Source organism: Mesoplodon densirostris, chromosome 16 (assembly GCF_025265405.1).
Source record: "Mesoplodon densirostris isolate mMesDen1 chromosome 16, mMesDen1 primary haplotype, whole genome shotgun sequence".
NCBI classification, from domain to species: domain Eukaryota; kingdom Metazoa; phylum Chordata; class Mammalia; order Artiodactyla; family Ziphiidae; genus Mesoplodon; species Mesoplodon densirostris.
The window spans coordinates 86975919-87531063 of NC_082676.1; the positions used below are offsets into that span (position 1 = coordinate 86975919).

Sequence of the window (555145 nt, forward strand, 5' to 3'; positions counted from 1 at the left end):
TTATGGGGACTACTTATCTACGTTTGGTTTACTGACATGGCACCCTTGTCAGGAGAAGCTCCAACTTGAGCCTAGAAAGTTATTTCAACACATCAAAAACCTATTTACAAACAAAATCATTTTGGGAATCCCCTGGCGGCCCAGTGGTTAGGACTCGGCACTTTCATTCCTGTGGGCCTGGGTTCAATCCGTGGTTGGGGAGCTAAGATCGAGACATGGCCAAAAAAAAAAAAAAGAAAAAAAGAAAACAAACAACTTAAAATCATTTTAAGGCCAAATTTAGAGTTCCCATTGAAATCATGAGTTTGATGGCTACTGGTGTTTCAATTACATTAACATGGCTATTAAACTAACTATTAAAAAGGAAGATGTTCTGCCACATTCCCTGCCCCCTTTGGGAAGCCTGGGACTTGAGTGAGTGGGAGAGACCTGAGCTGGGTCTAAACTGCCTCTGTTGCTAGGTAACCTTGGGCAATTTCTTTGTCATCTCTAAGCCTCAGTTTCCTTATCTCTGACATGGGAATAACAATAGTAATATTTACCTCATAGGCTTGGGAGAGGTCCAATAAGATCAGGTGGATGAATTATGCCTTTATTTTCCTGTAGGCTTATCTTAAAAGAATGAGAAGTATTTTCAAGAGGGCCAACCTCATTCTGCAGGGTGGAGGATGCTCCTGGTTTTTGTTTATTTATTTAATTCTTTTTTGAATTCTTGAATTTTATTTTATTTTTTTATACAGCAGGTTCTTATTAGTCATCCATTTTATACCCATCAGTGTATACATGTCAATCCCAATCTCCCAATTCATCACACCACCCCACCCCCGCTGCTGCTCTCCCCCCTTGGTGTGCATACATTTGTTCTCTACATCTGTGTCTCAGTTTTTGCCCTGCAAACCGGTTCATCTGTACCATTTTTCTAGGTTCCACATATATGCGTTAATATACGATATTTGTTTTTCTCTTTCTGACTTACTTCACTCTATGACAGTCTCCAGATTCATCCATATCTCTACAAATGACCCAATTTTGTTCCTTTTTATGGCTGAGTAATATTCCATTGTATATATGTACCACATCTGGGCTTCCCTGGTGGCTCAGTGGTTGAGAGTCTGCCCGCCGATGCAGGGGACACGGGTTCGTGCCCTGGTCTGGGAGGATCCCACATGCTGCGGAGCGGCTGGGCCTGTGAGCCATGGCTGCTGAGCCTGCACGTCTGAAGCCTATGCTCCGCAACGGGAGAGGCCACAACAGTGAGAGGCCCGCGTACAGCAAAAAAAAGGAAAAAAAAATGGCAGGCAAGTCAGGGAGAGGTCTTCCTGTTGGTCTTGTGTGGATGGCAGCCCCACTGCTGTGTTTGAAGTGCTGCGAGGTGGGGAACCCAGGTTATGAGGACATGCTGCATGCTGGGCTCTGAACCCTGTATCTGCAAACAGCTTGCAGGAGCTTTGACAGATACACAGTTGCATCCAGTAAACCATGGCCCCGTGGTCGGTCAGGACTCAGAGCATGTCATGGTCCCAAAGTTTCCTCACGCCTCTTTGCAGGTCAGCCTCTCCTCTTTCCCCAACCCAGGCACCACAGATTTGGGGGAGGAGGAATCTAAATGGTGGGAAAAGAAAATAAACAAAAACAAAGCAAGTGATTTAGGAGGGAAAATTGAGAAACAGCAGGGTACCGTCCAAGTTTCTGTTTGCAAAATTGCTTTGTGTGTGTATACATTTTGGAGAGAAGCTGGGTTTTTAGAAAAGATTTGCATTTTCTTTGTGATTTTTCTTTCGAGTTAGAAAAACAGAACCTCAGTGGACAGAATCTTAGATGGCTGCCAGCCCCATGGTTCTCAAACCGTGATCCTCAGGGTGCTAGAATTCCACAGGCGACCTGACTTTGAGGGATTCTGTACATGTATGATTCTAATTGTTAAAACATTTTGAAACTGTGTAGAAATGGCAATAAATTTTATGTCTCTCATGCCCTTGTGTTTCTTTATAGATGTGTAATTTTACTATATATATAGAAAATATTTTATCTTTATATAGTATTTCATATAGTATTTATTATATAAATAAGAAAATTATCATATAAATAATATATTTTGTATGTCTATTATAGTATTTGTAGTATTCAAGATATGGTTATAAAATATATATAGATAAAATACTATATATAATAAATATATAGTATATATAGATAAATATATAGTTAAATATATAGTAAAATATACAGAAAATATAGATAAAACACTATAGTGAATATATATTTTATGTTACACAAAATTTGTATATATATATATTATATATGGAATGAAATACTATATATAGGAAAATTATAAATCTATAAAAAAACAGTCAGGGTAAACATATATATTTAGTATACATATATAATATAAAAATACACATTTAGTGTATATATATATATATATATATATATATATATATATAGTAATATATATGTTGCCAAACAACATAATGCATGTTTGTCAATCTTATTTGTATGTATGATTCTGGAATTTGCACTTTTTTCCCATTATGTTCATAAGATTAATTCATTTTCATGTACAAAGCTACAGGTGATTTATTTTCTCTGCTGAATAGCATTCCATTGTAGACTACATTCTCGTTTCTTTATCCTTTAATGGTCGGTGGAAATGTGAGTTGTTTCAGGTTTTTGGTGTTGCACACAATGCTGCTAAGAACATTCTTACACATGTGCAACAGTTTATCTGAAGACTGAGTAACATACCCAGGACTGGAATGGAAGGTTCCAGGGTAGGGGCTTCTTCAACTTTACAAGATGATGTGAAAATTTTTCCAATGATAGGTATGTAGCCAGGTCAACTTTTTTCTGTGGAGACCCCAGAAGAAAGTTTCCACCATCGCTGTGTGTAAATTTGAAATTCTTATAATGATATCATTGTTAAGAGGCTGTAGCTCAGTACTGGACGTTTAAAAGAGTTTAGAGCCCTGTGGCTGACCAGGACGAGTTACAGCAGCTAGGCTACTAACCCGGTGAATGACTGGGATGGATGGATCTTTATGCTTCTGTGGGCACAGTTTACTCACCTGTAAAATGGGAAAGAAAGACCTGCTTCAAAGGGACTCGGGGATTAGAGAGACATGACAGCTAATTCCAGTGCCTGATCTTGGCTGGGTCCGGTACTGGAGGGAAACATGCTTTGAAGGACATTATTGAGTCAATTGGTGAAACTGACAACATTGGAATATCAACGGTAGATTAGATCAGATATATTATCAGGGTTAAATTTGCTGAAGCTGATAGCTGTACTAGGTGATATAAAAGAACATCCCTGGGACTTCCCTGGTGGGCCAGTGGTTAAGACTCCGAGCTTCTAATGCAGGGGGCCCGCGTCTGATCCCTGGTCAGGGAACTAGATCCCGCATTCGTCAGCTAAGATCCCACATGCCGTAACTAAAGATCATGCATGCCGCAACTAAGATCTGGAGCAGCTAAATAAATAAATAAAGCATCCTACATCCAGAAGTATTGCGAGGTAAAAGGCTGGGATGCTTGCAACTTACTCTTAAATGTGTAAATAAGGATTGCAATTGATGAAGCATGTCGGGTAAAGTGTTAGCGCCAGTGAACAAAAAAGATGGGAAAACCTCCTAAACTCGGGGAAGACTGGGAACAAGCACAGCAGTTTTTTTCTAGGAGCTCTAGGGCTTGACACGGCATTTGGAGATGTCTGCCGAAAGAACAAATGATTGAATAAATGAACAAATGAATAAGTTAATAAATAAAGGCTGTGGTGTCTTGGCTGGGCATAGATGTAGAGAACTCCTTGTGTTAACATTGACCTTTTCGTGAAGTTTGATTTTGAGTGATGGCCTGTCTCACTCCCAGAACAGAGTAGATCCCAGCACATTGTCCAATAAAAGTACAATGTGAGGGCTTCCCTGGTGGCACAGTGGTTGAGAGTCCGCCTGCCGGTGCAGGGGACACGGGTTCGTGCCCCAGTCCGGGAAGATCCCACGTGCCGCGGAGCGGCTGGGCCCGTGAGCCATGGCCGCTGAGCTTGCGCGTCCGGAGCCTGTGCTCCGCAACGGGAGAGGCCACAACAGTGAGAGGCCCACGTACTGCAAAAAAAAAAAAAAAAAAAATACAATGCGAGTCACATATGTATTATAATTTTAGAACTGTCTAGTGACCACCTTAGAAGCGTAAAAAGATTAGGTAAAGTCAATTTTAATACTGTATTTCATTTAGCCCAACGTGTTCAGATAGTATTACTTTAACATATAACTAATATTAAAATCATTGAGGTTTTTTTTTTTTTTTCCCAGTACGCGGGCCTCTCACTGTTGTGGCCTCTCCTGTTGCGGAGCACAGGCTCCGGACGCGCAGGCCCAGCGGCCATGGCTCATGGGCCCAGCCACTCCGCGGCACGTGGGATCTTCCCGGACCGGGGCACGAACCCGTGTCCCCTGCATCGGCAGGCGGACTCTCACCCACTGCGCCACGAGGGAAGCCCCCCATTGAGGTATTTTTACATTCTTTTTTTTTTCATTTGAAGTCCTGGCAGTCCAACACGTCCCTTACTTACTGCACTTCTCAATTCAATCAGTAAATTTTCATCGAAATAGTTGATCTGTATTTTGATTTCATAAAATTTACAGTTGAAAAGGTAGATTTATATACCCCAATTGTTCCAAACATACTTGAAAGTTTTCCAATAGCTGAATGAGTATGGCTTTTAAATTTAAATTAATTTAAAGGAAATAAAATGAAAACTGCAGTTCCCCAGTTATACTGGCTACCTGTGGCTGGTGTGTGCTGTGCTGGATGGCGAGGGGGTACGTGCTCCCTAAATAGGATGGATGGATGGATGCATGAGTGGAGCTAGGCTGGTTAGCAGACCGCCCTCTCATAAGGGTTTCAGATTCAGTTAAAGGCACGTTTGTTAAAGGAAAACATCAAGTAGCAAAATCATATGTGCAATATATCCCATTTTTGTTTTTTCAAATATCAAGTAAGCATTAGTATAGGCACTGGAAAAATATATACCACACTGTATGCAGTGAATTCAGTAAGTATTCATCGAGAGGCAGGCCTGCCCGAGTTGCTGAGTTAAGGTCCCTCCCTGCACGGAGCTGCCACTCTGGCTGGGGAGACGGACAGTGGACAGATGGGTAGTGGTCGCGTGGCTGTGGGGGATAAAGGGCATTTATTGTTACAGAAGCTGGAGGGGCAGAATGAAGGCGGCCCCAGACGGAGGGCTCTCTGAAGAGGACACGGCTGAGCTGAGATCTGGGAAGCCAGAAGTGCGCCCTGCGTGGGGAGGCGTGGGGAGATTGATGCTCCCGCTGGACGGGGGGATTTGTCGGTATCGCGGGAAGAACTTGAGTCGGCGGAGAGACGAGTCGCCTGCAGGTGGCGCTCTCGGCCCACCCTTTTCGGTCCAGGTAATGGGGGTTTCCTTTTTCAGTTGCTAACCTCGTGGGAAGCCCAGGAAGCACTTTTCTCTCTGGTGAGTCTCGCAGTCGTTTCTCCAGGGTATTGTATCTGAACGGGGCTGAAAGATGGAGTCGAAGGGTCACATATGGCCCAGATCCCCCAAACCTCTCCCCCTTCCCTCTTGACAGAGCCCACCTCCGCCTTCACCAAGGCTAATCTTCCAATGGGGGCGCAGTCAGGAGTCAGAGTCCGTGTTCAGCTCCACGAGACCTTGGGCGAGTTATCCATCTTCTCTGAGCTGCTTCCTAGCTGTGAACTAGGTCAGGAACCCTGACTTTGAAACAAGATCGTGGGGTCTTGGAGCGGGCAGCGTGTCTGCCTTGGTCCTGGCCGGTCCTGCGGTAACTGAGCCCAGCTGCCAGGCACTGTAGTAAGTGCTCACTTAGTCCCCAGGACAACCCCCGAGGCAGGGATGCTGGTATCCCCACCGGGGTGGAGGCGGTCCAGCCAGCCTCCTGGCCTCAGAGGCCGTGCTCCACTAAACTGTGCTGGGCCATCTCCCTTTTTTTGAGGTGGATTCTTTCACTGGGGTCCTTTGAGAAGAGGGCGTTAAGAACTGGAAAGTGGACTTTGTGCTGCCGTAACCCTGAGCAGGAGGCAAGAACTGGGGGATGCGCTGAGAGAACGGTACTTCTCTGGAGCTATGACAAATCTCCCCTCCTCGACTCACGGAATCAGTAATTATCAAGAGTGCCTACTACAAGCCAGGCACTGCCTTAAATGCTTTATAAACAGTGTCTCATTTAATCTTTTCAGCACTTTTTAACTCAAAGAGAAGTACAGAGTAGTATATAAACACCCATTCACCTACGTCCAGATTTTTAAATGTTAACATTTTGCCATATTTGCCTCAGGAGTTTTCTTTCTGGGACTTCCCTGGCGGTCCAGTGGTTAAAACCACCAATGCAGGGGGTGCAGGTTCGATCCCTGGTCGGGGAGCTAAAATCCCACATGCCGCCTGGTGTGGTCAAAAAACAAATAATAAAAAATAAATTGATTTATCTTTAAAAAAATATTTTTCTTTCTAAGGAAAAAAAAAATTTGAAGTCCCCTTTCTGTCTCTCCTAAATTTCATCTTCTCCCTGCTCCCCACCCCAGGAGAAGCCATCACAAATCTATAAGTAATACATACATTGTTTGGTATCTTTTAATGAAATTGTTATTGATTTAATTGTAGATTCACATGCAGTTGTAAGAACTAAAACACTTTGCCCAGTTTCTCCTAATGATGCAAAACTGTAGTATAATATCACAGCCAGGATGTAGACATTGGTACAGTTCACCTATTTTATTCAGATTTCCTGTTTTACCTATCCTCTTTTCTGTTTGTGTGTTATGTCTTTAAATGTACACCAGTGGTATACTATGCATATCCTTCTGCAATGCCCTTTTTCACCCAAAATGATGTTTTCAAGATCTATCCATCTTGGTACATACTGTGCTAGTTCATACGTTGTATGACTATACTGCAATTTATTATTCATTCCATGTGTATATCAAAGTAGGGTTTTGTGTGTGTGTGTATGTGTGTGTGTGTGTGTGTGTGCGCGCGCACGTTATATATATAGTGCAATGAAGAGACTTGCATTTGTCACCCCCAGCGATAGTTTAGAGGATACGACCAGAAGAGGAATCTCGGGGTCCTAAGGTGTCTGCATTCCAATTTATTAGACATTCACAAATTGTCCTCCAAAGCATCTACATCAATTTGCACCCCCTCCATCAGTGTAGGGGTATTTCTGTTTCTTTTCATCTCCTGTGCATGAAGGAGTATCTATCTCACTGTTGTTTGAATTTGCATTTCCCTGATACAAGTAGATTTCTGATTTAAGCAGAAAAGTTAATTATTAAAAGCAGCTCAAATCTCCAGGAGGGCTGGGAAACCAGGCTCAAAGCTGAGCAGACAGAAGTGTGCAGATCAGGCCAAGAGCTGGCAGTGATGATAGAATGAAGACAACACAGGGTCCCAGACGTCGGGGCTGGCGCCCCAGCACCAGTGACAGCACCCTTGGGTGCTGGTGGAAGCCCCCAGCCTCCACCCCGCTTCGCTGTGTGAGGCAGGTGCCGCAGCTGCAGTGGGCGATCACCGTCGTGCAGACCGCTCGGCCTCAGAGCCCCACTTCACGTCAGCGCGGCTGGGTGCGGCTGGGGCTGAGTGTCTGGCCGTTGACCCGCACGGGGTAGGAGAACAGGCTCAAAGGAGGGGATTCCGCAAACATGGGGAGGAAGACGCAGGTGCGGTATGGTCAAAAAATGACAAATGGGGCCTCCCTGGTGGCGCAGTGGTTAAGAGTCCGCCTGCCGATGCAGGGGATACGGGTTCGTGCCCCGGTCTGGGAGGATCCCATATGCCGCGGAGCGACTGGGCCCGTGAGCCATGGCCGCTGAGCCTGCGCGTCCGGAGCCTGTGCTCCGCAACGGGAGAGGCCACAACAGTGAGAGGCCCGCGTAGCGCAAAAAAAAAAAAAAAAAAAAAAAAAAGACAAATGTCTAGCACACCCAGTCAACAGTAAGGTTGGACATCTTTTATATGTTTATTGGCCACTCATATTTCCTCTTCAGTGAGTCTCCTTTGCCTCTTTGGGGTGGTTTGTCTTTTCCATTTTGAAGTGGATGAGTTCTTTATAAATTCTGAATTATAATCTTTAAACCTATTACCTATGTTAAAGTTATGTATATTCTTCTGGGCTGGGCTGTATCTGTTCACCTTGTTTTTGGTGTCTTTTTTTTTTTTGGTCCACGCTGCGTGGCTTGCAGGATCTTAGCTCCCTGACCAGAGATTGAACCCGTGCCCTCGGCAGTGAAAGCGCTGAGTCCTAATCACTGGACCGCCAGGGAATTCCCTCATGGCGTCTTTTATCATGCAGGTTTGTCGCGCTGGCACTTAAAATTATCTATATTTTTCTTTGTACTTGTGCTTTTCTGACTGCTTCCCTGGTTTGAGAATATGGCCAGATGCGTGATTGGGTTCAGGTCTTCCACTGAAAACAACTAAAATCCTGGATAAAATGAAAGCACTATCTGGGCTTCCCCGGTGGCGCAGTGGTTGAGAATCTGCCTGCCAAAGCAGGTGACATGGGTTCAAGCCCTGGTCCGGGAAGATCCCACATGCCGTGGAGCAACTAAGCCCGTGCGCCACAACTACTGAATCTGCATGCCACAACTACTGAAGCCCGCGCGCCTGGAGCCCGTGCTCCGCAACAAGAGAAGCCACCGCAGTGAGAAGGCCGCACACTGCAACGAAGAGTAGCCCCCGCTCACCGCAACTAGAGAAAGCCCACGCGTAGCAATGAAGACCCAATGCAGCCAAAAATAAATAAAATAGATACGTTAAAGAAATAAAAAATGTTAAAAAAATGTGAACACTATCTGAGTAAATCACTGAAGAGCTGACAAGATAGTAAAGATTTGCTGCAAATAAAAGAGTTATCATCACTATAAATAAGGAATTAAAATCTGAGGGAAAGTAAGAAGAGCGCTAGAGGCATTTGCCAACCTGGGTGAACTGGAGCTCAGCTGATGGCCTCATAATACATGGAAGAAGGTAAAGACCAGGGTCTGTACAAAGTTGGGAATATAATAGGAAGCCATTGTCCCTTAAAACTGGACCCCCCCCCCCAAAAAAAAAAAAAAACTTCCCTGGTGGCGCAGTGGTTGGGAGTCCGCCTGCCGATGCAGGGGACACGGGTTCGTGCCCCAGTCCGGGAAGATCCCGCATGCCGCGGAGCGATTGGGCCCGTGGGCCATGGCCGCTGAGCCTGCGCGTCCAGAGCCTGTGCTCCGCCATGGGAGAGGCCACAACAGTGAGAGGCCCGCGTACCACAAAAAAAAAAAAAAAGAAAGAAAACTGGACCCAAAGGCTATGTCCTCAGGGTAAGAGGCAGCAAAGTTACATTTGCCTGTCCCCGCCACAGCAGGGGGTTATAAGGAAGCTTAACTCGACACAGAATAGTGCTGGGGTGTGGGAGGCTTGCCTGAGTCACCAGCCGTGACCCTGCCTTTCACGGATGTGTAGCCCAGCTTGGGGGGCCACAGCCGTAAGCTTCAGAAGCAAAGTGGTCTCAGACTGGTAGCTTGCCTAGGTACCTAGTAGAAGCAGATGTACATTCTTACTGCCCTTTTTTTAAGTAATAAAGGGGTTTACTCTGTTCTAACACCTAGAGGTGACTCCTTAGCTAATTAACTTTCAGTCTTTCATGTTTTCTCACCTGTGCATTTAAGATCATACATTTTCCTTTAAACATTGATTGCCTTGTTTACTTCTAAGATAAGTAGTGCTTTCATTGTCAATTCCAAATAATCTCTATTTCATTATGAATTATTTTACATTTCTGCATATATATATTATTTTATTTATTTATTTATTTATTTTTGTGGTACACGGGCCTCTCACTGTTGTGGCCTCTCCTGTTGCGGAACACAGGCCCCGGACGCGCAGGCTCAGCAGCCATGGCTCACGGGCCCAGCCGCTCCGCGGCATGTGGGATCTTCCCGGACCAGGGCACAAACCTGCGTCCCCTGCATCGGCAGGCGGACTCTCAACCACTGCGCCACCAGGGAAGCCCATATATATTATTTTACATTTCCACATATATAGGAGATTTGGGGGTAGCAGTTTGTTAATAATTTTTATTGAGGTGTAGTTTACATAAAGCCTACATACATAGCTTATGTATTAGACATCAAAGGATTTTGACAAATGCATACATCAGTGTAACTGACACCCTTATTGAGATAGAACATTTCTATCACCCCACGTGCCACAACTAAGGAGCCTGCCCGCCATGACTAAGACCCAGTGCAACCAAATAAATAAATAATAATAAAAACAAAGAAAATCAATTGACCGTATACGAGTGGGTTAAGTTCTGGGCTCTCTGTGCTGTTCCATTGATCTATTTGCATTTCCTTATGACGGTATCACATTACTTTGATTACTGTAGCTTTATAGAAACCCTGAAATCAGTCAGTGAGAGTCCTCCAACTTTGTTCTTCTTTTTAAAAATTGTGTTGATTATCTTAGATACTTTGCTTTTCCATATACATTTGATAATTAGCATATACATTTCTATGAACAAAGCATACTAGGATTATGATTGGAACTCCATTGAGGCTATAGATCAATTTGGGAAGAATTGACATCCTAACAATATGTCAATGTAAGTATTTAGGTCTTCTTTAGTTACCCTCAGCAATGTTTTATAATTTTCATCTTTGAGGTTTTGCCCATATCTTTAAAAATTTATCCCTATATATTTCCATTTTGTATATTAGTGGTATTTTTATTTATTTTATTTTATTATTTTATTTTATTTTATTTTATTTTTTTGCGGTACGCTGGCCTCTCACCGTTGTGGTCTCTCCCGTTGCGGAGCACAGGCTCCGGACGCGCAGGCTCAGCGGCCACGGCTTACGGGCCCAGCTGCTCCGCGGCATGTGGGGTCTTCCCGGACCGGGGCACGAACCCGTGTCCCCTGCATCGGCAGGTGGACTCTCAACCACTGCGCCACCAGGGAAGCCCTTAGTGGTATTTTTTAAAAGTTTATTTTCTAGTTGTACATTGCTAGCGTATAGAAATACAATAGATATTTATATTTGATGTTGTATCTTGGAACCTTGCTAATTCAGTTACTAGCTCTAGTAACCTTTCTGGATTCTAGAGAATTTACTATGTACATTACCATATTTTTAATGAACAGATTCTTTCCTATCTGTATGCATTTTTTCCTGTTTCTCGCTTCACTGTGCACTGGCTAGACCTCCAGCACAGCGTTGAATATGAACAGTGGGAGTGTGCATGTTGGTCTTCCCAAGCATTTAATATTTCAATCCAAATATTGAAAACATTCAGTATTTTATCATCCTGCCCCAGATGGCTAGCTCTTGGTTTTTTGAAGATACCTTTATGAGGTTGAGGAAGTTCCCTTCAATTGCTAGTTTGCCAAGAGTTTTATAATGAATGGATGCTGAAGTTTTTCAAATGCTTTTTGTGAATATTATTGAAATGGTCATATGGGTTTTCTCCTTTGCTCTATGAGTGTGGTGTTACCAGTTGAACTGTGTTCCCAAAAAAGACATGTTGAAGTCCTAACCCTCAGTACCTAGGAATGTGACCTTGTTTGGAAATAGGGTCTTTGCAGAAGTGATCAAGTGAAGATGAGGTCATGAGGGTGGGCCCTACTCCAACGTGACTGATGTCACTATAAGAAAAAGAAAATGCCTTGTGAAGACAGACACCCGGGGAGAAGACAGCCATGGGATGTGTCTACAAGCTGAGGAACACCAGGGACTGTCGGCAAACACCAGAAGCTAGAAAAGGCAAGGAAGTCTTCTCCTCTCACAAGTTCCAGAGGGACCCTGGCCACCAACAGCGTGATTTCAGACTTCAAGCCTCCAGACCTGTGAGGCAAAATATTTCTGTTGTTGAAAGCCACACGGATTGTTAGGGCAGCCCCAGGAAACAAATACATGTGGTGAAATTACCTGGACTGATTTAAAATGTTAAACCAAGCTTGCATTTCACTTGGTCACAATACTTTTTATGTATTACTGGATTGGATTTGCTTGTATTTTGTTAAGGTTTTCTGCGTCTGTGTTCATGAAGAATATTATGTGTAGTTTTCTTGGGATGTACTTGTCTGATTTTGGTATTAAGGTATTTTTCTTTTAATGTCTTTGTCTTATTTTGATATCAGACTTTTACAGAAAGAGTTTGGAGAAATAGTTTTTTTTTTTTAAGACTGTTTTTTAAGGGAAGTTTAAGGTTCACAGCAAAATTGAGAGGGAGGTACAGAGAATTCCCCACATACCCCCTCCCCCTACATATGCATTGCTTCCCCGGTTGTATCATCACTCACCAGAGTGGTGCATGTATTACCAAGAATGAACCTACATTGACACATCATAATCACTCAAAGTCAGTGGTTTGCCTTAGGGTTCACTCTTTTTTTTTTTTTTTAAATGATACTTAGAGACTGAGTATTTATTTATTTATTTAGAAGATGTTGGGGGTAAGAGTTTATTAATTTATTTATTTTTGGCTGTGTTGGGTCTTCGTTTCTGTGCGAAGGCTTTCTCCAGTTGTGGCAAGCGGGGGCCACTCTTCATTGCGATGCGCGGGCCTGTCACTATCGCGGCCTCTCTTGTTGCGGAGCGCAGGCTCCAGACGCGCAGCCTCAGTAGTTGTGGCTCACAGGCCCAGTCGGTCCGCGGCATGTGGGATCCTCCCAGACCAGGGCTCGAAACCACGTCCCTTGCATTGGCAGGCAGATTCTCAACCGCTGCGCCACCAGGGAAACCCCAGGGTTTGCTCTTGTTTTTCTCTATTCAATGAGTTTAGATGAACTGGGGAAATGGTTTTGTTTTTAAATTTTCCGTTTGTTTGTTGCTACTGTCTAGAAATCCAATTGATATATGTGTATTGGTGTTGTATCCTGCAACTATGGTAAATTCACTTATTCTAGTTCTAGTTGGGTTTTCTTAGCATTTTTTATGTATTTCCATATGCGCCTTCCTTTCCAATCTTTATGCCTTTTTTTCCCTGCCTGCTTCACAGGCTGGGACTTCCAGTCAGCGTTGAGTAGAAGAGAGAGTGGACATCTTGTGTTATTGCTAATCCTCGGGGGAGAATGTTCAGTCTCTCACTTTATGTATGAAGTCAGCATTAGACTTTCAGCGATGCTGTTTATCAGGCTGAAGAAGTTTCCTTATCATCCTAGTTTGCAGAGTTATAATCATGAATGGGTATTAAATTTTGTCAAAAATTTTCTGCATTATTTATCTTTTTCTGCAATTTATATTTTCAGCATACGAGATGATCATATGGTTCTTTTGTTAATATGGTGAGTTACATTGATTTTTCAAATAATTAAACCAACATTACATTCCTGGCATATGCTTTGCTTGCATTTGATTGCTATTATTTTTTCCTTTAGAAGTTCAATAGAATTCACTAGAGAAGCCATCTGGACCAGGAGTTTTCTTTGTGAGGAAGGTTTTTTTTTTTTGCAGTACGCGGGCCTTTCACTGTTGTAGCTTCTCCTGTTGCGGAGTACAGGCTCCGGACGTGCAGGCTCAGCGGCCATGGCTCACGGGCCCAGCTGCTCCGCGGCATGTGGGATCTTCCCGGACCGAGGCACAAACCCGTGTCCCCTGCATCGGCAGGTGGACTCTCAACCACTGTGCCACCAGGGAAGCCCTAAGATTTAATTTTATTTACTTTTGGCTGTGTTGGGTCTTCATTGCTCTGCACGGGCTTTCTCCAGTTGCGGCGAGCAGGGACTACTCTTTGTTGCAGTGCGCAGGCTTCTCATTGCGGTGGTTTCTCTTGTTGTGGAGCACGGGCTCTAGGCCTGCGGGCTTCAGTAGTTGTGGCACATGGACTCAGTAGTTGTGGCTCGCGGGCTGTAGAGCACAGGCTCAGTAGTTGTGGCGCATGGGCTTAGTTGCTCTGCGGCATGTGGGATCTTCCTGGACCAGGGCTTAAACCCATGTCCCCTGTATTGGCAGGCGGATTCTTATCCACTGCGCCACATGGGAAGTCCCAGTAACCATTTTTTAGGTGTACAGTTCAATGGCATTAAGTGCCATGAATTTAATGGCTTGTAACAACAAAAATGTACTGCCTGCAGATCTGAAGGTAACAAGTCTGAAATGAGACTGAACAGGGTTAAAATCTAGGTGTTGGTGGGACAGGTTCCTTTTGGAGGCTCCAGTGGAGAATCCATTCTTTGCCTCTTCCAGCTTGTAGAGGCTACTGGCATTCCTTGGCTGATGAATGCATTACTTCACTTTCTACTTTCAACATCACATGGCCTTCTCCCTAACTTTGACAGTCTTTGACAATTCCTTTTGTGCAGCACCCTTGTAATTACATTGAACCCGCCCAGATCATTCAGGGCACCCTTCCCATCTCAAGATTCTTAACTGTAGACATCTGCAAAGTCCCTTTTTCCATGTAAGGTAACATATCCGCAGGTTCTGGGATTAGAACCTCTTTGAGGGGGCATTATTCCATCTATCACAGTCCGTCCTCTGCCCCCACAAAGATTCACATCCATCCAATATGCAAAATACATTCATCCCATCCCAACATCCCCCAAAATCTCAACCCTTTATAGCATCAACTCAAAGTCCAAAATCTCATCTGAATCTCATTAGCTCACAAGTCAAAAATCTCATCATCCGAATAATGTAAATCAAGTATGGGTTTGACTCTATGTATGATTCATCCTGAGGCAAAATTCCTCTTCATCTGTACACTTAGAAAATAAATGATCTAATCCCAAAATACAATAGTGAGATAGGTATGGGGTAACGGTTATAGACATTCCCATTCAAAAAGGGAGAAAATGGAAGGAAAAAGAAATTGCAGTCTCAAGCAATTTTGAAATCCAATGGAGCAAACTCAATTAGGTTTCTTTTATTCTTTTTTAATATTTTTTAATTTTTTTTTTTTTGGCCGCACAACTTGTGGGATGTTAGTTCCCGGATCAGGGATCGAACCCGGCCCTCGGCAGTGAAAGCAGAGTCCTGACCACTGGACCACCAGGGAATTCCCTCAGTTAGGTTTCAAGGAATTATCCTCTGTGGCTTAATGTTCTGCCTTCTGAGCCCACAGCTCCACCCTGAATATTCTTCCTTTTTCATCCAGGGTAGCACACGCTTGCAGCTGAGTGGTATTATGAGGTTGTTTCCTGTCTATAGAATTTTGAGGGTCAGACAGCTTGCTTTCATTTCATCTTTCTCTGTCCCTGTCAGTCCAAGCTGGCAGTGTTTCTCCTGATATAACATGCTCAAAAACCTATGGATCTCCCATGTACGTCATTCACAGGTCTCATCCACAGGTCTTTCCTGAATAATTCCATCTCTGTTTTTTGCTTCTGCAGAGATGGCACACACCTAATCTCTTCAAAGAGCCCTCTGTGTCACCAAATGTTGTGACCTTTTGTTCCTCTCTAGGCACCAGAAAAATGTCGTTCAGCCACAACATTTGGCTTTCTCTCCAAAGCACGCTTTCCTGACAGTGAGTCTCCTAATTTTACCATCTTTTGCAATCTAAATAGGTTCTTTTTCATATAACTGTAGGATACAATCTAGCTAAGCTTTCTGTCACTATATAACAAGATCCCTTTTTCATACAGTTTCCAACAACATGTTCCTCATTTCCTTCTGAGCCCTCTGCAGAGGTGACTTTTTTTTTTTTTTTTTTTTTTTTTTTTTTGCGGTACTCAGGCCTCTCACTGCTGTGACCTCTCCCGTTGCGGAGCACAGGCTCCGGACGCGCAGGCTCAGCAGCCATGGCTCACGGGCCCAGCCACTCCACGGCATGTGGGATCTTCCCAGAATGGGGCACGAACCCGTGTCCCCTGCATCGGCAGGCGGACTCTCAACCACTGCGCCACCAGGGAAGCCCCAGAGGTGACTTTAATGTCTATGTTGCTACCAACAGTCTGTTTATGACAATTGAGGTACCACCGTCTACTATGATGTAGGTTTTCTATACCACAGTTAATATCCATATGCCTAGAAACAGTCTATTTAAGGCAATCAAGGCATCTTCTATGACACTTCTCAAAATTCTTCCAGTCTTTACCTAATTCCAAAGCCAATTCCACATTTTTGAGTATTTGTTATAGCAATGCCCCACTTCCCACCACCCGTTTCAGTGTTTTGTACTTTTCATTGCAGTGTTGCAATCTATTATTTGACTATAGCAATATGTTCATCCAGTCTGTTGTTAATAGACATTTGGGTTATTTCCAGTTTTCAGCTATTTGCATGTGGCTTCTAGGAATGAGCCTTTTTTGGTGGACATATGCTTTTATTTCTCTTGGGTAAATGTCTTGGAGTGGGATTTCCTCAAGGGTTATTCTTTTTCCACTCTTGGTCCACTGTGGACAGCCAGATTCCATGCTGCTTCTAAAGACTGGTAGGTTATCCCTTCGTTAATCCTGATTTTATCTAGGAAGTTCAGGTCCATTCCCAGCCTTGCTGGGACCTAAGCCTTCCTCTCCTATTGCTTTAACCCAAGTTCCTAAGACCTTTATTATTTCTGAAAGCCCTGTGAGTTGTTTGCTTCAGCTTTTGTTCATCCTTGTAACTTAAAGTTCCCCCTATATCTGGCACCTTTTCTTGCTTTTGACTCCAACTATGTATTAAAAACAGTTCTGGGGGTAAAATGTTACCTAGCATTTCTGTATGTTTGGTGAAGAGGGTGAATATACTTCTGCGTCAGTTCAGACCATCATAAGAAGTCTCTGATTTAAAACTTTACCTTTGAGGGACAGCTTTTTGGAGCAAGTAATATTGATATATCCACTTTACATGTGAGCAACTGAAGCTGAAGGAAGTCAGGTAGCTTGTCCAAAGTCTAATTCGGACAGCCAACATGTTTGAGATATTTAAAGCTTCCTGGGGCTCATGGAGGGTGTGAGCAAATCCCTTTACTCCAGGTAGGAATTTTAGAATGGATATTTGAGAGGTACTGCCTGAGAAGGTAACTCATAGTGTCACAGGAGGATTTGATATCATGATCTTCACAGTATTAAATGAGATGATACTGGTTCAGCAATTAGCACACTGCCTGTAACATAGTAAGTGGTAAAAAAATGTTTGGGGGACTTCCCTGGTGGTCCAGTGGTTGGGACTCCGTGCTTCCACTGTGGGGGGCACGGGTTCGACCCCTGGTCAGGCAACTAAGATCCCGCATGCCGTGTGGCGTGGCCAAAAACCAAAATAAAGTTTGGGACTGTTGATATTATTAATTAATTAATTTATTTATTTATTGGCCATGGCATGTGGGATCTCAGTTCTCCCACCAGGGATTGAACCCGTGCCCCCTGTAATGGAAGTGTGGAGTCTTAACCACTGGACCACCAGGGAAGTCCCTTGATATTATGAATGAAATTATTATATTTTTTTTCTGCTTTTAGAGTCCTTCCCCTTCCCCACAATATGATTTACAGAGCCATAAGCAGCTTCCCTACCAAGCCTCCTAAAACAAGAGGTTACGGGTGGGGACTTCCCTGGTGGCACAGTGGTTAAGAATGCGCCTGCCAATGCAGGGGACACAGGTTCGAGCCCTGGTCCAGGAAGATCCCACATGCAGTGGAGCAGCTAAGCCCGTGTGCCACAACTACTGAGCCTGCACTCTAGAGCCCGTGAGCCATAACTACTGAAGCGTACATGCCACAACTACTGAAGCCCGCACGCCTAGAGCCCATGCTCTGCAACAAGAGAAGCCACAGCGATGAGAAGCCTGCGCACCGCAATGAAGAGTAGCCCCCGCTCACCACAGCTAGAGAAAGCCCCCTCGCGCAGTGACAAAGACCCAGCGCAGACATAAATAAATAAACAAACAAATAAATAAGAAAGAAAGAAAGAAAGAGGTTATGGGTGGACCAGAATTTCCTGATTAAGAACTTTGAAGATAAATTGCTAGCTTTATAGCACAGGGGAAATGCCACAGGGGCTATGAGGATGGTCTCTGGTACCAGACAGCGTGGATTTGAATCCCAGATCTTCTATCAGCTAGCTCTGGGGTCTTAGTGTGTTGAAATTCTCTGGCTGAACTGGAGATAATCATACTACTATTTCCTAGATTTATCATGAGGAGTTGATGAGTTTCTAAAGAAAAAGCACGTATAGGAGTGCTCAGTACATAGCAGGCACATTCAGTAGATGTTAGTGTGGTTAGTGTGCTTAGTATTCAGTGCTGTTTATCAGACATTCCTGGCTTTCTGTCTTCCAGGGACATGGTAGTGTCCCACTTGTGGCTCGGTAGAGCCATGACACAAGTTCTGGCCAATGAATTTTGAGTAGAAGTGTTGTGTGTCACTTCTGGGCCAGAGCAGTTAAATGCTCCAGAGTACTTTCCCTTTGTCAGGATGGCAGAAATTCCAGATGGTGGCTGCCCCCTTATCCTGGGTTTCGGGCTGACGAGGATGAACGTAAACCTTCGTTGTTTCAGGCCTCTGAGATCTGAGGTTGTTCCTGCAGCATGATTGAGCCTATCCTGACTAACGTGAACTACCGTTACTACTTCTAGGATATACTCCTCACAGCATTTAGTAGCTCTTTTGAAGGGTCCTTGGTAGGACTTGGAAGTGCTTGCATTTTTGTAGGATACCTGATGGTGGCCCCTTTCTGCAGGACCCGCTGTGTGGTGAGCCCCCACTTCGGCGCTCTGCATTCCGAGCTCCCTCCGTTTGCTCACAGAGTTCTCATTTTCCTGAATGGAAAGCAATAAAAGTGACGGCAAAAACATTAGCAGTCTGAATGTAATTGGATTCTTGCCACTAATCAAAGGGTTTTAAAAATCAGAAATTCCTGGCTTCCCTGGTGGCGCAGTGGTTAAGAATCCGCCTGCCAATGCAGGGAACACGGGTTCCAGCCCTGGTCCAGGAGGATCCCACATGCCACGGAGCAACTAAGCCCATGTGCCACAACTACTGAGCCTGCGCTCTAGAGCCCGCGAGCCACAACTACCGAAGCCCACGTGCCTAGAGCCCGTGCTCCGCAACGAGAGAAGCCACCGCAATGAGAAGCCCGCGCACCCCAACGAAGAGTATCCCCCGCTCGCCGCAACTAGAGAAAGCCCATGCACAGCAACGAAGACCCAACGCAGCCATAAATAAATAAATAAATAAATTTATTTTAAAAATCAGAAATTCCGTTTTCTATTTACCATTTCCTGAATGAAACAGAAACAGTATAAGGATTAGGCTTCTTTGGCGAGGATCTAAAGAAGTTACAGGCAGGCATGTTTCAGTGCACACTTCCCAAGCACTCTCTCACCGTTAGAGATATCTGGCAGTGTACCCCACAGCTCGTAAGGACTGAACTCCCTCTTCTGGAGGCATTCACAACCAGTCACGTCGGAACCAGTGGTTCATTTTTCCTTCCACAGCACCCACGTTTCCAGCCCCAACACCCACTGCACTCTGTGTGGTGTGAGAATCCTGCTGTGTTCTGCTCCTCTGTTCAACTCCAGCAGGAACTTTGGAGGGTGGGGGTGTCTCCTGGTTATCCCTGTGGGGCGTCCCTCACTCTCCTCTCTCATGCCGTAAAAAATTCCATACCTAGCAAATGCTCAGGAAATGTTTGTGAGAATAAAACAAACTTTCAACTTAGAGCAGTGGTCTTCCACCTGGGCTGCACCTTAGCCTTGTCCAGGGAACTTTAAAAAAAAAAAATCCAGAGTCCGGGCCATACCCGAGACCAATTAAATCAGAACTCCTGGGGGTGGGCTTCAGGCAGAGTATATTTGAATGCTCCCCAGGTGATGAGTGCCCCCAAGATGCAGGACCACTGAACTGGAGGCTGTGTGACCATATGTCAGGGGTGTTAAAGTAAAATAATAAATTTCCTGTGCTGTTTTTCTTGAGTAATATCTGACTTTATACTTGTTTAATGCTTCACAGTTTTCAAGGTGCAGTGAATGTTTAAACATTTAACAAAGATCTTATAGTCTAGCAGGGGACAGAGATATGTATCAAATAATGCCAGGAGGGCTTCCCTGGTGGCGCAGTGGTTGAGAGTCCGCCTGCCGATGCAAGGGACACGGGTTCGTGCCCCGGTCCGGGAGGATCCCACGTGCCGTGGAGCGGCTGGGCCCGTAAGCCATGGCCGCTGAGCCTGCGCGTCCGGAGCCTGTGCTCCGCAACGGGAGAGGCCACAACAGTGAGAGGCCCGCGTACCGCAAAAATAAAAAATAAAAAATAAAATGCCAGGAAGTTAGAGGGAGGCGGGGGTGGGAGGGTGGGGGAATGTGTGTGCCCCAGTCTTGGGAGAGGAGAAAGTGCCGAGCACAGCATTCGATGCAAAAACAGCCTAAAGGAAGCCCATGGTGGCAGGAGGAAACAGCATTCCACTGTGGCTTGGGAAAGCTGCTGTATGCCCACCTGTGGCAGAGGTAAACCGCTTCCTCAGTTGTGCTGCGGCAGAGGATTGTTGGTGCCAGCCCACAAAGAGGTCCGGTAGCTATAGCGAGGAGAACTAACCCCCTGGGGAGACTGGGGCCCTTCCTAGGACCCTGACAGGGACCCTGGGCTCTTGATCGCTGTTACCAACTCCCTGGGTGTTTATAGGTGTCCCAGTTTTAGGAGGCCCGAGGTCCTTACTTTTGAAACCAGGCCCTCCCTAATGGAGCCCTACCAATCGCTCCAGCTTCCGCTTCTGCTCCCACTGTTAGCCTCAGGAAGACCACAGCGTCTGCAGCTGCGTGATGCCTCAGGGCCTTCGTGCCTGCGGGGACCCACTCCCTCCTTCTGCTGAATTCCTCACTCCTCCAGCCTCAGCTCAGGCTCTACTCATCCTGGGATCCCTTCACCCCAGCAGGGCCGGGGGAACCCTCTTGTGCGGCGCTCCCACAGCCTTGTTTTGGAAGTCAGGACACTGGATCCATTCGGGTCGCCCGTCTGTCCGCCAGACGGGGGAAGGTACCAAATGCATCTTTGTATCCTCAGCACCCAGCACAGGGCCCGCCTGGCCTCCAGGCGACAGTCAGGAGACCTGAGTGAGTGAGCCAGTGAGTAAGAGGGTGGTAAGTGAACGAACGACTGGATGACAAGGTGGGTAAATGAGCGAATGAGCTAGTGGGTGAATGAATGAGCGGGTGAACGAGTGGGCGGACGAGAGGGTGCGCGTGTGAATAAATGAATGAATGACTGAGTGGGTGCCTGAGTGAGGGCAGGTGGGGGCTGAACGAGTGGGCGAGGGTGCCGGCAGCGAACCGGCGGGCTGGAGCGGCGGACGCTGGAGGGCTGAGCGCGCGCCCGGACCGCGCCACGTGCCCTACCCGGGGCAGCGTGGCCAGGGCGGGACGGGGCGGGGCGAGGCGAGGCGAGGCGAGGATGGGAGTGGGCATGGCGAGGTCGGGCGCGGGCGTGGCAGGCCCGGGCGGGCGGGGATAAGCTGGGAGTGGGCGTGGTAGGCCCGGGTGTGGGCGGGGCGAGGCCAGGCAGAGCCCAGGCGGGCGCGGAGGAAGTCACGTGGCGCGCTCTCACATGACTGGCGGCGCGATGGACCCGCTACCCGCGGCGCCTGCAGCTGCAGCGGCTGAGCCGGAGGCGGACGAGGAGGCGGACCCGCCGGCGGCAGGTATGGCAGGCACCCACTAGGCCCCGCGCTGCTCTGGCCAGCGCCCCCCGAGACCCTGAGGCCTTCGGTACTCTTCCTGTCGGCGGGCGCCCCGCGCCCCGCCGGGTCCCCCCTCCCATTCCCGCGTCCACGCCCAGGACGGCGCGTGGCCGCGCGGCCCAGAACCGGAGCACCTGTCCGGGTTTGCGCCTCGCCGCGCGCTTCTGCCCGCGTCTCCCCGGGACTGTCCGGGTCCCTGGGGGCCGCAGGGCCCGTCCGCCCCGCGCTTCCTGCTTGCCGGCCTGCCCGCCGCGTGGGGCGCAGTCCCTGGACCTGCTGGGCCTTGGCAAGAACTCCTGCAGCTCAGGACTTTCGTGTTCTCGAACGCCAGCCCTTCGTGTTTCTCCCTAAGTGCTTTTCTTAGCAGATGAGCGTGAGGCTTGCGTTTTCTAGGATGTGCCTGTTTAAAATGGTACCCCCTCTAGTCCTCTAACTGGAGGATAGATGAAGGTGGGTGTTGGTGTGAGTTACTGCTGTTTCTTGGGGGGTGGCGGGGGCCCAAGGTTGGAAGCTCCGGCTGGGCCGTCTGGCGAGGTGTCCCTGAGGAGGCCATGCTTAGCGTTCTGGAGGGCTGCTAGACACTGGATTCATTAGGGAGAAAAAGAGGCAGAAGTGGAGTGAAGCTGCTGGGGGCAGGGGTGGCGTTGCGCCGGATTGGCCTCATTGGCATGAAGTCCCTTGGTGAGTCTGCGTCTAGGGAGCAGTCCCCACCCCGCCACCCACAGTGGTCTTTAGTTACTTTTCCTTTCTCACGGAGCTGTGTAAGGAGAAGATCTTGCTCCTGGTTAGAACACTGTGTTCATGAGGTCACACGTTCGAGCCCAGGTGGGCCAGTCGGCCCTCCTGTACCAGGGCCGCACGCTGGGCTCCTAGTGTTTGGGTAGGAATGGTTCTTCCCCCGAGGATTGTAAAGCAGCTCAGAGTTCCTGGACATGATGGTTACTCAGGGGTCTCTTTGCAGGCACAGGGACAGCCCTGTTTCCTGCAGGGCACACCCACTGGCTGCTATTGTGGTGTCATCTACCACAGTTCTCCGAGACTGGCAGCGGGCCTTCCGTGGGGCCCTGGTGATTTTATTAGCCATCCTGGATGGCAGGTGAAATGGTAGAGGAAAAAAAAGCCCCAGAAAACCCACAACCTAGAGGCAAGTGACTTGTCCACAGTGGGCAGTGTTAAGGGGGCATGTCGTGGTGTGTGTGGGTGGTGTTTGGAGGGGCTGGAGTCAGAAAATACAAGTCTTTGAGAATGAATTTTGTCCAGAGGTGATATATGTATCTCTCATGCTTTAGCAAAGGTTTCTTTTTTTTTTTTTTTTTTTTTTCTTTTTGCGGTATGCGGGCCTCTCACTGTTGTGGCCTCTCCCGTTGCGGAGCACAGGCTCCGGACGCGCAGGCTCAGCGGCCATGGCTCACGGGCCCAGCCGCTCCGCGGCATATGGGATCCTCCCAGACCGGGGCACGAACCCGTGTCCCCTGCATCGGCAGGCGGACTCTTAACCACTGCGCCACCAGGGAGGCCCTAGCAAAGGTTTCTTTTTGACTGTTGAAGAGGCAGTGGCTTATGGGTATACAGCGAATTTCCCCTTCTCTGGTGTTCCGTCCACACAGCCAGAGCCCCCCGTTAATGTTAATTGTGGGGATCGCGGGGGTCTAGGTCTTTGTAGTAGCTTTGGGATTGTCAGAAAAAATTGTGTTCACTGCGGTTTTCAGCCTTAAGGGTCTTTTATATTATATTCTAATCCCTGGAAGCTTAAGCTGTAAATGATAACTCCCTCCTGACAAATTTAACTTTCAATTATGCAATACATGGACAAACACACAGAACATTATAGATTAAAGTCTCACCCCATTTGCAGTCACCTCCTCTTACCAGTTTGGGATGCATCCTCTCATCTCTATTTTTATGTCTTATACATACGTGTACTCAGACAACGTACACCTCCTTGTGTGCTTGTGCACTTGTGCCCGTGTTTCCCTAGCGTAGTGTATTAGTTGTCTACTGCTACTGTAACAAATTACCACAAACATAGTGGCTTAAACAGCAAAAATTTATCATCTTACAGTTCTGGAGGTCAGTAGCCCCAAACAGGTTTCTCTGGGCTAAAATCCAACTGTGGACAGGGCTGTGTTCCCTCTGGAGGCCCTGGGGAGAAGCCGTTTCTTGGCCTTTTCCAGCTCCCAGATGCCTTCTGCATTCCTTGCCAGAGGGTCTCCTTGCTCCAGATACCATGGGCCACACCTTTCTTGTCCCGTCATCTCTCTGATTCTCTTTCTTTTGTTCACTTCTTCCACTTTTAAGGACCCCAGCATTACATTGGGCCCACCTGCTAATCCACATCCTTGCCCTCCTTTCACAGTCAGCTCATTAGCAACCTAAACTTCATCTACACCTTTAATTCCCCTTTACTGTGTAATCCAACAGATTCACAGGTTCCAGGGATTAGGATGCGAGTACCTTTAGGGGCCATTATTCTGCCTTAGATACCCCTAAGGAGTGGAATTGCTGGGTCATAGGATTGCATATTTTTTGTTTTAACAAATCCTTACAAATTATCCTCTCTGGTGGCTATTACCAATTTATACCTGTAACAGCAGTGCATCTTTTCCCCATAACCTCATCACCATTTCATACCATTTTTTAAAATACTCCCTTCAGCATTAGAGAAATTAAGAACGTGTTTTATTTTTGTTTTAATTTCTATTTCTTCGATTATCAGTGAGGTTTAGTTTCTTGTAATACTTTGACCTTCTGAACCAATTGTTCTTATTTTTTGCCCATTTTCTTAAGGGATTGTCTTTTTTTTCTTTGATTTTTAGTAGTTCTTTTTGTATTTTGGACATAAACCTGTGGTGGGTTTTATATTAAAACCATTAACTATCAAAATATCTGCCTGGAACACTCTGCTTTCTGACTATGCAGCATGAGAGTTTATTTCAGGGCTTGTTTAGAGGTTACAAAGCTCAATGATTGTGCCTTAGAGTGACAAAGAATGAGTATGATATGTGCTTGATTGTCTAATCTGATTTTTGCGATTGCATCATACACTGATAAAAAAAATATAGACAGATTACCACTGTGTATCCCAGCCCTGCTTTCCTACAACCCTGCAGACCTAAACTTGGTTTTTATTTATTGATTTATTTATTTATTGGCCACTCTGTGTGGTTTGGGGGATCTTTGTTCCCTGACCAGGGATTGAACCCGAGCCCTTGGCAGTGAAAGTGCCTCGTCCTAACCACTGGACCGCCGGGCAAGTCCCCTAAACTTGGTTTTTAGGACAAGGGAGAATCATCTTCACTTCCGTTGGAGCGCCTCATTGGACGGTACTCCATACATCCCATTCGGTTAGGAAGCTCTGAGCTGTTTGTCTTCCCAAACCTCTGGCTGCCTCCTGGCTTTCTGTGGGGTCAGGCCTGAACTCTGCTCATCCTCCAAGCGCCTCCGTGACCGGCCGCCGCCCTCTCTGCACGCCTGCGCGGTTTCCACGCCCCCTGTGCGCCCGCCACCGCCCTCACTGCTGCTGCCCTGCCTGTACACATCTGTTAGGCAAGTCATGAGCTGTCACTTGAGATGTGTGCATTTGACGGATTAAATTATACCCTTAAAGTACCATCTGCATTGGGGCAAAAAACCTTCCTGTCCATTCCTCTCCCTCCGTTACACACATTTCTGTTGTCAACTCCTGACCGGCAGAAACCATTATTTTTCTTTACATCCCAGTGTCTAGAATAGTATCTGCTTTGTGGAAAGGGCTCTGATGTTGGAAAAGAATTACAGTTTTTTTCCCCCCTGTGACATGCGGGACCTTAGTTCCCCCGACCAGGGATCGAACCTGGGCCTCCTGCAGTGGAAGCTCAGAGTCCTAACCACTGGACCACCAGGGAAGTCCCTAGAATGACATTTTTATTGTAAGTGTTTTTTAGGATAGTATCACATTTTAGTTTGGTAACAATGGTAGCTATGAGGATATTACTTAAATCGGTGTTAATCGTCTTGAAATCCATCTCTTTCTCCCTTTCACACACACACACACACACACACACACACACACACACACACACACAATTTGCAAGGTAAAAGGTGTCCATTTGAAGAAAGAGGAACTGAATCACTATTACATAGAACACATTTTGCCAGAATTTGTGGTTAGCAAGAAAGTGATATGTTCCGGGTTGGGGAATTCTGTTTTGGTTTATTTTTTCCTTCCTAAGAAAAATGCACCAGAAAAAGAGATGTCTGGCCTGCAGTGTGCTGGGGTGACGGGGCGGGGCTGGAGTGGTGAGATGCTGGAGAGATGTGAGCCGCCTTCTGTGGCCCGCGGTGCGTGTTAAGAGGAGCTGCCCTGGTGGTTAGAACCTGGGGCAAGTGAGCAGACAGGCGGCCCCGACCCTCGGGAATTCGAAGAGCTCGACCCTTGACCACGCACGTTACCCTCTGAAGAACTGTAGCGCTTTCATCCTTTGAACGTTTTTGTTGTAGAATCATTAAGAAGTCATAGCCAGACTTGGGGTAGACGTTCTTGGTGAAGGTACCAGTATTAAAACCTCACGTGGGACAGGCGGGCACAGGAGGGCTCCAGACATGACCTGTGAGTTGAGCTCTAGGGGAAGCTGAGGCCACACTTGGCTCTCTCTCCTGCTGGCCAGGTTGTAGGAGGACACACGTGTCCTTGGGGTGTGTGGATAGGCATGTTGGTGGGGGCAGGGGGGGTCCTTCAGCACTCTTATCCAATTTAGAGTATGTGTGCTAAGCAAAAGGAAAGTGAAATTGCACGACTGATGAATCCCAGGGAAGCTTGGTAGGGACTGGAGACATCTCTGAGATGTACATTTACATGATTTTCCGAGAGTCTTTAACCTGATTTGTGCCAGTGAAGTTCTCTCCTACAAGTCTTATGAGTGAACTGTAAGCAGACCAGTAAAGCTTCATGTGGTATGTGATTTGGCACTTGGGGGAGAATGTTGCTGTACGAGTAAGATAACTGCAAATACAAACGTCTTGTAAACGGGAGCTCACCCGGGAGCTCGCAGCAGCTGCTTTTGGTATGTTTCCTTTTTTCCTGTGCGTATGCGTTTGACACAGTTAACCTCAGGGTGTGTTTACGTTTGGTTTGGTAGTCTGTTTGTTTCACTTAGCGTTATTCTACACGACGAAGAAGTTTTCATAATTCTCTATTTGATGTCTCTGTAATAATGAATCAAGGAATGTACGTTTGTGCTTTTTTTTTTTTTTTTTTTGCGGTATGCGGGCCTCTCACTGTTGTGGCCTCCCCCGTTGCGGAGCACAGGCTCCGGACGCGCAGGCTCAGCGGCCATGGCTCACGGGCCCAGCCGCTCCGCGGCATGTGGGATCTTCCCGGACCAGGGCACGAACCCGTGTCCCCTGCGTCGGCAGGCGGACTCTCAACCACTGCGCCACCAGGGAAGCCCACGTTTGTGCTTTTAAAGTGCTAACGTGTAAAATTTGATCCTTTACGTTAAATCAATATAAAAAAAATGTCCTGATGCTTTGCACTTGGTAAACAAAGTTTCTGTCCTGCTAAACTAGTTCCCCAACCTAGAGGGGACCGCTGCTGTCAGCTGTGCGTGTTGAATTGCAGTTTTAGTAGGCCCAGTTGTTAGGCTTTGAGAGCTAGGGAGACGTCCTTACATGGTCTCTGCCATGTCCTGTTAAGTGGCCTTCTGCAAATACAAGTACTGAGTCCCAGCACCCTCCACTGAGGATGTTGAAAGAAGCCAGAGAAAATACATACCATGAGACTCCTCTTTTTTTTTTTTTTTTTTAAATTTATTTTATTTATTTATTTTTGGCTGCGCTGGGTCTTCATTGCTGCACGCGGGCTTTCTCTAGTTGCGGCGAGTGGGGGCTACTCTTCTCATTGCAGTGGCTTCTCTTGTTGCGGAGCATGGGCTCTAGGTGCACGAGCTTCAGTAGCTCTGGTGCATGGGCTTAGTTGCTCTGTGGCATGTGGGGTCTTCCCAGACCAGGGCTCGAACCCATGTCCCCTGCATTGGCAGGCGGATTCTTAACCACTGTGCCACCAGGGAAGCCCGAGACTCCTCTTTATATTAAGTTCAAAGCCATGCAGAATTAGACTCTGCTGTGTGGGTTAGAATTAGACTCTGTTTACGCAGGTGATGAAAGTATAAATGAAGAGCAGGTGAAATGGCATGGAAATGGGGCTGTGGTCGCCTCTGATAAGAGAAAGGAGGGTCTGCAAGGTACAGGTCATGGGGGCTTCCAAGATCCCAGCCATCTTTTAATTTTTGACCTGGATAGTGGTTCCACATGTGTTTGATACATAGTTTTGTTAAACTGTCCATAGACATTTTATACCCGTGTGTGTGTGTGTGTGTGTGTGTGTGTGTGTGTGTGTCTATTTCACAGTAGAAAGTGTTGGGGGAAAACCCAGTGTGTCCCAGATCCTGAGACATTAAATGGACTTGCTAACAACACAGTTTGACAAGCAAAGGTGGGTGCTAGGGATCTCATTTTAAAACAGTTTTGTGGGCGTTTTGGTCTCCCTTAGTTTTTGCTCTCGAGTTAATATTGGAGATGTATTTATAATGAAATGCATGTTTTGTTGAATTGACATCCACTCCTAATCTCACTGTGCATCAGCAGGAGATCCCTGGCTCCGCTGTTTCCGATGTCTGTGTCTGGGTATTATTGGTGCTGGCCCGACCCGCTGGCGAGTCCAGGTGTTCCAGTGGCCCCTGGGACCAGCAGGAAGGAGGACCGAGACCCCAGGGCCACTGGCATCTGTGTGGCAGCGGGAGGGATGTCTGGGAAAGTCACCTGCTGTTGAAAGTACGTGACTCTTTGGCAGAGGCCATCTGCTGAGACAGAGAGTCAGGTGATACTCCTGACTTAGCACAGTTAATTATCTTTTGAACAGTAATTTCACCTCCCAGCTCCGGAGAAGTTCCAGTCCAGGCTGGGGGTGGAGGGGTTTTCCAAGAACTGGCCACTCACTGCTGGGGTTTTGAACGAAAGGGAGATTTGAAATTGCGTTATCAGCCCTCAGGACCCGAGGACGGTCTGTACGTGTGCGGGTCTTTATCTCGTGATGGCTTCTGCACACTGAGCGTCCTTCTTAGGATGGACGGTGAAGTAGGGAGTCTTGTGGGAGTTTCTGCAAGAGGTTATAGTTTGCCTCTGCCCCGTGGAAGGGGCCTGTTTCCCCTGAGAGGGTCTCTGCTGGGGGTACAGAGTATCCCATCCTCTGCCCCCTTGCTGGGAGGGAGTTGTTTTGGGCGTTCTTTGCAGAGCGGCAGCCTTGTGTGGTAGCTGTGATGACTAAGCCTCTCAGAGCACCTGCTGTGTGCCAGAGGCCCTTCCTCTGCCTGACGTGTCAAGCAACTTAATCCTCTCAGTAATGCTACGAGGCGAGGCGTCTCCCCACCCCTACTTTACAGATGGGGAAACTGAGGCACGCAGAGGCCGTAACTTGCCCGGCACCTACAGCTAGTGGATGGTGGAGCTGCAGTGCCGTCCTGTGCGCGGCTCCGGCCCCCGGTGGGAGGGCTGCCCCGCGGGCCCCTTGCAGGACCCCGTCTGGAGGGTTCGCTCCTGACCGCTTTAGCCAGTGCCTCCCGGACGGAGACCCTTCTGTCCTCAGAGGGCTTTTCTGAGGGGAGAGGTGGCCCTGTGAGCCCGTGCTCGTAAGGAGCACCTGAGACCCTCGTGAGGCGCCGCGTTCCCTCTTCAGAAAGGGAGCGGCGGCGCCGGGCCGCGGTGAGGGTGCGAGCTTGGGCCTCAGCCCTGCACCCCGTCTGCTGAGCCTCCGAGTTCAGTCCGGGGAGCGGGGCGGCGCCGGGGGCTTGTCTCCAGCTGGCTTGGGCGTGAAAGCTCTCAAATAAACAGGTCGCGTCCCTTGCGTTGCGACCCACGGGCCGAGTTCCCCCATCTGTCTGAGATGCTCAGATCACCCTGGTTCACCGGTTTCTGAGTTCTGGGCAGACAGGCACTACGGGAGAGTCCCGTCTTCGTTGCCTGGAAAACTAGGTCTCCACCACTTAGTGCAGAGGTTTGATTGTGGGGGGAAAGCTGACTCAATATTTTTCCTTCTGTGACATTTTTCACGGTTCCTAATTTGTTCATGCCGGTTTCTGGGGCGTTCCGTGTTCTGATTGATTAATGCATTCTTGGTCGTTTACCTCGCAGGCAGCTGGAAGGCAGGGGCCTTTTTAAAAAAATTTAATTTATTTATTTTTTATACCGCAGGTTCTTATTAGTTATCTGCTTTATGCATATTAGTGTATATATATATCAATCCCAATCTCCCAGTTCATCCCACCCCCTGCCCCCTCCCCAGGCAGGGGCCTTGTCTCACTCCTTGTGACCCCTTCTATGGATCAGTAAATATCTGTTTAAATGGATTTAATTGTATGTCACTTGGCTTGTACTGTCGGGTGATCGCTCGGAATTTTATTAAAGGGACTGAATGAGGCTGCGAACGCAGGCCTCCATTTAGCCTCCACTGGGATCGAGACACACTGAGTCCGCCAGATAGTCTGGAACATGTTCACTTTCGTGTCCAGAGATCCTAGAAAACCTGAGTCACTTTCAGACGGAACCATCCAGGCCTGGGAGGAGGGTTTTAAAAAAAGGAACAAAACCAAAGCCAGATTGAATTTAGTTAAACAGAGATGAGTATTCTTTTTGGAACTTTGAACTTCTACTTTGTGAGTTATTCCAAGATTTCCCGAGTTAGCTAAAGTAGTATTCTTTTTAAACTCTGGAAAAAAGTCCCTGGGCCTCCCCACATAAAAACATTCCAGAAAGGAGAGACCTAAGAGGCTTTTTGAGGGAGAGACTCAATGAACCCTTTCAGAAGCAGGTTTGGTGAGATTCACGGAGAAGCAGGGGTCCCGTGGCTGCCCTGCGGGTTCCTTTTGCTCCAAGTTGAGTCAGAGGAAATCATCTGATAGGTGACTCCTTTCGGGACTGGGCTTCAGTCTTGTGACGTCCTAAGGAAACAAACCAGTGATTTTCCCCTTTCTTTGTGTTTTGGCCCCTCGACTCTCCCTCGGGAAGGAATAGCCACTTTTGGCCGGAGAAGCACCATTTGTGTGAACGTGAGTGGTTCACATCCCCGGAGGTCCCAAAGCTCTGGGGATTCCCAGCAGAGTTTAGGGAGTCACATGTCAGGGGACCCAGTGCTTGAGGGAGCCACGTCCCCAGGCCAGCAGTTCATTCGCTGTGTGGTTTCATCTGGGCACAGGTCCTGTAAAAACCAGCCGCGTGCTAGATGCCTTCACGTCTAAACATATATTTAACATTCTTGTAGCCAACCAGTAATGTAGATGGTATTGTCCCCATTTTAGAGAGGAGAAAACTGAATGCAGAGAGGTGAGCGGCTTGTTCACAGCAGGGTTTGCGCTGAGACCCTCTGACCCCTGGCCCAGGCGTGGGGTGTGCCCGCCCCTGCGCCTCTCCACGTTGTGGGCCTCGAATGAGGCCCTGTGAGTTAAGGAGGCAACAGGGATCTGGTGTCATCAGGTAACCTGGTGCAAGTTCAGGCCCCACGTGTCACCTGGCTGACTCTGACCAGGTGGGCCATGCTGCCGGCTGGGCCTCCAGTTTTCACATCTGTGAAATGGGGTCACAGTACCTACTTAGACTGTTTGTAGGGTTCAAGAGATGTTACATAAGCATCCAGAAGGTTCAGACACTGGTCGTGGCTCTTGCTGTAGTGGTGGTCGATACCGCACATGGCTGTCCAGGTGGCCGTCTTCTTCCCTGCCTTTGGATTCATGGGAAGCGGAAGAAGAGGGGAAAAAAGCACTTCATTAAGGGGCACTTGACTGGTTTCTTAGCATCAGTGGCTGCTTCCACTTCGACTCACTTGCAGCTTCAGGCCACCCCCGGGAGGCCCACAGGGTCCTGAGTGTGGCCACTTGAAGTTTCTGTGGCACCATCACCAGCTCAGATTTTCTTACTTGTGCCTGAAACCCAACCAAAGGATTTCACAGGTAGATGGTCTTTTCCCTTCTCAGCAGACACCTTCTTTAAGATTGCGAGCTGTGTTCCAGGCGCAGTGCTGGGGTGAGAGGATACTTAGTTTGTATTTACAAGAACTAGAGAGAAGAAGAGAAGGAATTCATAAAGCATTTTTAAGAGCTTGATTGAGATATAACTCACATACCACATAATTCACCCATCTCAGGGGCACAGGTCAGTGGTTTTTATTGTATTCCAAGAGTTATGCAGCCTTGGCCACCGTTGATTTTAGAGCATCGCCATCATCCCGTACCCGTTAGTAGTCACTCCCCTTTCCCGCCAACCCCCTCGTCCCCCAGCCTAGACAACCACTGCTCTTTCTGTCTCTGTAGATTTGCCTGTTCTGGAAATTTCATATAAATAGAAACATATAATTTGTGGTCCTTTGTGGCTGTCTGCTTTCACTCAGCACAGTGTTTTCAAGGTTCATCTATGTTGTAGCGTGGGTCAGTACTTCATTTCTCTTTATGGCTGAATAATATTTCGTTGTATGGATAATTCACATTTTACTTATCCATTCATCAGTCCACGGACATTTGGGCTGTTTCCATGTTTTGGCTGTTATGACTAATGCTGACGTGAGCATTCATATACACGTCTTTGTGTGGGCATAGGGTTTTTCATTTTTCGTGGGTGTACACCTAGGAATGGAATCATTGGGTCACATGGTAACCCATGTTTAACCTTTTGAGGAACTGCTGGACTGTTTTGCAGCAAACTTTGAGGGTTCCAATTTCTCCACATCCTCACCAACACTTGTTATTGCCTTTTTGATTATATCCATCCCAGTGGGTGGAATCTCACGTGGTTGGTCATCTTTTCATGTGCTTGTTGGCCTTTTTGTACGTCTCCTTTGGAGGAATGTCTATTCAAATCCTTTGTCCATCTTTTTTTTTTTTTTTTTTTTTCTTTTTGCGGTATGCGGGCCTCTCACTGTTGTGGCCTCTCCCGTTGCGGAGCACAGGCTCCGGATGCGCAGGCTCAGCGGCCATGGCTCACGGGCCCAGCCGCTCCGCGGCATATGGGATCCTCCCAGACCGGGGCACGAACCCGTATCCCCTGCATCGGCAGGCGGACTCTCAACCACTGCGCCACCAGGGAGGCCCTGTCCATCTTTAAAATTAGGTAATTTGTCTTTTTTAAAAACTTGAGTTATAAGAATTCTTTATGTATTTTAGACCCAGGTCCCTTATCAGATACATGGTTTACAGATGTTTTCTCCATTTCTGTGGGTTGTCTTTTTACTTTCTTCATGGTATCTTTTACAGCAACAACAGTTTTTAATTTTGACGAAGTTTAATTCATCTATTTTGTTCTTCAGTTGATGCTTTTGGTGTCATACCTAAGAAGGCTTTGCCTAACCCAAGGTCATAAAGATTTACTCCTATATTTTCTGCTGAGAGTTTTGTAGTTTTCGGTCTTACATTTAGGGCTGTGATCCATTTGGAATGAGTTGTTGTGTATGGTGTGAGGAAGGGGTCTGGTGTCATTCGGTGGCACTTGGAAACCCAGTTGTCCATCATAAAGAACTTTTGGGGTGCACGTGCTGTGTGCCACCCCTGTGCTAGGCAGTATTAGGGAATCAGAGCGCCCTGAAGGGGTTTATGTGGTATGTGGGAGAAACGCGTGGATGAGATGGGTTAGGAAAGCTCAGCAAGGACGTTCAAGCCGCCAATCACGAGAGTAGGAGGGTCAGTGACTCCAGCTGGGGCCCGGGAAGCACTTCGCTGGTGAAGGGGTGTCTGGATTGAGCTTTGGGGGCTGGATGGGATTCAGTTTGGGAATTCTCAGCTAATGAGTACCAGAGGGCTTGGAGGGACCTTAAGAGAGAGTTTATATTTTGCTTCAAGGTGAAAACACTTAAACCAAACCTTCGCAGGAAGGTGAAAAACATGCTTCTCTTGCTGTGTAGGTTGGTTACCCTCAAGGCACGTTACAGCTTTCTGTAATCAGGGGATTTGCCTTCTATTCTTTGGGGAGATAAAAGGATATATAGCTGCAACCTGGCAGAGAGGCCATGGGGGGGGATGGGAGGATGTCACCGCCTGCTTGAGGATGTCACTGCTCCAGGGCTCCGCGTGGCCGTGCGTGTTAACAGCCGTCCTTCTGGCTGCAGCTCACCGAGGCGCGGTTCCTGTCACTGGTGAGGCCTGAGTGCGACCTGTGTGGGTGGGGAGGGCGTGGGGCTGTCACCCTGCCTGGGAGAACACAGTAGGCCTTCTTGCTGCTGCGAATTGGAGTCCTTCTTTCTGTCCACAAATGCTCATGGAGCACTCACTGTGTGCCAGGCACTGTTCTTTTTTTGTTTGTTTGTTTTTTTGCGGTATGCGCCCCTCTCACTGTTCTGGCCTCTCCCGTTGCGGAGCACAGGCTCCCGACGCGCAGGCTCAGCGGCCATGGCTCACGGGCCCAGCCGCTCCGAGGCATGTGGGATCCTCCCGGACCGGGGCACAAACCCGTGTCCCTTGCCTCAGCAGGCGGACTCTCAACCACTGCGCCACCAGGGAAGCCCCCCGGCACTGTTCTTGATCACTGGGATACTGACTGTGAACAAAATGAACAGAAAGTCCTGCTCTCGTGGGGCTGATGTTCTCGTAGTGGGAGGTGGACAGCGCTCGGCGGACACAGCGAGTCGGTGACGCACGTCAGAGCCGCGGGGGCAGCTAGGGCGCAGGGCCGTTGTCCCTGAGGAAACGTCACCGAGAGTGAGTTTTGCACCAGGATTGGAAGGAGGTGGCCTGGTGGATTTCTGGGAGGAGAACCCTGGCAGAAGAGACGACAGGTGAAGGCGCCCGGGCGGCAGCGGTGCGCTGCGTTCACGGCGCGGCCGGGCAGCTGGTGTGGCTGGAGAGAGGGGAGCAGGCGGGCGGGGGGTTTGCTGGCCGAGAAAGGTGAAGGGGCATTTGCGGGGGGCGGTGGTGGAGCTGGGGAAACCCCGCGTTCGGAGCTATTCTTCTTAGCGGCTGCCATTCTGATCCTCAGTTAGGAAACTTTAGTTTTTTGTGTTTTTTTTTTTTTTTTTTTTAAATGCTGCCAGGAAACATGCACAGATCACTAAGGTGACTGCAGTGACTCTCCGAGGGGGGTTTCTGAAGACAGTGTTGGTGACGTAGTGTGGTTCACGTGGGAAGATAGAAGCCTTTCGCGAAGCGTCTGTGAGCAGGAAAAAAATGTGGAATTCTCTAGGAGTGGATTCTAAGGATAGAATAAACAATAGGGCAAACTCTTTTGTGAACGGTGACATTCTTCACGCTGTTTTTAAGAGCAGAAAGCAGTTAGTAGGAGAACGGCTAAATGATTTTTAGTTCCATATCTAAGTTATTATTCAGTCTTCACAGGTAATAGTCTTAATAACTTCGAAAATATGGAACAGTGTTGTAAAAGGAAAGAAATCAAGGTAAAATGGCAGATGAATTGCGACTGTATTCAAGCGTCAAGGGCCTACCAGAAGGGCGAGGAAAACCGGACGGAAAAGCGTGGGTGTCGGCCAGCATGGGAGGCAGCTGGAGCCCCTGCTGCTGGGAGTGTAAACTGGCTCAGTTACTTGGAGAACTGGAATTCACTGAGCTGCACATACGAAACCCCAGGATCCAGTCATTTCACTCTCAGGAATGTACTGAACAGAAATGCATACATGCAGCCACCAACGTGCGGGTGCTGGCGTGTTTGTAGCAGCGGCGTGTGAAGCTGCCCAGATGCTGCGCGGCCGCAGAATGAGTAATAGGCCCCGGCTGATGATACAGCGGGATCCACAGCAAGAAAATGGACCGTGTGCACCCCATGAGCCACGCAGAGGGGTTGTACACACCACGAGTGGAAGAAGTCAGAAACAGAGGAACTCAGGGTTTGAGTCCGCGTGTATGGTGTCAATAAAGAATCAGGCAGAGGCAACCTGTGGCTTTAGAAGTCTCTCCCTTGGGGAGAAGGGAGCGTGAGGGGTACCCTCCTTTATCCAGGTGCTGTTACCCTGGTATGTAAATTCATTGAGCTGAACAGTTTTGAGATGTTCACTTCTCCGTGAGCATGCTCTGTTTCAATATAAAAGGGTTTTAAAAGCCAGTGAGAAAAGAAAGGAATTGTATGTTTTTTGTGTTTTTTTTTAAATTTTTTTTAAATTTTTTTTTTTTTTTTTTTTTTTGCGGTAAGGGGGCCTCTCACTGTTGTGGCCTCTCCCGTTGCGGAGCACAGGCTCCGGATGCGCAGGCTCAGCGGCCATGGCTCACGGGCCCAGCCGCTCCGCGGCATATGGGATCCTCCCGGACCGGGGCACGAACCTGTATCCCCTGCATCAGCAGGCGGACTCCCAACCACTGCGCCACCAGGGAGGCCCAGGAATTGTATGTTTATTGTATATAATGAAACACAATGTTTGCATGGACTTTCTGGACACTTATGTAGAGAAAAGTGCACAGACCTGCCTGGAAATCGTACCCATCAACTCTAGGATAGTGGTTACTTTGGAATAGGAAAAAAGGGGTCAGGAGGATGGTGTGCATCTGTAACATTTTGTTTATTAAAAATTCTTTTCAGCAAAAAATAGGGCACAATGTCCTCTTTAGTGAAATCTTGGTGGATACATGGGTTCTGATATTTCCTGTACTTTCATGTATGTTTGAAGTATTTCACAGCAAAAATACATGTATTTAAAAGGATAAGATGGAAGTGAAACAGTGTTCATAGTGATTATCTGACTGGCTAGCAATTTCGGAGGTTTTTTCTTCCACAGAAAAATTGAAGGAAACGTGGTCATAGAAGCTTGGAAACATGCTTGGTATTTGAAAATTGCTTGTGTCATATCACAACACTATACACGTGGAGAATAATGCACACAATGAACACGGATGTATATAGATTGTTGGGTTGGAGAGATTTTCTTTATTTCAAGATTTTTTTTTAAAATGGATTTTAAAAAATAAATTTATTTATTTATTTATGGCTCTGTTGGGTCTTCGTTGCTGCACGCAGGCTTCAATAGTTGTGGCTCATGGGCTCAGTAGTTGTGGTTCACGGGCTCTAGAGCGCAGGCTCAGTAGTTGTGGTGCACGGGCTTATTAGTTGCTCCGCGGCATGTGGGATCTTCCCAGACCAGGGCTCGAACCCGTGTCCCCTGAATTGGCAGGCGGATTCTTAACCAGTGCACCACCAGGGAAGTCCCTTTATTTCAAGATATTGTAACGTTACATAAAATAGGTTATTAAAAGAAAAGTAAACCTTAAAGTTGATGAAATTGAGGCCACGCACAGTTTGTTCAGTTGAGCTCCTGAGTTAGGGACAATCAAAAGCTGGCTGGTGACAGATCACTTTTCAGGGCGAGCTGACCACAGATGAGGCAGCTCTGTTTCCTGACGTCCTCTGGCCATGGAGCTGCCGAATGCTCATTTCTGAGGCCATGGCCATGATAAGGAGGAGGAAACTTCTGCTTCCATTTCCTGAGAACAGTTTGTTAACTGCAGAATAACAGTGTAGCTTAGAGAAGTTTTCAAAGGTTGAAACAGTTTCACGAGCCTGAGAAGGAATATTCAGGTTGAAAATGGCGTCTGCGGCCCCGTTTCATGTGATTTCGGTGAAAAGGTCGTCGTCTGGAATGTCGTTCGTTCCACGTTTGACGACTGCAGGAAGTCCGGTGGCAGCATCTGTGCACGTCTGCGTTTTGTTAGACGAGGGGCGCGGGTCTGGGTGAGGCCCTGAATTCCTTCCCTCTGGTCGCCCTGTGACAGTGGTTCTCACACTGTGGCCCCTGGATCCGCAGCATCATCTGGGAACTTGTTACAAATTCAGATTCTTAGGCCCCGCCCGAGACTCTGGGACTGGGGCCCAGCAATCTGTGTTTTTTTAAGTGTAAAATATACATAACGTAAAATTTTAACCGTTTTTAGGTGTACAGTTCTGTGGCATTAAGTACATTCATATTGTTGTGCCTCCATTGATACCATCCATCTCTAGAACTTATTCATCTTGCAAGATGGAAACTCTGCCCCATTGAACGCTCCCTCTCCATCCTCCTGTCCCACAGCCCCTGGTCCCCACCATCTGCTTTCTTTTTCTGTGAATTTGCTCTAGGGACCTCACGTGAGTGGAATCATACATTGTCTTTTTGTGTCTGGCTTATTTCACTGGACATGATGTCCTCAGGGTCCATCCACAATGTAGCAGGCGTCAGTACTTCCTTCTTTTTTAGGGCTGAGGAGTGTTCCGTCGTGTGGATGGCCCGCATTTTGTGGATGCGTTCATCTGTCAGGGGACCCTTGGGTGGTTCCACCTTTTGACTACTGTGAATAATACCGCATTGAACATGGCTGTGCACATATGTCTTCCAGTTCCTGCTTTCAGTTCTTTCGGGTACAGACCCAGAAGTGGAATTGCTGGCTCCTATGGGGATTCTATATTTAATTTTTTGAGGAACTGCTGCACTGTTTTCCACAGCGGCTGCACCAACTTTTACGGCCCCACCAGCCACACACAAGGCTTCCAGTCCCTCCACGCCCTTGCTAACACTTTTCTTTTCTTTTTTTTTTGCGGTACACGGGCCTCTCACTGCTGTGGCCTCTCCCGTCGCGGAGCACAGGCTCCGGACGCCCAGGCTCAGCGGCCATGGCTCACGGGCCCAGCCGCTCCGCGGCATGTGGGATCCTCCAGGACCGGGGCACGGACCCGTGTCCCCTGCATTGGCAGGCGGACTCTCAACCACTGCGCCACCAGGGAAGCCCACTTTTCTGTTTTTGATAAGAGCTATCTGAACCACCAGCGTGCGGGCGAGCCCGCAGGTGGTCCTGATGCGTGCTCGGTGTGGAGACGTCAGCTCCTGTGACTGTGCTGTCCCTCGCTGGCCCCTGCCGTCCCCACATGCTGGCGAGCAGCAGCCGAGGATGGCAGTGGTGGTGGAACCCTGAGCGTGGAGTCCATCAGAAGACATGTTCGTATGCACCTGCCACTAAACGAAGAAAATAGGGACCTTCCGCACTGGCTGCCTTTGGGGGCCACGTGACCTCTCGTGGCTTGAAAGGCACTTCACACTGAGGGGTGCACTGCCAGCAGGGAGGCCCCCAGGGCTGCCTGGGCTGAGCGGGCGGGATTAGGACCTTCTCCTAGCGCTTAGAGCAGCACCCCACCTGAGCTGGCATGGATCGTGCGGGGCAGCCAGGCTGACCTTGGGCCCCGTGGGTGGCGCCCTGTGCTCACTGTGCAGGGTCTCCCAGTCTGGACTTCCGTGTTGGTCAGCATTTGCTGAGGTTTGCTTAGATAAAGCAAGGGTGTGTGCGAGTCAGAGTGGTTTATTCAGCAAATCCTGTTTATTTCCCAAAGCTTTGTTGGGGAGTAAGGGCCCCAGATGTTAGCTGCTAACAGAGCACGTGGGATTAGACGTCTTGGGATGCATCCCAGGGGCAGGATTGCTGCCTAAAGGTTCCGATGGAAGTGTGTTGGGAAGGATAGTTGGTCTGTGTGTGTGTTTGAAGTTTCATGGCTTTGATTTGTGGATAACCGACTTGGAGAATCCCAGAATCTCAGAGCTGAATGGCTGTTAAATACTCCTAGCTGGCTGTTTCCCTTTTCATGCTGTGTGACCTTGGGGTCACACAGTGCGCTGGTGGCCGGCCTGGGAGTGATGCAGCTCCTTGTCGCTGTCACCCTGGAGCCAGCGGAGCTGAGATATCCAGAGAGGAGGGGAGTGTGAGGCTCGGCCACACTGACCGTGAGGCCCTGACCCGTGGGCCGACCTGGAGCCAAGGGCCCGACACCTGTTGTCGTGGGGGAGCACGTGCCAAGTTTTACTCAGCAGACTTAGAGCCTCTCTTGGGCTTGGAGCACATGAGGTCTGGGCTGGAGCCGAGGGTCCCCGAGCGTGTCGGGGAGCTGGGGATCTGAGCTCTGCTGTCCCGTTCTGTGCCCACAGGGGCCGTCCGTGTGGGCCGGCGTTAGCCCGCTTCTCAGCCTGCGGGTCTGAGAGCTGCTTCCTGGCCCAGTGTCAGGACAGTGGGTGGCTTTTCAAGGCCAGGGCTTCCGACTCCAGGGGACCCCATGGTAGAGCAGTTTTGTGCTGGAGAGTTTGGAGGGACACCCTCGGAGAGGCCTGTTGGAGAGCTCCGAGGCCGTCACTCGCCCGCCACACTGCTGGGGACGTCGGAGACTGGATTTCCGCCCATGTCCGTCTAGGGTCAGGGCCAGCCTTTGTCCATCACCGTTCATCAGGGGCCTGGCTGGCCTCTCTTGTCCGAGCTGTTTCATCTCTGAGGGGGCTGGCTTGGTGGACGGTGCCTCTTCCAGGCCCTGGTCTTACGGGGCTGCTTAAACTGGTGTAGGAGGCTGCATTTGAGGAGAGTCTTAAAGTCCTGTCGGTGACCTTGACATCCACACCCTTGGTAAACCAGAATCTCCTCCCTGCATTTCTGCCCTTTCGTCAGCGTGTGGTCCATCACATGACAGTGCAGCCTGTCTGAAATGGTCTTTTTCCCTTCTTTTTTGCTCTTCAATTTTTGTTTTTCTTTGAAAATATGGGTGTCTTAGTTTAGTAAATTGATGTTTGGGATGGTGGCTTTCTTGTGATTGAAACTTCTGCAAAGGGGCTGTTCTCAGGGTGGTTGAGAGAAATGTCTTTGGTTTAAAATGTGTCTTTTGAGTTGTCTTTTAAATCCTCTGGCGATCAAAGTTCAGATTTCTCAGAAGCATGTGATCATTTGGTAATCATTATTGAGCTTACATTCTGTCTTGGGACATTATCGTGTTTTAATCAACAAGAAAATCATAAAGTTTTCTCTATTGAGCATGTATTAATTTTTATCTTACATAAAAATTTTAATAGAGACCTCTGGTGCTCTTCCAGTGATCTTTCCCCCATTAATTTAATTTTTCCTCTGTTCCTTTGTTACAGCTTTCTTTTACATTAAATAAGTATTTTCTAGTGTTCCATTTACACTCCCACATAGTTTTGGTTATTATACTTTTTTGGGATTATTTTCTTGGTAATTGCCATGGGAGTTACAGCTCCCATATTTTATAACAGTCTAGCTCCCTTTTTTTTTTTTTTTTTTTTCTGGTACACGGGCCTCTCACTATTGTGGCCTCTCCCGTGGCCTCTCCCGTTGCGGAGCACAGGCTCCGGACGCGCAGGCTCAGTGGCCATGGCTCACGGTCCCAGCCGCTCCGCGGCATGTGGGATCTTCCCGGACCGGGGCACGAAGCCGTGTCCCCTGCATCGGCAGGCGGACTCTCAACTACTGTGCCACCAGGGAAGCCCAGGGACCCTGTCTTATTCATCACCGTGTTCCCTGGAGCTGGTACTTAAGAAACGCTTGTTGGCTCCTTGAGGATTTCCGTGGTCCCCAAGGAGACTGGGTAAACACAGTTTTAAGGCCCCTTTCCACGTAAAAATATTTTTACATGGAAAGGGGCTGGGCTCTTGGGATGACTTCGGAGAACAGGTACATTCTAGAGCTGTGGTCTCCACACATTTTTAGTCATTAAGGTGTTGGGGACTGCCAGTTGGGGACACCCCCCCCTCGTATACACACTTTATATACAGACACTTATGTACACACACTCATACATGTGTGTGCACACATGTACGCATGCACACTTATACATATACACACTCACGCCTCATTCAGACTCATACACACGTACACACTCACGTATGTATGCACTCGTACGCACACACCCACATGCAACACCTGTACGCACTCATACACATGTACACAATTTATACATACGCGTATTTTAATAATTTGTATGCATGTACTACACTCTACTACTCTTATTATGTACATTATAATATAAATTAAAAAGAAGGAGATAGAAAGTACAAGTGCAATGAAAAAATAAAAAAAATAAAGAAAATACAAGTACAGTTGCTAATACCTTCTTCCTGCTCTTGGTGGATTGTTGCGACCTTGGGATATATGCCCTCACTTGAGAGCAGCCTCCTTTAGAGCACATGACATGTAGTGTTGTTTTTTTTTTTGGCTGCGTTGGGTCTTCATTACTGTGTGTGGGCTTTCTCTAGTTGCGGCGAGCCAGGGCTACTCTTTGTTGTGAAGCACAGAGCTCTAGGCACGTGGGCTTCAGTAGTTGTGGCACATGGGCTCAGTAGTTCTGGCTCAGGGGCTCTAGAGCTCAGGCTAAGTAGTTGTGGCACATGGACTTAGTTGCTCCGTGGCATGTGGGATCTTCCTGGACTGGGGCTCGAACCCATGTCCCCTGCACTGGCAGGCAGATTCTTAACCACTGAGCCACCAGGGAAGCCCGACATTTAGTTTTTGTATGGAGTTTTGAGGCCCTTGGGGATTCCCAGATACAAGTTAAGCCCTTGTTTATTTTCTTAATCTTTAAGGTCAGTTCAAGGCAGCTATATTTTAAATCCTAAAATGCTGAGTGATTTCACAGATGAAAATAATCTGGTCATTAATTCTGTATTAGAATGTAAACCAGAATCTTGCACTGAAGAATTACTTTAAGAAGTAAATCATAAAAAGTGATACAATGACCTTGTAGAAAATTGAGACGGTGGAGAAGTGGGATCTACCCTTTGTTGTATTTGTTTATAGCAGTGGTGCTTGGAATGAGACCTTCTTCCCCCAAGGGATGCCTTAAACTTCTTCTTTTTTTAACTGAAAAGAACCTTTTTTTCTTTAAAGTTCTAAACTCTTCTCTGTACTAAAAACCAAGCTGACCTTTTAACGGGATTTCTTTGCTTGTTGGCAGGTTGTTAGATATAAAATCTCTGATTTGTCTTTCCCTGTCCTGTGAATGATACGTGGGTGACTTCTTGTGTCTAAGGAAGCTGAAGTTTTAGGGCTTAATGCTTTGATTTGTGTGAGCAGGAACTCTAGCTCAAGCAAGCATGCAGGTTGTTACACATTAGAATGATTGTGGTGTCAGGAACGCAGTGTGCTCTGATTCTGGAAATGCAGGAAATGTAGAAGATCGTGTGGCCCATTTCTCTGTTTTAACCCTTTTCTTGACTCTGGAGAAAAGGAGGACTCTATTTTTGCACGTAACTTGTAAATATTTCACTTCTTTTTCTCTGCCCAAGTTGAAAACTAGACTTGCCCGGTCCTGGCCATGTGGGCGTGTTGCTGATTCATGGCGTGGTGGTTTATGTGAGAGGAGGACGTGGCCCTGAGTGGACCCCCCAGCCTGAATGGATGAGCGTCACCGGGGCCAGGATGGGGTTTGGCTGGGTGACGTGGCCGGAGTCCACGTGCTGAGCCAGCAGGCGGTGTCTGAGGGGCGGCCTCCCTGTCTGAGCAGCTGCGCTCACCTTGTCTCCTGCAGACTCACCAGCGCCCCAGGTCAGCGAGCCGAGGGCCCCGGACTCCAGTCGGATGCAGATGCCGCCGGGGAACCCACTCCTGTTGTCCCTCACGCTGCAGGAGCTGCTGGCCAGGGACGCCGTGCAGGTGGAGCTCATCCCCGAGAAGAAGGGCCTCTTCCTCAAGCACGTGGAGTATGAGGTTTCCAGCCAGGTACCTGCGGCACGCGGTGCGGGGCGGAGGTGGTGGGAGGGGGAGGGCCGCCGGGAAGACCCACAGCGGCGGGCGGGCCCCCCAGCATGCTTGTCTCTGCGGCCGCCCCCCAGCGGCCCTGCCCGCCCTCGCCGCCAGAGCTCTGGGATCCTGCCTCAAGACGGTCAGGCCCTGGAGTGCAAGCCCTGGACGGGCCAGCCTGGGGCGGTCCTGCGGTGCTGGGACGTCCCCGAGGGTGAGAGCGTGGACCCCACAGAATGTGGGCTCCACACCCCGAGTCCAGTGTGCGGGGCTCATCCCCCAGATGGTGCTGCCATCCCTGTTAGGGGCAACCCTGAAATCAGAGTTCATCGCTGCCAGATGCCTGGCCCCGGGGTTGGCCGGGCGCATAGAACCCTGTGGCGTTTGCAGCGTTTACCTTTGTGTCCGTTCGCCTGTTACCTTGGTGCAGTCAGGATACGTTCTGATGGGAGCTTTTATTCTTTATCCCGGGGGTTAAGTCATCGGCGAACCGAGAGCACCGTGTGTGCGGCGGGTGCTGCCCCCGCCACGGAGAGCTGCCCGGGTCACAGGCTCAGGAAGCAGCACTGCAGGGCTTGGGCTGGGAAAGCATCACGACGGTCACCGCAGGGAGAAAGGTGCGTGTCCAGAACCCGGGAGCCGTTCCCCGTTGCGGACGCTGTTTGCCGTGTTCTGTGAGCATCAACAATCACAGCATTTTTGTTTTGTTGTAGTTTTTTTTTTTTTCTTTCCTGGTACGCGGGCCTCTCACTGCTGCGGCCTCTCCCGTGGCGGAGCACAGGCTCCGGACGCGCAGGCTCAGTGGCCATGGCTCACGGGCCCAGCCGCTCCGCGGCACGTGGGATCTTCCCGGACCAGGGCACGAACCCGTGTCCCCTGCGTGGGTAGGCGGACCCTCCACCACTGCGCCACCAGGGAAGCCAGGTTTCGTTGTGTTTTAAAGGCAGGATGACAGAAGTCTGGGAGTTAACTTCGCTCTGACACTGGTCAGTGTCGCTGCCAAGGGGGAGAGCAGAGGTCAGAGGGGGAAGGAGGCCCTCGTGTGTTTCGGGGACAGCGTTGCCGTCTGGCATTGCTGCGGTCTGGCCTCCTCGGCCGTGGTGAGGATGGAGGCTCCGGCACCTCCTCCGGGGCCTCGTCGCCCATGGGCCGGGCGTCCCGCACGTGTGACAAGCTGCTCTCCTGTGAGAGTGGCCTTATCTTCTGTCTCGTTAAACTGCCTGCTCCTGAAGTAAACTGATGACCTCGTAACGAACGTTTTTAGAAGGAGGCCGCTTTGCCCAGGTCACCTCCTGAAACGTGCGTGGAGGGGTCAGCCCGCTAATGTTAGGACCGCGGGGGTGGCTCCTGGGCCGTGGGGCTCCTCGGGCTGTGCCCCCTGCTTTCGTGCTTGCTGTTAGGGGCACCCCTGAAATCAGAGTTCATTGATGCCAGACGCCTGGCCGCAGGTGCGGACGTGGCACGATGCCCGCCAGAGGTGGACACACGTGGCTTCATACTTGTCCTTTGTGTAGTATATTTAGCTTTTTTTATAGACTTTGTTTTTTGGGGGGTGTTCTTAGTTTCACAGCAATATTGAGCTGAAGGAACAGATTTCCCACCTTCCCCTCCCCCACTGTCACCCCCCTGCCAGGCGGTGCATTTGTTACAGGTGATGAACCTGCACAGACACGTCCTTGTCACCCAGAGTCCACAGTTGACATGACGGGTCACTCTTGTTGTTGTACGTCCTCTGGGTTCAGTCCACCGCTGTAGAACCACACAGTGTGGCTTCACTGCCCTAAGCGTCCCCTGTGCTCCGCCCCCTTCACCCCTCTCCCACCTCCACCCAGACACCACTGATCTTTCACTGTCTCCGTAGCTTTGCTTTTTCCTGAGTGTCATGTCATTGGAGCCACACAGTATGTCACCATCTCAGACTGGCTTTTTCCAGTCGGTGATGTTAATTACTAACTAGTGTAACACAGTTAATTTCAGAGATCGCTGTTCATGCTGGTTCTCGTGAGAGCCCTTATATTCGACTCCAGTGAGGCCGCTCTCTGGACGGGATGCTAATCCTGCGGAACCTGCAGGTTTATCAAAGGCGGGCTCAGGGTGGACTCTGTCGGCAGTTTCGTCTGAGTTGCACGTCTGCCGTGTTTCAGTCTTCGTGTTCAGCGTTTGGTCTGCGTTTAGGCAGTTGGGTCTGTTTCAGGAGGTGCAGTGCTGCTTGTGTTAGCACGGTTTGAAAGTGTATGTTGAGGGGCTTCCCTGGTGGCGCAGTGGCTGAGGGTCCGCCTGCCGATGCAGGGGACACGGGTTCGTGTCCCAGTCCGGGAAGATCCCACATGCCGCGGAGCGGCTGGGCCCGTGAGCCATGGCCACTGAGCCTGCGCGTCTGGAGCCTGTGCTCCGCAATGGGAGAGGCCACAACAGTGAGGCCCGCGTACCACAAAAAAAAAAAAAGAAAAGAAAAAAAGAAAAAAAAGAAAGTGTATGTTGAGGACATACCCTCAAAGGTATTCCCATGTGATACCTAAGGGGAGGAGGGATGCTGCCATATAGGTGAAAACTCCTGTAAGGAGACTCTTCTTGTTCAGAAGATCCAGAATAATAGACGGTTAATTAAATACACAGTTAGAGCTATGCAGTGTTTAAAAGTTGTATTTCCATCCATCAAGGACATAGACGATTTCTCCTTCTGGTAAAGGCCTGGTGAGAGAAGGTGAGGAGTTTAGTCCTATTATTTCCACAGGTTTTATTTAGTGGTGGAAGGGAAAGGTAAGGGGAAACTGTGAAGTGTGAGGGTTTCTACTGAGCTCCGAACCTCTTTTCTTGCAGCGCTTCAAGTCCTGCGTGTATCGACGGTACAATGACTTCGTGGTCTTCCACGAGATGCTGCTGCAGAAGTTCCCGTACCGCATGGTGCCGGCCCTCCCGCCCAAGAGGATGCTGGGAGGTAAAGCTGGGTTTGCTGGCGGCCGGGGGGCGTAGGGGGGTGGGGTCCCCCCGCCCTGTGCTGAGGTCCTGGCTCCGTGATGGACGCCCCTCTCCACTCGTGGCCCATCTTCCTCTGGCCCTCTGCCCAGCAGGGATGGGACGGTAGCAGGGCTGTGGTGCAGCACCAGCCCCTGGGGAATCTGGGCACAGCTGTGGCTTAGAGCCCAGGTCTGGTAGGGACGGTGACATCACCTGGCGCCCTCAGCTACGTGAGCCTCCTGCCTGATAGCTGACACGTAGGGAAGTACCCCGTTCTGCAAGGGAGAAGGAGTGTACCCCAGTTCTCCTTCCCAGAGGACAGAGGCCAGGCGTCCGGCGGCTCCTGAGTGGGGGACCAGGAGCGCTGTTTGTTTTGCCGGCGCTAGGAGAGCGGTGGGCACCACCATAGTGTAACGTGCTCTGCGAGAGAACAGAAGTGAACGTCAGCCCAGTGACCTAACCTGCATCTCAAAGGAGATGAAAACAATAGGAGGTGGCTATCTCATCTTCATGCTTCCCCGGCGATTACCTGGGGCTAGGTGAGGGATCACAGGTGTCCCCGTGCCCCCTGCACTGGCCTGTCTGTCCCAGGGTTCCAGAGAGCGGGAGTCAGCTGAGGCCTCCTCTCAGGTCTCACTGATCTTCACCCACAGCCCTTTTCTCAGATTCTAGATGAAACCTGATCTAAAGGCAAGTACCCAAAGCCGGCCATTGATTTCCTGCCGTTTTCCATGTCCTAAAGTGCTGCTTTCACTGGTCACTGACTAGATCAGAACCTGATAATGTCATTTTCTTCTTGCCCCAACTGAGCACGTGGAACAAATACTATCACGTGGAAGGGGAAGGATGCTGAGGGCAGGAGTTGGGAACACTTAGGGAGTAAGGTGGACGCTCAGTGAAATCCAGGCAGCAAGGTTGATTGGGTGTGGGTGGGACTTGGAACCTGGAAACTGTCCTGCAATGCTTGGTCGTGTGACTCAGCCTTAGTGAAAACGTAGCCATCAGCGGACGGGGTCCTGGTGGCCTTGAGGGGGGAGATCCTCTTCCAGCTTTTTTTCAATAATTTAAAAATAATACTTTAAATACCATTTTTATTTGTGGTTGGATTTAAATACTCCCAGTGCATCATTGTACACTTTTACTTTTTTTGCCCTTGGAGTGAAAATACATAACCCAAACGAAAGCAGTTCACAACTGGAGAGCGAGTAATAAGTGATGTGAACAGGAAAACTGGGTCAAATTAATATATGAGTTTAGGGGCTTCCCTCGTGGCGCAGTGGTTGGGAGTCCGCCTGCCGATGCAGGGGACACGGGTTCGTGCCCCGGTCCGGGAAGGTCCCACATGCCGCGGAGCGGCTGGGCCCGTGAGCCGTGGCCGCTGAGCCTGCGCGTCCGGAGCCTGTGCTCCGCAACGGGAGAGGCCACAACAGTGAGAGGCCCGCGTACCGCAAAAAAAAAAAAAAAAGTATATATATATATGAGTTTAGGAAAACCCATTTGTTCATAGACAGCAGCATCAGAAAGGGATCACAGTGCGGGATCCAATGCCATCGAGTAAAACCAGCGGGCTGTGTGCTTTTCCTCAGCAGATCCCGGACCGGGTGTGTCCGTAGGCAGCAGGGCGCGGAGCTGGGGGTCTGGTGCGCCTTCTGCAGCCTGTGGTCTGTGCCCAGTGCCCCCGGCTGGCCCTGTGGCTTGGAGAGCTCTCCGTGTGGGAGGCGTCGGGCACCAAGAGTGAGGTCGCGGGGGCTCGCGCCCCAGGCACTGTGTGGTCACCCCGTGTTCTGTGTCCAGCTGACAGGGAATTCATTGAGGCCCGGAGGAGAGCGCTGAAGCGCTTCATCAACCTGGTGGCCCGGCACCCGCCCTTCTCCGAGGACGTTGTTCTCAAGCTGTTCCTGTCCTTCAGTGGCCCCGTGAGTACCTGCCGCCCAGCTGTCTGCGTGCTGGGGCCTGAGGCTCCCCGGGTCTTACTTTCATTCTTTTTTTTTTTGGCCGTGCCGCGCGGCTTGTGGGATCCTAGTTCCCCGACCAGGGGTCAGACCCAGGCCCACTCAGTCCCACTTATTTTCATTCTTAAATTTGCTTTTGTTTCGTCCTCTCCCCTTAATCCCCTTGTTTGGGTGCCATGACAGAATCTATTTACATGGGACAAACACAGATATGACTTATATTCTCCCAAGGTAACAGGTTGAGTATGATTCTAAGGGGCATCCTGGTTCCGACTTCGCAGGGTTTTGTGTGGAAGGGGTGGCTTTTCAGCACAGTCTCTGAGGGTTTGAAGCTGATACACAGGAGCCTCTGTGGTTTGGAGGGTTGACAGACAGGCTAGTGACTCCAGATGTGAATGAGCATTTACTTAAAAAAGGAAGGCTGGGGACTTCCCTGGTCCAGTGGGTGAGTCTCCGCCCTTCCACTGCAAGGAGCGCAGGTTCCGTCCCTGGTCGGGGAACCAGGATCCTGTAGGCTGTGCGGTGTGGCCAATATAAAATAATAAAACAGAAGGAAGGCTGGTTTGGACTCAGTGCTACGGGGAGCACCCGCTGAGTCTCCCCGGCCGACCTGCAGGGTGGACGTGTGTCCTGGGAAGTTAGCTCTGTGTGGGCCTTGATTCTGGTGCGACGTTGGAGCGGCAGTATCCTTCTCCAGGCTGCCGTCAGGCCGTCCTGGTCCGTCAGGATGCCGAGGCACAGCCCGGCGAGGCACCGCCTGGACAGCCCCGTGCACCCAGGGCTGAGCTCTTCGGAGGCGCAGAGGCTTCCCCAAGGGACCCTCTCCTTGTTGGGGTGGGCGGAGGGGGCTCCAGTGAGGATGCCCCATACGGCCTGCAGTGCGACAGACGTGCCCTCACCGGCCGCGGGAAGATGCGGGCGCAGAGACACAGAGGTGGATTCCACACAAGCCTGGCCGCCTCCTTTACCTCTCTCTCCCTGGAGGCCAAAGGGGCCTTTGACCCCTAGAGACGCTGTGGCCTTTCCCTCTGCGGTGCCCGGGGGGCCTGTCGGTCTGCCCCTTTTATGGGACCCGTTCCAGACATCCAGGAATGCATGCTGTGGCCTTCTGCCCTTGAGCTGGGAGGGTGGGTCTTTCGAACCCTGGGGCTGGACAGGCTTCTGTAGCACTGGGATCTTTACCACAGCAGAGGGACGTGCTGGGACGAGGGCACCACGCTCAGCTTGAGGCAGAGGGAGGGGGGCGGGAGGGCGAGCTCCTGCGGAAGCCGGGCGGCGTCGGGCTCCAGCGGCCCCGGCTGCCCTCACACACGCCTGTCCCTGGGCCTCCCAGCACCATTTGCTTCTTGGTAAAATGAGGGAACTGGGACACATGCTCTTCAGGGCATCTCTGAAATGTGACGATTCCTTCACCCACACACAGCTGCGCGTTAGGGTCTCTGCCTGTATCTTCCGTGGCTCTTTGTGGGGCTCGTCTTAAGGCTCGGCTTTGCCAGGGAGCCTCCCGTCAGAGGGCAGAGCTCAGAGCCGGGGCTCGGGACCCCAATGCTGCCCTTTCTCTGCCGCCAGCTCTCCCAGGACTCTGGGGGCCCTGACCCCATGGGTCTGATCATAGGAAGGGAGGAGACTTCAGTCCCTGTGTCTGTGCCCCACGTGGGACCTTCCAGCATCTAGTGACTCCGACGTCTGTCCCAAGTACTCATGTCCCTGGTCTGGAGGTGGAGTTTCCGTCTTTCTGGAGAGAGAGCTCCACTCCAGAGCTGGAGTTCGCAGTCCTGTCACGAGGTCGGGCTTTCCTGCCTCTGGAAGACGGACCACCCCAAAGGTTAAGGCCAATGAGAAAAAAATGGAACAGGAGACAGGAAGAGATTACAGAATACTTAACGTTAAAGCAAACACATGGAGGGCTTCCCTGGTGGTGCAGTGGTTACGAATCCGCCTGCCAATGCAGGGGACACGGGTTCAAGCCCTGGCCCGGGAAGATCTCACATGCCGCGGAGCAGGTAAGCCGGAGCGCCACAACTGCTGAGCCTGTGCTCTAGAGCCCGTGAGCCACAACTACTGAGACCACGAGCCACAACTGCTGAAGCCCGTGCACCTAGAGCCCGTGCTCCGCAACAAGAAAAGCCACTACAATGAGAAGCCCGCGCACCACGACAAAGAGTAGCCCCCGCTCGCTGCAGTTAGAGAAAGCCCGCGTGCAGCAGTGAAGACCCAACGCAGCCCCCCCCCCCAAAAAAAAGGCCAACACGTGGAGACCCTGCTTTCTGGTGGCTCAGTTGGTCTCGTGCTTCTGGTTCTGTGGCTGGTTGAGGGTCAAGTGTTTCTCTCTCGCTTTTGCAGGATGTGCAGAACAAGTTAAAGGAATCCGCTCAGTGTGTGGGAGACGAGTTCATGAACTGTAAGCTGGCTGCTCGGGCCAAGGTACTGTTTTGATTTTGATGATCCCTTCCCCCAGAGCGGTAATCGTGTGAATAGTTAGTGATGTTTGTTTTGCCTCTGCTGTGAGCCAGACGTCGTGCTAAGATGGGTTGCGTGGTTTTCTCCCTTGACCCTTGTTTCAGTTGATCTGAAACCCAGCGGGTGTCGTGCCCGTTTTACAGATGAGGAAACAGAGAGAGAGGCTGCCATTTGCAAGGTCCCAAGCGCCTAGGCTGAAGGGCCCAGGTGTGACTGAGCGTCTCCGACCACAGGGCCCACCGGCCCCTCGTGCCATGTCCTCAGGTGTTTTGTGATTCAGATGCATGGATGCTTGGCCATCAGCTTTTTGGATTTCAGGGGATTGATGCATTGGTTTATTTTTAAATTTAGTTAATCTGGTCTCTTTCTCCAAAGGATGAAAGTAGCTATTTGGTAGCTTTGTTTTTGTTATTTCTTCTTAAACTACTTCTCCATACCAAAATACAGACTCTGTTACCTTCATTTTATTTCCTAAGCCTTTTGTTTTCTAAGCATTGTGTAGTTAACGTTAGTTAATATTAATAGGTAGTTAATATTGAAGCTGGTGACGAGTTACCCTTCGGGAATAAATGAGGAAATACAGAGGCCTGGGCCTCGTGCAGAGTCAGGTTCACGATGACCGCAGGTTCATCGTGTCGAGCTTGCAGATCGTACTTTTTGTGGTGTGCGTGTAGTGCCGGTTTCTGTGTCTCCTCTGGACAAGAAGAGGGGTCCAGGGCGGGCGCTGGAGAAAGACGTGGGCTCCTGGGCTGGGCGCTGTGTGACCTGGCCTGGGGGTCTGGGCTCATTTACCTGCCCGGCCTCCTCTCCTGCTGCTCGTCTTTTCTGGAAGGGTTTCACGTCTGGTGATGCCCAGTCTCCTCCCCCCTCAGGACTTCCTCCCAGCCGACATCCAGACTCAGTTCGCCATCAGCCGGGAGCTGATCCGCAACATCTACAACAGCTTTCACAAGCTCCGCGACAGGGCCGAGCGGATGGTGTCGCGGGCCATCGACAATGCTGCTGACCTCCTCATATTTGGGAGGGAGCTGAGGCAGGTGACCCTGGTGGGCTCCACGAGGTCCGTTTTGCGGGGCGGGGTCTTTATTTAGCCTTTGGTGGCGGGCTTGGAGCAGAAAGCGTGTTTACCGTAATGGCTCTCGTTCTGACTCCTCCTACCCCAGAGGGGAAGGAAAGGGCTGGGGAGACGAGATCGCATTTAGAGGAAAGAAGAGAGGTGGAGAGCGTGGGCAGAGCATCGGGGTTCCCAAACGTAGGGGCTTCCCCCGTTGTCAGGATCAGGCCTGAGACAAGGTTCATCTGATCCGGGAAGGGCCGTGCCGGGCTGGTCACGCTTCCTCTCCTCTGGAGGAGGGGCCGGGCCTTGAGCCAGGACGCTGCCCTCTGCAGCGGTCCCCCAAACTGCGTGCCTCAACCCTGTCGTGCACACGTTCCCTCGGGGTCTCACTGACAGTTGGTTCCAGGTCTTGGTGGATCGAGATCCTACCTTTCTGACAGACTCCTGGGGCTCCTGCTCTTCCAGTAGCAGGGATCTCGGTTGGGAGATGTGCAGGGCGGCCACCTTGGGGTGGTGTGCTGTTGGGCAGAGGGGGGCGTCGGGTGGGCTGCCCGCCCAGCTTCCAGGCCTGAGTGTCTCTACCCCTGTGTGTTTCCTCCTCCTCAGTGCTTTAGGGTCTGACACGACCCCGCTCCCCTCCTGGGCCACTCTGAACAGTAGCACGTGGGGGTCCCTCAAACAGGCGCTGAAAGGCCTGTCCGTTGAATTTGCACTGCTCGCTGACAAGGCTGCACAGCAGGTGAGTGGGTTTGTTCTCCGAGGTGCTTGTTTCGGAGAACGCTCTATGCCGTGGTGTGTGGGAGCATCTCCTTCTGAGATGGACGTCACAGTTCTGAGTCTCGAGTGAGTGGGCAGCAGTTCTCAGGTCGGGAGGGCACATCCCCATCTGTTCCGGGTGGCTCCCTGTGAGTCCTTTACGCTCTTGAGAGGGTTGCTGATGATGTGGACAAATGAGATCTGACCTTGCTGAGATTAGAAGATGTGCTGTGTCCCTGGAGATGTAATCTTGCAACTTCCCAGGGTGTTCCGGGTGGACCCAGGTTGCTCCCATGGTGCTGTCGTAGCCAAGCAGCCTTTGGCCACTTGAAAGCTCATCAGAACAACCAAGCTCCCAGCACCCCCAGAGAATCCCTCTATGTCTCGCCCTAGACACCCAGTTTACCTCAGGAAATGCTTCTGCTCTATGGGCAGGTGGTGTTTGTGGAAATCTGCAAAGAGTCTTGTAGTCGTTGGGGGTTAATTTGCAGATACAGTGTTTACCATCAGCGGGAAATGTTCATCTGGGTGCTTTTATGCTATAAAACTGTTACATAATTTTGAGGGTGAGAGTTTGCTTCCTAGTGCTTGGGGAAATGGGCTTTAGGCTGCTGGTAGCTGGTTTTAAATGCATTAAAATGGAGGCCTTGCTACCCAGCTGAGGCTCAAAGCTCCTTAGTAGCGAGTCACGGAACCACAGCAATGGGTGGGTCTGGGGGGTTGTCAGGCTCCAGGTGGGGCGCTCAGGTGCCAGGACAGCTCTAAGTGATGAAAAGGGAATCTGACCACATTCCTGGTGTGGAAAGTGCTGGGTGTTATTCCCCTGTGGTCCCCGTGCCTGAGTGTGTCTTTCAGACACTGAGCGTCACTTGGAATTGGCACGGGGCCCAGCCCATCTCCAGGTGAGAGGAGCCCACGTTTCCATGGCGGGCGGGGTGGGGTTGGGACCAGGAACGTGGTATCAGAGGACTGGCTGGGTAGAGAGGCAGGCGAGCGCAGGCAGCCTGCTTCGTGCTGGCCTGTGTCTTGCGCTGGGGCCTCGCTCGGGCTGCTTTGCTCCCTGGGAATTTTTCTCTGTGATGAGAAACAAGGGAGCTGGCCTAGATCATTAACAGCTTTTTGTTTAACCCTTGGCCCTGTACTCAGAGCTCAGTTTGTACAGCATACAAACGAAGCTGTTCTGTGGCCGGGACCCAGGCCCTGGGCCCACAGCTCCCTCTTGGACAGGTAACCTGGAGGGGGTGCACAGAGCATGGGGGAGCCCCAACTCGATCATTTCCAGCATCTTTTCTGATTCAGATTTGGATGCTGCTTCTGCCCTGCAGAGGGGGGCGGGCGTCAGGTTTCCGATGTGGTGCAGTTGGAAGCTCCCCCCGCCTCCGGGGCTCCTCACAGATGCTGCTCTGCAGTGTCGTGTCTGCGCGGTGCTGTGCCTGAACGTCCCTCATTGCTCTTGGTGGTTTCTATGTTGAAGTGAAATCAATACAGTTTTTTTGTGTGTGTGCGGTACACGGGCCTCTCACTGCTGTGGCCTCTCCCGTTGCGGAGCACAGGCTCCGGACGCGCAGGCTCAGCGGCCATGGCTCACGGGCCCAGCCGCTCCACAGCATGTGGGATCCTCCCGGACCGGGGCACGAACCCGCATCCCCTGCATCGGCAGGCGGACTCTCAACCACTGCGCCACCAGGGAAGCCCCCCATCAATACAGTTTTAACACGAAACTGGACCAAATGTCCTGTCAGGACTTTCATCCGTCAGAGCTAGGGTTCCACTTCACTCTTGCTGTGCAAGTGAAGATATCTGAGGGCTAGTTCTAAATTCTGTTTTTATGTATCACGGTTTTATTCTCCCCAGACCTGTTAGGAGACCTGATAACTATGTCCCAGCCAGACAAGCGAGACTCACAGTGGGGCTGTTTCTTCCTCGGTGCCAGGGCGTGTGCTTTCTGTAGAGGCACACGCGCTGGTGGTTTAGGGTCTTGCACAGCATCAGAGCAGAAATGGGACTTGGGAGCAAATGACACACGCAGGAGTCCCCCCCCCCGCTACACACTCGGGGAGGAACCTCTGTTCTCCTGTGTCCCCTGCCCAGTCAGGAGGGACAGGGCACCTGTGGCCATCTGGTATTTCCCTTTCTGAGTTGAAAAAACCTGCAACATGCCTGTTACTTTCCTGTCACCTTACTGGCTAGAAACTTGACTGTGGGTGCGGGATTGAATGGCTGGGAACCTCTAGGCTCAGCGGGCCCGAGGGCCCAGGGTCCCCTGAGTTGGTGCCGGAGCTTGGGTGGAAGCCCCCGGCTCCCATCCAGCGCTTGTGTCCCCAGCGGCCTTGGACTTCTCTTCGTTTCTTCTGCCTGCTCCCTCCTCATACCGAGTCTGATGTGCGGTTTATGGGGTGAACTTTTCATTCTCTGCCATGGCTGGAGCTCTAGAGGTTTTAGAAGGGGCTTGGTTTCCTGGAGGAGCCGGTGCTGCACTTGGGAGAGGGGCTCAGCAAACACCTGGGAGAGGGGCTCAGCACACCTGGAGGAGGGACGTGACGCATATTGGTGGCTGAGGGAGGTGAGGGTGCGAGAGCCCCCAGCACATGTGGCTGGGACCACAAAACTAGCATGGGGGGCTCCCTGGAAACCACCGTAGCCTGACCGTTGCTGTGGCGACGGGGGGAGGGTGCGTGGTGGCCTGCAGGTCCATGTTTGCCGTTCCTGGAGCAGGAGGTGGAGAGACCGCGCTTCTCCCTCGTGCTGCCCTCCCTCGTCTCCAGGCACCAACTTGGAGCCGGGAGCAGCCCAGCCCAGGGCTTTGGCACCGACTCCTCCTGCCTGGAGCGGCCCCGAGCATCGGTGCCCGTTGGCCATGTGGATGTGGCTCGTCCGTGCGAGCGGCGCTGGGCTACACGCCTGGCGGGTGCGGTGGGTGACTCCGGGAGCGGGGCTTCACCCTGTCGTTACCAGGACACCCAGTCAGCAAACAGCCCCCTCCCATGACTCCGCGGGGCTCCCCGCATCAACCTCGGTGCAGAGGCGTGTGCGGGGTCCGCCCCCCCCCCCACGCCCAAATCTTCAGATTCAGTCCCGCAGCTGCAGAACCTCCCCTCGGCCCCTCGCAGGCCGTGCTTCTCTCCCTTTCGTTGAAACCGATTCCCCTTGTCCCCGGTGCATCCCTCCCACTTGCTCCCCCGTTTAAACCCAGCTCCACTGTCTGCAGGCGGCCAGGCTGCTGGGTTACGGGTAGGGAGGCGAGCAGGACGCGAGGTGGGCACAGGGCACCCGGCCCTCGTTCTTGTGCACCTGCTGGTTCCGAGGCTTTGGCCTCACGTCGGCGGGCTGTCATGTGGACGGGGCCCCCTGCACAGCTGGTCCACAGTTCTGGGGGCCGAGCCGGCCTAGGCCTGCGGTGGGTGTGCGCCCCTGGCTCTGGGTCCTGTGTGCTCGGTCGGTGTTGGCCCACCTGCCCCGTGTTTTCCAGGGCAAACAGGAGGAGAACGACGTGGTGGAGAAACTGAACCTCTTCCTGGATTTGCTCCAGTCCTATAAAGTGAGTCTCGGCTGCTGCTTGGTCAGAGACAGAGCTGTTGAGAAGGCTGCTGTGACCTTTCAAGGGTGTGGCTCTGGGGGACATGGAAAAAGAGCCTGAAGCCAGGGCTGCGGGGTGCGGATGGGCCTCCTGCAGGCTTCCCGGGGGAGGGGGTTGTGCGCCCTGCAGGGTGCTGTGGGCAGGCCTCTGGCTTCCCCGATGTGAGAGCGAGGGGTGCGTGTGCGTGAGTGTGTATGTGTGTGAGTGTGAGTGTGACTGCTATTGCTCTCTATAAACACACGAGGGGCTGGCCAGTGGGAGCCGCCTCTTCTAGGGTGTGGAGGTTCTGGGACGTCAGGCCTCAGCTCGGGGCAGGGGCGGCTTTCCAACCATCGGTGGCGGGATGGATCGCCTGTGAGCCCTGAGGATGCTTTGTGCTGAGCTCAGGGGGGAGCTGGCCCAGCGCCGGTGGGGACGGTTCTAGAAGGGGTTCCTCTACTGGGTGGGATAGCAGCCAGTGGCCTCTGAAGTTGCAGCCCTATGATTCCGTGGCTAGTATTCCCACAGGAATTGTGATCGGGGTTACCTTAGGGCCCCAGGGAAAGGCCAGTGCATCGTCCTTTAGGAGACTGATCTTGCTGCTGGAGGGACAGTGGCTTTCTAGAAGTTGCTCAGCAGTACGTGTGAGGTCCAGGGCTGTCCCCGCTCTGCACTGCTCATTTCCCCGTGGGTTTCTGGCTCTGCTGATGTGCACCGCGACCCCCTCACGGCTCACCCCGGGTGGCTCAGCTGGATGCTCCCTTCCACGAACACCGAGAGTGGAGTGAGCGGGGTGCCTGCGAGCTGTTTCTAAGCAGGAAAAGCCGTCCTCGCCTCCAGGCGTGGGGGCCGCGTGCAGCGGGTGCCGCCTGTGCCTCCCGCCTCCTGGGCTGACGTGCCACCTCCTCCTGGCAGGACCTCTGTGAGCGGCACGAGAAGGGCGTGCTGCACAAGCACCAGCGGGCGCTGCACAAGTACAGCCTGATGAAGAGGCAGATGATGAGCGCCGCCGTGCAAGACCGCGAGCCCGAGTCTGTGGAGCAGCTGGAGTCCCGCATTGTGGAGGTGGGCCGGGCGGCCCGGGCCTGCCTGCGGGGCAGTGGGCGGGCCTTGGGGCACCTTCCCACACCTGCCGCCGCCGGGCCCCGGGCCGTCCTCCCCGGCTTCCTGTGGTTGGCTCCCTGAGCTGCTGGGATGCTGACGCGCGAGCGCCGGCTGACGGAGCCGGTGTGACCGATGCGTTGCACGGAGGGGGGGCCTGGCCCTGGGCTCAGGAGGGGCGGGGTGTGGGCCCTGGCGCTCCTGCTTCCCCCCGTGTGCCGGGCCAGTCGCAAGGGGCTCTCTGCTCTGCAGCAGGAGAACGTGATCCAGACGATGGAGCTTCGCAACTACTTCTCCCTGTACTGCCTGCACCAGGAGACGCAGCTGGTCCACGTCTACCTGCCCCTTACCTCCCACATCCTCGGGGCCTTCGTCAGCTCCCAGATCCAAGGGCACAAGGAGGTGGGTCCCCCCCACACCCCTGCCGTCTGGGCCAGCGCCCTTCTTCCTGCAGTAGCCCGTCCTGCAGGTCTGGCAGCCCCGCGGCTGACCTTGAAGAGTTACTTGGGAAGTGAGTGCAGCGGGGGAGCTAGGACTTGGAACCGTTCCCGTGCGAATCTGCTCGTCCCATTGTAGCTGATGATGCTCCCGACGTTGTCCTTGTGGCCCCCCGGGGGGCCGGGTGGTGGGAGAGCAGAGCAGGACCGTCAAGGAGGAATTTCTTCGCTTCTGGCCGAGTTCCAGACAGAGGTCACAGGCGAAGCACATGGAATCCCCAGGAATGAGAGCAGACAGCGGGTGTCAGTGCAAGGAGGTGCAGGCGGACCGCAGATAGGGTGTTTCTCTGAAGACCCTGCTGAGCCCTTGAGAAGCGCCGTGACGGGCCGGGGACCCTGCGGACCGCGCCGACAGCCTGTGTCAGCCACATAGCGCTAGCTTGGTTTTTGGCTCTTTGCCCGCTGCCCCCAGGTACAGCGTGGGATGTGTGTGCGGCCAGGGCTGAAGGGACGCTTGGAAGGTCCCTGCCCGGTTCTGCGTTCGCTGGCCTTCTAGTAGCCGACGCCCTCCTTCTCCCTGACGCCCTCCACCCTGGGCTCCTTCTTGGCTCTGGGGGCGCCGGCACCTCCTGTGAGGGACACACCTGCCGGGCGCTGTGTCTAGCTCTTGGATACGCAGGTGGGGGGCGGGGAGGTAGTTTAGGCTCAGACTCTCTGAACCTCACATCCTGGCTGTCTCAGCTTCCAGGTCTGCACCAGTCCTGAGCTCTGAACGGCCTTGGCTGTGTTGTTTAACCTCTGCGCCAGTTTCCCTACCTGAAAAGTGGCATAGAATATAACCCTTACAGCCTTCCGAGACCGGCTCGGGGATTTGGTGGAAATGGGCCATTTGGTCGTTGTTCCGTGCCAGGTCCTGTGGCCGTGCTGGGTACACACCTGCCCCACAGCCATCCCTGACACCAAAGGAGTGGGAGATCCCAACAGGTCGGCCAGCTGGAGGGCACGGGTCCCACGCGGGGCCCCGGGGGTGGGCCGGGGTGCAGTCTGGGAAGCTGGCGACCCTGCCCGGAGGGCCAGGGAGGCTTTTGTGAGCAGCCCGTGGAGGGAGCTCAGACCTGTAGTTCGGAAAGGTGCCGGGTGGCAGCTGGGTGTGCGGATTCAGGGGTAGAAGACACGAGATGGTGCATCCAGGCGGGAGGTGGCTGGGCCAGAGCCGTCTGGAGCCAGTGCTGGAGCCGCCTGGAGGGTGTGGTCAGCGTGTGGGTCAGTGTACACATCCCTCTCAGACTTGCTTTCAGAACCGCTGGGCCCAGGACTCAAGGGTCTGTGCTTTCAGTGGGACGCCAGGGGAGTCGGGCACGAGTGAGAAATGTTGCCCGTCTGAGACAGAAGTTCCTTGACTTTCTCTCAGTGCCTTGGTGACTTTTCACAGCAGCCCGAGGCCGAAGTACCTTTTTAATGGTTCTGTTTCTTACGTTGTTAGCTCCAGACAGCGTCAGAGCAGTGGTCCACGTAGCCTGTGACAAATGCTGAGTTTCCCTTGAGCGTTTCTCATAGTTCGTGGTGCCCCTGGAATTCGCTGGGGTGCCCAGGGTGCCCTCGGGCACAAGTGTGGGAACTGCAGGTGTGGCCAAGGCAGCAGCAGCGCTGGGGGAGGTAGGGCTGTACGCTGGTGATCCTCAAGGGCAGGTCCGGGCGGCCGGTGGGGACATTTCCTGACGTGATCCTGGATTTCTCTGCTGTGGGTGGCCCGTGAGTGCCCCGGTCTCGAAACGTGGGGACTAGGCTCTGCTCCAGCCGCGTGTTCCCAGGGCCACGCTGCTTCCTGTTGTGACGCGAGCCCCGCTGCCCCAGTGCTGGTCTCGGACACGGGCCTCGCTGCTCAGCCTGCTTCCGCGCAGACGCCTGGGGCCGGGAGCTGTGGTGGCGGTCGCCCTGCTCTTGCTTTGCCTGTGTCTGTGTTCCTCTGGTGGACGTTGTCTTGGCCTCTGAGCCGCCCAGAAGGCCGGCACCTGCAGACCTATCAGAGGGAGCAACCCAGTGATGACGTTTCTTACGTCGAGCAGACCTGTGCCTTTCTGTCCCCGTGCAAGGGCGGTGGCACCGGCCACCGTGACCTCTGGTTACAGGTCGCCCTTACCTGGGCTGGTCTGTGGAGGGGTCTTCGGCGCGCTGGGCCGCGATGCGGGTGGGCAGGCCGGCCCGCCCCCAGTCTGGGAGCTCTGGGGGAGGCGACACGTGCGCTGGCCTGGCTGCCCGGGCGTCTCCTCTCTCCGTGGGCGTTCTGGGAGGAGGCAGCTGGCGCGTCAGGCTGCGGGCAGCTGCCATTTCCTCACCCCGCCCTGCCCCTTCCTCCTCCAGATGAGCAAGGTGTGGAACGACCTGCAGCCCAAGCTACAGTGTCTCTTCGCTGGACCGCACGGCGCCCCAAGCGCATCGAGGTCCCCGCACGACGGCCTGTCTCCTCACTAGTGCCGGGAGGACGTGGGCGGCAGCCCCGGCGTCCTCACTAAAACTTCTTTCCCAATGGTGTGTTCCTGTTTGATTCCCTGCACGTGGCGGCTGCCCCGACCCCGAGGGGGCCCAGCGTTGGGCTGCAGCCCCTTGTGGAAGCGCTGATGCCCGGGCAGGGTGGGGCCAGGTCCCGGTGGCCGTGGTTCCCCTCCCCTCGCGGGGAGCAAGGCCGAGGACACGTGCTAGGCCGCCGGGCGTCCACAGAAGCTGCGGCCACACGGGGTCTGTCCCGGTTGCCCTCGACCCTGCCCGGCCCTCCCGACGCGCACCGTGGCCCGTCAGTCTGGTGGCGACAGTGTTGAGAGTCCCTGGACTGGTTCTCTGCCAGGACCCACAGAGGGCGAGCCGGCAGGGATGGCTTGCACACGGCAGACCGTGCAGGGGGGCGTGTGCCTGGGCCCGCGTGCTACAACAGTCGGGAGGGTTCTGGAATAGCTGAGCGGAGAGACGGGGGCAGGACCGTCCCTGCGGCCGGCGTGCTGCCGTCGGACGGCGGTGGCCGTGTCCGACACGGAACTGGCCGGCGAGACCTTCCGCTGCGGCCCGCAGACAGCCCTGGCCGTGCGAGTGGGGGCCCGTGGGTCCCTGGGCCCAAACTGTGAGTGAGCCCTGGCGGCCCTGGTGTCTGTGTCCCTCCTTCCACGGCACGCACACGTGTGCACGCTCACACCGTGACCCTGTCGTGTGCCCGGTGGTCTGAGGTGTGGAGGACAAAGCGGGGACCGAAGCGTCTGGAGGTCTGTGAGCCGACGCTTCCGCCGTCTGTCCAGGTGCAGGCGGCTGCCTGTCTGTTCTTGGGAGGCCACACCGTGAACGTCGAGGCTGGCAGGGCAGTGGGCTCTGCGGGGGGACCTGTGTCGCTCTGGTAACCCTCTGTTATACCAGCTTCGCTTATTCGGGGCAGCAGGAACCTCCCTCCAGCCTCCCTGCCACACTTGCCGGCCCAGAGCCTGCTCCGAGGGGGCGGCCGTCTGGAGCCGTGTGGGCTTACGTCCGCCTGGGGCCTGGGTGTGTCCTGCCCTGAATCCCTGTTGTGTAAGTGTCCCCCGTCCTTCACGGTTCTCACCGGCTTGGGAGGGCGTTGGAAGAGGTCGACTGCACCGGAGGGTCTCTCAGATCCCTGCCTTCCTGCAACATGTGCCTGGTTCTGGGGTTTGCCCTCGGTGTGAGGCACGCACGTGGGACCCAGAGGCTCTGGGTGGCAGGCAGGCTTCCCTGGTGAGCTGACACATGCCACAGTCTAGGGCAAAGTGAGTGTGCCCACCGGGGCCTGGGCCCACCCACACGTGGATTCTGCCTGTGCCAGCAAAGCCACAGGTGTGCGGGGAGGCCAGCTATACCCCACCCCGCTGGAGCCCCACGGCAGCCAACGTGTGCCTTCCTGTGCCGGGCTGGCCAGTCTCCTGGAGGATGAGGGGAGGGGTGGTGTGCCCCCGGAGCCTGGCCAACAGGGGCCGTCTGTGCCATTTGACCCTTTCTGGGCTGTTTCTGCGTTTTGATCCCTCTGTGTAGAAACGGGTTCCCAACCACTTTGAGTGGCTCTGTGCCGCCCTGCAGGCTGGTCCCCGGGTGCTGTGTACACTTGAACCGCAGAGCGTGACCACAGGCCTCTGCTGTCCTGGCCCCGCGGTGGTGGCTGCTCACCCCCGAGGTCTGTCTGGGTGGAGGGACGTGAGGCCACGGGACAGCGGAGGGCGGGGGAGACGCCCTGGCCGCGTGGTGGGTGGTGGTGCAGCGGCACGGAGGGTGGGGAGCGTCTTCCCGGTCAGGTTGAGGCTTGCCCTCCCCACGCGGGTCACCAGGGAGAGCTCTGACACCAAGGACGTCAGATGCCCTTTCCAGGAGAGAACCCGCCGGGACTGGCGCCTGCGTGGAAACCAGAAGCACGTTCTTGGTGGGAGGCCTGGCCTCGCTCTTCCTGAGAGGCTCACCTGCAGGGCACTTCCTGGTCCACCCGCGCCCCCCACCCCAGGTTCTGGAAAGGGGTCAGCGGGAAGATGCTGGAGTGACCGTGTCCCCCTCGTGTGGCAGCTGGGGGCGCAGAGGCACCTTTTCCACAAAGCTCCCCGTCCGCCCTCCACCCGGGCGGCCGCTGGGTTCCCAGGCTCGGCGGGCAGGGTTTTCTGCTGTGTTTGCTCGGGGAGGGGGAGGAGAGGCTGCTCCAGCTCCAAGGTGGGCCCCGCACACCTCTGCGTCCAAGCGTTCCTCACGCCCGGGAGAGCCCGGTCACAGCCCCGTGAAAGGACGTCCGGTTCCGTTTTCCCGATGGGAGCCCTTCGGCCGCTCCCGTCCCGTTAGGGCTGAGTGCGGCTCACCACTGCCTTAGCCTGGCCCAAGGCGTGTGCCTTCAGGCCACGTCCCTCCAGCTTGTGTCCAGGTGACTCGGTGGTGACCCACAGCGACGTTCCAGTCAGTGGGCGAAGACGCAGAGTGGGGAGGAGGGGGGACGTGGCCAAGGCAGGCTGCCCTGGGGACGCGGGGCTCGGGCTGCCGGAGGTCAGGACGGTTCTGTATCTGAGGGCTTTCCTCTTGCTTTGCGTTGAGTCTGGTTATGTATGAAGCACTTTATACGGCTGCAGGGATCAATGACCATCACACCCAGTTAACTGGAATTGTTTACAAATGAGCTACATTCCGAGATTTTTATCACTGAACTTACATGAACAACAATCATTAAATGTGTTTATAAAAGTTGGGTCAAGTTGTGAAGTTTTTGTGTGAGTGGTTGGTACCCCCCGCCCCCTCCCCAGGGTCAGAAACCAGGACAAGAGCAGCCTGTCTTGGGGGAGGGAGGGCGACCAGGTGATGGTACATTAGATGGGGGTTGGAGCCCTGGGCCCTGACCGCGCCTCTGTTTCCCCGTAAGGGGGTGGGTGAGAGGAGGACACGGCCTCTAGCCCACCCCCGGGATCCCGCGGCCCCGCGCACACCTACGCCGGGCCTCCCTCACCAGTTCTCCCCCGTGGGACGTCCGAAAAGCCGTCCCCTCCCCTTTTGCGCCTGTGTCTCTTTCCCCCATCTCTGTCCGGTGGTGCAGGTCACAGCCAGGTACATCTGGCGGCTCCCTGAGGATGGGACTTCGTAAGGCCCGGTGAGAAATGTTGAAAAGGTAAAAGAGGTTTATTTTCCTTTCCATCCAGTCATGCGCCAGACAGACTGGAGGCCCGGCCGGTGTGCTGAGCCTGGAGCCACAGCGTGGCTGGGCAGGGACTCTCACGGCCCGAGGGACGAGCTCAGCTCTGTCCTAGACTGTGTCCACCTCGCGAAGCTTGTAGTCCAGGATGGTGTCGTGACCCTGGAACTTGAAGTAGCCGTGGAACTTCTTCTTCTGAAGCAGGAGGGGAAACCAGTAGCTGTCATCGGGCCACATGTCAGCAAAGGGGATCTGGTCCAGCTGGAACCACTGGGGGCGCATTTCTGAGTCAGTGAAAAGGAACGGTCATCGATGTTCAATCCAGACTTTAAACTGACTCTTTGTGAGGAATTACTGAGTTCCTCTGTGAGGAACTTGACATACTTTTGTATTTAACCCTTGTGACTGCATCCCTTACCTTACAGAAGAGTAGGGAGGCCCCGGCGCTGCTGTGTTTCAGCACCTGCCCCTGGGGGAGGGGAGGGCTGCCGTGCCGCTCGTCACCTGCCTCCCTCTCACCCGCCGTGAAGGGGTGAGCCCTGAGACTCACCGTCGCTCTCCACTGGTGTCCCGTGGACACTGTCTGTGCAGAAGATGTGCACGTCCATCAGCTCGGGGTTGCCCACGAACTCAAACACGATCTGGCCCACCTTCTGCAGCGCGTCCACGGTCAGACCGCTCTCTTCCTGCAGCTCCCTGTGGGCAGAGGCAGATGGATGCACCCGGACAGAAGGTGACAGTTAACGCGAGGCGCCCACGCCCTGCAGCACCCGCGAGTGGTGCTGGGAGGATGGAGGGGCGGAGCGTGTGCATGTGGCCAAGGGCTCGGGTCCGGGCACCGCTGTTCAGGGGCAGCCAGACCTCCATAATCGAGCACGCTGGGCGCACCACGTGGCAGGTCAGGCCTGGCCCAGCTCAGCTGCTCGGAGGTCCCACGGGAGGCCCTGCCTGTCCTGCTCGGCTCTCCCTGGGGCCGTCAGGTGTGCGTGGCGCTCTGCGGGCTGCAGCCCCCAGAACCCGGCCCTGAGCCCAAGTCCTCCTGCCCAGAGAGTTCTGCCCTGTCCTGTACCTGCTCAGAGCTCAGGATCAGACTGCAGGTTTCTACTGTCTCTTCCCCAGAGAAGGGGCTGTTTTAACTCCTGTCTCGCTGTGTCCCTCCTTCTCAGGACCCCTTCCTTCAGCTCAACCACCTGTGCTGGTAGGAAGGGGTCAGGGGGCTGATCTCCCCACCTGAGTGCACAAGTGCCGGGCGATTCACGAGGAGAACCGGGACTCCCCCCCCACATTTAACAATGCTTTCCCAAGCTCCATGTTCATTGTAGACAATCTAGCAAACACACAGGGAGTCCTCACCCAGCAAGAGCCCTTGCTACCACTGCAGTTCCCCCTTTGGGTCTTTCTCCCTTGTGCCTCCCTTTTAAGAACTGCAAACATGCCGCCCGTACCTTGTACCTGTGCTTTTCACACAACACTGCAGAGCCACGTTCTACGCTTCAAGGAATTCAACCAGCTTCTCGGCTGTTGTGTATCATAGAATACAAGTCCCACATCGCTCATCACGAAACCCGACGGTACACACCGTCTGCCACCAGCCTTTCAACCCACCGGCTTCCCCGCTGCTGTTGTCCTGCATCTCGTTCCATCCTTGGCAAGCGCTTTCTGGATGCTCTGCTGTGCTTGGGACTCTGGGGACCCCAGGAGCCCTGCACCCGTGAAGCTCAGCACCTGTGTCTCCTGCTAGAGTGTCACTTCCCCACTGCCCTGTATTTATTTTTGTTGCTGTAAAAACATTCTAATTATACCTATTTAGAGTGGTAGGTTAAAAAAAGGTCCTTTTAAGCTTTGATCTCTGAGTTATGTTAGGAACACAATGCGTAATTACTTCCTGTTGCCTGTAATGAGGACTCGGGGAAACCAGCGTTTGTTAAACACGTGTGTTGGGTTAAACGGTCTTATTTAAATGGACGCCTTATTGAGCTTGGAATCTGCCCTAACCTTCCTGTGAGGCCCAGAGAGGAACTGTATCCATTTGCTGCCATTCAGATGCAGCCCAGGTGATGCTCTGGAAGCTGGCATTTATTCACTGAGATGGTTAATTAAAATTAGACACGACCTAAAAAAATGAACGTGTGTTTTCACTTGCAGGGGTGGAAATGGCTCCCCAATTAAATGTTAACAGAAGACTTCCGCAGGGCCCGCCCCTACCTCCGGCAGCAGGCTGGCGAGCTCGTTTTTAAAAACGTCACCTACTGATTTAATATTGTGACTAATTTTGGCTCATCTTCCCCGAGTCCACGGCAGTGTATGAAATATCAAGAATGTCATCGCAGGCAGAGCTGAGCTTGTTTCGGGCCGGGATAACCAGGCAGCCAGGGGTGACACTGATCCAGTTTTGCTGACGTGTCTGATTCATCTCTGGGGTGTTCCCCACACGGCGGGGGGCATGGGGGCCCTGCGGTCCAGAGCCCGCCGGCCGCACGGCCTTCCAGAGTTCTCTAATACGGTGCTGTGTGTCCTCACCGCTGCTCTGCGGGTGCTGGCCAGAAAGGTGGGCGTGCTCCACACCCGAAGCTGAAACCTGGCTGTGAGGCACCCTGGATCCCCAGGTGCCTGCAACTCCCTGCAACCACCCAGGAGGAAGGATGCATCTTCCTTGGTGCTCAGATGGCTTCCCCCCAAGGACATCCAGCATGGAGGAAGGGACAACCAGTCTCACAGCCACCTGAGTCTGCTGGCACGTTAACCCAGCTGTTGAAGTGGGGCCCACCTTGGGACCCCAAAGCGCAGCGCACCAGATACCCCCAAGGCTACCGTGACCTCGCTCGTCAGGGCACGCCAGCCAGGGCCTGGGGCCTACGGAGCAGCCCCACACACGTGCACAGAAAGAGGCCAGGGCTGCCCTAGGGGCCTGGGGCCGACGGCTGAGTCATCCTCAAAGTGGGCGAAGCCCTGTTGCTTAGAACCTGCCACCTGTCCCGACCCCCCCATGCAGGGGCTCAACAGTCCTTCGTCAGGGTGGTCCTGACACTTGGCTCCATCCTACACCCAGGCTGGAACCCTGGGGAGAGGACACGGGGCTCCTGGAGAGAGCTGCCCAGAGCTGACCCACAGGCCCTGGGCGCCAGCGTGGTGCCATGCAGTCACAGGCAGACTGGTCTACATCAGGCAGGCGATGTGGGCCCTGGATGGTGCACTTCTGGCCTCAGTGTCAGGGTAAGGCCAACCCTGCCTTAAGGAGGGGCCCCCGGGCAGAGCATGGAGACCATTAGTGCCCGGTGGCTGTGGAGAGGATGTCCCCCAGTGGGGCACGCTGCCTGCAGGGGCTGAGTATGCCCTCCAGGACACCCGGCTATCAAAACGGAGCTCAGGGCGGCCTGGGAGGAAGCGCCTTCCACAGCCCCACCTGCTGGACGAGGCCTCCAAAGGGCAAAGGATCACGAGGCTCTAAGAGGGTAACTGAAACCTTGACAATAAAGCAGTAAGCCTGAACGACAACAGAAAGTCATCGATTTCAGGACGGTTCTGTGATCTGTGGTGAGGTCGGCACAGAGGAGTGAGGTCGGGGGTCACAGGGCCACCGCTCCAGTGCCTTCTGGTCGTCCAGCGAGTGTCTGGAGGGCAGACTGCAGGGCCCAGCACGGAGTCTGCTCGGCTGACCCGAGTTTAATGCCAGTGGCCCACAGAGGCTGAGCAGGTGGCTCAAGTTCATTAGTCACTGGGGCGAACAAAGGAAAACCGCCACAAGGTATCACCACACCTGCCGGGATGGCGAAGATGAAAAGGACAGAAGGTGCCAGGTGTCGCTGAGGATTTGGAGGAAGCGGATCTCATACACTGCTGGCGGGAGTTTAACTGAGCACAGCTGTTTGGCAGCACGTGCTAAGGCCGAACACCTCGAATTCTCGAGGGGAGCATCCACCGGAAAGACCACATAGGACCGTCCACAGCTACATCACTTGCAACTCCAACCCGGAAACGGCCCCAAAGCCCACGCCCGGGATGAGCAGGCTGCAGTGTGTTCATAAACCGGACTGGACCACTGCCACGTGCAGTCATCACACCAGGAAGAAGCCACAGCTGCGAGGCTCTTTCTACAGGGTATTTCTGAATGGGCCAATCCATCAACTGTGACAGAAGTCAGGGTGAAGGCTGTCGGGCAGGGTCCACCCTCCAGTCCCATTTCTTGATCTACGTGCTGGTTAAATGATGGACCCATTTCTTAAAAACTCCCTGATGAAGACTGGTGTTTTCCTACATGCACTTTATACTTCAATACAAACGTGACTTACAAAAGGTCTTCAGTCGTGGCCTCACGACGGACAGAGGGCGTAATTCAGTGTGATCAGAAAGGTGGCGGCTCTGTGAAGGAAGTCCAGAGGTCTACGGAGAAGAGCTGGGGGAGGGGCACCTTCTCCGATGGGAAGGCCGAGGAGGGGTCAGCCAGAGGAGCCAGGAAGAGTGAGTGGGCGACGACAGCTTGGGGGGTCCGGGGGGGGCAGGGATGGGAGCGAGGAGGAGAGGCCAGACTGCGTGGGGCTCAGTGGATGACACAGGAGGTTGGATTTATCCACACAAGCCTGCGAGGTGCAGGAAGGCAAAGGGGCTGCGGTCTGGAGGCCTGTGTGATCTCGGGCACACTGCTCAACCTCTCTGGGCCTCAGTTCTTCCCATGTGAAAATGGGTGTGTCAAGGAAGAACTGAGACGGTGTGCGGAAGCTCCCAGACACGCTCGTCACCAGGTTCTCTGAACAAAGGAAGGAGCCCAGTGACTGGCCAGTCCCTTGGCTAGAAAGAGGAAGCCAGGATTCTTCTACCCAAGCCACTGCACAGCAGCTTCCCAAGTATGTCCTACAAACCACGACTGCAGAGCAGCAGCTAATGTGTACTGAGCACGGACCACGTGCCAGGCCTCGCTCAGTCCCTTCTGTTAATTTTCTCACTTAATCTCCACAACAGTCCTAAGAGGTAGGTAGTTATTATCCCCACTTTGCAAATGAAGAAACCGAGGCTCAAGGATTCAGTCTGGGCTCCAGGTCACGTGGCTCTAAGTGGTCCAATCAGGGGCCTGGCTCTACAGCCCGAATCCTTGTCGCCTGCGGAAGCTGGTTCTGCGGTCAGGCCTGCCCCTCCCCTCACCTCTTGGCTCCATCCTCGATGGTCTCTCCTTCTTGAACTTTGCCTCCGAAGCCGTTCCACCGGCCGGCCCCGAAGCCTCGTTTCTTCATGCCCAGGAGGACTCGCTGAGGCTGCAGAACGAGTACCAAGGTGTAGAGCCTCGAGGCACGCATGGTGCCCTTGGGTTCTGCAGGGAGGGCAAGGGGTTGGGTCAGCTTGACCTGGCTGTGGACGGAAGCGTGTGTATTGAGGTGGCCAGGGGCCGGGGGGCCAGGAAATGTGCTCTGCAAGGCAGGGAGAGGCAACGTCCCAGCTCTGCCACAGGTAGCAGGTTTTCTGGGGTAGAGAGAGGCCTGGCCACCAGAACCCAGGGGCATCAGTGCCCAGGCCCTTTTGCTTACTGGGCTGATGCAGCAGGTCAGATGATGGCCCATCCCTTCCCCTCCCCACTCCTTGGCACAGGGCTGTTCCTGCTCCTGTGTCCAGGCCCCGAGCCCACCGGGCACCAAGAGAACCATGCAATTTACCCAGCGGTTCTTGGGTCTGGCTTTTGGCCTTGGCCTTTTCATTATGGGGCCTTCTTTTGGCCTACTGTGTTCTGGTTTCTGCCTCTCTACAAAAGCAGACACCCAGATTCCCAAGAAATGCATGGCTCCTGACAGCGGAGAGTCCACCCAGCGAGGCCTGGCTAGTCCCCACTCCTGTGACAGGTTTTCACACTCTGCTCACAACTGTTGCTGTCTGGGACCTGGTGCTGGAGCCCAAGGGCCTCTCCTGCTCGAATGGTTTGTGTGGTCCAGAGAAAGACTCGGAGGGTGACGTCGGTCACTGCTGGAGAAATGCTGGAAGAGCAGGACCAAGTTAGCTGTCGATCCATCCCCACCCCAGTCTGGGGCCCACACTGGGGGAGATGCAGGATTCAGGACCAGCGATCCTCCTGGGAAGTTACGGTGTCTGAGAAAAGGGCCCTAGGCCTGGGTCCTGGTGCTGGCGGTAGGTCAGGCAGGAGAGGTGGGTCTCTGTGGTCCAGCCTCCCTTTAGTCTGCGGACTCTGTCATGTCCTCGACCTGTTTGCGTCCAAAGGCCCGGCTTCCTAAGGTAATTGGGACGCTGCTGCTGCTGCTAGAACTGTCAGCTGTCAGTGATTAGGCACTGATTATATACTTCCCCCAAATTATCCCCTTTAACAGACCCAACAACTCTGTGAGCTGACACTTAACCTTTTCCATTTTCAGCCAAGGAAACTGAAGCTCAGAGAGGCTACGTTTGAACCCCAAATCAAACACCGGAGCCGGTACCCAAACCTGCGTCTACCGCATGTTGAAGTCTAGTTGGCTACAGCTCTTGGTTCTGCCGTCAGACAGGTCCCCAGAGAGCCCGCCTGAAGTCAGGGGTCGGGCAGTGCCCCGTGTCAGCCGGGTGGCCTCTCAGCGGGGTCGCCTGTACACCGAGGCCCGCGACTACGGTTTATAGACAACGCACAGTCGAGCGCCAGGCTCGGACTCCCGTGTCTGGGGCCTTGTCCGTGCAGGGTCTCCAGCCGCCCCCGCCCACCGGGCGCTGCCTGGCAGGTCGCAGGCCCGTCTCCCGTGGCGGCGCTCCCGGACTCACCCTCAACCGAACTCACTCGCTCCCGGGCTCTGCACGCGCCTTTCCCACCCGCGCGCCGCTTCCGGGGGCGTGGCCTCTGGCCGGAAGCGAGGCCGGCACTTCCGGTGGCGGCAGCTGGAGCAGGTCGGCGTTCATGGCCAGGTGAGCCGGGCGGTCGGGTGAGCTGGGCGGTCGGTGAGCGGAGTGGTCGGTGGGCGTGGCGGCTGGCGCTCAGCCGGCATTTGTGGAGCACCTATTGCATGCCTGTGGGAGGCGGAGTGGCCAGGGGCCTGCCCCAGGTTTCCGGTCCGAAAAGGGGCGCAGAGCCCACCACTTCCAGGCCCGGAGAGGGTCAGCCCCGGCGAGGTGACTAGGGGAGACCTGCCAGCACGAAGCGGACGGTCGGCGGAGGCTCGCGGGGAGGGGCGGGCGGGCGGAGAGCTGGAGGGGGCTTTAGGAAGGGAGGGGCGGGTGGGGGGGCGCCGCGGGTCGGGGTGAAGCTGTGTAGAGCTCCTCAGGCCTGAAGCCTGAGTGCCAGAGGTGAGAGGTCCGCGTGGCTGAATCCAGGCCGTGGGACGGGGCTGGAGGCCCGCTGCCCAGATCAGGTGGGCTCGGGGCGTGTAACTCCGCTCTCCACGCCTCCGCTGACCGGTGGGATTAGTTCTGGCGCCCAGGACCACCTGTGTCCTCTTTCCTTGAGACTCTTTACCCCTTTTGAAGGCAGCAGTTCTCACGTTATTGTCTCCAAATCTTGTCACCATGTTTTCATGCTGAAAGAACTTTTGGCTGCTAGCCATGGGGCTAATGGCAGCCTTTCTCATCAGAAGAAAGGACGCAGAGCTTCCTCTGTCGGGTTGTTCTGAGCCCTACATGAAGGGAGGTGTGGCTAGCTCGCAGTCGGTAAGCTGTTAACAACCCCACTTCCCCTAAGAGGCTTGGAAATTGCGCTTCGTTCACACACAGGGTGAGTTCAATTTTTTTAAGAAACGTGACAGGCCGGTCAGACCCTGTACTAGCCGCCAAAGCCATGGAATTAAGCAAGGGAAGGACCTGTCCTCACGGGGTTTTCTCAGAGTTTCTCAAAACCCAGTGGAAATTTCTATCCCCTGGGAAAGAATGTTACTTTCATTAATTTTATCATTTTTAACCAGTCTTGGGGACACTTCGGTTGACACAAACAAGGTCACTACCATTAACGTTTGAGTTTTCCTGAAGAAAACTTCAGGAGGAAAAAAAACACCTTTGGACTGAAGGGGAGAGGCCTGCTAGAGGAGCTGCTCTGGCTGCCATAAACAAGCTCCCCAGGACGGGCGCCCTACAGAGCAGAATTTTCTGGCTCAGTGTCTGGAGGCTGGAAATCTGAAATCAAGGTGTCAGCAGGGTTGGTTCCTGGGACATCTCGACTTGTAGACGGCCATTTTCTCCCTATGTCTTCATGTGGTTTTTGCTGTGTGTGTGTGTGTGTGTCTGTGTCCTAACTTCTTCGTACAAGGACACCAGTCATATGGGATTAGAGCCCACCCATGTGACTTCAGTTTGCCTTAATTACCTCATTTAAAGACAAGCCACCTCTTGAGGTGCTGGGGGTTGGGACTTGACCGTAGAGACTTCGGGGGGATATGGTTCAGCCCGTAACACCTTCTCTCCGGCTGTGGGGCCTCATCAAGTCACCTCTCCCTCTTGGGCCGCGCCGTCCCATCTCTGAAAATGTGCGGATTGAGCCTGGGGCCCCAGCGAGCTCCTGACCCGCTGGGTCTTTGCGATGCCAACCTGCTTGCTCCCTTTTCCTCACCAGGTCCTTGAAGCTGGTGTGGGCTTCCTTTCGGCGTCAACGGTTCCACGCCAGTGGAAGTTGCTTCAAGGGCCGGACCGGCGCTGAGCACCTGTGGCTGATGCGGCATCTGAGGGACCCGTTTGTGAAGGCTGCGAAGGTGGAGAGTTACAGGTGTCGAAGTGCCTTCAAGCTCCTGGAGGTGAACGAGAGGCACCGGATTCTGCGGCCCGGCCTCCGGGTGTTGGACTGTGGCGCCGCTCCTGGCGCGTGGAGCCAGGTGGCTGTGCGGAGCGTCAACGCTGCAGGCACAGGTGGGGCCTCCTGACCACTGTGGTTTACACGCAGGCGCTGCCCTCTGCCAGGGGATGCAGAGCAGCTGAGCCGCCTTGTGAAGGCACATGCTTCTGCGTGGTTGTTTAGGAGGAATGATACAACACTGACATTTTCAAAATGAGAGACAGGGTAGAAAGGGCTAATGGAAATGAAAGTCACCTCACATCACACCACAGTAGTGCGTAGACTAATATATTGGTGTACATCCCGTGCCTTTGTTGCTGATTTGGAGCCTCAACAGAGCTATTTTTTTTCTTTTTTTGGCTGACTGATATGTTGATGTCTTTCCATGACAGTACAACTGAGGCAACCTCAGGGGTTTCCAGGTCCTGGTCCTTGAAGCCCTGGGTTTCCTGGAGGTGCTCCTGGGGCTGCCCGGGGGGGCCCTCGTGGCTCTGGATTCCCCACTTTGGCTTAACTTGAGGGACTTAGCTTTTATCTGTTTTACGTTTAGGGGTTTTGACTAAGATCGTCTATATAAAAAAGTTTCCTCTCACTAATAGATGAACTAACTATGCAAGGCAGGAAACTATGCCGTCCTTTGAAATAGCTGCGTAGTATTCCAGATAACGGTTGTACTGTTGGTGTTTAGCCAGTCTCCTCATCTTGGGCACCAAGGTTGCTTTTGGGTGTGCAGTGCTGTGGTAACGATCCTTGCCACTTGTATTTCCTGCTGTAAAGTCTGAGGGTACCACATGCACTGGCATTATGACACGTGAAGTTCACAAAGATCTCTCCCAGACACCTTAAAAACAGTTAAAAACATTTCTTTTGAGCTTAGTATTTATCAGCTAGGTGAATGAATGAGTCAGAAACTTCTGTTCCTCTTCCCACCACTGAGTCTATCCACAGACTTCCCAAGAACTGATTGTAGTGGTTCCTGTCCCCGTGATTTCTCTTCAGTAGAAGCAGGAAAATGCCGAAGTTTAACTTGTAGGAAGAGGTGGCAGAAGCAAAGAGTGTGTGGATCGAATGGTTTGGGTTCTTTTACTCCCAGAAGTCGCAAAAATGGAACCAAAGCCATTTGCCTTTAGAGGACACTTCCTGGGGCTGTAGTATGTGGGACGTTAAAGGAGACACCAGAAGTGTATAAAATGGGACGAGAGGGCTTCCCTGGTGGCGCAGTGGTTGAGAGTCCGCCTGCCGATGCAGGGGACACGGGTTCGTGCCCCGGTCCGGGAAGATCCCACATGCCGTGGAGCGGCTGGGCCCATGAGCCATGGCCGCTGAGCCTGCGCGTCCGGAGCCTGTGCTCCGCAACGGGAGAGGCCACAACAGTGAGAGGCCCGCGTACCGCAAAAAAAAAAAAAAAAAAAAAGGGACGAGAGATGTCACTTGTCACGGCTGAAAACGGAGGGCTTTTGCCTTTGAAAAATGATGTATCCTGCAGAATACCCGGACTTCCAATCTTTAGATAGAGATAAAACACCCTGCCCCCTCACCCGTGGAGCAGGTTTTTTACCAAGCCGACTGAGCTACAAAAGAGTCTGTTCCCTTCATGTATCTAGCCTGTACTACCCTGGCGTGTAGGGGTGGTGCAGGGAGGGGCCCCCAGGGCTTGTGAAGAGGGGAGCTTGGAATGGGAAGGGAAGGGGAGGGAGGTGGAGCCTGGGGGCAGCGGCCGTGCGGGCAGGAAATCTTGTTTCAGGTGAGGTGAAACAATGACATCTTTTTATTTCACCGCTGGCATCACTCAAATATGGGCAGGGTATCAAATTTTTTTACCTTATTTTGCATTTGTCCGTTTCCCCCCTCTCTTGGCTTGTTTCTAATAGTTTCTACATTGAAAGAAATGGGATTAAACTGCAGAATGGATTTGTTGATCTAATCCAGAGGCACTTTGTGTACTGCTGTGTCATTTTCTGTTGCAGTTTGTCACGAAGAGCACTCCGAGAGAAAAGCCCTTTCATGGAGAGCAAAGCTCAGGGAGTGAAATGAAATCGGAGATGGTGTCCGGGCCCAGGGTGTGGCCCCAGGTCTGCCTGTCCCCTGGGACAGTCACTTTTCATCTCTTGGCCTCTGTTTTCTCAGAGGTAGAGGGACCACCACTCCCCGGCCCGTGTTTTTGTAGGATGTATAGAAAGTGGGGAAAGGCTTGTGTCCACATATTTGCACATTAGCTCTTTTCCTTGGTCCTGACTTTTTATTTCTATTTTATTATTTTGTTGCATTTATTTTTTGTGGGAAGATTCATAAGTAAGCACATTCACCATTTCTTCTTTAGATCCCAGTGCTCCTGTTGGCTTTGTGCTTGGGGTAGATCTCCTTCACATATTCCCCCTGGAAGGAGCAACTTTTCTGTGCCCTGCTGATGTGACTGACCCAAGAACCTTCCAGAGAATCCGAGAACTGCTTCCTGCTGGGAGAGCAGATGTGATTCTGAGTGACATGGCACCCAACGCTACAGGGATCCGGGGCCTCGACCACGACAGGCTCATCAGCTTGTGCTTGTCCCTTCTGGACATGGCTCCAGAAGTCCTGCACCCTGGGGGAACATTCCTGTGTAAAACCTGGGCTGGAAGTCAAAGCCATCGGTTACAGAAGAGACTGACAGAGGAATTCCAGAAAACAAGGACTGTAAAACCTGAAGCCAGCAGGAAAGAATCATCAGAGGTGTACCTCTTGGCCACACAGTACCAAAGAGGGAAGGGGGAAGGTCTGTGAAGGAATGAGAGTTTCTTCTGCTGTTTCTGGTTCTTTTTCACTGCAAATGTAGCTTGAGCCCTTTCCTGAAGTGTGGCTGGGGAGATCCGAGCTTGATCTGGGATGCAGCAGGCAGGACAAATGGGGGACCTTTTTTTAAGCCCAAAAGATATGACAAAACTATATTCAGTGTCCAAGACATATGATAAAAAAAGTCTCTATAACATGATTCGTGAAGAGGAAGAGATAGGCAAAGATTAAAGGATGAAAAGGCAGACTGAGGGAAGGATAAAAACACTGGGAGGCAGAGAAACACACGGACACCTTTATGTAACTTTCTCTTCATACCCACGTTAGTATGTTACAGAGAAACAGGCTTCCACCCTTGCTTGGAAACAACCCACAGGTTTCCAGGTGTTATTTTGGGTTTACCGTGTAATGTAGAAAAAATCTGAAGTTTCAGTCTGGGGATTTGTGTCCATCTCTCTGGCGAATGATCTGGAAATACATCCATTCTTCAAGCAGTGAGAGTTCTCAGAACAATTAGGGAAGACATTTGGTATGAATTATGCATGGATGGGTGTGGTTTGTTTTTTCACTGGAATTGTTGCTGTAATACTCCAGCCTCCAAAGACTTAAAGGTAAGTGCCAAAGCAAGCAGAGAAGTGGTGTGTTCGTTTATTTCCTTTTACTCTTCCAGGAACTGGATGCAACTTTACAAAACAATGTAGGCCGTATTATTTATGGAATTTCCATGTTTTTAAGTTCATCTTTTGAAAAATTAATTTCTTCAAAACCACTTCCTGGAGGTGTGCTCATCTCTTAAGAAGAGTTTATTGATTGTAAGGATGATTAAATGTGTAGACCGAAAAAAAAAACGCACCACCTGTAAGTTGAGAGTTATGTTTTATTTGGTGGACAAAACAGGACTTAAGCCCGGACACAGCATCTCAGATAACTGAGAGATTGCTCCAAAGAGGCAAGGGGGGAGCCAGGATCTATAGGAATTTTAGCAGCAAAGACCAGGTAGTTGGAACATCAAATGATCACTGTTAACAAAAGAAAAGCAAGGGCTTCCCTGGTGGCGCAGTGGTTGAGAGTCCGCCTGCCAATGTAGGGGACACGGGTTCGTGCCCCGGTCCGGGAAGATCCCACATGCCGCGGAGCGGCTGGGCCCGTGAGCCATGGCCGCTGAGCCTGCGCGTCCGGAGCCTGTGCTCCGCAACGGGAGAGGCCACAGCAGTGAGAGGCCCGCATACCGCAAAAAAAAAAAAAAAAAAGACATCTCAAGGAATTTAGTGCTTTTCTACGTTTGGGAAGATGCCAGAGTCGGGGCTCACTTAAATCATTCCTTTGATGTGCACCTCAGCTCTCTGGGGCCAGCGTCCTATGTTTTCTCTTCCTGAGTTTCCTCGGTGTGCCGTTGGGGTGGCAGGGGCGGTGAGGGGGCTGCAGTGTCTGACGGTGGGCATGCTGTTTCCATCCCGAGTTCCCTGGGCTCACCCTCGGAGGTGGCTGTCGTGGCTGGTGACCGGAACGTCTTTTATTTACTGATACGGCAGGCAGCAGTTTTAGTTCACAAATCCGAAGGATCGCTGGGGGAAGGAATAGATACCCAGGAATCTCCATAGGGTCCTAGGGTAGTCCAGATCACTGAAATAGGCTGCAGGCCCGACTTCTAAATTTTTGTTTTATTTGCGCTCGCAGTCCGCTAGTGCAGCCCAGAGAGCCTCCTGTCCTGCTGGCACCTCCCCATCCCGTTTCTTTCCGGCCACAAAAACTTGTGTTTTATTCTCTGGAAGAAGGGAATTCGGTGCAGACCCTCGGGCGCTTAGCAGGGGGAGGGGAGGAGGAGGGGGCGGTGAGACCCGTTAGTGGACGCAGGTTGCTGTGGTTCCAGGAGGGACCTGCTGGCTGTGGGCTGACCTCGCCCCGCTCTGCCCTTGCGCCCTGGAGAACTGGGACCCAGACGACGGCATCGCGCCCCGACAGCTCACAGGGCGCTGGGAGGGTAGCTTAGTAGCCCGGTTTTTCGCGTTGTTTTAGAGGGCCAGGGTAAAGTAAAAAAGGCATTCATTCAGGCAAATACTGTAGTGGCAAAATCTGCGGAGTAGTCCGGCAGGCAGGAAAGTTTGGCCCTGCGAGGCCACCGTTGGCCGGTGCTGTTCCCCGCAATACGATGCGAGGCAGCCGCCCAGTGGAGTCCTGACCCGCGGAGGCCGGGGCCACCAAGATAGTCCCACGGGCTGGCCTTTGGTTCCCAGCCCTCTCCGAGCGGGGTCTCCTGCGGGTGGGTGGCTATAGGGCGAACACGAAAGCCCCAGGACCCGTTGGTGCGCGGGCCCGGAGTTTTACGGCTTGCCCCGCCCAGGTCTCGCGAGAGCGCAGGCGTACGTCTCGCGATACGCGCGCGTAAAAGAGGGAGATCTGAGCAGCGGCGACGGCGGCACGGAGGCTGAGGCGGTTAGGTGAGCGGCAGGGGTCCGGGGAAGAGGGGCCGGGCCAGGCTGGGCTGGGCTGGGCTGGAGGGCGGGTGCTGAGCCGAATCGGCGGGGTTCGGGCGAAGAAGAGGCTGGGGCAGCCAGCCGGGTCTGGGTGCGGCCGCCGCCCCCTGCCCTGGGGCTGTGAGACGGCGCCCCCTCGGCGTCCCCCCTTCCCTCTTAGACCCCGGCCCTGGGGCTCTTACCGGCGCGCCCACTGTCTGTCCGCGTGCTCACCGGGGCCGGGGTCCCTGCTGGCGCGCCTCTCCGCTCCGTGCTCTGTCCTCCGAGCCTGGCCGCGTCCCGTGCAGCCCCCCAAGGCTTCCTCTCCGAGAGGAACAGCTGGAAATGGCCAGGGTTCGAGGGGCGAGCGAGGGCCGGGGCGGAGGCGGCCACGGAGGAGAGGTGCTTCTCCGCCCGGCCTCCGGGAAGAAGGCGCATCCCCCATCCCCCGCCGCCCCCAGACGGCCCAGTGCAGAGAGAGGAGCTCTTCCCCCAGTCCCGGCCTTTCGAGTTGACAGCACTGTCGCCCGCACGTCTTCACTTGAGCAGTGTGGGAGTTGCCACTACTTCATTTTACAGCTAAGGCAGCCGGTGGGAAGACGGGAAGCGCCTTGCCCAGAGCCGCACTCCTGGCAGCTAGTAGGACGGGAACTTTCATTTGATCTCTAGTATAAGTTAGGAGAAAGCAGACAAACGGGTGGTGAACTTAGGCCAGCGTAAGTGCCCATGGCGGTGTGAAGTGGTGTTGCCGGGTGGGGAGCATCCTTGTAATTTCTGTAGGTGCCCTCAGGTGTCCTTTTGCCAAGGAGGGCAGTCGAGAGGCGGCGTGCTCTGGACTCCCAGCTCAGGGGTTCCGTTGAGAGCAGTTCACGTTCAGTGAGTAGACTTCTGGAAGATTTGAGTGTCTGATAGAGAGGATGGAGTTTGAGCTTTCACCTTATCGCTTGCCTTACGGAGTGGTTTAGTTCCAGGCAGGTGAAAATGGGCGTGTGCTTTTCATTCTGGTGTATTAAGTGCATCAGCTCTTGAGAAGAGGGTGTATTGGCTAAATTTCCCATCATGGGATGGAAAGTATGGCCCTGGTCAAACGGGAGGATTTGCCTTCCAGAGCAGAGCGCTGCTGCCTGGCTCCACGCGGGCCTGTGAGTGTCTCTCTTGTAGCCCATTTTCCATTTGTGGAATGAAGGAGAGGTAGAGAGAACAGCGGTGTTGTGCAGCGGGGGAAGCGATGGCCTACAGAAGACAAGGGCCCTTCGTGCCCAAGGCCAGGTTTCTTGTTAAGTGTGAAATTCAGAATCAAACCAAGCTTCTTCACCTTTTTGAGGGGGGCGGGTGGGTTGGGGGCAGGTGTCTTCAGTCTAATACTTAGGGGAAATCAGTGAGAGCTGGCTGCTTTCCTCAGGGGAACACAGTGTGCACCTGTAGGAATTCACACCTGTTGGCTGTTAACTGTGCCTAGGACACTTCCACACCTTCTGACCGGTAGACGGCCTGGTGTGAGGCTGTACTCAGCCCAGGGTTGGGGATGCATGTTCTTTGCTGCTGCCTGTCCTCGGCCCTTCACACATTGGCCTGCGGAGCATCCTCGACCTTTAGAGCCAGACAGACCCAGGTTCCAATCTAAGTTCTGTAACTTTCGGAGCCTCATTTTCTATCATCTCTAAAAGAATGTGTAAGAAGATCTCATTCATCTGCCCATTGTGATGATTGCTGTGTCATGTGTTAAATTACAAGCAAAGTGATAGTCAAACTCAGTGGCAATAGCTGTGCCATCTGCCATTTGGAGACTTCTTTTGGGCCTTATAATCCTCACAACTTTGAAAAGTGGGGTCCTCAGTTTACAGACGAGGAGACAGGCCCAGGAAGTCCTGGTGCGCGGTGAATGGCAGGTACCTCTCTTTGTGGCACCTGTGGCTGAACATAGTAGTGACGCTCGTTAACGTCTTTGTTAACCTCTAGTCAGCACGGCCGTGGTTGTCCTCCTTACTGCACTGTCGTGGGCTTTGTTTCTGATTCCCAGAAGCTAGGCTTTTTGTGATGGCTTATGTGGGAGACGTGCCACCTGACTGCCGAGCGCCTTATCTTGGGAGCCGTCTGTCTGTCCTGCTGGTGTGCAGGTCAGCACTCTGAGGGTCAGCAGCTTGGTGGCCTCCGTTTCTTCTCTGAGAAATTGGCAGTGAGGGCTCCCAGCTAACTCCAGAGAATGTGGTTACTGTCACGGGAATATTACAAGGGCTCTGGGAGAGCATTAGCGGAGTGGGCCTGCCCAAAGGTACCCCTGCCCGGGCAGCTGGCAGAGCTGATGGCTCATGAAAAGGCTCCCTGTGACCCTTCCCTTGTTTTCCTCCAGAAGGGAAGTGGCCATGGAAGACCTGGGGGAAAACACCACCGTCCTGTCCACCCTGAGGTCTTTGAACAATTTCATTTCTCAGCGAGTGGAGGGAGGATCTGGACTGGATGTTTCCACGTCTGCCCAAGGTTCTCTGCAGATGCAGTACCAGCAGAGCATGCAGGTGAGTGGTGTGTGTTGGGATAGGGGCCTCTAGGTAAAGACACCTGCTCTTCGGTGGGGCTGGTTCAGGTTCCAGACGGTGCAGGCGAGCGGTTTGTGTCTGGATAAGGGCCTCTACGTACAGAGACTTTCCCTTAGGTAGGGCTGATTCAACTCCCATATGGTTGAGGCAGGTGAACGCTTTCTCAGCCTAGAGGCCAGCTGGCCATCCCCCACATCTCCGACGTGGATAGTCATGGTTTTGGAGGATAGCCAGAGGTCATGGTCTGGCCCTGAGCTGTCCTGGCTCAGAAGCCTGAGATGACAGCACCCCCAGAGTGGGCCCGGCGTTCAGCGTTGTGCGGACGCTAGCGGGCTCGCAGACACTAAGGGCAGGCTTGGAAAGCCAGCTTGTTCACTTAACCGAGGGAAACAATCCCAAGCTGCCTGGGCACATGACCCCTGGAATTGTGTAGCCAGCTGCCGGCTCCCTTGATGGTGTAACACATGGGAGGGCTGTGTTTTAAGCACAGGTTCTTGGTCAGCCCGGCAGGTAAGGCAGGGCAGTGAGTGAAGCATTGGGCATATGACAGTCTCAGGCTGTGGGGGCCGTTTGCACATCTTCGCTTCAGTCTGCCATGGCGTGATTTTTATAGTTTCACTTTGCTCATAGTCTTATTTCACTTTATTCCAAGTTCTCGGCAGTGCTCGCTGTGGACACGGTTGTAAAGGCTCAGGTCTCCTGAAGGCCTTCAGGTTCTGAAGAGTCGTGGGGCCACTGCTAGTGGGGGCAGGGATCGCTGGGTCCACATAGGGAGGGAATGTGGTGTCTGAGCCACGTCCAGGCCCCTGCCACTGTCAGGGCTGCATCAGGTGATCTCTGGCTTCTCTGCTTGCATTCCTTCTCTCTTGTCAGCCTTGCCTGTGTTGCTGCAGCCTTTCTGCTATAATGTCCTGTGTCAGACGAGCCAGTGGTTTCCTGTTGCTCTGGGAGCCCTGATGAGTCCATGCCACGTTTGCTAAAACAGAGGCTGGTGTGTTTGTATGCATTCGTTTGCTGAATCGTTGAATTACTTACTATGTGTTTGTTAGTGGGCTAAGTTGCTCACTGCCCTTTTTTTTTTTTTTTTTTTTTTGCGGTATGCGGGCCTCTCACTGTTGTGGCCTCCCCCGTTGCGGAGCACAGGCTCCGGACGCGCAGGCTCCGGACGCGCAGGCTCAGCGGCCATGGCTCACGGGCCCAGCCGCTCCGCGGCATATGGGATCCTCCCAGACCGGGGCACGAACCCGTATCCCCTGCATCGGCAGGCGGACTCTCAACCACTTGCGCCACCAGGGAGGCCCTGCCCTTTTTTTTTTGGCAAGGACTGTTCTTTATCCTGAAATTAGGTCATGTATATTTGTTTTTGTTGTTAAAACACCTTTTTTTGAAATGGTGGTGGTGATAGATTATAGGGTTTTTTTTTTTTTTTTTTGATCCTTGCTCACTGGCAGAATATGAAGTTGGCAATTTTGGTCTAAGAAAGTTATAATTTTATTGATGCAGATGTCTGGGAACTCTTGGCCTGTCGGAACTATAGAGTCTAGAGTTTCCAGGGTCCCTAGTTCTCACTCACCTATGACCTGAAGGGCTTCCCCAGTTGGGAGGTCAGTAAATGAGAGCTGTGGCCAGAGTGAGCTGGTTAGAGAGCCGCGTGGCGCGGGACCTGCCTGGGAGCCCTGACCTTGGACCTGTCCTGTCTCAGGACTTCAGGCAGTGTTCTGTCGCTTTCCTACCATGCCTGGCAGGTGAGGGAACAGAGCAGCTGCAGGTCTGGGGAGTCTGGAGGCAGAGAGCAGTGTCTTGCCTACTAGTCCCCTCCCCTGCTTTATTTTAAGGTTCCTGTTTCTGTGTGCAGGTGTTTATAGTCTGCTGTGCTACGTGTCAGTATTGACTTAAATATAAAAATATGTTCAGTGACTTTCCTTCAGATATAGTCAATGTTCCAGGAAGATGCGGCCAATGGATGTGTGTCTCTGGGACTCCCATGTGGTGCCCACACCCTCGGAGCTGGGGTCCCGCCATCCTCTGAAGAAGCTGGGCCCTAGCTGCAGACTCAGAGTGAGACTAGGAAGACTGAGTTTGGTGGAGGGTAGAGTTAGGAACTCCCAAATGTCAACAGGTGGGAATTGAAATGAGAGAAAATACCAGAGGGGTAAAGAAAGTGTGGACTTTGGCCTCCGAAGCATGTGGGGGAAGGGTGGAGAAAATGTCTGTTCTCTGGCCTGGGATTTTTCACACTTGGCACTGTTGACATTTTGGGCTGGATAATTTTTTGTTTTGCAGGACATTCCTGTGCATCGTGGGATGTTTAGCAACATCCCTGGCCTCTACCCACTACCTGCCAGGAGCAAACACAGAGTGTGCCCTGCCCCTTCTTGTGACCATCAGTTGTGTCCCCAGACAGTGCCACACGTCCCTGATTGAAATGAGAATCACTTTCTATAGCCCAGAGCATCTCGAACTTTAATGTGCATATGAATCACCTGAAGATATGTTTAAAAGGAAGGTTCCAATTTGGTATCTGTGTGGTGTGACCCGAGACTGCATTTCTGTTAAGTGCCCAGGAGATGCTGTGTTGCTGGACTGCAGGCCGTTCTTGGAGGCGTTGGGCTCTAGCCCCCGGAAGACAAGGCCCTTGCAGTCGGTGATTCGGTGGCACTGTTGGCTGTATCTTCTGAGGCCCTTCAGAGCTTCAGTCCCCCCTTATTCACCTACCCTCTGGGGGACGCAGACTTCTGAGATGGGCCCCAAACTGCTGGCCCCGGTGGACTGCAGTTTCTCCCACTTAATCAAACACTAACTAGGTGTTGTGGCCCCACGGTTCTGCAGATAGAATTAATAGCTCCAATCAGTTGACCTTAAGGTAGGGAGAGTACCTGGGTGGGCCTGACCCAATCAGGTGAGTCTTTAAAATCTGGGTCCAGAGATCAGACAGAAGTCAGAGATGCAGAGCAGGAAAGGGATTCCACAAGTGTGAGATTCTCCCTTTTGGCTTTGGAGGTGGAGAGGGCCATGTGGCAGGGAATGTGGGCAGCCTCTGGGAGCTGACAGCAGGCTGGGCCTTCCAGCCAGCAAGGAAATAGGAGCGTGGAAGAGGCTCCTGAGCTACAGGGGAGAGCACAGCTTGCCGACTGCATGGATTTTAGATGTTGAGACCCTGACCGGAGAAGCTGGCTGTGTGTGCCCGGCCTTCTGACCCATGAAACCGACAGCCAGTATATGGGCGTTTAAGCTGCTGCGTTGGTGGTAGTTTGTTACACGGCATAGGAAACAAGCCCTCACACTGTCATCTGAAAACGCACCTTCCCCTTTAGTCCTTTGTCACCTTCTCTTGTCTTGCTGCCTCCCTGCACCCCTTTCCCACCTGGGGGCCCGGTGTTCCTTCCTCCCCAGGGCTGAGCGAGGGCCTTGCTGGGAGCAGGTGCTCAGTGAGGGAGCGTTGAGTGAGCCCCTCGCCTGTCTGATGCAGCTACTGAGGACCTGTCTTTCCTTTGCACGTGACCCGGTCAGCTGGAGGAGCGAGCAGAGCAGATCCGTTCCAGGTCCCACCTCGTCCAGGTGGAGCGGGAGAAGACACAGATGGAGCTGAGTCACAAGAGGGCCCGCGTGGAACTGGAGCGGGCGGCCAGCGCCAGCGCCAGGAGCTACGAGGTGGGCTCCGGCGGGCCCCCCCAGAACAAGGGGGGGCGATGCGTGTACCTGCCAGACCGTGGGGAGCAAGAGCGCAGCCAGTGGCCCAGGTGCCCTCCTCCGGGTGTCCAGGGCCTGCCTTCTTAGGCCTCCTGAGGAAGTGGGTCGGGCCTCAGGTGTGCTGTGTGTCCCCGAGGAGGGCGGCACGAAGGGACGGCTGCCCTGCCACGTCTGCCCGGTGAGGTGCTGGTGGGCATTCGTCTCCGCTGGCTGCCTGGTTGCCCTCTCTCTCTGTGAGAATTGGGATGGAGATCTGGCACAAATGCCAGGTGGCCTGGGGGTGACAGGCCTTGAAAGTCACTGGCTTGCATAAGAGTCTCAGGTCCAGGCTGGGTCTTGCGCAAATGGTTATAAGGCCTCAGCGCCAGGAACCCCAATCTCGGGGGCTGCTTCATGTTGCCCTTGCCTTACCCAGGGCAGGCTAAGAAAGCATAACCCCCTGTTACCCAGAGGAGATGCTAGGTTTTTACTTAGTGCATAAATTCCATGCTTCCTTTGCTTTGATTAACAGCACTTTGCCAGGGTTTTTCAATAAGTGTTGATGAGTTGTGGAAATGCTGCCAAGATTCAGGCAGAGCGTTGGACCGGAAGGTCTCTGGCCTCTGTGCTTTCCCTGAGGATGGATATCTGGCCCCATTCTCACCTTACGTGGCATAGTCCCACTCTTTCCTAGTCCCTGTAGAAATAGCTGATGGCTTCGGGGGTGTGATGCTGACTGGATGTCTTTGACCCTGCTGTGCAGGCCCGTGGCTGTGGTGTGTTGTGTGGACTCAGTAGCCCAGGATGCTGCAGGTGGGGTCCTGCTGCCGCGGCACTGGCCCTGGTACTGCTCAGTGTGGTGCTTCCCTGTGCAGTGGGGCTTTTGCCCATGTTCTGGGTTGTCCTAGGAAAGACGTCCTGGGGGAGCCGGTGGGAAGAGGAAGAGGGAGAGGCCATGGGAATCTGGCAAGTATCAAAGTGAGTCACTGACAGTCTTTCTTGGGGAAATCCAAGGGTACAGGGCTGACCGAGCTTAGTCCTGGGGCCCCTCGCTGAACTTGCGCCTTCCTCTTGGAGAGGCCTTTCCCCACTGCCCGTGGACTTGGCTGAAGATGGCCCTGGAACCGTCTGAGCCGGTGGTTTTCAGATTGTCCCTTTGAGCTTTGGGTATCTGTGAAGGTTTTTCAGGGACTGCAGTTTGGTAGTGGGTGGAGAGGGCAGGTGGGTGGGAATCTCAGCCCTCCCACCTGGAAATACCTGTGAGATGGTGAGACTTCAGTGTCCAAGGTCTGGGGACCTGCCTGGACTGCCCCACATGCACTTGGGACTGGCAGCCTGAGGAGAGATGCCACGTCTTGCCCTGTGACGTGCTGGCCGGGTCCCTGCACAGCCACAGCACCTCACTCCTGCATCTTGGCAGGTCCCCAGGCTTCAAGGCCTCCTGGCGGTTTGGAGGCTGTACTCGGGGTTCGTCGCTCCTTTGAACCCTGGATCAGCAGGAGGCCGTGACCCTGGCCGTGCTTTTATTAAGCTCCTCCTTGCTGCTGGGCTTGGAGGGTCCTGGTCTCAGCACTGCCTCTGAGTACGGCAGGCCCTGCGATTGCCCGGCAGGCAGCCCTTGGCGGGAGCTTCTGTGGCTCAGCTTCCTGATGAGAGGTCAGAGCTCAGCAGAGTGTCAGGCTCCACGTAACTAGGACTTGGAGCCTTTGCCCCTGGGACTCTGGCTGCCACTTGTGGTCCCTTTGCTTCTTGGGCTGAGGGTAACCTCAGTGGCCGACACTTGACCCTTCAGACCCCAAGGGATCATCAGAGTGAGGAGTCTGAGTCCTGTGCGTTCCTTACCAGTGCAGGCCACGCGGCCCCTCCAGGGTACCAGTGCAGGGGGGGCTCTGAAGCTCTGGGGGAGATGAGGGCCCAGGGTTAAGCGCTCCTGCCTGCAGGCTCCTGTCCACGCCACCTGTCCCTGCCCGGTCGTCCACTCTCTGGGGGCGTGCCGACTCACTGGAACGGGAGCCGCCGGAGCTGCCAAGCTCAGGTCGAGTCTGAGTGAGATCGCTGTGCTCTGTCTCCTCCCTGCAGACGGCACTGTGAGCAGTGGTGGGTGGTGGTGGCGGGTGCCGAGCGCCCTCCCAGGGGGCGCTGTGAGATGCGGCGTCGCGCCGCTGTGGCCAGGCGCTCACCTTGGAGGGCGTCCTGCCGCGGCCTCGGGTCACCTGTGGGCTTGGCTCTTGCCTTATCGGTGGCTCTTCTCTGGGTGTCAGTCCCGTCCGGCGGGCAGCGTGGGCTGGGCCCGGCCTGCTCACGTGCCCTCTCACCGTGCCGTTCTCCTTGGCAGCGCGAGGTGGACCGCAACCAGGAGCTCCTGACGCGCATTCGGCAGCTTCAGGAGCGGGAGGCCGAGGCGGAGGGGAAGATGCAGGAGCAGCTGGAGCGCTACAGGGTGTGCCAGCAGAGCCTGGACGCGGCCGGCAAGAGGCTGCGGGAGCAGGAGGACGGCCTGGCCGAGGCCGGCGAGGTGAGGGGCTGGGGCGTGGGCTGGGGCGCTGCCCTCTCCCCGCGAGCAATCTCCCTGGGCAGAGAGGAGACATGCTCCCACCTCCAGCACGGTAGCTCCGCGGTAGTGCCAGTTTAATTCTGCTTCCCACGTGTGTGCCTACGTTTTTTGTGTAGTTGTGATCGTAGCAAAAATAATAATTTTCCATTCTGTGGTTTTCAGTTAGTAAGTTGAATACTTTTTTAGTCTTTGTGATTATGATTTTTAGTGGTTGACTAACCTGTTTTTGGTCATTTTCAAGTGTTGTTTTTGTACACACACACATCCTAATACAGATACATACATGGTAGATAGCTTCATGCGTGTAGCCTTTTTGTTTCTGTTGAATGGTTTGGACAGATCCCTAGCAATGGGGTTATAAGATCACCAGTTACAGTTCTCTCTATGGCTTTTGCTACCAGTTGCTGTGTTCTACTAGTAGCTATTGTTGAGGATTCTACTTTCACTGGAACCTCTACCTGTCACGGAGGATAGTGGTGTTTTCTGGAAATACTTGTGATTCCCTGCCCTCACCCCCCCCCCGCCCCCGCCCCTGGAGATGTGCCTCTGGATTTGCATTTCTTTGATTATTAATAAGGTTTGTTAGCATCTGAGAATATCTCTGGAACCAGAGCATGGATCAGTCGTAGTCTTTATTGTGTCTTACCAACCAAAGGTTGTATAAACTTTAGAAACAGAACCCAGGCACCGATACTTGTGGAAATTGGACTTCTCTGACCTTTCCTGTCTCTTTGCCGTGCTGCTCAAGATCACAGGTGCTGCGAGGAGGAAAATGAAACGCTGCCTGGGGAGGGAGTCGGGGCCGTGGGATCGTTGGTATTCTGTCTCTGCTGGTTTTCTCTCCTTGATAGATCTTGGGAGCAGGTGCCAGGTTATTTTTGCCTTGGCAACGCTGGAGAGCATGTTAAGGTTGTTCCTACATCTGTCTTCCGATGTGGATGTTGGCAGGAGAGGACCTGTGAGCGGCCTTAAGACGAGTCCTCCTCCCGCCTTGTGGGTGCGCCTGCCCGGGCTCTGCTGCAGGTTTCTCTGGAGGACGGGGCGGGCATGTCCTGGGCACAGCTCAGTGAGGAGCAACTTGCGGGGCACCCTTGGCACAGAAGTTGCAGAGCAGATGCCTGTGCGGCCTGGCATGGCAAGGGTTGTGGCGGTTTGGGACGGAGACCCCGACGTCGCTTGTCTCCCTTTTCACCCCGTGGAGAAGGCGTCCTTCGTTCCGAGTCTAGGTCTGTAAACCTCCCGCCCGCACAACTGTGTTCTCTAGTCTCGGTGCCCTGGTTTAGATGCCTGTGCTCTCTGAGGTCATCCTGCTGATGGCCTGGCTTTTGCACAGCTTTGTCCTCCTGGTGGTGGGCTGTCTGACTCCTGTATTCAGCACAGCGCCTGTACGTTTATTTAATTCAGGAAGAATTCTCAAAGGATATGTTCATTGTTAAATAAATCTTAAGTATCTTCATTCTTCTTTGGGTCCCAGATTGAGAGTCACTGTTATAATAAAGGAAACCATGCAGGTCGATGAGAGGGTAGGACACAGACCCACCCCCGCATCAGCCTCCCTGGGGGGCCTGCCGTGGCCTCCGTGTTTGCAGACGGTGCCCCGTGCGAGGGTTGCTCACTGTAGTGAGTTTGCCAGTCTGTCCTCTTGTCTTCAGCTTGCAGGTTGATGTCTGACTCTCAGAGGCTGGTGGGGCGATGTTTCCACTTGTTAACTTAGAGTGACGCCCTTGAGTGGCCTGGCTTTTCCTGTTGGAGGTGTGCTGTCTTGCCCCAGGAAAGCCACAAGTGGCGTCCCCTCACCAGAAGGTTGTCTGGGGAAGGTGTGGTCCGAGCTGAGGACTGCAGTTCCGCCCCAGTGTCCGTCTGGCGGACGCGCTGTCCCGGAGGCTGTGCGCTGGGCCGCCTCCCCAGGCCACCCTGTGCTTTCCCCGATGACCCCTTCTGGCCTGGGAGCGCTTCAGCCTCTGTGGCACTCGTGCAGCTCCTGTTCGTTGTGTGTGGCTCTCGTGGTGTCATGCTGAGGACAGCCTCAGCGCCCACTTCTGACTTCTTGGCGGGTGCCCGGCTTGTCCCCGTGTAGTGTCTTGTGCACAGCTGGGCCGGGGGCGCGGTGGTGGGGTGGGGCAGTTAGAGAAGGGATGCTGGGCTGAGGACAGAGCGGGTGTGGGCCGCCACGGACTGGGGGGCTGTGCACACGCCAGGTGGGAAGGGGTGACGCGGGGCGTGGGTGTGGAGGCCTCCAGGCGTGAGGCCCGGGCCCGCCTTGGCTGGCGGCGTTCTCACTCGCGAGGCCGCGGGTCACCGAGGCAGGCTCGGGTGGGGTTGAGGGGCGGTCACATGTTCCGAAGGAGAGGGCTCTGTCCTCGCCCTCCAGAGCGGGACGGGAGGGGACCGGCTCCTGTCTGTCTCGCTTTCAGACCGTCAGTGTGCTGAAGGGGAGGCTCTCGGACCTGCAGTGGAGCGTGATGAACCAGGAGATGCAGGTGAAACGCCTGGAGTCTGAGAAGCAGGAGCTGAAGGAGCAGCTGGAGCTGCAGCACAGGTGAGCGTGGAGGCGGGCAGGTCCGCCCCTTTCAGGACAGGGGTCCCCGCTCCTTTGCCAGGTGAGCCTGGCCAGCCGTCCACCTGGGCACAGTCGGCCCGAAGCCTGCTGGACTGCGTGCTGAGCTGGGTGTCCACTCGTTAACCATGTGCAAGACCCAGGCTTGCTCTCCTGTGTATGCCCTCTGTGGCCTGAGCGCCTGGCGTTCACGGATGTCGTGTGCACTGAAGCTCTGAGGATCCACGAGTGCCCTTCGTGTGCTGGCCTCCCATCCGCAGGCTGTGGGGACACACTGAGTCCTTTGAAGCCAGGACCTTTTGTGCCAGAACAGAGCGGTGTTTCAGATGTTCCAAGAATAAGAAGCGGGAACAGTCATTTCTTCCCTCCTCTGGGGGTGGGATGCCTGCTTGGAGGGAGCTTTCAGAGAAGATGTTAGGTTTGAGCGAGATTTTGAAGGCTGCGTAGGACATACCCTGGAGCAGGGGGGACATGGGTGGGAAAGGACGTTCCTGGGGAGGGAGCCCTCTGAGCAAAGGCACGGCAGGATGGAAGAGCTCGCCAGGAGAGGCAGGTAGAAGACAGCACTCTCCCAAAGCTCGTGGCCTCTACCTTAGCAGGTGTTGTCTTAGGGGAGTTCTGGCCACTCGGTGGGATGGGGCAGGGTTGGGGGTGGGGTGGGTTAGTCCTGAGCGGGTCCTTGGCTTTGGCTGTTCCAGGGCCAGCAGAAGCTCCTATTGTGAGAGGTGTGGGGAGGGGAGAGGACTCGCAGGTGGTCTGGACTTACCCACCTGCCCTGAGACTCAGGCCACAGAGCCACCAGCAGGGGCTGGGCCCTGGACCCTGCGGCGTCCTTGCAGGGAGTGTGCGTGCATGCGCGTGAGTGAGTGTCTGTGCTGGAGAGCCTTTAGAGTGAGGGCAGTTGCTGGCTTTACCACATGCCTGTGTCTGCACGTGACGTACTTTTTTCCTAATAGGAAATGGCAGGAAGCTAACGAGAAGGTTCAAGAACTCCAGGCCAGCCAAGAAGCACGGGTGGACCAAGAGCAGAGGATTAAGGTGAGTTGCTCTGTTTCAGTCCCTGGCCTGGGTCTGGGACAGTCACAGTGCCGGGCTTAGCCCCCCATGACCCGTGGGTGTTTCTGAGCTGGGGGCCTACTCAGTGGCATCTAGGGGCAGTTAGCTGCCTGTGTCCACTGTAGCTGTTTACATGTTGGCTGTCTCCTTATGTGCCAGGCCCTGTGCCGGGTGCTGGGGTGTGTATTTCCGCTCCCGGGAAGCTCGTATGCTTTTGGATGAAGATCAGAACCAAACACATAGAGTAGAAAGTAAACGTATGATAACTTCAAGTACCACGGACTGCTGTGCAGATGATAAAACAGAACTGGAGCGGGTGAACAGCCTGCCCGATGTCGCACAGCCCGCGCATGACTAAGCTGGGTCTCAGAGCCAGGTCGGCATGGCTCTAGTTCAGGCCGTGCTGCCTCTCTGTGGGAGGACACGGCCGGGGAGCCACGATGGCTGCCCGCTACCCTTAGAGCCACGTCCGCGCACCGGACCCCACTCCCGTGCTCTGGCTCCGTGTACCCCCAACTCCGTCTTGTCAGCTTCCAGACCTCCCGGCTCGCTTTCGCCTCGGGTCTTCACGTGCTGTCCTCTGCGGCTCGTCCGTCTCTCCTCCCCGGCCCTCACTGCTTCACGCGACCCATTACGTCTTCCCTGCCCCATCCACCCATCTGAGTCCTTGGCCCGCTTCTCAGTATTGACTTGCCTGCACGGCCTGATGTCTGCCTTTCTACGCTTTTTGCTGCAGAGACCTCATCTGTCCTCTGTGTCGTGGTGTCCCCACTGCTTGACCCAGTACCTGGCCCAGAGCTGGGCCCCTCAGTATTTGTTGAATGATTGCCTGATTTTCAGATCCTGGTCCTGTGCTCCTAGCCTGTTTTGTGACTCGTCACTGATGAGTCTCCCCAGTGGCTCCATGTGTCCCTGGGACTACATGTCATAATGGATGGGCTGTCCTCACTGTACAAGGACTCAGTCAGGACCCTGTGCCACGGGAGTGGCAAGCAGAGCCAGCGTGGGAGGGTGGGTGTCGATTCACGGAGCCTTTGCCGCGTGTCCTTGTGCCGGACGTGTGACGGGCTCCTGCCCTGCAGGCGGCACGGCACGTGGCGCATGGGGCTACCCTGGGAGGGTCCCCTGAGGACACCGCACAGAGGCATGGCCGGCGCAGGCTGCCCAGAGGCGGGGGCCAGGGCCGTGGAAGTTGCCGTGGATCTGGGGCAGTTAAGTGTCCATGACTGTCTCCCCTCTGTCTCTGGCCTCGATCAGGATTTGGAGCAGAAGCTGTCCCTGCAGGAGCAGGACGCTGCGATTGTGAGGAACATGAGGTCTGAGCTGGCGCGGCTGCCCGCGATGGAGAGGGAGCTGCGGGAGCTGCGGGGGGAGAATGCCTGCCTGCGGTGAGTGTCCCCGGGGGGGTTGAGGTTCCCCGGGGGGGTGTGGGGGCCCCGGGGCCGGTGAGGGCCCCGGGGTGGGGTGAGGGGCCCCGGGGGTGGGGGCGTGCGCGCGTGTGTGAAATGTGTGCAGCCGCCTCGGGTGCAGCCGTCCCCGGCGGTGTGGCTGTTTGAGTGACTGTGCTTCTGGCCCCACCAGGGAGATGCGGGACACCAACGGGCTGCTCCGGGAGGAGCTGGAGGGGCTGCAGCGGCGGCTGGGGCGGCAGGAAAAGGTGCAGGAGACCCTGGTCGACCTGGAGCTGGAGAAGGAGGTGAGCTGGTTCCCGCGGGTGTCCTGTGGCTGGCTAGGGGAGACCCTGGGTGTTCTAGTCCTACGTTCCAGCTGTTCAGCTAAAATGTGGCAGCCGCTGGGCTAGTATGGTGGGCAGAATAGTGACCCCTAAAGACAGCCCCATCCTGCTCCCCAGAACTGTGGACAAAGGGGATCGAAGGGTGCTGACCCCTAGCCTGTGGTAGGGAGGCTCCCCTGGGGATCCTGCTGGCCCCCAGCTGGGCCAGTGTGCTCACAGGTCCTGACAGGGGCCGGAGGGGGTTGGAGGAGGTCGGAGCCACTTGCCTGCTGCTCTTGGTGGCGTTGAATGGAGGAAGGGGCTGTGAGCCAGGGAACGTGGGCGCCTCTGGAGGCTGGAACGGGCGAGGAAACAGGTTCTTCCCCAGGGCATCCAGGAGAAGTGTGGCCCTGCGACCCCTTGATCTGGTACAGTGAGGCCCTTGCTGGACTTCTGACCTACGGGGCTGTAAGACAGTAAATGTGTATTGTCCTCAGCCACCGAGTTCGTAGTAGTTTGTTTCAGTAGCACTGATGCTGAGTCAGAGAGAGGAGATGGCTTGTGGCACCTGGAATAGACGTTGTTCCCACCCATGGATGTGAACAGACACCTGTGCTGAGTTTCCTTTCCCTGTGGCTGCTGCTGGGACTCACTGGGACATTTTGTGGGTTGTTGTAGAGATAGCCGTGGACATCGGTGCCGAAAGCATCCTTGTTCGCTTGCTGAGCAGACCAGCACAAAGGCCTCCCGGCTCCAGGCCCAGGGTCCTTCTGTCCTTCCACACTGCTTCCCCGTGGTCACCTTCGGTCACCTTCCTTTCTGGTTTGCCCGGCATAAACCATGTCACCACCTCCTGTAGCTTGCAGTCTGGTCAGAGTGCTTGTCAGCTGCCCCACAGTGGGTTCTCTGCTAGTGAGGCATCGTGGGTCTGGAGCACAAATCCCTCTCAGGCATTGGCTTATGTGGGCACTTAGCCTGAAAAGACAGTTCCGGAGTCCAGCAGTTTTTCTCTGGATATAGTTTGTTTTGAAATTGGTTAAGGTTCTGCACGTAGAATCACACTGCCTGGTTTCCAGCCCTGCTGTTGCGTGCCCGCTGGCTGTGTGACCCCAGCAAATTACTTAGCCTCTCTGTCCACCTATGTAACGAGGAACGAGTGTCTCCCTGTAGGGTTGAGGATTAAATGAGTTAGTGTAAAGTGCTTAAACGGTGGTAAAGGCTGACTCAGCGTCAGCTGTAGTAATAGATTTATTAACCAGTCTTGTGCCCGGCACACGATAGGGGTCAGGAAGTACTTGAGTGGCTGAATGAGCGCACTGAACAGTGCTGTGCTTGGCCCCAGGAAGGAGTGGGAGGCCAGACAAAGGCACGCGGTCTAGAAAGGGAGTGAGACTCCGATGTGGAATGTGGGTCAGTGTGGAGCGGCTGTGAGACTACAAGGGCGGGAGACCCGGCCTGCGGGCCGTGTGGGGGCACCGCTGCTGCCCCCTGTTCTTCCCAGCGGCCACAGGGGCCCAGCCCGACGTGCGCGCGTGTGTGTGCATGTGCATGCGTGTGTGTGTGTTGGGGGTGGGGTTTGGCTCTCGGCCCCAGTCTGTCTGCACTGGGGCTTGGCATCCTGAGGAGCACCTGGAGGATGGGCGACAAGGCCGTGGGCAGCGTCTGCCCCCTGGGGCACAGGTGGTTATCGCAGGACTGTCCAGGAGGCTGTCTGCCCCCGACCCCTTTCCCCAGCCCGCAGTCCTTCTGGCCTGCTGGGAACCTTGACGTTACGGAGCCAGGAATGAATGAGATGTTAAGCACGCAGTGTAGCTTCAGCTGTTGGGAAGCAACCTGTATGCTTTGGAGTGGATGGGCGCGTTTCTGCATTTTAGCTCAGGGATCAGGACAGGCCATTCTGGAGGATCAGGGAGGTGACGTCGTCGGTTTTGTGTGGTGCTGCTGTGCTGGGGGTCGAGGTGCGTGTGTGGAGGAGGTGGGAGGGCCCGGTGCTTGCATGGAGATGACGGGCACAGCGCTCTAAGGGCTCTACTTCCATGTCTTTTCAGAGGCTGCTGACGAAGCTGCAGAGCTGGGAGAGGCTGGACCAGACCACGGGCTTGAGCATCAGGTAGGCGGAGGGCGCCGGGGCCACAGGGTCCCCACCTTTTTTCCACACGGCTGGCACCTTTGGCAAAATGGGCCCTGCCAGCCCGGTTCCCTCCAGCAGAGGCCCTGCCTGCGGCTGCTGAGGTTTAAGGAGATGGAAGTAGGGACTCTCCCCGCCGAGGACGGGACATTCTCGACAGAGCGCTGGCAGGTGTGGGCCCTGCCTTGTTGGGTTTTCTTGAAGGGCTCTTTTTTGTTTATACTGAGGAAGTAGTTGCTTTTGAGGGAAGTCATTTCTTTTAGGTGGTTGTAACGAGTAGAGATAAACTGAGTCTTCAGGGGCAAAAAAGGAAAACAGGGTAATGGAGGATTGTTTCCCTTCAGGCCCTTGCAGCAGTCTCAGCTTGTCTGTTGAGCTAATGCCAGCAGGTGAATGGCAGGCTGGGCTGCTGGATGGCCGAGCGGGCCTGGTTCTCAGACAGGCATCTTCCCACCACTCCCTGCTCCCGATTCCATCTGTCCTGCTGCCTGTCCTTCTGGGGCCACTGCCCCTTTCTCCAGCGTTGCTCCACCGCTGGCCCTTAGCCCCCAGGTCCCGCCCCTGCCCGGACCCCCTGCAGACCGACTCTGCCCACTGCTCCTGTCTTGGGGTGGGGGTGGGAGATTGGTCCTTTAGGATTAGTCCTGGCGCCTGGGGCCTGTGGCGTTTAAAGAGCCTTCTGTTTATCTGCTTGTGCGACTTGAAGACTGTGTCTTCTCGGGGGTCTCTCCTGCTGCTCTCGGAAGCTGGGCCAAGATAGAGAGCCCTCCTCAAAGGGCCGTCCTGTAATTACAGCCTCTGACTGCTCTTCTGGGATGTGCACCAGTTCGATCGCACCATGGACTCCAGGTGTTTGTCACTTGAAGATGCCCCTTTGTTTTCCTCCTGCCTCGCTGAGTCTCAGAGGACAGAGTAGGCTGTTCCTTCCTGAACTCCCCCTGCAGACCCCAGGGTCACGCAGGGCTGGCCCCGGCGAGGCCTAGATGTTTTGTGTTTCCTCCTTTTCTCTGGGCTGATGAACTAGTGGGGAAGCTTCCCTCCCGCTCCCAGGGAGGCTCATGTCAGAAGAGAAAGCTCCATGACTTTTTTCTTGTGCGGGAGATCAGAGGCCCTCTCGCGCCTGGTGGCACCAGCTGCTGGAGTGTTTGAACGCCTCAGTCAGGGCAGCAGGGCCGGTGTGCAGCCGGCTGCCATCTCTGGCCAGAATGGCGCAAGGGTCAGTGTGCTGGACACGATGGAAGGTGCAGCTGCTCCTTGAGACCTTTTGGTCCCGCTTCCAAACCTGACCACCGCCGCCCACCTCCCAGCGGCTGGCACATGGTTGGGGCCTGCGCCTGCGGGCTTCTGGGCTGGTCCCGTGCTTACGCGTGTTGTGTGTTCACCCACCTGCCCTTAGTGACCAGGCCCTGGAGGCGGGAGGAAGGAAGGGGTGGTTCGGAGCGCTGGCGGAGGTGGGGGCTGCCCATGCCTGCTGGCAGCTCGGGGTCAGCAGGAAAGGGGGGGCACGCATTTGTGGAGGGAAAACAGGTGGTTCGTGGAGGCTGGAGTCCCGTCCCGCTCTCCCGCCTGTCAGGGCCCCTCTTGGAGTCGGCGCGCTGCTCCGGGCCAGCCCCTTGCCCTTGGGCCGGGCCGCAGGGCCTGCCTCGCCATGCTGGTGGAGGTCAGACGCACCTGCGCACTGGGGGCCGTGCACGCTGCCGAGCAGTGAGGTGTGGCTGGCTGGCCTCATCTCCTGGGGCCCCTGTAAAGAGAAGCCTTCTTTTCATGTGCTTTGTGGTGGTTGTGCCTGGGCCGCTTCTGGGGGCCCCTCGGAAACCTCAGTTCCTCCGCCCTTTCCTGTCCCCACTAGGGCGTCGGGGGCGGGCCCTCACCTCCGGCAACTCCCGCCCCGCTTACGCGGGTACGTGTGTTGAGTGCCGGTTGGAGGGTCACAGGCTTGCGGTGTAAGTGTGGCCCGTCAGCAGGGTCGCCTGGGGAGTTTGGTGCATGTGCAGACGTCTGGGCTGAGCCCAGGCCCATTGAGTCCGCCTCTCCAGCACTGGACTTGAGTCTTGGTGTGACCACGAATACCATGAGGGGTTTGGCTCTGTTGCCAGGTTTGGGGCAGTCACGAGTGGTTTCTGAGTAGGAGGGTCATTTGGTGGAGCCCGTGGCTCTTGACATTGAGTGTGGGGGTGGGAAACGGGCATAGGGTTCTCGGACACAGGGAGAGGCTGGGGGCCCATTGCTGCAGTGTGGGGCCCCTGCAAAGGGGTGGGCGTGGGCGGGGCAGACGCACACTGTTCCAAGGTGACGTTGTCTGGGGGCCCCTGCCTGGTGGGCCAAGGTGGGGTCCGCCAGGAGCTGAGGGACACCCTTTGTCACTTTCGCAGTGTTGAGTGCAGCAGTAGTAACTCGGGCCATCTCAGACCCTGTTAAACTGTGGCTGGACGTGTGTCTGACCCCAGCTTAGCCCCCGTGTGTTGTGGGGTCTCTTTTACACCCGTTTCCACATCCGTAAATGGAAGAGTCTTCTGGAATGTTAGTTCCTCACCACGGGGTCACGAATCTCTGAAAATCTGGTGAAAGTCATACTTTCTCCCCACAGAAACACAGGTTTGCGAGTGGGTGCGTTTAGACGTGAGATTTTGCGTGCTAGTCCAGGGACCCCTTCCCCAAAGTGTGATCAGCCAGCTCCAGCGGACAGCAGAAGTTGGAGTCCAGCAGTTGCCCTGGCATTAGAGGTTCGAGGGGCTGGGAGGGTGTTTTGGCCTGGCCTGGCAGGCATGAGTCTGTTGCATCTTTTTTAATACTTCGTTTTTTAAAATTTATTTTTATTTATTTATTTAGGCTATGTTGGGTCTTCGTTGCTGTGCACGGGCTTTCTCTAGTTGCGCCGAGCGGGGGCTACTCTTCGTGGCAGTGTGCAGGCTTCACATTGCTGTGGCTTCTCTTGTTGCGGAGCACGGGCTCTAGGCGCACGGGCTCAGTAGTTGTGGCTCACGGGCTCCGTGGCATGTGGGATCTTCCCGTACCAGGGCTTGAACCCGTGTCCCCTGCATTGGCAGGCGGGTTCTTAACCACTGCGCCACCAGGGAAGCCCTCTTGGGTCTTTTGGTCAGGGTGTTGCCATAATTTTGCTCATTTGGGGCCTGTCATGACCCCAGGCTCTGGCCACCGTCCAGTGTCTCTGTGGGTTTCTGAGAGCTGCCGCCACTAGGTGGCACCGCCCCCCCCCCTTGGTGATCGTGGCTCCCTGCGACCTTGGGACCTGTAGAGGGCTCTGTGGTCTTGCAGAGGTTAGGAACAGAGAAGGGTCCACATGGCACGACAGTGGTCACCCTCTTCCTAGTTTGGGATTTCTTAAATCGTGAGGACCCGGGGATAACAGGGTGGTGGGGGGTGACTTGGCTCTTGTGTCAGCCAGTGCAAACCTATAGGGAAGCCTGCTGGGCCGAGTGTCCTTCTCTGCCACACGAGCTTGTCCACCCTTGACGTCGTCTGATCCCTTGTCTCCAGCACATGGGTCATGTGAGTCGGGGGCAGGTTGACATCAGGACTTTGAGGGTGCGAGGGAATGCCCTGCATGGGTGAGGTGGGGCTTGTGCACTTGCAGGTGCTGGTGTGGGGAGGAGGGTGGCTGCGTCTGGTGTCTGGATGTTCTTGTCCCAGGGCCTTGAGGGTTGGACTGAGGGAGTGGGCAGTGGTGCGGAGGGCTGTGACTCGCTGAGCCTCATTCCTCGGTAGCGTGGTGTGTTGGGATGATTTGAAGGTACTGAAGAAAGAGGGACACCCTGTGATGTGTCTGCGAAATACTTGGGGATAAATTTAACAAAATATGTGTATGGGACCCATACACTGGAAACTGTAAGATGTTGCTGAGAGAAATTAAGGATAACCTGATAACAATGTAAGTAACTGGAGAGAGATACCGTGTTCATGGATTGGAGTACCCAGTATTGTTAAGACAATTCATAGATTCAACACAATCCCAATCAGAGTCCCAGGAGGATTTTGAGGGAGAAATCGACACACTGATTCTAAAATCTCTATAGACATGGAAGGGACCTACGACGGCGGTCAGAGTTTGGAAGAAGGAGTTAGAGGGCTTCCAGCAGCTGTTTGCAGGCACACTGTGAACGGCATTAATCAAGACAGGGTGGTCATGGTGTAAGGATAGGCGTGTAAATCAATAGGGCAGGATAGAAAGTTCAGGAATAATCTAAGAATGTAGAGTCAATTGATTTTTGTCAAAGGTGACAAGATAATTTAATGGGGGGAGTCTTTCAACAAATGGTGCTGAAACAGCAGGGAATCTGTACAAATAGAGACCTCATACTGTCCACAAAATCAGTTCAGTGGGGCATGGACTTAAATGTAAAAACAAACTTCTGGAAGCTTGAGTTTGGCAAAGAGTTCTTAGGACACAAAAAGCATGAACCATAGATGAAAAAAATTGGTAAGTTAGACTTCAAAATTAGAAACTTGCTTTCAAAAGACACAGTTAAGAAAAAAATAAGGCAAAACGTAGACTAGGAGAAAATATTTGCAACATGTGTGTCTGACTGAGGACTTCCACAGTACAGAAAATATTCTTCCAAATTGATAAGATGACCAAATTTTAAAAATGGGTGAAAGACTTTGAACAGATAACTTTGAGAAGATATGAGTGATGAAAAAGGACATGAAAAATGCTCGGTGTCATTAGTCACAATAGGAGTATAGGGGGGCTTCCCTGGTGGCACAGTGGTTGAGAGTCCGCCTGCCGATGCAGGGGACACGGGTTCGTGCCCCGGTCCGGGAAGATCCCACAGGCCGCAGAGCGGCTGGGCCCGTGAGCCATGGCTGCTGAGCCTGCGCGTCCGGAGCCTGTGCTCCGCAACGGGAGAGGCCACAGCAGTGAGAGGCCTGTGTACCGCAAAAAAAAAAAAAAAAAAAAAAAAAAAAAGGAGTATAGGGACTTCCCTGGTGGTCCAGTGGTTAAGACTCTGTGATCCCAGTGCAGGGCGCCCAGGTTCCATCCCTGGTCAGGGATCCCGCATGCAGCAGCTAAAGATCCCACGTGCTGCAACTAAGACCCAGCGCAGCCAAATTAATTAATTAATTAATTAATTAAAAACGAGGAGTACAAATTAAGGTCACAGTGAAATACTGCTCTCGACGTGGTGAAGATGTGGAGCAGCTGGAGGTCTCATGCACTGGTGGTACCGTGGGACACAGCACAGCTGCTTGGGCAACAGCTGGGCAGCTTTCTGTACGTGGGTGATACCACCCAGCAGTTCCACTCCTGGTTATTGACCCAAGAGAAATGGAGACGTGTGGCCTCACAGAGACTCGTGTGTGAGTGTTCACAGCAGCTTTGTTCATAGTAGCCCAAACACAACCAAGCGAGGTGTCCATCACGTGAACGGAACATCACTGAGCAGGAAACAGGAGGAGACAGGTACTGTGTGCAGAAACGTGACTCTCACTGAGCAGAAGAAGGCACCTCATTGAGTTCACACCGCATGATGCCATTTACTTGAAATTTTAAAAAAGGCAAAACTGACCTGTGACAGAAGGAGGCTGAGTGGCTCCTTAAGTCTTGGGTTAGGGTATGATTGGGGACCTGGGGGGCCCTCACCTGTGACTGTCACGGCAGCAGCTACACAGTTGTATGTATGTCATGCTTCAGTCAAGCTGGTCCGAGGATGATGAGTTATTGGCGTTCCTGACAGCTGTGAGGGGAAGGAAAAGGCCTAGCGGGTGGCCTGGACTGAAGTCAGGAGTGGATGGGGATGCTTTTTAAAGCCTTCATTTTGGGAAGGAACCCATTTCTTGAGCTTGTCAAAGGCCCATGGGCAGCTGGGACCAGCCCAGGCTTTTTCAGTGTTCCTGGATCTTGGGGACTTGGGGCAAGTGCTGTGGGAGTGTCACCATGGGAGTGTCACCAGGGGAGGCCGGCGTGGGCTGCAGAAGGGCAGGTGGTTTCACGGTAAACCCCAGCTCTGCAGAGGAGGAAGGTGAGAAGTGAAAGTGGTCTTCAGTCCTCCCCAGCTCGCCTCCTCCGGGCTTGCCCTGTGTCACCGCTGTCTGGCACCATCACGCGGTGCTCTCGTTATGCCCGGGGGTGCCATTCTCAGAGCAGGATTGAGGGTTGCCCCCAGGGGTGGGCAGCGGGGTGTTACCGCGCTTACCCCCAGTCCGTCTTTCTAGGCAGTGCCTGATAAATTCCTGGGCATCTTTCTAGAAATGTTGTGTGTACATACAAGCTCTTTTTTTCTTCCAGTTTTATTGTGATGTAATCAACAAACAGCACTCTAAGTTTAAGGTCTGCAGCATAATGATTGGACTTACACATTATCATGAAATGATTACCACGGTAAGTTTACTGAACATCTATTGTCTCATATAGATACTAAATTAAAAAAATTTTTTTCCTTGTCATACTAGATCTTTATGTACCCACCCCCCTAAGAAATGCTCATTCTATACTATTACTCTGCAGCCTTGCTTTTTTCCACTTAATTTCTGACAGTATTTCTGCACCAACACAGATAGGCCTACTGAATTATTTTCAGAATCTATACAGTGTTCCGTGGTGTGGATGGATTCTGATTTACTTCATTCCCCTGTTGATGGATATTTCCAGGTTCTTTTCCCCCCCCACCAATAAGTAGCATTGTTTTGGTTGGATAACTTCTTAGAAGTTGAATTTTTTTTACCTAAAAGATATATGTGTTTGACCGAATTGCCCTCCAAAAACGTGTAATTGACCTTTCTGTCACAGTGTGAGAGCGTCATCAGTTGCTCCAGGCAGCATGCTTTCAAAGGTTCTCGCAGAGATCCCAGGTCAGGTCATGGTGGAGTGAGGGGCAGGAAATCTGCAGTGGCTGGGATTGGAGAAAGCGTTCTTAGCATCTCCTCTTGGCGGGGTCCTTATTCAGCAAGCGTGGGGTGCCTGTTGAGTCCCTCTGTCGCCAGGCCTCCAATTTCATCGAGGAAGTAGTTTGCTCGTGGCAAGGGGGCCACTGTGGCTTGGCTCCTTCCCCATCCCTTTGTGCCTGCAGCTGGCCTGGTTTCAGTCAGGCTGGGAGGGCACAGTACCTGCCAGTGTGAGTGCAGGTGTGACAGAGCTGCGGTGCTGCAGAGGACGCTGTTACCCGGGAGACGGAAAGGCAGGCGGGTTTTGCTGGCTCTGAGGCCTGGCAGCTGCGCCCCCCCCAAAACTGCTGACCCATCACCTGGAGTGAAAGCTGGGAACTGACAAGTGCTGATGCTGGACGTTTCCCAGAAACATTTGTAGGCTGGCCAGATGACAAGTCCTGGGGACTAGTTTCCCCTGATGTGTGAGGCCAATTAGGAGGCCGGCGAGGGGGAGTGCATAATTTCCTCCTAAGAACGGATCTTATTGACCACCCTGGACACACTTATTACCCTGGTGACTGTGTTGGCAATTTCTCATTACCTAGGTGTTGGGTTGATCAATACAGGCAGCGCTGGGGCTGCTTGGGAAGGTAGCTGGGCTGTCACGCGTCTGGGTCATTTTCATTGGTCTTGGTGTGTTTTCTTTGCAGGCACGAGAGGAGGGGGAAGGAGAAGGCTTTGGCCTTCCGGGGGCTTGTGAGCGGGGCCCCTTCTGGTCCCGCCTGCTGATGCCTTGGTCTCAGCTGTGATCCTTTTTATTGTTGGTTCATTCACTACCTCGTGCATTCCCCACGAGCTGTTCTCAGGGGGCCTTGAAACACGTTTGATTTCTCCCTCAGGCCTGGCCTTTGTGAGGTGTCAGCTCCCAGCCAGGCTCCCTGAGAACAGCCCCAGAGCCGTGAGCTTCCTCCCCCACAGGGTGCAGGCAGAGGCCGGGCACTTCTGAACCCATCTCAGCCCTTTCCATCCCCATGGAGGCCTACAGCAGTTGTGCCCGTGCGTTTACTCATTGTGGGCGGCTGGGTCCCCAGCTTCTTTTTGCCTTGGAGGTTGTGTTTTCTGCACTGGTCAGCCTCAGGCTTCAGTCTCGTGAACTAGGAGCAGGGGCCTGTCTTTAGAGCCTCTGTGCCTAAATCCAGTGGGCGTTTCCTAAACGTTGGGTGAGTGAGTGATGGCGTCGTGACGGCTTTGTTTGGTGCGTTTGCGGTTTGATGGGACTCGGGTAGGGCGTCCTTTGGCTTGCTTGGCTGCTGTGACAGAGCCCCGGCGTCATTCACAGCGTGTCCCAGTGGGAAGCAGAAAACAAGTGTAGCCGAGAGCTTCCTGACAACGGTCATTCTTTCAGCTACAGTCCAGTCCGGGCCTCGGGGGAGCAGCCCCTGCCCATCTCCCGCTCCCTGGTGAGATTTCAGAGTTGGCAGCAATGTGGACTGGTCTCTGCCTGCTGGATTTGTGCAGCAAGGTGTGGACGGACCAGTGTCCCTGACAGGCTTGCTTGGCCCCAGTGGGAGAAGAAACTGCTTTGTTCTAGTTGGGCTTGGGCAGGTTGGGAAGCTCTGACGGAGACCCAGTGGGCACAGCCCCGTCCCCCTGACTCTGCGTGCTCAGAGCAGGCCATGGGCTGTGGGCTTTGCAGCATTGTAGGGAACGTAAGAGAGAAATGCTTTCCAGAAGAAACTCTTCCCGACTCTTCCAGGGCCGCATCCCCTGCATGTGCTCTCCCCAGGCCGCGCAGCAGCCGGGCACTCAGCGAAGTGGGTCCCGGACTCAGGCGGGTCTGTCCTTCTGTGCTTCTCACTTGGCTCTTCTGGGAGGCTTTTCTCCCAGTTTTGTAGATACGGCTCTTCTACTTCTGTGCCTCTTTTTAAATTCATGTAAAAAGAAAACCTAAAGCCAGATAATAAAAGGATTTAGACAAATGAGGCTCTGCTGGATTCCCAGGGGCTTATTTGGGAGAACGAGAAGGCAGCTCTGGGGTCCTAGTTGGTTCAGACTTGGCAGGTGCTTGCTGAGGTCCAGTTATGCACCAGGCCCCTCCCTCGTGGAGGCCCAGGCCCCCAGTCCCCAGGCAGAGTGGGGGGTGTCCTGAGAGGACAGGAAGGGACGAAGGGGCTGGTGGCTGCACGGCTTCCTCTGGAGCAGTGCCCCGAGGGCCTGCCCTGCTATTTCCAGCAGTCACCATGGCCTTTGGAGGGCCAGTATCTTGGGCGGTTGCAGGGAACAGTTGAGGGGTATTTCACTGGGCATTTACGCCTGGGCTTCCCCACCTGACACCCTTGAGTGTCAGCTTTGAGGCTGCGAGGAGAGGCCTCTGAACTGTGTCACCCAGGGTCGCCTGGGGGTTAGCTGCACACGGTCGCAAGCTCCGTCATCCTTTCCCACGGCCCCTGTCATTTTGTCGGAAGCGAGAGCTGCTCCTCTTCCCGTCGAGCTCCGCCTCAGGTCTCTTGAGGGCAGAGCAGGTGCCCCGAGTCCAGGGTCAGCCTGTGCCCACACCCCACTCCTCCCAGGGCCCGGTGCCCCCTTCCCACGGGCGGCTGACCACCTGGGGACATGGTTCGGATTCTCCAAGACCAGCTGGAGGCCAGGGGTGCACTCAGGGATGGGCTGGCCTCTGTTAGTGGTGAGGGGCTCAAGCTGGGGCTCCTGTGTCTGTGAAGCAGGCAGTCTTTGAAGCAGAGCCCTTTTTGCTGAGTTGCACCGGAGACCAGGAGACGAGCTCAGCACGGGGCTGTTGGGGCGGCGGCCTGGCATGACTCCAGCTTCCCTTCCTCACGTTCTGCTCTTGTTCTGGTGCAGAGGCCAGGCTGCCCTGCAGTCAGAAGTTCTGTTTCCATTTGAGCGTCTCAGGAGCTGAATGCCGAGGCTGCTGTGCTGCACACGCCGCAGCTCTGACACGCTGCTCAGGCTCCTGTCAGGCCCCACCCAGTGGTTGTGGGATGGTGTCTGGGCCAGTTCAGCAAGCGCTCCCAGGCCTACTGTGCGCCAGACCCACTGTGTGCCGGCCTCGGCCCCGCACAGGCTCTGGCTGTTGCCTTGGATGAGCTCTGTCTCCTGGGAAGTGTCCCTTGGCAGGTGGGAGTGGGGTCCTGAGGATGAGAGGAGGGAGGTGAAGCGGGAGGAAAGTGTCCCGGGTGCAGGGAGAGGTGGCACCAGCGAGGGTGGTGCTGGCGAGTCGGTGGCGGTGGAGGTGGGGGCGGCCACCCACTGGGGTTGGTGTCGCCGTGTCACAGTCTGCGTGTGGTGGAGGCGGGACCACGGGGCGCTGCCCTGGATGTCTCGTTCTTCCTTCCCTGGCCGGTCTCGGGTGCACCCAGGATGGTGGGCGGTGGCTGGCGTGAGTGGGTAGCTCCCCTTCGAGACCCTCAGCCTCAGGCAGGGCTCCGGTCAGTGGCTCCTTCTGCCGTTGTGTCTTTGTGAGGGTTTGGTGCTATGGAGGATTTGTCACCAGTGACCTTAGAGAGCTCTCTGTCGCCTTCAGTGTGTCGTCCTGTGCCCTCAGCCGGGGGACCTGGACCTCTGGTTTTCAGTACTTTGTATTCCTGAGTGTGTCCACATGTGCTGTGTCGGCCCCTCTCATGGCCCGGGCCGGTCCTCGTGCTGACCACCCATCCTCAGCTTTCTGTCACAGGGAACTGGGGCTGTGGCTGGGGGTGGGAGAGCAGGGGGCAGCCCTCCAGGATTGCCGCTGGGCCTGTGTCTGTAGAGGGGACACAGAGGCTTACTCTTCAAGGCACCGTGACTGAGGCGTCCAAGAAGGAACGGACGCGTCCTTCCTTCGCTCTTTGGCTACTGAGACAGTCACAAGCGAAACACTCCGGGCCGGCAGGGTGGGCAGCCCACACCGCTTGGGGGATCGTGACGGAGACCTGGCTCTCCCCCTCGGCTCGTGGGGCCGTCGCGACCTGTCTGTCTGCAGACTGGGGCACAGTTTCCTCCGGGCGGGTGGCTGGGCCCTTGCTCCCCCAGTTGCCCTACGCCCACGACTGTGCCCAGGCTCGTGCTCTAGGGCCTGGCAGGCAGGCGGCCGTTGAGAGCACGTGGCAGGGACGTTTGTCTTGGGGACTGTCGCCAGCGTGTGGCCAGATGTGGCCCCCAGCCCGTGACCGGCATGCCGGACCCCCAGTGAGCATTTCCTCTGTTGAAGACCACGTGCCCCAGACCTCCGCCGCTTTGGTGGCCCAGATGGAAGGTGTTTACGTGTTGTGTTCTCGGGGATACCGGGGTGTCTGGGATGCGGGGTGGCCAGCTCTCTGTGGTCTAGGCCTTGGGCCTTGAGAGCAGGCTGTTGCTCAGGCAGCGGGGTGGCTGGGTGGGGGGCGGTCTTGGCCGTCAGACGGTGGAGAGCTCAGCTGGCTGGCAGGAGTGGGGGGGGCTCTGAGGAGAGAGCGGGACGCCCGCTGCGGGCCTCCTGCTGCTGCTTTGGCGCAAACTACGGCGCACCCTGGGGCTAGGAAAGGGGGGCTCGGGGGAGAAAGGGGCGCAGATGTTCCTGGCAGACTTCCTTCCTGTTCTTTTTCCACCCTGACTCAGGAAGCAGAAGATGCTGGAGAGAGTTGGTATCATTCCCCTCCTCACTTTCCTTTGTGGAGAAAACCACATGGAGAGCATTTCATTCCTCTGTGATGTTTTTTACTCTAACTCGAAAGAGAACTCAGGTTGGCTTAATAAAGGCACAGAGGTGTTCCTGTGTGCACACGGGCCGCGTGCAAAGACGTGTGCGTGGAGGGTGGGAAGCGCCCCGGGTGAAGCCCTGGCTGCCTGCCTTGGTCCTGTCACCCTGCCCCAGGTGGCTGCTTAGTTGGCCTGGAGCCTCCTGGCAGTGCCTGGAAGGTTCTTCACGATCCGGCATCCGTGGGGTAGGAGCCACCCTGTGACTTGGTGTGTTGCTGTTGTTGGCGCTGAGACTGGAGGGAATGCCCTCATGTGTGTCCCCCGCTGTGGTGACTCCTGGCCTCATGACAGCCGTGACAGGGTGGGGTGGTGTCTGGGCCTCTGCTCGTCCTGAACACAGTGCAGGCCGGGGCACTGCGGGGAGGGACATCGGGGCAAGAGGGACTCGCAGGGTCCAGGGCGATGGACTGACCTGATCAGCGGCAGGGCCCGCTTTCAGACCGTCCTCCATCAGCAGGGCTTTATCTGAGATGCACACACATCGGGGAGCTCAGTGGGAGAAAGAAGGCTGCTGAAATTTTAAAAATTGTTTTAGAACAGGCAAGACTAATCTTAAGGCCAGAAAGAACCCCACAAAAGACCAAAACAACCCAGCCTGGCGGTTGCCTGAAGTTAGTTGAGGGCTGGTTGGGAAGGGGCTGGCGGGACCTCCTTGGGGAGGTGGGGACCGGGGTCACATGTGTGCCCACTTGTCAGCGTCCTGTCGGTGAGTTCAGGTAAAGTTGTGAGGCAAAACGTCCGTCACAAAACAGGTTAGAAAACATGAGGTTGGGCTGGAGGGTGGAGTGTTGGATGAAACCAGATGACAGAACCTCGGTGCCTGGCCCCTGGGAGGCACAGGAGGGTCATTGCACTGCACTGTGGCCTCTGTGCCAGTTTGGAGCTTTCTCCCATAAAAGTTGTTAGAAGTTGCCACCAACTTCTTCCTTTCCCACTCTCCTGACTTCCCAGCCCCTAAGGGTGCCGGGGATCCAGCGCCGCTGCTTGTCAGCCCTCCCCACGGGCCCTGGCAGAGGTTGGTCCAGCCCCGCATCTCCAGGCCCACCTGGAGGGCGCCCCGCGCGGCCCATCCTGCCAGTGGCCAGCTGCCCTCCGGGAGCTGGCCATGCACTCAACGCTGCCGGGGGATCAGGCCGCGGCCCCTGGAGTCCAGCCCGCAGTGAGGTGCAGCGGGGGTGCTTTCAGGCTGCTCTTGGGCTGGAAAGCCAGCTGTCTGGATTTCCCTGGGAACGTCAGAGGAAGCCCAGCTCCTGGGACCTGCTGGGAGCCGCTGTCCGAGAGGGCGTCTCTGCCTTTAGCTCATTCAGAGATGGACGCTGCTGCTGGGACTCCCAGCTCCTGGAGCTGATGGTGGGGGACAGGGCCTTGGCTCGGGGGCTTGTCCCTGCGCTTTCTGGCCTCTGTCTCGGGAGCCCGGTGCTTGAGCAAGAAGATCTCTGAGGACCGTGTTGGGCTCCCTCCCTGGGTTGCCCAGGTTCAGACGGAGTGAAGGGGAAAGGTTTTTTGTTGTTGTTGTTGTTTTTTAAATAAATAAATAAATTTATGGCTGCGTTGGGTCTTTGTTGCTGCGCGCGGGCTTTCTCTAGTTGCGGCGAGCGGGGGCTAATCTTCCTTGAGGTGTGCGGGCTTCTCATTGCGGTGGTTCTCTTGCTGCGGAGCATGGGCTCTAGGCGTGTGGGCTTCAGTAGTTGTGGCACACGGGCTCAGTAGTTGTGGCTCACGGGCTCTAGAGCGCAGGCTGAGTAGTTGTGACTCATGGGCTTAGTTCTCCGTGGCATGTGGGATCTTCCTGGACCAGGGATCGAACCCGTGTCCCCTGCATTGGCAGGCAGATTCTTAACCACTGTGCCACCAGGGGAGTCCCAGGGGAAAGGGTTTTATACCTTTCAGGTAGTGTTGACGTGTCAAACATTTGTGACAATTTTCAGAACTCACTGGGCAGAAGGCATCCTGTCCGTCTCCTGCCCTTCCCTGGTGTGCTGACCAGGGCGTGGGCCCGCCTTCCCCACAGTCTCCGGGCCAGTGGACTAAGGCACACGCTCCCTCTTGCCCTCACGAAGGGTGGGATGTAGGTGTCCAAGGGAAGGGGTGCGTCTTCGTTTTAATTGGCTCAAGAACACTTGGCATGTTTTTAACGTCCCCAGCCTTGTGGTGTTGCAGAGTTTTAAGGTTAAACTCAAATGGGAGGGGAGGGTCAGGGAGGCTTTTTCAGTTAAATGGATATTTTAAAAAGATGATAGATGGATAGGGCTTATAGATTGGCTATATTAAAATACCTTTTTTTTATTAACTGAAGAGTTTTGGTAACAATATGTTAAAAATAGCCTTTGGAAATAGCTGAGTACTTTCTTTTTTTTAAAATAAAGGGTCTTACCTGCTGTTAGCACTGAAGTAGCTGGGCCAGCAATGGTATGGGTGGATCTCACTTCCTGATGTATCCATTTCGGTGCTGCCACTTGTCTGTGCGTGCGAGCTGGTGACAACCTGGATGGAGGGTAGTTCACTGAGAATCCCAAAGCAGTCTTGGACTGCGTCCCTGCTTTGGGTGAGGCTCTGTGTGGGGCTGGGCCAGTCATGCCTGCGCCCTGGAATTTTCCGTCTTGTAAGTGAAGTGAGCAGAGGTCCTGGCCGCCAGGAGCAGAGCTCACCTCTGGGGGGTTGGGCTCTGGTGTGGCCAGACCCCACGCAAGGGGAGCTGAGGAGGACGGGGCCTTGCATGGATTTGGCGAAGCAGGTGGGGAGAAGCCCGTATGAACCTGGGGGAGGAGAGTTGGCCTTTCCCTCCGGAGCTCTCCGGTCTGGCTGTTGTAACAGGTGTCAGACTTGGCAGGGAGGTGGTATCAGGTTAATCCCACTTCAGACAGGTGAAGTTTCACTGCATTTGCACACTGCACTTTTACTTTATCTCCGAAGGTTGTGTCTTGAGCTTCCCCCTGTTGCCATGTCTGTCATGGAGACTCGTACTACGTGGCGTGGATGCCTCGGGATAGGGAAGCTGAGTGGGTGTCTTCTCTGGCCTTTGGGAAGCAGAACTGGAGACAGACGCCTATCATTTCGGATCTGGGGGCTCTGGAGGAGCTTCTGTGAACCGGCCATGCTATCACATGGCTCAGCCCTCAAGACACTCTCTCAGCACCGTCTCCGTCCCTGAAGGCAGCCAGTGTTAACAGGTTTGGTGCATTTTTCCCGCAAATGCTTTGTGCGTGTGTTTGCTGACACACACGCCGGTGCATTGCCCCTTCCTCCGCTTGTGGCGCCTTCAGTGCCCGGTTCCTCAGCCCGCCCTTCCTGCTCAGCACAGCTCCCAGGGCCCTCCGCACACATGTGGAGAGTGCGCTTTAATAAGTCATTTCGTGCTTCATTGTATGGCTGTTGCAGAGTTAGGGGCCGGTGCAGGAGACTGCCTCCCTTCTGTGTTTATGGGTCCCCAAGACCACCCTCAGGTTCCGTGATCACCGCGAGGGCTCACAGGGATCCCGGGAAGCTTTCCACTCACAGTTGTGGTTTATTACAGGCGAGGAAATAACTGTGCTGAACTGTGACAGAGCAAGCTCGGGTGGGGTGAGTCCTCATCCTTATTTATTTATTTAGTTAGTTTTGGCCATGCCACACAGCTTGTGGGATCTTCGTTCCTCGACCAGGGATTGAACCTGGGCCCATGGCAGTGAAAGTGTGGAGTCCTAACCACTGGACCGCCAGGACATTCCCATCCCCATCCTTAATTTAGTACAGTCAGCTCCACCTCTGAGCAAATAAACCCTGTTCCAACCAGCTTGGTCTAAGGAGTGGTTCATTGACACCACTGCAACAAGCAAGGCCCTCCTCTATCAGGAAGTCTGTTTTTCATTGGTCAGTAATTCCACCTGCGTTATTGGCAGCGTCTTGTCTTTTCTTTATTAATTTTTATTGGAGTATGGTCGCTTTACAGTGTTGTGCAGCGTGTTTTCTTAATCTCTTGCCTGAGGAAGGGCCCAAGAAGCCTCTGCTGGAAGTTCGACTCCTGTATGGTGTCAGTCTCTGTTCATTGTGATGGTACTCCTTGGCCACAGCTTGTCCCTGCCCTTGCTGTGAGTCCTTGGTGTCTGTCCCATCACTTGCCTCGGGTACCCGTGGGCAGAATGCGTGCCGGACCTGGGGAGGCCTGGCCGAGCCTGGCCTTACAGGGTGGTGGGTGTGTGCTGGGCACAGCCAGCCCTGCACATGGTCCTTGCCCTTCTGGGAGATACCTGCTCTTGAGGGCATCACACTCACAGTAGGCAGGGGCAGCCGGGCCAGGAGACAGGTGTCTGATGCTTTGGGAACTTTCAGGTGGCCTGATCCAGGCCAGGGGTGCTGTGGGCTGTGGCAGGGCAGGCTTCTCTGAGGACAGCACCTGGGGCTGAGCTGAAGGGTGGTGGAGGGCTTCTGTCCAAGGCCTGTGGGGTGGGAGGGGAGGGTGAGTTCACAGGACAGGACAGGGACCACCTGGGCAGCCTGAGAGAGAGGACAGGCGAGTGTCCCGCTGGCCCAGGTGGGCCCCGAGGGCCGTGCTGACAGCTGTTAACGGGCTTTGCCGGCTGTGACACGGGCGGCTTTGCACGTTGAGGTGACCACTTGGCTCCTGTTTGGCGCAGGAGTAGCACAGGGACAGAGAGGAGGCCGGGAGGTGTCCCCACACAGATGCGAGAAGACGGGACCTGGGCTAGGTGGGGGACGGGGGAGGGTGGGGGACGGGGGAGGGTGGGGACGCCCTGAGGGTGCAGGGAGATGGGACAGTGGCGTGCTCAGGGTTCGGCTCTTAGGCAGGAGAGCTTGTGGGCTGGGTGGGGTGTGTGCACTTGAAGCGTCATTGAAATGGCCACAAGAAACGTCGGATGTGCACAGGTCTGGAGGTGAGGCCTCCCCGGAGTCACTTTGGTGCGGTCGCCGACAGGCCTGGCCTAACTGGCCTGGGGGCAGACGTGGAGCGGGACAGCAGACAGCTGGGACGGGGCCTCAGCCCGTCCCCGGTCAGAAAGCTCTGCGAAGCGTGCCTGAGCTTAAACTTCCGCCGCCGCCTCTGCAGAAGGAGGAGATGGTTGGCAGAGCGATGGCGTGTGGCGGCCACAGCGTGTGTCATCCCTGTCCCCTGGTGGGGGGACAGTGTGCTTGGAGCAAGGAGACCTTGGGACATGCACCAGACCCTGTATGTCCCGGGAGATGGGATGTTGTCTTCCTTCGGGTCTCCCTGCGCTCAGTCTGGAGAGAAACCCTCTAGCCTGTTCTGCCGCGTACCCGTGTATTTCTGAAGGATAGGGTTTGCCAGAGGTCAGGGTGGGCCGTGCAGCCCTGCCCCGGCTGTGACAGTGACACTTGTGAAGACTTAGGCCTGGAAACTTGGGAGGGAAGATGCTGAGCCCCTCGTGGATTTCTGTGCTCCTGGCAAAGCCCTGGAATCAGTGAGTTTCCCCTGGTGACTGTGGAAGCCCTGCCCTCAGCTCTTAGCGCGCAGCTCTCGGACTCTCTTCTAAAGGAGGAGGGTTTCTGAGGGGCAGTGCGTGCGTGTTCAGATGTGTGTCTGTGGGCCTGGGACAGCCTGGCCAGCACAGCCACCTGAGAGGGGGACGCCTGGTATCCCCCAGGCGTGAGCCGGAGGGTGCGGCATGGGTCCCCTCTCGGCCTCGTTCCTCTTCCTCTGTCGGTGAGCGGGCTCCCACACACATGGGAGAGCCTCTGAGCCCACGCAGGCCCCGCGGGAAGCCTCTGGGACCCAGGCTGGGCCACGGGGAGCCGTAGGCAGCTCTGAGGCCCCGAGTGAGTGGCACTGCAAACTCCCCTTTTCTGCGAGGCTCCGGGGAAGTCGATCTAAATGAACGAAACCCGGAAAACACTCGCTGCTCCTCTGGCTTTGTCCTCAGTGATCTGGGGGCTGTGCGAAGCGGAGCGCCTGCCCGGCTTGGGTTGGTGTCCAGTTTGATCAGAGGGCAGTGGAGATTATTGTTCGCTGAAGGGGTCGGGGAGAGCTGAGCCTTCCTGCTGGGAAGAGAGGAGAGGGGAGGGGGATGAGCTGCGGTCTCCCGTGAGAGGCAGTGGGGTGAACCCAGGTCCCACAGCAAGGCCTGCCTGCTTTCCATTGCCTGCCGTTGCCTCTTACCAGCCTCCCTCCCTCCCTCCCTTCCTTCCTTCCTTCCCTCCCCACCTCCTTCCCTGTGGACGCTTCCTGAGGGCTTGTGACTTGCCAGGCCCTGTGCTGGGCGCCAGGCTGCAGCTGTGGGCGTGGGGGTCATGAGTGGGCTCCCGTCTGGAAGAGTCCATACTCAGGCGTCCAGTGTGGCTCCTGGAAGACGTGGTGCTTGACACGAGGCCGAGAGGTTCCAGGGCAGGGAAGTGGCTTGTGCACATGCACACCAGCCAGAGACTGGTAGTGCTAGGAGAAGTCGCCTGGTTCCACATGGTTCTAGCCAGGGTGCCTGGGGGTTGGCAGGGGTCAGATCCTGAAGGTGTTTGGGTCGTGCTGTGGAGTTTGGATTTAATCCTGCAGCTGACAGGTGGGGAAGGTGTTTCCGTTCTGTGGGCCTCTCTCCTCTGCTGTCACCTAGAGGAGCTTCGGTCCTTGGCTGGACCCCGGCTGGCGGAAGTCTGGGCAGCTGTCTGGCACACTGCAGACTCCCAGGCCCTGTAACACGGGAGGGCAGTGGTACTGCCTGCTGCGTGAGGGCGCCCCGTCGGGTTCGGTGGGACGGTCTGCCCACGAGCAGAGGGTTGTGTTAGTCAAGTCGTGGTGGACAGCGGAGGGTGTGGGCCTCCTGCCGGGTGCCCTCCGGACTTGGGAGGGTGTCTCGTGGTCAAGGCCAGTTTGTTTCCATCCGTCCTTCCAGCTCCTCTTTGGGTTAATGTCTGTTGAGAGAGTGGTGATTTTGGGGAGAGGCACTCGTGTGTTCATTCCTCGCACACGAGTTGAGACCCCGCTGTCTGCTAGACATCGCGGGTCCGAGTTACACACCACAGCTCTGCGCTCACAGCACGCAGACAGATGGTTCTAAACGGTGAGACTGAGGGGAGCCCCTTGAGGTGCGGTGAGTTGAAGATGGGCCTGTGCGGAGGACACGTAGACAGCAGCATGTTGGGGGAGTGTCCAGCTTAGCTGGAGACAAACCTTGGTTGTAGCTTTGCTGGATTTGAATAATGTTGGTGGGCAGAAGGCCAGACGTTTCCTCTGGTCTGGAAGTTGGAGGCTGACAAGAGGCCCCAGAGCTTGTCTGTTTACAGATAGTCCCCACCCTGAAGAGGGTCTTCACGCTGACAGGGCGGCTTCATCCGAGGAGAGCTGCTGGGGGCTCTCAGGCCCGTGCACGCCGTGTTCTGTTCACCCTCCCTCCCGGCCCCGGTGATGAGGCGGGCCGCTGGTACCTCTCCATGGCAGAGGAGGGGCCAGCCTCCAAGTGGGGCTTGCTGGCCAGGGTCATCCCGTGAGTCTGCGGCGCCCTGTTGGAGTGCTTGGCTGGCCCTGCCCCTGTGCGTGGGCTCGCCCTCCATCACCTCCATCCATCTGGCTGGCCACATGGCGCCTGCAGCTGGAGCCTGTGTCTTTGTGAGCCGGTCCGCCTGCTGCTGGCACTGACAGGCTTCTGTGGGGGGCTGCCCACCCGTTTAGCCCAAGCGGCACGCGGCACAGAGCCGGCAGGAAGGCCGTCAGCTGGTGGCAGCGCTTCAGGCCTGACGGCTCCAGCCGCACTTGGGCACGGAGGGCCTGCCAGCCTGCGGGGGCGGGGAGGCTATGCAAGGTGGAGGCGGACAGCGAGCGGTGGCACAGTTAGCGGATTAGCAGTTAGTTGTTCATTACGTGCAAACCGCTCTTCAGTTTCTTGGAGCCAGACCGCCTCCCACAGCAAGGCGAGGAGGCTTCCATCTCACTTCATTTCTCAGAGCACTGTTGCTTGTCTGCTTCTCAGCTGTTTACGGGTCTGTGTGGAGGACATTTAGGCACAATTCTGTTTTCCCATTTGCCCTTCCTGGCTCTGCCTTTTCTGTGCTGCTAGAGTTGACTGCGGTTAGGTCTTGGGAGTGTTTTGCCTTTGTTAGGTTTGCAGTTATAGGAGTCAGCTATCACTCTTCTTTCAGGCTAGGAAAGTTGTAGCAGGTCGGTTTTAGAGTAGTAGGCTCCTTGATCAGAGCTCATTTTTTATTGACTCTTATACAGGCACACCTCGTTTTATCATGCTTTGCTTTACTGTGCTTTGCAGATATTGCATTTTTACAGATTGAAGGTTTGTGGCAACCCTGTGTCAAGCAAGTCTTTTGGTGCCATTTATCCAACAGCATTATTGTTTCATTAAGGTAGGTACATTGTTGTTTTAGACATAATGCTGTTGCATACTTAATAGGCTACAGTGAAGTGTAAACATAACTTTTATATTCGCTGGGAAACCAAAAAATTCACGTGACTTGCTTTATTGCAGTATTTGCTGTATTGTGGGTCGTCTGGAACTAAACCCACAATCTCTCTGAGGCCTGCCTGCATGATCATTAGGTTTTTTCCACTAGACTTCGTTGAGAAGAGAGTCACTGGTGGCTACTACTGGTGTTTCTGTTAGTTGGGGCATTTTTACTGTTCACTAGAGCTCAGCTGCAGTGCGGGAGGTGTCCTGATAGGGGTCACTACCAAGTTACCAAAGCATGAGTCTTTGGATTCAAAGACTTTTGATAACAGAAAATGTACTTCCTCTTGTCTTATCCATTTAGTGGGCTAGAGTTTTCATAATTAAAACAATTAGTACCTGTGATGGGATTGATTTACAGCAGAGGCTGGCCAGTTTTTTTTTTTTGGAAAAGGGCCAGGTAATAAACATTTAGGGCTTTGTGGCCCATTAAGTCTCTGTTGTAAGCATTCAACTCTGTCTTTGCAACACAGAATAGGGTGACCAACCCTTCCTTTTGGCTTGGGATGTGGGACTCTTCCTGCTGAAACTAGGATGATCCAGGACAGAACAGAACCATAGGTTATGCAGTGGGAAAGCTGCCACAGATGGTATGTAACTGAATGGGTGTGGCCGTGTTCTAGTAACACTTTATTTTTTAACACAGGTGGTAGGCTGGATTTGACCCGAAGGCCATGATGTGCTGAGCCCTGCTTTAGGGTACAGGGCTGGCCCTTTGGTTTAAAGAAGCAGCTCTGAGCCGTGCTGTCTCCGCTCCCTACACCTTGTTTTCCACATGGCTTTCTGCTCACGCAGGATCATGGGCATTACTTTCTTTTCTTTTTTCTGGTTTGGGAGAGCCTGGTCACGGGATGTGACCTTGTTTGGGGGCAGTTATCGGAGGTGAACCTGGTGCAGGATCGGGCGCCTGAGTTACGGGTTCAGCACCTGCCCTGCTGGCATCTGACACTGAGGGTGGGAGGTGCCTGCAGGGCTGGGCCCCCTCCAGTTAAGAGTTCTGGGGGGAAAGCCCTTGTCAGTTCACTCCCAGGGCTGGGAGTGCTTGTTTCTGTCTTGCCCTCTTCCTGGCAGTTGAGTTCCCAGGAATGGCCGTTGTGATCGTATCTGTTCCGTTCAGCGGGTCCTTGTTGAGGAGTTACGGCAAGGCAGACGCTGAGCTGGAGATGCTGCGGAGAGCGAGATAAGCGTGGTCCTTGCATCGACACTGAGCTCAGCATTGCTGGGTTTTGGGGGCTGAGGGGGACGGGCCTCGCCTGGCCCGGGGCTAGGGAGGCCCTCTGGGAGGGAGGGTAGGCTACCAGATCTGGGCTGGGGGCACCTTGTCTCATCCCCTTGGTGGCTGGACAGGTGAGTAAGCTGGGTGAGAGAGCAGAGACAAGGGCCCCACGATGCCCTTTCCCGTGCCCTGGAGGTGTCCAGGGCTCTCCCATCACTTCCTCTCCCAGGTCCCCTGGGCCCCCGACTCTGCGGTGCCTCGGAGGCGCTGTCTTCTCACCACGTGAGCAGCTCCCTAGCGTCTGTCTGCACAGTAAGGAGTTGCTTTTGTTTCCATCGAGAACATGAACACGGCTTGGAGGACTTCCATTTACTGACAACGCTTGCCAAATTAATTTTATTTAATTATCTCCCAGGGCTAAGCTTGAATACATTTTGTGTTAAATTCACAGTTTTCCCTTTCCAAATGAAATGGACTTAATATCCTTGTTAAAATCTGATTAAAACTAAAATTGAGTTTTTTGAAGTCTGATTATCCCATGAAATGGAATTTTTAAACCTAATTACGGATGGGTTTGCATATACTTCTCGGCGCCATTGAAAAGAAAGTTGAAATAAATTTATTAATGACATCCTTTCTGTTGTTTCCTTGGGGCATGACATTAGTGCTGGAGCGAGGCAGGTGGGGAGAAAAGCTACCTTTTTCCCCACTCTTCCTCAGAAAGGATTTGTTTTAAACTTTAATCCTTGGAGAATCGGTTCCCGAGGAGTCTGCACTCAGTCTCATTTCGTGCCGAGCTTTGCTGGTCTACCAGTTTTCGTAGTTGATAGCCTTTCTGCGGCTCCTGGACTCAGAGCTCTTATCTTTGAGGAGGAGGGTGGGAGGGGGGGATAATGATTGTAGGCTCTGGTGGGGCCAGGGGGGGTGTCTCCCTTTCAGCCCAAATTACGGATTCATAATTAATAAGCTACCTTCATCCTCATTCTGTATTACATTGGTGTTATTAAAAAAAATAAGAACAAACTTACTGTTTACAACCACCTGAAAAAAATAGACAAGGGATTTTCAGAGGGCACCTCCTTATTCTGTGAGAGACACTGCCTTCCAGTAAGGATTGTTTCCTGCGCGTATCTGGAGCCACACCGCCCCTCTGGCTTTCTCACGACAGCTTGCATGACAGATCCCTAGCCTGCCTTCTCTCCAGGTGGTCCGTCCATAAGGGAGACCATCACTGGTACCTCCGCACAGTCTAGACCTTCCCCTCTGTGTTCTGTTTCCATGAGCAGTCCGTGCATCATAGGTGCTGTCCCAGCAGATGACTGTGTGAGCGGTCCTGGTGACGGGGTAGAGGGTGTGGGCCAGAGTGCCCGCGCTGCCAACAGGGTCAGTCCTGCTGAGCCCCAGCTGATGGCCGCTCTGCAAGGATGTGTGTCCACATCCTGAAGAGGAGTTAAGAACATGGATTTTCATATGAAATTTCCTGATTTTAAAAACACTGCCTGGGCCAGTAAGCCGTATTTTGTAGATGACACGTTTGCAGCTTGGTTAGGTAGCATGGGTGCAGCCTGCGTTTCAGCCGTGTCATCTGCCAGCCTCCCACAAGCCCCCGTCCCGCCGCACTCCCCTCTCTGGACCCCGTATGTGTCCTAAGCTTCTCCTGCCCCCAGGCTGTGCCATGTGCCTGTTCCTCTTGGGAACACTCTTCAGTGTCATCTCTGTGTCTGAATTTACAGTCAAGCACCAGGGGTGCGGGTGGCGCTTCTCTCACTATTTCAGAGTTGAGCAGGAGGCCCAGGCTGGACCTGACCGGGGCGGGGGGCCGGGGGTTCGTTTCCAAGCTTTTAAAAAAGCATTTATTTTTTATTTCATGTTTTGCTCTAGCTCCTAGTGGGAGAACTTGCCTTGTAGGCGCTTTTATGAATGACTTCTTGAGGAGCCGAGGCCTGGGGCTCTGCACTGTTGTCTTGGTGAGGGGCTGGGGGTTAGAGGGCTTGTATACGGGGCTGCAGTGGAGCCGGATAAACACAGCAAGGATCACATTGGCTGGTCTGTTTTGAACTTGACCTCTTCGAAACCACCTCCGGTCATCCTGGAAAGGGAGGCCGTGTGTGAGGAAGAGCCAGGGCGCGGCTGGCAGGCCGTCTCTGGTGAAGGTGCTTCCCTCGCCGCCCTGAGGTCCTCATCTGTAGGATGGAGCTCACATCCCCACCTCCCTGGGTTCTTGGAGGAGAGTGAAGGTGACCTGTCCGTATTAGTTACCTATCACTGTGCACCGGACTCCACCCCAAGACTTAGCCGCTTGTTATCTCAGGTTTCTGCGGGTCGTGAATCCGGGCAGGGCTTAGTTGGGTCCTTCGGCTCTGGGTCTCTCACGAAGCTCCACGGACAAGGCTCCGCTCCCTAACTCCCTCTCACGGTGCAGGACTCAGTTCCTGGTGGCTGTTGGGCTGAGGCTCCCTTCTGTCCCCTGCCACATGGGCCCCTCCATAGAGCGTCGTTCAACATGGCCACATGGCAGCTGTCCTCTTCCGGTTTGTGAGCAGAGGGCAGGGGTCGAGAGTGCTGGTGGACGGCAGCCAGTCCTTATACCCAGATCACAGAGGGACCATCCCACTTTTGCCACATTCTCTTTGCCAGAAGCAAGTCCTGTGCACGCTGGAGGGGAGAGGGTTGCAGAGGGTGAATTCCGGGAGGCGGGGTCATTGGGATCCATGTCAGAAGCTGCCTTCCCCAGCACATTTATTTGAAGGACAGAATTAGAAATAGAAAGGAATTATTCTAATGGTTAAAAAGAACAATTTTAGTTGTGATGGCACAGAAAAATTCATGTCTATAGAAACGAATTTTACAAATGTTTTAACCTAAAATTCTGAATTATAGTGTTTAATGTGTTAACCCTGAAGCTTGGGAAATGAGTCTTACTGTGGCCCATGATTTAGTTTTTGGGCTGTATTCCCCACAGAAGGTTCTCGGACTGTGATAGCGAATGAGGACCTAGCCTGCAGAGACCACCGCGGAGGCACGAGCCCCCGCCCTCCCTGCTCCCTGTTGGTCTTGCTTCTTGAGGGAATCGCTAGCAGCATGGTTCTTTTTCTTTCTGTATGGTTTATTGCACTCACTCACTCATTCGTTCACCTTGCATTTCTTCTTTCTTGCCCTGCTGCACTAAGACCCCCAGTGCAGTTTTAAATAGAAGTGGTGAGACTGTAGCCTTGCCTTGTGGCCGATCTTAGGGGGAAAGCCCTCGGTTTTTCATCATTAAGTGTGATACTGGTTTTAGGTTATTGGGAGATACTGTTTCTCAGGTTGAGGATGTTTCCTTTTATTTGTTTGCTGAGTGTTTTTGTTTTAAAATCATGAATGAGTTTTGAATATTATTAGATGCTTTTTATATATCTGTTGGGATGAAGATAAGGTTTCCACTCAATATTCTGTTAATGTAGTTAGTCTATTAATTGATTTTTCCAGTGCTTAACCAACCTTGATTCCCCGGGTAAACCCCACTTGATTGTGGTATATTATTCTTTTGATATGCTAATATTTTGATAAGTTTTTTTGCTTCTCTGTTCATGAGGAGTATTGCTTTGTAGTTTTCTTGTAATATCTTTATCTGGGTTTGGTATCAGGGTAATTTCTGGGTATATAGAATATTAATATGTCTTAGACTTTCAAAACTATACAAAAAAGCATATCCAAACAAGTGTATCTCTCTACTCTAGTCCTCCCTTCCCTTGGAGGTAACCAATTTTATTTTATTTTTCTGGTTTATCCTTCTTGTGTTTCTTTTTGTAAAGATAAACAGAAATATGTTTAATTTTGTTTTTTCCCTCTTTTCTCACATAAAAAGCAGCATGCTATAATGTACTCTTGACACTTTGCATTTTTCACTTAATCTCTTGAAAATCACTGCATGATCAGTTTATATAGAATTCCTCTTCTTTTTTTTTTATAGTAGCATAGTATTCCATTGTGTCTGTGTATCATAATTTATTCATCCAGTCACCTGTGCTTAGATATTTCGGTAGTTCTGATATTTTGCAATCACACATAATGCTGTAATGAATAAATTCTTAAGATTCCGAATTGCTGGGTGAAAGGGTGTGTGGATACATGAATATATATACTTTCTGTCCGCTGTTGGAAAACTCTCACTAGGGCTGTGCTGTTCTGTACGCCTGCCAGCAATGTAGGACAGTGTCTATTTCCCCACAGCCAAGGGAGACACACTTAAATACGCTTTGCAGATCCTTGTGGGTATTCTTTGGTGCTACTCCAAAATCAAGTCATAGTCTCTTTCTTCTTTCTCAAAATTGTGTTAAAATATGCATAACATAAGATTTACCATTTTAACCATTTTAGGCATTAAGTATGTTTGCATTGTTGTGCAACCGTCACCATCATCCATCTACAGAAGATCCATTCATCTTCCCACACTGAGACTCTGAGCCCTTAAAACACTGACTCCCCCCTCCCCCAGCCCCAGGCCCCCACCCTCTACTTCCTGTCTCTATGAACTTGACTCCTCCAGGGTCCTCACATAAGTGGAATCACACAGTGTTTGTTCTTTTGTGTTTGGCTTATCTCACTCAGCATTATGTCCTCAAGGTTCATCCGTGTTGCGGCATGTATCAGAATTTCCTTTTTTTTTTCTTTTAAAGGCCAGAGACTAATCCATTGTAAGTGTGTACCACAGTTTGTTCATTCATACGACAGTGGGCATTTGGGTTGCTTCTACCTTTTGGCTATTGTGAATAATGCTGCTTTGCCCATGGGTATACAAATATCTCTTCCAGACTCTGCTTTCAGTTCTTTTGGGTATAGACCCAGAAGTGGAATTTCTGTATCATATGGTAATTCTATGTTTAATTTTTTGATGAATCACCCTGCTGTGTTCCTCAGTGGCTGTATCATTTTACATTCCGCAGCCGAGCACAGGGCCTCTAGTTTCTCCATATCCTTGCCAACAGTTATTTTCTGGTTTTTTGTTTGTTTTGTTTTGATAATAGACATTTCCATGGATGTGAAGTTGTACCTCACTGTGGTTTTGGTCCCCATTTCCCTAATGATTAGTCAGTGTTGAGCATCTTTTCCTGTGCTTATTGGCCATTTGTATATCTTCTTTGGAGAAATGTCTGTTCAAGTCCGAAGCCATTTTTTAATTGCATTGTTTTCTTGGTGTTGCATTGTGAGGACTCTTCATATATTCTGGATACTAACTTAGATCCTTATCAGATATGTGATTTGTAGACATTTTCTCCTAATCTGTGGATTGCCTTTTCACTCTCTCAATGGTGTTCTTTGTACAGAAGTTTTTAATATTGACTGAAGCCCAACTTACCTGTTTTTCTTTTGTTGTCTACGCTCTTGGTGCCATAACCAAGAAATCATTGCCAAATCCACTGTCAGGAGGCTTTTCTCCTATGTTTTCTTCTAAGAGCTTTATAATTTTAGCTCTTAGATATAGGTCTTTGATGGATTTTGAGCTTATTTTTGTATGTGGTTTTAGGTAGGGTCCAGATTTCTTCTCAGTTTTCCCAGCACCATTTGTTGAAAAGACTGTCCTTTCCCCCATTGAATGGTCTTGGCTCTCTTTTCGAAAATCATTTGACCATATGTGCTAGGGTTTATTTCTGGGCTTTATGTTCTATTCCACTGGTCTACATTCTGTCTTTTTTTTTTTTTTTTTTTTGCGGTACGCAGGCCTCTCACTCTTGTGGCCTCTCCCGTTGCGCAGCACAGGCTCCGGATGCGCAGGCTTAGCGGCCATGGCTCACGGGCCCAGCCGCTCCGCGGCACGTGGGATCTTCCCGGACCGGGGCACAAAGCCATGTCCCCTGCATTGGCAGGTGGACTCTCAACCACTGCGCCACCAGGGAAGCCCCTACATTCTGTCTTTAAGCCAGGACCACTTTGTTTTGATTATGGTGGCTTTGTAATAAGTTTTGAAATCAGAAAGTGTGAGCCCTCCAACTTGATCTTTTTTTTTTTTCAAGATTTTTTTGGCTATTCTGGATCCCTTGAGATTCTATATGAATTTTAGGGTGGATTTTTCTGTTTCTGCAAAAAACGTGATTGGGATTTTGAAAGGGATTGCATTGAATCTAGTTGTTTTCTTTGAAGTGAGAAGCTTATTCAATTCATTTTTGAGAAAATGTCTACCAAATACCCAAGTTTGAGTAACTATTGTTTGTCAGTCATTTTGTCAAGTAAAATGGGTTTTTCCCCCCATAAAAAGAGGCTCTTAAATCGTGGTGCTTTTCAGTACAGACTATTGGAGATGGCAGTGCTTCCTTCCTCAAGTCTTTCTCGCTGCCCTGGTTTCAGGCTCTCAGTCACCCCTTCCATCTGGGACCTGGGGCTCCCACCTGCTGCCCGCCTGGTCCCGGGCTCACAGAGGGCGTGTGGTGGCCCAGGTGCTAACGAAGTTCCTGCCAGTGACGGTGGAGGATGCATTCTTGCCTTCATCGAGGTTGGGACCTGAGTCCCCAGTTCCACTAGCTTCCTGGGATAAAGGTGGTCTCTGCTTTTTAGAAATCTAAACGGAGGCCCGATGACTTCAGAGAATACCTGTGTATTGCTAGGTCTCGTTCACTTGCTTTGACAATGGCATTCAGTGTGGCCTTTAAAAAAAAAAAAAAAGAAAAGAAAACTTTTCAGTTCCTTTTAAAATGTTTAATTGAGAATAATTACATACAGTGAAAGGAACGACCTTAAGTTTTTTTCTTTTTTAAAAAAATTATTTATTTTATTTTATTTATTTTATTTTTGGCTGCGTTGGGTCTTCGTTGCTGCATGCAAGCTTTTCTCTGCTTGTGGCGAGCGGGGGCTACTCTTCGTTGTGGTGTGCAGGCTTCTCATTGTGGTGGCTTCTCTTGTTGGGAGCACGGGCTCTAGGCGCGCGGGCTTCAGTAGTTGTGGCTCGCGGGCTCTAGAGCACACGCTCAGTAGCTGTGGCGCACGGGTTCAGTTGCTCCGTGGCATGTGGGATCTTCCCTGACCAGACCAGGGCTCGAACCCATGTCTTCTGCATTGGCAGGCGGATTCTTAACCACTGCACCACCAGGGAAGCCCCGACCTTAAGTTTTGAGGCTGTGTCACCTGTCAGCTCCTCAATGAAGTTTACAAAGCTTCCATAGCCTCAGAAATTTCCCTCTGTATCTTCCAATCAATTCCTACCCCCGGAGACAACCACTGTTCCCATTTCTGTAACCGCAGATTAGTTTTGTCTGTTCTTCAGTTGTAGATAAATGAATGGTACTGTGCGTTTATTGCTTAATTGCTATCTTCTTCTGCCCGGGGCTGAGATGAGGTTGAGGCAGGAGAGGCTGGGACCTGCCTGGTGCAGCGAGAGTGAGGCTCTGAGTGAGCCCCTCCCTGGAGTTGGTGCCAGCACCTGTCTCGCTTCACCCTGTTCCCCACCCTGCCTCTGCCCAACATCTTACTTTTGAGATCCAGACATGTGTTGGGGGTTTACCAGTAGTTCCTTCTTTTTTAGTGTTGGCAGTAGTCCGTTGTATGAACATACCTTAGTTTGTGAATCCATTCCCCTGTTTGTGGACATTTAGGTTGTTTCCAGTTGCTGGCTGTTATGAGTACAGCTGCTGTGGACATTCATGGCCAAATCTGTGTGTACCTGTGCTGTTATTTCTCTTGGGTCAGTACCCAGGAATACATATAATATGCCAAAGTGTTTTCCAACGTGGTTGTATGATTTTACACTCCTACCCACATCATATGGGAGTTCCTGTGGCACTATAACTTCACCCAGATTTGATGGGCTGTTTAAAAAGAAGTTACGTGGTTATTCCAGTGGGTGTGAGTGAAGTGGTCTCTCCTGGTGACCATTTCCCGGTGACTCTGTTGTGCTCCTTTCCCTGTGCTCACTGCCTTGTGTGTTCTTTAGCCAAGTGTCTGTTCTAAGTCTTTTGCAACATTTTGTTGGGTTGTTTTTTTGTTGTTGTTGATTTCTATGAGTTCTTTTTATATTCTGGATACAAGTCCTTTATCAAATGTATGTCTTGCCAATATTTTAACCTAGTCTATAGCTTGGCTTTTCATTTTCTTAACTATTAAAAATTGTTTAAGTATAATTCACGTTGCATAACATTAATTGTCGTGAAGTGTATAATTGAATACTTCTAAGTATACCCCTAAGATTGTGCAACTTTCTGATTCCAAAACATTTTCATGACCCCCCCACCAAGAAACCCTGTACCTGTTAGCAGACCCTCCTCATTCTGCCCCCCCCCCCCCCCCATTCTCTGCAGCCACTGGTCTGCTTTCTCTCAGCATGCATTTGCCTACTCTGGATATTTAGTATAAATGGAATCACACCACATGTAGCCCTTGTTTTGGGCTTCTCTCACTTAGCATAATATTGTCGCAGTTCATCCATGTTGTGGTGTGTCTCTGTGCTTTGTACCTTTTTACAGGTGAGTAATATTCTGTTAGATGGATATATTGCATTTTGTTTATCCATTCAGCAGTTGATAGACATTTGGGTTGTTTACAGTGTTGGCGATTAAAAATAATGCTGCCATGAACGTTTGTGTACAGGTTTTTGTGTGGACATTTGTTTGTTTTTGGTTCTCTTGGGAGCGGAATTCCTAGTGTGGAATTACTAGGTCATATGGTACTTTTTGAGGGATTGCCACACTGTTTCCCACAGTGGCTGTGGCATTTTACGTTCCCACCAGCAGTGTGTGAGGGTTCCAGTTTCTTCACAATCCTCAGCAACACTTGTTTTTATCTGTCTTTTTGAGTCCAGCTGACTTAGTGGGTGTGGAGTGGTACCCCACTGTGACGTAAATCTGTATTTCCTGTGGATAAACTGAGTAGAACCCATGCCCACACAAAGATACGAACAGGATAGAATCACTCAGAAAAGTCACTAAACAAGTAGACAACCACAACTACACCTATAGCAGCAACAGCAGTAAATCCTGGGGAGGGTAGAGATTCTGGTTTCCAGAGGTGCCACATCGTATTATTTGAAGTGTCCGGTTTTCAAGAAAAATTACAGGGTGTGCAAAGAAACATAGTAAAACTCACATACAGGGAAAAAAAGTAATCAATAGAAGTAGAGACTATCAATAAAAAGAAATGATGAAAAGGAATGAAAAGGAAACCCTTTTCAGTTGAAGAGCTTAGTAACTGAAGTACAATGAGCTCCGCAGTGGGGGGAGCCGCCAGAGGGTGAATTGCAACTTGAGGATGGCTCACCTGAGGGCGTCTAGCACGAGGGACGGAGAGGAGGGAGTGAGGAAGACCCCGAGGATGGGCGCTCTGGCCACGGGTATTCACCACGGTGCTGCAGGGCGTGCCCAGAGCGATACTGCCAGGAAAGGAAATAAAAGACCTCCAGACCCGGCAGGAAGGAGCAACATGCTCTCTGTGTGCAGGTGACGTGGTTTCGTGCGTAGGGAAACCTAATGGACACACACACAGTTATTGGAGATGTCAACGGAATTGCAGGATTCAAGATCAATGTGTGAAAATCTTTGCACCGGCCGTGAACAATCTAATAACAGTGATGATCCACAGAGAGATTTTGGTCCAATTTTTTGATTGCCTTTATGTCTTTGTTTTGGGTGCCATAGAAACCACCCAGTTTCCTCTTCAGTTCCATTATTCTTATTACAAAACCATACCAGACCTTTCATACTGGGAAATTATCAGTAATAAGTTAGCCATAGCCATTAAGTCTCAGTGGTGTTTCTTGATTTTGATGAAATCTGTTTATCACTTTTTTTCTTTTATGGTTAGTGGTTTTTGTGCGTTAAGGAGTCTTCTCCCATTTCATGGTTGCAAATGAATTTTCCTGTGTTTTCTTCTAGAAGCTTTCTATTTTAATTTTTTTGTGTACAGGTTTGTGATCCATGTCATGTGAAGTCTCAGGTTGGAGTCAAGGTTCATTTTTCCCCCTGCTTTTACCAAGTTTTGGTAGTATATTTGGTAAATTTATTCCTTTCCCTTTGAACAGCTTTGTTACTATTGTCAGATAAATTTGAGGTATATGTGGTGGTCTCTTTCTGGATTGTTTTCTTTTGTTGATACATGTCTATCCTTATGCCAATACTATGCTTTCTTGATTGCTGTAGCTTTATAATAAGTCTGAAATCGGGTACTGCAAGCCTTCTAACTTTTTCCTTTCTTAATACAGTAAGCTGTTAAAGATTCTCTTGCTTTTCTATATACATTTTATAAATAGATCATCAATATCTGCAAAAAAACCCTGTTGTGATTTGTATTGATTTTTGTATTGAATTTATAGATCAGTTTGGAGAGAATTGACACCTTAATGACCTTTTCAATTCATGGTATATCTCTCTATTCCATTTTTGCAGCAGTAGTTTGTAGTTTTAAATATAGTAGTCTTGTAGATTGTATTTATTTATCTAGTCATTTAGAGGTGTTAAGTATTTTATTTAACTCAGTCATTAATGAAGGAGTAGTAAGGCCTTACAGCTGGTCCAAAGGAGAATTCAAAGTACCATGTATTTATCATCAAAGAGGGACCACTGGAATCAACTTCAGATGCCAAAGTGGGGAAACTGTCAGCCTCCATAGGGCAAGCGGTGTTCCACAGGCTAAAACTTGTATTTCTGTGTACGCGAATCATTTGCATTGCTATCAGTTTTCTTCTACTTACCAACATGTAAAATAGCTTAAAGATGATGAGACAAATAAGCTTAACAGGAAGCTAGATAGGACACCAAGTCATCTTTTTCTGCCCATTTGAGGTTTTCACTTCGCCGCCTTCTTTTTGATTATAACAATCTCAAAGATTATTCTCGATCACAAAATAAGGCTGGTCTCAATAGGTCTGACCCGATGATTTATGTATGTACACTAGGAGCATTAGTGTATCACATACACAGTCTCTTCCGCTTTGCAGAATCCTAGAGCCAGATGGCTGTGATCAGTTACAAAAAATAACTTCTCTCTGGAAATTTGCATAAGGAATCTCAGATTGGACTTTCAGAAGCTTCTATTATTTGCTATCTGAAGGCCAGGAAACCAAGCCCAGTAAAGTCGCTCCACCAGACTTTATCTGCCATACCTATACATTTGGGTGAATTCCTCTCTCTCGACACCCTCCAAACATCCTAAGTTTCCTAGCTTTCCTGGAAGTGGCATTACCACCTGTGAGGCAGGAACCCTGTAAGCCAGATACCAGTCTGCTTTCCTGGGGGTTTGCTGGCATTGGCTGCATAAGCACAGCCATTCTTTGACCATTAACCATGGTTTGCTGTGCTCTATTGACTGAGTACTGTTCTCAAATAGGACACTCCAGCTAAGGCATTGGCTGTACAACTTGTCCACTTCTATCCTCTTAAAAGGATGGAGAGATTTTTGTTGACCCCATGCAAATAACCATATTGCGTGAAAGGTAAGGAGACTCAGTCAGAGGTTGTGGATTCTGGGATGTAAGTGAGAGTCAATGTCATATGAAAATGCTTCGTTTCATTTTTATCAGAAGAGAGTTCACTAAATTGTTGTAGATTAGATAGCTTACAAAGAAAAAGTAGTAACTTCCTAAAGTATCCAGAAAATAGAACTTAGAACCAACATTCACAAATAGCCATCCAGTAAAATGCCCCCTTTACTTCATTAGTTCTGTGTTATTCCTAACCCATGAGACCTTGGGTTAACAGAAGTCTGAAACCACCCGCTTCTTGACTAGAGAGACCAAGGAAGCTGGGACTCCGTGTCCCAGTGTACCTGAATGACGTCTGTCAGAGGCCTGTGCCCTGATCCGGGCACTGAGGGGCCAGTGGTTTGTGGTGCCTGGTGCTGTTCTCTTCTCTGAGCCTCTGTGACTATCCTCCTCTGGGGAGATGCAGACTCTGGTCTGTGGTTTATACGTAGCTTCCAGGCAGGCCTCAGAGTAAAGCAAGACTATCCATACGTGACAGACTTAACATCTTTGCTTAATGTATTACTGATAATTTTCAAATGTGAGATGTCTTATGAGGTTATTATAAATAAGCATAATGAAAGTGATGCTGAAATTGGGTTGTTTCTGTGGCATCCAAAACAAAGATAAAAAGGCAATTAAAAAATTAGACAAAATATCTGTAAGGATAATGACTCAGCCTATTTTCAAAGAAGTCAGTGGATGTTAACATCTGATTCATCAAAATGGATGAATGTTTTTACAGAGAAAACAGTCTTGGGATATGACACATAATAATCGTGAGCCCCAGTACTCCAGGGCTGTACCTCAACTCTCAACTGGAGAGACTTGGTGGGTCTGGGAGGGAGCCTCACTGTCTCTGTTTTTCTAAAACTCCGTGGGTGAGTCTGACATGTACCCGCAGCTGAGAACCCCTGGCCAAGGAGGTACTGGATGCAAACTGAAGAGGCAGCGCTGTGATGCATCAGCGGTTTACATAGTAGCTGAACTCATGACCGTGAGCACCGTGTCGTACTACTGGGTGTCACTGGGCCCAGCTCCCTTGTCACCTGAGGTGGAAGCTGAGGGCGGGATGTGGAGGCGTCACTGGCTGCTTCTGAGGCAGGGCCTTCTGGAAGGTAGCCGTCAGCGAACGTTGGGGCCGGGCGTCGAGCCTCAGCCCTCTGGGCTGTGCGTCCTGGCAGCCCGACCCTCGTCGCGAAGCTGGACATTAGGGGAGGCGCCGAGAGCCCTGCCACTCCTCCCGCGGCAGCTCGCCGTGGGTGCGCCGAGCACACCAGTGCCTGAGGGGCCCCTGACGTGAAGAGCGGAGACCAGACGCCCCGGTGGATGGAGGCACCGGAGAGTGAGTGCAGCCCGCGGGGATGAATCCGGGAGGAAGTCTCTCACAGACATCCTCACCTGAGAGCAGGCGCTTTAATCCACCGCGAGAAAAGGCTGCTGGAAGAAGAGCTTGCAGTGAACAGGAAGAGCTCTGGAAGAGTAAAATTAGGTGAGTGGATGTGGAAAACAAGTCACCGCTGGGGCTGGAAAGGTTGAGGAAATTTCCCAGGAGGAAGGCAAAAAGAAGAAACAAGAAAAACATAATGAAATCAGAGGATCGGTCCATGTGGACCATACTCGAATAAGAGGATTTGCCAAGAGAACAAAAAAATGGAGGGAAGGAGATCCTAATGAAATAATTTGAAAACTTTTTCTAGAACTGAAGACACTGTGCTCTAGACTGAAAGTGCCCAGTCCGGTGGACGGAAGCATACTGTCACTAAGGCATGTCACTGTGAAATTTCAGAACGTTAACACAGAGACAGGACCTGGAAGCTCTCGGAAGGATGAAAATAGGAGACATGCAAATCGAAAATCTGAATTGCTTCCTCTGAACAGCAGCATTGGAATCTCACGGAGAGCAGTGCTTTCCAGAGTTTGCAGGAAAAATTTCAACCTAAAATTTTATACCAGTCAAAACTAACAGTCCCGTGGGAGGGCGGACTAATGGAGTTTTGATATTTGCACAGTTTTAAGAGAATGTGTCTTCCTCATATCTTTCTCCAGAAAGCTACTGGAGGATGCATTCTGCTAAAAAAGTGAAAGAGGAAGGATCTGGATATGGGGAAGAGGGCTGTTGGTGGCAGGAGGGAGTGCCAGTTGTGCACCAGGGAGGCCCCGGGGGCGAAGGTGGGCTCTGGGAGACTTCCACCTGAAGATGCGCCGACAGGCACCCGGGGACGTCTGGGCGCCTCGAGAGGCTCGGATGAAGAGCTCCGGGTGGAATTGGCTTTAAGCACACTGCAGACTAGGCAGGGGAACAAAACGAGCCTTTGGATGAGCTCAAGGGAGCATGGGCAGTGGCGGGGGTCGTGGCCTCCGTGTGGGCGGCGTTCACCATCACGGGAGGGAGCTGCGGGCCGGCTGCAGACGGACTTAGGGGCCACTTGTTGTGGTGGCTGGAGCCACGGTGAGAGTGCTTGGCAGAGGTCGGGAGGGGCGGTGAGAAGGAAGGCCCCGAATCCCCACTGTCCACCCTGGGAAGTCACGATCATGCCCCCGACAGAACAGATCGAGGCAAGTAGCAATGTAAGCATGTTATCCAGAGAACTGGAGGTAGATTTCAAAGCAGTCGGGTCCAATGAGTGGGAGTGTTTGCTTCTGGGCCGAAGGTGGTGCAGGAGGGTGTTTAGGGCAGAGGGCTGCTGATTCCCATGACAGGCCTTGTAGTGTGACTGTTTACACTTGGTGTAACTTGGATGAAAGTGCTTTACAAAAACAGGAGGGAAGAGGTTCTCCTGAGAATGTCTTGCCTGTCGGCAGGTGCTGCAGCTTCAGCCAGAGGCGTGTGTCCAAGCGCAGCTCCTGGGGGTGTCCGTGCCCGCACACCACGGTGCTAACCGGGTGGCCGTGTGCAGGGCTGATTCCTCACCTCCCCCGAGTCCACAGCTGCCTGGGCAGCGCTCATGGGCCTCCAGACTGATCCATGCAGCGGGCAAGGCTGGGGTGGGATTGTGGCTGACCAGGTGGGCTCTCAGGCCTTTAGGCTTCAGTCCTGCTCCTTTCTTACTTTCCGCCCAAAGCCCTAGTCAGTGGCCGGCTGCAGGCCGCTTGCTGCCACGCTGGGCATTGCCCGGAGATGGAGCTGACCGAGGTGGAGCAGTGCCTCAGCCGCCTGCCTGTCAGGGTGGCCAGGTCCTTTCATTTTCCCCTGTAATGTTTGTGGTTCTTCCCCAAGGTGCTCTGGGGACACTTGGCCTCCAGCACCAAGACAGGGACTTCCCACTGATAGGCCCTGGGCTCTTTGCAGAGTCAGAGGGTCGTGCGGGGACGAGAGAGACTGAGCGTCCACGTCTAGAGTCAGGTGGGGTTCTGCAGCGTCCCGGTGGTGCGGCCTTGGGCAGGTCGAGTCACCCCCTGAGCCTCCTTTTGCTCTTGTCACAGGGTGGGGAGGTGGTGGTGGGTACCGTTGTCACCCCCATGTTATGAATGAGGACTGAGACGGGCAGAGGGGAACAGCTGTCGTGAGGACACACAGCTGCCAGGGGCTGCGGCGGGATTTGAATGCAGGCGGCTTGACTGCACGACCCACGTGGTGCAGTGCCTGCCCGAGTCTTACTGAGCTCTAATTTGTAGCTACGAGTTTTCGTCTCGCAGTGCCGTTGCCACGCTCTTAGTAACTTAGGGTCCCTGCCCAGGCTGTGTGAGTTAAAGAAGGTAAGGCTGACAAGGGACCTAGACCCCGCACCGGTGCTGCTCGGTCAGCCAAGTGAAAAGGCCCCGTGGCCTTGCGGCTGCCGTGTCTTGAGGGCAAGCGGGTCCTGGGAACTGGTGGCCCCTGGCTTTGGCCATGATGCACAAAGACGATAGTGCCGGGTCAGTGGGCCTGGGAGGGTCACCACGATCTGCCCCGGAGCCTTCTGCAGGCCTGCTGCGTCTGCTTCTGGATGGTCCGGTGTAGGGGAGATGAGCACGAAGCCAGGCCTGGCCCGGGTGTCCTTGGATGTGGGGTGCGGGGATGCGACCATGTCCCCACTCGCCCAGCTCACTCAGGGCAGGTGGAGCGGCACGTCCTTTCTGTGCCGGCCCTGCCTCCGGCCCTGAGCTCTGTGTGCCTGTGACCCACATCCTGTCCCTCTCACAAGGAAAAGAACGAGGTTGCCCACGGGGACTTCGGCTCCCGGAGAGAAGTAGGTGAGTCTCTTCTGTCCCTCCCTCATCATCCGTCGGGCTGGCAGAGCTGACTGGTAGGTGGGATTGTCTTGGAGGACTTGGTGAGCAGTGGCCTCTCCGTGTCTGTTCTCTGCTCAGAGGGCAACGGGGCCGCGAGGTGGGGAGAGAGAAGCCTTCACAGCTGGGAAGTAGGACGACCCTCCTTAGCAGCCCCTAGAGACGTGGCTGTCCAGGACGTGGTTTTCTTATCTGGGACGTGGCTGTAACATTACCCACCTGTCCACGCAGTTAGTGCTGCTTCGTTACCCCGAGACCTAAGTTCTAGTGATGTACTTAGGGATGTAGTGTTGCGATTTTGGCCCCTAAAGGTTCCTGGGACCCTGTACCTCAACTACCTGTAGTGGGAGAGGGGCGGGAGGGGACCTTCCATGTCCTCTTGAAAAAAATCACTTGTGCCTTTACCTACTGTTATATTGGAGTCCCACTGGCGTTTGAAGGAAGAGGTCCCTTGAAGGAAGACTTCTGTTTTTTGTTTTGAAAAAGACTGATTTGGTTCTCGGGGGCACTGTTGCCAGAAGGTTTCACTGTTGTGTGTGCTCTTTGTAACAGGCGCCGTCTCCACGCGGTAATTAGCTGTGAGTGGTGTCCTGAGCTCTTGTTCATGTTGAGCTCGTGTGTTACGTCTTTTATGGGTGTGTGTAGGTGGTCTCACTTCCCCTTCCAGAGCCTGGACAGGCAGGTGGGACTCTCTTACGAGGGGCTTAGAGCAGTGACTCGCAGCTGGGCCCGGATTGGGGCGACTGCCTGCAGTGCTCTCTGCAGTTGCCGACGGAACTCAGAGCCCTTCTGCAGGTCACCGGGCGCTCGGGATAAAGCTCCAGTGTCTGCGGGGTGTCTGCGCCATGCGCCTCCATGCTCTTGGGCGCGTGCTTTGGCCCTGACTCCATGGAACATGGTATGTCTTTCATGGTTCTCAGTTAGGAACCTGGTTGGAGCCCTGTGTGCCCTCTGGGAGCCGCGTGGCCTTAGTTACATTGTAAAGTAGGGTGACGGCCGTCCGGGCCTCGGAGCCCCTGCCGGCTCGCTGCGCAGTGAGCGGCCCAGCTGCCGCTGCTGAATGCTGGGATTCTCAGCATTTTCTCCCCCTTCTCTTTTCTACCCGTCCTTTCACTGGAGCCACTGAGTGTAGCACCAGGGAAAACTGGGCCCCTTTGAGGCAGCATTAGGTCCTGCCTGTGTTGGCAAGTCGCGTGGACTCCGGCTGAGACCTCAGAATCGCTGAGAGAAGGAAGCTGTTCGGCCTGTCACAGCCGTGAGCAGCTGTCTCCGCTCCCCAGCTTGGGGGACGGCACCCCATCTCCCCGGTCGCCGGCTGGTCACGCGGTTCTTGTCCCTGGCCCCGTCTCTGGGCGTCTCTCGGGTCCCTCGTTCTGGCCGGTCCTCCCTGCTGTCACACTGTGTCGGAACCGGGCTTGTCTGCGGCTGCCTTCCTGCTCCTGTCTCCGCTGCCGCCTCTTCCAGCCTTTCTTCACACCAGCGTTCGGAAGGCTTGCTGTGAAACGAGGCTCTGAACGTGGACCTGCCTGTTGCCCCTAGTTTCCTAGTGTGGCTGACGAGGTGCCCCTTGACCTCACCCAGCCCCTCTCGGAGCTCTCGCCCGGTGCGCGGCTCATTGCTTCTGTGCCTTCTCTCCCTTCTGTAGCGCTTCGTGTGCTGTCCCCTTGGTGTCAGTGACCTGGCTCTGCACGCAAGCCACGCCGTCCCTTGGTGGCCGCAGGCAGTGCTGGATAACCGTGCACGTTCTGTAGGTGGCCTGGGGCTATCAGGTGGCTGCAGTCAGATGCGGCTGGGATGAGGCGTCCAGGTTGGCTTTATTCCCTGGGTGACACCTTCAGGGACGCGCGGGAGGCTGGCTGCCCTCTCCTTGCTGTGGCCTGTCCACGTGGCTGGAGTTCGCTGCTCCATGTGGCTGCTGGATCCCATTATCTCCTGCGGCCTCGTGCTCTTGGCCTGCTGGATCCCGTTAACAGCAATTTATGCTCCTAAATGTTTTTCTTGACAACAAAGGTGGAGCAAGGTGGCTATAGAACTTTGTTCTTAATTTTATTTCACAAGGAACGCTCTTTACAAACTAGTAAAATACAGATAAAAAAGGAGAGAATCAATTCCTCACAATCCCCCCTCTGAGAGGTAATCACTGTTGGGAGATCCCTGTGTTGATTTTCATTGTCTGCATATGGACTTTAAAAGATGATTCTGTGAGTGTGGGTGTATAGCCTGCCCTTTGGTGGACACTCCTCTCAAAACTTGTGTGGCACCCTTTGTAAAGGCCACCTGGTGGGCCATCCCATGGGTGTGCTGTCCTCATCGCCCTAGTGTTGAGATGTTTAGGTTGTTTCTAGTTCTTACGGTTGTTGACATAGCATAAACATTTGGGACCCCTCTCTTTTCAAAGCAGATCGACAAACAGGACCCTGTCTTTCTCCACCTAAGGCCCCCAGCTGCACCTTATCACGCTTGGGAGGAAACCCTGAATCTTTCCTATGCCTCGGGGGGCTGCACGCCCTGGCGTGTGCTCCCCTTTCCCCTCGCCCCCTGGCTTACCGTCTGCCTTGACTTTTCAAGAGCTCCCCTTGTGTGTTTGGGCCTCAGGGACCCCCTTGCTTGGAAGCTGCGCCTCACTGGGCTGTTCTCCCACCTTGTCCACATTGCAGGAAACAGGTTCTTAGGGGACTTTGCTTTGGAAACAGAATCCAGGAATCAGGATGAGTGCTCCTTTTCCCTTAGTCCATTCCTCTCACTCAAGGGTGGAGAAACTAAAGTTCAGAAAGGCGCAGTAGCCTGCGCAGCCAGCCGGGGGCCCTCCTTGGGGACCTGTTGCTTTTCCAAGGTCTGAGACCTTTCTCTGGCAGGTTCGGAGAGCGTCTCACTGGTGAGGACTCCCGTCTCTGGGTGTCTGGCTCCCCGCAGCCCTTTGTTCCTACGTTGTGTCCCTAGAAGCCAGCTGACTTGGTTTTCAATTCCCTGTTCTTTGCTCTGCCGTCTGCTGCCTCTGCTGAATAGAAAGCCTTATAGGTCAGCTGCTGGGTCAACTCTGAGGGTCACGGCTGAGAATGGGTATGTCAGGAGCAGGGACCCAGCATCTCCGAAGGTGCAGGACGGGACTTGATTTCCCCTTCGGTTCATGCGCCCACGGCCACAGTCTATGGCCCAGGGTGGGACACACCTGCCTTTGCCTCTTTGTTTACCTTCCACCTTGTGGCCCTGGGGTGCCGCCTGCCCACCGTGGGGTTGTTTTGCGTTCTGAGCTCACGTGGGCCTTTCCTGTGTCACCTTGGCTGTGTGAGCTGCACTTGCTTCCTCTTTGGCCAATTCCAGCTCATCCCCCGCAGCCCTGTGGCCACAGTTCTCGTGGGCAGCAGCTCTGCCTGAGGGTGCTCCGCGAGGGGCCCCTTGCTGTTGGAGGCCCTCGTCATGGGGCTTGATGATGGACGTGGCCTCTGGCGGCAGGCCCCTCCGCTCCCGCGTCTCTCCCAGCTCAGCGGCTTGGCTCTTGCTCGTGGTGAGGATGGCCGCGTCGTGACTCGGGCCAGCAGTACCCTCTCTCCTGGAGGCCGGCCTGCTTGTGGCATCCTAAGCCCTCCGCTTGCCACCCCTTTTCTGAGCTCCTGGCTGAAGTTGTGTTTGGAGCTATTATCCAGCCTTCTTTTTCACTGTTTAAAGCATTCAAAAGATCAACTTTTCTAAAGAGTGAGGGAACAGGGAGAGAAAATTATGGCATTTGTTTGAAAGGTTCTGAGAGCTTTTTTTAGCTCAGACAGTTCAAAGAGCGCCTCTTGTTAATCAGAGGAATATTCTAGCATCCCTGGGGTGGTCACACTGGCTTAATTGGAACCCAGGCTGCTTTGAAGTCCTTTTAATCCTGCCTGAGCTGGGAGGAAGAGTTCGAAGGCAGCCACTGTAAATGTGAAATTTCTTCATTTTATTTACGTGTGTCTGGGGACCCATGTAATTCGTTCCCCTGAAGCAGTTCAGCTGAGTTGCTGCTCGTGGACGGCCAGGCCAGACCTGGACTTGACTGTGCTGGGGTGGGAGGCCAGTGCCGGTTCTCCAGGTGGCCGCTGCCGCCTGAGCCAGGGGACAGCTGGGTGGCTGGCGCTGCCGACCGAGGCCCGGACCTTGCTTGTGGCTGTGGCTGTCCTTATGGAGATGCTGCAGGCAAGGGAGCTGGTGGTTGTGTCGAAGTCCCTGAAGGGTGACTCGTGAGCCCGTTCTGACTGAGGCCGGCACGGTATGGCCTCCTCGACCCCCTCTTCCGCAGAGAGATGCACAGTTCTGCAGCCATAGACCAGAGGCTGAACCATCATGGGCTTGTCTCTATCGTGTGTGTCAGCCTCATGAGCCACGGCCCTGTGTCCGCAGGTCCTAGCCCAGCCGCACTGTCCTCCCCTCCTCAGGCTGGGGCGCCCAGCCAGGCTCTCGGTTCCTCCCTTTCCTCCTCTTCTCCCTCCCCGCGGGCGGTTTTATGGACTCTGACTGTCATTAAACGGGTGTGCTGTCTTCATTTTGTATTACCTGGAAGCCGATAGGTCCCGCCTGTCAATGACAGATGGTTGGTGAAGTTCTGGGTGGGGTGAGGGTGCTGGGCCTCGTCCTGGAGGGCTCCACCGCCAGCAGAGACGAGAGCCGCTCAGGGGTCCCATGGGCTTCCCAGGTGACTGCCGACGCCTCCCGCTGCGGCTCTGCGGGGGTCCCTGTTTCGTAGTCCAGGGAGGAGGCGGAGCTGGGCTTGGCCTTGACCTGCGACCCCAGTGCAGTGGCTGTTCTCTTTGCGCTCTGATCCCTTCCTGTAGACCGGCACTTTTGGAGCCGTGCCTGGAGATGTTCAGAATCTCCTCAGGTCTGCCCTGGAGTGAGGCTGGGGTCGATGAATGTTCTCATGATATGCCATGTATTTATACAGAAATCTGTGGTAGCGGTAAGTGAATCAGAGGTGGGAATGTTATTTCTGTAAATTTCATTTATGTAAATCTTATTTTTAATTTAATAAATAAATAATTTATGTAAATCTTATTCTTAGTGAATTCACGCTGGTAACTAGTCACTGCCACGTAGTTCTCTAATTGGACACACGTTATTTTGGTTATGTGTTCTGTAATATTGTCTGTAATTCATAATAGTATCATACTCTTCCAAAGTGAGTCCTTTATGTGCAGTGTTTTCTTGACAGCCCCATGTGGTGGATACTATTGTACTCATTTTCCTGAGGAGGGAACGGCAGTTTGGAGAGGTTGACGGGAGTGAATGGAGTTCGGGTCTGCGGTGGTGGCTGCTTGCTGCCGCCTCTGTGCTGCTGGTGGTTCGTGGAGTTTTGGCACCTGTCACCTGTCACCCATCTACGTGTCCTGTCTGATTCTTTAGGAAAGTGGAGTAGCAGCTCTTTGAAGAGCTGTGCACCTAATTGCCTCTCTGGATTGGCCAGAACCCCTCATTCTTTCTCTGAAAGGTCCTGATGGATTTCCACAGCACAGCAGATGCTTGGGACGTAGGCTAAAGATTTTTTTTTAACATTTTGAAATGCATTATCCATTTCCATCACCATAAAGAGAATGTCTTTAAGGAGTAGATACAGCCCCCTCTGTACCCAGCCTCAGGTTAAGAACAATTCCTTTGAAAACTTGCAGACCTCCATCCCATCCCTCCTCCTGCCTCCAAAAACCAAGCCCCTGTGTTTTTTGTTAATCGTGGCAGAATGCGCCACCAGTTGGAGCCCTTCCTCACTCAGGCCGCTCCCAGGAGGTGGTGCTGGTCCATCCAGGATGAGCCTGTTTCTCTGCCAGTTCCACATGTTATTGTAATCACATGATTGAATTAAATACTCTAGAGTCTGGTGAAAGATGTGTGAAGAAAGCAGTGTTTCTGTGAAAACGAAGTTGAATGCTTTGGAAAGCCTCAAAGGAAAGTTGCTAAAAAGAAGCTGTTGAATAAAGTGAATTGACTATAAAAGATTAGGAGAAAAGCTCTAAAATTTAGGAAGATGGCAGATGTCCATTTTAAAGAAACAAAGCTAAAATCTTGGATTATGATTTGTGGTTTATGCAAAAAATATAAGATGAAACTCAGTTTAGTGGACCCATATTTGGAGAAGTTTGCAGCTTGTGGAATGATTGTATAATTGTAATAGTTTAAGTTAAAATGTTTGAGATACGTATATTGATTGCCTACTTTAGCCAACTTTTGGGATCAATGACCAGTCTTGATTATTTCAGATAGGAAGCTTTTTATTAATATATTTTTGCCCCACTTATAATGCAAACTATTCTTATTGTTATACTTAGCTAAACAACGTTTAGAAATTATATATGATTGTTTCATTATAAGTGATTATAATTAGTTTTTAATACCTTAATTCATCATGGAATAATTGTTTTCTTTTTAGAAGAATTTTGTGTAGTATCTGATTCTGCAGTATAAGTTTATAACACTAAGTTTTAAAAAAAACTAATCTCCCGATAGGTATCTTATTTCCTTGGTGTAAATATTAAAACCTTTTGAAAAGGTATGTAGTGATAAATCTCCTGTTCCACTTCTGTTCTCTCCAACAGGAAGCAGCTGGCATAGTGGGCTCATGTTCTGCCTCTTGTATTTTTATTTAGCAGCCCCATGTTAATATAAAAAGATTCTTTGTCCTTTTCTTTTTATATTAAACAGATTCCATTGTATGGCTGCTTAACCAGTAATACTAAAGTTCTGATACAGTGGTCTGAGTTCAAACTCTGGTAGAATTTAGTTGGGTAGTTATTGTTCTGGAAAGATATCATGATTTTTCATTCATTCAGCTAATATTTATTGAAGGCCAGGCATTATTCGAGGTTCACAGCCGGTGAAAAAAGAGAATAAAATAAAAAACAGTACCTTGCTTTTATGGAGCTTGCATTCTAGTTGAAGCAGAAAGATGACAAATGGGTAAATAGGTAAAATACGTAGCATCTAAGATGGTGATATTTTCTATGAAGGAAAACAGTGCAGGGAAGAGTAAGAGAGGGTTTGGGCTGAGGGTGGGAGAGGAAGTTTACGGTTTACAGGTTTAAATAGGGTGGTTGGGGCCGACCCAAAAGGAGCTTGGTAACATTTGGGCAAAGACCTGAAGGAGTTGATGAGGGGGCGTGCCACGTGGATCCCTAGGGGAGGAGTCTTCCAGAAGTGGGACGTGCAAAGGCCCTGGGGTGGGAGTGTGGCTCCGGTCCAGTGGGTCTGAGAGGCTGCTGTGGTCGGTCCATCTTAGGCCTCACAGGCTCCGGTGGGGACTTGGGCTTTTACTTGGCCTTGGGGTGGGGATGCGCTGGAGAGTTGTGACAAAAGAGGCATGTGATCTAGCTTACATTTGAAAGTAATCATTGTGGTGGGTGTGTTGCAAGCAGCAGTTGAAGGGTGAGTATGAAACCAAGGATGGTTACGCTGCTGTGGGGCTGACTCGGGGGAGGTGGGGCCCTGGGTCACGCGGTGGCAGAGCTGGTACGAGTGGCTGGATTTGGGTGTGTTCTGAAGGTAGATCTGGCAGGATCTGCCGAGCGATGAGAAGCGGGGTGCGGAGGAAGTGTCAGGAGCTACGGGTTTGGCCGGGGTAACAGGCGGGATGGCGGCTCCACCTCCCGAGGAGCGGGGTTGGAGGGGGAGGGTCAGGAGTGTGGTCGGGCTGGGCTGAGCCTGGAGGCTCCCCGGGCCACAGGCGGTGTGGAGTGGGCAGGTGGGCGCCCTTCGCCATGGTCGAAGCCGGGGAGTCTCCCGACTGTGCGCCAGCGCTGCCGGCGCGGGGGCTGGGGAGCGAGGAGAAGAGCTGGGGCAGCCTGGGCCCCAGGGCTTCCGGTCCGCAGGGCCCCAGCAGGAGTGGCAGCGAGGTCAGAGGGAAAAGGACAAGCTGGGGAGGCTCCGGGGAGAACGGCGGGCCTGGGAGGGGGCAGCGAGCCCTCGCTGTGGAGGTGCGGGCTCGGGCGGAGGGGAGGGGCGGGCCGAGCCTGGGCGTGGGGTCCAGAGGGTGCGGAGTACGGGCATGCGGTTAATCTCAGAGGCTGTCCCCACGGCCGTGGGGGGGCAGAGGGGACCGGGGTGGCCCTTGGAATCGGGAAGGCCCGTGGATGTGCAGTGGCCTGGAGAAGCACACGCCTTTCGGTACCTCTCTTCCCGTCAGGCAGGCGGTGGGGCTGGTGGGCAGAGGGACCTTGTCTCAGGTGGAAACCACCATTGGTCACAGGGGAGGGCTGTGACCTGACGAGGGTCCCCAGTGCTGGGTGCACCGTGTGGGCCTTCGGACGTGTGCTTGGGCCAGAGAGAGGTGTGCCCGAGACGGCGTCTGTTACTGGCCACCTCTCCGTGGGGAAAGAGTGACTTGTCCTCTGTGCATCTGGGAGGCGGGCAGCTTTAGAAGATGTACGATGGCTGCTGTCCACCATGTGGCCGGGGTGTCATGGACTGGCCCCAGGCTCGGGTGCTGAGAGGGACTGATGCCCTTTTTGTCCCCTGAAGGTTGGGTGCTTGTGACCTCAGGACCAGTTAGTGGTCACAGCCTTCCTTTCTCTGCAGTGTCTGATGCCAGCTCGTGGCCTCAGGATTGGGTGCTGCTTCTCCCGACCCTGGGATGCGGACCGGGCTTTGCCAGTCGTTGGTGACGTGAATCCTTCCTGACCTCCTCACATGACTGTGTCACGTTTTCAAAAAGCCCTGCATACAGGACCTTCTGTGCCTCTGCGACTTCTCAGTCGTGAACGCTTACTCTCCGTTTGGGCTTAGCACCAAGTTTTGCTGTGTAATATTTCCTACTTGCAGTTCTGCATAGTTTCTGCAGAAACAAACCTGCGAGGGAGTCCACCTCGCTTGGGAGTATCCCCCCCGCCCCCCGACCCAACGTAGAGCCCTCTGACGGAAGCCCACCCTCTGGGCTGTGGCCCTTTGCACTGTGGGCTTCTCTTGTGGAAAATAGCGCCCTCAAAAGAGAGCTTGAGGTTTCTTGCTTGTTAATTAGTTTTGTGGTTGTTGCTGTTTGATTCATTTTAGAAACTGGAATCCTCTGGATCTCATGTTTTTCGGACCCATTGAAATGGCACTTTGAGCTTCAACAGGAGTTCTGGCATCTGCTGTTAGGAGCCTCAAAATAGCTGCTGCTCGGGCTGGAGTGCCTCTGCCTCGAAAATAAACCACTGGGCTCAACTCCCTAGGCCTCCTATTTTGCTCGCAGCTGAGTTTGAGTCAAAATTCAGCTACAGGTTGAACAAAGCCTTTTCCTCCTCTGAAGCCCACCAGTTAGGGTTAAAAGGCTTTGCAGCTGAAGCCAGAGTTTTAAACAGCAGATGTCACAGCTTGGGCTGCAGTTGGGACTGTCACTCTCCTGTCATCTCTGAGTTGGAGGATCCTGAGGCCCTCTGAAGGCCTGCCACTTTTTAGTTGGTGAAGCGGTGGGGTGGATGGATCTTCCTGTGCCGATTTTTGCTGTGGCGATACCTGGCCCGACTCCTGCTGGATACAAGCGTGTAGCTAATCCCCAGAGCACACTCGGGAAACATCTCCGAGTACGTGTAGCCGCACAGCAGGTCAGGAGGTTCTGAAAAATGAACACTCTTCCTGCCGGTTGGAGGTGCTTTGGCCTCTGGCCTTTGATTTGATGTGTGGTGAAGGCTGCAATTGTTTAATAATCCTTCGTGATTCAACAGCCCTTCAAGAGCTTCTCTCCGTCTGCACTTGGAGCTCGTGATGGGCGGGTGGTAGTGGAGCCGCGGCGCTCTGTTTCCGCGGAACGAGGTCCCAAGTCCTGAATTCCCGGGCTTCTTGGGTTTGCCCTTCTGCCTGCGTCCCCCGCGCCCCGGGCTCGTGCTGTGCTGAGCGTTCGCTGGAGGAACGCTGTCTTCTCTCAGCTCCCCTGCTTCTCCGGTGGCCTTTCCGCATGGGGAGCATGCTGTGTGTGTGGTCTTTTCCCTAGTTTTTATTTGTACTTAGGCGTGTAATATATAAATTCTCATCAAAAGAATTCAGATAGTGCACATGAAGGTAAAGATCCCTTTGATTGCCACCAGCAGTCTCAGCCCTGACCTGGAGGTATCAATTTGGTGTGAATCTCTCTAGGTTATGTTCTGTAAATATGCATACATATGGGTGACTTTCTCTAGAAATAAGTGTAGGTGTGGTTTTGTACCTGAGCTCTTTCCCTGAGTGCCTCTGGGACCGCCCGACTCGCGGGCTCCTCCAGGACGGGGAGAGTCTGCTTCTGGAGACGGGAGTCTGGGCACTCGTGCTGCCTGCAGCACTGGCCGAGCCCTGCCTGGGGGCCGGGTGGCCACTAGGCTCTGAACAAACGAATGACCCTCCCCATGGCCCAGACATCAGTGTTGCCCCTCCTGCCCATCTCCCGTCCCGCTCACCCCCCCGCTCCTGCCCTCCCCCCATCCCCTGCTCCTGTCTGGTCCCCTCCTGCCCATCCCCCCTCCTGCCCTCCCCCCCATCCCCTGCTCCTGTCTTGCCCCCTCCTGCCCTCCCCCCATCCCCTCTCCTGTCTGGCCCCCTCCTGCCCAGCGTGTGGTCCTTATGGAGCATGCTGTGCCTCTTCCTTCCTGTGCTCAGCTCTCAGCCTTGAGGAGCTTGGACAGCGAGGGTGGAGGGCTGCACGATAATTACAGCACACTGCACGTGTCTGCCTCATTCTCCGCCTGGGTCAGGGCACAGGGCCAAGAGGCCTGGGCCTCGGGAATGGCGTGCAGCCCCTCGGTCCCCGTGCGCCGTGTAGAACCAGCCTTCCACACCTGGCCTGCGTGAACAGCGACGGAGCCAGAGCAGGTGCGCTGGTCCTGGGCGTCCTGACGGGCTGTCCCTCTGGCCGCTGGGCCATGGTGGTTGGGGGCTCTTTGGAACAGCCCACGAAGATGCCTTGTGAGCGTGATGTGTGGGCTCAGCTGACAGCTGGCCACCAGTTCCGTGGCTCCTGGCTTCCACAGCTGGAGAAGTTCTCACAACAAAATTATAGAGTCTTTTTGAAGAAAGGAACAAAATACCAGGAATCCCACAACTGGAATGTGACTCTGCCTGTTCCTAAACATCATCTTCCAGTTCTTACCTCACCAGGGATGTTTTTACTCAAACTGCCCTTAATCTCGTTTCTGGTTTTGCTTTTTTCCGTGTATGTATATGCTTGTTATCATTGAACTATTTCCTCACGTCACTTACACTTACTGTCCTGATGGCATCGTGCATATGGCACAGTTCATACACCTAGTCTGAAGTTGTTGGACACGACAGCACAGAGTCAGGGACACGGCCTCAGCCTGGCTGTCTGGGTGTGGGTTACTCTTGACTCTCCTGTGCCCCAGCGTCCCCCGCTGTAGAATCGGGGTGGTAATAGTGCCGACCTCATAAGGATGTTGAAAGGGTGAGACAGTGTAGCATCCGTAGGTGCTGAGAATTCCTGTCTCAGAGTGTGCAGTGATTCTCCCGTATTACAGTCCCGCCTCAGAAACAAACTTCCATGACCACAGGAACTTGCAGTTCTCCCTGCAGTTGTGTGATGAAGCAGCCCTGTTCATAGCAGCCTTGCTGTTGTGTTTTCATTAGTTATTTCTGGTTTTTGTATCGTATTTTGTGTTGTATTATTATAACTATTTTGAAGGAGATGGTTGATTGTATATGAAATCGGCAAAACGTCTGGTACCCTTTCCTTACATAGTAACCACAGCAGTCACTTGATTTCAACTGTTAGTTTCCAGTGTTCTTGCAATGACAATTGTAGGTAAATCACTTTGCTTTGTCTTCTGGGATTCCTCTTTTAGGTTTGGACCAAGTTCTGAAATAATATTTGTCTATCAACTTGACAGAGAACCTCAGAGAATGTTTTCTTTGTCAAGTGTGTATCAGATGGTTTTCTGGGTGGCACAGAATTTTTTGGTGTCTTGCCTTGCAGTGTTATATGATTATTTTGCTGCGTAGATTTCTCCATTTCTACAAATGCTTAGTGGTTTTAAGTTGTGCACAATAATCACTTGTTGGGGGTGCCTTCAAGATGGCGGAGGAGTAAGACAAGGAGATCAACTTCCTCCCCACAAATACATCAGAAATACATCTAGACGTGGAACAACTCCTACAGAACACCTGCTGAACGCTGGCAGAAGACCTCAGACCTCCCAAAAGGCAAGAAACTCCCCACGTACCTGGGTAGGACAAAAGAAAAAGGAAAAACAGACAAAAGAATAGGGCCAGGACCTGCACCAGTGGGAGGGGGCCATGAAGGAGGAAAGGTTTCCACACACTAGGAGCCCCTTCGCGGGCGGAGACTGTGGGTGGCGGAGGGGGAAAGCTTCGGAGCCGCGGAGGAGACCGCAGCCACAGGGGTGCGGAGGGCAAAGCGGAGAGATTCCCACACAGAGGACTGGTGCCGACCGCCACTCACCAGCCCGAGAGGCTTGTCTGCTCACCCGCCGGGGCGGGCGGGGCTGGGAGCTGAGTGAGGCTCGGGCTTCGGTCAGAGCGCAGGGAGAGGACTGGGGTTGGTGGCGTGAACGCAGCCTGAAGGGGGCTAGTGTGCCACAGCTAGCCGGGAGGGAGTCCGGGGAAAAGTCTGGACCTGCCGAAGAGGCAAGAGACTTTTTCTTCCCTCTTTGTTTCCTGGTGCGTGAGGAGAGGGGATTCAGAGCGCCACCTAAACAAGCTCCAGAGATGGGCATGAGCCGTGGCTATCAGCGCGGACCCCAGAGACGGACATGAGACGCTCAGGCTGCTGCTGCAGCCACCAAGAAACCTGTGTGCGAGCACAGGTCACTGTCCACACCTCCCCTCCTGGGAGCCCTGCAGCCTGCCACTGCCAGGGTCCTGTGATCCAGGAACAGCTTCCCTGGGAGAATGCACGGCACACCACAGGCTGGTGCAACGTTCTACTAGCCTCTGCCGCCGCAGGCTCGCCCCACACTCCATGCCCCTCCCTCCCCCCGGCCTGAGTGAGCCAGAGCCCCCGAAGCAGCTGCTCCTTTAATCCCGTCCTGTCTGAGCAAAGAACAGACGCCCTCAGGTGACCTACACGCAGAGGCGGGTCCAAATCCAAAGCTGAACCCCAGGAGCTGTGCGAACAAAGAAGAGAAAGGGAAATTTCTTCCAGCAGCCTCAGGAGCAGCGGATTAAATCTCCACAATCAATTTGGTGTACCCTGCATCTGTAGAATACCTGAATAGACAATGAATCATCCCCAAATTGAGGCAGTTGACTTTGGGAGCAACTGTAGACTTGGGGTTTGCTTTCTGCATCTAATTTGTTTCTGGTCTTATATTTATCTTAGTTTAGTATTTAGAGCTTATTATCATTGGTAGATTTCTTTATTGATGTGGTTGCTCTCTTCTTTTATATATATATATATATATATTTATTTTCCTTTTTCTCTTTTTGTGAGTGTGTATGTATATGCTTCTTTGTGTGACTTTGTCTGTATAGCTTTGCTTTTGCCATTTGTCCTACGGTCTGTCTGTCCGTTTTTGTTTGTTTTTTTTTTTCAGTATAGTTTTTAGCGCTTGTTATCATTGGTGGATTTGTTTTTTGGTTTGGTTGCTCTCTTTTTTTTTATTACTTTTTAATTTTTAATACTTTTTTTTTACTTTCATAATTTTATTGTATTATTTTTTTTCCTTTCTTTCCTTCTTTCCTTCCCTCCCTCCCTCCGTCACTCCGTCCCTCCCTCCCTCCCTCTTTTCTTCTGAGCCGTGTGGCTGACAGGGTCTTGGTGCTCCAGCTGGTTGTCAGGCCTGAGCATCTGAGGTGGGAGAGCCAAGTTCAGGACATTGGTCGGCCCCACGTAATACCAAACAGTGAAAGCTCTCCCAGAGATCTCCATCTCAACGCTAAGACCCAGCTCCATGCAACAACCAGCAATCTACAGTGCTGAACACCCTATGCCAAACAACTAGCAAGACAGGAACACAACCCCACCCATTAGTAGAGAGGCACCCTAAAATCATAAGTTCAAAGACACCCCAAAACACACCACCAGACGTGCTCCTGCCCACCAGAAAGACAAGATCCAGCCTCATCCACCGGAACACAGGCACTAGTCACCTCCACCAGAAGGCCTACACAACCCACTGAACCAACCTTACCCACTGGGAGAAGACGCCAAAAACAACGGGAACTGCGAACCTGCAGCCTGCAAAAAGGAGACCCCAAACACAGTAAGTTAAGCAAAATGAGAAGACAGAGAAATACACAGCAGATGAAGGAGCAAGGGAAAAACCCACCAGACCGACCAAACGACGAGGAAATAGGCAGTCTACCTGAAAAAGAATTCAGAGTAATGATAGTAAAGATGATCCAAAATCTTGAAATAGAATGGAGAAAATACAAGAAATGTTTAACAAGGACCTAGAAGAACTAAAGAGCAAACAAACAATGATGAACAACACAAAAAATGAAATTTAAAATTCTCTAGAAGGAATCAATAGCAGAATAACTGAGGCAGAAGAATGGATAAGTGACCTGGAAGATAAAGTAGTGGAAATAACTACTGCAGAGCAGAATAAAGAAAAAAGAATGAAAAGAATTGAGGACAGTCTCAGAGACCTCTGGGACAACATTAAACGCACCAACATTTGAATTATAGGGGTCCCAGAAGAACAAGAGAAAAAGAAAGGGATTGAGAAAATATTTGAAGAGATTATAGTTGAAAACTTCCCTAATATGGGAAAGGAAATAGTCAATCAAGTCCAGGAAGCACAGAGAGTCCCATACAGGATAAATCCAAGGAGAAACACGCCAAGACATATATTAATCAAACTATCAAAAATTAAATACAAAGAAAAAATATTAAAAGCAGCAAGGGAAAAGCAACAAATAACACACAAGGGAATCCCCATAAGGTTAACAGCTGATCTTTCAGCAGAAACTCTGCAAGCCAGAAGGGATTGGCAGGACATATTTAAAGTGATGAAAGGGGAAAACCTACAACCAAGATGACTCTACCCAGCAAGGATCTCATTCAGATTCGACAGAGAAATTAAAACCTTTACAGACAAGCAAAAGCTGAGAGAGTTCAGCACCACCAAACCAGCTTTACAACAAATACTAAAGGAACTTCTCTAGGCAAGAAACACAAGAGAAGGAAAAGATCTACAATGACAAACCCAAAACAATTAAGAAAGTGGTAATAAGAACATACATATCGATAACTACCTTAAACGTAAATAGATTAAATGCTCCAACCAAAAGACATAGACTGGCTGAATGGATACAAAAACAAGACCCATATATATGCTGTCTATTTCATAACTAGGGACACATATAGACTGAAAGTGAGGGGATGGAAAAAGATATTCCATGCAAATGGAAATCAAAAGAAAGCTGGAGTAGCAATTCTCATATCAGACAAAATAGACTTTAAAGACTATTACAAGAGACAAAGAAGGACACTGCATAATGATCAAGGGATCAATCCAAGAAGAAGATATAACAATTGTAAATATTTATGCACCCAACATAGGAGCACCTCAATACATAAGGCAAATGCTAACAGCCGTAAAAGAGGAAATCAACAGTAACACAATCATAGTAGGGGAAAATAACACCCCACTTTCACCAATGGACAGATCATCCAAAATGTAAATAAGTAAGGAAACAGAAGCTTTAAATGATACATTAAACAAGGTGGACTTAATTGATATTTATAGGACGGACATTCCATCCAAAAACAACAGAATACACTTTCTTCTCAAGTGCTCATGGAGCATTCTCCAGGATAGATCATATCTTGGGTCACAAATCAAGCCTTAGTAAATTTAAGAAAATTGAAATCATATCAAGTATCTTTTCCGACCACAATGCTATGAGACTAGATATCAGTTACAGGAAAAAATCTGTAAAAAATACGAACACATGGAGGCTAAACAATACACTACTAAATAACCAAGAGATCACTGAAGAAATCAAAGAGGAAATGAAAAAAACCCTGGAAGCAAATGACAATGAAAACACGGTGACCCAAAACCTATGGGATGTAGCAAAAGCAGTTCTAAGAGGGAAGTTTATAGCAATACAATCCTACCTCAAGAAACAAGAAATATCTCAAACAACCTAACCTTACATCTAAGCAATTAGAGAAGGAAGAACAAAACAACCCCAAAGTTAGCAGAAGGAAAGAAATCATAAAGATCTGATCAGAAATAAATGAAAAAGAAATGAAGGAAACGATAGCAAAGATCAATAAAACTAAAAGCTGGTTCTTTGAGAAGATAAACAAAATTGATAAACCATTAGCCAGATTCATCAAGAAAAAAAGGGAGAAGACTCAATAGAATTAGAAATGAAAAAGGAGAAGTAACAACAGACACTGCAGAAATACAAAGGATCATGAGAGATTACTACAAGCAACTCTATGCCAATAAAATGGACAACCTGGAAGAAATGGACAAATGCTTAGAAAAGCACAACCTTCCGAGACTGAACCACAAAGAAATAGAAAATATGAACAGACCAATCACAAGCACTGAAATTGAAACTGTGATTAAAAATTTCCAACAAACAAAAGCCCAGGAGCAAATGGCTTCACAGGTGAATTCTATCAAATATTTAGAGAAGAGCTAACACCCATCCTTCTCAAACTCTTCCAAAATATAGCAGAGGGAGGAACACTCCCAAACTCATTCTATGAGGCCAACATCGCTCTGATACCAAAACCAGACAAAGATGTCACAAAAAAGGAAATCTACGGGCCAATATCACTGATGAACATAGATGCAGAAATCCTCAACAAAATACTAGCAAACAGAATCCAGCAGCACATTTAAAGGATCATACACAATGGTCAAGTGGGGTTTATCCCAGGAATGCAAGGATTCTTCAATATACACAAATCAATCAATGTGATACACCATATTAACAAATTGAAGGAGAAAAACCATATGATCATCTCAATAGATGCAGGAAAAGCTTTTGAGAAAATTCAACACCCATTTATGATAAAAACCCTCCAGAAAGTAGGCATGGAGGGAACTTACCTCAACATAATAAAGGCCATATGTGACAAACCCACAGCCAACGTTGTTCTCAATGATGAAAAACTGAAACCATTTCCACTAAGATCAGGAACAAGACAAGGTTGCCCACTCTCACCACTATTATTCAACATAGTTTTAGAAGTTTTAGCTGCAGCAATCTGAGAAGAAAAAGAAATAAAAGGAATCCAAATCAGAAAAGAAGAAGTAAAGCTGTCACTGTTTGCAGATAATATACATAGAGAGTCCTAAAGATGCTACCAGAAAACTACTAGAGCTAATCAATGAATTTGATAAAATAGAAGAATACAAAATTAATGCACAGAAATCTCTTGCATTTCTATACACTAATGATGAAAAATCTGAAGGAGAAATTAAGGAAACACTCCCATTTACCGTTGCAACAAAAAGAATAAAATACCTAGGAATAAACCTATCTAAGGAGACAAAAGACCTTATACAGAAAACTATAAGACACTGATGAAAGAAATTAAAGATGATACCGACAGATGGAGAGATATACCATGTTCTTGGATTGGAAGAATCAACGTTGTGAAAATGACTCTACTACCCAAAGCAATGTACAGATTCAGTGCCATCCGTATCAAACTACCAATGGCATTTTTCACAGAACTAGAACAAGAAATTTCACAATTTGTATGGAAACACAAAAGGCCCCGAATAGCCAGTGCAATCTTGAGAAAGAAACACGGAGCTGGAGGAATCAGACTCACTGCCTTCACACTATACTACAAAGGTACGGTAATCAAGACAGTATGGTACTGGCACAAAAAGAGAAATATAGATCAATGGAACAGGATAGAAAGCCCAGAGATAAACCCACGCACATATGGTCACCTTATCTTTTTTTTTTTTCCAAGTCAAAAGAGCTTTTATTCATTTTTAAAATATTACATATGAGCCTGGCCTCTTGCAGTTTCTGTAACTGGATCACTCAGATCTTATTCATCAGCCTGCTGAACTGTTCCTTTTTCAGAAACATAGATACCATCCAAAAATTTTCTGATATCCTTATTTTTAACTGTTGTGGCTTGCTGAATCAAAGCAGCTGAATTTGACACAAGTTCAATGTCATTTCCTTCAAGAATCAACTCATCTTTCTGGGCTTGAGATACTGAACAAGCAACACCTGGCCTCATCCGAACCCTGCGGATGTATTTTTCACCCCAAAAATTTCGGATTTCAACAAGAGAACCATTCTCCTGAATAACGACGTTGATGGGGAAGTGAGCATACACAGACCTCATCTTGTAACGGAAGCCCAGTGTAACACCCTTGATCATGTTCTGTACATGACTACAGATAGTGCGAACAGTGGCCAGTTCCTTCCTATTCCCCCACCATTTGTCAACCCGGAGCCTCTTCTTTTTCTTCCCAAGGAGACTGAGTTCTACATTGATGTGATTGAAGTCCCTCCGCAGGGTGCCTCTGGGGCCCTTCACAATAACTGTGCGTCCCTTCAGGGTAATGTCGACATTTTCTGGAATGTCGACAGTCTGATTGCTGAGAATGGTCTTCATTCTCGCAGTAGATGCGGCAAAAAAGCTGGTCACCTTATCTTTGATGATAAAGGAGGCAAGAATATACAATGGAGAAAAGACAGCCTCTTCAGTAAGTGGTGCTGGGAAAACTGGACAGCTACATGTAAAAGAATGAAATTAGAACACTCCCTAACACCATACACAAAAATAAACTCAAAATGGATTAAAGACCTAAAAGTAAGGCCAGACACTATCAAACTCTCAGAGGAAAACATAAGCAGAACACTCTGTGACATAAATCACAGCAAGACCCTTTTTTGACCCACCTCCTAGAGAAATGGAAATAAAAACAAAAATAAACAAATGGGACCTAATGAAACTTAAAAGCTTTTGCACAGCAAAGGAAACCATAAACCAGACGAAAAGACAACCCTCAGAATGGGAGAAAATATTTGCAAATGAAGCAACTGACAAAGGATTAATCTCCTAAATTTACAAGTAGCTCATGCAGCTCAGTATCAAAAAACCATACAACGCAATCCAAAAATGGGCAGAAGACCTAAATAGACATTTCTCCAAAGAAGATACACAGATTGCCTACAAACACATGAAAGGATGCTCAACATCACTAATCATTAGAGAAATGCAAATTAAAACTACAATGAGATATCATCTCACACCAGTCAGAATGGCCATCATCAAAAAATCTACAAACAATAAATGCTGGAGAGGGTGTGGAGAAAAGGGAACACTCTTGCACTGTTGGTGGGAATGTAAATTGATACAGTCACTATGGAGGACAGTATGGAGGTTCCTTAAAAGACTAAAAATAGAACTACCGTATGACCCAGCAATCCAACTACTGGGCATATACCCTGAGAACACCATAATTCAAAAAGAGACATGTACCACAATGTTCATTGCAGCACTATTTACAATAGCCAGGACATGGAAGCAACCCAGATGTCCATCGACAGATGAATGGATAAAGATGTGGCACATATATACAGTGGAATATTACTCTGCCATAAAAAGAAATGAAATTATTTGTAGTGAGGTGGATGGACCTAGAGACTGTCCTACAGAGTGAAGTAAGTCAGAAAGAGAAAAACAAATACCGCATGCTAACACATATATGTGGAATCTAAGAAAAAAAAGGTTTTGAAGAACCTAGGGGCAGGACAGGAATAAAGACGCAGACATAGAGAATGGACTTGAGGACACGGGGAGGGGGAAGGGTACGTAGAGAATGGACTTGAGGACACGGGGAGGGGGAAGGGTAAGCTGGGACGAAGTGAGAGAGTGGCATGGACATATATACACTAACAAACGTAAAATAGGTAGCTAGTGGGAAGCAGCCGCAGAGCACAGGGAGATCAGTTCGATGCTTTGTGTCCCCCTAGAGGGGTGGGATAGGGAGGGTGGGAGGGAGACGCAAGAGGAAGGGCATATGGGTATATATGTATATGTATAGCTGATTCACTTTGTTATACAGTAGAAACTAACACACCGTTGTTAAGCAGTTATACTCCAATGAAGATGTTAAAAAAAAAAAAATCACTTGTTGGCAGCTCCCAAACCCCACCTCCAGGGGTTTCGTTTCAGTGGGTCCAGAGTTGGAGGTAGGTGGGCTGGAGTTAATCCAGATAATTCTGGTGCAAATGGCCCATGGGTTACTCTGACTCTTCCAAAACCCCCTCCCCCCCCGCTTTACAATGCCACATCCCATGAAGCCATACGTATCCCATTGCCCTGACCAGGAGGGAGCATGCCCTCCTCTGTTCTCGTGTGCTTTCTGTGATCCGTAGCGGCCATACTGCTGGTATAGGAAATGGTATGGCGGTTCCTCAAAAAATTGAAAATGGAATGATCCAGCAATTCTCCTTCTGGGTATATATCCAAGAGTTGAAATTAAGGAGTTGAACACATATTTGAAAGCCAGTGTTCGTAGCAGCATTATTCACAGTAGCCAAAGGGTAGAAACAACCCAAGTGCCCATTGAAGGATGAATGGTTAAGTAAACTAAGTATATCCAGGCAGTGGAATGTTATTCAGCCTTAAAGAGGAAGGGAAGTCTGACCCATGAGACGTTTGACACACTGTGGGCCTCAGGCTGCGTGAATTAAGACGGACACAGAAGGACAGACAGTGCACGACTTTACTTCTACAAGGCATCGCCTTCACAGAGACAGAGCAGAGGGTGGGCGCCAAGGGCTGGCTCGGGAGTGGGGGGAATTGCGGTTGTTGTTCAATGGCTACAGGATCTCAGTTGGGGAACGTGAGAAGGTTCTGGAGATGCGTGGTGGTGATGGCTGCACGACTCACTGACGCTGAGTGTGCACTCAGAAGTGGTTGAGATGGGAAGGTCTGTGTTGCATGTGTTTTACCACCGTTAAGAAACAAGCAATGCCACGATGCGTACTTAACCACACGTAGGGCACACCCCTGGTTGCTTCCTTGAGACATGTTCTCGGAAGTGCAGTTGCTGGTCGCTGGGTGTGGTCTCCCCTTTCAGCCGCTCTTCTTACCTGGTCCAGGAGGACGGCTCAGCCCTCCTTGGGGCAGTGGGGCAGGGCGGTAGCCTTGCCAGCGACTTGTCTTGCTGGGTCACAGGAGCCGCTGTGCTGGATGAGTGAGCTCTCCTGCCTGGGTTTCTTCCCCAAGGAGCCCATGGTGGGGCCTCGGGGATGCATGAGTCTGCCCGGGATCATGTCCTCTGTTACCCAGATGCCTCCTGCCCGTCCACCCAGGGGACTGGGTTACCTTGGGAGTCCTTTAGGCCCTGATTTCTTCCTACTTCCTTCTCTTCAGGTGTGTTCACAGTACTGCTGTCAGTATAGACAGAGGCCTCCTGCCCCCTTGATCAAACTCCACCCGCGCCCTCGGTTCGCCCCGTCGCGGCCTCAGGGATGTACACGTGTTGCCAAACCCGCCTCGCTATCTTTTCTTTTTCTCACGGGGAACATTCTCAAACCAGTGCCTCACAAGTACTCTGTTTTAACTGAAGGTCATACAGTGCAGTCCTCCAACAGAACACGTTTTCTTTTTGATCAACACTGCAAACTCAAGGTGCGTGGAATTCCATACTGTTTATTGATTAATGATCATTTTAAATGGAAGCGTGTGCCCTCATTTACACGATGAGCTCTCACACCGCTTTCACCATGGCCTGTGTTGTCCTCGCTTCCCAGTCCTCGTGTTACAGTGGGGTTGAACTGTGTACCATAAGAAGTGGTTTTAAAGGTTCCCGCTCCCATGACGTGAACGGATGTGCGAGGGGTTATCAGGTGGTAGTGCCGCCGTGTGCTTGGGTCTTGGGGTTTTGGAAATAAGCCTAAAGAAGCCCTGTTGAGCCGGGCTCAGCCAGGAGTTGTCTGAGCTGTGACCTGAGCCTCGGGTCTCCCGCAGTCCATCCATCTCTTTAAAGACTTCCCGCCTTTTCTGTGTCTCTGAGGGTAGAATAGTTCTTGAGTGTTGTCGCCTGGCTTCCTGGTCTCTGGGTTTTTAGGAGAAGTTGAAACCTAGTGGCCAGTAGGGATGACTGGACAGGACTCCTGAGTCTCTGTTTACAGAGTAGGAGCTGCAGGTTTTCAGCCTAGAGGCCACACGGAGAAGGTGGTCCCGTTGCTGTGTGCCTTCCAGCAGCGGCGGCCAGGGCAGGGCTGAGGCAGGAATGGGATGCGGGGTCCATGCCTGTGCAGTTTGGTCTCCGGAATTGGGCACCACCTGGGAAGGGCAGGCCCTGCAGCTTGAAGCGCCCCCTCTGTGGGGAGCGGGGTTGGGGGGTGTCGGCGCATCTGAATGATGGCACCGCACCTGGGACTTGGGGCTGGGGCGTGGCCGGGAAGCCACTGCTGGAGAGTCTGCCTTGGCCTTGGACGGTGCGAGAGCCATACCCTCGTGGCTGTGCAGAGGCACCCCGCCCCCGGTGTCCCACCCCCGCCGGTCTCGGTGGGAGCAGCTCTCTGCCCTCTCTGGGAGGAGCAGCACAAATGTTTGCATGGCTGGTCGAGGGGGTGGAGTGGCATGGAGGGGGGCGTACAGGAAAGCCAGTTTCCTGCTTAGTTTATTCGAATATGGAGCCAGGCCCCTTGATGCTTTGTTGAAATAGCTGCTCAAAAGTTCCAAAGCATTTGGGTGTCTGATGGCCTCTGTGAAGTTCAGCTGAAGGGTGTGAGCCTCGGGCTGCCCTGGGCGGGGGGTGGGGGTGAGGCTGTGTGCGTGGAGGCAGCCTCAGCCTGCAGGTGTCACAGGAAGATGCGGAGGCCCGGAGCCATCAGCGGGAGTAGAACGTTTCTGAAGGAGTGCCTTTTTCTCTTCATTTGACCGCTCCCAATTTCCCCTCATTATTAAATTGTTACATTTCAAATTATCTTTACTTCAAAGGAAAATGGAGAACGTTGGCTAAGAGTCTGACTCCTCTGTGTTACTCTAGCTCCTGGCTTTGTGGGGCTAATTTGTACCTCAGGGCAAGACTCTTGTTTCTAAATTGCTGCCACGTGCTCCAGACTCTGCCAGTTGCTCTCCTGCTTGGAGGGTATTGCTGCCCCTCAGCTAGTGAGAGGCCCCGCAGAGTGTGTGGCCGTCTGTCTGGCAGATGCTTCTCCACGGGCTCTTACTGCTCTTTCAGGTCTGAGCAGACTTGGCCCAGCCTGGAAAGGGAGTGAGGAGGAGGGCGGTCGTCGTCACGCTCCCCCAGCCACCCTCTGGGCACCCGTCTGCCTGTCCCACACGGCGTTGGCTGGTCCTGGGCCCATAAGGACTGGGCGCCTTGCAAAAGTAGACCTGCAAGTTGCTTCATTGGTTTTAAATAAACTTCCCATTGATTTAATAATAGTTTGCATACTCCTTTGACTAACATAGAAAAATAGAAAACAACTTAAATCTCTTAACAGTGTTTCAGAAAAAACATCTCTTGGCTTAAAAGGGTCTACTTGTTTTGCTTACTTATTTTCCTGTTAGTATCTTTAACTCCCTGATGTTGGAAAACATTAGGAAGCTCTGAAAAGAATGGGGAATTGGCATTCAAGGCTGGTTCAACTTCCCCCCCTCCTAGGTTTTAGTTTCTCAAGGTCTTCTACTGGTAAACATCTTTTCAATGTAAGTATTTTCTAATCCACAAAGTTGGCTTGTGTTCAGGGCAGAGTAAGGGTAGAAATCTCGGCACTGTGCCTAGTGGTTCACACCTTGAGGCCACGTCCTCACAAAATGTCCAATAAAGGGCTTTTCTTCTGGTGGCCAGGGAAGGGGCTCCATGAGGTGGTCTGAAAGGGAGAGATCATGGAATTACCTTGGGAGGAATGTTGATGACAGAACCCCTGTGTGTGACGAGTGGGGCCATGGGCCCCCTCTCTGCAGGGGCTGCGCTGGGCTTTCAGGACGTACCACTGACAAGCGGAAGTCTTTGGGCTAACATTCTAGCAGACACTGGCAGACACTGAGAGACCCCAAACTGATAGCAAGGAGGGTGGTGCTGTGCAGCGAGGGTCGTGATGGGGTGGGGAGAGGCATGGGGGCTTCTTGGAGGAAGTGACATCTTTCCTGAGACCTCTCTTTTGAGAACGAGCTAGGCTTGGGGAGACTGAAGGAAGAGCTTTGCAGGCCCAGGGTTAACTATCGCAGAGTTTCGGGGAGCAAATGGGTTGCCGGGTTCAGGCAGCAGAGGAAAGTCCAGTGGGAGGTGAGGAGGCCCCAGGGGCCTGGCGGTGCAGGGTCTGTGGGCCCTGGACATGAGGCTCGGTTTCAGCAGGTTTCTGTGAGCGGTCCTTGGGTACGATGTGACTGCAGGTGCCGACTTCAGCAGGAGGGGTGAGGAGGCCGGAGAGCGCTCTTGGAAACTGGGCACTGTGCCGGCTCTGGGGGCCGGGAGGAGGGCCTGTGCGTACCGAGCCATGGCCCCTGCATAGCCCTGGGCTCTGGCTCCAGCCCTTGCGCTCACCTCCTCTCAGCCGCTGCACACCAGCGAGCCGTCTAGTTTGTGTGCCCCACGCAGGTGTCGGGAATGTTTGCACTCCGCTGGGTGTTCCATTCTGTCTCTCAAAGACATTTTTAAAATAAAATCAGCCATTAAAAAAAATTGAAATATAGTTAATTTACAATGTTGTTAGTTTCAGGTGTACAACACAGTGATTCAGTTAAATATATCTATTCTTTTTCAGATTCTTTTCCATTATAGGTTATTGCAAGATATTGAATATAGTTGCCTGTGCTGTACAGTAGATCCTTGTTGTTTATCTATTTTATATACAATAGTGTGTATATGTTGATCCCAAATTTCAAATTTATCCCCCCTCCCCACTTGGGTAACCATAAGTTTGTTTTCTATGTCTATGGTTCTATTTCTGTTTTGTAAATAAGTTCATTTGTATCATTTTTTTTAGATTCCACATGTAAGTGATATCACATGATATTTGTCTATCTCCGTCTGGCTTAACTTCACTCAGTATGACAGTCTCTAGGTCTATCCATGTTGCCGCAAATGGCATTATTTCATTCTTTTTTTATGGCTGAGTAGTAGTCCATTGGGTGTGTGTGTGTATGTGTGTGTGTATACATCTTCTTTATCCACACATCTGTTGATGGGCACTTAGGTTGCTTCCATGTTTTGGCTATTGTAAATAGTGCTGCAGTGACCATTGAGATGCATGTATCTTTTTGAATTAGAGTTTTCTCCAGTCCCTCTCCCAGGGGTGGGATTGCAGGATCATATGGTAGTTCCATTTTTAGTTTTCTGAGGAACCTCCATACTGTTCTCCATAGTGGCTGTACCAATTTATATTCCCACCAACAGTGTAGGGGGGTTCCCTTTTCTCCACACCCTCTCCAGCATGTCTTATTTGTAGACTTTTTGACGATGGCCATTCTGACCTCGTGAGGTGGTACCTCATTGTAGTTTTGATTTGTATTTCTCTAGTAATTGGCGACATTGAGCATGTTTTCATGTCCCTGTTGGCCACCTGTATGTCAAAGACATTCTTGGCGTATGTTCTCCTGAGCCATGGTGCTGAGCTAGAGGAGGGGGTTCAGATTGAGGCTCAGTGCTGCTGAGAGTGGGTGGCCTTTGAACCAGCCATCAGTGTCTTTGAGTCTCAGTTTTCCCATTTGCAAAATGGAAACAGTAAACAGCAGGGCAGCTCTGAGCATTAACTGAGATCGTTAACCTGGAATAGTTTTTTTTTGTTTTTGTTTTTTTGCGGTACGTGGGCCTCTCACTGCTGTGGCCTCTCCCGTTGCGGAGCACAGGCTCCGGACGCACAGGCTCAGCGGCCATGGCTCACGGGCCCAGCCGCTCCGCGGCATGTGGGATCCTTCCGGACTGGGGCACGAACCCGTGTCCCCTGCATCGGCAGGCGGACTCTCAACCACTGCGCCACCAGGGAAGCCCCTGGAATAGTTTTGAAAATAATGAGGCATTGGGCATGTGGGTATCTGTTGCGGTTGTTACATTGCTGCTGTTCTCATACCTGGATTTTGAAGTGGAAGGGAGGAAAGGCAACTGGAATACACTGGGCACCTCCTCTGCTAGCTGCCTGGTAGGTGCTTTTAAACCTCACTTCAAATCCTCTGCATGGTGACATTGTTATGTATCGACCCTATTTTTACAGGTGAAATAAAATCAAGGCTTACAAAAGTAGTGTCCCCAGTGTTACATGGCTAGTGGCTGGCTGTGGGGTGAGCCCAGGTGGCGGTGAGTGCACAGCTCCACACCCCACTGCTCCAGGGACGGTGCGCAGGCCCTCACTCGCCCCAGGTCTGTGAACCGCCAGTGGCTGGCGTGGCTTTGGGCCGCCTTCTAGTGTCAACCAGTCCCCCTCCAGGGCACAACCAGCACTGACACGTGTTCTTGTTCTTGACCCCCCCAGGACCCCAGAGGACCTGTCCAGGTTCATCGTGGAGCTGCAGCAGCGTGAGCTCGCCCTCAAGGACAGGAACAGCTCCATCACCAGCAGGTAGGCCTGGCGGCCCATGGTTTTGTGGCGATGTGTCTGCTTCGGAAAGCGGGGTGCCGGTGAGTGTGCCCCTGGATGAGGAGTGGCTGTGCTTCACCATCCCTGCCTCGGCCTGAGCGAGCGGGAGCTGGGGCAGCGGGGTACCCCGTGGCAGTGAGACTCAGCTGAGGCGGCGGGCGTACTGTCATCTAGACGCTGTGGCAGATCAGCCCTGGAGCGCTGGGCTGGCTTCCGGGCCATGGGGTCTGGGAGGAAGACGTGCGCCTCACCAGGAGCATGTGCGTCTTTGTGGAGGCATGGGCTCTGCGTGGCCCCGTGAACGTGTGGAAACCTGGAACCTGGGTTGAAGTGTCTGAGTGTTTGTACGTGTGTGGACTTGTGCCCTCGGGAAGGGTCCCACGTAGCAGCACAGCCGGGCCATTTGTGTCCACACCCAGGCAGGCAGCTCTGACTTCCTCCAGGGCCTGAGGAACTGGTTCCATACCAGTTCTGCCTCTGACACCTGCTTAGTGCCCCAGGAGTCAGTTCAGCTCTGCCACTAACTCCCAGGTCAGCCAGACCCCACAGGTGAGGGCTCGGTCCCACAAGGCGCGCCTGCCTCGGGGTTCCCAGGCTACCCGCACTTCATCTGACTGCAAATTCAGGGTCCCCCCAGCCCCTCTCTGATAGTTTGCTGGAATGATTGACAGAACTCAGGAAAGCACTTTATTTAGGATTACTGGTTTATTACAAAGGGTGCAGCTTGGATCAGCCAGCTGGGAAGAGATGCATGAGGCGTGTGTGGGGGACGGGGGCAGAGCTGCTGTGTCCTCTCCAGCTGTGCTGCCCTCCCAGCTCCTCCTGGTGTCCACGGACTCGAAGCCGCCTTGTTCAGCAGTGTCTATGGAGTTCCCTGCTTGATTAAGTCATGGCCAATGGCGACTCACTTGGTCTCTATCTCCGCTCCCCTCCTTGGAAGCGGGGCAGGGTGGAGCTGGAAGTTCCAACTTCTCTTCCCCTGGTTGGTTCCTCTGGCTTCTCCCCCGCCTTTCCTGCCCAGGGCTCTGGCTGAAGGGGCTTGTTAACAAAAGGCACTCACCTCGTTCAGGAAATTCCAAGGGTTTGTGGAGCTCTGTGCCGGGAAGGGTACCAAACCAAATGCTTGTTCCTCACCGAGCCGCACTTGGGCTCTTGCAGGGCTGTCCGCTTCTGTCCCCTGGGGCCCAGGCTGGTTTCTCTAGTGCTTGCAGGGTGGCTGACCAGGTTCTGGGTGTCACGTCAGAGGCAGAAAGAGAGGTCTCCTTCTTGGGTCTCCTTTTTGGAACAAGGAAACCTGTCCGAGGACCCCCACTGGCGGCAGACTCCCCGCACCCCAGTCACTCTCACTGGCCCAAGTGGGGTTGAATGTCTGCCCCAGACCAGGTACCTGTGGAGGATGGTGTTAAACTAGTCAATTCCCATGTGATTCACTTGGGGGTAGACAGCTGAGTGAGGTCAGCCTCTCCAGTGGGTGAAGGGCTTGGGGGCAGGCTGAGAGGACGGTGACCACAGAGGGACCTCGGGTGCCCTGCACTGGCTGACTAGCTGGTTGGGGGTGGGAGTCAGCCTGCTCTCCGTGATCATCCTCCACGGCCTCACCCCCTGTGCAGATGGCGTTTCAATAATTTATTAATAACCGAAGGAAGGCTTTCTTGTTTGGGGGACTGATGTCTCTTTGAAAATTGGCTTTTAGAAGCATCTGGTTATGTTGGACATAATCACATCAATTTAGCTTAAAAACCTCAAATGAGGACTTCCCTGGTGGCGCAGTGGTTAAGAATCTGCCTGCCAAATCAGGGGACATGGGTTCGAGCCCTGGTCCAGGAAGATCCCACATGCCGCAGAACAACTGAGCCCGTGTGCCACAGCTGCTGAGCCTGCGCTCTAGAGCCCGTGAGCCACAACTACTGAGCCCGCGAGCCACAACTACTGAGCCCGTGTGCCACAACTACTGAAGCCCACTTGCCTAGAGCCTGTGCTCCTCAGCAAGAGAAGCCACTGCAATGAGAAGCCCTCCCACTGCAACGAAGAGTAGCCCCCGCTCGCCGCAACTAGAGAAATCCTGCATGCAGCAACGAAGACCCAACACAGCCAAAAAAAAAGTAAATTAATTAATTAATTTTTTAAAAACTTAAAAAAAATTACCTCAAATGATAAAGACTGCCTTTTGCTTTCAAAGCTACTGTCAGATGAAACGGGCATTAAAAATGATTTGAAATTAAAGCCTTTGATTTTTCCAGGCGATCCTCTTTATTTTACTTTGAATTTGCAAAAGAATGAACTATTAGAGGAAAGGAAACTTGTCTGCATTTTTCTCCCGCCAAACTGAGAGGTACTTTCTAAAATGACCTGCTTTGAGCAGCAGCAGGATATCCAGCCTCTCAGCTTCGTGAATGTAGCTCTCGTCCACAGCTCTGGCAGTGCTTTCGACTATGGTCACACATATAGATTCAGCCGTCCCGTCTCTTCTCTGGGGTTGGTTCAGGAACGGACTCTCCACCTCCGGGAGCAGTCCTTCATGGTGGCTGGTAGGTCTGCGTGACTCCTGCCAACTTGTCCACCTCTTGGGACCCTTGGGCTTCCTCTGAGAGCCGATGCAGCCACCCAGGAGCAACTGAGTCTCGGGCATCCCGAGAAAGAGCTGTGTGCTTCACCTCTTCTGCAGGATGGGCACCTGCCTGATGGGCCCCGGGAGGTGAGGTGAGGTGTGACAGCACGGGGCCCGGGGCCTGGCAACGGCTGCTTGCCTGCTGGATGGAGGTGCCCTTGGTCCCGTCCTCATTCAGCAGACTGACCACGCGGCCGTCCCAGGAGCACTTCCGTGTGCTGGCGGCGTGCCCAGTGCGTACGTGCATCACCCCCTTCATCTCAGGGAGGTCCCGCGGGAGATCTCCCTCCTCCTGGAGATGGAACGGGTCAGAGAAGCCCAGGAATGTTCTTAAGGCCTCAGCCGATAAGGGGCCGTCGGGTTCCTGCCCCGTCTGTTCATGGTAGAGTCACATGCAGGCCCTGTGAGGAGGTGGCAGGGAGCTGGGGTCCTGTGCCCTCGAGGCCCTTGCCGAGCAGAACGGGGAGGGGATGTGTGCGCAGCGCCATTCACGCTCACAGGGGTCTGGGCAGCTGATGCTCTCACAGGCAGCAGGCCGATGTGGCCATGATGGGGGTGGTCCGTGCAGAGGCCAGGAAACCTCCTGAGGCGGGAACAGCTGATTTCACTTCCTCACGTCTTTAAAGGCAGTTGGGCAGAAATTCAGGTTAGGCGGGAAGAGGCACCTTGGCAAGAGGGTGAAAGCCTGGGGTCTGGCCAGTACGCAGGCAGGCGGGGGTCCAGTCAGAGGGTTCGGAGGGCTGTTTGGGGTGGGGGGCGAGATGGCAGGAGGTGCCTGGCGTTCAGCAGCGCTCAGGAGACCACAGGTGGCGTGCAGGCGGTGGTGGGGCCAGAGGTCTTGCGGGGTGCTGGTTGGCACCTTGTAAGCGTGTCCTTTGGGGAGAGCTAACAGTTGTGTGCCTCGGTCAGCGGGCTGTCCTGGACCGCCGGGCCAGCCTCTCTGTGCTTTCCGTTTCGTGGCTGACCTCGGACAGCTCCAGGGGCACCATTGGTCACTGATATGAATGGGTGTGTCAGTGCCTTTAGACAGGAGCTTAATTACAGCCCAGGGAACCTTGCCTTTCTTTTGTGGCCGCCCCAGCATTGGTTTTGGCGCTTGAAGGCTGATCCTGTTCCCTTGGAGGTGTGCTGAGGACACGAGAGTATTCAGGGTTTGTGAGCGGCTCTAGGTGTGTCCCCGTCAGTGTTCTGCATGCAGCGCTCCCCTGACACTGCCATGCAGCCGCCTGTGCCCTAGCGGGCCCCGAGAGCATCCTGGCGTCTTCGGGACCCAGCACCTCACTCCGCAGCCCTGGCGTTTGCAGAGCCAGGGGCGCTGTGGGCCGGGCTGGACGGGAGGCCATGTCTCCTTGTGGCTCAGGACCTTGTGGACAGCCTTGAAGGACAGGGGAGCAGGGAAGCTTGTGCAGGGACACGTGGGGCTGTGATGCCTGCGTTTCTCTGCCTTGGTGGAGAGTGGGGGATGGAGTGGAGCGGGGCCTCCTGGGGTCCAGTTCTCACCTGGGCACATGGCGTGCTGGAGACGGTGAGAGTGGTGAAGCTGGCTGAGCCTTTGCTGGTACCCGGTTCCATCTCACCTGAATGCTGCAAGATGGTGCTGCTGTCCTCTGTTTCACAGCAGAGTCGAGCCCTGTGTTGAACAGCTAGGAAGCCATAGAAACAGGATTTGAATCCTGGTCTGTGCATCCTAGGAGCTCCACACAGTTTATTTGGGGCTGGAGCCCCAGTCCCTGAGAGACTACACGTGGCTGCAGAGAACCCTTGGTCATGCGTTTCTCTGCTCCATTGGAGACGTGCGTCATGGGCCGGCCGATGTGAGCCTCAGGCCGCATCCTTGATGCGGATTTAAGGTAGAACCTGCTGTAGAAGTGAGTGAGGAGAAGCTGTGCAGACTGCATGGTTCTGCCTGCCGAGCCCGGCTCTTTGCGGCTGATGATCCCTCTATACAGTCAGCTTCAAAGGCTGCCTGATCACCCCCGAAGCACACCAGCTCTGGGCTGCTCTAATGACTGAAGTTTTTTGTTTGTTTGTTTGTTTTATAATTTTATTTATTTATTTTTGGCTTGCGTCGGGTCTTCGTTGCTGCACGCGGGCGAGCGGGGCTACTCTTCGTTGCGGTGTGCGGGCTTCTCATTGCGGTGGCTTCTTTTGTCGCAGAACACGGGCTCTAGGACTGCAGGCTTCAGTAGTTGTGGCTCATGTGCTCAGTACCTGTGGCTCACGGGCTCTAGAGCGCAGGCTCAGCAGTTGTGGCGGTCGGGCTTAGTTGCTCCGCGGCATGTGGGATCTTCCTGGACCAGGGCTTGAACCCATGTCCCCTGTACTGGCAGGCAGATTCTTAACCACTGCACCACCAGGGAAGGCCTGCAGTTTGTTTTGAAGCTCAGGTCTTTCCTCCTCTGGGCTCTGCATGTCTCAGAAGAGCCCTTGGCCTCAAGCTGTCAGTGTGTGAGGAGCCCTGCAGTGCCTGGAGCCCTGGTCTTGCCTTAGAACTCTGGCCGGTCCTGGATGCCCCTGGGAGCCTTCTGGTGCCTTGGCCTGGGCCACTGACCGGGGAGCCGGCCGGCCCCCTCCACATGGCACTGCCCTCCTCATGCTGGGGGCTCTGGGCAGCGTTGGGAGGAGATGATTGTTGTTTAGTGAAGGGAGCTTGAGGATGAATGGATGGAGTACCACCTGCCTTGGGAGGTGGTGCCCTTGGCTGCTGTGTTTTCCTGGTATCTGCCAGGTTGATGGGTTTCTCTGCGCCTCCCAGGGGTGACTTCAGGCCAGCATGACAGTTATGATTCTTAATGTGGCTCTTTTCTCCCTTTGTGCAAACCATTTAGTCTGTCGTTTCAAATCTCGGAATATAATTAGGCCCTGTTACATTTGTCACCTGTGTCTATGTGAGTTATGGTAGACTCAGCTGTCCAGAGGCCAGCCAGGCCAGCGATGGGAACAGAAGATTCTTGATGACCAGGGGGTGGGAGGGAGAACCTGTTCCCTGTGCATCGGGCTGGATTTCATGCTGTGTCTGACCCAGGTTGGGGAGGGTGTGGAAGCTCTCGCTTGTCTAAACGCAGGCTGCTTGTGGTCCAGTCTTGCCCCGCCACGGAGTAGCTCTCTGTCACTGTGTCCCCACTTTCTCTGCCTCACCAGTGAAGGTGATGGCGATAAGTCGTGGGATTGTCGTGAGAGTTGTCACAGAGCCTCGGTGAAGCGTTTGGGGCGCACCTGGTGCCGTGAGCAAATGTTGGCTAGTGGTCACGGTCGTCGTTGTCACTGTTCTCTTGTTTGAGGTTCCTGGGAAAGTGTGGCTTCTGGGCTAGCTCAGGGCAGGGCAGTGGTGAGTTTTCCGGCGGGCTTGTTAGGAGTGAGAAGGTGTGTCTTTTGGGGGGGGTGGCAGAGAAGATGGGGAGGGGGTGAAGGTGTGGGCACACCTGAAGGATGGGGTGCGGGGTTTGCTGTGGACCAGATGCGGCAGGTAAGACAGAAAGACGAGTGCGGTCTTTGGGGAGAGCATGTGAATGGTGGATTTGCCTCTTAGGTTGCCGGAGAACTTAGCAGAAGAGCAGGTGAAGGCAGAGGGGACCGGGGGTTCAGGTTGGGGCGTGGTGATGACAGGAAGAGGCCTGGTAGACAAGCACCTGAAGGTTGGAGAGGGTGGTTGGCTGTGGAGGCTGCGGTTGGCTTAGCCGTCTAGACTAGGGGCGTGAGTGTGGATGCGACCCCGCCATGGCCTAGAGCCGACCAGGCAGGCGGGAGCGCCATGGAGCAGCGCTGAAGTCCTCCTCCACCTGGACCGAGTGATAGCGGGGCAGGTGGGTGCGAGCTGGCTCAGGCCCACTGGCGTCCTCGCTTGGGGCGCTCCTCGCTCAGGCCTCCGCGTGTAGCCTGGGCCTCCCTCCTGGGGTTGCGCTTGGGCAGTTCCTGGTGACTGTACCGCAAGTGGCACTGTGCACGCCTGCCCTCACCACGCTCCGTGCGTGCCCTGTCCCCCACTGCCGCGCAAGCTCCCTGCATCCAGAGGAGGGCCTGGCCCAGCGTGCGCTTGTTGAGCGAGTGAACGAGTGAACGGCTTAGCTGACTGTGCACAGGAACGTGTCAGACAGACGGAGTGAGGCCTGCGACCCGGCTGCCTGTGCTGCGCCCGTCCTGGGGCGCCAGCCTGGAAGTCAGGTGGCCAGAAGCCCAGGTCGGGCTCTGCACAGGCTGGCCCGCCTCTGACCCTGCCCTCTGCTGGGCGGCTGGATGCCGTCGTGGGGGCCCTCTGTGCTCCCTCCGTCTTGCGTGGTGCCCCAGGTCCGTGGGCTTCAACGGGCTCAGTGATCACCTGGTGGCCTTTACTGGGAGGCAGGGACCCTAGGGAAGTCTGCACCGCGGTGCTGACCGCGGGCCACAGCCAGTCTGCCTCAGCTTCTCACCAGGGTGACTCGTGTGTGCCCTATGGGGACCTTCGCAGGCCCTCTTGACCCTTTATCCCCCTGGAGGGTGCTGAGCCTGGCAGGGAGAGCACGGGAGCCGCAGAGAAGCCGTCGTGGAGGATGGTCTGCTTCCGTCCCAGGCAGAGGCGGTTTGAGCGAGCGCCAACCGTCCCCCACCTGGTCTCACGCTCGCCTTGGCCTGCTTCCTGTCCCCGCAGCAGTGGTCCCAGGGGTTTCCAGTGATGAAGACCAAGGCCTCGCCTGTCCGGTCAGCTCTTGATGCCACTCGACGTAAATGGGCTTTGGCAGGAGGTATGGCACCAGCCTGTGTCTCAGGCTCGTCTCCACACGTTCCTCCGTGGTGGTCGTGCGGCACGCAGGTTCCCAGGACGCCGTGGGGCACGCCGGCCGTGAGCTCGATGGTTCTGGACCAGGAAGCCTCTTCTTCAGGCCAGGCTGAGCTCCCACAGCTGGTGCTAGTCACACGGCTCACATGGCACGTGGCCACCGGGAGGAGCGCCGAGACGTGTGTGTGTGTGTGTGTGTGTGTGTGTGTGTGTGTGTGTGTGTGTCCGGGGCGGGGGATGGAGTGGGTCCCGGCAGACACACGCAGCCCCGGACTGTCGGGCTCTGACTTGTAGCTTCATCCCTGCACCTTCCTTCCGCTGACTGGCTGTGAGGTCTTGAGGAAGCTCCCACTTTATGGAGCCCTCGTTTCCTCTCCTGTGAATCGGTCACGATGACATTTATTCACGTGCTGACCGACTCCCAGGGCCCGTTTAGGGTCTCTGAGAGGTGGCACTGGGCTGCCTTCCGCGGCTGCACAGCCGTCTGTCCGGGGTGGGTGGCGCCGTCCAGCGCGACTCTCTGCGATGCTAGCAGTGGTTCGCGTGCTCTTGGGGGCAGTGGCCACTGGCCACACGCAGCTCTTGAGGACTTGAAATGTGGCTGGTGTGAGTGAAGCACTGCATCTGTGACTGAAGCGTGCATGGAAGCCATCACGTGTGGAGAGGTTGTCCTGTCCGTCCCCGTGCTGTCAGCTGTCCTTTCCTCCTGGTCTTGCCTCGCTCTTCACAGCACTAACCTGACGCATTGGTGTGTTGATTGGTGGGTTAACGTTTCTTGTGTGCGTCTTCCTCTTGGAATGTAAACTCCATGAGAGTACAGTGACTTCGGGGGTGTGTGCTTGGTGCAGAATCAAGGCCTAGCAGTTGTTTGTTGAGTGAATAGTAAATGTCTTCTCCTCTCTCCCCTGTTAAGACACGCTGTTAAGTCCTGGTGGGGTGGGAGGGGGACATGTGCTGGCTTTTTGGGTGCCCGTGTCCCTGCCCTGGCCCGACCAGGATCGGGGCAGGCGGGACGTATTCGGTGCTGACCCTGGAGCGTGGCTGGTGCCTCCGTTTGTCTCTGTCCAGTTGTCCATCAGTCCCTCCCTTGCTCTGGTGAATCAGGTGTGGCAGCAGCTGGAGTGGATGAGCTGGCACGTCCAGCTGCCTGCTGGCTGGCCTGGCACCGGCCCCCTGGGTCCCAGCCCCTGCCCTGGCTGCAGTGCCCGCCAGCTCTCCCCGTCGTCTGCTCGGCCTCGCTTTGTAGCAGATTGATGGCTTAAAACCCACCAGCGAGTGAACTTGGCTGTTCTGCTTTATACCGAAGTGATGTCATCTGATTTCCCTTCAGATGGCACCTGGGAAGGTACTTTGTGCTCCAGGTTTGTGCCTGGTGCCCGAGTGGGGCTGGCCAGTTTCCCTAGTGGCCGCGGCACTCGGCGTCCCTCTGAGCAGGTGGCAGTGTCATTGAGATCATCTCTCTAAAAAGCGCTGGCCGCTTCACGGTGTTACGTGAACCTCAGTGCAGTGAGTGCCTGCCATGTGGTGCGTGCATGCGTGCGTGTGTGTACACACATACACAAACACGTGTACATGCTCACACGTACTCACACATGAGTACTGAAGCACTGAGAAAATATAAAGCTGTTTGTTCCCCGGGAGAGATCTTTTCTTACTTCCTGGCTACCAAGTAGACTAGGGAACGTTTCTTAGAGGAAGTAGCTCTTGTATTAGATCTGGCTGGAATTGTGGAAAACAGCAAAACCCCAGAAGATAGCATCCGGGGTGACCCAGAGCTGGGGCACCTGCAAGAGGGCAGCTGCTGGCGTCTCCTGGTGCTTGCCTCAGACCTCGGCCACTGTCCCCTCGAGCTGCCGGCCCTCAGTCTGCAGTCGGGACGGTCCGCCCTGTGGTGGATGCGTATGAAGGGCTCCCGGCCCGGCTAGGGCGCGTCCCGGGGGCACCAGCTTGGAGAAGCTGCCCCTGTCCCCGGCGCCCCTCCTAGTCCCACCTGGGCCGAGTGGCGCCGGCTCCCAGCAGCCCATCTGGACCGTGGCTGGCGTGTCTGCTGCGTGTCCAGGGCAGGCTGACGACTGAGGAGGCAGGACATGCGTCTGCCTGCGACACTGGCCTCCGCAGGGGCCGGGCGCATGTGAAGGCTTCATTTCCCTTCTCTCCAAAGTGGGGTCGGCACGGTGTCTGCTTCCCGGGGCGGTGGTTGCCGGGCACACGCGGCTCGTGGCAGGAAGCCGTCGTCTCTGTCGCTGCTGAGCCAGTTCCCCCTTCTGTGGGACAGGCCGCCGCAGGAGGGCTCGCCACCCCACGTCTGGTGTCTGGCGCACTCACGCTGACACGGACCTCTCAGGAATTCAGGGTGCTTCCTTCCGTCCCTGGTGGCGTGGGAGGAGCTGCGGCCGGTGCCCCAGAGCCGTGTCTCTTAAGGGACATTAGGGGCCAGCCTTGCCGCGTGGGGCCTGCTTGGGGTGTTGGGGCTGAGCACGCTCACCTGTGCCCTCCCGCTGTCTGGGGCGCCGCAGTGTGGGCACAGCCTCTGGGCTCTGCCCAAGTCTGCCAGTCACGTTAGTTCTCGGACCTCCCTTCTTGCTTGGGACTCTTGGCAGGAAAAGGAGAAGCCAGCAATCGCTGTGAGCATGCGGCTGAGTGCAGGGGACCCCCGGCCTCCTCGGTCGGGTGGAAGGCACCAGCACCTGCTTGCAGTGCCCGTGTTTGGACGTGAGGTGGTGCCTGCAGCCCTCGGAGCCACTTCCTGCGGCTCTCTCCTCAGACCCTCCTCCGTGGCCTCCCCAGAGGGAGTGCTGTTACCAGGCTTCTAAATTTTGTGGCCAATTAGAAAGGGTGGGGAGAGCAGTGACCGAAAGCACTGGGGGTGAATGGACCTCTTCCGCAGACGCCTCCCTGGGAACTGGTTTCTGCGTTCCTCTTCTTGCGTGGTGGTTCCTGGGTCTTCCAGTTGCTTCCCCATCAGTGTGGGTGAGATCCTCGGGGCAGGGACGTGGAGGCCGGGTACCCATGCTCCACCTCTGAGGGTGGGTGCAGACCTTCAGGGCTGACGGCTGCTCCAGCCTGGCCCTGAGCCTGTTGGAGTTGCTCTCACTTTCCAGACTGTGGCTGCCTGGCTTCTGTACCTGAGACCAAGCCCCCTCACGCTAAGGGAGAATCTGGTCCATGCTGGGGTCCAGAGGGAAGTCTGATCTCGCTGGCAACACCGTGGGGTTCCCGGCTGTGCCAGCCCGGCGTGGGATCACCACCTAGCAGTGTCGTTGGCCTCACCCGGGCTTGTGTGAGGATGAGCCAGGAGCTGTATGTGGAAGCCCATGGCTGCAGTTGGTACTTGGGGGACTTAATCGCCCAGAGGGCTTCCCTGGTGGGCTGGGCACGGCGGCTGCTCTCTGCTGTGTGAATTCTGTTGGGTCACCGCTCAGCAGTCTGTCCGCCCAGCTCTTCTCCAGCTCAGTGAGGGTAAAGAGCGCCTGTGGGCTTTCACCGCAGGCTTGGGCTCGGCAGGTCTGGAATGGGGACCACGCTCTGTATTTCCTGCTGGCGCCCCCGTGCCGCCGATGCTGCTGGTCCAAGGGCCACACTCTGAGCAGCAACAACTCGTCTTCCTTGGTTTCCTGCTCTGTCGTGTGGAGAGAGGCCTGCTCACTCCTTTGCCGTCAGCACCTTGCAAGAAGGTCCTTAAAGCACCATGAGCTCCCTGGAGGGAGGGTGGTGGAATTTTCTATAGGAAGCTGGCCTTTGTTCTGTTAAGGGTCATCGGTCTCTTGCTTTTGTCGCCCTCACTTCTGGTGGACACACACAGGTGTGCTGCCACCTGGAGGGGTGTGTGTGGGGCCCACACAGGCCCTGCCATCACCAGCTGCGGACTTTGGCCGACCTCTGGGCCCTCCGTTCCACACGCAGACCTGAAGGTTCCGAGCCTCCTGATGGGCCTGCTGGTGAGTTTGTGCCCAGCTTGACCTGTAGCCGAGTCCCCAGCCTCTGACCCTGGAGGTTACCCTGCGCTCGTGTCCCAGAGACGACTCTGTCCTTGCGGGGCTCTCCAGCCCTGCTTGGGTGAGGGAGGACTCGGCTCTCACTCTGGTGCCCCTTCACGCCCGTCTGTACAGCAGGCGGTGTAGACGCCGTGCTGGTGGAACTTGTGCAGCCTGAGGTTGCCCTGGCAAAGACACCCGATTTGGTCCTGGTGGCTCCGGAGCGGAGAGCAGCGGAGCAAGGTGGCTGGGAGGTGTGGGGGGGCAGGCAGAGTGTGGGTCGGCAGCGGCTCTCCTGGGCCAAGGCCGCCCCCCGCCCCCCTTCGCCCGGGAGAGCCCCGGGCGCTGCCCTGTCCGCTGAGCAGGCCCGAGGCTCCTCATCCTGCCGCTGCAGCCGGCTTGTGTTGTCTCCTCTCAGCAAGATGCGAGGCCGTTAGTATTTCACACCCAGACTGTTTTCTTGCATGCTTTGCATTTCCATATTTAAAATGCCATTTACATATTCATGGGCCTTTTAAATAAGTTTTTATTGTTAAGGCATGTGGAAGTGGTTAAAATGTGAAACTCCCCCTTCTATTCAAGCACTGGAAAAAATGTTCATCCCCAGAATGACATCAGTTTCTGAGTGGTTAGCTCGGTAGCAGTGGCTGCAGGAAAATTACCGCGGGAGGCTGCGTGTCCGGCTCCATCTAGCCCTCCCCGCGGTGTGCAGATACTGGGCTGGGCAGGCCTGCGGCCCTTTCGCGCTTGTGGGTTTCTCCTGGTTTGGACCATGCCTTCCACCTGAGCTCCACCAATGTCACCAGTTTCCCTTTGGAGGTAGAATGCTTGGTTAGGACGTGGCTGACCCTCTCCCCGAGGCGCACCAGGCAGCCTCTGGTGGGCGAGTCCAGGCATTTCCGAGAGTGCACTGCGCTCTGCCCCTTCCCTCCTCCTCGTTTCGAGCGTCGGAAGTGCCCTGTCCCTGACTCCAGCTTTGGCCTTGCATTTGAGGCAGCTTGGTACAGGGAAAGAGCCCAGCCCCCAGTGAGACGGCGGCTGTTCCTGGCTCTGCTGCCACCAGGCGTGGGGCCCGGACAGAGCCGGCCAGCCTGTCCGCGCCGCGGTCCCCGTCTGTGGGAGCGGGAGCAGCACCTGCCCTGCTCTCCGTGCAGGGTCAGTACCACGGTCACTGAGGGTGTGCGAGGGGCTGGCCTGGGGCTGCTCAGAGAGATCCTGGTCTTCCTGTTTCTTTGTGTCTGGGCACCAGCGAGTTTGGCCAAGCCTTTGCTTCCATAGTGTGTGGGTGGCAGGGAGCCAGTTGGAGAACCTGAGGACTGACCGGAACGGGAGGCCCTGGTGGGGCATCTGCGGGCTGCCTGCCAGCCTTGGGGTCTGGGGTGGGTCTGCCCTTAAGCCAAGCATAGCTCCTGGACGTGACCAGGTGCTTCAGGGCCGTGGAGGGCTTTTGACCCCTCAGAGGTGTAGCCGTGATGGCCTGCTGTGTGGCTTGGTGTGTTGCAGAGGCGTTGATGGAGGGCTTTTTGGAGTCCAAATAATAGAGCACCAGCCTGGACGGTCCTTGGAGACCCAGGGAGATTGAGGCTTGTTCAGACCCAGACTACAGAACTGTTGACCTTAACATGAAATTTTATTGTCTCAGAGAGGCCTTTCTAAGTGGTTAACAAAGTCAAAATCAAATGTCATAGTCTGGTTTTTAAAAGGTCTTTAGATAGGTCTGTGAACTTCCGACCATGAGATCTAAGCCACCAGGCCACATCCCACCCTCACAAATCCCGGGCATTGCCCGCACCGCTTTGCTTTCTTGGAGACGGGCGGAGTGAAGGTGTGCCGGTGAGGACTCCGATGGCAGCCCTCGGGGGTAAGTCGCTTTTCCTGTTGTCTGAAGAGGGTGGCAGGTACCGTCGGCTTTTGTCAGCGTGGCCAAGTGGAGGGTTGGCCTCCAGGTACTAGGACGTCACGGACAGCAGTGTCAGGGGTGTGGCTCCCCAGCTGCAGGTGTTGCATCTCTCCACGCAGAGACCCTCACGCGGGCACATACTGGAACACCCTGGGTGGATTTCTTGTGGCTGGTGGGGGCTCTCAGGATGTATCTTTTGCCCCTGCCCAGCCTCTGGTGGTGTTTGAATGACAGCTTCTCCCAGCGTGTTTGTTTTTTCCCCACACACTCAGGGCTTGGGGCCATCGCCAGTGGCTGGTTCCAGAGACCAGAGGCAGGCCCAGAGCTGGGGGACCAGGTTATACTCCCAGGACCACGGACCCTATGGGCCAGGGGACATTGGCCCCATTGGCTGAAGGCAGAGGGGACCTCTGGGCACACCTTCCTTGGCGAGCCTCGGACCGCAGACCTGGGAACGTGGAGGAGGAAGGGCTGCCCTGTGTGCAGCGCTTTGGGGGGGGGCTTTGGGGCTGTGACCGCAGCGGAGTGAGGTGATGGGCCGTCCTCCTCACTCAGGCTCGCCCAGCGCGCAGGCGGCTCTGGGCGGCGCGTGACAGCCGCTGTGCGGGCTGCTGTCCAGGGTGCGGGGGTGAGCAGCCTCCTGTCCGCTCGGTCTCCATCACCTCCCCCCGCCCCGCCCCGCCCCGTGCTGGCCCATCCGCCTGTGGGAGGAGGGCCTATCTATCTGTCTGTCTGTCCGGGCCTGGGCTCTGCAGCCTGTTGCTGAACGTGGGCCCCAGGTGTTCAGCAAGAGGCTGTGGACCCGGGCGAGTCCACACCTTCAGCTTCTCGGCACCTTGGCTGCTTTCCCATTTGGAAAGCCGGGCGATGGTCCCTGCTGCACAGGGTCCTTGGGGCGCTGGAGCTGGTGGAGCTCCCGGCATCTCCAGGTGCCCGGGGGTAGCAGCCATGGTCGTCTGAGGAGCAGCGTCTGTGGTCTCCAGGTTCCCACGTTGCCTCTCAGCCTGCTTCCTTGTCTGGAGCGAAGGGCGGGCTCACCTTTCCTTGGGCATCTTAGGAGGTCGGGCGGGCGCAGCCCCGCGTGGAGTTGGTGCCGCCCGGGCCGCGGGGCGGGAGGAGGCCATCGGCCGGTCCTCTGGGCGGCCTCCCCCCGCCTGACCCTTCCTCAGCGCGGCCGAGCCGTGGCTGGAGCACCACCTCGCAGGGGCGGTTTCCTTCCGTTGTGTCAGTGGGATCTCTCTCTGGCTGGGGGCCCTGCATCAGGCTGAGCGGGTGCCGAGTGTGTGCCCTGAGGCCCAGCTGGAGCCGGGCTGACGGGACGGAGGGCAGGACGGCCTAGTGACGAGAGTGTGGAGGGAGAGCTTCCCTCGGCGGTGGGTGACCTGTGCCCGGCCCCTCTTCTCTTCTCGGAGCCTGTGTGGAGGCAGCCCACGTTCTCCCACTCCCGCAAACGCTTGTGGGACGCTGGTCACAGGGAGCTGCTCCTGGAGGTGGCTCGGGGCATCCCGCTCCCCGTGTCGTCGGCGCGACGGCCGCCCTGCGCTCTGTGGGGACGGACGCACTGCGCAGGGGTCTTGTTGGCATCAGCTGCCATCAGGACTGGTACCGTGCCGAAACCGTGTGGGGCCCAGCTCGGTCCCTGTGTGTTGTCCCTCTGTGGGACCTCGGCGGTCCCTGGAATGTAGTTGGGAAACTGCCGACCCGAGGAAGTTGCTGTGTCAGGTTTCAGGGCCAGGGCTTCGTCCTGTGGGTCAGATCCCAGAGCCTTCGGGAAAAGCGAGCCTTTTCCTGCTGAGGGTTGAGATGTCGCCAGGTCACAAGTCTTCCTTCCCTGGGAAGAGATGGAGTTGAGCTATCTTTGCGGTGTCTGGGCCCAGGCAGGGCAACAGATGATTTGTACACGTTGCAAAAAGGAGAGGGAAAGGGACGTGTGGAGCCAAGTCAGATCCTTAGTCCACTTAGTGACAATTGTGTCAGAGAACAGAGCAGGCCTGGTCTCAGTGCCCCAAGTCAGAAAGCACCATCTGGCAAGCCATTTCCGTTGAAGAGGGTGTCTGGGTTACCGCCATCCTTGGGAAGCAGACAGAACCTTCTTTACTGGCTCCTGCAAAAGGGGCATTAGAATCTAGGTTTCCACAGATATTTGGACAAAAGCAGAAGTGAGTAATCTCTGAATGTTGTTTACTGTTGGACGAAGGAGACACTGAAAGGACCCTTTGTTTGGTCCCCTGACTTTCGGTGCCTTGGAACTTTTGCTTCCTGGTCTGATTGGAAGGGATTAGGGAGGCCCAGCCCAGGGAAAGCAGCATCTCCCTTGTAGCAAGAGCCAGCGCAGAGGGTCAGGCCCCTGCATCCGCTGTCTGCTGAGGTTGAAGGTGGGGTCCCCGTGCCTGAGGCTCAAGTTTCCTGCGCCCCAGCCTCATGCTCAGGGCTTCCATCCAGTAAGGGTCACAGCCTCTTACTGACGCTTCTTTCAAGTTTCCTTATACTTTGTGTGAACTTGAGAAGCCCTGAGCCAGAGAACTTCCTACCTGGCCGTGAAGCCCAGCTGCTGCTGGCCCGTGTCAAAGAACAAGCCGAGGAAAGCACACACATTGCTTCCCACGCGCACGTGCGTGACAGCAGTTCTCTGACGTCGTCAGGCCGTCCCAGTGCACTTTCCTGCCTTGTTCGGCAAACGTTAGCAGTCTGGTCCTCTCACCCTCAGTGGCCGCAGGACCTCCACCCTCCACTCTCCCAGGGAGGCGGAAGGGGGCGGGACAGGGATGAGGTGGAGAGCGGGGAGGGCCCTGCTCTCTGGGGACCCTCTCTGCGGCCCGGGGGCCTGGCGCAGTGCCTGTGAGCTCGTTCTTGGGCAGCCCGGTGGAGAGCAGGGGCCTCCAGGAGGCATCGCTGGGCGTCAGGTTGGGGTTGTGTCTCTGAGGAGCTCCACATCCTGTTGTAAAACTGGGCAGGACGGAGTCGGGACAGCGGCCGCGCGGTGTGTTCCTCTTACTTGGTCCTTGTCCTCGCCCTGCACGGCAGGTGCAGTGCCCCTCGTTTCACACCATCGCCCCACGGCCGTGGATTAGTTCACGGTGGAGTCTGGCTGTGAGCTCGGGTGTGCCTGTCTCCACAGCACGCGCTCTCCTGTCCATTGCCCCTCGTCAGGAGATGCTTTTTCACGCTTGGTTGCCTGGATCGCTCCTGAGGGTCGTGAGACCCCACTTCCTGACCTTTTCTAACACTGAGGCAGAGAAAGGCAGCTCTGTGCACTCAGCGGGGAGTGGTGTAGCTGAGGCTGGGCGGTGTCGGTCAGTCCGTGGGCGCGCACCGCCTGTGCTTCCTCGTCCTGCTGTGGAGTGTGGCCCTGCCCCTCCTGCCTGGGGATCGGTTCGAGAACTGGGAGGGTTGGTTTGTGTGTGGTACGATCTGGCTGTGCTTCCCAAATGCCAGAATCTCACAGGTTCCCAGTCGGCTGCTTAAGAATTATGTGGAGGAAAATATCCTGAAAATGTAGATTCTTGGGACTCACCTCCACAGATTTGGATTTAGGACTGTTTGCTAAATACATTCGCCCTTTATTAGCACGTTTTTTACTTGTGTCCATGGTAAGCGCACACGTGTGGTCGCCAGGAGCTGATGGGTGAGAGTGGAGCACCTCACCTCCCAGAGGCTGGACGCCTGGCCTCCTCGGGCTGACCACCCTCGCTCTCCTGTGGCAGCCCCTGTGCTCACCGGTAGTCTCAGGACTCCTTTCCTCCAAACAGCTGCTTTTGTTTGTAGGGCTCATATCTGCTGATACTCAACATATTTGGAAATTAAAACAAATTTTAAAAATTATTTACAATTATATTTATACTATGACCTCATTAAACAACGCATTACCTCTTAATGTGAAGTGTACTTATGAGAAGTGTGTTTTCTAGAACAAGATTGAGAAGAATGACATCGTGTGACCTCTTTACAGTCTCTGCTGTTGGTGAGGCAGGAGCCTTCTCACGTCTGCTCTGCATCTGGCCTGGCTGAAGTACATGAGGCAAACCTGGTCCCGCACAGATCTGTGCTTGCGGGAGGGAGGCCCTGGCAGATCCCAGAGGCCCTGAGTGGCCTACAGCACCCAGGGTGCTGGTGTTCGTGGATGGAGGGTTGGAGGAATGCGGGCTCACTGTCGCGGAGGCTGGTCTTGTCTTTCCACATGGTGTCCCTTTGAAATCCTGACTGGAGTTTGGAGGGTGTTTTGTAATGTTCCTCCATCTGAAATTCAAGGATACCAGTCATTAAACGTTTGGGAAGATTTCCCCAGTTGTGGTGTTTCTGGGAAGGAGTTCAGGTCTCAGAGCAAAGGCCAGTTTTGCCGTGTGTCGGGGTGGCTGGAGGGGGTGTCTCCGGTCCTCAGCGGCAGAGCTGGCTGTCCCTCCAGCTGTCCTTGTTCCGGGTGGTCAGGGTGGGAGGCTGCCTGGCTCCGGGTTGCTTCCCACCTGATTTCTGGTGACGTTAAAAACCGGGGCAGCCTTACGAGGCTCTCTGCAGTGCAGTGGGGCCTCCGTGTGCCCAGAGAGTGTCCAAGAATAGCCTTTAATGAGAGAGGACAGGGCCTCCCCAGAGACTTTTACAGCTGCTGGACTCACTCAGGCTCACTCAGTGTTTTAAGTGGGTGGATTTTTCTTTATACTGTGGTAGATAGAGGGGCCGATTTCTTGTCAAATATTTCCATCTTTCATCCAAGTAAGAAACTAAGGCTTTCCCGCCAAGATTAGGAACAAGTCAGGGATGTCCAATTTAACTTCATACTGGAAGTCCACGAATGCAGTAAGACAAGGAATAGGAAGTAAAAGGTGCACAGCGGGAGGAAGGACAAAATAAAACTGTCTTTGTTTGCAGATGACATGATTGTCTAGGTATAAAAATCCCAAAGAATCAAGCAAAAAGCTCTTAGAAGTAATAAGCAATTATAACAAGGTTGCAGGACACAAGGTCAATATATACAAGTCAATGAACATTTAGTTTGAAATTTTAAACTTTATATCATTTACATTAGGACCAAAACCAAACAAACAAACAAATACTTAAGTATAAACCAAACAAAATGCGTACAAGATCTAATGAGGAAAATTATAAAACTCTGGTGAGAGACATCAAAGATCTGAATGAATGCAGAGCGATCCCACGTTCATGGATAGGAAGACTCCATATTGTCATCATGTCAGTTTTTCTTAAAATGATCTATAGGTTGAAAACAGACCCAATCAAAATGTGGACAAACTTACTCTAAAGTTTGTATGAAGAGCAGGAGGCCCAGAAGAGCCAGTACAATGTTGAAGGAGAAGAACAAGGTTGAAGGACTGACACTCCCCGCCTCCAAGACTTCCTGTAAAGCAACAGTAACCAGGACAGGGCAGTGCTGGGGAAGGAACAGACAGCCAGTTTCATGGGACAGAACAGGGAGCCAGAAACAGATCCCATGAACAGAGTCAACCGCTCTTTGACGAAAGAGCAAAGGCAACACAGTGGAGCCAAGAAAGTCTCTTCAACAAAGGGCGCGGGAACAACTGGACGTCCACGTGCTGAACAAACACATGAGTCTAGACACAGACCTTATACTTTCATACACATTAACTCAGAGTGGACTGTAGACCTAAATGTAACATGCAGAACTATGGCTGTCCTAGGAGATGAAGGAGCAAGTGTGGCTGACTTTCGGTTTGGCAGTGACTTTCTAGATACGACGTCAGAAGCACAGTGTGTGAAAGAAAAAGTTGGTAAACTGGACCTCATTAAAACTGTAAACTTTAGCTCCATGAAAGATGCTGTTCAGAGAATGAAAAGACAGACCACAGGCCGGGAGAAAACACAGTTGACACTTCAACAGTGCAGGGGTTAATTCACGTATGATTTATAGTCCACATCCTCAGATCCAACCAGCCACAGACTCTATAGGATTATGGTATTTACTGTTGAGAAATATCCATGTGTAAGTGGGCCTGTGCAGTTCAAACCTGTGTTGTTCAAGGGTTACCTGTATTTGCAAAACACGTGTGTGATAAAGGACTGGCATCCAAAATATACAAAGAATTCTTAAAATCCAAAAGTAAGAAAAAACCCAATTAAAAAATGGGCAAAAGATTGAACAGATGCCTCAGCAAAGAAGATAAACAGATGGCGAATAAGCATATGAGAAGGTGTTCCTACATCACATGTCATCAGGGAAATGCAAATTAAAACAATAGTGAGATGCCACCATACTCCTGTTAGAATGGACAAGATTGGGAGCACCGCCGACGCTGAGTGCTCCCGAGCACGCGGAGCAGCAGGCCTCGCCGTCGCTGGAGGGAATGCAGCGCGGTGCAGCTGTTTTGGAAGACAGTGTGGTGGCTTCGTACAAAAGCAGACATGCTCTTACCGTGCAGTCCAGTACTTGCGTTCCTTGGTATTTACTCAAGGGATGTGAAAACTGAAGTCCACATAGAAACCTGTACACAGGTGTTTCTATCAGTTTTATTGATCAATGCCAAAACTTGGAAGCAACCAAGATGTCCTTCAATAAGTGAGTGAATAAACTGCGATGCATCTAGACAGTGAAAAGAAGTGAGCTGTCAGGTCATGAAAAGACATGGAGGAACTGTAAATGCATGTTATTAAGTGAAGGAAGCCAACAGGAAGGCACAACACAGTGTGTGATCCCAACTCTATGACAGTCTGGAGAAGGCATGACTGTTGAGGCAGTTGGAAGATAGGTGGTTACCAGGGGTTGGGGGAGGGAGGGGTGAGTAGGTGGGGGCAGACGAGTTGTTTGGACAGTGAAACTACTGCAACATAGGAATGGCGGCTACGTAGTGTGCATTTGTCAAAACCTGTCGAACGTACAGCCCGAAAGGCGAAGCCTAATGTGAACTGTGGGCTTCAGTTGATAATAATGTAACAGTGTCAGTTCATCGGTTGTAACAAGCGTCCTGCACTGCGAGGGAGGTGTGTGAGAACCCGGACACTCTGCTCAGTTTTCTGTAAACCTAAAACTGCTCTAAAAATAATGTCTATTACTTTAAAACAAACAGAAACCAAGTGAGATGGACCTAGAGAAAGAGCCACCCCGGCAGTCGGGGTCTTGAGACAAGTGCGGGGTCTTGAGACAAGTGCGGACGGATTTGTCCTTTGTTCTGAGTCTGTCCGGTTTTCCTGGCGCCCTGGGGACGTGAGGAGAGGACCACGCTAGGCAGGAGGCGTGAATTCCGGCTCACCCCTGGCGCCGTGGGCACCCGTTCCAAGTGGGGCTTCGGGTGTGGGCGGTCAGGCCCTTCGGGCCTGTGCGGGCCGGGATCGTAGGTCTTTGGCAACTAACAGTTACCATCTCCGTGGAAGTGGATCCACTTGACCAGAGAGGCGGGAATGAGAACGGCTGTCAGCCTTGTACTTCCTGGCCCACTGTGATGTCACTGCCGGGGTCCAGGGAGGAAGTGGAGGGGTTGCAATCACACAGTACAGGAAGCCCCCAGGGAGTGAGGTATGGGGTAGGGGACATACCTGAGCTGTTCTGCCATCGCCCAGGCCCAAACCTGGGTCCCACTGGTGCCGGCAGGAATGTTCCAGGCCCCCTGTGTGAGCGTGAGCTGGGGGACTCCAGCGGTGCTGCCCTCGAGCTGTGCAGGGCCCCTGGGACGGGGCTCAGCAGGGAAGGAGGGATGGAACTTCGAATTTTAAATCGGTGTAAGTGCCTTTCAATTTGAAACCTCAATTGTTCCTTCCCTGTTCCTGTAGGAGAGCCAAGGATGCTTAGTTTCTCTAATTTCTGTGCTCTGCTAATTTTATTGTCTTTCCATAAATATAACAGATTTTATTATGTATAAACCATTTTTCATGTAGCCTCTCGTAAAAGCCAGAGGAATGACGGGGATTATGCCTTGGCAGCCCTCAAAACAAACGCTTGCCCTTCCATTTTGAAGCCTGTGGGCCAGGCCGCCTCGGAGCCTTCCTGCAACAGCGCTCAGTCTGGGCCCTCAAAGGTGCTCCTGCTGTGTGCACCTTCCAGTGGCCATTGGGGACCCGGCAGCAGGAGCCATCACCTGCTTTCCCCTTCAGAAGCTCACGGTGCAGCAGGAGATGGAGCCCAACTGTATGAGCTTAGGTTTGGAAAAGCTTGGAGTCCGGGGAGGGGTGGTTCTCTCCGGGTCACCCTGTGGACCAAGGTCCCCCTTTCCCGGACGTCCCGTCCACGCGCAGAGACTCACTTCTCCGTTGCAGGTGCCCCGTGGCTGGGCTCTAGCGTCTCTCAGCTCTGTCCACTCCGTCGCCCACCCATTGATGGGCTGACCTAGGGGAGGCCCCTCCCAGGTGAGGCTGGAAGAGAGGAAGGAGCTCTCGCTCGGAGCCACCTGGGTCTCTGTACATCTCGGCCCAAGACATGGGGCACCCAGGAGGGGGCCCTAGAGGCCGCCGGCGCAGTGCAGCGGGGAGTCCCGGGTCTCCTCCACCGGAGGCAGGGAGGCGGGCTCTGAGGGCAGCGCGTGGTCTGGGGGGTGCCGTCCTCTGGGAGAGCTGCCCTGGAGGGGCCGTGTTGGAGCAGTTTCGTGATCTATTTAAATATCCCTGACTTTTTGGGTAATTACTCCATAAAGGATCTTATCATTAATTATAAAATAGGTTCCAAAAAAAGTTTCCAGCGAGTTAATCTGGTCCTCCGAGATCGTGCTGCGTTTCACGCGCAAGTACCCCTCGTGGCACCTGCAGCCACCATGACGCTCGCAGGCGCTTTGGTTTCCTCCCATCCCCGCAGCTCGGTCTCCTCGCACACACACACAGCTCATGCCCTCTCTGTGATGGCCCTGGACTCGGCAGGCAGAGGTGGGAGCCCGCCTCCTCGAGTACCAGGAGGGAGACCTGGAGGCATCCAGGGCCCGGCCCCCGACGCGTGTGGAGTGTGTGGGTGCCTGCCGCCCCCCGGTGGGGGGTCAGGAGAGGGCCAGGCAGTGCCCGGGCAAGCCTGGCAGGATGAGACGCCGTGCCCGCACCCTGGTAGAGAGCCTGCCATGCCCCGGGGCTCTCGCGCTAACTCGTGGGGCTGTCTTGGTACGGGGTGGGGGGTCGCTGTGGAGTGGCGCCGTCCTGTGCCCTGAAGCCCCGGGCTTGACCTCCTGCGGTGAAGAGGTTTCTTCATTCCTTTGCGGTGCCTGGATACTCTGGAGGTTGGACCCGAGACGCGGGTGTGCTGTGAGTCCCCTGTACCCGCCCATCTGCCCCTCTGACCGTGGTGGCTGCAGACAGGACCCTGGGGGAGGCTGTCAACCAGGCCCTGCAGGCTTTCCAGGGACCACAGAACTCCATTTGTTTCTCCGATCGTGAGCCGCTCGTCCTGCATGTCTGCTGTGCTTGTCTCCTCTTGTCACGGGGTCGGGGGTGTCTGCCCAGTGGTGCCTGTGCAGATGGGACCTCTGGAGGTGCCGGGTGACCCTGCATGCTTTCCTCCCCGGGTGAGAGGAAGCACCTTGGGTTTCATGTTCTAGAGTTTTGTTTACTTGACTTGAGCAAAGTTTTCCTCGGCATCCTCGTCATGGGCGGGTAGCAGCAGGGGTGTTGCCAGACAGGAGTGAGTGTCAACCGGCACCTCACGGAGCGTTCTGGAAGCAGAGCACACGGTCCTGCGGACGGAGCCTTGTACCTTTCTACACCTGTGGAAGCACAGTCCACATTCCGAGGTCAGTCCTGGCCCTGCTCCTGTCGGGCCTTGTGTGTGCGTCTCCTCCGCCCTTTCCGCCTGGCAGGGCAGGGGCCCTGCCAGCTTGCTGCTTCTGAAGGGGTCCTGCCAGGCCTGCCGTGGAGACGCTGCCATTCTGTCCCTGCTCTTTTGGCTCTCGAGCTGAGTTCCCTCTGGCTCTGGGCCTAGAAAGATCATCAAAGCACTGCCTGCCCCAGATCTGTTTGGACCCCTGCGGGGCCTCTCCTATCTGGCTTCCTGGAGCAGGCGGGGGTGGGGTGAATGTGTTGCCTCCACTCTGGCCGGTGGGTCAGTCCCAGGCAGCACTTCCCCTCCCCCGTGATCCTAGACGCCCTGGAGAAGAGGCCACGAGAAGGTGTTGTGCTAACCCTCCGCTGGCATCCGCTGGCTCCCTCCTGGCTTCCTGTGGATGCAGGTCCCTGGGGAAGGGGATCAATGGGGAGGGAAAGTGGGGATTAGCAGCATCAGGGCAGAGCAGTCGCCTCCTTCTGGGGCGACAGTGGATGGTCCTCCTGCTCCCTGGCCAGGAGAGCCAGGTGGCCAACAGGGACTGGAGGGTGAAGGGGATGGTCCTGGAGGAGCCGGCCGAGGGCCCCAGCAGCTACCCACGCTGCTCCTGGAGTTCAGGGGACACGGGCTTCAGTGCCAGGCAGGCAGCCCAGCTAGTAGCCCAGGGAGTTAATTGGAGTGACCGTGCTGGGACTTCGGTTGGCCACTGACCCGTGGTGGCCGAGGCTCCAGGCCAAACCCTCAGCCCTCTCTCTGATGGAGGGTAATTGTGTTCTGTTGTTTCCAGCAAGTCCCATATCAAACGCGACCTGAGAGGCCGCCGCGCCTGCTCTGAGAACTCTTGATTAAACAGCTGCCACCAGAGAAGAGAGGTCATCCAGAGCTGCCCTTAACTGCCATTCTCTCGAAATGGCTTCCTGGGTTTTGGTTTTGAGAGTCCTCTCCTGATGAGCGGTTTGTTCTATGCAAGCTGGACTGCCTAGGTCCTGGCCTCTACCTCCCCACCCCTGGCCCTGGGAGGGACCAGTGTCGCATTGTAGACAGTAGCCTGGCACTTGGGGCTCAACAGCTGATGACTCTGCCAGTTTTCAAGCAGAGCCATTTGGTGAGATGAGCCGGGCTCCCGGCTGCAGGAAGTGGTGGAGCCAGCTGAGGACACATGCAGTTCAGTTACAGAAACGTGAAATGATTAGTCTGGGATCAGAGAACTATAAAGAATATATGCAGAATGGAATAAGCATCTGGCTTCCCGAAAAGCAGATTGATTTGGAAGCAGTCTGGGGACGCTTCAGCAGCCACCCGAGCACTCCGGGGAGAGGAGCCAGTTCTCGGGTCCAAACCCGACCTTGAATTTACTGTGAATTTACTGAAGTAGGCTCAGCGCATTCTTGTATCTGATGAGTATGATTAAAAATGCATTTTATTTATTGAGTGCCTGTCGTGTGTCAGGAGCTCAACAGGCACTGGTTGTAATTATCACAAACAGTGCCGAGGGTGGGCCCGTCCTTAGTCTTCAGGTGGGAGAGAGTTGAAGCTGCACGGCCAGTGCAGGGACGGTTCAGGGCAGTTCCGAGGCCGTCCGTTCCCCTCTGTCCTGCTGTCTTGACCGGTGCTCCCAGGGCCAGCGTGTCCTTGAGGGCAGTGGGGCTTGTGGGGATGCAGCACCCTTCAGACTTTGCTGTCCCCACTGGGCCTTTTTCTCGGCCCAGCTCCTTGGGAACTTGGCCCCGAGAGCCACAGTGACTGGCCTGTTGTCCAGGCCTCTCCCCAGAGGGCAGCGGGCGTGGCTGCGGGCGTGGCTGCAGGGCTCCTCTCCCCTGCTGTCCCCGTCCTCCTGCCCTGGCTCCTCCCGGGGGCAGTGCTGCTGCCCTCCCGCCCTCAGCAGACCCCCTCCCGCCCTCAGCAGACCCCCTCCCCCAGCAGACCCCCTCCCCCACCGCTCCGGCGGGGCTGGTTCCTGAACACCTCTGTTCTCGCCCGCCGTCCCCGGCCTGTGCGGCCCACCGGCGCTACCGCCTTCTCCCTCCTCCTGGAGCTGTTTGCCTCTTCGTCCACCAAAGGGGAGGGGTCCGTGAAAGGCGTCTGGTGTCACCTTCCGTTCTGGGCACTGCGCTCAGGGTTAATTCCAGAGTCCTGACCGACAGTCCAGGCCTGCCCCTGCTGGCCTCTCCGTGCAGGTTTCTGGGCCCCTGGTAGCTGAACTAGGTGCCCCCGCCGTGCTCCCAGGGCTCCCCGTGTGACCTGCGACACCTTCACAAACCATCTGTTGCCCATGTTGCTGGCCCACCACGTCCACGTCGTGGGCACGGAGGGGGCAGGGCACGCCTTCTCCTTAGTGTCCCCCCTCCCCCCCAACAGCCGCGCAGAGCACGTGTCTGCTGCAGCAGCGGAGCCGTGGCCCCCGCTGGGCAGGTGGTTACCGGTGGCACAGGTAACGCCCTCCCCAAGGGAGGGAACGTCCGGGGAGCCCCTGAAGCAGGGGTTCAGGAGTCCTGGCCGCCCTCGTGTGCTCGTCCCTGGAAACACAGCCCTCGGGCCAGCCTTTGTGAGGTTCACGTCACTACTCACGTGGACCACTTTACTACAGAGCCTTCGTTTTAATTCAGCGTTCCTTCGAAATGCCGTTAGGCACGCAGTGACACAGTTCGTCAGCCTGTTTGCCCGGCAGTGTGAAGCAGGGGTGGTTTGTCTTGAGGTCTGTGGTTTCTCGTGAAGCCCCCCCGAAGGCGGGCAGTGTGGTTGCCGTCCCGCCTGGCAGTGCACGCCGACGGCTGCGTGGGGCTGAGGAGGTGCTGGGCACTGCCGCTCGCGGCACCACCACTTCCCCGCAGAAGTAACTGGCTAACCCTGCGTGTTTAAAAGCTGTGAGTGGCCGTAGTGCGTGGGCCTCAGGAGCTGTCCTGGGTCTTCTCACGCCTGGGTTTCCAGCGTGGAGCTGCGCCTGGCGTGGCCTCGCACTCGGCGCCTTGAAGGGTCCACACGCACCGAGGTGGTCAGGACTGTCTTGCGTCGCCCCTCACCCCATCCCTCGCCCTGTTCCTGCCCCATCCTGTGGGTCTGTGACTGCCTGAGTTGTCATTTATTCAGAAGTGAAATTCGAAACTGCCCATTTCATGATCCTCTTTGGGGTCCAGTCTTTTAAATTTTGGATCAGTGAACTGGGAGCCTCTGTGAGCTGCTTTTCGTAGGAGCTTTGGGTCAGCGGACCACCCTTTAAGCCCTTTCTCACGTCCTCTCTTACTTTAATCATCTCGCTACATCTACAGCTCCAGGGGGGCCTGTGTAGAGGGTGCTGACCCCACCTCACGGAGGAGGAACCAGGTGAGGGATTTGGCAATGGGCCACACGGAAGTGGCAGTGGGACTGCCTGGTCTCCTGTGCCCCGTCACCGCCCCCCTCCACCCCGGGCAGGAGATGCACTTTGTAGGAAGTAGCTCCGGAGCATCGTTCCCTTCTTAGGGGACTGACTGACAGCCACTGACTCCTCTCATCTGCGGAAACACAAATGTCAGCAGGTAGAGGGACAGCGGGCTGGGTGCTAATTGGCCTCGTCTCAGAAGCTGAGTGCTGGGTTGCTTTTAAATAGATGCTCTGAGCTGACTTTTCAGGTCGTCTGTTTTACTGAGATATTAAGGCCGGCTAAATGTCAGGACTCTCCCTTGATATTATCTCCTTAGTTTATTTTAAGAGCTGCCAGTAACAGACCCCGGGAAACCATTGGGTAGAAACCAAGGCAGGAACTCAAACCGGTGTTATGACAGCGTCCAGGGGTCTCATATCGCTCACTGTCTGGGCTTCTGAGGAAGCCTCTCTCCCACCTGGGTAAGAAGGCCAGCAGCTAATCGTCATCTCCTGTGCGGAAACGCTCAGAAGCCTCCAACTATTTCCTCACCAGTTAGGAGCCACTTACCTTGGAGGAGATTTGCCGGCCTTTGAGTCAGCCAGACCCGCCCCGGCTCACTTGGACAGGTGAGAACTCATACATATGCAGAGGATACTTTAAAACTCTGTGTCGCAAATCTTGTCCTGAAAATACAGGGGATCTCAGCTGCCTTGGGGAAGGCCCCGTCACCAGCTGGACCCCTGGTGCCGGGGGACGGGTGGCTCCAGGCACGGCCCTGGCTAACAGGGCCCAGCCAGGACTGTGGCTGGGTGTCCCCCTGTCCCCCAGGCCTCCTGCAGCGCCTGTGTCCGGGGCAGCGTGACACCTTGCTGCCGGCTCCCCCGGTGGTGAGTGTCTGCTTCCAGCTCGGAGAAGGTGGCCAGGCTGGCTGCAGGCTGCACCCTGAGGCCTCCTGGCTCTCAAAGCCAGAGCCGGCTGCTTCTGCCCGAGTCACAAGCGCAGCTCCTGGCTGTCTGGCCCATCTGAACCTTAATGGAGGGCCAGGCGGGGGCACTGGCTTTCTTGAAGTAACTTAAAAGCTTTTGCCAGAGACACAGAGGGTGCTGACTGTTGGTAGCTTTATTTACTCATCTCTGGGCGTGAGCGGTAAACAGCTTTGCCTCTTGGCTCAGCGGGGACAGATTGGGAGCCTTTGCCTGACTGACTCCGTACCTGCGGGGATGCACGCGCCAGAGGAAACCTGTCGATTCGGCACCTCCTGCCAAACCCGCTCTGAAATGGGCTTAATTGCCTCCAGACCAGCTTTCTAGTACCGAGTGTTCCCATAAATTGTTGCTTGGAGATGTCGCTCAGCTCAGGCTGCTCCTCCCCTGGGACTGAAGTCTGTCCCCAGTGTGTGTCCTTGAAGGGGCCAGGCTTCTGCTGGCCAGGCTTCATCTCTGGCCCAGAAAACTCCCAGAACTGCCGAGTACATTAGGTGGCCCTTTCCTGGTTGCAGGAAAAGGAAGCCCGACTGTAACCGACTTGGTAAACACAGAGGATGGCGCCTCTGCTAGTGGCTGGGAAATTGGTATCGGCCTCAGTCACAGAACCAGGGGTGCCTCTGCACTGTGTCGTCCCCCCCCCAGCCCCCCCATTTCACTTGCCACCAGACTTTTCCTGCACTGGCCAGTTGGCTGCAGGTGTCCCGGAGCCTCTGTGCGGGCTGTCACTGCACTTCATGTCACCCCCAAGCTGGCGCGGTCTCGTGCTTCCCTGGGGCCAGTTTCCATGCACAGGGATGACGTGTCCTGGCCATCCGCCCCATTTTCTGTGCTTGCCCTACGGCCAGGGCGTGATGGACGCTCAGCCCCACAAGAGCTGGAGGGAACGACGAAGGGCCAGTTCCCCATCAGAGAGGAGCTGGAGGCAGGTGCTGTACGGTGACCGTCTACTGTGTCGGCCTTTCGCTCGACGGGTGCAGGTTTGGAGCCTGCGTAGCTGAGTGTAAGTCCTGTCCTGCCCCATCCTTTACCAACTGTGGCTGCCAGTGACTTACGGTGTCTTCATCTGGGCAAGTGGGACTTACGATGCCCATCCTGACCAGCCAGGCCTCCTCCGGAGGCTCCAGGACGGGTTCTGCTCTCCATTCGCCGGGGCCAGGCCTTCTCCATCAGGAGCGGGCCGCCTGCGGCTGCCTGTTGGCTCTCAGCTGGCTGAGTGGCATGAGGCACTGCCTGGTTTGCCGTTTCAGGACGCAGTGAGGAGACAGTCAGTGGCAATTCTCAAATAGCTGGAAATATGGCTTAGACTATTTTGAGTATAAGATACAGGGATGTTGTATGTGGAGACTCCGCATTATTGCCCACGTGTCCGCCTCTGCAACCTGCGCCTCATCAGGATTTAGCACTTTCCCAGCCCCTGAAGTTTCCTTGGGCCCCAGGCATTGGCCACGTGCAGAGACAACCCCGGCTCTGCCTGCTCTTGGTGGTCACTCTTCTGCGGGTGAGGCAGACCGAGACCGCCGCTGTGTTTGGGCTCAGCTGGGACGTCATCCTGCCAGCCTGGAGGCGGGAGGGACACGAGTGTCTCCCGAAGTCACGCGAGGCCCGGTCCCTCTACAGCCCCCAGCTGCTGTGGCACTAGGTCCCTGTGGCACTAGCCAGTGCCCAGCAGTTGGCTTGATGCTGGGGATACAGCAGGCGGGTCCCTGACTTCCTGGAGCTCATGGGCCGACGAGGGAGGCAAGATGGAAACAGCGGTCATGCTGCCCCCTCTGCCCCTGGAGGCTCACGCGGGTCCTCGGGGCTCTGGCACTGACACCTCCTGCAGGCCACGCTCCAGGACTGCCCCGACCTGACAGCAGTGTCAACCAAGTTGCCCTCGGAGCTGCTTATTCTGAGAGGCAGGAAGACACCCAGATGCGCCGAGGAGCTTGCTGCACAGCTGGGCCATGGTGCTGGCCCCATGTGCAGGGCGAGGGCTCCTCGGCGCTGCTGGGCTGAGCAGCCTTGGGGCTGTTGACAGCCCCCTTGTGACCCCGCCACCCTCCCTTAGGGCCGCCGGGGAGGCTGAGGGGCAGTGAGCTGCCTGCGGCTCCTTTGCCCACCGGGGGCTGACCTTCCTCGCTGGTCCCAGCGCCAGCACTTCATGGGAACACAGAGGTTGCTGTTGCATCTGTGGGGCGCAAACTGGCCACGAGATCTCAGAGCTGGAAAGGCCTTCAGAGCTGTGTGGTTCTGGCCCTGTGGATGCTGTGATATGGCCCCTGACCTTCAGGGCCTGCCGTCTGGAGTGGCCCACTCGGCCTGGAGAGGACACTCCTCACAGGAGCCCCATGGTCACCATGGTCTAGTCTCCTCGTGAAGCCCCCTGGTGCCGGATGCGCGCCCGTCCCAGTCCCTGGTTGTGCAGCTGCACGTTTCCGTGAGCACGTCCCAGTGGGGCTCCACTTCACGGCCATCCCCACTGGACCATCCGCCCCACAAGGAGGCCGTCGGTTCTCTGGGCTGAGCCCCCATCCCTGGTCTCTGCGTCGGGCGCCTAGGAGGTGTGCCGCGCCCACCAGGGGATCTCTGTCCGCTCTCTGGCCCTGGGGGCATCGGAATGCAGCTTCTCTGGGCCCTGCGACTCTTCTCTCAGGTGAAATGCCGGCGCCCCGTGTGATGTGGCTCTGAGGCCTTGTTCTCCTGCTTTGTTCCTCCCCCATCCTCGCCTTTCCTAGCATGTGCTCCTGTTTACACATCTCTCTTGGAATGAGGCACCAAAATAATTATAATGTTTTATGTTTAAAAAAAAGCCTTCGCTTTGTGTGTTGGGGAAACAAAGCAATGGAAGACACAGCTCCCAGCGTTGAAGCGGCTTCTCAGAACTATTCTTGTCAGCGGCTCAGAAAGCTGAGCTGGGGAGGGGGCAGGCTCCCGCCTCTCGGAGGAGGACTTCGGCTTGGCGCCCGAGAGCCCTGCCTGCAGAGCCCACGTCTCCTGGGCCTGCTGACAGGCGCCGGCTGGGACTGGGGTGGGGGGCCGCCCCAGGAGTCTGACTTTATTTCACCCAGGAGGAAGCTGTGGAGGGTTTTAAAGCCAGGGTTGGGGTGTATCGTGATCAGAACTCTTATTACGAGGCGTTATTTGGTGTGACCTACAAGGCGGGTCGTCGGCGTGGCAGCAGTGGGAACCAGGCGGGCTGGAAGGAAGTAGTTTAGGGCGTCCAGTGACGGGCCCGTGATGCTGGGGATGGGCTGCTGGCGGCAGCCACTGGGGGCAGCTGGCAGGGGGCTCTTGCATGTCTGGCTTTTGAACCTGCGTGGTTGGAGGTGCCTTTAATCCAGAGGATGTGGGAGGAGGGACAGGATTGCCCAACGGCTTGGGCTTAATTTGGGTGCGTGGAAAGTTGAGGAGCCTCTGGGACCTCCTGTAGAGAGCCCACTGGGGACAGGGCGATCAGGGCTGGCATCAGACTGTGGGGTGAAGAGCAGTTTGGGGCTCTTCTGCCTGGGGTGTTGACGGTGATGCCTGGGGGGGGTCCCGGGAGGAGACGCGGAGAGCAGAGGGGCGCTTTGGGCAGCGCCTGGGGACATTCTGTTTTCGGGAGATGAGGGTTCCGGGGCAGCCCCGACGAGGCCCAGGGTCCTAAGGCAGAGCCCCTTCAGGTGGCGTCTTCCAGCTCGGTCCCAGTTAAAGTGGGCGTGGCTGTGACAGCCCTGCCCGGGGCGCCCAGGAGCGGTGGCAGGGGGGCCCGGAATTGTCTCATCTCAAGGAACCGGAGAGGGAGGGCGGGCGGGCCCTTGTTTGAGGCCCTTGTTTTGATTCTTCAAATAGGGGAAGAGTGGAGAGGGGAGGAGGGAGTTGTCGGGGCAGGTAGAACACGATAGCAGCAGGACGGACACCGTTGGCGTGGACCCTGCCTTTGCAGAAGCGCTGCTGGCGGAGAGCCCCCTCCAGCCCCTCGGGCACGGGGCTCTTCTTCGCTGACTCCTGAGCTGTGCCCGAGTTCGTAGGGCGGCCCATCGTGCCGGCGGCGTTTCCCAGTGGCGGGTCGCTAAAGTGAGCCTGCGAGGAGTCTGGAGTCTCCACCAAGGACCTTCAGCTCCGGTCTGCACAGAGGGCAGCACAGAGGACAGAGAAAGAGGTGGAACACGCATGAAAGAGGAGCTCTCGCTACTAAAAGCAAGCTGCGACCCACACAGCAGCAGAACGCTACACAGTCCATCTGTGGGCTTCTTTTAACCCGTGAAGTCCACCGTCGACTTGGAGGGGAAGTTCAGCCAGTGACAGCGCAGCGTCCAGGACGAAAGCTGTCAACGGAGCCTGCCTCCCAGGGTCCGCCGGGGCCACAGAAGACGGGGGCTGGGCTGGCAGGAGTGACCGGATGTACTTCCAGAACCACCAGCCCAGACCTTCTGAGGGAAGGGGGCGTTGGAGCAGGGCTGCGGGGAAATTCCTACTGGGTCTCGGCTCCGGGTTCCAGGAAGCCTGCACTTGGAGGCCTGTTGCCAGCGACCATTTCTGTGGTGCTGGTTTGGGAGAGAATCGCATCGTAGAGCATTGAGAGGTGGGCCTCCAGGCCCCGACCCCAAGTCCACCTGGCAGTGTTCGTGCCCCTTTAACGTACAGCCTGTGTGTGTGCACTCCCTGCTCCCCCGTGACTCTCCCATATGTGTGTGTTTGGGGCTGATAGTCTGCTTGTGCACAGTGAGAGGGAGACAGAGGGCGGGCCTCCGCTGCATGCAGGTCAGACCAGTGCTCTGTGAGCCGGGTGCAGGCCAGCTTGTGGGGAGGGGCTGCAGAGAGTGGAGGCTGGCTCTGTCCCCCGGGGCCGGGGGTCTGGGAATGGCAGGCTCTCTGAAGGGGGTGTGGGCCGGGAGCCCCGAAAGAGGGCAGAAAGGGGTCCAGAGCCACTCGGTGCCCGGGGTCGAGGGGTATGGTCATCTCCTTGGAGCTGCCCCCAACGGGCACTGGGAGATAAGTGAGGGGGGGTGGCGCTTGCGGGGCCGTTGCTGTGCGTGGGGCAGGGCCTGGGGTGCTGAACATCCTGCAGTTTGGGGGATGCTTGTGCGTAGAAATGGATGATTTTCGTCCCAAAGGCCAGGGCACCCTGGGGAGAAACCGGCCCCGGCCTGTGCCTTCCCGCCCCAGCAGCTGCCTGCCTGCCGCGCTGTGGCTCTGGGCTGGCGTGTTGCCTGCGCTGTGCTCAGCTCGCCACCTGTGGTTAGCACGAGGGTTCACCTGGATTGGGGAAGCTGCGTGGGGTGGGGGCCCCCAGGGAGCTGCAACAGCAGCTCCCCCAGCCCCTCAGCCCCCCGGGGTCGTGTACAGTTTCTCCAGAAGGAGCGGCTCTGCTGAGACAGTGGCTGGTGGGGGAGCCTGAGGAGCCGACTCGGGGCGTCTCTCACCCGGCCTGGCCAGGGTCAGAGCCACGTGCTTGTCCCCTGCTGGCCTGGGGCTTCCCGGGGACGGGCTTCCTCCTGAGGTGCTGCCCGCACTGCTCCAGGCCTGAGCGCTTCTTGTGCCCCTTCCTCCTAGAGGAACCTTCTTAGTACCAGCACTTCCTCGGCGCCTGTGCCGTCCTCTCTGCCAGAGGCGGGCGTGGTGGAAAACTCGATGCATGGACACTGTGCTCACCTGTGGTCAGGATCCTCTTCTCTGGGCAGGGCCCCGGCTGGTCAGCTCCACACAGCGGCGACACACCTGCCATCCTGATTAAGGTCCTCTTCCTCGTTCTGGAGCGTGCGATTCCTCCTCCGTGGGAAGTTGTGGCTCCCTCCTGCCTTCTCCTTGGTCCCCTCTGACTTTCTGCTGCCCCCGCCACGCCCACCTGCCGACACCAGCGTGGCGCATGGCCTGGCCCTGCTTCCCCTGCGCCCACACGTGCACAGGCCCCGCCCTCTCTGGCTCCTCCCGCCCCTCCTCCTCCGTGCTCCCCCGCCCCCGCCGGTGGCCCCCCCACTTCGCGCTGGTGAGCCCCTGCGCCTGCTCGGCCGAAACACACACCAGGTTCTCGCTTGGGGGGCGGGGCTCTTTGGGTCTGATTTCGGAGACGTTTGTCGCACTCCTGCGCCTGCTCCGTGCGGCGTGTCTCGGGTGCTTCAGGAGCACGAAGGTGAGTCAGGCTCGGGTCTTGCCCCTCCTGCGGCGTTCGATTCACACGCAGCCACCTGCTCACTTGGTCATCCGGCGCCTCTTCTCGCCCAGCCCGTGAGCGTGGTGGTGCCGGGAAGGAGCCGTGAGAGGCAGGGTCGCCCAGAGGTCACGGCAAGTCGGGGTGCGTGCACTGTGGCCTGTTACGTGGTGGCTGGGCTCTCACTCCACAGGGGGGAAACGCAGGAACCCTGGGGCTCCCGGGCGGGGCGGGGGGGGCCAGGATTTGATTGCAGAAGCTGCCGCCGTCCGCCTCTGCGGGGCCACCCCTCCGTCTTCAGGGGACGGCGGAGAGGCCTGCGCTTGCGGGGGGAGCATCCAGCTCCAGCCCGGCCCCTGAAGGGGCTCCTCGTCAGGGCTGGCGTGTCTGCCCCACAGAACGCGCCGTGCGGATGTCATCTGCGGTGCCGCCTCACTGCCCTCCCGGGTGGGGCCGTGGCTCGTCTCCGGTGAGGTGGGGTACGCGCCTGACATCTCCGTGTGGTCCGGCAGGGCTGGGATGCGGAGGGGAGGACAGAGCGGAAACGCCCGAGGTGCTGCCACCCCGGCTCTTGGGCATCCGCGGCCCGGGGTTCCCTGGTGCCTTGCTCCCGGCTGCTGCTGTGGGTCTGAGCTCGTGCTTCAGTGCAGCACCACTGTCTTGCGGGCAGGGTCTTCTAGAAAGTCTCTCTGAATAGTGCAGTAGTGTTCTGAAAGCCCATCTTTGGCCCTGTTAGGATTGTAAGCTCCGTGCCACCCATTGGCCTGGTAAGGCAGGTCAGCAACCCAAAGGACCAGGCTTTGTGGCGCAGGTGGTCTCTGTCGTAAGCACTCAGCTCTGCCATAGCCAGAGATGACTGCCAGTTGTCACCTACCTGGCTGTGCTCCAGGGAAACCCGACTGACGAAAACGGGCTGCAGACCAGATTTGTCCTGCAAGCTGTCGTTTTCTGGTCCTTGTTAAAAAAGAAGAAACACCCCACCATCTAGATGGTGGAAGTGCCCATCTTCAAGGCGTGTCTGTCCGTCAGGTGAGGGCCATTCAGCCTCTGCCGTGGGGAGGGCAGCCCCGTGAGGGGGGCGACGGAGGCGACCGGCTCTTCCCAGGGAGGGGGCTGGGCCTGCGCTTCTTGTGCTCCTGGTGAGCAGAGCACGCCCCAGCCTTGACCGTGCCAGAGGATAGGAGCTGGGCCCGGGTTGGGGAGGTTCCCAGGGTCTCTGTCCTGGGGACACGTACGCACGCCCTTAGCGATGGCACTGCCGTGGGGCCAGTCGTCCTACATGTTCTTTTTTATTTTTTAAAATTTTTGGCTGCTTTGGATCTTCCTTGCAGCACACGGGCTTTCTGTAGTTGCTGTGAGCGGGGGCTACCCTTCTTTGTGGTGTGCAGGCTTCTCATTGAGGTGGCTTCTCTTGTTGCGGAGCACAGGCTTCAGTAGTTGTGGCGCACGGGCTTAGTTGCTCCGCGGCATGTGGGATCTTCCCGGACCATGGCTCGAACCCGTGTCCCCTGCACTGGCAGGCAGACTCCTAACCACTGCGCCACCAGGGAAGCCCCTACATGTTCTTTTAAAACCTTTTATTTTGAAGTAATATCAGACTGACAGAAAAGTCGCAGAAATAGTGTGGAGCGTTCAGGTACACTCTCCCCGCAGCGTCCCCTAATTCAGCATCCTGCACAACCACAGCGCAATTACCAAAAACTAGACAGTGCAATGGGACAGCCCTGTTCACTTCAGACTTCATTTGGATTTTGCCGATTTTCCAGGCCAGGATCCCACGTTGTGTGGGCTCGCCCCATCTCCCTCCTTGGTTTCTAACGTCTGGGACGGCGTGTCATCTCCTGGTTCTTTCCCGACCTTGAGTCTTCTGAAGAGCACTGGCCAGGTGTTTTGTAGAATGTCCCGAGATTGGGGTGTGTGTGATTTTTCATCACCATTAGGTTGAGGTGTGAAAACCGCAGAAGTGATGCTGTGACTTCTCAAGGCATCACATGGGGGTACCTGGCGTTGGCGTTTCCTTGATCGCTCGCTCCTCCAGTGCAAGGCCGGGTGTTTCCCTCGTGATTAAGAAATAACTTGGGGGCTTCTCTGGTGGCGCAAGTGGTTGAGAGTCCGCCTGACGATGCAGGGGACACGGGTTCGTGCCCCAGTCCGGGAGGATCCCACATGCCACAGAGCGGCTGGGCCCGTGAGCCATGGCCGCTGAGCCTGCGCGTCCGGAGCCCGTGCTTCGCAACAGGAGAGGCCACAACAGTGAGAGGCCCGCATACCACAAAAAAATAATAATAATAATAATAACTTGGGGCACATCCTGAGACTGTGCAAACACCCCATTTCCTCCCAAACTTTCGCCCACTAATTTAAAGCTTTCATTGGAGGATGTTGCCTGCAGCATGTATTACTGTGGTGTTACGGTGGTGGTTTTCCAGTTCCTTCGTTTCTTCTACATTTGTTGATTGGGCTTCTCAGAGGAGGACTTGTTCCTTCTCCCCATTTATTTATTTGGTCGGTTGTTTTTATTGGTATGGACTTGTGTACTGATTTGATTTAATCAGGTGATTTGAGCTTTGGCCTTTGGGAGCTCTTTCGAATGGGCTCGTGTGCCCATTTGATTTGCTGCTGTCTATTTGTGAGCATTTCCTTTCTTTCTGGCACTGCACGATGCTCTGAAGTGGTGTTTTCCCTGCCCCTTTCACTTTTCCAGGGAGCCCTGCTTCCCGCCGGGACCGTTCTAACCTCCTCGTGTGTCATCTTTTTCTTTGATATTGAGAAACCTGGCTGTCATTCCACACCCGCTCTTTACTTGTTCAGCCTAGTGTGTACACACAGTCTCTGTAGAGCCACTAGTCCGTGACTGTGACGAGCGCGGGTGTGGCGTTTGTCCGCAGCCCCAGTCAGAACACTGCCTCCCAGGGCCTGCCCCCGTCTTCCCGCCCCTCGCTGTTCTCTGACTCATTTCAGGACGGTGGGCTCTTCATGCCAGTGTCCCTGTTCTGGTCGGTTTTTCAGTAATCGGGTGCAGGAGCCCTCACACCTGGGAGTGGTGCGTCCCACCCCCCACCCCACCCCCAGCCGAGCCCAGGAAGCCACTGGAGTGATCCCTGTCCCTCTGGTTCTGCCTCTTCCAGATGCCATGTATATGCAGTCACATGGTGTGTGGGCTTCCGGGTCTGGCTTCTTCGCTTACCCAGCACGTTTGGGGCCCCTCCGCGCTGTCGCGTGAAGCGGAGCTGGCTGCTGTTTGTGGGCCAGTAGAATTCCATCGTGTGGCCCTTGTCGGTGGAAGGCCATCTGAGTTCGTTTTTGGTGGAACAGAATAAAGCTGCTGAAGACGTTGGCTTTGTGTGGACAGACAGAAGTTTTCGCTCTGTTGACTGGGTACCTGGGAGCCGGGTGGCTGGGTCATAACTGCGCTCGGCTTCCTGAGAGGCTGCTGAGCTGTTTCCCGAGGGGACGTGCCCTTTGGTGTTTGCAGGCGCCTTGCAGCCGGTCACCGCGGCCTTGCTCCAGCTCTTGGCAGGTCTTTGGTCTCGGCCAATCTGATCGGGGTGAGGGGGGTGCAAGTGGTGACCTCCTGGCCGCACCCCGTCAGCTGCTTGCCCCCCCACCACGCTGCACCTCCCCTCCCAAGCCCTCCGGAAACGCTTCCTGTCTGCATTTTCCTGTTCCTCTGATGAGAAACTCTTGGTGGAGTCTAGCCTTCCTGACAGTGACTTAAGTAGAGAGCCTGTTTCCTCCCTCCGCTTTCCCATAATCAAATTTCAGCCGCTTGGTTTTGTGTCCTTTAATGGGCTGAGAAAGCCACAAGGTCATTTCTCTTTCTTCCCTCCCTCAGCCTGCTTTTTCTTTTATCTCAGTTCTCTTATGACTGGAGGGAAACGCTGCACCGCATTCGTCGGGGGTGCTGCTCCTTGACGAGGGCACCAGTCACTGAGGGTCACGGTCGTGAAGGCTCCTCGTTCCATCGGGTCGACGGCTGAGACTGGGAATGCACAGTGTGAGGAGGACGGGAGGCGTGGGGTCTGGCACCTGCTGGTCTTGGCCGGGCTCTCCCTGCGACTGGCTGTCCTGGCCCGTGGGCGAGAGATGAGCCTGCCCATCCCGTCTTTAGGGGGCTCCCCCCTCACCTCCAGGGTGCTGTGCAAGGCAGAGAGCGAGTTGAAGCCCCTCCCTGTTCGTGTTTCGTCCCTGCCCTCTCTCGGTTTTAACTTATTTTTCCTCCAAGGATGCAGCCTTTACGTGCCCCGTGGCCTTCACATGGAGACTCTTCTCGGCTTCTTACATCTCACTGTTTCCTGATCCATTTTTCGTCCCTTCAGTTATACTCAGGACACAAGGGAATGGGGAGAGAGAAAAGAAACTGGAGGACTCTGAGCTTTGTTTGGATAAGAAGTGTTTCTTGTTCTGCTGGGGATTGTTGTGAAGTGCGTGGGTGTGTATCCTGGAGTCTTTGCATGGGCGGGCGTGGAGGCAGGTGGTGAGTATTGATACAGGGACTGTGCTGACGGGTTGGTTAAACCCATGGAAGAACCCAAAGCATCGTAATAGTCTGAAACAATGGATCTTTCAGCAGGATAAATTTTATCTGGGACAGAAGGGAAACCCTGGAGACCAAAACCCGCTGCCTTTGTTGAGGGTGGAGAAGAGGCGTTTCGTCCGCTGAGGGGATGAGTCACCCTTGGGGATGGGCACCGGAGTCAGTGAGATGTGGCGTGAATCACCGCCGGGCCGTGATAGCCGAAGTAAAGCCTTTCTTGGGCTGTATTAACAGGAGTAGCGGGGCACACAAAAGGAGGTGATAGTACTGCTGACCCTGACTCACAGCGCCCCGCGTGGTCCGCCTGGTGTGGGACCTCGGGACGCGGACCGCGGGGACGGGGACCACTCAGTCGTCGTAGGCCTGTCACTTAACTCGCAGTCTGGCCGCCGGAATGGGTTCTAAGAATATCTGAAGCACTGTTTTCAGGGGATGGGGGAGGGTAGGCGTTGGACTTGGATAAACCGTGTACAGGCAGCGAGTGGAAGCCTTCCATGAAAGGCTTTGGTTTGACACACAGACATTCGCGTCACCTTTAAGAGGCCAGAACGGACTCTTGGCCTGGAAAGGTGTGGCCTCGTGACTCCCTCTGCCCTTCCATCCCTGGGCTGAGCTGGGCTCCTGGTCAGCCCCTTGGTCATGGCCCTGACCCCACACCGTGAAACAGAAGGGTGATTATTGTTGCTAACTTCTTGTGTGGGTTCAGAAACGACCCAAATGGATTTGAAGGAGTAATGAGCGTATCCGCTAAGATATGAGTCTTAATTCCTAAATTACATATTTAGCAGATGGCCCAAAATAGCACTGGTAATGGCAACATTCAATTAGTGAGTTTAAAAAATGTATATTATTGCAGCACGCTCCATGGGTTTTATTTAGAGGTTTCTAAATATAGCGCCATAAAAATATAGAAGTGTTTCCAACTATTTAGACCCACACTGCCACAGTGAGCTCTGTCTGAACTTCCCATGGTAACCAGGAGGGTGAGAGTAGGGCAGACTTGATTGGCTCCTGGGTGTAGGGACAGCAAGAGAAGCGGCTGAGGCCTTCGGGCTGTCCCCGGGGCCTGTCGTACCCACGCCCGCCAAGCTAGGGAGTTCTGGCACGCTCAGCCCCGGGGAGCCCCGTTTCTGAGTGTCCTTGCTGGGCTTGGGGCTGAATGCATGCTTTATTCCCGTCGTGTGCTCATAAAATCATTTTCTGTGCCTGATTCTGGGTCTGCCCCCAGTGGCCTGATGGGCAGCTTGGCTCAGGTATTGTCCACGTGGGCAGAGAGGGAGACAGAAGCGTGGGGAGGTTGCCCACGTGTCTGTCATCTGAGCGCCAGTTCAGGAGCAGAGCTGGCACCCTGCTTCCATGTGTTCCTTCAAGGTAGCGTGCATGGCAGTGGCGGCCCTAGAGGCAGGGACCCAGGGTGGTCGAGGGGTGGGTGTGGGGAGGGGGCGCCTGCCTGGGTCCTGGTGGCCCTGCATCTTCCCAGTGCATGCGCACACATGCGCGTGTGCGCGCACGCACACACGCACACACGGTTGAAGGAGGAACTGGATTTGATTGAGCCGCCTTTCTGGAGACCCCGCAGACCACGTCTGGCCGCCGCTTCTGTGTGAGCCTTCGCCGAAGGAGGAAGCACTGAGGCTGAGCATTTGCCCTTGGGGCTGCCTTCTTAGCTTCCACTCTGCGAAGAAGACAGTTTCTCAGCAGCTCAGGAGGGAGGGAGCAAGAGCAGCCGCACCCCCAACCCCTGGACCCCGGAACAAGCAGGCCTTCCCGTGATCAGGTGTTTACCGAGGCAGGCTTTGTTCAGACCCTTCGGGGCTCTGTATGTTTCCACAAGAGCTTTTTAGACCTAAACACAGATGTTCATTTGAAAATGAAAAATCAAATTAAGCGGAACCAGCCTTTGAAAGTTAATGCCTTATAGCAAGGAGAACAAAGGGAGAAAAACAGTGTGTTGTAAATGTCACTTAAATAACTTTTTATTTTAAATAAAGTTTTAAACTAAAAAAGTGTCGTTTTGAAAGCTGCTCATCTTCCTGTGTGTCCTCCAAGGGAACATCTGTGCCGATTCTGACGCGATGAATGCCATGGATTGAACGAAGCCGCTGGAGTGCTCCTTTTACCATAATTGCACCTCGCTCGTTCCTGAGACACAATGCAGGCATGAAAGGCCAATTAAGCCTCTGTGTTAATGAGACGGCGCCTGAATAGTGGGTTACAGCGGACACAAACCCCACCGGAACTGGTTTGATATAACCCCCGGTTTGTTCTGTTTTAATAGGAATGTTATACATGATGAAAATGCCCAGCGTTCTCTTTTATTTTAAAATGATCCATTTTGGGGTTTTTCGGTCAGCAAGTTTTGAAATAGTTTTTTCTGAGCACCTGGTTGGGCGCTTGTCCCCTCTGCGCTGAATCCGAGCCAGGCCTTGGCCTAGACGTCTCGTGGTCCCAGTCTGTTATGACGCTGTGGGAAGGTCACCCACAGCCCTGCGTTAACTCCACAAAGAGGTTAAAGTGAGGCTCTTTCTCTTTAGTTTTGACCGAGGTCCTACAGGCTGCAGACAAGAGTTTCCACCTTCTCATCGAGGTGGCAGAGTGCCGGGCGGGCCTTGCTGAGTGTGCGCCAGGGCCAGCACAGAGGGCTGGGGCCGAGGAGGGAGAGGAAGGGGTTCTCAGGAGGGGGGTCGTGTGCTGTGCACCTGCCCCCGTCCTTTCCCTGACAGAGGAACAGCGGGTTTCATCCTCAGCGCTTAAACTAGGTCGGAGCAGGGCCTCAGGAGGCACGCAGAGCGCTTGGCAGGTGATCCCCAGGGGCGTGCGTTTGTGAGGGTTGAAGACAGGTGTGTGAAGATGCGCGGGGGTGGCCGAGGGAGGAGGAGGAGGAGGAGGAGGGAGGAGGGCAGGGGGACATGTTTTTCCCTGGGAACCAGTTGTAGCCCCCGTAGAGGGGAGGCTCGGGGTTGTCTTGCGTTCTGCCCTGGTACGCTGATCTGGCTGGAAGTGAGCTGCCGGCCGTTGTGGAGCTAAGGGCGGGGCCCCCTGCGCTGGGCCGGGCGCAGTGGCGCGCAGGGTGGCCGAGCTGGGCGGGGAGGCAGTCAGTGCGGCCTCCCAGGAGCCCATGTGGGCTCGGGGCCGGCCTCCCCTGTGCTGGCTGTGCCTCTGCCTCTCGTGGGCCTGAGCATTGGAGGCGGCCTGGAGGAGGCTGCAGGCAGGGAGAGGAAGGAAGGAGGAGGGCCGGCCCCACTCCGCCCGCATGGCCGGCACTGGCCCTTCACACGCCAGTGCTGCCTGGGCACCGTGGCTGCTAAAGCGAGCCTGGTGTGGAGGACACTCTAAGAGGAGGAGGACTGGGGGTCCGGGACCTGCTTAGATTTTCCGAGAGTTTTGGGTGAGCTCGGGATCTTGGGGACAGAGGGCGGGGCCTCCTCAGGCTGTCCCCATGCCCCCTTGTCAGGGCACGAGCCACACCTGCAGGAGCGGAGTCTGTCCCGCCCTGTTTTTCAGGGGGCCTTCCCAGGCTGTGGCCGGCCTCGGGGCAGTGCGGCTCACTGGATGTGGGCCCGCTCCGTTTCCACCCCCTGCCCTGCCAGCTGGGCCTAAGCCTCGGCCGGCCGTGTCGCTGGCTCGGTGTCTGCTGAGAACCCCCCGTGGGCCACCGTGCCAGGACCTGGTGGCTCTCCCACGTGCCCTCCCCTCGGCCTCTTCTGCCGGGCGGGCTTACTCCCGTGTTACGGAAGCAGGCTGAGAGGCCCTGGGAGGCAGCGTGGTTGGTCCCCTACTGCCAGCAGGTTCCGGGCCCTCGGCGCTGTGCCCTGTCTCCTGGGAGGTGTGTGTTGAGCACGTACCAGGCCCTGTGCCTGCTCGGGGCTGCAGAGCGCATAGCCTAGCGGACAGGTGCAGTCACGGCTGTCCACTTCGCTCAGTAGTCGGGGAAGCGTGTCTGTCCCCTGGTCTTTCAGTGGCCCGAGCAGCCTCCGGGGCGGAGATTTTCGGGAAGAGCTGGCGGCCTCGTGTGCCCGTGGGCGGCAGGTCCTGTGGTGAGAAGGCCGTGTCCACGTGGTCTGCTTCAAGTTCCTGTAATTGGAGGGAGAGTTTTTCCAGTCCCGTGTGACAAAGGATTAGAAATGTTCTCTGATTAAAGGGGAGCGAATTTCAGAGGGTGGGAAGACAGGCGCTGAAGAGAAATTGGCAGTACAACCCCCTTCCTTTTGCTGATGGGAAAGTGGTTAATTAGGTGATTTTCTCTTCCTCTGACACGTGCAAATGAGACTCCGCTGATAACTGAGCTGTTACATAAATGGTAAGATTTTAACACCGACGTCAACTTGTCAGGCGTGTCTGGAGAATGAAGGTGAGCTTGAGAGTGAGCCGCCTGAGGCTCCTGCACTGCAGCCCTCGGGGGCTGGGCCCCCCACAGGTCCCGCAGCATTGCTGGGGGCGGGGGCGTTCATGTCCTGCCCTCCAAACCCCTCCAGGGCCAGAACAGTTATCGAAGATGGCAGTGAAACCAGAACAGGTTGCCAGGATGAGGGTATGACCCGAGGCTCTGAGTGTCTCCGTCTCGCCCCTGCTTCCTGTGTGTGTGCTGGTCAGGACCCCTATCCTAAGACTCCCTGGTGGGAGCCAGAGGCCAGGACCATGGACAGCGGCCCGGGTTCTGGCTGTGTGAGGGGCAGGGGAGCTGCCAAGCCAGGCCCTCTGCTGGGCAGGTCTGAGCAGGGCCCCCAGCATTGTCAAGTCCAGGTGACATTGTCACCATCCACCAGGAAACAGGGTTTTCATTCTCAGAAGTGCCTGGCTGTGACATCCTTTTAAATCTCTTATTCTTGCCCCAAAGGCTAGAATCCCGAAGGCTGCTTCTTCCTGTCTCAGGTCGCAGGACTAGACAAGAGCACAGAGGTCAGTGGGGGGGGGGCAGTGGAGATGGGGGGGCGTGGTGTTGTCCTCCTGCCCTGACCACCACCCGCCGCTGAGGTCGGAAGCTGCGCTGTGTGTCGCCTCTACATCTGCAGCGGCTGCGTGCACTGCCTTGCTCTGGCTCCCGGTCTGGTGACGGGTAATTACTCAGCGCCCGTGTCCCCCAGCCTGGCCAGGCCGTCATGTGGCAGGGAGAAGTGGGGGTGTGCCCGCCTGCAGGGAGCCCGCGACCCCAGGCCCCTCACCGACTCTGCTGCGTCCCAGGGCCCCCAGCGTGCGCTTGCTTCTCACGGCCGGGTCGGCCTCCCAGGGGCTCCTTGCAGGGGGCAGCCGGTCTTGTTGGGGTGGTGTGTGGGCAGTGTGGCCTCCCAGAGGCTGTTCCATGCAGAACCGGTGGCTCATGCCTCCAGGTTGTCAGCATAGGTGATGGGTGAGTGGGCGGCCTCCTTGGACCGCGTCTGGAGGAGTTTTAAAGGGACTTGGATCTTCTAGTTCAGATTTCTGGGGCTTTGATGTCTCAGCTTGACATGTTCCTTCCGTCCACAGGGCCTGCCCGGCCTCTGGGTGGCAGGTTGTTAGTGCAGTAAAGATGGGGAGCTGTCTGTCTTGCAAATCTAAAATGAGGTTTTGCTTTTTAAATAAGAAGGAAAAAAGTGCTTGAACATTTGCAGCTGGGAGATAGCGGAGATTAGAAACGTTACTTATCTCTATAGCACAAAGGAAGGCAAACGAGAGAGGAATAAATTGCTGCTGAAGACGGATGGAGCACAGGCGGCCTGAGCCACTCTGGGGAGCTCGCTCTGGCTCGGGAGCTGAGCAAGAGCTCAGCCAGCGTCCCCCGCGGCTGGTCAGGTGCTGCGGAGCCAGGGCAGGTGGGCGCCTCAGTCTAGGGCTGCAAAGTGACTCTGGCTGCTGGCCTCGTGCTTGCGGAGCCTTCCAGGCTGTGGCCTCCTTGAGGGCAGCACAGCTGACGGGTTTGACCTCGTGTCTCCTCTGCCTCCGCCTGGCCGCTGCCCACAGCCCGTGTTCCCCTCCTCGCGGCCCACGGCGCGTTGGCGAGAGGTCCCGACGGCTGGGCTCTTTATCCTTTAGTCCAGTGCCCGGAGCCGTTCTGTGCCCAGAGCTCTGCCACGTTGCGCAGCTTGCAGTTCTAATGGGGCCGGGCCCCTTCGGTGTAGCTCACCCTCCTGAGCTGTCAGCACACGGGACGCACCCATGTGTACACACTCACGGCTCACGGGAGCGCCGCCGCGAGACCTGGCCTCGCGTTCCGTGCCGTAGGGCAGCTGTGGTCTTGGCCTCCCCGCTCTGTGGCCCTGTCTGGGCGCCTCTTCCCGTCCCCAGCCCAGTCTGCACACGGGCTTTGGGAGGCTCTGAGTCCTCCTGTCCAGAGGGCTGTAGCCTGAGCCACTGGGGCCGACGTGTCGCTGCCTTCACCGTGGGTGCCAAGCGCCTTCTGTGTGCAGAGCCCGACCGATGAGGCCACGCCCGGGGCCTCTTACCAAGGCCAGTGCCGAGCACGTGCAGCCACACCCCAGACCCAGCCAGGTCCTTCTGAGGTCTTGTGCGTCGAAGCTCTTGGAAGTGTGTCTTCGGACAAAGGAGGAAGCATTACTGACTTGCCTCCTGGACCCAGGAGGACAGAGCCGGGTGGGCCGGGCTCCCTCACAGGTGACCGGACCTGCGTCCTCTTGTCAGGGACGAGCCGGACTTGCTCCACCCGCTGTCCTCCAGAAGAGGCCTACGTGCCAAGCACGGCCCCTGTGGTCGGCCGTGCCTGTCGGGGAAGCTGTGGCAGCCGAAGGAGACCGGACCGCACGGGTGGACTTGTCCTTTTCTTTCTGAGAGCCCTTGTTCTGGCCGAACCGGGACAGCCGTCTGATCTAGTTTCCTGGAGGCTGGTCCTTGGGTCCTTCCTGTCCGGGTCTGAACTGCACCCTTTCTGTGAGCAGGGCCTGCGGGCCTGCCTGTGAGGCCAGGCTTTCTCCCTGTGCCGGCTCGGCGGCGGCACTTGCTTACTCTTCGTGGTCTTGGAGACAGCTGTACATGCTCAGAGCCCTACCGACCTCGGGGGGTCAGGGTTGAGTGGCGCCGAGCCCCTCGGGAGGGCTCTGTCTCGTCCGTCACAGCGTTGCCAGGTCCCCCAGACCCTTTCCACCGACGTGTTCTCCTCCGCACAGCACCATAGCCTTCCCTGGGAAGACCCCCTCCCCACCACTCCCCTTTCTCTAGCTTTGTGCTGCCACTCACGCGCGCTGTCCACTCACGCGCGCTGTCCACTCAGGCGCGCTGTCCACTCAGGCGCGCTGTCCACTCACGTGCGCTGTCCACTCAGGCATGCTGTCCACTCACGCGCGCTGTCCACTCACGCGCGCTGTCCACTCACGCGCGCTGTCCACTCACGCGCTGTCCACTCAGGCGCGCTGTCCACTCACGCGCGCTGTCCACTCAGGCGCGCTGTCCACTCGCGCGCTGTCCACTCACGCGCGCTGTCCACTCACGTGAGCTGTCCACTCACGCGCGCTGTCCACTCACGCGCGCTGTCCACTCGCGCGCTGTCCACTCACGTGCGCTGTCCACTCAGGCGCGCTGTCCACTCACGCGCGCTGTCCACTCAGGCGCGCTGTCCACTCACGCGCGCTGTCCAATCACGCGCGCTGTCCACTCACGTGAGCTGTCCACTCACGCGCGCTGTCCACTCACGCGCGCTGTCCACTCGCGCGCTGTCCACTCACGTGCGCTGTCCACTCGCGCGCTGTCCACTCACGCGCGCTGTCCACTCACGCGCGCTGTCCACTCACGCGCGCTGTCCACTCGCGCGCTGTCCACTCACGCGCGCTGTCCACTCACGCGCGCTGTCCACTCAGGCGCGCTGTCCACTCGCGCGCTGTCCACTCACGCGCGCTGTCCACTCAGGCGCGCTGTCCACTCGCGCGCTGTCCACTCAGGCGCGCTGTCCACTCACGCGCGCTGTCCACTCACGCGCGCTGTCCACTCACGCGTGCTGTCCACTCACACGCGCTGTCCACTCACGCGCGCTGTCCACTCAGGCGCGCTGTCCACTCGCGCGCTGTCCACTCACGCGCGCTGTCCACTCAGGCGTGCTGTCCACTCACGCGCGCTGTCCACTCACGTGCGCTGTCCACTCACGCGCGCTGTCCACTCAGGCGCGCTGTCCACTCAGGCGCGCTGTCCACTCACGCGCGCTGTCCACTCAGGCGCGCTGTCCACTCACGTGCGCTGTCCACTCACGCGCGCTGTCCACTCGCGCGCTGTCCACTCACGTGCGCTGTCCACTCACGCGCGCTGTCCACTCACGCGCGCTGTCCACTCAGGCGCGCTGTCCACTCACGCGCGCTGTCCACTCACGCGCGCTGTCCACTCACGCGTGCTGTCCACTCACACGCGCTGTCCACTCACGCGCGCTGTCCACTCAGGCGCGCTGTCCACTCGCGCGCTGTCCACTCACGCGCGCTGTCCACTCAGGCGTGCTGTCCACTCACGCGCGCTGTCCACTCACGTGCGCTGTCCACTCACGCGCGCTGTCCACTCAGGCGCGCTGTCCACTCAGGCGCGCTGTCCACTCACGCGCGCTGTCCACTCAGGCGCGCTGTCCACTCACGTGCGCTGTCCACTCACGCGCGCTGTCCACTCGCGCGCTGTCCACTCACGTGCGCTGTCCACTCACGCGCGCTGTCCACTCACGCGCGCTGTCCACTCGCGCGCTGTCCACTCACGCGCGCTGTCCACTCAGGCGCGCTGTCCACTCACGCGCGCTGTCCACTCACGCGCGCTGTCCACTCACGTGAGCTGTCCACTCACGCGCGCTGTCCACTCACGCGCGCTGTCCACTCGCGCGCTGTCCACTCACGTGCGCTGTCCACTCACGCGCGCTGTCCACTCACGTGCGCTGTCCACTCACGCGCGCTGTCCACTCGCGCGCTGTCCACTCACGCGCGCTGTCCACTCACGCGCGCTGTCCACTCAGGTGTGCTGTCCACTCACGCGCGCTGTCCACTCACGCGCGCTGTCCACTCAGGCGTGCTGTCCACTCACGCGCGCTGTCCACTCACGCGCGCTGTCCACTCACACGCACTCAGAGTCAGGCGGGTCTCGCGTGGTTGTCGTTGGCTCGTTGTCATTGTTCTGTGATGTCCCGTTTTGTGAATACACCGTAGTTCTCTGAACCATTCTGCTGTTGGTGGGTGTTTGGGTTGTTTGCAGTTTGGGGCTATTTATGAGAAGGGTTGCTGTGATCATTCTCTTTTTTGTTTTTAATAAATTTATTTATTTATTTATTTTTGCTGCGTTGGGTCTTCGTTTCTGTGCGAGGGCTTTCTCTAGTTACGGCGAGCGGGGGCCACTCCTCATCGCAGTGCGCAGGCCTCTCACTGTCACGGCCTCTTGTTGCGGAGCACAGGCTCCAGACGTGCAGGCTCAGTAGTTGTGGCTCACGGGCCTAGTTGCTCCACGGCATGTGGGATCTTCCCGGACCAGGGCTCGAACCTGTGTCCCCTGCACTGGCAGGCAGATTCTCAACCACTGCGCCACCAGGGAAGCCCGCTGCAATCATTCTTGTCCGTCCCTTTGGTGAACGTTTGTTGTGGATACTGAGGCTGGACTGTCCGTTTTTGGTCCTGACAACAGTACAAGGACTCTGGTTGCTCTGTGGGTTCACGCACACAAGATGTTTTCAGACTTTGTGAAGCCATCCTGGTGAGCAGGTAATAACATCTCCTTCAGGGTTTTCTGTATTTTTCTCTGATAACTAACACAGTTGAGCACCTTTTTGTATGTTTATCGGCCATCTGGACATCATGTTTTGGGATATGCACAGTCAACTCTTTTGCCTGTTTTTCTGTTGAGTCGTTTGCTTCGTAAATGTACTGTAGGAGTTCTTTATATCAGGGGTCCCCACCCCCCGAGCCGCAGACTGGTACCGTGGTTAGGAACGCCCCGACATGTGCAGGTCTGTTTCTCTTCCTGTCAGGAACCGGGCCGCACAGCAGGAGGTGAGCAGCAGGCGGGCGAGCGAAGCTTCATCTGCCGCTCCCCATTGCCGCCCACGTGACCGCCTCAGCCCCCTACCCCGCCCCATCCGTGGAAAAGTTGTTTTCCACTGAACCGGTCCCTGGTGCCAAAAAGTTCGGGGACCACTGCTTTATATGGTCTGTGTGTGTGTGTGTGTGTGTGTGTAGAAAGAAAAAGAAAAAATGCGAATATCTTCTCTCTATATGGTGTGTGGCTTACTTTTCACTGTTCTCATTGGTGTTTTTGAATTAATAGAAGTTCTTAATTTTGAGTCCAATTTATTGAATTTTCCTATGTGGTTACCTCTTTTTGTGTCTTCTTTAAGAATTCTTTGGTTGCTTAGATCAGAAAAATATGAAAGCTTTATTGTCTTGTCTTTTACATTTATATCCACCATCCATCCGGAATTTGTGGTGTGGGGGAGGTGTAGGGTGAAGAATAACACTCTTCTGGGTGGACAGCCAGTTGATGGGCTCCTTTTAGAAAAGGCCACCTTTCCCTCCCCGAGTGGCACCGTCAGTCGGCTGTACGTGGGCAGGTCTGTTTCTCTTTTCTGCCTCCTTGGTTTATTATCCGTCCTTAAACTCCCACTTCCTTCCAGTGAGTGTGGACAGAAGACAAGAGGTGGGAAGGCTGAGCCCTGGAGGATCCACCTTTCAGGAACGGGGAGCTGTGGGGATAGAAGCAGGACTGGGGTGGAGGGTTGGTGGGCGGGAGAACCGGGGATTGTGGGCTGTTCTGGAAGGCCGGTGTCAGGGCGTTTCACGGTGCGTGAAAGCTGCACATTGACCTGGGAAGGTGAGGGCTCAGAACTCTGCAGAGTGGGGTTCACGGTGGCCTTGACAGTGGTGGGTGGTGTCCGGGGGAAGCCGGGTGACGGGGTTTGAGAGACTGGGCAGAGGGATGCTGCGTTGGCGGGTTGGTTTGTCTGTATAGAGGGAACGAGAGAACTGGGATGGCATCTGGAGGGGAGACGTGCAGACAAGATGGGTCGCCCTGGAGGGCAGGAGATGCTGTGAGTTGCACGTTCATGGGATGGTCCAGGAGAGAGGGGAGGTAGCTGGGGGTCTGTGCATTGTTAATGTGAGAAGATGGGACCAAGGACCTGCCTCACTGTGGAGCATGGAGAGTCAGCCGCTGCAGCGGAGGGAACGCAGGGGACACGGACGCAGGGGCAGACAGGCAGCGGGCGATGGCCGGCACTTAGAGAAAGTCTCTTTCTGTTTTCTCAGTGAAATACAAGCAAGACTGACCAGCTGAGCCTGAGGTTGGTGAAGGCAGAATGACATGAAGTAGTTGTCAGAGGTGGAGGGGACCAGGGGGTGCAGTGTGGTGGCCACTAGGAATTGCTGTCCTGAGTTTAGGGGTGGGCCAGCTGGCCTGGCGGTGTGTCTTTCCTCAGTGACAGTCGTCTGTGCTGGTGGAGCAGATCCGTCAGCTGACTGCGATGGCCAGGACTCGGGACGTGAAGATGTGTGTAGAGGGGCGATTATTAGGGTCGACTTGGGGGTGGGGGTGAGAGGGTGAGGAGGAAGTGGAGTCGGTGGTCTGTGGGGTGCAGGGCCCGAAGGACGGGACCACAACAGAGCTGCAGTTCCTGGACAGAGTCAGACCCACTGCCCAGGTCTGGGCCAGGCACGGGCGGGGAGGGTCAGGAGCAGATACCAGGGGTCATCTTTCTGACCATTGAGATCAGCAAGGTTGTGAGGTAGGTGTGCCGGGGAAGGGCAGTGAAGCAGGAGCTAAAAAATTGTAGGGAGGGCTTCCCTGGTGGCGCAGTGGTTGAGAGTCCGCCTGCCGATGCAGGGGACACGGGTTCGTGCCCCGATCCCGGAAGATCCCACATGCCGCGGAGCGGCTGGGCCCACGAGCCATGGCCGCGGAGCCTGTGTGTCCGGAGCCTGTGCTCCGCAACGGGAGAGGCCACAGCAGTGAGAGGCCCGCGTACAGCAAAAAAAAAAAAAAAAATTGTAGGGAATTAGGCCACATCTTGCAGGTTCTCAAAGCTCTTCCAGTCCTGCACCACTTCGGCTTCCTCCACCACCACCACCCTGACCTCTTACTGTTGGTATTCTACTGGCCGCCTTTTTTTTTTTTTAAATTTAATTAATTAATTAATTAATTTATTTATTGGCTGTGTGGGGTCTTCGTTGCTGTGCGCAGGTTTTCTCTAGCTGCGGCGAGTGGGGGCTACTCTTCGTTGCAGTGCGTGGGCTTCTCACTGTGGTGGCTTCTCTTGTTGCAGAGCACGGGCTCTAGGTGCGCGGGCTTCAGTAGTTGTGGCTCGCGGGCTCAGTAGTTGTGGTGCACAGGCTTAGTTGCTCTGCGGCATGTGGGATCTTCCCAGACCAGGGCTGGAACCCGTGTCCCCTGCATTGGCAGGCGGATTCTTAACCACTGCGCCAGCAGGGAAGTCCCCTGGCCTTCTAATGGGTGTCTCTAGTTATGCCCTGGCGACACCCCTCCCGCCCCCCAACAACATTCCACGTGGCAGTAAAACATCAGCCAGGTCAAGGGCTTTTGCCGAAAACCCTCAAGTGGCTGCCCGTCAGAGAGAAAGCTAAACTCTTCACAGGGAGGAGCCTGTAGCGCCCGTTGTTTCCACCCCACCCCTGCCATGTTGTCCCCCTCATCCTGCCCCTGCTGCTCGTACACTTGCAGGCCATGCGCCTACCCCAGGGCCTTTGCACTTGCTGCCCCTCTTTCTGGAGCACTCGCTGTTCAGGTACCTCAGCAGCACACGCCCTAAGGTGTCTTTATGGCTTTTCACAAATGTGATCTTGCCAGCCGCCCTGTCTCCCAGTACAGGTCTGTCCCTCCCCTCCGCCTTGCTCTTCTCCGTTTCAGTCAGACCTGGCCAGTGCATCCCCTCTCTCCTCTCGCTTGAGTGGACGGGGCTCAGGGCAGCGTGTTGTGACCGGTATCTACACGGTGTGTGGTCAGTGTCGTCCGCTGGGGGCGTGGCTCAGTGGCACAGGGGAGAGCTGCTGTGCAGCATCTGGAGGGTCCTTCACCCTCAGTGACCAGGCGGGCCCTGAGGGGTCCCCTGTGAGGGTGCTGTGCTCACATGGCTCGGAACAGCAACCCCAGGTGACCGTGAGTTTGCATGTCTGCCACCTCCTGCCCAGCGCTGCCCTCCTGGTTTTAGATGCTGACGCGGCTCATTGGTCCCTTCTCCCGGCTCGTGTTTGGGCGGTACCCAGTGTGGACTCTCAGGAGTCAAGCTGAGAACATCCCTGTACACGTCTGTTGGAGGACATGCGTACTTCTGTCTCTTGAGCACACCAGAGGCCCGGCCCGGCCCGGCCGCATGTCCATCTTGATGAGAAGCTGCCGGTTGCCCGTCCAGCAGCCCCAAGGGTTCCGGTGCTCACGTCCCTGCGGCGTTTGGGATTGTCTGTCTTCCAGCCCCCGGGAGGTGTCCAGTGGTGTTTCCTTGCGATTTTCCCACGCAGTTTCCTATTAGCTAATCACGCCAAGCACCTTCTTATGTGCTTGTTGGGCATTCAGATCACGGCTTTTGTGAAGGGCTCTCAGTGTAGCTGCTAATTACATATTTTTCTGTCTATTCGTTCATAATCTTTATCCATTTATTCTTTTTAAAAATTAATTTTTAGAGAAGCTTTTAATAGCTTAAGGAAATTAGCCCTTTGTCTGAAAATATGGTTTCCCAGTTTGACATTTCCCCTCTATTTGGTTCTAAAGTTTTTCTTCCAGACATTCATTTTTAATTTTTTTCTAGTTGAATACATGAGCCTCTTCTTTTAGTGCTTCTGTTTTGTGTTTGTATGAATGTGGAAGAGACTTTCTCTTTCCTAAGTCATCAAAATTTTTTCCTGTGTTGTCCTCTTTCATGATTTTATGTTTTTATGTCTAAAACCTTTGATCCACCGAGACTGTCTTTTGATAGGAGCTATGAAGTAGGGTTTCACCTTGTTTTTTCCGGAGAGCTTCCCAGTTGTCCTGATGGGATTTTATAAATAACAAATCTCCTTTCTAAGCCCATTTCCTACGTGTATTTGAGTCTACATTAGGATTTTCAGTTCCATTTCACTGTTTTGACGTGCGATAACACCACCATGCTTTAGTTATTGTAGCTACAGCTGTGTTTTAATTACCCAGGCTGCCAGGTCCTTCTTTTTACATTCTAAACACATTGAGTCCGCCCAGAGCCGGCGCTGGCCGGTGCTCGGCTCGCCATCAGCGGGTGGGCCTGAGGGCTGCCCCCTCCCCTCAGAGGGCAGAGGGCAGCGCAGTCGTCGTCCGTGGCGGTGGGCAGGCTGGCGGGGGTCAGGTTCCTTCACTTTCTTTCCTCAGGCTTCCTCACGGGACAGAGTGAGAGCCGCGCTGAGGGGTGTGACTCCTGGGAGACGCCCGGCGGCCTCTGGCATCCTCGTGCGTCAGCCCCCCAGCCTCTGCGGCCAGGAGAGCAGGAGTGGAATCGCTCCCGTCTCCCCGTGGACGGTCCCAGTGGGCAGGGGTGTATGTGCGTGCGCACCATGCTGGGTCAGGTCAGCAGTGCTTCAGAAGCACACTGGCCGGAGTGGGGGCACGGCGTCCTGGCATCTCGGTGCCCCTCCCAGGGCACCCACCCACCCTGGGAAGCCTGACAGCGGCCACTGCTGCCAGTGTGTGCTCTCAGGGGCGTCCCTCTTCCCAGTGCTGAGGAGGCCCCTCTCAGCCTGCTGTCCACAGGTCTGAGGGGTCTGGGCCCTGGGCCCCTCTACAGCTGGCAGGGGCTGGCGGGCGCACCGCCCTCTCCTGCTGCAGCACACGCCCTGTGCGCCTCCTGGCCCTCGGGTGCTCCGGTCTCTTGGTCGGACGTCTGTCTGGCTCTTTGTTCGTTCAGAACGGATCCGCTGCCCCTCCTGGGTGTCGGGTGCTCTGCTGGGACCTCGTGTGGCCATTGCCCTCCTGCACACGCCGTCTGATGGGACAGAGACGGTGGCGCGTTGCATGGCGTGCTGTGGCGGAAGGAAGCTGAGGCGCTCCGGCGGCGTCTGCGCCTGGAGGGGGGCTGGGCAGGTGGCAGGGTCACGCGGGGAGGCGTCTCTCAGAGGAGACCTGAAGGGACAGTGGAAGGTGCAGCGGAGAGACCAGTAGCGAAGAGAAGGGAGGCCCTGGACGTGGGGCTGCAGGCAGGTCTGTGCCTCCTGAGGGCGGCTCAGTCTGGGGGAGCGGCCGCGTGGTGACTGTGCCCCCAGCTGACTTTCCTCCTCTCCTCCACACTCAGCCGTGGAAGGTCCAGGCTGGCAGCAGGCCAGGGGAAGGCCTGCGCGGAGGGGCAGGTGTGGTCCAGCCTGCCTAGGCCGGCCCTTCTGATTGCTGCCTGGAAGCTGGGGTGCAGTTGGGATCTTCTGTGAGATGCTTCCTAAGCACTTCATATTATCATTTAAATGGGAGTTTTTCTACTACTGTGATGAAGTTTGGGCTCAGCCAGAGCCAGGCTCCTTGCTTGTGTGGCTGTGTGGCTTTGGGATGCTAATCTCATGGACAGATGGCCACTTGGAAATCCATTTCCTCTGAAGAATTTGTGTGGAGAGAAGCACTTTTCTTTGTCACCGGCCTGTTTTCTCCTCTTGCTGAGGACTCTTTGCCCGCTGGGATTGCTGCGCGGGGCGGTAGGCTCCCTCTGAAAGCCAGTGGCCCTGTGTGCATGGGAGGGGCTCTTGGGGAAGGGGGGTGACGCGCCGCTTTCAACTCTGCGGCTCTTCCTCAGCATTTGCGGGGCACCCGCCGGGTATAAGCGCAGACGGTGCTGCGGTGTCCTCCCAGAAAAACAGGAAAGAAACCCTGCTTTGTTGTTTTCCACTCCCGTGGGCTGCGTCTCCCGGGGGGGCATGTGCACAACAAGCCCCACACAGGCCACCCCCCCCCGCCCCTGCCACGAAGGTGGATCCTCTTGAGTCAGACTTTTCTAGGAAATCAAAGTATAGCCCTGGCATCCGCGGGCTGAGTAGCTTTCAGAGGAGCCAACGTGCAGGTGAGGGAGGGCTCTTCCCTGGCTTACCTGAGCATCGCTTCATCTCCGCCACACCCGCAGCTGTGGTTCACACCCACCTACTCTGGATGCAGAGCTGCGATGGGTCCTTTGTGTACCTGCCTCCTTGAGTTTGTGTAAGAAGCTCAGGAGGTAGGGATTTCTGTCCCGATTTGTAGGTGAGGACACTTAGGCATGGAGACGCCTGTAGAACGCTCCACTCAACAGCCAGATGCACGTTCTTCTCCATCTCACGGGGAACATCGTCCGGGACAGATCGTTAATGTCAGGCCACGAAATATGCCTCATTTAAAATGGTCAGAAGCATACAAAGTACGTTCTCCTACCACAGTGGAATAAGATCGACAGACTTTTAGCTGCTAGACTAACCAAACAAACATGAGAGACGTCTCTTATTAGTAACATCAGGAATGGAAGTGGCCTTATATAAATATGAAGAACTATGTTAAGAAAATATTATGAACTATTGTTTGTCAACAAAGTAGGTAATCTGGGTAAAATGGACAAATTCCTAGAAATGCACAAAGTATCCAAACTGACTCAAAAGAAATGGAAAATCTGAATAGACCTATAATGGGTGATTAGCAACCAAAATATTTCCCACAAAGCTTCACTGTGAATTTTACCTTGCATTTATAGAAGGAACTAACACCAAAAAATAGAAGATGAGAAGTCACTTCCTAATTTATTTTATGGTGCTGAGATAACTTCAAAAGAATAAATGTGGGACTTCCCTGGTGGCACAGTGGTTGGGAGTCCACCTCCCAGTGCAGGGGACGCGGGTTCGAGCCCTGGTCCAGGAAGATCCCACATGCCGCAGAGCAACTAACCCTGTGCGCCACAACCGCTGAGCCTGCGTGCCCTCAACTACTGAAGCCTGTGCGCCTAGAGCCCATGCTTCTCAACAAGAGAAGCCACCACAGTGAGAGGCCCATGCACTGCAATGAAGAGCAGCCCCCACCAGCCGCAACTAGAGAAAGCCCATGCGCAACAACGAAGACCCAATGCAGCCAAAAATAAATAAATCAATAAATTAATTAAAAAGAATAAGTTTGGATCCCTGCCTTAAACTATATGCAAAAAGTAACTCGGATGGATCAAAGACCCAGATGCAAGAACTAAAACTATAAAGCTCTTAGAAGAAATATTGGTGTCATAGATCTTTGTGACCTTGGGTTAGGGGGTAATGGTTTCTTAAATATGATACCAAGCAAAAATATACACAAGTATCTTTATGCACAGGCAAAAAAAAAAAAGATTACTAAAATGGACTTCATTGAAATAAGAGAACTTAAGTTCATCAAAGGACACCATCAAGAAATTGAAAAGTCAACCCACATAAGGGAGAAGATATTTGCAAAGTATCTGATAGTGGTCTGGTATCCAGAATATATAAAGAATTCTCACACAGAACATCAAGAAAACAACCTGATTAAAAAATGGACAAAGTACTTGAATAGACATGTCTCCAAAAAAGATAAATGAATGGCCAGTAAGGACATGAAAAGATGCTCAGTATCACTAGTCCTTAGAGAAATGGGGCTCAAAGCCATGAGATATCACCTCTCACCCTTTAGGGTGACTGCTTTCAAAAACATAGAAAACAAGTGTTGGTGAGGGGGTAGAGATTGCCACCCTTGTGCATGGCTGGTGGGGTACAAAGTTTGTGGATGCTGTGGAAGCCGGGGTGGCTGGAGCAGATGTCTGCACACCCACACTCTCAGCAGCATTATTCACAGTAGTCGAGCTGGAGGCAGCCCAGTGTCCCTCGAGGGGTGAGGGTGGGTGGACAAACAAAGCATGGTCCCTCCGCGCGGTGGAATATCACTTATCCTTTAAAAGGTAGGCAGTTCAGATGCCTGCTGTAACATGGATGAACCTTGAAGACATGATGCTCAGTGAAATAAGCCAGTCACAAAAGGACAGATGTGATTTCACTTCTGTGAGGTCCCTAGAGGAGCCCAATCCATAAAGACAAAGTAAGAGAGTGGGTGCCAGGGGCTGGGGTTCAGGGGGAGTTAGCGCTTAATGGGGACAGCATTTCAGTTTGGGGGAGATGAGTTCTCAGATGGATGGTGGTGATGGTTGTACAACAGTGTGAATGTACTAATGCCACTTGTTTGGATGCTTAGAAATGGTTAAAATTTTATGTTATGTATATTTTACCACAAAAAGGGCAAAGGACTTAAGTAGACATTGCTACGAATGTTTAAGAAGCACACGAAGAACATTAAAACTACAGTGAGATACCCCTTTACACCCACTAGGATGGCTAGCATGATAATGATATGTCATACATAACAATAAAGTTGCACATATAATTATATGTCATTGTATAATACAATACTTTTTGTAATAATAATTTTAAAGATGGAAAATAAAGAGTATTGGGTGAGGATGTGGAGAAATTGGAACCCTCACAGATTATTGGTAGGAAAGTAAAATGGTACAGCCGCTGTGGGAGACAGTCTAGCCGTTCCTCAGAAGGTTAAACGCAGAGTTAATATGACCCAGCAGTTCCACTCCTAGTTATGTGCCCAGGAGAACTGAGAACATATGTTCACACAAAAGCCTGCGTTTGAGTGTTCATAGCACCATTATCCACAACAGCCAAAAGATGGAAGGAATCCAAATGCCCAGCAGCCGATGAATAAACAAGTTGTGGTCCATCCACCCAGTGGAATATTACTCATCCACAAAGGAAATGAAGCAGTGGTACATGGTGAAGTAGGACGAACCTTGGAAACATTATGCTAATTGAAAGAAGCCAGCTGGAGAGGGCCACGTAGTGTAAGATTCCAGTAAGACAAAATGCCCAAAGTGGGCAAATTCATAGGCACAGAAAGTAGGTTAGTTGGGGCCAGCCGCTGCGGCGGGGGGGGGTGGGAATGGAGAGTGACTGCTGACGGGACAGACGGGGCCTCTGTCTGGGGTGATGAAAATCTTCTTGAATTAGTCTCGATGTTTGGACAGCGTTGTACATATACTAAAAACGACTGAATTGTTCACTTTAAAATGGTATGACTGTCTCAATTAAAAATGAGTCAGTTCTTCAACAAACGGTTTTGTAATGTTAATGCCTGAGAACCAAGTGAGGCTTAGTGAGCAGGTGCCCTCAAAGTAACCTCATTTCCTTCAGTGTGAATGGGGCGGGGGGCCAGGGGTGGGCTGGCGCCTAGGAGGTCCTCTGGCCCCAGGCACGTGGCGGGCGTCGACGGCAGTCTGAGCTCCGCATGGGAACTCAGGCCGCCCGCTCGGGCTCCACGAGGCTCCTTCCCTCCCGTGTGAGCCGGCTTCTCAGTCACCATTTCTCCGTGCCATCTCCCGCTTGTGCAATTTACTGTAAAGAGGTCATTTCAGAGAAAGTGGCCTTTCAGTCAGAAGCTCTCAGTATCTGATACGCGGGGTCATGTTCATGATGAACCCAGGGCCACGCAGGAAACCAGCGAGGGGATTCTCTTGTCTGGTGGCGGGTCTCCGATAGGGAGGTCTCGTTGTTTAAGTGGTCTGTGGGCAAGGCAAGGCTGGACCTCTGAGCAGGTGGGGGTTTCAACCCTCCGTCTGCGCTTGGTAGCACTGGCTTGTCTCCTTCCCAGCTCTGGGGCAGCAGGGCAGCGGGGGCCTGAGGCTCCACGTGGCCTCGTGCTGTCGGGGGAGCCCTGTGAGTGAGGAGGACATCCGGGGGACCCGCTGGGGCTGAAGCCGCGCACACAGTGCAGGGTGGGCAGCTGGCAGAGCCTGGGCAGCCCGCACCCCCTGGCACGTCCCAGGACACCGTCTGTCCTGCGTGAGCTCCTTGAAGCCGGTCACCATTGTCTCCTTTGCCTGGATTGGTGACTGACACACAGGAGGCGCTCGATTCGCGTTGATTGATTGGCCACGTAAGCAGGGAACCTGTGGCTGCGAGCGTGAGCCGGTGCTCGTGACCAGCGTAATGTCATGACGGAGAGACCTGAGCTCAAACTCTCACCGCCTCACTGACTTGCCTCCAGAGCCCGGGCGTCCCGTGTCCAGCGGGGATGACGATGGGACGCAGCTTGTCCAGGTGGGCAGTGTTAAACAGGCGTGTGTGTAACCGGGGGAGGGTGGCGGTGTTTGCCGGATGCTGCCGGCCCTGACGGCGACACAGTGAAGGTCTCTTATCCCATCTCCCAAGGGTCCCAGTGTGCATCCCACCCTTGCCGGGTCCTGTTTGCGTGTTTGAGCTCCTCCTCTTTCTCCGAGTCCGATGATGGCAGTGGTGGCTTCCTGTGTCACCTGGGGTCCGACGACAGGGAGCCAGGGCGCACCTATTAGCAGGCGTGGAGTAGATTCAGGTGTCTTGTTCTCAGAAAGTGATGCACCGGTGGGCGGGAGGGTGAGCAGCCGCGGCGGCCACGACGGTGGGAAGTGGGAAGTCTGCTGTCCGTGCTGCGTTTGCTGTGCCTGATCTGCTCGCCAGCAGACGGGCCGTCCTGGTATCAGCGCCGCAGCGGCCCCGGCAGCCGCGCACACGGCCCTCTGCGCGGCTCTGTTGGCGGGGAGACACCGCCCACGGACGCCGCTGGAGACGGCGCTGCCTTCCCGCTTGTCACCGTGCCCGGCTTGCCTGGGGACCCGAGACTGCTCCCGGTACCTGAAGGTCACGGGCTTCTCCTCCGCACTTGGCAGTGGGGCCATGTGACATGCTTGGCACCGCTGTGGCCCCACGGCTGGCTAGGCTCCTTTTCTCCTCTGGAAATTTCAGAGAACCAAATCAGTATTTGTAATCACAGCAGACCTTCGTTTTTCTATGCCCGCTATTCACACACTTCCAGACTTGTTCTCTGAATTGCTGACCAGAGTCTTCTGGACATCGTTGAATTCTCACAGCTGCTCTGTTACTCCTGTCCTGCCCGGCACCATTCACTCAAAATGCCCTGTCGGATGTACAGACTTACCAACTTCCAAAGAGAAGTAGAATTACCGCATGGATGTCAGTGTCCCTGAAGTGTTCTTTCCCCGAAGTCGGGTCTGCGTGGAAAACCAGACCTCAGCTGGTTTGGGGCCCTCGTGGAGTCACTAGGCTGGGGATGGGGACCCCCACCTTCCTGTTCTTGGCCCCACGCTGTGCACTCCCAGGTCCAGGCCCTCGACCCCCGCGCGGCCTGGCTGACTGGTGGGCGGGTGGGTGTGGGTGGGCCTGTCTCTCCGGCCCCGTTAGTCTTGGTGTGGGTTTCGCCCTGTGTTGCAGTCTTCATGGTTTTCTGTTGCCTTTTCTTGAACCCCGTGTGGTGTTTGCTTTGCACCACAAGCTGGCCATTTCAGTGGGGAGGCGCCCCCCTCAGCATCGCCACCTCCCTTGTGCTCTCCCCCCTTCAGACTTGACACCCACTCTTGGCGCTCGCTCGGGGCCTCTGGGTGACACCTCTTCCAGGGAGCACCCCGTGCCCTTCCCGCCTGACCTCCCTCTCCACTCCTGGGGCCACAGCCTTGCCTTGTCACTAAATAAACTGCAGAGATTTCCTGGAACCCCCGGCAGCAGTCCATAAGAAGGTACCCACAGCCAGTTGAGAGATGATCCACAAAAATTACTGGAAGATTGGACACAGAGGGCCTGCCATATGTCAGGGAGTCTTTTAGTTTCTTAGCAAAGTGCTTTATTCTGAGGAATCTTTAGAAACTGTCAGTGTCCTCGGGTCCCCATTCCGCACTGGCAAGTGGTGGAGGGCGAACGTGAGCCCGGCTGTGGCTGCCACCTCTGCAGCCCCGGCCACAGCTGCCCCCGATGGCCGCCACCACCCAGACCCGCTGTGGTGTGCCTGGCAGCACATGCGAGGTGAGGTCAGGAGCCCGGCCCCTCCTGTGGTGTGAGCAGAGCAGTGAGCGCGCTCCAGCTTCCCCGACAGGACCGGCCCTGCCTTGTAAAGGTCGTTTCTGTCTTAGTCGCTCTTAAAGTTCAAGAGGAAAAAAACTGAGTAGAGCTGGCCTTTCTCCAGGCAAGTGTCAACCCCCCGGGGCCCCCGCGCCTGTGGGGGACGAAGTGGGATCAGTGAGTGAGCGGCTCTGTGGACACAGCAAGGCTGCGTGGATGCTTGACTAAAGCAATGAAGGAGGGACTGGTAACTTAAGTTTTCTCCTTTCAGCACAGAAGTGCCTTAGAGCTGTGGATGAGAGCGGCAGCGCTTAGAGGGTGTGTGGCCAAGCTTGCCTGGTGTCACCTGCGTGGAGGGAGGAGTCCTCCCCCGGGGGAGTCCCCACGGGCTGCGTGCCTGGTGGAGGCTCCTCTTTTGGCGGGGACGGCGGTGCTGCAGGACATAGTAGATGTCAGCGTCCCGTGAAGGCGCCTCACCCAGCGGGCTGTTGGTTTCTTGTGCTCTGGTTGAGGACAGCAACGTCGATGGGAAAGTAAACGGGCGGAATGGGCTTCGTTACCCAGGAGAAGGACCGTCGCGGGGACAGGTGTGGATCAAAGGCGTGGAGGGCGCTGCTGGCGAAGGTCTGCACGTTGGGACCCTCAGCGCCAGCGTTGCTGATTGGGCTCTCGGGCGACTCGGGGGGGGGTGGGGTGAGCTTGGGCCGTCTCACCTTTACTGCTGGCCGAGTTCACAGGCGCCGTTGGAACTTGCCCACCTGTCCCACCCCTGCGGCCTGGTCCTGCCCTTTGACCTCCTGCCCTTGCTTGGGCCGGGCGGTGCTCAGCTCTGTGCCCGCCCGGCTTGGCCGTCCTTCTAAGGCAGCCGTGCCCCTTCCCTTCCCTCCAGCTTCCTGCATCCGCTGTGCCATGTTTTATTCTTCTCCTGTGCTGGACGGTGAATGCCTTGAGGACAGGAGGTGTGATCTTGTAAAAATCTTTTCCTTTTTGTCTTGTTTTTATATCCAGCTAAGCCCAACGCTGGATCCACAGGGCGCTCAAGAGAGCCAAGGCCTGAGCCCCAGCACATCAGCCTGCCCTCGCCCGCTCCTGGGCGCTCGCCAGGCCCTGCTCCTGCGAGGAGATCGAGGACATGCAGGGTGTAGTGCGTTCGCTTTTCTCACCCTGTAGAGTCTGATTTTTGGTGATCATTGTGTATCTAAAGGGCTGCGTTTGAGCTTGAGGTTTGGTTCCGTGCCCCTGCGAGGAGGTGGACATGAAGTCCAGCACCGACGGAGGGCCCTCCACGGGCACGTGCGTGGCAGCGTCAACCCCCCCCCCCGCCTGCGTGTGGGGACCACCTCTGGGCGTCCTCGGGGCTGCTTCCACCACGTGCTCCCAGCCGCGGGGCCCTCCTTGGTCTCTCGGGGCAAGGCAGTGTTGGAAGGTCCTGACTTGGGTTGTGACGGGGACCCCACCTGGAGCTGGGCCATCAGAAGTCACAGGCGTGCCCCGCGGTGGGACCTACTGTGTGTCCCTGCCACCACCCGCCCCCCCTCGGGCACCTCTCGTTGGCACCGAGCGCCGTGGTCAAGGCCCTTTGCGTCCGCGTCCCCCCCACGGGGAAGGGGCTGCTGTGCTGCCTTACGCTTGTGCAGCTGGAGCTGCGGGCTCTGGGGCGCCGTGTCCAGGTGCTGCTCCCGCTGCCACATCCCCTTCCGTGTCCCTCCCGTGGGTTGTCCGTGCTTCGTGGGTGTGGAAGTCCAGGCCTCCAGAGGGACAGGTCTCTGAGAGCTGGGCCTGGAGCCGACGCATCCTCGCTGCCCGGTCTGCTGCTTTCTCGTCAGCACCACGACTGGCCAGGCGTAAAGGCAGACGCTCTGGAGGCCCCAGGCTGCCCACCTCTTGTTCTTTGACCCTCCCTGCCTTGGAGCGCAGACCACGTTCTGGCTCAGCGTTTGGCACTTGAGGCTCAGTACCTAGTACCGCTGGCTCAGTGCTTGGCCCCTGAGGTGGACTGCTGAGTACTGGGTACCCAAGGTATAGTGCTCAGGACTTGAGGCTCAGTATTCAGTAACGCTGCCTGGACCGGGCCCTGGAGTGTCCCTCCAGAGCTGTTTTAAGCAGGTGTTTAGCCAGGTTACCCTGTCACGGGGCTTCTCTGGGTGTTTGAAGCTTGTTTATTTTTTCGCATGCCGACCTAGTCTGTCCCAGACCTGTTTGCACCCCTCGGGACCCCTCCGTGAGGTGCACGTGAATGCCCTCGGCGTGCCCCTTCCTCTCCCTTGGTGGAGGTGGTTGACCCCGGCCTGCAGCCCGTGCTCCTGACCCCCTGGGGGTGGGCGTGGGTCTGCCTTGAGGCGTCTGCCATCCTTGATCCAGGGAGGGAGATGGGGGGTCTGGAAGGACAGAGACGGGTGTGCTGCGGGGGCAGCCCGACCCTCAGCATCATCGGCCACGTGGAGCTCTGTGACCCTGGGACGGCCACTTACCTGCCACCCCCAGCTGAAGGAGGAGGGGGATTCGGATGGGAAATGGGGAAGAGTACCGGGCCTGCTGCTCTGTGGGCTCTTCCTCGCCTCCCTCGTGCCCACGCAGCCTGGCTTCAGAGCCACGGAGGTCGCTGCCACAGGGGGCCTGGAGGCTGTGGTGTCTGTTCAGACCAGAAACAGGAGGATCCCTGGGCTCCGGATGTGAGAGGGTGGGGCGCAGCGTGAGGGGACAGTGCATCGGGTGGCGCTCGTCTCGTTGGTAAGGGGTCCTGTGTCGGCAGTGCCCAGGGCCGGCCAGGCTGCCACGAGCTTCTGTGCCGTTAGCTCCACTTGGCGGGGCGGGGAGGGGACCGACCGCCAGTGGGTGGAGGCCTTTCCGGACCTTACATCAGGCAGAGCGCAGTGACAGGCAGCCTGTCTCTGTAAAGGGCCCGCCGGTAGTAAATAGTTCTGCCTTTTCAGGCCACAGAATCTCTGTCACAGGAAAGCAGCCGTAGATGCCACGTGAGGAGCGGGTCAGGCCACGTTCCAGCCAAACTGTATTTCCAGAGCAGGCGGCGGACAGTTTGCCGAGCGCAGTGTAGGTCCCTCTCCCTGGGTCCGGCTTGGCTGTCCCGTCTGCGGGCCATGTTCCAGACCCGCATCCTCAGGGATGCTGTGGGGCTTAGTGAGATGGTGCACCTGAGAGGTCAGAAAGTCACCTCCGCTGCATGGGGCGTCTGCGCCTCCTGAGCGAAGGGTCACCTTAGTTACCCGTCCACCGTCTTCCCCCGGGTTGTGCTGAGAGCCGGAGCTCGAGGGTCCCGGGCAGCTGCTCTGCAGGACCCGAGGGGCCGACTTGCCCTCTGCTCCCTGCCGTGCCTGTGTCCTGAGTCCCGGGGGCCCCTGGGGTGGGCTGAGGGCATCCTGCCGTGAGCCTGGCACCCAGCACTGGGCTGCTCCAGCCGGCCTCGCTTGGGCTCCCCACCCCGGAATTTGGAGTCAGCCCCACCCACCCGTGCGGTTACAGGTTGGTAACGGATCAGCAAAATTGGATTCTTCATTATGGTTGGGTTTGAATTGAAATGCAAAGGGTAATTTTCCTCCTCACATTTCAAGGTCAGATGAGAGTATTTACCGTGTGGCCTCTGTCTATCTGGGAATGCAAATTGAATTTGGCGATTCGCATTGGTGAGATGTGGGGAGCTGGGCGGCGGAGAGGTGGCGGGGAGGCCTGACCTCTGACGCTGAGGGACTCATGCCCGCTGCAGCCCCCAGCTGCCCCTCGCCGTTCCTTTGATTGGTAATTACTTCATCCTTTGCCTTTTTCATTCTCTGGTTTTGTTTCTACTGTTTGGATTTTTTATTTTTTTTCTGAGAAATGTGTAATGACACTTGGAGGCATTTAGGATTGGAATTAGGTGCTGTATGTAAAGACGGCTGTGTGCCACGCCGGGCCTGGGCGTCGGGGGTGACGGGCGAGGCTCATGGCTCCTCTCCTAGGTGGCCCCTCCTGAGTCTGAGCAGGACCCAGAACGGAGGGGCTGCCCACCTCCCGCCCTCCTGGCTCCCTGGTCCCCTTCCTTCTCCGCACACATGCCGAAGCTACCCCTTGACCAGACTGATGGAGCCCAGGGTCCCGCTGCTGCGCCCAAGACCTGATCTCAGCCGTTGGTCCAGGCTGGCCATGCGGTGAGAGGGTGCCCACGTGTGTAGTCAGGGCTCTGGTCTGAATAAGAGCCTGGCTTGCGCCCACCGGCTGTGTGTGCCCCATCTGGGGATAGGGATACGGTAGCGATCCCCTTTCCTCTCGGGTTGTGTGGACACTCAGCAGGACCCAGGGGTGCACAAGCGTGCTGGGCACCGCGGAGCTCCCAGCTCCTGATCTCTGCTTTCTTCTTTAGTCCCGTGTGAAGCTTCAGAAAAGGAAACGGTGGTACGGATCTCAACCAGCTCTTTTTCAAGGCGGGTGTGCGGTGCGAGGGCAGGGCGGCACCGCGCTGAGAGAGAGAAGGTCTTTCAGGTGTTGCTTGCGGCTTCACAGCGTGCGTGTCCTTTCATCCTTCCTTGAAAGTAGATCTCCTTAGGCTGGGGGTTTTCTGATGAAGATGACATTGCAGTGGGCTGCAGCGGCCCGTCACAGCACAGAGAGGGGTTCTCAAGAGCTCAGGCCTTACTTCCTTCCGCAGACGCCAGCTCAGAAAGGTACTGATGGATGAACGTGCCACCCTCTCCTCTGAGAACTGAGGGCTTCATTTTGAACTCCCAGAGGTTCACGGAAATGCCACTGACTTCAGGGTTCAGCGTAAGCACGGAACCAGAGGTTTAATTTTTTATGGGTTTTCTCCTCTTTACTTCACAAGGAAGGCCGCGATTGAACTAGAGGGCGTTCCGCTGGGAAGAGGCAGCCGTGTGGTGCTGGCGCTCTGGGTCGGGGCTTGGGGACCCACAGGCCTCTGTTTGTAGAGCGGTGGCCGACAGGCCTGCGGCCCAGGCTGCGGGAGGCCCTCTCTGGAGAGACTGCAGGTGTGCTCTCACCCCCTGGCATACGAGGACAGGGGAGGGCCGCCCGTTGGCAGGTGTTGTGAGAAACCACTTTGGGGCACTTTGGGGGGAGTTCTTGGAAACGTCAGAAACCCGCACTCCTGTGCAAGACCAGGCCCTGTTTGTGCCAGTTCGTCCACCACTTGTCCACCGAGGCCCGGCTGTTCATGGTCCCTCCTCTCCCGCCCACCGGGACGTCCCCACCCTGCAGGGTCACTCCCTTGAGCACACCCTGCGCTCTGGCCTGCTCCCCCGAGAACCTGTAGACCAAAGCCAGCGCCTCCTGGGCCGCCCCCTCCCCCACGTTGTTCTGAGGTCCTCGTCTCTGCTCTCTTTTTCCCTCTCACTCTCTCCTGCCCTCTCCACGCGGCCCTTCCCGTTGCTCTTCGTCCCCTTTCTGTCTGCGCGCTCTGACCCCTCCTGGCCCCTGGCGCACACCCAGCGGTTTCAGACCCCCTCGTGCTGCCCTCTGGGGCGGTGCGGTGCCCTCTCACGTAAACAGAGCCTCTGCCCTGCTCTGCTCTAGCCTCTGGGTCCTTCCCTGCTTTCCCTCCCTCCCGAGCTGATCACGTATTTGCCGCTTCTTGTCCGTCTTCTGCACGTGGCAGTCCTGCGCTCCAGCCTCCCTTTCCCAGCTCTGCTTTGCCAGCCGGCGCCCTTTGCGGCCCGCGGAGGGGCGCTGCGGGGAGAGCCGCGAGGCCGCGGGGAGGGAGGCCCGTGCCCAGTGCTTCTCCCGGAAGGGGGTTCCTGCCGCTCCCTTTCCTGCCAGTGGCGCGGGGCAGCCCTTCCCCTCCCGGCAGCACTGACTCCGGCTGGTGCAGGCCCGACGGCCGCGGTGCCCCCCCAGAGGCGTGGGTCCCAGTGCTCTCGGTCTCCAGATGGAGCGACTTCAGGGGACCCCAGCTGCTCCCTGAAGCTCTCCGGGCGCCTCTTTCTCCTCTTTCACTTACCAGTGCGCCGCGCCCTGGGTTAAGCCTCTGCTGCACAGAACACACGTCGTCTTTCCCGAGACCCGCACCGTTCACAACGACAGCTTGGGGGCTGCGGCCCGTGGTGCCGCTTGACCCCTGCTGTCTCTCCGGGGCTGGGCCAGTTTGTCACCGGGGCTCAGGAGAGTCAGAGCCAGGCTGCGGCGGCCCAAGCAGCGCTCTGTGGGCAGTGCCCACAGCACCGCCTCCTGTAAGCTGCCCAGGTTCGATTTTTAGGTCTAGTCCAGCTTTAAAAACAACTGAGTACTGATGGAACGTTAGGCCGCATGGCAGGCCTTGGAACTCGGGGTGACACGGGGCTGGCGAGCCTGAGGGTGGAGCGCCTCCACTGGAGACCCCGGGAGACCCCGGCCCGGGCCGAGCGCCACTCGGGCCAGCCTGCCAGGGGGCTGCCCTCCCGGGGCTGCTTGCTGGTGCCTGGGGTTGTGTGTCCTCTGCTGCATTGCTTCCCGTCTTGGTTTCATGAAAAGCATTTCACGGGGGGAAGGACAGGTGGTTTTTCTAAGCGAGCAGGAGCTTTGCCTACCTGGGCCAAGCCCCAAGCCCCGAAAGGCTCGGTCGTCACCTGTGGGTGCTGCTAGACATGTGACCGGCACTGTGTCCTGCACTTGAGGTACTTGTTCTTGTGACATCTTGGGCCTGGTCTGGGGCCTCAGGCCCACCCGCGTTTTAGGGGCCCACACAGTGAGCTGGTGGTGACAGGCTAGGTGCAGGTGAGGTGTGCCCTGGGCCAGGCCCCAGGAGTCGGGGTCTCCAGCTCTCTGCAGGTGGACAGCAGTTACCCTGTGGCCTTCATACCTGCCCTCGGCAGGGAGGCCTCCAGACCTCTGTGTGGGGACATCGTGCTCCCGAAACCGTGGGTCTTGGGGTTTGTCAGCTCCCAGCAGGGCTGTCCCCAGAAAGCTTGTGCTCAGAGCAGCCCCGTCCCCTGCAAGCTGGCCTTGGCTGCTGCCGCCTGGCCTCGGCAGCTTGGACGAGGGACCCCGAGTTCCTCTCATTAAATCACACGGCGGAGCAGTGATTCAAAACACTGCGCCCTTGCCCACCTGAAGTCAGTGACTCCAGAGTCGATTTCACAGTCCTTGATTATTAAATTGGCCTGTGAATAGTTTTAAATTGAACTAGAACTCAAAATGGCCTCTTTAGATGTCTGTTTCAGTGAATATTTGTTTTATTGTATTTTACGTCTTTGGTTATGAAGCACGTAGAAGTGTCAGGAGCCCTCGGCCAGCTGTGCAGGGGGACTCGCTCTTAGAGGAAGGCTTTCTGAGGCGGCTGCGAGGTGTGAGGTGCGGGGCCCCTGGGCGAGAACGCTGCTCCGGCTGAGAGACCAGGCGTTCTCTGAGGCTCTTACAAAGTCCTGTAAATGCGTGTTCCACTCTCAAATTGTAGTCAGCTCTTCAAAGAATTATACTAAATTACGATAAAAAATAACCCCATGCTCACTCAGACGTGAAATGGAAAAAATTAGCACAGCGGAGACCACCTCCAAAGAAAGCATTGTCTGCCATCCCTGTGGATTAAGGCTTTCTTGAAATCGTGTAATCAAAGCCAAAAAAAGACAAAATTGGACACCAAGAACGATACAAGATGCGGGTGGTGGTGTCTGCGGCGCCCTCAGCGCCAACTTGTGTATTTTCGAAGTCATCTCGTTGTCATTGGGCGTCACCCCAGCTAAATGTTACAGATAGCACCTTGTAATATAATCCTGGTAAGATCTCAAAAGAAAAATACAGAAGCAGAATATTAAAGGTTTGTCTTAGAAAGAGGTTTCCTCTGCTTGAAAGAATAGCGTGGACACGGCATCTTCGGCCCATGCTTCATGGTTCACCCGCCCACCCGCCCGTGGGGTTAGCGCCTCCTTTTCCTGGGGCGTCCTCCCTCCCGGGAGCTGTCCTGATCACCGTCCCCTCAAAAAGCCGGGGGGTGTCTACGTGTGGGCACCTCCCCTGTGGATGGGGCAGGACGGGGGTTCCTGAAGCCTGTGTGGGAACAGGCCAGGGCAGAGGACGGTCCCTACAGATTGTGAGGGACTGGTGGAGTTTTGAGGGAAAGGGCGGCAAAGACCAAACTCGGAAGGTGCCCTGCCAGGAAGTTGGCATGTGAGCCCATGGGTGCCCGTCCGATCTGCAGTCTGAGGGACGGCTTGGTGGCACTGGAGGCGGCCCAGGTGAGAGGCTGTCACGGAAACCTGAGAGCAACGTCCAGTGTGTGAACGGAGGCAGGGCGCTGGCCGTGTGGAGGGAAGCGCGTGCCGGGGTCTGCCCCCTGCTGTCGCAGCTCTGCGGGGGGCTCGACTCTGCAGGACGTCTGTGGAAGGGGCCCACCCTGGGCTGGTACTTGACGTCCCCGTGCCGCACGGAGCTGCGCATCTGTGGCTGACTGCGGTTCGGATGGGAAGTGCCTGCCCTGGTAATTTAGCTCATTCAGAGGCGCCCTCCCGAATGAAGCCCGCGCTGCTGGCAATTTTCCCCATTGTGTGTGGAGTTGAGCTTCCCTCCCCCGCACCTTCCGTGTTCTGGGATCACCCTGGGCGGCTCTTTGAAATCCAGAAACTCCTGAAAGGCTTTAAGTAGCTATTGAGAAGTGAGGAAGTGACAGCGGGCTGGTTGCACGTGTGGCTCTATTTTGGGACCTGAGTGACGTGGGCCGCGCTGGGCCTGGGGGCCGTCACTGGGTGCTGTCCTGGGGGCCAGGCCTCATCACCCTGCCCTTTTGCCTCTTGCAGTGCCCGGGGACTGGAGAAGGCCAGGCTGCAGCTCCAGGAGGAGGTCCGCCAGCTCAGCAGCCAGCTGCTGGAGGAGAGGAAGAAGCGGGAGATGCATGAGGCCCTGGCCCGGCGGCTGCAGAAGCGCGTCCTGCTGCTGACGAAGGTACGGGGCGCCTGCCGCGGGGGCCTGCCTTCCGGGCCAGCAGCTCCCAGCCCGCCCCTGCCGTGTCCACACTTAGTCTTCTCTGAAGGCCCCCACGTTTACCAGGGTCTCTACCAAGTGCAGTGCACCCAGAACCACCAGTGATCTGTGTCCCCACTTCTCCATCAGTTAGACACACACGGCGCTGCCTGTGAGTCACGGCTCAGATCAGACTGAGCTCTCCCCTCACCAAAGGAGAGAATCTTGGCGGTTTAGCCAGCCTGCGCATTTTTACCCTGGATTGCCAGGAGCGTTCTGAAATGCAGACCCTGGGATTCCCTGCGGGGCCTCTCCTCCTTGTGAAGGGCAGAGCCCGGGGCCTTCACGCACTGACCTCGGGCATCGGGGTGTCAGCCCCGACCCCCTGTGTCTCACGGTGGGGTCAGCCCTCCCTCCGGCCTGGTGGGCAGGCGCAGCCTTTCCCTCCTTCGGAGCCCAGGGAGCTCAGGGTGGACCGCAGTGGGAAACCGTCACCTGTGTGCAGGTGCACCGGGCGGGATGCGTTCCTGCTCCCAGCTCCATCTGGGCGGCTGGGTTTCGCTAACTGTGCTGAGCCTGAGGGGCTCTGACGTCTGGCTCGATCCACACAGCTCGCTGGAGCATGAAGTACGATTTTTGTGAGAGAGCGTTATTTAGAACGTTGCCTTGGATGCTGAAATCTCAGAAGACAAGGAAGGAAAAAGCCAGAAACTGTCCCCAGACGCTCTCTAGGCGAGGGTCGGGGTTGCCCAGATGCCGGCGGACTCCTCCCACCTGCCCTCAGGCTGATAGTGAGTGGCCAGGCGGGCGTGCTGACCTGGCGGGGCCGGGGCCGGGGCGTCCCCCTGGGAGGTTTCAGGAGTCGCGTCTGACAACTGTCTGCCTGTTCCTGATCGTTTGATAAAGACCTGGGACCTCCCAGTTATGAAGCTGTTAGGAGGCAGGTCACATGCCGGCTGCTGAAAGCCCGCTGTCCCCCGGCCTCTCCAGCACGTCCCCGCCGTGCGTGTCACGTCACTCGACCTCCTGGGGTCAGGCTTGGCCGACCTCGACACCAGCCTTGCAGGTGGCCCCACAGGGGAGACGCCTGGTGAGTTTGCGAGCTGTCCTCGTGCGGGGCCCATCGGTCTTGTCCGTGTCGTCCACTTCTAGTGCCCATGCTGCCCAGTGAGTGTCCTTGTGGGCTGGATTGGCAGCCTGGTGGCTCGGCCTCCTGCTCTGCTTTACCAGGATTGCATCGGTTCACTGGTACAGATCCCCCGCTGGGAGCCCTGGTGCACCGGGCGCCGCCTCAGCGGGGCCGCATATCCAGCACTGCGGAGTCCACGCCCTCGGTATCCGTCTGCACCTCCGTGATCGTGTGCTTGTGCCTGGCTTCCTCCTTGGGCAGTTTCTGTCCTTAAAGGTCACTATTCTGGGCTCCCGAGGCAGGAAATTTCCACTCCTCTCATCCCCCTGCTCAGCAGGTTGGAAGCTGATGGCGCTTTTGGGTCTAATTCGGTCCTGGCCCTGGCCCGCTGCGCTGACAGGCGTAGATCTGAGAGGGAGGGAGGGGGGGAGGTATTGATTGCCTGGCACTGACGGATGACTTACACCAACTGTGGCTCAGAGGCATGTTTGCAGTGGATCGGTGGCCGGGTCAGGCGCGCGGGGTCCATCTCGCCAGCCGCATGATTAAGCTGTTTGTCGAGCGGGTCTGCAGAGGGCGGCCAGGCTGCCGCTTCCTGGTTGGAGCCGAGCACGTCCGCCCCCGCCCTCCACCCTCAGTAGCCCCGTGGGCTCGCACGGCGGCTCCCTCGTGATCTGCGTGCTTCCTGCTCGAGGCACCTCCAGGGTGGCAGCTGTCAGGTCTCGAGGATGCTTTGGTTGCTGATCTTCCTGTCTTCCTTAGGAGACACCCCCACCCCTCTGGGAGCCCCCAGACCAGCTCTCTGGGGCAGGGCGTGGCGAGTGCAGTGTCCCGCCCTCCGCTGCGGCGCTGGGCCAGGTGTGCCGACGGGGCTCTCACTCCTGCATCCCATCGAGGGCCCTATTTGCGTGTTTGACATTTCAGAGTACAGTGCTTCAAATGTGCGATTTTATTTTGAGACCTTATTAAGCATCTCTAGTCTAAGGGTTTAATTGTTACTGATAGCTAAGAGTGTAATTACCTTGGTAAAATACCATGACTATTTTAAGCAATTTAAAATTGGCTTCCAGAACTGGGTGAACACAAACCATTTTCCTATTTGAAATGAGCTATTTCCAGCGTGCCCCTAATATTCCACAATATGGTTACAGAATCTTATTTATAGACTCTAAGCAGTGAAAGCTAACTTTTAGCATGAATTTTTTCAAAAAATGAAAGTAAAAGCCTCCCTTCCCCCTCTTTCCTACGCACCCCCCCCCGACCCCCATTCCCTAGTGGAGCAGCCTTTGGAGGAGGACACCAGTCATTGGTGTCTTACCTCCAGGGTCACGGTCTGGTAGTGATGTCGTCCCCCCTACCCTGTGGGACCCCCGCTTTGCTGCTTAAGAAACAAATACGTGGGCAGAAGGTGAGCTTTTGGGAAATCGAGGCAGGAGGTACACAAGGACGTCCGAGAAGAGGCCGGAGCTCCTCTTGCCTTGTGTCCAGAAGAGGCTGTCCTGGAGGGAGGCTCCGGGGAGCAAGTCTCCCTGGGTCGGGGGGAAGCGGTCGTCGCTCAGGGGTCCTCGACTGCCAGGCCTCCCTCCCTGCCCAGGGTCGTCGCTATGCCCAGGAGGCTGCCCTCAAGGCTCCTGGTCTTTTTCTGACGGAGGGGCTTTGGTTGGGTATTGGGATTTGTGCTGTTTACCATGTGTAAACGCAGCTCTTTATGTTCCTCGTGCTCGCTTGAGAGCCTTGAGAAATCATCTGCGGTTTGGCAGGAGCTGTGTGATGGGGAGGCTTGTCCAGCTGCCGGCCGAGCCGCAGTGGGGTCAGCAGCTCAGCAGTGGGGAGGCCCAGGCTTGGGCCAAGGGTGGCACGTCCCTGTGGTTCTCTGCTGAAGCCCAGTGCCTTCCAGAGCTGCTGGCGCCGACCCACGAGACCAGGAGAGTAGCTTGTTCGCTCTGAGGTTCTCCGTTCCTTCCTGATCTCAAGTAGCTCAGCCCTACAGGGATGCGGACAGTTCCTGCTTTGTACGTGGAGAAGTCGGGGTGTGCGTTAGGTCAGAAGGAATGGGGAGACCCCTGGGTTAAAGTCAACCCTCACATCCTTGAATTCTGTCCTGGACTGCAGGTGATGAGTTTTCTGGAGGGAATATAGGCAGGTGGTAGGCTCTGTGTCCCTGGTGAGGGCAGGCTAGGCGTGGCCCCGCTTCTGTGGGCACATTGAGGCGTGGAATGCTGCTCACAGAGCCTGTGCCCACAGTGCCTGTCCCGGGGTGCACCCTCCACCCCCAGTTGTGGGAGAGTCCCGGCCCCCCGGGTCTGCACCAAAACCCGGTGGCTCTGGTTTGACTCACTCTGGTGGGTACGGAGGCACCAGCTCATTGTGTGAGACCCTGGAGCCTAGTGAGGTGCGGGCCCCCGTGTTCTCTCTGTGAAGGGCCTGCTCCCGCCTTGCCCTCCGGTTTGGGGGTTTTAGAGGGTTGTTTCCGCGCTGAGCCGATGGGAATCTTGGTTGGAGACGCCTGAGGCAGACGTCCTCTCCTGGGCCCTCTTCACTCCTCCCGCACTTGTCACCTTCGTGCGGTCCGGCTGTCGGCTTTGTTACCTCGATGGCGGCGCTTTGTGGGTCGTGAGGAACTGATCTTTGGAGATGAGGAACACTTCTCTTCTCTCTGACTTATTGTTTTACCTTTTACATTTGAGTGTCACCTGCACCTGGAGTTGATTTCGGGTGTGAGTGAAGCAGGTGACAAGATGACTCTTCCCCATTGAAAGTGCCATTGATCCAGCACTGCTTCTGGAAAGACCCCTCTGTTCCCTGCGTGCGGTCTCGTTGCCCTGTCAGTCAGTGACCACCGAGGGGCAGCGCAGCTTCCGTGTCCTCTGTTCTGCCCACTGGTTCCGTCTGTCTTTCTGCCCTCACCACCCTGTCTTCACTGATGCAGCTTTATTGTGCTTTGATGTCTGGTAGTAAACGTCCAGGTTGATTGTTGTTCTTGAAGTTTCCCTGCCTCCTTTTGGTCCTTTGCATATTCTTATACATTTCAGAATAAATTTGTCTGTTTACACACAAAAAATCTGCTGGAATATGGTTGGGATTACAATGAATTGACAATAAATTTATAAACCGGTTTGGGGAGAAACATTATTTCATCTTCTGAACCAGAACATTATATATTCTTCCACTTATTTAGATCTTCTTTAATTTCTCTCAGCAGTATTTGGTAGTTTTTAGGGTAGAAGTCTTGCACATTGTTAGATATTTCCCCCCTAAGTGTTTTCTATGTTGATGTAGTTGTAATGGTATCTCTCATGGATTTTACCTTCTCTGTGTTGGTGCTGGGCTGTGGAAATGCAGTTAAGCGTCTGTACCTAATGGTCCTGCTGAATCCCTTAGTGTGAGAGCATCTCCTGTGGACGAGCCTGGCTGCTTGCGGGTGCTTGGCTCACGCAGATCTCAGGAAGCTTCAGTAATTCACCACTAAGTGCCACATGTGCTGTTTGTTTTTTGTAGATACTCTTTATTGGATTAATGAAATCCCCATCTACTTGTAGTTTTCTAAGAGTTTTTATCATAAATGCCTACCCCATGAATTTTGATGTGGGTTATTTTTATTATTCTGTTGAAAATATTTTCTCATATTCTCTCTGGATTTGTAAAGGCCGACCTTCAGGCAAGGTTTCCGTGTCCCAAGCTCGCAATGTAGGCAGATGGGAAGGTGGGAAGGAATCGAAAGAAGGAACCCGAACCCATTCACTCACTCTGTCCTGCACTTTGTCATGGCACAGATTCTTTCGGGGCGTCTGTTCTAGGCACCGCTGAGGCGGCAGTAGGGTGGGCAGGGCTCTGAGCTCCCGGGGGCTCCCTGAGGTTGAGAGGGAGCAAACAGACAGAGAGGAAGAAGCCGGGGAAGCCAGGGAACAGCGCCCAGGAAAGGAGGAGACTGCTAGAGCCTGGTGCGTGGGTTAGTTTTACGTTCTTTAAAACACAAGTTTAGATGCACAGGAAGTTGTGACGATGGTAGAAAGGGGGGCCCCTGTGCATCTTCCACCAGCTTCCTGGGTGGTAGCATCCTAGGTGATTCCAGTGCAACATCAAGACCTCAACTCATGCTCCTAGAGTGTGCGCGTCTGTCAGGTTGTCACCGCGCAGGACTGTGTCAGCACCGCTCATTCACGATGCAGGATGGACCCTCCACCCGGGAAGGCCTCCTTGGGCTGCCCGCTAAAGCCACCCTGGACCCCTACCCCCACCCCAGTCTGTTCTCCATCCCTGGAAATTTTCGCAAGAACATTGTGTAAATAGAATCATACAGTATGTGACATTTTAAAATGTTCATGTTTTAAATTTAATAACTTTATTTTTTAGAGTAGTTTAGGTTTACCAAAAAATTAAGCAGAAAATAGAGAGTTCCCATGTGTCTCTTCCCCCGCCCCACAATCCCCTACCGCTGACATTCCTGCATCAGTGTGTGGTACGTTCTTCCAACTGCTACATGAACTGAAGTCCACAGTTTACATTAGGGGTCACTCTCTGTGCTGGACGCTCTGTGGGTTTTGACAAATGGTTAGTGTCGTGTGTCCCCCATCACAGTATCACACAGGGCACTTCATGGCCCCCACAGTCCTCTGTGCGCACCTGGGCACCCCTCCCTCCGTCCACGCCACGGCAACCCCCGATCCATTCACTGCCTCCGTAGTTTCACGTTTTCCAGAAGGCCGTGTAGTTGGGAGTCCCACAGTGTGTAGCCTTTTCAGACTGGCTTCTGTCACTCAGTAATATGTGTTTCAGGTGCCTCTGTGTCCTTTCTTGGCTTGAGAGCTCCCTTCTTTTTATCATCAAATAAAAATCCATTCTCTGGATGTATCGCTGCTTATTTATCCATCACCTACTGAAGGACATCTTGGTTGCCTTTTTGAATAAAGCTGCTGTAATCATCCATGTGCATGTTTTTGTGTGGACATAAGTTTTCACCTTAAATACCTGAATCATGTAGAAAGAGTGTGTTTAGCTTTGAATGCTTTTCATACCAGCACATCCCGCAGTAAGTCATTGGCCTCTATTTTGTGAAGCTTTTCACACACCGTATTTTCTTTCCTTTTTGTGGAAGCTCGTTGAGGCGGGGGTATTTCCGTTTTACTGATGAGACACAGAGAGCAGGCGGGTGATGCTGAACCTGGAACCTGGGTAGGCGGGCCCTGGCTCTTCCGCCACGGCCTCCTGCTCGTGTCACCCCGGCCGCCAGGCCTTCCTCCCAGGAGCGTCTCAGTAGTGGTTGCTGGCACTTTCAATGTCTCAGCTTTTTGTTTTCATTACACCTCCAAGCGTAACTGGGGGGCTCCTAGAACCCCTGGGGGCCTGGCTGTGGCATTCTGGGGGCCCCGTCTGCTTTCCTGTGGCTGGTGGGTGAGGCATGCGGCAGTGGGGACCAGGGCAGTGCGGCGGGGCGTGGAGGGTGCTCTGTGGCATGAGCACATCTGATATGCGTTGCCCCGGCTCCCTGGGAGTCACCAGGGTCGCTGCAGTGTGGGCGCCCCCTCAGCAGCACCTGTCCTGTTGTCCCCACGTCCTCCGCGGTGGGAACCTGCGTGCCGCCACCGCCGGGCCTGAGCGCGGGCACGTGGCTGACGCCGCCACGTCCTCCGCGGTGGGAACCTGCGTGCCGCCACCGCTGGGCCTGAGCGCGGGCACGTGGCTGACGCCGCCACGTCCTCCGCGGTGGGAACCTGCGTGCCGCCGCCGCTGGGCCTGAGTGCGGGCACGTGGCTGACGCCGCCACGTCCTCATCGAGGCCCCTCACCTGGGAGAAAAGCAAATTATGTTTGTTTCTCTTGCAAAAGAACATACACGCCACCAGCTCCTTTTGATCCCTCATGTTCATCCTCTTCCCACATGCTTCCTTAGAGTTGAGCTTCCTAATCTTATTAGAAGGATTTCTCTCGTGTGCCTCCTTTTTTAATGCTGAAAATTCTTGGTTTGGGTAGCACGGAAGGAAACACTTAAGGAGCTCAGAACCTGCTCTGTCTTCTGAGAAACGGAATCCTTTGTGTGCTCTGGCTTGGTCTTTGCCACCCACCGAGGCGGGGAGCATGGGCACCGTGGGCCCCCCTTCCATCTCAGCACATTGCGGCTTCAAGCGCAGCTGGGATGCTGGGACTGGTAGTGATGGAGGGGGGCAGGTGCTGGATTTTTTATCTTCTGTTTCTCATCATGACCTGAAAGCAGCCCCTGCGCGTGGCTTATTCTGCGTGTTGACATTTGCGTCACGCGTGGATGGTGAGAGGATACTGTCTCTCGACCGTGTGTTTGTTTGAAAACCTTCCTGTTGGGGCCATGGAGATGGGCGGTGTGCATCTGGCTTGTGCAGGTTTGGCGCCTTCAGGGCCGGTCAAGTTCTCAGCCTTCCCATCCGTGGGAATCTCGGCCAGCCCTGGTGGGTTCAGGCAGCTGTGGAAGTCCCAACACCACGGCATCTGAGAAGGAAAGCCCTGGAGCCGAGGCTGAGCGGCCGCATCTCAGGCCTGACCGTGACCAGGTGTGGGCCGTGCTGCTGACCCTGGGGCCCGTTCCCTCCTGGGGCCTCGGCCATCAACGCTCCCCCGTCTCTGTCCGGGTGCCGGCCTGTCCTCTCCCTCCAGCCTGCTCTGGGAAGGGGGGCTCCAGGCAGACTTGGGAGACCTCCCGCCAGGTCCCCTGGCGCTCTGGGCTTGGAAGTCACGGGTTTCGCAGCCAAGAGGAGTGGTGGTCAGACGGGTGACGTTGGGGAACGCGCGGGGGTGTGGGCAGGGGCCGAGGGTGCGTCATCGTCTCCCCACCATCCCCGTGAGAGTGGTTATGTCGCCTGCAGAGTGACTGACCCAGGCTCCAGTCCCGCTGGGACCCTACGCTGGCCTTTCGGGAGGAGCTCTGAAAGATCTTCAGGGCACAGGTCGTTAACGTGCGTACGAATCACGGGGCATCTCAGGAAGGGGCCGAGTTGGGGGTTAGTTCTGGGCAGGCCCTGAGCTCCTGCCTGTCTGACCAGCACCTGGGTGATGGCCTTGCTGCCAGTCTGTGGACAGCGTCACGTAGCAGAGCCCAGTCCGTTCCAGAGATGGGGTAACGGGGGCCTGGGACGGAGCAGTCCCAGGATTTTTCACGGCTAAGACATTAGGGTCAAAATGTGTTTGACCCATGAAGTGGCTGGTACAGATGGCAGATCAGCAGTCTCCCGGTAGGTCTGTAGGACGTCCGCAGGCCTGAGCCTCCTGTGTGCCCACACTTGGCCCGGCCCTTGCTCACACGCTGCCCTCCTGGATGGCTGCAGCCCTGGCCCCTCAGCGTCCTGTCCACCCCCCAGAGGGACATGCACTCTGGTGTGTTCCTTTGCTCATCTAGTTGCTGGTTTTCACAAATGCTCGTTCCGTGCCCTCCACGTGCTGGTGGCCTCGGTTGGTGGCTCCTGCAGGGTGGGGCTCCTTCGGACCCTCCTCCCCTGCCCTCTGCCCCGTTTCCCTGCTCCCGGCGAGCGGGAGTCTCGCGGGTGGGCTCTGCTGTCCCGCCTGGGTGTCTGAACGCCGCTCTGCTCCCTGGCAGCAGTCTGTCCGGTGGGGCTGGCCTGCTCTCCTGAGAGTGTCTCCTCGGAGCCCAGCCGCCTGCGGGCTGGCCCCCTCCTGCTGCCCGGCGCCTGCCCTCCTGGCTGGGATCGTGCTCTGCGCCTGTTGGTAGGGCACAAGGGCAGTGGTATTTGCATTCTTTAAACTCGGGTTCAGACTCAGCCTCTGATTTTTTCTCAGAGCGCCTCCCTCCACTTTTCCTGACCCTCGAGAAAAGCCTAGAGGACGGGCAGTGAGATGCCAGCCGGCCTGTGTGCTCGGCCCGACACCTCCGCCTCCTGCAGATGAGCACAACCCTCTCGGCTTCAGAATTTAATTTCATATATTAACATTATTGTCCTGTCAGGTTACCTTTCCAGGCTGACATTTCTATCATGTCCATTTAAGCAAAAAAGCCCTCCTGTTTTGTTACAGGAAATGCCATATGCAAAGTTATTAGAAACCCAATCTTGTCACCAGTATTATTGCATTATCCCACCAAGGGGGCAGCTGGACTGGCTCGTGGCAGAAAAAAATTCCAGAGAGAAAAGCAATTTTAGGAAATACAATGAAATCAAAACAAAATGCCTTCCATCCCTCTCCAGTTTGAAGGTGTTTATTAAGATAGGTTTTGTGGTTCTCCGGGAGAGAGGTGCTCGTGGGCTGCCTCTGGCTGCTGAAGAGGAGCCGGATGGGGCGGGAGGGGCAGCCGCCCTGCCCTCTGCCACTCGGCCCTCCGTGCGGGCTCCTGCTGCCCAGAGCCCTGCTCTCCTGGCCCTCCGTTTGGAAGCTGCATCCTGCTGGACTCAGATAACCCATCTCCGCCTGTACTAACTTCTGTGCGCTCTCAGCGGGAGCACAGCTCCCGGCCCCCGCCCGTGCGTGCCTCGGCTTCCTGGGCCCCGAAGCCTGGGGCTGTGCCGCGGAGGCGCCGTGGGTCCTCTTAGAGCACCGCGAGCCTGGGCCCGCGTGGCTCCCCTGCAGCAGCCCTGGTGCGGCGCGTGTGATCCGAACCAGTGCGCTCTGCTCGGTGAACGCTGCCCGGCTGGTGGCGCTGAGGTAAGTGTCCCCCGGGCCCTGGCCTTGGAGACACAGCTCGAGTGCAGCATCCTCCCTCCTGTCGTCTTCTGCAGGAGTGATGACCTGTGTCCCCATTTCATGGTAGCGGCTTACATCTGAGTAAGGATGTCCTTAAAAAGGACGTTCAGGTCACACCCAGCTTCTGTCACCGGCCTCCTGGCCTGTTCGTGCCCTGGGGCTAGAAAACGTTGCTGTCCCAGCACCTGCTCCCGTGCCCCGCTGGCACGTGCTGTGCGGGTGCGCTGGTCTCCCGCCGCCGCAGAGGGCCTCTGGGCCCTCCCGTGCGCCTCTCCCCGCCCCCGCCCCCCAGCGGGTGTCTCTGGCCCTCCCGGGAGGGTGGGCCTCCTCTCCGGGGCTCACCAGCAGCGGCAGGTAGCAGGCGCTTGGCGCTCGGAACTCGGCTCGGTGTTGAGTCCCTCGTGTGACGGGCGAGGAGACCGAGGCCCAGAGAGGGCGACTTGCCTGGGGCCGCCGTGGACGAGGAGCCGCGTTCCTGCCGGGCTCCGGCGCCCGGAGAGGGGGCCGCTGTACCACTGCCCACCCGCCTCCAAACAGGCGGCCCGCCCACCGCTTCTGGCTGCCATCGAGTGGGTGGGCGGGACCCTCTGACGCGCTCGCGGTGAGATCGCGGATACAGATGTGTCTGTTTGATGCTGTGACTTAAAATTAGCAAGTTGGGAAACTGCTAGTTCCTCCCCCAACAATGAAGCTTAGAAGCAGAGGCAGGAGGTGAGCGTGGAGGAGCTGGTGCCGGGACGGACTGGGAGCCTTGGATACCAGTGGATCTCGGTGCCTCGGGCAGCTTCCCATCTGCCTTGCCCCCGGACGCCCTGAGTGTGGTTCCTCCACACGCTCCGGAGGGCACCCCGTCCTCCCCCATGGGCTCCTCCCACTGTCCCCTCCTGGCTTGCTTGCAGCCTTTGTAAAACCGTTGCACTCAGCACGCCAAGTCCGTGTTAAAAGCATGTGTGTCACCCATGGTCGGTGATGACATGTTCAGTAATTAAGTATGAGTACGTTCATCTTTAAATGAAAAAATAAGATTACTTATAAAAATTAGTACGAGTAGGATTTCCACTCCTTCCCCCCACCCCTGAGTTGCCCTGCACACCTCGTGGGTCGCGGGCTCCCCGCGGTCACGTTTGCGGGTGCTCCCGGCTGGTGGAGGAGCGTGGCCCTGGCCATCAGACACGCCTTCCGCTTGGGCTGCTCACAGGGTGGGGACGCTCCTGTGTTTCGGGCTCTTCCCTCAGAGGTCAGCCCTCCCACGGAGCGCGGGGCATGGCCTGTGGGGCTCCGGCTCACACGGGGTTCCTGTGGCCTCGGTCAGGGTCGGTCAGGCAGGATCCGAGTGTGCTCCACCCTCACCTTTACCTCCTGGATGCCTCCGTGTCAGCGTGTGAAACGTCGATTCCTGGGGAACCCTAGTAGTCCTTTGCGGGTCTCCTCAAGCAGGTTGTCTTCAGTGAAATCCGTTGGTGAGACCCTGCACGCTAGCTCGCCACGCCACTGTGCCCGTTCGCTTGTTCGTGGCTCTGGGAAGTCCCTCGGGACGGGTGGGTGCCCACGGGATGGGACCTCGGGCAGGCCTGAAAAGGTGAGTTGGCAAGCGCTGGACGGGTCCTGTCATTTGCAGTTTTGACGTTTGTTCATGGGGCTTTTTTGCGTGAACTTTGGGTTTCTAAAATACTGCATTAAAGTATTCTGTCTCATTTGCTCTCACTGAGCCGGGCACCTCCCTCTCCTCACTGGTGACCAGGCCACGCTCACCCTCCAACTCCTGGGCTCCCACAGCCGAGGCCCGCAGCAGTGGGGTTAGTGGTGGAGAATCCCGGGGCGCCTGAACTAGAGAAGAGGGGCCGTGTCCAAGTGCAGCTCTGACTGTGCGGGAGACGGAGGCCTGCCAGGCCCGGGGAGGGGCCTCTACCCATCAAGGACGCCTGCCGAGTCGGGAGGGTCTGGGAGCCCTGGGAGGACGAGGCTGCATTGGCCGCGAGTGTCCTTGTGTGCACTTTAAATCCCCCTTGTGGTCGTGGAGAGCTCTTCTCTTTTTAACTCAATTTCGAAGAAATCCAAATCTTTGAATAACCTTCATCCTGAGAGGAAAGGAAGTTGGCCGCAGGTGAAAATTGATGGTCACGCTCGAAGACACGGTTCCCTGCCAGGCAGCCGCTTAAGTGTTGCTGCTAAAAATAGCCACAGCATCCTGCTGGTGGTGTTTGAATTGTCTCCAGGCCACTCTTGGTGATTATTTCAGATGTTAGAGGTGCCACCGGCCTCTCTTGGCTGTTCTGGCTCAGGCCTGTCTGCCCTTGGCCTGGGGAGGCATGGCCTGGCGGGCCTGACCTCCGCCCCTGTTGCACCGTCCTTGGTTTCACTGCCTAGATTATGGATCCTGGAGGGACCCCGCACTCACACCCTGGGGGCAGGTCCCACGTCTTCAGTCTGGGGCCCTGGGCCTTCCCCGTCGTTGGCTCCATCGTCCCCCCACCCCAGGCTTCCTCTATCGGGCCAGGAAGCCAGGCCTCCCCCAGCACTCCCTGAGGTTCACCCCTAACGTGGGGATGGTTCCTGGCTACTCAGCTCAGCCGACAGCTGTAGCGGAGTCGGAGGTGACAGCACAGGGGTGTTCAGTGAGGTGGGTGTGACTTGTGTGGCTGACTTGTCCTTAAGGGGACGGTGACATCAGTGTCCCCGCCACCCCTGCTGGGCAGTGCCCGGTACCCCCAGTCTGGCCTGACTTCCTGTGCTGGGTGCAGGGCGGCTGTTCTTCCACAGGAGCCCATGGCCCCCCTGGGCTGCTCCCCTCTCCTCTTCCTCCCTGGATGCCTGTTTTTCTCCACCTCTTTTCTTGAGGGACCTGTAGCTGCCCTAGGTGTATTGGTACCCAAAGGCCAGCGTGGCCCTCCCTGTGCACCTGGGCTGGGGAGGTGGCATTCTTGGGGCAGTCTCGCTCCAGATTCTCTGTTCTGGGGGAAGAAAAGAGCCTGGGACTGCAGCTCAGAAAACAGTTGGAGCCTAAACTCTGTTGCTCTGGACCCTTTGTCTCTCGCATCCAGACCCCTCACCTCTCTCAACCTTCTCTTCCTGTCCTGGGGAAGGAACCCGCTGTGCCCTCCCCCAGCCGCCCTACAGAACCGACGCAGAGATTGACTCTGGGAGCTGATACCTTGAAAGTTTTTTTTTTTTTTTTTGCGGTATGCGGGCCTCTCACTGTTGTGGCCTCCCCCGTTGCGGAGCACAGGCTCCGGACGCGCAGGCTCCGGACGCGCAGGCTCAGCGGCCATGGCTCACGGGCCCAGCCGCTCCGCGGCATATGGGATCCTCCCAGACCGGGGCACGAACCCGTATCCCCTGCATCGGCAGGCGGACTCTCAACCACTTGCGCCACCAGGGAGGCCCCTTGAAAGTATTTTTTAAGTGTAAACTAATATGCACAAAAATGTGGTAGTTCAACAAACATTTACAGTCGATTCTGCTATAATGTGACATGTGTGTTCCTAAAAATTACCCTGCTGCACAAAATCGCTCAAAAACGTCATCGGTGACAGTACAAAGGAGGGAAGAACCCGATGAAAATGGTAGCACAGTTTCACACGTGTCCAGTGACTGAGAAATAGACAGAGACCACAGTGAACACAGCACTAGGCCTGGCCTAGACTGGGAGGTGCGTGTGGCTGTAGGTGGGGTGGGCACCGGAAGGGGGCAGCGGGGCGGGCCGGCTGGGAGGGGGCAGGGGCTGTGCAGGTGGGCTGGGAGCTCCCGGCCCACCGTGCTCAGCCGCTTCTCCAGCCAGGGGTCTGCCTCCTGCAGGCCGGCCCCTCCCAGCCCCTCCCAGTGTTGGAACACCTGCACCTCTGGGACACACAGCAGAGCTGGCCCACCCACCCACTGCTGGCTGTGCAGGGCCGGCATCTGTCCTCGTCTGTCACGTTTGTTTCCCGGTAAACGTCTGTCCTTACCTGGTGTGGGGCCTGGGACAAGCAGGCCTTCAGTAAGTAGTCCTCAAATTACCTTATCTTCATTAACGTTTTCTAATAACCCTCTTTAAAAATCATCGTGAAAATGCTGCAAGCTGGGATCTGCAGACTCCCTTCTTATGGAGGAGGAGGTTGAGGAGTGTGTGCCCAGGAGGGCAGGCTGAGTCCAGGCAGGCGTGTCTGACTCTGCCCTGAGCCCCACCCTCCGTCCTGTCACCGTCCCCTCATGTCTGGTCGGGGTGTCTGGGAGCATGTGCCTGTCAGCGTGTGTGGGTGCATGGGCGTGCGTGGGTGTGAGTGCATGTGTGAGTGTGTTTTCATTCTGGAAAGCCGGTTGTTTAGCGCAGTTAGGCTACTTTTCTCACGAGACCTCCTGGAACACGAGGCCCAGCAGACGAGGACCAGCCCTGACCACTGTGATAGTTATTAAACAGCCACGAGATGGGCTCTATATTTACAGACCCAGGGTGTGCTCGACCTGGAAGGTATTAGACAACATCCATCATCGGACGGAAAACAGTCAAATGCAGGGAGTGTGCTTTGGAGCCAATGTTCTTTTGGTTAATTTTGCCCATAAAGACCCAGACGGCCCCTCATAAAACGCCGAGGAGGAGGGGAGGACATTCTTCCAGAATTAGTTCCACGGGGTTCCTCGTGGCCGCAGGTAGACAGCATGGTTCAAGGCGACTGGAACAAGTGGGTGTGCGCCCTGTACTGGGTGCCGCGGCTGTGGCGGAGCGGGACGCATCCTTGGGTCCCTTTCCAGAATTGTGGTGCCTGCGTTGCTGTAGGTCACTCCCAGCGCTGCGCTGGGTCTGGAGACTGGGGAGAGGTGACAGTAACGTTCACTTGTGGGACCTGGGGCTTGGGAAGGGGCACTGGCGGCGGGCTGGGGCGCGGTGAGAGGAGCCCGGCCGGTGCCCCTGGGGGTCTGCGGTAGATCGAGGACCCTCTCCCCAGCGTGGCTGAGGCTCCCGGTCTCCAGCCGTAAAGTGGGTGCACGGGGGTAGCGTCAGGTAGCGCGGGCGTCGATGCCTTGTGCCCAGTAGATGCCTGGCTTCCCAGGCGGTACCGGGCCAGTCCTGCCCTGTCATCTGTGCGCTTGTGGGGTTTGGGGGTGACAGTGGGGTCCCGAGGGGTCCCGCCTCCTCTGGCCTGGGGCTGGATGTCGGCTCCTCGGTTGCGGGTGACTGATACCTGCTCCTTAGCTGACCGAGGCAATGTTCCCTTATCGGGTCAGAGTCCGGCGCGAGGCAGACGCTGGAGGTGGAGGCCCGTGCGGGGCTGTCGGCTCTGGCAGGCACTCCTCCAGCCTGTGTGGGGCGCCCTCTGCGTTCAAGGCCTGCTCTCTGCACAGCGTGAGGGAATTGGGCCGTTGCTGGCCTGGTCCCTTCCCAGGTTCGTTGACTTCTTCTGGACTAGGAGTTTCAAGCAAGCTTTGCTGTGTTTAAAGCTTTCCCTCCTTCGTGTCCTCCAGCTTCCCGCGGCGGCGCCTCTGAGGAAGAGCGGGAGGCGGGCCCTGGGTTTGCAGAGGCCACTGGGGATGGTGGGAGGGTGCTCGCCAGGTGGGGCTGTACAGATGGGACCAGCAGGTAAACGCCGGTGAGGAGGGGGGAGCCAGCCTCCGCTCGGGAGGGGTCGGCAGGCGGGGATTTCAGGGGACGCGGCCTGTCGCTGCACCCCCCGGTGGTGTTCAGAGACCCTGATTCTAGGGCAGGGGCCTGGTGTAGCGAGCAGCCAGGGCTGGGGGCCCGGCTGGAGGAAGGGAAGCCTGCCCGCTCCCAGCGCCTCCCTGTGCCGCCGGGGAGGCTCTGAGGACGACGTGCTTGGGGTGGGGGCGGGTGGTGGTTTGGCCTCCTTTTGGGACCCCCAGAGAACTGTGTGCACTCACTGCTCTGTGTCCGTCACATGCTCCCCGAGCTGAGAGCGTGAGGCCCGGAACGGGCCTGGAGCCTGGGGCCTGGCGAACTCCTGGGGCCGTGGCCTCCAAGTGGCCTGTGGCTGGGGATGGGGTCCCTTCCCTCCCCCTCCCCCTCCCCTGAGGGATTCCTCTAGACCTCGCCTCTGCCCTGGGCCTGCACATCCCCGGTCAGTGCCGGGCTCTTCTCTGGGCTTCCCCCGGGGCTCTGATAAGAAGCTGCTGTAAAGGATCTTCTCCACAGCTTTATGAACGTCTCTAAAATTAGATCTGCTGGTAGCCTTTGCCGGTGACCTTTATTAACCTCTGGTTAAAGAAACGTTGCTAGTTGCAGAAGCATGATTTATTCCCGGAAAGCCGGCCATACTGAGCCACCTGAGAGCCCCTGAAGGAGCCGCGCTCTGAACGCACAGCTCTGGGCTGCTTGTGAGATGTGCATACGAGGAGAGTGTTGGTGGCGGGGGGCTGTGAACCTGGCTTCTGTGGGGCTTTCCTGCGGAGCGTGGAGCGACTGGGCCGCAGAGCCGTCTCATGGTACCGCCTGTCGGGAACGCTGCGCTCTGTGGGGACCGCCTGCAACCTTGACTCCATGGCCTACGGGTGGGCAGACAGGGCCTGTCCCTCCCAGATCCAGCCCCGGGACCGAGCTCCATGCCCACCGAGCTCCATGCCCGGCCAGCTGCGCAGAGGGCGGGGGCTGCAGAGGGGCGGGGGCTGCGCAGAGGGCAGGGGCTGCGGAGGGGCGGTGTGCCCCCTGCTCCCGCTTGCTCTGCCACCTTGGTGCGCGGGCGCAGTCAGAGGCCTGAGTTCCAGTTTTGGCTACCAGCCGCGCGGCCTGGGGTGCGTGCTTCCCCTCAGCAAGTGCAGGCCCAGCGCGGTGCCTGCCCCCGCCCTGCTTTTCTCATCCCCTCGCAGCGCGTGCCTGCCCTTTACACAGAGACGGGCGTGGTGGCGAGTCCTCCCGTTTCACTGGAGCAGGCGACTTGGTGCCTGCCTCGTCCCTTTTCACTCTGAGGGAGTCCAGTGAGCTTGAGCGGGGCGGCGGGAGGTGGCCTCCCCCCCAGCACAGGCAGGACCGTTGCAGCCGGGAGCTGAGAAGAGCCTTGTCCAAGTCGCCTGGTGGGTTCTCCTGTGCCTGGGCCTCCGGGCCGTCTCTGCTGCTGAGCCGTAGTCCCAACCTTCGGGACTGGCAGCTCAGTCTGCGCGCCCGTCTCTCTTGGGGTCTCGTCTTGTGTTTTGAAAATACCATTTCCAGTGTGTGTGTGGCACTCCCCCTCCTTCCAGCACAGGCGCAGATGGCTTCTCTTGGCCACCTCGGCCCCATGGGGCCAAACCTGGACCCTGTGGTGCCCGGGGCCAGAGTGTGTACGTTCGGATCCGTGCCGCCGTCACTGCCTCGTGCGTCCTGGCCGCGGTCTTAGTCGGTCTACGGCTCGCTCTCACCGTTGGAGACAACGGGGTGGTGGTGGTACCCCTAGAACGGTGCCCGTGGTCACAGTCCCTGCTCTGTGAGCACTGCCGTGATGCTGCGGTTTGTGTCACTTTGGGCCGGTCCCCACTGGCCCTTCCTGTTCGGTCCGTCTGTCTGGCTTTGGACACGTCCTCCTTCCACCCCCTGCCGGACTGTGGGCAGCGACTGCCCCGTGGGCCCTGCGCTCTCAGAGAGGTGTGCTGGCCACCCGGCTGTGCCCAAGCCCCTGCTAGGCCCCAAAGCCGCCAGCCGCCAGCTGCAGAAGGAGGTGTGTGGTGTCTTCCAGTGACAGGTACACCTTGGCCTTCTCCTCACTGGTTCAAAGCAGGAATGAGTCAGATGCGCCCACCCCAGAGCTCCCTCAGGCCTGGCAGGAGGCCTGGGGCAGTGCTGATTCCCCACCCCCACCCCCGCCCCGCCCTTTAAGGAAAAGGCAGGGAGACCCGCAGGGCTGTCACGAGGGTCGGCTGGGACCGGGGTTGGCAGGGCCCTGTGTGTCTGCACAGGCTTCGCTGCGCGGACCATCCCCAGGTTCTGGGTGACAGTCACGGCCCAGCCGTCTGTGGGCCAGGCACCCAAATACCCCCCGTCCCGAACTGGCCCTCTCTGTGGTGCAGGGCTGGTGGGACCGCCTTCTGAGGAGGACCTGGGAGAACTGTCCGAGCAGATTGCTGCCTGGATTTTCAGAGGATTAAAGTCAATGAAAGAGCTCTTCCTTGCTTTCATTTCCTTGTATCTGCCAGCTATTTACATGCTAATGCAGGCCCTGCCACTGAGGATGAGCAAGGTGTCAGCTCCAGGCGTATTATGCAAGAAAACAGCGGGGGAAATGAGATGAGCACTATTTTATATATTTATATTGTGTCCCTATGGACTGTGAGAGGTGTGCGCATTCAAACACATTTGGAAGTCAGTGACATAGTCTTTTTTTTTTTTTTTTTCCTGAAGGGTCTATGTGGTTGACTTGCGTTTTCTCCGTTAAGACTACATCTTACACTGCATAATTGAATACGTTATGCATGGTAATACCTTTGCATAAGCAATTTTATAAATAAAAAGAATGCAAAACGTAGAGACCAAACTTTGTAAGTACAGGGCTGTATCGCCCCGGAAGCCTGTCTTCTTGGTAAAAGTTAACTTTGGGCTCAGGGGTCAGCTGGTGGCTGTGTCCTCTGCTTGTTAATACCACTGTGTTTTTGGTTGTTTTGGGGTTTTTTTTAGCTGCACCGCACGGCATGCAGGATCTTAGTTTCCTGACCAGGTATCGAACCCGTGCCCCCCTGCAGTGGAAGCATGGAGTCTTAACCACTGGACCGCCAGGGAAGTCCCAATACCACTGTTCAGAAGAAGAAAAGGTAGAGTGCAGACAGAGGGACTTGCTAAGTGTTTGTTGGATAAATGAGGGTCATTGATGCCATCACAGGACGTAGTTTACCTGCAGTGGATGTTAGGTGTGTGTGTCTGGGGGGGTCTTTTTCTCTGGGCAATAGAGACAGCGCCCGGCAACCTTGCCAGGGGGTTCTTCCTGACCTCTGGGTGTGGAGGCCTCGCTGGAACAGAACTGGATCCACATGGGGAGCTTTGGTGGCAGGTGGGCCTGGGAGGGTGGGCGCCAGAGTGATTTTCTCCTCCAGCCTCCCCCCTCCCCCGCACCCTGTGCGGCCACATTGGTGATAGTTGGTGACTTTGCAACTTGGAAGTAATACCCTTCTGCTGGAGTCCTGCCTTCCTTGGGCAGAGAGGGTTTAGTGACCTGAATCAGATGCCTTCAACGCCCTTCCTCACCTGGTTTAGTTCTGCACGTGCTGAGTGTCACCTGTGAGCCAGGAGCAGCGCTAGACACCTGTTGTTCCTAAACTGCGCCGCTTCGGGTGCCGTCTGCTGCGGCACCCAGCACATCCGCAGTGCTCATTACTTGCTGAATTGAGTGACTTTAAAGAACAGCTAAGTCTTCTGTTTCCAGGAAGATGGAGTAGACTCAGTTTTTCCCATTTCTTTTGCTAAGTGCAACTAAAACCCTGGATATTGTTTATAAAACAAACATAGAGGACTCAGAAGGGTGGAGGCTGGGGACCTCGGGACCCAAGGAGCAACACGTGATGAGTTCTCGGGCTTTGCTGTTTCCTCTTGTCCCAGACGTGGAGCTGGAGAGGTCGGCAGCCAGGACTGCCAAAGGGTGCAGACAGCAAAGCCAGCTGCCCCCGCCCAGCCAGAGCGCTGGGAGATGGGACGCTTTACATAAGAATTGGAAACACAGTAACTGGAATAAAAATGTAAGGGATGAGTCAGTGGTAGAATGGAGGGAACAGAGGAAAGAATCAGCCAACGTGGAGATGGAGCAATAGAAATGACCCAGTCTGAGCGACAGAGAGAAACCCTGGAAGAGAGATAACGGGGCCTCCAAGGAGAGCTCGACCTTCCTGCCACCAGAGTCCCAGGAGGAGGGGAGGGGACAGGCAAGGCTGCAGAGGGATGACAGGGAGGTTTTGGTGGCTGGTTCAGTCTTTTAATACTTACGATGGGTCTGTTCAGGCTTTTGATTTCTTCTTGAGTCAGTTTTGGTAGTGTCTTGCTAGGAAGTTGTTCATTTCATGCAGGCTGTTTAATTTTTGGAGCACAGTTGTTGATCGTATCCCTTTAATCCTTTTTAGTTCTTTAAAGTCTGGGATGCTGTGTCATCTCTCGTTCTTCACTGCAGTAACCTGAATCTTTTCCTCTCTTTTTCTGGGTCAGTCTAACTAAAGCTTTATCGATTTTATTGATCTGCTCAAAGAACCAGCATTTGGCTCCGCTGATTTTCTCTCTTGTTTTCTGTTTACTTTCTTTTAAATTTATTTGTACTCTAGGCTTTATTATTTCCTTCTTTCTGCTTGCTTTGGGTCAACTGATACTTGAGAAAGATGCAAAAGCAGTTCAGGGGGAGAAAGACAGCCTTTTCAGTAAATCGGGCTGGAGCACTTAGGCATTTATACAGCAAAAAAAGTGAACCTTTAATATGAAAATTAACTCAAAATTAATCACAAACTTAAATGTAGAACATAAAAGTATGAAACTTTTATTCAGAAGGGAGATGAAACCTTCAGGGTCTAGGCAAAGGGTTCTTAGACTTGGCACCAAAAGCACAGTCTGTGAAAAGGGAGGTTAGTAAATTAGACCAAAAACTAAAAACTTCTTCCTATGTGGAAACCTGTGATAAGAGATGAAAAGACAGGTACAGACTGAGAGAGGATATTTGCAAACCACAAACTAATTAGAAAATGGGCAGAGACATGTACGAAGAGCCTGCACAGGTGGCAGACAGGTACATGAACAGGTGTTCCATGTCACTGGCTGGTAGGAAATGCAAGTTAGCACCACACACCTGTCAGAACAGCTGAAAGTAAAAATGGGGACAACACCCAGTGCCAGTGAGGATGCGAGAGGGATCCCTTACCCATCACCCGAGGGATGTGAAGTGGAAAAGCACTCTGGAAAATACCCTGACGGTTTGTTAAAAAACTAAACCGCGGCCTTCCCTGGTGGTTAAGAATCCGCCTGCCAGTGCAGTGGACATGGGTTCGAGCCCTGGTCTGGGAAGATCCCACATGCGCGGAGCAACTAAGCCCGTGCGCCACAACTACTGAGCCTGGGCTCTAGAGCCCGTGAGCCACAACTGCTAAAGCCCACGCACTTAGAGCCCGTGCTCCTCAACAAGAGAAGCCACCGCAGTGAGAAGCCCACGCACTGCAACGAAGAGTAGCTCCCGCTCGCTGCAACTAGAGAAAGCCTGCACTCAGCAACGAAGACCCAACACAGCCAAAAAATAAATTAATTAAATAAAAATTTAAAAAAAACCAAAAACACTAAACTGCAAAGACCATATGACCCAGCAGTCACACTCTGGGTATTTATCCCGAAGAAATGAAACTTCTGTTTCTGGCGGCCTCGTGTCCTAGCCCGTCACTGGCAAGAGCACCGTGTCCTCAGTGGGGGGCGCGTGGACCCGCTGTACGGCCTCCGGGTGGCGTTGGCTGGACCCCGTGGGCCATCTCCCACAGCTTGGGTTCCCTTCTCTCCACACGGGCCGGGGCGCTCTACCCTCGGGATGCTGGCACGGGTGTGGACACCATCCTCCGAGAGGTCTGCGCCTGTGGGGAGTGGCCATGTGTTGCACGTGACTCGGGGAAACCGTTACCTCTCGGGGCATCAGGTTTGGCGTCTGCCAAGTGACAGGCAGGGTTGGCTGATGTGTCTTGATGTGCTTCGTAACCTCTGGCTCCTTCAAAATCATCAGTGCCCCCTTTCTTTCCTTGGTTGGGATACTGTGCGTTGTGGACAGCTTGAAAACTGCTGAGGAGTGTAAAGAAGGCAGAAAAACCTTGATCCCTCACCCAGAGAGCACTGAAGTCATGTGTGTTCATTTCCTTTGTCTCATCTCCTTCCCTCCTTTCCCCCTCATCCGTCGTCCGTCTGTCTATCCGTCCATCCATCGTGTAGTTATCGGCTGGCAGCCATAGATGCTGCGGCACTAGCCACGTTCCTGTAGCTGCCCGTGTGTTTGGGGAAATAGCCATGCCAGGACAGACCGACCTGTTTGTGTCCTGTGTTTATCACCTACCGTTTATTATAGTCTTTGAGAATAAAGCCCTCAGTGGTTGTGAAATGTTTCTTTGTGCAGACATACCAAAATTAGACTCCTCTCTTTGCTGGAAATTGAGACGGTTTCCATTTTTTATTACCTTTGCTGACGCGCCCAGCATCCTGGGACCCAGCTGTTCACTCTGCCGCGAGCTCGTGCAGCAGCTCGGCAGAGACCCTTCGCCTTCCTCATCAAGGAAAGCTCGAGTCGCTTTTCTCTCCCTGCTGGGTTTTGTGGTTTGGTCTTCAAATCAAGTCTCAGTGGAGGTGGGGTTAGAGCACCTTTCTCCGAGTCCTCCGGCCCCGCTGCCCGTCATCGTAAGGCGGGGCTGGAGGGTAAGAGGTGGCACCTGGGCCCGCCATCTGCTGAGGTGTCCCCCGGGCTCGTAGGCAGTCTCAGCGCCCTCGGCCCCAGCCGTCACCTCAGGGACGAGCTGCTCCTCTGCCTGGGGAGGTGTGTCCGTGGAAGCATGGCTGACAGTGGCTGTCGCGTTTCGGCTCCAGGACAGGCCTGAAACGGGGAGCGGCTGTCGGGTCGGGAGCTCTGCTTTCCGCTCCGGCCTGAGGACACATGCGGTCTCTCCCCGTGTGACCTGGGGCACTTTGAAGAGGGGACACTGGGTGTGGAGATGGCGCCTCCCGTTCAGTTCCACACAAGGCTGACGTCAAAGAAGCCGTCGGCGCCAGAGGCTGGAGCGCCCAGGGCTGGGGCACCTGCGGGGTCGCGGCCTTCCCGGTCCCGTGAGGCACAGAGCCCAGCACAGCAGCCGCCGGGGGGCCTGGCATGGGCAGGCTGTCGCAGCCGCACCACCACCATCCTGTCTGCCCCCCGCCCCGAGACTGGGGAGGGCCTGGAGAAGCAAGGGCAGGAGGATGGACGGCTCCTCTGGGCCCTCGCAGCCTGTCAGCTGCACGGAGAGCTGTGGCTCGGCGCGAGGCGGGCCTCCCGGCACGGAAGCCAACACGTGGCCACAGCGCTGGACGAGGCCCAGGTGGAGTCCGTGCACCGAGTTCCGTGATTGTTAACACAGTGCCGCCTTGGCTGTGGGGGCTACGACAGGGACAGAGTGCGTCTCACCTGCCCTTGGGGCTTACCTTTGCCTGGTGAGGCAGATGGCCGTGAACCACGGACACCCCCGAGTGGGCTCCTGTGCAGTCGGCAGCTTGGGAAGGGCACCCTCCGGGCAGCTGTAGTTAATCTGAGGGGGTGGCTGAGTCAGAAGAGCCAGCTGTTTGTTTTGGTTTCTAGTATGGGGGGGAGCGTTCCAAGGAGGTGGGACTGATAACAGTAGTCAACAGTTGAAATTAAAAGCTGATATTGTGGGTTTTCCATAAGTGATCTTATTTCATCCCCCAAATAACCTGTGATACAAGACTTCCTCTCTTTTATGGTTGAGAAAATGCTCAGAGAGGCTTGATCTGTTACAGCCCGCACAGGCACCCGAGCTGAGGTCTGCAGTCTGGGTGGTCTGACCTCAACGGGGAGGCTCCTGTCTGGTGCCCTGGTAGATGGATGCGGTGGCCGGGAGGCTGGCACTGGGCCTGGGGCAAGGTCGGTAGCTGATGGCCTTTGTTGAATGAGTGAGTGAAAAGACTGGGCTGGGGCGTGAGCTCCTTGGTGCTCTGTGTCTTGCGGTGGCATCAGCAGGTATGCAGAGACCCAGACGCGTGGGAGCACTTGGCTGAGCTCTGTGGAGGTGCGGACCGGTGATACTGCCCTTGCCCTTAGGAGCCCGGGTGCACTGGGGCATCGGGCCTGTGCACACGTGCCCATGAATGAGTTACCCTGTCGGACGTCCTCTACAGAGGAGACGCCGCCCTGTCCACGCTGCTCCCTCCCGCGTGCAGCCCTGGGCGCTCTCCTCCTCCTCGGCCCTGTCCACGTCCCGCCCCTGCCGAGGCCCACCCCGTCTCCATCGTGTCACCCCCCAGGCTGAGTTCTTGGAGAACGGGACAGTCTCTTCACTTGACCGGCATCTCTCAGACTAGCCTGACCCTGGCTGGGCATCCACCACGCTGGACTTGAATCCAGAGTGACGCTGGCTTGAGTTTCCACCTGGGACGTGAGGCCTCGGGGAGGGTGCTGCCCCGTGGGTTCGTGCTTGTGCTCTGAGCCCGGGTCTGGAATTCCGGGCCTGTCTGCAGAGCCACGCTCTGAGGACGACCTGGCAGAGGGAGCTGGTCCCCGAGCTCTGGGCAGCTGCCCGTGGGGCTGGGGCAGCAACCCCGGCCTGGCGCTTGACCTTCACGCTGAGGAAGCTCCTGCTTTTAACTTAGCGAGAGCTGTTGGGGTCTTGCCAGTGCCCCGGGGACTCGGAGTTTGGTGAGCGGCGGAGACCGGATGGCTGCCCACGAGCAGCAGGTGCTCAAGCCCAGGGCTGTGCAGGGCTTTGATTCATGCAATGAAGTGTTTCAGTCTGAGTGCACCCCCCACCGCCCCCGCCGGTCAGTGTGATGGTGCAGCGCCTGGGCTCTGGCTTCCCGCAGCCCTGGGCTCGGGGAAGTTCTTCACCTCAGCGAGCCTGGGTCCTCTTCTGAGAGCGGGGCCAGCACCTGCTTCTGTGGTTGTTCTGAAGACATAACGTTTCATCCACTCAGTTCTCCCTTGAATGGGAGTTTACTGAGTGCCGGTTGCGTCCCAGGCTGTGCCGGGGGCTGAGTGTCCAGCAGAGAAGGACAGACCGGGTGAGCCAGTGGTGGGAAGTGCCTGGTACGATCGCAGCCCCACACGCGGCGGTGAGCTCACTTGAGCCACCAGCTGCCCGTGTCCCCACCCCCCCAGTGAAGAAAGCCACTGAGGCTCCGAAGCTTTGTAAAGGTGTGAGCGGCCGTGCACCGGGTCCGTCTAATTGAGCTCCTGTTTTGCAGGCAGGGAAGCTGAGGCGTGCAGTGGGATGGGCTGTCCCTGCCTGCAGTCGAGCTGGTGTGGCCCACGTAGCAGCCTGTCCCTCCGTCACCTGCTCTTCCTCTCTGTCCGGACCTGTAAATCATGCTTAACACACGGCTGTGCCGTGCCAGCAGTCATGCCCTCGTCTGTGGTCCCTACCTCTGTGTGGTGTGGCGTACTGCATGGACTGGGGGGTCATGGCCCCCTCCCTGGTGAGGACCTGATGGGGGGCGGCGCTGGCGGCCCTGGCCCCTCCCTCCCTAGAGTGTTGCCCTGGAGCGCCAGCTCCCGAAGGCGGCGCCCAAGCTGTCAACACGCCCGGGTGAGGACCTGCTGTAGGAAGCTCAGTGCTGTGTCAGGGCGATGCTGGGGACACATCATACAGTGAACGTAAATGAAATGGAATTTGTAACAGAGCAGTGTGAAATCTAAGTTAACATTGCTCAGGGAAATCTCGATTGATTCCCACTCCTGCCTACAGTAGGTGGTGTAGAGCTTTTTATCAGGAGGTTGAAGTTGCAGGAACACGGCTGCTGGTGAGAAATACAGAGAAACACAGAGGAGCCGCAGCTCATCCCTTCCACCCCCGCGGGCTGGTGTAGGCAGTTGGGGGGTGGGGGGATGCCCTGACAGTGACTCAGACCTCAGATGTCTGTGCCCGGTGCGTGGAGCGCGGGGCAGCGAGACAGGACCTTGGCCCTTCCCTGTGCGGGGCCGGCAGGGCAGGACTTGGCTTGGCACGTGCCACCGGGGTGGTGGACGCAAGCGGAACCCTGGGCACGGGAGCTGCCTTTCGGGTCAGCCAGCCCTCTCCTCCACGGACCTGCTCTGCATCTGATGGCCCGGGCAGACCAGAGCTCCGTAAATGATAAGACCGTTGCGGAAGGAGGCTGACAGACGCAGGGAGTGACACATGGAGCGGAGCGGGGGGGTGGGGGGGGAGACGACACACGCTATCACCCCGTGTTGAGCAGGCGGGCTCGGGGAGCAGCCACTGAGAGCCCAGGTCGTGGCCACTTACACGGTCCAGGGCCTGCTTGTTCCTGCTGACCCGTGAGCAGAGCGGTGGGGACGTGAAAATCAGGGCTTGTTACAGTGAACCAGCTCATTAGGGAAGAACTTCTCATGTCCTCAGTTTGCTCTGACCAGGGCGATGTCTGATTTGTTCTGGGAGTGTTTTCATCGAGCACAGGTTAATAGTTTTCACCACTTTTAAAGGGGTTACGCTGCCTTTTGCGGAAGCTCTGGCTCCTCCAGAACCGTTGCCCCAGACTGTCCTGGAGAAGCCTGCAAATGAGCCTTCGCTCCTTAGGAAGAAGCCAAGCAAGACACGTGTTCGGGGACACTTTATTCAGGTTTCTCCAGGAAGTTAACAGAATGGCATTCTGTTAAAATTACCCTCTAACTCACTCATCATCCACTGAACTGGCCTTTTTATACCCGATGTACGGGAGTTACTGAGCTCTGACTACTTTGAAGACTTTTGTCCCAAGAGCCCTTTTTCCTCCACCCTGGGTTTGGACCACGACTCCCGGCTGCCTCTTGTGCGTTGGCCTTGGTGCGTAGCCTCTGCTGCGCGCTGCCTCCCTCTGCCCTGCTGTTTCTGGACCCTTTCTCCTGGCCTCACTGGCCTGGAGGGTCAGGATCGGGGTCATTGGCTCCTGTTGCGCCCCCAGGAGAATTCTAGGGCAAACACTGTCTGGAAGACCTCAGGCCTCAGGAGCTGAGTTTTCTCAGGAGGAAGAACTGGGCACTTTGGGTGAGAAAGGACAGCCTTCTCCCCCAGCTCAGTGTGGCCTGGGGGGCAACCCAGCTGCTTCTCCTCCATGGAGGTTTCCGTCCATCCCTGCTCCGTCCCCTCCCATCCCATCCCCCCCCCCCCCCCCCCGCATTATAATCACAACTCCCAGGCTCTTCTCTTCTCTTCTCTCCTGGCTAATCTCTTGTCTCCGGGCTCTCCCTCCTGTTCCAGACCACGTGTGTGACATCCAGGTCTCCCTGGGACCGCCCCGCCGTCTTCCCCTCCTGGTCCTCTTTCACTACTGATGTGACTCCCTGGGATCTGTGCTGGAAGTCCGGGTCACCCGTGGCCCGCCCTCTGCTGCCACGCTGCCTGCCAGGTGTGCGGCTCCTTCGGCCTCCCCGTGAGTCCTTCCTGCTCTCGGCAGGAAGGGGTGGGAGAGGGAGCTGGTCTTCAGGCAGAATGTTTTTTCTGAGAAGCTGTTTACTGTAAGTGGGACTGTACAGCTATAGCCGTGCTTCTGAAACTACAGAATATCTTTTTTTAATACTTACTTTTGTCAACTTTTTATCAGTGTGTAACATACCTGCAAAAGATAGTTTCACTGGGTTTTGAACTTTATATACATGGAATTGTGCAGTATGTGATCTTTTGTGCTTGTTTCTGTTGCTCAGAATACTGTTGCTGGGTACAGTTGTGCAATTTCTGTTTTATGAGTGTACCTGATATATTGTTCCATTGACGGGGGTTTGGGTTTCTTCATTTCTCAGCGATCGTAACGCTGCCATGAACGTTCTTTCGTTTGTCTTTGGGTCACGTGCACACGCATGAGTTCTGTCTCTGCACCCCTGGGAGGGTCCATTGTGTGTTCACCTGTGCAGTTTGTGTCAGTTCGCCAAGGTGGCTGTGATGGTTACACACTTGCTGGCAGGGCACGGGCATTCCTGTTGCTTCAAAGCCTTGCTCACACTTTGCATGGTCGTTCCTTTAAACTCCTGCCATTCCAGGGAGGGTCAGCTACCTCCTTGTGTTTTTTACCCTTTGCATCTCCCAGGGTGTGGATGAGGTTGAACACCTCTTCACGTGTTCACTGGCCGTTTGGAGGTCTGCTTTGGTGGAGCCCCCGTCAAGTTCCCTGCCTGGTCTTCCCTTCTGCCTTTTCCTTCCCGATTTGTAAGAATGCTTTGTATGTTCTGGATCCTAGCCTTTTGTCAAGTATTTGTTTTGCAAATATCTTCTCCCAGCTTTTCAGTCTGAGTTCTTGATTTCAATGAGACCTGCTCTATCCACGTGAAAGTTCCTGTATGGTTATTATTTTTTGTGTATTCACTGTTTAAGAAAGCTTTGCTTGCCCCAAGACACTGATGTATCTTTTAATAACGTTTTCTTTAACATTTTGCTTCTTCACACTTAACTTCACAGCACAAAGGTTTATTGTGTTTGGCAAGCTTCGTTTTCTCCTCATGTAGACGTTCAGTCGACTCGACACCGTTTATTGAAAAGATGGTCCTTTCCTGCTGCTCCTGAGCGCTGCTTACCTGAAACTAAGTGTGCCTCTGTGCATTGGGCCGTTTCTGCACTCAGTGTTGGGCTTCTCTCTCCTTTCGCTGGAACCACACTGCCGCAGTCACTGAGCCTCGCTCTCTGATAGGGAGGCCGCCCCCGCCCTTGTCATCTGACTGCCGGGGCTGATCACCACCCTCTGCATTTTCCTGTCAAGTGTCAGTTTCCACCAGTAAACCTGCCGAGACTTTACTGGGAGTGCGGTGATCAAATAGCGTCTCTGTAACGTTAAGTTTTCAGATCCATGAACATCTTTATTTGCTTCCACGTTTTTAGGTCATTAATTTCTCTCAGTAATGTTTTTAAAGTTTTCTAGGTAGACATCTTATCTCATAGGTTTTTTTTCTTTTATGATGATATTATAAATGGCGTCTTTGCCAGGATTTCTTTTTCTCACTCTCTTTGCTGGCCTGTACAAACGTAATTGAACTTTGAATTTTGACTTTGATCTAGCGACATTACTAAGTTGAGTTATTTTAATAATTTATTTGTAAGTTTTATTGGATTTTCTATGTTCACAGTTGTGTCAGCTACTAATAATAGTTTTTCAGTTCTCTCTGATCTTCATACCTTTATGTCTTTTCTTGCCTTATTCTACTGCTTAGGTTCCCCAGTACTGTTTTGAACAGAAGTGTCAGTAGCTTTGCTTCCTTTTCAGTCCTCCACTGTCACAGATGATGACTCGTGTGGGAATCTATCAGATCAAAGAGTGTCCCTTCCGTTCCTCATTTGCTGTGAGGGTTTTTTCGTTTTATTGTTTTAATCATGAATAGCTGTTGAATTTTAATGAAATGCTTTTACTGCATATATTGAGACGATCATGGTTTTCTTTTTTAGTCTGTTAATTTGGAGAATTTAATTAATTGATTTCCAAATTTTAAAGCAAACTGCATTCCAGGAATAAACAAACTTGTCTGTGGATTATCCTTTGTAAGTAATGCTTTATTTGGTTTGCTAATAAGCAGTTCAGGGATTTTTGCATCTGTGTTTATGAGAGATCTTGACAATTTTTATTTCTTATAAAGTCCTTATCAGGTTTTGGTGTCGTGGTTGTTCTGACTTTATAAAATGAGTTAGGAAGTTCTCTTTTCCCTTCTTTGTAATAATTTGTGTAAGATTGGTGGTATTTCTTCCTTAAAAGTTTGGTAGAATTCACCAATAAAGGCATCTAGACCTGGAGTTTTTGTGTTGGGAAGATTCTATATTGGGGTTTTCTTTTCTTTTAAAGACTTTGAAACTGTTCAGATTTTCTTTTTCTTCTTGATTCAGTTATGATAAGCTTTGTGGGTTTTTTAGTAAATTTATTTATTTTTTTATTTTTGCCTGTGTTGGGTCTTCGTTGCTGTGCATGGGCTTTCTCTAGTTGCGGCGAGCAGGGGCTACTCTTCGTTGCTGTGCGCAGGCTTCTTGTTGTTGTGGCTTCTCTTGTTGCAGAGCACGGGTTCCAGGCACGCGGGCTTTGGTAGTTGTGGCACGTGGGCTCAGTAGTTGTGGCTCACGGGCTCTAGAGCGCAGGCTCAGTAGCTGTGGTGCACGGGCTTCGTTGTTCCACGGCATGTGGGATCTTCCCAGGCCAGGGATCGAACTCATGTCCCCTGCATTGGCAGGCAGATTCTTAACCACTGCGCCACCAGGGAAGCCCTAAGCTTTGTTTTTTAAAAGATTGTCTATTTTATCATTTTATCTAAAGTTTTAAATTCGTGTGAAGTTCAGTATATCTTGTTAGATTTTAAAATATTTTTATGGTCTGTGGTTATGTCTTTTTCAGTCTCATTATTTGGTTATTTAATCTCTCTCTTGATCTGTCTCATCAAGGGTTCATCAATTAATCATTTGAATGAGCCAAGTTTTGGTGTATTGATTCTATACTGTATGTATTCTATTTCATTAATTTCTATTTTTATACTTATTATTACCTTTCTTTGGTTTAATTTGTTTTTCTTGTTCTGACTTTTTGAGTTGTATATGCAGATGATTGGTTCTAACCTTCTCTTATCATGTATGCATTTAAGGCTGTAAATTTAGATGCATAGTTTAGTGTTGATATACTGTATTTTTCTTATTTAGTTCAAAATATTTATCAATTTCCATTGTGACTTTGCTTTTATACATATTTGTTACCACCTGCATAAACGTCCATGAGATCATTTTTCTTCTGTCTGTACTAATACCCTATAGTACTTCCCTTGGTGTGATGTGTGCTGAGGAATTGTCTTAGTTTTTCTTGGTTTGAAAATGTATTTACTAAACTTATTTTTAGAGGATTTTTTTTTTTTTTTGCTGAGTGTAGAATTCTAGGTTGGCAGCCTTCCACCTGCACCCTTTGAGGGTTCCTTCCACTGTCTTTTGACTTCCATAGACTGTTCAGAAATGTGCTGTCATCTGACTCAGGCAGCTGATTTGTTCTCCCTCGGCTCCAGTTCCTTTTACTGTTTTTTTGCTTGTTGCTTGTTTTTGGGGGGGCAGGGGGGCGCAGAGGGTTATATTAATGTCCATATTATAGAATATTTTTTAATTAGTAAACTTTGCATTTGGAAGAGTTTATGGAAAAACCAAGAAGATGGTATAGAGCTCCCATCTTATTTCCCCCACCCCACAGTTTTGCCTAATATTAACATCCTGCATTAGTGTGGTATAAAGGTCACAGTTAATGAACCAATATCGATACATTATCATTAAAGTCCATCAGTTACATTAAGGTTCACTCTTTGTGTTGTAGAGTTCTTTGGGTTTTGACAAATGCATGACATCATGCATATCGTTACAGTATCATACACAGAAATGTATGTATGACTGCTTCTATTTTCTGGAAGAGATTAAGCAATTTCTTGCTTAAACATTTGGTGGAATTCACCAGGGAAGCCATATGGGTCTGGTGCTTTCTTTTTAGGAAGGTTATTATTAATTTGATTTCTTTCATAGATACAGGCCTACTCAGATTTTCTGTTTCTCCTCTTGTGAATTTTGATAGTTTGCGTCTTTCAAGGTATTGGTCCACTTCATCTAAGTTTAAAAATTTCTGGGTATAGCATTGTTGATAATACTGCTTTATTCTTTTTTACGTCCATAGGACTAATAGTGATAACCCCTCTCTCATTTCTGATACTAGTAATTTGTGTCTTCTCTCTTTTTATCTTGGTCAGCCTGCTTAGAGGTTTATCATTTTTGCTACCTTTTCAAAGAACATGTGTTTGGTTTTGTTTGTTTTCTCAATTGATTTCCTGTTTCCAGTTTCATTGATGTTTTTGTTCTTATTTTTATTATGATTTTCTTCTGCTTGCTTAAGGCTTATATTGCTCTTCTTTTAAGTTTCCTAAGATGGAAGCTTAGATGATTGATTTTAGATTTTCTTTTCTAAATATGAATTTAAAGCTATAAACTTCCCTCTAAGTGCTGCTTTTCCTACATCCCACAAATTTTGATAAGTTGTGTTTTCATTTTCATTCTGTTAAAAATATTGTCAAATTTCTCTTAAGATTTCTTCTTTGATCTGTGTGTTATTTAGAAGTGTTGTTTAATCTCCACCTATTTTGGGATTGTCTAGCCATCTTTCTGTTACCAATTTCTAGTTTAATTCCAGTATGCTCTGGGAGCTTACCTTGCTTGATCTGTGTTCTTTTAGATGTGTTTAGATGTGTTTTATGTCCTAGAATGTGGTCTATCTTGTTGAATGTTCATGTGACTTGAGAACAATGTGTATCTTGCTGTTGTTGGATGAAGTATTTTATCAGTGTCAATTAGACCCAGTTAGTTGATTGATGGTGCTGTTTGGTTCAACTGTGTCCTCACTGATTTCCTGCCTGCTGGATCTGTCAGTTACTGATAGAGGGGTGTGGAGGTCTCCAGCTATGTCAGGTGGATACATCTCTTTTCTTCTTGCAGTTCTGTCAGTTTTGCCTCATGTAATTTGACCCCCTGTTGTTAGGCACATATGTGTTAAGCATTATGTCTTCTTGGGAGTATTGACCTCTTTATCCTTGTGTGATGCCCCTCTTTATCCCTGATAGCTTTCTTTGTCCTGAAGTCTGCTGTGCCTGAGATTAATGAGGCCTGCCGCCGCCTTTCTTTTGATTGAGGTTAGCATGGCATATCTTTATCCCTTAACTTTTAAGTCTATCTGTGTTTTTATATTTAATGTGGGGTTTTTTATAGACAACATAATGGGATCTTGTTTTTTAAACCATTGTGACAGTATCTTTCAATCGGCGTGTTTAGATCATTCACACGTGATGTGATAGCTGGTGTCACGTGTTCAGTATCTCTGGGGTCTGTTGCTGTTTTCTATTTGGACACTTGTTCGTTGTTTCTTTTTTATCTTCCCCTCTTGATCTGCCTTGTTTGGTGTTAACTGAGCATTTTATATGATTTCAGTTCTTCTTCTCTCTTAGCTCATGAATTATACTTCCTAAATAATTCTTTTTAATGACTACCCTGAAGTTTGAAATACACAATTCAAAGTAAGTGCACCTTGAAATCACACTGTACCATTTCACAGTTTCGTGCACTCACCTTATAACTGTCTTCCCAGGCCCTCCCTCATGCCCGGTATAGTATTGCTGTCCTTCGTTGCACGTACACAGGTGCTGCAGGCACCCAATGCATCGTTGCTGCTATTGCTTTGAGCGGTTATCCATTAGATCAGTTACGACTAAGAAAAGTAAAAGATTCTGTTTTACCTTCGATTATTCCTTCTCTGAATCTCTTCCTTTCTTTATGTAGATCTGACTTTCTGGCCTCTATCATTTTGCTTCTCTCTCAGGAACACCTTTTAATATTTTTTAGGGCAGGTGCACCAGCAACAAACACACTCTCTCTCTTTTTTTTTTTTTTTTTTTCGGTCTGAGAAAATCTTTATTTTTTACTCTTGAAGGGTAATTTCACTGGATACAGAATTCTAGGATGGTGGGTTTTTTCTTTCAACACTTATAATATTTCCCTACATTCTCATCTCACTTGCATGGTTTCTGGCATCTTTTGGATTTCTCTGTCCTTGATTTTCTGAAGTTGGAATATGATATGATATGCTCTGGTGTGGCACATCGCCTTTGGCCGCTGTCCTGTCGGCACTGGGCAGCACCCAAGGAAGCAGGGCCTCTGACCCTGCGAACCTGCAGCCGTCGGCTGGAGTTCACTTCTCCCAGCGCAGGGAGGCAAAGGCTCAGGTGGAGGTGGCCCAGGGAGTCCTGGCAGCCCAGGTCCCTGCCCTGCTCAGGGTCTCGGGCAGGGACTCGTGTCTGTAGTGCAGGGGCTTTGGGTCCGGCTCATTTTGCGGCATCAGGGTAGGAAGGGTGCAGGTGGAGGCAGACGGAGGAGAAGCATTTCGGGTGCCAGCCCTCGGCCCTGCCAGCGTGCAGGCTGCGTGCAGCTCACCGGTCTTCTGGACGTGGCGCCCTTTCCCACGTCCTTTCTCCTTTCTTCAACCTCTTCTCCCTGATAATCCAACGTTCAGAGCACCTGTCGGGGAAATTACAGGCCATGTCCTCGTCCAGTGTTGGGGCAGAAATGCCAGTGTCCCCGGGCATCGTGTCCTTGACTTGACCTGTGGGGCTGCAGAGGTGGGGCCCGGGGCCCCAGAACCAGCCAGGGTCAAAGGGCGGCAGTGGAGGCCCTGCAGGCCTCCTTGCAGGGGGCTGCGCCATGAGCAGAGGTGTCCTGGAGAGGGTGGCAGGATTAGGGGCTGCAACCAGAGGCGTGAGAGTGGAGGGGGCACCGCAGGGCGGGGCGGGGCCATGGGTGGACATCGTCTTCCCGGCCAGTGCCGTCAGCCACCCCTGGGGAGGGGTGTGGGCGGGGTACAGCCCGCTGGGCTCTTGGACGTCCGGCCTCCAGGAGGCTGCCCAGCCCGGCTGTGGTTCTTCTATTCCGAGCTACCCTCGCAGCTCCCCTCCTTCGCGGGGTCCCTTCTTTTCTTCCGGAATTGCTTCCACGTCGGTGAACACAGAGCGAGAAAGTGAATTTCATCTTTCTTGAGTGCTGTGGGTTTTCCAGAACGTGTCAGGTGGTTGGAGCGCCCCGTTTGCTCGTGTCTGTGGCCTCAGAGGGAGGCCGCCTCTCCTGCCTCTTGTTGTCTTTAGATGGAGTTGAAGTCGCGTTGGTTCCTTCGCCTCCGCAGCCCCTGGGGGTGGCCTCCTTCCCGTGGGAGCCCCGTCGGCTGGTGCCCGGGCAGTGTGGGTGGGAGGGGCACCCCGCTGACAAGCTCAGAGCTGCTCTGGGGATGGTGGGGAGTGTCCCCTGTGGTCCTGATGCCCTTGGCTCCCTTTGCTCCACTGTGCCAGCCCGGTGCTGTCTGTGAGCAGTCTGGTCGTGTTGACAGGAGTGGGAGGCTAGAGGGGAGGGCCCCCGGTCCTGGGGCCTGGTCCCCATGGGTTGCCGTGTGGTAGGAGGACCAGGGTGTGCTGGGGCCTCAGACCAGTGGCCGCTGGCCTTGCCCGTGGGCTTCGGCTCTTGTGGTTTCGCCTTCCAGCCGCTCAGAGGGGCAGGCGTGAGGAGGCCACAGCCACACCGGCCGTCTTGTCCCAGAGCTGGTCGCCAGCACCAGATCCTGGTGACCACAGGCTGGGAGCCCTGGCTGATGCAGTTCTGAAGAGCACACGGGATGACACATGTCACGGCTTGTGGCCTGTAAAGTGCTGTGCCCGTGAGCGAGCTGCCATACCTGCCTGGGCGCGAGGGTACTGAGACCATCACTTGGCGGAAGGAAAAGCTGACGTGTTTGGGCCAGTGAGCCTGGGGCGGGATGAGGGGGGAGGGAGGAGAGAGGCGGACAGTGGGAGGTGCAGGTGCCAGCCGTGGGCCCGTCCTCCCCTCCTCCTGTGGCCCTCACGGCTGTACGAGACCGTCCCCAGCCCTTCTCTTCGCAGGCACCGTTTCGTGTTTATCAAGTAATCTTTGTTCATCTTTCAGCCCCTCCCTCAGGTGGTCATGCCCCCATTTTGCATGAGAAGGGCGAGTTCAGAGAGGTTAAGTCGCCTGCCTGGGGTTGCACAGCTGGTTTGTGGTGGAGTCAGGATTTGAGCCTGGGTTTGTCCAACCCAGACACACCTGACACTGGGACCCCTCGGTGCTCATCACGGCTCTCAGGGGACCCCAGGAGGTGGAGGCACAGCCCACCTCTGCACTGCCCACTCGTTTGGGAAGCGAGCGGCCAGGATTGGGCCCAGCAATGCAGCTCGCGGAGGCCGGCTTCCACCCTCCCGCGCAGCGTCCCGTGCAGCAGTTCCACGTTTCTGCCTCCATCCACTGCGTTTCTTTTGGTGACTGTGTGAGTGGAGAGGCCATTGGAACGGGACTCTGTAGCTGTTTAGGGTCATGAATTTCATTTTCTTATTAAAACACGACGGCGTTGTGGGATGAGCGGGGTCGGGTAGAGGTGCTAGACTGGTTGAGGGCTCGTGGTGGTGGAAGGGCTGGGTTGGAAGGGCCCCCGGGGAGCCCTGCAGGTGGGTGGGGGGCTGAGCGGTCGGCCAGGAGGGTGAACTGGGCGGCAGCTCTGGCCGGGAGGTGAGGTTGTGACGGTGAAAACACACAGGGATGCCCCCATCCCCCACCAGGAGGGCCCGGAAGTGGGGCCCCTGACGCTGTGGGCGCCACAGCCCCGGCCTCTGGGCTCGCGCTCTAGGATCGGCAGGACCTCATCTCCGATGCCGTTTCCGCCCCCGAGGAGGGGGCTCGAGAATCCCCGGGCAATGCCTGCCTCGCCGGGTGGGGGGCTTCTGAAGCTGGGGCGTGCTGGGCCGCGGGAGGGGCCGGCCTCTCCGTGTCCTGCGTGCTCTCTGCCCTGGGCGCCAGAGAAGAACTAGATGAAGTGGGGGTGGGAGCAGCAGTGTCCACACCGCTGCTGCTGCTCTTGTGGCCCTGGCGGGCACCAGCCGTGCCAAAGCACCGTGTGCCCAGTGCTCTGCTGGGACTTCAGCCACCCCGAGAGGTTTCTTGTGCTTTTCATTTCACAGTCCTGAGGCTCAGGGAGGGCAGTTATTTTTCCTGAGGTCACACAGCTCGTCTTCGTGAAGCCAGGATTTGGGCCCAGCCGGCCGGGGTGCTCGCACCTTCCTAGGCCCTCGGCTGATGCCCCCTCCTCCTCCCTCATCGGCGCTCCCTTGGGGGTGCCGGCTTCCTTCAGGGTCTGAGCTCTCGCCTGGGCGTCCTCCTTGTGGGCCCCATGCCTCCCCTGGGCCGTGGCCCTTCTCTCCCCTGCCCCCTCCCACCCCAAGGCCCAGGCTTGCAGCTCTGATGGGCCTGCATCAGGCAGCACCTCGCACATACCCAGCGGGGGGCAGGCCCGCCCTCAGTGTCGCAGTGGTGTATGCTTCCACCCGCACGCGCTTCTTCTTCAGCCTCTGCGTGGGGCGCGTGCGTGTTTCTCCATCCCTGGGGACTCGTCGGCATATGTTGGGGCCCCACGGCAAAGCTCAGTCTTAATGACCACACCTGGAGGAGCAGCTGATGGTGCAGGTGGTCATTCCGCCGCTGCTCTCCCACGAGGGCATGCCGTGTGGAGCGCCCCTCCCCAGCGGTGCCCACCGGGAAGCCCAGACACTTCCTAAAGTGTCTGGGGCCTCTGCGTCTGCAGCCTCCCCCCGGGCCCCCCCCCCCCGGGGTCTGCCGTGCCCCCCTCACTGTCTGCGCGCCCTCTCCAGCACCCAGGAGCTGCAGGCCTGGTCCTTGGGCCCGTCCTGAGGCCTGTATTTCACCCCTGCCCCCCTGTCCCTACCCCCATGCCCCCTGCCCGCTGAGCCCGCTCTTGCCCAGGGGCAGTGAGAGGAGGATGAAGGAGGGGAGGCAGGCAGGAGGTTTCCAGGGTAGCGGGGGTCCTGGCAGTGCTTGTTGCCCCCAGCACTCCTGGAAGGCCCCGCACGCCAGCGGGGCTCTTCTGCTGGTGGCCTTAGGGGCCATTACAGACAGAAGCACTGAGAAACGCTCTCCGCCTGCTCCCTTCAGGTGAGCGGGAAGTTGGGGGACTTGGCCTGGTGAAGGTTTATCTCACACGTGCGCGTGCACACGCGTGCACGTGCGTCCTTAGAGCTCCGCCTCTGCGTGTTCTTGCCTCTCCAACTCGCTCTCCCACCTGCCTGGGTTTTCCCATCCTCCTCGTGCCTCCAGAACACTGTTCTCCGTGTCCACGGCTTTGCCTGTTACCCCAGAGCTGCCAGATTCTGGAGGCGTAGGACGCTTTCCTCTGCCTGCAGAGAGGGCTGATCCGAACGAAACCGCATGTGCAGAAGGGTCTTGCCTCCCTGCTCATAAGCCGTAGCTTTTCAGGAGAGGATTCCCCCCTCCTCCCCCCCACCCGCCACTGGTTTCCCCTTCAGCCTAGAGCTGGCCAGGCCTGGGAGACCTGGGGCCTGAGTTGTAGAAGGAAAGGCGGACGGTGATGGCGGTGAGCAGAGCTGTGCGTGGTGAGGTGCGCTAGGCCGCGTGGCCGGCGGGGATGGGCCTGAAGGACGAGAGGGCCAGGCCTGTCCCGGGGGAGAAATTTCCAGACTGAGGGGTCGGCAAAGCTGAGGCCTGAGGTGAGGGCAGGCTCAGGATCTTTGAGGGACAGGACGGCACTTCGGGAATCCATCCCCAGGGCGCCGAAGGGCCGGGTGGGCCCCTGGAACCTGCGTTCCTAACCAGCCCCACCCAGGTAACAAGCTGCTGGCGGGGGAGGGGGGGTCGGAAATGCGTTCCTGTGGACGGAATTGGCAGCATCCGCCGACAGGTTAGAGGGAGGGGTCCTTGCTCGGACCCCGTACCCATCCCCTCTGTATCCCCCAGCTGGCGCCCACCTGCACACCCCGCTTCTGCCCCCACCCATTCCATAGCCCAGCCTTCCCCTGGGCAGGACCCTCAGTGCCCACCTGGACCTCCTGCCCCCTCCTGCAGACGCCCGCTGAGTCCACACTCGGCCTGCCGGGCTGGGCCCGGGGCTGGAGAGTTTGGCTGCCGCCTGGTTATTGGCTGGCCTGTGCCCATCCTCCCTATGGGGCTTGGGACAAGTGACTTTGTACCTCTGTGCCCCCGTTTTCTTAACAGGAAACAGTGGCCTGGACTTGATCTGAGTGCCTTCCAAGCTTTATATGACTTCCTTTCTCCACCGCTTCTCAGCACCACTGAGGCTCTCCACTCCCTTCATGTACATAAAAGAAGAAAGCGTTGGTTTCATCTCTGCCATCCTCAGATTCTAGGTTCTTATTGGGAATATTCCAGAACTTGCAGAGACCACATCGCCTTGGTACTGCCCTGGTCCCCCACTCAAGCCTGCAGAGCTCTGAGGCGGTCAGGGAGGAGGGGCAGGAAGACGGTGACAGGTAGAGATGGTTGGAGCTGCCTGTCCTGGCGTCCTCTTGGCAGCCTCCCGAGCCAGCCCAGAGGCATTGCAAGGCTGGGCTCTTGAGCTGCCTACTCGGAGTGGCCCCGGCCTTGTCCCCGAGTTGGGCGTTGGCGCGACCTCTGGGTAGAGGCCTGGAGCGCCAGCCGCAGAGCGTTGGACACTGGGCTGCCGCTCCGCAGGATGTGTGCAGACCCTCTGCCGCCCAGCCAGGCCTGGTCACACCCCCGTGCTTTCTCCATCTGGTCCTTGAGGCCTGTGTGCAGGAGGGTCGGTACATATCACCCCAAATGCTTCATCTGTTAGGGAGTGTGGGGCTGTCAGGGCCGGCCTGTCAGTCACAGACCGGAGCTCTGAGGCTGGGGCTGGCGGGGTCGGAGCAGGGTCACGGCCGCTGCCTTTGCTGCCGGTCGCGGCCTCTGCTCTCCCGCACCCCTCTGGGCGCTGCAGGCTGGGGTTGGGGTTCGGGGGCAGCTTCCATCACTCCCCCTCCCCCGCGTCCTCAGTCCATTTCTCCCTGCGCAATGCTGTGACCACGCCCTTTGGGTTGCGCTGATCACGTGACAAGCAAGCGTGCCGGGACAGACAGGGCTGTGGTGTCCCCGGGAGAAGCACCCAGGGGAGCCCCGTCCTGTCTGTACCTGGAGGCGTCTGCGCGGCTCCTCTGCTCAGGCTGGGTGCCTGTCTGTTCAGGGATTAGTCCCCACACTTGCTCAAGTGGAAACGCAGGCCCTTCACTGCAAGCGGAACCTGTCATTAAAAAGTCGTTTTCAGATCAAACCAGCCCAGTTCTCGCTGCTTCAAGACTAAATGGCAAAACAATTTCCTTAAAAGGTACAAACAGCAAACTTTCAATTTTATATCTTCCTCTTTGCTAGCCTGGAGATGTAATAGAAGAGAACCATAGTGGGACGCAGCATTTTGGAGATTTATTGGTCAATAAAGGTGACAGTTACAGCTTGTTTATGAAAGGAAGCCCCTCCTCGGCCCCTGCGTGGCACCGGCGCTCTGGTAATAATAACTGTGTAACCAGCTCAAAACCGTAAAAGTCAATGGGAAGATACAGGATTTCAATAAAATTATGACACTCGATAAACCTTCCTGTTGGAAACAAATTTTCCACGGATGTGTGACCAGTTCCAGTTGGATTTGTAACTTTAATTTCTCACTTATTGAATTTTTTGTCATCACCTAATGATGAAGTCCGTGCTGTGGCGATGGCCCAGCCAGAGGCCCGGGAGCGCAGGAGACCGCTGAACTTGGTGGGCGGGGGCCGATGGGCTCCTGAGGGCCTCCCTTGCTGTTCTCCCTTTGCCAGCATCTCAGGAAGGGGTCTTCCCGTGTGGCTCAGGAGGTGCCGCCCGTCTCTCCCAGGGCTCGTGCCGTTGGCCTTCATCGTTTCCAGTAGGGTACCACTGGGTGGGGACTCCTGTGTGGCTCTAAGGGGTGGTCTCAGCGCTCTGTGGTCCGTGTGCCCCACGAAACCTGAGCTGCATCTTTACGTGGAGGAGGGGTGCCGGGCGTGGCTGGTGCATGGTGACGCCCAGGACCGTGGCCTCTGGCACGCCATGGGCTCGGGGGTGTGGTGGGGAGGAGCTTGCCAAGGCCAGAGCTGGTGCTGCGGGGGTCCCGGGGCCTCTCAGAGCACTCTGGGAGGACTCCTTGGTCCTGCTGGACACCTGCCGCCTCCCTGCTTAGAGGGACCTCTCCTTACCCACCGAATCTTCTGCTTACACCCTCGCTCTGAGTGTTGCTGGGTCAAAGACCAGGTCAGAAGTCACGGGAGTGGGGTTACTGCAACCCACTTGCTGGCGGAACCCACTGGTGTGTCCCTTGGTCTGTTTGCCGGGACTCAGGAGGTCACATTGACCCAGAACACTGGCTCAGACCTTCTGCCCAGCTGGGGGACACAGCAGACTCGGGGAGGGAGGGGTGCCGACCCCCGATGGAGGCAGCCCCCGCCCTCCGCTGGCCCATGAGTCTGAGGCCACCGCAGGTCAGACGGTGCAGCTCAAGGCCGGGCAGGCAGCGTGGCCCCACCGAGGATGGGCCCCAGGCTCACCGGGCACTGGCCAAGCTGGGCTGTAGCTTCAGAGCAGCCAGGGCCCGTCTCAGCCTTGGTGGGCTCTGTTGGGCTAAGTGTCCAGCTCGAGCTCTTCAAGGAGCCACCCAGGGGGCCCCACCTGGCAGCCTGCCCCTCGAACTTGACCCCAAGCCCACCACGCTGCTCCTGTCTCCCTCATACCCCTCACCCATCCAGGCCTGACCTCTTGCCCTCTGTGCCCACAGGAGCGGGACGGCATGCGCGCCATCCTGGGGTCCTACGACAGTGAGCTGACCCCAGCTGAGTACTCGCCCCAGCTGACCCGCCGCATGCGCGAGGCTGAGGACATGGTGCAGAAGGTGCACGCGCACAGCTCGGAGATGGAGGTGAGTGGGCCCTGCGTCCGTGCGCGCTCCGCCGGGGGGCCGCTGCGGACGCTGTTGCGTGCAGACCTCGGTCCTGCTGGGGAGGGCCGCCTCCAGCCCCCGCAAGTACAGCCTTGTCGGTACAGGTGCTTCCATGGTGTTTTTACTGCCACGCGTTTGCTCCCCGTGAGACACTAGTGAGGAGGGATTGACGGGGAAGGCTCCCCCCGAAGCCTTCGCGTCCCCTAAGAGGCCCTTCCTGTCGGGCACCGCGTGGGCTCCGGTTCATGACGAGGCTGGCAGTTCTGGTACCTCCAGTGCCGTGGGTTCAGGCTTTTCGCGTGTCGGCGAGGAGGGGCTGTCAGTGACCTCGGGACGTGTTGACCAGCGTGGTCACCATGCCTTACCCTGCCTGAGGCTGTGGCTGGGGGACATCCCCGCCCCTGGCGTCTGGCGGACGGGCACCGGCTTCCTTTGGCTCCCTGTCTCCCCTTGAGTCCTGCCTGCAGGGAGCTGACTCGTCCTGGTTTGCTTGGGACTGTCCTGGTTTTGGTAGCGAAAGTGCCTGACCCCTTCTCCCCTTCCTGTGGTCCGCAGTGCAGTGGGGCGGTCACTCAGCCTTCCCTTCCAGCTCCCGGACTTACGGGAGAATTCGGGGTGGGGGGTGGACATCCCTGGCTCTGCCAGCGTCACCGCCACGGCTGTTCCTCTCCGTCGTCATCCTCGCCACGGGGGCTCACGTGGCCAGTCCAGGTGCTGGGCGGGAGGCACCAGTCAGAGGAGGGGCAGAGGAACGGCCTCCCAGCCCTGGCAGCCGCCCCGCCGTCCACACTGGGACTCCCGTCCCTGCCCTGTGCTCTCCGGACACGGGTGCCGATGGCCTCCTGCCCTCCACCCAGGCCACACCGACCCCGGACCTGTGTTAGGACAGAGGACCTGAGATCCCCATCTTTGAGGCTAGGGGTTACCCTGGGACCAGCCTCAGTGTTCTGGACTCGGGCTCTGCTCGCCGTCCCAGCGAGGCCATCCATTGGGGGAGGGGGGTTCTTGCTCTCCACATGTCCTGCACAGCAGACCCCCGTAGGGGAGGGAGCCCCCCAAGTCCCTCCTCCTTGAATTCCCCCCGAGAGCGCCGCCTGGGCCTGAGCTGCTGTTCGTGGAAAGGGTCAAGCACAGAGGGGCTGCAGCAGGGCATTGCTGGGCCAGGCCGACTGGGCACTGTTCCCTGGCCTTTTTGGAGTGTCTGCAGGCAGCTGAAGAAAGGCTGACTGACTCCAAGTGTTGGAACCACCCATCACCTTTGGAAAGTGGAGGTCGTGGTTGGATTCGTTGTGCCCTGTGGGTCAGGCCTGGGTCTGCTCCTGTTGAGGGCTGTACGCCTCCCGGTCTCCACCAGGTGGCAGCAGACAAAGCCGGCCGGTCCTGCTCCCTGGCTCGGGCCCCCACCAGGGTGGGATGCGGACTGGTACTGAGGGACCCTGGACAGGACAGGGGCTTCTCCTCAGCCTTGGTGCTTTTTTCTGCACATCACCAAGACCCCTTCTCGTCTCCTTCCAACCCTCTGGGAACCTGTACTGGGACAAGGATGTCCTTCCCCCTCCCTCCTGCTTCCCTCCTCCCCAGCCATCCGCTGACCTGATCTGTACCAGGCCCTGCCAAGCATAGGCCCCCAGGAGCCCCCCGCCCAATTAGGAGCCACTGGGAACTGGAGCCGTGTGGCTCTGGGTTGGCCCCGAGCTGCGGGAGCTTGGCTGGGAGAAGCTGCCTCCGTGGGGGGCTGGGGGAGCCGCCCGGTGCAGGATGAGGATGAGGGGTCCTGGGTGGGCTGGGCTGGCGGGGTCCGCAGAGGGCCTCCTGCAGGAAGGAGCCTGCGCCCGAGTTCATGTGCGTGCTGGCGCTGCTGGAGCAGAGGGCCCTTTGCCGTCGGGCCTGGCCCCACGGTTAGGACTGAGCGTGGGGTGTGAGGGACCGTGTGGGACTTCCAGCCTTCCAGAGAGCTCCGCCCTTGTTCTCGTCGGTGGTGCGCACTGTCCTCTTAGAGCTCGGACTGCTCACGGCCACCGCGCCGTCCACTCGAGGAGAGAGGGCTGGGGCCGGGTCTCCAGGACCCAAGGGGTTTCTGCCAGCACTCGGTAGCGTCGCAGAAGTGACAGGTGCCGGGAGACACATACACGGCAGAAGGCTTTTCTCTACAGTGTCCGGAGGGTGGGAGGGAGTATGGTGTAGAAGGGGAGAAATTGGGGAAATGGGAAACATTGGGCAAATTGGGGAATATTCACCTCATTCCTGAGCGTTGCAGCCAGCGGCCCTGTCACCCCATCAGCAAGCTCCCTGGATTCGCCCAGCCGGGCTGTCGGGGGGCCGCCCCACGGTAGTGTCTCAGCTGTTCTCAAGTGGGCCTGGAGGGGGGCTCCCCAAGCACCTTGGAGGGTGTGCTGCCCTGACGGGGGCGCCCACCTCCCATCAGCACCCGCCTCCAGCCCCACTGGCCCTGGGATCCCCGGGGTGGGGGCGGGGGGGTTCCTGTGGGGGGCCCTCTGGTGGCCGCTGGCGGCTCCCCTGGACTTGGTCTCATCCCAGGAGGTCTGGGTTAGGGAGAATGTGGCCCCAACATGAGGAGCTAAGCCCATTAGCGAAGAACAGGAAGGGGTTCAGGAACGGGGCTGGCGGGAGTGGGGAGAGGAGCCCAGGGTGAAGTGGGTGTGAAGGCGGTGCCCTCTGTGCCCACAACCGCGAGGCCAGTGATGGGCCGTGTGGAGGGAGCCCTGCTGGTGCTCCACCCCTCACCCCCCCCGCCCCCGCCCCCCGCCCCCTTGCGTGAATGGCCCCGTCTCCTCACTCCACAAGGCCTGGTGGGCGTGCTCAGCCCTCCGGCTGAGGGTGGGTGGCAGAGGCCTGGCCTGTGGGGACTGCCCTGGCCCTTGTGATGAGTGTGGTCGTCCTCTCCGTGGACCAGGAGGAGGGTGAGCGCCCGGAGGCCTTTCCGGAAGGACTGGGCTCAGACGGGAGATGGGAGACCCGGCAGGGTGGCAGCCGTGGGCTGTGGGTCGGGTGTGCTCCGCGTGTGGTTTGCCGGTCCTTCTCCCAGGAGATCCCAGGAGATCCCAGGAAAGGGGTTGGCAGAGCCTCCTTTAAGGCGAGTCACAAAACCCAGATGCTGGCCTGACCTGCCTTCAGTCCCAGCAGTTTCCTGGTAGAGCTGAGAGCTTCTGTGCAGCCCCGGGTGGAGCGCTGGGTGAAGGGTGGGGGGGCAAGGGGAGGAGCGGGCGATGCTTTCTCTCCATGCACATGAGGCTCTGGGGCAGCCTGGGGGTCGCCGGCCCAGACCCGCTTCCCATCTCCAGCCTGACCCCTTTGTGGGGGCACCCAGACTCTCTGAACCCTGTCTCACCCCTCTGAGGCCCTGAGCAGCCCGGGAGAGGCCTGCGGCTCAGGAGGCTGGAGCCTGGACACCGGGGTTTGGGCAGGATAGGCCCCTGTGCCGTCCCTTGTGGGTCTGCTCCTACGGCTCCAAGGGAGGGGACAGGCTCAGAGGCGCCTGGCTTTGAGCTCACCCTCCAGGTCAGAGTGGCCCCATGCCGGAGCCAGCCGAGCCGTGCAGGGCGGGGCTGGGGTCCTTCGGGCAGTTTTCCTCTTCTTGTTGTAGTAAACAGTAACATTTCACGTCTCAGAGTCTCAGAGAAGGACCCACACTTGGAGACTCTGGAAGCTGCTTCAAGCTGCCTGGCAGAAGTTTATTAGTTGAGCATCACATATTGACAGATGGTAGGAAGTTATGTAACTTTATAGAACCCGTTTGTTAAGGGTTCCTCAGAGCCTCCAGGCGACTCATCCATCCTCAGGCTGCGATGCAAGCACCGTTTGGGGGCTCACGGCAGCGCAGAAGAGAGCGGAGCACTGCTCGCAGCCCCACGGTCCCCGTTTTGTTCCGCTGTCTTGGGGGGCCACCGGGAGCAGCCAGGTGCATGCAGGGAAGACATCCCCACAGCCCCCGGGCCTGACGGTGTAGATGGATTAGCGTCCCTTGCCCACCCGAGAGAGCGCTGGCCTGGGGGTCAGGGTCGGGGTGCCCTGGAGTCTGGGTGCCTCTCCCTGCCCCTCCCCCACCCCACCCAGCCCTTCTCTCTCCCTCCAGCCTTCTTCCCTTTCCTTCCGTATTTCTTTCTGCTCTCTCTTTGTGTCCGTCTGTTTCTGTCTTTGCCCTGCTCTGTCCTCTCACCTCCGCTGCCCCCTTCTCCTCCTTGGCCTCTCTCCGCCTCCTCGCTCACCCCCAAGCTCCTGTTTCTTTTCACGCAGAGGTCAGCAGGCGTTGTCTGCAAAGGGCCAGACAGTAAGTGCTGTGGGCTGTGTGGCCCCGTGGTCTTGATCACAGCCCCTCAGCTCTGCGGCTATATAGCTCAGGAGCAGCCGTGGGCCGGGCTGTCAGTAGATGGGGGTGAGGCTCTGTGCCAATGAAACTTTATAGATAAAACCGGTGGTGGGCTGGATTTGTGTGCAGGCTGTAGTTGCCAGCCCCCTCTTCTAGCTCCTCTTTTCTGGGACCCGGGGACCCTGCTGCTTGACGTGAGAGCTGCCGCGCCTGCCCCGTGGGGCCTGGCCAGCCCCCGGTGTGCCCACGGCAGGCGCCCTCTCACAGGTACAGGGGGCGTGCTGCTCCGTCGGCCCTACCTTTCACTTGCTGGGGAAGGAGTGGGACCCACAGATGTGGGTACAGGGAATTTGAAAAACACATCCACTTCTTAGAGAGTCATTACATTTCACCCATTTAGCTTAATCAGTCAGTTCTGACGGGAAACGTGCTTTGATTCTGGCAAAAACGTCTCAGTACCACCAACCAGAAGTGTTGAGATTGGGAGGATCCCAGTAGCCCGACTCTGGTGCCCTTTTGCACGGTTTTTATTTATTCCATTTAATAAAGTGGCTGCAGAAGTAGGTAGCATATGTCATGAATCCTCCTCTGTCGACAGGGCTATAAATATGCAGCTCATGCCACCTTGATTCAAGATATCAGCCTGATTTGCTTTTCTAATTTATTTAATTAAAACATTATGGAGCAGCTGGCTGCATGGAGGTCTGTGGAAAGTCCCAGTTTCAAATTGCAGCAGTGATTTCCGACTCGCAGCCTAGGAGGAGGTGGGCGCCGCACTGCTCCCTCTCCCTCGCTCCTCCCGGACTTCTGTGAGGGCGCACGTCACAGCGTTTCTGTCGCCGTCCCCTGGCCGTGGGGGCCTTGGCTTCAGGAAGAACAGCAGCTTTTGAACCCTCCGTTGTTCACCAGATCCAGATTTTTTTCTTACTTGTGAAAGTGTTTAGTGCTCCCCTTATATAAGGAGCTTGAGATGACTCTCCTGTAAAAAAGCACAGATGAAACAAACTGGAAAATCTTGAGACAGAGTTACAAGATGAGCAGCATGCTAAAGAGAATTGGAAAACAGAAAGGAGGCAAACGGAGAAAATAATACCAGAGACCCGGGCTCTGGGAATCCTCTGCGGTTGGACACGGATCTGACATGCAGAGGCCACAGGCAATGGGCGGGGGCCACATTCTATTTTTAGTTTTTTGAGCCCCTCCATACTCTCTCCCGTAGTGGCTGCACCAGCTTACATTCGCACCATCAGCGCACAACACATTCTTCGACGCTTGCTGTCTGTTGTCGTTTTGATAATACCCATCCTGACAGGTGTGAGGTGATATCTCACTGTGGTTGTGATTTGTATTTCCCTGATGGGTAGTGATGTTGAGCATCTTTTCACTTATCTGTTGGCTGTCTTTATTCTTTGGAAAAACTTCTGTTCAGATCCTTTCACCATTTCTTAATTGGCTTTTGGTTTTTTTTTAACCATTCAGTTGTATGAGTTCCTTATATATGTTGGATATTAACTCCTTGATGCATGGTTTGCAAATATTTTCTCCCATTCCATAGGTCACTTTTCATTTTGTTGTTTCCTTTGCTGTGCAGAAGCTTTTTAGTTTGTTTTTTTCTATTTCTGTCCAAAATGCCAGTGGAATTTTGATAGAGATTACATTGGATCTGTAGCTTGCTTTGGGTAATATGGACAGCTTCACAGTATTACTTCTTCCAGTCCATGAACACAGAATGTCTTTCCATTTATTTATGTCATTTTCAGTGTCTACTACCCATGTCTTTTGGGTATACAGGTCTTTTACCTCCTCGGTCAAACTTATTCCGAAGTATTTCATTGTTCTTTGATGCTGTCGTAAATGGAACTGTTTAGTGTCTGTTTCAGATGGTTCATTATTAGCATATAGAAATGCAACTTTTTTTTTTTTTTTTTTGCGGTACGCGGGCCTCTCACTGTTGTGGCCTCTCCCGTTGCGGAGCACAGGCTCCGGATGCGCAGGCTCAGCGGCCACGGCTCACGGGCCCAGCCGCTCCACGGCATGTGGTATCCTCCCGGACCGGGGCAGGAACCCGTGTCCCCTGCATCGGCAGACGGACTCTCAGCCACTGCGCCACCAGGGAAGCCCGCAACTTATTTTTGTATGTTGATTTTATATACTGCAACTTTACGGAATTTGTTCATTAATTCTAACAGATTTCTGGTGGAGTTTTTAGGATTTTCTATAAATAAGATCGTAACATCTGCAGAGAGACAAGTTTACTTCTTCCTTTCCTATTTGGATGCCTACTGTTTCTTTTTCTTGTCTGATTGCTCTGGCTAGGATTTCCAGTACTATGTTGAATATGAGTGGTGAGAGTGGGCATCCTTGCCTTGTTCCTGATTTTAGAAGAAAAGCTTTCAGCTTCTCACTGTTGAATATGACATTAGCTACGGGCTTTATTTGGTTGAAGTACATTCCTTTGGTACCTAATTAATTTTTGTCATGAAAGGATATTAAGTTTTGTCAAATGATTTTTCTGCATCTATTGAGATAATCACATTATCCTTCATTCTGTTAATGTGGTGTATCGTGTCGATTGATATGTGGATGTTGAGCCATCCTTGCATTCCATGGATAAATCCCACTTGATCACGGTGTATGATCTTTTTAATGTGCTGTTGAATTCAGTTTGCTAGTATTTTGCTGAGGACTTTTGCATCTGTGTTCATCAGGGATATTGGCCAGTGGGTTTTTTGGTTTTTGTCTTTTTTTTTTTTTTTCCTCTTGTAGCATCCTTGTCTGACTTTGGTATCAGGGTAATGCTAGGCTTGTAAAATGAGTTTGGAAGCGTTCCCTTCTCTTCGATTTTTTTGGAAGAGTTTGAAAAGGATTGGTATTAATACTTTTTTAAATGTTTGGTAAAGTTCACCAGTGAAGCCATGTGGTCCTGGGCCTTTCTTTGTAGGGAGGTTTTCGGTTTTCTTTTTTTTTTTTTTTTTTTTTTTTTTTTGCTGTACGCGGGCCTCTCACTGCTGTGGCCTCTCCCGTTGCGGAGCACAGGCTCCGGACACACAGGCTCCGCGGCCATGGCTCGCGGGCCCAGCCGCTCCGCGGCATGTGGGATCTTCCGGGATCGGGGCACGAACCCGTGTCCCCTGCATCGGCAGGTGGACTCTCAACCACTGCGCCACCAGGGAAGCCCTCGGTTTTCTTTTTTAACTGATTAATTCTTCTTACTCTTTACTGGTCTGTTCATATTTTCTGTTTTTTTAACGATTCATTCTTGATTATTTGTATATTTCTAGGAGTTTATTTCTTTTAGGTTGTCCAGTTTCTTGGTGTATAATGTTGATCAAAGTAGTTCTCGAGTCTGTGTTTTTATGGTATCCTTTGTGATGTTTTCTTTTTCATTTATGACTTTATTTATTTGAGCCTTATCTTTTTTCTTAATTAGTTTAGCTAAAGGTTTGTCAGTTTTGCTTATCTTAAAAAAAAAAAAAAAAAAAACAGTTCCTAGTTTTGTTGATCCGTTCTGTTCAGGTCCGTGGGTGCTTGTCTAAATCCACGTTCTGTGAGGGGATAACAGCTGAATACTGCGCCTTCACCTTGTGACGCTCCCAGCCCAGACCTCTGTTCCAGGTCACACGGCTGGAAGGCAGAGACGTTGGGATTGATCTCTGTTGTCTGGCTTCACCCCTGCAGTGATGCCTGAGTGGCCAGGAGGGCTTGTGAAGACAGATCTGCTGCGTCCTCCCCAGCTCTCGGGGCGTGGGGGGCTGAAACGTTGCACTTCCCACAAGTTTCCAGGGGTGTTGCAGCTGTGGTCCTAGGCCCACCACCTGCAGGGTAACCATGCTAGCTGTTAAAGCCAGGACGGGGTCCAGGTCCGCTGTGGAAGTGCCACCGTGGCCCTGTGAGCACCAGTGGGGCCTGGCATGCTCCGGGTCTGGGAGAGGTATTGGCTGCTTCAGTTGCATAGGTGGATTCTGAGAGGTGAAGGCTGCCCTGGAGCCAGGACCGCCCGGCAGAGCCATGGCTCCAGGCCGAGCCCGGCACGTGCGCTGCCTGCCTGCTTACGCGCCGACGTGCTCTGCGGCCACGGGAAGCGTGGCTCACTCCCGCCTTCAGGCTGACGTCCATGTGGGGAGGCGCCCTCTCTGCCCCTCAGGGCTGCTGCCAGGTGGAAGCTGTGTGTCTACGGGCCGCTGCCTGGACAGGCCCCTGCCAACCGGCTGGCTTCCTTGCCTCTTTTATCTTTACACTTTGTCACAAGCCTGTGTGTGCAGTGGAGCCGAAAGGCAGGGGGCCTGAGACTCTGGTCTCGTTCTGTCCACGAGACCTGCAACCTTGGGCTTTGCGGCCTCCTGTCCTGCCTGCATCCGGCTGCAGGGACGGCTTCTCCCCTGCGCCTGGGCTCCTGCGCTGGCGGGTGCTGGGCAGCAGTTCTCACTCGGAGATAAAAGTGGCCACGCGAGGTCTCAGTGTCCCCTTTGCTGGTCACACGTGGTGTGTGGGCCGGGGGCTCGTGCCTGGAGTCTGGCAGGAGTGTGATGCCCCCGGATGGCCTGATGCAGCCCTGCGGTCACTGGTCCCCTTCCGCCTGCTCCGGGGTGTGCTGCCCCTGGGGTGGCCGGTTCCCTTCCTCCTGTCCCCCCCCGCCCCCGCCATGTGCCTGCCCTCCCAGCTCCACTGCACCCAGCCCAGCCAGGGCGGGGACGTAACTGTTGTTCCAGGAGGCCCTCCCTTCAGGAAGCGCCCCGGCCTCGGTCACGCGCGCAGCCGTGAGGAGCGGCTGACGGCCAGTCTCTGACGCGGCCCACGGCCCCGCCAGCCTGCTGCTCCCTGGGGTCCTCGCTGCAGGCTGAGCCCCTCGTTGAAGGCTCGCCCCGCAGGGTCCCCGTCGTCACTGCCGCCTCAGGATCCTGCGTGCAGAGTGAGCACCAGGCGGGCGGCCGCCACGTCCTCGCTCTCCTCTCCCAGGTGAGGCGACGGCGCAGGGCGGCGAGGGCTCAAGCAGGGTCCCCGGGGGTACGCGATGCCCACACCCAGTGCCGGGCGTCCGAGGGGCGCGTGTGGACCGCGGCTGCCCCGGTCCTCTGACACTGGGTGCTGTCGGCCTTTAATTTCCCACGTGACTGAGCCGTGGAGCAGCTTCGCGGGCGCGTCTTCCCTGGCGAGGCCTCTGCTCACGTCTCCGTCCTGTGCTTGGTCCTGCCGTGCCCAGCCCGCTGGTTCCGCCCGAGGCCCGGGGTGGGGGGGGGGCTGGGGGCTGGGCTGTGAGCCGGTGCGGTGGGGGCCACGCCTCCCCTGTTTCCTTCCCTCAGATACGAGCCCTGTGCTGCCTGCCCATCGTGGATGCCGGGAAACCACTGTTTCAGGGGTTTTGTCTGGTTTTCTGGTTGGTTCAGGAGGGAGGGTAAATCCAGCGCCCGTTGCTTCATCTTGTCCTCGGAGAAGGCTTCCTGGAGCCCTGGGGGCTGCGGGGGCCTGGGTCTGGTCTCTCCCGCACGGAGGCTGTGCTCTGTTCACGTCCCCTCTGAGCCTCTCTCCAGAGCTTTGTGTGAAGGACAGGAAGTCACGTTTCAGGGCGCCCACGCTGCAGGCTTGCGGCTCATGGGTGGGGCGGCCCGCTCGGCAGGGCCCGTTCCCGCCGCCCCACCCTCGTCTTCTGCTCCCGGAGACCCCCTGTATGGGCTCTTATGGGGGTCCTTCCCCGGCGCAGAGCCTCTCCTGGATGCTGCCAGGTGCCCTGCACCCCTGGTCAGGGAGCTCCCACTTCCCGGAGGAGCTGAGGTGGCAGTGCTCCCCGCCGTGGGTTTGCCCTGAGGAAGGCCTTGTCGCCTCCCCGTGCAGGGGCTCCTCCGCGGCCAGCTGCCCTTTCCCATCCAGCCTCTTAGTCGTGCCTCCGTCCTTTGGAGTCCTGCCCCTCTACCTGATGGGCTTTGTCGTGGCTCCCCTCCGCCACCCCAGCCGAGGGCCCTCCTTCACTCTTAGGGTCTCAGCGCGGAGGCTGTCGTGGGCGTTGCTGACAGCCCTGCTGTCTGACCGTCTGCTTCCTTTATGTAGCAGAGCCGCCCTCCCTTTGTCCCTAATTTGTCCTCCCGGGTGGTAGCACGGGTGTACTTTAAGTGTCCTTTATCACTGAAGTATGACGCGCACACACAGGTAGAGGCACACGTCGGAAGTGTCAGCTTGATGAATCTCACACGGATGGAGACACGAGCGTCACCAGTCCCCAGTGGTCCCCATTACCTCATACTGTAGTCCTCTGGATAGAAGTGGCTTCTGCCAGCTCGTTGCGGCTCAACGACTGTGTCCCAGCCCCGCTGTCCTGGTCCCCTCTTGGGGAGTACTGTAGTTGGTCAGTGCCTCCTGCCTCCTGGACTGTGGCCCGGTCCCCGGCCTCTTCCCACGGGCACTGAAACTCCAGCCCGCATCTCTCTCACCTCAGGCGCAGGCTTGGGGGGGACTTGGCGAGCTATCATGTTCCTGCTGCCCGTCTTTCCAAACAGTGGGACTTCGGGGTCTCCCCCGGCAGCAGTGGGTGTGGCAGAGGTGGGGGAGGTGTGGTCACTTCGGCCCCAGGAGGAGAAAGCCCACTGACCCACTTTCTGTCTTGTCTTGAAGGCTCAGCTGTCACAGGCCCTGGAGGAGCTGGGAGGCCAGAAACAAAGAGCCGACATGGTGAGTCCCCAAGGCTCACGCCTGGTGGGTGGCCCTTGTGGCCAAAGGGAAGCCCAGGGCCTGGATACCTTAGAGCGTGTGGCCCCCTGGCCGTGGTCCAGGCCACACACCCACCCCCTCCACCCCTGGCACAGACTGCGGGGCTTCCCCCAGCGGGCTCTAAGGTGGGGATGGTGGTGCATCTCCTGCTCAGGTCACAGCCACGTGACACGCTGACCCCACTCTGGCCCCACGGGCCCTGCAGCGTGTGCACACTGAGCACAGGGCTCTCCAGCCTCGCGTGGCTACTTTGTAGCACGCTTGTTTCTCTGCTGTCCCTGTGGGCTGACTTCTGATGTCAGATCACGTCCGCCCTGCCCTCCGTGCGGCCGGAGGAGCCCTCACCTGGGCGCATGCAGACACGGCCCCGGAACCCTGGCTGGTGCCCCAGTATCTGGAGGCTCCTTACCACCCACTGAGGGGCAGAGGGACTCGGCTTTCCGGCATCCTCGTCCCGTACACACCGTGAGCCACTCTGGCCCTGGTCTGGGCGCTGGGGGGATGAAGCCCCCGGGCACAGGAGGGCCACGGGTGTGGGGAAGGGAGGGGCATTTGCACACATCGTCGGGTTGCTCTGCCCGGGCCACACGCCAGCCAGGCTGGGGGCACCCGGGAAGCTGCCGTGGGCACTGGGACTGGCTGCTGGGGTCAGGCTCCTGTCTCGGCGTCGGCGCTGCCCAGCCCCGCCTCTCCTGGGCCTGCACAGTGGGGATGACCGCCGGGTGGAAGAGACACATCCTTGAATTGGCTCTGTCCACCGCTGCTGCGACCCTCACTGTCGGGGACTGGGTGAGGAATCGGGGGTGGGGTGGGATGGGAGGATCGGGGAGCGCGGGTTCGGGGGAAGCGTGGGCGTCTGAGAGGCAGTTGGACATTGGGCTGTGGGGGCGTTTGGGGGTCCGGAGTCCCCGAGTCAAGGCCGGGAAGCACCTGGGTGTTCCCGGTGGGTAGGTACCCAGCGGGCCAAGCCCTGCCTGGCTGCTCCAGCCCCAGGCATCTGTCCTGGGGGGCAGTTCCACTCAGAGGCAGAGAAGGACATGTCCAGCGAGGGACCCTAGGTCCCGTGTGTAAGGGCAGCCGTGAGAGGAGCCCAGAGCTGCCCGGTGATGGGATTTCATCAGTGAGCCTCCGAGAGCTGTCTCCTGGGGCAGCAGGGGCATGTCTGGGCCTGCAGAAGTCCTAGAGGTGGGAAGGCAGCCTGCCTGCCTGCTGGCTGAGGGAGGGGGCGCCTGGGGCAGCGAGCGCAGCTGCCTGGCCTCCAGACCTGGGGCGGGAGGTGGGAGGGGGTTGGGGGGAGGGTGCTTCCTTCTCGTCCACCGACTTTGCCGGTCCTGAGGACTCAGTGATCTGTGTCTGCTGCGTCGTTGCCCCCTTCGGTGCTGGCCTGAGTTGGCGTGTGCCCTCAGGCCGTGTTTCCGTGATGTGCACGAGGCAGGAGGAGGGGCGTGGGCACCTGATGCCCGAGGCCTCAAGGCTGAGAAGTGAGGATGCCTTGGAGCTGGTGCCTCGGCCCTTCCCCGGCCCTGGGGCTTGTGGATAGGAGCCGGCGCCTCCCGGGCAAGAGGGAGGACAGGCCCTGCTGCACTTGGCCACTGGCTCCGGCCCTCAGGCCAGGGTGGGCGCTGAGCTGAAGAGGCCGCTGCACCTTCTCACGGGCACCCCAGGGACCCGGGGCTGCAAGGCTGTGTGCCTTCCAGCCTGTGCTTTTTTTTAGTTTGAACCGTATAGTTTCCGTCCCTTGTGTGAAGCACCCAGGGGCTTTGAAATCCTGGCACCTGGTCCCTCCTCTAGACCGATTAAGTTAGAACTGATTGGGGGGCCCAGGCAGGGGTGTTATTTCATGTCTTCCTGGGCAAGTCTAATGTCAGCCAGGGTGGAGAGCCTCTGGTAGGCCTGGTGTCCCCAAACTCGGCTCAAGGCCCTGGGGGACCTTGGGGACCGTGCTCCATGGGGAGCTTCGGATGAAATGTGCCTTGTCCCAGTGGTACTGACCCTGCAGAGGCGGGCAGTAGTGCAGGGCCTGGCCTGGCCTGAGCTGACTCTCGGCCATGCCCAGAGATGAGGTGCTGGCGGCCTTCATGTGCACAAGCCAGGCACTGTGGGCCCCTTACACTGGTTCTTTCATGCTTGCTTTTGGATCTGGGAGGAGACAGGTTTTTAATCTCTGCCTTTTTTTTTTTTTTTAGACATCTTTATTAGAGTATAATTGCTTTACAATGGTGTGTTAGTTTCTGCTTTATAGCAAAGTGAATCAGCTATACATATACATACATCCCCACATCTCCTCCCTTTTGTGTCTCCCTCCTGCCCTCCCTATCCCACCCCTCTAGGTGGTCACAAAGCACCGAGCCGATCTCCCTGTGCTATGCGGCTGCTTCCCACTAGCTATCTGTTTTACATTTGGTAGTGTATATATGTCCATGCCACTCTCTCACTTTGTCCCAGCTTACCCTTCCCCCTCCCCATGTCCTCAAGTCCATTCTCTAGGTCTAATCTCTGCCTTTGATGGTCTAATCTTTAGCTTATTTCGTGTTATTTCACTTCCCTCTTCTTTTTCTGAGTTAAAGGGAAAATGAGAAATGGCGGTGCTGGGGGCCCAGGAGTGCAGGTGAGCCACGCTCAGTCCAGGAGCTTGTGTGAGCCCCTGCTCTCCCTCCCGAACTGGTTCCAGGGGGGTCCTGCAGCCCCCGAGGAGATAAAGGCTAGGCAGGCTGGTGCAGGGGTTGGCAGCTGGGAGCCTGACAGGTCAGTAGTCAAGCCCTCAGGGAGTGAGATTACCCAGAAAATGCACGCATTTGGTTAGGAGGAGGTTTCTGCTCTCCTGTAAACCCCTGAGGGGATGGAGAAGTAAGAAATTGAAGAGGGGGACAGTGGCCCAGAGTGCATTGTGGGACGGGGGGGGGCACAGTCACCCCTCCCACCCATTCCAGTGACAGCCTTGGTGCCACTGGGGGCGTCTCTGGTGCTAGGAGGGTGGGTCTCCTCTGGGTCTGGACGGTGAGAAGTCTGCATCCAAGGGCTGCTGACTGTAACCCCAGGCCCTCTGTCCAGGACAGCTGGGAACGGGGCCCCGGCTCCTGTAGCATCTCTCCCACCTGCAGCTCCTGACCTGCTGTTTGCTGGCCCAGAGTCAGTTCACTAGGTAGGAAAGGAGAGAGAAAAAAGAAAAATTTAAGCATCTTTAGCTAATTGCAGATGACAAGACAAAGGCAGTCTGACTTTTTGTTAATAATTAGCAAAAAAAGATTAGTAAGTGTGAGCACAATTCATGTTTTTTTCTTTAAATGCAATTGATATCACAAGGAAAGACGTCCCTGGCTATAGTTGTATTGTTGACACGCCTCACCCTAATTAGGTCAGACTGGCCATGGCTGGAGAAAGGAGTTTTTGGTTTTGGGGTTTTTTTTTGCGGTACGCGGGCCTCTCACTGTTGTGGCATCTCCCGTTGCAGAGCACAGGCTCCGGACACACAGGCTCAGCAGCCATGGCTCACGGGCCCAGCCGCTCCGCGGCATGTGGGATCTTCCCGGACCGGGGCACAAACCCGTGTCCCCTGCATCAGCAGGCGGACTCTCAACCACTGCGCCACCAGGGAAGCCCGAAAGGAGTTTTTTGATTCTTTTTTTTTTTTTTAAACTAAACATGCTCTTTTTTCTTTTCTTTTTTTAATTAATTAATTTATTTATGGCTGCGTTGTGGTCTTCGTTGCTGCACGTGGGCTTTCTCTAGCTGTGGTGAGCGGGGGCTACTCTTGGTTGCCGTGTGCGGGCTTCTCATTGCGGTGGCTTCTCTTGTTGCGGAGCACGGGCTCTAGGCACACAGACTTCAGTAGTTGTGGCTCACGGGCTTCAGTAGTTGAGGCTCACAGGCTCTAGGTGCGTAGGATCAATAGTTGTGGCTCACGGACTCAGTAGTCATGACTCACGGGCTCTAGGTGCAGGGGCTTCGGTAGTTGTGGTTTGTGGGCTCTAGAGCGCAGGCTCAGTAACTGTGGCTCACAGGCTCAGTAGTCATGACTCACGGGTTCTAGGCACATGGGCTTCAGTAGTTGTGGCTCCCGGGCTCTAGAATGCAGGCTCAGTATTTGTGGCACACAGGCTTAGTTGCTCTGAGGCATGTGGGATCTTCCCAGACCAGGATTCAAACCCATGTCCCCTGCACTGGCAGGTGGACTCCTAACCACTGTGCCACCAGGGAAGCCCTTGACCCTAACTCTAAAAAGTGCTGCAATACTTTATAACTTCAGGGAGCGAACTCTGGGTGTTTGTCCTCTGACTCTGGGGACTTGCCCCTCACAGCCCCGCGCCGCTGTCCGCCTCCCAGGGCCCCTCCCGGAAGCACTGCCCGGACAGGGAGCGGAGCACACGCAGCCCGGCTGACTACCTCCCGCCCCCACTGCTCTCCTGCTTCGCTGCAGCTCGGAGCGGGCCGTGTGGTCCTGGCTACACATGTTGAGGCTGCTCCGGGCCTCCTGATGACAAGCGCTTTACAGCAAGGTTCTGCCACCTGAGGACAGCCCCGCGAGGCGGCTCCAGGAACGCGCAGGCCTCCCAGGCTTTCCTTCCACAAAAGCACCGGCAGCGCTTGCTTGGCTCCGAGGGGCTGGAACATGGATTGCAAGGATGGTGGCGAGACCACCTGTGGCCCTGCCAGGGGCTGTGCCCATCACAGTGGGCCTTGCTGACACTGCATCATCCTCGACGCCAGCGTCGAGGGCCGGTGAATCACCAGGAGGGGGTGTGAGCCTCCATTGTTCAACACTGGCAACCATTGCCCGTGTGCCCCCCCCCCCGCTGGAGGACCCGGCCTTATCACAGTCTGCCAGCTGCCTTCCCGTGAATTATTAAAAGCGCCTCTGTGCCTGGTGGTGACTCATTTCACGTTCTGGATCCGTCCTGCACAACTGGAGAACTTCGTCCTTGGCAGGAGTATCGGTCAGGCTCATCGGAGGAGTTGTCCCCTGGGACTGTGAGGAGCGGGCCTCCCCCAGCCCGGGATCCCTGCCCAGGAGCCTCTGCGCCTGCTCTTCCATCCCGGACACCTGTCTTTCCCGCCTCAACCCTGAGAGAAACGCTGATTTCTCAGAAGCCTTGCACGGAGGCATGAGTTCACGTGTTTGAAAAGACCCAAGGGACTTGTTGGGACATGTTGGTTGAGCCGAAGTGCTGGTTCTCTGAGGTGGGCCCCTTCTCCCACCGGCCCCACGGAGGCCGGCTACAGGCAGTCTGCCTCACCATGGAGGCCCTCGTGTCTCAGGACGAGGCTCCTCCCCGGGGAGGGAAGTGAGCATGCACGCGGGGTGGGGCAGCATTAAATGCCTCTCCTGTTTGGGGCAGGTCTGTTGGATTCAGCAGGTGTTTACCAAGCACCTCGTCCAGGGACGGAGCCTTGCTGTTCCTGTGATGTGCGGCCGGCCGGTGCTCCCCACCCCGCCTTCCCATGTGTACGTCTTCACTTCCTCCCTGTCAGGGCCCCCCATGCCCTTCTGCTGTCTCTGAGCACACAATGTCCTCTCACCCTTCCACGTCCTTCGTCATGCTGTTCCCACCTCCTGGAATGTTTCTGCAGTCCCGCAGAGCCTGCTTCCCTCTCAGGACGGAGCTAACTGCTCCGTGCAGCGGTGCCTGTTGCTGCCCCTTGTGGCAGACACGCTGTCGTCCCACCACGTCCGCTCGAGTGAACTGTGACCATCGGCATCACCACCGCTGTTGTCCACGGCACAGGCATGGTTTTGGTCCTGACGCTGCAGCCACTGTAGGCTGAGTGCTGCACACGGATCATCTCGTTTCAGTCCTGCCCCTCCGGTGTCATTGTGGAGGGAGCTGCAGCGAGCAGGCAGGGGGCCAGTGGGGCCCAGACCCTGTGAGAGGACCGCGGGCACCACGATGCCTCTTCATGGCAGTTAACCTGGGAGTTGGGCCTCGCCCAGGGCCGGCACCAGGACGCGGTGATAAAGCATGTGCTGAGCCACTGGACATGGACACGGAGGAACGCAGTGCATCCCCGGGGTCTCCCAGTCTGGGCACCCAATTTTTGGGGTTTTCCCAGTTTGCAAAGGTCTCATTAGAAAATGCTGGTGATACAACCTTTTGCCTTGCGAGGCCCTGCCTGGCTCCTAGAGACACAGCCTGCGGAGGTGGCGGCATGACGGCTGGCCTGGGCGCGGGGGTAGTGCCTGCCGTCTCTGGACGAGAACAGCTCGCAGCCACTGTCACCGGGCCCTCCGCATGGCTTTCACACCGGACACAGCACGACCTTTTATCATTTTCCTTCTCAGCATTTTGTTAGGTGTTCTCCTATCTTCCGTCCCAGGTAAGGTCTAGAGCTCGCTTGCCAGGTTTCAGGTGGGCCTCCTGTTGGACTCGTGCTGCGTGGACGGGTTCCCGCGGGCGGCGCCAGCTCCCTGCAGGGTCGGTTCTTCCTGTTCTTCTCGCTTGGAGCGCCACGCGGCCGCATGTTCACAGCTTCTCTCACGACCTCACTTGAGTATGGCTATTTTCTTCTAGTCGGCCTTGCACGTTTCTTGTTAGGTTTATTCCTGGGTGTTTTATCCTTCCTGTTACTTGCATGTTGCTTTTTCACCCCGCTGCCAGGTCCACTGCCACTGGGTGACCTGGGGTCGGGAGAAAGTGGGCACTTGAGACGTGGACAGTGAAAACCCCAGAGGGTCCCACCCCACAAGACTGTAACAGCCACAGACTAGAAACTGGCTAATTTATCTGCTAAAATCATGGGCATAATTCCACGGGGGAAATCACGTACGACAGACGTCTCACCCTCACCCGGCTCTAAGCACGGGCTATTTTTGTGTCTCGCAGACGCCTCACGTCTCTGCGGTGACCCTCTCTCTGGCGTAGCGCTTTCTCGTCTCCCGCTTTCTTACTGTGCGGCGTTGAACGATTTGCTGCTCACTGCGCTGTTGAGTTCACAGCGTCTTCGCGGCCTCCCCATGTGTTTGCCGAGGCGTGGTTTGCTCACAGCGTCCCTGCACCTGTGGCTGAGCCACCCTGAACCATCTCTCCAGCCACTGGTCCCCAGGGATTTTGTGAGAGCTCTTTCTTAGCAAATGTGCCGACTCAAGAAATGGCCTTCTAGGGTGAAAACTCTGCAGCTGGGCTTCTTTTTCTCTGAGGTGAAGGTGTGTCCCAGCTCAGGTCAGCAGCTGGGTGAGCCATTGGTGGCTGCCTGTGGCCTGTTGCACAGGTGTGTCCCTCCAGGCTGGGATGGAAATTGACAAGGGAGGTCCATTTCAGACCTTCCCACCCTCACCAGGAAGCAGCAGCCCCTCCTGGGTGCTTGACAGGTCCAGAGCTGAGCAGAACAGTGTGCTTTGACCAGGATTCCCCTCCTGTTCTGTTTTTTTTAAATTAATTTTTATTGGAGTATAGTCGCTTTACAGTGTTGTGAGGATTTCTGTTCTGATCTCAGCACCCTGTCTTCTCTGGGAGCCCTGGGAGCGCTGCCAGATGGGGGCTCTGTGGAGGAGGCAACAGCCTGGATCCCTGGGATGAGGGCCTGTGTGGGCAGCTCTGGAAGCCCGGGCCCTCGGCCCCGTCATGACCGTCTGTGGGGCTTGACAGAGGCTGGGCTCTTGTGGTGAAACTTGTGTGGAACTTGTGTGCCTGAGCATCCTTGCTCTGGTGCTCAGCAGTGGCCATGTTAATTAGAGTTGCTGTCGGGGGAGGGGAGAGCACGCCCCCTGCTCCCCACACTGGCTCTTGCTTTGTGGGACTGGGTACCCGCCCCCCCGCCCCGGGCATGAGCGGCGCATCCTCTTGAATTAAACTGAAGTTCACGGTCTCTGTTTAGAGGTCATGCTATATTAGCGAGCTCTCCTTGAGGACCATTAGCATTAAAGTCTTATGACACGGCGAGTGAGTCTCCTCACGGAGAGGGAGGGGCCTTGTCACCAGAGGGACGCGGGGCAGTGCAGGCGGCGGGTCCCCGCGGAGCCCGGGCTGTGCCGGAGCAGCGCTCTGCTGGGGTGACGATGCCTTCCTGAGGGCTCTGCCCAGCGCCCCGTGGACCCAGCGACTCCAGCCCGGCTGCGGGGAGCAGGCACTGGTCCCTCTCGTCCTTCCTCGTGGTTCGGCCCTCAGCCCGAGGGCCTCGTTTCTCCCGCGAATGCAGTCGGGTTTGCGGGGTCCTCAAGGGCCCCCTGCCCACCCCGTGCCGTGGGCTCTGGCTGCCTCGGCCTCCCGCACTCCTGGCTCTGCCCCTCTCCCCAGCTTGTGCTGCGTCCTGGACTCTCCTCAGACCGGTCGCCGGGCCGGCCTCGTGGTCCCCGTCTCTCCGGGATCCTGTTCGTGTTGCCCGCTGTTCAGTGCTTGTTCCAGGAGGGAGGCTCGGTGGTATCCCAGGTCCCCCATCGCGGCCAAAAGCACCGTCGCCTGGCTCTGGTGTGAGCGAGGAGGCCGGCAGGGCACAGTCACCGGCCTGGGCTCATGGCCGTGTCGTGGAGGAAGTGGCCGTCGCTCTGGGCCCGGGGCGGGGCGGGGCGGGGGGGACGGTGGGCCAGGTGAAGAGGCACGGAGGGGTCTGTTTGCACAGCGGCCCGACTCCCTGTCCCGGCATGGGGCACAGGGTGAGGTGGGGGGGCGGTTTTCCGGGGGTGGGACTGGTGCTGGGGGCACCCAAAGCCTGCACACAGCCCCTGGCAGGCAGCCCAGCCGTGGGGGGTCCTGCCCCCTCTCCAGGGCCCTTCCAGAAAGGTCTGTTCTGGCCCTGCTTTTCTCCGGCTCCCTGGAGCGCCAGCACTTCTTCCAGAAGGTGCTGGACAGTGCGTTGCTGCTTTAGAGTCCCCCCAGCACAGAGATACACAAGAATCAGTTGACGAAACCGAAGTTGGTGTACCCTGGCACATTTCCTACTTTCCCGGTTTTCACGCCTCCATGCCTTTGCCCTCTGGGTCCGGGTCCCGCTGGGTGCCCCTCCTCCTCCATCTGGAACCCCCTCCCTGCATGCCCACTCTTACCTCTCCTGGGGCCAGCCCTTGGCATCCCAGGAGGACGTTCCATGCGTAGGTGCCTCCGCTGCCCCCAAGGTAGCGGCGTGCCTCCCCCCAGGCACGGACTCGGTTCATTTCTAGTCGCAGATGTTGCCCTGTGATCCAACCCTGCCGCAGATGGAGGGTCAGTGTCGACGCAGAGCATCCCTCCGAGGAGAACCTGCTCTCAAGGGCCCTCGGGTCCTCGATGGCCGTGGAGACTTGGGGTGGGCTGGAGAGGCCGCTGGGGCAGACGTCCTGACCGGCAGGAAGGCCTTTGCCTCGGCCAGTCTGGGGGGCCTTTGCAGGTGCTGCCCTCAGGGGATGGAGTTGAGCGGGAGGGAGATTCAGGCCGGGGCGGTTTGGCTCCGTGCACGTGGCCTGGCCACCAGGTGAGGCTGGCCCGTGAGACCCAGCACCCTCTGATAGCAAACGCTTTGTCGAGTCTCCTTCCTTTCCCGTCTGCACGTGGTTTTACAAATGTCAGTTTTCAGTAGTGTCTACATGTAGGACAAAGAGGAGACAAAAGAAAAATAATTCATAGCAGTGTATGTTTCATTACGGAGATGAAATTCGGAAACGAGGCGGGGAGGCCTTCGGGGAGGAGGCGGCTCCAGCTGGCGGGAGTGTGGGCTGCGGTGCAGGTGACCCCAGAAGACGCTCTCCTGTGGAGTGCTGTCCACCGGGAGGTGAATGTGCTGTCGAACGGGCACCACAGCGGGGCTCACGGCCTGCGGTCATTGAGCAGCGCCCCTCAGAAGAGGTGGTCCAGTTAGGCCTTGTGTTCTTTTTCTAAAAACAAACTTCAGACACGGACCGCTGTCAGTGAAGTACGAAATAGGCAGTGGCAGAGCGCAGCATGGATGCGTTTCCCGGGCTCCCTTGTCTTCTTCCTGTGCCAGGGCAGCCGCTAACCAGCCCTCGTGCTTCCAGCTGCAGCCGGGCCCGGCCTGAGGGGGTCCCACCCTGAGACGCGTGGGGGGCTGGGGAGGGGCGGGCCGCAGTCAGCGTGTGTGTACAAGTATGGGTGTGAGTGTGATAAAGTTGAAGGCACGTTAGTTATGAGTCCAGGGTTACAAGTCAGACTAGAAGGGCCTGGTTTCTGCTTCGAACGCTGTGCTGCAAGTCAGCATTTCTCTCTTCCTTCCCGGAAGCCATCCAGAAGTACCGAGAAGAGTGAAAACCAAAAATGCAAACTGAAATTTGGGCAGAACAGAAATACAGCTAAAGCCCAAGCCTCCAAAGAGGAGGAGAAGGGCCCCCAGCCTGGGATGAGCAGAGGTGTGTGCAGGGAAGGAGCTGTGGGCCGAGGCTGGCGGGGCAACTCCCAAGCACCCGTCCCCAGCGAGGGCCACCCGCTTGGCAGCGGGGTGGACGGGGCTGCGGTGGTGTGGGAGGGGGAGGTCTCAGTGCCCTGAACTGGTGGAAGGCAGAGTGTCCGCTCTTCCTGCCAGAGGGTGGCAGCGAAGGCGAACGGATCTCACACCAGACCCTTTGCTGGGATTTAACGTCAGAGGAGACGCCCGTGGTGTCCTCGGTGTAGCCTTTGTACAGAGCCAGGTTGAAACAACCTCACCATTGACAATGAGTAATAAAGGCAGCATAACACAGTTTCATAAAACCAAAAATTGTGTAGAACAACAAACAACAGGAAAAATTTCACAGAAAAATAGTTGACACTGAGCAGGTGAGAATTGTAGCTGAACATTTTGCCAAGAAATAAGACTTGGCAATCATGTAGGATCCATGAAGCTGGGACAAAGTCCAGGCACCCAAAGAGGGGAGGGGAGGCCAGAGGAAGAGAAGAACCTGGAGCTGCAGACCTCGGGGTGGGGGGGCCGGGGGTGGGGGTCAGGAAGGCGAGGTGCCGGGAGGACCGCAGCAGGAGTGAGTCTGTTTGGTTGGAAGGGTAAAGCCAATGTACAGTGTAAACGGTCCACATTCTAGTGACTTAGAGTTGATGTAGTCAATAAGATACCTGGGAAGGGAGAAGATGCTGGGAAACGTAAGAATGTTGGTTTTCTCATCATCAGAAGCTGATGATCAAAACGTACTGTCTAAAGATGACGTCAGGCAGAAGTGTGTTTTAAGTGTAGAAAGGTGAACACTAAGAAGGGTGATACGTTTGACTAGTCAGGTACTTGGTGCAGGAAGTTGATAGGAACGGTTGGAAACAAAGTATAGTATTATAGGAAGTCAAAAGTTACAAAAGCAACCACTAGAATGAAAAATATAAACCTTTCCAAGTATCAAGAAAATTTCACACACAAAGGCAAGCAAGACAAAAAAGCCATAGAATGAAATGGTTTTGAGTTACGAAACAGAAAACAAAACAAAATAATACAACAAATCCAGAAATAAATCCAAACAGATGTTTTATCAAAATATAAACGGGCTAAATTCACCTGTTAAAAGGGAAAGACGTTCTGTTTGGATTACCAAGTAAAGCCAAAAAAAGTCGGACAGTATAGGATGTAAAGGCATGTGGGCAGTTGTACACATAGAAAGCAGAGGTCATAATCTTGATTGCAGTTAAATTTCTGTTCAAGCCAAAATGCATTGCAGAAAACAGAGAGAGGTGCTTTTCGACAATAAAGGTGCAGATGAATATCTGTGTCAACTAAAATACCATCAGTGTTCAGAAAAGCAAAAAAAGAAGAGAGCTTCAGTAGGACATTATCAGGGACACCAGTAGTGGAGAATTATTTTACCTCTTAACCCACAATAGACAAATGGGCAAAGAATAAGTAATAGCAAGAAATGCAAGATTTGTGATAGGTATACACAGAGAGACAGACACACACGACCCCGACTCTTAACCCTGAAACTAAAGAACGCTCTTTTTAAAAAGGGCTCATGGAAAACATTAACAAACATTAATCATGTATTAGGTAATAAAGAAAACCTTTATAAATTCAAATAGGTAGAACCAGGACAGATAACTGTTTCTCATCACAGTTGATGGAATTCGAATTTAAGAGCACAACTGAAAAAAGAAGCAGCTCCTAACACCTGGAAACTAAAAAAAGAAAAAAAGAAATAGAACAAAAAACTCTGTCTTAAACAATGCTTGGGTCAAAGGAGATGATATGCAATTCAAAAGTGCATAAAATCTAGAAAATAGTCTTAATGGAAACTCTTCAGAGCCCGTGGGAAACAACTAGAGCAGTGCTCAGAATAAAAATCACAGGTTTAAATATTTATGTTATTGAACAAGAAAGAGTGAATATATATGGATTAAACACCCAATTCAAGAACTTGGAAAAGGAAAACAGAATAAACCTTAGTAAAGGAAAAAGTAGTGTAAAGATCAAAGCAGAAGTTAATGAGAAAGTGAAAAATGGTAGAAATAACAAATCCAAATGCCTGTGCTTTGAAAACAAACCAGTAAAACATATTAACTATTCACAATCCTAGTAAAAAATTAATAGAAAGCATCACCACCCAAAATAAGAAATAAGAGTAATTAGCTTGGAGTTACTGACTCGGGGCGGGGGTGTGTGCAGGAGAGCATGTCCCGGCTGCCAGAGTCTCTGATCTGACCTGGACGCGGTTCCCCAGGTATGGATGGGCAGAGTCATTGAGCTGGACTCACAAGGTGTGTACTGCCCTGTGTGCAGGCTTCACCTCAATAGTAAGGAAGATAAATGAAAACAAAAGTAAGAGATAAACCTAGGAAGAATTACTAGGTCTACATCAATTCTGTAAAAACTTAAGAATTATGTCACAATTCCATTTAAAATAAAAATCTAAATGAAATGAATAGTTTTCTAGGGAAATATAACCTATCAATCCCGACTCCAAAAGAGATAGAAATTTCAAACTGACCAACCATTACCAACTTGCCAAAAAATAGCCACACCCTCCCGCAACAAAAAGGAAGAGACGAAAAGGCATCAAACTGAGTCTGTTTCACAGCGAAATCCTGCTACAGGTCAGGTGCCATCCCCACTGCATGCACTGTCCCAGGGCACTAAGAGGAGGAAAGCTTTGGGGGGGGGGGTGAGCACTGTTTGACACCAACAACTACAGAGCCTGCCGCCTGTGCTGGGTGCATCCACACGCGTGTGTGCATATGTGTCAGGACATGAAATGAGCAGGCGCCAGGATGCACCGTGTGCAGTGGGGGCTTCTCCAGGATGGGGCTGCTGCTCTGATTCTAGGCTGTCAGCTTATAAGAGATCTTCCTCATATTTGCTGAAAAGCCGCTTGACAAAATCCAACAAGTCTTGATTAAGATCTCCTAATAGAATGTGGACTTAGGGGTAATTTCTCAACATGAAAAAATGTATCTGTTTCAACCGAAAACTGATACGCTGTAAATAAGGAGATACTAGATTAGTTCCCGTGAAGCCACAAACAAGGTGTGTACTGCCCTGTGTAAGCTTCACGTCAATAGTAAGGAAGATAAATGAAAACAAAAGTAAGAGATAAACCTAGGAAGAATTACTAGGTCTACATCAATTCTGTAAAAACTTAAGAATTATGTCACAACTCCATTTAAAATAAAAATCTAAATAAAATGAATAGTTTTCTAGGGAAATATAACCTATCAATCTCGACTCCAAAAGAAATGTGCAGTATTAGAACCTTACCTTGGTATTCTGGAGACACTAGTCTTCCACCTAAGAGAAGAGGAAGAGCTCCAGGTACCTGTGTTGTGGAGGAGGGCGTGATCGGGGCTAAGACGGTCGGCCGACAAGCCTCGCCGTCAGCCTGAGGCCCTAGTGAATGGGTGGGCAACAAAATTAATGTGCAGCAATGGAATAAGTCCTGTATCTACAGAAACAACAAGTTAGACAAGGGAAGAAAGTACTCCCGTGTACAACAGCAACAGCAAGAGGTGGAAAGCCGAAGGGCCCCGGACGGGCCTGCGGGTCAAGCAGGACGCGCCGGCTCTGCACGCGGCCGAGTCCTGGGAGCCTCGGCCTCACCTTCTGCACAGCCCTGGTTTTGTGAAAAAGGGCTGTTTGGTTTATTTTAATATGGGGTGGGTGGGGTGGGAGAGAGGAAAGATCCCAGGATTCTTGTCAACAGAACAGGACGTCAGAGCAGACCCAGTTACAAACAGGAAGTCAGTGAGTGAGTCCCTGGGGGATGATGAGCCCTTTCTGTACCGAAGCAGGGACGTCCGGGCCCACAACCTGAAACCCAGCAGGACACTTCATGCCTTCCGGGAGACAGACATCCTCCACCACCAGGTCTCCTGCCTCTTGTCCATACTTTAGCCTCCTAGGCTGTCCCCAAGTTCCAAAGCGCAAATTTAATCAGAAAAGTGAGAAAATACAGAAACGAAGGAAAACAGTCAAGCAAGACAAAATAATAATAAAAGGTTAGCCCTAGAACGAAGTCAGGGCCCTTTAGGTCCTCCTCAAGGGCTATAGATAATATCCTGGGCCATGTCCTCGAGTTGTTTTGCAGACATTAAAACCCTGCCTGGTAGAGGAAGTTAACTGCGTGCTGACCACCAGCATGTCAACCCCAGACCAGTTGGAACCAGAAGTTCAATGTTGTTGGCTCCCAAAATACCACCCAGTTACCACCGCCAACAGATCTGAAGAATGTCCACGAACTGATCAGACACCCGCAACCCTCACCCCTGACGGTGTCTTTAAAAAGCCTTCCCTGGGGCTTCCCTGGTGGCGCAGTGGTTGAGAGTCCGCCTGCCGATGCAGGGGACACGGGTTCGTGCCCCGGTCCGGGAAGATCCCACATGCCGCGGGGCAGCTGGGCCCATGAGCCATGGCCGCTGAGCCTGCGCGTCTGGAGCCTGTGCTCCGCAACGGGAGAGGCCACGGCAGTGAGAGGCCTGCGTACCGCAAAAAAAACCCAGACCCTTCTCTGGAAGCTGTCGGGGGGTTCGGGGCTCTTGAGCGCGAGCAGCCTGTGCTCCTTGCTTGGCCCGGCGCTGGGCGCCCTGCGGTAGACACTGCCTTGTCCTTCACCACAACACGGCCTCAGCAGACCAGCTTTGCCCTGTGTTGCACGGTAACAATCCCAGGGCTGTGGTGACATCAGATGGAACTGCAGGCAGACGTGTGGCTCTGAGGACTCATCCTGCAGGTCAGCTCACACCGTGGGGACTGGTGTGTCTGAGCCACCAGGTGGGAAGCAGGTCAGACGTTGGTTGGCAGGAGGCTGGCCGTTGGGATGGTTCCAGGAGCCACGAAAGTGAACAGGGAAGCTCTCTGCGCTAGTCTGGAAATACCTCCAAATGTGTTCCGTGAAAAAAATCAACGTACGAAACAAGGTGTGGGAAATCTTCCATTTTTGTAACAAGAAATAAATTTAAGAGAAGGGAAGAGCGTTGACCTTTTAGCTCGTGAATGTGCGAGCTGAGCCCGGGAGATGCAGCTGCGGGAGGGGATGGGGCGAAGTTGGAGAGAGACCTCTCCGCACGCGCGCGCTTGTGTGTGACACCTGAACCGTGGCTCCTGAGGCTGCAAAGCGTTCGCCGGATCCAGGACAAGGTGCTGCAGGGCCTGGCACCCGGGCACCAGGACTGTGCATCTCCAGGAGAGACCACCATCGTGCTCTGCTGCGCGGGCACGTGGTAGCTGGGAGTATCTGCCTCTCCTCTGCTCAAGAGGTCAGCCCCCGCCCCCAAAAACAGAGAGAGAGAGAGACCAGCCCAGACTGGACTGTCGGGCCCTCTGTCCCCAGGAGAGAGTCTTCCTGGTCAAATGAGGTTCGTGTCTCTGCTGGTCTGTTTGACTGTGGCCGTGAGGCTGGATGCAGTGAGGGCAGGGGCTTTCTGGGTGCCCACCCACTGGCCGCCAGGTAGGAGGTCTGGGTGGTGTCAGAGAGGAGTGACAGGCCTGGACACTCAGGGGCGAGTGGCAGGGCGGTGTCCGTGCGTCGGGACAGCTTGGTTCCCGGGAGGAGCTTCATCTGAGCCCCGGGCTTCTGAGGTAGAGGTCAGGGGCCACTGGACACGGTGGGCGCCACTTCTCCTTGGATACACACGGTTTCGTTCTGCTCGTGACGCCACGTTGCCCAGGCATCTTTGGTGCTTGCTTGTGAAGCGGGCCGTCACCCCGACGAGGCGGCCCCGCTGTGAGCACCGCCGCCGCCTATTGGGGGGCAGCTGGCAAGGCGGGCGCTGGGCTGCGTCCTTTCGGCACCGGGAGAGGCAGTAGGGGTTGAACGTGCGGCCCCCACGTGTAACTCACTTCCGCCAAGGCTCTTCCGGGAGCTGGTCCGCCGGGAGCTGGTCCACAGGGCGCTTGTGCTTGGCGTCTGCTCCAGCCCTCAGGCTTCGGGCTCTGGATGTGTGCTGGTCCCACTTAGGGGCAGGGTTTCCTCCAGGGACCTGATGACTGATTGGAGTGTCATAAAGATCGGATATTTGGGGCCCAAGGATTCCTAAATCAGGTCGCCCCAGTAGGACCTTTCCAAGAATGGCCTGGAGGGAACGTTTCCAGGAGGAAGTGCTGCAGGCGTCAGCCTGTCCGTTTAGGCCGGGAGGGCAGGTGAAGGAGACGCGCCCCTCCCTCTCCTCCCCTCTGCCCAGGGCTGCCGGTCCTTGCTTGTCCGTCACGACACCTTTCCCACCGATGCAGGGCACGTGCTGGGATGTGAGCTGGGAGCTCTTGGCTGCCCCGGGTTAAAGGGCAGGTCGTCAGCCGTGCAGCCTGGACAGTGGTGAAGCCGGGGCCGCAGCCCCAGCCTCGGGGACCGGCCACCTCACTCACGGCTGCTGCCTGTGGCCGGTGTGGGCGCCATTAGGGGTCTTGCCCACATCCCCTGTCCCCTCTGGGGCTCAGTGGAGAGCTGGGTGGGAGGTTAAGGGCCTCTCTCTGGGGTGTCAGGACACAGCCGGACAGCAGGCAGAGCGGGAGTCCCCGGTGCCAGCGGCGGGCAGCACACCAGGGCTGAGAGGGCGGGCAGGCGGGTGGCCGGGCGCAGGCCAGGAAGAGCAGAGCTGGATGACAGCCCTCTCTCCTCCCGGTGACCCACACGCGGGGACTGGGCTGGTGCGGGGTGGGAGGCCCTAAGGGCGGACTGCAGAACGGCCAGAGCCCGGCGTGAGGACAGTGGCACCGTGCCTGCAGCCGGCTGCCGGGGCCTGCCGTGCCCTTGCACGCGGGCGTCTCGTCGGGGGGCCTTCGGAGCCCAGGGCAGCGGGCGCTGGTGTGGGCGAGTGCTGTGCCCCCGCTCGGGGCCGCCCGCCCGTCTCTGCTCCTCCCCGTGGGGGCGCGGGGGAGTCTCCTCCCTGCTCTTCTCCAGCCTCGCCGTCCCCCCCACGCCGCCCCCACCGTGTGTTAGAGCAGCTTAAATTCCACGCTTCCGCGGTCCCTTCCCAGCGGTCTGTGCGTGGCCTGACATCCGGTAGAGGAATTTGAAGTCGCAAAATAAATAAAATATCAAGACTATCAAAGCCGATCAGAGCGCCGGTGCATTTCGAAGATGCTCTCTCCAGCTGCCGTGGCCCCCTTTCCCCGGATCTTGATGTCCCCCCATGCGCCTCTGTGACTGTGTCTGTTGCTGCTCTGGAGACAAGAAGTAAAACACAGGGAGGACGTGGGTTTGCAGGAGGCCTGGCGACGGACGGGGCCAGGGAGAGGGAAGTGGGTGCGCCTGCAGATTTCCTGGGGCCCATGGTCCAGGCTCACCCCACTCCTGTGCTTCCTCGTAGCTGGAGATGGAGCTGAAGATGCTGAAGTCCCAGGCGGGCCCGGCTGAGCAGAGCTTCCTGTTCTCCAGGGAGGAGGTGAGCTCGCTCAGGTACGTCCCCGTCCCCAGGGCTGCCCCCGCCCCGGTGTCGTCTTCACAAGTCACCTCCCATCCTCGTGGCTCACAGCCCCCCTGCCCCATTTGGCCTTTGCTCAGTGGCCTTCCTCTGCTGGTGCTGACAGCCAGGCCTCCCTCTGTCTCAGCAGACGGCAGGCCACTCCTGTCCCGGCACTGTCTGCGGGGACACACCTACGGTCATGCGGGTGTGACGACGGGCAGTGGGAAGTGCAGCAGGGGCGCCCGGGCAGGTCTGGGGGCCTCCCGAGTGGGTGCCCGTGAGTGGGGCTGAGGGCGCGTGGGAGGACGTGCTCGCTGGCGGCCGGGCCAGGCAGAGGCCAGACCCGCCGGCCCTGGTGAGGCTTGTGGCTGTGTCCATGTGAGCAGCAGGGAGCCGTCCAAGGTTTCAAAGCAGAGGAGTGACATCTGAGCCGGGTGGGGAGGCAGGAGGGGAGCTGCCAGCACCTGCTGAGCCTTCACTGCAGGGTCAGCCGTCAAGCTGTGGGCCGAGGGTCCTCCGGGCGCCCCCTTCACGGCGCTTCCTGGTCCTCGCCACACCGGGCGGCCTCCCGCCCCGGCCCCCGTGCTCTGCTGCACTCACCGCCGTCCGTGTCTGAACAGCCAGCCCTGTCACTCCTGTGCCTCGGTTTCCCAGCGTCACACGCGGTGACTGCGGGGGTCAGTGTCCTCCACACAGCTGAGGGCATCCTCAGCTTTCCCAGGAAGACTCACGGGGCCCCCTGAGGACAGGCGTCCCGGGACGTGCGGCCCCCACCGTCACCCCCTCACAGTCGGGGGGACAGCGGGCTTCAGGAGCCCCCCTCTGAGTGGAAACCCAGGCAGCCTCCATCTCTCTGGTCCTCCCCTCCTCCCACGGAGAGGGAAGTGCTCTTCCGGCAAATCTTTTCTAAAACCCACGGGTCCAGGAACACCTTCTCCTAAGGGGTCGGTGCAGAGGAAGGCCGTGAACCTAACGGCCTGCCGTCCATCACCCGCCCTTCGGCCTTCCCTGGAAGCCCGGCCGGCCAGGGGAGCCTGGGGCCCAGGGCTGGCCCTGCCCACCGGGGGCACCTGGGAGCCCATTCCTCCCGAGGATAGGGGTGAGGACAGGGTGGGCACGGCCGTGCCTTTGTCACGCGCACAGGTGTGCATAGGTTATGTGTGTGTTAAATACACATATGTTACATGTGTGACACATTAAGTGTATACATGTGACATTTTAAAGCATCACTCTCTTAAGGAAGGAAACTGGGGGGAAACTTCAGTAAAGATTTAAGTGGCAGTAGCTGAAGGGCTCTCTCAGCTGGAACAAGCCTGGGCTCTTGCTTCTGTGCTGGCAACTCTGGGAGATCCCAGGTGCTGTCTGTGGGTTTAGCAGCTGGATAGAGTTGCTCGTCCAGGAGACCGGCGCCTGCCCGTCCCGCCCTCCGGTTCCCTCACTGCCGCCTGGGTTCCCCCACCTGCCCACCCAGGCCCATTCCAGCGCGCGGAGTCCCCCGCTTCAGGGGCTGGGGGGACCTTGGCCTTGGGGCACTGGAGACGCCCCTCCCTCTGAGGATGGCGCTGTGTGCTGGGCCCCGCCCACTCCCCTTCCAGACTGCCAGGGGCTAGACTCCTGTTATTCTTTCTTTAGAAAACTTACTGAACAGATCCTTGCTGAGCACCCCTGCTTTGGGTCTTACGCTGCCCTCGATCAGGAGACGAGCCCCTGCCTCGTGAGTGTCCAAGCACTCGGGTTCCGAGAGCGGGCGCAGCCGGACACGGACGTGGCCGCACGGTCACTGCCTGCGACCCAGGCCCTGAAGCCAAACGCGCCTCCATGGACCTGGGCCTGGGCCTGTGGACCTCAGCGAGGGGTGCCCTTTGAAAGGCAGCCGCAGCTGGGGTGAGGCCCCCAGACCCTGGTGCTCCAGGCTGAGAGCAGCCTCCCGCTGCCCCTCCGCACCACGTGCGGCTCCACCAGGAAGCCCGTTGGTTGGCCAGCAGGACCCCTCCGCCTGGGCTGCAGGCATGCCGGGAACCAAAGTTGGGCCCCTTTGCCCACCTGCTGCCCAGCTGCCAGCAGCCACGGGGTCCCCGCCTGGACTGTGCAGGGAGCCAGGGCCATGACCCCGTCTCTCCACTCCTTGCGCTGACCCTGCAGTGGGTGCGAGGGTCAGCCTCCCCTCACCGGGCAGAGCCTCTGGGTTTGGGTCCTGGCCCGCCTCGTGCCTTCTCTCTGGGGGACTGAAGAGCTGTGTGCCGTCCGGCGTCCTGAAGTGTGACAGAGACGCGCTCTGGTGGCCTGGTCTGCGCCGCGTGCTGGACACCTGGTGGCCTTTCATCTGGCGCCTCTCGCCCCCACCTCTTGGGAGGCGTCTTGAAGTGTTCGCTGCTCGTTTCTCGTCTTCCTTTTCTTCTGCTGCTTCTCTCTGAAACTCTTACCTGCATGTTGAGCTTTCTGAATTCTTCCATCGTGAGAACATTTTTGATCCTATTTTCCATCTTTTGCTTCTACGTCCTATAAAATTTTCTCAAATTTATCAACCTGTTCTATTTCTGCTGTCGTGCTGCTAGCTTCCTGAGACTTTTCTGTAGCGTTGCTGTTGTTCTCTTAATATCCTTTTACATTTAAAATGTGTCAACTGACTCTTTGACGTTAATCATGGGACTTTATGAAGCTTTCTTCTGTCCATACAGCCTGTTTCCTTTAAGTTGCTTTCTTTCTGTCACCATGGTGGTTTGGGCGTAGGTCTCCTGTTGATGTTCTCCTAGAGGCCCTGGTGGTGCCAGCCACCTGCTCATGAGGAGGGGGCACCGAGCAGCTCCTGGACCCACCCTGGGCCTGGTGGACTCTGCCTGCGGCTTCACTAGGTTGAACGTGGCCATTTCACTGGGAGCCCTCAGGACTGGCGTCTGGGTCCTGTCTTCAGGGAAGATGCCTATCTGGAGGTTGAGCTGCCAGCTTCTGGGCGTGTAGCTGGGGACAGGACCGGCAAGCTCGGTGTCACTGTGGGGATGTCCCCTCGGTCCCCTGTTGACCCGGGCAACTTTGCCCTCTACCCGGTATCCTTCTGCCCGGAGACCCGCTGTCTTCTCTCTAAAGAAAATGAATTTCCGGTCTTCTTCAGAGGCAGGGGAGAGACACATAAGATCAAATGCGGAAGAGGATGTGCAGATGCTGGATTTTGAAAAGATCTTTAACTTCTGGTTCTGGTCAGCTGGAGCAGCCGCATCATGCCCAGGTCCTCCCCCTTACAACCGAGAACCCTGCGCATCACACCCACCGAGGAAGGCCCGGGAAGGGGGTCAAGCGTGGCCTTGAGGACCCTGGGACTTGGCGAGCTCCCGAGTTTTCTCAGCTGCCGTTTGCCTGGACCAGCAACAAGATACACACAGTTCCCAGGAAAGCCTGTTCCCCCACGAGGGGAAGCCCTCTGACAACACTGCCCCACTTTAGCCAAATACCCAGGAAAAACCCGTCCCCTTCCCGCCCCTGCCCCATGGCACCAGCACCCAGGCCCACCGGCAGTGTCACTGGGCCAGCAGGGCTCTCGGTGACCACCGGCTGCAGCAGGCAGTGGAGTGTCAGCCCAGGGAGTGTCAGCAGGGCCGAGCCGATCCTCAGGGGCAGCATTGGAGCCAGAGCGCAATGGCGGGGGCTGGTCACCCTTCCTGTCACTGACCCGAGTCAGAAGGCTCGGCACACAGTTCCTGCTCCCACCCTGGAGCAGCGGGGCGGCCCTTGTTCACCAGCCGTGGTGTTGGTGGACCAGTGGGGAGCCCAGCTGACACCACCCTGTCTGCAGGGTCTGCTTTTGCAGCATCATGTCAGCAGGGACTTCCACCTCCTCCTGAGCCGGGTGGCTGCCGCCAGGGGAAGGTTAAAGAGGATGAGGTCTCACAGCGTAATGCTTGGAGTATCCAGGATGCAGTAAAAGCCCCTTATCCTATCCAGAAGCAGGGCAGCTGTAACATGAACAAGAGAAGACAGTCAACAGACAGCAACACCACAGTGACTCAGGTGGTGGAATTACCCGATGAGGATTTTAAAGCAGCATCGTAAAAATGCAAACACTTACACATCCTCTTTAAGCAAATGAAAAAATGGTAAACCTCAGCAAAGAAATAAAAATTATTTGCTTTTTTTTTAAAAAAAAGAACCAAACAGAAAGTATACACCTGGAAAATACAATAACCACAATAGAACGCTCATTGGATACGCTCCACAGTAGCCTGAAGACGAGAGAAAGAATTGTGAACTCAAGGGCAGATCAATAGAAATCACTTCACCAGAGCCACAGGGAAGCAGACTGAAAACAAACAGGAACAGAGCCTCGGGGACCTGTGATGAGGAGACACAGTATGGGACTTTGCTTAACTGGGGTCCCAGACAGAAAGGGATCGGGGCTGGGAAAATACTTTAAGAGGTAATGACTGAAAATTTCCCAAATCTGGTGAAGGGCATAAAACTACAGATTGAAGAAGCTAAGTGAAGCTCTCACAGTATAAAACTAGAGAAATCCACACCATGACACCTGCTGATTAACCTTCTGAAAATTAAACACAAAGGAAAAATCTTGAAAGAAGCTAGAGAGAAACACTGTATCATCTACGGGGACATGGATCTGAGTGACAGCGAGTTTTTTACCTGAAACTGCAGAAGCCAGAATGAAGTGCACATTTTTCAAGTTCTGAGAGAAAAGAACCGTCAGCCAATGAAAATATCCTTCAGGGATGAAAGGAAAATCAAGACATCCTCAGACAAAGTGAAACTAAGAGAATTTGTCACCAGCACACCTATCCTTAACGAATGTCTAAGGAAGCCTCCCGAGTAGGAGGGACATGGAGACAGAGGAAAGCTTGGAATTTCCAAGGGGGAGGAACGATGGGATGGGTGAAAACAGGGAGAAGTGTAAGAGGCGGTCCTTGCAGTTTTCTGAAATCATACTCGAGGTCAAAAACCTGTAGCGTCCCGTGATGGTGGTGCTCAGCACACACAGAAGAAACGCACAAACCAATTCTTATTTTAAAGTGGGGAGAGGGATACGTCAGCCCCAGGAGGCCAAGTCACCTATGTGTATCTTAATACCTTCAGCAACCACTGAGAAGTATTTGCAATGCAGAGTGCTCAAAACACTACAAAACTGTACAAGTAACCCCACTGGCAGGCAAGAAAAGAGAAACAGTGGAGTTGGGAGCAGAGGGAATGAGCAGAGAACACATAATGAAGTGACAGATTTAAGCACCAGCAAATCAGTAGTTCCTTTTATTTTTTATTTATTTATTTATTTATTTTTGCGGTACGCGGGCCTCTCACCGCTGTGGCCTCCCCCATTGCGGAGCACAGGCTCCGACGCGCAGGCTCAGCGGCCATGGCTCACGGGCCCAGCCGCTCCGCGGCATGTGGGATCTTCCCAGACTGGGGCTCGAACCCGTGTCCCCTTCATCAGCAGGTGGACTCTCAACCACTGTGCCACCAGGGAAGCCCAGTAGTTCCTTTTAAAGTAAATGATCTAAACGCACCAACTAGAAGATAACAGATTGGCAGAGTGGATATGAACACATGACCCAGTTGTAGTTTATCTACAAGACTCAACTTCAACGGTAACAACAGAGGTCGGTTGAAAGCAAAAGGATGAGAAATGATGTACTATGGAAACATGAATGTTTTTAAAGTAGGTATGGCTTATATTAATTGAATAATTTCAGATAAAATACTGTGGACAAAAAAGGGACGTTACATGAGGCTCAATCTGCCAAGAAGACGTAACGATCCTAAATGTGTGTGTGCCAGACGACAGAGCTTCAAAACCCGTGAAGCCCAGCGACGAACCTGAAAGGAGAAATGGGCAGATCCACCCGTACAGTCCAGGACCCCAACACAGCACTCTCAGATGTCATAGAACTTCCAGACCGAAAAGCAGCCAAGACATGGAAGAACTGAACACCACCATCCACCAACAGGACCTGATCAACATCCAGAGAAGGTGCGGTGGGGCAGCCCACCTGGAAGGCCAGCCGGCGTGGACCGCACCCAGGGCGTGGACCAGACCTCAGCAAGTTCAGGAGAATCAGCTTCATACCCTGTGTATTGTCTGACCAGAAGGAGCTCAAACCAGAAGTCAGTAACAGAAAAACAACAGGGGAATCTCCTAATGTTTGGAGATTAAACAACACACTCATTAATTAAACAAACAGCCCGAGTGTGGAAGAAGACATCTCAAAGGAGAGATAAATACAGCTGACTGACGGTGAAAACACACCTGTCAGAGTCTGTGGGACAAGCAGAGTCAGCGCCGAGAAGGAGGGTGCACAGCACTGAACGTTTGCATTAGGAAAGTGGGGAGGTCTCCGATTTATATTCCAGCCTCGAGACCCTGAAAAAAGAAGAGCAAATTAAGCCCAAAACAAGCAGAAAGGAGGAAATAATAAAGAGCAAAATATGATGAAATTGAAAGGAGAAAAACAGAAAATTATTGAAGCAGAAAGCCAGTTCTTTGAAAAAAAATTCAATAAAATTAATAAACGTCTAGCAAAACTGACAAGTCTGGAAAGAGAAGACACAGGTCATGAGTATCGAGCGTGCACGGGGTGTCTCTGCAGGCCCTCGGCCACGTAGAGGACACAGGACACTGTGAACAGCCCTAGGCTTGCCAGATCATTAACTGGGGGCAACGGACCAATGCCTCAGACACCAGAGACGACCAAAACTCAACCAGGATGAAACAGGAAATCCGAATCATCTTACAAACATTAAAAACTTGAATTCATGATTAAAATGTTCCCCCAAAATATGTTGCCAGGCCCATATGGTGTCCCTGAAGAATTGTAAACATTTAAAGAATAATTAACATCAGTTTTACACAGTTCCTTTAGAACACAGAAGACGAGGTTACCGGGGGTGGGGGGTGGGGGGGATGGGTGTCTCCGAGGAGACAGTGTGAGTGGGCTCAATGGCGGCGGTGGTTACACGCATCTGCACGTGTGACAGCGTCGCGTGGAAGCTGTTTACCTCGTTACCATTGAGAGAGACACTGAGTGAAGAGGACATGGGCCTCCTTGTGCAGTGTTTGCAAGTTCCTGTGATTATTTCCTACAAAGTGGGGAAGAAGAGAGAGAGCGACTTCCAAGCCACTTCCAGTTGGAGCCCTGCCTTCTCGCTGCTTCCGGAAGTGACTCTCGGTGATGCCGTTCCTGAGACTTTGGGCGCTTTTTGTGGTAGAAGCTTCTTGGCGTTTCCACTGCTGGTCTAGGAATTAGCTTTTCTGTGTCCTTTACCGTTCATTCATCTGTTTTCCAACTTCTGAAGTTGTTTGGACACAGTGTCTTCTATTTTCTTTGTCCTTTCAGGAGCAGCCCTCAAAAGAAGTAAGGAAGACCTGTGCTCTTGTTTTAATGGAATTTTGAGAGAGGTTGCACCTAAATGTAAATGTTGGAACTGGCATCTTAAACTGAAACTCTTTGGCATTTTTTTCTATTCATAAATATTTTATACATAGTGAAATCCACATCATTTCAACTCCGTTTCTCCACTTTGTACTATAACACTTTCCCATGTTTTTACAGACTTTGTGTAAATATTAACATATAGTTTGTTCCATAATGCAGTTGGCTAACCCACTTCTGGAGTTTGAGTTATTTTCACGTTTTCAGCTGTTAAGAACAAACCGTGATGAACATCTCTGTGCATTAACTGTCAGCCATGTTTTGACATACGGGCAAGCGTACTTTCTGGGTCCCAGAAGCTCGACGGTGCTTGGGCTGTCTGGTACCTAGGATTCCGACGCCTTATGTTTTGAAAGTGGGGACAGTTCCCCCTTCCAGCAGCAGTAGTAACAATTGTGCCAAAGCAGCTGACGTTCACCTAATGCTTTCTGTGGGTCAGGCTCTGCACCCCGTGCTTTCTCTGCATTAGCCTCCGGATTCTTAGGGATTTAAATCCCGAAGAGGGATTTAAAAATACCTGTGTCGTTGAGGCATACTCTACATACAGCAGGATGCATCCCTTTTAATGTCCTGTGTCGCGAGGGTGAGGTACGCAGGGGTGGGGCTGTGGTAGTGGTCCACCCAGAAGGCAGGTCTCAGACAGTGTGTTGTCTTTGGAGAAGCCTAAAACAGTGATTAAACCAAATAAAAGCCAGTCTGCTTTTGATTATCGCCATGCTCCTTCAGTTGTGAAGAATGTCAGTAGTAAAATACTCCTCCGCCACCTCACCAGACACCACAGTAACATTTGACAAATATGTATTCATGCTCGTAATCACCGTCACAATAAGGCACAGACTGTATCCTAGGAGACTCTTTATTTTTTACTATTAACATTATTATGTAGTAAAATAGTCTCTTTCTTGGTGTACAATTCTGTGAATGTTAATTACTTACCCCTTAATCAGAGTATAAAATAATTTCATCACTTCAAAATCCTCCTCACGCCAGCAGTTTATAATCACTCACCTACATACCCGTAATCCCCTAGCAACCACTGATCTGTTCTCCATCCCTACAGTTTTGATTTTTTCTCAGTAATGTCCTATAAATGAAATCCTATGATTTGTAATCTTTTGAGACTGGCTTCTTTCACTCAGCATAAGTGAGATTCATCCAAGATGTTATATCTGTGTAAAGATCATTCCTTTCTGAATACTGTAGCTTTCGACCAAGTTTTGAAACCAGGAGGTATGAGTTTTCCACCTTTGTTGTCCTCTTCCAAGATCGTTTCGATTTCTCTGACATCTTTTTTTTTTTTTTTTTTTGCGGTACGCGGGCCTCTCACTGCTGTGGCCTCTCCCGCTGTGGAACACAGGCTCCAGACGCGCAGGCCCAGCGGCCATGGCTCAGGGGCCCAGCCGCTCCACGGCATGTGGGATCCTCCCGGACCGGGGCACGAACCCATGTCCCCTGCATCGGCAGGCGGACTCCCAACCACTGCGCCACCAGGGAAGCCCTCTCTGACATCTTAACATCTATATTAAGTCTTCCAATTCATGAACATGGAATGTCTTCCCATTTATTTAGTTTTTCTTTAATTTCTATTAGCAATCTTTTGCAGTTTTTGGTGTACAAATCTTATACCTCCCTGGGTAAATTGATTCCTAAGTAGTTCGTTCTCTGTGATGCTCTTGTAAATGCAATTATTTTCTTAGATTTGTTTTTCACATTGTTCATTGCCACTGTATAGAAATATAACTGATTTTTATTTATATTGAAATATATTAGTCATTCCAGCTAAAAAGGTTTGTCAACTTTGTTGATCTTTTCAAATAACCAACTTTTGGTATTGTTGATTTTTCTTACTGTTTTTCTGTTCTCTGTGTCATTTGTCTCTGCTCTAATCTTTTTGTGTGTGGGGGGGGTACACGGGCCTCTCACTGTTGTGGCTTCTCCCATTGCGGAGCACAGGCTCCGGATGCGCAGCCTCAGCAGCCATGGGTCACGGGCCTAGCCACTCCACGGCATGTGGGATCTTCCCAGACCGGGGCACGAACCCACGTCCCCTGCATCAGCAGGTGGACTCTCAACCACTGCGCCACCAGGGAAGCCCTGCTCTAATCTTTATTATTTCCCTTCTACCACCTTTGAGTTCAGTTTGCTCTTCCTTTTCTGGTTTCTTAAGGTGTACAGTTAGGTTATCAATTTGAGATCCTCCTTTTTTAATGTAGGCATTTAAGGCTATAAATTCCCCCAGAACACTGCTTTCACTGTTGTCCTGTGTTTTGTTTTTATTTTATTTTCTCCAGGTATTTTCTGATTTCCTTGTGATTTCTTCTCTAATCTGTTGGTTGTTTAAGAGTCTGTTGTTTAGTGCTCACGTATTTGTTTTCCAGTTTTCCTTCTGTTATTGGGTTTTACTTTCATCCCATTGAGTTAATTCCATTAGATCAATAAATTTAACTTCTGAGACTTGTTTTGTAGCCTAACATATGTAGTCTTTTCTGGAGAGTATCCGTGTGCACCCTGCAAGCGTGTGTCCTCCGCTCTCGGGTCTAATTGATTTACAGGTTCCCGAGCACTCTGCATCCTTGTTGTAGTTGCTCCTTTTTATAGCTGGGTAACAGTCCACTGATGGATATGCCGCAGCTGTAAAAAATTTATCCATTCACTTGTTGAAGGATATTTGTGTTGTTTTCAGCTTAGGGCAGTTGTGACTAGGACTGCTATAAACATTCACGTGCAGGTTGTTTGTGGGCATAAGTTTCCATTTCTCCAGGGTAGACACGCAGGAGTGGAATTTCTAAGTAATGCGTTAAGTGCATGTTTGGCTTTGGAAAGTGGTTTGCTGGTTGCTTAAACAGAGTTGTGTGAGAGTTTGGGTTCCTCCTTGTCAGCGCTTGCTATTGTCAATATTCTTATTTTAGCCCTTCTGCTGAGTGTGTAGTGTATCTCACCATGGTTTTCTGCTTGTATTTCCCAAGTGGCTACTGATGTTGAACACCTTTTCATGTGCTTAGTTGCAACGTGTTTAACCTTTTTGGTGAGGTATCTGTTCAGATATCTCACCTGTCTTTTACCCAGTTGTTTTTTGGTTGTTGTTTTGTTTTTTAACTTATTGTTGAATTTTGCAAATTCTTTATGTATATTGGATACATATTTGTCAAATATATGGTTTGCGAATATTTTCTCTTAGTCTGTACTTTATTTTCATTATCTTACCAATGTCTTAAAACAAAAGTTTTAAATTTTGAAAAAGTCCAATTTATCCATTTTTAGATATTGAGTCTGAAAACTCGTTGCCTAGCCTTGAGTATCAAAGGCATTATCCTATGTTTATTTCTTAAAATTTTCTAGTTTCACGTTTTACATTCAGTTTCTGATCCATGTTTAGTTAAATTTTGCATAAGATGTGAGGTTTAGGTGAAGATTTACTTTTATTTTTGCCTAAAGAAGTTTAACTGCTTCAGGACAATATATGGTAAAGGCTGTCCTTCCTTCATTGAATTGCTTTTTTATGCCTTTGTCAAAAATCGGTTGGGCATATTTCTCTCTCTTCCTGGATTCTCCATTTTGCTGTATTGATCTAAGTATTTATCTCATCACCACTGTCTTGACTACTGGTAGCCTTGGGGTAAGTTTTTAAAATCTGGTAGTGTGACTCCTCCAATTTCATTCGTCTTTTTCAGAGTTGTTTTAGCTATTCTAGTTCCTTTGACTTGCCATATAAATTTTAGAATTGGTTTGTCTATATCTACCCCAAAAAAATCCTGCTGGGGTTTTATTGGCATTGAGTTAAATCTTTACGTCAGTTTGGGAAGAATTGACATTCTCCTTATGTTGGGTCTTCCATTCCGTGAACACAATACATATCTATTTATTTACATCTTTGATTTATTTCATCAGCGTTTTGTATTTTCAGTATACAGACTCTGCATGTTTTATTAGATTTATACCTAAGTATGCCTTTTTATATCAGTTGTAAATTTTGTTTTATGTTGGCTATTATATATTACTATTATATAGAAACAATTGATTTTTGAGTTGTTCATCTTGTATCCTGCACCTTAACCGAATTTACTTATCAGTTCTATGAGGGTTTTCTAGGTCTTTATTTTTGGTTGATTCCTTGGGATTTTCCTGCGCAGGTACTCTTATCTGTAAATTGTCTACATCCGTTTTATATCTTCTCTGAGTGGGATGCCTTTGGTTAAGACTTCCAGACTGGTGTTGGAGTGAGGAGGGCAGACATCTTTGCCTTGTTGCTGGTCTTGGAGGAGCACCTAGTCTTTCACCATTAAGAACGCTGTTAGCTGTAGGGTTTTTTTGTAGATGTATCAGGATGTAGAAGTTCCCTTCTATTCTTGATTTGACTTTTATTCTTACAAAAGTTTATTATGAGTAGATGTTGAATTTTGTCAAATCCTCTTTTTCCTTGAATAGATTGATACGACTGTGTGTTTTTTCTTCTTTAAACTGTCAGTATGGTAGATTATACTGATTTATTTTTCAGTGTTGAGCCAGCCTGACATTACGAGATAAACCCCCATTGGCTGTCAGGTAACGTTCTTATGTATTGCTGGATTCAGCTTGCCAGTGCTTTGATTTTTGGTGATTTTTGGTCCATGTTTGTGAGGGATACTGGTCTGTGGGTTTCATTTATCTTTCTGTCCTTTTCTGGTTCTGTATGAGCGTAATGCTGGCCTCATGCAGCAAGCTGGGAAGTGCTCCTTCTCTTTTCTGAAGAGACTGTAAAACCATGTAGGCCTGGGTATTTCTGTTGTGGAAGGTCTTTAGAAGGGTCGGGTTGTGGGTGCTTTGTCGGGCGACATGGCTGGACCGAGGGCAGTTGTCCGTGTGGACGCGCTCCCGCGGAGCCTCCCGTTCCTGGTGCTGCTGCTAGGCCTCTTCTCGATTTTTCCCTTTGCCGGTCTCGCTGGAGCTTTACAATTTAATTGGTCTTTTCAAAGGAACAGTGTTGGGTTTCGTTCATTATTCTCATTGTTTTTGTGTTCTCAATTTCATTGATTTCTGCCCTTTATTATTTCCTTCCGTCTTCTTGCTTTGGCTGTATTTTCCCCCTTTTTTTCTAGTTTCTTAAGGTGGAAGCTGAGATTATTGATTTGAGATCTCTCTTGTTTTCTAATATAAGCGTTTAAGGCTACAGATTTTTCTAGGCACTGCTTCAGCTGCATCCCACACTTGCGATCTGTTGTGGTCTCATTTTCATTGTCAGTTTGTATAGTTTTCATTTTTTAAAATTTGCTAAGGTTTGTTAAATGCCCCAGGCACATGCTCTGTCCTGGAGAATGCTGCATCTGTACTTGAGAAGAATGAGTATCCTGCTGCGTTGGGTGCTGTGTTCTGTAAGTTCCTGTTAGATGCCATCGGTTGACGGTGTTGTTCAGTCCTGTGTGTCTTTGCTCATCTGTCCACAGTTCTAACTCCTTAGCAGTAAGCTTTGAAATCTCCAGCCATACTTGTGGATTTGCCTGTTTTTCCTTCCAGGTCTGTCATTTTTCGCTTCATGTATTTTGAAGCTCTGCTTTTAGGGGCATGTTCATTTAGGGTTATTGTGTCTTCTTGGTGAATAAACCGTTTTACATGTTTGTCAGTCCTCTTTTTTGGGGTGGCCACTGTCTGGTTATCTCCTCTGACGTCTCCTTTGTCCGGTATTAATATGGCCACCCCAGCACACATCCTTCCTTCCTTCCCTCCTTTCTTTCCCTTCTTTCTCGCTAGCTGTTCATTTCGGAATAATTGTTGGTTTACAGGAGGGCTGCACAGATAGTACAGAGCGTCTCATACACTGCTCACCTTTGTCTCTCGTTATCAACGTCTTCGTCTCCCTGGTGCGTCTGTCACAGTCGAGTCACAGTTAACTGGTCTGCGGCCTGCGTTCACCCGTTTGTTTACCCAGCAGCGTCCAGCCCAGGGCCCCACCTTGGTCTCAGCCGTCTCGTCCCCCCGCCTCCCCCGCTCTCTGCCAGTTTCTCGGTCTTTGTTTTCCACGACCTTGGCCGTGCCAGCATCCCCAGCCCCCGTTTGTCGGACGTGTTCTGCGACAAGGTTGACGTGTGGCTTTTGGGAAGATGCTGGGGTTTGGGGTTCGTGCCTTCTCATCGCATCAGATCGGGGGTACGTACTGTTAACAGTTCCTGCCTCACTTTCATCTCACCTTCTGTCGTCAGCAGTCAGGAGGGACCAGGACACCCTCTCAGCGCCGTGCTCAGCGGTCTCCTCGGCTCAACAGCTCCAGTTCCGCCTTCCGCAGAACCCGCCCCGCGCGGCTCAGCCACGCCCTCTGTGTGTGACCTCGTGACGCGGCCCCGCCCTCTGCTTCCCCCCCCGCCCCCACCTCCCGCACTGCACGTTCTTCCGCCCTCAGCTCTCACCACAGCCGCCCTCAGTGTCCTTGTTTCTGGCAGCCGCCTCCCGCCCCGCCCAGCCTCTGCCCAGGAGCCCGTCCATCCGCACGTTGTTTACGTGTTTGTTACAGCAGCACCTTCTCAGCGCCAGCTCAGGCCACCGTGACAGACACCACAGCCCGGGCGGCTTATACAGCACTTATTTTCTCCCAGTTCTGGAGGCCGGGAGCCTGAGATCAGGGTGTTGGCAAGTTAGGTTTCCCCTGAGGCCTCCCTCTTGGCCTCCTGACGCCTTCTCGCCAGGCCCTCACAGGGCAGAGAGCGCGAGCAGGCTCTGCTGTCTTCCTGCCAGGCGCCGACCCCACCCCGAGGGCACCCCCCGGCCTCATCTGACCCGTCGCCCTCCAGAGACCCACCTCCAAATATCACACCCGGGAGTGGGCTCCAACGTGTGAATCTGGGGGACCCAGGCGTTCAGTCTGTAGCAGGACACCCCCTCCTCGTACGAACGACTCCAGGGCTGGTGCGGTCCATCTCCCCGCGCTCGAGCCTCTGATGCAGGGGCAGGACAGGGCCGGCGATGCCTGCGGTGAGCCCGACGCTGGGGACACAGAGCAGACCGTCTGACAGAGGGGATGGCCAGGCCCATGGGGACAGAGCAGCTGCACAGCCCTGGGCAGGCGGTCGGGGGGGAGGCCAGCAGGCAGGGTGTGGGGTCTGGGACCAGAGGGCGGTCAGCCTGGGCAGGTGGCCTCCCGGACCAGGTGCTCTTTGCCCAGCTGCGCCTCTAGTTCCGCCCACTGTCCCCTCCAGCACCGGGAGCCTGACCTCTGGCACCCTGCCCCCGCTACCCTGGGTTTTAGTTCTGCAAAAACAATCATTCTTCCCTCAGAAGTTTTCCAGGGTACGTGGTATGTTCATTGCAAATGTTTTTTTAGGGAAGATAACAAACACCCCTTTCTCGCTGATTTCTCCTGACACACGCGCACGTGCACACACACGCACACGCGCCTGCTTTGATTGGCTTCGTCTTCTCTAGAAATGATCTGGGATGGCATCCAGTTTATGTAATACCCTCAGTGTTTAAAAAACTTGGAGTTAGTCAATTTCAAGACACTTAAGGCCAGACCTGATTGCTTTGAACACTTTGAAGGCAGACCAGCATTCTGAGCTTTTGAACAAACACGCACACCCACTCATTCATTCGTTCTCTCCCCCTCCCCCTCGGTGAGATAACAGTTTGCCTCAGAGGAGGACAAGGAGAAGAAAGCGCCCGTTTTTAAGATGCACAACTAGTGCTGTTGGCGTGGTTTGCTCTCCGACAGCTGGGCCGGGCTCTAGCTCGCCGCTCATTAGGAAGTCTGCTGCCACGTGCATGTGCTTATTTGAGTTTAGACCGGAGAACTTGGGTTCACAAGCCTTCAGAATCCATAATACCTTGCGGGGCTCTCGTGCAGCCTGTCCCTGAGATGCAGAGCCCTTCTCCGGAAGGGGCTTCCTGGCGGTGGCCTGGGCACTGACCACCACCTCCCCCCCAAGCTCACAGGGATGCCTCACCGAGGCCAGGTGGGTCACACCTCCGAGTCGTCCCTCTGAGAAGCACTGTCCTAGAGGGTAAGGGCATCGACCCTGGAGCCCGACTGCCAGGCTCCCTGTCCTGGGTACCGGATGGGCCGCTTCCCTGCAGTCACTTAACCTCCGTGAGCCTCAGGTTCCCCGGTGAAAACTAGGGCATGGGATGCGAGCTGTGCGGGGCACTGGCCTCACTGGGCGCCAGAGACTCTTCCTCAGTTCCCTATGATGCCCGCAGCCCTGGCCGCACCTGCGGCGCAGCGCTGCTCAGGTGCTCCTGCGAGGGACAGGGTGACCTGTCAAAGGCATGGGTGCAGCGTGTGTCTTCACAGTTGTAGGCTGCACATGTTAAGTGTACAACTGGATATATTCTCTCTCTCTCTGTCATACACACACACACACACACCCATGGAACCATCACCACACTCAAGATAGTGGGCCTGTCCTCCGCCCCCAAACATTCCGTCTTGCTCAATTATAACCCTGCCTCCCCCTTCTCCCCTCCCCCACACCCAGGCAGCTACCAGTCTGCTTTCAACCACCGGGGGTCGGTGGGCACGTCACGAAGCTGTGTGTTGTGGGAGCTGTGCAGTGTATACTCTGGCCTCTCTCTCTGAGCGTACTTGTCTTGAGACAGCGCGTGTGTGTGCCAGCGGTTTGCCCTTTCTCTCTGCTGAGCCCTATTCCCCTGTGCACATACACCGCTGTTTGCTCACGCACGCCCTTGCTGGTGGACGTCTGGTTTGCCCCACGTTATGTCTGTGGGGATGAAGCTACTCTGTGTTACACACCAAGTCCTTGTGTCCCTTCTATTCTCCCGGAGGAACGCTGCCGCGGGGGATGGCTGGTAGCTGTGTGAGTAACTCTTGAAGAAGCTGTCTTCCAGAGTGGTTGCACTGTTTCGTATTCCCGCTGCCGGTGGACGAGAGGTGTGGGTTCTCCTTGCCAGCACTTGGTGTGGTTGGTCCTCCCCATTTTAATCCTTCTGGTAGATGCGAGGTGGCGTCTCACTGTGGTTTAAGCTTTCATGTCCCTATTGACTAACGATCTTGGGCACCTTTTCACGTGCTTGTCATTGTATATCTTCTTCGGTAAAACGTTCAAACTTCTGTCCATTTTTTATTTGCTTACTTGCTTGTTGTTGAATTTGGAGGGTCCTTTATACAATCTGGATACGAGTCCTTTATCAGATATGGGCAAATCTTTTCTCCCATTCTGTAGCTTGTGTTTTCATTCTCTTCATGAAGTCTTTTTTTTTTTTTTTTGCGGTACACGGGCCTCTCACTGCTGTGGCCTCTCCTGTTGCGGAGCACAGGCTCCGGACACACAGACTCAGCGGCCATGGCTCACGGGCCCAGCCGCTCCGCGGCATGTGGGATCCTCCCGGACCGGGGCACGAACCCGTGTCCCCTGCATCGGCAGGCGGACTCTCCACCACTGCGCCACCAGGGAAGCCCCACTTGGGTGTTTTTTATGATACCATTTTATTTCCTTTTTTGGCTTTTTGGTTGTAACTCTCTGTTTTTTTTATTTTAGGGGTTGCTCTGAGGTTTCCAATATACATCTTTCCCGTGTCACCATCTACCTTCCGGTGACACTAACCCCTCTCACGCATATAATGTGTGTGTCTGTTCGGGCGGGCTTTATGCTGCTGCTGTCATATACTTTACTTAATATTTATGTCTGAAAACCCCAATATATTTTTATTAGTTTTGTTTAAATGGTCCATCTCTTTTAAAAACAGTAATTTAAATATTTCTAAAAGATTTAAATAATGTGAAAAACCATATTTCTGCCCACGTAGCTAAGATTTCCGTTGCTCCTCACGCCTTTGTGTGGCTTCTCCTTCCCTTCTGCCTGAGGATTTCCCTTGACATTTCCTGTAGAGCAGGCCTGCTGGGGATAAATTCTTTGTTTTTGTATGTCTGAGAGCATCTTTATTTTGCTTTTGTGTTTTGAAAGATATTTTCAGTGGGAATAGAATTCTATGTTGACATTTTTTCATTTATTTCTTCTAGTATTTTAAAGATTTTTCTCCTCTTTCTCACTTGCAGTGTCTCTGCTGAGGAAGCTGCTTTGTTTCTCTGTGGGTAACATTTCCTTTCTGTGGCTGCTTGTGGGATTTCTTTATCACTGGTTTTAAGCAGCCAGATCGTTTGTGCACTGGGGCTGTTTTCTTCATGTTTCTTGTGCTTGGGTTTGTGTAGCTTCTTGGGTCTGTGTCTTTATACTTTCGTCACATTTGGAACCTTCTTGCAGTTTTCTGTCCCATCCCCCACCACCACCACCACCGCAGGGACTCCAGTTACACGTAAATTCACCTTCATGAAGTTGCCCCACCGCTCAGCGATGCTCCTTCCAGTTTTAAAGATCGAGTTTCCTCTCTGTCTGCTACTGTGGATGGTTTTTATCGCTCTGTCTTCAAGTGCACTAAACTTTTGTCCTGAGGAGGCTAATCCATCATTAATATCATCCAGGCTTTTTCGTCTCAGACATCGTAGCTTCCACCTCTAGGAATTCAATTTGGTCCTGTTTATATCTTCCGTATCTGTCCTTAACTGCTGAACAGTGGAATATTAGTCCTTTATTCCAATAGCTTTTAATAACCATTTCAATGTCCTTGGATGCTGATTTAATGTCTGTGCAGTTATTCTGCACAGGTAGGTTATTCTCTTCATTGTGGGTCATATTTTCCTACTTAATGCTCGGTAATCTTTGATTGGATGGCAGACATTGTGAGTTTTAGGTTGCTGGATTCTGAACGTCTTTGTGCTTGTATAAATCTTGTTGAGCGTTTTTCAGGGATACACTTAGGTTTCTCGGGAAGAGTTTGGTCCTCTCAGATCTCGCCATTGTGATTTGCTGGGCCAGCCTGGAGCAGGTACCAGTCATTACCTCCCATTCCCGAGCCAAGACCTTCCTGAATTATCCATGAAGTGTGAGTTTTCCATTCTGGCTGGTGGAAAAGGCTCTGTTCCTCACCCTGTGTCAGTGCTGGGCACTGCTTCCTTGGCGTTTTTTAATTTTAAATCATATGAATATGGTTGCTATAAAAAAATTAAATTTAAAAAGGAAGACAAAAATAGGCGCCTTCTTACGATTAGCTGCAACCTCCCTGCATGCCTGCTTCGGCCACTGGCCTTGCTTGGCCTCTGGGCCTTCGGGGTAAGAAGAGCCTGCTTCTGCGCCTCGTCCGGGTGGTCCCCCAGCCTCCAGCCACCAGCTGGGTCCACAGCGCACGTTGGAGAGCTTCCCTGTCTTTTCGTCGTGCTTGGAGACTCTCTTCAGGTCGTTCTCTTGATTCTCGCGACCTCTCCGGTGCGTGGTCACACTTGTGGGGGTGGACTGGTGGGCACAGGACACATGCAGGCCCACCGTGCCACCTGTTAGTTCTCCTCCCTGCTCCCTTCCGGTCCTGGTCGGCGAAGGCCCCACCCCTCCCCGCGGCAGAAGCTTTTGCACCGGAATAGATGCCTTGGCTGCGCTCCCCCATCCTGGGCTTGTGTAGTTTTACAGTTTTTCCTTAATGTCATCTCTTCATGTCACATTTCTACAAACGTGTACTTGGCAACGAGCCTTTTAACCGTCTTGTAACCTTTCCCCTTTTCCTCCCCAGAGGGCGGGCCACAGTGGGGCTCCTGTCATGGGTCTGCTCTCCTTGCAGGTTGAAGGTTGAGGAGCTGGAGGGGGAGCGGAGCCGTCTGGAGGAAGAGAAGAAGGTGCTGGAGACACAGCTGGAGCGGCTCACCCTGCAGGTGAGTTTGTCCGGGGCTTGCCCTGCCCTCCTGTTTTCTCCTGGGTTTTGCCCGAGGTTCCTGCACCCCAGCCATCCCACTTTCTAGCTGACCAGACTAGACTAAACCGGGGGCCTGTTCCCCACCCAGGCACCTGGCTGGCCGAGAACACCCGTCCCAAGCCACCAGTAGGGGCGGCCTGCCCCGGGTGGCGCTGCCCCCAGCCACCCACCCCGTCTGCTTTCTTGGTCTCCGTCTCGTTTTTCCCGACCACTGGCTGCAGCGAGCCCACAGCCTGACCTCTGCGTCGCCCGTGGCGGGTGTGACAGGCCTGCCCCCCTGGGAGGAGACGCCAGCAGAGGTCCTGGGTGGTTTGGGGTTTATATCCAGGCCTGTCCGCATCTGCCTGCAGTTGTGAAGTCGGATTGCTATTTGCACTGTTTTGCTTTTGCTTTGTTTTTCATTTTTATCCTCCCGTCTAAATTGTTCCATGGCAGGAAACCTGCAGGTTAGTGATTACCCGGATTTTGGACAGGCCATTGATTTTTCTCTTGGCATCTATTAGAGGCAAATCAAATATCCTTTTTATTCCCGATTTCTGGAGATGGGAAAAGTGACAACCTTGATAAAACAAGGCGCTGTGAGCCGCAGCTGGGCCGTACTCAGCTCCAGGACCTGTCACCTTGCACCATTTTAATTGGGCCGCACTCCTGCTGGGAGAGCTGGGCTGCTGGCGGGTGAACCCCCGGCCGCCCGTCAGTGGCGCCGTGTCAGGGCAGGATGGGGAGTGTCTTTCTGGGTCCTGAGTTGAGCTCAGCCTGAGGTATCAGCGGATGGCTTCCCAGGCCTCTGATCGGGGCTCAGTGACTGCTGCCGAAATCGATGTTTCCTTTTTCCTGCTCCAGGGCTTCAAGGCCTGTCACGAGGAGCCTCGGTGGCCCTTGGTGATGGTGTCGAGGGTCAGACCCGGTGAGAGGTGCCGTGAGCACCGTCAGTGGATGTGGGGAGACAGGGCCGGCGTTGGGGGCCCCCAGCTCGAGCCTTCCTGTATGGGAGGTTCGGGCGGGTGGTGCCCGGTCCAGTCCGCGCTCCGCGGGTGGGGTCAGCGACGTCGGCCGTGTCCAGCCTCCTGGGCCCCACATGGACCTCACGCAGGGTGGGGGCCTGGCCGTACGTCCTGGAGGCGCTCACGGCCAAGGCGGCAGGTGGCATCCGTGTCAGCTTGGGGAGGGCATGGGTCAGGGTCTGCGCCCTGGTGTGGCCTGGCTCTAGGCACACAGGTTTCTGTGCGTGGAAGTGTGTGTGTGAGGGGGGTACCCGGCCGGCAGTGGCCACACGCAGCACCGAGTATGCCTGTGAGCAGCTGCCCCCGGCGTGGCCAGGAGGGTGTGGCAAGTGGGTCCTGGTTTCCAGGATCCTGGGGGAGCAGACGTTCGCATGGTGATGTGCGCGCGGCCGCCGCCTCCCTCACCCCCGGCCGGGGCTGTTCTGGAGCCACGTCCGGGGGTGTGAGGCCCCGTCCCCGCCGTGGGCGCTCGGGCGGCCCCCGCACCCGGCGCAGCCCCGCCGCACCGGTGCTCTCCACCTGCTCCGAGCCCGGGGCGTGCTGCCGCCCCTCCGACTCTGCGGTCGCCCGGATCTTGAGACGGCAGCGAGCAGAGGCTCCTGGGTGCCTGTCCCACGTCACAGCCCCTTTCCCTGTGTGGCCAGTTCCAGCTTGAGTTCCAGAAGGCTCTCGGGAGCATCCCCGCCCCGGCACAGGGCTCGTTTCAGAAAGGTCCCTGTGACGGTGGGGGCCGAGTCCTGTCTCCTGGCTCACCGTCTCAGCTACAGGTGCCGCAGGCCTCTGCTGTGTGCCAACCCCGTGCTCCGTGGGCCCTGGGTTTTCTCCTCAGGCCTCCTGTGTCTGTGCCCGCCCACACTCCTGGGAGAAGTCCTGCCGCCCCCTCTGCACTGACGAGGCGGCTTCGCTCAGAGAGGGTCAGCACTGTAGTCATGGGCACTGAGCCCCAGGGAGCAGGGCTGGCCTTTGAACCCAGGGCCGTTGTCTCCTGAGCCACCCCCCGTCCCCCGTCGCCCCTGGCCTCCACACACTCCTGACCCCTCACCTCACCGTCCTGCCCTGCACCTCTGGTGGCCCAGCCGCCATTCCCAGGTGAGCAGCCTCAGCTCCGGGACCACTGGTCTCCTCCCCCACCCCGGCCCACCCCACCGCCCTATGCGCTGCCCCTGGCCTGGGTCCGTCGTATGATGCTCTGGGGCGAGGAGAGCTGTACGCCTCCAAGGCTGAGTGGACGGGTCACCCCCGTCGCAGCGACAGTTCCTGTCTGACCGTGACGCCAGAGAGGCAGAGTTTGCCCCACCGCCGTCCAGCTTGGGCGGAGCGCCCGTGGGCAGTCCCTGCCCAGGAAGCAGGGAAACGGGCGGATTCGGCCCTGGAAGGAGGGTGCCCACCTGCCCCCTGACCCCTCAGAGCAGACAGAGGGAAACCACTGGGCGTTCCGGTCCTGGTGGAGTGGACCGGGAAGACCTCACGTCTGGCTCAGGGAGCCCCCTCCAGGTGGCGCTGAAATGGGTCTGAAGGGGACCTGGGCTCGTGGAAACCGCGGAGACGTGGGTGGTGCCCTGGGGGCACCGGCGTCCGAGTCTGTAGACCTCGGCAGGAATCCTGCCCCTCAGCTGGGTGGTCTCGGGCATGTCATGCTTTGCCACCCGAGTCCCCAGCACATCCTTTATAAAATCGGGGATGATGCGCCCACGTGGGGGTTACCAGGAGGTCAGGCCACGTCTGACCACACCGTCGTGAGGCTAAGACCTCGTCCCCTTCACCTCGGTCCCCGGGCCGTGGAGGCACCAGGAGAGGGCAGCACACCCCTCCAGGTGGCCCGGCTGCCCCCAGGCTCCGCTTCGTCTGTGCGACCGCAGAACCGCAGCTTCGTGGCCCCGGCAGAGCGGGAGGACGGGCCGAGGGGCCCAGTTAGCGTGTAGCCCCCCCGGCTGTGTGTTTATCCGCGGTGCTGCCGGCGTGATCTTTATGCAGATCTCCTCTCCTCTCTCCCCCTAGAGGAGTCTGCAAGTTGGGCTGCTTCAAGGAAGATTGATTAAAATCCACTGCAGTTTGGCTTAATTGGGAACATATGCTTGGAGAGGGAGCTCAACTAGTTAGAACTTTTTGTAATTAGTTCACAGCTGGTTGGTGAGGCAACCGCGCCGGTTACCGCTCAGAGCTGAGTGCACGCCTGCCGGCCTGTGCCCACCCAATGCCTGGCGGGGCCGGGAGGGGAGGCTGCTGGGCCCTCCGCCTGTGGTGCGTGGCCTGTCCGGGTCTTTCTGGGGGTCCTTGGCTACTCCCACCTCATCTGTCCTAAGGTAGCCAGCCGTCAGGGAGACGAGGCCCCCGTGTAGAGATAGGGAAACGGAGGCCACAGCTGGCCAGACACAGTTGGCCGTTTAGTAGAGGCAAAGTGCCCTCCGGTAAAGACTGAACTTGGGCAAACCAGCTGGGACTCTGGGCCCGAAGCAGGGGTTCTCTGTGAAACAGACTCAGGGAACACACTCCCTGTGCCCCCCCCCCGGGCCCTTCCCAGCAGTCCTGGTGGGCGTAGGGCACTGCCCGGGCGCTCCCACGCCCTCCTGCCCTCGGTCGTCCCTCTTCTTGGCGGTTGGGCACTGGGCCTGGGTGTTAGCTCTGTCCCTCCCCAGCCGTGGCCCTGGTCTCAGTCTGCTCGCCTGGACGTGGAGCTGACCCCACCCCCTGCAAGCTGTCATGGGGAACACGGTGACGTGCCCAGCACAGAAGCACGGCCACTGCCGCTGTCACCGCTCTTACCTTGATGGTGCCACACGGTTGTGCATGTTTAGCTTCTCATGGGCCACGTTGGGGCTGTCAAGGCAGTGAGCCGCCCGGCGCTCCCGGGGTGCAGTCCTGAGGGCCAGACGCGTGGCAGCTCTGGGCCTGGCAGACGCTCGCCACCCCCAGCAGTGCCCCCTCTGGTGAGGGGCGAGCTTCGCGTGGAGGGCGGTGAGGTTGGTCCCCCTGGCTCACCCTGCGTCCCGGGTGGTGGAGCCAGCACGCAAACTCAGCCCTACCGGTGCCCCCGTCGTGTTACGAACAAACACCGTCAAACATACAGCAAAGTTGGGAGAGTTTTACAGTAAACACCCACATGTCCCCCCAGGTCCTGCTGCAGACACTCTCCTGTGGCTGCTTTATGACGCAGCACCTCTCTACCCCCTTCCACCCATCAGTACTTTCTCTTTTCTTAATGCATTTTAAAGAAAATTGCAAACATCTGTACCTCTAAATGCTTCAGCATGCATGTAATTAAGCACAATTCATCTCTGGGCTTTGCGCCCCCGTCCCACTGTCCCTCGGAGGCCGGTGGGAGGAGCCCCTGCGCTGGAGCCTCCCTCCCAGTTCCCGCCCTGCCTGCTTCCGCCCCGCGGGTGGGGCTGCCCCACCGCCAGCCTGTGGCTCTGCTCAGGAAAGGGACCGGACTGCAGCCCAGTGACATTTCAGATGAGTGTCTCTTTTTTGGAAATGGAGTGGGTAGAAAATAGCCGGGTTCCCTGTGAGCGGGAAGCTTGTGGTGCCCGTGGAGCGCCCTGGGCCCGTGGGGCCTGCCCTGCTCCCGTCCCCGCGTCACCAGGCAGGAGCACTGTCTGATCACAGATTCTCCCAGCCTCTGCGTCCTTCCCTTTTCCGGAATATGCGGGGGGCGGCAGGGAGCGGCCTTCACGGCTCTTCACACCTCGTTGCCCTCGCCCCCGGGCCCCCGGCCCACTGGCCGCACCACAGATCCCCTGAGCCCCACTGGCTCCCCCACCTGCAGGTTCGCCCTGCCCAGCCGGCACCCCGGGGGCAAACTAGTCAGTCCTTGGACCTCAGTTCCCTCCCCGACCCCACCTGTTCTCACCTGCTCTCACCTGCCAGGGAGCCCTGAGCCCAAAGCAGGCCCAGCCTCTGCTTCTCGGGACCCCTCTTGCCGCTAACCAGGGCCTTGAGCATGTCCTGCCCCCGACTGGACAGGCTATTTCCTGCTGGCCTACTGCCCATGCTTCTGGAATGTTCTCTGGACGTTGCTTCCTGGAGGGGACGGAACACTGCGGGCCACGGTGCTGGGGACGCCCGGCGAGGGGGGAGCCCCAGAGGTGGTTCCTGGTGGGGTGTGTTGTGTCACTTCCAGCGAGGAAGGCTCGCTCCCTGGGACTGATGTCGCTCTGAGCACCTGCTTCCTCGGTGCCAGCTGAGCGACCAGAGGGCAGGGGTGTGGGCTGGATGGCGCCGGCGGCGGCCACAGCGTGGGCAGTACTGATGTTGCCACACACACCACCCCCTCCCGCTGGCTGTAGCTTGGTCATGGCTCCTTGCTGACTGCACACGTGGGGCACCCTGACCCGGCACCCTGCCTACGTTCTCACTTCACAGCCACGGGCACTGAGGCAGGCGTGCCATTCCCACTGGGCAGATGAAGCCCGGGTCACAGGAGCTGCTGGTCTGCCACACGGCGGGAGGTGACACGGTCACGTCCCCCAGCTCCAAAGACCCCGGCCCCTGCCCCAAGTTGCGCTCCAGCTCCCCAGCGGAGGTCCAGGCCTCCCTGCCCAGCAGCCCCCGTTCTGCCCAGAAAGCCTGGGTGGTCTGTGTGAGGACCACAGGGCCGGCAGCCTCCACCCCCACCACCCCGCCCACCATGGTGGCGGGACCAGAGCTTCGTAGAGTCAAGACCGGGCTGCCCTCCAGCCGACTTCCGTCCCCAGGCCCCACGACCTGCTCTGTCTGCCCCTGGGCCCTGCCCGTCTACGGGACCCGGCTGTGGCGTCGCGCCTCCTCTGCGCTGTAAGCTGAGCGCAGTGACCTCGCCTGGCTTCCAGCCAGTGTTCCTGGGGCACAAGGACACCCGGGCACATGTGGGCGACTGCAGGGCAGAGCACCCAGGAGGTGGGCTCCAGAGGGCACACGTCCAGGTGTGAGTTCCTGCTGCACAGACCCTGGGCCCCGGGCGGCTGCTTCACTTCCCTCCCGAGTCCCAGCTCCTTCGCGGGGAGCCCGAGGATGGAATGCCTGCCCAGGGTGGCGAGGACCGGGCCAGGCGTGCACGTGAGGCGCCTTGTCTGGTTCCTCTCACACCGTAACTTCTTCGAACTGGTGGGTGTGTTTCCCCTAATATGTATTTGTACTGCCCGCCCCCCTTTGAACTCAAGAGTCTGTTTTCAAACTGTTTCCACAGCTTGCTTTTGTCTCTCTCTGCGTTTGGGAGACTTTTCCCACTGATACGCAGTGCCCTGTTTGTGTTTAACACGGCGTGTGGCGCATCACCGTGCACCTTTGCCATGACGTATTAAACCCTGACAGTTAACGGGAACACGCTCATGAGCAAGGCTGTGGCGAGTGCCCTACACATGGTGTCTCCAGTGTGTACGAGTCTGTGTGTAGGAGAAGCTCCCAGAAGAGAGAGCGGGGTCAGTGGGTACCTGCATTTATTTCGGCAGCACCGCCGGACGGTCGTATGAGGGCCAATGGGAACTGTGTGGGACGTGTCGTAGCAGTACCTGTGAGGGTGCCGGTTTCCGTACAGCCGTCAGACTTCTAGATTTTTCTGGTCTGGTAGCTGAAATGGGGTAGCTCGGTGTAGTTTTAACCTTCAGTCTCCTTATCATAGATGAGTGAGGATTTTAAAATCTGTTTATATGTGTTAATGTCCTGGTCCATTTTTCAAATGGATTGTTGGTTCTTGTTGGTTTTCTGGAGCTCTTTGTATATTAAGGAGTTGAGTTCATTTTAAGTTGTGACTATGTTTTCCCAATTTACCATTTGTCTTTTGACTTTGTGCTGTTTTTTTACCAAGCAGAAGTTTTTGGCTTTTAAATTTATTTTTTACAGATGCATTTATTGCCTTTTCCTTTTTAGCTTCTGGGTTTTTGTTCATGTCTTTACCTTTCTCGCGTCAGGGTATAAAATAATCCTCTCATGGTTTCTTCTGGTTTTGTGGTGGTTTCATTTTTTGCACTTCAATCTGATTGATGTGGAATTTGGTTTTGATTCTTTACGAGGTGGGAAGCGTGATGCCTGCCTGTGTTTTGGACGAGGCTCTTCCTGGGGCCCCTGGACCACTGACTGAAAGCCTGTCTGTTCCTCGCTGGGGTGAGGTCTGCCCCTTCGTGCGCCAGATGCCCACGTGTCAGGTCACAGCCAGGTCTCAGTGACCTCCTGCCCCTGTGACTCTTCTTTATCAGGGTTTTCCTGGCAGCTCTTGCTCATTTTTATATGAACTTTGAAATCAGCATATCCAGCTCCCCCACCAACCAGCCTAGAGCTTGCTGGCTTTCGTGAGAAGTGAAGATGAAGGTCGGGCTTGGCCGCCTCCTGGACACACCCTCCCACAAGGACGTCGCTGTGTCTTTCTGTTTGTTGGGGTCCATGTCCCCCGCGGGAACAGCTCACAGATGTGTTCACCTGCATGTTTCCTGTCGAGTCTCCTTCTCAATGTCTTGTCTCCTTTGTTTCACCGTCAGTGGGTCTTTCCTTGAGTGTCACGCACGTGGACGGGGGTGGTCACCGCTGAGGGTCGTAACCCCCTTACAGTGCCGCGTACGCCCTGCATCCGGCTGCACTGGGCCTGGGGTCCAGGGGTCCCAGGGCCTCGCTGCCCTGGCCCGCCTTCCTCAATGTTGCATATAAAACAAGACACGTAATGAAGGAAAAAGCCCAGCCGTCCCGCCCCCCAAGGCGGCACCAGGCTGCTCCTGTTTGTTGGAGCCAAGGACTGAAAAAGCCAGTGCGCTGACGTGCGTCAGTCTGTGGAGAAATTTCCATAGGCGCTGATGGCTGTTGATTTTTTTATGCAATGAATGACATGTCCTGAATATTAAGCCCCTTCTCGTCCCGTGGGCCTCGGGGATGCCAACTTCCCACCTCCTTGCTGGGTGCCCTGGGGCCCCAGGGTGTCATCGGACCTCAGAACCCAGACTGCAGGCCCGACCCCGAATTTGCAGGCAGGTCCCACTGAGCCGCTGAATTGGGCTCTTTTCGCCCTGGGACCTCCGCCGTCTGGTCTGGCCCCGCTCCGCCACTGGCCGTACTCAACACACAAAAGGCTGGCGGCACAGCCAGCGGAGCCACCGCCGGCCTCGGGCTGCTGTCGCGTGCGGTCGCTTCAGCCTCGGCGCTCTCGGACTTGGCCGTGATACCGCTCTTCACCCCCATGTGGTCCTTGCAAAGTGTCTCGATGAGAAAGATAGAGACCCAGCCCTTTAAAAACCTGGAAATGAGGCCTGCTGGGAAAGGACGTGCAACGGTCGTCTTCACCGAGTCGAGTGTTCTTACCGCGATCGTGGAGCGTCACAGCTGCAGTGAGGGGGGTGGCAGGAGCTGGGGCGCACCCACTTCTGCCCGAGGGTCCCCTCGCTGACGTGAGCCTCGCCCTCCCTGGGCGGTGCCCTCGCACAGAGGCAGGGAGGTCCTTGCAGACGGAGGACAGCGCAGCCCCCAGAGCTCCACTCAGCCGTGTGCAGCTGGGCAGCCCAGCATTGGGACAGCTCTGCCTGGAGACGCCCTCGGTCTGTGCCAGATGGAGGCCCAGAGCCCTGCAGGGCAGTGCCAGGAGCAGACTGTCCTCCTGACTCTGGGCCCAGCGCTTCTCCTGCTACACCCAGCTGTTCTCACAGGTTCCGTTCCATTCAAGGAGTTTCCGTGAAGAGGACTGGGACGGGAGACACAGAACGTGCTCAAGCTCTGGGTTCTTTCTCTTCCTGATTGTCCCCAAAGTTGCAGGACACGGGCCCTGCCCCGCACGCCAGGTGTCGGCCCGTGGAGCGTTCGACTTGCATGTGCCCCTTTAACAGCCCGTTACCCGCTTCTGAAGAGCCAGCACCCCGGATTTGCGTCCCAAACTGCTCCTGTCCCCTCGACACCGGATGGGGATCTGAAGTCCGTCATTGGGTCCCCTCTGGCCCACGTCCTCCTGCCATGAGGGGGCCCACTCTCCTGTTCCTGCCGGCTTTGCCCCAACACCTCAGAGGGGCTGTGTCACCGGTCCCTGTGTAGATGCGCTAGGTATCAGCCTGGGGGTGGGCCATCACCTGGCCCCTCTCCAGGGGTTCATCTGCACTCCCTGTGCCACCTCCCTGACCGTCTTCCGTGATCACATCTATTTGGACAAGATCCCACTGTTGCACAAAGAATTCCTGGCAGGTGATACCATGATGCCTGCCAGAAACAGATCCCAGACGTTCTGACCGTTGGGGCTGATGTTGTAAGTGAAGTTGGGCTTCCTGGCAGCCCTAACAAGAAGGGAAGTCTGGCCAATTACCAGTCGCTCTTGTAGCAGGAGGTTTTGTGGAGGGGGTTTGTGGACAAACACTAGACCCTGAAGGCACTGTCTCAGACGGGCCTGCACAGTGTGCCTCCACAGGTACCGTAACTGAATCATGCAAGCGGCTTTGTTCACCATGTGATCCAGCAATTCTGCTTCTGGGCACGTGCCCCGAGGAGCTGAAAACAGGGTGACAAGCGGATGTTTGCACACCCATGTCACAGCAGCCAAAAAGTGGATGCCACCCAAGTGTCCATCGATGGGTGAGTGGAGAAACAAAACGTGGTCCATCCACACAATGGAATATCACTCAGCCCTAAAGAGGAAGGAAACTCTGACACCTGCTACCACATGGATGGACCTGGAAGACATTATACTCAGTGAAATAAGCCAGACACAGAAGGACAGATGCTGTGTGATTCCACTTCTGTGAGGTCCCCCCGGAGGAGCCAGGGTCACAGAGATGGAAAGTAGGGGGTGGGTGCCAGGGGCTGGGGGAGGGGGAGGGGAGTTAGTGTGTAATGGGGGCAGAGCCTCAGTTTGGGACGATGGAAAGTTCTGTGGACGGACGGCGGTGACGGCTCCACAACAGTGTGAAAGTACTTAGTGCTGAACAACACATTTAAAAATGATTAAGATGGCAAGTTTTATTTTACCACAATTCAGAAAAAACATCTTTTTTCAGGCTTTGTTTAACAACTTCTGATATAACTCAGAGGCCTGGCAGGAGAAACACAGTGCCCGCGTCCATGGCAAGGGCGCAGGTGCCAGGGCTGCTCGGCCCTCTGTCTGCCCTCACTGGCCAGGTGCTCGCCCTTCACCAGCTGGTCCTGCAGCTGCCGGTCTGACCCACGAGGCCCCCCGCTGCCAGCTCCTGTGGCTCAGGGTGGATTTAGGGTGCCCACTGTCGTTTGCCGTCTGTAGTAGGGAGATTGTGACGGAGCTTCTGCTCACCCGCCCATCTGAGCAGGGACACGGGTCACTCGGCCAGTAGGCTCAGAGGACGTTGCTCTGGAATGGCGGGGTTGGGGCGGGGCCAGAAGCAGTGGCTTCCAGACTGGCCAAACGTAGGAGGAAGGCGTGGTCCTCCTCCTTCCCCTCCTCTTCCTCCCAAGGGGTGTGGCCCCGGGTGCCCAGGCGGTGGCTGCTGTCAGGGCCTTGCTCACAGCCCGGATGTGACGGCAGCTTAGGGAGAGGCTCAGCCTGTGGTCAGGAGCAGTGGGGGGCCCTGTTAGCCGGGGAGCAGCTTGGCCAGCTGAACCAGGCCCCTCCCCAGCCACACTGTCAGTGGCTGCCCCTCCACACTCAGCCACATCTGCTGCCCCCCAGCCCAGAGTCTTGCCAAAGCCACCACCAGAGCACCCACCTTGCTGGGCCTGCAGGGTGGCCCCATGGCGGCAGCAGGGGGTGGGCGATGGGGCGGGGGGCCCTGGGAGGGATGGGGCCACCAAAGCTGGGCTCCGGCCTAAATGGCCGCCGTCGCGCCCTCCTGACGATGAGAATTATTTTCATTCCTTCTCTGCAGGCTGTTTACAAGCCTCTCTCACAATCGATCCCCTGCTGAAGGGCTCCGGGTGGGACTCAGCAGGTGATGACTGTCCTGTAATTGGGCTCTGCTAACAGTTCCCTGTCTGCTGATTAGAGCCCGAGGTCGGGAGCGTTCGTGGACGAGTGTGGGCAGCACGGTGGCCTCACCTGGCTTGGGACAGGGTGGCAGATGGGCTGCCGGACCCTCCGGGGGGCCCTGCTCGCTCTCCTCGCTTTTCCCGCCGTTCCCCCCACCTGCGCGGTGAGACTGGTGGAGCCCTCAGCTCTTTTTTTTTTTTTTTTTTTTTTTTGCGGTATGCGGGCCTCTCACTGTTGTGGCCTCCCCCGCTGCGGAGCACAGGCTCCGGACGCGCAGGCTCAGCGGCCATGGCTCACGGGCCCAGCCGCTCCGCGGCATATGGAATCCTCCCAGACCGGGGCACGAACCCGTATCCCCTGCATCGGCAGGCGGACTCTCAACCACTTGCGCCACCAGGGAGGCCCAAGCCCTCAGCTCTTGACAGACGTCCCGGGAACTCGCCGAGTCCCGCGCCCTGGAGTTGATGGGCCGGGGTCTGGCTCAAGTTGGCAGGACAGAGGGTCTCCGGGTCCCTGTGTCTGCCACCCAGGGCCTGGCTCGGGCTCGGGTGTCTGCCTGGCAGGTGGGACCTTGTTGCATCCATGCAGAAGTGGCCTGGCGGTCTCTGCCGTCCCCTCCCAGGTAGGGGGCACCAACCAGCCGCTGGGCAGTGCCATCTTCCGTCCACCTGTCCCTCTGCCTCCGCCCCTGCTCCCGGCCCGTGTGCTGCAGCCTCGGGCAGGGTGTCGTCCCCGCTCCTCCTTCCTGAGGGGTCAGCTTTGCACTGGTGGTTCCTTGTGGCTGTCCTCTGAGGTCTCCAGAAGGCCTGGGTCCTCGGACACGTGGCGTTCTGGGCTGCCTCTGGAGGGTGTGAGAGGTGCCCGTCAGGATATAGCCCAGAGTTTACTCCATGGTCATCGTGGGTGACAGTCACACACCCAGCGAAGTTGCGTGTAGTTTACAGCTGTCTTCACATCCACCGACCGTTTGATCTTTCCAAACTTGGGAAGGTGAGCAGTAGTGTCCCTATTTTATAGATGAGCAAATTGAGTCTCAGAGAGAGGGAACGGCTTGGTCAAGTCTCAGAACTAGCACAGGATTATCCGTGTTGTGGGCAACGGAATGCCAGCCGCAAGGACCACACGCTGGGCCACCTCCTGGGGGCATCTTCCTGGAGCCTCAAGGAGAGACAGAGTGGGAGCCAGGCCAGGCTCTGGGGTCAGGGCTGAGGAAGGTCTCGGCCTCTGTGGCCCGCCCCGCCCCGCCATCCCAGGATGGTGGCATTTTTCCTTTTTCCAGGATCCATGGGGTCTGGCCCAAGCCACCTGGCTCATGTGGGAGCAGAGATGGATGTGCAGCCCCACTTGGGGACGTGACGTCGCGCGGCTCCACTCACCTCTCGGTATTTCTCTGTCACTGTGGCGGCACTGGCTGCCGGATGTCACCTGCCATCCGAGCAGTCTGGGAGTGTTGAGGTTACCCCAGAGCAACCCCAGCCTCAGCCGGCTAGACCCGTCCTACCCCTCTTGGTGGTTGGCAGTGCCGTGGGCAGCCTGCTCCAGCTGCCGGAGGCCCCGGGGCTCTCCCTGCCTGTCCCCCCCGCCCCCGTCTTTGGAAACATCACACTCCAGCAGAGCTCCTGGCCAGGACCTAAGAGTCTAGGACGGGCCCCAAGATTCCTCACTGGTGTGGATTCCTTCCAGGCGTTCCACCGAGGGGGCTGCTGGCCACAGGGGGACAAGCAGTGGGCCTGGCTGGGTGAGGCCCTCCCCGGGCCCCACTGTTCCTGGGCGGGGGACAGTGGCAGCAGCCACAGGACACACCCTGCCAAGCTCACTTGTGTGTCCAGGGCCCACGTGGCGCCTCACGGCTGACGATAGATAAACTTGCCCTGCCGTGCTGGGGAGACGGTCGCCCGGAGGGTGGTGTGAGAAGGGTCTCCCACGTGTGCTGGCCTGGCAGGCACGGCTCCCCACAGTGCCACCCTTCCTGGAGCTGCCTGGAGAGCCCCAGCACACACTGCCGGTTTGGGGACTGGCAGGGCCCGGCAGTGCCCCCTCCCCAAGCCCAGCCTCGGCGGCGGCTGCAGTGGCCGGTCCCCCGGGGCTGGGCAGCATGAGCATCCTCAGGAACCTTCGCAGCCCTTCCTAGACCCTCACAGCCCGTGCGTGTTTGTTCGTGAGGGGCCTTGGCCACAGGAGTGCCAGGTGCCCAGCTCCTGAATGAGGCCTCTGTGGTGGGGGACGAGGGGACACGAAGGGCGTGGGGGGTGCAGGGCGTCGGCCCACGTGGTCACTGGCCCACGGCAGGAGGCTCGCGGAGAGCCTGGGGTGAGAGGGCAGTCCCCAGGGGCCAGCCCCCATCACCCCTCCCTTGTGGCCCTCCCGCCTCCAGCCCTGGGCCCCTCCCCTCTTCACCCCTCCCGTGACTGGTCCAGGGCGGCCGCGTGGGCCTCGGTTTCTCGGTCTTGGTGCTGGGGGTCTTGGGGAGGTCTAGCCTGCACTGTCACGTGGCGCCCCCGCCGATCCCCAGGCTCTCCACCCGCGGTGAGCACACCGTCTGGGCAGGCCGGGCCGGCCCTGTGCCCCCGGCTTCAGAGCCGGAGAGCGTCCCTGTGAGCCACCGAGCACCGAGCCACCCCGGCCCATGGGGTGCGTAGGACGCAAGGCCGGTGCCTGAGGGACCTGCCCAAGTTCGCGGAGCCCTGGGCCTCGCGGAGGCGGGTGTGCAGGCTGGGGTGAGGCGGGGCCGGCGAGGGCTGTGCCCCCCCATCTGTGAGGTCAGGCCGGCCCTGCCCCTCCGACCCAGCGGGACCCCCGAAGCTCCCCTGCTTTTCTCCCTGAGCTGTCTTCCTTCAGCTGGGAGAGATGTTGATTTAGTTTTGAGGCCAGGAGATTTGTAAATACGCATGAGGCTCGGTGACGGTCTGACTGGACTTTTTGACTCTCCGTGGGCCTCTGTCTCCTGTTAGCAGGGTCTCTTACTGTTCGTGGCAGGTCCGCCCTCCCGGCAGCCCTTCGCCGGCCCGGGGCGGCCGCTGTCCATCCACAGGGCACACGGGCTCCCGGGGGGGTCTGACCTCCGTCCAGGTCTCCCAGGTGCTAGGCTTGGAAGGTCCTTACAGATCAAGTTCACGGCCCTCACGCTTCAGCAGATGGAAACTGAGGCCCAGGAAGACAAGAGGCCCGGGCCGCCAGCAGGTTAGGGGCAGGACTTGAACACAGACAGGAGCGAAGCAGATGCCAGAGGACTCAGCCGTGGCCTGGACGCAGGGGGACGTGGCTGTTCGTCTGAGCTTGCGCGGAACCTGAGCCCGAGAAGAAGCCCCCCTCGCCCGTGAGCGGAGGGCCGCGGGCCGGCTGCGGCCCCAGGGAGGAGCATTGCCGCACGTACTGCTGTGCCTTGGGCGTGCGGGTTGCGGGGCCCAGGCCCTCGTGCGGGCTCCCCGAGGACTGGCTCAGCTGGAGCGTGCGCAGGGGGAGCTGGACCGCGGGGGGCCATTCCTCCGCAGTCACAGACGGGGACGTCTCTCCGCCCCCTCGGCCAGTGGGACGTTTTTGTTTAGCCAGTAATTGCACCCACACATCAAAGGGAGATTCAAAACTTTCCCTTTTGAGATTCTCGTCAGAGTCTCAACAGTTTCCTCAGCTGCAAATCAAACAAGGCAACAAATTTTTAGCAGAAGATTATAGCCATTTTTCCCCTTTCTTCCTCAAAGCTGTCACGCAGCAGCAGATTTCAGCAAATTTGTTCGTGCTCTTCCGTCTGCTTCAGCGGCGCCTGCCCCCCGACACACCCTTCACGGCGCCGTGAACCCCCTGTGCCCACGGCCCTGCGTGCCCGGGATGACCGCCGGCACCCCTTCCCCGGACCCAGGGAGCGGGAGGCCCTGGCCAGCCAGCCCCGTGACTCCCCTGTGCTGGTCACCAGCTGGGCCTCTGGTTTTGCAGCCACAGGACGCTATGCAGTCATAAATGTCACCCACTCCTGCCAACGTTTACTTGACATGCAGCCCTAACCTCTAGGGGAGACAGGTGACAGGACAGGGTTTAAAGCGTCCTGAGCTGGTGGGCGCTGTGGACACACGGAGCAGGGAGGGGGCGTGCTGGGGGCTCTGCATTGCTGCGGCCGTGTCGCCGCCACCTCCTCTCAGTGGGTCCTCACGGGGCACTGGGGTCCCCTCACTAGTCTGGGGGGCGGGACAAAGCCCTGTCCTCACGGAGCCCCCGCCTCACTGGCTGCAGGCACCATGCCACCCTCCTCTCCAAGGAAGGAAGGAGGGAGGGACGAGGGGAGGAAGGAGTGGCCGGGGAGGGCTTCCTTGCTCCGGGAGGGGCGGCGCAGAGAGCAGAGCCCCCGGTGGGCTGGACCTCGACCCCCTCTCACGCAGCCCGGCCACATGGTCCTGTGGGCTCCTGACCCCTGGCAGCCTCATCGGGCCTGTGTGAGGGAGGATGGGGTCTGGGTAGCCTCCTTGCACCCCGAGGTGCCCATGTCCAGTCCAGCTGGGCCATGGGGACTGGTCCACCCCGGCACCGGGGAACAGCATCTGGCCCCATGGTCTGTACTGCTTCTCCATTCCAGGCCCGTCAGACCCCCCGGGGGAACCAGCCGGCCTCAGGCCCCCTCATCTGACGAAAGGGACTCTTCAGCCTTGGCTTCCTGAGCACCGAGTGCAAGGTTCCAGGTGGCAGGGTCTGTGGCAAACCCCAGCCCCTCAGGGCTGTCGCAGCCCAGCCAGGAGGCGCCTCTGGAAGGCCCCGCTGGAAGTCCAGGCTGGCCCCAGGCGACACAGGCCTGAGTCAGCTAGGCTGGCCGGGCTCCAGCCAGGCCGTTTTAGGGAGGGCAGCTGGTCAGAGCCAGGTGCCAAGACCTGCCCTGAGGACGGTGGTCTTGATAGCGAGTAGGGTCTTGGTGTGGAATCCCAGGCCACAGCGGGGCCGCGCAGGAGCCCTTGCGCTGGAGGGGGTGTGAGAGCCGAAGCCAGGAAGCCGGGATCGCCGTGGGGGCGTGGAGACACGTGGCGGGCAGCGCCTGTGCCGCAGCGGTGAGGCTGGCCCGCCCAGCATGCGCTTCCTGCGGAGCCAAGCGCCTCTCTCCCGCTGCAGGCTGGGGCGGCGTGTGGAGGGAAGCCTGGAGCCGCACCAGACTCTCGGTAGCAGATGGAGCGTCCACACACGTTCTACTGTTTGTTTTCCCTATTTTCTTTCATTTCTCTTTTTTAAAAACAGCTTTATTGAGATACAATTTACATATCACAGAACTCACCTTTTTGAAGCGCACAGTTCAGTGGTTTTTCATACTTCCACAGATAATGAGCAACCATCAGTGCACAACTTCAGAACATTTTTATCATCGCGAAAAGAAACCCTGTTCCCTGTAGCTGTCACCCCACCCTCCCCTATCCCCACTCCAGCCTTAAGCAACCACCAGTCTGCTTTCAGTTTCTGTAGATTTCCTCATTCTGGACGTTTCACATGAATGGAGTCACATATGTGGTCTTTTGTGACTGGCTTCTTTCGCTGAGCGCAGTGTTTTCAAAGATCATTTGTGTTGAAGTAGGTGTCGGTGTTTCATTCCTTTTTATGGCTGGATAATACTCCGTCGTGCGAATGGTCCACACTGTGTCAGGGCATTTGTCAGCTCCTGGACGCTTGAGCAGTTATCATGACTGATGCTGCTTTGAACGTGTGTGCAAGTCTCTTGTGTGGACGTGTGTTTTTATTCTCGGGGGCGTACCTGGGCGTAGAACTGCTGGTCACGTGGTAACGGTATTTAATTGTCTGAGGAGCTGTTTCCCGCAAAGGCCTCCCGTCTTCCATTCCCGGCAGCAGCAGGAGGACAGTTTCTCGCTGCCTCGCTGAGGCTGTCTGGCTTTGTCACTCTAGCCACCTTGGTGGGTGCGGAGTGATGTCTCGTTGTGATTTTTTTCTCCGTCCCCCCGCTTACTAATGACAGGGACACTGAGCGTCTTTTTATGTGCTTATTGGCCATTTGTATGTCTTCCTTGGAGAAAGATTTATTCAGATGCTTTGCCTGTTTTTACGTAAGTTTGTTTTGGTTTTGTTTTTTTTTCTGTTGTTGTTGCTTAGTTGTAAGAGTTCTTCATATGTTCTGGATACAAGTCTCTTATCAGATAAGTGACTTGCAGATATTTTCTCACACTCTGTGGGTTGTCTTTTCACTTTCTGGATGATGTATGCTTTGAAGCACGACAGTTTTTCATTCTGAGGAAGTCCAGTTTGTCTACTTTTTCTTTTGTTCCTTGTTTCTAGTGTCACATTGAAGAATCCAAGACCAAATCCAGTGTCGTGAAGCATCGTGCTTGTATCTTCTTCCACGTGTTTTATGGTGCTGGCTCTTAGTTTAGGGTTTTTTATCCATTTTGAGGTCATTTTCGTGTGTGGTGTGAGGTTAGGATCTGGGTTGACGCTCTTGCATGCGGGTGTCCCATTAGTTGTCCAGCACCTTTTCCTGGTGGGTGGCCTTGGAACCCGTGTTGAGCATTGGCCAACTGTAGAGGCAGGGGCTCTTCTGGACACTCAACCTGTCCCTGTGCCGGCTCCGCTGTCTTGGCCGCCATCGCCTGGTAGTAAGTTTGAGGGTCAGAGTGTGAGTCCCAGGGGCCGTGGACACTCTCACTCCCTGGGCAGAATGGCGTTAGCAGACCCCGTGCAGCTGTCCTGTCTCTGTCATGACCCGGGCTTGAGGCTGAGTCACAGAGGCCTGGGCCTGGGGGCTGCCACCCCCTTGGTGGGACCCTGGGGCCCCCGGGTCGGGGGTTGGGGCTCCGTCTCGCTCCTCGGGAGATTCCTTCAGTTACCTGCTACCTTGTTACAAACATCCCACAACTTAGTGGCTTAAAGCAGCTGGCATCCTGTTTCTCGCGAGTGTCTGTCTGGTGGCTCTGCCGCTCTCTCCCGGGCTCTCGAACTACTTCCAGCAGGTGGACCTGCTGGGCTAACCCCCCCCACCTCCCGGGCTGGAGGCCCCAGGCCTCCCTCCCTGCGGCCTGCATCCCAGGGTGGCTCCATGGCACCTTCGCCTGCAGGCTTGGGCCTCATGCCCCCCTTGGCCTGGAGACAGGGCGAGCAGGGCCTTCGCAGGGGGCATTCTGGGGGCTGTGGGTCTGATAACTCTGGGGCAGGAGCAGAGGCCCCGACCTTCCGGCGCCGGACGCTCACGTGGGCACCTGCAGGGTTCGCAGGCTTGTCCCTTCCCCCAGTTCGTCAGAGCTGCGAGCATCTCCCCCGTCTGGTTTGGTTTGGTTTGGTTTGGTTTGGCTTGGTTTGGCTTGGTTTGGTTAAGCCCTGCTGGTTCTCCCTTTGATCCTTAAATCCTCTCACCCACCGCAGTGTTTGCTTTCCTTCATTCCCATCAAGGGGAAGCTGGTGGTCAGAAACCGTGTGCTGTGGGGCGGGCAGGTGGCACCACTTCCTGCCCGCGGGGCATCCTGCCCCCGACCCTGATGTCCCGGCACCGTCTTCCCTGATTCTCCCCACACCTGCTGGGCAGGATGACCCCGAGGCTCGACAGGTCCAGCGTCTCGGCCAAGGGTCACTGGTGACCTTGGGGTCAGGCTCTGTGCCCAGCTCCCTGCCCGGGCCCTCCTGGGGCGTCAGCAGGTGAGTCCTGGGGAGGCAGGGAGGTGGGCGTGAAGCCAGTGGTCAGCATGGCCAGACTGGGAGAGCCTGTGGCCTGGGGGGAAGGCGGGACCCTTGAATATCTGAGGTAAAGGAGAGGGGTGGAGCCCGGTGGATTCAGCCTGCCAGCCTGTTTTTGCTTTGCACGTTTAAAGGGTTGAAGACAAATGAGGAAGAGCAGCATTAGGGACACGGGAGGGGGCCGGGAGGGGGCCGTGCAGGGCGGGGCTGTGTGTCCAGGGTGCCCGGAGCTCCCTCCTTCCTTCCCCCTCCCCCTTCCTTCCCCCCCTTCCCCCCTCCTTCCCCCCTCCCCCTTCCTTCCCCCTCCCTCCTTCCTTCCCCCCTCCCTCCTTCCCTCCCTCCCCCTCCTTCCCCCTCCCTCCTTCCTTCCCCCCTCCCTCCTTCCCTCCCTCCCCCCTCTTCCCCCTCCATCCTTCCTTCCCTCCTCCCCCCTTCCTTCCCCCCTCCCTCCTTCCTTCCCCATCAGCTAACCTGCTAGGACAGAGATGGTGTGACTGGCACCACCTGACGCATGTGCTCTCCGGCCCTTTGCAGAACACATCTGCCCTCGTCCTCTCCCTGTACCCTCCTGACCCCAGACCCACGGGGCACATGAGCTCCCGCAGCAGCTGGCCCGCCTCCCGTCTGCTGCGGGGCCCTCTGCCAGGGTGCACAGGGCAGATGGATTCCATACGCCTGGCTGTGTCTCCCAGAGTGTTAGAATTGGATGAAATAACGATCCCTTCCAACCCTGACAGCCTGTGATTCACTCAGAGTTCCAGGATGTCTCTTTATCCTTCGAGGTTTTTACAAGGTTCTCAGAAGCCTGTGAGGCACCGGCTGCCAGCCCTCTGCCTTCCGCCAGGCTCTCTCCCCCTCTCCCGCCCTCTCTCTGCCTGTGGCAGGGAGGGGGTGTCTCCATGCTCCCCTCCCTCCCTTTTGGGGTCACTTTCGTGGGCTCCGAGCTGGTGGCTGGCTGAGGGCTGGCCGGCGGTGGCCACGCAGCTTAGCTCCCGCGCTGGGACTGTTCCGCTGCATGAAGTGTCCGCCCCTGGCCTCCCTCCCGGGGATTTGACGACCTGAGTGAAGGGTGCCATGTCTGCTGTTCCCCTTGGAAGAGCGAGCTGCGGGCAGAAGTCACAGGTGGGAGGTTGGGTCGTCCAGGAAGGAATCTCAGTGTCCGGGCAGGAGGGAGATGCCCACTCAGCTGGCCCAGCGTCCCTTGTGAGAGGCGGGCGGGCCCGGGCCTGGGCCAGCAGCCGGCTACCCCTCAGCCCAGGACACTCCCGTGTCTCTCTGTCAGCACTGGGTGGGAGGGATGCCCAGGCCTTCCCCTCGCCAAGGCCCAGGCCCCCCTCAGCCTTTGCCCTGGGAGGCCCAGGGAGCGATGACCAAAGAGGCGTGGCCTCTGCCTTGACTTCCGAAGCCTCCGACCTGCGCTGTCCCTCATGGCAGGCAGACGCCCGGGGCTGAGCCGTGGGGACAGCAGCTGGCGGAGCACAGCCGCTGCCCCCTGGGTTTACCCGCCGGTGGTCTGTTTGCTGACCGCCTGGGCCCTTCCCATCTGTTGGGGTGACTCTTGGTGGCAAAACCTGATGCCAGTGAGCTTTGCGGGGCGGGGGGATTCACGGATGCTCACGCCTGGAAGGCTGAGGCTGAGCTGACCTGTGCCTAGAAGCACCCACAGACTCACTTGGTGCACGTTCTGGAAACTTCGTATTGAGTAACACGGTGTACGTACGGGAAAGCACACACGTCACGAGGGAGCGTCACGCAGCGGCCGTACTCGGTCACCAGCGTCCAGACCAGCACAGACCTGAGTCCCCTCCCAGCTCTGCCCTTGGCCCCGCCCTCGGCCTGTGGTGTGTCAGCGGCCGCCCCGTGTCCGTCCGCCAGGTCCGGCTGGTCTGTTCTGCTCTGTGTGAGAGGGTTGCCCGCGTCGTCCTGCGTGCAGACCTTCCCTCTCGCTGACACACGGTCCTCCGTGGGGACCCCCCCCACCCCCCCGCCCTGTGTGATTTGGGTGCGATGGGTCACGGTTCTGAGTTCCTGGTCGGGGACGTGCACTCGCTCACCCCAGGGTCCTGCCGAGGGTTTCCTCCAAGTGGGTGCACCCTGCACCCTCCGAGAGCGTGGGGTCTGCAGGCCCTGGAACCTCATCTGTTCAGTGTCGACCGGGCATCTCACTGCGCTTTTCACTGTTTCTTTGGTGAGTCATTTGAGCTACTTTTCACGTGTCATCGGCTTTTTGATATCTTCTTTTGTGAAGTGTCCGTTCACATTTTTTTGCCCATTTTACAAACTGAATTGTCAGACTTTTTCTTGTTTATTTGTGTGGGTTCTTTGTATGTTATGGATGTGAGTCCTTTGTCAGGTTTATGTGTTTCGTGTGTCTCCCACTCTGTTGGTTCCCTTTTTACTCTTTTGATAAATAGAAGTTCTTAATTTTTATAAGTCCAGTTTATTTTTTCTTTCACTTGTTTAGCCCGTTTTGAACCTTGTTTAAGAACCTTTGTCTACTCCCGGGTCACAAAGACGTCCTATATTTTCTCCTAAAACCTTTGCGTGTAGATTTGCCGTCCCTCAGGAGTGATGTTTGTGAGGTATGAGGTCAAGGTCAAGGTCATCTGGGCATCCAGTTGACCCTGCAGCACGTACTGGGGAGACCGTCCTTTCCCCACTGGCCCTTAGCGCCTGCCTCGGTCACTGCAGATTTGTAACGTGCGGTGATGCCTCTCCCACAAGGTCGCCACAGCCGCCCTGGGCCCTGGGTTTTGCGTGTGGATTTCAGGCCGTTCAGCACCCACTTAATCAAATGCCTGCCCTGATGTCCGGCCCCCTTCACTCTCTGCCGGGCTGACCTTGTTCCCCTGTGGCTGGCGGGCTCCTACCAGCCGGGAGGGGCAGAGGTGGGATGTGTCAACAGGCAGTTTAGGGTCTCGTCAACTTGGAAGGGAGCGTAACCCTGACTCCTTAGGTGTGGGTGTGCCTGGTGACTTCCTTCCAAAGGGGACAAACGCACTTCAGCCAGGGGTCAAGGTCAGCTTTGTAGCGTGGAGCCTCCACACGGTGTGATGAGAAGGTACTTAACCTCTGGGGTCTTCCTCCTCTAAACCTTGACCCCAGGTAACGGTGAGGAAAGTGTCGGCCACATCCTGACAGTAGGGCATCTTCAGGACACCCGAGCGGCATCCTCCGCACTCTGAAGGTCACCCAAAACAAAGCCCAGAGGAGCCACGGAAATCAGACAGCTGAAAGTCCCGTGGGGTCCCGCAGGAGGAATCTGGGAACAGAAAAGGGCATTTGGAGGAAACTAAGGAAATGTGAAGGAAGTAGGGAGCTTAGTTAGGATGGCGTCAGTGTTAGCCCTTGAACTGTAACAGAGGCACGGCACTGATGTCACATGTCAGTAACAGGGGACCGTGTGAGGCACGTGGGGACTCTGCTTTAGCGTCACAGTTTTAGTAAGTTGGTTTTTGTTTGTTTGTTTGTTTTTAAATCTTAAAAAACGGGTCCCACTCTTAAAGCCCATGAGACAGGAGGGTCGCCGAGAGGCTGGCGAGAACCCAGAGGCGTTAGGCTGTTGGCTGATGGTGTCTGAAAGCGCCGCAGTTTGAAGAGACCTCCCTCCCCGTAGCTGGTCCTTGACGAGACTCAGAGAAGGGGGCTCATGTGCTGAGTTCTGACGATGCTCCAAAGATGGGTTGGGTGGGCTTTCTGTTTCTCCCCCATTTAATTGAGGCCACAGCCCAGGGAGAGGGGCTGGGACCCCACAGGCCGGGCTCGGGTCCCCCTTTGCTCTCGTTCTGTGAGGGGCTCTGACCTCCTGCCTGTGGTCCCACAGGGTGACTACGACCAGAGCAGAACCAAGGTGCTGCACCTGAGCCTGAACCCAGCCGGCGCGGCGAGGCAGCGGCTGCGTGAGGAGTGCGAGCGGCTGCGGGAGCTGGTCCACACCCTGGAGGCCGGCGGCGCCATCCCCACCGACCTGGAGGCCGCCGCGGGGCTGCCCTCGTCCAAGGAGGTGACAGGTAGGCCCCCGTCTGTCCATCATTTCGTCCGTACGTCCAGCCTCAGACAGGCAGCCAGGCCGTGGGCATCCCCGGGGCTGTGCGGGAGGCTTGGTGGCGCCGGCCTGCAGAGCAGCAGGAGGTGACACAGGCACGGTGAGGACCAGATGGCTGGAGCCCTCCCGACCCCTGAAACAAGTTCGTATCGTTTATCAGTTTACACGCCTGCCGTTAATTGTGGGTAAACCCAGTACTCCGTGGAAGCGGGGGCCATCTTTCACCATCTGAGTTCGTTTCAGGGACCCAGCGAGCCCTCTGCAGGGGCCTGGGAGGAACCCAGGAAGCTGCCTTTTCTATCACGTGGGTCTCGCCTGCTCTGCAGTTCTAACCCAGGGCCACAGCCTCTGACCTCGCAGCTCGTCTCTCCAGGGCAATGCAGTGACCGCTGAGCCTGTCCCCTGCAGGCCACGGTCACCAGGTCCCGCCCTAGTGCAGAGAGAGGCCGGGCCATCAGTGCCAAGGAGGGAGGGGACCCTCTGGAGGCTCCATTTTCCCAGGGGTCACCCAGTGCGGCCCCATGGGGAGGCTGGGGCCCAGGGGACGCCTGCGGCTTCTCTGTGCTGTTGGAGGGTGCCCAGCGCTACTGCCCACGGGTGGCTGGGAGGAGGGCTCTGCTCGCTGCCCCCTCGGTGATGTCTGCAGGGCATCTGCGTCGAGAGGGCCAGGCTGCTGTTTTCTTGCCATTTGCCGCGGGCATTTCTGAGTGGCTTTTCCGCTGGGAAGCCCTTCCCCACTTTCCCTGCCAGTGTTTGTCATCTCCTCCCGCGTGCCCACTGCGGTTAGAGTTGGGAAGTGGTTGCAGCCGTCCTCTTGTCTGGAGCAGAGGTCTGTGCGTCGCCCGTTACCAGGGTCTTCGATGTAGCCCCCCTCCTGCCCATCTGCTTCCACCGTCTACCTTACATGGAACCAGCCTTTCTCGAAGTGCCTGAGGTCAGCAGTCACCGCCCCGGGAGACCGTGGAGGTGGGAGGCCGCCCTCAGCACCTGGTGCACAGGGGCTCTGTGAGGCCAAGCGCTTGGTCAGCCAGGCCTGAGTTTGAGCCCCAGCTGTGCGCTCCCTACACCACCCGGCCGAAGCTGCAGGGTCTCGACGGCAAGGCAGAGCCCAGCCGTCCTGCGGGAGCCACGCTCCATCCCTGCCCCCTGGTGCTGTTCCATCCTTCTCCGTCTTGTCCCCATTCCCATGGCCTCCTGAGCGTGTCGTGGTCCCAGGACCCTCGGCCCAGTGTCCTCTGTGAGGGGGGGTTCGTGCATTGTCGTGGGTTCAGCTGTGACCCCACGGTGCGGAATCGATGGGCTTTGCCAGCCTCCACCTGAACTCTGCGCCTCTGGGTTTTATGGGATTGCAGCTGCCCTTCAGGTGCTTTCCCGAGGTCGCGTGCTGGGCTCATGGACAGTGAGCACGGGCGTGTCATGTGAAGTGCACGCCCTCCTGCGGACACGGACACGCGCACGCCCGTTCACACCTTGCGCCGGCCTCTCCCATCTTGTGTTCAGAGGGGGCGGTGGCCTCTGTGCAGGGCTGGCTCTGTGGATCAGAGCATCCAGACACAACGACGACAAGAAACGTGCAGAGGCATGCGCAGGTCAGAGCTCTCTCCCTCCCGCAGGCCGGAGCAGAGACGGTTACTGCCGCAGCGCGAGGCCCCCAGAGCTCAGGACCCCCGCGTGCCACCCCGCGGTGCTGCCTTGCTCTCCTGGCCGTTCAGCTGGCTTCCGACACAAACTCCTCACTTTGCAGTTTCCACCGGCAGCAGCCAAATGGAGAGGATCCTGGCATCCCGGCCCGCAAAGCACAGGCCTTCCATTCCTGGGGCAGAAACAGAGCCCCCCGTGCCGCTCGGACTGACGGTGTTGGCTGCGCAGGTGCCCCGGTGGCAGTTCTGCGGCCAAACCCCGGCTCAGCTGCAAAGACTGCCGTGGGGTGGGGGGGGGTGGCCGGCGTTCCGCCCTCCCCGGTGAAAGCCAGGAGAGGCCTCTTACAGGGTCCTCAGCAAGTGGGAGGCCGAGCTGTGGTTTCCAGGCCCGCCTTCCTGTTTTCTCCCCGTGTTCCTTCCAGCCACGGCTCCAGCCCCTCTTCTCGAGCGGCCTGTGTGTCCTTGACAAATTCACGAGCTGAAAATGCAGACTCGGGCACCTCGAGGTGGCTCTTTACTCTGTGAAAGGACGTGTACCGTCTAACGCAACAGATCATTTACCCAGTGAGGTCTGTCACTCCTTCCGACCAGTGGCTCTGTGCTCAGCTCTGGGGACACAGCTGCTCGCAGCCTCACAGGGGCGCCGTGGCATGTGCCCACAGACACTGTGGGCATCCAGGCAGAGGCGGCCATTCGGACCGTCCTCCTCAAGGCCCCACAGCAAGAGGGACGACGGCAAACCTTTGGAATCCGGACGGTCGGTGGGCGGGTGGTCTAATGGTGAGCAGACTCAGGAAAACGGAATCTAAGCAGCTGCAGTCGAGCCAGGAACCAGGCTGACTTACGCCACAGACCTCCCCAAAGGCCCAGAATTGGCAGCAAGAGGTGCTGGGGAGGGGCGTGACCGTCTGAGCTCAGGAGGATTAAGGACGCTTGCTTGGGGCTGTGATCAAGGGGCAGGAAGGTTCCCAGACCTTCACCCAAGTCTGCGTGGTGGGCCGTGGCCTCTCTCCCAGCAGAAGTGAGAAATGGAAGTCAACACAGTGGTTTCTTCTCCTGGAGCAGCCATTCCCGAGGGGTGGTTCCCAGGCGGGCAGCAGGCGCCCCAGGAACATGTTGGCATGCAGGTCCTCGGGCGCCGTCTCAGGCCCGCGGGGTGAGAACTCGCGGGGGTCCGGGGCAGTGACTCTGGCGGCTGGTTCTGCGGGCAGCCCACGTTCTCCCCCGTGTCTGTGAGCTGCGGCTCCAGAGATGGTGTGGACAGGGCCCATCCAGGACGAGAGCCGGCAGCAGAGCTGAGGGATGAGGCTGGTGGATGCCCAGACGCCCCTGCCCACCCCTTTCGCCCTCTGGAGCCTGACCAGCTCCGGAGGATACCCGAAAGCACTGACCCTGGAGGCCCCCGTAGGCGGCCGGCCGGACCCTGGGCGGAGCTGACAGGCCAGGAGGACCCACTGCTGGCTGTGACCAGGGAGCCAGAGCAACAAGTAGAAAAACGCACCTGGAGGACGCAGGCCACCAGAGTGCAGGGAACCTCCAAAACACCGTGTCCTCAGAGAGACAAGGACGGACTTTCAGCAGCAAAGCACAAGCAAGAGACTTTAAATTTTTTCAAAATGAAAAACAACAAACGTCTGGAAGTTAGAAATATCCACGAGTTAAATGAAAATCTAAATAGCGGATTTATGAGATGAAATTGAGAAGGTTTATCTGAAAAGTAGAAGAACAAGGTGACCAGCTGGAAAGCAGGAGAAAAAAGCCGAGGAAACTAGAGGAGCGTCTGGGCTGCGCGGTCTGCCGAGTCGCAGGGCTGCAGGAGAGACGGGGCCACAGGTCACACGGCACCGCGTGGCGATGAGGCCGTTTCTGTGTGGGTGGATGAAGGGGCCCCCCAGGGGAAAAGCGGGTCACTTGTCAAAGGCCAGGGATCAGAAGAGCTTCCTTCCCAGCAGCAGCCCTGGTGCTGGAAAGCTGTGGGCACTGCTCCAGGTTCCGGCCCAGCGCCCGTGCTCCAGCGAGCCCGGAACAGCTCACCACGCGCCCCGTCTCAGGAGGCTGTCAGAGACGCACCCAGCAGAGCGAGCAGACCAGCAGAGGAGGCGAAGCGCAGAGAGCCCGAGACGCCAGCCTGGGACACACATGGGGGAGGGGCAGGCCCTGGCTGGAGCCGGTCAGAGGCTCTGGGCCTCTTTCAGGCCAGGGGGTCGTCAGGACGTAACTGGCCCGTGTCTCAGGGGGCATTGTGGCCCAGGCCTTGCCATGCCGCGTGCCCTGCGCCCCTGGGCCTGCTGTCCTGGCTGCACGGAGCCACCGCCCTGCCCGGGGTGCCCATCTCACATCTCCTGTTCACATCTGCTGCCACCACAGGGTTAGGAAGCTCCCACGTGGGTCAGCAAAGAGGTTCGGCTGCGTTAGCGATGGGTGCACAGAAAAGTCAGCGAACGGAAGACAGGACAGCGTCAGCTCCGGGGAGGACAGGATGCTGTGCAGGAAACAGTGAGGAATCCTCGTCTGCTACAGCCCAGCTCCAGCAGCACCTACCGTCGTAACAGTCCTGGGTCCTGGGAGGATGGTGATGGGAGGAGGGGCACGTGTGAGCCGGCAGGGGGTCAGCCACTTAATACCAAGGTAATCGGAGTCGTTGGCCGGAGGAGGAGAGGACCTACGGGGCGTGACTGGGCTCTAAACCACGCACGTGGGAATAAAAGTAAAGCGTAAAGTTTAAAACAAACCTCACAGCAGTCATGTGACAGCCTGGCGAGTGCCAGTTCCACAGAGGCTTGGGCCAGTCCTATGACAGAGACGGGGCAGCAAAGGCTGAGAACGGCAGCTGGAGCCTCGTTTAGGAGCTGCGTAGACCCAGTGGGGCCGGGGCGGCAGGGTGGAGGGTGCCCTGTGCTGACCCGTCCTGGGCTGGACCCAGCAGGCTGGCAGCCCACCAGAGTGTGGGCGGGAAAGGAGTCATTCGGTCACCCCGTTTCCCTCCTCGTGGGACCAAGAGGAGGGCGGCCAAGTCAGCTCTCAGGATCCTCAGAGGAGCGTCCCCACTGAAGCCACATGGGCAAGGGAGCCCCGCCACCAGGTTCGTAGCCTGCAGTGACCCACAGCCTCGCTCCAGGGGGTGTCCAGCGCTTGCAGAAACCCTGTGGCCCTCCGTCCGCACGCTCAGCCCAGCCGCACGTGCCATCTGTTGGCCAGTGGAGCAGCTGAGGCTCAGGGCGCTGGCCGCTCCCCACAGCCCAGGGTCAGCCCCGCCCCCGGGGAGCCATGAGAGCAGCCAGGTGCCTCGCTGGTGGCTCTTAAGCGCCCGGGAGACAGATGCCGGTGGCGCTGCCATAGCCGAATGGGTGGCTGGCCTGTGGACTGAGCGTGGTGATTAGGTGCTGGCCTCTGTGGAGGGGAGGCCACATGTGTCTATTTCTGCCTTGCCAGGTAGAGGCAGAGTTTGGCAAACTCCCTCTCCGGGCCCCCCGCATCTGCCTCAGTACCCAGGGCTCTGAGCTGTGACCTGCCTCCAACCATAGAAAGAAATCTCAGCACGTGGAGGCCCCTGACCTCCAAAGACGCATCCTGGAGAGTAGGGCACCGGCAAAGGCCCCGCCCCACATACACCACCCGCTTTCCCCTGTGGGCCTCGCGGGCCAGCCTGCCCCACCTCTGGACGGGTCCTGTCTGCCGTGCACACAGCGTGGCCTTTGAGCTGGGCCTGCAGAAGGCCCCCGGGGGTCGTGTGGGTGGGCGTGCTCTCTGCAGTGGCGCAAGCACGGAGCTGGGTGGCCGGGATGGAGCCGGACCAGCAGCACAGGGTGCCCCCGTCTCCTTAGGACTTCCAGGCTTGCTGTCACCACACCAGGAGCCGCTTGGGGCGCTGGGGATGGAGGGTGCCCAGCCTCAGGTCAGGGGATGCTTGTCTCCGGGCATTCCTGGACCTTTGACAAAGGAGTCGCTAAAGAATCCCTACCAAGGCCACACCCTCGGCTGGCAGGAGCCTGAAACCTCAGCCCCCAGCACTGGCTGTGCTCCTTGCATGACCCCACACCTTACCCAGCCTGGGCCGGAGAGATTGTTCATTGTGGTTTAATTAGGTAAAGAATTAATGTTAAAATAATCTAATCTTGTCAGAGCGACACACGGAAGGCAATCAAATTTGTCTCTGCCTGACTGTGCGGCGCAGCTGATCCCGAGAGGTCCCTGGAGGAGGGACGCCGAGGCCCCTCCCTGTGGCCCGTCCGTTCTGCCCAGGGGGGAGGGCGCCCCTGCAGCAGCTGCGCTGCCTGGGCTTCACCTTGGTTCTGCTCCTCTCTCCAGACGGGGGCTCACCCCCATCCCGCTTCAGCTGGTGCCGGCCCGGCAGGGCGAGGACGGGGCGAGGGCCAGCTGGGCTCTCCGGATGTGGGGCGTGGCGGGCGGGCCTCTCTGAGTCGTTGCTGTCCCCCGGGCCTCCGTGAGTGCAGGTGTGATGGCAGCTGGGGAGATAGCGCGGACTCGCTGAGGCTCTGGAAGCCGTAGTACCTGCTTCCCGAGCCGGCAGCCACGCAGCGGCCAGCTGGACGGCAGCAAGGGAAGAGCCACGGGAATGAGGCGGCCTCAGAGCAGGCCCTGGCTGTGGGGATTGTGTTTGCAGGGGGGCAGGGGGGCACCTGGCGGGAGCAGGCCGTCCTGGACTGACACTCGCTCGGGAAGGCGTCACGGGGGGCAAGGAGACCCAGACAGCTGTGGGTCACTGGTGAGGGCGCTGAGGCTCCACGTGGCTCGGCGCCCGGCACGAGGTGATGGACTCGGGGTTTGCTGTGGCCCCTGGTTTGGCTGCCCGAGGCTTAGAGGTGGCTGTCACGTAGATCCGGGAGCTGTGCTCGGCTCAGGTGCTGGCCTCTGGCCACTTAGAGCCTTTGGGGAGCAGCCGAGAGCCCCCAGCCTGCAGTGAGGAGTCCTGCCCTGTGCTTCCCCAGCTCATTGTCCTCCTCTGGAGGGGCCGCCTCAGAACAGGCAGGAAGACCGCGGGAAAGTAGGAGGCGGAGGCGAGAATCGGGAATTGCGCCCCAGCCCGTTCCCGGGTGGGTTACCGGGAGCAGCAGGGGTGCCGGGTCTCAGGCTTCCTCCCTTCCCTGCCGCCCCAGCAGAGCAGTGCTGCCGTCCACGCCCGTCACCTCCCGGCCTTGCAGCAGGTGGCGGGGAGGCCTCCTGGGGTCCTTGAGGCACTGTTGTCTGGCCAGCCTGAGCAGCACACGCCAGGTGGATCTTAAAAGCACTGCAGAGGCTTCGCACCGAGCTGATGTCGGAACCTGAGCCCACAAGACGGTGGGTCAGATGCAGCCAGACACCCTTAGCAAACCTGAAAAACGAAGACAGGAAGTAACTGCGTGTTCCTGTGAGCGCTAGTGCGTTTCTTCAGGGCGGGTGCTGGGGGCAGGATTGCCGGGTCATGTGGTTAGAGGGCCACTGGCTTCGTGGCCGGCCGTGCGTCCCCGCGCTCCCACCGGCACCGGGGTGGGGCTCCGCAGCGGCACCAGTCTGGGGCCCTCCATCGTCCTGAGGTGTGTGCAGTGGAGTCCACCATGTTTTAACTGGCATTTCCCTGACGGGTGAGATATGGAGCATCTTTTGTCACATGTTAGCCATTCCTGTATCCCCCTGGGTGGGTAGAGTCTCTCTTCAAGTTTTTGCCCATTTTTTGTTGGATTGTTGTCTTTGGCTCGAGTTTGGGGAGTTTCATTTCCTAACAGTGTCTTTCTCAGAGCAAACGTTTTTAAAATTATTTATTAATTTATTTTTGGCTGCGTTGGGTCTTCGTTGCTGCGCACGGGTTTTCTCTAGTTGTGGCGAGCGGGGGCTTCTCTTGTTGCGGAGCATGGGCTCTAGGTGATCAGTTTATCTCTTACAGGAGTCAGATCTAAGAACTTTGCCAAACCCAAGGTCAAGACCCTGTTTTTTATGTTTTCTGCGCTAAGTCTTTTAGTTTTGCATTGAAATCTGTGATCCATTTTGTTAATTTTTGCATATGATGTGAGATTTAGGTTATGGTACTCTTTTTTTTTCGCTGCATTGGGTCTTTGTTGCTGCACACAGGCTGCTCTTCGTTGCAGTACGCGGGCTTCTCATTGCTGTGGCTTTTCTTGTTGTGGAACACAGGCTCTAGGCGCAAGGGCTTCAGTAGTTGTGGCCCAGTGGCTCAGTAGTTGTGGCTCACAGGCTCTAGAGCGCAGGCTCAGTAGTTGTGGCATATGGGCTTAGTTGCTCTGCGGCATGTGGGATCTTCCTGAACCGGGGCACAAACCCGTGTCCCCTGCATCGGCAGGCGGACCCCCAACCACTGCGCCACCAGGGAAGCCCTAGATACTTTTTGAAGTGACTTCTCTAGGGATTACAATATGCATACCTAACTTTTCGCAGTGCACTTATAATTAATATTTTACCACTTGAGGATGATGAGATCCTGGAATGTCAGGGTCTTATCACGACACAGGTCTCCCACGCCCCCCTCCTTGTAGTAGGGCTCATTTGTATGTACCCACCGTAAAATGTTTTAATTATTGATTTTAGTTGTCATTCATACTTTAAAGAACATACGGGGAAAGAAACAGTTCATGATTTTTACCGAGACGTTCAGAATTGCTGTCGCTCTTCCTTCATTACTGAAATGACAAGTTTTCCTCTGGTATCATGTCCTTTTGCTGGAAGAGCTTCCCTGGCATTTCTTTCAGGGCAAGTGTTCTGGAAACATACTCTTGTGGTTTCCCTTTGTCTGACAGTGTCTTTATCTTGCCCTTCCTCCTGGAGGGCATCTGTGCTGTGTGTGAAGTTCTGGGTCAGCCGTTTCCTCTTTTCTCTGCCTTCTGGCCTCCATGGCTTTTGATGAGAATCTGTAATAATTCAGATCATTTCCTTTCTGTGTGAAAAAGAGAGCTTGACGGACACATGCATCGAGCCGGACGGTAGGTGTGGGTGATGGTGAGGGGACAGAGGACACACGGGCCCCCAGCTGAGGGTCAGCGTGTGGTGTGACGGACGCGACGGACATCATGGGTCGGGGGGACAGGATCTGCAGCCCAGTGTCGGGCAGTGCCGCTTCCAGGGAGACCGAGGACGGCTCGTAGCCACTCTCCCCACCCTGCCCCAGGCGCCTGACGGTCCCAGCGTCTCTGTCACCTGGGGTCGGTGCCCGTTGGCTGGGTTCTTCCCAGCAGGTCTGCATTCTCCTGGTTTTTCATATGCTGCTTGGTTTCGAATTGTGTCCTGGACATTTTGAACATTTTCAGGTCTTTGTGAAGTTCTGGAGAACGTACATCCTGTGGGTCTGGGTTTCAGCAGGCGTCTGCCAGGTGGGCCCGTCAGCAGCTTCCGCCACCTTCCAAGGGCTGTGCTTCTACTGTCAGTTCAGTTTCAGAGCCGTTGCTGTGCTCCTCTCAGCCGTTAGGTCCTGGGCAGTGGTCTGGCCCACAGTGCAGGCCTCACGGCCCTTCAGGGTCAGAGCCCCACACGCCCAGCTCAGAGGTGCCTTTTGGGGTCTGCGTGGCACAGTGGAACGTGGAATTCCCTCTCCCTCAGCTCCGACGTTCCCCGGTTCCCTAGGGCCCCCTTCACAGGCCCCTGGGCAGACGTTCAGGCCTTTGCGTCCCTGCCCTGCCAGGCCCTTCCCACGACCACAGCAGTGTCCACGGTCACCGCCAGCTGGCGGGGGGGGGGGGGACAGAGAGGAGGGCAGTGGGGATGCCCTCCTCTCCTGGGGCCACAGCCCTGCGCATAGAGAGAGGGCCCTCCCTCGAGGGTCTTGGCACCTGTCCGGTCACAGCTGCGCCTCCGCAAGTTGGCCTGGTGCCGGGACAGGACAGGCTGAGCACAGCCAGGAGTGCGGCCTCCTCCCACTTCCTTCTCGGGCCAGAAAGCAAGGCTTCTCCCCACTCTCTCTGCATCCAGACCGAGTGGAACCAGCGTCCAAACAACGACCACCACCACCTCAGGACATTCAAAACTATAAAACTCACCCAATATGCAGTAGATAGTCGGAATAATCCTGTAACTATTGAGCAAATCGAATCCATGATCACAAAGCTTTCAAAAAACCAACCTTCACTGGTGAACTCTACCTAACAGTTAAAGAAGAATGAACACCAGTTTGTACAGTCTCTTCCAGAAAATTTAATAGAGAGCACTTTTCAACTCCTTTTATGAAGCCAATATTACTCTAACTTCAAAATCAGTGACAAGACAAAGAACAAAACCTACAGGGATTTATTTGTTTGTTCCAGGAATGCAGGGCTGATTCAGCCTTCAAATGTCAGTTGATATAATCCACCAAATCAGCAGGATCAAATCACTTGGTGGAGTGAAAGCATTTGACAAAATTCAATACTGATAAAAACCCAGCAAACTAGGAAAAGATGGGAAGTTCCTCAACCAGATGCAGCTCGGCCACAAACCCTCCATCTGACATCACACTTACGGTCAGAGTCAGAGCTTTTCTCCTAAGGTCGGAAATAAGGCAGCGATGTCCACTCTCACCACCCTGATTAGATGCACTGCAAGTCCCAGACAGAGCAGTAAGGAAAGGGAGGGCATGCAGAACTTTTCCTCTTTGCAGGTGACATGTTTGTCTACATAGAAAATCCCAAGAAGTTAACGAAACAAAACAAAACTAACTAACGAAGTGAGTTCAGCGTTGATTTTTGTGTATTGGTCTTGTATCCTGCAACCTTGCTGAATTCACTTTATATATGATATATGTGTGTATAATATGTATATGGTATATACTAGCAGTGAACATGTGGAAACTGAAATCTAAGACATTATACCATTCCTATTCACTCTCCCCAAAACGAAATTCCTAGGTATAATTCTAACAAAACACGTAGAAGAGCTATATACTGAAAATGACAGAGCATTGATTAAGAAGTCAAAGGATTTCTAAAGAAATGGAGAGACACCACGTTCACGGGTGAGGGATGTGCCATCGTGAAGCTGTCCTTTCTGCCCAAGCTGGTTCAGAGCTGCAGTTAATACAGGGAAGTCAGCTCTGGGTCGGCGATGCTGGGGTTCTGCTGTTTCTGCGGTCTGCCTGTACTTCTGTGTCTCTGGGTCGGCAATCGGCTGTCGCCTGCTTCCCTCCAGGTGGATCAGTGCCTTTGTGAAAGGCCGGGTGGATTTACTTTCTTCATCCTTCCCCAGACCTGGGGCCCGTGACTCTTCAGCAGGATCACTCATAGTCACCAAAAGCTGTAAACCACGCAAATGTCCTTTAACCGGTGAACAGATCAACCGCCTGGTGCAGCCGCCCGTCCCGCCACTCAGCATTGAAATAGCCAACAACCAACGTGCTGGTCTCCGTAAACGGTCCGAGAGAAGCCCCGAGGTCCCAGGGTGCAGGGCTCTAAGGGTAGACGTGCTGGACGGGGAAGGGAGCAAGTCAGAGACGAACCACTGGCCCTGGGGGCTGGGCTGGGGGGTGCCAGTGGCAGAGAAGTGCTCGGGGTGGTGGGCTTTCCCGAGTCTCAGTGGTGGGGCTGTCACACACATCGGCACCTGGGTTAAACCTTGCAGAATGTCCACCCCAAATGTCAGGGTTATGCATGTTTAAAATCTTTTAATATAAAGGGCATCTCACTTAATTACTAATAAGGAAGAATATTTTATTTCCTCTTTCCTGAAAGGTCTCTTCATGATCAGAGCTCCTTCACCTCTTTTTTTATTCAGTTTGTATAGAAGCTTAACTTCTCTTTCTTCTTTGTGATTATTTTGTATCGAAAGTTTTAACTTATTTTGGAATCTCATCTATTTATTCCATTTAAGCTTAGAAAGTTCTTTAGTGATTTGATAAATAGTTCTATTTTCTTCTGTGATTTTTTTTTGGCTTATGTTTTATATTTAAAAATCTAATCTACTTGGAACTTATTTCGGTACATGGTGTATGGTCAAGATTTAAATTGATTTTTCCCCAGGTCACTAGACAGTTGCTGTAGTGAGTGCCATTTACCAGATAATCGTTCCTTGCCCTGTAGTTTGTAATGTATCCCTATCTGTTTCCATGGTTTCTGTTTTTTTATTCCATTTTTCTGTTCCATATTTTTAGTAATTATAACTGAAATTATGTTTGAGTATCTGGTGTAGAACATGGCATTTCCCCTATTTTCCCCTCATTTAGATTTTCTTACCTGTTTGTTATTCTAAATGAATTTCAAAGTGCTTTGTCAAGTTCAAGAAAAAGCCGTTGAGGATTTGGTTTTTCTTGACACTGCATTAAAGGTATAAATTACTTTGGTAGGAGAATTTAAAGCTTCGTCGCATTCTGTGTCTCTGGGTAGGTGAGGGGAGCATCAGGCCTGTGGAGCAAAGAGGGGCCCCAGGCAGGGCCCCCCCTTTCTCGGCCAGGGGTTGGGGTGCTCCGAGCCCCTCTGCTGGCACCAGTCCCGCCCCGGCCAACGGCCGCTGCTGGGCTGGGTGTAGAAACACGGGACCCAGGCCACCTTCCTCCACCTGGTGGGCCTGTGAGTCTACCTGGTGCTCTGGGTGCTGTTCCCCCCGCCCCGGGGCCCAGGCCCCTCCACCCTCCTCCCGCTCTCAGGGTTCTCCCGTGGTCGCCTCTGCGTTGCTTCCAGTACACAGCCGTGTGCGGCGGGGGGAGTGGGGAAAGAGCCTTCACCGTCTGCCCGGTGTAGACAGAACCCCTCGTGTCTCCTTTGAACAAGGTCCCCGTGACCCTGCCCTTCAGCCCGGGCTCGGGGCCCTGGGTCCCGGTCTCCCCCAACTCCTGCATCCAAGATCGCTCCGCCCCAACCCTGCTTCCCACCTGCCAGACGGCTCACGACCCCGTGTCCCCGTGGGGCGGTTGGCCACCTGTCAGCAGCAGAGGGGCCTCGGTGCCAGGGTGAGGAAACAGCAGTGCGGGGGCCTAGGGTGCACGGCCCTCTGACTCTGGGCGCTGCTCTGCGGGGCTGTGGTCCAGCTGTGTGCCCACCTCGCCCAGTGCCGGCCCTAAGGTGTTGACGGGCGGACAGACAGACAGATAGATGTACACAATGTGAGGGAGGTTTCTATCCCCTGGGGTAGTTGGAACCCTTAGCTTCATGAATTTCTTTTTGTTCATTTAAGTGAATTTTTGGTCCCAGAGGAAAGGGCCTCTTGAGCCGGTGAGGGGGGAGCTGCCGTAGCTTCCTGGCAGCTGTCCTGGCTTCGCAGGTCCCGAGTCTCGGCTGGTGAGAGGCAGAACCGGCTACGCTCGCTCCCGGAATGCCCGCGGCAGGCCCCGCTGTGTGACCGGGGCCAGTGTCTGCCACCCCTCAGCCCCCTCGGCTCTGAGCTGAGGCTGGTCACCCTTCCAGGCCGTCGTGACTGCATCCCCGGAGCACAGAGCCCACGGGGACCGGTGACGACGGTGACAGCTGCCATCCTCCAGCCCCATCGACCCGGCCGCGCAAGAGCCTGCCAGGCAGAATCTCCTCCGTCTGGAGAGACAGGAATGGCCCGAGAGTCCTTGGCCCGGCAGCTGCCCCGACTCAGTCACAGAAGGTGACCAGTGGCTCAGGCTAAAGCGTCCACTTCGGAGACGGGACCTGAGCCCCAGAGAAGACCGTGGAAGCTGAGGATGGACGTCGCCAGGTGGCCCAGGCGGCGGAGGTCTTGGATTCCAGCCCCACTGCACCGCCTGGGCAGGGCACAGCCCTCCTCAGTGCCGCGGGCCCGTGAGCCAGAGGGGAGAGGGTCTGCACAGACTCCCCCAAGAGTGAGCAGGGGCGGGCGCTGTCCTCGCTGGTGGGTCAGAGCGGAGGCACGTCGGCCTGAGGGAGGTGCCACCGCGGCTTCGAGCGCCTGGAGCTGCTGCGCAGTTGGCACCGTCTGCAACGTGTCTCCTGCGGAGCCCGAGACGCCCCAGGGCAGGTGGGGGGCCGTGTTCTCGGCCGGCCCTGGGCCAGCCTCGAGGCCACGCCAATGTCCGCAGAGCCCCTGTAGCCCCGGAGAGGAAATGAGAGGGGAAGGTGGGCCCGGTCAGCCCGCTGGAGTGGGTGCGAGGCCGGGGCGCCAGGGTGAGGCCCCTCCTTGGCTGCTTCCAGGCAGTGCGCTTTGTTGCAAACCGGTTGGCATTTCAGTCAGTGTCCCTGGCCATTCCCTCTCCGCACTGTTTGTTTATTCTCGGTGTCAGGTAATAAAGGGCAACACCATCAATTAGGCCTTTAATTGGAGTTGTAAAGAAGGCGTGTAATTTAATCTCTGGGTTTGCAGACGGTCGAGCAGAGGAAGGGGCGGGGCGGGGCAGGGCGGGGCGGGGCGGGCCCGCCCCCGCCCCCGCCCCCGCCCCGCGCTCTGCCGCGCCTGTTCCACACTAACCGTCCTGGTGGCCCCGCCGCTTGGACTTGGGACCGCCGTGTCCCGGGCCCCGGGCAGACCCGAAGCAGCCTAGTCACCAGCCCACCAACATGCCCCACCCAGCCCTCCTCTCCACCGCTTCGGGGACAGAGACAACGGCCAGGGCAAGGCCGCCCGCTCAGGAGACCGGAGGGTGGGAGCGTCCCTGGCAGAAGCGGCCCCACTGGGCCTCTGTCTAGAGAAGAGCTGTGTCTGCAGCATCAGTGGGGTCCCCGTGCGTCCCTGTCGGGATCCCAGCTCTCAGCGTGACACCCCCCACTTGGTGTCCCTTGGGCATTGCAGAATTAGCACGTTGGGAACTGAAGTCCCCAGACTACAGTGAGATCCTGCACACACACCAATCAGAACCGCCCAGATCCAGACGGTGACGACAGCAAAGGCTGGCAAGGGTGTGGAGCGGCAGGAACCCTCATCTGTGGCTGGTGGGGATGCAGAATGGCACCGCCGCTTTGGGCGCCAGCTTGGTGGCTTCTTACCAAACTGCCATATGATCCAGCAGTCACTCTCCTTAGCATTTACCCAAAGGAGTGGAAAACTTAGGTGTCCACACGAAAACCTGTAACTGCCAAAACCTGGAAGCAACCGAGATGGCCTTCAGTAGGTGACCAGATAAATAAACTGCAGTCCATCCAGGCAATGCAATGTTATTCTCGCTAAAAAGAAAGGAGCTATCAAGTCATGAAGAAGATGGAGGAAACTTACATGCATGTCACTAAGCGAAAGAAGCCAGTCTGGTATGACTGCAACTATGTGACAGTCTGGAGGGGGCAGATGAGTGGTGGCCTGGGCTGGGGTGGGGGGTAGGTGGAGCGCAGGGGAGTTCTAGGGCAGTGCAGCTGTTCTGTGTAACATTGCGGTGGCGAGTGCATGTATTACACGTCTGTCCAAACCCATCGGAGGTGCAACACCCAGAGTGAGCAGTAATGTCAACTATGTACTGGGGTGATCTGTGCTGAGTCAGGGTAGGTTCATCAGCTGTAACAAATGCACCCCTTCTGCCGGGAGGCCTGTGTGTTGGTTTTGGGGTAAATCTTTGTAGCTTCTGCTCAATTTTGCTGTGAACCTAACACTCCTCTAATAGTCTCTAAAAAAAAAAACGAAAAAAAAGAAAGAAAACCTAAACTCCCAACCTTCACCTGTTTTGCGTGTACGGTTACTTTTAGTAAATGTACCGTGTTGTGCAGCCGTCCCTACAGTCTAACTTTGGAACATTTCCGTCAGCCCAGAAGGATCCCTTTTCCCGTTCGCAGTCAGTGTCTGCTCCCCCTGCAGCCCTGTCAGCCGCTGACCCGCCTTCTGTCTCTGGATGGGTCCTTTCCGGACACCTCACAGAAAGGGGGTCCCGCAGCACATGGGCGTCTGTGTCTGGCTCCACCGCCTGGTCCTCCCTGTCGCGTCATTTCTCCGTGTCATGGGCAGCGCTCCTCTGCATACGTGCGCCGTGGTGTGTGTCCCTAGTCAGCTGGTGCCCACGTGGGTTGTTCCCACTCCTGGGCTGCTGGGAACATTTGGACCCGAGTCTGTGTGTGGTCGTAGGTTTACGTTCCTCTTGGGTGGCATGGAGTTGCTGGATTCTGTGGTAGATGTAGGTTTAACTCTGAGAAACTGCCAAGTGGTCTTCCAAGGTGGCTGTGCCGGTTTGCGTGCCCCACGTGCGTGTCCCTGAGTGCTTCTGTGCTTCCTAACGTCCGTTCCTCCCCGACTGATTAGAGCGTTGTCACAGGTGTGAGTGGCATCTCGGTGTGGCCGTGTTTCCCTAGAGACTGGCGACGCCCCGCACATTTTCACCCGCTCACCGGCCATCTGTGCATCTTCCCTGGTGAAACGTCTATGGGAATCTTTGGCCCATTTTCCAACTAGATTGTTTTCTTCTAATCATTTTCTTAATGCTGCCTTTCGATACGCACAAGTTTTTTATTTTGATGAAGCCTGATCTGTCTATTTTTTCTTCTGTGCTTAGCGCTTTGTTTGTCCTGAGAGATCTTTGCTTCCCCCAAGGCTGTGATCTCCTGCTTTCTCCTAGAGGCTTTTACGTGAAGACCCATGGTCCCGTCAGTGAGTTTGCACACGTGTTGTGAGGGGGCAGGGCTCGTCTTCCCACCCGGGTGTCCGGGGATCGCTTTGAGAATCAGTCGCCGGGCTCAGCTTTGGTCTAGAGTCTCTGCCACGTGGCCCATCTGCTGCATCTGCGCCAATACCTGCCACCTTGACGGCGTGAGGCCCCCAACCTCACTGTTCTTTTTGGAGACTGTTTGCATCTCCAGGTACGTTTCTGGGTCGGGGGCCTCCCTTGCTTTTCTTGGACAGTCCGAGCACAGTCCCACCTCAGGACCTTTGCACTCGCTGTTCCTCTCCTGGACAGCCCCTCGTGCACTCCCTGGCTCCCCTTCTGGGTGAGGTGCCCCTGGCTTGTCCTCATGGCTGCCCCTCTGCCTGCTTTCTTGTTCTCCATGGTGCTTACCGCCTTCTGGAATACCGCCTGTCTTACCTCTTTACATTGTTTTTATCTGTGTCCCTGGTTGGAATGTAATTTCCATCAGGGCTAGGTTTTTACCTGTTTGTCCAGACTGTGTCCTCTGAGCCTAGAGTGCTGCCCAGTACACGGGACACCCTGGGGTGACTGGCCGAGCACTGCCGGGTACACGGTGCACCGTGGGGTGACCGGCAGCTGTTCCTAAAGTTCTGGTGCCGGGGCTGCTCCCATCATTTGCTGCTGCTGCTGGCAGGGAAAGCGCGGCCCCAGAAACGCAGAGGTCTGGCTGTCCCAAGCCTCCCAGGTCAGCGCCCTATGGCCGCCGTGACAAGTCACCACTCACTGCGTGGCTTAAAGCAACACAGACGTGTGATCTGACGGTTCTGGGGTCTGAAGTCTCACTGGGCTAAAACCGACAGGGCTGTGTCCCTCCCAGAGGCTCTGGGGAGAGCCCGTTTCCTGCTGATTCTGGCCCGGTGGGGGTCTACAGGGGGGCTCCGAAAGCCCTGCCGGCCTTGGGGGGGCCCCCGGGAGGATCTCCCTCCCCCCTCACCTTGCTGTGCTGGATGTTTGTGGGTGCTGGTGAGGCCATGGCTCTTCGTGGTCGGTGGGGGCGCCTCTGGAGAGGTGGGAACTGGGCAAAGGTGGAAGGAGAAGACGGGGGTGGGTGGGATGGCTGCATTGGCGGCATCTTCTGCATGCCGGTGGGGGAGCCACGGGCTGTCACAGGGTTAGTTGTCGGGCAAAGCCCCACGCCCTGCTCCAGGAGCGAATTCACACAACCTGGCTTCTGGTCCCGGCTCCGCCACCAACAGCTGTGTGTCCTCAGGCAAGCCACTTGATGTCTCTGAGCCTCGGCTTCCTCCTCGGGCAGAGGCTGACGCTGAGCCTGCACCGCCTGCTGCGCTGGGCAGTTGTGAATTATGAAATGGGGCCCTGTGTGCTGGGACACCAGGGCCACTGTCAGGCTAGAGGGGGGCAGGAGGGCCCCCCTGTCCTTGATGGTGAAGTGTGAACCACCCCGGGGAACCTCCTTCTGCGCCCTCCAGGCTGGGCATGTGTGTCTGGCACGTTACTTCTTACGGGCAGAGCCCAGGCACTTTTCGTTGATTCACTCCCCATCCCGGACCCTGTCTTCCTGGGAGACGTTCTCCCAGGCCTGGCTCTGCCGGGAAGCCTGCATCCTTGCCCCTCTGCATCCCTCGGGGCTGCCTGCCCTGTCCCCGTGTGCCCCGGCCACCCCTCCTTCCAGAGCCCACGGCCAAGCGGGTCCTGAGGTCCTCTTCCTTTATCTCCTGCCATCCGAGGAAGTCATCCCAGTTCGGATCTGAGGCCTCGCTGCACACAGTAGCAGGTTTTAATAGACTGCCGCAGCTCCAAAGGAGGGAAAGAGAGAGGATGTAGAACCTTGTCTTGCCGAAAGCAGACAGATTGACTCGAAAATGACTCAGTCAATAAAAGATGAGCTCTGAAAAGGCTTCCCTCTCTGAGAGGAAGCTCGCCTTCCAGGGAATTCGTTTCCTGTGAGCCCCCGTCAGGAATTAATAATACGTGCAGCGCGCAGAGTGGAGACGGCTCTAGAGCCTCCTGCAAACATGTCCCTGTGCTCCGTCCCCACCCCGAGCCAGCAGGCGGGGCCCCACGTACTCCTGCTCACCAGAAACCTCCGCCTCTGCCCAGGTGGCCCCTGGCAGCCCCCCTGCAGGGGCACATGGAAGTTGTCAGCCACGTGTTCAACAGCAGGGTTCTCCGGTTCCGTCTCGGGGTCTGTGATGCCCCGTAGCTGTCATGTGCCTCTCCTCTGGGTGGTTTCTGGCTCCGGCATGTGTGTGAACGTGTGTGGATGCGTGTGCGTGCACACGTGTGCATGTATGAGTACACACGTGTGAGCGCAGCTTCAGGTGGTTTGCCTTTGATGGCCTGAGCCTCAGTTTCCCCATCCGTGAAGTGGGGACGCACGTGGTGATAACTTCGTAGGGTCATCCCAAAGCCTAAGATGAGCAAGCGCGTGCAGAGTGAATCACATCCGCACTGGACGAGCGTCTCCCATTCCTGCCGCCCAGGCAGCCATAAGCCGTGCAGCCCAGGTCCCCGCCCTTGTCGGGGTGCTTCAGTCGGGAGAAATGGGTGGTCAGCACCCAAGCAGGTGCATAAGTAACGTCAGAGGGTAGTGAGTTCCATGCAGATACCAAGCACGGGGCTCCCCGGGGCCCTGCTGGTGGCCTGGGCAGGAGGCCAGCCTTGGTGACCGGGGTGGTGCCCAGGGTTCAGGGCGGTTCCTCACAGCGGTGCTGGCGCTGCCCGGGGGCCTTCGGGGGCCGGTCCCGACCTGAAGGCCTGGCTTGAAATCCCGCTTCTCTGCTCTCTGGCTGGGTGACGTCAAGCCGGGCACTGACCTTCTCTGGGCCTTTCCCCATGTCTGTGCCCCACTCAGGGCTGTTCTCAGCCCAGGTAAGCACCAAGCTGTGACCTTCCATCCAGGCTCAGCTGGTCCTCCACTCCCAAAAGAGCCAGCGAGGCAGGGGGACGGGCCATCCTCTGGGGCCTTGGCTGCTGTGTCTCAGCAGTGGGGGAGGGAGTCTTCTGAGAACACGGTGTCACGTCAGCGCGGCCTGTCCCCGCAGGACTCTCCCACCCCATGATCTGGTGGGCTGTAATTGCGGGTGTCTTTTCAGATCATTTCTGTGCAAGGTGACAAGCTGCTTGCGCGAGTGAGCAGTTAATCACACAGAGATCTCCGTCCGAAAGTCGGCACTGTGCTTACCAGGGCGGCCGTCTGCCAGGCAGCCTGGCGGCGGGCACACGCGCTGCTCATCTGCATGTAATTCCAGGGCTAGCGTCTCCTCTCTTGTGTGAAACGTGCAATTTCCGGCCCAGCGGGGAGCACGGGCTCGTGATGGAGAGACTGTTCTGGGCCGTCTGGCTGCAGGCAGTTCAAACACAGCCGTCCCTCTGGCGGCAGGAGGCTCTGGCCAGCGGATGTCAGGGTCCTGGGCCCCTGTCACTGAAGCCGGCTGCGGGGGACGGTGGTGCCCCGCCGTGCCCTTTCTTGGAAAGGCCTCCTTGCTGAGCGCTGCGGGGGGAGGGGAGCCGGGGGCCACGGAGCTGCCCGGCCGGCTGGCCCTGGGCCCCTCGGCGCCTGCCAGCCACACGGGCTCCTCCCCTCCCCTCTCCTCTCCCAGAAGTGGACCTGGGACAGGAGGCGGCGTCCAGGAGGACCGGCAGGAGGCTCGGGCCACGTCGGGCGGCAGCGCAGCTCTGCTGTGAAGGTGGCCCACCACCTCCTCCCTCTAGGTGGCCAGCCGGGCCAGGGCTCTCACCCAGCCACAGTCCTGCAGTGCCGGCTCCCACGGTGGCTAATAAAATTGCATCAGTATTTGACGTCTAATTATTAAATACTTAAAAATGTAAAACTGAAATAGTTTAGAAGTTACCAGACGTGGATAATTCAGCCCTGGCAGCGTGGCCCCGCTCTGGGCCTGAGCAGAACCAGCACTGCTCACTGCCTGCTGCCTGCCGGGGGGCCCGGGCTGCTTCCCGGGGGGCCCGTCAGGCGGCCGGCTCCTCCACCCGGGGAAGCGAGGGGCCAAGGGCGCCTGAGGCAGCCCCTGTGGGCGGGCGCCTCTTCCATCCAGGTCAGCCTGGGCCCCGTGAGAAGGGTCTGCGTCGCCCCGACACCCCTGGGGGTGCTCCCGTCCTGGGGCAGGGCCCCTCCCTGGCCTCTGTTTGCCCGCAGGGACCGACTCCCAAGCACCCTGCTGCTACGTGGGGACACGTTTTGCCCGCACCCCCTCGCAGCCTTCTCCCACCCCAGTGCCCCACCTCCAGCAGCTGTGGGGTCCCGCGCGGCCTTGCTGTCCAGTCCCTGGCTCCGCTCCACCTGTGTGCCCGTGGTCCCCCCTCTTTCCCCCTCAGCGCCAGCACCAGCACCTTAAGGCCCAACTCGGGACCTGATCCCACACCCACCATCCTCCAGGGCCCAGAGCTCACCCAGGAACCTGGCCGCACCCCTGCCTACTCAGTATTCCCACAGCCAGTCTCCTGTTGGGACCCAGCATTGACCTCAGGAACACCCGAGGCCCATGGGCCCAGAGTCACCCGCTGGCTCACCTTTGGCAAGGTTGTTGATGCGCTGTTGGCTGCCAGGGTCCCAGGAGAGCAGCAGGGCCGTGGCCGCGGCGCCCAGGTCCAGCAGAGGCAGCAGGGAGCACTGGTCCCGAGGGCGGACCAGCCTCGGTCTCCCCATCACGGAAGCTGTCGCTCACCCATCCCCCTTGTGGACGTGCTGAGGAAACGGAGGCCGCGGAGGACGAGCCTGGTGAGCGTCCGGAGGTGGGCCGCCACCACTCCCACCGTGGCTGCCCCTGCCGTGCACCGAAGACCCCTTCAGGCTGCAGGGACGGGGTGCACGTGGACACGAGAGCCAGGGGTGCCCGGAGACCAGAGAGCAGAGGGCGGGGGGTCAGAGGCACCCCGACCGCCTTCGTGGCCTGGGGCAGAGCTGGGAGCTGGTGGTCCTGGCTCTCGGGAGAGCGGCCAGTGCGCCCCCCGCCAGGCGCCCCGGCCCGCCCCGCAGCCTTCCCCCCGGCCGGTCCCAGAGTCCTTGCTCTTGCCGTGCACCACGTTGGGAAGCAGCCGCCGGCTCAGCCTGGGCTCAGAGGGCTGCTCTTCCCAATGGGGATGCGTTCGTCCTTTTGTCGTTTTTTTTAAAAGAACCTGAAAATCTCAGCATTGCCTAAGTGTTTTTTATTCACTTTTCAGAAAGAAAAATGACTCTGTCCCGAGTCCCCAGAGGACAGTTTCAGAAGCTCCTAGCTCCTGATTTCCAGCCTCTTAAACAGCATTACTGCAGGAGCCCAGCCTAGATGCGCAGCCCGCAGGGGCCTGGTCCTCAGCCAGCACAAGGCTGGTCCCTGTGCCTATGACTGGGCTGGTCCCAGCTCCCCTGCTGTGGCATCTGCCCACCACTGGGGGTCCATTTATGGACTCATCCAGGGAGGCCAGGGGGGGTCCAGTCTCAGCACCAGCCACTCTTGGTGACATCAGTGCCCCTACCTGGCCTGGGCCCCCCAGGCTGCCTTGGGCTTTCATCACTCATCATCTCAGGGACGAAAGCCCTTTTGGAGCCCCTGTGGTCACCACGTGCCTTTGTCATGACCGTGGTCAGCCGCGGCGAGAACAGGCGTGGGCGGGAGGGGCGGAGGGAGGATACCCTGCCTTCTGCCTCGATGCTGAGGGTTTTCCTCCCTGGGACGTGAGGAAGCTGACACTGCGGTGGCCTTTCCTCCCTGGCCACCAAGGGGCTGGGAAGGTCCCTTTCATGGTAATAAGAAGCCAGGTGCTGACTGTGGACTTGGAGCTGGGCAGACGCGGCCCCGCCCGCTCCCCCAGGCCTCGTACCCTGTGTCTGAACGCTGTGTGCACATGACTCTCGGGTCCTCAGGCGGGCGAGGTGCTAGCTCTCTTGTGCACATGAGCATGCACGGCCATACACATGGACACGCACACACGCGTGTCCCTGCCTCACTACACCCTGTGTGGTTGTCTCCCCTTTGGTTGGATCAGTGTTCAGCACTTGGGATCCGCAGACTCTGTATGTGTTTCTTACGGCTGGAACGCGTGGCGTCTCGTTCCGTGGCCACAGCTCCCGTCCGGGGCGGCTGTCGTTTTGTCGTTCTGGCCACCACTCGCTGTCCACTTCGTTCTCTCGGCCCTGGTTCTCACCTGGACGTGTCTGATGCCTCTGGAAGCCCTGGCCGAGCCGTCACTCACCTCCTGGTGCTCAGAACACAGCAGGCCGCCCATCAGCTGGAGGCCTGTGTTCTCGTCCTGGGTTAGGGCCCGTTGGCGTGTTCTGAGCCATCGCCACGCTCTGTCTCTTGAGCCCGGGGAGACGCGGCCTTGGCCTCTGGAGGCTCTTGTGTGGTTTCCTTGATATTTTCTCTGTCCCGCCTTCTGTAATCTCTTCATGTAAGGTCCCTATTGGTTGGATGTTGGAGCTCCCAGAATCTCTTGTTTCTTCTCTTCTTTGCTGTTTTCCACCTCTGTTTCTGCATTTGTCTCTGGGAAGCGTCTTCTGCTGTGTCTCTGAGCCCCTCCGCGACGCCCACATGACCCCGACCCCAGCGTGGGGCGGCTCTTCTCTCTTCCCGCCAGGTTCGTAATGTCCTGTTCGTCCAGGCTGTTTGATTCTTTACGTTAGGAGCTTCCCGCTGCGTCTGGTGACCCCTGGTCTGTTTCTGTGGAGGACGCAGGCCGCTCTCCAGGGCTCGTCCGCAGCTCCGACCCCCCTCCCAGAAGGGCCGCCGCCCAGCTGCTGGGGGGCAGGGGGTGCTCGGCAGGGAGCTCAGCCGCCAGACTTCCCTATTCCCCCACCCCCGCCAGGCGCAGAGAGATACCCGGCGAGGTCACTCCCTCTGGGCCGGCCCGGCCGGCCGTGGTGACTGAGGGCAGGGCGGGGGTGTGGGTCAGTGGGGTGGAGGAGGGCGGCCACAGGCGACTCCGGGCAGTGTCTTGCAGGTTGGCCTCTCAGGAAGCGAGCGTCTGAAAAGGGCCTGTGCGCGTGGGGTTGGACTCGGGTCTCCTCCCTGCGGCGGGGGAGGGGTCTTCCCTGGGGCAGGAGGAGCCGGGGGTGACCCCTCGCACAGACCCTCAGACCCCCAGTTCCTCGGCCGCTCCCACTGCTGTGCTCCGACCGCCCCCCAGGGCTGCTGACCCGTCTGCCTGCGCCCCCGTCCGCTTCTCCTCCTTGGAACGCGTGTCTCCCCTTGTCCACCGCTGTCTCCCCTCCCTCTCACGGCCTTTGCAGGAGGGAGAGCAAGGATGGACACACGTGCTCGCAGATAAACCCATGCGTTCCACTCGCTGAGTCGGGGGCAGGGGCTTGCTCGTGTTTAAACTCCTTCAGGGTCGTCTTCTGGGGTGTGGTGGAGAGTTTGTGGAGAAGCGGTGTCTTCCACACCACAGGCTCCTTGAGATGCCTGGGGACACGGTCATGGCCAGAGGACCTGGTCCTCCCTCCCGAGCTCGTAGCTGCTGGAGGAGGCGGACGTTGAGCAGAGAGTGTCTTAAAATACTCTGTTGTGCTACGATGACCACCGTGATGGGAAAGGTGGCGCCCGCTGAGAACAAGGCAGGAGGCCACATCCCCTCCGTGGGGGATAGATGGGGGTTAGTGCCCAGGTGGGAGAGGCCACCCAGGCGCCTGCCACGGCCCTGAGGCGGGAGCAGGGTGGCGCCTTTGGGGTGCAGCAGCCAGTGCGGGTGGACGTGGAGGGGCAGAGGCCGGGGGCTACGGTGGGGCTGTTAGGCCACAGCTTCCCTTAGGAGCTCAGAGTCCTGTCCAGATGACTTGGGCCTCATGCAGGACAGGCTGGCCCTGGACCCCGGGCAGAGGGTGGAGTGTGAGCCCCGAGAACAGAGTGGCTGGCCTGGGCCAAGGCCCCTCAGAGCTCGGTGGCCGCAGCAGGAGGCCTCGGGCCTGGAGTCTGGCGACCCCGGGTTCCCGTCCCAGCTCTGCGCTCTCCCACGCCAGCTGCCTTCCCCACAGGGGGCTGGGCCTGCTGCAGCGGTGGGAGGGCGGGGGGCGGCACTTGCTGTGCTGTCAGAACCCTCTGGACTCTGACGTGGGTCAGGCCAGCCCGCCAGCAGGGAGCCGTGGCCTTGAGGGGTCCCAGGACGGAGGCGCTTGGAGCAGGCGGTGCTGCTGGAGGTCTGTCTGTCCACGGGGCACAGGAGCAGGGTGGGCTGGCCAGACTGGCATAGGCCGCCCCGTGGGCACGGCTCAGGCCCCCTGGCAAGGGGGGACTCGGATGAGAGGACCGCTGGGCCTGCCCCTGAGAGCCTCGCTCACCTTTCAGAGCACCTCTGCGGCTGTCTTGTCTGCACGTGCGTCTCGGCCCTCCTGGGAACAAGAGGGGTGTAGTGGGCAGTGCTGGCTGTTGGCTTCGCCCCCCTCTGAAGGGTCTCCATCCCAGAGTATGGGCCAGCGAGCCGGAGTCTGACCAAGCGCAAGGGGAGCTGCTGCCGGGGCCGGGCCGCCCTCGGGACCCGAGAGCGGGAGCAGAGACCTTTTCGCCGCTGCCCCCTCCGCGCCCTGCCCTCTGCCTGCAGACTCACAGAAGGAACTTGAATGGCTGAGGCAGGTGCACTTTCAGTAAAACAGGCACAGCAGGGCTCTGCAGAGGCCCGGCGTGGCCGGCTGGCCGGCCGTCTGCCTGCCCCTCGTTTGCTGTGCCCACCCCCTCAGATAAACCAGTCTCCAGATTCGGGGCCGGGACCTGGATCTCCGGAGCCGTGTGCCCACGAACGCGTCTTCATCCTGGCAGCCCTGCCGTCGGGTGCGGCGCTCTCTCTTACGTAACGGAGCGCAGTTTATCTTTGAGCTGCGCGCTTCCCGCGGAGCTTTCGCAGCTGCCTCCTTCGATTCCAGGAGGGTTGGGGTGGATGACGAGGAGGCACGGAGGTCAGAGCCATGCCAGGGCCTCTCAGACGCGGCTGGAGGGGGGCCAGGGGCCTGGGCCGGAGAGCGGACGGCGCTGCCCCTTGACCTCCGCTCTGTCCCGCCTGCGCCCTGGGGCCCGTGCTCCACACCTGGGCTCCCGGTGGTCGAGTCCGCCCTCCCTGACGCCCACTTGTCCACCGGCCTCCCTCCTCCCTCCCCAGGGACTTGCAGAGAGCCCCGAGAGGGGCCTGGGAGGGAGAGGGGCCTGTGGGCGGGGGGGTGGAAGAAGGTTCGGCTCAGAGGAGCGACGGCCAGCAGGCTGGAGGGCAAGATTCAAAGGGCAGGAGAGGCAAGAGAGGGCCCGGCCGAGTCTGGGCCGGTCACGGGGGCCTCAGGAACATCTCAGTGCAGACTGGCTCCCTGGGCTGGCGGGGAGGGCAAGGGAGAGGAGGGGAGGGGCCCTTGGCTGGGCCCAGGCGTGAGGCCGTTGGACCCCAGTGTCTGGTGACACCGTCCCCAGCACAGCCGAGTGGGCTGGGACGTACACACGGCAGTGAGGTCTGGGGTGGGTGGCCCGGGAGCTCAGCGGAGCCACTTGTCTGCCCGCGCGTGGCCATTGCCAGCAGGTCAGGTCCGAGGCTGGCCGCCAGGCCTTGATGTGACAGTTGTGAGTGGCCTGCCAGTGGGCGCAGACTGGGGTCACTGCAGGCTCCGGGCGCCTCTGGCCTCTGGGACCGCAGAGGAGCGCCTTGGCGGTGCCCTGCGCAGGCCTCCGTCCCACGAGGGGAAGCCTCAGCTCGCTCTGGGAGGGGCTGAATCAGAGCAATGCCACTTCCAAGGATGAAGGCCTATCTTTTACTTATTTAATCCAAACCACTTTGTGAGTTATTCATTCACATTTATGTAAGCGATTGAGCTACGAGGATCGTAGGAGGAGGGCAGGACACGGACTTTGCCCCAAATCAAAGTGGCGCTCATGATCCCTTCCCTGGACTTGCCGCTGGGCGGGCTTTGCTGGAAGCAGCACCCCTCCTGCCCCACGTGGACCGGGCCACCGGGGCCAGATGCCCTTGGCCTCTGGCAGCCCCTGTGACCTGGAGGAAGCCCCCGCAAGCCCCACATTCTGGCCCCGCCTCGTGGGCTCTGAGGGCCGCGCTGGGCACAGGGCGTGAAGTGCCTGCCAGGATCCCAGTGCCGGCACGTGGCAGGTGCGCAGAGCATGGTCCCCGAGAGCGGCAGGTGGCACATATCCCCCGAGTGGGGAGGCCCTGTCTGTCTGTAGGAGTCTGTGAGCTGCGGAACAGGCGGCCTTTTATGCCTGAGGGCAGAGGGGACGCTCCCTTCTCCAAGGTCGGGCTGCATTTATGACCAAACTTTAATTTTTCGCCATTGGGTCCCTGAGAGGTACTCAAGGCAGCACCGTCTGACACGGGACACGTCACCGCACGTGCTCGGTCAGTGAGTTTTTCCTCCTGCTGACACATCCATCCTGGGTGGTCTGGCTGAGAGACAAGGGAAGAACCTGGGGTCAGAGCCGCCAGTTACCCTTTGGATCTCATAGTCCGATTACTCGACTGATCCAAGGCTCCGCACCCACGTCCCCGATGGAGCGGCTCTCAGCTCCGGAACAAGAGTGTCCGCAGGGCCGCTGGGCCGGGTGATGGATGGGGGCGGTCCGGGCAGGGCGTGCGGCAGGCGGCCGGCCAGCCAGAAGCACAGGCGCCGTGCAGAGGCTGCGGGGCGCAGTGCTGGCGTCAGAGCTGGGGGCGGCCGGTACCAGGCTCTGCCCCCAGAGCTGCAGGCTGTGCAGACAGGACCTGGGACGTGTGTGCAAAACCCTGGCCCGCTACAGAGTGTGTGAGAGGCAGGGTAGTAATGTCGTCGGGAGTGTGGTCCTGGGGGCCGACAGCCCCACCTGCGCCGTGGATCGGCGGCCAAGTCGTCGGTCGCTTGTGTCCACGCTTGTGAGCCGGAGAGACCCTGCACCCGCCTCGCGGCCACGTGGCGGCAGCAGAGCCTGTTGGGGCCTGTCGGGTAGCCGGACGGCCCCCCGGCCCCAGTCCTCAGCCTCCGGCCCTGTGGCGTCTACCTTGATTGTCTAGAACGGGGCGGGGGGTCTCTCTTGCCTGGAACGCAGGCTCCTTGCAAGTGACCCTGACTGCATCTGCTCGTCTTAAACCAGCACGAGACACACTGGGTCCTGCAGGCCAGCGTGAGGAGGGAGGACGGTTGTCCCCACCACGGGGTGGGAAGGGCAGGGCTCACACCAGGCTGGCGGCTCGAGGCTGGGGTTTTCCACACCCCCTGGGCGGCTCCAGGTGGGACCACCAGGAAGCACCTGGCCTCGGAGGCAACTCGTGTGTGCTGAGTGGAGCCGCCTCGCTACTTAACCGGGGGATGAATCAGGGTTTAATTACCGGGAAGGCACCTTGGGTGGAGGATTTGTGGGAATTGCTATGTGCCTTCCCGATGGCTTCACACAGCTGGTTTCTCCCTGTGCGGCTGTACACCTGGCAGGGGCAGCAAGTGGGCCTGAGGGTGTCTGTCCTGAGCCACCCAGTTAGAACAGGGCTGGGGGGTAAGGGATGGTGGGCCCAGGGGTGCCCTCGCAGACCCCACCACCCAGGGAGCCTGTCTTCTCCCAGCGGTCTGGCCTCTCGGTGGCCAGCGGGGAGCCCCAGGCAGCGTGGTCCACATCTCCAGGTGACCTCCACTCGCGCGGCCCCCCTGCCCCCGCTGCCTCTCAGCTGGCTGGACATCCAGCCCCGGCAAGGACTCGGCTGCAGACGGGGAAGCGTTTGTCGACTCGTCTGGTTGGTGTGGGCAGACCGAGGGCCGCAGTCTTGGGTTGAGGGTCCCCATCTGTGCCCCCGCCTGGAGGAGAGGGCTGAGCCCGGGCTGCTTCCCGGCTTGTCCTCCCCGTCAGGAGCCGCGTGCAGCCTCCTCGCCCCTCCGCCGTCGCCCCCTGCCCCTCTGTGTCTGTCCTTCCGAGACTGGCTGGGAGCTGACTGCCTCCCTCTCCCCCCTCAGAGCTGAAGAAGCAGGTGGAGAGCGCGGAGCTGAAGAACCAGCGGCTGAAGGAGGTCTTCCAGACCAAGATCCAGGAGTTCCGGAAGGTGTGCTACACGCTGACGGGCTACCAGGTGGACATCACCACGGAGAACCAGTACCGGCTGACCTCCATGTACGCCGAGCACAAGACCGACTGCCTCATCTTCAAGGTAGGACGCGGCTACACACAGCCGTGTGCACAGGACGCCGGCCGTCCCCCCGACAGGCAGCCGGCCTCCCCGAGCTTGGCACCGCAGCCCTGACCCCTGCAGGAGGCGTCCGCCCCCAGGCCACGCATGGCCCTCCTCCCTCGGCGTTGGCCCCGTCCCCTGGGGGCAGGAGGGCTCCAGCGTCAGCAGTGCCCGCGGGAGGGCTGAGTAACGGGGTGAAAGTCAGGATCGGGCCAGGGAGGTGCCCCCGGCGCTGCCAGGCATGCAGCCGGACGGCGGCAGACAGGCCGAGGGAGGAGAGCTGCCAGACCTGTGCCGCTCCCGCGGCCGAGGGCCGTCAGCCTGGGGGGTCCCCGGGGGAGCTTGCTGGGGCCGAGAGGATGGGTTTGGAGCTGTTGCACCTGCTGGCGGGAACTCTCAGCAGAGCACTGACATCTCTACTTGCTGGTCCCCGAGAGCACTGAGTGCCAGACAGGAAGCACGCTGTCCACGGCTGCTGTCCGCCCGCCGGCTCCGGGCAGGTGCAGGGTGTGAGCCGAGGACGGGGAGCGAGCCAGAGAGAAGGCGAACAGGGCAGGCGGGCTTCGCCGTGCAGGGCGCCAGCAGCCCGTGGGGGAGGGGAGGTGCGCTGAGCCGCCCCGGCCTGTGGCAGGTGTGACCCCCTTGGCCAGCTCACTGGACTCTGTGGGACTCGGGGCCCTTCCCACCCTGGCCCTGGGGCTCAGAAGGGCTTCCCTGGAGAGCCGAGCCTCCGTGGAAGGGTCTCGGGTGAGCTGGCGGGAGCTGCATCCCAGCCCTGCCACCTGAGGCTGGCGCACAGGTCCCCGTGGCCGCGGACCGGGCTGGGGAAGGATCTCAGGTCATGGCGGTTGACTTTATTTTCCCAAAGGTGATTTTTCAGGCAGGAGGAGGGTTGAAGGCAGAGTTAGAAAGAGCTGCGTGCTGTTGCAGGTGCGGGCCCGCGGGTGTGTGCTGGGGTGATGGAGGGTTTGGGCTCAGTCCCCGGGCTCTGCTCAAGGAGATGCGGCCCGGCCCCTGCTGCCGCGTGGGTGGGAGCTGCGTGCCGGAGCCGTTCCATTGAAGGGAAGGCAGGAGCTCAGCTCCAGCTTCTTCTCACAGGGCCTGGCCCCCTTCCTCCCTGCTTCCCCCGAGGAGCGGGGCTGGAGCCTTCAGAGTGTTCCTGGAAGGACTGTCCCGCGTGAGCCGGCAGCCAGGACGCCTGTTGAGCTGAGCAGGTGGTTGGGAGTTTCCAGACGCTCCACGTGTGGGCAGGCCATGTTCATGGCCTTGCTTCTCCTCCCTGCCGTCCTGTCTGCTGTGGTTCACAGGAATTTTCCTCCCCTCCCCTCTAAAGCCCCGGGGAAGGAGAGCGCCCCATGGCCAGAAGGAGGAGACTGACCCTAAGAACGGCCACAGGGCACAGCTCTGAGCCTGCGGTGCCCGGCGGGCAGTCGGGTTTGCTGGCCGCCCCTCTCCTTCCTGCCTGGCCTTCCTTGGGGCCCGGCCTAACCCAGGGCCTTGCAGGATTGGACTCGGGCGATAGGCAAGATGCCAGACACAGATTCTAGAGTGTGTCACAGTGAGCTGGAGGCCGGCGTGGCCACTGTGCCTGTCTTAACTGCTGAGCTGGAGTTTCCAAACCTGTAAACCGGGGATGCAGTGACATCCTCTTGCGGGGGCACACACAAACCCGTAACCCTGTGAATGCACGGTGTGGCCGGGCCACCACCCCGCTCCTTGCCAGTCCTAGATTTACTCGCCCCGGTCTCCTGAGGCCTGAGCCTGCCTCGGCTCCCGCCGCAGTGAGGGCTGCGGGCACGGAGGCCGGGCTTCAGCACGTGGCTGCCCCCAACTTGGTGTCCCCTCGGGGAATGGGCACATGCTTTCCCCACGGGGCTGGTCCTGTGGGTCGTGGCCCCAACGAGGTCTGGCTTATGTGAGGGCGCCAGTGCCCCTGGGGCCCTGCTGTGCCTTGCGCTGACCTGTGGCTCTGAGCCGCTGTCCAGGCCCTGCTGACCGCTGGTGTTCAGGGACGGGCACTCTCTCCGCTCACCGCCCAGAGCTGTAACCGGTGCAGACGTGGCACCGAGTCAGGAGAATCCCCGAGGCTGGAGCTCCTTCCCGCGGGCACCGTCACCCAGAGTCACGGCCGTGAGTCCGGAGAGGCCCAGGCGGGGCCCTGCTCTCTGGGACACCAACGGGACCAGGGCCCAGGGACCCGGCGGGGAGGTGACCCCTTTCCCGTGCGCGTGCACCCACCCGTGTGGAGGGGAGGTGGGGAGCAGAGCAGGGTCCCTGGGCCCTCCACGAGGCGGGGTGCCTTTGTTAGAAGTAATGAACCAGTAGTGGTGTGTTATGACCGTAGAGTCCATGGTTCACCTCATGTTTCGTACGGTTCTGTGGCTTTTGACAAACGTGAGCTGTCACGTCCCACGGAACACTTGCATGCTGCCCTAAACACCCCCAGCTCCGTGGTCTCTCACTGTCTCCGTAGTTTTGCCTTTTCCAGAATGTAGTGGAGGCACACAGTCTGTGGCCTGCTCAGACTGGCTTCTTTACTTAGTGATTCACACTTGAGGCGCCTCCAAGGTCTTTTCTTGACTCGATGACTGATTTCTTTTCGCTCTGAGTAATTTTCCACTGTCTGGACGGACCGCAGTTCATCTGTACATCACCTGCCGAAGGACATCGTGGTCGTTTCCAGGCGTTAGCAGTTATGGGTAAAGCTGCCGTAAACAGCTTTAAAAACTTTTTTGGCCATTTATACACGCAAGCTCATTCTTAGCTCACAGGTGGTGCAGAAGCGTGCCAGGAGCTGGATTCGGCCCACCGCCTGGGGCTTCCTGCCCCGGACACGCTGCTTTTCCACTCAGTGCTCCTTCCCTCCGACCCTCACAGCCCAGCTTGGGCGCGGCCTCCCGGAGAAGCAGAAGCCACCCTGGCTCCCTTCATTCTCAAGCCTGGCCCCAATGAGAGCCCATCCTCGGGGCCAGGCCACTCCCAACACCTGCCAAGGAGCTGGTCTTGTTCGGGGCCTGGCCCCGGGTCCAGATTGGGCGACAGGTTCATGAGGGCCCAGGAGCAGGGCGCAGGGTGAGCGTGAGGCCGGAGAGCCTGCCCTGGTGGCCCCTCATCACATTTTGCTGTGGGTCATCCTGGGCAGTGCGTCTGCTCCTCAGGGCCTGGCCCTCAGCCCCGTCCGCATCTGGTGTGGCCCAGGACTGGCAGTGGTCAGTGTCTGCCGGACGGAGATGACTTTTGGGGCATGGCTGTGAGGACGCCCCGTCAGGTCGTGGGACGGCACTGGACTCGGGGCCAGAGCCACGGAGCTGTGGCACCTTCACGTGGCTTCGTCCGTGTGCCGCCAGGGCGCTTGGACGTGTGTGTAGGGGACCCGGCGCTCAGACACGTACACCTTCCCCATCTGCTTCTGTCCGGTTGTGCCCAGGTCAGTGCACCTCCTGGGGGGCCCCACGGGCACCTGCTCCTGAGAAATCAAAATACAGGTTTGGGGGAGCGCCGAGGGGTGGAGTCCCTGAGCGGCTTTCTGAGGGTGCGAAGTACAGGTGGTAGGGAGGCGGCTGGGAGGGTCCCGACCCCCCAGGAGCCAGGCAGCCCCCAGGCCGTGGGTCAGCCCTACCCATCTCGCACCCAGAGCTTTCCCCGCACGGACAGACCGGCAGAGATCCTGGTCCCGCCGTCTGGAATCTTTGCCTGCCCCCCGGGGCCCCGCGAGGCGCTGGCCTGAGGCGGAGGGGACTGGGGTCCACACAGACCTGAGGCCCTGCCCCTCACAGCCTCCTCCAGCACATCCCTGCTTGCTGGGCCCTGAGGACGGGCAGAGCCGGGTCCGTCCCAAAGTCGTCCAGTTGTCAGGGGACAGAGGCTCAGGCTGAGGCCCCCCGGGGCCCTGCTGCCTGCCCTGGAAGGGGCTGGGCATGCAGGCTCCCTTGAGCGTCCCCGGCTCCCCTTATTCAGGCGGGCCCTGCCGGGGGCACGTGGACACAGGCCACCTCTGCTGCCTCTGGACGTGGGCGTGAGCCTCCAGCCACCTGCTCCTTCCTTTTGAAGCGGCTGGGAACGAGCAGAGCACGTGTTTGCGGGCCTGCCCTCACCACGCAGGGAGCAGACCCCTTCCGCCATCCTGGCTTACAGGGCCCCGCACCCCGTGGGCCCCGCCCTGGCACCAGGCACTGGGACAAACCCCTGCCCTCAGCGTCCTGCCTGCTGGACACAGGTCACCAGCCTCCTGAGCTCCCGGGGCAGGGTGGGAGGACCGAGATGGGCATCCCCACGGAGGTGACGTCAGGAGGAAGGGAAACTGGGGGGCGGCGGAGGCGTCAGGGGCCTCCCGGGTGTCTTCAGCCCTGACCCGTGCCTCCCTGGAGAGAGTCGCCCAGTCCCCGTGGGCAGGGCGGGAGAACGGCACAGCCAAGGCCGGGACCAGGCAGAAGCTGGAGCCGTAGTGCAGGCGACCACTTGGCCTGGCCCAGGTGCCTGGCGCAGGGCTGGGGCCGGAGCAGGTCAGCAGGAGGGGAGCCTCGGAGCTGCCGTAGCGACAGCTCTTGGCTAGAGGTGGGAGGTCGCAGGGGCTCAGAGGAGCAGGGATGCCTCATGGCCCCCGGGCTCCCCTCGGCAGGTGCTGACCTGGACCCCGCCCCCCACGCGAGGCCTCTGGACACCGTAGCAGCCGCGCGTCGCTGGGGCTTCTCCTTGTCCGGGAACGCCTGGCCTCCACCCAGCGCTCACAGCCGCAGGCTGGGACTTGGAGGCTGGCGTTATGCTTTCTTCCTCTTTCTGCATGGCAGAGAGTTGGGACAGCGGCTCCTTGGGGCGAGCTGAGAGCAGAGGGCCTATGATGGGGGGCACTGTGGCCCCGGCCTCTCGGTGGCTGAGCGTGGCCGACCAGCCGTGTCCGGGCGGCGAGCAGGTGGCAGGCAGCCCCTCGTGGACCTGGCACAGGGACTGGCCCCTGGGGCCGGTTCCTTGGCAGGTGGCTTCCTGGAAGCTTCATCCACAGGCTGGGGCCTTCGTATCGGGAGAGGGGCTGGTCCAAAGCTGGGACCCCCCTCGCTGAGGCTGGGCAGGGAGGTCCTTCCCCCTCTCCATTCTGCCGTCTGTCCCAAGAGCTGGGCGTAGAGTCCGTGGTTTGACGGAGGGCAGGCATTGGTAGCAGTGACTGATGCAGTGGCCCCCCCAACCCTGTCTGTGCACGAGCACCAAGATGACCCCGGGAAGGAGGCGGGAGGAGGCTGGCTCCGCAGGCACCGTTTCCCCACAAGGACTTCGGCCCCAGCGGCTCACACCTGTTGGACCCCAAGCCAGCGGGAGGCCTGGCCCTGGCCGCTCCGACCCCCAGGCCACTCCCTGGGGTGCTCTGGGATCTGGTGGCATCTTGTAATTGAATACAGTTCACCTGTGATGGGGCCGAGGAGCAGGCAGGTGAGATGCAGGTGTGGGTGACTTCCGGGCTTCCCGGGGCTGGGTGCTGGCTGGGCTCCCAGCCCCACGCTGCCCCTGGTGGGCACTGAGGCAGGGGCTTGGGTCTGGGGGGGGGGTGGGCTCCAGCAGGCAGGCAGGCGAGTGGGGCAGGCGGCCCTCCCCTGCCCGGCAGCTGCTGGCAGGTCCATTCGCTGAAGAGGGCCATGTCCCTCAGCTCTCCCCCTGGCCCACCAGCCCCACCCCAGGGTGGAGACGGCCAGCAGAGTCGAGCCAACCCTGGGCTTAAATCCCAGCAGCCCCTCGGCTGAGGGCCCTGGTCTCCCCGGAGGTGCTCGTGAGGGGCCAGGCTTGCAGTGCCAGTGGCCGACGGCCTCGGGCCAGCTCCTGGGCCGGGAGGCCGGCGGGTGTTGTTTGGCTGTAGCCCTGCCCGCGTCAGGCCTGGGATGTGGTCTCGCCCAGCCTCCCCACCCTCCGTGGTTCACCTCCGTGTTCATAGAACAATCAGTCCTCCAGGTGCTCAGACTTACCTGGTCTCCCCTTCACCTTACGGACGAGGAGGCAGACCTCCCGGGAGGGCAGTGACCCCGGTCACTCCACGCCGAGGGCCCAGGAACTCGAGTTGGAGTGTCTGTTCTGAGTTGTCTGAGGGACAGGGAAAGCGGGCTTTGCTTTGTCTTCTTTTGTTTTTGAAGCGGAAGCGCTGGCCCTCAGGGCCCTCGGCCTCTGCCTCCTCATCCATCCGTAGACCTGACCTGACTGTGACCCGGATCGTGCAGGGTCCCTTCCCACCCAGCTCAGCCCAGGAGCCAGCCTGGGTGCCATCCCCTCCTGGGCTGCAGTGAGCACGGCGCAGTTAGCCTCCAGGCCCCCAGCCGGTGAGGAGCTGGACAGCGGCCCCCAGACTCAGAAAGCCTAGGGGCTCCCAGAAAGGCTGCCCCGGGAAGGAGGGCCGATAACCCGGTTGTCTTGATGTGGTTTTCCCATTGCCCAGATGACATGGTTCACGGACCAAACCTCTGCTCTGACCTGGGGCCCGTCACAGGCTGCTTAGGGACCATGTCTCCTTCAACAGGCCTGGTAGGAGGGTGCGGGGCCTTGCAGTGGCCCAGCTCTGGTCTCCGCACCGCCGGCCAGTGCCACTGTGCGGTCAGCCGGGGCCTGGCTCAGAGAGGACGGCGAGCCGGCCCCGCCAGGAAGTGGGGGGCTGACAGGTTGCGCCGGGGGCCCGGCTGGGCAGACGGCGTCTTTTCTCCTTGGCTTTCTCCCCTGACAGGCGGTCGGGACCGTTCACGGGCTCCTGTCTGAAGGAGCCGACGTGTGGAGCCTCCAGGCTCTGCTGTAACAATGAGCTCGACATAGACGCTGTAATTTGAACTTGCCTGTCTTGGCTCCGCTGAATTTCAAGTGCGTTCAACTCAGAACGCGTGCTGGCTTGAGAGCCTCTCGAATAGTCTGGCTGGGCGGGCGTTGCAATGTCTCAGGCTGTTGGAGGGGCCACACAGAGTGCTCTGGCCGCGTCCCATCTGCCCGGACACACCTGTCTACTGGGAGGAGGGTGAGAGCCAGGGCTCAGCTTTATCTGGAGGGCCCCCCAGCAGAGCTGCCGCTGCCCGTGTTTGCCGGGCCCTTCTGTGGTGGGGGGTGGGCTTGAGGGGGGGGGGTCTGGAGTTAGGTCTGGGAGCCGGGGGGATCCCAGGGCACGGCCCTCAGCACAGGGCAAGGAGAGGCTGGCAACATCGGGAGGAAAGTTGACAAAGACAGATAAAGAACCGGGCAACAGGCTTCCCTGGTGGCGCAGTGGTTAAGAATCCACCTGCCAATGCAGGAGACACAGGTTCCAGCCCTGGTCCAGGAAGATCCCACGTGCCACGGAGCAACTAAGCCCGCGTGCCACAAGTACTAAGCCTGCGCTCTAGAGCCCACGAACCACAACTACTGAGCCTGCGTGCCACAACTACTGAAGCCTGCGAGCCTAGAGCCTGTGCTCCGCAACAAGAGAAGCCACCGCGATGAGAAGCCCGCGCGCCGCAACTAGAGAAAGCCCACGCGCAGCAATGAAGACCCAACACAGCCAAAAATAAATAAATAAATTTATCCATAAAGAAAAGAATCAGCCAACTTGGCGTAGAGGGAGTGCTGTGTTCGGGCTCACTGGAGGCGGTCGGGAGGAGGCTGACCAGGGTTGGACTACGTGACAGCGTCTCCCCAAGAAAACGAACCGTTTCCTTCCTGTGTCCCTGGGCCCACGGCAGTGGGAGGCAGCACACTGCAGTGGAAGAGCTGGTTTCAGTTCCGTCATCTCGTGCAAAGGCCCTGTGGTCCAGGAGGCCTGGGCAGCCTCAGGACCGAAGCAAGGCCCTGGGGCTGAACCCCAGGGGTTGCAGAGGAGCCTGGTCTATGGGAAGGCTGGTGAGGGCTGCGGCCTGGAAGCCTCGGCAGCGTTGGCTCTTTGTCCCAAGAGCGGTGCAAACTCATCGGGAGTTTTTAAGAAAAGGGAGTCGAGGGCTTGATTGGACGTTCGGAAGTGAATGTGGGAGGTGGTGAGTGGAGCACGCAGTCCATGAGCCTTGCCCTGGCCCTGCGGTTGCAGCGGCAAACCCTCTTCCAGATGGTCCTAGTGGGGGCGGGGAGGGCGGTGCACATGGGGAGGGCGTCGCGCAAGCATGAGGAGCTGTCAGACCCCAAGGGCCCTGGGCAGGCCTGGGGCCCACATCGCCCTCCTCACTGCCCCCACTTACCTGGCAGCCAGACACAGGCTCACAGGTATGTGCGGCTTCCTAGTTACGAAAGCAGCTGTAGAAGATCCGTCAGGCTCAAGAGTGCAGGGAACGCCATCGGCCTCATGCATGGGTCCTGGGCAGAGGTCACAGGCCCCTCGCCTTCTCAGAAGTGCCGTGGCCGTGGGGGAGGAAGATGTGGGCTTTTCCAAGGTAAGACCACGTGACGGACACTGCCATGTGGGTCAGCTTGGGCCGCCATAGACCACGCCACAGACCGGCGGCTCGGACGGCAGTCTGGAGCCTGGACGTCCGAGACCGGTGCCGTCGGGTCATTCCAGGCTCGCAGATGGCCACCTTCTCTGTGTGTCCTCACGTGGATTCCTTGTGCATGCACTGGGGGGTGGTGGGGGTGGGGGGCAGAGAGCCCTCTGTGTCTCCTCTTCTTGTAAGGACGCCAGTCCTCTTGGATCAGGGCCCCACCCTGATGGCCTCATTTTACCTTCGTTGCCTCATTAAGGGCCCTGTCTCCAGATACAGTCACTTGGCTGGGGGGGCCCTCAACACGTGAATTTGGAGGAGTGCGGTCCAGCCCGCAACTGTATGCAGCACCTCCCTTGTTTCATCAGTGTGTATTCGATGGTCATGCGAGTCAGTACACGTCTGTAAAGCTGGTGACTTTGATTCTCTAGGCCTAGAGAGATTGGAGCCTGAAGGGGAGACCCACCGCCCCGTGGGGGAGGGGTAGCAAAGGTCAGCCCGATGTTTGCTGGGCCTGGGCCTCTCATAGGGCTTTAGTGACCCCCTCAAACCAGAGACCTCTCAGCAGCAGGGGCCCCCACCCAGGAACTTCCCCTAGCCCCGCCCCAGAGAGCCGGTGGCCTCCTTGTCCTCGAAGATGACCACCAGGGGGCTTTGCCTGAATCCTTCACACGCACCAGACCCTTGACCAGTTCCTGCGCTCCCCTTGCATCCCCCCCGCCCGCCCCCCGCACGGTCAGCCCATTGCCCCGCCCATTCGCTCCAGGCGCCAGGCCTCACCTCGTCCCCACCCACACCCCCGCCTCACCCAGAACTTGGCTCAAGACACCCTCAGACCAGCTCCTTCCCCGGGCCCAGGGCAGTCATCCTTCCCTGGTCACAGGGACACCTGATTCGGGGCCATCAGCCTGGAGAGGGCCTGCCAGCTCACAGGCACCTCTGCCAGCCTGTAAGGACCCCGGGGCTGGCGCCATCCGCTGCTAGACTGGACCCCGGTCCCGAGGCCCTAGAGGGTCACTGGGTGCCGTTATTCCAGCTCATGGAGCCACCAAGACCCCAGCGCAGGACCACCTGCTCTTCCCTGGGGTTGGGCCTCTGCATCCGAGCCAAAGCCCGAGGGCCTGGGCCAGGCGCAGGCAGGAGCACTGCCGTGAGACGGAGCCTTCGCTTGTCTCGCCGTGGCTGTCCTTGGTGTGGATGCCGAGTCTCCAGGGCAGCCAGTCCTGATGAGCTGTGCAAACTTCATTAGTTCACGTCAAAGTTTGTGGAAGGTGTCTCTCCGGGAGCCTGTATGAACAGCCTCTGGTTGCCAGGAGGACCGGCCTCCTCGGCAAGGTGACGACGTTGACACGGAACAGCCTCTTCTTCAGCCTCTCAGCTCCTCCTGCGTCGTAAAGAGACTCCTCTTCCTGGCCGGCCCCTCCTCCAGTGTGCTGCTGTTGTAAATAATATTAAAGCATTTTTTTCCAAGGAGACCGAAGGGAGCATGGGGCTGGAGTCGGGGAGGTGTCCTGAGACCGGGCACGGTACAGGCGCCGCGGAGCTGGGGGCCGGGCCAGCCTCTGCTGTCCGTCTTGGGGGCACAGCTGTGGCACAGGGGACAGGACGCCGTGCGGGGCCCGGGGGGGAGCCCCCTCGGGGAGCTAGGGTCTCAGAGGGCCTCCGGGGGGGCTGGGTGCGGGCTGCCCCCCTAGGGCAGCGTGCTCTGACTCTGACCCCTGATGGAGGTCTGGGCCCGCCAGCTCTGCAGCGGGAGAGTGTCCTGTTCGCTCTCACGCTCGCTTGCTGCCCCACGCGCAAGCCAGGGTCAGGAGGCACGCGTGCCAGGTCCAGGGTGGGGGCCGAGGTGGAGTGGGCTCCCCTGGCCAGCCCTGCCCCTCAGGCCCGCCCAGTCACGGCTCTCCCCTCCGGCTTCACTGAGACACGGGGACGGCTCCATCCCCCCAGCCACGTGGAGCCTCGGCCTTGGGCCCCCGGTTGGCGGATGGAAGGCGGTCCTGCCCGTGGGAGGGGCGGCGACAGGACTCCTGGTCGGGCTCTGGTGGCTTCTCTCTTCCACAAGGTCCCTCTTGTGACCGTCGGTGCGAGGCGCACAGAGCACCCACCAAAGACGGGTGGAGACCCCCCGGCAGAGTGGCCGTGGGGCTGAGCCTCGGCACGCACCCGCGTCCTACAGACACGGCGGGGCCCCAGGGGCTCGGAGAAGGGAGGTGACCAGCTGCGACTCGTAACTCACCTGTGAACCGGAGCCCCGGGGTTCGAGGGGTGAGGCACCTGGACCGGGTGCTGGTCCCCCGGGCAGTGGGGCTGGCGCACACCCAGCTTCCCCAGGGCCAGGGCCGTGTTGGGGGCTGGGCTTCCCCTTACGCTGGGGGAGGGGGTTTGGTTTCAGGGTCAGAAATTCTTAGATAAAGACAGATGTTTAAAATCCCCAGGGTCGGCACGGGTCTGGGACAGGTTTACAGCTGAGGGAAGAAGCTTTGAGGAGGGTTTGGGCGGGTGGACGGGGGCTGATCTCCCGAGGAGAGTGTCCCAGGCCGGAGTTGACAAACTTTGTGTGTGAGGGACCAGCTTGTGAGTATTTTCAGCTTTGCAGGCCATGTCGCCTCTGTCGCAGCTGTTCCGCTCTGCCCAGGTCACGCACGGGCAGCGGAGGGCGGCGTGGACCCGAGGATCGCGACCACGCGCCTGTGATGCTTCCTTTACAGAACAGCCGGCGGGTTTGGCCTATGAACCATAGTTTCGCTGACCCTGTTCTAGGAAAGCGGGGTCTGCTTGCCGATGACCACGGCAGCTTCCCAACTTAGGGAGTCATTTCGCGTGTGTCTGTGACAGATTCAGGTGCACCGGGCTGAGCCGTGCGGTCCCTGCAACCCCTGCCCCTCATCCTCAGGGGTCTCTCCTCTACTGGACGCGTAGAAAAGCGGGTCCCCTGCTGTGGTCTGACCCTCCAGAGCCCTTCCTGGGGCTCCAGCCCCTACGCCTGGCCTGTCCCCCTCTGCAGCAGCCACGCGGAGGCCAGGGTTGGGACTCGGCTCAGCGTGGCCTCCGGCTGGCCTCACCTTTGTTGCTCCCGGTGGGCTCTGTGGCCCCGTGACTGGATTTTAACCGGCTCCCCAGCCCCTCTTCCTTCCTCCCTCCTCTGCTGACACCCACCTGGAGACGGGCCAGGCTGGCCGGGCTCTGGGTGCCTTAACTCCTGTCCCGCCACCCTTTCCCCGCAGTGGGCTGGGGAGGGTAGAACCCCTGGTCGTGCATCTGCCGGGGCTGGCGTGGCCGTGGTGTCTGGCTCTGGGTCCCCGCCCCTGCCAGCGGACGGGCCTCGGGCTCAGCCCACCCCAGACGTGGACGAGGGCTCGGTGCCCCTGTTTTGTCTCTGTTGAATTCATTTTCATAGTTGCTCTATTTATAGCAAGGAGTGTTTGTTTTCACGTTATGGTGGTGACATAAAGCTTCTTTTCAGGCTAAGTCTATGTAAGTCAATAAAGATGGTTGATTTAAAGAAAAACATTAAGTAAATGGCAGAGCTGTCAGGCGGCATCCACAGATGCCTGCCACTTAGAAACCTGCCGTGGGCTCACTCGTTCGCTCCCCAGCAAGGCCTGCGACGTGGCACGACTCCTTTGTCACAGATGAGGTTTCCCACGTTTGGAAAGGCGAGCCAGCTCACAGCTAATGGCAGCCAAGCCAGGGTGGCTCCACGGCCTGTCCCATGGCAGGTGCAGGGCCACAGGGGGCGGCACACGCAGACTCTGACTCTGGGGCTGGGGGCCCCACTGAACTCCCCAGGACAGTGAGGCGGGCAGGAGCCGGGACAGAGCGGGGGAGGTGGTGGTCAGCCCGAGGCCGCCATGGCCTCCGGGACTGAAAAGAGGAAGCTCCTCTGCGTCATCTCCTTATACGCAGCACGAAGCCTGTGCTCGCTCTCGGGGCTGGGCCCAGTGGACCCTGTGGACCGGGGGCCAGGACGAGTCCAGGCTGGTCTCGGGAGGGCCGGGCAGGACGCTCGCAAACCAGGCACCGCCACATCCATCTCCTGCAGCCTCAGCTCCTCCCACACGCTCCCGTCCACCCCGCTTAATGCTCACTGGCCACCAGGCTCCTCCTGGACGCGCCGAGTGCACTGCCTCAGGACCCTTGTACGTGCCCTCGCCCTTCCCTGGTCCCTGAGTGCCTCGTCCAGGGCTCTGCTCAGAGGCCGCCTCGTGCACAGGCCTGTCGTGACTGTCCTGGCCAGGGCCTCCCCTGCTTCGTTTTTTGGCTGTTGTATCACGTACCTGTTTATTTTCTGTCTACACCACTGAAATACAGACGCTCGACAAGAGCAGTAACTGTCCAGTTTGTCTCCAGTTGTGTCCTCAGCACCCAGCACAGAGCAGTGCCTGACCCATAACAGGCACTCAGTCGGTCCTGGGTGGGTGGACAGTGGACAGATGGACGATGCAGAAGGAAGCGATGGGCTGTCTGCAGGCCCTGCGAAACTCACTGGAGGAACAGACGCTGGGGTGGGCCTTGCAGGCCGGGGAGGGTCTCGGGGGAGGAAGGCTCCACAGGCAGAGGACCCGGCCCAGGGGGGTCTGAGCCGGGGAAGCACGACATTCCCGGGGGGGCGGTGGCCACAGTGTAGGCGCGGTACTGCTGTCAGTGTCTCTGGCCTGTGTCCAAGGCGGGTGGAACTGCAGGGGAGTGGGTTTCGCCTACTGCGATGGACCCGCTGTCAGGTGTGTGCCTGGCTGGCCGAGCGCTAGGCTCTCTGCGTGCGTTTCTCATCTGTCCACCCAGCAAGCTCTGAGGTGGACCGTCCCTGTTCCACACGAGGGGACAGAGACTCAGAAGCATTGGCTGCCCAAGGGGGCTTGGGGCCAGGCTGCCGGCCTCAGAGAACATGTCACCCTCCGTCCCCACTCACACGGCGGTGCCCTGATCTCATGCATCACCTCCCAGAGGTGACACCTGGGCCAGCAGCCGTTGGCACATGCTAGCCTGCATGTTCTGAATCGCTGTGCATGGGTCGTGAGGAGTTTCTAGAACCTGAGAATGCCAGCGCTCAGACCCGCCCAGAGCCGCTCTAAGCCAACAGGTGGGTAAACCCACACCCCCTTGAGGCTGGCGCCCACACAGCTCCAGAGCGGCGGGAAGGGGCGTGCGGGTGTGGCCAGGGGTGTAGCCGCCTGCCCTGCTGTGCGGGCATCCGGCCTCCCGCACCCTCAGGAGCCTGGGATCTGGGAGGGAGACTGCGGAGACTGGTCCCTGTGGCCACTCCCACCCCCTCCCCACTCAGCATGAGATGCCACAGTCCCGATGCCAGCCTGCCAGCTCTGGCACCCAGGGGCCTGGTGCGTGTGCTCTGGGACCCCCGCCATTAATGATGGGAGCTCCAGCAATGATTTCCCCAGTCTTCAGCCTAACCCCATGGTGAGGAAAATCAAGTTGAAATTAAATTTCAAATGTTAAACCAACCAATTAAAAAAAGGCAATCACATAGAAACATGCATTTTCAAAACACTGTTGTTTGTTCTGTCATGATTAATGTAAGCAGGGAAGGAGGTTTGGGCTCTGCAGGGCAGCCGGGTCCAGCGCCGACACTGCGCCCATGACTCGCCCCAGCCTCTGGCAGGTGCAGGGCAGGAGGAGGAGCCCAGCCCCAGAGCCTGTCTCTGAGCCCAGACCTGCAGGTCCCGGACCCCACCTGTGTTTCTGGCCGGGAGCCTGCGAGGGTGCCGAGTTAGCACTTCTGACCGGGTGCCAGTGTCCTGGGACAGGGCGTCCCCTAACCCAACCCAGCCCCAAGGTGAGGCCCCCCTGGTCCCCCTGGATGCACCCTCTCTCTCCAGTGCGTCCTTCCCACTCTTCCTCCTGGTTTGGCCTCCCTCTCCTTTCTCTTCCTGGCAGCCTGACCTGTCTGCACTTTAGATCAGCGCAGTAGCCCACCTGGGGAGCCTGGTTAAGAGGCCACGTTTGTGCAGGACAGGCTGTGTCTACTGGTCAGGGGCCAGTGAGGAAAAAGAGTGGTTCAGCCAGTAGTACCCAAAGCCATCCACAGATTCAGTGAGATCCCTATCCAATTACCCATGGTATTTTTCACAGAGCTAGAACAAAAAAATCCTAAAAATTATATGAAACCATAAAAAGCCCAGAGTTGCCAAAGCAGTCCTGAGGAAAAAGAACAAAGCTGGAGACATAACCCTCCCAGACTTCAGACAATACTACAAAGTTACATTAATTAAAACAGCACGGTATTGGCACAAAAACAGACATGTGGATCAATGGAAAAGAAATAAACCCACTCACCTACGGTCAATTAAGCTACGACAAAGGAGGCAAGCATATACAATGCACAAAAGACAGTTCCTTCAGCAAGTGGTGTTGGGAAAGTTGGACAGCTGAACGTAAATCAATGAAATTAGAGCACACCATACACAAAAATAAACTCAAAATGACTTAAAGACTTAAATGCAAGATTCGACAGCATAAAACTCCTAGAACACAGGCAAAACGTGCTCTGGCATAAATCGTAGTAATGTTTTTTTAGATCATTTTCCCAGGGCAGTAGAAATAAAACCAGAAATAAATAAATGGGACCTAATCAAACTTACAAGCTTTTGCACAGCAACGGAAACCATAAACAAAATGAAAAGACGACATACAGACTGGGAGAAAATATTTGCAAATGATGTGACTGACAAGGCGTTACTTTCCAAAATATACAAACAGCTCATGCAACTCAATAACAAAAAAACAAACAACCCAATCGAAAAATGGATGGAAGACCTAAATAGACATTTCTCCAAACAAGACATACAGATGGCCAACAGGTACAACAGGAAAAGATTTTCAGCATCACTAATTATTAGAGAAATGCAAACCAAAACTACAATGAAGTATCACCTCACACCGGTCAGAATGGCCATCATCGAAAAGTCAACAAATGATACACGCTGGAGAGGGTGTGGAGAGATGGGAACCCTCCTACACTGTCGGTGGGAATGTAAGTTGGTATAGCCACTATGGAAAACAGTATGGAGGTTCCTTAAAAAACTAAAAATAGAGCTACCATATGATCCAGCAGTCCCACTCCTGGGCATATATCGGGACCAAACCATAATTCGAAAAGATACGTGCACCCCAACGTTCACTGTAGCACTATTTACAATAGCCAAGACATCGAAGCACCCTAAATGTCCATGGACAGATGAATGGATAAAGAAGGTGTGGTACATACATACAATGGAATACCACGCAGCCGTAAAAAAGAATGCAATAATGCCATTTGCGGCAACATGGATGGACCTAGAGATTATCGTACTAAGTGAAACAAGGTAAAAAGAGAAAGACAAATTTCATATATCACTTATATGTGAAATCTAAAATATACAAATGAACTTATTTACAAAACAGAAACAGACTTACAGATGCATGGACAAAGAAAACAAACTTAAGGTTACCAAAGGGGAAAGAGGGGTAGGTGAGGGATAAATAAGGAATTTGGGATTAGCAGATACAAACTACTGTATTTAAAATAAACAGCAAGGTCCTACTGTAGAGCACAGGGAACTATATTCAATATCCTGTGATAAACCATAATGGAAAAGAATATGAAAAAGAATATATGTATGTGTAACTGAATCATTTTGCTGTACACCAGAAACCAACACATTGTAAATCGACTATACTTCAATAAAAAAATTTTTAAATAAACTAAAAAAAAAAAGAATGGTTCATCCACCTCCAGAAGCATCGCCAGGCACTCAGGGCATAGTGCCGCCTGCAAGGGCCGGGTAGCAAGCTGTCCTTCCCCCGTCACCTTGCCTGGGATGGAGACTCAAGAGCCACGCAGACAGAGCCCCTGGCACAAGCTGATGCTGGAGAGGTCATCCTTGCGGGGACCTTGTTGGAGAGAAGGGAGTCCTCAGGGCGTCCTCGAGTCTGGCAGCCCCGGCCCCCTTGCCCAGACAGGCACCCAGAGCTGTCTGCAGCGGGGGCTCCTACAGGCACTCGGGAGGTGCTTGTTGGAAACGCATGGGCCCCATGGGGGTGACCGGCTGGTGTGAGGAGAGGCTGGAGGCAGGGGTCAGGACACCTGAGCGACTGGTCCGCTGGCTGCCCTGGGGGAGGATGCTGGGGGCGGGGCATGGCCCATCCCTGCCCAGACCAATCATCCTAGATCTCGGGCGCCAGGCCTGACATGGCAGGAGGCACCACATCCTCCTGCCCACGGAGTGAGGAGGTGGCCCTCAGCCCATCAGCCAAGCTCTGAAGGTGTCCCGCAGGCGCAGGGGGAGGCTGGGTCTCCCTCTCGTACCCCACTCCGACTGCCCCAGGCCCCCGGCCGTGGCAGGTGCACTAGCCCTTCTCTGACAGGTGGCTGGCGACGCTGCTCGTGGGAGATTGATTCTCCTTGGTGAGTTCCATCCTGGTGGTGCCGACGGTCTCCTGGGAGAACGCCAGACCCTCCAGGGAGGGACTGCGGTGGGCAGGGGGTGGGCTGCAGCCAGAGGCCGCTGGGGCTCCCTCCAACCATCCTGGTCCCGGGCTGCCTGTCCTGGGACGTCTCAGGGTCACGGTGCACATGCAAACCCGACGCGTTTCGGGGCCTGCCCGGCGGCTGTGCCGTCAGGCAGCAGTCCGTGTCTCCGCCCCCCAAACTCCTGCCACATGCCCCCTGCTAATCCTGAGGGGGCCCCATGCCCAGAATGGAAGACCTCCGTGAACGTTTGTCCGGTGGATCCCGGCCACCGTCGTGCCCGTCACCAGGCCTCTCCCCACCCTCCGTCCCCTGAATCCAAGGGCTGCCCACGGGCGCACACGTGGACCGTGAGGGGTCTGCCTGCCTCTGGGGGCACTACTTGCAGGCGGCTGGGACCCGCGTGCTCAGAGCCCCAGCTCCGCTCCTGCTGCCTCCGAGTCCCCCAAGGGCCTCGCGCAGGGGTCGGGCTGGGAGTGGCCCCGCCACAGACGCCGAGTGATTTAGCGACGTGATTACTTCCTCGCGCGATACCTCGCAGAGCTTCTTATTAGATTTTCTCCCTTTCCTTCCAAATGCTCTTTGGAAGTAAACACCTGGGGCTGTTACACTTTATATCTCTCAGTTTAATTAGCTTTTAAATCACATAATGTCACCAGACCGCTCTCAGATGTCAGCTGTCTGGGCCAGGATGGAGGACCTGGGTGCCGCCCCACGTGTCTGCCCCTGCGAGGCCCTCGCAGCCGTGACTGGGGGCCCGTGGGCCTGCACCTTTCAGACAGGACACGGGCTCCACGAGCAGCCTTACCCGTGTGGCCTGAGGTCCAGGCTCTGCTGCGATGGCCACGTGCCCCACCCCGGTGCCTGGCAGCAACAACAGCGGCCTGGAAATCCGGGGGGTGGGTCGGAGCCCCCAGGAGCCTTGGAACGGGGCGCGAGGCCCAGGGAAGGCCACTCAGATGAGACCAGTGGGTGTCGTGTTAGGACAGACCCTGTGCCAGGTCGCTTGGGAAATTAGATTCCCCTGTAAGGTCACCCACTCTGATGCAAAATTAAGCGGTATTTTCCTAATCGAGCGTGGCTGTTCCTTCCTGGAGGGGAGGTGGCCCCCTGTCCAGCATTTCGTGGTTCATTGTGAAGTCAGCTGCTCCCCGTGTGCGCCTCACAGGAAGCCCTGTGCATCCGAGGGCGGCCCAGGTCACCTTCCCCCCCAGGTGGGAGGTGGGAGCCCCCCGACCTACCCGTCCTCTCGCGTCTGTCCTCAGTCCCCCTTTAGGCCCAGGTTGGGGGTCTTCTCAGGGTCCTGCCCGAGGAGCTGCCCCCAGTTCTCAGCTGTGGGACCAGCTCAGCACAGCCCGCGCAGCCCCTCCCCGGGTGGCCGTCCAGGGCCCGGACTCACTTAGATGCGTAAATACACGAGTCAGCGTGGCTTCCCCTCCTGTGCGGGGTCACGCCGCCAACTGCAGGGGCGTCTGAGCAGGGCAGACGTGGGCCTGCGTGGGGTGTGAGCCTGCGTGTGTGCACGGGCACACAGGCGTGGGTCTACCACACACGCTCACACACAGTTGTGACACAACGGAGAAAACGGCGTGTTGACGTAATTGTGAGTGTTGGATGTTTCCGTCGTCACATTTTCCTAGGGTGACACGTCGTCCATACAGAGTGAGGGTTATTTTGTATACCACAGTCAGTGTGAGCTGTTGGCTGTCCCCCTGAGGCCTGGGCCGGTGTCCTGCGGGTGGCCGTGGAGCCTGTGAGCCCAGGGTTTCCAGGGTTCAAAGGAGCTGGAAACAACCAATATTTATGCTAAATTCCCTGAATTTGAAACAGTGGCTCACATTTGTAAACAGCACTGTGCATCAAGGAAAGCACATGGGGTGAGGTTCGGCCCACAAGCCACGTGCGGGCGTGCAGACCACCCAGGGTGCCCCCACCACTGGTGGGCGGGGCTGATGATCAGGCGCCGACCACCCGCTCTCTGCACCAGGCTGGGCCAGACCCTGACCCTTGACACGCGCTGGGCCGCAGCCGGCGTGAGAAAGGCGAGTGCAGAGGGCACGACGGTAACGTTCACCTGCTCACGCGGGCGAAGGTGGCGGGTTGTGTGTGGAGCATCCGGCAGAGGGCCGGCCGCAGAGCCCCTCCTTCAGAGGCCCGTCGCTGTCCGGCCCCTCCCCTGCTCACGATGAGCAGCTTCCCCGCGGTGACTGAAAACCCAGCGTTGCCCCTGCTGCGCTCAGAAAGGCTGGTCGGTGTCTGGTTAAACTGCTGCTCCCCGGGGAGGCCGATCGGCCCAGCATTTGGGAGACGGACAGCTACATGGGGGACTTGAAAGCGAGAGTCCCGGGGACCTCAGCCTGCCCCAGCGGGGACCCAGAGCCTGGCGCTGACCCCAGGCGAGGGGTGGGAGCTGAGGATTTGTGCGTCACGACAGGCCCCGGGCCCGCAGCAGGGGTCCTGTGTGGCCCCCCTCTCCATCCCTGTCACGCGAGGTTCTCGGGGGTCTGTCCTGGGAGCAGATTCTGAGGCTGCGCCGTCCTGCCCGTGGGCGGGGACGGGCTCCACGCGCCCAGGACTCGGCGTCAGAGTCCGGACCCCTCCGGTGTGCTTTGTGCGGGGCGGCCACTCGCCACGTTGGGTCAGAGAGTCTGATGCCTGGGGCTCTCCGAACCTTCCTCAGGGACCAGCTCTGCAGGGCCCCCTAAACCGCCGCGCCCTCTGGTCGCTACCGCGCAGGCTCTGCGGTTGCTGCCCACCGACACCAGCACATGAGGATGTGTCCTGTGTCCTGAGAGGGAGTTGGTGCTTACTCGACAGAAAAGGCTGGCGAAGTTGGGAAAGAAACGCGGTCTTTGCACACCCCAAAGAGAGCAATTTCCCTTTCCAAGGTCAGATACGAATGTTACAGTCCTTTAAAAAATCGTTTCCAAGATTAAATCACAGGAAGATACCTGCAAGAAGTGAGGAGATTATTTGTATTCCATTCCTGGGTCCAGGGAGCAAATCAACTGCAGAACATGTTTTGAAATTTCTTTTTTTAAATGAATGTGGTCAATGAAAATGCAGAGCTATCAGCAGGACATGAACTCTCCTATTGCAAGATGAAGAAAATCCCGTAATACAATTCAAGCCCCATGAAACAGGTCTGAAAGCAAAGAGCACCCTCGTGCAGGGTGAGGTGCTGATGGAACGGAAGATGCACTTCACACGTTCTGCACACGCAAATTGCATCAGTTGGAGCATTTTGTGCAGAGAATGAAGCGCTTCCTCCCTTTTGCTCTCATTGTCTGCAGTGGGGGCGGGGCAGGGGGTCCACGGGTGAATGCAGGTGCACACACAGCATCTCCTGCCTGAGGCCTGAGGCCGGACGGGGCCTGGGGGAGCGCAAGCCCTTTGCTTCCAACTGCTGCTTTGGGGGGAGCCCTCAGTTCAGACGACCCCCCAGATCCTGGCGGTCGCTTGCTGGTGCTCATCCTGGGCCTGACACCCTGTGGGTCGCAGCCGCGGGTGGGCACCTGGGTGCCAGTGACTCGTCCGATGGGTGCCCTCGGGGGTGGGCCTCCCTTGGTGGCTTTGGCGTCGTCCATCCTGGCAGTGAGATGCCGTCCAGCCAGGGCAGAGGGTGCCCCCGCCCCTTCTGTGCTCTGACCTGCCTGGAAGTCGCGAGCCTCGTGGAGCTGGAGGGCAGGGCAGTGTGAGAAGCTGTCCCCTGGTGACTGCACGTGCCGCCTGGCACAAGCACGGAGCCCCTGGGAGAGGACCCGCCCGACGCGACAGGGCGGGGTGCCTGGACCAGGTGCATGCACGGAGGTGGAGAGGAGAGGTCTCGGGCCTTGGCGTATGCTGGGGGGGAGACGGCTCAGCACCCACATGGCTCGCCAGGGCAGCGGCCTTTTCTCCGAGGAGGCCAGTCCTGACCAAACCTCCTGCCTCAGAAACGAGTCTGCGCCCCGAGTCTCCACACCCGCCTTTGGTTTTGACTCCATATTAGCAAAAGAGCCCAGTAGGAACCATGCACTTCAGCAATGAGATGTTTTAATTGCATCTTAAAATAGAATTGCAATAAAGAACATAAAACTGAGACTAACCAACTGTATCTCAGGGAGCCCCCAGCACGGTCAGAGGCGGGCAGGCTAATAACGTCTGCCCACTCACTGAGCCACAGCCCTCAGAAGGGCACTGGGGACCTCGGCCCGCCTGGCTGCCCTGGACCCTTTTGCACACCCAGCTGTGCCATGCAGGGCGGGCGCTGCCAGGGTCTTGAAAACGAGGCGGGGTGGGGTGGGATCCTGCTGGGCTGATTTATCGTCCGTCAAAGAATCTCTGGGTTCTACCAGGAAGAGAGGGGAGACCCCCTTCTTGTCGGGCTGGCTGTCCAGGGGTGTGGGCGGCTAGCGGGCAGCCACGCCCTGGCTGCAGTGGACCTCAAGCTGTTACTAGAGGCTCCTGCACGGTCCTGATGGAACGACCAGGTCCACGTTTCCAGCCGCCCTGCCACCTGGGGCTCCTGGGAGCCTGCATTTGCTCCAGGAGCACAGTGACTGCAAGCCCGGTACCATCCAACCACCCCTGCAGACCTGAGCCCAGCCTCCAGCTTAGGGGCCAAACAAACTCATTCTGGCGCCCAAGTCAGCTTCCATACCGAGGGGAGGACAGAGGTGGCCACGGCCTTGTAACCCGCACACGCCGTGCCCTCCAGGCTCGCGAATCTGCTCCTCTGCATGGCAAGCAGGGGAAGACGGGGCGTCAGGGGCCTGAGGCTGCGGCGGTGGATGCCCAGTAAGTGTCTGAGGACTGGCCGAGGGGCCGTGTGGGCAAGGGAGCCCCGAGGAGGGGGGAGGCAGGGCTGTCCTGGGGCAGAGGCTGGGCACCCCACGAGTGCGGAGCCTCAGGATCCTTGGGGGGAACGTCTACCTCTGGTTCCTGTCCTGCTTCGAGCACCAGTGTGATTTAGCCCCAGAGTGGAGAGCAGAGCCAGGCCCTGAGCGGGGAAGGCTGGGGCTGGAATCCCGGACGAATCCACCTCCAGCCTCCCGGGCTGGAGCCTCAGGGCCGCGGGGCCACAGCTACACGGAAGCCCAGGGCTCAGGTGGGAAGGGCTGAAATCTGTCGCCGCTTCCTCTCATTTAATTACCGGTGTGGCAGTTGCAGAGTTGAAATGGAGCTTAAAAAGCCTTTGTGAGTAATTAGTGTCAAAAACACAAGATCTGTGAAGCTGTAAACTCACAGCTTGGTGATGTTACCAAGTAGTAATTAAAAAGGAAAAAAGAAAATTCCGTTCCAAGATCAGATCTTCAGCCAAAGATGAAAAACAAAGCAGTGTGCCCGTGATCCGGTGCTGGGGGGCGAGGGGCGGTTGGCACAGGCTAGCGGCACACATGCGTGGGCTGGGGCCCCTGGACATCACCGGGCGCACCTGCGGCCCCCAGCAGGGACGGCAGACCCGACGCGGACCGAGCAGGCTCCCGCAGACCGAGCAGACTCCCTGCCCGAAACGAGGGGGCCGCAGCGGGTGTGCCCGAGACCGCCGCTCCTGACTGCCAGGCCTGGGTCCCGCCGTCCGTGTACCCGTGTCCAGCAGTAGCAGCAAAGGGAGGCAACTTGGGTGAAAGAGGAGACAACCCCACTCCCGCCCAAGCCGCTCCGTCGATGGAGGGAGACCCGTGGCTGCTAGGTCATCGTATTGGACGTTTGTACTGAAGGCGCTTGTGCAGCCCAGCGTGAAGACCGGAGAGCGTCGCCCAAGCGTCACGGTCGTGCAGAGGTGTCGGGGAGGCTCGAGCCGGGCTCACGGGGGCAGCGCGGGTTCGTGGCTGGGAGAGGGGAGGCCACGTCCAGCAGCAGGACTGGAGGGGGGTGTCGGCAGAGGCCGGGTGGCGGGCACCTTTGTGCCACCCCTCCCTGCACTGCCATCCTGAAGTCACAGTCCTGGCCTCCAGTTTTGTTCTTCAAAGTTTGGGGAGCTCTAGGTTCTCAGCACTTGCATATTAATTTTAGACCCAGCGTGTCAAGTCCTACACTGGAAGCCTGCTAAGGTTTGATTAGGGTTACGTTGAAGCTATAGATCACCTGGGGAGAATTGCCTTCTTGACGATATTGCGTCTTCCACCCTGCGAACGGTTTCTCTCTCCATATGCTGTCTTCTCGTTTCCAGGACACAGGTGTCTCACGTCTTTTGTCCAGTTTATCCCTAAGTTTTTCATGTTTTTGATGCAATCACAAATTGTTTTTTACTTTTAATTTCTTTTTGTTGCTAGTATATAAAAACAGTTCTTTTTTGTAAACTTGACCTTTTCTTTTTTTTTTTTTTTTTTTTTTTTTTGCCATACTCGGGCCTCTCCCTGTTGTGGCCTCTCCCGTTGCGGAGCACAGGCTCCGGACGCGCAGGCTCAGCGGCCGTGGCTCACGGGCCCAGCCACTCCACGGCACGTGGGATCTTCCCGGACCAGGCACTAACCCGTGTCCCCTGCATTGGCAGGCGGACTCTCAACCACTGCGCCACCAGGGAAGCCCTGTAAAATTGACCTTTTATTTTGCAACCTTGCTGACCTCACATATTAGTTCTAGTAGCTTTTTAATGTATTCTATTGTATTTTCTACAGAGACAGTGATGTTATCTGTAACAACAGTTGTGCTTCTACCTATCCAAACTGGAGGGTTTTATTTATTTTTCTTGCCTTATTTCCCTAGCTAGAACCTCCAGAACAGTGTTGAGTAGAAGTGGTGAGAGTGAACATTCTTGTCCCAAGTTCAACCTTGAAGGGACTCATTCATTCTGAAGCCACAGAGTGTGCTGTCAGCTGTGGGTTGGTCAGAGATGTCCTTTATCAGGCTGAGGAAGTTCTGGTCTAATCCTCATCTGCTGAGGAATTTTTTGAGGTATGCATGTTGGGTTTGGTCAAGTCCTTTCTCTGCATCTATTGAGATATTGTGGTTTTTCTTCTTTACTTTGTTTATATGTTGAATTACTTTTTCTAATGGTAAACCAGCCTTGCATTCCTGGGATAGAACCCACTTGTATTACCTTTTTTGTATGTTATTGGACATGCATTTGCTTACTGTTTTGTTTAGAATTTTTGCATCTCTACTCCTGAGGATTATTGGACTGTATTTGTTTTCCTTGTACTGTTATTGTCTGATCGTGGCATCATGGTGATGCTTGTCTCATAGAATGAGTTGGAGAGCATTCCTCCTCTTCCATTTTCCTAAACAATTTATGTAGAGTTGGTATTTATTTATTCCTTAAACGTTTGATAGAATTCACCAGGAAAGCCATCCAGCCTTGGAGATTCCTCTGTGAGAAGGTTTTCACTGCAAACTCAATTCCTTTCATAGACGTAGGACTATTCAGGTTATCTCTTTCCTTTGTAGTGAACTTTGGTAGTTTTGGTGTCTTTCAAAGAATTTTTCCATTTTATTTAAGTTGTCAAGTTTATTGGCAAAAAGTTGTTCATAATGTTCCCTTACTATCCTTTTAACATCCATAGAATTCGTAATACTTGTCACCTCTCTCATTCATGATACTAGTAATTTGTGTCTTCTTTTATACCTGATTAATCTGACCAGTTTATCAATTTTATTAATCTTCTGAAAAAAATCACTTTTGGTTTCATTTTTTTCTAATGCTTTTCTATTTTCTATTTCAGTGATTTCTGCTTTGATCTTTATTTCCTTTCTTCTGCTTACTTTGGGTCTACTTTGCCCTTTTTATTTTAGTTTCTTATTTATGTATTTATTTATTTACTTTTGGCCGCAGCATGTGTGATCTTAGTTCCCTGACCAGGGATTGAACCCATGCCCCCTGCAGCAGAAGCGTGGAGCCCTAACCACTGGACCTCCTGGGAAGTCCTCAAGGTCAAAGCTGAAGTCTTGATTTGACTCCTGTCTTCTTTTCTAATGTAGACACTTAGTGCTATAAAATTTCCCCCAATCTCTGTTTTACCAGGATTCCACAAATTCTGATATTTTATTTTTATCGTCATTCGGTTTAAAAGTGCAAATTTCCCTTTTGATTTTTTTCCTTGACCCATAGGTTACTTAGAAGTATATTACTAAGTTTCCATATATTTTGAAAATTTCCAGGTAACCTTCTGTTATTACTTAATGATTTAATTTCATTGTGGTCAGAGAACATAGTTTGTATGAAATAAATCCTTTTAAATTTACTGAAATTTGTTTTAAAGTCCAGAATGTTGTCTATCTAAGTAGATATACTCGGAAATAATTTGTATTCTGGAGTATGCTATAAATGTGGGGTCAAGTTTTTTTATAGTATTGTGAAATCTTCTATATCTTTGCTCGTTTTCTATCTTTTCTATCAGTAGACAGAGAGATATTGAAATCTCTGACTATAATTATAGATTTGTCTATTCCATCTTGCATTTCTGTTGGTCTTTATTTTGTGTATAAATTAATCCCTTTATTGTTTTGAAATGACCTTTTTCCTTGATGATATTCTTTGCTCTGAAATCTAATTTGTTTGGTATTAACATGGTCGCTGCAGCTTTTGGCTTCTGTTAGTGTGGTATATCTTTTTCATATTTTTACTTTTTTTTTGAGCCTTGCAAGTCTTTCCAGTCTGACAATCTCTGCCTTTTTACTGGTGTCTTTAGACTATTTACATTTAAGTTGGTTACTGCTCTGATGAGCTTTATGCCCACATCTCATTATTTGTTTTCAGTTGGTCCTATGCTTTTTTCCTCTCTTTCTGCCTTCTCCTAGATTAATTGAATAATTTGTACAAATTCATATATCTCCTTTTTTGACTTGTCAACTGTAACTTTATCTTGGTGTTTTACAGATTGCTTTAGGACTTACAGTGTACATCTTATCACAGCCAACTTCAAGTGACATAATATCGCTTCACGTAGACTCTAAGAATCTTGGAGTTCGCATGCTGCATGCATAAACCTTCCAGTTTTCTCCTTCCTGCCTTATTCAACTCCTTGAAATACATTTTACTTATACACGTATTGTAAACCTCACAATAAACTGCTACTGTTTTTGTTTAAATAGTCAATTACCTTTTAAAGATATTTAGATAATACTTTAAGTTTTTTCATGTATTTCATATGCAGCTTCCACTTCCTTGTTCGTTGAAGGAATGAGGTGTTCTTCATTCTTCTTGTGTACGCCCGTATTTCCATCTTCTTCTTCCTTCTCTGTGAAGGGCTTCCTTCAGCATTTCTTGTGGTATCAGTCAGCTGGCGATAATAAGTTTTTTCAGGTCCTACATGTCACTTTCACCGGGTGTACAATTCTAGGTTGACTGGGTTTTCTTCTGTTGTTCTTCCTGTGCTTTACAGATACTGTTCCACTGCCACCTGGCTTCCATGTTTCCCGTGAGAAAGCTGCTTTCAGCCCTCTCTGTTCCTCTGGTCATGTGTCTGTTTTTCTCCGGCTGCTTTAAAAATGTTCATTATTGATTTTGAGTGGTTTCATTACCGTGTACTTTGGTGTCATTTTCTTCATTTATTTTTTTGTGCTTGGGGTTCGTTGAACTTGTGGGATCTGCCAGTTTACAGTTTTCATCACATTCAAATGTTTGGGGCTATTATTTTTTCCAAGTATTTTTTCTGCCCTCCTGTATTGGTAATCCATCACTGAATAACAGATTATCCCCAGACTTAGTGGCTCAGTTTCCAAAGGCCAGGAGTTGAGTGCACTTAGCCCAGCCCCTTCCTCAGAGCCTCTCACAGGCTGCGGTCACCTCACATCCCTACCAGGGGAGGATCAGCCCCTGAGTTCACTCACATGGGTGTGGGCGGCAGTCGGTTAGTTCCTCGTCATGTGGATGCGTCATGGCTTCTCTGGTTCTTGCTTCATCAGAGGCAGGAACCAGAGAGTGAGAGCAGGTCAGAGGCACCGTCCACCATGACACCACCTCACAAGGGGCGCCCCACCATTTGTGCCGTATTTTTTACTCAGAGTCCATCAGACTCTAGGATAGCAGGTTGCGCGGGACACCAGTGCCAGGAGGCAGGGTCACTGGGGGCCGTCTCAGAAGCCGCCTGCGCACGCGTCTCGGCCTCTCCAGGGACTCAGGTGCACGTGTCCCTCAGGGGCCCCCCGGCTCGCTCTCGCGTGCGCGGTTCTTTCTCTTTCATTCTTTTCTCCTCTCTCTTTCATTGAATGGTTTCTGTTTCTGTTTTCTGGTTCACTAAACTTTTCTCCCCAACATCCGATCTGCCATTAATCCCACCCAGGACACTTTTCATCTCATACACTGTAGTCTTCACCTCTAGAAGTTCAATTTAGCTTTTACTGTATCTTTTACATCTTCAATTTTCTGAACACCTGGAATAAAGTTATAAGAACTGATTTAACGTCATCTGCTGATTCTGGCCTCAGTATCAGTTCTGAATCCGTTTCAGCCGATTGCTTTTTCTCTTCACTGGAATCAAACTCTCCTGACTTCTGCGTGCTCATCGTCGTTGATGGGTGCCAGGCGTGGTGAATTTCTTCCCGTTGGGGGCTGGGTGTTTTTGTCTTCCTGTGACTGCTCCCAAACTTTGTTCAGGGGTGTCACTTACTTGGAAGCAGATTCTTTCAGGTCTCAGTTTAAGAGTTGTGAGCCAGGGACTTCCCTGGTGGTCCAGTGGTTAAGACTGTGCTTCCACTGCAGGGGGCACAGCTTCGATCCCTGCTTGGGGAACTAAGATCCCACATGCCGCCAGGTGTGGCAAAAAAAAAAAAAAAAATTGTGAGCGGGACCAGAGCAGCATGTATTCGGGGTGACTGTGCTCTTACGGAGGGGAGGCCCTCCTGTGCCCTGTGACGGTGGGGTTCTCCGGGGTGGCTGGCAAGGACGGGCACTGCTCCAGCTGTGTGAGCTTCTCCTGCGGTGGTGGTGTTTGCTCTGATCCTCGTGGGTATTTTTTCCTGGTCTCAGGTGGTTTCTTACTTGTGTGCTGATCAGTACCCGGCTGAGTGCTTGGGCGCCCTCTGCTCAGTCCTTTCTCCAGGTGTGGTTCTGCTCTCGGGCACTCTGTCCTGCACCCTCTGGCCACCTGGATCTCCCCAGACTCTCAGCTCAGAGAGTCCACTGGCTCTGCCCGGGCCTCTCCCTCACTGTGCCCAGAAAGTCTCTTGAGGGGTGAACGGGGCCATCACAGGGCTTGCTTCCCGTCTCCCGGGACCGTGCCCCTCATTCCCAGGACTTGAAAGCACTGTTGCGTGTTTGTGGCTCATTTTTCCGGTTGTTTCAGGCAGCTGGGTAAATCTCCCCGCTTCTCCCGGAGCCTGATGAGCGTTTTGACAGGTGTTATCATCTGAGCCCACCAGCAGCCCTCTGGGGTGGGAACACAGGCACGCATCCCCCCTTAAATTGAGGAAAGTCCAGCTCAGAGAGGTGAAGCGATGTGCACACAGTCACACAGCAGACAGGAGAGCGGCCGGCGGTGAGCCCAGCTTCTGACTCCATCGCTGCTGGTCATCCAGCCACATCGCTCTTCAGATGATTCTGCGGCCCCCGTGGGCTCCACAAAATTACTCTGAGGCTGTGTGACTTGTCCGATGGAGAGCGAGGAGGGAGAGGCTTCTGGATGAGGGCTGGAGGGGACACGTGGCCCAGCCCACTTGACGGAGGAGGCGGGGGCCCAGGGGGGCGGTGGGCCCAGAGTGGGGGGAGCCGGGCCTTCAGGTTCTCTCTGGCCCTTGCCCCCTGAGAACGTGAGAAGGAGGCGGTTGGCTCTGTGGTGCCCACTCCCACTCGTACCTCCCCTGTCCACGGGCCTCTGCCCCCAGGAACCTCCTGGAAGGAGACCTTGGGTGCCCACCTGTGAGGGGCGGGGCTCCTGGGAGTGACCGCTCGGGGCCTCGGTGCCCCGCGTGCGCCCTCCCCCTTCGTGAGGCTGCCGGAACAGCTGCGTGTGGATCTAAAACGGAGCATCTAGGAAGATGGAGGGCTGTATAAATAGAATAATAATAATAATAATAATTGTGGGTTTGAGACGGAGCTGCAACTGTTGGGGTGCCCGGCCTTGTCCCCCACAATCACTCTTGGGAAAGGTCACCCCTAGCTGGGGACGGTGAATTCCAACAACGCTGGTATAATTAGAACATGCAGTATTTAGATGTTTTTTCAGTACAATTAAGCGGGGATAATTGGGTGAGCTATTTTGCTGGACATGCTTTTTTGCCAGCTTCCGTTCCCTGGAACTTCGTGCCGGGACAGCGCTCTCAGCTTCTGGCCAAGTTGTCCTGACCCACTTGCCACCGTGTCCGTTGCTTGTTCGCATGCATCAGCATCTGCCTAGGCCTCCCGGGGCCGCCTGCCCTGGAGACCCAGAGTGCAGCGGCCGCCCCCAGTTGCCCCTGGTTTAGGAGCCACACCCGGCCGGCCTCATGGGGTACGGAGGCATCTGCTCTCGGCGGGGAGGGGGCTGACCGGGCTTTGGAGGTGACAGGGATGCGCCGGCGGGCCCACAGGGGGCTGGGACAGGGGCCTCGAGGCGCCAGGCGAGGGAGGGAGCAGCCAGAGTGGGCCGGGAGAGCTCGTCCTCTTGGCCGGCGAGAAGGGCTCCACGGTGCCAGGTTCTCAGGGAGCCAGAGGGGGCTGTGCGTGCATCTCTCTGAGGAACACAGGTGGGTAGGCGGCGCAGAGACTTCCACAGCGTCTGCAGGCCTCCGGCCGCCACGCTGGGTGTCACCCGTGACCCAGGACACCGGGGGCGGGCAGGGCACCCCCGGAGGTGCCCTCCCACAGGCAGGGAGGATGTTGGAGGAAGCCAGCCAGGTGTCCCCCCCCCCAACCCCTGCGAAGCTCACCCCAGCCCTGGAGGCCGACAGGTGGTGACGGCACCGTAGCAGGGCGTCCCACGAGCCCCAGTCCCAGACACCGTGTGTCCCCACTGCGGGCCCCACTCAGCCCCTGGCCTGGGAGCTGGTGAAGCCACACGTCAGCACGTGCCTGTAGCAGGGACGCTGTGTGTATTTGCCCATTCTCAAAGCTGTTCAGGCCTTGTGGATGTAATTTAGATATTGTTTTTACTGATTACAAGTATGTACAGTTATAGTTTAAAACCCTGGAGAATTCAGAAAACTGTAATGATCCACCTTTCATCTTAGCCCCATGAGCTCCCCAGCCGGTGTTCCTGTTCCGATGCTCTCGCCAGCAGCCTTGTCCTCGCTGTCGGAGGCTGTGCTGCGCGGGGGACGGCGGGCGCCCGAGGGGGCACCCCCAGTGCCGGCTCCAGGGCGTTCTCCAGCACAGAAGTTTCAAGAGGATGCTGGCCGGCTGGGGCAAGCTGCCCTCCCCGGATCAGCCCGTGGGCGCATGAAAGCACTTGGAATGTGTTAGATTCCTGTCTTGAGAAGCCCTGACTCTGTTCTGAAGACGGGGGTGCTTTGATTTCCTCGCAGCTAATCCAGGCAGGATCCTCGCCCTCCCCAGGCAGAGAGCAGTGTCTGCTGCATCCGGTCACCACGGAGGGCAGGCAGCGGGCTGGGCCTGAGGCCAGGCCACCCCCTGGACTGGGCTGACCTGGTCCCACGTGTCCCTCAAGCCGGGCGCTTTTATTGCACGCCTGACCCCTCCCATCCAGCATGGTCAGCACATCTTACTGGGCAGTTTGCTTTTTTAAAAACCACGCCCTGGTTTTAAGTGAACAGCGCCTAATTAGAGTGTCGTACAAGGTACCTGGGGACCAGGTAGCGTTGAACGCAGGAGGCTGATGAGCACGTCCTGGGAACACGGCAGCTCCATGGAACCGGGACACGGGCCCCGGGCAGCACGTCAGGGGAGGAGCCGGGAGCCGTGGGGTTTGCCTGGACGCGGGTCAAGATGAGAGAGAAGCACTGGCCCCCTGCTTCCCGGGTCTTGAGGGCGGCCGGGTGTCCCGGAACTGCCCGTGAGCGGAACGAGCACCGGGCGATGCCCGCAGGTGGACAAGGGGTCCCAGGCAGCTCCCTGTTGGTCGGGGTTGAGCCGGGCCTGCTCGTCGGGAGTGGCAGCCCCGGTGTAGACACCGCGAGGCGTGTCTGACCCGCATGCAGAGCCTGCAGGGGCCTGGGGAGGCGCCCAGAGGACCTCCAGTTTAAGTCAGAGCGGAAGGCTGCCTCTTGGGGGAGCAGGGGGCTGGGGGAGGGCCAGGTTCCGGGGAGGGGGACGGGCCGGGGTTGCCCCTAACCACTGCACAGCCTGGAGACTCGGCTGCCCCTTCGGGCCCCCAACTCCCTCCACCCACTGACCCCCCACCCAGCCTGTGCTGAGCTGACAGCTGAGAACCAGCCCCTCTGACATTTAGGGAAAAAAACTCAGAATCAAGAGCAGAAGGCAGAAATTAAAGGATTTTCTTGGTAAAGGTCAGAGTGGTTTCTCTTATTTTTGTTTGAAAATGGTCTGTGTTGAACCCTTATGACAAGGCTAAATGTGTTAACGGGCAACGGAGCAGGGCCGGCCGGCCGCCCGCGGGGGCGGGGAGGGGGCGGGGCCGGGACCAAGCGAGACGGCACGCGGCCAAGATGGCCTCAGCACCCAGAGCCCCACGGCCGCTCGGAAGGGTCGTGGGTCGGAGGGCAGGGGGCAGGCCGATGCAGAGCTGGAGCCAGCTCCTTCCCTGGGGTCTCGGAGGGCCCCCCTCCATGGCACCTCCAGGCCTGCACCTTATCGGGCCTCCTCCTGCCCTGCTGGGCCCGCCGGGGGGTCACCCTCGGGCTGCTGGGCAGAAGGGTGCCTTTAGTTGCAGACGGCCCTGCTGAGGCGGCGTCCACACCTGACGCTGGAAGGTCTTCATTCGCCACAGAGAAGGCCCATGCCCCCCGGCAGTCGCTCCCTCCCCGACCCCCGTCCCAGCCCCCGTCTCGGCGGCTTTGCCTGCTCTGGCACTCGCCAGCGCGAGCGGAGTCACGCCGACGGGGTCTTCCCTGCCTGGCCTGGCGTGTGCTCTCGAGGGCCGTCCGTGGCGTCGCGTGTACAGAGCGCCGTCCCTTCTGTGGCTGCGCTGCACTTACCTGTTCGCCTGTCGGTGGTGGTTTCTGCGTTTTGACTTAGGTCGAATGTTGCTGCCGTGAACGTTCCTGTGCCAGTTCCTGTGTGGATGTGTGTTTTCCCTTCTCCTGGGCACGTACCCAGAGGTGGAATTGCCGGGTCACGGGGCTCACGCGTGAGGGACCGCCAGGCCGTTTGCGCAGCGCCCGCCGTGCCCGCCTTGCTGCTTCCCCGTGTCCTTCCCAGCACCGTGTCGCCTTGGTTACAGCTGTCCTCGCGGGCCTGAGGCGGGTCTCACCGTGGGCTCCAGTTGCGCTTCCCTAAAGACAGGTGGTGGTGTGGCCATTTGTCTGTATCCTTTGGGAAAAGGCCCATTGGGATGGTTCGCCCACTTTTTAACCAGGTCGTCTGTCTTTCTACTGTTGAGTTGTTAGAGCTGCAGGTGGACTCTGCACACAAGTCCTTTATCAGACGTGTGTCTTGGCAGGGGCCGTTTCTCAGGGTCTCTGTGGGCTGGGAGGAGCGTGTCCATCTTCCCCCAAGCCTGGGCCGCCGCGTGGGTGGGCCGCAGGCGGCGCTGCTCCGCTTTCTGGTGGCCATTAACAGGAATCTTGGTGCAGCGGGCGCCCACCAAGGCGGAGCCAGGGTTCTGGCTGGCAGGCGAGTTTGGGGGTCGGCGGGAAGAAGCCTTTCCTAGTCGGCTGCCTGGGAAGGAGGGGGCTCTCCCATGGGGGGTGTGCGTGTCACCGGGTGTGTCCCTTCCAGCCTGGGATTCCCCAAGCGGAGTGGTGGCCTTCATCCTCCGAGCAGGGGTGGAGCTGACCGGGCTGGATGGGCGGGTGGGCAGGTGGTCTTTCCACGAGTTGGGGGCTGGCCTGCGGTGGCTGCCACCCCACTCGCCTCCTGACTCCCCTGAGCTGCCCCATCAGCACCACTGCCTTGCTGAACAGGGTCGCAGGCCACAGGCTTCTGTCTGGTGTACGACGGCCTCTCCCCAGACCTGCGCCCCCAGCAGGCAGACCCCAGGGGTCCTAACTCACCTGGGATGGGCTTGCTGGCAGGTGAGGCCCACGTCGGGGCACCATCTAGGGTCTGGGAGCTGCCGCAGGCCTGCCCGAGGGAGGGAGGGAGCTTCCCCGTGAGCCCTGCCCGGGTCTGGGCACCTTCAGGCCTCTGTCCACCCCCCAGCTGCCCTGCACCCCCGGGAGCACCTGCCCTGGGCCCTGCTCGCACCTGCCTTGTGACCCAGGCCAGCCCCGAGCCATCTGGGCCTCAGTCTCCCCATTTGCACGTGAGGGCTTGACCAGCTAGCGTGGGCCCCCCCCCGTGTGGCACACACGGTGGTTAAAGGCTGTCGCCTGAGTCACTGGGGGACACAGGCCCGTCTTCCTTCCTGCCACCTCCCCGGTCACAGGCGGCGCGTTTACGTAGAGAAGCAGTGAAAGGAGCTGGCTTCTCTCGGGTTCTCCAGGACCGCCTGGACCCCCACCGGCCGCCCTTCAGCAAGCCCCACCGAGTGGGCTAGCTCCCAGCGGTGCCCTCAGCCGGGAGCCCCTCCGTTCCGTGCCCGAGGCCTCACAGCCGGAAGGGGCAGGATTTGAACTTGGATTAGCGGACTCCAGAGGCAGCCCCGCCGCTGTGACAGAGAGCCCTGACGTGCAGCAGCGCCCGAGGGCAGTGGGTGAGAGGCCCTGACACGGCGGCCCCTCGGCCGTCCCCCTGGCACACGGGGCGGCGTGAGACCCGCCTCGGAGCACCTGCAGCCTCGTGGCCGTCACAGGGCCCTCACGCCTGGCACGGAGAGTCCTCACAAGGGCTGGGGTCTGAGGGGGGACAGACCCGGAGGAGCTGGTGAGCTGGAGTGCACACCCCCGTCCTGGCTTCTAGGTTCCAGAAGCGTGGGTGAGACCCGCCACCCAGGAGGCCCGAGAAACAGCCTCGCCTGGGGGTCGTGCCTGGACTTGGGCAGATGGCCCATCCGCGTCTGGAGCCTGGGACAACAGGGGATTGAGTGGGGCGACCCGCCCAGGGCCCACCTGCTAACGGCGTCTCCCGTGTCTCCCGCCCACCCTGCAGGCCGCGGGACCCTCGGGCACCAAGATGCAACTGCTGGAGACGGAGTTCTCTCGGACGGTGCAGGAGCTCATCGAGCTGCACCTGCTGCGGCAGGACAGCATCCCCGCCTTCCTCAGCGCCCTCACCCTTGACCTCTTCAGCCGCCAGACCGTGGCCTAGCCTGCAGCCCCCAGCCCCGCGCCAGCCGTGCCCTCAACTTCTGAAGGCGGAAGCAGGCAGCCGGCGGGAGCCCGCTCAGGCCCGTCCCCCCACCAGGCCAGCTACCCCATCCACAGGGCCCGGCCTCCTGCCCAGATGGCCGTGAGCGTCAGGGCCTGATGAGGACTCCTGCGTGCCCCCCAGCCACCCCGCCCAGGCGGCCTGCACCTGTGCACAGGACCCCTGTGGGCGGGCACAGCTCTGGCCGGCAGGGTTAAGCGGCTCAGGGGTGCCCCTCCGCGACCCCTGGGCTCATGGCCACTCTGCAGGGACAGGCCACCACCTCGTCACCCTCCGTCCTGGAGAGCAGGTAGGAGGCAGCGGTGGGGGACCTCAGGGGCAGTGCTCTGGACTGGCTTCCTATCCCCTCCCCCAGGCGCCCCTACCGCACCGTGCTCAAGCCTGGCCGTGCCTGGACCTGGTGGGTGAACCTGGGCTGCCAGCGAAGTTCCCGGCGCTTGTGAAATAAAGGCTCCCCTCAGCCCCAACCCGGCTCACTGTGTGTGCATCTGAGCCCCTGGGCTGACGGGCTCCCTCCACACACACAGCTCGGCACCCCTGCCATCCTGACGTCCCCGCCCTGTGTGCCTGTTGCAGGCAAGCTGGGCAGAGGTGGGTACTGCCGGAGCCCGGCAGAGGTGGGTAGGAGCGGCCTTGGGCGTAGCCTCACCTACGGTGCTGCCCCACGGCAGGTCTCCAGGCCATTGTCAGGGGAGGTGGGCGGGGAGGGCCAGCACTGGGTCCCTCTGCAGAGCCCAGAGCCCTGGGAGGTGTGGCCTGTGTGTCTGGGGCTGCCCCGACCCCGCCTTTCACACCCCACCCCCATCACAGTCGCTCTGGAGCTCTGTCTGTGAATGGGTGCCCGGACAGACAAGGCCCAGCCAGGCCCAGGGTCACAGCAAGGTCAGCACAGGCCCGGAACCCAGAGCCCCCTGGCTGGTTTGACCGCCAATACGGCCCTGGAGGAAAGTGCTGTTCCCGCTTCACAGATGAGAAGACTGAGAAGACTGAGGCTCGGCGTGCAGACTGGCTTCCCAGGGCCTCAGTCTGCTCGGAACTGGACTCTGGTCCGTCTGGGGGTGTCCTGCTCCCTCACCCCCTCAGACGCTCTGGGCGCCCTTGGCGCCATCTCGCGGGGGAGGAGTGAGGCTCCGTGTTTCTTTGTCGTCACCAATCGGGGGGACGGCAGCGACGCTCGCACAAAGCCCTGCCAAGCCAGGCGGCGGTCCTGGGGGTCCTGCGCTTAGTGAAGACCCCCAGTTGGGGGTTTTCCAGCAGACGTCAGAGTGCACCTTCCTTCACCCCTCACTCCACGCCGGAGCGGCCCCCTTTCCAGTGCCGCGGACACACCAGCACAGAGTGAGGTCACGTCTCGGGGCTCTGAGACCCTCCACGCGAGGCGGGTGGGGAGGGGCCTCGTCCGTCTCCCTCCCTCTGTCGGGAGCCCCAAGCCCACAGTGGCGCTTCCCTGCTGCTTTGCGGGAGAAAAGGTCCCACAGATGCTGTTGGGCCCCAGCCTGGGAGTGGGGGACCAGGTCCTTGTCTGGACTCTGCCCCCGTCCCCGGCGCTGTGGAGGGCTGGGGCTGGGCCCCCGTATGGCGGAGGCTGTGTCCCTGTCACCCCAGGCCTGGCCTCGGCCTGCCTCCCGTGTGAAATCACTGAATTCAGAGGCCAGTGATAAAAGGCCCAAGTCAGAACTTGACACAAAATCATTAGCCCACACAAATGCACCGCAAGGCCCTTGTGTGCGCCCCAGCATGCAGACGGCACCTGCTAGATGGCGGCTCCCAGACGGGGCAGACGGGGCCAGTCCCCCCTCGGGGCAGGCGGGAGCGGCCGGCTGCTGCTGAGATGGCCCGGCTGGTGGGGTCACACTGGCCAGAAGGCCAGGCCGGAAGCTCATGATCTCTGCCCAGGGATCACCACGGGGCCTACGAGGGGGTGCGCGGGCCAGGCAGGCACCCCTGGGCGTGGTGGTCTCGGTTGCAAGGCCAGAACTGAACTGCAGGAACCCTGGTGGGAGAGGCACGTGCCAGAGGGTTGGGGGCTGAGGGGTTGTGCTCGTGCCACGGCCCTGACTCCCGCTGGCAACGCGTGGCCCCAAGGCCAGGTCAGCCCTCCCCACTGCCCCTCTCGTGCCGTGGGTCCCTCAGGGCCACCCGTCCCCAGCCTTGTGTCACCTCCTGAGACTTAGTCCCTGCCCGGGTCCTGCAGCAGCGGAGCTGGGCCCCCGCCCAACACCTGGCCCCGTGTCTGTGGGAGGACAGGGTGGGCGGCCGGCAGCTGAGCCTCCCCAGGCCCAGCCTCCCGTGAGCACCCGGACCTGGTCTCACCCCTGCCCTGGGCTCCTCACCCTCCTCCTTCCTTGGCAGGGGGGTCCCTGAGGCCGCTTCTAGGTGGAAAGCCCACCCCCGGCCCGGACCACCCACCCAGCCCCAGGCTGACAGCGCTTGCGCCGAGTTTCAGGATTTCCTTCCCTGAAGAGGGGCAGGAGGGGCCGTCCCCACCCCCCAGGGCTGCATCTAGGTGGACGGGGCGCAGAGACCCCCTGCAACGTCCTCCCAGGTCCGCTCAGTCACCTGCTGCTGAGTTTGCCAGCTGCTCGCCCCGCCGCCTGCAGGGGGCTCTGGGTGCACTCGGGTGGGGAGCCAGGTCCCGGAAGGTTCTGGTTCTGGCAGAGACCCCAGCGCCGCCAGTTCGTCAGTGGGCACCAGCGCTACGTGGTTGTTAAGCCACTAATGACTAACTTTAAGGGATTAGCGCTACAGCGATAAACCGTAATTGCCAGGATGGAGCGGGATTTGGCATGTGACAGGCTCCTTCCGGCGTCCCCAAGGCTCCCAGGGAGGACAGCGCCGCCTGCCGGGGCCCCCATGGAACCCCTGCCTCCCCCAGGGCCCGGCCCCCCCTCTGCATCCAGAGTCGCCAGCTCAAGGATGTGCGCTATTCATTGTCTCTTTCCCCTCCCTGTGCGCCTGGTTCGTGTTCTGGAAATGAGTAAACCTCCGGGCTTTCTTTAGCTTCTCATGACTTGGGTGTGGACCACGACCCGCGGTGTCACCCAGGAGCCGCCTAGAAATGCCGGGACCCACTGGGTCAGAACCTGCACTTGATGTGACCCCACGCGGTTCCAGTTTGCGAGGCTCCCCCACTCACCCGCCCCCGATTGAAACACCCCAACTTACAAAGCTCCTTCCCATCCCGTGATGATCCCGCAAGTTGCGTCTTGTCCGGGAGGAGGCCGGGGTTCGGAAAGGGCAGGGCCTGCCTCAGGCCGCAGGCAAGTCCGTCAGGCCCGGACCTCCTGGCCGGGGTCAGCAGCCCTCACGACCCAGCTTCTGGGTCAGACCTGCCTGTTTTCCTCGTGGTTCAATGTCGCCAGGATGCCAGGACCAAGGAAGGGGCCGGGCCTCTGTCCCCAGGCAGCCTCAGAGGGGCGACTTAAAGGTCCAGGGCGTGGAGTCTAGGGCAGGACAGGAAAGGGTGTGTGCTGTGTGTGCGTTCATGGCTGTGTCACGTGTGTGTACATGCATGTGCACACAGTGAGGACCGGTGGCTTTACCAAACTGCTTAAATTCCTGCTTCAGCCAAGAGAGGGAGGGGCAGGGCCTTGCCCAGAGTCATACAGCACGGGGCCAACGACGGCGCGCGTTCTGGCCTGCCCTGCTGCCTGTCTCGTTGTGGTCTCCGTTTTCTTCTCATTCGTCTCTGTTTCTTCAACTGCACAATTTTGATGCACTTTCAGTGTAAAAGGAAAAACCCTCAGCAGCAGAAATGTCAAGTGACGGAAAAGCCCCCTTGGCCTTGCCCCAGCTCGTCCTCTGTGACGGCCCTGTGCCCCTGACACACGGGCAGACGGCGCAGGGTTTGGGCTCACTGGGCTCCTGTGTGGTTTGAAAATAACTGGCTTGTTCCACAGCTTGGGTTTTTTCCTCACTTAACAGTTGCCTTGGAAATTTTCCATAAAAGCATCTACTGATGTATTTCATTGGGGTTTTGTTGTTATTTCCAAAACACTTAAGAAGTTTTATTGAAAACAATAACCTACGGAAACACGAGATTCTCAGTGTAAAGTAAAATTGACAGCATCTCTCAGAACTTCCGTACTTCTGAACCGTTTTGGTTATTACTTTAAAAAAAAAGAAGAACCAAAACAAAAACTAATTTCCAGGTTCAAATTAACAAGTCTCGCCTGCAAACCTTTCTCTGGTGGTTCTGGTCCCCACCCTCCTTATGGCTCCAGGTTTTCCAGAGTGAGCAGAAGGTTTGGGGTGATTTCCAGGCGGTTAATATTTCCGGGAACTGGACTCCATGGCGACCCTCAGACACACCAGCCCTCGTCTACCCACCACGGGGACCTTTTCCCCAGAACCCCGCCGCCTCGTCCTCCCTTGTGGACAGAGCTGTGTCCCCAGATTCATGTGTTGAATTCCTGGGCCTCAGAGGTAATTAAGTAAAAATGAGGCCGTTAGGCTGGTCCCTAATCCCATAGGACTGGTGTCCTTGTAAGAGGAGGAGATTGGGACACAGACACAGGGGGGCCGACCGTGTGAGGACGCAGGGAGGAGACTGCCGTCTGCGTGCCCAGGAGGGAGGCCTCGGGAGGACCCTGAGAAAGTCACTGTCTGTTGTTTAAGCCGCCCCGGCTGTGGTTGCTTGTTATGGGGGCCGGGGGGAGGGGGGAGCCCCAAGCTGACGCACACCTGGGCCTGCTTCTCCTTCCACCTGGCATTTCTTTGTGCATATTTTGCTTATAATATACCTGTGTTACATATAGTATATATAAAATACACATTTTCCATCAGCTTTAGCATCTTCTGTAGAACCGCCCTGATGACAGAAATAGCATGCAAGTCGCATATGTAATTTGAAATTTTTTAGCAGCCACATTTAAGAAGCAGGTGAAATTAACTTTAATGAGTATATTTAACCTAATATATCCAGCATTTTATTTCAACATGTAATCCGTATAAAAATTAGTTTTGCAATATATACAAATATTGAATCATCGTGTTGTGTACCTGAAACTAGTATGTCAATTATATCTTAATTTTTAAAAATGAGTTCTCTAAATTACATATATATAAATTAGCGAGAAATTCACTTACCACCTCTCAGCGCTGAGTCTTGAAAACCCAGCATCTTGTTTCGCACCTGCTGCGCATCTGGGTTCAGACCAGCCACATTTGGGGCACTCAGTGGCGAGTGCGCATAGGCCACCGTGTGGGACTGGACAGCCCTCGAGCGCCAGCACCACGGACGGGGGGCCTTGTGCCGAGGGTCCTGGGCACCTGGCGGTGGCGGCTCACAGTTGCTTGAGTATTGCTGGGAAGCCATCGTGCGTGTTAAACGTGCCGCCACACTGTCTCCCTGCTTGACAGAGAAGTGTCTGTCCTAGCAGGTCACCCGGGAGTTCGTGGAGGTGCTGGCAGAGCCGGCAAGTGTGGACGGAGGGGACACATGGGCCCGGGCTCCCTCCTGGGCTCCCTGCCTGGTGCCCCCACCTCCCCAGTGAGTCAGGGGCCCAGGCTGCCCAGGCAGCCCACACGCAACGACCTGCGAGGGGCTCCTGGGGAAGTCTCCTTCTCTATTTGAGCCTCAGTCTCCGCATCTGGAAAACGGCCTGACAGCAGGACTGGCTGTGGGCCCCTGGGAGCCACCCCCAGGCCCTGCCCAGGGCCCCTCTGCCTGTGGGCTCTGCGTGTGGCCTCCGTAATGTGACACTATAATTAGCTCAATTAGCAACAGCCTTCATACTGTTTTTTCTCTTTTTTTTCAATCTTAAAATGGAAATTAAATTTTGCACCAGGTTTACAGGCTGTTAAAGGAATTCACTTAATCAAACCCCAACACCTAGTCCTTGAAAATGAGAATTAAAAAAGGTCTGCATTTGCATATTCATGTTTTTAATAGGGTTCAGAAGGTATATTTGCAAGTGATGAAAAGGATTAATTAAATCTAATTTGCATTTGGTGGAGCATCTTAACCCCTTCTGAGCTGGCCCGAGGCTGGGATGGCCCAGACGGCCAGAGTGGCCAAACCCAGCCCGGACAGGTGGCCAGAGACATGCTGGCTCCTGAGCTGCTTCCTGCTGGCCACATGTCCCTGAGACCCCACGGTCCGTGCAGCAGCCGAGCCAGGCCTGGGCTCACAGCAGCTCCTGCGGCAACCGTGACGGGGGGCAGCATGGTGGTTTTTACTTAGAAACAAACATGTCTGGGGATTTTCTTTTTCTTGTAATGTTCCTGCCGTCATTGTAAAGTGTTTGGAAAATGTGGGAAAGTCTCAGGAAGAAAATGAAAAGTCACTTATTACGCATCACCCATAGATGATTGCTGTACACGCTGGACGCCTGTCTTCTGGGCTCGCCCCCAAGAGCGTGTGTGTACGTGTGTGTGCGGAGTGTTGCGTGTGTCAGTGCGTGTGCACGACTGCCTCCTCACCAGGGCCGGCAGCTCGCACACACGTGTCTTGGAGCCAGCATCCTCACGTGCCGTTTTGTGGTATTTCTGTTTCTGCCAAGGATCCCAGCCTCTCTGTGACCTCACGTCTCTTGCACAGGACCGGCCGGTGCCAGAAACAAGCAGGAGCCCGGCCCCGCGAGCAGCAGGGGGTGTTGTCAGCGACCCCTCGGAGGGGGAGCCGTTAGTCACCGGGTGACTCCATTCCCCGTGGGGCTCACAGGTCCACGCGGGTGATTGCAGCTCGACGGGTCCTGGACAGGGAGGACGCGGCTGCGCGCGAGAGGAGTGCGCCTGAGAGAATCCAGGCCTGCGGGGAGGCCGTCGGAGGGTGCGTCCCTCTCTTTTGTCCGCAGCGACTGCGGGAAGGACTCGGGACGCGTTGAGAGTAACAGATGAGGAAGGACCACGTGCAGAGCCGTGGAATTGCCTCGGCACCAGCTCCTGTGTACGCAAACCGTAAGGTTTTTCTTTCTTTCTCATCGGGGCACGTGTCACCTTTCAGCCCAGTTCTGCACCTGTGGACGAAGGCAGACGATCGTGTGCTCACCACCACGTCTCCCCCGTGGGGGGGGGCTCCCAAATCCCCCCATTTTTAAGTCCTTATGATAATTTGTGTGCTGTCTTAGCTGCTAAAACAAAATACCACAGACGGAGAGGCTCAAACGACAGACATTTCTTTCTCTCGGATCTGGTGCCAGCAGGCTTGGTTTCCGGCGAGGGCTGCCCAGCTCCTGGGTCCTCATCCGGCAGAGAAAGCTCTGGTGTCCCTTCCCCTTCTCACAAGACAACCGTCCTGTTGGACCAGGCACCACCCTCGTGACCTGTTTCACCATAACCACCCCTAAAGGCCTGTCTCCAAAGACAGTCATGGGGTGGGGCGGGGGATGAGGACTTCGGCATATGGGGGTGTCCTTCAGCCACGGCAGTAGGTCTTGCCTAGTTATAAAGGCGTTTGAAGCAATTTAAGCAAATCTGATATTTTTAGCTTGTGGTTTTAATTAAACGTTTAGAAGCATTTGATTAAGGTTTGTAATCAATATCTAAATATCTGCGAAGTTTTATTGGTTGATTTTTTTAGTTGGCATTCATGAAGTGAGCGAGTGTAAATTAAGCCTTAGGGAAATATGCTCAAGAGACGCGTAAGATTAGTGAATGGATGACTAGATGACGCACGCACCGGGGCAGCGAGATTCCGCTCCACACGTCAAGCCCTCGGAGATGGGAGACGCCCAGCCAGACGGAGGGTGCCCGGGTTCACCCGACAGCGTGTCTACCGGGGCCGCGGCCCAGATGCCAGGGAGGAGTGAAGGTTCTCACCCCAAGGGTGGAGGGAGGGGATGCTGACGCCCAAACAGGCTCCTTGATGGGTGACTCTCCGAGCTTGCCCACCACCACCCTCTCCTCCTCGGCCCAGCAAGGGGCTCCCAGGGGCGCCTTTCTAGATTCACAACTCGCGGTCCAGGAAAAACTCCAGGTCACGGGCAGCTCGCCATTCAAAGGGGGGAGCAGGATGGGTGGAGAAGGGGCGGATGAGGGAGGGGTTTCAGGACCTGAAAGGGCAGGAGCACAGCAGAGGCCGTGGGGCGTCAGGTCAGAAACCCAGAGCGGGCAGCCGCTGCCCCGACGAGGCTGGTGAGGGGCCGCACAGTGGTGGGTGTGACCGAGGAGAGGACGGAGCGTGGGCAGTGCCCCCGGGGGGGAGGGCGCGTCCCCAACTAAAGGAGACAAGAGTGTCCAAAGGGCCGGCTCCCGGGAAGAACCCAAGCCCACGACTTCCTGGAGCATCGGGGCCGGGAAGTGGACCCCGCGGGGGAAAACGCGATGCCGGAGGGCGGCGGACCAAACCCAGCTTTTGATGGAAGGACGGTTCTGAGCTAGGATTTGACATTCAAGGAAGTTGCATTTTGTGGGTTAAAGCAAAGCAAGCACACCCACACGTACCGGCCGCTCAGAAAGCATGCCCACCTGTAGAGTCCTCCTCAGAGGCCTGTCCCAGTGGACCTAACAGTGGGACAAAGCTTGAGCGTCCACGGGGGAAGGGGCTCCGGTGGTAAGCACTCAAGTCGGCTTCAATAGAACCACGTCTATTTCTGTTAAGTCTATTAAGCGGAATGCAACATTAATCGTTACTCCTCAAAAGCGAACGCACCAGGCATGAGTTGTTCATGATGCTTCGGCGTGTGAAAGGTTCCACTTCTGTTTGTAATTAGCTTAGCCACGTAGCACGTGATGCAGTCCAGGGAAAAGGGCACGGGTGTGAGCGCCTCGGGGACCCCTCCCCTCCCCCATATCGTCATAGTGCTGCTGGAAGCGCCCCGACCCTGTTCCCCTGCACCCCGATTTCTGAGCTCATGAATCTGCTCACTGTGTCCTCAGCTGTCACACACGTCACACTACACGACGTGTGGTTTAGTGTTGCTTGCTTTCGTGCTTACTCTGTAATCAGCACAACTTTTCCCCACTCAACGCAGTGTTTCTAAGGTTCATCTGCGTTGTCTGTGTAAAATTCCATCGCATAAATATACCCCAAAAATGTATTTTTCCACTCACCCATCATACAGACGTCTGGGCCATTTCCAGTGTTTTGCTTCGAAAAGCAACATGCTGTGAACGTCACGGCGCGTCTCCTTGGGCTCAGGAGCAAACATTTCTTTAGAATTTAACGAGAAGTGGAGCTGCAGGACCGTGGCATCTGGAAACTCTCAGCGTTACAGGACGAAGCCTAATTATTTTCCAAAGTGCCTGGAGCCGTTGGCGTTTCCACCAGCAGGAAACCCGCATCCCCAGCGATGCTCGCTCGGGCCCAGCCAATCCGTGGGTGCAGTGCAGCGACTCTGGGGTCTTCACGTGCATTTCCTCCATTTACCAAAGGAGTGAGCATCTTTGCACGTGTTTGTGAGAAGCTTGTTTGCATCTTTTACCCATTTTTCTGTGGGTTGTGGGTCTTCTTCTTCCTGATTTTTACACTCGGATACTGTCCCTTTGCTGGTTTATGTGTGGAATCATCTCCTCCCACTTTGTGACTTGCTTTTACACCCTCTCTGTGTTATTTTTTGATAAACAAAGTTCTCAGTGTCAACACATTTTTCAATCTCTTTGATGCCCAGCACGTTTGTGTCTTGTTTATTAAGCAGCCTTCCCACCACGGTGAGGTCATAAAGATAATCCCCACATTGTCTTCCACAAGTGATTTTTTTTTTTTTTTTTTTTTTTTTTGCGGTATGCGGGCCTCTCACTGTTGTGGCCTCCCCCGTTGCGGAGCACAGGCTCCGGACGCGCAGGCTCCAGACGCACAGGCTCAGTGGCCATGGCTCACGGGCCCAGCCGCTCCGCGGCATATGGGATCCTCCCAGACCGGGGCACGAACCCGTATCCCCTGCATCGGCAGGCGGACTCTCAACCACTTGCGCCACCAGGGAGGCCCCACAAGTGATTTTTATTTATGGTGTGAGACAAATCCAATTTCATCTTTTCCACGTGAATAACTAATTGTCTGAGGAGCATTTGTTAAATGGTCTCCTCTCTCCCGAGCGGTCTTCCCCAGCCTGCGCTGTCATAAATCAGGTTCCGTGAACCAGTAGGTCTGCTTCTGGGCTTTTACTCTTTTCCTCGGTCACTAAGTCTATCCCAGGATTAACGCCAAACTATCTTAATTACTGAACTGCTTACACTGCAAGGACAGGGCCTGGAAGGGGCCGTGAGGGGGCTTCTACGTTCTTGCAATGATCTTTTTTGCTATTTTCTAAAAGAGAATACTTGTAATGTCTCATGGTCATAGGTTGTAGGTGGGTTATAGGTGGAACCTTTCTTCAGGGTAAGAAAGTTCCAGTCTATCCCTGTTTCCCTAAGAGTTGTAATGTATATTTTTATTGAAGCATAACAAATGTGAATAAAGATGGACAAATCATAAGGCACAGCTCAGTGAATTTTCTCGTTTTCCGGCACCCAACACGCAGCGTTCCCAGGACATCAGAAACCATCACGTGCTCCCTTCCAGTATGACCTGCCCCCTGCCTCCCGAAGGTGACCTTCACACCTGGAGCAGGTTTACCCGTTCCTGAACTTAACAGAAATGGAATCAGACAGTAGGTGTTCGTCTGTGTCTGACGTCTGCTCAGCGTTCTGTCTGTGACAGATCGGACCACACTGATGCCAGTGGTTCTTTTTTTCCCAGCTTTTTATTATGGAAAAACATTTAGCGGAGCACCGCCTAGATTCTGCCATTAATATTTTACTGCACTTGGTCTGGTACATCTCTATCCATCTGTCATTCCATCCATCCTTATTTCTTAACGCATTTCAGAGTAAATTACAGACATCAATACCCTTCTCACTGGATAGTTCAGCCTCTGTAAATTAACTGGAGTTCACTCTGTTTACAGTTTCTTTCTTTTGAAGTCAGATTTACCAATGAAACATAAAACCCTGAAGTGAAAGACGCACACACGTGTGAAACCCAAACCCCCAGCAGCGCACAGAACATCGGCATCGTTCCAGAAAGTTCCCTCGTTCCCCTTCCAGGTCAGCCTTCAGCTCGTCCCCCGAGAGGCAGCCGCTCTCTGGTTCCGCCCAGCTTTGTGGAGATACGCTTGACACCCCCAGGTCAAGGGCACCCAGACTCGGCTTTGGTCGAGCTCCCAGCGCCCCCGTGGACGGCGAGGGCTCTGGTTATTCCACGAGCCGCCGACACTGGGCGTCCCACCTCCTTTCACGCTTACCACCCTGACGAGCGCTGTCTGACCGTGGTTCCCATGTGTGTTTTCCTGGTAAGCGATGCGGCCGACGCCTCTCGGCTGTGTGTTGGCCCTTCGGGCGTTGTGCTCTTTTATTCCTTTGTATCTCTTTAAATCTTTTGCCCGTTCCTCCCCGGCGTCAGCTGGCTCTGTTGGCACCACGCGGGTTAGCGTCAGGTTAACTAGTTTCGCCTGTGCCTTGTTAAGGACTCTGGATGATTCCCTTCCCTCCCCCTGCAGGAAGCAGGAGGGGCTCTTAGCAGACATTCACTCTGAGAAGCTGGCGGGGCTTGTGGAGGTAAAGCTCACACAAGCGTGGGGACCCTGGACGGGGTCCCCTGGAGTCACCACCGCACAGAAGGGTCCACGTGCGCCCCCGGCACTGTCACGGCACTGTCAGTTGCATCACAGGCCTCCCCGCCCGGTGCTGGCGTCCTGGAGCTTTCTCTCCGGTAAGTCGTGATTCTCTGGGTGGACGGCCCGTCTCCAGCTCGGGGTCAGCGTCTGTCCTGTGGCCTCCCCCCACTGGGCCGGGTCTAAGAAGAGGTTGGTTTCAGGTTTTTCAGCCTTTTACCTGTCGTAGGGCGGAGTGACAACTCCTTCCAGGCAGGACCAGAAATCGAGAGTCATCTTTCCGCTGCTTTTTTTTTTTTTTTTTGCAGTACGCAGGCCTCTCACTGTTGTGGCCTCTCCCGTTGCGGAGCACAGGCTCCGGACGCGCAGGCCCAGCGGCCATGGCTCACGGGCCCAGCCGCTCCGCGGCATGTGGGATCTTCCCGGACCGGGGCACGAACCCACGTCCCCTGCATCGGCAGGTGGACTCTCAACCACTGTGCCACCAGGGAAGCCCCTCCGCTTGTTTTTGAATTGGGTTGTTTTCCTTTTTCTTACTTGTTTGTGGGATATTCTGGGTATAAATTCTTTGTCAGACATATGCATTACAAATAACGTCTCCCAGATTGTGGGCTTTGCCTATTTATTTTCTTAATAATGTCTCCTGACGAACAAAAGTTTGCAGTTTTAATTATCTCATTTATCACTTTTTAATGGTTAGTGCCTTCTGCATTTTATTTAAGACAGCTTTGTCTAGCCCAAGGGTATGAGGATATTCTTCTATGTTCTAGAAACTTTATGGTTGAACTTTTATGTTTAGATATACAAGCCACCTCCAATTACTTTTATGTATTGTGTGAGGGCAAGGTTCATGTCTTCTTATGAATATCCAGTTACTCTAGAACCCCTGATTGAAAAGTGCATCCTTCCCTTCTGAATTATAGTTGTTCCTGTGTCATAAATCAGGGGCTGTGAAAATGCTGGTCTGTTTCTAGGCTCTACGTTCTGTTGCATTGATCACTAATTCCACACTCTCTGAATGACTGTAGCTTTCTGTTAAGCCTTGAAATAAGGTATCTAGTGAATTTTGCTAAATTTGTTATTAATTCTAATAGTTGGTAGATTATTTTGGATTTACTCTGCTCACAATCACGTGACAGTTCACGTCCTCAAATCTGATTTTTATCATTTTTTTCTATCCCTTGCCTCATTGCATCAGCCGGGATCTACTACACCGTGTTATGTAGAAATGCTGGTTGTGGGTGATCTTTGTTTACAAAGGGGGCAACGGTTTATGATGTTTGATATGTTTGAACATTGATATGTTGTTAACTGGAAGTTATTTTGGTACCCTGTTTGACTTAAGAAAGTAGTACACTGTGCTATTCATAATTTTCAGAGTTTTTATTATACAAAGCTGTGGTGTTTTAGCAAATGCTTTTTCTGTATCTACTGAGGTAACCACATGGCTTTTCTCCTCTCCTCTGTTGATACAGTAAGCTACGTTGATTTTTTAAAGTGTTGAACCGACCTTTGATTCCTGTGATAAACCCCCACTTGGTCATGATACACTATCCTTGTTAGACATTGCTGCATTCAATTTGCTAGTTTTTTTAAAGAGGATTTTTGGGTCTATGTTAATGAGGCATATTCTAAAGTTTTCTTGGAGTGTCTTTGTCTGGTTTGCTTATCAGAGTAATGACGGCCTCCTAATATGGGTGTGAAGTGATTCCTCCTCCTTCTGTTTCTGAAAGTGTGTAGACTTTGGTTATTTCTCCCTTGAATATTTGGTGGAATTTACCAGGGAAGCCATCTAGGCTTGGACTTTTATTTCTGCACTGTTTTTAAGTATGAATTTCATTTCTTTAATAGATATAGGACTCTCCAGTTTATTTTTCCCTTGAATGAGCTTTGGTGGTTTGTATCTTTCAAGGAATGTGGTCTTCTAAGTTACAGAATTTATGAGGACAAAGTTGTGTGTAATATTCCCTTAGAAGTCTGTAGGGGCTGTAGCGATGTCCCTTTTTTCATCTGTGATATTGGCAACTTATTTCTCCTGCTCCTGTTCCTCTTCCTCCTTAGGCTAAAGATTCATTAATTTTATTGACCTTTTCAAAGAACCAGGTTTCATTGATTTTTCTCTGTTGTTTTTCTCTTTCACTTTCACTCATTTGGGCTCTTTTTTTTTTTTTAATATTTCCTTCCTGCTGCTTGCTTTGGGGTTAATTTGCTCTTATTTTTCAAGTTTTGATGTGGGTCCAATCGGACAGAAACCACACTGTAATTTAAGCAGGGGAAGTTTAATATAAAGGAAGTAAAGCCTTATCGGCTAGTGCAGGGGAGACTATAAAAATGGAAAGAGAACTCTAGGGGCCCCTAGGGCTCAGGAGAGCGGGACAGACCTGGGTGGGGGGGGTGTGGTCAGACCTCCCTGAGCAAGGTGGGGTTCTCCACTGGGTGGCAGAGAAGTTTGCTGGTTTTCTGGGCAAGAGCTGGTCCACGGCCCCTGGGAAAGCAGGGCTGAAGCTAGGCAGGTCTAGGACGCGCGGCCTCTGCACGGGGAGGGTGTGGGGAAGTCAGGGACGTGCAGCAGGGAGTCGGGAGCAGAGTCCCGGCAGCTGCGCAGGCTCTGGGGGAACCGGGAGCAACCTGGCGCCCTTCTGCATCCGACTTTCCCCACCGACCGCCCGGCAGCCTCCGCCTCGGCCACCCTGCCTGCATCACGGGCTGGACCCTCTCGCAAGGCAGAAAGCTGGGGACTCAGGACACTCGAGGGGGCAGAAAGAAAAGAGAAAATCTGAGCACTGTGATGATTACGATTTACTGAGCAGGCAAATAAGTTCTAATCACTTTTATTCAGGCAGAGAATATGCCTCTTTTTTTCTTTTTTAAATTTATGTATTTATTTTTGGCTGCGTTGGGTCTTCGTTGCTGCATGCAGGCTTTCTCTAATTGCGGCAAGCGGGGGCTACTCTTCGTTGCAGTGCGCTGGCTTCTCATTGCGGTGGTTTCTCTTGTTGTGGAGCATGGGCTCTAGGCGCGCAGGCTTCAGTAGTTGTGGCTCATGGGCTCTAGAGCACAGGCTCAGTAGCTGTGGCGCACGGGCTTAGTTGCTCCACAGCATGTGGGATCTTCCCAGACCAGGGCTCGAACCCGTATCCCCTGCATTGGCAGGCAGATTCCTAACCACTGCGCCACCAGGGAAGTCCCGAGAATATACCTCTTGAGTCCTATGTAACATTTAGAAAGACTGACAATCTATTGAAACACAACAAAAAATATCAGTATTTATATTTGGACTATATTCTCAAACTGCAGTGTGATATAACTTCTAATTAATAAGCATTTTATAATTAGACTTTTGAAATATTCTCTTAAGTAAGTCTTGAGTCAAAGTGGAAATAAAAATACTGCACTTAAATTGTATAATGATGAAGGGAATGTCATATGTTTAATTATGGGATTCAGCTAAGACTTTGAGAAAAAAAAACTTCAGGATTAAATGTTTCCATTATTGAACAAAAAATAATAAAAGCTAAGAATTTAGGAAGACATGAAAACACAGCTAAAAGGAAAAAGGGGAAGAAGGAAGAGATGAAAAACAATTTATATTTTTTTAAAAAAACAGATTATTAGTGACATGTGTAAACCCTAAAGCTGATTCTTGGAAACCATATTAACACATGAAGGCAGGTATAGTGTGTGTTTTAATAAGGCATCCAGGTGGTTCTGATCATGCCGAAGTTTGTAAATCACTGTGATAGTGTCTTTTAAGGCAGGCACATTAGCCTTATTGAAAACCGCTGATGAGTGACTGAAAAGTACGTGCTGTATCCTTCAGGTATTTGGGGACATCAGAAGGTAAATGCCCTCCAGGTGTGGTCCCTGCAGCAGCAGCAGCAGCATTGGCGTCACCTAAGATCTTGTCGGGGATGCAGGTTCCGCCCCACCCCCACCCCCGCCCACCCCGCAGATGCTCTGAGTCAGAGGCTCTGGAGGCAGCGCCCAAGACTCTCCTTTATCAGGCTCCCCAGGAGATTCTGATTGAGATCCTGATTGAGATTACTCCCCGCAAAGTAGAGTAAGAAGCCAGGGCAAACCTGCAATTAAGGAGGGGAATTCTGGAAGCCTGCAGACAACACAGGAGCCTGTGTCTGAGAGGCTGCAGGTTCCCTGGGGCCAAACATGGCTCTGATACAGGTATTCTGTGTCCAGAGGGACAAGGCACCATGCCCAGGACACAGAGAGGAGTGGATCAGAGACCCCAGCCTAAGGCCAGGACACAGCAAGGGCTACACCCTCCACCAACCTCAGCCAGGGAGGAAATCGTCTCAGCCTTAGTGTTGGGAAAGTTGGGGAAGTTGGGGGGGTTTTTTAAGTCCCCTGGGAATCTGTGGCACTGGCCAGCCATGCGGTGGGTTTGCAACATGAATTTTATACTCTGCGTGTTCCCCAAATGGCAAAGTAACGATTACCATTTGAAGTGCACCTGTAGTGCCCCAGGCATCTGCCTGAAGCAAACAAATCTTCTCCGAAGGAACACACCCCAAGCCAGGCCTCTCAGAATTTCCATGGTCAAGGTCAAACATATATTTATTTATATATTTATATAAAATACAAATATGATCATATGGTTCTGTAAAATCACAAAACATACAAGAAGGAGATCACCCCAAGTAACAAACAGAACTAGGTCCATAAAGACTCGGCAAAAGCAGGAGATAAAAGAGACGTGTTTGGTATGTTTAATGACACAAAATAGGAAAATGAAAACATAATAAAGAATATAAAAATTAAGATTAAAAAAAGAAAAGAACTATAAAATAGAACAAATATCATCATGAAAAAATTTTAGCCGTTGGAAAGATTAAACAGATAAACACAGCTGAACAGAGAATTAGAAAATGATGAACTAAAAATAGACCCAAAGAACAACACACTGAATGCAGAGCAGTGGGAGGGCTGAACATAGGTAAACGCAGCTTGAGAGAGAATCAGGGGACTGGAAGGTGAGTCAGGGAAGTCCCAGGGATGTTGCACAGAGAAAGGGGTGAACAAACAGCTCAGGAGACGCGGACGGTCAAGTGAGAAGGTCAATCTGTCTAATTGTTGCTGCTAAAAGAAACACTGCGAAGAATGGGGAAGAGATGGCTGAGAATTTCCCAGAACTGATAGAAGATACCAATTCCAGAGCGAGGAAGCACAAGTGAACCCAACGCAGGGCGAGGAGAAATCCACTCCTAGATCCATTGCAGTGAAACTGCGGTAAACACCAAGACAGACCTTAAAAGAAGGCCACCTACACCCTCCAGTGAACAGACTGAAGTCTGACTTCCCTAACAGAAAATAAAGGAGGAGCCAAGAAAAGTAAAAGGAAACCAGCTTCCAAGTTTACAGGGAAAATAACTGTTGCAGAAAAGGTGTGTAACTGTGTATCCAACAAAATTATCTTTCAAAAATGAGGAAGAAAAATGGTTCCGAGAAGAGGTAGGTATGAGGTGCTGGGAGGAATGTTAAGAAAATTGTAGATCAATAGACATGTCTATAAACACATACAGACACATTAAGTTATAAACGGAGAGACACAGCTAAACCAACCATGACGACAGTGTCTGCTTTGTAGTTAAAAAACCAAAACGACCTGACAGGTGGACAGCATGTGAGCTGGTGGGGCAGTCATTCCAGTCAAAGCAGTCGGGTTCTCAAGTAGCTTCTGGAGAAGGGTAAGAATGTTGATGAATTTTCTGTTTTGTTCAATTGGGTGTGTGCATTTTCAAGCATAGCCACCAAAAGAACACATATTAGTAGGCAAACCAGTAGAGATTTTTAGAAAAGGAAAGAAGAGATGGGGAAACCTCTTAATTCAAAGAATGAAAAGAAAACAAACTACAGAAAAGAGTGACAAATAGAAAGCATGGAATGAAATAAAATGGAACAAATCACTCAGAATATTCACAGTAAATGTAATCTTCCAATTAGAAGACCTTCTGGACTAGACACACACACACACAATCTAGTTATATACTGTTTAAAAGAGACACACCTAAGGGAGGTGGGGGAGGGACGGAGTGGGAGTTTGGGATTAGCAGATGCGCACTATTGTGTAGAGAATGGACCAACAACAGGTCCTACTGTAGAGCACAGGGAACTATATTCAATATCCTGTGATAGACCATCATGGAAAAGAATATGAAAAAATGCATATATATGTATAACTGAATCACTTTGTTGTACAGCAGAAATCAACAACATTGTAAATCAACTATACTTCAATAAAAATAAATAAAAGATACACCTAAAGCTTTACTGCAGAGGTAGGTTGAAAGTAAAAGGAAGGAAATGAAGATTCTAATCAAAATGCAGAAAGCATTACCTGGGATAGAGAGTCACTGTATAACGACAAAGGTTCCATGGAACAGAAGTGTAACCGGACGAGGCAAGTACCAAACCCAAGCTTGGCTGCTCGCTGCTTGAGAGGCTGAAGCTCGAGAGACACGCGTTGGTGGAAAAGACACACGTTGGTTGCTTTATTTGGGAGGCCAGCAGCCTGGGACGGTGGTGGCTGGCATCCCGAGACCATCTCCCAGCTGCTGGGTGGGGGAAGGGCCTCAGGGCGCATGAGCAGCTCACGCAGGATTCTCCGATTGCTTGGCATCCAGGTTAAGTTTCGAGAGTCGCTCATCTTCTGGTTTCAAGTGGTCTGGGGTCTCCATGCTTGTGGTCAGCAGTGTTCACGTGGTGGGGTCTGCTTTCTGTAAAAACAACTGAGGGGGGCTTCCTTGGGGCGCAGCGGTTAGGAGCCCGCCTGCCGGTGCAGGGGACACGGGCTCGCGCCCTGGCTGGGGAAGATCCCACTTGCCGCAGAGCAACTAAGCCCACGAGCCACAGCTACTGAGCTTGTGCTCTAGAGTCCGAGAACCACAACTATTGAGCCCGCATGCCACAGCTACTGAAGCCCGCACGCCCCTAGAGCCCGTGCTCCGCAACAAGGGAAGCCACCACAGTGAGAAGCCCACGCACCGCAACGAAGACCCAACGCAGCCAAAAATTAATAAATAAATAACTTTATATAAAAAATAAAATAGAAGCAACTTAGGGATGCATGTCAGACCTTTATATATACCTTTCAGGGAACTGGCAGCTCAGTGACCCTATGTCACTGGTTTATAGTCTAGACTGTTGCCGGACTCCCGGCCCAGCAGCTAGTCTTTGTTTTTACATCTTCATATTTCCTAATCATTACCTGTCGGGCCAGCCGTTTGAGACTCAGGGAGGCCTGGGCGAGGAAAGCTTTTCTACAAACAAGAGGCAGGCGGAGGACGTGGTCGGGGGGCTCTCCCGGGAAGGCCGCACGGGGTCCTGCTTGGTTTCAATCGCCCTTTTTTCTGATACTCCTCAGTCCTGAGGGGAACAGGTGCACAGCAAGAAAGGGAGTAGTTTTGAATGGAGAGGTTAATCAGAGAGGATTAGCTCAGCAGAGGAACTCAGCTTCAGGGAACTCGGTTTTAGAAGAACACGGTAGTTCTGAACTTGAATATACCTATTAGCATGGCTTGTATTTTAGAAAGAAGACAAGTTACAGAACTACAAGAGGTAATTGACAAACCCACCAGCCCGCTGTTGGGAGGTTTTAATATGCCTCTCGGTAACGGACAGAGCAAGCGGATAAAAATCAGTGAGGATTTAGAAGATCGGAACAACAGAAGTAACAAATCTGATCTACAAGAGTTTTACAGAACTCTGCATGCGATAATTGGAGAATATGCTTTCTTGTTAAGCACACACGGAACATTATGAAATCGACTATGTTAGGTCATAAATCTCAGCAGACGGGACTGAAGCACAGAAAGAACGTTCTCTGATCACAGCATAAGCAGACCGGAAATCAAAAACTAGGGAAGCTCTCATCCCTGAAAATCTTCATCTGGAAATTTTAAAACATACTTCTAATTACTCCTGGGTAAAAAAAAGTCTCATAACAGAAATTTAAAAATACTTGGGACTAAATAATAAGGAAAATTATCAAAAGACAATAATGAATTTAATACCGTCTCTAATACTGTAATGTGGTACTTAGAGGGTGATTTATAATCATAAGTGCACATATTGGAAGAAAAAAACCTAAAAATTAATGAATTAAGTATCTAAAAGTTAGCAAACAATGTGAATTCCCCGGTGGTCCAGTGGTTAGGACTCGATGCTTTCACTGCCCCGGGCCGGGTTCAATCGCTGGTTGGGGAGCTAAGATCCCACAAGTTGCGTGGCACACAAAAAAAAGTTCCAAAGAGAATGGAAGAGAAATTTAAGGGAAAAAAAAATTAGTAAACTAGAAAATAAAGATGGAAAGGGGAGAAATGACAAAGATAAAGTTGTTTTTTTAAAGACTAAATACAGCTGATAATGGTGTGCAGACTGATCAACTTTTAAGAAGATGAAAAACACCAATAAAACTATTAGGATTGGGAAAGGGATATTACTGCAGATGACAGGAGAGATTTAAAAGTTAATAGGAGAATATTAGGAACATCTTTTTTGCCAATAAAATTTAAAATATAGATGAAATAGACAAGTTTCCAGGGAAATACAAATTACCAAGACAGATTCAAAAGCTTCCACCTGAACTGTGCTATAATAACAACAAAAATTGAATCAGTATTTCAGAAATCTTTCCATAATATAAAAACTGGGCTCAGCCTGTTTTATGGGCAAGTTCTAGCAAAACACTCAAGGCACAAATGGTTCCAGTCTTTGATTCAAAGTGTTCTGGAAAAGGGAGCAGAAGTGATCCCTCCCTGGCTGGTTCTGTGACGATTAGAGAATCTTTATGCCCAAATAGATAAGACAAGAAGAAAAAGGAAACTTGATGACAATCTCTAATAATCATATATGCAAGATTCTAAAAAGAATTTTAGCAAACCATCTAGTAACATTAAAAACTATACCACATTTTATCGCCAAATTTGGTTTTTCCCCGTAATGAAAGGGAGCTTTAACTTTGGCAGATGTATTTATGCCTTTCTCCATGGTGATAAAATAAAAGAGAAAAATCTTTGCCCATCTCAGTAGGTGAAGGAAAAGCATTTAAAAGAGAAAGTAACATCCGTCCCTGACTAAAATCCCTAGAAACATGAAACATACGATTTCCTTCACCCAAAACCTCAGCAGCACAAATAGCAGCAAATCGTTGGAAGCATGCACAGGATTTTCATGGAACTTGAGAAACTGATTCTAGAATTTGTGCAAAAGAGCAAAGGGTCAAGAACAGCCAAACGGTCTTGAAGGAGAAGTGGGTGGTGGGAGTTGGGACAGTGCTGTGAATCAGTAGTGAAGTTCTGCTGTGGGTTAGATGGCGGCCCAGGGCCCAGGCAGTGAGGGCAGTAGACTCACGCCTGTGCAGACCTGACATGGGGCAAAGGTGGCTCTGCAAGTCAGCCGGAGAAATAGACTATATTCAGCCAGTGGTGCTGGGACAACTGGTTATCCCTATGGGGTGGGGGGCGGGAATGGGATAGTCCTTAAACAGAGAGCAAGGCACAACACGATACAAAGGGCACACGTCCCAGAGAAGTAAATTAGTCCATCCAGCCTGATCATCCAAAGACAGCACAGAGAAAGTGAACACAGAGGTCACACTTGAAGACACTGGCAACACACATAACCAACGAAGGCTGAGGATCCAGAGTGAAGAATTTCTAAAGTCCAAAAAAAATGACAACCCAATGGAGAAGTGGGCAAAAGGCATGAATAGGCTTTCACGGGAAAGAAAACATGAGTGGCCCGTGATGCTCTATCCCATTAGCATACAGGAGATGCAAAAACCTCCGTAGGTACCATTTGTACACAGTAGATTGAAAAAAGTGATGAAGCCTGACACGACCAAGTGTTGGCAGGGATGCAGGTCTGCAGAAACTTGTGCACTTAAAGGAATATAAATTGGTATGGCTGTTCTGAAAAATAATTTCAAATTCTCTAGCCATGTTGATGATGTGATACCTTTGGCCAGCGATCCCACTCCTCGGTACAGACCTGAAAGAGACTTGCACCCGCTCCAGGAAGCATGGACTGGGGTGGGGTAGGGGTGCAGCGTCACCGTCCACAAGAGCAAGGCACTAGAAATACCTCAATTTCCATTAACAGAACAATGAATAAGCACACTGATGTATATTCCTACCGTGGACCACAACACAGAAGTCAAGATAAATGAAACGCGGCCACATGGGTCAATACATGAATCTTTTTTTTTAAGTTTGTCTGTTTTATCTCCAGTCCAGTACCACACACATGCACACGCACACACATACTGCATCCACTTGAACTTGCCCGACACACTGCTTGCTTTTGAGTAGCAGGGACAGAGCCATGCTCGGCAGCCCCCAAGCTGCTGGTTACATGAGTTAGATTTGGTCTTTCAGAAAGAAGACAGCTGAACTTCTAAGAAGCCGAGCCCTTAGCCAGAGAAGTAAGAGCCCTAGAGCTAATAGCCATGAAAACCTGAAATACATGCAGACGCCCCACCCCCTTTCCAGGGACCACTCTTGAGACCCTCTCCCTCTGGGAGTTGAATTCCAAGAAATGATGAAGGAGCTGGTGGAGTTTCCCAGGACACTCCCCATCCAAGGAGAGAACGCTTTCCTGCCCTTTCTAGAAGCTGAGACACACCCACTTGCTCTCCTCCCATAAGGAGGTTTCCTGCAGTCCTATAAAGCATGTAACCCACTGAAATAAGCCTGGTTGGTTCTGTCCTCCTGTCTGAGTGAGGTACAGATACACTGACTATGATGGGTAGTCAAGGAAGGCATTACCTTGCTCAAAGGTCTCAGCCTGTCTCAGAAAGGAGAGGCAGTGGGAAGGGGTGGAGACAGGCAGTTGCTCATCTCGGGATCTCAGGGGAAAAAAAGAAAAGGCAGGGGAGGGAGTGGGGGTGAGATTTTACATTTACAGGGTGGAATGTCTTGCTGGGGGTTAAACTTCAACTAGGCTTATGCGTCTGAAGTACCTTCTTAGGCTGAAGATCAGCCAGTTGTGGCCAAATAGTCTTGTTCCTGAACTGGTCGAGACCAGTGGGTTGACCCACCCTGGCCGTTTCCCCATCCCCTAACTGCTCCACCCCCTGCAGCTGCTGTGAAGTCAGCTCCTTGGCCTTGATTATGGGTCAGAGGAGACACAGGGAGCTCCCAGGGGCTCTAGCGCCCCCACAGCTCTCCCCTTAAGGTTTGCGAAGGCTTCTCCGAGACCCTTGCCCGGTGCTGGGCCCAGCTAGGCCCCCAGGATTGCCCTGCAGGCACCTCGTATCGTCCTCTTTCCCAACATTCATCGCCTGGGTCTGACTTCCCCACTAGACTCTAAATTCCATGAGTCTGTCCATTTCACTACTGGGTCCTTAGCTCTTGGCCCGTAACAGGTGGTTAAGAAAACATGTTCAGTGGATGAGTGCATCTAAGTCCTGAGTGGGCAGGGGAAGGGACTCCAGAATACAGACGGGGTCAAGGCTGGGGACCCTGCTGACGCTGCCTCGGAAGCACTGGGAAGGGTGACTCCTGGCCCAGGGCCTTGCCCAAGGGTTGACCTAGGAGGCTGCCCCTCTCCGCCCCTTCCCTTGTTTTCATCACTGACTGAGGCAGTGCAGAGCAGAGATGAGGCATGGGCAGGGCATCTGGACACCTGGGCCCCGGTCCAGGTCTTCCATCTCCAGATGGACCCCTGCCCTTGGGCAAGGCACTTAATCCCTGTGGGTCACCACAGTTTTCTCCCCTGTGAACTGAGAGGCCTGGCCCAGCTAACCTACAGGGTGGATCAGGGTTCTAAAACCCTAGTCCATAATAAAAACCACAGGTGACCCCAATCGAATCCCCACGCACAAGGTTTTGAGTGATCTGGAAACAGAATGATGAATTAGAGAGACATCGGACATGGCACATGTCAGGACAAAGTGGGGGGCCTTAAAGCTTATAATGGGTTGTCAATAAATACCTGTTGAATGACGGAGTGAGTGCGTGAATGAATGAATGAATGGTGTGAGGAAGGTGTGAAGGCAAATGGGAAGCAGAGTCGGGTTTCCAGCAGGTCGGGCTCAGAACGGCAGCCCAGTTCTCAGCTCCTGGCCTCACAGCACTGCCGCCTCTGTCTGCCATGAGCACTCGAGTCCTCATCCTCCTATCCTGTTGCCCTCAACGTCCTCCCTAAAGGGTGGGACCAGACTGAGCTGAATCCCCTCCCCCAAGGCCCCTGGATCCCCTCTGCCTCTGAAGCCCCAGCAAGGGTCAGGGGGAGCCGCACCCTTCCTCTGAGCTGCCTGTAAAGGTGTGGCCAGGGGGCAAGGCTAGAGGATTCCTCTGGAACCTTCTTGAAGGGTTCAAACTGCAAGTCCCTCTCCTTCTCTCACCTCCCTGAGGATAAGACGAAGCGTGGGCTGAGAGGGGACCAGCTGGGGAGGTGGGACGCTGCGTGGCCACATCCTGGCCCACCCAGGAGCAGTGGAACCACAGAGCTGTCCGAGGCTACCCTAACGAGGCCCTGCAGCCTTATCCCGACTCCGGGGTCTTCTGAAAGGGGCTGACGGCCTCACCAGGGCCAGGCCAGGGTCCCAGGCCTTAGCTCAGTGACCTGGAAGGACAAACAGTGCCAGCTTCCAGTGCGGGAGTCACAGGCTTCTGGTCTCCCTGTCCTGGCCCTGCTCCGTCTGGTTTTTGGTTTAATGTCAGCCCTTCTGCACACGGAGGGGAGACGCAGGGAAAAAGAGAAGGAGGCGATCGGGACTCCCCAACCCAGAGCCCCTTTAAGGCGGTAATTTATGCTATACAAACAGATCACGGAGTCTGCTGATGAAAAAAACAAACGCACAGCGACCAAACAAAACAAATACGACACATGGCAGTGCGTCAAGAAGGGCAGTGAGATCAGGAGGGAGGAGCCGAGCGGGGAGGCGGGGCCGGCCCGGGCGGGGGTCCTCGGGGGCAGGGGTCCTCTGGGAGGGCGGGGGTCCTCCAGGCGGGGCCGGCCCGGGCGGACGTCCTCGGGGCGGGCGTCCTCGGGGCGGGCAGGCAGTGCCCCTCTGGAGGGGGGCCCGCTGGCTGGGGGCTGCTCTCGTTGGCTTTTCCTTCAAGCATCATGAGTAGCTTGAGGACCGCCGACTGTTTCCTCGGCATCATGTTCACAAAGTCTCCGTAGGAGATTGTGTCGCTGACACCGCCCGCCACCTCCGAGATCTTCTTCATCTCCAGGTGCGTCTTGGGGACCCCGAGCTTCTCCATCGTCCTCTTTAAAGACATCAGATCAGTCTTGCCCTCATCGTTCAGGTCAAACTCCAGGTACTTCTCTTTAAAGGCTGCAGGTTTTTTCGGCAGGTTCTCTCCATCACTGTACTTCTGGTCACAGAGGAACTCCCGGTTGATCTCGGCCAGCCTCCTCTCCTGCCGGGCTTTGAGCAAACCGAGCGCTTTCCCTCCTTGGAGCCTGTTGCTGAGCGCGACCGACCGACGTGGTGAGCACCGGGCTTCCGCCGGCTCGGGGCTTCGCGACCGCGGCAAAGGGACGAGGGGGAGGGGCGCGCGCCTGGTCCAAGCTGCACGGCCTGTGGCGGCGGGATCAGTACATGAATCTCAAAATTGGGATTAAAACGTCAAGTTGCAGGGCTTCCTTGGGGACGCAGTGGTTAAGAATCTGCCTGCCAGTGCAGGGGACACGGGTTCGAGACCTGATCTGGGAAGATACCACATGCCACGGAGCAACTAGGCCCGTGAGCCACAGCTACTGAGCCCGCGAGCCACAACTACTGAAGCCCGCACACCTAGAGCCCGTGCTCCGCAACAAGAGAAGCCACCGCGATGAGAAGCCCACGCACTGCAACAAAGACCCAACACAGCCAAAAGTAAACAAATAATTAATTTTTAAAAAGTTAAGTTGTAAAAGTATAGATGTACTGTGACAACATTTTTATGTCTAAAAATAATTTTAAGATAACTACTGTATTTATGGATACACATATAAGTAGCACAACTATAAGGAGAGACCATTGTAATGATAGTAAAGATTAATTCAGACTCTAGTCACCTCTGGTGGCCAGCGGATGGGAGGAGGGAACAGTTGCAGGAGCATCATAGGTTCTCAGGTGTTTGTTCTGTTATTAAACGTCATGGTTTACATATACATTTTTATGTTATTGTGTGTGTATCAAATACTTTTCATTGAAAAAGGAAAAAGATATTGGAACTCATAAGAACCCAATGAGGTGGCCGATTTAAAAATGTGTGTCCTAATTCTGGTTCCAGAATTCCAACCGTGGAGTAAATAGTCACAGTAACTGTTTATCCAACTATGGTTTAGCTCTCACATTGACTACAATGAAAACTTCCAGAGAGGATATCAAATGCAACCCTGTGAGGTCGGTGTCGCGTAGCAGGGCAGGCGGATGAGGATCTGAAGTCAAACTTGAGTAACGACCTGAAACAAGGGCGAGTTGGGGGCTGACTTTTCCCATTTTGACCCCCGGGTGGGCCCGTCCCTGCACTTCGTGGCAACGCTGACGGTAAACCCAAGGGGAGACAGAGAGCCTGAAGACAAGGGGGAGGGGCCCCGCAGAGCTGGAGGGGGTGGGAGAAACCCCAGAGGCGAGCGGGCTTCATGAGGACACGCCCAGCGCCGTGTGTGACCAAGGCTCCCACAGAGGCGCCTCAAAGACTTCAAGACCTGAGCCATCTCCCCAGTCCCAGCCCATGTGCCGGATGGAGCCCAGCGATGTGGGAAAGGCGTTGGAGTGGAACCCATAACGGACCACTGCCTGCAGAAGGAGAGCTGGACTGCGCCGTCTGGGCCTAACCAGGTCGGTCTGCTGGAGCCACAGCAGCAATGACAAGGCAACACCCGCTGGAGTGTTAGCCAGGACCCAGCGTCTCCCAGCACAGTATGCAAGCGTCCAGCACACAATCCCAAATTCCTCGACTCACAGAAGAAAGAGAACAAGGAAAGAGATAACCAACAGATGCCAATCCCAAGACGACCCGGAAGTGGTAAAAGGATCAGTTAAAGATGTTAAAGCAGCTCTTCTAACCGTCCATCATGAGGATGAGGTGAATAATCTCGAGATGCCGGGAGAGGTAGAAGTTCTCTGCAGAGAAGTAGAAACTAGAAAATATAACCAGAGGGAACGTTTATAATTGAAAGAATGCCATATCTGAAATTAAAAAAAAAAAATCATGGGATGGGCTCAGTAGCAGAATGGAGATGAAGTGGGAAGGGTTCAGGAAACCTGAGGTGGGTCAACAGGAGTCATCGCTGTGCAGAGCAGAAAACAGAAGTTTGGGGAGAAAGAGCGCGTTCTCGAGGATGAATGGCAGCACCACAGGGTCCACCATTCCTCTCGCGGAAGTGCCAAGAGGAGAGAGAAGTTGGCATAGAAAATAATATTTGAGGAAATCATGGCCCAAACTTCCTAAATTTGGTGAAAAACTTACATTTAAAGAGCCTTGATCTATTCTTCCATTCTCTAATAGACCCAAATGTCAAGCCTAAAACTATAAAACCTTCAGAAGAAAAGATAGGAGAGAATCTTTGTGACCTCAGAGTTAGGCAGAGTTTTTTGAAAAATTGATGAATTGGACTGAATCAAAAACATTTGCTCTGTTCAGAGAATGAAAAGATAACTCACAGACGGGGAGAAAACATTTGGAAATCCCATCTCTTAACAGCTTGTGTCCAGAATATATAAAGAACTCTGGAAACTCAACAATACGAAAATAAACCAAATTTTAAAATGGGTAAAATATCACAACATACATGTTTCCAAACAGGATATGTGGACATCAAATAAAATGCATGAGAACTAAGCAAGTTAGCCCTTAGGGAGATGCAGGTTAAAGTGACAGTGAGGGGCTTCCCTGGTGGCGCAGTGGTTGGGAGTCCACCTGCCGATGCAGGGGACGCGGGTTCGTGCCCCGGTCTGGGAGGATCCCACATGCCGCGGAGCGGCTGGGCCCGTGAGCCATGGCCGCTGAGACTGCGCGTCTGGAGTCTGTGCTCTGTAACGGGAGAGGCCACAGCAGTGAGAGGCCCGCGTACCGTAAAAAAAAAAAAAGTGACCGTGAGATGGCTCTACATGTTTATCAAATGGTGACAATAAAACTGGCAGAACCAGGTGCCAGTGGGTGTTTAGAGCCGGGCAGCTCTTTGTTGCCAGAGGGAATGCAAAATGGCACCATCAACCGTTCTTAAACAGTTTCTTAAGCACACGATGGCCTTAAAAGCGAGTCGTCCCATCCAAAGTATCTACCCTAGAAAACTGAAAACTGGTGGTCACACAAAAATATGTACCTGAAATGTTAGGCTTCATTTTTAATTTTAATTTATCAAAGTATAGTTGATTTACAATGTTGTGTTTATTTCTGCTGTACAGCCAAGCAATTCAGTTATACACACACACACACATACATATATATGTATTCTTTTTCATATGCTTTTCCATTATGGTTTATCCCAGAGTATTGAATACAGTTTCCTGTGCTATATAGTAGGACCTTGTTGTTTATCCATCCTGTATGTACTAGTTTGCATCTGCTCATCCCAAACTCCCAATCCATCCCTCCCCCTTGACAGCCACAAGTCTGTTCTCTGTGTCTGTGAGTCTGTTTGTTTCATAGATAAGTTCATTTGTGTCATATTTTAGAGCCCACTTATAAGTGATCTCATAGGGTATTTGTCTTTCTATGTCTGGCTTACTTCACTTAGGTATGATCATCTCTAGGTCCATCCGTGTTGCTGCAAGTGGCCTTATTTCGTTCTTTTTTATGGCTAACATTCCATTGTATACTGTATGTACCACATCTTCTTTATCCGTTCCTCTGTGGAGAGGCTTCATTCTTAATTGCCCAAACCAGAAGACCACACACGTGTCTGTCCTTCAGCGGGTGGACAGGGTACGTCCACACAGTGGACTAGCGTCCTCAGCACCAGAGAGGACACACTGACGCCACGGGTCCATCCCAGGTGCCTCATGCTCCCTGGGGGAAGCCTCCCCTCCCCTCCCCCAGCCTCTGGGCGGCGGTCGGCCCTCCTGGGGACACTGGCTGCTCCGTGCGTCCATCACTGTGCTGGGAAGTGGGGCGCCAGGTGCAGCATGGGTTGGGGGAGGGGAGGCGTGCTCTGTGGAGGATTTAAAATCAATACCAAAGCTGATTAGGGTCCATCTGCCTTATCACCAGGCGCTGGCGATTCCAGCAGCACCTCTGTCACCCACTCCTTCCCGGGAGAAGTTTTCTTGTTGGTCTAAGTTCTCAGCAATTCTGCCATCACGGCTGAATTTCAATACTTCTGTGTATGTTATGGGTTGAGTGGCTTCCCCCAAAAGATGTCGAAGTCCTACCCCCCCGCCTGTGAACGTGCCGCATTGAGAAGTAGGGTCTTTGTAGATGTCACGAGTTAGGCTGAGGTCACTGGGGCGGCCCTAATCCTGTACGACCAGTGTCCTTATAAGGGGACACTGACGGGGGAAGAAAGCCGCGGGCAGATGGTGGCAGAGACGGGGTGATGCACCCACCAGCCCAGGAGCCCCTGGGGTCGCCAGCCAACCACCAGCAGCACAGGGAGAGGCCCAGAGCAGACCCTCCCTCACGGCCTGGGGGGAAGCGACCCCGCCGGTACCTCCACCTCCGACATGGCGCCCCCAGGAGAGAGCAAGCATGCGTTTCTGCGGCTTCAGCCCCCGGCGTGAGGTCCCCGGTTGCAGCAAACTCGCAGCCGGCACGGCCTCCTTCCTTAGTCTTTAACAGAAGCCGTCTTCTGCCCGAACTCGATTCAGAAACTAGCTCCCTGGTTGCCCTTGGCCCCAGCACCCCAAAGGCCGAATTCACAGCGAGGTCACGCCGGTTTGGATCCGTGGGGTCACAGTTCACGTCCTCCCCTGCGGGGTTATCTTTTCTCTGTTTAAACAGCAGGTTCGAAATAAACTCTAGAAGCACAGAGGCTGCTTTTCCATTTGCCGCTGCAACCAATGACCACAAAGCTGGTGGCTCAAAGTAACAAAGGTATCACAGGTCCCGTGGGAAGTCCAGACTGCGTCTCACTGGGCTGAGATCAAGGGGTCGGCCGGGGTGTGCTTCCCACCACCGGGGGCTTCAGGAGGGAACCCGTTTCCCGGCCTTTCTGGCTTCTAGAGGCACCCACGTTCTTGGCTGGCGGCCCCGGCCTCCACCTTGACGGCCAGCAGCGCGGCTGGGAGGGGGGCGAGGGTGCGGAACAGACCTCGGCGATGTCTTCACAGGAGAGCCAGCATCCCCTTCCCCCAAAGGCAGGGGACGCCCCAGAGTGTCCCAATAGTGACAAGGGACAGCTCCCCCAACCTGCCCCCCACAGGGAGGACAGCTGTCCTCCCAGTCGGGCACGGGCTCGGGCTCATCACCCCCGTGTACCTGCCGCCCCTCGGGCCGGTCCACCTTACGGCCTGTCCTTTGTGATGCCCGACTCACTGCTTTTCACGTGTAGGAGGAAACCCTGGTCCCGCCGCCGACCAGCTGTGGCAGCGCCGTGTGCGCGTGTAAGAAAGGGCATGTTGACTCCGGCCTTCTGAGCTGAGGCCGCTTGGACACGCCAGTCGGGAGGCCCGTTTTGACCAGTCAGCACCGGGGTCCTACTGGTTATTAAATGCTTTGGATTTCTCCTCTGTCCATCACACAGTTTCTTGTGGAGTTTACATGAGCCAATTCTTGTCAGACTTGGAGAACAGTGCCTGGCACGTGGAAAGTGCTCAGTAAATGTTAGCTGTTTTGTTGTCGGGTTTCTCGTGCAGGCAACTGTCCCCAGACCCAATTCATCCACACAGCTGGTGATTCCAGAGACATGGAAGCCCTTTTCCCAGCCTCCAGATGTCAAAGCTCAGGGAGGGACCAACAGGTCTTCCCTGTGCTGTGTGAACCCATCACTGTGGCCTGGAGCTGGAGGCATCTAACTGGCTGGTATTAGTTCCCATCGTCCGTGGCTTTGGTGGGGACAAGACCCCCAGAATCTCTCTCCCAGGAAAGAGGGGCTCTCAGACCAGAGGGAGGGCATGGAAATGATTGCTGGGCAGACCTCCCTCCCCCCACCCCTCTCTCTCTCACACACACACACACACACACACACACACACGCAGGTCTTTGACACCAGGGCATATAAAAAAGACTGCATAAAAGGAGAATGTTACGATGTTGCCGTGTCAGAAGACCTAATACTGTAAAGATGTAATTTTCCTCCAAGTTAGTCTATAAATTTAAAGCAATCCCATACAAAAGCCCAGCATGACTTCTGGAATATGATGTGGCGATTCTAACATTCATCTGGAAGAGTGTATATGTGAGAACAGCCAAGAAAAACGTGAAAACATGAAAGAATAACGAGGGGGCCTGCCCTATCTGATACGACCGTGCACCCCCGCTAACTAAAACAGCGTGAGTCTGGCGAGGAATAGACAGACCGATCTATGCGGAGCTTAGGATCCAGGAGCGGATGCAAGCGCAGGCGAGCATTTAGTGTGTGGTGTGGGCGGCGTTTCTAGGCAGTGGCTCCAAGATGGATTCTTCAATAATATGGTTGAAGCGGTCAACCCCTTGGAAGAAACTTTCTGAGATCCTGCTTCATATGCCAGACCAAAATAAACTCCAAAGTATTAAAGATAAAAAGATATATTAAAAGCTAAAAGAAAGTATGGGATTGTATTATATTAGGAGTGGGCTAGGAGTCACGGCATCGTAGAAGCAGCATCCGCCTTGTGTGCAGCACGGTGGCTCCCGGTTCGTTCACGCCGTCCTGGGACCGGTCCCGCTACCCTCCTCCTCTGTGTGTGAACAGCGTTTGGTTCTCTGGTGACGTCACAGTTTGTCCCTTCATCTATTGATGGATGTTTGGGGTGTTTCCACTTTGGGCTGCTATGAATATTCTTGTAAAAATAATGGAATCTATAAAGAAAAAAAAAGGTTGATGTATTTTGCTAAGTAAGCATTCAAAACTTAAGTGAAAATAAACCTACACACGTGGTCATGTAAATTGGTGCAGCCTTCAGGTGGGTGGGTAGGGCCGATGCTGTAGGTGCCCTACCCAGATCCCCCTGGTCCCTCCTGTCTACCTGTCTGTGTGCTGTGTCACAGCCACTGCAGGGGGTGATGCTCAATCCCACGCCTGTGGCCTTCTCTGGAGGATTGCCCTGGGGACCCTGGGGCTGCTGGGACTTACACTCCCCACCCCCTGCAGTGGCTTGTGGCCAGTCCCTAAGAGATCCAGGGCCCAAACTCCCTGCTCCGTGTCACGAGGCGGGACAGATCCTCCGATACCATTTATGTTTCCGGGCTCCCACGGGTCAGGCTGGGCTGCATTTTGGGTGAAACCACATCCCCATCTAACTGCCTCCACCGCCCTGCCTGCTGCCCTCAGGTTTCTCCTGGGAACATCTTTTATTACTTGCCGAGAATTCCTCCTTCAGGCTCTGCTTCTAGAAACTGACCTAAAACTGTTAGTCCCAGACATGGCCCAGCAGGCTTGAAGGACGAGGTGCTGAACTTGGATCACCCATTGGGCAGATGACAAGGAGGCCTCCCTCCCTGGTTGCAGGTGGAGGGTGGTCTCCAGGACATTTCAGCCATGCAGCTACCAAGGCCTCTCTCTGCCGGGGCACAGCACGGGGCACACAGGGAGATGGGCGATGTCACTGGGTGTGGGAAGTGCAGGGGTCATCGTAATTATCTGGTCTGTGGACAGAAGCCAGAGGGCCAGCGGTGGCGAGGAGTGGGCAGTGGGCTTCGGTGCGAGAATAGAGGAGCTTCTATTTGCAGCCGCATCTAGTTTCCTAATTGCGGCCGCCGTGCGGTGCTGTTTTCCCAGCAAGTAGAAGCAGGTTTGGACACACAGTGGAGCAAGTAGGAGGCCCCCGGTCACATCCCGGGACCCACGTGGGTGACGTGTGCTTCCCCTCCCGCGACTCCGGGCTCTGTGGGTCAACAGACCCCGGTTCCCAGGGGCCAGATGCTTCCACTGGGGGACACGACAGGAGTCCCACCAAACGTAAGCTATGGCCGCTGCCCCACTTCAGAAGGACGCCTCTCAGGAGGACGGGAGCAGGTGAAGAAAGCGCACAGCACGCTGGGAAGAGGAATCAAGCATGACCAGCGTGAGGACGAAAGGCTGCCGCTCTGTGACGGAGACAGGGACGTGTCTGATGCTCAGGTGGTCTCCGGGGTGTCTCTTCACCTCACACATCACGAAGCCCAGCTTTAATGTAAATGAGAAGATTAAGCAACATTGGCCTGATGACGTATCGTGACCAGAGACTCAGACCACTCGGTGGTGAGGGTCTGAATTACCCACCGGGTGAGCCATCTGGACCCGCGTAAGTGCTGGATGAGGCCACGGGGAATCCAGAACAGGTGGTAGACGGAGAAGAGGAGGAGGGTCCCTTACAGGCTTGGGAACACCTGCACCAGTGGGGACTGAAGTTCACCTTGAGTCAGTGTTCCAGCCGTCAGAACCCCTCAAATCCAGGAGAGGCCGTGATGAGATAGAATAACTGGAACGCGAGAGGCCAACGCGTGTGGGTGGTGCGAGGGGCGGTCTGTGCCAGAGGCTGCTGGTCCCACCCGGATGCCGCGGGCTCGCTCTTGCCCACCTGTCGCACCGGTACCCCAGCTGCTGCCAGTGCACCCGCAGCCTTCCCTGCAGGCTCACCCTGGGGTGAGCTGCACCGCCTCGCTTGGGGGTGCTTGGGAGGGTGCCCGCCCCTCTGGGGCAGCTGGTGACTAGTGACCGACTGACGTGAAAGCCTCACTCCTTTGCCTCAAGACAGAACAAACTCCTTGGCAGCCGTTCTCAACTAAAATTCTGGGAAAGAAGGAAGTCCAACAAAAAATGACTTGAGTGATTTCTTCCTCAAGTTTCTCAAGGATGGTTGACGGATAGTACCATTCTAGATGCCTGGGGGAGAAGATAATTCATTACATGGTGCACGTCTTAGGCTAAAGGCCAGAAAGATTCACTGATTATATTAGTTTAAGAAGCAAAGCTAGGGCTTCCCTGGTGGCACAGTTGTTAAGAATCTGCCTGGCAATGCAGGGGACACGGGTTCGAGCCCCGGTCCGGGAAGATCCCACATGCGGCGGAGCAACTAAGCCCATGCGCCACAACTACCTAAGCCCACGCACCTAAGCCTGAGAGCCACAGCTACTGAGCCCGCATGCCACAACTACTGAAGCCCGTGCACCTAGAGCCCATGCTCTGCAACAAGAGAAGCCACCACAATGAGAAGCCTGTGCACCTCAACGAAGAGTAGACCCCGCTCGCCACAACTAGAGAAAGCCCGCATGTGACAACAAAGACCCAACACAGCCAAATAAATTAAATAAATAAATAAATTTATTTATTTTTTAAAAAAAGAAAGAAGCAAAGCTACTGGGAGGCTGTCCTTCATGTTTGGAAGTTTAGTCCTGGGAGAGGACGAACCCCAAAGACTTTGGATTTAGGGACACCAGACACAGCTGAAGGTAAGGACATTATATTAAAAACAGATTTAAAAACACAAAACAGATTAAGCGAAAGTTCCCATAAAAAGCAGTCAGACTCCTGGCACTCTTCTCTCACTGTCTCCCAGATGTGGGCACTCGGGAGTTTAGAGGGAAATGTTTTGGAGAAACTGGCCCAAGATAAAAGATTTATGTACAGGCAGTTGGTGTCTTCCAACAAAAATGTCCTGCCAGGTCATCCTCTGTGGCCCCCAAATTGGCAAACCCTGCCTAGGCACAACAGATCCCAGTGAGTTTGTTGAGGTGTCACTCTGAAATATAAATAGCCAAGACCCACCAGCTGTAGGAGGAATTATGTAATGGCAAAAACTAAAGCAAACAGCAAAAGGACCCATTTAAAATTAAAATCATAGTTCATCTTTTCAGAAAGTTCAGAAAGATATTTTTTCAGTGCAGCTAGTTAGGCTATATCAACTGTTATGGGCAGCCTGTTTATTTAGGTCAGCATCTATGATTGGGCTGTAATTTTTTTGATTGGCCAATTCCATACTACTCTAGTCATAAAGGATTCTGAATATCACTGCTTTTGTATGCTAAAAAAACAAAAACTTTCAAAGAACAAAAATGATACACACAAAAAAATTGTCATCCCAAGAACCAGAACAATCACAACTTGATGAGAAAAGACAACCAACAGACACCAACGCCAAGGTGACTCAGATGTTGGAATCACCTGATGGATTTCAAAGCAGCAATCATAAGGCATGCTTCAACAAACAGTTAGGAATATGTACCCTTGAAGCAAGTGAAAAAGAAAATCTCAGCTAAGAAATAGAAGAGATAAAAAAGAATCAAGTGGAAATTATAGAACTGAAAAATACAAGAACAAAAACTAAAATTCACTGGACAAGCTGAAGAGTAGATTGGAGACACAAAAAAGAATCAGTAAACTTAAAGACATATTGTGAAATTATCCAATTTGAACAACAGAGAGAAAATAAGCTGGAAATAAATGAACATACTCTTAGGAATCTGTGGAACAATAACAAAAAATCTAATATTTGTGTCATCAGAGTCCCAGAAAAAGAGGAGAGAGAGTGTGGGGCAGAAAAAAAATTTTTTATTAAAATATAATTGGCACTATATTAGTTTCAGGTGTACATGATTCAATATATATATAGCAAAGTGACCACCACAAGTCTAGTTAACGCCCAACACCATACATAGTTACAAGCTTCTTTTTTTCTTGTGATGAGAACTTTTAAGATTACTCTCTAAGCAAATTCAAATATATAATACAGTATTATTAACTATAGTCACCATGCTGTACATTACATCTCCAGGACTTATTTATTTTATAACTGGAAGTTTGTATTTTGTACCCTCTTCACCCGTTTCCCCGATCCCTTACCAGCCTCCATCAATTTGTTCTCTGTATCTATGAGCTCATTTTTGTTTGTGTTATTTTTTAGATTCCACATATAAGAGATCATGAGGTATTTGTCTTTCTCTGTCTGACTCATTTCACTTAGCATAATGACCTCAAGATCCATCCATTTTGCTGCAAATGGCAAGATTTCATTCTTTTTTAATGGCTGAATAACATTCCATTGTGTATATAATAGTCCATTATATATATACCCACACATATATACATGTAGTCCTTGCTTTATCCATTCATCTATCAATGAACACTTAGGTTGCTTCCATGTCTTGACTACTGTAAATAATGCTGCAATGAACATGGTGGATATATCTTTCTGAGTTTTCATTTTATTTGGATATGTATCCAGAAGTGGGATCGCTGGATCATACAGTAGTCTTATTTTCAGTTTTTTGAGGAACCTCCATACTGTTTTCCATGGTGGCTGCACCAATTTACATTCCCACCAACAGTGCACGAGGGCTCCATTTTCTCCACATCCTCACCAACACTTATCTCTTGTCTTTTTGATAACAGCCATTCTGACAGGTGTGAGGTGGTGAAAACACCTTTTCATGTATCTGTTGGACATCTGTGTCTTATTTGGGAAAAAATATCTATTCACATCCCCTGCCCATTTTGAAATCAGGTGTTTGTTTTTTGGGTTTTTTTTTTTTGCTACTGAGTTGTATGAGTCCTTTATTTATTTTGGATATTACCTGCTTATCGGATATATGATTTGCACTATTTTCTCCCATTTTGTAGGTTGCCTTTTCATTTTGTTGATGATTTCCTTAGCTGTGCAGAAGCTTTTTACCTTGATGTAGTCCTACTTGTTTATTTTTGCTTTTATTGCCTTTGCTTATGGTGTCAAATACAAAAAAAATCTTCATCAAGACCTATGTCAAGAAACTTAACACATTTTCTTCTAGGAGTTTTATGGCTTCAGGTATTACATTCAAGTCTTTAATCCAGTTTGAGTTGGCTTTTGTGTATGGTGTAAGATCATGGTTCAGTTTCTTTTTCTTTTCTTTTTTTCTTTTTTCTTTTTTTTTTTTTTTTTTTTGGCATGAGGTGACCCAGTTTTTCCAGTGCCATTTATTGAGGAGACTGTCCTTTCCCCATTGTATATTCTTGGCTCCTTTGTCATAAATTGACCATATATGTGTGGGTTTATTTCCTGGCTCTCTATTCTGTTCTATTGATCTAGGTATCTGTTTTTATGTCAGTACCATGATGTTTTGATTAATATAGCTTTGTATATAGTTTGAAATCAGGAAATCTGATGCCTACAGCTTTGCTCTTGTTATTCAAGATGGCTTTGGCTATTTGGGGTTCTACTATGGTTCCATAAAAATTTCTGATTTTTTTGTTCTATTTCTGTGAAAAATACCATTGAAATTTTGATAGGGAGTGCATTGAACCTGTAGATCACTTTGTGTAGTATGGACATTTTAACAATATTAATTCTTCCAATCCATGAGCATGGAATATTTTTCTGTTTATTTGTCTTGAATTTATTTTATCAGTGTCTTAAAGCTTTCAGTATACAGGTCTTTCACCCCCTTGGTTAAGTTTATTCCTGGGTATTCTTTTTGATGCAATTGTAAATGGAATTGGTTTCCATTATTAGTGTATACAAACACAACAGATTTCTGTATCTTGCAACTTTCCCTAATTTGTGTATTAGATCTAAGAGTTTTTCTTGGAGTCTTTAGGGTTTTGTACATATAATATGTCATCTGCAAATAGTGACAGTTTTACTTCTTCCTTACAAATTGTATGCCTTTTATTTCTTTCTCTTGCCTAATTGCTCTGTCTAGGACTTCTAATGCTATGTTGAATAAAAGTAGCAGGAGTGGGCATCCTTGTCTTCTTCCTGATCTCAGAGGAGATCTTTCAGCTTCTCAACATTGAGTATGATGTTAGCTGTGGGCTTGTCATATATGGCCTTTATTATGTAGGGGTCTGTTCCCTCTATACCCACTTTGTTGAGAGTTTTGATCATAAATTGATATTGAATTTTGTCAGATGTGTTTTCTGTATCTATTGAGATGATCATATGAATTTTATTTTTTATTTTGGTAATGTGGTGTATTATGCTGATTGATTTGCAAATGTTGAACCATCCTTGCATCCCTGGAATAAATCCCACTTTGTCGTAGTATATGATCCTTTTAATGCATTGTTGAATTCAGCTTGCTAATATTTTGTTGAGGATTTTTGCATCTATTTCATCAGAAATATTGGCCTGTAGTTTTCTTGTGGCGTTCTTGTCTGGTTTTGTTATCAGAGTAATGCTGGTCTTATAAATGAGTTTGGAAGTGTTTCCTCCTCTTCAATTTTCTGAAAGAGTTTGAGAAGGATAGATATTAAATCTTTTTGAATGTTTGGTAAAATTCACCAATGAAGTCATCTGGTGCTGGATTTTTGTTTGTTGGGAGGTTTTTGATTACTGATCCAATCTCTAGTAGTAATTAGTTTGTTCAGATTTTCTATTTCTTCATGATTCAGTCTTGGTAGGGTATATGTTTCTAGGAATTTATCCATTTCTTTTAGGTTGTCCAATTTGTTGGAGTATTATTGTTCATAGTAGTCTTTTATGATCCTTTGAATTTCTGTGATATCACTTGTAACATCTCTTTTTAATTTTTGATTTTATTTATTTGAGTCCTCTCTTTTTCTTGGTGAGTCTAGCTAATGGTTGGCCAATTTTGTATATCTTTTTAAAAATCCAGCTTTTAGTTTCATTAATCTTTTCTATTGTCTTTTTTGTCTCTGCTTTATTTATTTCTGCTCTGATCTTTGTTATTTCCTTCTACTACTAACTTTGGGCTTTGTTATTCTTTTCTAGTTCTTTGAGGTGTAAACTTAGGTGGTATATTTGAGATTTTTCTTGTTTCTTGATGTAAGCATCTATCACTATGACCTTCCTTCTTAGAACTGCTTTTGCTATATCCCATAAGTTTTGGTATGTTGTATTTCCATTTTCATTTGTCTCAAGGTATTTAAATTTTTTCTTTTTATTTCTTCTTTGACTCATTTGTTGTTTAATCTCCACATATTTGTGAGTTTTACAGTTTTCTTCTTGTAACCGATCTCTCAGTTTTATATCATTGTGGTAGGAAAATATACTTGATCTGATTTCAATTTATTGTCTTAACTTTATTAAGACTTGTTTTGTGGCTTAGCATATGATCTATCCAGGAAAATGTTCCATGCATACTTGAGGAGACTGTATATTCTATTGCTTTTGGATGGAATTTTCTGTATACGTATAAGTCCATCTGGTCTAACGTGTTATTTAAGGCCAGTGTTTCTTTATTGATTTTCTGTCTGGATGATCTCTCCCTGGGTGGAAGTGAATTGTTAACATTCTGTACTATTCTTGTTGTCTATTTCTCCCTTTAGATTTGTTAATATTTGCTTTATATATTTAGGTGCTCCTATACTGGGTGCATAAATATTTACAAATAAATTATCTTGTTGAAGTGACCCCTTTATCATCATGTAATAATCTTTTTTTTGTCTCTCATACACAACCTTTGTCTTAAAGTTTATTTTGCCTAACTATCCCAGATATCTTTTGGTTTCCATTTGCATAGAGTATCATTTTCCACCCCCTTCACTTTCAGTCGGTGTGTATACTTACATCTGAAGTGAGTATCTTGTAGGCAGCATACAGATGTGTCTTATTTTTCTATCCATTCAGCCACTCTGTTTTTTGATTGGTCATTTACATTTAAAGTAATTATTGATAGGTATGTACTTATACCATTTTTGTTCATTGTTTTCTGGCTGCTTTCTAGTTACTCTGTTCCTTTCTTCTTCTCTTGTTCTCTTGTGTATCTACCATAGGTTTTTGCTTGTGGTTACCATGGGGCTTACATAAAACAACTTATAACGGTCTATTTTAAGTTGATAACAACTTAAGTTTGAATGCATTCTATTTTTATTTATTTATTTTTTTTTAAATTTTTTTTTTTTGCGGTATGCGGGCCTCTCACTGTTGTGGCCTCTCCCGTTGCGGAGCACAGGCTCCGGACGCGCAGGCCCAGCGGCCATGGCTCACGGGCCCAGCCGCTCCGCGGCATATGGGATCCTCCCAGACCGGGGCACGAACCCGTATCCCCTGCATCGGCAGGCGGACTCTCAACCACTGCGCCACCAGGGAGGCCCTGAATGCATTCTAAAGGTCTGCATTTTTACTTCTGCTCACCACCATGCTTTATATTTTTGATGTCACAATTTACATCTTTTAATCTTGTGTATCGTTTAACAAATTATTGTGGTTATAGTTATTTTTACTTCTTTTGTATTTTAGCCTTCATACTCGCTTTAGAAGTGATTAACCCACCGCATTTACAACATTAGATTATTCTGAATTTTACTGTATATTTACCTTTACCAGTGAGATTTGTGCTTTCATATGTTTCCTGTTACTAATTACTGCCCTTTTGTTTCTGCTGAAAGACATCCTTTTAACATTCCTCTTAAGACTGGTCTAGTGGTGGTGATCTTTTTTAGCTTTTTCCTCTATCTCTTCTTCAATTTTGAATGACAACTTTTCCAGGTAGAGTATTCTTAGTTGGAGAGTTTTTTTCTTTCAGTACTTTGAATATATCATGCACTCCCTTCTGGCCTGCAAAGTTTCTGTCAAGAAATCTGCTTATGGGATTATGACTAGCAGCATAACCAGTTGTTTTTCTCTTGCTGTTTTTAAGATTCTCTTTGTCTTTAACTTTTGACATTTTAATTATAACGTGTCTTGGTGTGGGTCTCTTTGGGCTCATCTTATTTGGAACTTTTTGGGATTCCTGGATCTGGATGTCTGTTTCCTTCCCCAGGTTAGGAAATTTATAGCCATTATTTCTTCGAATAAGTTTCCTGCCTCTTTCTCTCCCTTCTCCTTCTGGGACCCCAGTAGTTGAATGTTGGTCTGCTTGATGTCCCGTTAGTCCCTTAAGCTATCTTTACTCTTCTTTATTCTTTTTTTCTTTTTGCTGCTGTGATTGGGTGAGTTTCACTGCTCTGTCGAGTTCACTGATCCTTTCTTCTGCTTCATCTAGTCTTCTGTTGAGCTCCTGTACTGTATTTTTCAGTTCAATTATTGTATTCTTCAGTTCTGTGACTTCTCTTTGGTACTTTCTTATATTTCCTATCTCTTTGTTGAAGTTCTCACCTTGATCATCCATTCTTCTCCTGAGTTTGATGAGCATCTTTATAACCGTTATTTTGAACTCTTTTTAGGTAAATCACTTATCTGTTTCATTAAGGTCTTTTTCTGGGTTTTATCTTCTTCTTTCATCTGGAACATACTCTTCTGTTTCTTCATTTAACTTGACTCTTTGTGTTGATTTCCATGCATTAGCTACAGACGGGGAGAAAACGTTTGCCAACCACATATCTGATAAAGGTCTTGTACCTAGAAAATGTAAAGCTCTCAAAACTCAACAGTAAAAACAAAACATTCAGAACGTAGGTAAAAGATGAGGACATATCAAAGAAGAGACACTGATCGCAAGTCAGCACACACAAAAGATGTTCAACAACATCAGACGTTCGGGAAATATCCCTTAAAACCATACTGAGGTGTCGATACACACCATTCCAACAACCAAAATAAAAACTAGCAATAACACCAAATGTCACTGAGGGTGTGGAGAAATTACATCTCGCATCCATTGCTGGAGGGAATGTGAAAAGGTGCAGTCGCTCTGAAAAAACAGTTGAGCGGTTCCTTACAACACTTCACACGCGCTTATCATACAGCCCAGCAATTGTACTCCTGAGCATTTATCCCAGAGAAATGAGAGCCTGAGTTCACACCAAAACCTGTATGAGGATTTTCATAGTAGCTTGATTTGTAATAGCCCCAAACCAGAAACAGCCCAGATGTCCTTCAACAAGTGAGTGGCAAACAAACTCTGGTGCATCATCTATACACTGGAATACACCCAACAATGCAAAGAAACAAACAGTTGACACAGTAGCAACTTGGTTGGATCTCAAGGAAATTATTCTGAGTGAAAAAAGCCAATATCAAAAGGTTACATAGTATATGATTTCATTTATACAATAGTCTCCAAAGGACAGGGCTGGAGAACAATTAGTGGTGCCAGGGGACAGGGATGGTGTTGGGTGTGGGGTGACTTACAGGGCAGCGCAAGAGTGGTCTTTGTAGTGGCGGGTCAGCTCTGTATCTTGGTTGTGGTGGTGGTTACCCAAATCTATACACACGGGGTAAATCTGCAAAGACCTCACACGTACATAAATGAGTGCATGTGAAAGCTGGTGGAAACCCAGTAAGATCTGTAGTGTAGTTAACCTACTTGTACCAACAGACAAAACAGCTTCCTGGTTTTGATGCTGTGCTACAGGTGTATGAGATGTCACCAATGGAAGAGGATGGGTGACTCTATGCACTGGTTTGTTTTGTTTTGTTTTGTTTTTTGACTTCCTGTGACTCTATAATTATTTCAAATTAAACAAAACCCAAAAAATCTCCCAGAAAGTAGAACCAAAAGGCAACGCAGTGGATGGAGAAAAGATGCCAAGGTTGCAGTGGTCAAAGGAAGAAACCCCTCAAGGTCCCCCATGACCCCCAGCACCTGCATCACTTCCATATACTGTCCTCTCTCCCTCACAGTGGACGGACTGTCCGTGGTGCTAGCCAAGACCATCCCTTCCATTAAGCAGTAAACCTCACCCATTTTTTAAATATACTTAAACATTTTTTAATTGAATTATAGTTGATTTACATTGTTGTGTTAATTTCTGCTGTATAGCAAAGTGAGTCAGTTATACATATATATATTCTTGTTCATATTCTTTTCCATTGTAGTTTATCCCAGGATACTGAATATAGTTCCCTGTGCTCTACAGTAGGACCTTGTTTATTCATTCTATATATAATAGTTTGCATCCGCTAACCTGAAACTCCCACTCCATCCCTCTCCCACCTCCCTTCCCCCTTGGCAACCACAAGTCTGTTCTCTATGTCTGTGAGTCTGTTTCTGTTCTGTAGATAAGTTCGTTTGTGTCATATTTTAGATTTCACATATAAGTGAAATCATATGATATTTGTCTTTCTGTTTCTGACTTACCTGCTTAGTATGATAATCTCTAGGTCCATCCATGTTGCTGCAAAAGGCAGTATTTCGTTCTTTTTAATAGCTGAGGAATATTCCATTGTATATATGTACCTCATCTTCTTTATCCATTCATCCGTCAGTAGACATTTAGGTTGTTTCTGTGTCTTGGCTATTGTGAATAGTGCTGCTATGAACATAGGGGTGCATGTCTCTTTTTGAATTAGAGTTTTGTCTGGATATATGCCCAGGAGTGGGATTGCTGGATCACACGGTAGCTCTATTTTTAGTTTTCTGAGGAACCTCCATACTGTTCTCCATAGTGGCCGCAGATTTACATTCCCACCCACAGTGTAGGAGGGTTCCCTGTTCTCCACACCCTCCTCACCGTGTATTATTTATGGACCTTTGAACGATGGCCGTTCTGACCCGTGAACCTCACCCCTCCTTATTCGGACATGTTCTAGTCACTTCCTGTCTCCAGTGCATCATCAGTGCCTTCTTCCCTGCTGGATCCTACAGACAAACTGTCATGTCTCCCATCTCTTTGCACCGTACCTGCCACCCCTCCATCGCATAGAGGCTCCACAGTAAGATCTGCTGTTACAGAAAGGAGGGAGATGCTTCTTTGCACACCTGGTTATTGCATATAAATCTCCAGCCTGCTGCACTTATATAGAGAGAGGCCTGGAAGTACAGATACCGTGATTATCTTGGGGTGGTGAGATCGAGTGACCTCTCTTTTCTTCTTATGTTTAGCTGTTTTCTAAAGTTTATGTCGTAAAAGTGTTGCTTTTGAGATAAGGGAAAGTTACTATTCTATAAAACTCCATCAGTGCCCCCACGACCCACCGCCCAACTCTAACTCCTTTACGCTCGCAAGGCGGGCGCCCGAGCCTGACTCAACGGACCCCCTGGGCCTGCAGCCGCGCCACGGCCCCAGCTCTGACCGCCAGGGGCCCCTACCTGCCCCTCGGGCGGGGGCTAGGGTGGGCGGCCTTGGTCCCTGCGGGTCCCTCGGGAAGGAAGCCCCTGGCCTGCTCCCCCGTCACCCAACGTGCCAACTCCTACTTGCCCGTCAAGGTCTTGAGCGCTGGCCTCCCCAGGAGATTCCTGCTCCGTGAGGGATGTCACAGCCCTGCCCCTGCTCCCCGGCGCTTGGTCAGCGCGCGGTGGATTAGCAGGGCAGTGGCTGCGTCTTCCAGCAGCCCTCAGGCCGGGCCTCCCCCATTGGCCCCTCCAAGCCTTTCCTGCCTCCTTTTCACCCCCTCTCTCCCTTTGTTCTGACGTGTATGGACTTCATCACCGGCCTCCCTGCCTCCTGGTTTCCTGGCCATTCAGCCCAGGGGGAACCCCTCAGGAGACAGCAGGGGGGACACGGTTGGGCCCGCGTCCCCAGCTCCCTCTGTGGGGTCACCTCGGGCTGGTGGCCCCCCACTGGAGGCCCCCCCTCGGGGCCCTGGCGGGCTCTCTGCACAGCTACTCCTCCCAGCATCTCCCCTCGTCCCAGGGGGCCGAGGTGCGCTGCCAGCTGGGCTGTTGCTGACCCCCGGGGTCCCCTACACCCTCTCTCTGGAAATGGTCCTTTTAGGCAAACCCCCTTGAATTACTCTGTCTGGGGCGTCACTCCTTTCCTGTTGGGACTGTGACTCTCAGAGCGGGGGACAGGCTTGTTGGTCTCCAGGACGTCTGGCACACAGTAGGTGCTCCGTAACTGTATGTCGGATGAATGCACGCATGAAACCTCAGGGCCATCGTCTTGGGTTTTCTGCTCTTTGTGCTCTGTGGTCCCCTCTAGAGGGAGGACGTGTGAGGCTCGGCCACGCATTTGGCCTCTGTTCTCAGATGGTCCTGATTCTTCTCCCCACCGTGTCCCCGCCCTCTGCCCCTGTGGATGGAGTGACCTGTCTACACCTTGACTTTGAGCTCAGCCATGTGACTTACTCTGACCGTGGGGGGCTCGCTCTCTTGGTCATCACCTGGGCCGATGTGTGGGGGATGAGGGCCTCAGTCCTCCCAGCACCACCCAGATACATGGACGGGCTGACCAAGATCAGCAGAACTGCCCGTCACGTGAGCAATGTGTGTATGGTGGTTGTTTGTTACACGGCATTGTCGGACTGACAGAGGTGACAGATACAACCCCACGTGCCATTCGGGGACCCAGTGCAGTACAGGGGGGGCAGGTGCAGCATCTCCACTGAGATGCAGAGAGGTCAGCGGCCTTCTGGGGTCGTGCGGTCACAAGTGGCAGAGGCTGCTTGGAGCCCGTGCTTTCGGCTTGCAAATGCCACATCTCACAGACCTACAAGAGCTGCCCGTGGGGAAGCCGGGCCCTGGTCCCAGCCCAGGGCATGACGCGCTCTGGCAGACCTTCATTCTGGGCCCTGAGCTCACTTCTGAGCCCACAAGGCTGCTGACCTCTCTCCACTTTGTAGCGTCCACCCGCCTTCCTCACCGTGGCTTCCTTTTTCCAGACCAAACATTACCCCTTCTAGGAAGCCCTCCAGGCTCTTCCCAGGCAGGAGTTCCCATCCTTCCCGGGCCTCCTGGGCCCTGCGCCTCCCAGAGCTGGGTCACCTGCCTCTGCTTCCAGTGCCCTTCTGGCCTGTGAGCCTCTCCAGGGTCGGGGCAGGGCCGACCCCTCCCTGGGCTTCAGTAGGGCTTAGCACAGAGCCCTGCACACAGTAGGGGGTCAGAGCCCTGCACACAGTAGGCGATCAGAGCCCTGCACATAGTAGGGGATGAGCCCTGCACACAGTAGGGGATCAGAGCCCTGCGCACAGTAGGCGGTCAGAGCCCTGCACACAGTAGGGGGTCAGAGCCCTGCACACAGTAGGGATCAGAGCCCTGCGCACAGTAGGGGATGAGCCCTGCGCACAGTAGGGGATCAGAGCCCTGCGCACAGTAGGGATCAGAGCCCTGCACACAGTAGGGGATGAGCCCTGCGCACAGTAGATCAGAGCCCTGCACACAGTAGGAGATCAGAGCCCTGCACACAGTAGGGGATGAGCCCTGCGCACAGTAGGAGATCAGAGCCCTGCACACAGTAGGGGATGAGCCCTGCGCACAGTAGGCGATCAGAGCCCTGCGCACAGTAGGGGGTCAGAGCCCTGCGCACAGTGGGCCACCCTCAAGCAAGGACATGGTGACATACAGGTCTGTGCCCTGGGACCGGCCCAGTGTCCAGCAGTGGGAGCCACGTCTGTCCAGCCCGGGGTGTCCCTGGGAGGCTCTGAGCTTCTGGAACTGCTGCTCTTGGCTGCTCAGGGCCTCCAGCCTCACCCTCTTCCTCCGCGTCCCTCTCCAGGTCCCCTGGGACCGCCGCTCGGGGCAGGGCTCTCAGTGGTGACATGTCCCTCCCCCGTGCCTGGCCAGCTGGCACCTCCGTCCTGTGGCCGTCGTTCTCTGGTTCCCTATAAATAGTCAGTGCTATCTCCTCGGTGACAGGGGACAGCAGCTGAGGCCTGACCCCGCTTTTGTCCCATGGCCAGGACTGTCACCACTTACTGCGTGACCTTGGGCAAGGCAGGCCCCCCTCTGGGCCTCCACCCAGCCTCCAGCCCCGGGGCCTGCCTCCTCTGCCTGCCCGCGCTGCCCTGGGCACGGCCTCGTGGTCTCCAGCCCCCTCACATGTAACGGTGCCCCTGCACTGTCACCCCCATGGCCGGAGCTGGGGGAGCCTGGGGCCTGTCAGGTCGGGGGGCAGCGTCCTCAGAAGTGGCCCACTCTGGAGGGGCTCAGTCGAGGGGGGCTGTGCGGAGGCCCCACATGCAGGACCTTGTCGGGGTCACCTGGGTGCAGAGGCCAGGACGGCGGCCAGCCCGCAAGAGACAGACCCGCCGTGTCCTGGTACCGGGTGGTCGCTGGCAATCCACCAGCTCTAAAGGTGCCTGAAGTGAAATCGCCATGGAGGAAAGGGGGCGGCAGTGTGTCACCGGGGGTGTGCGAGGAGGGCTGCTGAGCCGCGCTGCTTCCAGCCCCGACCCCTCCTTCCCTCTCTGCCCCCGCGCCTGGAACCCGCTTCCACCCTCTGCTCCTGGCCTGGCCGCCCTCCGGCGCCCATCGCTTCCGGGCTCAGTCCCAGCTCCCGCTCTTGCCTGACGGGGTGTTTGTCAGACACTTAGACTGGGCGTGGGCTTGCCCTGGACGGGGGCGGGCCGGGGGGCTAGGAAGGAGGGGAGAGCCCCTGCCCCTGCGAGGAAGAGAGCTCGGATGGAAGATCTGACGCGTCCGGCGGGAGGGTCAGTGGCGGGGAGGGGTCAGGGCGGGTCACCTGTTCCCTGCAGGGCCCACCTTGGAGAAGGTGCTTCTGCAAGACGCAGGACTGGGGTGGGTGCAGGTCCCCCATTGTGCTGACAGGTGGCCACAAAGCCCAGAAATGGCTTCTCCCCCTAAAAGCCCTGCCCTGGCTCCTGAGGGAGGGTACTGTGGCTGCGCTGCTCTGGATGTAGCCACGGTGGGGGACTCGCCGTGAGCTCGGCGCTGGGGCCCGGGCTCCTAGGGAGATTCTGAACAACCTGGTGCTGTTCGTACCTGCGCTCAAACCCCTCCCTCCGAATTCGGGGCCCCACCAGGGTGGGAGGGGGATGGGTGCGAGGCCTGTGGAGGGCCTACAGCGTCGGGATCTCAGGGCACTTTCCCCGTGGGGGGGGCTCCAGCCACGGGAGGGGCCCCTCCAACCTGCTCGAGCTCGCCCCACTCACACGCAAACCCCACCAGCCATACACACCCGTCAGCTTCCTGGGTATGTGCACAGACACCAGTCACACGCAACGTCGGACACACTCACTCACCCCGGTGCCCACCTCCCTCCCCTGCCCCTTCGACACCACCCCTCAGAGCCGCTGGAGTTCCCCACCCAGGGCTGGCTGCTGTCATTGAGCTCCTGGGGACCCGCCTGTGACCCCAGCGCCACCCCAAACCAGACATCTAAACCCCCCAAATCTTTCCCTAAATCCCACAGTCAAAACCCACTACAAACAAGTATTGGGATTTTTTTCCTTTGCAGAATTTTTTTTTTTTTAGTAGACAGACATAGTCTTTTTTTTCTTTCTCGTTTTACAGCAAACATTGCAAATATAGAAATATTTTTCTATACACCAGGACGACAGGAGCACACACAGCCCCCGGCCACCCGCGAGCCCTCCCCAGGCACAGCGAGTCCCGCGGGGCTCCGGGACCTTCCCGGAGGCCACTCGGCCGCCTGCCTCCGCTCTGGCCCTGTCTGGTGGCCTCCGGAGGTGGCAATGAAGAGACAGACTAAACAGTCCACAAGAAACCACGGACGGAGATCATGCGAGGAGCCAGGTGGCCACGCCCCCCAGGTCTAGTGTTTTATGTCTTTTTAAGAGAACTTTACTTTTAATATATTTTTTTAAAAAAGGAAGAAAATAATGAGAGGGAAAGAAAGTAGAGAAGGATCAAAAGAGAAAATGAAAAAAATCCCCCTCACCCCCCCATCCCTAAGACACAGTTTTCCGAAGTCCCTTGTGTGTGTGTGGTGTGTGTGTTTTGTGTGTGTGTGTACGGGCCCGCTCACACCGGTGAGAATGACTCAGGGCAGGTACACGTGCTCGGCCACGGTTCACCTCCCGTTCATACCGTCAGTGCCCCTGCCCGCTTCCTCTGCAAAGCCCAGGGCTTTAACAGCTGCGTGTGTGTGTGTGTGTGTGTGTGTGTGTGTGTGTGTGTGTGTGTGTGTGTGTGTGTGTGTGTGTGTGTGTGTGTGTGTGTGTGTGTGTGTGTGTGTGTGTGTGTGTGTGTGTGTGTGTGTGTCCCCCATGGGTCTCTGGGTTACAAATAGCTGCAGTGGCTCTTGTGTCCTTTTTGGTCCAGTGGGCATCACGCGTTTCAGGGCGGGCACCGGGCGCCTGGCGGGGGCTCAGGACTTGTGCTGTGCGGACACGCCCTTCCAGTAGTCCAGGATGTCGTGCAGGTCCTCATCTTTGGCGAACTGGACCTTCTTGCGCAGGGCGTGGCCGGCCGCCATGAACTCCCCGGTGTCCTTGTGCCGCCGCCGGCTCAGTCTGAAGCGCCCCCAGAGGCTCTGGGAGGCCCTGCAGGTGTATTCGGGGCTGGAGGAGTAGCTCAGGTTATGGTACTGCGGGGACAGCTGCGAGTAGGCCAGGTCGCGGGGCCGCGGCCGGGTCAGCGGCTCCAGGATGGACGCCTTGCGGCCCTCATGGGGCAGGGGCGGCTCGGCGGGGTGGGAGCCGGGGTACGAGTGCCGGTGCTCGCCGTACGGGCGGCTCTTCTCAGCCTCGGCCCGCAGCACGGCAGCCGCGGGTGTCACAGTGAGGATGGCGTCGGCCGCGGGCGAGCTCTTCTCGATGTACTTGGCCTCCGCGGCCGCGGCCTTGTGCACCCCGGCGGCCTCAGCACGGTAGGGCCGCGGGCTGCGCACGGAGCCACTGGACGAGGTGCTGGCGCGCGGGGCCCCGGGGGCGGCCTCCGCGCTGTGATGCCGCTGCAGGCCGTGGCTGAAGGCGTCCTTGTAGGCGGGCGCCAGGAAGCCGTGCTTGCCGGCCAGCGGCTCGGACAGCAGCACCAGCTGTGGCTCAGCCGCGGACACGGCCCCCGACTTGCCGCCCTGGAAGGAGGTGGACTCGGACTTGAGGGCGTCGATGCAGTTGTTGATGATCTGGTTGACCTTGTCCACCTCCTTGGCGATGGTGGAGATCTCGGCCACTGAGCTCCGGCTGTCGGGGCCCGGCCCCCCGTCCCTGCGCTCTGCCTGACCCCCTGAACGCACCTCCAGGTAGCTGCCCTTGCTGGCCTTGGGCGTCTCGCTGCCCTCCGCCAGCTTGTACTGCTCCACCTCGCCGGCGGCCGCCGGCAGGTACGGGATGCGGGTCACGGCCTCGGGGCCCAGCAGCGGGCCCTGGGACAGCGGGGCCAGGCCGGGCGCCTCCATCTCGGGCCCGTACTTGAGCTCGATGATGGTCTTCTGGAGGCTGCCGGCCGCGGCTGCCGAGGCGGCCTTCTTGTGCTCCTCCTCCTGGCGCCTCCGCCTCCGCAGGCAGTAGTAGACGGCGCCGAGCACCAGCACCATGCCGAAGAGGCAGCCCAGGACGGTCATGATGTAGCGGGTGGCCGTGGAGGAGCTGGGCACGGGGCCCGGCGGGCTGGGCGGCTTGGGCAGGCCGATGGTGAGGCAGGAGTGGTTGTGATGCAGCCCCGCGCGGGTGGAGACGACGCAGTAGGTGTAGTTGGTGAGCGCGTAGAGGTTGGTCAGGCGGATCTCCTCCTGGGCCCGGGTCAGCCTGGACACGGTGGACGACTGGCTGTTGTTGAAGTGCTCCAGCGTGTACATGCGGTTGAACGGGCTGGGCAGCTGGACCGTGATGGTGGCCGAGTTCTGCGTCAGCTGCTTGACCTTGATGAGCGGGCGGGCCTCGGCCTGCGGGGCCAGCGTGGGCAGGGCCACCAGCGGCGTGGTGCCGTCGCCGGAGAAGCACTCATCCTCAGTGCAGGGGGCCTCGCTGGGCTCCGCGGGCGGCGCGGGGGGCGGTGGCGGCGAGCGGCCGGGCGCTGGGCGGGTCTCGGCCGCGTAGGAGCTGTCGGTGCACACGGACTGCAGCTTGCTGAGGATGCTGCGCTGGCCGTGGCGGCCCTGGCCCAGGAGGGAGTAGCCGGAGTAGAGTGGCGGCGACTCGCACTGCACACGGTCGTAGGTCTGCGTGGCGTTGGTGAAGGCCGCCAGCCAGCGCAGGAAGCCCAGCAGCTCGCAGGAACAGTAGAAGGGGTTGCTGTACAGCTCACACACGGACAGCTTGGCCAGGCCCGCGAAGGTGGCGCTGTGCAGCCGCTGGATGCGGTTCATGGACAGGTCGAGGTTGACGATGTTGGGGCACTCCCAGAAGGCGCCGGGCGCCACCACCTCGATAAGGTTGGCCTGCAGGTACAGGTACTCCAGCTTGCTCAGGCCACGCAGCACGCCCTCCGTCAGGTTGCGCAGCCGGTTGTAGCCCAGCTGCAGCACCTGCAGGTTGAACTGGCCCGAGAAGGCGCCGTCCTCGATGTAGCCGATCTCGTTTTTGGTGAGGTTGAGGTACGTGAGGTTGCCGAAGCGGCTCAGCGCGGCGTACTGCACGCTGCGGATGCGGTTCTCGTTCAGCCGCAGGTCCACGACGGTGCTGTTGATCTGCTGCGGGATGGCCTCGTAGGGCGGCTGGTTCTGGCTGCAGATGGCCAGCCACACGAAGCCCTTGTCGCCCTCGATCAGCCAGCAGTCGCCGCGCACCAGCCCGCCCGCGAGCAGCAGGGCGGCCGCTGCCACGCACGCCCAGGCCCACGGCGCACCCGGCCAGCACCCGGCCATTGGGACCAGCCCTGCGGGAGCACCCGCTCAGCCTGCCCGGGGGCACGGGGTGGCGGGCTGGGCGGCAGCCCCTGGGGGGAGGGAGGGGCGGGAGGGGAGGGCGCCCGCACTCTCAGGGGCGTACCGGGCCGAGCCGCATGGCCGGGCGGCCCGAGTGCTGGGGGTGGGGAGTGCCTCCCTCACGGCCAGCCGCCTCTCGCCGTCCGCCAGCGTCCTGCCGGAACCGGAGCCTCCTTCCCCATCGGCCCGGGCGTCCTCCAGCTCCAGGCGGTCTTGCTGCAAGACAAGAGGGGAGAGGGTGGTCAGGAGGCGGCCGGGCATGCCTGCGGGTGCGGCGGTCAAGTGTGGCCCTGGGCCCAGCCCCGCCGAGCTGCCCCGTGTGACACGGAGGTGCATCGTGCAGTGAGGGAGGAAACGCAAGGGGGCTTCGGTGCCAGATGCGGGCTGACCTGTGACCTGAAGCGGGAAGTGTGGGGCGAGCCCGAGCCCCACTGCCGCCACCTCACCAGTGACCCCATTTGTCAGATGAGCAAACCAAGGCCCAGGAACAAGACTAAAGGTGCTTGGCTGACCAGCCATGGTGGGGGAGGGGCCGTGTGACAGATGCTCTGCGCTGCCCCCTGAAGACCTGGGGGCGGCAGTGCGGCCTCCTACAGAGGGCACTCAGCCCCAGCCCAAGGGTCCTCAGCTGGCTGCAGAGGAGCCTTCCAGAGCCCCTCTCAAGCGAGGAGCCAGGACAACGAGGTCCTGGGTCCGCGTTCTTGGGCAGTGTGACCCGGGTGCATCGTGCCCCTTCTGGACCTCCGTTTCCCCGAATGAGCCGGCTGGACGGTGTCTGTAGCTTTCCATCTGGCTCTGGGGACCCACGGCCTGTCACCAGCCCACGTCGGTGGGCCCTGGCAGAAAGGCCTGGATGGACAGTGGCTCCCCCTCCTCACCAGGCTCCGATGAGCAGACCTGGGCGGCCCTGACCCCTCCCATCTCCATGTCCGCCCTGGCTCTTGAGTCTCTGACCTCTGCCCCCACCAGACCCCGCGCTTCTCCAGGGCAGGCCTCCCCACCCCCGTGCCAGCACACCGGCTGCGACGGTCACAGTACAGGGCAGCCCTCCGGGATGAAGCTAGTGCCTGTGTGGCTGATGCGCCGCTGGCTTCCGCTGCTCCTGGACGCACCCCGCTCTGCCCCGCCCCCGGCCGGTGTGCGGGACTCACCCCCCTGCCCCTCGTATTTCTCCTGCAGGACAGACAAATGGGTGTGTGTTTGCTGGTTACTCTGGATTTACAGCGGCCTCTGTAACTGCTCTGTGGCCTGGCAGGCAGCCAGCTGAGTGTATTTCACAGATATTGACGTTTGCAACTAGTCTGCACCGAGGTGGTTTAAATTAGGAGAAAAAAATAAGGATGTGAAATGGATATTCCCCCCCTTTGGAAACTTCATGGAGGACAGTTTTGATCTGGCTCCTGGGGCAGAGCCTGGCTGAGTTAGTTAAAGGGAGGGGAGAGCTCAGAAGGGGCCGGGAGAGTTCCTGTGGGGCCACAGCAGAGCCCACCCGGGGCTTGGCCCAGAGTTGCTGTGTGACACCCCGCAAAGCACAGGGCCTCTCTGGGCCCAAAGGGAAATGGCTTGGGGGAGGGGGCCGGGGGAAGGAGCAGCCTGGGGTTTGCCTGGGTCTCCCTCGCCTCAGGAGGAAGCCTTGCAGGGGGATGCTGGTGTCCCTGCGTGGTCCATCTTGTGACGTGAAATCTGCAATCCCAAGGGGCGTACTTGGAGTTCATCGCCATCACCACCTCCCAGCACCCTCCCCACCGGGCACCTGACCCATCCGTCCAGGTGCTGGGACTTAAGTCCCCCAGGCACCCCAGAGGCCAAGAGCAGGCAGCCTGCAAGTGCGTCCAGGAGGAGTTTGGCGGTGGGGATGGCTGGTGGGGCGAGGCGCCAATCAGAGTCTGGCTCCGGCCTCCGGATGGACTGAGCCTGGGCAAGGCTGATCATAATCACCTTTAATCTCTTGCTCAAAATAACTCAAAGTCAAGTTAAGGAGGATCACAGGGCCTAAAGAACCTTTATCACAGGCAGGCGTGGGTTGGGAAAGACGGGCCCCAGGGCTGGCCCAGCCTCTCGCTGCCCCACGCCCAGGGCACCTGGGCACCAGGTGGCCGCAGAGCAGCTGCTGAGCTGGCCCAGGGGCTCAGGGTGGCTGGAGAGCCACGTGCACGTGTGCACACACGCACTGGGCGGAGGTATGTTCCACACTTGCTGGGACCTACGTCAGCCGGTGTGCGTGGACCCGTGTGCCTTCAGGTGGACACGGCTGCACTGGAGGGTGTGCAGGCCCCTGCGGTCCAGCCAGGCCTGCCACGCCTCCTCCCCACCGCCTGCCCTGCTGGCACCGCGGCCCTCCTCCCGGCGTGACAGTGGCACCTGTGAGCGGCAGGTGCCTCTGGAGACCAGCCTTACCTCTCCCCACACCCCCATCCGGGGGCCTCCTCCATCGGGCCGGCCCTCACGATGAAGGATGGAGGAGGGCAGGGCCGGGTCCCGGGGCTCCTGCTGGGCCGACCCGCCCTCAACTCTGTGCCTCACAGCTGGCCCTGGAGCCCGGGGCGGGAGCCAGGCCCGCGGGGACACAGCCCTCCCTACCCGCCCAGCCGCAGGCGGGAGCATCGGCGCCACCTGGTGGCTGTCCCCCAGCCTGCGCAGCCGCTGCCCCTTCTAGAGCCCCCCCGACCTCAGCCTGGCAGGGACCCCAGAGTTCTGTTGCACACCTCACATCACACAGGGGAAACTGAGGCCCAGAGGGCCCTACCCAAGGTCACACAGTGAGTCAGCCCGTCCTCCTGTGGAGGAGGCCCCTCAGGTCACGGTGTGCTGCGTCAGCAGGAACGCCCTGGTGGGGAGCCGGGATCCCGCCCCCGGCGTCTGAGAGCCCCGTGAGGACTGGGGTCCTCGGGAAGCGGCTGCCCCGGGGAACTGGCCGAGTCACCAAGAAAGGGGCCCGCCCCTCCTCTTGTGCTCACGACACTTATCACGCTCCCGCCCCGTCCACCCCTTGTTCGCTCCCACACCCCCGCGCACAGCAAGCCTCTGGCCGCACAGCTGTTTCCAGGACGCCTGCGGAGTGCATGTGCTGGGGGCAGGACGCAGAGACCTGTCCCCCAACCTGCCAGCACCCCAGACTCAGGGTCCCTCCCAGTACAGGTGGAGCCGCAGGGCTCTGGTCCCTCATCCTGCCCTCGCTGGTTCCCGGGCCCCATGCTTCAGAGAGATGCAGGGGCGGAGGCCACCTTCAGGGGGCCCCCGTGTCCCCGCACCCCTCAGCACAGCCGACATGTGCTCCCCGCCCCCACCCGCGGACTCCACGATGGTCCAGATGGTCTACATGTGTGCTGTCCAACAGGGCGGCTACTGGGCACAAGCAGTGGGGCGAGTGGTATTGAACACACAGGTGTAGAACCTTCCATAAAGACAGCAGCATGACCTGAGCACCCTCAGGCCACGCCCCTCTCCCTTCCCCCCCACCATGCCGTGGTTCCATCCCCACCCCCGCCCCTCCAGGGCAGCATCCATCCCCCACAGCCCGAGCCACCTCCCATCGAGGTCACTAGTGACCTCTGTCCTGCTCGCTCCAAAGGGAACACTTGTACTTGTACCTTTCGCAGCCTCTCGGCGGCACTTGGCCCAGGTAACCGGGCGCCCCTTCCGGGAGCACTTCCTGCTCTGGGTCTCTGAGCTACCACGCTCTCCCGCCCTGGGCTCCTCCACTAGCTGCTGGCCCCTCTGCCGGCCCCCTCCCTCGCCCTGACCTCTCACTGTCCCTGTGGCCAGGCTCTGCCCTCCCTTGGCTGCAGTGCTCTCTCCATGCGCCTGCCCCACCCCGCCCGCCCATCTTGCCAGCCTTGATGCCCTGGACCCCAGACTCACAGACACAGCCGCTTCCCCCTCGAAGTGCACAAGCCTCCTCCACCATGTTCCCCAAACCACAAACCGGCGAGTCGTCCTCGAGTCCCCTCTCCCCCCACCCCAAACCCAGTCCCCCAGCAACGGTGTCCACTCCACCTCCAAACCGGGACCTTCAACTCTCGCCACGCCCGCCGTGGCCACCCTGGACCAAGCCATCCCCATCCCTCGTGGGACAAAGCCCATCGCTCCCACCTTGTGTCACCCACGATCCACTCCTCTGCACAGCTAGAGGGACCTGGAGAGCCCTCACGGGATCCCGCTGTCCCGCCCACAGCCCTGAGGACAACCATCCTTTCCTTCCACACAGGGAGCAAAACCCAGGATCCCCACAGGGACCTGCAAGGTCCTGCCCCACTGGCCGCCACTGCCCGTTCTCACCCCACCTCCCTGCACCTCTGTTCCCGCCTGGAGAGCTCTCCCTCCTGCTGTCCGATCAGAAGAGGCCCCTTCCTCTCCCCCAAATCCCGGAGCCAGCGGCGTCCCCATCTGAACTAGTGCTCCCGGCCCCATCACCCATTTCCCATCTCTGCCCAGCACTGATCTCCCCGATGTTTTCCTTGTTTATTTTTTTATTCCCTTCTGGGATAAAGATCCTCTCCCTGCTGGGATGTAAACTCCAGAGCAGGAGCCGTGTCCTGTTCTCTGCTGTGATGTCCCAGGCCCGGACCAGCGCCCGGCACACGGGAGCAGCTCAGCAGGGAACGTCTGCTCCGTTTTCTCATCTGCAAAAACGGTAGAAGTGCCTCCCTCCCCAGGGCCGCTGCTTTCTCACAAACATCAGCTTCCTTTGCATTCTGTCCGGCCAGCGGGAGCCGTCACTACCGCCTGGAGGGCCTCGGGCTGCCCGGGCTGCCTCTGGTCTGCAAGTCCTAGCACGGCCGGTAGGACCAGAAACGCGTCTGACGGCCTCCCTGTGCCCACACCCACCTGAACGCACGCCCAGCGGCTCTGTGCCCCCTGCGCCCCTCACCCAGGTGGATGGAGCCCCGAGCACCCCAAGTCACGTTCAGAGCCATCGCACCCTTACCCTCACGGCAGTCCTACAAGGTGAGGGGACAGGGACACCCACCCCGCCCTCCGGGCCCAGGTGAGGAGCCTGAGGCCCCGCGAGTGAAGGGACCTGCAAGGTCCCAAGACTATGGGAAGCCCACCGGGGCCACTCGGCCGCTGTCTCAACAGCCACCTCTGTCACCGAGAGGACATACGACGGGGTCAGCATGTGTGAGGCTGGCACCGAGTTCGTTCTGTCGTATCAACTCCAGAGCCCGGGTCGCCAATAATGAAATGAAGAAATATGGTGGTTCCAGGCTTTTAAACTCCTTACGACCAGATTTGCATAATCACCACGGCCGTGTGGGAAAGGAGCACATCCGTCTAAGAAGACTGTTCCCCTCCCCGATCACCGAGCCCAGACAAGAGGCCGGGGCTGCTCTGAGGATTTTGCTGACGGAGAGGACTTCCCACCTCCAGAGGGGCGCTCAGGCCGAGGGCCAGGGGCTCGGGGGAGGCGGGGAGATTGGTGGAAAGTTATAGATGGATAACTTTTTGCCGTTCCAACGTATTGCCAATAGATCGCGTTCACTGCTAACGTTTGCCTGACTCTACAGCCTGGCTCCGCTGCAGAGCCCACGGGTCATGACGGGCACCTCAGGCAGGCCAGGCCACGAGGCAGGCGGATGATCCCGACCAGCCAGACCAGGTGTGGGAGCGGGCTGCCCACCTGAAAGCGGCACAGAACCATCTCAGGCTTCAAGTTCCCGGGCCAGGACAAGAAGGCTGGCTCAGCCGTGCTCTGGCTCTGTGGCCTTGGGCCAGTCACTCACCCTCTCTGAGCCCGTTTCCTCCCCTATCACATGGTAGGTCCCCCAAGGGTTACAGTGAGGCTGACATGGCGAGATTATGGAGGCTTCCAGTGTGTTGCCTGGTACAGGGGTGCTCCGTAGACCCTTGTATCCTGCTGCAGCTGCCCCTGGCCTCGTGGATGGGGGAGGGATTCCAGGCAGTTGGAGGCGGGGTGGGGGGAGCAGGCCGCTGGACGCGCTCTGTGGGTTTTACTTCAGCAAGCCGCCCACTCCGGGGGGCATACAGGGGCCCCGTGGGGGCCGTCCCGGGCTCAGCACCCACCTAGAACCTGCCCCACTGCCCGCTCCCTCCCTGTGTGTCCAAGGAGGCTGGCACGGGCTCGCATGGCAGGTGGTCCAGCCGTGCTGACTCAGCGGGGCTGGATCCTCAGGACGTGGCCACGGGGTTGGGTCTGGCAAACCCCCGACCTCAGCTGGCCCCGGCCTTGTCCTCTGGGAGGCGGGCAGGGAGGCATGAGGTGGAGGGACCGAGCCCTGCACCCCGGCCCCGCAAGGATGCGGACGGTGTCGGCAAAGGTCAAAGGACGGGGCCCGGAGAGGCGCTGAGTGCCTGACACTCCCGCCGGGTGACCTTGGGTGACCCACGGGACCCCACCCTGCCCATCCAGAGGCTGTGACGAGCAGCAAGTGTGCAAACAGAGGTGACCTCTTACTTCCTCCAGGATTCCCCATGTATCGAGCACCTACTGTATACCGACCCGCTTCTCCTATGTCCGGGGAGGCAGGTATCAGCGTTACCCAACAAGCCGGCTGTGGAAACAGAGGCCCAGAGAGGGAAAGGCATTTGCACGGCCAGAAACACGATTTTCCCAAAGTGAGGTCAGAGGACCACAGCATCAGCTTGTTACAAAGGCCCCGGGAGGGGGCGGGGGCGCCTGATCCAGCGGAGGCGCAGGAAGGGCTCTGGCGGGTGGGGCTGGGGTGTCTCCTGGGAAGATGCCACACGCTGCATCCCTCCTCCCCCCAGGCCCGAGGCTCCAGGCTGATCTGGAGTTAATTAGGGACCCAAACATTTAATGGTCTGCTGTGCTTCCACTGAGCATCTTTTTAAATTAAAAAACATGATGTATAGCATCGTTGGAGAGAGAAATCATTTTGCAGTGGCTTCCTGCTCGGGCGCTCGCAGGGACACGGGGGTGAGGGGGGCTGGCTGGCCTCCGGGGAGGAGGGATGAGAGACCCTCTCGAGGAACATGGGTCCACCCCGCGCTGTGGACGCACGTTCCCGACGCCAGGCAAGCGTTGAGGTGTCCAAGGGACGCCTGGCACTGTTCCCCATCACACCCTCAGAGCGCCTGCAGCTAAGGAAGCTCTGCCTTTAGTCTGACCCGAACCTCTCCACTTGTTTTGAGGGACGGCTGGTCTGAGACTGAAGGCAGGGACTTGCTGGTTCCGCTCCTCCTGGTAGAACGCTGAGATCCAAGAACCCTTTCTGACCAACCCCGAGCTCAGGGATCCCGTCCCCCACCGAGCTCTGATCCCAGCCTGGCAGGAGGGCAGGGCAGCGGCGCAGGGCACTGGAAGGGACCTTAGGGGACACTGAGGCACGGGTCCCTCTCTGTCCTCCACCTCCCCAGACACTCACAGGACCCGGTGACCGTTTCCCACCCCCTTCACAGGGTCAGGCCTCTGCACACGCGGGCCCTGCATCACGTCCCGTTGCTATGGTTATTTAATCGAAGCATACTTCCTGGCCACGATTAATTGTATTAAAGATTTGGGGCACAGTTTTGGAGTGGAGGTTATAAATGAGCGATTAGCCCTCAAACGCTAAATTAATCAGGGAAATAAAACACCAAGCAAAGTCAGTCTGAGAAGTCCCCGCAACGCGGTACCAAGGACACGTCGGCGGTGCCCAGGCTGGCCGTGCTGCAGGCTGCGCCTCGGTGGCCACCACACGCGGCATACGGTGCCCTGTGGTCAGGGGGCAGCTTGCACGGTGCCCTCAGCAATGGGGTGTTTCCATGTGGGAAAGGGGAGACCTGTCATCACACCGGGGATTCTGACCACCCAGTGACGCCTTCCCAGGCCTAGGGCCCTCTCACGCAGCCAGGCGTTCAGAGTGTGCGTTGTCCCTGGCTGGTACCATCAGATCCCAAGAGGCCCTGTCCTTCCAGGAGGCTCCCCACCACCACCCACCCCTCCACGTGCCAAGCACTCGCCCCACGAAACCTGTCAGAGGCCGCTGCCTCTGGGCCCCCGTGTTCCCAGGATCAACAAGCCTTGCCGGGTCCGGCTAAGCTGTAAGAACAAAACTATGCACTGCGTGGCCTCATCTCACACCCTCTCCTGCAGCTTCCAGAGGGGAGGCCAGCACCACGGCCGGGCCTGGGCCACGGATGTTAATTTGTGTCATCACACACAAATCACACACACACACACACACACACGGCACGGCACGGCTTCCAGTGCTTTGCAGCTTGGGGATGCCGAGCTGTCCTGCGACCAGACGCCTGCCTCTCTCTGCGAGCATCTTTACATTTGAATCCTTACATTTAACTTGCAATCCACCTGGAAAGTATTTCTCGGGTGTAAAGCAAGATAAAAATGGATCCCCCCCAAACCCCCTGGAACAGGCACCCAATCGTCCTGACATCATCTACTGAAGAATCCACTCCCTGCACTTGACTTGTGATGCTCCGTCCCACACCCCGGCAGGAGTGTGCTTTCCACAGGGCACAGCTGGTCAAGCCTGTCCCCCTCCTCCCCCTTGCCACCCCACATGGCTCCCCAGTTCCCTCCATGAGCCCACGTCTCCAGAGGGCCACCCAGGCCCGGCAATGGTCCCTGCCTGGCCCGCACCATTACTCCCCTTGTCTTACAAGGCAAAGATTAACTTGCACTTCTTACATTTTCTCTGAGACGCTGTTTCCTCTGCCTGGAACCCTAACCCCGCCCATCACCCCAACCACCCCCTGCCAAGCGTTCTCTGTTCAGACTCCAGGTTGGGGCTGGGGACTCCCCTTGGTAATCCCAAAGCTGCCCGTGATGGTCCCACCGTGACCCCATACTGCAAAGACCAGAACCCCTGTCTCTCCCTACCAGAGTCAGATCCCAGGGAGAAAGCCCTGGGCCAGCAGGCCTGGGTCCTGTTTGCCTTTCCAGGCACAGAGTAGGAAATGTATGCTGACTGAATTTGTGAAATATTCAATCCACAATCACCCGTAAAGGAGGACAACCATATGTCATGATTTTCCTGGGATGCTCTCTATTTAGGCCTCTTGTCCCAGAGTAATTATTAATAGATCTCCTTTCACTTGCAAATTATTCCCATTTGGGTGATAAATTGTTCCATGGTCACCCTCTAAGGAGGCCTCTGTCTGGGGACTATTCTGTTCCACTGACCACCCCCTGTCCCGGACACACAAAAGCAGCACCGGCCAGAATGCCCGTCATTAAAAGGTCTACAAATAACCAACGCTGGAGAGTGTGGAGAACAGGGAACCCTCCTACACTGTGGGTATGTAAGTTGGTGCAACCACTGTGGAGAACAGTATGGAGGTCCCTTAAAAAAACTAAAAATAAATCTACCATATGATACAGCAATCCCACTCCTGGGCATATATCCAGACAAAACTCTAATTCAAAAGAGACATGCACCCCTATGTTCATAGCAGCCCTATTCACAATAGCCAAGACATGGAAACAGCCTAAATGTCCATCAACAGATGAATGGATAAAGAGGATGTGGTACATATATACAATGGAATACTACTCAGCCATAAAAAAGAATGAAATAATGCCATTTGCAGCAACATGGATGGACCCAGAGATTACATACTAAGCGAAGTAAATCAGAGAAAGACAAATACCATATGATATCACTTATATGTGGAATCTAAAATACGACACAAATGAACTTTTATGAAACAGAAACAGCCTCGCAGACAAAGAGAACAGACTTGTGGTTGCCAAGGGAAAGCGGGGGATTGGGAGTTTGGGGTCAGTAGATGCAAACTAGTACATATAGGATGGATAAGCAACAAGGTCCTACTGTAGAGCACAGGGAACTATATTCAACATCCTATGATAAGCCATAATGGAAAAGAATATGAAAAAGTATATATGTATAACTGAATCACTTTGCTGTACAGCAGAAACTAGCACACACTGTAAATCAACTAGACTTCAATAAAAAAAATTAATAAATCACCGTCTCTATAAGAAGCTTCCATATCTAGGAGGCAAGACATCCTTTGCATATTCTTCTAGGTAAACTTTTAGAACGATTTTATCTAGCTCTTCAAAACATGCCACCAAGGTGCGGATGGGACTGCACTGAACCTAGAAATTAATTTTGGAAGAACCTTCAGGTTTTATAATATTCCAACACGGCTTATCTCACTATTCTTGTTTTCTTCGGTATCTCTCAGGAAAACTTTACAGACTGCCTCATAATGATCCTAATTTTTTCTTGTAAATGCATTCCTTGGAATCCCATGGAGGTTTTTTTGGTTGCCATTGTGACTAGGGACTGTTTATTTCGTTATGTTTTCCAACCAGTTGTTGCTGGTACAGATAAAAATGATTGATTTGTGTGTGTCTGTGCTCTGTGCAGCCCAGTACCTTCACCAAGTTCTCATATTAAATTATTTTTTCACTCGGTTCTTTTGGGTTCCTGAGGTCTCAAATCACACTGTCTGCAAATAATTACAATTCTTTCTTGTTTCCCATTTAATTCTGTTTCATGTCTTATTGCTACATCAGAATATCTGGACAATGATAAAGGGCACTGTTGGGTTTTTTTTTGCATAGAAGTTTTTGAATTTGAATCATTAAAAATCTCATCATTTGGAATGACACTGGCTGTTGAATTGAGACAGATTCTTTACTGTGATAACAAAGTGTCTTTCTAGTTCTATTTTTAGCAGTTACTTTAAAATCAGAAAGTGGTGTTGGATTTTATCACATGCCTTTTGTCATTTATTAACGTGGCATTATGGCTGAGCTGCTCACACTATGTATTGTATTAATAGATTTCTCTACTATTAAGCCATCACTGAATTCTTTCAATAAATCCTACATAATCATGGCAGATTATCTCTCTAATACTTTGTGGAATTGAATTTGTCTGTATCTTATTGAGGATTTTTGATCCACTATTCATGGGCGAGATCCCTCTGGGGTTTCATTTCCTGGACCATCTTCACAGTTTGGATGGGGCTTGGGGCCCTTCTCACATCTACCTGGGATGACTTCCTCAAGACAGATTGCTTCTGATGGAGGCCTCCTGGTTCTACGAGCTCAGGGCCTCCACGGCAGATGTGCCCTGGACAGCCATGTAAACAAACCCCAGGAACCACTTGGTAAAGTGCATGGCCATTTTATCAAGTGAAATGTCACCCCTGACTTGTCTTTTGCTCATTCCAGGTTTACACGAGTCAGGGTCGGCTGAGAGCAGGGTAAACAGCAGAGAAAGCTCCGCTGAGAAAGCTTACAACAGGCATCTCATTTGGTGAATCCAGCACTGGCCTCCAGGAGAACAGGGAAATGTGGGAAGGGCTGCCCCTGGGGCAAGGCTGCCCAGGGCCTCGGAGGGAGACCCCAGCCCCCTCGGGTGAGGTTAGGATTGCACCACCACCCTCACAGGGCCTTCCGGTTTACGTTCCGCGTCATCTGTGTGTGGACAGATGGACATCACATTAGGCCCAGATGAGTAAAAGGCACAGACCTCAGAACGCCCTCTAATGAGGGGAAACCATGCTTCACACCGGAGGTGAGCCCACGGCTGCTACAGCAGATGGTTTTCCCAGAACTTCCCCTCCCATCTCTCCTGTGATGGGACCTGACTCTCCCTTCCACCATGAGGGGGGGTCTCTCTCTGCACCCCTGGAAGCTGGGGGCCCCGACACCGCTCTGGCCAATAGCGCCGGCAGAAGTGAAGCTGCGTCCGTCCAGGGCACAGCCCTCAACCAGCCTGGCAGCCATTTCCCGTCTCTTGGAAGAGCTGCCACCTAAAACCAGCGGCTTCCAACACGACGTGCTGGAGAAGCTGCAGGCTCGGGGGTGGATGTGGGCGTCTGGAGGGTGAGCAGCTGAAGCCACGCGGAGCTGACATGAACCACGCAGCTGGGCCCTTCCCGAACTCCTGCTCCCAAAGCCATGGGCCAAACTTGGGCTCCCTTGTGCCCCCGAGGTTGGGGTTGTTTGTTACGCAGCAGCGTAACTGACACAGGGCTGAGTGCCAGTGAGCAAAGAGGGGGGGCCCCGTCCCCTGAGCCTTGCCCTCCCCATCTGTCAGAGAGCCCAGCTTTTCATCTTCAAGAACCCATGGCAGGACCTGTCTGTGCTGCCAGCAGTGAGGCTGGGAATTCAGAAAGGGGGATCTGGTTTTGGGGGGTCAGGGAAGGCCGGTCAGTGTCTGAGTCACCGGGCAGCGGCCTGAGAGAGCCGGACTCTGAGCCGCGTGGGACCCTGGCCTGCTGCTCACCAGCTGGGCCGTTTTGTGGAACTTTCTTACCTTCTGAGGCTCAGTTTACTTTCCTGACAAATGGAGCCATTGACACCCACTCCCGGGGCCATCAGGAGAGTGAAGCACAATGGTGTCTGTGAACACGCTGGGCTGGGCTGGGGGGAGGGGGCCTGTGTGTCCCCCATCCCCTCCCTTCACGGAGGCGGGACCCTGTGGTGCCCTCAGATCCTCGATCTCGGCTTCAGAGCCAGCACATCACCCAGCGTTTCCCTCTCTTCTGGAAAGGGGGAACAGTCACTGCACCCCGTGTGCTCACCGGTTTGCACAAAGAATGCATGTGTCAGGTCCTCGCGGCACCCGAGCTCGGGGAGGGCTGTGGGCCAGGGGCAGAGGGACCAGGGAGGGTCTGAGCAAAGTCAGAAGGTGCGGCCAGGCCTGGGAGCCTGAGAGTTGTGGCGGCATCTTTCCCCGGGGGACGTGGGGCTGGACCCAGACGGGGGCTGCCTGCAGCTGCCCCTCTGCTCGCCCGGCCCACTCTGCAAATCCCCGCCTCTCCGTCCATAAAAAATCCACCTCGTGACACACCCAACATTAATTATAGCCGAAACGCCAGGAAGGGGATGGGTCCGGAAGAGGCTGCTCTCAGGCTGGTCACCGAGACGCTCTGGGGGTGGGGTGGGGGCCGGCAGGGAGGGGCTCCCGCTCGGGGCTCCGAGGTGAGCCTCTCCCCACAACACGGGGCTGGGGAGGCGGGCAGTGGAGGCCAGGGCGCCTGGGATCCGGGTCTGGCCCTGCCCTCCAGCTCTGTGGCCCAAAGAGGATCGTGCGAAGGGCTGCTGCTTCCTCCTGACGGTCGAGAGTGGGAGGGTCAGCCCAGACCCAGGGCTCTCAGCCCCCCACCTCCGTCCCCTGCAAACAGAACAGAGGCCCAGCCACGGCCCTCCCAAGTGCACGGGGGTGGCGGTAAGGACTAGTGATGTGGCCGGAGCCTCCAGCCAGGCAGAGCCCGGGAAGGGGCTGGGGGCGGCACGCTGAAAGGGCATGTGAGCAAGACGCCCCCCTCAGGGGCTGGGCAGCCAGCCTGGGCGGCCCGGGCGGTGACTGCTGGAAGGTCACTGGGTCACTGCTGGAAGGTCCCAAGGAGGCAAAGGGAAGATTCAGCCCCAGTTACCTGGCCCTGAGCCTAAGGAGATCCCCCCACCAGAATAAAAGGCCTTGTCTCCATCATCTCCAGCTACCGCAGGAAGACCAAGGCTGCACACGTCAGCCGCGCAGGTGGTGGGGAGACCTCGGCGGGCAGCCCTGGAGACTCGCCCCCCATCTCAGCCCTGGACCCTGTGGCAACGACCCTCTTCCCACAGTCATTCTTTCACTCAGTGTTTACTGAGTGTCTACTTACAGGGACAGGACACGGTCGCTGTCCTCATGGGTCACAGAGTGTGTGTGAAGAACACAGACGATGGGATCGCACAGCCCTAACCTGACCCTGGACTTCAATTATATCACTTGGTACTGTGTGTCCCGGGGCAAGTGGCTCACCCACTCTGGGCTTTAGTCTCCTCATCTGTAAAATGACTCATGGAAAGCACTGAATACAGTTCCTGGCTCAACAAGCGTGAGTCACCCCAGAGGAGCCGAGGCCTTGTAAGACTGCACAGAACCTGCCCCGCAGAGCAGAGACTCCGCTGAGGCGGGGGCATCCCAGACGACCCTGAGGACCCCGCGCTGCTCCGCCTGACGGGCTCACATTGCCCCCCACCCAGCCAGCCTGCACGGACACACAGCCTCCCCTCTAGGTGTGGGACACACGACCTCAGCCCCCATCCCCCGCTGGTCTGTACTCAGGAGGAGACGGGAGAAGAGGGGGCTGGGGACCCTCCTGGGGCCAGACTGATGGCGGGCCCCCTCTGCAGCAGCTCCCCAGCCCAGGTCCCTGAGACCCAGGGGTCCCAGAGGCCGCCGTGTGGGGTGGGGGAGTCCTGCCCGTGCAGGGCCGTGGGGAGCTGCAGTGGACGCCTGAGCAAGAGGCCGAGCGGGGCAGGCGCTGCTGCCAACGAACGAGCTGCTCACTGCTCACTCACGTGCTCCAAAGGGCACGGGGAGGGGAGGGGCGGGGGGCGCCCCGCCCTTCGTGAGACAGAGGCGTTCCCCCGAGCCCGCTGGTGGCGCCGGGTCCCCATCCCAGGGCCGCAGGCAGGGTGGCTGCTGCTGGGGGGGGGCACAGGGCTGGGAGGGGTCAGCCCCTGGCAGGTGGGGGCCTGGAGGCCAGCATGTTACAGCCTGAGACCTGGTGTGTGTGTGTGTGTGTGTGTGTGTGTGTGTGTGTGTGTGTGTGTGTGTGTGTGTGTGTGTGTGTGTGTGTGTGTGTGTGTGTGTGTGTGTGTGTGTGTGTGTGTGTGTGTGTGTGTGTGTGTGTGTGTGTGTGTGTGTGTGTGTGTGTGTGTGTGTGTCCCCAGGCTCTGACCCCTCGGGTGTGGGTCTACCACCTGCCCCCCCCGCTGTACTGCACATGCACAGGCACACCGTGTCGCACAAGAGTGTAAGCCCCGCCCCACAGCGGGCAGGGGCGGCGGGCAGAGCAGCTGGAGGACACTCGGCTCCGTGCAACTGATGGCCCCCCTCCTGACAGCCCTTCCTCGCCCCGCCACCGTCTGCCGGGCGTCTGTGACTCTGCTCCTGGTTTGCAGGCCACACACGCTGGTCACCGCTTGTCCCCCCAGCCAGTGCCGGGACCCGGGGGGCGGCTGTGGGCGGGACTTCAGGCAAGGCGGCCTCCACCCCATTCCCCGGCTCAGTCTCCTCTGAATGTGGTGCCCGGCCTCTGCTGCCCACCGGGTGTCGGGGTGCCAGGGGCAGCTGCCCCAGGCCCTAACCCCAGAGGGCTCCCGGAGGAGAGCCTGGCATTCGTGGGGGCAGAGTGGTGGGCACTGAGCGTGACACAGACCACGTCACTCACAGGACCGGGGGCACAGACCACGTCACTCAGAGGACCGGAGGCACAGACCACGTCACTCAGAGGACCGGGGGCACAGACCACGTCACTCAGGGGACCAGGGGCGCCCCCCGCCCCGTGCTGTCCGGTGGTCTGCGGCTGTGTCCTCACCTGGTTCTCAAGGTGCGCAGCAGTCTGGACGAACCCTGAGAGCCTGCAGGGAGGGGACAGACGCTTGGGTGGGGACCAGGATCCAAGCCTTCCCTCCCACTGGAGTAACGGGTCAAACCCCCCTCAGTGAACTACACGGGGCAAAAACAAGCCAGGAAGGAGGTCAGCGGAGAAGCATGGCTCCACGTCACTCACAGCGAAAAGACAGAGGCAAGAGGAGGCTCAACAGGTAAACGCAGCAGCCTGAGAAGGTAACTCAGGCCGGCTTAGTAGAGGTACATCAGGTGGAGCAGGGGAGGTGACGATCTGGCACTGATCCAGAGGGTCGCGTTCCAGACCTCACAGGAGATGATAAAAGCCCACACTCGTAAAGCACCTACTACGCGCCACTCTTCTGACAGCTTTACGTCTATTCACATTATATATTTAAACCAATCTGGTGAAGTCAGCACTGTTATCATCCATTTTACAGAAGAGGCACAGAGATGTCTATTAACTTGCCTGAGTTTCCACGGCTACTCAGTGGTGGGGCAGGGTTCAAAGCCAGGCAGTTTGGCCCCAGAGCCTGTGTGTGTGACCACATGTCATGGGGCCAACAGATCAGTGTTCCAAGGCGAGTGACCCTGGTGAAGGGCACACACAAAACCCGGGAGTCCGAGGAAAGGCAGGAGGCAACGGGGGTGTTTGGCTCCATCCCCACAGGGCGTGCGTAGGGCAGAGGGGCGGAGCCTGTGTGTGGACACTGCGTGTGACCACTGTCCCCCCGTGGAGGACTCCCAGGGCCTGCTGATGCGAACCTGAGCCAGCCGGCCTTGCTGAAAAGCAACCGGGGCGGCACCATGAAGGCAAAGACGCACGTAGCCCGTGAGCCAAAATTCCTGTGCTGCCTGCACCCCAGAGAAGCTGCAAGGGGTCCGAGGACGTGCGCGACCGAACCGAGGGGTCCTCCGAGAGACCTGACTAAAGCACGTGGCATGCGCCCGGTGAGCGCTACACGGCAGGGACGGGAGCCTCCGAGCCGTGCACGCGCAGCCGCCCACCACCCGGGCCTCAGTGTGTGACGCGGGACTCATACAGAGTGCAAGAAAAAAAGGCAGGAGAATAATCATCACAAAACTTAGTGAAGGACTTACTTTAAGGGGGAGGGGAACAGGATGAGTCCTGGGGGTGACGGTGGGGATGGCTGCACGGCAACGTGCTTAATGCTCCTGACCTGCACACTGAGGTGGTAACTTATATGTTGTGTGTATCTTACCACCATTAAAAATTTATAAGGGGGGCTTCCCTGGTGGTGCAGTGGTTGAGAGTCCGCCTGCCGATGCAGGGGACGCGGGTTCGTGCCCCGGTCCGGGAAGATCCCACATACCGCGGAGCGGCTGGGCCCATGAGCCGTGGCTGCTGAGCCTGCGCGTCCGGAGCCTGTGCTCCACAACGGGAGAGGCCACAACAGTGAGAGGCCCGCGTACCACAAAAAAAAAAAAAAAAAAAATTTATAAGGAAAAGGGGGGATAGGGCCTGAGAGGGGCACGCAGAGGCTTTGGGCGGGGCAGGGGGTGGGGGGGCACTTGAATGCAGCCCCCTGTCCCCTCCAGGGCCTCCCGACGACCCAGGCAGTGATTGGAGTTAGGGAGAGCTTTCAGGTACTCACAGTATCATTCTTCATACCTCGGGCTGCATTAAATATTTTATAATTAGTGAAATATTTATTAGAGATTTCTTCAATATTTGAGACGTCTTAATATTTTACAAGAGATTTTAAAATGTTTTGAAAAGGAATGGGCTGCTGTGTGAGACTGAGCTCCCCGTCGCCAGAGGTGTGCAAAGAGAGGTAGGCATCAGAGCAGACACTCACACTGGAGGGGGGTGGACTGGAGCAGTGGTTCCTAAACCAGGAAAACCTCCAGAATCACTTGTGAGCTTTAAAAACACAGCCCCCCCACCCCAGGACCCGACTCTGGTTTCTGTCTCAAGGCCCCACTGGCCTAGCTGGGGCACTGTTTGGTCTGTGCTTTGTTTCCAGGCCCCGAGGACCAAGCCCAGGCCACTCGGGCTGTTGACCAGCTCGGCCAGTCCCAGGGCTGGGGCAGACGGCTGTCAGTTTCACAGCCGTTGAGCAGAGGATGACATGTACCAGCCCCGAACTTGATCCCTAGAGTTGCTGGCCAAGGGCCTTCTAGGACGCGTGATGCAAGGCTCCCACTGCACAGATGGAAACACTGAGGCCAGAGAGGAGAGGGGTGTCAGGACCACGGGAGGGGGTTCGGCCAGGACGGAGGGCGGGCTGGAGCCCGAGCCTTTCTGCCTTCTTTCCGGGGTCTCTCTGTATCACAGGCTTCACAACCCCTGGTGGACAGAGCCACGCTAGTGACCCCCTGCAGAGGTCCTCGTCCACCCTGGGTCCCTCCGGCCAGGCCCGGCTTCCACCAGGTGCTGGGGAACCGTGTGATGGTTGAACTTGGCAGGCTGAGCGGGTGCGTAACACTCTCTGCAACGGTTCCCGGGAGAGGCCGAATCCCCATCTCAGGAGCCGCAGTCGACAAAGAATTTAAAGCACCTACTACGTGCCAGGAACCCCGCCAGGAGGCAGGGCAAACAGGGTGAACCGGCCAGCAAGGTGCCGCCCTCGCTGTGCCGTCCCAGCGAGCGTGAGGAATCACATCGAGAGAACCTTCCAGCTCTGGCCTCTGCCCTCTAAAGGCTTGTACTCACAAGCCCAGAGAGGGCAAGGCATTTTCCCCGGGTCACACAGTAAGGTCACAGCAGACCCAGGACGAGGGCCTGGCTGTCCTGAGCCCTTCTCCAGGGGGCTCCCCTGTACCTCCACCCCAACCCCGCGCCAGGACATCAGGGCCATGCAGCAGCCCTGGGGCTGGGAGTCCAGGAGGAGGTCGTGCAAGTGACTAACCCTGTAGCTGGTTCCCTTCTGCCTGCACTTCCCCCACAAACAGCGTGCCAGAGCGGAGGGGCTGGGAGCTGGCTCTGCAGACGAGTTGCCACGCGCCGCCTGAGGGCCTTGGGCAGGCTGCTAAATGCCTCTGCCACTGCTTCCTTATCAGAAAGCCCCACAGGGCTGAGAGAATCAGTTATAATCACGCCAGGTAACTGTTATCAAATGTTTGATTTTACAAGTGCTGAAGCACGTACTTAAATGCTATTAAACACAAAGCAACATGATGATGGGTCTCATCTGACAGACGAGGAAACTGAGGCACCACAAGGTGAGGACCACGTCAGTGAGTGGCCAGGCTGGGACCTGGACCAGGTGGACGGCATGGGCTGCCCGCTGGACCGTCTCAGTACGAGAGGTCTGAGTACTTCCAACATCAGTACTTCCAACAATAATGTAAGGATGTCTCATGTTATAAAATAAAAAGTAATCGTCACAGCTGGGTCTGTGGAAGGGGGGGCCCAAGTACAAAGACGGGGGGGCTCAGGGGAGGAGGGGATCCAGTCCAGGAAGGGAGAGGTGGTCTCGGGGCCCATGAAGCCCAAAGCAGGAAGGGCCTTCAAGGACCTTGGGATCCACACTGGCCACATTCCTGGCTCATGATGCCAGATAGGGGGCTATCTGGTCACCACCCGCCCTACCGGGTCCGGCTGGGTCAGTGAAGGTGGCTGCCCAGTACTCCCCAGCACACGGCCTCGGGGCGCTCTCTGCTTCACCGGGCTGGGGGCTGACGCTGGTTGGGGGGTGGGCCCACTGCCCCTTTCTGGAGGCTGGACGGACCTTGAGGGAAGCTGGACGCCTCTTGAGAAATCAAAGGTGGGCGAGGACTCCTGGGGCCCCGGCTGGAGGCTTGGGACCCCTGGCTGGTCCCACCCTCCTCTTCCCAGCAGAGGGGGTGGGTGGTGGTCCCAGGCTGCGTCCCAGTGAGAACTAGGGCTTCCTCGTGATGAGGGAAACGGGGTGGGAGTGGGGCTGGAGAGGAGAGGCATCTCCTGGGACAGCTCCAGGCCACACGGAGCTCATGGGGGGGAAACGTGCTGGGATGCCGTCTCAGGGCTGAAAAAGAGGAAGCCGGGCCTGCAGGTGCCCCCCGCCCCCCAGGGACCTGTTCCTTCCTGGTCTCAGTGCTCATCACCACCCCCATCACCCCCATTTGAAACGAGTCCTCTGGGCCCTGCTGTGTCTCTGGTTCTCACGACGACGGCACGGATCTGCCAGGGACCCCAGGAAGCAGCTCCCCAAGGACTCAGCGTGAACAGCCGTCCAACACGGCTCCTCTTCCGGCGGCCCAGGGGGCTCTGAGCCCCAGATTCTCGCCTGCAAAACGGGGACCGTGGCTCCCACCCTGCCCGCCCACTTCACACAGACAAAGTCCCCCCCACATGCCAGATGCTGGGCCAACTGGGATGCAGAGGCAGCAAGACCGATGCCTCGGAACTGCCGGTCTGGTGGGGGAGAGAGCTCCACCTGGCACGAGTGAGACGTCACCGTGGGACAGCGCCGCGGGAAGCTGGTGGAGGGGGATCCGTCCAGGGGTCCAGGTCTCGCCCGTGTTCCCAGAGACTTGAGAGGGAGCCTGGCTACGCAAAGGCCATAGGGGAGCCCAGGGAAAAGGTGGGTGGGGCCTGTGAGGAAGCACAGAGGCCGGAAGAGCCGGAACTCAGAAGGTGGGGCTGGTGGGGTGAAAGGAACCCGCTGGGGCAGACCTGCTGGGAGCTCTGATCTCAGCCCGGGGGCACTGGGGAGCCACTGAAGGTTCAGTAGGGAGGAGAAATGATCACCCTGTTGACAGGAGAATGAACTATTGCAGGAAACAGTGGGTGTGCAGGCAAGAGAGAGGAAGCTGCAACAGGCACTGAAGGAGGGGGGCCGGGGCTCTGGGATGGCTCGTGGCGGGAAGCAGAGAGATGAGGGGGGGAAGCCACGAGACGCAGACAGTACCCGGCGGAAATGCACGCACGCGTGCGCAGGGGGACTCGGGTGCTCACAGCAGCACCATCTGTAATAGCCCCACCTGGACACTGCCCGGTGTCCATCCACGAGAGCACAGGCAGCACACTGTGGTACATCCACACCACAGGATAGTAATGACACAGCACCAGATGGGCAGGCCCTGGGGACGCAACAACGCGGTCAACGTCACAGACACAAGGCTGAGCGAGCCACTTACACAGAGTTCCAAAATGGGCAGAGTGTGGTTATAGGAAGGCTGGTGGTCACCCTTGGGGTGGTGACTGGAAGGGGACATGAGGAGGGCCTCGGGGGGCTGGTGATGCCCTTGATCTGGGTCCCAGGGACACGAGGGTGTCCGGTTCATAAAAGTTTACTGAGCTAAACGTACTTGTGACTCCTGCACTTTTCTGTCTGTTACGCTCCAATAAAAGATTCAAGAGAGAGAGAGAAAGGGGGTACTTAGGGGGTCAGACCAACGTCACCTGGAGATTTACCGGGTGGTGGGCGACCAGGGGCAGTGCATGATGATGAGTTGGTACCGTCAGAGCCATGCCGAGCTTGGGGTGCCTGTGACGGAGGGTGAGGGGAGATGCCCAAGGCCTGGGCTGGGCAGAGAAGACCGGGCAGGGGGGAGATGGTCCAGGCGCTGCCCGCATGGTGTGGCTGAGGCCGGGCAGGGAAAGGGCACAGCAGGAGAAGAAAGCGTGGGCAGGGACTTCAGGAGGACCCACACTTAGGGACACCTGAGAAGGAAGTGTGTCCAGAGGCAGGAGGGCTCAGATGCCAAGAGCAGAGAAGAGGATGTTTCAGGACAGAAGGCGTGATCCGGGGCACTGAGTCCCGGGCACGTGGGAACCTCTGAAGTCACAGGGAGCTGTCATTGTTGGGGTCCCCATTTCACAGGTGAGCTGGGATCAGGGCACGTCCCAGAGGTCTCTCCATGTGTATCAGTTGAGTATCACCTGTGCTAGAACCAGCCTAACACACACAGCCCAGGCTGCAAGGGCTCAGAACACACTAAAGAGGGGCAGGGGCAGGTGGGGGACAAGACTGGCATGTGCAGGGAGACCAGGTGCCCACGCCGTGAGCTGAGGATGGACAGCGGGGCTGACGGGGTGCGGGGGAGGGAGCCATCTCTGAGTGACGGGTATCTTCATGGAGGGGTGTGTGCAGACCAGACTCTCACGGATGAAGGAGGGGGAGGGGTCTGGGGGGGGTCGGGGCTGCCTGACCCAGGCCCAGCCCTCTTGGTGGGGAAGGTGGCCCTGGGGTGTGGAGAAGCGGCAGGGGCGGGGCAGCATTCAGCGCCCTGACTCTGTGCAGGTGCTCAGGACCATGGACAGCTCTGGGCTGGCCCTAGATGCTCCGCTGAGGCCTAAACGGGAACCAGCAAGCTCCTGCCTCTGGGACATCCCACCCTCAGCACCACAGAAGCCCAGGCTCAGAGAGGCTGACAGACGTGCTGAGAAGGAGGAATGAGGACAAGGCTAAGACCATGTGTCGCTAACATGGGGTCTGGGGGCTTCACTGTCCACAAACAGGAAACAGACAAGATGCTCTATCTCTAGGTAGGGTGACCACAGTTTGCCCTGTCAGTGTAATTATTAATACCGCCTCTTTTTACTCTCAGAAGTGTTTCTGGTTTGGACGCTAAATTACAGAGTCACCCTCTTGCTAGGGGACCTTTCCATTCAAACTGCACTAATGATTTCCTCTTGCTCCATAACTTTCAGTAACGGCAAGCTTCCTGCCCAGACCAGTGAGGCTCTGGGAGTGGACCAGTCACACGCCAGCCCCGTCCCCCATTCACCAGCCAGGCCGGCCAAGGATGCCCCGCACCTGCTGCTTCTTCTCCCCACAGGTCCTGAGGCCACAGGACGTCCAAGAAGAATGTGTGACCAAGCTCTCTTGTTGGTCACCAGTTTCTATCTTCCTCTTCCTTTACTATTGGACCCACATAAAGACTGTGGTTCCCAGCCTCCCTTGCAGATAGGCAGGGCCTATGACCCAGTTCCAGCCAATGGGGTGTGAGTGGAGGCTGAAGGGCACCACAGCTGAACCACTCCCTGAAAAGGAATGGGCATGCATGCCCCTTGCCCAGTTAGGATGCAGATGTGATGGTGGGAAACGGAGCAGCCACTTTGGTCCCAGACACAGAAGCCACAGGTTATAGTGACAAAGCTGCCCTACCAGCCCTGAGCCACAGACTTCTGGGCTGCTCTGTGAACAAGAAATAAAGTTCTATCTCATTTGAATTATCGTACTTTTGGAGAACTTTAATGGCTTACTAATACAGATGAGGGCCTTCTCACTCGGGGGACAGATTACTAGGGAGAGAGAGCTCAATGGGACCTGGAGATGCTCCGGGGGCCGGGAACACAGGAGAGGCGGGGCTGGCACCCCCACCACACACCCTGCAAGCTTGTCCCCGCCGCTCTCCATCCTACCTCTCTCCACGCGCCCACCACAGCCCAGGCCCGGGCCACTTCCTACGCGGTGTGCGTGCCAAGCGCTATGCAAACACCCTTTCTCACATCTGGAAAGGCCTCCTCTTCGCCACCCACCCCAAGTCCTGCCATCCTTCCCTCCAGGAAGCCGGCTCTGTCCGGTCTGCTTCTCCTCTGAGCTCTGCGCGCACTCACACATCCCGTCTGGAGGGCTCAAGGCCCATGGGAGCCCCAGCCCCAGCCAGGCCTGGCCCTCCAGCTGCACAGACCAAGCACAGCGCCCACCTCTGCCCACCCTCCCCAGGAGCCTCAGCGTTGGCGGGTCAGCCTGGAACGGCAGCTGGCCATATGGGCTCAGCATTTCAGGGTCGAACTGCAAGCGACCAGGCCAGAGGCACTCACGGGTCCGGGGCCAGCACAGGCAGAGAGGCCTTGCGGGCTCCAGGCACCCTCGCTGTCCACGCAGAGAGCAGCGAGAGCGGGAGCGCTGGGCGCGGCGGGGGCAGGACCCTCAACCTCTCTCCACCGCCACTTCCTGGGGGCGGTCACAGCAGTGACGCCTGTCGCTCAGGGCCACTGCGGGGAGTGAGCTCTGGCATGGAGAGGGCCTGCACACCGTGGTGCCCAGTAAATGCATCCTCGCCCCCTCCACCCTTCCCTCCCTCCTGGACATCCCGGCAGAGAAGCTTCTCCAGAGCTCTGGGTCACGTCCGTATCAAATCACCACGACGAGAAAACAACTGTCTGCTGGTTCCCCTTCCGGCTCCCGTGCCCCGTGCCTGCCGCCCTCTCTGGCTTGCTCCAAACCCCGCTCTTCACCCAATTCCCCCTCCCATCACCCCCACAGCTGTCATCACCCGGGCCTGGGCAGCGGCCTCCCCTCCCTGGACCCTCCCGCTCCCCGCACGCCTTGACCCACTCCGGCTGCAGCCCTGGCTGTGAGTCACTGGGGCTGAGCATGCAGAGGAGGAGGGGGAGGGCAGGGCGAGCACGGGCCCCCCCGGGATCATGGGGACACATATGCACAGAGGGGCATATGCACACGTGTGCAGGATGTGGACATCCACGAAGCAGGAGGTGGGAAGCGGGGAAGGCAGGGCAGGAGGCAGAGGTGGGGTACTCCTCGGTGCCTCTCATTCACTTCATCAAAGGGCCCACCGGCAGCTGCCACACCCCCATCGTACGGACAGAGAGGTTAAGTGACTTGCCCCTGATTGCACAGCTGGCCAGCACTGGGACCCATATTTAAACCTGGGACCTAGAGTGGGTCCCTGGCAGTGGTGCCAAGGAGACGGGTCAGAGGCAGAGGTCAGGTCTACGAGGGCGGGGGCGAGAAGGAGCTCAGGCTGAAGGAAAAACCCGTAGCAGAGATGGGTGCAAGGGGCCGCAGGCTCAACCCAGGAGCCCTGGCATGAAGGAGAAGGGGTCCCCAGGGCCTGCCCAGCCAGAGACAGCCCAGAACAGGAGGCGCCCCGAGGCTCGACCCTCCTCCTGCTAATTCACTTCAGGAACCACAGGACGCACGTTCTATGAGGAAATGAAAAGACAAATTAAGGTCTAGGAGCAGAAACGTGGCCCCACAAGCCTGGCCCACCAGCTGGCTGGAGGGACACAGAGGCCAAGGAGGGGCTTTGCTGGAGGCCAAAGGGGGAGCACAGGGACCCAGGGCCCAAGAGGGCTGCGGGAAAGGGGAGAGACGCTCCCCCATCCAGGGCAGCTCTGTACAGGCTGACTGGACACCCCCGCAGGTGGCTAGGGCAGCGTGGGTCCGTGGGGAGGAGACATGCGACTGGGACAGAACCGCCCTTGAGCTGAGCCCACTGTGGACGGCAGGAGCCAGGCGTCGGGTGGAGCGGGGAAGAACGCCCCGAGGCGGGGCCACGACGCATCTCACAAAGGCCAGCACGTGGCCTCGTGAACACCGGGCAGGGGCCTACTGCCTGGAAACGAGTAGGCACCAAGGAAGTATGCGACAGGTAGAGGAACCATTTAGTGAGGACCAACCAGGAGGCAGTAGTGGACCACAGTGGGCAAGAGAACAGGCTCAGGTTGTTCTCCTGACAACAAGGAACAGACTCGGCCAGTATACTCCCTTCCCTTCACCTCCTCTGCTTTTCCCGCCTGAGATGCAGATATGATGGCTGGAGGCACAGCAGCCATCTGGAGGCCATGAGGACAAATGCTAAGACTGGCCAAGGGGGCAGCTACAAGGAAACTGGATTGCTGGTAACTTCCTTAGACTGTGTACCACCCCCACTGCTGCACTCTTTACACGAGAAAAATGAATCGCTACATGGCGTTCAACCACGCAAGTGTCAGGTTTCTGTCTTGTTTGGCCAAATTCAATCCCTAGCTGACACAGCATAAAATAATGCTGAATAATTTCATTAGACAGTTACTCTTAATTTAATTCTTTTCAGTGCTGCTGATTACATCAAAAGAAAGTCTCAGATCAGGGCTAGTAAGTCTTGAACACCTGTGCACACTTGCTGTTTTCCCTTTTTAATAAAGCGATAGCAGGCCTTGGGCTCTGAGCTTCCTCTGGGCTACGGCATCCAACTAGAATTTAATAACATTGCTTTGTTTCCACTGAATTTATTTTTATGATTATGAATTCTATTTATGGAAAAGGAGGCTTGTTTTCCATTTGTAATAGTACCATAAAAGTTCCCTTTTAAATAAATGTATTTAAGTTTTTAAAAAGTAAATTTACTTAGAGAAAAACAGTACGAACACAGTCAGAGGGAATGTGTGTGAGTGTGTGTGTGTGTGTGTGTGTATGGCGGCTGGGGGTGTGTGTGGAGGGGAGGGTAACATGGGTGGCTACTGCTCAGTCCTGCACTTCGGCTGCTGGGGCCTGTCTGCTCCTGAGCTCCGGGCAGGATGAAGGCTGGGGGCTGATCTCCGTTGTTTGTCCGGCCTGGGGCAGGGAGTGGACGGCTGGACCCCTGGCTTCGGGAATCTCTGAAGGGTGGAGCTCAGAGTTGTGGGCTGCGCAATCAGGTGATGAGCTGTGAGCAGGGGTTTGAAGCCATCCTGGTAACCAAGCCACTAACTCAAAGTCTCAGTTCCTTGCAGCCTGTCTGCGTGAGGCCCCGACTTCAAAAGCGGGGCCTCCAGGAGCGGGCGTGACCTTTTGCTAATTGGCTCAGGCTGTTTGCTCTGCGGCCGCCAGCTGATCGCTGGACAGCAGCTCTAACTCTAGCCACTGCTCCTGTCACCATCCGGTGGGTAAATACCTCCGCTCCTTGGAGAGATGGGGGCGGGGAACCATGACCGGCTGGAGGGCTGGGGGAGGGGCGGGATGTGCAGGAGGGGAGGGGGCGGGTCCCGACGGTGCTGGGTTGCAAGTCACCCTTAGGTCATGCCAGCTCTGCTGGGGAAAGCATCACCCCCATTTCTCAAAGAAGAAAACTGAGGCCTAGGGAGGGGAGGGGTCTTACGGGGGGAGGGTGGCTGGGTTCCAGCTCTGCCAGCTCCCAGATCTCCCTCTCACCCACCACCCAGAGCCCAGGGCCGCGCGCTGGGCTCTGTCCCTGGTGCTGAGCACAGTGCCGGCCCAGAGCTGGCCCTGTCTGACAGGTCACCTGGGGTCACCAGAACACTCAGAAGGTTCCTTCTGGACTCTTTAGTCATTGCTTCAATAAAAGACACTTCTAAGGACGAGGTCTTAGGACCAGGAAACGGAGGAGGAAGGAGGCAAGAAGAGACCAAGAAAGTTCAAGTCGCTGAATGACAAAATGTTCTATCTGGAAGGGATCTCAGGAACAACAGCCCAACCCCCAAGTGCCTGGAGAAGACCTAGTGCAAGGCGTGGGCTCCCCCGCCCGACCCCGCAGGAGCGCCACCATCTGCTTTGCCACCTGCCTTCTCAGGTGGGGCGGGGCTGGGAAACGTCCCATCCATTCATCCCACAAACATTCATTCAGTGTCTGCCACCCGCCAGGCTCAGGAGGCTGCCCGCGGAACACGCAGCCTGGGGCCAGTACGAGGGCTCCAGGGCCAGGGCACGAGGGGGGTGCCCCCCGGCCATGGGGGTCCCGGACTAGCTCGGGTGAGCCCGAACTTGACGTGGGCTGGGGAGAGAGGGCACCTCGGAAGGAAGGGAAGAACTAACATTTATCTAACGTGACGGACCAGAAACACTCCCATTTCATGCTGGGGTGGGGGGCAAGGGGTGATACCCACTACTGTTTCCCGAGCGCCTACTGCACACCAGGCAATTCACACATCTCACTGAACACTCTCCTTAAGGGAGAGATTATTATCTCTATTTTACCAATTTAAAAAATGTGAGGTCAAAAGCAAAGTCAGTCAGAAAGAGAATGACAGATACCTTATGATATCACTTATATGTGGAATCTAAAATACGACACAGGGACTTCCCTGGCGGTCCAAGGGTTAAGACTCCATCCAATGGAGGGGGCACGGGTTCGATCCCCGGTCGGGGAACTAAGGTCCCACGTGCCATGCGGTGCGGCCAAAAATAAATAAATAAATAAAATGAAATAAAGTACGACATGAACTTATCTACGAAACAGAAACAGACTCACTGACATAGAGGACAAACTCGAGGTTGCCAAGGGGGAGGGTGGTGGGGGAGGGACGGATTGGGAGTTTGGGTTTAGCAGATGTGAACTATTACATATAGGATGGATAAACAACAAGGTCCTACTGTACAGCACAGAGAACTATATTCAAAATCCTGTGATAAACCATAATGAAAAAGAATATGAAAAAGAATATATATGTATATAACTGAGTCACTTTGCTATACAGCAGAAATTAACACACCATTGTAAATCAACTATAGTTCAATAAATTTTTTAAAACATGGGAGGTCAGAGGTAGTGAGTGACCTTTCCAGCATTGTACATCCAAAATTCAGCAGAGTAGGGTCTGTCCGACACCATATTCACTCCAAAGACAGATGGACCTTGGAGAGAGGATATTCCAGGCAAAGGTACCACCATGAGCAAAGGCACAGGGTAGGAAAGGACTAAGCTGATGCCAGAGCCTCAGCCAAACCCTGGCTGTCCTGCACCCTCACGGCCATGCCAATGGCCTGAGGTCAGCACCCCCGAATCCACCCAGCCGGGCCCTAAGTGTACACTCTCTACCACAGCCCTGGGCCTCTGGGGTGTCCTGTCCTCCCCTGTGTCACGCTCCACTGCTGTGTGGTTCTCAGTCTGGACGCCCATGGGGGTCTTAGGCTACTGTGTGGTCAGAGCTGACCCCCACCCCAGGCTGTACTATCTTCTCAACTTCTCATCAAATCCATGGAGAAGGTTCTCGGGGACCCCACCATATTTCATATGGGAAACTAAGGCCCACTGAGGGGCAGGTGCTGGTCTCTGTCACACGGAGTTGGTGGTAGTGACAGGGTCAGAGCCCAGCCCACCCCCAACCCCGACTTCCTGGATGGTATCAGCTGAAGAGACGGGGGGCCTCGATGCAGCATGAACTGTGCATCCTCACACCCTTCCTTCCTGGAGGGACAGGGGTCTCCACCCACCATGCCCAGGGTCTGGCAAACGGCGGGCACTCGATGGCCGTCTGGAGAATGACGGAAGGAGCAGTGACCAGGCGGCTTAACCCCGTGATCCGGTCCCAGCCCGGCGCTCCACCCCACCCGGCCCCCGAGTTCCAGCCGCCCGCGCCTGCGCTCTGACCCTCACCCACGCCAAGGCCTGCCTGCCCTCGGGGCTCTGCTCTGCAGCTCCCTCGGCCCAGGACCCCTGCGGCCTCTTCTTCTGCCGGCGGGCTCCTCTACATCCTCGAGTCCTCTTCAGAATCACCTCCCAAAAGCCTCGCTCTAAAGCCACGCTGAGGAGCCACGTGCTGAAGGACAAAGCCTCACAAATCCCCAGATGCCTCCTGTCACGGTCCGTTAGAGCGGGCAGAGTGTGAGATCACCATCACTTTAAATAAACTCAGTTTACAGGATTCTTTAACAGCTGAATACAGCAGGCAACAGTCTACTGCAAACACCCAACACCTAAAATCCACTTTTCAAGGTACCGTGTCATTTACCAACAGCACCTCCTGCTGGTTCAGTGAAACATTACAACCCAGCTCTATCAGACAAGGAAACTCCCATTCACAGCACCTGCCTATGAGCCAAGTTTGAAAACTGCTGAATCAGAGTCCCAGGACCATGTGAAGTACTTGTGGCCTGGAGAAACCCAAGATACAGTCGACAAAAGAGGGCATATCTGCGATTTCTGAACGCACTGAAGGAAAACAGCTTGTCCAGCTACTTTCCAGCTGGAGGTGAGACTCCCAGCAGACACAGCACGGCTGGTCACTGAACACCTGGCCACTGGGATGGCAGCTTCAACCCCCATCATTCACTTAGGTATTCAATTCAGCATCTCAGATAATTTTTTCCATATAAGCCTGTCTTCAAATATACACTGAGTCAATATTAACATATACTGCGCTGCAGGTACGGCGTTTTACACTCCAACACATGACGCTGCATCTATTCCCATAAAGTGGTGGAAGACGAAATCTCTTTTACCCCACAGAGCATCCCCTGACTCATCAGGGGAGGATACTGGACAGGCCTGAGCACGGCCACTACCTACTCAGACCATTCTCGGGTCCCCTAAAACCCCCAGTTCCTCTTGTTGAATCTTAGGGAGGCCCTGCAGCCTTTGCCCGTTTCCTCTACGGGGTGGTCAGCACCTCTGAATGGGAGTCAGACCCTAAAGGCCATTTGTTTTCTGCAGGACAGCCGAATTTCACCCCACCCTTCCAGGCCACACCCATGACCCAGCACACCTGCTTCCCAGGTCCTTATGAACTGGCCCTGTCCCCCTTTGCCGGGACAGCCAATGAGCAAGGGCATCCCTTACCTTCGGGTCAGGGCCTGCTGATGACCTGGCCTGTCCGAGAAGACCAGGCTGGTGTGTTCCTCCCCAAGAGGGTCGTGGGCATCACATCCTCATTTTAGGACACAGAGGGAGAGCACGGGTCCAGACAAAGTGCAGGACACAGTGTCACCAAGGCAGCTTCCACTGTGTGGAGACAGAGGGGAGAGGAGTTGAGAAGGGAACAGGCCTTTCGGAAGAGCCCATCTACCCGAGCACAGGGGGAGTCTCTGCCCTGTGTGTGCTCACTGTGTGGATAACAAAACAGAGAGACCAGGACTTCGAGTGGAGCCAAGGGCAGGCAAGGAGCTGACACAGAGGCAAAAGATGAACGGAACTTCACAGTACGGACCGGCTGGGCCCGTGGTCACTGCTGTGGTTCCAGCCCACTCCACCCTGCGGTGGCCCAGGTGCTGGGCAGGGAGCCCCAGAAACAGAAGCCTTAGACCCCCGGCCCGGCTCTGGCTGACATAATGAGCTTGTGACCTCAGCAAGTCAGCTTACAGCCCAAGCCCCCTCACCTGCCCACCAGGTGTGACCGATCATCCATCCTGGATCAACCCCAACCAGCGCTAAATATCCTCTGTGCTGAGGACCTTCCATGCGCCTCATTTCACCCTCACTCTTCACTCACTCAATCCCCACTTTGCAGGCAGGGAAACTGAGGACGAGGGGGCGTCCTCTTGCGGGGGCACACGGGAGATGCAGTAAGGAGCCGTGTTTGGACAAAGCCCGGTGCCACCGTGCCACCGCTCTCTGCCTTTGTTTCCAGCCAACTCAAGGGTGGCACCGCCTGGTTTGGGGCGAGGGGGCGCCCAGAGGAGGCGGCATCTTTGGGACCAGGGGGATCCCGGGAGTAGGATGGGGGTGCTCCAGCACACCTTCAGCCCCTGGAGGCCCGGCAGTGACCCTCAAGGGCCTGGGCAGGAGCCGGATCCCCACGCAGTCTGCCTGCGCCTCCCATCCCCCCACTCGGAAGCCCCCCAGGCTCCTGGGCTGGGGGTGGGAGCTGAAAGGGAGGGGGAGCCTGTCCCGTGAGTGCAAATAGATGAGAGAGTGGCGCGTAATTACCTAAAATTGTTGGTTAGAAGCGGATGTAAATAACCAAAAAATATGTGGGGAAGTGGGGGGAATGCTCATCAATTAGAGTTAATTACTTAACAGCTAATTGAAATAATAATGGAATGTATTTGAATATGCTAATGAGGCTGAACCTGCCTTGGAAAAGGTAATTGGAATAAAAATAGAGAGAACACCGGGCTCAGAAGCTCCCTGAAGCCTGGCCCCCAGGAGGCTTCCAGGGTGAGACCGCAGCCCAGGGACCCAGAGGGCCACATCCCTTCCCGCCCCCAAGGCCTCTGCCCACCCTGGCTGCCCAGAGGGACCTCTGTTCTCCTCTCCTGGGTCCTGGTGACCCTGACAACCCCAGCTCCGCCTCCCAGCTGCCCAGAGCCAGCAGAGGGGCTGCCTCGCCCCACGAAGCCCCAGAGGAGAAGGAGGAACGCAGCTTATTGAGTGCCCACTGTATACCCAGCCCAGCTTCGAACAGAGTCCAGCATTACAGACGAGGAAACAGCTCGGGAACCCCAGGCACCCTGCCGTCTCGGCCGGCCCCGGACAGGGCCAGGGCATGGGTTTCCGGCTACCCTCAGACATCCTAGCAAAGCTGTCCGAGGCAGACCAGTGGCCCCCATGCTCCCACACGTGTGAGCAGAAGTCAGGCCACCGCACGGGGAGATCCGCAGTCCCTGGTCTGCGAGTGGGTCCTGCGGTCTCACACCACCTGGGCTTTCACTCTCTGTCAGCATCGCTTGCAGACCCCAAGACCACTCGTGTGTGCACACATGCGCACACACACTCACTGCACTTGGCTTTAACCCAGCCCCGGCATCTCACCCTGCAGCCGCCGCGCAGGCCGACCAGAGAAGCCACAGGAGCCCAGGGCCCGCTCCCACCCACCTGCCTCTGATAATACCTTGTCTTTCTGCAAACGGCCTAGAGCATCACCCAGGTGTCACCCCTTGTGCAGGCCCACTAGCTCCCACGGACCTGGGGCCCAGCGGGAGGCCTCTCCGGGGCTGCGCCCCTTCCGGGGTCAGGCTGATTGCAGAGATTTTCGACGGCGCTTGAGCTGCTGCTGGAACTCCATGGGCCTGAACAGCCCATAGATACTGGAATCGCGGTACCCGTGGTGGGAGGAGCTCAGGTGAAGCCGGTCACAGATCCGAGCCTCGGCCCGGGAGCTGCCCTGTGCGGCAGATCTGACGAGGAGGCCTGCGGTTCAGGTGCAGCGGCTCGAGCGGAAGACGTGGGGTGGGGGAGGGGGGCCAGGTGGGAACCGGGCACCTGATAGAGACACGCTGACCGGTGGGACCTCGACAAGCCTCGGCTCCCCCTCCGAGGAACTGGGATGATGGTGACCACCTCTCACCGGCCACTGCCCAGGCTGGTCTGAACCCACAGGCCTGAGGGCCCCGAAAGCCCCAGAGACCACCTGTGTTGGAGGGGTCGAAGGTGACGACCCCCGCTAGCAAAGTATACACACAGTAATGCTGGGGGTTCACCACGGCCCCCAAAGACCGCCCAGGGACCCCGAGTCTCCCTTCTATTGAGAAGACACCAGTGCAGGGCTTCTGCAGGTGGGAAAGCGAGGCCCAAACCCCCCATCGGGTTGTCAAGGGGCAGAGAGCATGGGCCCCGAGGCTGTGGTCCCATTACAGACAGGAAAACTGGGGCTCCGGGAGGCCAAGGGACAGGCCCCAGATCACACGGCGGGGGATGGGGTGACCGAGGCCCCCCTTCTAAGCTGCACTGTGCGCACAATTGGGTGGTGACCCAGGACCGCTGCCGCGTCCGGGTGCCCCTCGGCCGGCAGAGGCAGCAGCTGGGGGGGCAGGGGGGGCGGGGGGCGGGGCCCAAGTCCCCCTCTTCTAGGAGGAGCGACTCATCCCCGGCGGACGTCAGTCTGGGTGAGGGGGTGGGACAAAGGAAAGGCCCCAACTTGGCATTTGCATTTCAAACACTTCTATCAGCAAAACAAATAACAGTAATTATACCATTTGCATATTTTGCGCAATGATTGTTTAGCGAGGTGGGGAGGAGGGGCTCCTGCTGATGCCAGCAGCCTGGCCTCCCCGCAGCTGCACCCGTGCCCCCCCTTCTCCACGCCACATCCCCCCGACGAGGCCGGGGGCGAGGGGGCTCCGAGGGGCGGGAGGCACCCGCCCTCTCCCCGGGCCCGCCCCACCTGTCAGGAGCCAGGCCCCTCACCTGGGACGTGGGGTGCTGCTGGCCGCTTTGGGGCCCTGCAGGGGCGCAGCCAGCCCCCCGACCTGCCAACCTCAGGCCGGCTGGGCTCCTCGTCCAGCCCCCCGGCGGCTCTGCGGCCTCTCCCTTCGCCCGGCACATCCTCCGCACCCTCACACCCCGCCACACACGGCCCCTCAGGCCCTCCCCCAGCACCACCGACCCCCGCTCCGGCCCCGGAGCACAGTGGGCCTCAGCAGTGGGGATGCCGCCCTCCAGGCCCCTGCGCTCCACGGCGCCTGCCAGGCTGCTGGTGTGCACCGGGGGCTGGGGGGGCTGCCATCCTGGCGCTGACCCTACGGAGGGGGCACGGTGGGGGGAGCCCCCAACTCAGGGGGCACCGTGGGCCAAGGGGAACGGGGCTGGAGGGAAAGGGCGCTGAGGCGACCTGCCCAGGCCCCTTCCCAGCTGCTGCTGGGGGTGGTGCCTTCCCGGAGCATCCTGCGGGCGGGGGTGCCCCAAGCCGGGTTCTCAGCTCCCTTCTGCCCCCCGGGGCACCTCGGCAGGGCTCCATCCCTCTGGATCCCACCTCCCTCCTCTGCCCAGGGTGGCTGGACAGAGAGTGGCAGACCCCTCCTGCCCCTACCTCAAGGCTCCAGACGGGGCCCTTCTGGGCGGTGGGAGTCGTTCCAGGCTGGGGGACACACGTGGAGGGAGCGGGTGGGCTAAGCTTCGGGTTCGGGTTAGGGGTTAGGGTTCGGGTTAGGGTTAGGGCATGGGTTCGGGTTAGGGTTCAGGTTCGGGTTAGGGTTTGGGTCCCAGTTTATGCAGCGCAGTGGGCCTTGCTGCCCCTCCGTTCCTGCCCCGCCTCTCCCGTGCCTGTTTCCAAGGGACAAAAAGCCCGGGAGCGAGAAGGGGAGGCTGGGGGCCCTGGCAGCACCTCGGGGTACTGTAGGAAGCCCAGCCCCGGGCAGGCCTGCAGGGAGGACAAGGAGCACAAGAGGGGACAGGTGTGGGAGCAGCTCCGACGGGCCAGGAGGGAGGGGTGAACCCTGCCAGCCAGCACCGCGTGCGTGTGTGTCCAGCAGAGTCCCCCAGGCCAATGCTGGTCCTTCTGTCTGGGTCAGGAAGCAAGACACTGCGCTCTGCATGCCTGGCCCCTGCAGCTCAGTCTGGGGAGCTGAGGAGGGGAAGGGGCATGTCCTCCCACCTCTCAGGGCTTGGGAGGAAGGTGGTCCCACAGGCCATCCCACTGCTCTTCCCTCCCCCCTCCCTGCCCCCCACAGCTGGGCCAGGGCACTTCCCAGAGACCACAAGAATCAACCGCAGAGCCACTCCCCCTTCCCCTGAATAGCAATCATGACAGCAAGACAGCCATGCAGTGCTCCCCGGCCCCATGAGTGGGGAACTGCAGTCTCATCATCCCTGGTTTCCAGATGGAGAAACTGAGGCTCAGAGAAGTGACATCACACAGATGAGCCAGGACCTGTGCCGGGTCTGCCTGACCCCTTGCTTTCTGCAGGACATGCTCCCAGTGACAGGTGTCATTTGTGCCACCGTTCTGCAGACAAGGAAACTGAGTCTCAGATGCATGAAGAGACTGGCCCAGGATCACCCAGGATACTCCTCAGCTGGCCTGACAACTCTCTGCTTCTGACTTAAAGTCAGGCAGAGGCAGCGAGGGACGGGTTAATTACAGCTCCCGGCCGGCTGTAGGCGGTGCCACCTCCCCTCCTCCCTTTAATCTCTTCCCACTCAGTCCAGGCGACGGGAAGCCAGAGCCCGAGGCTTGGAAGTGCAAACGAGGCCCCTTCCCCCTTAAACTGCGCGCAGAATTAACTCCTCGCTCCACATCCCACAGCCCCACAAATTCCGGAAGGAGCAAACAGTTAAATATGAAATATTACACCATAGAAAAAAAGCTAGATGAAAACAGAATTCAATACTTAGCAGTCCTCAGGAGGGAGAAGGCTTTCCAAGCTCTGGAGAAACAGAATAAATTGTACAAGAAAAGAGAGACAGATCTGACCATATAGAAATAAAGGATGACTTCCCTAGTGGTGCAGAATCCGCCTGCCAATGCAGGGGACATGGGTTCGAGCCCAGGTCCAGGAAGATCCCACATGCCGTGGAGCAACTAAGCCCATGTGCCACAACTGCTGAAGCCCACGCACCTAGAGCCTGTGTTCTGCAACAAGAGAAGCCACCACAATGAGAAGCCCGCATACCTCAATGAAGATTAGCCCCTGCTCGCCGCAACTAGAGAAAGCCTGCACGCAGCAACGAAGACCCAATGCAGCCAAAAATAAATAAATAAAATAATTTTTTAAAATAAATAAAAATAAGGGAAAAGAACATAAAAAATAACAAAAAATTAAAATATGCACAACATACAGGGAAAACTATTCATAGCACATGTGACAGAGAAATGATAACTTCATTATGTAAAGAATTCAAATTGATTAGGGAAACACTAACAATGTATAAAAAATGGGTAAAGAAACAGACACAAAGGAAAAAACACAGTTGGTTAACAAATATATGAGACAATGTTCAACCTCTTGCATAATTAGGGAAGTGCAAAATTTTTAAATTACATTGAGACACCATATAGGCTCATCAAATAAACAGTGATCTAAAAACAACCACTACCACAAAAACAAAACAAAACAAATAAGAAAACACCTAAAGATAATAGCCAGTGCTGCTAAGGTATGGTGAAACTGGCACAATTCTTTTGGAAAGTCATTTGGTAATACAGATAAAAAACCTCTTAAAGTGTGCATAGCTTACAGCAGACAAGAAGCTTAATGGTGAAACTAAAACCTTCCCTTTAAGATCAAGGACAACACATGGATGCCTGCTACTACCATTTCTATTCAAAACTGCATTAGTGGGCTCCACCATTGCAATAAGGCAAGAAAAAGAAATAAAAATGATATGATTCAGAAAGGAGGAAACAACTCGAGTTACTCATAGGCATTACATAAAAAAATCCCAAAGAATGTATAAATACAGCGATGGATGACAGAGCTTAGAGTGCTGGATATAAAATCCATATACAAATGTAAACTGGATTTCTATACATCTGTAGTAAGTAGAAAATGAACATTTATTAAAATTCAACACTGCAAATTGATCCACAGATTCAATGCAATCACAATCAAAACCCTGGCAGATTTTTTTCTTTTTGTGGAACTTGACAAGCTGATTCTAAAATTTATATGGAAGAGCAAAGGGCCAAGAATGGCCCTAAGTAAGAAGAACAAGGTTGAGTGGGGGGTTTACTCAATCAGATAATTTATTATACAACCACAGAAACTGAAATAGTGTGCTCGTGGTACAAGATCAGACAAATGAACCCATGGATCAAAATAGAAAGCTCAGACACTGAACTAGGAACCAGCCCTTGATATGACAAAGAAGACACAGTAAATCAACGGGGAAAGGAAAGAGTTGTCAATAAATTAGATATTTATCTGGGAGGGAAAAGAAATCAAACCCCTACCTCACACCACACAAAAAAACAATTCCAGGTTGATTACAGACCTCAATGGGAAAAGAAGAACTATATATTTAAGGAGATAACAGAAAAATACATTGACCTGGAGGAAGGGAAGGTTTTCTTCCTATGCACCCATACAAGAATATACTGATAAACTTTATTCCATGAAAATGAAGAATTCCTGTTCTTAAAATATAACATAAAAAGAATAAAAACACAAGCCACAAACGTTAGAAGACAGCCATCTTCTATCTATTCTGAGGAAATGCTATTCCATTCCGAATCTGTGGACAACTCCTACAAATTAACGAGGAAAATACAGGCACCTCAATAATAAAATGGAGAGAGGTCTTGAAAAGGTATTTCATAAATGAGGACATCCAATAAGGCTCCAAAAAACCAAACCATAAAAGATTCTCAACTTCATTATTCATGAAGACAGAAAAGCTTCAGAAGTCTCAGGAGTCTTGTGTTGGGGAAGCGATGAAGCAGGGGGACCCTCATCCTCTGCTCTGGAGGCCGTTTCGCCATCACTTTGGGAAACAGCATGATGTGAAGCTGCACATTCCGAGATCAGCCACTCCTCTCCAGATGTAAACCTCGGATTATGGTACTCACACAACCAAAGACACACAAAGAGGTTCATCACAGCCCCAAACTGGAAATGAGTCTGATCCAGTCCTAGAATGGGCTACTCTCCAGCAATGAAAATCCACCCTTGATGAACAGATAAACAGCCCCCAAATGATGGTGACCAAAAGAACGGGGTCAGAAAGACTACCTATGCAATGAATATCTTTAAGTAAAGTACAAAAACGGGCCACCCCAGAACACATTGTTGGGGGATGCTGGTTGCTACAATCAGGAATGAAAAGAGAGGGCTGTATCAGGGAAGAGCTCTTGGAAGGGTTCCCGGGGGCTGGTGACGTTGTCTCACAGTCTCTTGACCTTGACTGTGGCCGTGCAGATGTCCACATGATGATTATTCTTTCCATTGTTCATACATGTTTTTTGCACTCTTCTGTACATACTGTTCATTACATCTGACACTATGAAGAACTCAGAGGGGTGTGGGAGGAAAGTCCATCCCTGGAGCCAACTGTCTTCCTCCCAAGAACCTATCTATCATAGAGAAAGCATCCCAAAGAGGGAAAAGATGTATGGCCAAAGATTTCCACTGCCACTTAATATAGAAGAGAAAAGACACTGGAAACAACCTAGCGTTCCATACGAGAAGAAGGACTGTAAATCAATTACAGCACGCCCTCACTGAATACTGCACCAGCATTTTAATAACGCTGATGAAATTTTGCAGCTTGGAAACTGCTCAAGATCCGTGAATGATCAGAGACAAGTTCATTCCAAGACAACAGAAATATGAACATATACCTGCAAAACACATGTTCAAGGGTGTGCTTAGCAACAGTATTCAGAGCAGCCCAAACTGGGAACCATGTCCGTCAGTGTCAGAAGCGATAGATGAATTGGGGTGTCTCCACACTTGGGAATATTATACAGCAACGAAGATGAAGGAACCATCACATCCAACCACAAAGTTATGGGAATCTCACAAGTGAAACGTTCTGTAAAAGAAGCTAGACATAAAGAGTATAAAATCTATGAGTCCGTTTACACAGTGTGCAAAAACAGACAAAACTATGCTGCTAGAAGCCAAAATCGTGGTCACCCTTGGGCGGGGAATGACCCCGAAAGGCCAGGAGGCGACTTCCGGAGGGGTTGGTTAGTTCTGCCTCTTGACGTAGGTGCTAGTTATACGTTATGAAAAATTCACTCAATAGTAGCTTGGGATCTGTGAGCTTTTCTGCAGGTAAGTTACATTGCGACTTGTCACAAGTGTTTTTTAAGGGTGATTGATATCAACACGCTGTAGCAAACCCTCATCCTCAAAAGAAGAAAAGACCAGAAAGCCATTCTCCAGCGTGCTGACCTGCTCATCTCTGGACGACGGAACCACCGTTCATTTCTCCTTTGAGCATTTTCCTAATTTGCTTCTGTGAAAAAATAGAGATCTTTTTTTTTTTTTTTGCGGTACGCGGGCCTCTCACTGCTGTGGCCTCTCCCGTTGCGGAGCACAGGCGCCGGACGTGCAGGCTCAGCGGCCATGGCTCACGGGCCCAGCCGCTCCGCGGCACATGGGATCCTCCCAGACCGGGGCACGAACCCGCGTTCCCTGCATCAGCAGGCGGACTCTCAGCCACTGCGCCACCAGGGAAGCCCAATAGATATCTTTTGAAAATAAAAAATAATTGGGAAATAATACACTATTGCACATATTTAAATGTCAGGCAAAAAAAAAAAGTGCTTGTGCTAATTAGCATTTTGCAATCCAGAATGGCCTGATGCTTTCCACGTTGTGGGAAAACTCAGGGCTGATGCTAGCGTGACCAGGACCCTCACCCCATGTTCTTGCGGCTGCAGCCCCGTCATTCCTCAGCAGGAGGCTGACATGCTAATTTGCTGGGCAAAGGCAGAGAGACCTCGGAGGGTGTGACGCAGTAAAGAAAATTGCAGCGAAGGGGAGGTGGGAATATTCGGGAGGCATCAGCCCGATGAGCTGTATGTAAGAGCCATAAATTTGATAAGTGCTTATTAGAAATATGAAAATGAGGCTTGAAATTTGCTTGTTTGCCTGAAACGAAGGCTGAGGTTCCCTCAGACTCTACTTGGCTAAAAATGTGGTGAGCTGTTCCACTACAGGCGCAAGATAAAAAAATACATCTAGACAGATGTGAGCTCCCCAGAAGAGCCCGAGGCAGTGTCCTGGGCACACCGGTAAACACTCCTCGGAAACGGGCCGGAAGGTCGGCCTTATCCCTCGCGCCCTCCTGCCATCTGTCCGGTGACTCTGTTCCTCCCTCAAGGCGGTCCAGGGCCCCAGCCCCAGTGTCCAGCCAGCTGAGCTCTGCTCTAGCCCCGAGGACAACGGCCCAGGGACCGCCCACGGGACACTGACTCCGTTCCGGGCCTTACTCACTCACCTTCACGCCTGCCCTGGCAGGTGGCCCCTGTTTCGAAGCCAGGCTACAGGTGAGCACTGAGAAGCAGCAAGCAACCTGCCGCGATCCCGTTCACCACCGCGCCGGGCAGCCCCGGGCTCAGGCGGCCTCCCTGCGGGACTGGCGCCTGGCAGGGAGGCCCGCGTGTTCTCAGCCCGGCAACCATCTGTTCAGGCGAATCTGCTGAATGGTGACAAACACCTTGCCACGTTTGCAACGGCAACACTGATAAAAGGGGAAAAAAAGACACATTCCCAGGAGAATGGTGGGGGAGGCATCCTTGAAAGGACCGGAAATGGACGTGCCCGGGAGAACTGTGCTCTTCCCGCCGAGAACCCTTTCGACACATGAGACAACAGCCTCGGGGCCCCTGGGCCAGGGGGAGGGCAGCTGGGGCGGCAAAAACCCCCACCCCGGCGCGCCTTCGCGTGGGCGGGTGGACCCCAGAGGCTCAGCTCCATCGCACAGACGGGGCAGCAGGGGCTCAGCGAGGCCAGGGATTGGTCTCCTGCCTGTGCACCGCTCCCCCACCACCGAGACGCCCCCTAGCGGGGGGGGCGGGGGCAGAAGCGGCAGCTGTCCTCGACAGGCAGAGGCCTCAGGCTCATCTGTGCACCCGTGGGTATAAATGGAGGCAGGAGACCCTCCCTGCCGCCCCGACGCAGCACCTCTCCCGCCGAGGAGTGGGGGCTCCTGTCTGCGATGCCCAGAAGGACCATCACCCTGTCGCCTCCCCTTGCCCTGGCTTACAGCAAACTCTCCCCCACCCCATTTCTCTAGTCACCCACACCACTGCCGGGAAGCCCAGATCAGAGAGGGCAGGGGCTTCTCCAAGATCTCAAAGCAGATGGCGGTGGGCCTTGGACCCCAGCCTGGGCAAGAGCTCGATGCCACCTCCTCCAAGAAGCCTCCCCAGCCTGCCCCGCGTGAAGGAGCCAGCGGATCGCCCCAGGCCATGTCTGCAGAACCCTGACCTCTGGCACTGTTCTCACTTCTCTGCTTCTCCACGTCACTGCCACTAACGGTCAACTCCATACGGGCAGGAACCGTGTCCGTCTCCTTTGCTGCTGTGCCCCGGCGTCTACACCAGCACAGGGCTGAGCACACAGTAGGAGCTCAACAGATGCACACTTGACACGGGCAAGGACTTGGTCTCATACCTCCAGGCCTGGCACAGGGTAGGCCCCACAAGATTTGCCGAGTGAACGAATGAATGGGAAGCAGTTAAGCCTAAAACCAGGCATGTTTTAAGAGGGGGGGTCGGGGCGGGGCTGGGTCCCCTTCTCTGCCTCCAGGTGGGACGTGGCCCAGGCCTGGTCCCCACCCAGGCTTGCTCCAGCCTCTACCTGGCACCTGACCCGAGGGTGCGGCCCAAGGGCGAGGACGCAGGCTGGCACTGGGAGTGGGCTGAACGGACTCGGTGGGGTCCCAGTCACTCTGGACTGAGGCTGGAGGGAGCAAAGGCTGCCAGCACCCGGGGCAGCAGGAATATCCGAGCGGACATCATGAGCGAGTGGACGTCATGATGGGAAGCAGAGTCGTCGCAGCCCTGGCCTGGCTGGGGGCGGGTCCAGGTCGAGGGGCCGACCCCTCCCCCCACATCGAGCGCGCGCAGGACCGCACGGCTGTGACGTGGATGCGGGACGTGCCCCATCCACATTGTCCCATGACGCCACTTGCGGAGGGAGGGGCACAGAGGCAGAAAGTCAGGTGAAGGGCTCTGGACGTCCCTCCGTGCAGGAGCCGCCCACGCCCGTGGCCACGCAGTGGGCAGCGGCGGCACCCCTAGCTGACAGGCGGCCGGGGTCAGGACACAGGGCCTCTCAGGATCCCCACCTCCTCTAACAGGAAGCGTCTGTTTTCTTCTGCAATGAACCGCAGGCTTGTTCCAACGAGACCGAGAAACTCAAGTGCGGTTCCCATGCCCCCACCCTGCAGGGCCAGCTGCCCGGTGGTCTCACGGGACCCAAACAGGCCCCAGCGAGGTGTGCGGCCAGCAGCTCTCAGAGCCAGTCCGGCAAAGCGCAGCTGGCCAGGTGTGGTGACCGTGATGCCTCTTGAGCCTTGGGTCTTATGCCCTCACTTCTGCCAGAATCTCCGCACCTGGGCAGCTGGGGGTCTGGGTGCCGGGGGAGGGGGAGGGTCACTCCCTTGGAGGGAGGGGTCGACTGTCTCCAAGCAGTGGGGGACGCCCCGGCCCCATTTCCAGCCTCACCACACATGCCTGTGGATGACTGAGAAGCCAGAAATCCCCTCCTCTGGCCTCACCCACCCCTCCCTCCATCCTCCCAGGCCCTTTGTGCCGTCACTGCTGTTGCCATGGGAACACTGCCAGCTGAGCCGATGATTTCAGGGCGGGCAGAAGGGGAGGAGCTGGGCTGGGCCCGCCTGGTCTTGCACCAGAGGTCCCGGATAATTAGCCAAATGGCAAAGGAGGCAGGGAAGCCACTTGGGCAGAGGCCGAGCTCGGGTTAAAGGCGAGGGCTGCTTTCCGAGTCTGGGAGCGGGAGGTGGGTGGAGGCTGAGTCCCGCTCCTTCTAGATGAGGCTGGCAGGACCCACATCTGCCTGGGCTGGCCGGGGAGTGGGAGCGGCCACGGCTGAAGCTGTCTCCAGCCTCAGTTTTCCTCTCCAGAAGGTGGGAGCCAGACCACAAACCCAGGGCTCCCTGCTGCGTCTGGGGGGGGCGGCCCTGGGGGGCCGTTCAGCTGTAAATGCCCCGGCACATCTTGCATGAATCACAACCAGATGGGGGCTTCCGGAAGCTTCCCATCTAATCCTGCTCATAGCGGGTGGCAGCGTTTGCTGGGGAGAGGATAGCACTTCCCCATCCTCCCAGAGGCCTCACCCCGGGGGCCCTGATTGGTCCGGCCGCCCCCAGGGAGCCCACCACGTGTACCCCACCTGTCAGCATCAATTCAGGTCTCCCAGACACCTGCTCTGCGCCTGGGGTTGCCATGGGGACAAGCTGGTGGGGCGAGTGTGTTCACGCAGGGCCGTGAGCACCGCCGAGGTGTCCACACCAGCTGTGCACACAGGTCTGCAGGTGTGCCCGCACCATGTCCACACGTGTCCACACATAGCTGTGTGTCCTAACACCAGAAGTGGCCCCTTACTCGGGGTAGATGCAAGCTGCGCATGGCACACGCTCATGCAGGGATGCGTGTGTCCCAGCCAGGCCTCACTTGGACCTTGACCGCTGTTCCCTACGCGGCGTGGAGCACATTGTCAGGAGGAAGCTGACGCCTTCTTTTACTTTCTCTCCTTTCATTCCTCAACTCTGCAAGGTAGGGATTCAGGAAGCCTCCCCCAACTTCCAATTAAAGAAACAGAGGCTCAGAGAAAGAAGGTAGCTTGCCCAAGGTCACTGAGCCCTCGGAAAGTTCCGGAGGGTTGTGCGGGGAGGTCCCCAGGAGGGCCTCAAGAATCCACAGAATTGCCTGGTCCAGCCCTGCACCCCCAGCCCAGAGGCAGCCGCAGCCCCGGCCTCGGTGGGCGAGCAGGATACCAGCCCAAGTGCCTCCTGCTTCAGACTCAGCGTCTCATACATACAACAGTGCAGAAGGCTTCAGACTCTGCGTCTCATACATACAATGATGCAAAGGCAATTCTCCACGTCGAGAGCATTGCGTAGCCTCTGCTGACAAGTGCCGACTTCTGGCTGCCTCTTCCCCGGCTCCACTCAGACACACAGCCTGCCCCGGATCCCTCCCCACCCCCGCCAGCTCCCTGTCGCCCTCCTCGCCAGGCCGAGAGAGAGAAGCACCGCCAGCAGGCAGGATGGTGAGTGGCCTGAGTGGCCTCAGCACCACGCACCAGGCCGGGGTGGGGAGCCGGCAGGCCTCTGCCCAGGTCAACAGAGCAGCCCGGCCCGGCCCTATAGCCACTGACAGTGCCACTGGGGTCCTCTGAGTGCCCAGACTCAGCCAGGAGGCTGGACGGAGCTGTCCGGGCCCCAGTGACCAGCTCGGGGGCTTGGGGTGTGGCTGCAGCGCCGGGGGGCGGGGTGGGGGGCGGGGGATGGGTGCCAGCAGCCTCTCCCCACACCTCACAGCAGCTCATAACCAGCCTCCCCACCACCATGCCTTCCGCTCGGCACACCAGGCATGGCGCAGGCAGGGGAACCGAGGCCCAGAGTCACAAGTGGCTTGTCCACTTCACGGAGCCGGGGGATGGCGGCCACCAGGAGGGTCCGGCGGGGGATCAGATCACTGCATGCGGTGCGGGCGCGACCCTGCCAGCCACGCGGCCGTCCTGGATGCACGGGCAGCCTGGCACTGCTGCACTGGGTGGCAAAGCTGGTCTTTAAATACCCCGGTGACTTCACGCCGTGGCGCCCTCCTCTTCCCCAGCCGCCTGAGGTGCCAGGCCGCGCGGTTAACGCCTACTGGGCTGTGAAGGTCCACTCTTCAAAGTTAAACATTTTCCGGGCTCCCTGGCCCAGCATTTAGATGCAGCCTGGTGACATCTGGGTGCGGGGCCAAGAGAGTCACTCAGGGAGGCCAGCGCCCACGTGGACGCCATGCCACCCCCATCTCTCGCTGCCCAGCGGGTGTCCACGGAAAACCGAGCCCCGCAGTCAACCTGTGGGGCACCGAGTCGGGAAGCACAAGGCCGGGCAGCAGGAACCTCACCCCAGTGCAGCCTTCACATTGTCCACCCTAACCTCCCACCCCACTTCACGGAGGAGAAACCGAGGGAGGGGCTGCGAATCCGCTAACGTCAGTGACCACGGGGTCTCACCCAACTCTGGGTCCCATGGGGTCCAGCACAGGGCCGGGCACCCGGCAGGTGTGCTGCCAGGAAGATCTCACCCGAGGCTGCAAAGCAGTTAGCGGCAACCACGGACGGAGACCCCAGACCCCCGGGTCCACTGCACTGGCCTGGGAGGCCTCCAACTGACCTGTCGGCTTCTGTGTGAGGTGGCCTGACCCCTCAAGTAGACCCTGCCTCTGTGGGGTGGGGGGGGGACGTGTTGGAAGGAGGCCTAAATGGGGACTCAGTCTCAGTTCTGCTACGACCTGCCTCCATGAGCTTGCTGCCCCAGACACCTCCTGGGCCTCAGGGTCTCCACCTGCCATCTGGTGCCATTCGTCTGGGAGCCGGGGGTCGTCTTTGCTCCCATTTCCTCTAAGCCTCTGTCCACACGGACACTGTCTTTTTGCAGCCCCTGTAGGTACATCTACCCACCATCCGTTCATCTACCAGCGGCACCTCATCCATCACCTAACCCATCTGCCATTCATCCATCTTTCAGCCATCCATTTACCGATTCATCTATTATCCATCTTGCAATCCATCCCTCTATCCCTAACACATCTATCCACCCTTCCATCCATCCATCCATTTCATCATCCATCCAGTTTATTCATCCATCATCCATCCATATCCATCTACACACCCACCACCTCACCCATCTACCCATCCATTTATTTAATTGTGAAGAATATATCAAGCAGTCCAGGACCAGGGCTAGAGCCCAGGTCCCCACATCCTGACCCAGGGCCCTTTCCAGGTTGCTGGGTACTCAAACAGCTCAAGGAGTACCCATTCTGTCAATGGCATCGGCTGTGATCACTGCAAGCTTGAGGAAGGGCTCCCAGCCCCACTGTAGGGCTCCTGCAGACAACTGAAAGCTAAGGGACCAGAGGAGTCCCCACCACAGGCCCTACTTCAGGACTATGTGAACCTGGTCAAGAACCTCATACCCCCCCGACCTGCAACAGACACATGATTGCAGAGGCTTCACATTGGGCCACACCAGGGAAACTGGCTGTAAATGGACAACGTGGTTAGGGAATGCAACAGAACAATGAAAAATAAAGGGACAGGGCACATTTTGCCCTTGCCACCAATCCCACAGCTTCCCAAGGGTCTGTGGGGCACCAGGTTCCTGCCACCAGCTAAGGTGGACTAAGCCTGCCCAGACGATCCCTCTGCAGATCTCAGGCGACAAGGACAATCTGAAACCCCAAAATTACACCAAACACCCAGAAACATGCATGATTCCTCAGCAACCCACGCCTGTATCTTCTTCCCCGTGTGTCCCCTCATCCTTTGGTTCCTTCGCTTGTCCATCTGTACTGTCAGACCTCAGACACATTATATGAATAGAACAGAGACCAAGATCCTGTACAACCCTGACATTGTGCTTATAGGCTGGCCAGCACATTCACACGCATAATGAATACATGCAGTGTGCCATGTAGAGAGACCAGGTTAAACAATAATGTCACTACTCGGTTACAAAAAAGAATGGACTTTTTTTTTTTTTTGCGGTATGCGGGCCTCTCACTGTTGTGGCCTCCCCCGTTGCGGGGCACAGGCTCCGGACGCGCAGGCTCTGGACGCGCAGGCTCAGCGGCCATGGCTCACGGGCCCAGCCGCTCCGCGGCACATGGGATCCTCCCAGACCGGGGCACAAACCCGTATCCCCTGCATCGGCAGGCGGACTCTCAACCACTTGCGCCACCAGGGAGGCCCAAGAATGGACTTTTGATAAACTCAATTTGAATGAAGCTCCAGGAAATTTTGCTGAGTGAAAACAAATCTGATCCCCAAAAGTTACTGTATGACTCCATTTATACAGTATACTTGAAAAGACAAAATTATAGAACTGGAGAAGAGATCAGTGTCTGCCAGGGATTAGAGATGAGGTTGGGGGGAGGAAGCTGAGTGTGGCTACAAAAAACTGACATGAGGGATCTTTGTATTGATGGAAATGTTCTGTATCTGGACTGTATCACTGTCAATATCCTAGTTGTCATATAGTTTTGCAAGATGGCACCACTGGGGAGAAATGGATAAAAGGTACCTAGGATCTCTCCAAATTATTTCTCATGATTGCATGGGACTCTACAATGGATCTCAGAATAAAATTTCTGATTTAAAATAAATGAAATAATGCCACTGAAAATGGGTGGTATTTTTAATAAAAGGTGTAAGATCAACTGGATTAATATATATGAAAAGAAATGAAGCTGAATCCCTACCTCACACCACAGATAAAAAATTAATTCCAAGTGGACTGAAAGTCAACGTCAAATGTAAAACAATAAAGATTCTAGAAGACGACATGGAAGAGGCTCTTCAAAAATTTGAGGTGAGAAAAGATTTTGTGATAAGCTAACAAAAAGCACTAACTCAGAAGGATAACTTGGACTACGTTAAAATGAAGAACTTCTCATTAAAAGACATGAATGGAAGAGGGAAATGTCAAGCAGTGGAAAGGGAGGAGACACTGGCAACTTATATAATCAAGATTGGAAGAGTATAGACATGTAAAGAATTCTTACAGATATAAGAGATAAAGGCAGAAATCTCAATAGAAAAAATGGGTAAAAGTTTTGAACAGATTATTTCACCAAAGAGAATATCCAAATGGTCAATAAACTTATGAAAAGGTGTTCACCAGTAGGACTAAAATTAAAAGGACGGACAATATCAAGTGTTGACAAGGATGCGGAAAAACCAGCACAGATCGCGTGCTGACAGGTGGGGCGGACTCGTGGGAGTATAAATTCGTACAACCATTTTGAAAAATGTTTGGCAACATCTACTCAAATTTAACACAGGTACCACCTATAGCCCCACTGCTAAGCATCTGTCCAGCAGAAATGAGTGCACATGCCTACCAAACAGCAAGTGCAAGTGTGTTCACAGCAGTACTAGCCACAACTGCTGTAGACTGGAAACAACCCAAATGTCCATCAACAGTAGAAAAGACAGAAGGGATACTATCTAAAAACATAAACTACATGTACAACACCAACACTGATGGATCTCACAAGAACTGTGTTGAGCAAAAAAAGCTGGCCTCCAAAGAATACATATCGTGTGGTTCCAGTCATATAAAGCATACAAATAGGAAAAACGATAGGATTAAAAATCAGAAAGGTGGGGCCTCCCTGGTGGCGCAGTGGTTAAGAGTCCGCCTGCCGATGCAGGGGATACGGGTTCGTGCCCCGGTCTGGGAGGATCCCATATGCCGCGGAGCGGCTGGGCCCGTGAGCCATGGCCGCTGGGCCTGCGCATCCGGAGCCTGTGCTCCGCAACGGGAGAGGCCACAACAGTGAGAGGCCCACATACCGCAAAAAAAAAAGAAAAAAAAAAAAATCAGAAAGGTGTTTCCCTTTAGGGAGAAAAGAGGGGTAACAATCACGTGGGAACATGAAGACATTCTGGGACGCACGTAATGTCTTATTTCTTGAACTAGTTGGTTCTTAGATGATTCCACTTTGTGATAATTCATGGAGCTGCCTGTTTTTTAAAGTTTTTAGAAGACGGCACTGAGAGATGGGACTTCCAGCATGCTGGAGGAAGAGGGTTGCCGAAGGCTTTCTCCAAAACTATAAAAATAGTCAACATGATAAAAATAACCATTTCAATATCTTAGAAATTGACCAAAAGACATTTATCCAAGAAAAAGTACTAAACTTTGAATAAGACAGGGAGAATCTGTGACGTTCTTACCTGGAACTGCTTCCATCGCCCCACTCCCAGCTCAGTTGGTACATCATCCTAACAGGACAGCACAGGGCAGGCTGTGAAAACTAGAAGCTTCACTGCCAGAGGCTGATTTGATTTAAAGCAGAAGGGACAAAACTCATGCTCAGCAGCAGTGATGTCAGTCATGAGTAGCAATCTCAGTGGTGAGTGAGTGAGGAAAGCCAGCGATGCTACAAGGCTGAGACTGTGATCCTGGCCGGGGCAGCAACAGACCAATGGACTAACTGGAAACTTGACAGAGAAAGACATGAAATGTGACAGTCACAGAGGTGCTGGATAAGTTCACAAACACCCGGCTGATGGGTAGCATGCAACAGGGAAAGCAGGCAGAGCCCAAGAAATTCACATATCCCTGGCCTACCGAGAGCCGGTGGACATATGCAGGGGAGATGCAGGAGTCTGACAGAGGGTAAAAGCCAGAGCAGACTCGAAAACTGCCTGGTCCTTGAATGTGCTCCTAAACCCACACGCAGATCCATCAACAGACAGCGAAAGCCTGACACAGCCTCTGACCAATAACTGCCTGACCACTAAGCTAAGCAGACACAGACGTGATCCACAGGAAGCCAAAATTTAAAATAAAAGCAGGAAATTTTTTAAAAAGGCAGACTAAGCAGAGACATGAATCATCACACATCGGGGGACAATGGCTTTCAAACTGTTAGTCCAGGCAAGTTACTCAATAAACAAAAAACAGCAACAATAACAACTCTCAGGGGAAAAAAATCAGAATCCAGAGGTGCTACATATGTTGTCTAAACTGCCCATTTTCGACACGAAATTACAAGATATGCAGAGGAGGAAAAGGTAACTCATACTCAAAATAAAAGGCAGTCAGTAAAAACTGTCACTGAATGTCAAAAGATGTTGCGTATAGCAAAGGCTTCAAAGCAGCAATCATAAATCTGTTTTTTAAAAAACACAAAAGACAATCATGTTTACAGATCAAAGGAAAGTATGATGACAATGACTCAAAAACAGAGAAACTCAGTGAAGAGAGAAGAATTGTTTAACAAAGTTTGGGAATTCAGAAGTGTAATAACCATGAAGGGCTCAACAGTCAATCTGAGGTGGCAGAACAAAGGATTCGTGATCCCAAAGAGAGATCAGCATAAAGTATCCCATCTAAAGAACAGAGAGAAGAAATAGAGGAGGAAAATAAAGTGAGCCTCAGGTATCTGTGGGACAGTATCAAGGACACCAGTATGTACGTGACGGAAGTCCCAGGAGAAAAGAAAGTCGTAAGAAAATACGTCAAGAAATAAAAGCTAACAAGTCCCCAAGTTTGATGAAAAACATTCATCTCAAATATGCAAGATCAACAAACCCCAAGCAAGATAAAAACAAAAAAACCACACCTAGACACACCATAATCAAATTGTTGAGAGACTGAGAAAATACAAAGACAAAAGCGATTCATCACATGCAGGATAAAGACAATGTGATCAATGGCTGATTTCTCATCCAAAACTATGGAGGTGAGAAGGCAGTGGAATGGCATATTCAAAGGGCTGAAAGAAGAAATGTCAAGAATTCCATATCCCATGAAACTATCCTTCAGAAATGAAGGCAAACTAAGGACATTCATAGACAAACAAAGACTGAGAGAATCTGGTGCTAGCAGACCTGATTTAGAAGAAGTACTAAAGGAAGTCCTTCAGGCTGAAAGAAGTCATGTCCAGTGGTAATTTAAATCCACAGAAAGAAATGAAGGGCACCAGAAATGATAAATGCGTGGATGAATATTAAGGACTCTGTGAATGTATTATTATCTCTTTCCTTCCCTTAGCTTCTTTTAAAAACATAAGATTATAGAAAGCAATAATTATAACACTGTATTGCTGTTGTAACTATTTAGCATATATTGGTGTACTATACACGACAATAATAGCACAAAGGAGGGAGGAGGAAAATGGAGCTATACTGGAATAAAGTCTCCAAATTTTACCATAATTAAGTCAGTGCTAATCTGAAATCATTTGTATTAAATTAAGATGCATATTGTAATCCCCAGAGCAACCACTAAGAAAACAATGCAAAGAAATAAAGTTTAAAAAATTAACAGAGGACTTAAAATAGTACATTGAAAGTATCTACCTAATGGCACAGGAAAAACAGAGGGGAAAAAAGATGGCACATGTAGAAATCAACTCAGAAAATAGCAACAATATCAAATCAAAAATTGCATTATAAGTGAATGAAGTAAATGGCCCAATCAAAAGGCAGAGGTTGTCAGGCTGGAATAAAAGAACAACATCCAAATATATGTTGTCCAAACGTGATACACTTTAGGTCCAAATGTACAACTATGTTGAAAGTAAAGGGATGGAAAAATGCATGCAAACAGTAACCATAACAGAGCCAGAATGGGTAAGTTAATTTCAGGCAAAAGAGACTTTAAGAAATGTACCAAAGGCAAAGAGGGACATTTCATAATTATAAACAGGTCAATACCTCGAAAGAGATGACAATTATAAATGAATATGCCTGTAACAAAAGAGTTCTGAAATATAGTAAGCAAAAATAAAGAAAATTGAAAGAATTGAAACAGACAATTCACCAATAATAGTTGGAGATGTCAATACTCCACCTTCAATAAATGAGAGAACTAGACAGAAAAAAATCAGCAAAGATACACACGACTTGAACTACACCATCACCCACTTAACCTAACTGACACTTGTAGAAATCCTACCCAGCAGAATACACATTCTTTTCAAACACACAAGGTACGTTCTTCAGGAAAGACCATATTCTAGGCTATGAGACAAACCTCCATAAATTTAAAATGAATGAAACCACAGAAAGTATATTCTTCAACCACAGTAGAATTGAAGTAAAAATCAACAAAAGAAATATATCTGAGAAATCCCCAAATATCTGGAAAGTAAACAACAGAGTTTTAAATAGCCCATGAGTCAAAGAAATCACAAAGGAAATTAGAAAATGTCTTTAATTAAATGAAAATAAAACAGAACATATCAAAATCTACGAGCTTCAGTTAAAGCAGGGCTTAGACCGAAATTTACAGCGTTCAGTGCACATCAGAAAAGAATAAAAATCTCAACAACCTAAACATCTACCTTGAGAAACTAGAAAAAGTCAAAGCAAGTAGAATAAAGGAAATAATACAAATTAGAACTAAGACTCATGAAAGAGAAAAACAAATATCGTATATTAACGCATATATGTGGAATCTGAAAAAAATTGGTACAAGGGAAAAAAAGAACTAAGACTGATGAAAAAACAAAAAAATCAATGAAAATCAAAATTCAGTTATCTGAAAAGATTAACTAAATTGACAAAACCTCTAGCTAGACTGACTAAGGAAAAAATGAGAAGACACAAATTACCAAAATTCTTCTTACCAGAAGAAGATGTTGGGGCTTCCCTGGTGGCACAGTGGTTGAGAGTCCGCCTGCTAATGCAGGGGACATGGGTTCGTGCCCCGGTCCGGGAAGATCCCACGTGCCGCGGAGCGGCTGGGCCCGTGAGCCGTGGCTGCTGAGCCTGTGCGTCCGGAGCCTGTGCTCCGCAACGGGAGAGGCCACAACAGTGAGAGGCCCGTGTACCGCAAAAAAAAAAAAAAAAAGATGTTGTTATTAAAGAAAAAACATCACTACCAATCCTACAGAAATCAAAGCGAGTATATGGGAACATTATGAACAACTTTATGGCAACAAACTACACAACTTAGATGAAGTGGGCAAATTTGCAGACAGACACAAATTAACAAAATTGATTCAAGAAGCAATAGAAAATCTGAACAAACTTATAGCCATTTCTTAAAAATGAATGATTACTTTAAAATATTCCCACAAAGAAGAGCCCAAGCCCAGGTAGCATTAGTGGTAAATTCTGTCAATTATTTTTTAAAAATCATATTGAACCTTCACAAATTCTTTCAGAAAAAAAGAGGAGAAAAACTTCCCCGCTCATTCTATGAGAGCAGTAATTTTTTCCCTGATATCAAAACCAGACAAAGACATCATAAGAAAATAACAGACCCATATATCTCATGAACACTGCTGCAAAAATCCTTCACAAGACATTAGCAAATCAAATCCAGCAACAAAGAAAAAGGATTGTACAGGTGGCATTCATCCCAGGAATGCAAGCCTAGTTTAGCATCTGAAAATCGACTAAAGTCATACTAGTAAGATAAAAGGACAAAAGCCATGCGATCATTTTAGTAGATGCAGAAAAAGCATCTGACCAAATCCAACACTCATTCATAAAAATGCTCAATAAGGGCTCCCCTGGTAGTGCAGGTGGAGAGTCTGCCTGCCAACACAGGGGACATGGGTTCGAGCCCTGGTCGGGGAGGATCCCACATGCTGTGGAGCAACTGAGCCCGTGCACCACAACTGCTGAGCCCACGCACCTAGAGCCCGTGCTCCGCAACAAGAGAAGCCACCACAATGAGAAGCCCGCGCACCACAACAGAGTAGCCCCTGCTCTCTGCAACTAGAGAAAGCCCACGCGCAGCAACGAAGACCCAACACAGCCAAAAATAAATAAATACAATAAATTTAAAAGAAAACATGCTCAACAAACCGAGAATACAAAGGAACTTCTCAAGCTGATAAAGACCATCTAGGAAAGCCACGGCTAACATCATACTTAATGGTGAGAGACTGAATGCTTTTCCTCTAAGGTCAGGGATGAAGCACCTCTGCCATTCAGCATTATTCTGGAGGTTCTGGTCAGTACAATAGGCAAGAAAAATAATTAAAGGTATCCAGTTTGAAAAGGAAGATGTAAAACTCCCCTTATTTGTAGATGACATGATCCTGTATGTAGAAAACCCTAAGGAATCCACAAAAGTCTGCTGGAACTAGCTAATAACTAAATTCAGCAAGGTCACAGAATAAAAGACCAATATACGAAACCCAACTTTATTCCTGCGTACTAGCAGCAAACAACCTGAAAATGAAATTAAGAAAATAATTCCATTCACAATAGCATCAAAAAAACTTAGACATAAATTTAACAAAAGAAATTTAATTAGCAAGACTTGCACACTGAAAACAACAAAAAATTGCTTAGAGAAAATAAAGGTCTAACTTAATGGAGAGACAGTCCATGTTCATGGATAGGAAGACTTAATATTTCCAAATTGGTCTATAAATTAAACAAACCCATCACAATTCCAGCAAGCTTTTTTTTTAAATTGACAAGCTGATTCTAAAATTTACACAGAAATGTAAAGGACTCAGAATAGCCAAAAATATTTTTAAAAGAAAAACAAATTTAGAGGACTTACACTACCTATTTTCCAAACGTGCCACAAACCTACAGTAATCAAGACAGTGTGGTACTGGCAAAAGGATAGGCACATCCATCCGCGAAACAGAATTGAGAGTCCAGAAGCAAACCCTTATATTTGTGGTCCCAAGAGAACTTAACGCAGAAAATATAGTCTCTTCAAAAACTGGTGCTGGGGCAATCAGATACCCATATACCAAAAAAATGAACTTAGGGCTTCCCTGGTGGCGCAGTGGTTGACAGTCCATCTGCCGATGCAGGGGACACGGGTTTGTGCCCCGGTCCGGGAAGATCTCACATGCCGCGGAGTGGCTGGGCCTGTGAGCCATGGCCGCTGAGCCTGTGTGTCCGGAGCCTGTGCTCCGCAATGGGAGAGGGCCGCGTACCGCAAAAAAACAAAAACAAACAAACAAAAACTTAGACCCATACACGGCATTTACAAACATTAACTTAAAATGGGCAATAAACCTAGGAAGAGCTAAAACAATAAACTCCTAGAAGAAAACAGAGGAAATCTTTGTGACCTTGGATTAGGCAAGGAATTCTTAAATATAGCACTAATAATACGATTCATAAAAGAAAAAAATTGGTAAATCACACTTCATTATAAGTAAAAACTTCTGCGCTCCAAAAGACACCATGAAGAAAATTAAAGACAAGATACAGACAGGAGAAGATATTTGCAAATCATACGTCTGATAAAGGACTTTTATCCAGAAAGTGTAAAGAACTCTCACAACGATTTTGAGTAACTTTGAAACTCAGCAAGACAAATAAACACATTAAAATGGGCAAAAGATTTAGACAGACATTTTGTCAAAAACAAAATATGAATGCTGATGAACACATGAGAAAAATGTCCAACTTCACTGGTCATTAGGAAAATGAAAGCAAAACCACAGTGAGATACCACAGCTCACCAGCCTGCTCATCTGCAAAAAAAAGACCAACATCACCAAGCCTTGTGGGAATGTGGGGCTGACCCTCGCGGATCGCTGTGGGAACCTGATTCCAAATGCCTAGGAAAGAAAACCTAGAGACAGAGCTCAGACCAGTGCCTGGGGGGAGTGGGGACCACCCACCGCTGGACAGGACGTGGGGACCCTTCCAGGGCCATGGGAAGGGTCTGAAACTCGCCTGTGGCCGTGGCTGTGCACATCCGTAAACGTGCACAATCCACTGAGCAGTCCCTTCCCAGTGGCTTGGAAACGTGGTTACGTGGTCACGGTACGTCCGGAAAGCGGGAACAGGAAAGAACAAGCAGGCCGGTGCGCTCTGAACACCCCGCACTCCCCAGGACCTCCACTGGACGCCCTCACCTAGGCGACCAGCCTTATCCCAAAGGCAAGGACTGCCTTCAGGATAACTTACCCGCCCCCAAGGCCATCAGGCTCTTTGCCGTCCTGAGATTTCACTCAAACAGGAGGACCCCCTCCCATGACCTCGGGGTACCTTTCTGCACACACAGAACCCTGGGCATGAAGCGAAAGAGAGCAGGGGGTTGTACCCGGGCAGCCTGGACCCCACAAGCCGCTCATCCTCCACCCCACCAGGTGGGTTCCCCCAGACCCCCAGCTCAGGGCAGGCCCCAGTCCCTCCGCAGTCAAGGGCCCAGAGCCGTCAACAGTCAGTTCCCCCGTGCTGCCTTCCACTCTGAGGCTCAGCTCTCCCATCTGTAAAATGGGCAGAGGGGCTGCTGGGACGGGGTGGAGCAAGGGGGTGTCAGAGACGGAAGGATCTGGGTTCTGGCACTTGTGAGCTGCGAGCCTGGGCCCAATCACCTCCCTCCCCGGCTGTGGGAGATTCCCAGTGGTGCTGGGGCCACCGCACCGGGCATGGGGCCAGGCAGGGTGGGGATCATCGCGCCGCAACAGGCGCTGAGCTCTGTGGTTCTAGGAACCTCCCGAGGCCAGGCTCGTGGCAGGCGGCTGAAGAGGAGCCGGGCTCCCGTGTGGCGGAGGGGCTGTGCCCCTCGAGGCTCGGGCGCCTTCCCTGCGAGGCTGAGGGAGCCAGAGAGTGGGGGCCGAGCCCCCAGGGGTCAGGCCCTGCCCCTCCAGCCTCAGTGTCCCCTCTCGGAAGGAGGGAGCTGGAGCGGCCCCAACGCTCTGGGGGTGAAGCATCGCCCACCTTTGTCCCTTCTGCCAAGTACCCACGTCTGCCACCTCCTGGCCCCCAGAAATGGGGATTTTCTCCTTGAATTTAGAACTTCCAGACATTTCCCAAGAGGAAGGTGGGAGACGGAAGGGCATCTGACCTGAAAGGACTGGAATTTGGCTCCTACGACCCTGTGGTCATACAACTCTGGGAGGTGCAGGTGTCACTGAGGATCCCGGCTTCCCCACGGCCCGTGACCTCCTGTAGAACCCACACCAGACGACCTGGGGGTGCCTCCGCCATGCGGCCCCAGCCCTGGCCGGGGCGGCTGCGGTTCCACGGTCTCCACTCACGAGACACCCCTGCATGGCCTGGAGACGTGCCCTCCCCAATGGTCAGCACCGTCCGCCTTATCCACCCTCCCAGGCCCTTGGCTTCCCAAGGACCCCACAAGGAAGGGCACAGCAGCAGCACCTGGCACAGCAAAGGTGAGTCCACGATGCAGCAGGCCCCCCAGCCAGGGGTGGGGTGGGGCTCCAGGAGAGGAGCCCGCCCACACACACTGCCCCCGGGACTGCTCCTCCCAACCACAGAGCCCAGAGAGAAAGAGCATCCCAGCTGCCCTGTGTCAGCACGCACAGGACACACCAAACGGAGCGCGGCTGGAGCAGCCATGCAGGTGTGCAGGGTCCAGGACACTGCAGAGGCGGTGGCGCACCTGGCCCAGCAGAAGCCCCGGCGTGTCTGGACGCGCCGGAAGACGGGAGCCTGCGCGTCGGTGCACGTGGATGACGCGTGCTCTGCGGGCACATGTGCGCGTCAGAGGCTGCACCTGTGCATCCAGAGTGGGCTGTGTGGGCATAAGACCCTGTGGTTGTGTATGTGGGCTGGCCAGGTCGAGTGTGTCAGCCACGTGTCCTCAGGGCTTGGGTACAGCTGCCCAGGCTGGGGCGTCTCAGCCCTGACGTGTGGGTGAAGCCAGGGGCGGGGGGTGCACCTCTGGATTTCTGGAGAGATGTTTTTCTAAAAAGCTGTCTCTGGTGAATCATGTCCTTCAGATCTAGCCTGTTCCTGCTCTGTGGGGAAGCCAAAATGAACCCAACGGAGTCTCGTCCCTGCCCTGGCCTCTCCCCCAGGACGCAGAGCCAGCCAGCTCCAGGTCCACGTGGGGGCCACTGGGGGGCCCTGGGAACTCTACATGCCCCTTGCTTTTAAAACCTCAGTCCGCTCTACTGAATTTGCTTTAAAAAAAAAAAAGCAGGCGAGAAATTCATTTTACAGAACTTCAACCCTCAGACAGGACTCTGAGATCGGAACTCACCCTTCATCGGGCAACCTAACTCGTGAGACTACACCTGCTGTTTGTTCTGGTCCCCGAGAGGACAAAGGAGCAGCGTCCCTGGGAGGCATGCACATGCACACACTTGGGCACACACACACACACACACACACGCACATGCACACTAAGACCTGACAAGTGCGTCTCTGAAAAGAGGCGCCTGCCAGCCACCTGGGGAAACAACCCAAGTGCCACTTTCACCTGGCACCCCCAGGGTCGGCGACAAGTCACCCCCTGGTTTCACACCCACCCATTTTGGGGGGGGGGTTCATCTCCCTTTAGAAAGGCATCTCTGAAATGTTAATGGATGTCAGGGGAAAACAGGATTTACTTAATGCAATCCCAGTCTCTATACAAATGCATCCCTCATTTCGATATAAACGGGAATACGGGTTTTGCTTTACACAACGTTTTTCTCTACAGGAACACAGCTCCAATTTTTAAAGCGATGTCAAAACAGATGGCGCAGGCCTCCCTGTCTGTCCCTCACCAGCACCGTCAGCCTTCTACGGGCTGCCCCGTCTCACCCAGATGTTGGCATACACTCCTAACCGGGAGGCTCCTTCCCACACATGCCCCTAAGACTCCTCCCCTCCCCTCCAGCCAGAGGGAGCTTTCAAACATGGAAGCCAACTGCATCCCTTACCAGCTCAAACTCCCCAAAAGCTTCCCAAGGCAAACAGAATGAGATCCACCTCTTCCCAAAACCTCCGACACCCTCACAGCCCAGGCACGATGGGCTCTGTCTCCCTGACCTCGCACCTCTGGAGGTGGGCCTTATCCCTCCTCCAACACGCCAAGCCTGGCGCTTGCTACCTCAGGGCCTTTGCACTTGCTGTCCTCCTCCCAGCTCCCTCTTTCCGTGCCTCTTTGCACAGCAAAGTGCAAAGGGACAGGAGGGCCAAGGCTTGTGCAGCCAGAGGAAGCGGGTCCACAGGCCTGAGTGAGGGTCCCACAGGACAGAACCAAAGGCCCAAGGATTCCATGAGCATCAGTGACAACTCTGCCTTTCACAGAACTTGTATCACCATTTCAGACTCACCACAGCTGGCCATGTACCCCAGTCCTCACCTTACAGAGGAGAAAACAGGCTCAGCGAGGAGAAGGGACCCACCTCACAGCCTGGGCCTCCTGACCGGGGACCATGCATCTGGCCCCTGGACTCTGCTTCCAGCCCCAACACCCTGGGAGGGCGTTTGCTCTAGACCCATTTGACAGATGAAAGCACCGAGGCACAAGCAGAAAGGCAGCTAGCCACCAGCTCGCATGGCCAGCCAGACGCAGACACTGAGCTACCCCTGAACTGCAGCTGGGCCCTTCCAGAAACTTCTGTAGGGCTACCAGAGGTAGGGGAGACACCTCAGTGGGGATGGCAGAGGCCAGGAACAGGAAACACAGGCTCAGAAGCACATCCCCTGGCCCTCAGGTTTCCAGGGCAGCATGGAAGCCTGGGGGGTGGGTGCAGAAGGCAGCTCTGGTATCCTCGCTGCCCCTCCCAGGAAGTCCTCCAGGCTCTGTCCTGACAACACAGGACCAGTGGCATTTCCTCACTGCACGCTCTGTAAGCCTTCTCTCTGCAGCGCCTACTGTGTGTGAAAAGGATCTAGAAAGCCCCCTTCTAGGCAGGGCTCTTGGTCCCCCAGCCCCGAGGCCAGCCCAGCCCGCCCCCATCCCCACGTGCAAAGAGGCCAGCCCCCGGGTCTGTGTCTACATTTATTCAGCTACCGGGAGCCAAGGAGGAAGAGGTGCCCGGTTCGGTCCTGCCGAAGATAAACCAGGATCTGTCAGCAAACACGAGGGAGCCTCGGCCATCAATCATCTCCCCGGGTTCCCAGCCCGAGGGAGGACTCTGACTGGACCCGACCGCATCCCAAGGCAGGGGCGCAGGGGCCCACTCTCGGGGTCAGACCCTGGGCCCTCTGTCATGCCATCCACTTCTCCAGCACTGGTGGACAGCTCTCAACACAGAGCGGGCTTCGTAGATGGTTGTTATCCAACCGGCTCTTCTACGGAAGTAGCCGCTGGAGCGGGAGGGCTGCAGAGAGCTGTGCTTGGGGGTAGGGGGACAGTGTTAAAGAGGGGCACGGACCAATGTGGGCCCAGAGGCAGCAGGGGAGGAGCGTGGCTGGTCCACTCTATGCACACCCTCCCCCAAGGCTGGAGAGCTGAGGGCGGGGCCTCTGCGGCCCCACCTGCCAGGCAAGGCGGGGCTAAAAAGACCCCCTGCTCTCTCCAAGGCGGGGCCAGCAGAGCGTGGGAGCAGGGCTGAGCCTGGCTTGCTGTCACTGTCCTGTCTGGTCCTCAGTTTCCCGATCTGTTTAATGGAGGGGTTGAGTCAGAGGCTCCACCAAGTTCAATGGCCCCATACTGACGGCTGGGAGGGGCTGCTGGGTGCTTCCGGGCCACGCCCCTCTCTCCTCACCGCCCCCCCCCTACTGTCAGCACCTCGGCTTCTGCTGCTCCCGGCCCCTGCTGCTGAGCTGGGTGGCCGGCTCCTCCCAGATCATCTAAATGCTTAAGGACCCACCAGACCCCCTCTTCTGGGAGCCCCCATGCTAGGGACAGAGCAGCCCCCCAAGGAGGAGCTGGGGCCCACTCATGGGGTGGGGAACCCCGAGGGCCAGACTGGCCACAAATTCTTAGGAACTAAGGCTCACTGTTGGGACAGGAAGGGAGGTGCCCCGGCAGGGCTGAGTCAGAGACTCGGGGTCTCCCAGCACGGAACAGCCCAGGAGCCTCGGCTGCAGGGCGGGAGGCGGGCGCCATCAGGAGAGGCCTGGGGGCAGGCGGGGCCCAGTGCTCAGACACCAGGCCAGCCTTGGTGTCTCAGTTTCCCCACAGCTCTTCCTCAGTCCCCAGGGCCCAGAGCACGCAGCCCCCTCTTGACTCCCTAAGGAGGCTATCAGGCCCTTCTGGGGCCCCCCGCTGCCCCCAGCCTCTGTTCTAGCTTCGTCTCCAGGCCCGAGGCCAGCCTAGGCCTGGCTCCCAGGAGGATTCCAGCCTCAGCCTCATGACGTGCTTGCCGTGTGACCTTGGGTGATGCTGGACCCTTCTGAAAGATGGGGCCTGACAGGCTGACCTCCACTGAGAAGGCTGGTGGACATGTACTTGTGTGTCCATGTTGATCGGCTGTCTCCCAAGCCCAGGCACAAGCCCCCCACTGCCGGGGCCTCAACACAGTCATCCCCAGACCCCAGCAGAGCACGCAGTGGACCCTCAACATGTCTGCTGGATAACCTTCGGGACCCTCCAGCTCAGACGGCCAAGAGCCTCGGTTCCTGCCCCCATGTGGCTGCTGGGTCCCAGGTGGTCTCTCCAACCCCACCCCTCCCCCTCCCCTCCCCTTCCCGGGGAGAGCTCGGCAAAGCCAGGTCTCAGCCGGCCACATGCAGGCGAGGCAGGTGGAGGGTGACAGGCAGGCAGGCAGGCCAGAAAGAGGAGGTGAGTGTCCACACCCACCGCCCCACTTCCTCCTCACCTACGTAGTCGCCCACTGACACAGGGTACCTGGCAGTGTCCGAGGCCGGCCTGCTCTGCTCAAATACCAGAACTGAACCAACACAGCAGGGGCACAGGAGCCCCTCTGCCACCCTCTGCTCCCACTCACTGTGCATCCCCAGACAGTACCCCACCCCCCTCCGGCCTCAGTCTCTCAGTCCCCCCATCTGTACAGTGGGTCCTGGGATGGACAATACCAAAGTCCCTTCCACATCAGGGCTCCAGTCCCCTGCACGAGCTCCACCAACAGCCACCCCAACAGAGCCCTGCCCAGAGCCAGGTGACACCCGAGCTTCTGTTGGAAGAAATTGGAATCGATGACGGGAGACAAAAAGGGAAGGGCGATGCAGGGGGCATGAGGGGGGCGCTGCTGGAGAGATGACAAATGTATCCAATGTCTACAGCGCAGCAATGCCACCATCTGCTCCAGGTTCACACCTGGAAATTTATGGCCCCATCACCCGGCCCTGGAGATCTATCTCCTGCCTGTCAGTCACCAGCATCTTTCATCCTGCACCCTCCCCCCATGTGTATTATTTACCGCCAGCCCAGGCATTCACGGGGTCTGCCTGTTTGTTTCCTGCGGAGATATATGAACACCCCCGTCTGAGCACCTCTGCTCGTAAATTTCTCCGCGTCCTCAGAAACAGGGTCCTCTGCTAATGGGCTCTGGGCTCTAAGGGGATGAGGACTGCAAGGTAGGGGCTCTGACCCAAGGGATCTGAGGAGTTTCCTGAGTGTTTAGAAAATCCCACTGAAATCTAGAGCTGGTGTGTGTGTGTGTCTTAGAGCCACACACAGACGTGGGACCAGGCAGGTACTCGCATGTTACCCTGCTGAGATCCAAATCACTGTCAGAATTCTGGCCCCACTAATTTCTCTCTTGGAGCAGGTGATGTTGACAAGCAGACATTTAGATTCAAATTCCCAGGGTCTAAGAGGGGGGCTGCTGGGTCCAAGTTTCTCCTGGGGGCCCTGGCCACCTGGTTTTTTTCGGGGGGGGTAGGAAGTTGGGGGAGCAGCAGCCACTCCCCAGCTCAGGTGGCGGGCGTCAGCTTCTAAAGGCGCTTTGAAGAACTGCTGAGCTTTCCAGAGGGACTCTTGTGGGGCTCTGGGGAAGGGACATCAGTCTTTCTCATCCCCCGGCCCAGGTACACGTGCCCACTACATCCCTTGCCCACCGCCTATGTCTGCCAGGTCTCAGGATAAGATGCCCATCCCTGCTTTTCCTAGTCAGCACTCCAGGCTTGTGGCTGCTATATCATCCTAAATGATACATGGGCAGCTGGCCTGCTGCCGTGGCCAGGGGGACTGAACAGCTGCTGGCAGGAGAGGACCCAAGAGGATCCGACTGTATGACCCCCAACCTTCCTGACCCAGAGACCAGGGGGTGTTCAGCCCTCCCTTAACAAGAGCCCAGGAAAGTGAGGCACCAAAGTGCTGGGGTCCTGGCCCGGCTCCGACCCCCGAATCTAGAGGGCAGGTGGGCATTCCCTCTGACGCACGGGCCATCTGGAATTTGTCCCTCTGCCTCTGAGTGTGCCTCTTGTGATGAAGCAGGATGCAGACCTGAGATGAGGTTGGGCGTGCGTCCCCCATTGCTCGTTCAATTAAAAGCTGAAAGCTGCAGCGACCCAGGGTGCAGGCCAGGGGGCTGGCTGGGCAGGAAACATGAGACTATTTGTGGCTTCAAACCAACATAAGCCCCGTTTGCTCCTTTCCTCTGGGGCTGAGGCCTCACCGGAGACAGCCCCAGAGAGAGAGAAGACTGGGGAAGTCTACCTTTACATCCCCCCTTGCCCTGCAGCCTTCGAAAGCTCCTGCCCCCAAGGCTCCTGAGATCTTAGATCTTGTTAATGCTTTCTTCCCAGCCCCCAGCCCAACAGAGAGGGAGAGAGGCAGACCCAGCTGCATCCAAGCAAGGGCTCCAAGATGGGCACGCAGAAGAGAAGACGACTCACACCTGAGGCTCTGCTGGGGCTGCAAACCTGGCTTGATCTCCCCAAGCCTGGAGGAGAGGCCTCCAGGGGCTCTGCCTGTGCTAAGCCTTCCCTGTGGTGTTCCTTCCAGAAGGCACACATTTCCATTGTACCCCCATTTTACAGCTTTAGAAACTGAGGCTCTGAGAGGTTTACCTGCCCCAAGGTCACAGACCTGATGCCGGCAAGAGTCTGGTTTTGATGCCAGAGGCTGTCTGTCTGTCTGTTTTGGAGGGGGAACACCTGCAAGGGGCCCCACCCTGAGCAGCGAGCAGGTGACCTGCGGATTTTACAGGATGAAAGGGGGGGACCTGCGTCCTTAGAGGCAGGTTGGGGCAAGGAGGCTCAGCACCCCTCCCCCAAGGGATGACAGTGAGAACGGGTCCGAGGTGGGGGAGGGGTGGAGAACATCCACCAGGTTCTGAGCAAAGGCCCCCGCCCCCACCCCCACGCCAGGGCTTTGGCTCCCGGATCGCAGAATGCGGCCCCTCCCCCGAGTAAGGCTGGACCGTCCCAGTGTGCCTAGTGAGGAGGCGCGCAACGTCAGGGAGCGGGCAGACAGTGCGGGAATGGTGACACCGACACCGACGGGGCTCAGGGACCCTCGGCCGAGGAGGTTTGGGGAAGGGCAAGGGCCGCGCCGGGTGGACCGCAGGGAGCACCACCTCTGGGCGAGGGTGGGATGCGGACCGACGAGGGAGCGACGAGGGGAGAGAGGTGCTGGGGAAGGGGCAGGTCCCAGCGAGGAGTAGTTGTGCGAGGGGCAGGGGCGAGCCGGGGGGCGCCAGCGGTACCCCTATCCAGGACCCCGCTCTCCCCGCCGCCGCCGCCAAGTTCCTCCAACTTTGCCCGCTGCGCTCGGAGGGCGCGCTGGGCCTGGACGCACTAGGGCCGGGGGCGCCCCCGGGAGCGGCTGGACTCCCGCGCGGCCAGGCTCGGCCCCAGTCCCGCGTGGACTCGGGCTCCGCGGGCTCCGCACTTACCTGCTCGCCCGGCCGCCGCTCCGGGACTGCGGCCGCCGCCGCCGCCGCCGCCGCCGCCGCCGCCGCCGCCGCCACCGCCGCCGTCCTTCAAGCTCTAACTTCGCTCCGGGGATTGAAATTCCTCCCCAGCTTCGCCCATCGATCCGCGCGCGCCGCCCCGCCCCTCGCCTCGCGGGCAGCGGGGCTGGTGTTCGCGCACCTCCCCTGCGCTCCCCCCTCCCCTGCGCGCTCCCTCCCACCCCTTCTTCCTCCCTGCTCGAGTCCGGCTCGGAGTCTCGCGCCCTCCCCCTTCCCCCCTCCCTCCAGAAGCCCCTCCGCTCGCCCGGCCTCCTCACGGCCGCGCTCCTTCCCTCCGGCCGCCGAGCGGAGGGGGAGGGGGAGGGGGAGGGCAGCGGGAGGGGGAGGTACTAGAAAGCGCAGGAGGGTTTCTTCTCGGCCCCTCTCCAGCCCTTCCACCCACGTCCGAGTGGGGGCGGGGCCGCCCGGGCCGCCCTCCGCGCAACAGCTGTGGCCGGGAAGAGCCACCCACGACCCCTCCCCTTTAAGCAAAGACCAGGCGTTCTCAGGACCCGATTCGGCCCGGCTGTCCGGCCCACCTAGGAGAAGGTAGGGATCCGGGGTCAGAGAGCTGGGGGCGCGGGGGGCGGACAGGTAGGGCTGGCACCCTCTCCCCAGCCCTGGCCCCCCTTCCTCCCCTCACTCACCCCAACCTCTGGGAAAACTCCGAGGGGCTCGGCACACTCTTCCCTCTTAGTTTGACCCTCACAACCTGCGTGTGCGGAAGCCCCCTTTCCGCAAGTTACAGAGAGGCCCAGAGGCTTGCCCCACGTCACACAGCAGGTCCGGAGCAGAGCCCGAAGGGCAGCTTTGCCCCCAGGACTGAGCCTCCTGGCCCCTCGGGGCTCCTCGCTGGGGCCGGGCAGGCCTCGGCGGTGCCCCCGGCCGCCCGGGTGGGCTGCCCAGCCCGCACCTCGGGCCGCTCGTGTCCCCGCGCAGCCTGGCCCGTCCCCGCCGGCGCCCGCAGCCCCCTCCCCGCTTCCTGTCCCCCGCCCGCCTCTGATTCCCGGCCTCAGTACCCCCGGCACGCTCTCCGCTCCCCGCCAGCAGCTGGGCAATTCACCGAGCATACAAAAGAGTTGACTCAATTCAAAGGCAGCAAATCAAGATAAATCCTATAGTGTGTGGGGACCGGAGAGAGAATGTGAATGAACGCCCACAGCACCAGCGACTCCTATAGGGACTGGCAGATCCCCCTCGCCCTGCACCACCTGGGCACGGAAGGTCAGCCAGGAAGTGGGGAGTGGGCTCTACGCTGCCCTCCCCCTGCCAGGTGGGAATTTAGGAGTTTAGTGCTTTGTGGCCCCCTCATGCCTGCCAGGTGGGGCTCCCTTGTGAGGGGGTGCAGAGCCCTAAAGGGGGTGCTAAGACAAAAGCAAGGGTACCCCGTGGTTATGTACTGGGGGGGGGGCAGTATGTCCAGAAACGTATCACAGCTCCAGGGGTCAGGGTGAGGCACAGGGAAGAAGGCAGCTGGGCCACGTGGGGCATCTGAGCTGCAGCCTTTCTCCTTGGGCTGCCTCCTACCTGGACCCTTGTCCCAGCAGGCCCCAGGCCAAGGGCAGGCCCTGGCTATCACCAGATAGATATACTGCAAGCCTCAGATGCGCCAGGCCTGGGGACCAGTGAACGGAGGGGTTGGTGAGAGGACCCCCTTCCCCTCCCTGTTGTCTAAGAGGCCCTCCGCAGCTGCTGCTGGGACTGGGGAGAAACTGGTCCTCCCCCAGGGTGACACTGGTCACTCCTGGAAGGTCCAAGAAATCAACCTTCAAGCCTCTGGCCTCACCAGCCCTGTGCAGGGAATGCATGGGAGCCGAGGCTCCAGTGCATTCTTTCCCAGGCAAGCCTCTGCCAGAGGTCACTGACTCCCGTTTCTGGCTGGTTCCCCCAGGGCTACGCTGGCCAAGCAGCTCGGGCTCAGGAAGGATCCGGTTGGCTTGGGATGGGCCACTGGGGTATGCCAGGGACCAAGCTAGGGCCTGCCTAGAGTTACATCCCAACCTCCTGCTGCTTGCTCCCCAGGCCCAGGGGCTATGAGCCCATCTCTTAGGCATAGAAGCCAAGGCCAGAGGCCTCAGGGCGCCCTCACCAGCACTGCCCCACCCCCGAGGCAAGTATTGGCTGTCCAGGATTAGGGCTCTGTGGAGGGGCTCAGAGGCCAGCAGGAGGGGCAGGGAGGGTCCAGGCCCCCGGGGGATCCGTGAGCCGGCCCCACAGAGAGCAAATCGCAGAGTTGGGGGCACGGGATTGGAGGTGGGGCGGAAGGCGGGGCTCCGGGTCCTGGCCACTGAGCCCCCCACCCCAAGCGGAGGCTGCACCTCAGGGTTGCGACCTCGTCCGCTGAGTCTCAGCTGGGTCGCCCCTCCCCCGTGGCCGCGCCGATTGGCGGCCTGCGTGTAAGTCATTAATTCTGTTACAGAGACGCCGGCGCCGCCGCGAGGACATCTGTCAGGGACCACATACTGCGCTCCACGCCCCCTAGCCCACCCCCAGACCCAGAGCGGGGGAAAGGATGCGGATCCTAGCTCACCGAGGCTCGGAGATCGCTGGAGCACAGCAAGCGAGCGCTGGAGAGCGTCGGGGTCCCGGAGTTGAAGGAGGGGGCGGGGCCCGCGGCCAGCCCTGGGGACAAAGACACCCCCCCCAGCTGCCTGGGGGCCGGGTGTTGCAGACGGGGAGACGGGAAACAGTACCCCGTGTCCCCTGTCCCCCAAATCCTCAAAGCCACTCAAGCTCCGGTCTGAGTGTTGGGGGTGGGTGGAGCGGCGGGGGGCGAAATGGAGTCCTCCTGGGCCTTCGGGGTGCGCGCAGGCGACGCTGGAGTGGCGGCCACCAGGACATCGCCTCCTCCCTGCACATGAGGCTGTAGCTACACCCCAAAACCCTCTCAGGAGCTTCGCGGGTCCCCTTCACTCTCCAGAACCCCGTCAGCTGCTCGCGGCGACCACCGCACTACCCCCGCCGCTCAGATGGGGCGGGTGAATGGGCCGCGCACCAGTGTGAGCTCGGCAGGAATTCCCGCTCACCGCCGGCATTCCGGCCCCAAGGATCCCACACCCACCCAGCGCAGGAGGGCTCGCTTGAGGGCTGTGCTAGAATCGCGCCGGTCTGGGCGGTCACAGGCCACACCATGCAGTTTGGGAAGAGAAAAAGTTGGGGGGGCGACACCCAGAGACCGGAGAGTAAAGAATGAGGGGAGAGCAGGGGCGGGCGTGGAGGGAAGAGCGACAGGATGAGGACCATGAGAGTCGGGGGGCGGGCAGCTCCGTGCCTGGGGCCCCGCCACACCCCGCAGCCAAGCCCAGCTTCACGGCTTCCCCGGCGGAGACAGGTGCGGGTTACAGGCGCCTATTAATAGCCTGGAGCCGGGTCCTTCCTGCGAGCATGGCAGCGGCGGGCAGAGCCGGGCGACCGGATTGAGGGGGGGGTCCTGTAACACCCCCTCCAAGGGCTCCAGCGGCGGGGGCGGAGCAATGCTCCCTCCACGCCGGCTGTGCGAAGGCTAGGCGCCCACAGTCCGCTCCCTGCCCGCCCTCGACTACAAGATGGGGCTCCAGATGGGGAGCAGTCCCCGCGTCAACTTGGGGCGCCGCGGCTACCACTGCTCCCTCGCAGGCAAGACCACCTCCCCACCCCGATCCCTGCCTATCCCGCCCTTCGTGCTCACAGCGCTCAGGAAAGTTTCGGGGTCCCCGCGGCGCCTCCTAGCCCGAGGGGTCCGGAGTCCCGGGCCTTCGGGCCGCGGCGTCGGGGAGGGAAGTTTGTCCAGCCGGGGCTCGGTGACTGCTAACTTCGAGTGCGCCCGCCTCGGAACCCGAGAGCGGGGACGCCCAGGACCGACGGACCCAACGCGCCACAACCAAAGCCCCAGCGGCTGGGGGACTCGGCCCCGGCGCGAACGCTCAGGGCACGGCGCGGGGACTGGAGCGGCCCGAGCTGCGAGAGCCGCTGGGGACCCCGCGCCCGCCCCCGCTGCCGCCCGGGAGAGCATCTTCCTTCCCTCCCCCAGGGGCTGGGACCCGCTGGCCCTGCAGCTACAGTAGAAGCGACCCCCGAGCCGCAGCCCCCGCGCAGCCCCCTCCCCTACACGCCCCTTCCTACCTGGGCCGGGGTGCGGGCCAGGGGCCGGAGGCACGGTCACGGGCGAGCGGAGCGCGCGCGCCCAGGTCCCCGGAGCGCGGCGGCGGCGGCGGCGGCGGCTTCCCCTCCTTCCTCCAGCTTTTCTTCCTCCGGCTTCGCTGGCTCCAGACAGATCTCCTCCCCCTCGCGCCCTGCCCGCCACTCCCGGAGCCCGCCGGGCTGGGCTCGGCCTGCGACGGGGAGAGGAGCGGAGCCGGCGGGAGCCGGGCTGCGGCGCTCACTGCGTCAAGCGCGGGGCGAGCGCGGGGCGGCGGCGGGGACAGCGCGTGGCGAGCCTGGGGCCGGCCGGGCAGGCGGGGGAGCGGCGCCTCCGGCTCCGGCGCGGGCGCGGTGGTGGCGGCCGCGGCCGCGCCGAGGTTGTAGCACATTCTTTCCGAGCGTGATCGAAGGTTTCGTGGAGGAGCCCGAGCGGGGAGGGCTGGAGGAGGGGCGGGGGACGCGGGCGGGGGCGGCCGGAGGGGCGCGCGGCGGTGGCGATCCCTCACGTCGGTGGACTGGGGGTGTCCGGAGGGTGAGGCGGGAGGGGAAGTTGGAGCGTGCTGTGGGGGCGGCGTGGGGAGCCCAGCGGCATCCTCGGCCCCTCCTTCCGGCTCGCCCTGCGCGCCCCCGCCCCGCCCCCAGGCCACGTTAGAGCAGAAGCCCCCGAAGGCCTAGGAGTCGGGACACTGGGTGGAGATGGGAGGTGGGCCCCTGGGGCAGAGATGTGCACGCGCGTGCGGGCACTGCCTTGTGCACACACACCCGGGAACCGCGTGAAAGTTGACCCAAAGTCAGACCCTGTGTGGGCGCGCGCGTCCGCGAGTGCAATTGCTCGGCCCGCAGGGGCGCGCGTTTCCGGGATGGGGAGGGCCCTGCACCTGCGGGGGGTCGCGCCCTAAAGGACTTGCCCTCCCCCAGATCGCTGACCCCCACTAATCCTCCCACTGCTCGGCCCCGCCCCCTTTCGGTTAGGGGGAGGGCCGAGGAGGGTGTGTGGGATCAGCCAGGCTCCTTCGGATTCCGGAAGGTTCGGTTTAGCGGATTTTCCTCCCACCAATCCCCTTCCCCTACATTCGCCTCCCGAACCCCCGGAGGACTGAAATCTCTCGGTCGGCCTCTAAACAGGGTTCTAAATCCGCAGCGCCCTGGTCTCCCTGAGCCCGCACCCAGCGTCCACACCGCCTCCCGGGGCGGCTCCCGCTCCCCACGGCCGCTGCCCAGCCTGCGGCTTGAGTGATCGGTGAGAATTCCAAACCAGACTCAAGAGCGCCCCCGCCCGGCACGGCCTGCGCGCCGCTTCCTGAGCCGCTGTGTGGGAGCCCGGGAGCCGGGGCGCCGGCGGGCGCGCGGGGCAAGACCCTCCGGGCGCTGCGCCCCTGCCCCGCGTCCTGCCCCGGCCCGGGAAGGGAGACAGAGACGGCGGGGTCGACCTGCGCGCCGTGGGGCGCACGCGGCATAGGGTAGGGGACTGCTGGAGGGTGAGGGGCGCCCCCGCCCGGGAGGAGGCGCCGGGACAGGCGTGGCAGTGGCGCGTGAGGCTGCGAGCAGCGCGGCCAAAGGCTGGCCCGGCCGAGGATGGGCGCGCGGGATTCCGGTTCGGGGTCCGATCCAGCGGCCTCTCCGCAGGCCATAAACTCCGTCCAGCCTGCGGCGCCGGCTGCCGCCCTCCAGCTCCTCCCAACCCCACCCGCGCCTCCGCCAGACTCGACGTCTCCGCGGGAGAGCTGAGACCCCAGAGGGGGCCAGGATAGAGGATAGGCCACCACCTTTCCCCTGGACCCTTGGGCCTAGAGGATGACGGTCAATGTCGGAGCCACTGTCTTCTGGCTGTCCAGTCCTTGAGGGGCGCTCAGACCTCCTGGGACCGAGAGGTGGGGGCAGGGGCTGCCTTGGGGGGGGTGTCTCTCTTGCGAAGGTCCCTACTAGAGGTGCACTGCCCCTCTGTAGCCTAGGCCGGCTCACAGCCCCCGTTCCCACTTTCTCCCCAACTCGCCAGGGCCTTGCAAGTCTGTGACCTGGTTCCCCAGGAGCGGGGCTCCTGCCTTAGGGGAGCACTCCTGCCGGATACCCAGGCCTTTCCTGCTCCAGCATCTTGAGATGTGGAAATATGCCTTTGTTTGCTCTAAGAGGGCAGAGCCTGGCTGCTGCCCCCCCAGAAAGGCCAGACCCGCCTCAGGCTGGGAATGGGAGACCCCAGGGCAGACCCGGAGGGAGGAGGGAGGAGGGAGGCCAGTCTCTCTCTGGGCTAAATAAAGGCGGAGGGCTCTCTCTGGTGTGTCTGCTGTGAGGCAAGATCCCTCCCTCTCTCGTCTCTCAGACACTCCTCTCCTCCTGAGAACACCCCCCCGCCAGCCTCTGTTGTAGACACACTGCGCCCACACACCTCATGTCTATAGGCAGCCACAACTTCACCCACCAGCCCACCCCACCACGAGGCATTATCTGGTCGGGAATGCGGGTTACTGCTCCACCCTCACAGAAGCCCAGCTTAAGTTGTAGCTGGTATAGCCTGGCATCCTGCTCCAAGCACCCCCAAATCAAATACACCCCAAGTCCACACCTAACACACATGCACTCACGCACACCCATATGGAATTATAAAATTCACTTCCATGCGTCAAGCATGTGCTTGCTGCTAGCATCAGTTCAGTTCATCCTCACGGCCACCCTAGAAATGAGTACTATTAACACCTCCCACTTCACAGGGAGGCCAGGATTGAACTCTACAGGAACTGGGTCAGCAAGATTCTTGTTTTTATTGTAACAACCCAACTACCATATCTGGATGCACCCCAGTGCTCTTTGGGGAGAGGCAAGCTAGGAAGTGAGGGCCCTCGGGCCTGGGGCTATGGGGCCACCACCTTCCCCAGCTCCCGTGCCTGTGTCCCCCCCCCTCTTTTTTCCTCCGGACACTCTCAGATTCCCCCGGCCAAGTACTCACCACATTGGATTTTCCACCAGACTGTGAACTCAGCAGAGCAGGACAGTCTGACCCGCCTCTGAATCCAGGTGCCATACACCTGACCAGCACAGGAGGGGTGACTGAGCGCAGTTTCAGAATAGATGAGGGTCTCACATTTCTCTGAACCCCTGTCATGGCTCCTCTCTCCTCTAACGATGGCCTGGCTGGGAGGAACTGACCCAGGCAGGTCAGTCAGTCACCTGAGAGTATGCAGGGAAAGAGCAGAGGGACACAAGTGGCTGGAATTAATGTGGAGAAGAGCCCTCCCCACCCCCATCCTGGGAGATGGTACCCAGAGAAAAATGGAGACTCTCTTCCTGTGCCCAGAACTTCACAGTAACAACAACAAACAACATAAAACCCAAAAGCCATAAAAGAAGCAATATGTCCAACTTATATCCAAGCAAAGATCCTTTATCCCCATATGTAAAGAGCTCTTACAAATCAATTAAAAAATATACCCAAGAGGGAAAAAAGTGAGCAGAGATTATGAACAGAAAAGGAAATAAAAATAACACATATATACAAAAAGTGCCCAGTCTCACACTTAACAACAGAAATGCAAATTAAAATTACTCTCAAAGATGATTTTTCATTCATCCAATGGGCAAAGAGTAAAGTTTAATGACACACCATGTTGCAATGGTATAGGGAAGCAGGCACTCTTGGAACATCTGAAACAATGTCCAAATTACAAATATATCCTTTGGCCCAGCATTTACTTCTAGGAATCTGTCCTCCAGAGACTGCTCACAAACATGAAAAATGATATATTACTGCATTCAAGGTTATTCACTGAAGCATTCTTTGTAATAACAGCAGATTGGAAACATTCTAAATATCGGCTGGTGGTGGAGCGCTGGGACACATCCACATGAAGGCGCGTGCAGCTGGATGAGCACAGACTGATTTGAGTCCATCTCCCAGAATGGTCTTTAGGAGAACAAACAAGGAGAGGAACAGTGTATGTAGTCCTTTTTTTTTTTTTTACGAGTACAAAAAGGGTGTTAACAAAATCACATTTCACTTGCTTGTGTGTATTATTTACTGACAATGAAATTCACGCTCCTTAAGGGTACAGCTCCACGGGTTTTGACAAACGTACACATCTGTGTCATCACCACCCGAATCAAGATATTGAAACTTCCATCGCCCCAGAAAATGAGACTTCTCACTGAGTACCCACGTCTGCCACTTGAATTTTGTACAATGTGCATACGTTTCCTTTTGTAATACATTTAAATACAGAAGTTAAAATGAAAAGTTGTTTCATATCTGTCATCTCATATGGCCCCTGCAATAACCCAGGAAGGCAAATCTTTCCAGCCCCATTTTATATATCAGACTGAACTTCGTTCCTGGAATGACAGAGACTTGCCCCAGAGAGGTGAGTCAGAACTTGAACCCAAGGCTCACTTTTGTTTTAACAGATTTATGGAGGGATAATTTACATGCCATACAATTCACCCATTTCAAGCGTGCTAGTCAATGGTGTTTAGTATATTCACAGAGTTGTGCAACCATCTAATTTTAGAGCACTTTTTACCCCAAAAGGAAACCCCAGTACCCGTTAGCAGTCACCCCCATTCTCCACCACCACCTCTAACCCTAGGCAGCCACCAACCTACTTTCTGGCTCTGTAGATGTGATTATTCTGGATATTTCAAATCAGTGGAATCACATGCTATGTGGTCTTTTGTGACTGGCTAATTTCACTTAGTGGTATTGTCTAGTGGTAAAATGCAGGGGTTTTTTGGTTTTTGTTTTTCATTTTTTTCAGATATGGAGTTTATTTAAAATCATGTTAACCTGTGATGTAGGCATTTGGAATAAAAGAGTGGAAAACGAGCTGAATGAGTCTGAGAAAGCATCTGAATCAGCATCATTTTACACGCAAGGAAGATGAGGCCCACGAAGTGAAGTTTCTTGCCCAAGTCAAATGTTAGTTGGCAGTGGGTCTACGAAGAAACTTTAGATTCCCTTCTTCCTACTCCACTGCTTCTCCTCCTGACAAATACTTGGCCTACACGGTTTAGAATCCTAGATCCCTCTTCTCCACCTTGTACAGAGATGGCGAGATGTGGAGAGGAAAGGAAAGGGAGGATCCCTGCCTGCATCCTTTGACACATGCCTCTGTAGAATCTTGAATTAATCATTCTCTTCCCATTGCCACTGCCATGCCACAGTGCTGGCCCAACGCCTGCCCAGAAGACTTCTGCAGGAACTTCAAAGCTGAGATTCATATGTTGTAGCATATGTCACAATTTCATTCCTTTTGATTGGCTAATAATATTCCATTGTATGGATGGACCACATTTTATTATCCATTCATTAGCTGATGGACATTTGGGTTGTTTCTGCTTTGGGGATATTACAAATGTGCTGCTATGAACATTTCCGTAGTTTTTACATTAATATATGTTTTCATTTCTCTTGGGTCTATACCAAGGAGTGGAATTGCTGGTCATATGGTAACTCTGTGTTCAACATTTTGAAGAATTCCCAAACTGTTTCCAAAGTGGATGCAACATTTCATATTTCCACCAGCAGTGTGTATGGTTCAATTTCTCCACACCCTCACCACCACTTGTTTTTATCTGTCTATTTGACTCTGGCCATCCCAGTGGGAGTGAAAGGGTATCTCACTGTGGTTTTGATTTGCATTTCCCAATGGCTAATAATGTTGAGCATCTTTTCATGAGCTTCTTGGCCTTTACAAATCTTCTTTGGAGAAATGTCTATTAGGATCCTTGTCCATGGCCAGTAGGCTATTTATCTTTTTATTATTGAGTTGTAAGAGTCCTATTCTAGACACAAGTTCCTAATTAGATTTATAATTTGAAAATATTTTCTCCCTTTCTATAGGTTGTTTTTTCACTTTCTTGTTGGAATTGTTTGCAGCACAAAAGTTTTTAATTTTGATGAAGTCCGATTTTTTTTTCTTTTCGTTGCTTGTGCTTTTGATGTCGTATCTAAGAAGCCCTTGCCTAAGGTGAAGATTTACTCCTCTGTTTTCTTCTAAGAGTTTTATAGTTTCAGCCCTTATATTTAGGTCTTTGAGCCATTAAGTTATTTTTCAGATGCTGTGAAAAAGGGGCCCAATTTCGTTCTTCGCATGTGTTGTTGGTCCCAGCACCATTTGTTGAAAAGACTGCTCTTTCTCCATTGAATCATCTTGGCCCCCTTGTCAAAAATAAAGTGACCATAAATACAAGGGTTCACTTCTGCACCCTCAGTCCTACCCCCCAGGTGTATATGTCTCTGTCCTCCTGCCACACCCCCCTGTCCCGGTCCCTGGAGGAGTCTGACCGTGGGACGTGTGAGCCCTCTGCTTTGTTCTTCATTTGCAAGATCATTTTGGCTCTTTGGGGCCCTTTACTCTTGAACTCAGTGCAAACCCTTGGCTTATCCCTCAGCCTCCCGGGCCGCCTACGGCACATGTAGGAGCCCTGATAACTCAATATTACCAACAATGGAATTGCTACCAACAAAGGGCACACTTTTCAAGCACCTACTGTACGCCAGTACTTACTGTGTGTAAGTACTTGATGTTCGTTCATTCTTTCATGCCATGGCGACACTGAGGCACCAGGAGTCCAAGAAACTAGTCCAAGGTCTCACACACACGGTCAGTGAACAGCTACCACGGTCCAGCCGCTTGTCTACAGCACCTGGGCTCCTTCATTGGCTTTCACGTGTAATCTTGCAAATTTTCAAACACACAGAAAAGTTGAAATAATTTTATAGTGACACCCAAACGCCCACAGCAGATGTTTGGCTGCACTTGCTTTATCACCTTTCTCTCCAGCCCCCAGGAATCAACCACTTTCCCAGTTGGTTGCAGATGTCCGTACACGACACCCCTAAATAGGCAGCGCGCACAGCACAAACTAGAGTTCAATGTTCGTTATGTATTTTTTAATTCTTTGGAGTAAAATTGATAATGAAATGTAGAAACATCAGGGGGACCATCGAATGCTCTAATGTGTGCTCTGCAGCCCAAACCCCCATTCAGAGACAGAACATTCACTCCAAAAATGCCCACGTGCCCCGGCTCCCCGCGCCACCCTGGCTCCGACTTTTTCCACCGTACGTTGGCTTACTCTCTTCCGGAATTTCATAAACTTGGGGTCACAGAGTATGCCCTCCCTGGGTCTGGTTCCTTCCACCCCGTCCAAGGTGTGTGTCCATTGGCTGCTGTTTCGCTGAGCGGCGCTGAGTCGTTCGCGCATCACGGCCGCTCTTCCCCATCGTGGGGCTGGGCGCCTGGAGGCCTCCCCGCGCCACCCCCATGGCATGTCTCGGTCTGAGGGAGGCAGAGACATCTGCCCAGCCTTCAGACGCCACGCTGCTCCCCCGTGGCCTCAGCTCTGGCCTCTCTCCTGCTCACTTGCGTGACCTCTGTTCGCACCTGTGTCCCCACCTGCTCCTCGGGGCCAGCTGCACACCGATCGGAGGAAATGGGGGCCATGTCGCCTCCTTGGAAGCCAGAGGCTGCAGAAATGCACGTCTTTGTTGGCATTGTACGTCTGGGATAAACCACACGATAGGCTGTTGGGTGGAGAAATCAACAGAGTGTGAACTGCATAGTAAATTCAATCCCAATTTTGCAAAGAAAAAATGTACGCGTGCCTAGAAGTAAGACCTGGCCGAACGATGGTGCTCTTCGTTCTTTTTTTTTTTTTTCCAGAATTGTCCCTCTTGACGATTAGGAATGTGGATTACGACGGCCGGGGCTGTCGTGGCACGTGAGGCCCGCAGGAGAGAACAGGGGAGCTCAGGCCGCTCTGAGGCACCCTGCCCTCAGGGACCCCGAGATGTCAGGTCTGTGTCCCTGACAGGCGCGGCCCACGGCCACCATCAAGGACCAGCCAACGTTTGCAGACTGGATGCAGGCAGGAAGGACAGATGGACAGACAGACAGAGGGGGCCTCACACCTGGGTCGGGTCCATTGCGTCTCCAATTTCTGGGAACTAACAGGCCGCCTTTCCCGGGGCTGCAGAGGTGGGGCTGGGAAAGCTGTCCCAAAGGGGCTTGCACCCCCTCGTGCTTTGAGGGCTGGAGCTGCCCTCCTACAGCGTGAGAGGCCGCGGACCACAGCTCCAGGCCCCAGTCACTTGGGCCCCCGGGGATTTTTCCTACTCACTGAGGGACTAGGCCAGAAAATAACAAAGATGACATTTACGAGCTCTGAAGTGGACTGACAGGCATTTTCTTTCTTAAAAACGGTTTCAGCCGCCAGCATTTCCTTCTCGGAAGGAAAGATCCAGGACGTCGATGCTGGTAGGGAAATGGCCCCGGGGGCCCCCACGTCCCTCCAGGGACTCCAAGATGGAGGTGCCGTCGGAGGCCACAAGTGGACGTGGCCTTGAACACACGTGGACCCCTGCCGACACAATGAAAGCGGCTGCAGCACCGGCCCTTCCCCCACTTCTCACGTGAGCCCCTGGGGTCAGGACCAGTCAGAGCAGTGTCACCTTTGGGCAAAGTACTCACAGTAGGTGCTTCGGGACCGAGCCACAGGCGTGCCCTTCCTCACAGGTGGGCCGTCAGCGTGTAGCCCTGCTGCCCTGCTCGATGGAGACCCCAATGCCCACCCTTCTCCCTGGGAGACCCGCTGCAGCCCAGCCCCAGAGCACAGGAGCCCGGGGGCAGGAGGGCAGGTCTGGGTTCAGCGGGCACCATCCTAGTGCGCGCTTGTCCGTCCCCTTCTGAGGGTGTGGCCCCCTCACCTCCAGGCCTGTGCCCCTGCGTGGCACGCTGTCCAGCATGCTGGCCGGCCTGCCCCAGGCCTCTGCCCTTCAGGTCCAGCTTGGGTGTCCTGGGCTGGTTCAGGTGCCCGTGCACGCCCATCACCTGGGCTGGGGTCGTGGTTCCTGGTCAGGGATCATCTTGCAGGAAGGGGCTTGTGCCAGTGCCCCTGAGCCCCAGTGCCCCTCACAGGACTTGAACTGACCTGGCTGGAGGGGGCGGGGGAGGGTGGGATCCCAGGGGAGGGACAGGCAAGTGGGTCCAGGGAACAGAGGCCGACTCCGCCCCTCCCCCCGGCAGTCTCCTGTCCCACCTCCTGCTTCCGTGTCAGCCGCTCTCCTTTCCCAGAGGGCCCCCTGCCCCCACCGACAGGCCACTTACCCTGAGCCCCCGTCAGGATGGAAAACCAGGCACAAGTAGGAGATTTGGGCCAGGAGGTGCCCTGCTGCAGGGAACGACTGATTGAGCTTCCTCCAGGAACGAGGCCAGCGCCTCCGTCCTTCCAGGCCGAGCGTCCTCCCTCCGGCCTGATCCGTGGGTCAGAGGCGTGTGGACGGGAGTCCAGGGGGTGGCCTTCCTCACAGCCACCCTGATCCACCCCTTCCTGGGTCTGTGTCGACGCCTCTGCAGGGCAGCCTGGGATCTACAGCTGCAGGCCTCAGATCCCCCCAGGCTGCCCAGCCCCTGGGCCTCCATTAAAGCACCAGCTAGTGTGGGAGGTGGTCCCTCCACCACCTCCTTGCAGGACAACGTGCCCCCACCCCAATTTTTATTTTTTTTGCGGTACCCGGGCCTCTCACTGTTGTGGCCTCTCCCGTTGCGGAGCACAGGCTCCAGACGCGCAGGCTCAGCAGGCCCAGCCGCTCCGTGGCATGTGGGATCCTCCTGGACCAGGGCACGAACCCGTGTCCCCTGCATCGGCAGGCGGACTCTCAACCACTGCGCCAGCAGGGAAGCCCCACCCCAATTACTTTTGAGAAAAATATACACCGCCCCTTGTGTTACTGGCCTTTCTTCTCCCACTCAAGCCTCCTGGCCCAGTGGGGCATCAGGATGTGCTTGATTTCCTCCACTGTCAGGGAGCTCACGATTCAGCCCTGGCAGCTGCTGGCTTTATGCACCTGCATGTCCCACCTGGCTCTGTCTTGAGAAGGGCTGAGCATCCCGTCCTGCCCCAGCCAGGGCGGCTCCTCTGGCCATCTCAGGGCAGCCTGTGGTGGGCCCACCTCTGAGGGCTCCTGGCCTCAGCTCAGTCCTTGGCCCAGCCCTGCCTGCCCCCTCCCACGTGACCTCCACCCACACCTCCTCACCTCCCCTGCATCTCTGCAAAGGTGTCCCCAGCTCTCCTGGCGGTGCAGCCACCAGTGCCCGCTGGAGCTGACCTCTCGGGGGTCTGGGCTTCGCGGGCTAATGGGGAGCAGCCCGGGACAGGCTGTGATGGACGCCAGCAGGGCAGGGACCCAGCTTTATGATGGACTGTCAAGTGGGCAGCAGATAAAACGCCTACCCAGTGTAACAGAAACAAGATATAAAAAGCCTCCACGGCGCCTTTTTATTGACTAGAAATCTTGTCCTTCATGTCCCATTATCTCCCGGGCTAACAGGCTGCACACTGAAGCTGGAGGGAAGTTGGTGTCCTGGCCACAGGGAGACGCGGGCTCCCAGGGCGCCCGACGCAGCCTGGGGCCCCCGGTCGTCCCCCAGCATCAGTGAACCCCTCCCAGGACTGTCTGACGCGGTGCGCCACTGTCCCCCATGCACTTCCTCCCCCTTCTTGTCGGGGTCCGGCAGGACACGATCACCCCTCGCGGAGGCTGCGGGTGGCAAGGAACTTGCCTAAAGCAGAACCGGTCCTAGTTCTGCAGCATCGGGAGAAGCGCAGGTTCTGGGCCGCCCACCACTCGGCATTCGAGGAGAACGTGCCCCCGTCTTGTGGTTGGGGCTAAGTCCAGGGATGGGGGGATTTACCCTGCATCCCTGCAAGTCAGAGGCAATGCTGGGCTGGGACCCAAGGCTATGGGACCCCAGAGGCTCAGGGAGCCCCCGGGAGGGAACAGGCTGGGGTCTGGAGCATCTGCAGATGGCTGTGGAGCTCCAACCAGACCAACACCCAGAGTACAAGCTTCCCCGGCACCAGGGGTCTGCGGGCCCCAAGGCCCTTACGAGGCCAGCAGGGCAGAGATGGAAGACAGGCTCCTTCTGAGGCAGGTTATGCCCCGCAGGCTAGAGGCCAGCAGGGAGAGGGCTCAGGAGGCAGCCTCAGCCCGGAGCTGGCTCCTGGGGGCCCTGGAGCCTCGTTGCCCGCCCGAGCCCCGGGCCGGGGTCCCCAGAGGCCCCCTGTTCCTGTCCTGTGCCGGCCCCTCTCCCAGTCCCCTCAGGCAGGTGGCAGCTGCACGCCCGCTGCTCCACGCCCGGCCCAGCACCCCAGGGACCGCGCGAGCCAGAAATTTCTGCGGCTCAAAGGAGGCCGGGAGGCACGTTGATCTAAATGAAGGGCCGTCTCTTCCTTCCAGATTAGCTGGGCCCGCGGCACCTCTGAGGAGCCTGGAGCTGGCTGGCCAGTCGCAGCACGCGGAGCTAGTAATTAATAAAAATGGGTAATGATGGACCATCTGTCCCAGCCTGTGCTCCACGGCGGGGCCACGCCGAGCCCTCATTAGGCATTCCTCGGCTGTGTCCCCACAGATGTTCACCGTGGCCGTGTGGCTCCCGTGGGAAGACGGGGTTGAACAAATTCAGGCAAACAGCACGGAGAAGGCTGGGTCTCAGTGAAGGAACTCACGCAGGGTCAGCCTGAGTGAGACCCATGGGCAGGGGCCCGCCGTCTGTCCTCCACCCGGGAAGGTGGGACGGGGTGCAGACTGCATGTGGGGGGGGCCTGGCCTCACCTGCTCCCTGCACGACCTTGGGCGAGCGCCGGACCGCTCCGAGCCTCCACTCCAGGTTGCGGGGAGCAGGGCAGGGCCCCAGGACAGGGGTCAGAGTGTGTATTAGAAGCACAGGGATCAGGACCCCCAGAGCCTTTCGTTTGCTCACGTGCAAAGGGGGCCACTATCCGTGGACTCTAGTTGGTGACCAGTGGACAGAAGGGGCCTCGTGTCTTGGAACTCTTGGAAGGTGCTGGTCAGGGCTTACTCTCCTTGACAAGCTGGCCACCCCTGTGCTCCTGCCAGAGACCCTCACCCCTGGAAAAGGCCTGCAGGCCAGGAGCTACTCCTTGCCCCGGGGGAGTCCACCAGCAGGAGGCGGGGCTGGGCACCCTGGATGCCCACGGCTTGCAGCACAGTGAGAGTCAGACAAGCAAAGAGGGAGCTGCAGGGAAATCGGGGTTCAGCATGGGCGGAGGTGCCGGGAGAGGAAGCGCCCCCAGAGGTCTGGTGCTGCAGGGAGCCTGGGCAGACGCAGAGGCAGGGTTTGCCCTCTTGGAGTCCCAAAGCTTTGGGTTCTGCGGTGTGTCACGGCTCCCCAAGCTGGCTCCCCTCTGGACAAGTGGCCAAATGCCCCAGGGTGGGGCCCTCCCACGCAGGGCAAGGGTAGCTGGCCTTGAATACGGCCGGGAACAGGCATGCACAGAGAGGGACACTGAGATGCAGAGCCACGCGGCCTGCCCAAGTTCACGCAGCGTGAGCAGTGGAGTCTGACTCCCTCCAGGCAGAGGGAAGCCCCAGCTCACCCTGACCCTGACCTCGAAGGTCTTCCCGCCCCCTTCCCCACCCCCTCAGCAGCTTCCAGATCCGAATTCTCCTGCGGTATCTCTGCCCCTCATCCCCTATTTCCCTCCAGTGTCTGCTGCATTGTGAGAGTGCATCTCTCAGGATGTACCTCATCTTAGAGGTAAACACTCGGGTCTCCCCTGTGGACGCGGGTACTGAACACAGACCCCAGCACAGGATCTCGGCCTGCTCAGCAGCTCTTCGCGCTTGCTGTCCTGTCAGCTGACCCCATCCCTCCTGGTGAGTGCACCCACCCACCTGTGTCTCCCCAGTCCCAAGGGACAGCTAGCTGAGCAGGCCCTGGCCGCGGGCCCGTGACATCGGACCCCAGGCCTCTCTGGTTACCCACCCGCCTGGGTAACTCGAAGTCTGCCTGGCTCACCCTCAGAGAACCCAAGCCCCCAGATTTGTCCCCACACAATGGAGCACTGGCCCAGAAAGTGGAATAAGAGAGGACGTGTTGGTTCCAGGGGCAGTCAGCCTGGCCGGACCCTCGGTGCCCATGGAGGTCAGAAGGGAAACTGAGGCCCAGGGGAAGCCAGCCCTTCCATGCAGAATGGGGTCAGAGTGGAGACAGGAACCCAGACCCCCTGGGCACCAGGGGCCACTTGTCCAGAGGGGAGCCAGCTTGGGGAGCCGTGACACACCGCAGAACCCAAAGCTTTGGGACTCCAAGAGGGCAAACCCTGCCTCTGCGTCTGCCCAGGCTCCCTGCAGCACCAGACCTCTGGGGGCGCTTCCTCTCCCGGCACCTCCGCCCATGCTGAACCCCGATTTCCCTGCAGCTCCCTCTTTGCTTGTCTGACTCTCACTGTGCTGCAAGCCGTGGGCATCCAGGGTGCCCAGCCCCGCCTCCTGCTGGTGGACTCCCCCGGGGCAAGGAGTAGCTCCCGGGGTCTCCTGCCAGCCTCACTGCAATGGAGGTAAAGCCCCTTCAGGCAGGGGTCAAGGAGAGAAGAGGGTGCAGGGAGCCTGGAAAGCTATGGAGGTGCCCAAGGGCAAGGGGGTGGAGAGGAGTGCGTCATTACCAGCGTGAATATTCATGAGTCCTGTGAATATTCATAGCAATCTCCTACCACTGATAAGGGAGAAGCTGGGCTGGGAGGGAGAATCCATTACTCACTTGTCTGGCCAACCTGGGGCCAGAACCTGGACAACGGCCCTGGGCCTTGTGGCCCATCCACCAGCAGACCCAACAGGGACCCCTCTCCAAAGGTTGACAAGGAGCAGGGGCCAGCGAGGGCCTGGCCAGGGTGAGAGGGCCACATGGCCTCTCCCTGCCATGGGCGTGGGCTCCCAGGCCCAGCTGGTCACGGACGCCTGGGCGTGGCAGGCGGGGGGGGGGGAAGAGTGGCCGGGAGCTGGGTGCCTCAAGATGGGTCTGGCTCCTCCGGGTAATTGGCAAGCAGCCAGAAGGAGCTGGGAAGAGGCTGCAGCTGCTGGAAACAGGATCCCCTGGGGGCTGATGAGGACAAGACTAATGTCAGGGGTGGACGGAGCCCATAGAAGGAAAGCGAGGACAGCTCAGAGAGGGTCAGTAACTCGCCCGAGGTCACACAGCAAAACCATGAGGCAGTCCAGGGCTCCATTCTGTGAGTGTATAAGTGTGGGTGGGGGCTCTGGTATGCAGGAGGGTGACACCTGGGCTGGTTCCTACCCTAGAACAGGTGTGTGATCCTTCCCGCACTTAATAGGCCCTCAATTTGTATATATCCAATGAATGAATGATCCACAGCTCCACGTGTGTCTGTATTTTAAAGGGAGAACCGAGTCTCAGAGGAAGGGCCCCGTCCCAGGTCATGCTGGAGGGCACAATGGGTCAGCCCCTGTCTCACTGGGTTATGCCTGCAGGTTAGACACGGATCTTTGTGGAAAACCACCGTCTTTGGCAATCCTGAGCCGTTAGGAGTGGGGAAGTCTCCGCCAGCAGCCCCGCCTCTCTGTGACCTCAATCCCTTCTAATACACGGAGCTGAGAAAGGTGTGCAGGTGATACTCACCTGCAGGAAAACAGAAGACTCAGGAGACCAGGGGCCGTTGAGAGCGGCGGGCGGCAGGGCTGGGCTGAGACAGGACAGGGCAGGTGGACAGGAGGGTCCCAAGGCCAAGGAGGCCTGAGTCTCTGGAGCAAATCCCGAGGCTGAAAGGGTGAGCACACATGCCCATCTGCATGGTGACAAAGCAGGCAGGACACCACGTTGATAGGAAATCAAATGAGGAGGCTGACAGTTTGTGGGGGACTAAAATAATCATAAATGATGGGTTTTATTCAAGAGTATCACCGGGGAAATGTAGGCTCAATTCCAGAAGCCCAAGAAGAGCCCAAAATGTAATAAGGGGGAAGAGAGGAGATGGGGAATGGAAAATTAAAATCATGAAAATAGCCCAAGAAAATCTTCTGATATCTGCTGGCGGTGGCGGGAGGGAAGGAGGGAAGGAAGGAGGAAGGGAGGGTGTCATGTAGTGTGAAGTGATAAACATTATTCTGCTGCCGAGACAGCACGAGGGCGGGAGGAGAGGGACAGATGACCTGTCACGGAGGCGTGATGGATGTTCCTGCTGCGGACGAGGAGGCCAGGCCAGCCGCGGGCCCAGCAGGAGCCCAGGTCCCCGGGAGAGTGGGGACAGCCTCTGGTGGCCCTGGGCAGCCTAAGTGACACGGTGTCTGGGCCTGAAGGGCCTGGGGCTCGTGGAATCCAATCTGGATGAGAGAAGGGAAACAGGCCCAGAGAGGGGAGGCCGGGGCCCAGAGTCACACAGCAGTCCAGGGTCAGGGAGAGGCAGGAACATGGGTCTCCCTGGGGAGAGGGGAGGTGGGGACAGAGCAGCAGCTGGACCTCCCTCAGGGAGGAGTCGGGAGACCTTGCTACCTCCTACCAGCTCCTGCCAAGCCGGCGGCCGCAGCAGCGCCCCATCCCCACGGGGGTATGGGCTGGGGATCCAGTCTGGGTGTGAATCCCAAGTCAGCCACACCCCCGGGAAAGTCCCCCGGCACACACGTCCTGTCAGGACGTGGAAGGTGGCCAGCGCGCAGTGCCGGGCACAGGGCAGGGGTCCCCTCTACGTCCACGGCTGGCATGACATTCAGGGGGCTCTACCTGGGGTTCCCTCCTGTGAAGCAGGGGATGCTAACCCCTGACGTGTCTAAAGACAAACAAAAGAGAACCCAGAATCTCTCAGGTCAGTGGTCATCTACCCTGTGTTTGCCTGAAATCAGAAATAATCGACCTGCAAGCTCTGGCTAAGGTGGCAGGGTGGCAGGAAGGAGTGACGTGGCCGGGCTCAGGGGCGTCAGGGCCTATTGAACCCCTCTGGACCTTGGGAGACGGGAGGCAGTCGGAACATCACCTCCCTCCCTGCCAGGGGCTGCGGGGGCAGCTGGTCAGCCAGCACCAGGACGGGCAGGCGACGGGGGCAGTCCAGCCAGCCCTGCCCTGGGCCCACAGGGACCCTGGGCCACCCGGCTCAGTGGCACACCTGAGACCCCTGCACGGCAGGTGGGGAGAGACAGGAAGACGGGAAGGTGGAGGCTAGGCCTGGAGAAGCAAGGAGAGAGCCAGAGGCAGAGACGCCAGGACCCCTCCCTGGACTCCACCTCCCAGGACCCCCGCTCTCCTGGGGTCCCTCCGGGCGCCGCTGTCCTCCCACCCCTGGGCCCCCTGCCTCCCTGGGCAGGGTGCTCCTTGGGTCCCTCCCCGCACCCCTCTGCTCTGTAATTAAAGGCGATCTCAAGCAAACCCCCTTCCGCAGCCTCTGAGCCACTTTGATCAGAGCGGGGGAGAGGCCACTCCCCCTCTCCGCTTGGGAGGGAAGCAGCCTCGGCTTTGATGCTCTGGGAACCCCAGTAACCACCCACAGTCCTCTCCCTCTGCTGCAGGAGAAAGGGTTTGGGGTCCATGCCGACCATGGGATGCAGGGCGGGGAGCTGCGCTGCAGTCATAGCCTTGGGCTCCTCCAGGAAACAGGGTGGGGGTCAGAACCGGCCCCTCAGGGGCTGTGAGGACAGGATGGAACTGCCCGCCCGACCACCACGGCCAGGACCTGCCTGCTGCGGGGAGCTGTGACCACCGGGGACCCCAGGGAGAGAAGAGTGCCCCAGACACCCCCCTTCAGCCATCCTGGGTCTACGTGGGCCCCCTGATGGGAGGGTGCAGGGCACCCAAGTCGCCCAGCCAGGTCTCGGGACCCCAAGTCCAGGATCCTTTCGGGGCTTGGGGATCCACGAGGCAGTTGTCTCCTAGGGCCCAGCCCCGTGAGGCTCCGCCCATCCCCCCGGCAGGCTGCAGACGTCTCTGTGGGGTCTGCAGGCTGTTGGCTGCGAGGAGAACGGGCAGGGCCCCTTCATCCTGCTCGGAGACTGCAAAGGGGGCCTGGAAGGGCGGTGACCATCACCTTGACCAGCAGCATCTCCTGGGCGCTTTGCAAGGAAGGGGAGAAGGGGGGGGGGCGTGACCGCCTGAAGGGCTCAGGGTGGGGTTTTGGTTTCTTGAGGAAGTTGAGGTGGATTTCCACACGACTAAGTTTTCCCTCTGAAATTGTTTAAAGGCCTTCCTGGGTTCGGGAAACGAGGAGGCGAAGGAGGAAGGAGACAGAACCAGGCCCTGGGAATGAGGCCCAGCCAGCAAGAGAGGCCAAGGAGGTGGGCGCCCTGCTCAGAGGAGCTGAGAGGCTGCGCCGGCCCAGCTGTCACAGCTCCTGAGCCCCTGCGTTCAGGACGCTGGAGAAAACCACTGCGATCGAGCCATCAGCCACTGGCGGCCTGGGCTTCTCCTCCCAAGCGCTGGAGGAAGTTTTCAACAGATGCAGATGTCTTTCTTGGGGGGAGGGGAGCAAAGCTTTCTTCCCCCCAGACATGCCCGGAATCCTGAACTGGCCCTGGGCCCCAGCACGGCCCTCACATGCCTCTCCCCATGACTGCGGGCTGCCCCAGTACCAGCCCCCACCCTGGGCCCCATCCATCTAACCCAGCAACGCCGGGGCAGACAAGGCAACAAGCCACGGGAAGGGTGCAGAGGAGGGAAGCTGGCCCGCGGTGCAGGATGGGCTTCATTGGTCCTGAGCAGAGGTGGCGGCCTGTGAGGCGGCTCCCCCTACCCACCCCCCCCTCCCCAGCCCCCGTCCCCACCCCAGACCAGGGTGGATCTGCAGCCAGGACCCCGGCACCCCTCGCCTGGCTCCCTGTCCCCCTCCACGTGACACCGAAGCCCCCCCATGCCTAACATTGCCTGAGGGTCGATTAGGATGTCTGGAGTTGATTAGACTCTGATACTGATGAAACCCAGAGGTAATTAGTGAAAGAAAAAAAAAGTTTTGATTAGTCCTCAGCGTAATTCTCTCCAATTATTCAAAGTTCATGCCTGCAGGGGGTGGAATATCTCCAGGAATATTTATTTATATCCCGATTTTTTTCATTTAATAATCACCAGGCCTGAACTTGTTAACTTGGAGACTTTGATGGGGCCAAGCAAGGGACACTTGGGCCTGTCTTTTCTCCCCCGGAAGAAGCCTGGGGTCGCCACCGACATGTGTCACTTGGGGCTCACCTGGAGCTTGTGGGGGGCAGGGTTGGTGGCAGGCCCTTCCTGTGGGTAGGAAAGTGGGAGGAGGTAGGAGCAGCCACGCGCCCGGGGACAACCTCTGGGTGGAGGCTAATGTGGAGTCTTGGCCATCTGCTGCCCCAGGCCCGGCCCGCCCTGCTCTCCCTGGGTGCCCGGAACTGCAGCCGGTCCTCACCCCTGCACAGCGCATGCTTTGCCAAGCTGTGCACACCCCCAATGGTCAAGGAGGCCCCTGCTGGTGGCTTAAGGCCCAGGCCAGGTCCTGTCTGTTTGTGGCTGGCAAGACAGGGCAAACTGCTGACAACAGGTGAGAGGGGTGTGGCCAAGACCCAGCCGCACGGCTGCCAGGTGTGTGCAGTGGGAGAGCCCGCTTCCCGCTCCGAGCCTCAGCAAAATCTCACGGGGACAGGCAGGGTCCCGGAGGACCCCTGATGTTTTGGGGAAGTCCCAGGGAAGATATGGGGACACCATGGTGACTCTGGTGACTCTGAACTTGGAGCACAATTGCTTGGGGACAGTGTGTAATTCTGTTTCCCGGTATTGCCCAGCTCAGGCCTCCTATAGCTCAGGGACCAGGTAAATGTGGGGTGGGGAGGAGGGAGGGGTCTGTTAATGGAAGGAGAAAATCAAACATTAAAGAGAAAGGTTTTCGGGCTTCCCTGGTGGTGCAGTGATTAGGCATCTGCCTGCCAATGCAGGGGACACAGGTTTGAGCCCTGGTCCAGGAAGATCCCACATGCCACGAAGCAACTAAGCCCATGCGCCACAACTACTGAGCCTGTGCTCTAGAGCCCGCGAGCCACAACTACTGAGCCCGCGATCCACAACTACTGAGCCCATGAGCCACAACTACTGAGCCCGCGAGCCACAACTACTGAAGCCGTGCGCCAAAAGTACTGAGCCTGCAAGCCACAACTACTGAAGCCCATGCGCCTACAGCCCATGCTCTGCAACAAGAGAAGCCACCGCAATGAGAAGCCCACGCGCTGCAACGAAGACCCAACGCAGCCCCAAAATAAATAAATAAAAATGAAAGAGAAAGGCTTTCCATTCATCAGGAAAGTGCCGCAGCCTCTGATGCAGGTGAACAGAGCCCTCCCCCACCAGGCCGCGCCCCCTCGGCTGCCGGCCCCTCCCCCTCCATCCTCAGACCCTCCAAGTTAACAAGCTCGTGGCCTTTGCAGGTCTGGAAAGCTAGCGCAGGGTTTAGCTTTTGCCCTCAGAGGCCATGGGTCAGAGCATCCGGCAGGGCTTGCATTCCTGGGGGCTCTGGGCTGGGTGAATCAGGGTCCTTTCTGCCTGCAGAGTGTGGGGTCCATGCAGGTGCAGCTCTAAAAACGGTCGCCTCAGTACTTTCATGTCCCACACGCCCTTCCAGAACCCTCCACTCCCGTGCCGAGAGGTGGAATCTGTTCCAGCCCTGCGTTTGCGGTGGTCCCCAGGACGCAGCGTGATGAAGTGATGTCCTGTGACCCCTGACGCTGGTCACAAACGGCGATACCACTGCCACCCGGCTCTGTCCTGGGGACGCAGACACCCTCTTCTGCCCACAGACTGCCCCCACTGGAGCTCACCATCTGGAATGAGGCCCCTTCACCCGGGCAGGATGCCCCACCCAGTGCCTCGGGCAGCAGAGACCAGCGTCCAGTCCACGCCCAGCCCCGCCCACAGTGCAGATTTGGGAGCAGAATCAACCGCTGTTGTTTCAGGCCACTGAGCTTGGGGCGCTCTGTGATGCAGCAATAGTACCATCAGAACAGGGGGAGCAGGGCGGGGCTGGGCTGCAGTGGTCCAAGCTGCGCCCCAGCTCCCCGGCTCGGCCCCCACTCCCACCCCCGGCTCCAGGCGTGAGCGGCTTCCGGAGGAGATGAGGCCAGGGCTGCGTCTGCCTCCTTTCCCTTCTGGTCCTCACTCTGGAACTGAAGGCCCCAGTTTTCAGTGCGGAGGCTCAGAGCTCCGCCTCCCGCTGCCCTCTCTCTTCTCTGCTGCTGTCCAGGCTGCCCAGAAGAGCCCGCCTCAGCATCAGATGATGCTCTTTTTGGATTAATTTAGCCCAAATCAGCAAGGGCTCTCCTCATTAGGTTTTAATGGGGAGCTTATTAGCTGGGCGGTTCAGGGAAGGGTATTTGCTCTGTCTGCCCAGGTAATGCTGCTTCAATCCAGCCAAGAGGAAGTTCGGAGACACCCCCGTTCCCCTGTTCCCGTGAAGGTTCAGCAACCCCACCAAGACGAAAGAAGAAGAGGGAACTGGGCATCCACTGGCCACAGTAAGAGGCCTGGCTGCTGGGTCCGGCGTTGCCACTGACCCACTGGCCAATCCCAGTCAACACCCCACCCCACTCCCGGCATCAGTTTCCACCTTTGCTCCCTGACAGAGTTGGGCGAGATGAAGATGACACAGAGAGATATAATCGTTCAGTGCTTGCCACGTGCTGGCCCAAGTAACAGCATTCACCAGCCAAAGGAATCCTGCCAACAACCCAGGGAGGGGGTGCTTGATCTGCCCGGTTACAGGGAGCTGCTGGGAACATCCGTGCACCATTTTTGTGGGACATATGCGTGCGTCTCTCTTGGGTGAGAGCCTAGGAGCGGAGCAGCTGGGTCTGGGTCGAGGGCAGGTGTGTTTCACTTCCCAAAGTGGCTGCCCCGCTTTCCACCCACTGTCAGTGGATGAGCGCTCCAGCTGACCACACCCTCGCCAACACCCGCTGTGGTCAGCCTTGCTCATTCTAGCCTTTCTAGGAGGTGTGAGGCGACACTTTCCTAATGACTAGTGATACTGATCATCTTTTCAATGTGCTGATCTGCCGTGTCTTCTTTACTGAAATGTCTGTTTAAATACTTGGCCCATTTAAAAAACTGGGCTCTGAGTCTTCTTACCACAGAGTTATGAAAGGTCTTTATATATTCTGAATACAAGTCCTTCATCAGATATATGTTTTGCAAATATTTTCTTCTAGTCTGCAGTGTGCCTTTTCGTGGGAGAAAAACTTAGGGACCTTGGGTTTGGCAAACATTTCTCAAATGTGACACAGAAAGCACAGATTGTAAAATAAAGTGGACTTGATGAATATTTAACATGTTTGCCCTTCAAAAGACACTGTGGTGCCCATTTTAAAGATGGGAAAAGTGAGACGTGAAGGGCTAAGGCATCTTGCCTTTCCTCTGTGAGTCTGGGCAGGAGTGTGGTGAGGGGAAGAAAAGGACTCGCCTGGGGTGACCCCGCTCCCTGCTCAGCTCTGTGGCCTCAGAATCTTAACCAAATTACTGTCCGGCCCCCACTGGTTACCAAGGGGGTGGGAGGCCACAGCACTGCCCAGTAATGCACCCCTACTGCTGAGTGGTGGCGCCAGCCTTGCAGCCAGGGGTCTGACCCCAGGAGAGGCTCTGAGGCTCAGAGAGTGAGTGTGTGCCCTGTGGCTGCAGGGCTGGGGGGGGCCCCAGGAAGGCTGGGGGGGTCCCAGGAAGGCTGGGAAGCAGAGACTGTCAGAGCCCATGAAGCAGCAGGAGGTGGCCTTGGGAGAGAAGTCTGGCCCAGAAACAAGGAGTTGGGCACATCTGGGGGCCAGCTGGGGACCTGGGGGGCACTCAGCACAGGCTCTGTGCTGCCACCAAGCCCCTCATGGGACCTCACAGGCCCCTGCCTCGGCCCCAGGGGGACCGAGTCCCCTAGGCTGGTCGTACCCTCAGAAGGCATCTAACCTGGTTCACGGATGGCCCAAGAAGGGAGGGGGCCCCAGAATCATACAGGGGGGCCACAGTGAGGTAGGGCCAGCCCCAGCATTACCTGCCAGGCGAGGGGGCTTCTCAGTCTCCACTGGGCCTCCCTGCCTCCAGGCCTCTCCCACAGGAGCTGGCGACAGAGCAGCCCCCCTGCCACCACTCCAAAACCTGGGATGGCCCCCAATTCCACAGAATGTCCGGGCGCCAGGCCCTGGGCTGGGCGCTGGGGACGCAGAGGAGGGGACATATGGGGATGCGGTCTCTGCTGGCCGATGTCTCAGCCGGGTATTCCAGGCCCTCTGTACGGCTCTGGCAGGGGTCTCAGGTGCTCTGACCCTCGCTGACCCACAACTGACCCATCCTTCTTAGCTCTGGTCTTGCTCTTTGGGGCTGGGTTGGACTTCTCCTCCAGGATGCCTTCCTGGGCCCCATAAACCCTGGAGGCCCAGCTTGGGGCACAACAAGGACCAGAGCAACTCACAAAGCCCCCACCTCAGTCCCTTCGTAGGAGAAATGGGACTATCTCAGGGAAGGGCCTATGAGCTAACATGTGCACGTGTGTGCTGTGGGTGCAGAGAGCTTTGGAATCCGGAAAACGCTTCGTGCGCTGGCAGCCTCTGAGGACACGCCCCTCCTGCTATCTGCGCCCTTGCGCCGGCTCTTCCCGCGCTGAATGGGCCGATTCCCAGGGCCGCGAAGCGTTGCACGTCCCTTCCCTGCCATCCTGGGTCACTGGCTCTGGGAGGCCAGCCGCCGTGCCGTGAGGACACTCGGCCTGAGCAGGGGCCAAGTGGGAGGAACCGAGGCCCCGGCCACTACTGACCCTGAGCCACCTGGACAGGGAGCCTCCGGCCGCAGTCAAGCCTTCAGATGCAGCCTCGTGAGAGCCCCTGAGCTGGAACCACCCAGCTAAGCGAGCCCCAGATGACTCACCCCGGAAATTATGGGAGATAATACACATTGTTTTACTTCACTAAATTTGGGGGAGATTTGTTATGTAGCAAGAGATGTCGAATACACAAACCATTTGCTTTGTGAACCAAAAATAATGATGATAACAATGATAAAGTATCTTTGCAGGAGCAGTGGCTGGGAGCTGTCCCCCGGGGGCCACCGTGATGGTGTCAGGTGGGGCTTCCCCATGAAGCCACGGAGCAAGCACAGGCCTCGTGTGCTGAGAATCCCCACCCTCACCCAGACTGCCCAGCAGCTGCCTCCAGGTGGTTTCGCCCAGGCAGGGGCTGGAAGGGGGTCTCAGGTCCCCCTTCTCTGCCTCCCCCCGGTCCAATTATTGCCCCTTTCAGCAGGAAAAGCCCTCACATGGTTTCCCCCATCCATGGCTTACGCAATAAAGTCTCTGTTCTCACTCAAAAATGCTTTCTTTCTCCAAAAGCCTTGCCCTTGCAAAAGAAATCCTCTGCGCTTTCAGAATATTGCCTCTACTGCGAGTTTTTAAAAATTCATCCAGAAAGTCAACTGATTTCTTTGTTCTTCGCTGTGTCTGCTTCCCCCCTGAGGCAGCCGGGGCCCCGATTCAGTGGGCAGAGGCCACAGAGAAACAAGAAAACTGTGGAAAAGACAAAAACCTCTGTTATTAACTCCAGACTGTATGTTGTCACAAGTGGGCCCAGGCTGCCAGGGGGTCAGGGCGAGCCCCAGGACCCAGGGGTGGCGGAGCCACGGTAGATGGATCGGGGTCAGCTGCCTCCCCCAGGCCCCCAGCCCTAGCCTTCCCGCCAGCCCGGAGGCCACCCCCTGCATGCCACATGCTCAGTCTAGCCAGGGACACATGTGTTGGTGCAAACAGCCCTGGGTGTGCACAGGTGAGGTGGGGAGGTACGGTGGCGGCCAGAGCAGGGCTTCAGGTCACTGCTGATGTCAGCTCAGAGGGGAGAGCAAACCTGAGGCTTCCCAGGCCCCTGCCCCTCCTCGGGCCTGAGTGGCCCCCACTGCTTGCCTCTCTGTCCTCTGTGCTTAGCCACTGCCTCCTCGGGGTACCTGGAGGCTCCCACTGGACACAGTGAGGGGCACCCCTGGATGCCCAGTTAATGCCACCTGCACCAAGAGGGGACATCTCTGGAGCACCCACTGCATTGCCGTGTGATGGGGACCTGAGCTCCTGGGATCTTGGCACAAATAGGTGCAAGTGGCGATCTGTGTCTGCCCCGGAGTTGGTGGGCATGAAAACCCCTCTCTGACTTGGCCCCGCTCCTCATCCTTCTTGTGGAAGTCGTGTAACCCTGTCAGCTTCAGATTTTGACTGTCCTTGTATGGAAGTCAAAGAAAAACAGAGTATGAAGGGCCCTGGGAAATCACTTCATTCAACCCGCTCGTTTAAAGACAGAGAAACTTAGGTCCTGGAAGGTATTTCTAAACCCCAGTGTGTAGCATGGTTGGTGATCAGGAAGGGACGGGTAGGGGACCATGAAGGTGGGTAGAAGAGGGAAGGATGTGGGTGAAGGATGGGTGGGTGGATGGATGGGTGGATGGATGGGCGAATAGGTGAAGGATGTATGAGTGAATGATGAATAGTTGGATGAATAGGTAAATGGATGAAGGATGGGTGGGTGGATGGATGGAAAAATGGGAATATGGATGGATGAATGGGTGAAAAATGGGTGGTTGGATGGATGGGAATATGGATGGGTAAATAGGTGAATAATTCATGGGTGGATGGGAACTCACAGCATTAGGCCTCCCACTAGCATCCTAATTTTAGTCCATAAAGTAATGAACTTTTCTGGAAATATGATCAAAGCCTTAGGAAAAACTCTTCCATATACTCAACTCCAATGGGCTCTTCATAGATGGTGGAGAATAAGTGATGATCCCCTCACCACAAGAAACTCAGTGGGTAACGCAAGGGGCCTGGTGTCTCTATATGGGGGACAACAAACGCGAGTATGTTAGTTCAGAGAGTGGACACGGTGATGGACAGACCACATCAGAGAAAAGCAGGAGAAGTTCCTGGAAAGTTCGGCCTGCAGGAGAGGAAACAATATAAACCATAACAACTGCCAACTATCAGAGATCAGTGCAAGTCTGCACCAGGTCTGGTTTTGTTTGTCTTGAGAAATTGACAAGCTATTTGTAAAATTCATATGGAATGCAAAAGACCTAGATGAGGCAAAGTGATTGAAAAAGAGCAAAGTTGGAGCACTAACACAACCTGATTTCAAGACAGATTATAAAACTATAGTGATCAAGACACTGAGGTATTCATATAATACAGACAAATAGGCATGGAATAGAGAGTCCAGAAATACATGCACACATACATAGACAGCTAATTTTTGACAAAGGGACAAAGGCAACTTAGTGGAGAAAAAGACAATCATTTCACCCAATGATATTGGAACATTTGGATATCCATATGTCAAAAAAAACAAACAAAAAATTTTGATCCATATCTCACACTACATACAAAATTTAATTCAAAATGGATCATAGACCCAAATGTAAAACCTAGAATTATAAAACTTATAGAATACAACATAGGAGAAAATCTTTGTGACCTTTGCTTAAGTAAGGATTGTTTAGATATGACATCAAAGGCATGATAAAAAAATAAAAATTAATAAACTGGGCATCGTCAAAAGTAAAAATTCCTGTTCTTTAAAGGTAACTGCAAAGAGAATGAAAGGACAACTCACAGAATGGGGGAAAATATTTGCAAATTGTATATCTGACAAAGAATTTATATACAGAATGTGTAAAGAACTCTCAAAATTCAACAGTAATAAACCAAAAAGTCAATTTTAAAATGGGCAAAAGATATGAACAGATACTTCACCAAAGAAGATATACAAATGGCAAATAAATACCTGAAAAGATGCTCAAAGCTAATAATCATTTGGGAAATACAAATTAAAATCACAATGAGATACCTCTCAGCACCTATTAGAATGACAGAAATTAAAAAGACCAATCATATCAAGCGTTGGTGAAGATTTAGAGGAACTGGAACGCTCATACACTGCTGATGTGAAGACAAAACTGTACAACCACTTTGGAAAATAGTTTGGCAGATTCTTAAAAGTTGGAAGTTAAATATATACCTGCCATATGACCAAAACATTTCAATCCTAGGTATTTACCCAAGAGAAATAAAAAGATATGTCCATACAAAGAATTGTACAATAATCTTCATAGCGGCCCAATTTGCAGTAGCCTAAACTGGAAACAACCCAAATGTCTATTAACAGGTGAATAAACAAATTGTGACATATCCATTCAATGGAATGCTATTCAACAATAAAAAGGAATAAACTATTGATACACACAACATCACCAATAAATCTCGAAAAAAAATAATGCAAAGTAAAACTACCTCTATTAACAGATGACACAACCTTATATATAGAAAATCCTAAAGAATCTATACACACAAAAGAAACCGTTAGAGCTAATAAACAAATTCAGCAAAGTTGCAGAATACAAGATTGACACACAAAAGTCAGTGGTATTTCTATATATTAACAATGAGCAATCTGAAAAGGAAATTAAGAAAACAATTCCATACCAATAGCATCAAATACTTAATAATACGAATCAGATACTTAATAATAAATTAAGTAAACCAAGGTAGTAGGTACAAACTGATATAAGGAAATCTATAAAACATAGAAATCTATAAAACATCTAAATAAATGGAAATACATCCCATGTTCATGGATTTGAAGACTTAATAATGTTAAAATGACAATATTCCCCAAATTGATCTGCAGATTCAATGCAATTCCTATCAAAATTCCAAGGTCTTTTTTGCAGAAATGGACAAGCTGGTCCTAAAATTCATATGGAATCGCAAGGGGGTCCCAAATAGCCAAAATAATCTTGAAAAAGAAGGACAAAGGTGGAGGATTCAACTCACACTTTCTGACTTCAAAAGTTACTACAAAGCTACAGTAATCAAACAACATGGTACTGATGTAAGGATAGACATAACGATCAGTGAGAGTCCAGAAAAAACGCATACATCTGTGGCCAACTGATCTCCAACAAGCAGGCCACCACTATTCAATGGGGGTAAATAGTTTCTTCAAGAGATGGTTCTGGGGCAACTGGAGAGCCACATGTGAAAAAAATGAAGCTGGGCCCCTACCTCACACCATATATAAAAATTAACTCAAAATAAATTTAAAAACCTGAACATGACAGCTAAAACTATAAAATTCTTGGAAGAAAACAGAGGCAAATCTTTACGACCTTGGATTTAGCAATGGTTTCTTAGATATGACACCCAAAACACAAGCAACAAAAGAAAACATAGATAAATTGGACTACATTATACTTTATTTGTTTGTTTGTTTGTTTTTTTCTTTTTGCGGTACGCGGGCCTCTCACTGTTGTGGCCTCTCCCGTTGCGGAGCACAGGCTCCGGATGCGCAGGCCCAGCGGCCATGGCTCACGGGCCCAGCCGCTCCGCGGCATATGGGATCCTCCCAGACCGGGGCACGAACCCGTATCCCCTGCATCGGCAGGCGGACTCTTAACCACTGCGCCACCAGGGAGGCCCTACATTATACTTTAAAACGTTTGTGCATCAAAGGACCCCACCAAGAAAGTGAAACGACAGAATGGGAGAAAATATTTTCAAAACATATCTGATAGGGGTCTAGTACCTAGAACGTATAAAGAACTCATACAACTCAAGAATAAAAAGATAGCCCAATTTTTAAAATGAGCAAAGGATCTCAATAGACATTCATTTCTGCAAAGAAGATATACAAATGATCAACAAGACATGAAAAGATGCTCAACATCATTAGTTATTAGGGAAACGCAAATCGAAACCACAATGAGGTACCACGTCACACCTACTAGTTTGACCACAATAATAAAAAAGAAAAGAAAAGAATAGGTATTGAAAGGATGTAGAGAATTGGAACCTCGTGCAAGCTGGTGGGATGTAAAATGGTGCAGTCGCTGTGGAAACCACTTTGGCCGTTCCAAAATGTTCAACACAGAGTTACCATGTCACCCAGCAATTACATGCCTAGGTACAGACCCCAGAAGAACAGAAAATAGTTGTTTAAACAAAAACTTGTACATAAACGTTCATAGCAGCATTATTTACACTAGACAAAAGGTTGAAATAACTCAAATGGCCATCAACTGATGAACGGACAGATAAACAGAATGTGGTCTATTCATATGATGGAATATTTTTCTGCCACAAAAAAAGGAATGAAGCACTGACACCTGCTACAACCTAGAGGAACCTTGAAAACATGATGCTGAATGAAAGAAACTGGACACAAAAGGCCACATATTGTGTGATTCCATTGATATGAAATGTCCAGAATAGGTAAGTCCTATTATGGATTTGCTTAAAATCCTAAAAAGACACATAAGGCTACATGCTATATGATTATATTTATATGATGTTCTAGAAAAGTCCAAGCTATTAGTACAGAAAACAGATCCGTGATTGCAGGGACTGGAGGTTGGGGAGGGGGGGGGGCCCGACTGCAAAGGGACTTCAAGAGGGACCTAGTATCTAGAGAGCCTGAGAGGTGGGAAAGGAATGAGGGTTCTCTAAAGGTGGACACAACAGCTCAGACACCTGGCAGGCCACAGGAAGAAGGAGCTCTGGCCCGTGGGCTCCTGTCCACTGGGGCCCCAGAGGGCGGGCGCCCATCCATGCGCCAAGGTCACACTGAGCACCATGGATTCAAAGATGTGCTTGGCTGTAGTTTCTAAAAATGGCCCCAGCTATATTCCTGGTCCCTGGTGGTGGTCAGGACTCTGCCCCTCCCCTTTGAACTGTGCTCCCTCCTCTTGAATCTGGGTGGGGACCCACGTCTCCACCAGACAGGACGGTGCAGAGAAGCAGTCTGTATATTCTGGCCTAGGTCACAGAGAGGTCACCGCTTGTGCCTGGCACTCTCTCCGGATGCTTGCCCGGCCCCCGCATTGTGAGGAAGCCCAGACCCCATGGAGAAACTGCCAGTCAGCCCTCAACCCCGTGTGTCACCTGGAGGGGGTAACGCCAGGGGCTCAGCGGCCTTGGCCTTCAAAGGCAGCCAGGCCCGCCTCACACCCAATCTCCCGTGACAACGGGCGGGTAGGCCCACCCAGGGCTCACACGGAGCTGGAGGGGCCCAGAGCCTAGAGGGGGCCCGTGGGACCGGGGTGCAGGCCACACGGGGGGTCTTCTGCGCTCTGTGCCCTCCCGGCCTCTCCCCACCCAAGGCTTAGCCCAGAGCCTGAGACCTGGGATCCCATTATCCACCCATCCCCAGGCCAAAGCTCTCAGGCTCCAGATCCAATTACAGGCCCGGGAGAGAGCAGGCGGGGAGACGATGGGCATCCGGGACCCCTCCTCTTCCAGCCCGCCTGGGGTCCCCGGTCTTTGTTGGTGACTTAATCCCAGGCTCTGGGGAAAATACGTGGCCCCCAGGAGAAGCAATAAAACACAGACACTGGCCCCCAGGCTGAGGTGCGCAAGGAAAGGACAATTTATGAGTCTCTGTGACTTGGCTGAAGGTCGGCCTCGAGGCACTGCTTCCCCCACGGCGGGAACTCAGCCTCTGTCTGCTGTCCGTCTGAGCTCCTCTCGCCTCTCCCCGCAGACGTGGGTCTGAGTTCTTCTGTGTGTGCGGAGAGGGGCCGCTCTCACCACCGCCTGCCCTGAGGCATTGCCCCATGGCCCTCGGGTGTGGCCCATGTCCTTCAAGACCCCACAAGTCACCTTGGTCCCTGTGGTCACATGGCCTCCAGGGCTCCCTCTGCTTTGCTGGGACGTCCTGTTCCCATCCCCAGCCGGCTCCCTGACTGTCCTTCTTTATTGATGTGCAGGAGTCCTCTGTGTAGCCTGGGTGTTAATCCCTCGTTGGTTATGCGTATTGTAAATATCTCCTCTGTGTCTGGTGGTCTTACTGCTGTGTTTACGGTGTGCTTTGTCATACCAAGTTTTCTAATTTTGCTCTGGTTGGATTTATCAATATTTCCCTTCATTTTTTGTTTGTTTAAGAAGTCTTTCTCCACCCAGAGACGGTAAAAAAGTTTTCCCTGCACACTTAGGGCTCTAACCATCGGGGTCGCATTTCATAGTGATGTGAGGTGCGGTCTCACCTGGTGATTCCAGTCTAGGGGCCGATTTCCCAGGTCCCCTTGGTGCTCGATCCCTCTTTCCCCTCTGATTAGTATAGCCACCATCTCCTTGTGATAAACAGGGTGGTTTGAGTTCCTGGAAGCCCTAGGGGAGGGGAAGTGTGGAAGGGAAGAGAGATGAGAGGGCCTTGAGGGGGCAAGGAGGCCAGCTGAGGTGGAGGCGGCTGGGACGCTGGGACGACGCGGCAGACGGGGGCTCCTGGGGGAGGGGCTCTGGGGATGCTCAACAGTTAAATGGGACACTTTTGAGGGATGGGCAACATTGGGATGTCTGTGTTCTGTGATAGAAGCTTCCTTGGACCCCGAAACCTTGTGATGAGCCTCCTTTGCACACAGAAGCCTTGTGAGGGTCAGGCCTCCGGTGGGGGAGGGCAAAGCACAGGCCCTGGAGTCAGGAGGCCCAGCCGCCCTGCCAGCTGAGACCCTGGCCTCCTGTAGGCTCCCCACCTGTGAAGTGGGGTGGGGGTGGAGGGCTCCCTGCCCTTGACCTCGGCCCCAGCCTCACCGTCCACCTGCTGGAGGGGGTCACCCAGCCCGCTGAGGGACCGGGGCTTCCTCAAGGCCACACAGAGTTACAGGAGTGAAGACCAGGCCTGGGGCTCCGGGCTCCCAGCTGGGGCCCCCTCTCGTGCAGGACAGCTACCCCAGCGCTCGGGGAGGGGACACTCGGACCCCCTGGTGACACTGCCTCCCAATCGCCTTCCCCACCTTGGTCCCCGCCCCCCGCTCCCCCGGCTCAGCCACCAGCTCCAGTCCTCACACCACGGTGCCCAACGGGGCTGGCAGCTCAGATAGGAAATCAGGGGCTGCCTGGGAGGCTGGGCGGGCAGGAGTCCTGGAGCCCTGGGCTGGGGGTGTCCGCTTCCTGGGGCTTCCCTAACAAAGCACCACAGGCTGAGCAGCTTAAACAACAGAGATTGACTTTCTCCCCATCCTGGAGTCTGGACATCTGAGATCAAAGTATCAGCAGGGCTGGTTCCTTCTGAGGCCTCTCTCTTTGGTGTGCAGATGGCTGTCTTCCCCCTGTGTCCTCCTGAGGTTGTCCCTCTGTGTGTCTGAGTACTAACCTCCTTTTCTTATAAGGACCTCAGACACACTGGATTAGGGCCCGCCCATGTGACCTCATTTTACCTTAATTCTCTTTAAAGGCCCCGTCTGCATACACAGTCACATGCTGAGGTGCTGTGGGTAGGGCTTCAACACATGAAGTTGGTGGGGGACACAGTTCAGCCCATAACGGGGGGGTGGGGACAGAGAAGGGCCATGAGAGAGGATGGAGGGGGGTTCAGGGGCAGCGGGGATCTGGCCCCATTACCTGCATTGAGCCTTTGGAGGGGTGGGTGCTTTGGGGTACGAGAGGGCTGTGCCGGTGTGATGCCTGGGGCATGGGGCATGCTTTGCGGGTGATGGGGGTGTCAGGGGCAGAGGACCCTCCACTGGGGCCTTGGGCAGCACCCGGGGGACCTTCCTGCCCCTGAGTGGGAGGCGCATGCTGTCCACTGCGGGCATCACCGGGGAAACGCAGATTAAATCCTCAGTGAGATGCCACTTCAGAACCACCAGCTGGGCAAAAATTCAGGTCCGAAAGAATGGAGTGTTGGTGAGGCTCTGGAGCAACGGGAACTCTCCCAGTGTCGGGACAGCAGATGGTGCCGTCGTTTCAAAAAACCGTCCAGCCGTTTCTCCTGGAGCTGCACACACCTGCCCGGGACCCAGCGGCTGAGCTCCTGGCTGCGCGCCTGAACCCCTCGCCCGCGTGTGTTGGGACTGGCATGTGATCAAGAAGCGCCGCGAAGAGCGCCGTGTGTATTTCACGGGAAATGAATGAACGCCGTTCACGCGGGAGCCCTGGCCCGCGGTTGATGTAAACAGACGATCGACGAACCAGACATGGACCGACTCGGATAAGTCTCGGGAGGGTCATATTTGAGCAGAAAAGCAATGCTGAATGTCAGGGACTCAAGGTACCATCTATGTCAAGTTTAAACATTGACTCTGCAGGCGGCTGGGATGTAAGCATGTAAACATACAGAAACTCTGTGGGACTGAGCCACGCCGAAAAAAGATCTGAGAAAAGGGCATGTATCAGAATGTTGCGTCTGCCCAGCCTGAGTGCTGGGCTCACGGGTCTCATCACGTCACTGTCTGCGCCCCTCAGCCAGTGGAGAATGCTCCTAATTATTCCAGGAGCGGGTTGACCTCCATTCCCAGGTCAACCGCAGGCCCGGCTCCGCTCCAACCCCTTCCGTGTCTCTGTCCGGAGCAGGGCCTCTTCCCCTCGTCCCCCTGCAGTGAGGAGAGGGCTTCTCACCCGGAGCCTCAGGACACAGACCGCCTACACCAGACCTGGGTTTAAATCACACTTAGTGCCTGGGCCTCCCCAGGGCAGGCGCAGCACGCTGCCGTGTGGAGACCCTCCTGACCCGGAGGTCGCAGAGCAGCAGCAACCTCAAGCCCCCCGAGGTGTGGGGAGGGTGGAACCTGGGGCAAGTAGTCCCAGGTCACAGGCCATGAGGGATGCTCAGGTGAGACGTGTCCTCATCCAAAGCAAGTCAAATGAGAGGTGGTCCCAGGTTGGTGACCCGGGAGGTCAGATGTCAGCGTGGGCCCTGGAGCCCCTTCCCCCGGGTGTGTCTGCGCAGGGAGAAAGGAGACAGTTGGGGGGCAGCACCCATATGCCCAGCACTTGGGGCATTGCAGTTTGCAAAGGGCGGGGGTCTCTGGCACCTGCCCCAGAAGCCACCTGTGGGCAGAAGGAGCTGGCCAGCTAGGGAGCCATGCCCACAAGAGGGGGACCACGCTGGTGGCCGGAGAGAGGTTGCCTGCAAAGGAGGGGTGTGCTCCCATTTCACAGGTGAGAAAACTGAGGCCCCAGGAGGACACAGGACCCCCAGGAGACCACACTCAGGCGGGGAGGAACTGAGCTGGGGTCCAAACCAGGCCACTCCACCACCACCTACCACCTGCCTGGCTGGATCTCACACTCCTGGGTGGAGGCGACACTTCCGTGTGGATGGTTTACCTCTCAGCCCTGCTCCCTTCTCAGCTCCAGCCCCCGCCTCTCCCCAGACCTTCAGATCCACTGCCCTTTCCCTAGACCTGCTCAAACAGGATGGGTTCAAACAGAGCGCCTCGTTCTCTGCTCCTCGGCAGCGGCTCAGGCCAAAACCTCTGCTCATACCCTCTTCCCAGCAACGCCCCCAAGGCCAGAGCAAGTCCAGGAGCCCCAGTCCCCCCTCCAGCCAGTGGCCACACCGGGATCTCCATGTTCTCCCGCCTTCCACTGCTCAGTGAGGAGGCAGCCCCAGCCTTCAGAGCACAGATCACGTCCCTCTCCAGCTTCGAGCTCCGTGGCTTCTCACGTCCCTCCCCACCCCAGCCTACAGGGCTTCCTTTCTCTACCTCCCTGCCCTCAGTTTCTCCTGCTCCAGTGGCCACACGGGCCACACTTCTTTTTTTTTCTTTTTCAAACCAGACTTTCAATTTAATTTTCTTATTACTGACAGTTTTATTTATGTATTTATTATTTATTTTTGGCTGCGTTGGGTCTTCATTGCTGCACACAGGCTTTCACTAGTTGCAGAGAGCAGAGGCTACTCTTCATTGCGGTGCACGGGTTTCTCATGTTGCGGAGCACGGGCTCTAGGGATGCGGGCTTCAGTAGTTGCAGCGCGTGGTCTCAGTAGTTGTGGCTCACGGGCTTAGTTGCTCCGCGGCATGTGGGATCTTCCCAGACCAGGGAACAAACTCATGTCCCCTGCATTGGCAGGCGGATTCTCAACCACCACGCCACCAGGAAAGTCCCATGGGCCACGTTTCTGATCCACCCCAGGGCCTTTGCACTTGCTATTTCTTCTGCCTGGAAAGCTCTTCCTCCAGATCTGCACGTGGCCAACGTCACCTCCTTTGCAGATAAAGAACCCCAATGGACACAGGGAACAAGCCCTGATGGGAGGAAGAGTGGCCTTGTTGTCATAAAAGAGGCCTAAGTAAATGGCCACTTGGCTGGGACAGTGGAGGGGATTCCAATCTGCTTGAGGGTCTGGATCAGGTCCACCTCTAGGGTCTCTTGCGGCCTTGAGGGGCCTCTGTTTCTCCCATTGTCAATGAAGGGGTAGACCAGATGGCCCCCCAGGGCCAGGTCTGATGGGAATGCGACGTTTGGAACTGCCTCCCCGGGGACCTGCAGTCAGCCTGGCCCATCACCCCCAAGAGAAGGACACTCGCACCGGCTGCTCAGGAGACCAAGGCCCTCGGCATGCAGGTGGAGCCAGGAGTTCAGCCTCGCTGTGCCAATTTAATCCAGCCCTCTGACGGCCAAAGCCCCATTACAACTTGTCAGCATACAGCAGGTACCCCCAGCCCAGCCCAACTTCTCCAGCCTGGATGATCAGCAGAGCCGCTCAAGTGGATCTAAGATGCACCTAATTGGATTCCTGACGATTCGGAAACTAACGATACACTCAACTCATCATTAATTGGCGTGGTGCCACTGGAGACGCAGGGCGGTGAGAGCCGAGGGCCGGCTCTGACATGATCCATCATTAGAGCTCCTCAGGCAGCTCTGCAGTGGGGCCGGTGCCCACACCTGCACCCCCAGAGCCGTGGCCCGGCAGGCCCCACCCCACCTCCCCAGTCTTCTCTCTGACAGCTGGGTCTGGGGCAGCTGTTTTTGAGGCTCCTAGGGGTCCCCGGGGCCTGTCCCTGAATAGACCCCCACCCTGGGAGGCTGGTCAAGTTCTGGGGTGCTGAGAGGTCTCTACTCTCCCTCATCACCAGCAATGCCTCCCTGGGTCAGCCTCAGCTGGTCTGACGGGGACCTCATTAAGTGTGTGGGGAAAAGCAACCAGAGCATCGGGCCCACGTGGCTTCCCCTGATGTTAAGTTCTCAGTGCACAGCTCCCGACCCTGTTCTGAGCCTCACTTCCCTCAAATGAAAATGGGGATAAAGTTGCTGGTTCAGCCTTTCCCCCAGCTTGTTGGCAGGCCACACTCACTGCATGGCCAGGCCCTTGGAAAGACAAAGGAGCGTGTGAGGGGTGTGGGCCCCACCGTCCCCTCCTTTGGGGGTGTCCGGGCTGGGCACACAGGCACGGCTAGCTCCAGACGACTAGCCAGCACAGCCTGAGTCCAGGGACAGCCCCACACGCGGGGTCTGTGAGGAAGCCCAGAGCTGGGTCGGTGTGCTGGGACCAGGCCCTGAAGAATGGGGCTGCGAGGCGCCCTGGGAGCCGGGGACAGTGACCAGCACCATCAGGGAGGCTCTAGCCTGGGGCCACCTGAGCTGCCTGGCGACCCTGCTCAGAACCCATGAGGTTCAACGGGCCTGCTGCCCACTCAGGCCAGGCCCCTCTCTTCTCCCAGGGGCCCTCCTCCTCACCCTCATCCTCAGACAGGGGCGTGAGTGGGCAGGGGTCCCCATTGTCCGGAAGATACAACCCGAACTCCCTGGCACGGCTTCCAAGCCACATCTCTCCCCACCCCCGCCCCAGCCACACTTGTCCCCGCTGTCCCTTCATGCCAGAGGCTCAGTTGGGAAGGAATGACTTGCAGCTCTCCAAGGACACCTGGCTTTGAACCTGCTGTTTCATCGGCTTGGAGCATTTCCGCCATATCGCACGCCCCTGGCTCGGCTAAAGCTCCGGCCATTCTTCTTGATCACCCAGGACAGGGTGGGTTTCAAGGACCTTCCATGCACCCCTGTAGTCCCTGGGTTCACCCCAGCAGAGGACTCATCACATGCAGCATCACTACCTGTTGGCTCATTCTTCTCGGCCTCTGGGCCGCACCACCTGGGGGCAGGAACCGTGCCCGCCCCGCACCCTCGGTTCCGGTTCCGTGCATAGCAGGCATTCCACACCGTTGCTGAACAGCCGGGAGAACTGTGGGATCCAGACTCCAGCAGCTCTGGGCCCTGGCTCTGCCACATCCTGGCTGTGTGACCTCGGGCAAGTTGCTGACCTTCTCCGAGCCTGGCTACTCACCCACAAACTAGGAGTGAGCATCCACAAACCTGACTTACACAGTCATTGCAGCACTTCCTGAATACAGCACACGGTGAGTGCTCAACAAATGTACTTTAAAGTGTTCCAGCCCCTGCCTGGCACACAGTAGGTGCTCAGTACATGTAAAGATGCTGCTGGGGCTTCAAGGGCCACTCATCTGGCTGGGTCTCTGGTCTCTCCTGGGAACTGGAGCTCTGTGACAGGCCCCAGCCCCTGGCCAGTGCCACCAGCTGCCAGAGCAGACCAAGAGGCTGCCCTCTTGCCTCACAGAGCCGGGCAGGATGGCTCAGCCGAAGCCCCTGGGCTGCTCTGGGCTCCCCGGGGCGATGGGGAGAGGGGGTCATTACCATGATTAACATGTCATTTCTCATCAGACACCATCTCCCAGTACTTCTCCGTGGTTATTAACACTGTTCCAAACTCCTGCCTTTTCTATTTCTGACTCTTTCTCTTGTTGGATTGCTCTGGATTTGCCCTTAATAAATCTCATTTTACCCTCCTAATTAACTCAGACAAAGTTGGATGGTTTTAATATCATGTAAATTATTAGCCATTCTGTCAGTTTACTGGTATTTGCAAAAGTTCACACATGGATTTGCCAGCCTGTCCTCTGGGTCAGAAATCCACGAGCTTCGTGGAGGCGGCCCCCAGCCCGGGTCCCGGGAGCCAAACCCAGCGCCAGCCTCGAGGGCACCTGTCTGTCCAAATTACCTCTCCGGGAGCAAGCAAAGCATGTGGGTGAGCCTGCGAGCGTGTGAGCACATGTGTGGCAGGCTGCTGGCCTCGAAGGAAGGGGCGCTGGGGTCTGGGACGAGTGAGTGGGGGAGCACAGGGAGGGGGCCACCCCCAAAGAGGTCACATAACCTGAGAGTCTGGGTCCTGTGGGGCGGCGGGGAAGGTGGGGAGGGGGGAGGCCATGCCAGGGTCCCTCAAAGGCGATACTACAACCACGGACAGGGGCTTCCCTGGTGGCGCAGTGGTTAAGAATCCGCCTGCCAATGCAGGGGACACAGGCTCGAGCCCTGGTCCGGGAAGATCCCACGTGCCGCGGAGCAACAAAGCACGTACGCCACAGCTGCTGAGCCTGCACTCTAGAGCCTGTGCTCCGCAACATGAGAAGCCACCGCAATGAGAAGCCCGCACACCGCAGCAAAGAGCAGCCCCCGCTCACGGCAACTAGACAAAGCCCACGTGCAGCAACAAAGACCCAAGGCAGCCAAAAATAAAATGAATAATTTTTTTAAAAAAATAGAACTTCATTAAAAAAAAACACGGGCAGAGGAGCCAGTTATGAAACCCAGATGTTCAAAGAAATCACAGGGGAGAGTGTCTCTGATGGACAGCAGGAGGCAAGGCACGGCACCAGCGCCCGGGGTTTCGAGTGCTTAAAAGGAATTTACTATTTTTAAATAGCTAACATTTACTGAGCATTTAGTACGTGCCAGGCACTATTTTAAATACTTTACAGAGAATAATTAATACCCTTAACACCCCTGTGAAGGTAGGCATGGTGATTTTCCAACAGCCTTACTGAGATATAACTCACGCACAAATCACCCACTCGGAGCGCATAATTTGAAGGTTTTTAGTACCTGCCTAGAGGAGTGCACCCACCACCAACAATCAATTTTAGAACATTTTCATCACCCCAGAAAGCACTCCTGCACTCCTCGGCCATCACCCCATTCCCCCACCCCTCCCAGCCCTGCTCACCACGTTTCACATAAATGGAATCACACACTCTGGGGCCTTGTGTGGAGGGCTTTTTTCACGGAGCACCACGTTTTCAGATTCATCCAGGCTGAAGCACGTATCAGGACCTCAGTCCCTTTTTATTTGCTGAATAATATTCCTCTGTGTGAACAGACCACATTTTATCATCTGTTCATTGGCTGATGGACATTGGGGTTCTTTCCACCTTTTGGCTGTTGTGAATATGCTGCTGTGAACATGTGTTTCCCGTTCTTGTGGGCAAATATCAAGGAGTGGAATTGCTGGGTTGTAGGGTAATTCTGTGTTTAACCACTTGAACTGCTGGACTGCTTGAAAACGAATCGATTTTGAAGATAAGAGAAAGGAAACAAGAGTGGTGCTTTAGGGCACGCGTCCGTGCTGTGTCTGGTCGGTGCCAGGAGACTGGGATTTTTTTGTCTCATTCATTTCTGTGTCCTCTGGCACCAAAGGGCCCTGTCATGGATGAGTGAGTGAATGAATGAATGAGGTGACCCAAGGGACCTGGGAGAAGAGGAAACAGACAAAAAAGGGGAGAAGTCTTGGTTTTCCAGTCCTCAAGGCGAGCTCGGTTTGGGCGTTGCCCGAGCCCATGTGCACTCAGGTGAGGCCTGAAGGAGACCCCGCCGAGGGGCTCTCAGCAGTTGTTTCCTGTCGCCCGCCCACCCCGGGGCCTCGGCTTTGCTCCGGGAAATCGCAGCCCAGAAGCCCCTCCTTCGCCTAAGTCACTGTCTTCCAGCCTCTCCCTTTGACAACACCTCCCCACGCTGTCTGAGAGGCTGTAACAGCCTGTTAAACAGCATAATGAGAGGAATAAAACCCACTGAGACGTGACCCAGCACGGCACACAAAACCTGAGGCTGCCACGGGCGGCCTAGAGGGGTTTCGTGGGGTCGGAAGTGCGTGGCAAAGACAGCACAGCCGGGGCGCGGGGCCGAGGGAGGGGGGGCGTGGCGGGAGCGGAGACGGCAGAGCCGGGGCGAAGCGGGGCCGGGGGCCGGGCCGAGCCGGGGCCGGTGCCTGGGGGGGGGGGGCGGGCCGGGCCGGGGCCGGTGCCTGGGGGCGGGGCGGGCCGGGCAGTCCTCGGAGGCACCTCTCCGTCCTCTGCCTCGCAGAGTATGGGAAGCGCCCGGCTTCCAGCTGCACCTCCTGCCTCCGGGGCCGCGGGACTGTGCTGTCAGGTGTTACACGCTGGACCCTGGGCCCCGCCGCCTCTTGTCAACCACCCTCGCAGCCGGCAGT

At 55.5% G+C, this 555145-nt stretch overlaps 7 protein-coding genes across 10 annotated transcripts; 3 read left to right on the forward strand and 4 right to left on the reverse strand.

Annotated features, from left to right (window-relative positions):
- The first annotated feature begins 21456 nt into the window (after positions 1 to 21456).
- SNX8 (sorting nexin 8) lies at positions 21457 to 62582 on the forward strand. Of its 2 annotated transcripts, none has more exons than XM_060077980.1 (11): positions 21457 to 21576; positions 42889 to 43079; positions 45921 to 46038; positions 47853 to 47974; positions 50354 to 50434; positions 51343 to 51503; positions 52134 to 52266; positions 55753 to 55821; positions 56755 to 56904; positions 57193 to 57342; positions 59739 to 62582. In XM_060077980.1, exons 1-11 carry the CDS (start codon positions 21483 to 21485, stop codon positions 59847 to 59849), a joined length of 1380 nt encoding a protein of 459 aa, XP_059933963.1. In that variant the 5' UTR covers positions 21457 to 21482; the 3' UTR covers positions 59850 to 62582. The 2 variants fall into 2 exon arrangements, with proteins under 2 accessions (XP_059933963.1, XP_059933964.1); XM_060077981.1 differs by lacking the exon at positions 21457 to 21576 and adding an exon at positions 21993 to 22065.
- A 410-nt stretch (positions 62583 to 62992) lies between these two features.
- Positions 62993 to 69819, reverse strand: NUDT1 (nudix hydrolase 1). 3 transcript variants are annotated; one of them, XM_060077984.1, is made up of 5 exons: positions 69751 to 69787; positions 68869 to 68981; positions 68161 to 68270; positions 63575 to 63720; positions 62993 to 63308 (listed from the first exon to the last, which is right to left on the reverse strand). In XM_060077984.1, the coding sequence occupies exons 3-5, from the start codon at positions 68247 to 68249 to the stop codon at positions 63136 to 63138; spliced, it is 408 nt and encodes a 135-aa protein (XP_059933967.1). In that variant the 5' UTR covers positions 68250 to 68270; positions 68869 to 68981; positions 69751 to 69787; the 3' UTR covers positions 62993 to 63135. The 3 variants fall into 3 exon arrangements, with proteins under 3 accessions (XP_059933967.1, XP_059933966.1, XP_059933965.1); XM_060077983.1 differs by lacking the exon at positions 68869 to 68981 and having other exon boundaries at positions 69751 to 69819; XM_060077982.1 differs by lacking the exon at positions 68869 to 68981 and having other exon boundaries at positions 68161 to 68326; positions 69751 to 69814.
- Positions 69820 to 69844: 25 nt separating this feature from the next.
- Positions 69845 to 75361, forward strand: MRM2 (mitochondrial rRNA methyltransferase 2). Its single transcript, XM_060077987.1, has 3 exons — positions 69845 to 69891; positions 71525 to 71814; positions 74061 to 75361. The coding sequence occupies exons 1-3, from the start codon at positions 69884 to 69886 to the stop codon at positions 74498 to 74500; spliced, it is 738 nt and encodes a 245-aa protein (XP_059933970.1). The 5' UTR covers positions 69845 to 69883; the 3' UTR covers positions 74501 to 75361.
- Positions 75362 to 76899: 1538 nt separating this feature from the next.
- MAD1L1 (mitotic arrest deficient 1 like 1) lies at positions 76900 to 398395 on the forward strand. Its single transcript, XM_060077985.1, has 18 exons — positions 76900 to 76947; positions 79313 to 79475; positions 83007 to 83147; positions 85501 to 85680; positions 88134 to 88258; positions 89233 to 89314; positions 90590 to 90720; positions 90914 to 91028; positions 93095 to 93156; positions 156284 to 156370; positions 224792 to 224936; positions 265498 to 265638; positions 276590 to 276646; positions 294310 to 294398; positions 313419 to 313509; positions 335896 to 336082; positions 364058 to 364248; positions 398138 to 398395. Exons 2-18 carry the CDS (start codon positions 79326 to 79328, stop codon positions 398294 to 398296), a joined length of 2133 nt encoding a protein of 710 aa, XP_059933968.1. The 5' UTR covers positions 76900 to 76947; positions 79313 to 79325; the 3' UTR covers positions 398297 to 398395.
- Positions 147790 to 148478, reverse strand: LOC132476102 (large ribosomal subunit protein uL6-like). Its single transcript, XM_060077835.1, has one exon. The coding sequence runs from the start codon at positions 148458 to 148460 to the stop codon at positions 147882 to 147884; it is 579 nt and encodes a 192-aa protein (XP_059933818.1). The 5' UTR covers positions 148461 to 148478; the 3' UTR covers positions 147790 to 147881.
- A 24367-nt stretch (positions 398396 to 422762) lies between the features above and the next one.
- LOC132477023 (allograft inflammatory factor 1-like) lies at positions 422763 to 427512 on the reverse strand. The gene is made up of 3 exons (XM_060079275.1): positions 427498 to 427512; positions 424552 to 424642; positions 422763 to 423436 (listed from the first exon to the last, which is right to left on the reverse strand). The coding sequence occupies exons 1-3, from the start codon at positions 427510 to 427512 to the stop codon at positions 422763 to 422765; spliced, it is 780 nt and encodes a 259-aa protein (XP_059935258.1).
- A 19078-nt stretch (positions 427513 to 446590) lies between these two features.
- Positions 446591 to 449172, reverse strand: ELFN1 (extracellular leucine rich repeat and fibronectin type III domain containing 1). The gene has a single exon (XM_060078168.1). It carries the CDS (start codon positions 449170 to 449172, stop codon positions 446734 to 446736), a length of 2439 nt encoding a protein of 812 aa, XP_059934151.1. The 3' UTR covers positions 446591 to 446733.
- Positions 449173 to 555145: the final 105973 nt, after the last annotated feature.

Bases quoted from the DNA above. Each gene is read 5' to 3' on its own strand.
- SNX8 (XM_060077980.1), top strand. From the start codon at position 21,483: ATGACTGGCGGCGCGATGGACCCGCTACCCGCGGCGCCTGCAGCTGCA. The intron at 43,080-45,920 runs GTACCTGCGGCA...CTTTTCTTGCAG, and splicing joins AGTATGAGGTTTCCAGCCAG to CGCTTCAAGTCCTGCGTGTA. The intron at 56,905-57,192 runs GTGGGCCGGGCG...TCTGCTCTGCAG, and splicing joins TGGAGTCCCGCATTGTGGAG to CAGGAGAACGTGATCCAGAC.
- NUDT1 (XM_060077982.1), bottom strand. From the start codon at position 68,312: ATGCGTGCCTCGAGGCTCTACACCTTGGTACTCGTTCTGCAGCCTCAG. The intron at 63,721-68,160 runs GTGAGGGGAGGG...CTCTGCCCACAG, and splicing joins ATCGAGGATGGAGCCAAGAG to GGAGCTGCAGGAAGAGAGCG. The intron at 63,309-63,574 runs GTGAGTCTCAGG...TCACTGACTCAG, and splicing joins GACACCAGTGGAGAGCGACG to AAATGCGCCCCCAGTGGTTC.
- MRM2 (XM_060077987.1), top strand. The intron at 71,815-74,060 runs GTGGGGCCTCCT...TTTCTTCTTTAG, and splicing joins CGTCAACGCTGCAGGCACAG to ATCCCAGTGCTCCTGTTGGC.
- MAD1L1 (XM_060077985.1), top strand. From the start codon at position 79,326: ATGGAAGACCTGGGGGAAAACACCACCGTCCTGTCCACCCTGAGGTCT. The intron at 88,259-89,232 runs GTGAGCGTGGAG...TTTTCCTAATAG, and splicing joins CAGCTGGAGCTGCAGCACAG to GAAATGGCAGGAAGCTAACG. The intron at 224,937-265,497 runs GTACGGGGCGCC...CTGTGCCCACAG, and splicing joins GCGTCCTGCTGCTGACGAAG to GAGCGGGACGGCATGCGCGC.
- LOC132476102 (XM_060077835.1), bottom strand. From the start codon at position 148,460: ATGAAGACCATTCTCAGCAATCAGACTGTCGACATTCCAGAAAATGTC.
- LOC132477023 (XM_060079275.1), bottom strand. The intron at 423,437-424,551 runs GTCTTGAAGTCT...CCGCCGCCACAG, and splicing joins GGACTGGGGAGATGGCTCAG to GCCGTGCAGCTTGGACCAGG.
- ELFN1 (XM_060078168.1), bottom strand. From the start codon at position 449,172: ATGGCCGGGTGCTGGCCGGGTGCGCCGTGGGCCTGGGCGTGCGTGGCA.